This window comes from Moschus berezovskii, chromosome 14 (genome assembly GCF_049115385.1).
Source record: "Moschus berezovskii isolate FMDL1 chromosome 14, NW_MosBer_1.0, whole genome shotgun sequence".
Taxonomy (NCBI): domain Eukaryota; kingdom Metazoa; phylum Chordata; class Mammalia; order Artiodactyla; family Moschidae; genus Moschus; species Moschus berezovskii.
Window position 1 is genome coordinate 49,330,751 of NC_142473.1, and position 576,716 is coordinate 49,907,466.

General features: G+C 43.5%; 9 protein-coding genes, 2 non-coding genes and 1 pseudogene across 31 annotated transcripts in view; 3 read left to right on the forward strand and 9 right to left on the reverse strand.

Moving 5' to 3' along the window:
• Nucleotides 1-1,491: 1,491 nt before the first annotated feature.
• Nucleotides 1,492-2,454, reverse strand: LOC129553573 (olfactory receptor 5P76-like). Its single transcript, XM_055422389.2, has one exon. The coding sequence runs from the start codon at nucleotides 2,452-2,454 to the stop codon at nucleotides 1,492-1,494; it is 963 nt and encodes a 320-aa protein (XP_055278364.2).
• An 11,885-nt stretch (nucleotides 2,455-14,339) lies between these two features.
• On the reverse strand, nucleotides 14,340-15,789 carry LOC129553820 (splicing factor U2AF 65 kDa subunit pseudogene; annotated as a pseudogene).
• An 8,193-nt stretch (nucleotides 15,790-23,982) lies between these two features.
• LOC129553821 (olfactory receptor 5P76-like) lies at nucleotides 23,983-24,912 on the reverse strand. The gene has a single exon (XM_055422531.2). The coding sequence runs from the start codon at nucleotides 24,910-24,912 to the stop codon at nucleotides 23,983-23,985; it is 930 nt and encodes a 309-aa protein (XP_055278506.2).
• A 12,838-nt stretch (nucleotides 24,913-37,750) lies between these two features.
• Nucleotides 37,751-38,686, forward strand: LOC129554221 (olfactory receptor 10T2-like). Its single transcript, XM_055422825.2, has one exon. It carries the CDS (start codon nucleotides 37,751-37,753, stop codon nucleotides 38,684-38,686), a length of 936 nt encoding a protein of 311 aa, XP_055278800.2.
• A 12,268-nt stretch (nucleotides 38,687-50,954) lies between these two features.
• Nucleotides 50,955-51,899, reverse strand: LOC129553823 (olfactory receptor 5P4). Its single transcript, XM_055422532.1, has one exon. It carries the CDS (start codon nucleotides 51,891-51,893, stop codon nucleotides 50,955-50,957), a length of 939 nt encoding a protein of 312 aa, XP_055278507.1. The 5' UTR covers nucleotides 51,894-51,899.
• A 10,979-nt stretch (nucleotides 51,900-62,878) lies between these two features.
• LOC129553824 (olfactory receptor 5P4-like) lies at nucleotides 62,879-63,817 on the reverse strand. Its single transcript, XM_055422533.2, has one exon. The coding sequence runs from the start codon at nucleotides 63,815-63,817 to the stop codon at nucleotides 62,879-62,881; it is 939 nt and encodes a 312-aa protein (XP_055278508.2).
• A 32,612-nt stretch (nucleotides 63,818-96,429) lies between these two features.
• OVCH2 (ovochymase 2) lies at nucleotides 96,430-129,920 on the forward strand. The gene is made up of 17 exons (XM_088843378.1): nucleotides 96,430-96,517; nucleotides 99,943-100,052; nucleotides 101,685-101,776; nucleotides 103,597-103,769; nucleotides 104,124-104,219; nucleotides 104,458-104,609; nucleotides 105,694-105,883; nucleotides 107,007-107,030; nucleotides 108,681-108,771; nucleotides 109,409-109,533; nucleotides 110,300-110,440; nucleotides 110,815-110,945; nucleotides 116,583-116,676; nucleotides 117,376-117,507; nucleotides 122,441-122,521; nucleotides 129,390-129,442; nucleotides 129,894-129,920. Exons 1-17 carry the CDS (start codon nucleotides 96,430-96,432, stop codon nucleotides 129,918-129,920), a joined length of 1,800 nt encoding a protein of 599 aa, XP_088699504.1.
• On the reverse strand, nucleotides 129,249-129,355 carry LOC129554954 (U6 spliceosomal RNA). The gene has a single exon (XR_008685677.1). It is a non-coding gene; the product is annotated as a U6 spliceosomal RNA (small nuclear RNA).
• A 19,725-nt stretch (nucleotides 129,921-149,645) lies between the features above and the next one.
• On the reverse strand, nucleotides 149,646-317,309 carry PPFIBP2 (PPFIB scaffold protein 2). 19 transcript variants are annotated; one of them, XM_055423442.2, is made up of 29 exons: nucleotides 317,135-317,309; nucleotides 283,929-284,022; nucleotides 260,227-260,441; nucleotides 228,380-228,472; nucleotides 223,780-223,893; nucleotides 211,532-211,663; nucleotides 202,609-202,791; nucleotides 199,324-199,416; nucleotides 193,784-193,895; nucleotides 191,356-191,417; nucleotides 189,951-190,026; nucleotides 188,726-188,829; nucleotides 186,039-186,106; nucleotides 184,418-184,475; nucleotides 183,433-183,474; nucleotides 180,401-180,539; nucleotides 179,226-179,258; nucleotides 178,663-178,801; nucleotides 177,900-178,028; nucleotides 169,943-170,093; nucleotides 169,549-169,660; nucleotides 169,250-169,338; nucleotides 168,840-168,962; nucleotides 167,551-167,676; nucleotides 166,731-166,919; nucleotides 165,646-165,822; nucleotides 165,384-165,523; nucleotides 163,612-163,677; nucleotides 149,646-162,573 (listed from the first exon to the last, which is right to left on the reverse strand). In XM_055423442.2, the coding sequence occupies exons 2-28, from the start codon at nucleotides 283,990-283,992 to the stop codon at nucleotides 163,653-163,655; spliced, it is 2,988 nt and encodes a 995-aa protein (XP_055279417.1). In that variant the 5' UTR covers nucleotides 283,993-284,022; nucleotides 317,135-317,309; the 3' UTR covers nucleotides 149,646-162,573; nucleotides 163,612-163,652. The 19 variants fall into 19 exon arrangements, with proteins under 19 accessions (XP_055279417.1, XP_055279423.1, XP_055279422.1 ...); XM_055423448.2 differs by lacking the exons at nucleotides 260,227-260,441; nucleotides 283,929-284,022; nucleotides 317,135-317,309 and adding exons at nucleotides 229,996-230,257; nucleotides 246,466-246,598; XM_055423447.2 differs by lacking the exons at nucleotides 260,227-260,441; nucleotides 283,929-284,022; nucleotides 317,135-317,309 and adding exons at nucleotides 229,996-230,257; nucleotides 246,040-246,367.
• Nucleotides 317,310-319,513: 2,204 nt separating this feature from the next.
• OLFML1 (olfactomedin like 1) lies at nucleotides 319,514-348,590 on the reverse strand. The gene is made up of 3 exons (XM_055423453.2): nucleotides 348,065-348,590; nucleotides 345,033-345,321; nucleotides 319,514-322,675 (listed from the first exon to the last, which is right to left on the reverse strand). Exons 1-3 carry the CDS (start codon nucleotides 348,191-348,193, stop codon nucleotides 321,885-321,887), a joined length of 1,209 nt encoding a protein of 402 aa, XP_055279428.2. The 5' UTR covers nucleotides 348,194-348,590; the 3' UTR covers nucleotides 319,514-321,884.
• Nucleotides 348,591-371,089: 22,499 nt separating this feature from the next.
• SYT9 (synaptotagmin 9) overlaps nucleotides 371,090-576,716 on the reverse strand; it is a 235,239-nt gene continuing 29,612 nt past the window's right edge. The window contains exons 2-7 of one of the 3 annotated variants that reach the window (XM_055423454.2): nucleotides 530,313-530,664; nucleotides 518,906-519,452; nucleotides 441,293-441,413; nucleotides 439,542-439,713; nucleotides 437,344-437,473; nucleotides 371,091-373,862 (exon numbers count right to left, since the gene is read on the reverse strand). In XM_055423454.2, coding sequence (XP_055279429.1) covers nucleotides 373,854-373,862; nucleotides 437,344-437,473; nucleotides 439,542-439,713; nucleotides 441,293-441,413; nucleotides 518,906-519,452; nucleotides 530,313-530,664 — 1,331 coding nt within the window. In that variant the 3' untranslated portion in view covers nucleotides 371,091-373,853. Of the gene's footprint in view, nucleotides 373,863-437,343; nucleotides 437,474-439,541; nucleotides 439,714-441,292; nucleotides 441,414-518,905; nucleotides 519,453-530,312; nucleotides 530,665-576,716 lie in introns of all 3 variants that reach the window. The other 2 variants (XR_008685614.2, XM_055423455.2) reach the window with 2 other exon arrangements.
• Nucleotides 467,827-467,898, forward strand: TRNAY-AUA (transfer RNA tyrosine (anticodon AUA)). The gene has a single exon. It is a non-coding gene; the product is annotated as a tRNA-Tyr (tRNA).

Sequence of the window (576,716 nt, forward strand, 5' to 3'; positions counted from 1 at the left end):
CTGTTCAGTTCAGTTGCTCAGTCGTGTCTGACTCTTTGTGACCCCATGGAACGCAGCATACCAGGCTTCCCTGTCCATCACCAACTCCTAGAGCTTGCTCAAACTCATGACCATTGGTCAGTGATGCCATCCAACTATCTCATCCTCTGTCATCCCCTTCTCCTCCTGCCTTCAATCTTTCCTATCATCAGGGTCTTTTCAAATGAGTCAATTCTTTGCATCAGGTGGCCACAGTATTGGAGTTTCAGCATGAGTCATTTCAATAAATATTCAGGACTGATTTCCTTTAGGATTGACTAGTTTGACCTCCTTGCAGTCCAAGGGACTATCAAGTCTTCTCCAACACCACAATTCAAAAGCATCAGTTCTTTGGTGCTCAGCTTTCTTTAGGTCCAACTCTCACATCCATACATGACTACTGGAAAAACCATAGCTTTGACTAGGAACAAACAAACAAACAAACCTAGCTTTGTCAGTAATGTCTCTGCTTTTTAATAACCTGTCTAGATTTGTCATAGCTTTTCTTCCAAGGAGCAAGTGTCTTTTAATGTCGTGGTGCAGTCACCATCTGCAGTGATTTTGGAGCCCAACAAAATAAAGTCTTTCACTGTTTGCATTGTTTCCTCATCTATTTGCCATGAAGTGATGGGACCAGATGCCATGATCTTAGTTTTTTGAATGCTGAGTTTTAAGCCAACTTTTTCACTCTCTTTCACTTTCATCAAGAGGCTCTTTCGAGAGCACATGGAGGTCAATTAAACCTCTCCAAGGGACAGTTAAAAAATCAGGGGGGAGACAATCTAGTTCCTTCCCACTTACTTAGTAGGATGTAAACCTAGCAATGGAAAAGTCACTCCAACAGTTTGTTCTACTCAGTCCTAGAAGAGTTTAGAGACCCTACTTATTCCCAGAGAAAAATCATCTTTGCACCTGACTGAATTCACAAATCAGTCAGGGACTTCTCATGTTCTTCCTTGGGGACCTTCTGTATGGTGACTGGAGCCAGAGACTAGGAACATAGGCCAGAATTTATGGATCCATAAAGTCCATCCTTATCATATAAGCTTCCCACAAGAACATCTCCAAAAGCTTTCTGACTCTGCTTTGTCATTTCCTCTCAGAATGTACACAGGCAAAAGTATAATGATCTCACTCATTACACAATTAACTGCAGTTGAAAATGGACATAGGCTTAAAGGTTTGGAGGTACAATTTTGGAAAAATTATATGAATAATATTTTAAAGCTATTTTCAGAAGATGAAGTACTTTTTCATGTGACTGATGTGTTTTTTGTAATTAAAATTTGATTTTATTTCACTGAAGGTAACTCACTATAATTCTCTGACTTAAAATTAGATATCTGAAAATTTATTCCCTACCTTTACTAAAAAAGCTACTTCCTGGCTAATGACATGGAATGGATATATTTAAACCACAGACACTCAATTTCCTCTTCTTATTATCTTCATGGCATATTATCATATCAAATCTTATGAAATAACAGGCTTCACTACAAAAGTATTTTTCTGCCAAGCTCTCTTCAGAGCCCCCTTAATCTCATTGTTTCTGAGGCTATAGATGAGGGGGTTCAGCATGGGGATCACCACTATGTAGAACACAGACACCACCTTGTTCTGGTCAGTTGAGTAGCTGGACTTGGGCATCACGTAAATGAATGTGATGGTCCCATAGAACAGAGTGACTGCTGTGAGGTGGGATGTGCAGGTGGAGAAGGCTTTGTGGCGCCCCTCGGTGGAGGGCATCCTGAGGATGGTGATGAGGATATAGACGTAGGATACAGCTATGACAGTCACTGTGACCACAATGATGGAGCCAGCCGTAAATGAGGGGACAACTGCAGGGATACTGATGTCAGAACAGGAGAGTTCAAGCAAAGGGGCAAAATCACAGAAAAAATGATTGATTCGATTTGGTCCACAGAACTGTAAAGAATAGAAGCAAACAGTAAAAGAGCAAGCATTGAGAAAACCACCAGTGTAAGACATTATGAGTAACTGAATACAGACTTGTGTGGACATTTTGGTGGAATAAAGCAGTGGGCTGCAGATTGCTATGAAGCGATCATATGCCATGGCAGCCAGAAGGAAACACTCAGTTGACCCGAAGAAAACAGCTGAACCGAGCTGGATGGCACATTCAGGATAGGAGATGGTATTTCTTTCCACTAGGAAGTTTGCAAGCATATTGGGTGTAACAGAAGATGAATAGCCCATGTCAACAATGGCTAAGTGGCTCAGGAAAAAATACATAGGATGATGGAGCTGAGATGAGATTCTGATAAGAAGATTTGTGCCGAGATTCCCACATATGGTCATCAGGTAGATAAAGAGGATGATCATGAAGAGGATGATTCGAAGGACTGGATCATTTGTTAAACCCAATAAAATGAACTCTGTCTCTGCAGTGTGGTTCCCATGCATCAGGGAGTACATCAGGTAATGTAGCTGCTACCAAAATGAACCTGTGATGGAATAATACATTAAAGAAGCTATAAATTTGATTATTTCATTTTCTATTAATATAATACACATATGGAAATTGATTATAGATAAAGATATTCAAGAATCAAAGCATATTTACATGAAATCATGAGCCTACTTTATTTTTAAAATTGTTTTCAAGAGAAGTTCCCAAAAACTCCTTGAAATAATGGCTTTTACCTTTTGTATTATATTTTTTCCAAAATGTGCTTAAAGTAAATTTTGAGTCAAAGAACAAATAATATATGATAGATGAAAATACCAAAAAAGATTGATGAGTATCACATAAAATAGGAAAAAAAATGTGTAGGGTTTTATAATAAAGATGAATAATTTAATTGCTAACAGTTATTACATTCTTACTAAAGTATAAGATAGGGTTAAATTTTTTATATTTATATGTTTATCATTTATCATATATAGCCTATGCTTATATTTTAGTCTATATTTATAGTGTAATTAGTGTATATACATATTTAGTGTGTGATATAGTCTGTTATTGTTTGTTGCTTAGTCACTTCATAGGTGGTTCGACTCTTTGAGGCCCCATGGACCATAGCTTGCCAGGCTCCTCTGCCCATGGGATTTCCAGGGCAAGAATACTGGAGCGTGTAGCCATTTCTTTCTCCAGAAGATCTTCCCGACCTAGGGATCGAACTCGTGTCTCTTATGTCTCCTGCAGATGGATTCTGAGCCACCTGGGAAGCCCAAAATACAGTCTATTCTTTCACAAAATATTATTAATGACTTTCATTATTTTATGAGTAAATTGAGTCTGAGAAGGCTCTGTAAGTTGCACTATGTTGTTTAAGAGGTAAAGTCAGAATATGAAGCCCAGGAGTATGCCTGACTACCCATTCCTTTCGTTGTTGCTTAGTCACTAAGTCATGTCCAACTCTTTGTGACCCCATGGATTGCAGCATGCCAGGCTTCCCTGTCCTTCACTATCTCCTGGAGTTTGCTCAACTTCTGTTCAATGAGTCGGTAATGCTATCTAACCATCTCATCCTCTGTTGCCCCCATCTCCTCCTGCCCTCAATCTTTCCCAGCATCAGGAACCTTTCCAGTGAGTCAGCTCTTCACATCAGGTGGCCAAGATACTGGAGTTTCAGCTTCAGCATCAGTTCTTCTAATGAATATTCAGAGTTGATTTCTTTTAGGATTGACTGGTTTGATCTCCTTGCTGTCCGAGGGACCCTCAAGAGTCTTCTCCAGCACCACAATTCAAATATATTACTTTTTTGGCACTCAGTCTTCTTTATGGTCCAGCTCTCACATCTGTACATGAATATTGGAAAAACCATACCTCTGACTATACAGACCTTTGTTGGTAAAGTGATGTCTTTGCTTTTTGATGTGCTGTCTAGTTTTGTCATAGCTTTTCTTTCAAGGAACAAGAGTCTTTTAATTTCCTGGCTGCAGTCACCATCTGCAGTGATTCATTTAGTAACTATGCAGTAAGTAATTACTGATCATGAAGTCCAATACACCTGACAATGAGTGGACAACAGATTATCCTTTAAGCCTTCTGGCAGTTATTTGTAAAAGAGATACCTAGTTAGTTATATATTTCATGATATCTATCACTTAAAATTTTTTGAAAAGAGAAATAGAAGTGTTCTTGACACTGTAACAGAAACAAATTTCAAATTTGAATAAAATTACTACTGTAAATTTGTTGGGTATTTTTAAACTGAAAATAATGTTTTAACAACTAGCTTGAAATATCAATATAATCACTATGCAAAAATCATGATTGATATTTAGCACATAATTTATTCAGATATATTTATTCAAACAGATCAAATCACTTCCTACTATAACAGTATGTGGACTTTTGTAGAATGAAATATTATTTTCAACATAATATGAAGATAAATAGTGTTCGAAAACTTGAGAATTATCACCCAGATAATGATCCTCATGTCCAAATTTTCTGACTTGAATGAAAGTTCCTTCATCTTACCCACGATGTGATAATCTTGAGGCTAAAGCATCAGAGATATTCACAATATCTTTCCAAATTTAAATATTAAATTTAAGTCTTTAAACATCAATAAATGCTCAAGCATCTCTGGTAATAAATATATTAGCATTATGTTGGAGTGCTGAATTTGGTGAATGTTGAAAGACCATATCACTTTCCATCTTATGGACTGATAAACAACGGATCCTTGTCGTCGACTATGTCTGTTAATTCATATAAAATTGATGGTGGAAACAGCAATTCAGCCAAAGTTGCTTGCTATTAATAATTGCTTGATTATATCTGCCCTGTTCCCCAACCAAACTTGTGATTACATTAATATTGATAACCAAGGAGTAAAATATTCTCACGGAGAAGAAAATGGCAACCCACTGTAGTATTTTTGTCTGGAGAATCCCATGGACACAGAAGCCTGGTCAGCTACAGTCCACAGGGTCGCAAAAGTCAGACATGACTATAGTAACTTAGCACGCAAGCAGAATGTCCTCAAATGATAAATGAAAATAAATATATCAGATTCATTAACAAAAGCCAAAATCTTACCTGTTAGAATAAGAGCTCATTCATTTATAACAAATCATAGTTGTGGTTATAAAGCTGTCTCTAATTTTTGCTTGCCTTTGGGGATAAATCTCTGGAGATTCTAGAGATTCAAATGAGAATTTAAAAGCATGTGGAACATCATTATGTTCTATAGCGGATATTGAACATTTCAATTCACAAACAAAGACAACTAATCTTTTAAGTGTTGTCAATTCTCAAGTGGTTAATTTATTCTTTTGCTTCTATTTAGGTAATTATACACTTTTCTATAGCCTTCTATCAGAAAGTATAACAACTTTTCCTAGAGATAATATTGGTTTCAAGTTTTCTTTGACATTTCTGATTAAAAAATACTTGATACTAAATTTGAGGTTTAAAAAAAACTTAGATTTATCCATTCAGTATGTGCTTTTTCCCAAAAAATTTTTATTTATTTATTGGCTGTGCTGGGTCTCATCAGAGGGACTGATGCTGAGCCTAAAGCTCTGGCCACCTGATGTGAAGAACTGACCCAATGGAAAAGACCCTGATGCTGGGAAAGATAGAAGGCAAGAGTAGAAGGGGATGACAGAGGATGAGATGGTTGGATGGCATCGCTGACTCAATGGACATGAGTGTGATCAAGCTCTGGGAGATGGTGAAGGACAGGGAAGCCTGGCATGCTGTGGTCCATGGGGTTGCAAAGAGTCAGACACGACTGAGTGACGGAACAACAACAATCATATGAAGACTAAGAAAGTAAAAGCCTTGAAAATCATGTAGAGAACTACAAAGTGAAAATGGATAAATTTCAGATAAGCACCTATGTGCACCTTGTCTTTGACAAACGAGGCAAGAATATACAATGGAAAAAAGATAGTTTCTTCAATAAGTGGTGCTGGGAAACCTGGACAGATACGTATGAATGAAATTAGAATTCTTCCTAACAACATATACAAAGATAAACTCAAAATGGGCTAGAGACCTAAATCTAAGACCAGAAACTGGAAAACTCTTAGAGAAAAACATAGCAAAACTCGATATGACATAAATCACAGCAAGATCCTCTATGACCCACCTCCTAGAATAATGGAGAGAAAAAAGAAAAATAAACAGGTGGAACCTAATTACTCTTAAAAGCTTTTGCACAACAAAGGAGACTATAAACAAGGTGAAATGCAGCCCTCAGAATGAGAGAAAATAATCGCAAATGAAACAACTGACAAAGGATTAATTTCCAAAATAAACAAGCAGTTCATGCAACTCAATACCAGGAAAACACACAACATAATCAAAAAGTGGGCAGAAGACCTAAACAGACATTTCTCCAAAGAAGACATACAGATGGCTAATAAACACATGAAAAGAAGCTCAACATCACTCATTATTAGAGAAATGAAAATAAAAACTACAATGAAATGTCATCTCACACCAGTAAGAGTGGCCATCATCAAGAAATCTACAAACAGTAAATGCTGCAGAGGGTGTGGAGAAAAGGGAACCCTGTTGCACTGTTGGTGAATTGATACAGCCACTATAGAAGACTGTATGGAGATTCCTGGAAAAACTAGGAATAAAACTACCATATAACCCAACAATCCCACTACTGGGCATATACTCTGAGGAAACCGCAATGGAAAAAGACACATGTACCTCAGTGTTCATTGCAGCACTATTTCCAATAGCCAAGACATGGAAGCAACCTAGATGTCCATCGACAGACAAATAGATAAATAAGTAATGGAATATTACTCAGTCTAAAAAACCAAATTTGAGTCCTGGTGAGGTGGAAGAACTGAGAGTGAAGTCAGGAAGAGAACAACAAATATTGTATATTAATACATATATATGGAATCTAGAAAAATGGTACCTATTTGCAAGGCAGAAGTAGAGACACAGACATAGAGAATAGACTCGTGGACGCGGCAGGGGAAGAAGAGGGCAGGATGAATTGACAGAGTAGCGTGGAAACCTATACAACCATACGTAAAAATAGAGAGCCAGTGGGAACTTACTATGTGACACAGGGAGCTCAAATCCAGTGTTCTGTGACAACATAGAGGGTTGGGATATGGTGGGAGGTGGGAAGGAGGTTCAAGAAGGAGGGAACATATGTATAACTATGGCTGGTTTATGTTGATGTAAACCAATACAAACTTTTATAGCAATTATCCTCCAATTAAAAGTAAATAAATGTTAAAAAGCTGATTAACAGTTACCTGGAACCAGGGGCAAAAGAAAGCAAGGACTTCACACAGACATAAGAAATCTTTAGAAGGTCATTAAAGTGTTCTAGCTTTCAAAACTAGTTATTGAAATGAATAGCATAGAATATTACTATCAGATAATTTTTTTCTATTCCAGGACAATTTCATGATCCATATAGAATAGTTCTGCATCCAAGAATATAGGTTTTATGGCCAATGAAGTAATTCTCATTCTGACCATATTTGCTTATGCTAGATCTCTGCTTTTTCTTTCTACATGTTCACTATTGATCTGTCTCTCTCTGTTCCTTTCTAGAAGCTAGTATCAGTTCAGTTCAGTCACTCAGTCGTGTCCGACTCTTTGCGACCCCATGAATCACAGCACGCCAGGCCTCCCTATCCATCACCAACTCCCGGAGTTCACTCAAACTCATGTCCATTGAGTCGGTGATGCCATCCAGCCATCTCATCCTCTGTCCCCTTCTCCTCCTGCCCACAATCCCTCCCAGCATCAGAGTCTTTTCCAGTGAGTCAACTTGTCTCATCACATGACGAGGTTAGTATAGGATGCTTAAATGATTTGAAGTTAATTGGTGCCTACTCTGCTTGAAAGGGTTATAGAATTATTCTTTCCTATCTTAATTTTTTGGCATATTTGCTTACTGCTAGGCCATAGTTTTTTCTCTTTCTGCCTTGGAGATGAAGGACAATAAATTCCATGAGGGCAGACATCTTTGATTGTTTGTTACTTGTATTTCCTTTAGGACAATGCCTGAAATATGAGGCAGTCGATATAAATTTTGAATAAAAGAATGAATGAAACAATTAATGCTCTATATTAGTATCCCCAGAAAGATCGTTAATAGTATTATAAAGAAATGTAACATGCAAATGCTTTTTCAAATTTGAGGAGTAGGGGGTGGTGGTGGTATCTGTAACTTCCTTTTCAAGCAGGAAATGACACTGTGATTCCTATTACCATTTCTGTAGCTGACTTATATTACATTTGAAAGTATAGTAGATGAGATAATAGAGATAGACTGATGATTCAGGGTCGAGAGACGCAGAGCAGCAGCATCATGCAGTCTCATCTGTCTTTGGCAGATTGTATTGCAGGCATCCATAGAAAATCAATAGTATGAACTTAGAATTCACTAATGGTCCTCTGAATAGATGCATAAGAAAAAAAAATCAGTCTCTAGTAATCAGAGCTATTTAGGGGGAAGCAGAAGCCAGAGATCAAATTGCCAACATCCGCTGGATCATGGAGAAAGCAAGAGAGTTCCAGAAGAGCATCTATTTCTGCTTCATTGACTATGCCAAAGCCTTTGACTGTGTGGATCACAGTAAACTGTGGAGAATTCTGAAAGAGATGGGAATACCAGACCACCTGACCTGCCTCTTGAGAAACCTGTATGCAGGTCAGGAAGCAACAGTCAGAACTGTACATGGAACAACAGACTGCTTCCAAATAGGAAAAGGAGTGCGTCAAGGCTGTATATTGTCACCTTGCTTATTTAACTTATATGCAGAGTACATCATGAGGAACGCTGGGCTGGAAGAAGCACAAGCTGGAATCAAGATTGCCGGGAGAAATATCAATAATCTCAGATATGCAGATGACACTACCCTTATGGCAGAAAGTGAAGAGGAACTCAAAAGCCTCTTGATGAAAGTGAAAGAGGAGAGTGAAAAGGTTGGCTTGAAGCTCAACATTCAGAAAACAAAGATCATGGCATCTGGTCCCATCACTTCATGGGAAATAGATGGAAAAACAGTGGAAACAGTGTCAGACTTTATTTTTTTTTGGCTCCAAAATCACTGCAGATGCTGATTGCAGCCATGAAATTAAAAGACGCTTGCTCCGTGGAAGGAAAGTTATGACCAACCTTGATAGTATATTAAAAAGTAGAGACATATCCAAAAGTCTACATGCAATAAATGCTGGAGAGGATGTGGAGAGAAAGGAAGCCTCTTACACTGTTGGTGGGAATGCAAACTGGTACAGCCACTATGGAGAACAGTATGGAGATTCCTCAAAAAATTGGAAATAGAACTGCCATATGATCCAGCAATCGCACTCCTGGGCATACACACCGAGGAAACCAGAATTGAAAGAGACATGTGTACTCCAATGTTCATTGCAGGACTGTTTATAATAGCCAGGACATGGAAGCAACCTAGATGTCCATCTGCAGACGAATGGATAAGAAAGCTTTGGTACATATACACAATGGAGTATTATTCAGCCATTAAAAAGAATACATTTGAATCAGTTCTAATGAGGTGGATGAAACTGGAGCCTATTATACAGAGTGAAGTAAGCCAGAAAGGAAAACACCAATACCGTATACTAACACATATATATGGAATTTAGAAAGATGCAAATGATAACCCTGTATACGAGACAGCAAAAGAGACACAGATGTATAGAACAGTCTTTGGGACTCTATGGGAGAGGGTGAGGGTGGGATGATTTGGGAGAATGGCATTGAAACACGTATGTTGTCATATTTGAAACGAATCACTAGTTCAGGGTCAATGCATGTTATAGGATGCTCGGGGCTGGCATGCGGGGATGACCCAGAGGGAGGATAAAGGGAGGAGGGAGGTGGGAGGGGGGTTCAGGAGGGGGAACTTATGTAAACCCGGGGCAAATTCATATCAATGTATGGCAAAACCAACCAATATAATATTGTAAAATGATTTGCCTCCAATAAAAAATAAATTAATTACCTAAAAAAAAAAATAAAAAGTAGAGACATTACTTTGCCAACCAAGGTCCGTCTAGTCAAGGCTATGGTTTTCCCGTGGTCATGTATGGATGTGAGAGTTGGACTGTGAAGAAAGCTGATTGCCAAAGAATTAATGCTTTTGAACTGTGGTGCTGGAGAAGAGTCTTGAGAGTTCCTTGTACTGCAAGGAGATCCAACCAGTCCATTCTAAGGGAGATCAATCCTGGGTGTTCATTGGAAGGACTGATGCTAAAGCTGAGACTGCAATATTTTGGCCACTTCATGCGACGAGTTGACTCACTGGAAAAGACTCTGATGCTGGGAAGGGTTGGGGGCGGGAGGAGCAGGGGACGACCGAGGATGAGATGGCTGGATGGCATCACCGACTCTGTGGACTTGAGTCTGAGTGAGCTCCGGGAGTTGGTGATGGACAGGGAGACCTGGGGTGCTGTGATTCATGGGGTCGCGGAGAGTCGGACACAACTGAGCGACTGAACTGAACTGAACTGAGAAGCCCCAGCACTAGAAGGTGCAAGTGCAATAAGATCTAGAGACAGAAATTCAGTCTGCATGACTGGATGACTGTCAGTGATGTCGAAGGGTTGTAACTACAATAGTTCCTCAGCGAGGAGGACCCTGAGTCAACAATCAGAAACTGGTGTTGCTACCTATAGTTTTTTTGTAATTTCAAGTGTGCTTATTTAAGTATACATAGTCCTCATTCACTTTCACACATTGGAGAAGGAAATGGTGGCCCACTCTGGTGTTCTTGCCTGGAGAATCCCAGGGAAGGGGGAGCCTGGTGGGCTTCCGTCTATGGGGTCACACAGAGTCGGACATGACTGAAGTGACTTAGCAGTAGCAGCAGCAGCAGTCCTCATTCCTGTGTATGCTTTGAGACTTGTCTTATCACAAATTCCCCAAGAGCAGGACCTTGAACTGCAATTCGTATGTGAGTGATTTGGTGAGGAGTGATCTCAGGGGAAAGCGGTAAGGAGAGAGAGAGAAGCAGGACAACCGTGAGAAGCCACGTAAACGTGGGCTCTCCTGAAGTGGAGCTTTAGTCTGAGACCACAGGGAGAAGTGGAGCGTGAATGCCATTGCAGGGTTCTCCTACTATGGGACAATAGGGTGTTTTTGTCCATTATTTTTTAATACTATATCATTAAGTTGTTGGCTATGGGATGCCTGGGAATATATACTCCCAGACATTTGCAGTCAGTTACATTCCTTTTATCAAAGAGTGGTTCTTGAAAGAATACATTAGCAGTTGGGTCTCAAGTTGATGAAATGTTCACTGGTCTGATAAGGGAGACCGAGGAAAGGCACAAATTATCTACCGAGGAAACCCCATTTATTTTCTATACAATTACCTAAACTGATACACCACATCTGCTAGCCTTGAGATTCTATGTCCATATGCATTATTTAAGTAAGGACTTCTTGGATGAGAGGATTTATGCTGAACACTTAAAAAATGGGGAAGAGTTTGGATGAGTAAAGTCAGGAGAAGGGATTTTCAGACAGATAGAATAATGTGTAGAATGAAGAAGGTGCAGATATTAATCAGAAGGTAGTGTTTTGACTGGTTTACATCAAGTGTTGAGGTTCTGAAAGCAGATGTTAGAGAAAAGACATGGTAGCATGTTAGGCAGAAGGTAGTACAGGTGGTGGATGACTCTGAAAGCCATACATTTTCATATCTTCACAGTAGCACAAAACTCAGTCGCAAGATTAATTTTAATTAATTGTTTCCCATTACTTCAGTTGTTATTCAGAATTATAAGTACTAACATCACCGAAACTTTCCTACGGTAGGTCAGGATTTAAAACCATTTTTGAGAACATTGCACTGGGTGTTAGATTCACAGAAAGACTCCTGGTATCTAAAGCAGTAGTCTCAAGACAATGGTCTCCGGTGGCCTGGGGACTCTCATTAAAATCTTTATGGTACTGAGCTCCATCCTTAAGGAATGGGGAAGAGACAACCTTTTATGTTAAGGAGACTAATGTTAGAGGGACTCATCATAGGCATTCAAACGAAAAAATTGCTTTAAAATTTATTCCTAAATTATGAGATATATGAAATCACAGGAAGTAGTGCAGAAAGCCACACCTGAGTTGTAAGACTCTAATACAGACTGTTCTTCCTCCAGCTTAACACCTCATGAATTTAAGAGACTAGTAAAATGTTATTGTAGTTGATTTTCAATATTGTGTTAATTTCTGTTATACAGCAAAATGATTCAGTTCTACATATACATACTCTTTTCCATTATGGTTTATCATAGGATATTGGATATAATTCCCTGTGCTGTACAGTAGGACCTTGTTGTTTACCTATTCTGTATATACTAGTTTGCATCTGCTAATCTGAAACCACCAATTCGTCCCTCCTCCAGATCCTTCCCCCTTGACAACTACAAGTTTGTTCTCTATATCTGTGAATGTTTCTGTTCCATAGATATATTTATTTGCATCATATTTTAGATTCCACAAGTAAGTGATATCATACTGTGTTTGTCTCTCTCTCTGACTTACTTTGCTTAGTGTGATAATCTCTAGGTTCATCCATATTGCTGCAAATGGCATTATTTCATTCTTTTTAATGGCTCAGTTATATTTCATTGTGTGTGTGTGTGTGTGTGTATATATATATATATATCTTCTTTATCCAGTCATCTGTTAGTGGACATTTAGGTTGTTTCCATGTTTTGGCTATTGTAAATAGTTCTACTATGAATATAAGAGTGCAAGTATCTTTTTATATTATAGTTTTGTCAGGGTATATGCCCAGGAGTGGGACTGGTGGATCACATGACAACTCTATTTTTAGTTTTTGAGGAACCTCCATAATATTTTCCATAGTAGCTGCACCAATTTACATCCCCACCAACACTGAAGAAAGGTTCCCTTTTCTCCACACCCTCTCTAGAATTTGTTATTTGTAGACTTTTTAATGATAGCCTTTCTGACTGGTGTGAGGTGGTACCTCATTATAGTCTTGATTTTCATTTCTTTAGTAATTAGTAATAGTGAGCATATTTTCATGTATCTATTGGTCATCTGTATTTCTTCTTTGGAGAAATGTCTATTTAGGTCTTCTACCCATTTTTAATTAGGTTTTTATTTTTTGTTATTGAAATGTATTAGCTATTTGTATATTTTGGAAATTAAGCCCTTGTTGATTTCATCATTTGCAAATATTTTCTCCCATTCCAGGGGTTGTCTTTTCATTTTGCTTATGATTCTCTTTGCTGTGCAAAAGTTTTTGAATTTAACTAGGTCCCATTTGTTTATTTTTGCTTTTATAGCTATTGTGTTGGGAGACTGACCTAAGAAAACATTGGTATGACTTATGAGACTAAAAATTGATTTTCCTTCTGTAGAATGTGGGAATTTTAGTTTTATTCCTCTATACAAAGTAATATTCTGTCTTTTAATGATCACATACCTGTAGATGTAAATAACATTTTGGGAAATATTAAAATACAAACACAGATAATCTAGGAATTAAAAATTTCCTATTCCTGGTAGAGCTGGAACCCAGAAAACAGTATTGGGGAAGCTTTGAGAACTTCAAATAGAGACTAGGATGGCAAACTCAGGGCAGAAGCCATCACAGTAAAGAGAGTAATGCTTGCAAAAAACAAAGGGCTGAAACGATGGCATAGGTATCTTGTCTCCAGTGCCTGCAAGGGTGATCAAGAAGAATTCAGAAAATGTCACCTTGACATCATCTTCCGTCGTTACTGTACTACTAGAATAGTATTTTTTTATTTTTATTTTTTTTAAAGTAAAACACAACAAAATGTTTAATGAGCAAATTCGTCTTAGCAAATATGAAACTGCCACAGAGAGGAGGAGAGGGACAGGGGCCACGGGCTGGGGGCAGGGCCAGGAGACTAGAGAGAATCAACTACTAAGAAACCAGGACACCAGGGCAAGGGCCAGAGGCCAGGAGGACGGGAGCTGCAGTCCTGAAAGGGAAGTGGCAGGATACCAGGCCGGACAACAAAATTCAAGAGTTTGGCCATAAAATATAAACACGCTATGTTTCTACAGTGGGGAAGGGTAAGAGAAAGGGGGTATCCGGAAGAAGACTGCTTCAGGGAGGGGTTGTGGGGGGTCTGCCCCGCCCTACTGTCAGCCCCTCCCCGCCCTTCCCTCTGTGTCTGTGGGGGCGTGTGTCTATGTGCGCATTTCCCCGGCCCCCGCCCCGCCCCGCCCCAAACCCTGCCCACCCCCACCCTTAATTGCTGCCATTACAGTTGCTGCCGGCTGTCATTCGGCTGTCACTCCTCTGCCCATCGTCTTCAGAGGGGGAAAACGCGAGGAGCAGGAGGGGGAGAAGCCCCCAGCCAGCTCCGCCCCTGCCCTCCCCACGGCCTCTACCAGAAGTCCCGGCGGTGGTAAGAGTCGGGGTCACAGTATTTTGTGACGACCACTCTGTTGGCGAACTTGCGACCCGTCAGGCCCTGCATGGCTTTCTGGCAGTCAAACACAGAGGTGAACTCCACGAAGATCTTCCCGCAGCCGGGCACCTTCACGCCGTCCACGGGCCGTGGGATCTCGATAGACTTGACGAGCCCGTACTTGCCGCACTCATCGCGCACGTCCTCCACGATCTCCTCGTACTCCGCGTTGTCCAGCAGCTCCTCGGGCAGCACCATGTTCATCAGGCACAGCACCTCCGTCGGGTGCCCGCCCATCTGCATGTGCGAGCTCATCAGGCCCGGCACTTGCAAGGTCACGGGGGTCTGGTTGATGGTGCTCAGGGGGCTCACCAGCGTGGCATTCTTGGCGCCCACACTTGCCCTCTGGACCAGCAGCTTCTTATCTCCCAGCTGCATCCCGCTCAGCCCCGCGATGGCCTGGTCCATGACGCTGATGTCCACGTACTCACAGAAGGCGTAGCCCTTGGAGAGCCCAGTGGCGCTGTCCTTGACCAGGTTGAAGGCCTTGAGCGGCCCAAACGATGTCACCAGCTCTTTTACCTGGTCGTCGTTCAGGTAGTTTGGTAAGCCCCCAATGAACAGCTTGTGCGCAGAGTCCGGGACCACGGTGGACACAACTCCAGGCACGTAGACAGAGGGGTTCTCTGACATGCCCGGCAGGGGCTGGTAGTCGTGAGGCCTGCGGATCTTCAGCGACTGGCCCTGGAAGACGATGCCGTCAAAGGCCATGGCCTGGGTGGTCTCGTCCACTGAGCGGAACTCTAAGAAGGCAAAGTTCTTGTCCTGGTTAATCTGCACGGCCAAGACGGGGTTGCCGGGGGCCTGCGTCAGCACCCCGAGGCGCATCTGAGCGTTGAAGAAATCCATCATGGCCTCCTCAGTGATGCCGAAAGGGATGTTGCCCACGTAGAGGCGCCTGGCCTGTCTGGTCATCTGTCTCCCAACCAGAGACACCGGCGTCGGGGTCACAGCCAGACCGTCAGGGGTCATGGTGGGGAGGAGGGCGGTGGCTGGAATCTGACCCGCAGCTTGCATGGCCTTGTACTGCATGGGGGTGATGTGCTCGAAGCCCGGCGGCGGCACGTCCCAGTATTTGCGGAACTTCTTCTTCTTCTCTTGGCGGGGGGAGCAAATCAATCCACCGCGCTCCTCTTTAGCGCCTCTGGTCAAAGGTTTGCTGAGGCGCCGCCTGTCCCGGGAGGCGCTGCGCTGGTCCCGGTTGCAGTGGTGGCGGCTCCGGCTGCGGCGCTTGCGGTCCCGGCTCCGGGAGCAGCTGTGGCTGCGCTTGCGGTGCCGGTTCTCCTTGTCGCGCTCTTGCTTATTCTCATTGAGCTGCCGCTCGAACTCGTCGAAGTCCGACATGCTGAGGCAGCCTCGTAAGACGCTCCGCAGCCTTCGCTTTGCCTTGCAGTGCGCCAGCTCTGGCCACTTCGGCTACTTCCGCCGCTAGCTTCGACTACTTCCGGCCGCCCAGAATAGTATTTTTTTAAAGATCAGACATAAGTTTGAGCAAGCTCTGGGAGTTGCTGATGGACATGGAAGCCTGGAGTGCTGCAGTCCATGGGGTCGCAAAGAGTCTGACATGACTGAGCCACTGAACTGAGACCCCACAGAACTTGACTCCACCATAGGAGCCAGTGAAAAGGAGGGACATGATCAGATAATTGTTTTTAAAAATGATCATCCAATAGCTGATGATCAAAGTAAATGGGAGGAAGGTAGAGAGATCAGATGAGAGAAGACCATGGTCTGGATTGTGTGGTGGCTGTGAAGAGGGAGAGAAGAGGATGAATTCCACTTACAGTGGAGAGAGAAGTACAGAACTTGTTGACTGATTGGCCCTATCTAAAATAGTACAGATGACACCACCAGTTAATAGCTCTCCTCTTACCCTGGTTTTATTCTTATGACTTGTCACCTGATATGTATTTATTTTCTTATAGTCTGCTAAATAATTTTCAAAAGGTTAAAAACATAACTTATAAAAATATAAAATGAACACATGGCAAAGATTTTATTCATCATCATAAACTGCTTAACCATTATCCTAAATAATGAGGGAACCAGTGAGATGGTAAGACTTGTTCAAATGAGAATTTGGGTTTCAGAGATTTGGATTATCAGCCAGAGGAATACTGAAATGAATTTGATAATAGTTGCAGAAACACTAATATCCTATTAAGCAATAAACTGTAATGTTAGAGATTATCTCTTTTACCAGAGAGAATTAAATTCCATCTCTATTGGACAAAAATTCATTTGCGTTTCTATTCATTGGAATTATTTGCATTGCTTGCAGACAAGATTTGTATTGCCGTCAGTTTTTTACAAGTTAACCTCTTGGTACAAAGTTGTAAAATTACCTAGTAATGTGAAGTCAATCAAAGGTATGCATGCATGCTAAATTGCTTCAGTCGTGTCCAGCTCCCTGCAACCCTATGGACCTGTAGCCTGCCAGGTTCCTCTGTCCGTGGGATTCTCCAGGCAAGAATATTGGAGTGGTTTGCCATGCCCTTCTCCAGGAGATCTCAAGCCACGGACTGTACCCACATCTCTTATGTCTCCTGCATTGGCAGGTGGGTTCTTTTCCACTAGCGCCACCTGGAAAGTCCCTTAATCAAAGGTATACCCCAGCACTACAATAAAATATCACCCAGTAATCTTCTTCTGGGATTTACAAGCCCATTTACAAGCTCTGGACAATTTTTCTGGATGTCTCCCATCGTTAGGATGTATATTTTTAAAAGCAAAGATTTTGTTTAGTTCATTGTTGAATTATCAGCCCCTAGTACTGTATACATGGCAAGCCACTCCAGTACTCTTGCCTGGAAAATCCCATGGATGGAGGAGCCTGGTAGGCTGCAGTCCATGGGGTCGCTAGGGGTCGGACATGACTGAGCAACTTTACTTTCACTTTTCCCTTTCACACATTGGAGAAGGAAATGGCAACCCACTCCAGTGTTCTTGCCTGGAGAATCCCAGGGACAGGGGAGCCTGGTGGGCTTCCGTCTATGGGGTCACACAGAGTCGGACACGACTGAAGTGACTCAGCAGCAGCAAAGATCAGAACTTCACATCAAAATGCATGAAAATTATCATACAAGTCAAAAGTTCTCAACCAAAATTAATGAGAAAAACTATGCAGAGTACGTGTACCCTCATATGCTGGAGATTTCCCTTTTTGGAGAGATCTGCCAAGAACTTAGAGATGTACTGTGTTTTGACACAGCTCCCCTAGAGAGTCTAATATGCCTCTTAATAGGTGATCACTGTTGTAGTTCAAGTGTGATTTGATTCTACAGTAAATTGTCTAACATGAGAATATGCTAGTCTCATCCTCTTAGACTCTATCTGCTGCCATTTTCAGATATTGGATTTTTCACCATCCTTATTTCAATTACGTAAAAAAATTTCATACAGCATTCACATTGCTAGGTGACAGGATTCTTAAAACCTATTTAGAGAGCAGCCAATTACTTTAGTATAAATACAATAAATTTTAAATAAACCAAAAATAAATTATAGAGGAATTAGTAAATGCCCTCAAATAATAACCATGAGAGGCTTTCTGGTGAAGAAGGAATTCCATTTTTTCCAACAGTGACTGAAATAACCTTACTCAAAAGCCTACATTCACTAAACTTAGGCTGCATAATGGTGGATGCAAAATTTTGAAACTGGTCTCCACCTGTCTAGTATATGAGTTAAACTTTAAAAAAGGAATCAGAAGGAGGAGCAGAAGGAGAAGAAGAAAGGTAGGAGAACTTTGTCTCAATAAAATGGAATGTGACTTTGGGAGAAATCACTAACCAAGCTAGGGAATTTAGGTAGACTTCTGTGGGAAGCATTCCAAAGTTTTTCCTTTTTTGGGTGAGGAGGGGTTAGGGTTAGTAGGAAAGTGACATTTAATGATTCATTAGAAATGGTAGACTTCTAGCTGACAAAAAAGGAAGGGCATTGCAGATGAGAGAAAATAATTTGTGGAAAGTAGAAACTAAGAAGGATGTATGATGTTTGGGAAATGGGGGAATGTTCCCAGTATATGAGAGATTGGTGTTACTGAACCAAACTTGGGTCTCCTAGTCTGCCAGCAGTAAAGCCAACCTACTGACACCAGGTGAAGAAAAGTATGGTGTTGATTGCAAAGTGCCCAACGTGGGGTCAAGCAATAAGAATGAGCAGCTCATGCTCAAAAGATCTGAACTCTCTGATAGTTTTCCAGGAAGGCTCTTTAAAGACAAGGCAAGGGAGAGGATCACAGAGTTGTGATCAGCTTGTGTACAGCCTTCTGATTGGAGGTGGTGAAGTAATAAGGTGATGTTTCATCAGCCTTCTGATTCCAACCCATCTGTTTCTATGTGTTACTTCTTAGTATGCAGTTAACTTCTTCCTTCCGGTGGGAGCTTTAGTATTTGCAAAACAACTCAATGGTGAAGCTCAGAATAATATCTGTAGCTCCTGAGGAGGAACTAAAAGTCCTTGACTTGGTCTTATGGCTAAACTGTTATTTTGTCTTGCTTGACTCTTTTGTTTCTGCATTTTCTTACTTGTCTGATTAAATTTGCTCTTTGAAACTCAAGGAAGGCCTAGGAGCCTAAAGTTTTTCTACAAACAAGAGACAAGTGGAGGAAAAGGTGGGGGTCTGTCCCTGGGGAAAACCTGCAGGGTCTGCTCAGTTTCAGTGGCAGGAAATGAGGCTACAGGCAAGACCTTGAATGCTGTTTAGGGCACTTGCAGTGAAGCAGGCCTTAGTATCAATTAGCCACGCGAATGGGTCTCCAGACACTCTCCAGACTCGGTTGTGTCTGTGTTATACACGCACACTTACTGGCTGTATCACCTTGGTAAAGCAACTCTCTAGGCCATACTTTCTTCACTACAAATATGGTCCTAATAATAGCACTTATCTCTTAGGATAACCATGAGGGTATATGAGATGGTATAAGTGAAGCATGCAATGAGGTTTAGAAGCTGTTAGAATTATCTGGTGTATAAGCAAAGGCTAGCTAAAGCATGTTGAAAATGAAAAGATGTAACTTGATTGTAAATTTGATATAGAAAAAGTGATAGGATGTGAAGGACAGGTCTGGAAGAGACAGTGGCAAAAATCCAAATACATGACAGAGGAGCATGCAGGAGACATAGTTTAGTTAGAATTCTGGAATCTAGAAAATGTGGGTGACAGGAGAGGATGAGGAATCAAGTCATTCAAGCTAGGGCTTGAAAACAGAGTAAAAGTCTAAGGGAGTAAGAGGAGAGGCTACGGAGGAGACGGGAAACACCACTTGCAAAGGCACAGCCGCATGAAGGATCACTGTGTGTTTGGAGAAAGAGAGGGCTATTGTCTGGTGTGGGTGTAGGGGGCATAAAAGCATGTGGTGGAAACAGAGCCAGGAGCAATGTCAAGGGATCTGTTTGTGATGAGCATCAAATATCCTGTTGGGGTGCTTGAATTTCCTCCCACAAGTAGTATGTAGCTATTCACTGTTTTTGACATAATCAGTGACTTAATACATCCTGTATTCAGAAATCCCACATCTGGTATAACAGTGATTTTTTATTGTATCATAAACATTTAGGATATTGTATTATGAGATTCTGGATCATATTCAGTCTTTTTTAGGAGGAAGTCCCCCTATGGAGGCGTCACTGCAACTACTAGGGGTGTGTGTGTGTGTGTGTGTGTGTTCAGCTTCCTGCTGAGCACTACTGACACAGCTCTGGCCAAAATGGAGTGCTGGCTTCCCCGGCCTCCTTGCATATGAGTAAGGTGAAGGCTCAGCTCCTGCCACTGCCCTGCTGTCTTTTCCCCAGTAGTGATCTGATGCTGACTATCCAAGTAAGGCCAGCACCTTGTTGAGCCCTGTTGTCCCTAGAGAAGTGGAGAGCTGGTTCACACTGCTTTGTAGTTGCAGCGGGGTAGAAGCTCATCTCCTCACTGGGCTCCACTTACAAGTAGGATTGGATATAGGTGAGCAGAGGACCATTAGCCCCACCTCACACTCCCTCCCTATGTATCATGCTGCCAAATGACAGGGGAGGCTCATTTCTCCCCTGTGGCCCACTGACCATGCCCTGGCAAGGGAATCAGACAGTGGTAGGATGAAGGTCAGTTCCCTTCTTGGCCCCACCGACACTGAGGGTAGGGAGGCAGGTATGATTTTTCCATCAGTGTTTATCTAGAGTGGGGCATGTATTACCAGAAGGTTTTCTGTTCTCTTAAGGCCACTCTTCTCCTTGTTCTCTGACTAAAAGGAATAGGATTTTCTTGGAGTTTTTTTCATCTGTGTCTCTTGGCAGTCTGGGGAGGCAGCACCCTCTCCAGGGTATACAGAAGCAATACAGAAACACGGGAACTCAAACTGTGTTGTTCCTCAAGTCTCAAGGTCCTAGAGTCTTCCTTCTTCTTTGTCCTTTTTAGAGTCTCCCTGTGCTTGTTTGTTGGGTTGCATCCAGAATTATTTTTAGCAATAAGAGGGATTATTTTTAGCAATAATATTTTTAGCTTCATTTTCAAGGGAACCAGAAGTCTATGCCTTCAAACATTTATCAATATTTATCCACCTTCTGGGACTTTCCTAGAAGTCCAGTGGTTAAGACTCCATGCTTCCAATGCAGGGAGCATGTGTTCAATTCCTGGGCGGGGGACTAAGGTCCCACATGCTGCATGGTGCAGCCATTTATACCTTTTTATTTTGTGCCAGAAATTTGGTCTAATACAAGTTAGCTTGACATATCCAGCTACAGAAGTTTGCACACTTACTTTGAACAGAGAGTTGGCTAGAATGAAATGTGTCGTCAAATGAGAGTCCTCTAGTGGTGAAATATTCTCAAAGAGCCCCTCATTCTGCCCCTCCAGAGAGAGTATGTGCTTTAAGAGAAATCAGATTAATAAGAGGATATTCATGACCTTGAGCTTTTGCTTAATCTTTATATGCATCAGTAACATCCTCTGTAAAATACACATTGGGGAAAAAAAGTTTGTTATTCTGAGGATTAATTGGGTTAATGCTTGTAAACCACTGGAAACAGTAACTGGAAGGTAGTAAATAGTCTCATACTGTTAGTTCCTTTGCTAATACTCTTGCCACTGCTACTATTACTAATATTTGACTTCTACATTTTCTAACTGTCCTACCATGAGGATACATAAGGGAGACATTAGTCAGCTACTATTACTAATATTTGACTTCTACATTTTCTAACTGTTCTACCATGAGGATACATAAGGGAGACATTAGTCAGCAGAGGTTGGCTACAAAAATTTCACTAAACTAGCCTGGAATTCTAGTTGCCAAAATGAGTTAAACAATTGTCAAGGCAGTGATATGATTGTGGTGAGCAAGGGGTTGTGTAAAAACCTGTCAGAGTTTTAACAGGATCAGACACAAACATTCAATCACTTGAATCAGGTTGACATTCAACAGATTAAAAGGCAACATAGTTAGTGGTTCATGCTAGAGCAAAAGCTTTATTCAACCATCTGTTCATTTTTATTTTTTCATTTGGAATGTGCATTTATGCTTGTTATGTTCCAAGAATTGTGTGGAAATTAGATGCACGGGGAAAGGAGAAAGACATTGGAATGTCTATATACAACTTCCAATATTTTGGAGAAAACATATACTTAATCTGTAGCTACAAGTGCACTGAGCTTTCTGAAGAAAATATGCAGGTTTCCATGGGGAGATAAAAGGTGTTCTTATTTGGTCTGAAGTCTCAAGAAGATTTCCAAAAAGGATGAGAAAAACACTTAGGTTGGTACCTATGGTTTAAGTGGGTGTTACCCTGATGAGGGGAAAAAATGAATTCAGGTAGAGTTACTGCATGTGAGAGGGTGGGAACTGTCAATTTCAAAATCAACAGGCAGTCCAACAGAAATTCTGGTAAGAGTTGAAGGCATAGTCTTGAAGCCAAAGGCAGACTGAAAACAGAGTCCCTCTTTTCCAAGAGAGGTCAGTTTTTCCCTCTTAAGGCTTTCAACTGATTAAACAAAGGACATCCACATAATGGAGGATAATCTACTTTACTCAAGTCTACTGATATAAATATTAACTATATGTAAAAATACCTTCATGGCAACATCCAGACTGGTGTTTGACCAGACAACTGGTCACTCAACACATAAAATTAGCTATCTCAGGAGTATTATTGTAAAATGTATAAATTGATTGCTGGAAATAGAGCTGCTGACAGTGAAAGTAAAGAGAAATAGAAAAATCTAGGACTCAGAAAATAAAGACGTGGTAGTTGAATGTAGGTGTTTGAAGGTGAAAAAAAGAAATCAATTCAGGCTCCTGAATCAATCAATATGTTGATTGAATGATGGTCCTCCTTATTGAGGTATGGGACATTGGAGGGGAGCAAGTTGGAGGTATAAGGATATAATTAGTTTAGTTTCAGATAATTTGTGCTTGAAAGTCAACAAACAAAAATATTTCTATCTGAAGATTAAACAGAAGACAGGGAAAGAGAAATAAATATAATAGTTGTCAGTATATACAGATAAATTTCACAGGTGAAACATAGTCTAGTTGACTCAAGCTTTCTTAGTAGGATGTGCATCTGACTATGAACACTCCCTAGGAATTAAAGAGTTTGCCTACTTACTCCCTAGGAATTCAGAAATCCTGCTTATCTTATACAGAGAAGTCACCTGTTTTGATCTGAAAGAAGAATTCACAGTTGGTTTGGACAGGGGCATCTCATCCTATTCTTTAATAGGTCCTCTATGAGGACCAGAGATCAAGAACAAAGGCCAGCACCAGAGATCAAGAACAAAGACCAGAATTTATGGGTCCAAAAATCCCACTGCTAGCAGATAAACTTCCTGCAAGAAGAAAAGTCTCCAGCAGTTTTACTATCTGGTTCTACTTGGTCATCTCCCCCACAGAATGTATTTAGTCATAACTATGATTATCATCGGAGAAGGCAATGGCAAGCCACTCCAGTACTCTTGCCTAGAAAATCCCATGGATGGAGGAGCCTGGTAGGCTGCAGTCCATGGGGTCGCTAAGGGTCGGACACGACTGAGCGACTTCACTTTCACTTTTCACTTTCACACATTGGAGAAGGAAATGGCAACCCACTCCAGTGTTCTTGCCTGGAGAATCCTGGGGACGGGGGAGCCTGGTGGGCTTCTGTCTATGGGGTCACACAGAGTCGGACACGACTGAAGTGATGCAGCAGCAGCATGATTATCATGCTTATTTCAGGGTAAGCTGCTGTTGAAGGTGGACACAGTCTGAAAGATTTGAAAGTACAAAACCCCCAACTTACAGCAGTCTTTTGAAAAGGTGTGAATACAATTTTGAAAGAATTTTTAGCATATCAAGTGTTTTTTACACAGATACAAATATGTTTATGATAACTTCAATTTGGTTTTATTAAAGATAACATACTATTAGCCTCTGATTAATAATTTGGTTTCAGAAAATCCACCTTCACCAAGAAGCTCCACATTGGCTAATTACATGTGGATCATTATATTTAGAGCACAGCTACTCAATTTCTTTTTATTATTATATTTATGGTATTTTATTATATCAATTCCTACAAAACAACAGACTTCACTAAGAAAATATTTTTCTGGCAAGCTCTCTCTTCAGAGCCCCCTTAATCTCATTATTCCTGAGGCTGTAGATGAGGGGGTTCAGCATGGGGATCACCACCATGTAGAACACAGACACCACCTTGTTCTGGTCAGTTGAGTAGCTGGACTTGGGCAACACGTAAATGAATGTGATGGTCTCATAGAACAGAGTGACTGCTGTGAGGTGGGACGTGCAGGTGGAGAAGGCTTTGTGGCGCCCCTCGGTGGAGGGCATCCTGAGGATGGTGATAAGGATGTAGATGTAGGATACAGTTATAACAACTGCTGTGACCACAATGATGGAGCCAGCTGTAAATGAGGTGACAACTGCAGGGATACTGATGTCAGAACAGGAGAGTTCAAGCAAAGGAGCAAAATCACAGAAAAAATGATTGACTTGATTTGGTCCACAGAAAAGTAAAAAATAGAAGGAAATAGTAAAGGAGGAAGCATCGAAAAAACCACCTATGTAAGCCACTAGGAGTAACTGGACACAGACTGGTGTGGACATTTTGGTAGAATAAAGCAGTGGGCTGCAGATTGCTATGAAGCGATCATATGCCATGGCAGCCAGAAGAATGCATTCAGTTGACCCAAAGAAAACAGCTGAACCAAGCTGGATGGCACAGCCAGGGTAGGAGATGGTATTTTTCTCCACCAGGAAGTTTGCAAGCATATTGGGTGTAACAGAAGATGAATAGCCCACGTCAGCAACGGCCAAGTGGCTCAAGAAAAAATACATAGGATGATGGAGCTGAGAAGAGATTCTGATAAGAATGATTGTGCTGAGATTCCCACATATGGTCACCAGGTAGATACAGAGGATGATTCGAAGGACTGGATCATTTGTTAAGCCCAGTAAAATGAACCCTGTCATTGCAGTGTGGTTCCCATGCCCCAGGGAATCCATGAGAAAAGTAGCTGCTACCAAAATGAACCTATGATGAAACACTGCATGAAAGAAATTGTAAATTCAGTGGTTCCATTTTCATGAATACATATAGAAGTTAATATAAGAAAATAAATTATTCAGGCTAAGCTTTGATTTTTTAACTTTAGATTCTACATTTTATACATGTGTGTGTTCTATATTTAAAAAATTGTTTTTGGCAAAAATACTAAAAAAAAAAAAACCTGCTTCAAATAATGTAAATTCTTTCCCTCTATATCATATATTGATGAAATGTACTTAAAGAGACTTTAAAGCTAAAGATTTAAAAAATTAAGACTTATGAGAAGAGCAAAAAGGAATGATCAGTATAACAAAGATTAAAATGTATAAATACATATAGGATTATGTTAAGGAGACTCAATAGTTAATATTTGCTGCTGCTGCTAAGTCATTTCAGTCGTGTCCGACTCTGTGTGACCCCATAGACAGAAACCCACCAGGCTCCCCCGTCCCTGGGATTCTCCAGGCAAGAACACCGGAGCGGGTTGCCATTTCTTCTCCAGTGTGTGAAAGTGAAAGTTAAGTCTCTCAGTCGTGTCTAACCCTTAGCGACGCCACAGACTGCAGCCTACCAGGCTGCTCCATCCATGGGATTTTCTAGGCAAGAGTACTAGAGTGGCTTGCCATTGCCTTCTCAGCTAATATTTATGAAATGCTTAATAAATGGCGGTCACAATATTAAGGGTTTTATTTATTAAAGTTCTATTTTTAGTTTCCATGAAATAATATTAAGTATTTTTATTTTTAGAAGAAGAAACTGACTTTGATAATGTTAAGAAACTTACCTAAGTTTATACAGCAAGTGGTAGAATCAAGATATGGATCTCAGGTGGTTTGAAACCGGTACATTCCTTTAGAAACTACACTCTAAATGAAATTAAACAATACTTAAGATGAAGTCATATCTCTTGGATAAGGAGGGATAACAAATTACCTTTCCACTTTCTGACAGCTAATATATAAACAAGATGCCTAATTAGTCACAACATTTACATTTTCTATCAATAAAACAAGACCTTGATTTTGAAGGGAGAAATACAATAGAAGAAATAGAGATAAATTTCAAATTAAAGTTATGGATGGAGTCTGTGTTGTGCTCAGTCACTCAGTCACGTCCAACTCTTTGCAGCCCCGTGAACTGTAGCCCACCAGGCTCCTTTGCCCGTTGAGTACTGTGAAACAAAATAATGTTAGTTTCAACATGATATACAGCTGAATACAATTACAGCCTGAAAAGAAGTTTACCCAGCTTCATTCAATGCGTGGCCAGGTTGAAAATCATCTCCAGATTTTCTGGATTCATTTTGTTGACTTTGTCCAAAGTCTCTGGTTGCCTGTCAGTTAAAGTCTACAGAGCAATAAACAAAGGAAATCTTTCCACAAGATATTTACAAACAGTAAGTCTGCAAACCATCTAAAAGATAGTGAATCTATTAGTTTAATGACCGAGTGCCAAGTGTAGATAGTGTCGAAAGACCATGTGAGCTTCTGATCTTATGGGTGGAAAATGATGAATCCTAGTACCTTGAATTATGCCTGTTTATACGCACTATATAGACTGTAGAAACTTTGGTTAATTCAGCTAATGTTACTAGCTAGCTGACTGCTGGATTACCTCTGCCCAAGCTTGTGAGTACAGATGCAACTTTAGGGTAAAATATTCGCAAACGGTAAATGAAACTCAGTACAACAGATTAACTCACAAAACAGTCTTACCTCTTGAAATAAGAATTTGTTCATTTACAGCAATAAATTCAGAGTCATTGTTATATAGCAGCCATCCTATCTTTTATTACTGCTTGTCTTTAGGGAGAAGTCTCTGAAGGTTTTAGAGATTCAAATGTGAATTCAAAAGCACCAGAGGTCATTATTACATTCTCAAGTGAGTATGAAATCATTTACTTCAAATAAAAACAAGTAATCTTTAAGGTTTCTGTCAATTCTGAACTAATCATTTCTTTTTATCAGATTTTTGTGCACTTTCAACTGGTAGTTATTGAAAGTACAAATAATTATCTTAAAGCTAAATATTGATTACAAGTTTACTTTGTTATTTAAGGTCAAGTAATACTAAACATCAAATATTAAGTAGTAACCTTAGCCTGGGGCAAGTACACAGGAAGGTCAGTCTTATGAGTAGGGTGTAGGTGAGGCAGACATTGATCCAACAGAGGATGTACAGAGAACAAGAGAACAGCTATCTTGAATGCCCTGACCATACAAGGAGTGAGGTGGTATCTCATTATGGTTTTACTTTGCACTTTCCTGATGATTAATTATATTAAGCACCTTTTCATAATGCTGTTGGCTATTTGTATATCTTCTGTGGAGAAATGCCTATTCATTCCTTTAATGACGTTCTAATCAAGTTATTTAATTTTCTTTCTCTACTGCTTTACACACACAGTCATGTCTGACTTTTTGTGACCCCATGGACTATAGCCTGCCAGGTTCCTCTATCCATAGGGATTCTCCAGGCAAGGCATGGGTTGCCATGCCCTTCTCCAGTGATTCTTCCCAATCCAGGAATCGAACCCAGGTCTCCCACATTACAGGTAGATTCCTTACCAACTGAGCCACCAGGGAAGTCCACTGATTTATGATTTCCTTATATATTTGGTACATTATCAGATATATGGTTAGCAAGTATTTCTCCCACTCCATAGGTTGCCTTTTCATTTTATTGATTGATAATGTGATATACTACATTAATAGAATGCAGGATAAAAATCATATCATCTCAATAGATGCAGAAAAAGCATTCAACGAAATTCAACATCCTTTCATGACCTAAAACTCTCAACAAATTATGTATGGAGGCAGTGTACCTCAACATAATGAAAGGTTACATATGACAAGCTCACAGCTGAAATCATACTCACCAGTGAAAAACTGAAAGTTTTTCCTCTAATATCAGGAAAAAGTCAAGGATGCCTATTCATACCAATCACATTCAATTTATAATCCTTTAAATTCTATCTGGAGAAATTAGACAAAATTTAAAACATTAATTTTAAAAGGCATCCAAATTGAAAAGGAAAATGTAAAATTCTCTCTATTTTCAGGTGGCATGACCTTATATGTGGAAAATACTAGAGACTCCACAAAAAATTTGTTAGAATTAATAAGTTAATTTAGTAAAGTTTCAGGATATAAAATCAACATACAAAAATCAGATGCCTTCCATGCCTCATGGACACTAGTGGTCTTGTCTTGTCTTGTCCTTCCTTCCATGTGAAAGTGGTCCTTCCCTTTTGCCACCAGCTGTCGAGTACTAATTAGTTACACAGAGATGTCAGGTGAGCTTGGCTGAGCTCGGTGGCTGGTTTCTGATGACTATGTGACGCCTTTGTCAAGTTTATTGTTCCATTTTGGAGAGAGAACCAATAAATACCACCAAATATGAAAAAATATATAATATGAAAAAAATAAACCTGTGAAACCTTACAAAACAACAGGGCATACTGTAAGATTCCATTTGTATGAAATTCTAGAACCTCCAAAACTAAGCCTGAGTGAAAAAAAAAATCATCAGAATAATGAATATGGGGGATCTATATGGGGGATCTCTGACTAACTGGAGAAGGGTATGGGGAAATTTCCTAGGTTAATGTAGTGTTCTATATGATGTGAGCTGTTTGAGTTACACAGCTTAATGTATTCACCAATATATATTGATTATACACTTAAGATTAACGTATTTCACTTTATGTAATTCTTTAAAATTGCATAAAACATAACTTGTAAAAAGTAATAAACTCTAGTTATTGATATGAATACAAAAGTACTTATGAGGCAGTGTATTGATACCTGTAATTTCCTTTGACATGTACCATAAAATCAGATTAACTAATAGATGGATAAAGTACAAGAAGATAAGACAAACCAAAGATAATAAAATATTAATGGATGGCATAAAGTGTTTTCCAAAATGATAGCAATAATTCCAGTTCCAGATGCTCTTCCAGAACTTTGTCACTGTCCCATCAAGAGTTGGAATCTATATGTCCTAAAACTAGATAGTACTTCAAAGTTGTCTGAATGAAAAGAATGCAATAGAGAATAAAAGGTGGTATGGTGTCCACTTGGCTGTCATGAAATGCTCACCTACAGAATCCATCACCATGCACATGCAGAAAGGCTGAATCCCCATTTAAGATCTTGGACAACACCCAGCATAAGCAACCAGATCTGATAATGAACAAGACAGCCAATGTTTCTATTATCCCTGTTGAACCATGTCTATATGAATTTAGTTAAGTCCACTAAGTTTTGTGGTATGTTTATTACCGAGTTCAAGCTTGCTATGCTCACTGCATGACAAGCCAATAAATCTGTATGACATGTCAATAAAGAGACAAGGTGTTGAGGCAAGGAATATGACTTTATTTGGAAAGCTGACTGACCAAGAAGATGGTAGACTGATGTCTCAAAATAACCATCTTGTTGGGGGGTGGTCCAGATGCCAGACTGTTCTCAAAATAACCATCTTGTAGGGGGAAGAGCCTGGTAGACTGCAGTCCATGTGGTCGCTAGGAGTCAGACATGACCGAGTGACTTCACTTTCACTTTTCACTTTTACACATTGGAGAAGGAAATGGCAACCCACTCCAGTGTTCTTGCCTGGAGAATCCCAGGGATGGGGCAGCCTGGTGGGCTTCCGTCTATGGGGTCACACAGAGTCGGACACAACTGAAGTGACTTAGCAGCAGCAGCAGCAGCAGCAGCAGCAGCAGCAGCAGGGGGTCTAGATGCCAGAAAGAGTAGGAAGAGTCAAGAAAGTAAAGTAAAAAGGCCATTATCTTGCAAATATCTCCTGGAATGTCCAATCTTGGGGGGAATATATTAATCTCTTTATTCTCATAATCTAATCAAAGCTATGATTTTCCAGGAGTCATGTATAGATGTGAGAGTTGGACTATAAAGAAAACTAAGTGCTGAAGAACTGATGCTTTTGAACTGTGGTGCTGGAGAAGACTCTTGAGAGTCCCTAAAGGAAATCAGTCCTGAATATTCATTGGAAGGACTGATGCTGAAGCTGAAACTCCAATACTTTGGCCACGTGATGCAAAGAACTGACTCATTTGAAAAGACCCTGATGCTAGGAAAGATTGAGGAGGAGAAGGGGACGACAGAAGATGAGATGGTTGGATGGCATCACCAATTCAATGGGCATGAGTTTGAGCAAACTCCAGGAGTTGGTGATGGACAGGGAGGCCTGGTGTGCTGCAGTTCATGGGGTCACAAAGAGTTGGACATGACTAAGCAACTGAACTGAACTGATTCTTATAGCCATTCATAGGTGGGCAGGGTCAGATTATCTCCCTGTGAGCCAAACAAAGGCACTTTTAGTTTAACAAGCATGCAAAAAGAATCTTGCTGTGATTTATGTCAAAGAGTGTACTGCCTATGTTTTTCTCTAATGCTCAGCCATTAGAAAAAAAAAAAAAAGAACAAATTTGAGTCAGTTCTAGTGAGGTGGATGAACCTCGAACCTGTTTTACAGAGTGAAGTAAGTCAGAAAGAGAAAAACAAATATTCCATATTAATACATGTTTATGGAATCTAGAAAAATAGAACTAATAAGCTTATTTGCTGGGAAGGAATGAAGAGGCAACTATAACAGTCTTATGGACCCAGTGGGGGAAAGAGAGAGTGGAATGAATGGAGAAAGTAGCATAAACATATATATAATACATGTGTAAAATAGATAACTGGTGATATGTTACTGTATAACACAGGGAGTCCAGCCTGGCGCTGTCTGATCACTTAGAGGAGTAGAGTGGGAGGAGGGGAAAGAGGCTCAAGAGGGAGATAATTATGGCTGATTTGCACTGTTGTATGGCAGAAACCATCACAGCATTTTAAAGCTATTTTCCTCCAATTAAAATTTTTTTAAATTATAACTAAAAAACCAATCAGGTGGAAGAGCAGGGTTCAAAATGTCATGAAGTACTGGAAAAAATTTTGAATGGCACTGTAGTAAATGGAGATTTCAATTGCAATGGATTTTCCCCTTCAGCAAGGCCTTCTATTGAAGATTTACTTCATGAGAATGCTGTCATCAGAATCATTCTATGTGTTCTTTTTCTTTTCCATCTTTCTTCTGACTGATTCCCTAGGCAATACCCTATATAATTGGCCTCTCCCTAGCCTTGTATATAGGACAGAATACCTGTGGGACTTGGTATTAAGTAGGACTTTCTTAAACAATATGATTTAATCATCCACATTCCAAAATATATTTGAAGAAGTTGAATTTCAGTTGCTTGATTTTTTTTTCAAACAAGAACAAACTTTATTTAATAATCAAGATGCTACCTTAGAATAAAAGCAATGTTTTGCGAATGTCACAGTGAGTTATGGGTCCACAGAGAAAAATTTTCCTGGTATTTAATGGAAAGGAGGAAACTCCCAAGTAGTGTCAAGGGGCAATGGTCTCAGGTGACCATAAAATTCTTATTAGAATGTGCATGAAAACTAGCTCCAGCCATGAGGAATAGAGAAGATTCCACAGTATTATTATAAGACACTTTGTAATTTCAGGTATAGAGTTAATGCATCATAGACATTCAAAGGGCAAAGTGGCCTAAAAATTTACCCCTAAATGATGTTAGAAAAAAAACTAGACAGATGTGAGTGAGCCGTGACTTCCTCATTCAACTTAATGTTTTCTTCTTTTTAAAAGATTGGCAGTGATTCCTCTTTGGCATTAAGGTAGGATTTTATTTTATATTTTTATTTTCCATAAACATTGTGCTCTATCCACTAATAATAAACAAGTAAATGTATGTGTTAATAGAAGATACTGAAAATACTAAGAGTTAAATTGGACTGGATTTAAATACTGTTGTTTTGCTATTCCACATGGACAACAGCAATGAGAGAAGGTTCCGTTCCGTTTCGTTCCATCGCTCAGTCGTGTCCGACTTTTTGCGACCCCGTGGACTGTAGCCTACCAGGCTTCTCCATCCATGGGATTCTCCAGGCAAGAATACTGGAGTGGGTTACCGTTTCCTTCTCCAGGGGATCTTCCCGACCCAGGGATCAAACCCGGGTCTCCCGCATTGGAGGCAGATGCTTTAACCTCTGAGCTTAGAAAGCTGCAAACTGAGAACAGTTTGCAAACTTCAGACCAAAGTGAAGTGTGCAGAGAAAGACTGACTTCACACAGCTAACTCACCAGAAGAGTAGGTACCACATTACAAGGCCACGTGTGAACAGGTCAGTATTGCTGAGCACCTGCATGTGATGTTTTAGTACATGAACTAGCAGGAACTGGGTACTTATCATCTGAAAGGTCTAGATGCACAACATTGTCACTGTGCAAGGAGGTATATTTAAGGCCATTTACAGAGGAGAGAAGTGTTCATTAGGGATTTTGAACTATATACTTTTGTAAGTAATAGAAGCAGAGTTTGGATTTGATCACAGCCCTTTCTAACTCTCCTCTATCAACTATCCCTTTACAAAAATACACTCCTGTATAATTCTAGATCTAATCTCAAGGCTAATTAAGTGATTTCATTCTATCAATACAGTTAAACAGGAAAGAGTAAAGAAAAACATGTATAAAATCTCTATGCCATTTCCATTATTTAATTGTAAATTTTACTGTAAACCACTTGCAATTGAATTTTTTTGTGTTTTCCTCCCCCATCTCCATTTTTCCTTTGGCTACTCAGTGTGGCCATTTGGTTTCATAATTACGTAGTTGTGATTTATGTAACACAAGCATTCCTTTGATGGGTCTATGTAGGCTCATTGAAAGAAGTAAGTAAATAAATTTTCATCTATCTACAGAAGTCATTTATAACTAGAAAAAGCATAAGCATCATGAAACTTGAATTGTGTAAATTTTGTTAAATTTTATTTCAAAATTTATATCTATTACTCAATAAAGCATACTCCTTGGTCTTCTCATTTAAAATATTGTTACCTTTCCTGAAAATTATAAAAAAACTGACTCAAAGATGATTCATTTTAGTTGGGTTGGAAGAAAGTTAAAAGCATTTTTCTAAAGACTTGGTGGTAAATATTTGCTGTTTCTCCAGCTTTAAACACTACCCCATGAACAGAAATTAAGTGGAACTGCCAGAAAATTCCTCTAGTTCAGCCCGGAAGGGAATGATGAGTGACATAGTGGTTCCAGTAGCCCCCAGGCTGGTCATGGTTTTGATGTACCTCTTGGGTATATTGGTTTACAGGGTCAATTGTCCAGGATTTTGATATGGTGATGAAACAAGAAAATCTGAAAGGTGACTGAAGAAAGAACCTTAAAATTTCTGCAAGTCTCACTGTCATCTCAAAGAAATTAGACTTACTAAATCCACTAGATCTCTCTGCAAGGATGGTAATGGACAAACTGGGAAATTGGTTTTTCAGGTAAATAAATCTATTTTGTCCCTTTTAGTCTATAGGAGTGGTCTAGCCCAAGGAGGATGAATTTGTCACAAAATGCTGGGCCGGAAAAGAACTCCCTCAAATTCTGTTCCTTGGAGAGTGACCAGAAGTAATGGGAATATTGTCATATTGACATGTTTTCAATCACTAGCTCCCTTGAGTGTTATGAGAAAAGTGGGTTTAATGAGTATAAATGGGAAATGGAAGTAACAGAGTCACAGTGGGAATTTATGAAACCCTAGACATGCCAATTTTTTTCTAGTTTTTTTTTTTTCTCTCTTCTTGGAAAAACCTAACAGAAACTTGGGATGGATATGAGTGAGGTCATATAACTTTCAAGAAAGGTCCCTTGGTGATTCTGATATGCACCCTACTATAGGAGCATATGTGTGTGTGTGCTAAGTTGCTTCAGTTGTGTCAGACTCTTTGTGACCCCATGGACTGTAGCCCACCAGGCTCCTCTGTCCATGGGATTCTCCAGGCAAGAAAACTGGAGTGGGTTGCCGTACCCTCCTCCAGGGGATCTTTCCGACCTAGGACTCAAACCTGCTACTCTATGTCTCCTGCACTGGCAGGTGGGTTCTTTACTGCTAATGCCACCAGGAGCAGTTATGGCAACTGTATCTTATTTGATGCCACAGAAAGTGAAGTATATTGTCCAGGTCAGAAAGCAATAATCCTTTTTGCTTTGTTCCAAGCAAACCATTCTTAGAATTTAGAGGGATTTGGGGGGATGGGGCCAGGGTAGAATATGAAATATAATTTATTCATTTAACAGGCATGTATTAAATAGTTTTGTATGTAATTTTTTCTTCGCTGAGTCTTGCATTTATTTCTTTTAACTAATTTCATTTCTAGTTCCCTATTATTTTGATTGTCTTTTTAAAAATTAAACTATAGTTTATTTACAATATTGAGTGTACAGCTTCAGATTCTTTCCCATTGTGGGTTACTGCAACATATTGAATATAATTCTCTGTGCTATATAGTAGGTCTTTGTGTTTTTCTATTTTTATATATAATAGTGTGTATCTGTTAATCCCAAACTCCTAATTTATTCCTCCATTTTTGGTTAACATATGTTTGTTTTCTGTGCCTATATCTGTGAGTCTATTTCTTTTTTGTAAATAGTTCGTTTGTATCTTTTAAAAAAATTCTACCTGTAAGTGATATCGTATGATATTTGACTCTTTTTTTGGACATGCTGTATTTATTTATTTATGGATGCACTGGGTCTTTTATGCTGTACACAGGATTTCTCTAGTTGTGGAGAGTGGAGCTACTCTCTAGTTGCAGTTTCTCAGTGCAGTGGCTTCTCTTGTAGAGCACAGGGCTCAGTGGTTGTGACTTGCTGGCTCCAGGGTGCATGGGCTTCAGGAGCTGTGGCACAGGGGCTCATTAGTTGTGGTTCACAGGCCCTGGAGTATGCAGGCTTAAGTAGTTGTGGTACGTGGGCTCAGTAGTTGCAGTGCGCAGGCTCTAGAGCACCGGCTCAGTAGTTGTGGCACATGGGCTTAGTTGCTCTGAGGCACGTGGAATCTTCCCTGACCAGGGATCAAACCCGTGCTTCCTGTATTGGCAGGCAGTTCTTATTCATTGCATCATCAAGTAAGTCCTTTGTCTTTCTCTTTCTGACTTACTTCACTTAGCACATGCTGTGAATGACATTATTTCATTCTTTTTTTTTGACTGAATAGTATTCCAGTGTGTGTGTGTGTGTGTGTGTGTGTGTGTGTGTGTATACACATACCATATCTTCTTTACCCATTCATCTGTTGATGGACGTTTAGTTTGCTTCCATATCTTGGCTATTGTAAATGGCGCTGCTATGAACACTGGGGTGCATATGTCTTTTCAAATTAGTATTATTGTTTTTTTGGAGTATATACCTAGGAGTGGAGTTGTTGGGTCATATGGCAGTTCTATTTTTAGTTTTTTGGAAATTTCTATACTGTTTTCCACATGGGTGCACCAATTTACATTTAGGGAGGTGACATTTAAACTGGGTTTGGAACAAAGACTGTGGTTTAAGAAGAGCAGAGGGAGAACGTTGCAATTAGAGAAACAGTGTGTATATGTGTATACAGTAGGAGAGCCACCAAGGGGCACTCCATGCTTGGGGGACAGTGGTATGCTTTTCACATAGAGGAATTTAGTGGCAGAAGATGAGATGGATGGATAAACCTTGAATGCCATGCTAGGGCACTGGCACTTGCAAGGAATACTTTTTAACCCACTAGTTAAGAAGATCTACACCTGAATAACTCTGTCTGGGTATAAATGTCAGCTCCTCCTTTAGCAAACTTTATCACCTTCACAATTAAGTAACTCTCTAGACTATAGTTTCCTTATCTCAAACATGGACACAATACTACTATTTATCCTGTAAGGTATTTAAGAAGCTGTGTGAGAGCGGTGTTCTAGGTACATTAGAAAGTGTTAGTCACTCAATCACACCTGACTCTTTGTGGCCCCATGGACTGTAGCCTGCCTGGAATTCTCCAGGCATACTGGGGTGGGTGTGTGTGTGTTACTCACTCAGTAACTCTTTGCAACCCCATGGACTATAGCCCACCAGTCTCCTCTGTTCATGGAATTCTCCAGCAGGAATGCTGGAGTGGGTTGCCATTCCCTTCTCCAGGGGATCTTCCAGACCTAGGGACTGAACCCAGGTTTCCTGCATTGCAGGCAGATTCTTGAGCATCTGAGCCACCAGAGAAGCCCCTCTGGATACACTGGATATCTAGATATTTTTTAAGCATGTCAAGGTCGTTCTCACAATGGGATCCTTGCAGTAGTTGTTTCCTGCATGTATCATGTTTTACTCCTAGATCTTATAGGGGGCATGCTTACCACATTCTAATCGCAAAATGTCAGTTCCACGGAAAGGGCTTTCCTGACTCTATAGTCCAATGTAGCCACCCAGTCCCTAACTTCCATATCACTTTCCTTTAATTCTCTTCATGGCATTTTTCTCTATCTGAGATAGGAAAGGTCATATGTGTCTTATCCTATATTATATTACTCATATAAAGAATTGACTAATACATTGTATACAGCAACTAAATATTTTTGGAATCAATGTATTGACTTTAGATAGTCAATTAAGCAACCCATACCTTGGTTTCAATTTTTGTAACATCAGGATTTAACTACTCCCACACATAATTGTTGGGAGAAATCTAGTGAGAAAAGCACACAGAATTTTTTCCAGCGTATTTGAAATTATGAGTAAATACTGGTTACTTACATCACTGCCTTGTATATTTTTTGCCCAGTAATTCAGTACTTAAACAACACATCAACTTTGCAGATAATGGTATATTTTCTCTTTTCTTCAAGCTGTGTGGATCCTGCAAAAATACTTTCCAGTGTGTTTCTACCAGTCTGTCTCCAATCTACAACTCCACACCAATGTCTTCTCACTGGTTTTCTTTCATTCCCAAACAACAGTGCCTAAAACCAAGCTCCATATTATTTGGAACATCTGTATGTTACTTTCATGCTGTCATCTCAAACACAGAGTAGATATTTTAACAACTGATGAAGACAACCTGAGATAGTTGAGCTCTTATAAGAGATATGCTCCAAAGAAGCCCTGTCCACTGGTATATTAGCTTTATCCTGGAAGTTTTCCTGAAAGCTCAAGAATTGATCAGAACGTCATGAGCCAGATGAGCCATCCAGGATTAGAATAGTCTCCGTAACCATTTTGCTTCCATGATCTGCCTGAATGACAGACATTTATTGAGCAACCCTGCTTCAGCTCATAGTTATGTACAGAAAATTAGCATACATTTCAGACTGACATAAGTTTGAAAGTTCACTCATTCTTAAGTCCATTCACTGACATAATTGTCAGCCAATCAGCCACTGCCTCCTGCAGAGCACCTCTAAGGATAGAATTATTTTCCAAGAATGTTTGGAAGCTATTCAAAAGTTTTTCCTTACTGCTCTTTAATATTGATTCAGTCAACATTGTTAAGTACTTCTCTATGCCAAGTTATGATTAGACCACACATAAAACATTTTATATCCTTTACTCCTCATACTCTTGTGAGAAAATAAATGCTTTCTGTATTTCATTTGTGAAGTTTCTCATTATAGAAGCTGGAAAGGGGTAATATATTAGGGAGCTCCTAGAATATATATTTGGGCCTACTCTATGGAATTTATATATACTCTCCTATGAGAATCTTTTCCTTCATCACTCTGAGTCCTGAAGTAGAATTAAGCCAAGTACATTTAACTTCCATTTCTCAGGCTTTTTTGTTAAGAATTGTCTTGTCGGTATCTATAATTAAAGGCATCAGTACTTTCAGCAGTCTTATCAGAGTCCTAACCCCAAGAACCTCTGTTCATTTGGGGGAGAGTTGCTACATACACCCGGAGAATGGGCAATCATACCACAGTGAGCACATTCCTTCTGTGGGGATTTTCCAGTTTCCCGGACCTGCAGGATCTCCTTTTTGTGATGATTTTCTTCTCCCATGTGACCATCCTAACTGCAAACACATCCGTAATGTTGGCCGTCAAGCTCAATCACAACCTTCACACTCCCATGTACTTTTTCCTCTGTGGCCTCTCCTTTTCAGAAACCTGTACCACTGTGGTGGTCATCCCTCGCATGTTGGTGGACTTGCTGTCAGACAGTAAGTCCATTTCTCTTCCTGAGTGTGCCGCACAGATGTTTTTCTTCTTTGGCTTAGGAACCAACAACTGCTTCATCTTGGCCGCCATGTCCTATGACCGTTACACTGCTATTCACAACCCACTGCACTACCCCATCCTCATGACCCCTAAGATCTGCTTTCAGCTGATGATGGCTGCTTGCATTACTGGGGTTGTGGTGTCACTGTGCATTGTCCTCATAGTATTCAACTTGTCTTTCTGTGACTCCAGCATCATCCAGCATTTTTTTTGTGACATTGCACCTGTAGTCTCCCTTGCCTGTGATTACACCATTTTTCAGAAAATGGTTATCCTTGCCTTCACTGCCTTTGTGTTGGCGGGCAGCTTTATCTTAATTATGATTTCCTATGTCTTCATTGGGTCCATAGTTATGAAGATTCCTTCTGCCAAGGGGAGGTATAAGGCCTTCTCAACTTGCTCCTCCCACCTCACTGTGGTGTGCATACACTATGGATTTGCTGGCTTTGTCTATTTGAGGCCCAAGAACAGTGACTCATTCCGTGAAGATATGCTGATGGCTGTGACATATACAGTGCTGACCCCTCTGCTTAATCCCATTGTTTACAGTCTAAGAAACAAAGAAATGCAAACAGCCCTAAAGAAAGTACTAGGCAATATATGTAGAACTTCCCCTTAGATAGTAAATAAAAGAGCCCTGAACACTTCTAAAATTTTTATTGTGCAAGCATTGATAAATAAATGTAGAGAAAGTGAAGTTATTTTTGTTCAGTCAATAAGTTGTGTCTAATTCCTTGTGACTCCATGGACTGTGGCACACTAGGCTCCTCTGTCCTCACTGTCTCCCAGAGTTGGTTCAAATTCATGTCTATTGAGTCGGTGATGCTATCTAACCATCTCATCCTCTTCCACCCTCTTCTTTTGACTTCAGTTGGAATACTTCCAATACAAATCATCACTTTGTGATACAAAGCAATTAAAATGTGTTGTAATGACTAATATGCTCTGGTCTTACTCCTTTTCTGCCATAAAATCTAGATGTAGTTTTAAAATATTTTTAAACAAAATATTTAAAAATTTTATTACATACGTATGTATACATACATATACAGACATATATATGTATGTGTGTGTGTGTGTGTGTGCTTAGTCGCTCAGTTGGTCTGACTCTTTACAACACCATGGACTGTAGCCCACCAGGCTCCTTTGTCCATGGGATTCTCCAGGCAAGAATAATGGAGTGGGTAGTCATTCCATTCTCCAAGGGATCTTCCGGGCCCAGGGGTCAAACCCAGATCTTCTGCAATGCAGGTGGAGTCTTTATCATCTGAGCCATCACAGAAGCCTAAATATTTGCATACACACAAGCATATATGTACGTAGTAAATGTATCAAAATGTTTTAGAATATTGTATTTTCTTTTTTTATTCAGGTATACATGATTTGGGAATACTATATTTTCATAATTTTGGTTTCCTTTGGAGAAGGAAGAAAATTATATTAAAAAGGATGAGAGAATGAAAGAGAGAGAGAGCGAGCAAGAGAGGAAAGAGAGGAAAGAGAAAGATCAGTAACTTATATAATCAAAAAGGAGAAAGCACAAACACACAAATTTAATGTTGAAATGAGTGAAAGGCCACAATGGGAGAGAAATTTCAAAACATTTTAATACCCCAAAAGGGAGAGGATGTATGTATATGTAGGCTAATTCATTACCTGTACAGTCGAAACCAACACAGCCTGTAAATCAGCTATGGTGAAGTGAAGTCTCTCAGTCATGTCCGACTCCCTGCGACCCCATGGACTGTAGCCCACCAGGCTCTGCCATCCATGGGATTTTCCAGGCAAGAATACTGGATTGGGTTGCCATTTCCTTCTCCAGGAGATCTTCCCTGACCCAGGTCTCCCACATTGCAGGCAAACGCTTTATCATCTGAGCCACCAGGGAAGTCTTTAAACATAATAATAAAAAATAAATAATAAAAATAAACATAATAAAAATAAAAAAATCGGAGTACAGTTGCTTCACAAGGTTGTGTTAGTTTCTACTGTTCAGCAGAGTAAACAACTATTCATACACAAATATCTCCCTTTCTTTTGGATTTCTTTCCCATCTAGGTCACCACAGAGCACTGAGTCGAGTAGGTTCTCATCAGTTACCTATTTTCTATGTACCAGTAGTATATACATGTCAGTCCCAATCTCCCAAGTCACCCCATCACCTTTTCCCCCTTGGTATCCATACATTTGTTCTCTCTGTCTGTCTATTTCTGTATTGTAGATAAGATTGTCTATACTAATTTTTTTTTCAGATTCTACATATATGTGTTCATGTACGATATTTGGTTTTCTTTTTCTGACTTACTTCAACTCTGTATAACAGTCTCTAGGTCTATCCATGTCCTTACCAATGACCCAATTTTGTTCTTTTTATAACTAATATTCTATTGTGTATGTATACCACATCTTTATTTATTCCTCTGTTGTTGGATATTCAGATTGCTTCCATGTCCTGGCTACTGTAAATCGTGCTGTAATGAACACTGGGGTGCATGTATCCTTTTGAATTATGGTTTTCTCTGGGTATATGCCCAGAGAAACTTAATTTTAAAAAGCTAAAAAATAAAAGGAAAGAAAGAAAGAAAATATTTGTTTAGCTCTATTCAAAGAAATAAGGAAACTAGGTGGGAATGGATGAATTTCTGAAAAAGTGATGAAATTTACTTCAAAACTAATATGCACTTTTAGCATGTCAAATTCCAGGAATAATATAGACACCTGTCAAAGAGCTATTCTTTTCAACCCCAAGGAAGGAGTATGCTGGATGATTTCATAATGGACTTCCACAAGTCCTCAAAAAGCAAATAATTGAAATGCTGAGTTGGAGCATAAACAAATAGCTTTGAATTTATGCAAACCACAGAGGTGGAAGTTGCTGTAAATAACTGAATCTGAGGCCACTTGTAATAAGGGAGAGGCTGTAGGGAGGGCTGGGCATCTGAGGCCACATTGTCTAATAGCACATCCATATGGTGAGTGACATTCCCAATGTGGTGAGTAACATTCCCAATGTTGTAGCTGGACTCAGGGACTGAGATGGGAGAAAGAATCAAGGGGCTGGTGGCAAAGTCCTTAATAAATAAGAAGAAACTGGGTGGTTAGTAAAGGACTCTAAGGAAAAAATGGTATATTGTTTCATTGCTGGATAGTATTGGTGTCAATAAGTGAAACATTGTGTCATGAAGATTGCTGGTAAATGATTCAGCTATTTGATGAGGGGCTAGGAGAATGTCATCATTGTGTGCAGGTGTCTATAGAATTGGGAAGTGAGCAACTTGTCTTCAGTAGAGCTGAGAAGGCCCCTCCTTAGATAGCTAGGTTTGGTTTAGATGGAGAGGTGGATCATGTAGATTTGTGAGAAGTTGATAGGTGAAACAGAAAGATTTCAGACTCAAAGTTAAACTTATAGGAGAAAGCTTAGCACGGAAAGAGAATTTTGAAGAGACAAAGCAGGGAGTTGTGTATGAGTGAGTACTGGTGAAAAGAGCGCCCAAATGGCTTGCAATTGGGATTCACATCACAGTTTAATTGATTGTAGGTAGTGTCAGAGACTATTGGGTCTGTGGTTCTCATTCTTTGCTCAGCATTGAATTAAAGTGGCTAAAGGTTCTCTGACCAGCCATTTCACAAACTTTATCATTCCATTTTCACACTCCTGCTAGTGTGAAAAATCCTTAACTCCTCATATAATTATCTAAACTTTTTATTTCATTAATTATTTTAAGTCCCTAAGGTTTGACCAAATTGACTTTATCTCTGGGGTGCCAGTTGGGTTTAACATATGAAAAATCAATGTAATATATCACAGAAACAGAATGAAAGCTAAAACCCCAGATCAGGTCAATAGATATGGCATGTACACACAATGAAATGTTATTCAGTCATTAAAAAAATAAGGAAATGTTGCCATTTGTGACAACATGGATGTATCTAGAGACAAAGGAAGTTGAATTCATAGTAGTAGAGAATAGAACGGTAGTTCCCAGGGTGGGGAGATAGGGGGAATGGGAAGATGTTGGTCAAAGGGTACAAAGTTACAGTCATGTAGGATGAATAAATTCTAGAGATTGAATGTACAGTATTATAACTATAGTTCATAACACTGTATTTTATACTAGAAATTTTCTAAGAGTCAATTTAAGTTACTTTTATCACACCTATAAAAGATGAGGAGATGTGAGATGAATATGTTCAGTTCAGTTCAGTCGCTCACAGCATGGATCACAGCATGCTAGGCCTCCCTGTCTATCACCAGTTCCCAGAGCTTACTCAAACTCATGTACATCGAGTCGTTAGCTTGGTTGTATTTATCAATTCACTATGTATATGTATGTCAAAACATCAGGCTGAACACTTTAAACACATACAATTTTTATTTTAAGAGTCTTAGAATTGTTTTAGAGGTTAAAAAGAACATGGCAACTAGCAGTTTATATCATACCATTTGAATGGAAACCATTGTGTTTTTAAGAAACATTTCTTTGATTGTTGTGAAAAATGCATAACATACTCAACTTTTGTTTCCTCATTTCATAAGCTAGTGCTGGGAATAAAGGAGACACTAAATAAATAATTCATTGACTAGAATTAATGTTTAACCAACAGATACTTGTCGAATGCTTGCTCTGTACCAAACACTGTACTTTGAGTTAAGGATAATTAGTTCAACCTCCCACATTACTACTTTTACCCACCCACCAAAGTTTCTGCAACTGCATTTCCAACTTTCAATGACCAGTTAACTCCTTTTTTCCTTCATGTCTCAGTTTAAATATCATTTCCCCAGTAAAGCTTTTCTTGAGCCTCACAAATAAATGCATTTGCCAAATGATATTATGTGAAGTAGAGACAGAGAAAAAAGATACAACCTGGGGCTTTTGGTAGTGAGGTAGGGTATACATAGAACTTTGAGGTCAAAGATGCCTAAGACTTGTGAGGCCAAGATACTGGAGAGGGAAAACAAAAACAAAACCTATAGGGCAGTGAGCCTGAAATTCTATGTATAATTTCTCATTATGGAATTTGACTACTTCCAAGTTGCAAATGGGTTGGTGAGATATCAAACACCAAGTGGAAATCAGCTTATGAGAGCTTGAAGATCTTAGCAGAGATTTGGGCATTTTGCAGCATTGGTTTGACAGAGTTTGGTAGATAGGCTGTTTAAGGAAGAGGAGACCCATAGCACCGTATACATTTGGGAGTCCTGAAATACTGCACCTTAGGAGTAATGGCTACATCCTAGGAACAAGGTCAAACCAGAAATAGATCATCCCCAGCAAAGCACAACACCAACCTACACTGGAAACACCACCACTTTCTATTAGGAATTGTACTGTACATGGAGACATCAGTCCTTTTTTTATTTGAATGACCCCTTTGGGCATTATATTTTCATTTCCTCAAAGGGATCAAGCTAGTGTTTTATTTTCCTGCCAGAATAAAATTGAATACATTATGGAAGAAGATTAGCTCATCTAGAACCTCTAAAATGTTTTTTTCTTTTAAAACAATGATGTATTTTTAATTGAAGGATAATTGTTTTACAATATTGTGTTGGTTTCTGCAAAACATCAGCATGAACCAGCCATAGGTATACCTATGTTCTCTCCCTTTTGAACCTACCCCCCATCTCCCTCCCCATCCTAACCCTTGAGGTTGTTGCAGAGCCCCAGTTTGAGTTCTCTGAGACATACAGCAAATTCCCATTGGCTATCTATTTTTACATATGGCTATGTATACGTTTACATATTACTCTCACCATACATCCCACACTCTCCTTCCTTCCTCCTCCACCATGTCCATAAAGGTCCGTCTAGTCAAGGCTATGGTTTTTCCAGTGGTCATGTATGGATGTGAGAGCTGGACTGTAAAGAAAGCTGATTGCTGAAGAATTGATGCTTTTGAACTGTGGTACTGGAGAAGACTCTTGAGAGTCCCTTGGGCTGCAAGGAGATCCAACCAGTTAATTCTAAAGGAGATCAATCCTGGGTGTTCATTGGAAGGACTGATGCTAAAGCTGAAACTCCAATACTTTGGCCACCTCATGCGAAGAGTTGACTCACTGGAAAAGACTCTGATGCTGGGAGGGATTGGGGGCGGGAGGAGAAGGGGACGACAGAGAAGGAGATGGCTGAATGGCATCACCGACTTGATGGACATGAGTTTGAGTGAACTCCGGGAGTTGGTGGTGGACAGGGAGGCCTGGCGTGCTGTGATTCATGGGGTTGCAAAGAGTCGGACACGACTGAGCGACTGAACTGAACGGATGTCTATGTGTCCATTGTTGCCCCTCAAGTAGGTTCATCAGTACCATCTTTCTAGACAAGTCATAGAGGATCTTGCTGTGATTTATGTCATAGAGTGTTCTGCCTATGTTTTCCTCTAAGAGTTTTATAATTTCTGGTCTTAAATTTAGACCTTTAATCCATTTAGAGTTTATCTTTGTATATGGTGTTAAGAAGAAATGGAGTTCTTCTTAGAAGAACTGTAGTTTCTTAGAAGAAATGGAGTAGCTATTAGCTATCATAGCCAACAAAAGAGTCTGAAATGCAGTACTTGGATGCAATCTCAAAAATGACAGAATGATCTCTGTTCCTTCCCAAGGCAAACAATTCGTCATTATGGTAATCCAAGCCTATGCCCCAACCAGTAACGCTGAAGAAGCTGAAGTTGAATGGTTCTATGAAGACCTACAAGATCTTTTAGAACTAATACTCAAAAAAGATGTTCTTTTCATAATAAGGGACTGGAATACAAAAGTAGGAAGTCAAGAAACACCTGGAGTAACAGGCAAATTTGGCCATGGAGTACAGAATGAAGCAGGGCAAAGGCTAATAGAATTTTGCCAAGAGAATGCACTGGTCATAGCAAAACACTCTTCCAGCAACACAAGAGAAGACTCTACACAGGGACATCACCAGATGGTCAACAATGAAATCAGATGATTATATTCTTTGCAGCCAGATGGAGAAGCTCCATACAGTTAGCAAAAACAAGACCAGGAACTGACTGTGGCTCAGATCATGAATTCCTTATTGCCAAATTCAGACTCAAATTGAAGAAAGTGGGGAAAACCACTAGACCATTCAGGTATGACCTAAATCAAATCCCTTATGATTATATAGAGGAAGTGAGAAATAGATTTAAGGGACTAGATCTGATAGAGTGCCTGAAAAACTATGGATGGAGGTTTGTGACATTGTACAGGAGACAGGGATCAAGACCATCCCTAAGAGAAAGAAATGCAAAATAGCAAAATGGCTGTCTGGGGAGGCCTTACAAATAGCTGTGAAAAGAAGAGAAGTGAAAAGCAAAGGAGAAAAGGAAAGATATAAGCATAGGAATGCAGAGTTCCAAAGAATAGCAAGGAGAGATGAGAAAGCCTTCCTCAATGATCAGTGCAAAGATAGAGGAAAACAATAGAGTGGGAAAGACTAGAGACTCATCAAGAAAATTAGAGATACCAAGGGAACATTTCATGCAAAGATGGGCACAATAAAGGATAGAAATGGTATGGACCTAACAGAAGCAGAACATATTAAGAAAAGGTGGCAAGAATACACAGAAGAACTATACAAAAAAGATCTTCATGACTCAGATAATCACAATGGTGTGATTACTCACCTAGAGCCAGACATCCTGGAATATGAAGTCAAGTGGGCCTAACGAAGCATCATTACAAAGCTAGTGGAGGTGATGGAATTCCAGTTGAGCTATTTCAAATCCTAAAAGATGCTGCTCTGAAAGTACTGCACTGAATATGCTAGCAAATTTGGAAAACTCAGCAGTGGCCACAAGGACTGGAAAAAGTCGGTTTTCATTCCAATCCCAAAGAAAGGCAATGCCAAAGAATGTTCAAACTACCGCACAATTGTACTCATCTCACATGTTGGTAAGGTAGTGCTCAAAATTCTCCAAGCCAGGCTTCAACAGTAAGTTAACTGTGAACTTCCAGATGTTAAAGCTGGATTTAGAAAAGACAGAGGAACCAGAGATCAAATTGCCAACAACCGCTGGATCATCAAAAAAGAAAGAGTTCCAGAAAAACGTCTATTTTTGCTTTATTGACTATGCCAAAGCCTTTGATTGTGTGGATCACAACAAACTTTGGAAAATTCTTCGAGGTGGGAATACCAGACCACCTGACCTGCTCTTGAGAAATCTGTGTGCAGGTCAGGAAGCAACAGTTAGAACTGGACATGGACCAATGGACTGGTTCCAAATCGGGAAAGGAGTTTGTCAAGGCTGTATATTGTCACCTTCCTTGTTTAACTTATATAAAGAGTACATCATGAGAAACACTGGGCTGGATGAAGCACAAGCTGGAATCAAGATTGCTGGAAGAAATGATACCAGCCTTATGGCAGAAAGTGAAGAATTAAAGAGCATCTTGATGAAAGTGAAAGAGCAGAGTGAAAAAGTTGGCTTAAAACTCAACATTCAGAAAACAAAGATCATGGCATCTGGTCCTATCACTTCATGGCAAACAGATGGGGAAACAGTGAGAGATTTTATTATTTGGGGCTCCAAAATCACTGCAGATGGTGACTGCAGCCATGAAATTGAAAGACACTTGCTCCTTGGAAGAAAAGTTATGACCAACCTAGATAGCATATTAAAAAGCAGAGACATTACTTTGCTAACAAAGGTCCGTCTAGTCAAGGCTATGGTTTTTCCAGTACTCATGTATGGATGTGAGAGTTGGACTCTAAAGAAAGCTGTGCACTGAAGAATTGATGCTTTTGAACTGTGGTGTTTGAGAAGACTCTCGAGAGTCCCTTGGACTGCAAGGAGATCCAACCAGTCCATCCTAAAGGAGATCAATCCTGGGTGTTCATTGGAAGGACTGATGCTGAAGCTGAAACTCCAATACTTTCGCTACCTGATGCAAAGAAGTGACTCATTGGAAAAGAGCCTGATGCTGGGAAAGATTGAAGGCAGGAGGAGAAGGGGACAACAGATGATGAGATGGTTGGATGGCATCACCAACTCAATGGACATGAGTTTGAGTAAACTCTGGGAGTTGGTGATAGACAGGGAAGCATGGCCTGCTGCAGTCCATGGGATCACAAAGAGTCAGACACAACTGAGTGACTGGACTGAACTGAACTGACCTAGAATTTTACCTAAAATAGAAATCTCTCTCAAAAATGAGTGTTCAAGAAAGATTATTTTATGATTAAAAATCTATTAAAATTCATCACGAGCAATCTTACCTTAAAAGAGAAAATAATGGTTGATTCATGGGGTCGCGGAGAGTCGGACACGACTGAGCGAGTGAACTGAACTGAAAAGCAGTAGTAAAACTAATGTAAGCTTTAAAGAAATGAGTGAAGGACACCAAAAAGAACAAATATGTAGGAACCTAGAGGAGATACCCTAGGTGAGGGAATAGCTTTGAGAAATAATTAAGAAACTCAGTTGACCTACATACATGGGTAGGTAGATGATAATACTGTCTTACCACTTCTATGGCCTCAGATTAAAACATAAAAAAAGAAAGAATACCCTCTTGTAGAACCTAAAATAGCAACTTTATTGAAGTATAATTTACATATGCACAATTTAGGTATACAGGCTGATGACTTTTGGCAAATGTATACACTTTTGAAACCACCAACCCAGTCACAATATACAATGATTTCCTCACCCCTAAGGAATTATCTCTTGCCCCTTTGCTTCCAGTCTTCTCCAACACTCAACTACAGATAAGTGTTTTATGGAATCTGGGAAATGTCATTAATTTCATAAGTTCTAATACACTTCCATCCTAAAGGAGATCAGTCCTGGGTGTTCATTGGAAGGACTGATGTTGAAGCTGAAACTCCAATACTTTGGCCACCTGATGTGAAGAGCTAACTCACTGGGAAAGACCCTGATTCTGGGAAAGATTGAGGGCAGGAGGAGAAGGGGACGACAGAGGATGAGATGGTTGGATGACATCACAATCTCAATGGACATGGGTTTGGGTGGACTCCGGGAGTTGGTGATGGACAGAGAGGCCTGGCATGCTGCGGTTCATAGGGTCGCAAAGAGTCAGACACGACTGAGCAACTGGACTGAACTGAATTGAATCCACTTCAGATGAACATCTTCCTGAAATTTATATAGACTGTCTTTAAATATCAGAACAATTCAGGATCTTTTACAGTTCCCCCAAGTTCAAATCCTGTCTTTTATTAATATGTGACAAACTACAACCCATAGTAAGTAGGAAACTTCCCCAAAAAATCATGGAAAACAATTTTTTATTGTTCCCGCAGGGGTGTCCTTGATCCTTAGTTTTGGGCACACTCTTTAGGGAAGACACTTTTTACCATTCCTAATATACTTTCCCCCACTTTTGGAGAGGCATCACTAGCATAACACTCCTGATATCTAAGCCTTTGCTGCTTCTTCCTCTAGGAATAAATTAGCTGATGGTAAGTTTTGAAGAGAAAACTAGATATGCAATTGTATTCATTTGTGAGGGTGGTGATACCAAAATACCATAAATGAGCTATCTTAAGCAACGGAATTAAGACTCATTGGAAAAGACCAGGATGCTGGGAAAGATTGAAGGCAGGAGAAGGGGACACAGAGGATGAGATGGTTGGATGGCATCACCAACTCGATGGACATGAATTTGAGCAAGCTCTGGGAGTTGGTGATGGACAGGGAGACCTGGCGTTGCAGTCCATGGGGTCACAAAGAGTCGGACACGACTGAGTGATTGAACTGACTAAACAACAGAAACATATTGTCTTACAATTCTGGAAGCTAGAAGTCCAAGATGACTGTGTCAGTAGAGTTGGTTTCTTCCAAGCGCTGAGGGATCTGCTCTATGCATCATGCTTAGCTTCTGGTGGTTTGCTAGCAATCTCTGAAGTTTCTTATGTAGAAGCATACCCATATTTCTGCCTTTATCTCCACATGATGTTCTTTATCTGTCTGTTATCTGTGTCCAAATTGTTCTTTTTAAAAGAAGGATACCAATCATATTGGTTTAGAAGCCCAGCCTGCTCCAATATGACTTCATCTTAATTACATCTGAAAGAACCCTGTTCCCAGTCAAGGTGATATTCTGAGGTACAGGTGGCTAGAATTCAACATATGAATTTTGGAGGGACACAGTTCAACCCATAACCGTCTCAGCCCCCTCCTTCTTCACCCTTTCTCTTGCGACTGAGCCTGGCTTCAGTGTTCTTGGCTGCTCTTGGTCATGCTATAAGCTGATGGGTTAAAGGCCTAAACTCATTGGGGAGATCTGTTTCCATTACTGCAAGTGACAGAGAAAGAAAGAGTCAAATTCTGGGATTCAGGACAGAAAAATATATGTGTACCCCTTTCTCTAATATATGTACCCCATTCTCTAATATAACTCTGATTCATACAGGTAATATTTTGTTCTCCCATACATCTTCTCTTTTTGTCATTTCTTTAGCTGATTTAGAATTTAGAAGGAGAAGATGAGTATCAGTGTATATCCTCTCCCAAAGACTGTAACAGTGCCACACCTCATTCCCTACATTTGGGTGACTGCAGTGCTTGAATTCCCTTAGAATAGAAAAATGAAGGAAGTGATTTCTGCATGGATTTATCATAATCTATCAGGGAGTGTTTAAGGGTCTACCCAAAGAGACTTAGATAGGAAGAGGTCAATATGTGATTCATAGAAGGAAAGGGATGGAGGGGGAGCTGACCATTTTGATGGGTGTGCAGTGAGGATTTTAGTACTCCAAATTTGTTGGAGTACTAAACTTCAGAAATATTTGTCTTTTATTGAGGAAGGAACAGAGGAGAAGAACCAGTTTTGCAAAGAAGTCAGTGAGGGAACACTGAGTTTAAGAGTCTTGGAGAATAGGCCAGTGAAGAAGTTCATTGATCCTCCAAGGAAGGTTGTATTTGGAGATAGGGATACTGTCACACAGAATTTGTCTGACATTATTAATATGCTATAAATAAAATATATTAGCTAAAATATTAATCATAAGTCATCGTGAAAGGAGTATAGGAGGAAGGGAATTGGTTCAGAGGCAGCTGCCATAACCAAACTAGATCCTTTTGAAAAGGACAATGAAAGTAGTGACAGTGGACAACTCCTTAAGTAATGGTACAAAATAGGTGGCAGATATTCTTTGCCTAAACCATGATTTCATATCTCTTATCAACTGTTGTTAAAAGAAAGTCCCAACAACCCAGTCTCCCAATCCAAAGAAATGTCAGTGTCCAAAATCTTACTCTAGTAGCCATCTGCTAAGACGGGATGTTAGAGGAGTCAGCTGAAATTTATACAGAGTTTCTTCTGTGCTATCTGGGTTGGATTTCTTAATTGCCAAACAGAGGATTCATGATCTTTGCTCTGGCTCAAGTAAAGTAAAAATAGACAAAAGCTTTTCTGAGACATTAACATCAATGTTTCCAAAAGTTGAATTATTCCTTTACCAAGGCAGGGCAGTACTTTTAAGGGTGTTCCCTGAACTTCTGACTTGTCAATATTTGTCTGTTACATGCTGTTGATGAGAAGTTTCTTTCCCAAATGTTATTTTACAAGATGGTATACAATTAAATTTGATCTTTGAGGCCTCTCTCCATTTAAATAGGATTCTATAATTGGCAAGGGGGATTTTAAATAGAAATTATTTTCAAAGGTGTTCTCAACTTGAAGAATTCATATTTAGTTTTAACCAAGCAAACACCTATTTTAGTGATACACTTAACTTTATACGTGGAAACATTGGTCTTTTATATTTACAGAAGCTTCTCACTATAAAAGCAATAAAGTAAGTGATGTATGTGTGTGTATGTACGTTAGTCACTCAGTCGTGATAAATATCAATAAAAATATCCAGCAAAAATACCCCCCCAAATGAATAGTTTGTTGTCTATAGATTTATATCTGATTTAATTCAGAAAAACCAGTGTATTTTGGCCACTAGTTTTCTCATAGCCTCTTTCACTTCCTTGTTCCTCAGACTGTAGATGAGTGGGTTCAACATGGGGACCACCACGGTGTAGATAACAGATGCCACTTTGACCTGATCAGCTGAATAGCTCGATTTGGGCATCACATAAACAAATAAAACTGTCCCATAAAACAAAGTGACTGCAGTGAGGTGGGAGGTGCAGGTCGAGAAGGCCTTCTTCCTCCCCTCGGTGGAGCGCATCTTCAGGATTGAGTGGAGGATGTAGCTATAGGACACGATTATGGTAAACAGTGTGCTTATGAGGACCGATGCTGAGGAGATGGCGGGAGATATCTCAGCAATATAAACATGGCCACAAGAAAGCTTCAGGAGTGGGAAGAGGTCACAGAAAAAATGATTGATTTTATTTGGTCCACAGAAGGAGAGATTCATCAAACAGCCGGTAAATGATGAAGCATTCATGCAACCACCCATGTAGGAGGCCCCCAACAGGAGAAAGCAGACCACCGGGGACATCTGGGTGGAGTAGAGCAGGGGAGAACAAATGGCCACATAGCGATCATAGGCCATGGTGGCCAGCAGGAAGCACTCTGTAGTCCCAAAGGCAACATCAGAGGCAAGCTGGACTATACAACCAGTGATTGGGATGGCGGTTCTCTCTCTCAAGAAACTCATCAGCATGATTGGTGTAACTGATGTGGAATACCCAATGTCCACAAAGGCCAAATGGCTAAGAAAAAGGTACATAGGTGTGTGAAGCTGTGGACTACTTCGGATTAAGATGATTATGCTGATGTTTCCCACTATGGTAACTACGTAAACTCCTAGAAAAATCACAAAGAAGATGGCACATAGTGTCACATTATCCGTTAATCCCAAAATAATGAACTCTGTCACCGTTGTATGGTTTGCAGCCTCCATCTATTCATTTAACAGTGCCTATTGAAATCAGAACCAGAGGAGATTAAATTGACTGGAATGACCCTACATTTTATATGCATACCTAAGCATAACCTAAATATAACCTTATACATATTTCAAATGGTAAATTTGCCTTATTTATGGAATACTTTGTGCACATACGCTTTCTTTTCAGTTTCCATGAAAATATTAAAATTGAAGCCTCAGTTACCTTAGGAGTCAGTTATTTTAATCCTATGTGTGTACCATGGAATAAGTCTTATCTGTGTGCAAGGGAGAGATGCAAAAGAATGTTCATAGCAATATTGATTGCAATAAAATGAACTGTAAGTAACGTGAATGTTCATAGAAAGAGCAGCTCTTGATATTCCAGCCCCATCCCAAATATGACTCTAGTCATTAATCTGTCTTAGTAAATGCTGTCTCCATTTATCCAACTGATCAGGCCAAAAAATATGATGTCAACTTTGACATCTCTTTCTTCCTTGATCTTTTTCCTGGAATAAAAAAAAATATTTGATAGCAAGGGCTAAAAGGTGTCCATGTTCAAGATGAAAAAGGGAAGTAGAACTTTTACTGTTGTGAGCAAAACCTTCTGGATGTTTTGCAAAATCTTCCAGGACTTAACTTCTATACCATACCTTTTTATACTTATGGGATTGTATGAAGCAATACGAAGAGTCTAGATATTTTTATGGGCAAGGATTAAATGCAAGAAAACTGAAAGATTTGGGAACTTGGGTTAGTTATGTTTTGGTTTCGTCAGTTCTGTTAGCAACTACAGAGAAATAATAAACAGGGGCATATGATGAGGATGAGAGGAAGGGGTAGTTAGGGAGTTAGAGACACAGTGAAGAAAGCTAGGAAACTGCACTGAAAGATTAGCACTTCAGAATATTGCTCCCTTACTTCAAAATAGATCACACAGATCAAGGGCAGGTGAGAATGTATTAATTACCTTCAGTCATTTCCATGACTTCTATAATCTAATGATCAACATATTCTTATTAATAATTTGTTTTTTAAAGAACCTCTATCTTAAGGATTAAGAAAACATATAAGCTGTGATAAACCTAGACAGTGTATTAGAAAGCAGAGACATAAACTTGCTGACAAAGGTCCACAGAAGTCAAAGCTATGGTTTTTCCAGTAGTCATCTATGGATGTGAGAGTTGGACCATAAATATGCTGAAAGCTAAAGAACTGATGCTTTCGAACTGTGGTGCTGGGGAGAGTCCCTTGGACTGAAAGGAGATGAAACCAGTCAATCTTAAAGGAAATCAACCCTGAATATTCATTGCAAGGACTAATGCTGAAGCTCCAGCTTCAATATTTTGCCCACCTGATGTAAAGAGCTGACTCATTGGAAAAGACCATGATGCTGGGAAAGATTGAAGGAAGGAGGAGAAGGGGGTGACAGAGGATTAGATGGTTGGATGTTATCAAGAACTTAATGGACATGAGTTTGAGCAAATTCTGGGAAATAGTGAAGGACAGAGAAACCTGGCGTGCTGTGGTCCATAGGGTCTCAAAAAGTCAGACGGCTTAACAACTGAAAGAAAACAAGAAAATGTATATACATATGATCAGCAACCACACACATTTTACTCAGTGTTACATGTGAATCATGAAAATGCATGCTATAGTATGAGTAGTAAGTACCAAGATTATGTACAAGTGAAGAACTGAACTGAACTGAAGTGTTGATTGCTCAGTTGCATCTGACTCTTTGCAACTCCATTAACTGTAGCCCACCAGGCTCCTCTGTCCATGGAATTCTCTAGACAAGAATACTGGAGTGGGTAGCCATTCCCTTCTCCAGGGGATCTTCCTAATCCAGGAGTCAAATCTGGGTCTCCCACATTGCAGGCAGATTCTTGACTGTCTGAACCACCAGGGAAGGATGTAAATGAATGATCAAATTCTGGCCATTTAACTAGACGAAGACCCAAACCTGAAATGAATTGTATATGTTTAAAAAAATAGATACATGAAAGACACAAAAGTTTTGAAAGTTAGATATGAGTGCCAGTGTGGAAGGCAAAGTGACATGCAGAATACCATGGACTTTGGAGCCATGCAGAACTAGGATTAGTCTCTAGCTCTTTCTCTATCTGTTAAATCATAGGCAAGTTATAAGAAATGTTTGCTCTTCTGTTTCCTTGCCTGTGAAAATGAGAAAATAATACATACCTCATGAGATTCTTGGGTTAAACCACATGATATTGGTGATTACTCCTAGCACTGCTTATACAACAAATAAATGCTCAATTGCTAATAATTGACCTGAAATAAATAACTTGAAATTTCTGATACATAGAAGAGAATCAAATGTTTCTGTGTTCTTAGAACAAGTATGCACTAGTGATATATCCACTGCAACACTAGCGATAGTCTTCAAAGATTTGTTGCTGTGCAGCAAGGAATATTTAAGTGAGGTTGGTGTCATTTGGGATAAGGATCAAATCACCTATGTCACCTGTAATTACTAATTAATTACTTCACTTGCTTTAGAAATCTACTTCAAGAATCCATTGGGATAGAGAAATTATAGGTATACATCTACTGGGACAGAGAAATAATGTGTAAACATAATTATATAAAAATATAGGAATAAAATATTTTCTCAGTACCTTCAGGTTCTATTTATTTTTTGGTTAAATGGGAAAAAATGAAAATTTTTATTTCTTTAAATTGAAAAACATGGCATTTTACTATCCTTGAAGTTGATTATTAAATCAACATGACTAATACAGTTGTGACAATTTGTGGTTCTGAAATACGGCTATATTCAGTGGTCCAGATTTTCATATCACCTGTATTTAGAGATAATTTGATTTTGTTAGTACAATTTAGTTTGCAAACATCTAATGGAATTGGAGTATTGTTATCAACATAAAAAGTGATACACATTTTTAAAAATTATATGAGTTTTCCATATGTATTATAGGCTTATACTAGGGCACTTGAGATACACACCAGGCTTGTTGGCAGTAGACATTGCTGCTGCTGCTGCTGCTAAGTCACTTCAGTTGTGTCTGGAGTGGGTTGCCATTTCCTTCTCCTGGCAGTAGAGATTGCTCACATGCAAAGTCTTCTCTCCCCATTGACCTACTAATACGTGTGCTTTCTAATAGAACAGTGAAGTTCGACTAACATTTTTCTTATCACTCTGCCACATTTTCTTATCACAGCTGCCACATTGACTACCAGGTTGTCTGGGATACATGGCCACAGTTGATTCTGGCTGTGTTCTTAGATCATGGCCATATAGCTGAACATTCTCTAGCTTAAAGATCGGGTTCCTTTGACTTTGGACTTGAAGGAACCTATAGATCAATAACCTTCAGAACAAAGATAAGCCTGATAATCCACATAAGGAAGCTCTAACAGTTCAAACACCTCTACTCCAACAAGTTAGGAAATGGACATGCTGCAAGGTTCCATCTGTCCTAGAAAGACATACCTCCATTAGGCATTAAGAAAGCCCAATTGTGGCTGATAAGAGATACAAAAACCTTCCGGATGACATCTGGAAGAATTAAATTCCCTTCACCCCTGCCCTCCTCCTAATACTTTGTTCACATCACTTGATTAATATCCATTATAGTTGAAGACCTTCAGTTCAGTTCAGTTCAGTCGCTCAGTCGTGTCCGACTCTCCGCGACCCGATGAATCACAGCACGCCAGGCCTCCCTGTCCATCACCAACTCCCGGAGTACACTCAAACTCATGTCCACAGAGTCGGTGATGCCATCCAGCCATCTCATTCTCCGTCGTCCCCTTCTCCTCCCGCCCCCAACCTTTCCCAGCATCAGAGTCTTTTCCAGTGAGTCAACTCGTCTCATGAGGTGGCCAAAGTATTGGAGTTTCAGCTTTAGCATCAGTCCCTCCAATGAACATCCAGGATTGATCTCCTTTAGAATGGACTGGTTGGATCTCCTTGCAGTATAAGGGACTCTCAAGAGTCTTCTCCAACACCACAGTTCAAAAGCATCGATTCTTCGGCGATCAGCCTTCTTCACAGTCCAACTCTCACATCCATACATGACCACGGGAAAAACCATTGCCTTGACTAGACGGACCTTGGTCGGCAAAGTAATGTCTCTGCTTTTTAATATACTATCAAGGTTGGTCAAAACTTTCCTGCCAAGGAGCAAGCGTCTTTTAATTTCATGGCTGCAATCAGCATCTGCAGTGATTTTGGAGCCCAAAAAAACAAAGTCTGACACTGTTTCCATTGTTTTTCCATCTATTTCCCATGAAGTGATGGGACCAGATGCCATGATCTTTGTTTTCTGAATGTTGAGCTTCAAGCCAACCTTTTCACTCTCCTCTTTCACTTTCATCAAGAGGCTTTTGAGTTCCTCTTCACTTTCTGCCATAAGGGTAGTGTCATCTGCATATCTGAGGTTATTGATATTTCTCCCAGCAATCTTGATTCCAGCTTGTGCTTCTTCCAGCCCAGCGTTCCTCATGATGTACTCTGCATATAAGTTAAATAAGCAAGGTGACAATATACAACCTTGACGTACACCTTTTCCTATTTGGAACCAGTCTGTTGTTCCATGACCGGTTCTAACTGTTGCTTCCTGACCTGCATACAGGTTTCTCAAGAGGCAGGTCAGGTGGTCTGGGATTCCCATCTCTTTCAGAATGTTCCACAGTTTATTGTGATCCACACAGTCAAAGGCTTTGGCATAGTCAATGAAGCAGAAATAGATGTTTTTCTGGAACTCTCTTGCTTTCTCCATGATCCAGCGGATGTTGGCAATTTGATCTCTGGTGCCTCTGCCTTTTCTAAAACCTGCTTGAACATCTGGGAGTTCACGGTTTACATACTGCTGAAGCCTGGCTTGGAGAATTTTGAGCATGACTTTACTAGCAAAGTGACAATGCAATGTCTATGGCTAATTATTTTTGTATCCCTCTTTAATGATGCAGTGTTGGGAATATTGTTGTTCTTGTTCAATCACTCAGTCGTGTCCTACTCTTCACAACCCCATGGACTGCAGCATACCAGGCTTCCATTTTCTTCACCATCTCCTGGAGTTTGCTCAAACTCATGTCCATTGAGTTGGTGATACTATCCAACCATCTCATCCTCTGTCATCCCCTTCTTCTACTGCCTTCAATCTTTCCCAGCATCAGAGTGTTTTCCAGTGAGTCAGCTGTTCACATGAGGTGGCCAAAGTATTGGAGCTTCAGCTTCAGCATAAGCCCGTTCAATGAATATTCAGGGTTGATTCGCTTTAAGATTGACTGCTTTGATCTCCTTGCTATCCAACTGAATCTCAAGAGTCTTCTCCAGCACCAGAGTTCAAAGGCACCAATTCCTTGGCATTCAGCCTTTTTTATTGTCTAGCTCTCACATCTGTATATGACTACTGGAAAAACCGTATCTTTGATGATTTGGACCTTTGTTGGCAAAGTAATGTCTCTTTTATTTTTAATGCTGTCTAGGTTTAATGGCAACCCACACCAGTGTTCTTGCCTGGAGAATCCCAGGGACAGGGGAGCCTGGTGGTCTTCCATCTGTGGGGTCGCACAGAGTCAGACACGACTGAAGTGACTTAGCAGCAGCAGCAACAGGTTGGTCATAACTTTTCTTGCAAGGAGCATCTTTTAATTTCATGGCTGCAGTCATCATCTGCAGTGATTCTGAAACCCAAGAAAATAAAGTCTGTCACTGTTTCCATTGTTTCGCCATCTGCTTGCCATGAAGTGATGGAACTGGATGTGACAATCTTAGTTTTTTGAATGTTGAGTTTTAAGCCAGTTTTTTCACTCTCCTCTTTCACCCTCATCAAGAGGCTCTTTAGTTCCTCTTTGCTTTCTGCCATAAGGGTGGTGTCATCTGCATACCTGAGGTTATTGATATTTCTCCTGGCAATCTTGAATCCAGCTAGTGATTCATCCAGCATGGTATTTTGCATGATGTACTCTGCATATAAGTTAAATAAGCAGGGTTGCAGCTTCTCCTGTGAACTTGACTCTTTTAGATACCTTGTAAATTAGAATCATGCAATACTGTGCTATGACTGGCCTATTTCACTTAGCATAATGTTCTCCAGGTTCATCTATGTTATTCCATACTACAGAATGTCTTTCTTTTAAAGACAATAATATTCCCTTATTATTCCATGTATATAATTATTCCATGTCTACCAAAATTTCTTTATCTATTTCTCTGTTAATGGATATTTACATTGCTTCCATATTTTTGGCTACTGTTAATAGCGCCACAGTGAACATGAGAGTGCTAATATCTCTTTGAGATACTGATTTCAGTTTTGTTTTAGGTAAATATCTAGAGGTGGGGTTAGTAGATTATATGGTAGTTCTATGTTTAATTATTTGAGGGAACTTCCCACTGTTTACTATACCAACTGCATCATTTTTCATTTCCCACAAAATTGTACAAGTCTCCTCCTTCTCCATATCCTTGCCAATACATGTTGTCTTGTTTTTTTTTACTTTGTAACAGCTATCCTGATACTTGTGAGGTGATATCTCATTCTGGTTTTGATTTGTATTTACTTGATGCTTAGTGACATTGAATACCTTTTCATACTACCTGTATGTATCCTTTGGAGAAGTCTGTTCGAGTCTTTAGCCCATTTTTAAATTGAGTTATTAGTTTTTATGCTGTCAAGTTGTGTTAATTCCTTACATATTTTGGAAATCCGCTGCTTATCAGATGTATAGTTTGCAAATATTTTCTCCTATTCTATAGCTGCCTTTTTACTCTGTTATTTCCATGCCGTGCAGAAGCTTTTTAGTTTTGATGCCGTCTCATGTGTCCATTTTTATTTTTATTGTCTGTGCTTTCTGTTTGGTATTAAAGAAAACACTGCCAAAGCCAATGACATGAATCTTTTTTCCCCTATGTTTTCTTCTAGGTGGTTTATTCTTACAGTTTTAGGTCTTACATTTAAGCCTTTAATCCATTTTGAGTTGATTCTTTTGTATAGACCAATACAATTGTCTTATACTCTGTGTGTGTGTATATATATACACAAACAAGCACTGTAGTACATTTATTACATTTTCTTTATCCATTTATATATTGATAGACACTTAGGTTATTTCTATGTCTTGGATGTGGTGAATAATGCTGCAGTAAACATGGGAACACATGTATGTCCTTTGAGATAATGTTTTCATTTCCTTCAGATATATATCCAGAAGTGATATTGTTGAATCATATGATAGTTCTAACCTTCTGTTTATTCTTGATTCAGTCTTAATAGTTGTTTGCTTCTAGGATTTATGCATGTTTCTAGGTTATCCAATTTGTTCACACACATTTATGTTAATCCCTTAGGATACTTTTTTATTTTTGAGGCATCCATTTAATGTTTCTTCTTTCACTCATGATTTTATTTATTGAGCCCTCTCTTTTCCTTAGTCTAGCTACAGATTGTCTATTTGGTTTATTATTTTTAATTCAGTTCTTAACTTTACAGATTTTTAGAATTATTTTTCCATTCTGTATTTGATTTGTATCTGCTGTGATCTTTACTATTTCCTTCCTTCTGCTAAGCTGGGTTTTTTCTTCTTTTTCTAGTCCCTTGAGATATAAAGTTCAGTTCTTTATTTTAAATTTTCTTCCTTTTAAATGTAGACATTTATCACTATGAACTTCCCTTTTTGTACTACATTAGCTGCACATCATAAGTTTTGTTAGTTGCATTTCCCTTTTCATTTATCTCAAGATATTTGTATATTTTCTTTTGATATTCTCTGACTCAGTGCTTGTTCAAGAGTGTGTTATTTAGCGTCCATGTATTTGTGAGTTTTTTCCTTTTCTTGATGTCATTGATGTCAAATTTCATTCAATTGTGGTTGGAAAAGATACTTATATATAACTAGTATAATTTCAATTTTCTTAATTTTGTTAAGAACTATTTCATGATCTCATATGTGGTCAGTCCTGAAGTGTGTGCTTGAGAAGAATGTGTTTCCTTCTGCTGTTGGGTGAAAAGTCCTGTGTATGTCTGTTAGACTCATTTGGTCTGTTTGGTTGGTTGGTTTAGTTGCTAAGTCATGTCTGACTCTTTGGACCCCATGGACTGTAGCCCACCAGGCTCCTCTGTCCATGGGATTTCCCAGGCAAGAATACTGGAGTGGGTTGTCATTTCCTTCTCCAGGGGATCTTCCTGACCCAGGGATGAACCCGGGTCTCCTGCATTGCAAGAGGTCTCCTGAATTGTAGGTGGATTCTTTGCCAACTGAGCCACCAAGGAAGCTGCTCTTTGGTCTATAATGTTGTTCAAATCTTTTATTTCTTTACTGATTTTCTGTCCAGGTGTTCTATCCATTATTGAAACTGGAGTATTTAAAAATACTACGATTGTATTGTCAATTTATCCTTTCAGGTTTATCAATATTTGTTTCAGTTAGGTGTTTTGATTTGAGTGAATAAAAAGCAAAAGAGTTAGTTGCTTAGTTATGTCCAGCTCTTTGTGACTCCATGGACTATAGCCTGCCAGGCTCCTCTGTCCGTGGAATTCTCCAGGCAAGAATACTGCAGTGGCTAGCCATTCCTTTCTCCAGGGGATCTTCCCGACCCAGGGATCAAAACTGGGTCTCTCGCATTGCAGGCAGACTCTTTTACCACCTGAGCCACCAGGGAAGCCCCTGTTGAGTACAAATATATTTACAATTGTTATATTTTCCTGTTGAATTGATCTCTTTATCACTGTGTAATGATCGTCTTTGTTTCTAGAGACGAAAGTCTTTCTGACTTAAAGTCTTCTTTGATGTTAGCAGAGCCACTAAAGTGAGTTTCTTGATATTTTACATGGTATATTGCAAAAAAGATGGAAAACTATTATCAAAGTGTCTTTCTCAAAGCTTCTCAAGAATTTAAATAAAAAACTTTAAATTATACAAACCCAAAGAAATAAAGAAGAAAATAGTAAAAGTTGAAGATAAATTATGAAATAGAAAATTAATGTACAGTGCAAAAAAGCACAAATCAAAATCTTATCCTTTGAAAATACTGATAAAATTGATAAAATACTAGCAAGATTTATTAATAATATATATAGAAAATGCAATTTTGAAATGAAAATAGAATATTACATATCTTATGGAAAATAAAAATAAAATTTTGAAATATAAAGAAATTGGAAAACTATTTTGAAGAATATGTTATCAAAAGTGACAAAGAAATAAATTGAGGGACTAGATATTTCTTTATTTGTTAATGAAAATGAGTCTTATAGTAAAAAAGTTTTCTATAAAAATGGAAAACCCAAATGGCTTCACCATTGAAGTCTTACAAATATTATGGGTATAAATATCACTGATCCTATAAAAAGTTATTCTGAGAAAAGACAACAAAGAAACCCTTTCCAAATCATTTTTAATTTTGATATCCCCACTTTTAAATTTCAAGAATGGAAAATGATATGTCAGTTTCTCTCATGAACAGAGATGCAAACATCCTAAACCAAATATTAGGAAATCAAATCCAATGATAATAAGATGATTAAAAATTCAACCAAAATTGGGTTTATTTCAGCAATTCTAGATTGCTTTAATATTCATAAGTCAAAGTGGTACTTTCGTATCTGAATTAGGATGTACAAGTATATGAAAAACATTTGATCATATGGTAACAAGAAAAACCTGAAAGAAATGAAGATCATATTTGTGTATTTGATGAACTAGGAGCAAGGGATTCAAGAAAGCCTTGATGAAATGACATCCATATAGATGAGTAGATTGCACACCTAAGGACAGGTGCATAGTCTTGTCTGCCTTATGGAGACACTTTGAAGGGAAGAGAAGGCATTAGCTAATCCTTGATGACAGTATAAATTATCTGGACAAATAGAAATTTAGAAGAAACCCAAATGTAAAAATGGTAACAGAAGTAGTGGCAATAAACACCTTCTTGAGACATTACAAAGAAGGATGGCAAGTATATTCTATGTCTGCATCAGTCGAGGGTCTTAATCTATAATTTTTTGCTCTGAAAATGCCAACTAGCTTGCTAAAAGAAAGCTCCACTATGCCTTAACCCCTGCTCCTGCCCACTACTCACCAGTAGTTTTTCCTGCTACTCAAAGGCTTGTCTGCAAAGGTTCAAGCCGAACTTTGCAAAACAAGCTTTGCAAACCAACCTTTGAGAAGTAGGAAAAACTTAAGGGAACTTTCAAAGGCTAAGCCTTCAGGATTTCTTCTTTATTATCTGAATTGAGTCTCCTAGTGGCAAAAGTGTAGAACAAATTCTTTTGATCTGGCTTAGATTAGATGGGAACGAAGCTTTTCTAGACTTCAGCATCACTATTCCCAAAGAAAATGATAAACCCGTATAAGAGAAACCATGTCTTCCATAGAAAGTAACCTGCACTGTCAACACCACCATCAATTGCATGTCTAGTTGAGTACATGATGCCTTTTGAGATGTTAATTTATAAGATGATTTTTTTAACTGTATAATTTAACAGAATAAAAAGAAACATCCTCTAATCAGACTCTCTAAATAATGAACAGAGGAGAGAAGAAGTAAAAATATATTCTCTAGATATCCGCATCCTGAAATATACACATTTCATTTGAACCTAGCAGATTTTCATGAAAATGCTGTACTCTGTGACCTTAGAAAATTGTAAGTTGGCATTAATCAATGTTTGGGCATTTTATGTTTAAGATAGGTCTTCACATAAAATGATAAGATTAATGGACAACATAAACACTCATCATGTATGTTTTTTAATATTTATTTTTATTTATTTATTTGGCTGGGTCTTAATTGCAGCACGCAGGATCTTTATTGATCCTCATTGCAGCATGCAGTATCATTAGTTGCAGCGTGCAGGATCTTTGGTTGCAGCATGTGGGATCATTTCCTAACCAGGTCCTCCTGCATTGGGAGTGTGGAGTCTTAGCCACTGGACCACCATGGAAGTCCCCATCAAAAGTTCTTGAAATTATTTTTTTGCCATTTCTGGATTCACAATGCATTTGTTTCAAAATGACTGATGTATTCTAGTCATCAGTTTTCTCATGGCCTCTTTCACCTCTTTGTTCCTCAGACTGTAGATCAGAGGGTTCAACATGGGGATCACCACTGTGTAGAAGACAGATACCACTTTAATATGGTCAGGTGAGTAGCTTGACTTCGGTATGACATAAACAAATGTGACTGTCCCGTAAAACAAAGTGACTGCAGTGAGGTGGGAAGTGCAAGTAGAGAAGGCCTTGGACCTTCCCTCTGTAGAGCGCATCTTCAGGATTGACTGGAGGATGTATAAATAGGAAACAATTATGGTAAACAGTGTGATTACAATGATTGACCCAGCTGAGATGGCAGGAGATATTTCGGCAACATAAACATGGGTACAAGAGAGCTTCACTAGTGGCGGCAGGTCACAAAAGAAATGGTTGATTTTATTTGGTCCACAGAAAGTCAGGCTCAGTAAACATCCGATAAATGATGAAGCATTCACACATCCTCCCAGGTAGGAAGCAATCAGTAAGATGACGCAGACCCTGGGAGACATGTGTATAGAGTACAGAAGTGGGGAACAGATGGCTACATAGCGATCATAGGCCATGGCAGCCAACAGGAAGCACTCTGCTGTTCCAAAGATAACATCAGAGCCAAGCTGAGCTATACAGCCAGCAATAGGGATGGTAGTTCTTTCTTCTAGGAAGCTCACAATCATAATAGGTGTGACTGATGAGGAGTAACCAATGTCCACAAAGGCCAGATGGCTGAGGAATAGATACATCGGGGTGTGAAGCTGAGGGCTTCTGTGAATTAATGTGATGATGCTGATATTGCCCAATATGGTAGCAACATAGATTCCTAGAAAAACCACAAAGAAGATGGAGCAAAGTGTAGGATGCTCTGTTAACCCCAAAATAACGAATTCTGTCACCATTGTGTGGTTTCCTATCTCCATCTTACTTGGAATGATGCCTTTTGAAATGAAAACCAGTGGATATTAAATTAAATGGAATGATCTCATAATTTATATAATTACTTTGCCAGTCAACCTATCAAAAAAATCAGAACATTGATCTCAATTTAGTCTAATGCTTATACTTTACAAAATGTTCCCAAATATATTTACATTATGCATGATTTGAGAATATTAATGTACATTATCTTAAGTACAAAGATACTCACAAAAGACCAACGGCTCAGATCAGAACACAGTGAGCATTCACATTTGTATCATTTGATCAAAGCAGTGATGTTTGGAAATTTGATGAAAACCAGAGGTGAAACGCAATCACTTTGCTAGTATTTTAAAAATCCATATTTTTATTACAATTATATTATAGTATAATTAATATAATGTAATATTGTTAAAACAATATCTGTTTCTTGGTCACATTGGTCACTCTCCAGCCCCAACATAGGTGAGACTGTGAACAGTACATGCCAATGCATGATGGAAGGAAATGCCCTGTTTCTCTTCTGAATCAAATTAAATTACCAGTGGATCAGTCTCTCTTTCTCTTCCATTAGGAGATGTATTAAGTGATGTATTAGCATAATACATTTTGAAGGAGGTCACCATTAACTTCATTACCTCCACCATGGTTTGGTCTCAGGTCAAATAACAGGGAGGGAACACAGCCCTGCCCATCAACAGAAAATTGGATTATAGATTTATTGAGCATGGCCCTGCCCATCAGAACAAGAACCATTCTCCCCCACAGTCAGTCTCTCCCATCAGGAAGCTTCAATAAACCTCCTATCCTCATCCCTCAGAAGGCAGACAGAATGAAAACCACAATCACATAAAACTAATCAAACTGATTACCTGGACCACAGCCTTGTCTAACCCAATGAAACGATGAGCCACCGAAGATGTGTAGAGCCACCCAAGATGGAGGGGTCATGGTGGAGAGTTATGACAAAATGTGGTCCACTGGAGATGGGAATAGCAAACCACTTCAGTTTTCCTGCCTTGAGAACCCCATGAACAGCATGAAAAGGCAAAAAGATAGGACACTGAAAGATGAATTCCCCAGGTTAGTAGGTGTCAAATATGCTACTGGAGATTGGTGGAGGAATAACTCCAGAAAGAATGAAGAGACAGAGCCAAAGCAAAAATAGCTCCCAGTTGTGGATGTGACTGGTGATGAAAGTAAAGTCCAATGCTGTGAAGAAAAATATTACATAGGAACATGGAATGTTAGGTCCATGAATCAAGGCAAATTAGAAGTGGTCAAACAGGAGATGGCAAGAGTGAACACCGACATTTTAACAATCAGTAAATAAAATGGTCTGGAATGGGTTAATTTAATTCAGCTGACAATCATATCTACTACTGTGGTAAAGAATCCCTTCGAAGAAATGGAGAAGGCTTCATAGTTAACAAAAGAGTCTGAAATGCAGTACTTGGGGACAATCTCAAAAACGACGGAATGATCGTCATTTGTTTCCAAGGCAAACCATTCAATATCACAGTAATCCAAGTCTATGGCCCAGTCACAAATGCTGAAGAAGCTGAAGTTGAGCCATTCTATGAAGGCCTACAAGACCTTCTAGACTAACACCCAAAAAAAGATATCCTTTTCATTATAGCGGACTGGAATGCAAAAGTAGGAAGTCAAGAGATACCTGGAGTAACAGACAAGTTTGGCCTTGGAGTAAAAAACGAAGCAGGAAAAAACCTAGCAGAGTTTGCCAAGAGAATGCACTAGTCATAGCAAACACACTCCTCCAAAAACACAAGAGATGACTCTATGCATGAACATCACCAGATGGTCAATACCAAAATCAGACTGATTATATTCTTTGCAGCCAAAGATGGAGAAACTCTATACAGTCAGCAAAACAAGACCAGGAACTGACTGTGGCTCAGATCATGAATTCCTTATTGCCAAATTCAGACTTATATTGAAGAAAGTAGGGTAATCCACTGGACCATTTAGGTATGATCTAAATCAAATCCCTTATGATTATATAGAGGAAATGAGCAATAGATTAAAGGCATTAGATCTGATAGAGTGCCTGAACTATGGATGGAAGTATGTGACATGATACAGGAGGCAGGGATCAAGACCATCCCCAAGAAAAAGAAATGCAAAATAGCAAAATGGCTGTCTGGGGAGGCCTTACAAATAGCTGTGAAAAAAAGAGAAGCTAAAGGCAAAGGAGAAAAGGAAAGATATACCCATCTGAATGCAGAGTTCCAAAGAATAGCAAGGAGAGATAAGAAAGCCTTCCTCAGTGATCAATGCAAAGAAATAGAGGAAAACAAAAGAATGGGAAAGACTAGAAATCTCTCCAAAAAAACTAGAGATACCAAGGGAACATTTCATGCAAAGATGGGCTCGATAAAGGACAGAAATGGTATGGATCTAACAGAAGCAGAACATATTAAGAAGAGTTGGCAAGAATACACAGAAGAACTGTACAAAAAAGATCTTCACGACCCAGATAACCATGATGGTGTGATCACTCACCTAGAGCCAGACATCCTGGAATGCAAAGTGAAGTGGGCCTTAGGAAGCATCACTATGAACGACGCTAGTGGAGGTAATGGAATTCCAGTTGAGTTATTTCAAATCCTAAAAGATGATGCTGTGAAAGTGCTATAATCAATATGCAAGCAAATTCAGAAAACGAAAATCATGGCATCTGGTCCCATCACTTCATGGGAAATAGATGGGGAAACAGTGGAAACAGTGTCAGACTTTATTTTTTGGGGCTCCAAAATCACTGCAGATGCTGATTGCAACCATGAAATTAAAAGACGCTTGCTCCTTGGAAGGAAAGTTATGACCAACCTAGATAATATATTAAAAAGCAGAGAAATCACTTTGCCAACCAAGGTCAGTCTAGTCAAGGCTATGGTTTTTCCCATGGTCATGTATGGATGTGAGAGTTGGACTGTGAAGAAAGCTGATCACTAAAGAATTGATGCTTTTGAACTGTGGTGCTGGAGAAGACTCTTGAGAGTCCCTTGGACTGCAAGGAGGTCCAACCAGTCCATTCTGAAGGAGATGAATCCTGGGTGTACATTGGAAGGACTGATGCTGAAGCTGAAACTGCAATACTTTGGCCACCTCATGCGACGAGTTGACTCACTGGAAAAGACTCTGATGCTGGGGGGATTGGGGGCGGGAGGAGACAGGGACGACAGAGAATGAGATGGCTGGATGGCATCACCGACTCGATGGACATGAGTTTGAGTGAATTCCGGGAGTTGGTGATGGACAGGGAGGCCTGTCGTGCTATGATTCATGGGGTCGCAAAGAGTCGGACACGACTGAGCGACTGAACTGAACTGAACTGAAGCAAATTGGGAAAACTCAACAGTGGCCACAAGGACTGGAAAAGATCGGTTTTCATTCCAATCCCAAAGAAAGGCAATGCCAAAGAATGTTCAAACTACCGCACAGTTGCACTCATCTCACATGTTGGTAAGGTAATGCTCAAAATTCTCCAAGCCAGGCTTCAACACTACATAAACCGTGAACTTCCAGATGTTCAAACTGGGTTTAGAAAAGGCAGAGGAACCAGAGATCAAATTGCCAACATCCGCTGGATCATCACAAAAGCAGGAGAGTTCCAGAAAAACATCTACTGCTGCTTTATTGATTTTGCCAAATCCTTTGTCTGTGTATATCACAACAAACTGTGGAAAATTCTTAAAGAGATGGGACTATCAAACCACCTTACCTGCATCCTGTGAAATCTGTATGCAGGTCAAGAAGCAGCAATTAGAACTGGACATGAAAAAACAGACTGGTTCCAAATTGGGAAAGAAGTATGTCAAGGCTGTATATTGTCACCCTGCTTATTTAACTTATATGCAAAGTTCAGTTCAGTTCAGTCGCTAAGTCGTGTAAAGTACATCATGTGAAATGTCAGGCTGGATGAAGCAGAAGCTAGAATCAAGATTGCCGGGAGAAATGTCAATAACCTCAGATATGCAGATGACACCACCTTTATGGCAGAAAGTGAAGAAGAACTAAAGAGCCTCTTGGTGAAAGTGAAAGAGGAGAGTGAAAAGTTTGGCTTAAAGCTCAACATTCAGAAAACTAAGGTCATGGCATCCGGTCCCATCGCTTCATGGCAAATAGATGGGGAAACAGTGGAAACAGTGGCAGACTTTATTTTTGGGGGCTCCAAAATCACTGCAGATGGTAACTGCAGCCATGAAATTAACAGATGCTTGCTCCTTGGAAGAAAAGCTCTGACCATCCCAGATAGCATATTTAAAAGCAGAGACATTACTTTGCTGACAAAGGTCCATCTACTCAAGGCTATGGTTTTTCCAGTAGTCATGTATGGATGTGAGAGTTGGACTATAAGGAAAACTGAGTACTGAAGAATTGATACTTTTGGACTGTGGTGTTGGAGAAGACTCTTGAGAGTCCCTTGGACTGCAAGGAGATCCTGCCAGTCAATCTCAAGGAAATCGGTCCTAAATATACATTGGAAGGACTGATGCTGAAGCTGAAGCTCCAATACTTTGGCCACCTGATGCAAAGAACTGACTTACTGGAAAAGACTCTGATACTGGGAAAGATTGGAGGTGGGAGGAGAAGGGGATGACAGAGGATAAGATGGTTGGATGGCATCACCGACTGGATGGACATGAGTTTGAACAAGCTCCTGGAATTGGTGAGGAACAGGGAAGCCTGGCATGCTGCAGTCCATGAGGTCTCAAAGAGTAGGACACAACTGAGCGACTGAACTGATTAAGTATAATACAGTTATAAGATAGTGGTGTCTCCCTTTAGCCTGCATTTTGAGGGAATGTGGAAAAGAGAGAATATACCAGAAATATACTGGAAATGAGAGATACATCTGTGTTGTCTTCAGCCACACTGAGTTTCCAGGGTTAATTTGTTAGAAGAGCATAACATCACCTAATCTGATTAATATATTAACAATTGCATATTGGCAGGAAATGAAACTGTGTGTAGAGTTTAATCCTGAGAGCAACATGAGAAATAAATCCACTTTGTAGTGTTAATTGTATTTTAAACAGATTACTGTAATTCATTAAAGATGTGATATATCTGCCATAGATTAAAGATGAATGCAAATATTGTGCTTCTCCCATTGAATAGGGAGTCAAATTCCCTACCACTCAGTTTAATCAGGACTTAGCAACTTGTTTGACAAGCTGAAGTGATATTCTGGGAGCTCTGAAGCTGGGGCCTCTTGAAGATCTTTTTTAGGATTCTTGGAATATTCATCTTCATCCCTCTAGGAACCTCTCACAACTGTCATGTTGTGAGAAGCCTAAGCACCCACCTGGAGTGACAATGTATAGTTAGTTGCTCCAGTTGATAGCTACAGCTGCACTCTCAGCAGTTAGCTAACATTAACAACTAGAAAAAACAAGGGAATTCCAGAAGAACATCTATTTCTGCTTGGCTATGTAAAACCTTTTGATTCTGTGATTCACAGCAAACTGTGGAAAATGCTTTAATAGATGGGAATACTGGACCACCATACCTGCTTTCTGAGAAACCTGTATGTAGGTCAAGAAGCAATAGTTAGAACAAGACATGGAACAACAGACTGGTTCAAAATTGGGAAGGGAATATGTAAAGGCTGGATATTGTCACCCTGCTTATTTAACTTATATGCAGAGTACATCAAGTGAAATGCTGGGTTGGATGAAGCACAAGCTAGAATCAAAATTGCCAGGAGAAATATCAACAACCTCAGATATGTAGATGATAACCTCTCTAATGGCAGAAATCAAAGAGGAACTAAAGAGCCTTTTGATGAGGGTGAAAGAAGAAAGTGAAAAACCTGGCTTAAACTTCAACATTCAAAAAACTAAGATCATGGTATCCAGTCCCATCACTTCATGGCAAATAGATGGGGGGAAAGTGGAAAAAGTAATAGATTTTATTTTCTTGGGCTCCAAAATCATTGTGGATGGTGACTACAGCCACAAAATTAAGAGATTCTTGCTTCTAGGAAGGAAAATTCTGACAAACCTAGACAGCATATTAAAAAGCAGAGACACCACTTTGCTGACATAGGTCTGTCTAGTCAAAAACATGGTTTTTTCAGTAGTCATGTATGGATGTTAGAGTTGGACCATAAAGAAGGCTGAGCGCCAAAAAACTTATGCTTTTGAACTGTGGTGTTGGAGAAGACTCTTGAGAGTCCCTTGGACTGCAAGGAGACCAAACCAATCAATCCTAAAGAAAATCAACCCTGAATATTCATTGGAAAGACTGATACTGAAGCTGAAACTCCAATACTTTGGCCACCTGATGCAAAGAGCTGACTCATTGGGAAAGATCCTGATGCTGGGAAAGATTGAGGGCAGAGAAGAAGGGGCAACAGTGGATAAGATGGTTGGATGACATCACTGACTCAATAGACATGAAGTCGAGCAAACTCTGGGGGATAGTGAAGGACAGGGAAGCCTGCAGTTCTGCAGTCCGTGGTGTCACAAAACATCAGACACAACTTAATGACTGAACAACAACTCTCCAGTCCAGATTAACTCTTCATCAGGAATGTTGTGTAAATATATTGACAAATATTTGAATAACTATAAACAAACACTGAGTTAATAAAGCAATGAATATGCTTAATTTGGAGATAAAAATAATAGTAAAGCTAGATTTCTGGATTGTAGAACAGCATATGGGAGTTTAGAAATCATCTTTCCTTCTTAACAACAATATAAAGCTGAATAAACTGACAAACTAACGACTTTTCTTAGTCCATAAGAGAAGTGACATTACAGGGCAACCCACTGCCCCCTAAACTGGAGAGACAGACAGGCAGCTACAGAGGATCACACCTTAGTGGAACAGAAATTCATGAGTAGAAATCTCCTAAGGAATCACTACTGGGTTCAGTTCAGTTCAGTTCAGTCGCTCAATTGTGTCCGACTCTCTGCGACCCCATGAATCACAGCACACCAGGCCTCCCTGTCCATCACCAACTCCCGGAGTTCACTCAAACTCATGTCCGCAGAGTCGGTGATGCCATCCAGCCATCTCATTCTCTGTCGTCCCCTTCTCCTCCAGCCTCCAACCTTTCCCAGCATCAGAGTCTTTTCCAGTGAGAAACCCTTAAATATAACTGATGGATTTCTGGAGGCTCAGTGTGGACAAATTTAAGAAATAAAAACTCTAAAGGGGCTCAGTCATGTGGGGTACCTCACTTAAGAGTTTTACCTCCAGAAGCTCTTACCACATCCTCAGAGCAAGCATCACAGAAAAATCCCCTCAGACTTCCAACAGGGGAAGGAAAGAAAGGAAGCATTCTGAAATATGCCAGTGAATTCTGTCCTTCTTTATAGGGTCTATCCTCAGGAGAAACTATTCAACTAGAGCCTAAGCTACTTGTGATAAGGAAAATACACAACTCCAGCCCTCTCTAGTCATTCTGTCACATCTGAGGAGAAAAAAACTGAGAAGTATTGGTGAAATTCACAGTCCAGGGCTTAGACTCAACAAAAACTGAAACCACTTATAGGACTGTAGAACACTTCTTCATCCCCCACACCTTACCATGACATTACTAAAGTCCTGTTAACTGAAGTTTCCTTTACCAAGTATATCATGTTTGCCATTAAAAAAATTGTTTTCAAAGCATGCTGAAAGGCAAAAAATACAATTTGGAGAGACAAGTCATCAGGTCCAGAGTCAGATATGGCAGGAATGTTGGCATTAGCGGACTAGAAATGTAATTATCAGACCAGAGATGTCCCTACAGATCCCATAGATATCAAAATAGTAATTAAGAAACACCACCTCATGCGTTGAGTTGACTCACTGGAAAAGAGTCTGATGCTGGGAAGGATTGGGGGTGGGAGGAGACGGGGACGACAGAGAATGAGATGGCTGGATGGCATGACCGACTCGATGGACATGAGTTTGAGTGAACTCTGGGAGTTGGTGATGGACAGGGAGGCCTGGCGTGCTGTGATTCATGGGGTCACAAAGAGTCGGACACGACTGAGTGACTGAACTGAACTGAACTGAACTGATCGATGATTTTATGCCTGTAAATTTGATAACCCAGATGAAATTAACAAATCCCTTCAGTACACAATCTACTAAAACTCACATACGAAGAAATAGATGATCTAAATAGGCTTATATCTATTGAAGATATGGAATTAAAATTAATAATCTTCCAAAACAGAAGACACCATGTCCAGATTGGCTCACTGATGAGTTCTATCAAGCACTTAAGGAAGAAATTATACCATTTATTTACAATCTCTTCCAGAAGATGAAATCAGATGGAATACTTCCTAATTCATTTATGAGGACAGCATTATCCTAATATAAAAACTAGACAAACACAAGTAAAAAAATTATAGAATAATATTTCTCAAGCATAGAGATGCAAAAATACTCAACAAAGCATTAGTAAATTGAATCCCACAAAATATAAGACACAGACTTACATATTCTAGAAATGGTTGAACAAACATGACCTGGGGGACAAAAACAAAACTCTCAAAATACATAGGTGATATCATAGTCTGATATATAAGAAAATTCAAAAGAGTATATACATTAATTACTGTGTTTAAAGAGCCTGGCAATGTATTGAGATACAAGATCAAAATTCAAAAATAAATGACAAAATTCCACTTCCAGAAGGATGGAGGAGAAGTACATTTCCCTGTCCTGATTATCAGTTCAGTTCAGTTGCTCAGTCCTGTCCGACTCTGCGACGCCATGAATCACAGCACGCCAGGCCTCCCTGTCCATCACCAACTCCCGGAGTTCACTCAAAATCATGTCCATTGAGTTGGTGATGCCATCCAGCCATCTCATTCTCTGTTGTCCCCTTCTCCTCCTGCCCCCAACCTTTCCCAGCATCAGAGTCTTTTCCAGTGAGTCAACTCATTGCATGAGGTGGCCAAAGTATTGCAGTTTCAGTTTTAGCATCAGTCCTTCCAATGAACACCCAGGATCGATCTCCTTTAGAATGGACTGGTTGGATCTCCTTGCAGTCCAAGGGACTCTCAAGAGTCTTCTCCAACACCACAGTTCAAAAGCATCAATTCTTCGGCGATCAGCTTTCTTCACAGTCCAACTCTCACATCCATACATGACCACGGGAAAAACCATTGCCTTGACTAGACGGACCTTGGTTGGCAAAGTAATGTCTCTGCTTTCTAATATACTATCTAGGTTGGTCATAACTTTCCTTCTAAAAAGTAAGCATCTTTTAATTTCATGGCTGCAATCAGCATCCGAAGTGATTTTGGAGCCCAAAAAAATAAAGTCTGACACTGTTTCCACTGTTTTTCCATCTATTTCCCATGAAGTGATGGGACCAGATGCCATGATCTTTGTTTTCTGAATGTTGAGCTTCAAGCCAACCTTTTCACTCTCCTCTTTGACTTTCATCAAGAGGCTTTTGAGTTCCTCTTCACTTTCTGCCATAAGGGTGGTGTCATCTGCATATCTGAGGTTATTGATATTTCTCCCGGCAATCTTGATTCCAGCTTGTGCTTCTTCCAGCCCAGCATTCCTCATGATGTACTCTGCAGATAAGTTAAATAAGCAAGGTGACAATATACAACCTTGACGTACTCCTTTTCCTATTTGGAACCAGTCTGTTGTTCCATGTCCAGTTCTGACTGTTGCTTCCTGACCTGCATACAGGTTTCTCAAGAGGCAGGTCAGGTGGTCTGGGATTCCCATCTCTTTCAGAATGTTCCACAGTTTATTGTGATCCACACAGTCAAAGGCTTTGGCATAGTCAATGAAGCAGAAATAGATGTTTTTCTGGAACTCTCTTGCTTTCTCCATGATCCAGCGGATGTTGGCAATTTGATCTCTGGTGCCTCTGCCTTTTCTAAAACCTGCTTGAACATCTGGGAGTTTACGGTTCACATATTGCTGAAGCTTGGCTTGGAGAATTTTGAGCATGACTTTACTAGCGTGTGAGATGAGTGCAATTGTGCGATAGTTTGAGCATTCTTTGGCATTGCCTTTCTTTGGGATTGGAATGAAGACTGACCTTTTCCAGTCCTGTGGCCACTGCTGAGTTTTCCAAATTTTCTAACATATTGAGTGCAGCACTTTCACAGCATCATCTTTCAAGATTTGAAATAGCTCAACTGGGATTCCATCACCTCCACTAGCTTTGTTAGTAGTGATGCTTTCTAAGGCCCACTTGACTTCACATTCCAAGATGTCTGGCTCTAGGTCAGTGATCACGTTATTGTGACTATCTTGGTCGTGAAGATCTTTTTTGTACAGTTCTTCTGTGTATTCTTGCCACCTCTTCTTAATATCTTCTGCTTTTGTTAGGTCCATACCATTTCTGTCCTTTATCGAGCCCATCTTTGCATGAAATGTTCCCTTGGAATCTCTACTTTTCTTGAAGAGATCTCTTGTTTTTCCTATTCTGTTGTTTTCCTCTATTTCTTTGCATTGATCACTGAGGAAGGCTTTCTTATCTCTCCTTGCTATCTTTGGAACTCTGCATTCAGATGCTTATATCTTTCCTTTTCTCCTTTGCTTTTCGCTTCTTTTCTTTTCCCAGCTATTTGGAAGGCCTCCTCAGACAGCCATTTTGCTTTTTTGCATTTCTTTTCCATGGGGATGGTCTTGGTCCCTGTCTCCTGTACAATGTCAGGAACCTCTGTCCAGAGTTCATCAGGCACTCTATCAGATCTAGTCCCTTAAATCTATTTCTCACTTCCACTGTATAATCATAAGGGATTTGATTTGGGTCATATCTGAATGGTCTAGTGGTTTTCCCTACTTTCTTCAATTTCAGTCTGAATTTGGCAATAAGGAGTTCATGATCTGAGCCACAGTCAGCTCCTGGTCTTGTTTTTGCTAACTGTATACAGCTTCTCCATCTTTGGCTGCAAAGAATATAATCAATCTGATTTCAGTGTTGACCATCTGGTGATGTCCACATGTAGAGTCTTCTCTTGTGTTGTTTGGAAGAGGGTGTTTGCTCTGACCAGTGCGTTCTCTTGGCAAAACTCTATTAGCCTTTGCCCTGCTTCATTGCGTGCTCCAAGGCCAAATTTGCCTGTTACTCCGGGTGTTTCTTGACTTCCTACTTTTGCATTCCAGTCCCCTATAATGAAAAGGACATCTTTTTGGGGTGTTAGTTCTAAAAGGTCTTGTAGGTCTTCATAGAACTGTTCAACTTCGGCTTCTTCAGCATTACTGGTTGGGGCATAGACTTGAATTACTGTAATATTGAATGGTTTGCCTTGGAAATGAACAGAAATCATTCTGTCCTTTTTAAGATTGCATCCAAGTACTGCATTTCGGACTCTTGTTGACCATGATGGCTACTCCATTTCTTCTAAGGGATTACTGCCCACAGTAGTAAATATAATGGTCATCTGAGTTAAATTCATGCCGGCGGCCGGCGCAGACGCAAGAGACGCCGGCCAGGCACAACCGACCACACAAATAGGCAAGGCGGAGAGGATCTACCCCACGCCTGAGGCCAGGGCCGGCGGCCGAGAGGAGCTACCCACGTCCGATAGGTGGTGGCTGCACGGGTGCAGGAGGGCCGAGAGGAGCTACTCTACGTTCAAGGTCAGGAGGGGCAGCCTTGAGGAGATACCCCTAGTCCAAGGTAAGGTGCAGCGGCTGTGCTTTCTTGGAGCAGCTGTGAAGAGATATCCCACGCCCAAGGTAAGAGAAACCCAAATAAGACGGTAGGTATTGCGAGGGGGCATCAGAGGGCAGACACACTGAAATCATAATCACAGGAAACTAGTTGATCTGATCACATGGACCACCGCCGAATGTGGTCCACTGGAGAAGGGAATGGCAAACCACTTCAGTATACTTGCCTTGAGAACCCCATGAACAATATCAAAGGGCAAAATGATAGGATACTGAATGAGGAATTCCCCAGGTCGGTAGGTGCCCAGTATGCTACTGGAGATCAGTATAGAAATACTCTAGAAGGAATAAAGGGATGGAGCAAAAGCAAAACCAATACCCAGTTGTGGATGTGACTGGTGATAGAAGCAAGGTCCAGTGCTGAACCGAGCAATATTGCATAGGAACCTGGAATGTTAGGTCCATGAATCAAGGCAAATTGGAAGTGGTCAAACAGGAGATGGCAAGAGTGAACATAGACATTCTAGGAATCGGTGAACTAAAATGGACTGGAATGGGTGAATTCTGATTATTAAGCATAATTTAAAACTCTGGATATCATATATGAAACAAGCATAAAGAGACTCTGAAAGTGGAGAATGAAATACAAACTTTTAGAAACCTTAAGATCAAAAGAATGACATGGAAGTGAGTTCCCAGGGTTTTCTTTTTGTCTCTTTTATCCCAGACTCGGGGCTGGCAAAGCCAACAACTTAGAAACACCAACAGGTGAAGACCAAAAAATAGCCCCAAAAAAGTTTAGTTCTTTCTAACCAAAGGACTGGGGTAGGGGAAACCTAGCAAGACTGAAAACTATTGGACTGTAACCGTTCTACTCCAGCGTAACATCACACACACACACACATTCCTACCAGAAAAGGATAACTGTTCTATTCCAGCTAAATATCACACACATACAACTGAGTTCCATTCCCACAAGAAAAGGATGAGTGAGGTGCCTAGACATTCATGTTCACCAGGATATAATGAGGTATCTCAACCCTCTACTAAGATTGTGTCAGAAAAGTCTGAGTAGGAAACTGAAACTTTCATCTCTGCCAGTCCCCCTAAGGCCACTCTGTCAGTATCAATCGCCATCTGACAATAATAAGGTAGCACCCTCACAATTCTCCTTTACCCAACAGAGCAGTTTTGGAGAAAGCCAGCTACACAGAAGATTTAAGGAAGATATAGAGTCTCATAAGGGAATACCCCAAAGTCAAGGATTCTGTTAAAAAATCACTCATCATAATAAGAACCAGAAAAATATCAACTTGAGAAAAAACAATTAATAGTCACTAATACCAAAATGACTTTGGCCATCTCATGCGACGAGTTGACTCACTGGAAAAGACTCTGATGCTGGGAAGGATTGGGGGCGGGAGGAGAAGGGGATGACAGGCAATGAGATGGCTGGATGGCATCACCGACTCGATGGACATGAGTTTGAGTGAACTCCGGGAGTTGGTGACAGACAGGGAGGCCTGGCGTGCTGTGATTCATGGGATCACAAAGAGTTGGTCACGACTGAGCGACTGAACTGAACTGAACTGAATGCCAAAATGACAGAGATGTTGGAAGATTGGAATTATCTGACAAGGATTTTAAAGTAATCACCATAAAAATGCTTCAACAAGCAATCATAAATGTAGTTGAAATTTTTTTTTAAATAGAGAGTCTCAGCAAAGAAATAGACGATATAAGGAAGAAACAAATGGAAATCTTGAACTGAAAAATACACCCCAAATAAACTCAATAAATAAGGTCAACAGTAGAATGGAGGGGATATGTGAAGAATCATTACAAGTGTGGCTAAAACAAAAGAAAAAACATTCTAACAGTGAGAGAGAATGGACTAAAAAAAAATGAACAGAGACTCAGGAGCTATGTAACTGTAACAAAAGAACTAACATTTGTATCGTCAGAGTCTTAGAAGTAAAGGAGAAAAAAGGTGGTATTGAAAAAATATTTGAAGGAATACTGACTTAAACTTTTTCAAATTTAGCAAGAGACTCAAAACTATACATTCCAGAAGTGTTTGAGAAAACAACAAAGAGGATAGTCCCAAAGACATCTGCACCAATGTATATAATAATCAAATTTCTGAAAACTAAGAACAAAGAAAAAATTTTGAAAGTAGTGAAAGAGTAGTGGCACCTTACCTATAGCAGAAAACCAATTTAAATGATAGCCAATTTGTTATCATAAACTATAGAGGATAGAAAGAAAAAAATTAAGTGCTAGTAAAAGAAACTGTCAACCATGAATTCTATATCCAGCAAAAGTATTTTTCAAGAGTGAAAAGAAAATTGAGACATATTCAGATGAAAGGAAACTAAGAGAACTGATTACCAACAGACATACCCTAAATGAACGGCTAGAGGAAATTTCTTAAACATAAAATAACTAATGAAAGAATATTGAAACATCAAAAAGCAAGAAAATAAAACAAGATAAGTAAAAAATATTGATAGACAGAATACATGTTTCTTCTCCTAGGTTTTATAAACCATGATGATCATAGCAAAACTTATAAGGTTATCTGAATGGTTCTTAAAATATGTAGAAGAAATACTTAAAATAATTGTATTATTAACAGGGAGAGTAAAGAGACGTAAAGGGAAAAAGACTTCTACTCTTCATAGCAATTCGTATGATTATGCCATAGATTTCGTCATTACCAATAATTTTATCAATTCCATGATAGTAATTTCAAACATCCCATTCTTTCAGTATCAACTCTAGGTCCATTATGCAAAATTTTTTTATTCCACTGAAAGCACAATCACTGATACAACATTTTCCAAGTCCAGACTCTGCCCTCTGTTCTGTTTCTACATCCCTTCTGACCTAATTAGATTTCACATATTATCATTATAAGCATTCCTATGGTTGCATCTCAATTTCCTTGCTGCCCTTCTCTTTATTCTCATCTAACAAAAGTAACTTGTTGTTGAAAGCACTTTTCAGCTTATGTATACCTATACTCTAATATCAAACTGTGTCTTGAGAAAAACCAAGTATGTTGACTAGTATCACTTTAGATTATGACAGCAGTCTTCAAGTTTGCCTACATAGGTGCCCAGATATACTATGTTTTCCTAGTAAATTCATTTTTTAAACCTTCCATTCCATCCTTATGTCTCATAAAGAGTGAGTAAACTGTGGTCTATAGAGATTAGAAAAATTTACATTCTCATATATATTATTGTTAACTAAGTTCAAAACTAGAACCTATGTTCCATTCCCTAGTTGATGACTATGAACTGAAAGCACATAGTTCCCATGCAATTGTCCAAACAAGAAAATCAAATATCATAATGCATACTGTATTTATTATATCTGGGAAAATATCTAAAAGGGCACAAATTATTTTTTCATTTAAAAATATTTATCGAGTGCTTTCTATTTATCAAACAATCATCTAGGTATTTGTGAGCTTCTTGAGCTTCACTAAAAGAAATAAGAACACTGCCCTCTTACATTGTACATCCTATTGTGGAGGGCAAACAATTTGAAAAGAGGAAAAAATAAGAGTAAGCAAGCAAGAAATTTTAGACAATGCTAAGTGCTATGCAGAGAATTAAAATATGGTGATTTGATAATGAATGTGTGGCTGATTTTAAATTGGTCAAGGGACTTCCCAGGTGGTCCAGTGGTTGAGAATCCACCTTCCAATTCAGGGGACTCTAGCTCCATCTCTGGTTGGGGAACTAAGATCCTACATGTTGCAGGGCAACCAAGCCCAAACCCCGAAACTACTGAGCCCACACACCTCAACTAAAGAGCCCCATGCCACAGCAAAGAGCCCACACACTGCAACAAAAGATCCACACACTACAACTAAGACCTGATGTGGTCAAAAGTAAATAAATAATAAAAACAAAATAAATTGATCAGGAGAAACCTCTGTGTAGAGGGAACATTTAAAGTAAAGCATAAGTGACACAAGTGAAGATGAAGTTTGAACATCCTAAGTGCAATGGGAACAATAACAAGTTTTAAACAGAAAGCCGTATTCTAATTTACTTAATAATAAGATAATTCCAGCAAATCTAGGGGGACTAAACTGTAGAGGAGTAAGAGAATTAGCATAAAACCTTGCTAGAATGTTTTATCAATAGTAGCCCAGGTGCAGTATGATGCTGGCCTGGGCGGCAGTAATAAGGAATGAGAACAGTGGGCAGATTAGGGAAATATTTGATGTGTTAAAGAGTAATTTGTTGTTGGGTCAAGAGAAATGTGAAGACAATGCCAAAATAAGATTTTTTTAAAAAGATAAGAAGCTCAACTTAACTGCAGCTACCTATAGGTTTGAGGTTGTTCCAGCATCCCAATAAGAAACAAGCCAGACCATTGAAAAAGCAAATACAAAGCAATGAAAAAAATGAGCAAGTACTACTAAATATCAAACAGTACTTCAGAAGCACTGCTATCAAATATCAAAACCCGCTACTTGAGGGACGAGAAATGTCATCAGTTTTGAAAGGAACAGAGTTGACCATGTATAGACTCCTTAATTGCCAATTGGAACATTTGCTACTTTAAAAAAAAACCCTCAACATTGAAATCTTTCACTAAATACAGATAAATAATGATCAGTACCTTATTTTAACCCGATTCTTAGTCAGCTATTAAAACTTCATACTCTATGAAGCAAAGATTAAAATCAACACATTTAATCAAATATTTATATAAATTAACTTCATAATAATAATGTAAGAATGCTATATCTCTGGGCTTCTCTTATGGCTCAATGGGTGACGAATCCACCTGTAATGCAGGAGACATAGGAGACTCAGGTTTGATCTCTGAGTCTGGAAGATCCCCTAGAGTGGGAAAGGGCAACCCACGCCAGTATTATTGCCTGGACAGAGGAGCCTGGCAGCCTACAGTCTGATAGGCCACAAAGAGTGGGACATGACTGAGTGACTAAGGACATGAGCTAAACTTCTGGTTTCATTAATTAGTCTCAGGATTGTGTAAGAGGCTCAAAAAACACAAATCTAGAATAAATCTTATATTTGTGTAAGAAAATACATATATGAAAGACGCAGATGAATTCAAAATATGATGTGAATGCTGGTATGATATAGAAAGCATGACATACAGAGCTGCAATGAAAGAGAAGATCTCAGAGCCAAAAGATCTAGGGATAAAATCCAGGTCTGCCACTTGCTAATTAGGCGATCTTGTAAAAGTTACAAAATCTTTCTAAGATGCAATTTCCTTATTTTAAAAATGGAGATAATACTTACTTCACATGGTCACTGTGTTAAATGGTATAGGTTAACACACCTAGCAATGGATGACAGTGAATGAATAATCCATAAATGAGAATCATGTCAAGTGAGCAAATAAGTAAGCTTCCACTACCAGTGCAAAAGGACACTTATAAATCAACAACAATGGATGAATGTTACCTGCTTGTCTAGCACTATGATGGAGACAGACTCCAGGGATCACTTGTGTATAGCAGTGCTTATTTTTGCAGGATTTAGGACCATTAGAGTACAAGAAAGACCATAAATGCCTCAGCATCAGACATACACAGGTTTGTTAACATCCTATTGAAAATCCAATGGGAGAAAATCTAATGAGATTGAGAAACTTAGATGTGTTTTCATGTTCCTATGTGATTATGCTTGCTAAGATATTTATTAAGGTCTCAAGGGCTTCATTTAGTCTCTTCATTATTTACATACATATTATAACTACAAAGATCTAATTAGGTTTGAAACTTGATTTGGACCAATATAATTAACATAGGCTATGCTGTGATCATCTGTGACATTTCTGAGAAGCAATCATGACAAGATAGCTAGAACTATTTTCTTGAGCTCTGTCCTGTGGTTCCTGTTTAGGTACACCTGGGAAACTGCAGGAAGAGTCAGATGCTTTTCTCTGTGTCAAAATGACCCACAATTTAATTCAGACTTGGCATTTCCCACTTATCATAGTGTTTCCTCAAATCCCGAATTCTTGAGATAGATGTCGAATTATCAAAGATACTTATTCCCCATAATAAAAAGGAAGCAGACTCATAAAGAACAAACTATTAATTACCAGTGGAGAGAGGGAAGCAGAGAGTGGGCAATATAAGGGTAGAGGAGTAAAGGTGAAAAAGTATTAGGTATAAAATAAGCTTCAAGGATATATTGTGCAACACAGGGAACACAGCCAATATTTTATAATAACTGTAAATGGAATATAACCTTTAAAAGTGTGAATTACTGTACTATACACTTGTATATGATTGTACAGAAACTATACTTCAATTAAAAAAAAAAATCTTTCTTTCTTTCCCTGCCCATATTTATGTCCATCCCAATCTTCCTTTTCTAGATAAGCCAAGAATCTCTTCCTTGTTTCTGACTTCCATGTGGCCTATTGTGGGTTATTTGTACTGCTTTGAAATTAATTTTCTTTACTAAAAAAAATTTATACAATTCCATGTGAGTGTGTATCAATTGCCTTCATTCTTTGTAATGATTCACAATATTCCAGCGTATCTAATGAGTATTTTTTTTAACAATGCACCCATTAGTGCTTCGCTGAAAATGAAAGTGAAAAACTTAGTTGCTCAGTCGTGTCTGACCCTGTGGACTATGGCCCGTCAGGCTCCTCTGTCCATGGGACTCTCTAGGCAAGAGTAATGAAGTGGGTTGCCATTCCTTCTCCAGGGCATCTTCCCGACCCAAGGATTGAAACCAAGACTCCAACACTGCAGGCAGATTCTTTACCATCTGAGCCACCAGTACTGGTAGTTCTCTTGGATGTACTCAGTTCAGCTCAGTTCAGTCGCATCAGACTTTTTGCGATCCCATGGACTGCAGCACGCCAGGTTTCCCTGTCTATCAGAAACTCCTGGAGCTTACTCAAATTCATGTCCATTGAGTCGGTGATGCCATCCAACCATCTCATCCTCTGTTATCCCCTTTTCCCACCTTCAGTCTTTCCCAGCATCAGGGTCTTTTCCATTGAGTCAGTTCTTTGCATCAGGTGGCCAAAGTATTGGAGTTTCAGCTTCAACATCAGTCCTTCCAATGAATATTCAGGACTGATTTCCTTTAGGATGGACTGGTTGGATCTCCTTGAAGTCCAAGGGACTGTCAGTTCAAACCACAGTTTGAACACCAACACCACAGATCAAAAGCATCAATTCTTTGGTGCTGAGCTTTTTTTATAGTCCAACTCTTACATCCATACATGACTACTGGAAAAAACGTAGCTTTGACCAGACGGACCTTTGTTGGCAAAGTAATATCTCTGCTTTTTAATATGCTGTCTATGTTGGTCATAGCTTTTCTTCCAAGGTACAAGTGTCTTTTAATTTCATGGCTGCGGTCACCACCTGCAGTGATTTTGGAGCCTCCCCCCAAAAATAAAATCTCTCACTGTTTGCATTGTTTCCTCATCTATTTTCCATGAAGTGATGGGACCAGACGCCATGATCTTAGTTTTCTGAATGTTGAGTTTTAAGCCAACTTTTTCACGCTCCTCTTTCACTTTCATCAAGAGGCGCTTTAGTTATTCTTTGCTTTCTGTCAACTGCATATCTGAGGTTATTGATATTTCTTCTGGCAATCTTGATTCCAGCTTGTGCTTCATCCAGCCCAGCATTTCTTATGATGTACTCTGCATATAAGTTAAATAAACAGGTGATAATATACAGCCTTGACATATTCCTTTCCCAATTTGGAGCCAGTCCATTGTTCCATGCCCAGTTCTAACTGTTGCTTCTTGACCTGCATACAGATTTTTCAGGATGCAGGTCAGGTGGTCTGGCATTCCCATCTGTTTAAGAATTTTCCACAGTTTGTTGTGATCTACACAAAGACTTTGATGTAATCAATAAAGCAGAAGTAGATTTTTTCTGGAACTCTCTTGCTTTTTTGATGATCCAATGGATGTTGGCAATTTGATCTTTCATTCCTCTGCCTTTTCTAAAACCAGCTTGAACATCTGGAAGTTCACAGTTCACATACTGTTGAAGCCTGGCTTGGAGAATTTTGAGCATTACTTTGCTAGTGTGTGAGATGAGTGCAATTATGTGGTAGTTTGAACATTCTTTGGCATTGCCTTTCTTTGGGATTGGAATGAAAACTGACCTTTTCCAGTCCTGTGGCCACTGCTGAGTTTTCCAAATTTTCTGGCATATTGAGTGTAGCACTTTCATAGCATCATCTTTTAGATTCGAAATAGCTCAACTGGGATTCCATCACCTCCACTAGCTTTGTTTGTAGTGATGCTTCCTAAGGCCCACTTGACTTCAAATTCCAGGATGTCTGGCTCTAGGTGAGTGATCACACCATTGTGATTATCTTGGTCGTGAAGATCTTTTTGGTACAGTTTTTCTGTTTATTCTTGCCACCTGTTCTTAATATCTTCTGCTTCAGTTAGGTCCGTACTATTTCTGTCCTTTGTTGTGCCCTTCTTTGCATGAAATGTTCCCTTGGTAGCTCTAATTTTCTTGAAGAGATCTCTAGTCTTTCCCATTCTGTTGTTTTCCTCTATTTCTTTGCATTGATCACTGAGGAAGGCTTTCTTATCTCTCCTTGCTGTCTGAAACTCTGCATTCAGATGGGTATATCTTTCCTTTTCTCCTTTGCCTTTCACTTCTCTTCTTTTCATACCTATTTGTAAGGCCTCCTCAGACAATAATTTTCCCTTTTTGCATTTCTTTTTCTTGGGTATGGTCTCGATCCCTGTCTCCTGTACAGTGTCACACACTTCCATCTATAGTTCTTCAGGCACTCTATCAGATCTAATCCCTTGAATATATTTCTCACTTCCACTGTATAATCATAAGGGATTTGATTTAAGCCGTACCTGAATGGTCCAGTGGATTTGCCTACTTTCTTCAATTTAAGTCTAAATTTGGCAGTAAGGAGTTCATGATCTGAGCCACAGTCAGCTCCTGGTCTTGTTTTTGCTGACTGTATAGAGCTTCTGCATCTTTGGCTGCAAAGATAATCAATCTGATTTCGGTATTGATCATCTGGTGATGTCCATGGGTAGTCTTCTCTTGTGCCAGAGGCACCTGGACACTCACAGGCAAGTCTGGATCAGTCTCTTGTGGGGTCACTGCTCCCTTCTCCTGGGTCCTAGTGTGCACAAGCTTTTATTTGTGCCCTCTAAGAGTCTGTTTCCTCAGTCCTGTGTAAGTTCTGACGGCTCTTTGGAGGGGTTAATGTCAACCTCCTCCAAGAGGGCTTATGCCATACCCAGGTCTACTGCACCCAGAACCCCTGCCCCTGCAGCAGCCCACTGCTGACCTGGACCTCCACAGGAGACACTCAAACACAGTTCTGGCTCAGTCTCTGTGGGGTCTATGGGTCCTGGTATGTACAAGGTTTGTTTGAGCCCTCTGAGTGTCTCAGGCAGGTATGGGGTTTGTTTCTAAACACAATTTCCCCCCTCCTACCTGGATGTACTCTAAGACGTAGAATTATGGGTCAAAGGTTTATACAGTTTAAATTCCAATAGATACTTCCAAATTAAACTTTTTAAAAATGGTATTTGGAAAACTCAGCAGTGGCCATAGGACTGGAAGAGGTCAGTCTTCATTCCAATCCCAAAGAAAGGCAATGCCAAAGAATGCTCAAACTACCGCACAATTGCACTCATCTCACACGCTAGCAAAGTCATGCTCAAAATTCTTCAAGCCAGGCTTCAGCAGTATGTAAACCATGAACTCCCAGATGTTCAAGCAGGTTTTAGAAAAGGCAGAGGCACCAGAGATCAAATTGCCAACATCCACTGGATCATGGAGAAAGCAAGAGAGTTTCAGAAAAACATCTATTTCTGCTTCATTGACTATGCCAAAGCCTTTGACTGTGTGGATCCCAATAAACTGTGGAACATTCTGAAAGAGATGGGAATCCCAGACCACCTGACCTGCCTCTTGAGAAACCTGTATGCAGGTCAGGAAGCAACAGTTAGAACTGGACATGGAACAATGGATTGGTTCCAAATAGGAAAAGGTGTACGTCAAGGTTGTATATTGTCACCTTGCTTATTTAACTTATCTGCAGAGTACATCATGAGGAACGCTGGGCTGGAAGAAGCACAATCTGGAATCAAGATTGCTGGGAGAAATATCAATAACCTCAGATATGCAGATGACACCACCCTTATGGCAGAAAGTGAAGAGGAACTCAAAAGCCTCTTGATGAAAGTGAAAGAGGAGAGTGAAAAGGTTGGCTTGAAGCTCAACATTCAGAAAACAAAGATCATGGCATCTGGTCCCATCACTTCATGGGAAATAGATGGAAAAACAGTGGAAACAGTGTCAGACTTTATTTTTTTGGGCTCCAAAATCACTGCAGATGCTGATTGCAGCCATGAAATTAAAAGATGCTTGCTCCTTGGAAGGAAAGTTATGACCAACCTTGATAGTATTTTAAAAAGCAGAGACATTACTTTGCCAACCAAGGTCCGTCTAGTCAAGGCAACGGTTTTTCCCGTGGTCATGTATGGATGTGAGAGTTGGACTGTGAAGAAAGCTGATCGCCGAAGAATTGATGCTTTTGAACTGTGGTGTTGGAGAAGACTCTTGAGAGTCCCTTATACTGCAAGGAGATCCAACAGTCCATTCTAAAGGAGATCAATCCTGGGTGTTCATTGGAAGGACTGATGCTAAAGCTGAAACTGCAATACTTTGGCCACCTCATGCGACGAGTTGACTCACTGGAAAAGACTCTGATGCTGGGAAAGGTTGGGGGCGGGAGGAGAAGGGGACGACAGAGAATGAGATGGCTGGATGGCATCACCGACTCTGTGGACGTGAGTTTGAGTGTAGTCCGGGAGTTGGTGATGGACAGGGAGGCCTGGCGTGCTGTGATTCATGGGGTCGCGGAGAGTCTGACACGACTGAGCGACTGAACTGAACTGAACTGAAAAATGGTATCATTTTAAAATAATGTTTTATATATTTATAATAGATTAAACTTTTTAGTTGTTTATTTGATCTTCTAAGTTCTAAAAGTCTTGTGTTATCATTCTAGATTTTTCAGTGTTTCATATTCCTATCAGATTTTGCTTTAAATATTTAGACACTGTATTATCAGGTGAATAAATGTTTAACACTACTCTAACTTCCATGCAAATTACACCTTTTGGTTTTATAAGCCCTTTGAAAATATCTGTGTTGATTTGTTTTTCATCTGCAGTATCTGAGCATATACATTCCCTCACTCCTTAATTAACCATTGGTACTATCAAACTTGTCCATGATACAGAATTTATGCATCCTATTTCCGTTCTTTCACATCTCAAATTTTAACGCTTTGTTTACGTTATCTACCAATGTCTGGAATTAGTTTGTTTCTACAATTTTGTTTGCTCATTCCATCTTCTTGTGTTTCCTTAGTTTCTCTCTCTCTCTCTTCATCCAGAAAAACATGGCTTGTGAGAAATAAAAATGCTGGTGTGTTTCCATGATATGAAAATGTCTCGTTTCCCTCTTGCTTGAATCATATAGTTTTAAAATATAGAATTCTGTGTAGATAAGAATTTCCCACCTCACAACTTAGAGTTGCTTCCTATCTTCTTGCCTTCTACATTGCTGATGAAAGTCTGATATCAATATTTTTTCCTTCTGGAGACAGACATTGCTACTTATAGAAACTTTCAGGGTGTTTTCTATGTTTAATCACACAATTTTGAAGATAGCACTTTTGTGTCACTCTCATACTTGGTACTGAAGGAGATCCTTCTCACTGCAGACTCCTGTCTGGTCAGCACTAAAATGTTTTCTTTAATTATGTCATTAGGCATTACTTCTCATCTCTCACTTCTCCATTTTCACTGTCTTCTGTGACTCCCACTAGATAAATGTTGAGGCTTCTTGATCTGTCTTCCACAGCTTTTACCTTTTCTTTTATTCTTCACCTCTTTGACCTTTTGTACTACATCTTGGGCATAGTCTTCAGTTTGGTTTTTCATCTCACTAATAAGAGTCCTCCCTCCCTATGTCCATTTTGATGTTTAACTCATCTGTTGAGGGTTTGTTTTTTTTTTTTTCCAACAATAAACTTCTCCAACATCTCAAGTTGATTTTTATGCATGTAATATATTCTTAGTTTCCTCTTAGTATATTAATTATACTTATTCTGAAGTCTTCATTCTAGTTACTTTATTAACTCCTTCCCTTAGGCATTAGATCTTCTGATGATTACATTTGTTTTCCTTCATAGCATTGGGTTTTGTTTTATTTTTTTCTTGATGATTAACTCTCTTGTTATTTGGTCAACTTTATGTTTTCAATTATCTATTAGCCTTTATGTGGATGCCTTAAACATTTACCAAAGCTCCCTCAGTGCCTCTGAAACAAGATGTACTGTCAGATAGGAAGTCCAAGGAGCTGGGCTTCTGTATTTTTTCATATTCTTATTCTCTCTGGATGCTGCCAGCTGCTTGGAATGCTACCTTTGCTACTTGGACCCAAATAATCCTTTGTATCTCCCTCCCAGGGAAAAAGACTGGAACAGATTCCTGTTTGAAGTAAGTTAGAATGGAGCAGATTAAACTGCCTAATTTTTCTATTGGAATATCTCAGAAAATGACCCTATTTATTGTCCAGCAGATTCCTCCTTCTCACCTTTGCTACTGCTTCCAAAGCTCTATCACTCTAGAACTTTTTCAACAGTTTTCTCCTTTAACTTTGCTTCAATTCAGTTTCATCTGCTTTTTATCTTTCTAGGAATACTAGTAATTTGTACCCATTAAATATCCTTTTCTGGTTTTCTAGAATTGCTATTAGTTCACTTATTTCATATACATTTCTTATCATGAAATTCAATCAGGAACAAGAAGTTACAGTATGTTCTCATGTTGTCACTTTAAGCCAATCTCCAGGTGGGAGTCAAGGACTCTGTCTTTATAGATGTCTTGTTTAATCCCTGTTGGACAGGAGAAAGCACACTTGACCCTAAAGGCAAGTGAAAAAGGGAGATAGTGAGACAAATTGTAAAATAATTAAGAGCAAGCAGAGAATACAATGAGAGCAATAAAAAATGATCAGGCTATTATTTCAAAACATCCAATCTAAAAAGGAAGAGATGATTTGGAAATAAGAGGTGTTAATGGAGAGAAACTGTAAAAAGGAAGACATGCTTCCCTCTCTTCACACTGTGAGTTTTAAAATACAAATAAGAGGATTCCAGGGATGAAAGAGGTTTAATTATATCCAGGAATGTCAGGAATAGTGGGGAAAGGAAGAGTGGGAAGGGTGTTCCCAGAAATAGTAGACATAAGGGATATATAGCAGAGAAACAAACTTGGGCAAAAGTGAGGAAGTCAGAAGTATGAGAATAAAAGGGGAAATAGCATATGGATTCGGAGAAGGCAATGGCAAGCCACTCCAGTACTCTTGCCTAGAAAATCCCATGGATGGAGGAGCCTGGTAGGCTGCAGTTCGTGGGGTCGCTAAGGGTCGGACACGACTGAGCAACTTCACTTTCACTTTTCACTTTCACACATTGGAGAAGGAAATGGCAACCCACTCCAGTGTTCTTGCCTGGAGAATCCCAGGGACGGGGGAGCCTGGTGGGCTTCCATCTATGGGGTCACACAGAGTCGGACACGACTGAAGTGACTTAGCAGCAGCAGCAGCAGCAGCATATGGATTTTCCCAAGGCAAGGTTGCAAAGCAAAATTTCACACACTGGAAAGAAGGTAGAGGAAAGGAAGTTGGACAGAGATTGTGTTTGCAAGTAAAAGAGACATAACTAGCTCCAAAATTCAAGATGAAAACTTTATGTGTTATGCTTCTAACTCAGAAAGCTTTTCTCCTACAATCTAGTGTTTATGAACACCAAACTTTGGTGGTGCAATAGAGGAAGAGGATCAAGGAATATGGAGGTTAGTGAGAAAGCTAGAGAAAGAGTAGTTTAGAACAATAAAAAAAGAAAAATTCTCACAAGCATAAAATGAGAAAAGTTGTATTCTTTTTCCATAGAAATCTGGTTAAAGAGAGAAATTATGCAAATGCATCTTTATTTTGTGCAAATTTGGAGACAAGTGATTAATGAAAGCCAAAAAAGAAAGAAAGAGGAAGAAAGAAAGAAAAGGGAGGGAGGGAGGGAGGAAGGAAAATAGAAAGGAGATTGAATCCTCCTGGTCTGCCAGAGAAAAACAGAAAAGGTACATAAGGAAACTTTCAAGAACTTAGTTGACATAATAATATGATCACAGTATGAGGACCAAGAATCAAAAGACATGAATTGATATCAACACTCCATCATTTACTAATTGTCTAACCTTGGGAAAGTCTATGAAAGTCTGTTTGAATCTTATATTCCATATTTGTAAAATATAGATAAAACCAGATTGGGATTTTCTTGAATATCCAGTGGGATAATATGCTACAAGGATTATTTAGATTGTGCTATGTTACATTACTTCACAATAATACTAGAAATATTAGTTGACCATCTTTAGAGGATGCCAGAAAATGACTCATTATTCTTCAAAATGACTGATAAAGAAAAAGAAACAAGTATTTGTCTTAACTTTCCTATATCAAATATACTGTGAGGTACTTAGATAGTTGATGAAAGAAAAATCTTTATAAAATAGTTCTAGTTGATAAACACAGAAGAAATAATAAAATTAGAGCATCATCATTTTATAACCATTAATTAAACAGTGGAACTAGGCAATCATTATCAAGGACTATTTAAAATCATTAAGTGAAAAAATATGAGGAACTTTATACTGAATGAGTCTGAACCCACTTACTAATTTTAAAGTCATAGAAAGGACAACCAGATATTATGTGCCTCATGATATGATGCAATAGGAAGTATACAACCTTACTATAAAATTTCTTGCCAAAAAATCTAACCTCAATCTGATTAAGACTCTATCTGGATGTGCCTATCAGTTCACAGGTCACGCAGAGGTCATAGGAACACATTAGAGGAAATAGTTATGTAATCAGTGAAACACATAATGTAGAAAATTCTAGAGGACTAAATAGCCAATTTCTTCAACAAAAATAATTGTATGGATAAGAGAAAAGGAAGTTATAGCTTTAAAAGACATGATATACAATAACTAAATGAAATGAGTAGAGCTTTTTTAGATTTTAATAACAATTATAAAAAAATTGTAAGACAATTGGGGAAATTCAAACACCAAAATTTAAGAAAACATTTACTTATTTATTTATGGCTGCACTGGGCCTTCATTGCTGTGCACAGGCTTTCTCTAGTTGCAGCAAGAGGGGACTATATTGTGGTGCCTGGTCTTCTCATTGTATTGGCTTCTCTTCTTTAGGAGCACAGGCTCTAGACTGTGTGCTCAGCAGTTGTTGCACACAGGCTAAGTTGCTCCACAACATGTGGGATCTTCCCAGACCAGGGATTAAACCCATGTCCCCTGCATTGACAGTGGATTCTTAACCACTGGACCACAGGGAAGTCCATCAAACAACAGATATTTGATATCAAAGAATTATCAGCTTGGGGGTTATTAATGATATTGGTTTCCCAGGGTCTCAGTGGTAAAGAATCTGCTCACCAATGCAGGAGACGCAGGTTTGATCCCTGGGTTGGAAAGATCTCCTGGAGGAGGAAATGGCAACTCACTCCAGTATTCTTGCCTGGAAAATTCCATGGGCAGAGGAGCCTGGCGGACTACAATGCATGATGTCACAAAGAGTTGAACACAACTGAACAACGAAAACACCACTGCCAATGCTATTGTGGTCATGTTTTTATGAGTCCTTATAAGGTATATACTGAATTTTTGTAGATGAAATAAAATAATTCCTGGGATTTGTTTCAAATTAAGATTGTAGATAGAAAATGCTTAAGACACACCAAAATGCTACTAGCACTCATCAGTGAATTTGGTAAAGTTGCACAATACAAAATTAATATACAGAAATCTGTTGCAGTTCTATATGATAACTATGAACTATTAGAGAAATTAAGAAAATAATCCCATTGACCATTGCAGCAAAAAGAATAAAATAACTTGGAATAAATCTCTGTGGAGTTTAAAGACGTTTACTCTGAAAATGCACTAACAAAAAAAGCTGAAGACAGTACAGACGTATGGAAGATATACCTTGTTCGTGTGTTAGAAGAATTAATATTTTAAAATTATAATACTACCCAAAGCAATATATAGATTGAATTTAATCCCTATAGAAATGTCAGTGGCATTTGAAAAGACCCTGATGCGTTCTCAGAGGATGAGATGGTTGGATGGCATCACCGACTCAATGGACATGAGTTTGAGTAAACTCTGGGAATTGGTGATAGACGGGGAGGCCTGGCGTGCTGCAGTCCATGGGTTGCAAAGAGTCAGACATGACTGAGCAACTGAACTGAACTGAACTGAGAACAAATAATTCTAAAATTTGTATGAAAACAAAAAGACCCCAAGCAAAGAAAACAATCTTGAGAAAGAAAAACAGAGGTGGAGATACAAATGCTCCTTGATTTCAAACTGTACCACAAGTCTACAGTCATTAAAACAGTATGATATTGGCACAAAAACAGACACATAGATTGACAGAACAGTATAAATAGTTCAGAAACAAATCCTCTCACTTATGGTCATTTAATATACAACAAAGGAGGCAAGACAATACAATGAAGAAGAGATAGTCTTTTCAATAAATGATGCTGGAAAAACTGGACAGCTGCATACGAGAGAATTAAAACATTCTCTCACACTATATACAAAAATTAACTCAGATGGACTAAAGAACTAAATGAAGACTGAAAACCATAAAGTTAATAGAAGAAAACATAGGCAGAACACCCTTTGATATAAATTATAGCATTATTTTTTTGGCTCTGTCTCCTAAGGCAAAGGAAACAAAAGCAAAATTAAACAAAGGGGACCTAAGTAAACTGAAAAGCTTTTGCACAGCAAAGGAAACCATCAACAGATTAAAAGACAGCCTACTGAATGGTAGAAAATATATGACTGATAGGGGTTAATATCCAAAATATGTAAGCAGCTGAACATCAAAAAAAAAAAAACTAAAAAATGAGCAGAAGACCTGGATAAACATTTTTCCAAATGTATATGGATTGCCTACAGGCACGTGAAAAGATGTTTAACTTTGCTACTCATCAGATAAATGCAAATCAAGACCTCACATCTGTCAGAATCGATATAGTCAAAAAGACCAGACTTAACAAATTGTGGCAAGGATGTGGAGAAAGGAAGCCTTTGTACACTGTTGGGAGGGAATGTAAATTGGTGCAGCCAATTTACAGTGGAAACAGTTTGGAGGTTTCTTTAAAAACTAAAAATAGAACTACTCTATGATCCAGCAATTACATTCCTGGGTATATATCCAAAGAAAATGAAAATACTAACTCACAAAGGTACATGAATCCCAGTGTTCACAGAAGCAGTATTTACAACAGCCAAGATATGGAAGCAATCTAAGTGTCCATCAATTGATGAATGGATGAAGAAGAAGTGGTGTGTATATATACCATGAAATATTACTCAGCCATAAAAAAGTAAATTTTGCCATTTGCAACAATATGAATGGACTTAGAAGATATTATGCTTAGTGAAATAAGCCAGACAGAGAAAGACAAATACTGTGTGTTATCACTTATATGTGGACTAAACAATAAATAAATATAACAAAACAGAAACAGACTCACAGATATGAGGAATAAACTAGTGGTTACTGGTGGGGAAAGGGAAAATAGAAGGGGCATGATAGGGAATTTAGGGGTACAGCTACTATGTATAAAATAAACTAGAAGGATATATTGTGCAGCACAATATATCCCATATTTTATAGTAACTTCAAATGGAGTATAATCTATAAAAATTTTGTTTTTTTTTTGTTTTTTTTTTCTATTTTATTTATTTATTTTTTTTTATTTTTAAAAAGAATTTTATTAAAAAAGCACAAATGCAAAGAAATGAACAGAGGAAAATTTATGCGTCGAACCTGGACTGGTCACTTATGATAATATACATGCTACAATTCCATTCTCTCCAATCATTCCACCTTCACCCTCTCCCATAGAGTCCCAAAGACTGTTCTAAATGCCTATGTCTCTTTTGCAGTCTCTTATACAGGGTTCAGGTTACCATTTTTCTAAATTCCATATATATGCGTTAATATATGGTATTGATGTTCTTCTTTCTGGCTTACTTCACTCTGTATAATTGGCTCCAATTTCATCCACCTCATTAAAACTGATTCAAATGCATTCTTTTTGATGGCTGAGAAATACTCCATTGTGTATATGTACCAAAGCTTTCTTATCCATTCATCTGCAGATGGACATCTAGGTTGCTTCCATGTCCTGGCTATTATAAACAGTGCTGCAATGAACATTGGAGTACATGTGTCTCTTTCAATTCTGGTTTCCTCGGTGTGTATGCCCAGGAGTGCGATCGCTGGATCATATGGCAGTTCTATTTCCAGTTTTCTGAGGAATCTCCACACTGTTCTCCATAGTGGCTGTACTAGTTTGCATTCCCACCAACAGTGTAAGAGGGTTCCCTTCTCTCCACACCCTCTCCAGCACTTATTGCATGTAGACTTTTGGATAGCAGCCATTCTGACTGGTGTGAAATGGTATCTCATTGTGGTTTTGACTTGCATTTCTCTGATGATGAGGGATGTTGAGCATTTTTTCATGTGTTTATTAGCCATCTTTATGTCTTCTTTGGAGAAATGTCTGTTTAGTTCTTTGGCCCATTTTTTGATTGGGTCACTTAGTTTTCTGGAATTAAGCTGCAGGAGCTGCTTGTATAATTTGGAGATTAATCCTTTATCCGTTGCTTCATTTGCTATTATTGTCTCCCATTCTGAAGGTTGTCTTCTCACCTTGCTTAGAGTTTCCTTTGCTGTGCAGAAGCTTTTGATTTTAATTTTGAATCACTGTATTGTACATCTGAAACTAATATAGTGAGTCAACTATACTTCAAAAATATATACAAGATTATAGAGTTGTAGGAGATATAATAAAATGGGCCAAAAATAAGTTATTGTTGAAGAAGAGTGATAGGTACATGGAGGTTTATTACCCTATTCTTTCTTCTTTTAAAGAGATTTTAAATTTACCACCATAAAACGTTGAAAGGATAAACAACCAAGTAGAAATATGAGCAAGGGATTCAAAACTACAATAATTGGAAAAATAAATACTAATTACCACTAAATACATCTGAAATATTTGATGTCACCAAAAATTAGGCAAACTAAAAATGAACAGTGGTGACTTATGGTACAGGTTATATCTTGGCACATAATGAGAAAGTTGATACATCAGCTCTACAGTTGTGTTAGGTACCTAGACTTCTATCTTTCCACTCGGTGATCCTTACCTTGCTTTGGGGCCACAGAATGATTGCTCCAGTTTTGACCATTTTGTTCATTTTTCAGGAAGGAGGAAGGGGAAAAGTCCAGAACCAAAAGATTTATGTCAGCTGAGTCCATCTAAAGTTTTTTAGAGTATCCCTTAAACCCTAAATCAACAAAAAGAACTCAGTAACAAGGCCTGTTCATATACAGACGAAGCTGGAAAATGTCATTTGTTTTGTGTTTAAATTAGGCACTTTGAAGAACCCAACAAAATCAAGGTTCTGTTACCAAGAAAAAAGGGGTGAATATACATTGGATATACAACCAAAAAACTTCACCCTATAATTTCAGATTAGTCATTACTATTGTTACTTTATGCTTGGTTATATTTATATATATTTTATCACTTTTTTTTTTCTTTATTCATCATGGCCTCTTACATCCCTCTGCTTCCTTCTGGACTTAGTCTCTTCTGATGTACTTTCTTCATTTATTGGCTCTCTTATCAATGATTGCCAATATTAAATCCTCTTAAGTGTTTTTTTCCCCCCGAAAATATTTTTATTTTACTCTTATTCTTAAAGAATCACTTAGTTGGGCATAAAACTCTAGGTTAATAGTCATTTTCCTCAGCTCTTTGAAAATATTATTTTCTTATTGTTTGTGGATAAAGCCTCAAATGATGTTCGAGTGTCCTTCTTTTCATAAGGAAGTCTTGACTCTTCCCTAAATTTGCAGTTCTCACAAATTTTAGGTTTTAAAACGTCTTTGTTTGCATGTGTATTAGTTGTCTGTGTTATGTTTTTATAGACTTATTTTGTAGATGGGTATAAGTTGCCACATGAAAGAGACTTCTAGGTTGACATTGCTGTTTTGAGCAGGTAATTTGTAAGAGTTGATAAAAAAATGTTTACATTGCTATGTCGTCATATAGGGCATTGGCCAATCCACAGGTGTCTCTTACACAGTGACTGCATCCCAAAAAGTTAGCCAAGGAAAAGGAAGACAGATACTATCAGAGCTGTCTCCCTGTGCCACATCAGCTATCAGGTGTAGAAACCAAGGTAATTTAATTTTGCCTTCCACAAATACAAAAAATGGTGAAAGAATGCAGTTCACAAATACCTCAATGAATAGTATCCTAGATTGATTTCTTGAGTGTGCTACCAAATTATCTTTCCTCTAACACATGAGACAGATGTTTCAGGCCATTCTGTTAGGTTATTTGCAAGCATGTAGGAGAGTCTATCATTGCAAATGAGGACAACTTTGATATTTAATCCTCTTGTAGAACATGGTAACCTGTCCCAAGAAGCAAGTACTGTTTGCAAATGGAAGCCTTAAGTCACCAACCTCTTGGCTTGCCAGATAAACTCTGGGGGAGGCAATGACTTGATGTGGGTGTAAAGGGACATGTACTATTGCTTGATCAAAACTATGCTTCTGTGGTTGATTCCCCACATCTTTCAAAGATCTTTGCAAGAAACCACATTCAGAAACATCATTTGGACATGGTTGAATGCCTCATGTCTTGGTTAATGAGTAACCTTCTTTTAAGCTGGTATATTTCTGCTCTCACAAGGCTTTCTATTTTGGTTCTCTTCAGTCTCTCTCAAATTTCAGGGAAAAATTCTGAGTTTCAAAATGCATATAAGCAAGAAGAAGCTCATTTTACTATTTGGAATAATCTTTTTGGAACAGAGTAAATCTGCAACTCTCTCTCTCCCCAAAGGTAAGTTCTAGGAAGTCTGTCACTATCTTTTAAGAAATAACCTTTTTGGCAGTAGGTTTCACAGCTTCTGGAGAAGGCAGTGGCACCCCACTCCAGTACTCTTGCCTGGAAAATCCCATGGACGGAGGAGCCTGGTGGGCTGCTGTCTTTGGGGTCACACAGAGTTGGACATGACTGAAGCGACTTAGCAGCAGGATCACAGTTTCACTCCATATTCCTTTGGGAGAACAGGAGAAGCAAATATATTCTGGAGATCTAATTAGATTTCATGTAATTAATTTGGACTTCTCTTCTGCAATCATATTAAACCGAATAGAAAATTTATGGAATACAACTTGGATAAGTTGCACTGATCTGGAAAAAACTGGAATTATTCATTTATTTGAACACATTCCACAATCCCATCTCCTTTAATGGAACAAATTCGAGAAATCAGCATAAATTTGGAAGTATTTGTAATCTTTTAAAAAATTATATTGCTTTTTACTGTAGTTTGGTCTTCCCTGGTGGCTCAGTTGGTACAGAATCCACCTTCAGTGCAGGAGACCTGGGTTCAATCCCTGGGTTGGGAAGATCCCTTGGAGAAGGGAAAAACTACCCACTCCAGTATTCTGGCCTGGAGAATTCCACAGAGTGGAATCGGACACGACTAAAGCAACTTTCACTTACTGTAGTTTACTGTATACAGTATACTGCTAGAAATAGTAGATGTGAAGCCTGCTTACTGAGGTATATTTTGTATATAAATGATGGTTTTTTCTTCAAGTAACATAAGCTGAGAACAGTTATATTAACAGTTAACAGTTATGTTAACAGTTATATTAACAGTTCTTGGCAATATTCTTCATAGTCAGATTTGTACATCAAGAATCATCTATTTTCTATCTTTCCTTCAGTGAGTTCAGGAAATACTAAATTTTGTGTATACAAAGGTATTTATGATTCAGTTAACTGAAACAGCTAGAAAACAAGCTCTGGATTCAGAATCAAAAGACAGTGTTACATCTGTGCTTTGTCATTAATTAACTGTGCATCTCTTTGATTCTTCATTTTCCCATCTGTAATGTGGGGTAATAGTGCTTGATTTATAGGCAGAGAATGGAAATTAAATGAGAAGCTATTTGAAAAAGTTTTGTATATTTTAACATATTGATCTAAATAGCTATGCTTTCATGGATATTTTCTCAAGAAAAGTCATTTGTCCATCCTTCCAGCTTCTTTCAGCTTTTCTTTTTTTTTTTTGGTAATTAATTTATTTTTTATTGGAGGCAAATTATTTTACAATATTATATTGGTTGGTTTTGCCATACATTGACATGAATTCACCCCGGGTTTACATAAGTTCCCCCTCCTGAACCCCCCTCCCACCTCCCTCCTCCCTTTATCCTCCCTCTGGGTCATCCCCGCATGCCAGCCCCGAGCATCCTTCCAGCTTTTCTAAGTGTCTACTGTATGCTGCTGCTTCTGCTGCTAAGTCGCTTCAGTTGTGTCCGACTCTGTGAGACCCTTTAGACGGCAGCCCACCAGGCTCCGCCGTCCCTGGGATTCTCCAGACAAGAACACTGGAGTGGGTTGCCATTGCCTTCTCCACTACTGTATGAAAATGAAAAAAATCTGTTTTATTCATCGCTGTATTTCCAAGATTTAAGCACATTCCTACTGTATGCTAGGAATGTGCTTAAATCTTGGAAATACAGCGATGAATAAAACAGATTTTTTTCATTTTCATTGTAAATGAGGGATACAGGCAAAGGATTTTCTATCCCACGATTTCATGGTGAAAACTTTAGAAAGGGAGAGGAAAGGGTTTTACACAGGAGAGACACTTAACACAGTTTGAGGAAATCAAGGAAGACGTCTCAATTGAAGTGATCTCCAAGCTGAAGAATAGGGATTAGAGGATTCAACAAGGTAAAGAAGGGGGCAATTATGAGGCAGGGCATTCTAGGCCTTCCTAGGGAACTTGTAGAAAAGAATGACCTGCAGTAGGAACAGAAGATGGATCTTCCCTGATTACCAAGCAGAATGATAAGTACATGGAGGTTCATTTATACTGTTCTCTCTACTTTGGGAGAGATTTTTTAAGTTTTTCATCACAAAAAGGTAAAAGCATAAACAACCAAGTAGAAATATGAGCAAAGGATGCAAAACTTCAATACATGGAAAAATAAACACTTGTTACAAGTAAATAAATTTGAAAATTTTGATGTCACCGATAACTGGACAAACTAAAAATTTAACAATGCATTTTAAGCATCTTAATCTAGCCCATCTCTTAGCTGAGGAGTCCAAAATAAAGTAAAAAAAAAAAAAAAGCAGAACAAACACTGAGAGTAACTAAGTAAATGCAGCTTTTTCAAGGATAAAGTATTTTTCCATAAAAAGGAAAGGGTTCTTTTTCCCATTACCTAGCAACCCTTCTACCCTAACACCATTCTGGTATGTGAATTAGGATAGTGTCTCCTTTCTAGTCCACTATCATTAAACAATCTGTACTTTCCACTCTTAGAATTCAATCTAATATTTGACTGTGCCAGGCACTACTGACCATGACCAGAGACTTCATCTCCTGGGTCAAGCAGAGGAAAAGATGCTAACGCAAGTACAATCAAAGGCAGGCTACAGGGGCTTCTCTGGTGGCTCAGTGGTAAAGAATCTGCCTGCCAATACAGGAGACATGGATTTGATCCCTGATCCAGGAAGACCCCTCATGCCACGGAGCAACTAAGCCCATGCTCCACAACTACTGAGCTTCTGCTCTAGAGTCTGGAAGACACAACTACTAAGCCCATGTGCCCCAACTACTGAAGCCTGCATGCCTAGAGCCCGTGCTTCACAACAAGAGAAGCAATGAGAAGTCTGTGCTCTGCATCCAGAGATACAGTGCCCCGGCTTGTTGCAACTAGAGAAAGCCCACAGAGCAACAAAGACCCAGCACAGCCAAAGAAATACATAAATAAATAAAATTACTTTTTTTAAAAGTTTAAGGCAAATTATAGTATCACCCATTCAACCAATTAATTGAGCAATGTCTGGGCATCAGTCTAGTGGGTTTGAAAGAATAACCACAATGGAATATAATAAATGACACGGAAGCACAGAGCGCTCTGAGGAGCCTCTAAGGGGCCAGACGGCTTAGAATCAAAAGGGGACTGTATTCGTGCTAACCCAGTGGAGATCTACCTCTGAGGCCCTAAATCTTCATATCAGAAAAGTAGATCTTCACGATATGCAGGTTCTATGTAAAAAAGCTGAACAATTGCTTATACCGCAAATCACAGTAAATCCCACAATTAATTTAAAGCCACTTTGTACTATTTCTACATGCTCTATGTCTTACAGTATTTCTTGCTCAGAAGAGTTTCCTGTATACCTCAGAACTCCGAACTATCTAATCTCTAAATTTTTGTTTTTTCCCTCCCCAGTTCCTACTTGTGGGCAGAGTCCAGTGAAGTCACAGCCTTTGAATTATCTGAACATTTTCAGTCGCATCGTTGGGGGAAGGCAAGTGGCAAAAGGTTCCTACCCTTGGCAGGTGAGTCTCAGGAAACCTTCTCTGGTGGGATTATGAGCTGCCTCAAGATTGGATCTCTCAGAATCCCATGCTACTCATCAGTATGCTCCATTTTGCTTAGTTCATCACCAGAGATCTCATGAGTGTGTACAAGGATCCAGGAGCCTCCTGATGTTTATTAGTTGACTTCTAGAAAAGATGTGTTCAGAATAGTTACAAGCACTATTGGCTCACTCCAAAATTTAGAAATGTCATCCCAAACTTTCAGTCCCTAAGACAAAAATCTCACTTCAAATTTATAATTTAAAAAATAACTTTCTGATTCAACAAATATATTTAAAATATACCTATCTTGTTATAGTTAAAGGTGATGAGGGAAGTCAAAGGTGTCATATCCATGGGCCTACTTTATGTTTGGGATGTAAGGTTCATATCTATACCATAGGGCCCTTCAGGGAACAGTCAAGAGTTTACAGTATATAGTTAGTCTCCTTAGTATACAGTTAGTGTTCTAAGAATTCTGTGTCAATGTGATTTCCTGGTCCTTCTGTGCCTATAGAAATGAGTTTGTGCTTCTGCCCCTAGACTATGGTTTTCTCATTTATCGTCTTTGAAAGTCTCCCAGTTTTATTTAACCTGGGACCCATCTTGTCTCTTCATTTTGTAAGTAGAGGGATAGTTTTTCATTTTCACTTCTCTTGGGTCAGTCATATTAACTTTTAGATCAGTGGATATTTAGCAACGATTGGTTGGTTGAATTTTTGTTCAGTGGGTTGATGGAATGGCTGAATCATTGTTATTTGATTAACTGATGAATTAATTATTTGATTGAAGAGTTGGTTTATCAGTTTCTTACTTGGTCAATTAGTTGGCCAGTCAATTCAGAAGTTCACATTTAAGTCAGAGTCAGGGATGATTCACTGACTGGTTTACTTGTGCTTTTTTCTATTCTTAGCTTTTCTCTGTATTATTTTTTTAATTGCTCATAGAAAAATTTTTGATCAAAAAGGAGACAATTCTAAAAAATTGCTTTTTTCTAATTCTAACAATGGAAGTAAAAGTATTTATTGTACCCTCTAAGTCATGTTGGAGTCAAGCCAAGTATCATGAGCAGGATAAGACATGATAGAAAATATATGTAGAGATAGATTTAAAAATAAGATTGAAGAAGTTGTAAAGGTTAAATACTTAAAGACTGTTAAGAAAGCAGTAAATCTAAACTATTTCTCTAGGATGCCTAGAAGAATTGGAACAGACTTTGGAAGACTCCCTTAGCCCTCACCTTGTCTTTATCTCAAACTTTTTCATCTGGTCTGTGCTGTATCTAATGTTTCTTTTATCTCTCTCTCTCTTCATTCACAGATATCATTCATATTGTTAGAGTAACAGACTGGCTGAGCATTATCATATAAATAAATACCCACAATTTTTGCTACCAACTTGTTAAAGCCTCAAGTTAACTACCTCTCTTGTGGACCAGGGGTGGGAATATTCTGAGCCCAGCTTTGCTCTTCTTTCTGAACTATAGTGTGATTGGTCTACCACTTCACAGTTCATGATTCAAGATATCTCTTTTTCAAAATATGCTCAGTCTCCAGGTTTGGGGGATCCCAGGGCATTAACTTGCTCCCATTTAAGGTCTTTGCAACTCAGGTGTCTCTGAAACGAAGGCAGAAGCATGTCTGTGGTGGGACCATCATCTCCCCACAGTGGGTGATCACGGCTGCTCACTGTGTTGCAAACAGGTAAGGAAAGGCCAGCCAACTGATAAAGGTCAGATTACCTTTGTTCTTCCTGGGAATCAGCAGCAATAACTCTATTAAAATATGGGATGGTGCAATGTATGCTTTAGGGGAAGACATGCTGGTTGCAGGGCTCAAAGACATTGTCAAGGGCGCTAAACTTGATAGAAAACATGCATTCCTTATAGGAGTGAATACTTTGATATTTAAATGATTGGATTAAGAAAGAATAATATACAAGTGAGAAAAAAAAAGCATCACAATGATAGATTTGTGAAAGTTCTCCCCTAGTTTTCTTAAATTCCGATGAAAAAACCATCCAGCTCATTATGCATTGTAATAAATGAATAAAAGGAAACAAAAGAAGGCCAATAAAACATGAAGAAGGCTTCTGTGTCTTCCTTCCTATAGATCCTGGCTCTCTGAACTTTAACAATTTCCATCTTTTACCCATTTTCTTGTGGACTCCAAATGTTCTGTTGTTGCCAGTGTTCTTGATACACGTAAAGCAGCAGTCAAGATCATGTCCCCCTATTTTGCCTCTTTCATTTCATGTCTGCAAACATCTCCTGGATATTTCCTTAAGGCTGTACACTAATAGCTACCAAAGATACAAAGATGACTCAGACGTGAATCCTGCCCTCCGAGAGTTGAGTTTAAAGAAGAGTCAACTGATCATTTCACTGCAGTGTGGCATGTGGTTAGGCTAGAGAGATGCTTTGCATTGGGTTTGGTAGCTAATATAGCCAAGAGCCAGGGAAGTATACCAAGAGAAAATGATGCCTTTTCCAATGTTGTATTAAATCATCTCTTCTGGATCCCCAGAGATCCCCTTCTAGATCCCTAAGGTCTTAATCCACCTCAATGCATGCTATCAAGTTCCTTTCAGATAACTTTGCAGCAGATAGAAGTAATATAGGTCTTCAGTCTTTCCCATGTCATGTTAGATCTCTAAAACACAAACAAGAAGGAAGTAGGGGAAGATCCCCTCTTCCCATTACTGTAATCAGTCCCAAAGCTCTGAGTGTGCATACTGTCTGTGGTATCAGAGTTATGATGCTATTATGTCTTTCATGGTATGCATTATGTATTAGATCTCTGACATTAAAGCAGCCTACTTGATGAGAATCACCAAATACTCCCAAAGGATATCAGTGACACTCTGTATGTGAGACAGCAAAAGAGACACAGATGTATAGAACAGTCTTTTGGACTCTGTGGGAGAGGGCAAGAGGGGGACGATTTGGGAGAATGGCACTGAAACATGTATATTATCATATGTGAAATGGATTGCCAGTCCAGGTTTGATGCATGATACAGGATGCTCGGGGCTGGTGTACTGGGATGACCCAGAGGGATGGAATGGGGAGGGAGGTGGGAGGATGGTTCAAGATGGGAACACATGTACACCTGGGGCAGATTCATGTCAATGTATGGCAAAACCAATACAATATTGTAAAGCAATTAGCCTCCAATTAAAATAAATAAATTTATATTTAAAAAAAGAGAAAGAGACCAAATCAACCATCTGGGGTAGCTTTAGATCTCTGAATTACAGTGTATACACAAACACTTGGACACTTAACAAATAACATTGCAAAGTATTCAGTTTATCTTATTATTAGCTCCACATGAGGCCACTTTCACTAGTCCCCCACTCACACTGGGAGCCTCTACATTTGGAATCATTCTTACTTTTTCTGTTCAGTAGCTGCACATGTGCATTCTCCATCCATCTCATTTTGAAGAGGTCAGTTTGTCAACCTTTACAACTGTACTCAGCTTCAATGAAATCCATCCCTTTTACTCTTTCCTCCTCATAGAAATACTATATCAACTTTCAACGTTACTGCTGGTGAATATGACTTGAGATATGTGGAGCCAGGAGAGCAAACCCTCACCATTGAAACCATCATCATACACCCACAGTTCTCTGCCAAGAAACCAATGGATTATGATATCGCTCTTTTGAAGATGGCTGGAGCTTTCCATTTTGGTAAATACTGGAAGTTTGCTCTGCATTGTCCATCCCATGTTCTCCAGAACTTCTGCTCCATAGCACAGCTCCTAAAGTATAAACTATGTAGCATGTGCCCAAGATTTCTGGATCATGGACTTTGAGACAGAAAATTGAGGTGGGGTTCCCCTACCTGAAACTCATTTTGCTTGTGACTTTAGAGATACTTAAGTGGAGTCAGGAAAGGGTCTTTCTTTGCTTGACAAGAGATCCCTGGAGGTGCCAGAGACATCACAAGGTCTTTGGGGATCCACCTAGATGCCCGTTGGTGAGTGGCTTGTGGTGTCTCTCCTCCATGAATGAAACGAGCCCTGCCTTGCTCTTTTTCTTCAGATCAGTTTGTGGGGCCCATGTGTCTTCCAGAGCCAGGGGAACAATTTGAGCCTGGATTTATTTGTACAACTGCAGGCTGGGGCCGCTTGAATGAAAGTAAGAACTTCCATGCTCTACTCTTAATCTGATATCAGAACTTGCTGGTAGATAATCAGAAAATAGAATTTTTAACCTATTTGTAAAAGACCATGTGTAAACATTTTTAAAAATAGAGAATGCCACATTGTACTTAAAAATTCAAATCTTTCCAAAAGACACAAGCCTGAATAGGGCATCTTCAATGCAGGGAGGTGAAAGAACACCTTGCTGGGGTTCTCATGTCTGTGTTTTCTAGATGGCATTGCTCCGCAAGTCTTGCAGGAAGTGAACCTGCCCATTTTGACCCAGGATGAGTGTATTACAGCTCTGTTGACCCTAGAGAAACCCATCAGTGGGCGGACCTTTCTCTGCACAGGCTTTCCAGATGGAGGAAGAGATGCATGTCAGGTAGGTGGGAGTGGTCAGGCTGACAGGTCCCAGACAGAGCTTCCCTCAGCTTTGTCATCAGATGAGAGGCTGAAATAAGAAGACTATAGGAAAGATTAGACTCTGAAAAGAAGGATCAGGAGTGAGAAGGGAGGTCAAATCAAAATAAAGGGAGAGTTTCCTTCACTGTTCACCTGAAATTATCACAGCATGTTTAATCAGCGACCGGGGTTTGATCCCTGGGTTGGGAAGATTCCCTGGAGAAGGGAAAGACTACCCACTGCAGTACTCTGGCCTGGAGAATTCCATGGACTGTATAGTTCATGGGGTCCAAAGAGTCGGACACGACTGACTTTTACTTTCATACCTCAATCCAAGATAAAAAGTTCAAAAAAAAAAAGAAAAAACCTCAGGTTCCAGAAAGATTATAAATCTGTTTAAACTATCAAAATTATTCATAATTATTAGTGACATCATAACGATATTTCCAGTGTGTATTATCAAATACCTAGTTTCTAAACTTTTTGATGACTGTCAGTGGTATCTCTTGGTTATTTATTACCAATAAATAACTGATTTGAAAAGACAAAAAAAATTAAAGGGACAGTTTAAACAACCTGTTTTTAGCAAGGACTGTGATTTCAGAGGAGGTCTTGTGCTCTTTCCAAAAGACCAAACATTGAAGATGATGCTGACAATGAACTCAGAGTTCTCCAGCCTGAAGGACAGGTGGCTCCTTCCTACTTAGAGATTTCCGGTTTGTGTATAATGGGAGCTTTTCTTTCTCTCTGTCCCTCCTGCTGACCAAGAACTAAGGTCAATATGACTACTGGACAAAACTTCTCTGAGTCTGTAGGATGAGACAGGAGAAGGAAACAGTCTGATGTCTGATGAAAGCCCCAGATGGGGAAGAAGGAGGTGGATTTGGTGGACTCCAGTGGTATTTCAGGAGCAAATGTAAATTGTACTTGCCTGTTCTCTCAGGTCCTTGAGTCCAAAGTATTAGAAGCGAAGAAATTCATTGATCGATTCATTGATCCTTGTCTAGCATCTTTGTGGGGCACAGACATGGACAACGATGGTAACAGATCTTTTCTCCCTACAGGGAGACTCAGGAGGTTCCCTCATGTGCCGGAATAAGAAAGGGACTTGGACTATGGCTGGTGTGACTTCCTGGGGTTTGGGCTGTGGTCGAGGCTGGAAAAACAATCTGCAGAAAGATGATCAAGGATCCCCTGGGATCTTCACAGATCTTACTAAAGTGCTTTCTTGGATCCACAAACACATCCAAATTGGTAATCAAGCCAAAACATAAGGTCAAGAAGCTAGGGAGAAAGAGGACATCAGCAGAGTCTAGGCAAGTCAAGACCATTGAGCAGAGAGACTCTGCTTTCATTCTTAGTGTCTCACATAAGGATTGGGGTATTTACTGGGTCTAAAAGAAGGACAGACTATGATTTGTACAGCATACAACTATTCAGTGAAACATGAACACATCCATCCTAGACTTTGTCAAATTTGCATTTACTTGAAACTGTCAGCTGGTGATGTTTCCACCACTTACCTCTCACTCACTGTGCTAGCGAGATTCAGCAAACCATAGCATGGGTCAGTGGTTATCAACCAGGGGGAATTTTGCCCCTTCAGGTGACAGTGACTGGAGACTTTTTCAGTTGTCACACAGGAGAGAGAGGAACCACTGGCATCTGGGCTGGGTAGGGGGCCATGGATGCTGCTAAGCATCCTACAATGCACAGGACAGCACCCCCACTCCCACCCAGCAAAGAAGGATTCAGCCCCAAATGTTAGTAATGCTGTGGTTGAGAAGGCCTGACAGAGAGCCAGGTATTGTAAATCTGAAAAGGCCAAGGTCTATATACAGCCTTCTACTAGACTGACCAATGAGTTAATTGAAACTTCATTTTGTTGCCTCCAAATCCAACTAAACTGGTGGCTTCCAACCTCAATAGGACTTCTATTTCTTCCCAAAGGGGTTAATTCAAACTAGTTCAGGAAAAACTTGTGATTGTGTTCAAGTATATGGAACACTAGCAGGTATTTGAGTCCTCAGTTCAAGTTGTAGCTATCTCAGCAACTCTTTTGTGGTTATGGGTACATTATTTCCATCTCCAGCCTCTTTTCATGAAAAATTAGAAGGGTAGCCCAGATGACCTCTTCTTGCTTTGTGTAATCCCCAAGCCAATGAACCCACTTAATAAAGAGAGTGAATCATTTTCTTAAAACACAAAGGCCCCTCTGCTGCTTTGTCAATTTATCCCTTCTGTTCTTTCCACAGATTTTATTTTCATTAGTTGCAAACTGACTTAAAAACCTCTACACTTTTGGGAGTGCTAACTTCTTGAAATATTGTTCAAGATACCACAAACCTTGAATCTCATCTTTCTTTTTCTTTCCCAGGGAAGCAGAGAAAGAGCTCCAGAGGTGGGTATTTTTCATCGCCTGCTCTTCTGGGAGCATGAATTAATCTCTACTATTTCTGAATATCGGTTCCCTTTACAATCAAAAGTCTTCCTCTGCAGGAGTTCTCCATACTCACTATATATAGAAACATCGCTTGGAGTACTTGGTCATTCATCCCCAGCCAGTGAGGGCACACCCTCACCAGCAGGAGCCCCACATTCCCTCCCAGTTCACTTCTTGGCAATCCAGAGCTCCAACTCAATTCAACAAACAGTTGTCAGATTCTCAATTTGGATCTCAGACGTGAGGGAGGAGGTGAAGTGGATAGTGGTCAGGTTTCTGAGCTCAGCTTGTTTAAAAAGCACAGGGAACCCACCCCAGGGTTACATTGCAAGTCTTCAGTGAATTCACTTTGTGATTTTGGGCAAGCTCCTTTCTACCTCTGAACCTGAGTCTCCTTATCCAAAAAGGAAGCAGTTTGGACCAGATGGTCTCAAAGGCATCTTTAGCTCAGCAGTTCTGTGAGTCTGTGGAACTAACTCCAAAGAGCAAAGTGGGAACCCTGAGAGCTCACTGGAGAGAACGGCTGCTTCTAGCTGGAAAAAAAAAAGACAAGGGAGGCTTTGGAGCACAGACATCTTTTAACCTGAACCTTAGAGAAGAAAGGATGAATAGAATTTTGTCAGGTGGGGATGGGATACAGGTAAAGAATATTCCAGCTCATTCTTATCAGAAGATGGATACTAAAAGATGAAGATAGGAAAAATTAGGGTATAGTAGAGACCCAGTAAGTCAAAGCAGCTGAAGTGTAGGCTATGTGAGAAAGAAGATTAATCATATAACTTGAGACCAAATCATGGAAACTTTGAATGCCAGTCAAAAAAAATTTAGCCTTTACTGAGTAATAGGAGTTGACTGACTAGATAGATAGTATAGATTAGCGCTATACTGAAGTGCTATAAGAACTATACATAGAGAATAAACTGGAGAAATAATGCATAGTGGAATTATGAAATTATGCATTAGTTCAAGAGATAAGAAAATAAGGCTTGATTTAGGGCAATGGCCATAGAATGAAAAGGAGGGCGTAGAAATAGGATGAACTAGGACTGGACAGTCACTAAAGTTAAGGGTGGTGAGAAAAAAGTGGAGGATGACATCAAATCTCTGAGCATGAAAAGCTAAGAAAAGAACACAAAAAGTATTCAAATCAGAAGTGGAAGCAGTTTTGCAGACCCGAAGGAATTCCATTTATAGCATGTTAAGTTTAAGGGAAATAGACCTAGGATATGGTTGAAAAATCAGAAGTTTAGGTAGAGATAATAATTAAAACAGAGTATGCATGAAATAGGTCAGAAGGCTCATGTAGAGAGAAATGCAAACTAAGAACAGAACCTAGGAAATACTTGCATCTGTAGAGTGGATTTATGGGGTCAGAGAAAGAAGAGTAAAGGAGAAGAAATCATAGAATCTCAAAGTTAAGCAAGATCTACAAGGAATAAAAAAGAATAAAGCATCATAGAAGCCAAGACAGGAAAAGATTTCATGGAGAAAAGAAGGGTGCATGAAGAAGAGTCAAGAGGTCCCAGTGTCTGGATGTATTCTGGAGGGAAAGGGCTGCTGTGGCTAGCCATCACTGTTAGTCCTAATTCTCATGGCTTTTCCTCCCAGCCACGTGCAGTGAGCAGGATCGCGTGGTCAGAGCATCGGAAGGGGAGCTGCACTTCCCAGAAAGCCCCTTCCTATATTATGAGAGCAAGCAGTGAGTAGCTCCCGCTTCCACCCCTGCCCCAAATCCTACCTCCAGTTTTTTTTTGTAACTTGTATAGCCGATTACTAATGTTGTGATCATTTCAGGTGGACAGCAAAGGGACTCAGCCATATGTATACATGTATCCATTCTTCCCCAAACTCCCTTCTCATCTAGGCTGCCACATAACATTGAACAGAGTTCTCTGTGCTTATACAGTAAGACCTTGTTGGTTATTCATTTTAAACATAGCAGTGTGTACATGTCCATCCCAAACTCCCTAACTATCCCTCTCCTCCATTCTCCCCCCACCACCCAGCAACCATAAGTTTGTTCTCTAAGTCTGTGAATCTGCTTTGTAAATAAGTTCATTTGTATCACTTCTTTTTAGATTCCACCAGGGATGTCATACAACATTCTTCTTCTCTGACTTCACTCAGTATGACAGTCTCTGGGTCCATCCATGTGGCTGCAAATGGCATTATTTCATTCTTTTCAATGGCTGAGTAATATTCCATCATAAATATGCACCGTATCTTCTTTATCCATTCCTTTGTCCCACCTCCAGTTTGACTCTGCCCCACTCATTGGACTGTGACAACCACTTTCTATCTGAAAATAACACCCTCTCAAATGTGTCTACCTGCAGACAGTGTGCATGGACCCTGTTGGTACCAGAGGGAATGCACGTGCTCCTCAGTTTTTCCCACTTTGATGCAGAGTCTTGTGACCATAATTACCTGTCGATATATTCTTCAGAAGACACACTTATTGGTGAGTGGATTTTCACATTGTCAAATGGACACAAGTGCTAGGAAGACTTAACGGGGCCTAGTTATAATATGTCTAGCCCCAAGGCATTTATAAACAGCACACTTCCTGTCTCCACTGTTGAGACTTAGAAATGATGGTGGAAAGGAACGAAATCTGAGCCTGTGTGAGGACTGGAAGGCCACAGTGCATTTCACTTACAGCCTTTGCTTCCCATGGAACCAGGCTTCCTAGACTCATTTGCCAGACCTAGAGCCTGTCGGGAGTAAAATGCAGAGCTACAGCTGTGCCTCTCAGGGCCTCTCGGGCAGAATGCTGCTCTCTTGAGCATGAAAATAACCTTTACCTGCCTCATCCAGCTCAGAAGGAAGATAGCAACAGATAACCACAAGTAGGAGACAAAAGTTACTTATGTAAGAAACAGAAATGGAGGCGCATTCCTGTGGTTCTAAACTGGAGATGATAATGGCCTGTCCCCACTTTTCCCCAGGAGACCTTTAACAATGTCTCAGGAGCAGTTTTTGGCTATCACAACCAGAGGGAATGTTGCAAAACAATTTTGCAGCCAGGGATACTGCAAAATATCCTACAATGTGCAGAACAGCCTGAACACACCGAACATTCCAGTTCAGAACATCAGTAGTGCCAAGGTTGAGAAGCTCTGGTTCAGACAATCCTGCACTATCATGAATGTTCAGGTCCCTATAAGTCTTTTAATGGGTGCTGTTTTCTAGGCTCTGAGCAAAGACTCTTCTTTCTTATGTTGCAGCGAAATTCTGTGGAGAGAGACTGGCTTCATCAGTTCTTGTTGGCTCCAGTGCTATAAGGCTGAGCTTCATCTCTGATAACACAGATTATGCCGTTGGGTTCAATCTCACCTATAAAGCTCTTAAACCAAACTTTCTTCCTGGTAAAACCGTTTACTCTTATCATACACTATGCTGACCTTTTGCAGAATTTGAGGCCACATAGGAATTAGATGATGGGAAGGGAGACCACCCAAGGCCCACTGAACTCCATAGCAAAGAAGAGCCCAAGGTCAGTGAGACACGGGGTACAGAGGCTCCTCATGCAGTCTTGCTAATGCATGCTTGGTGCCCACCCACATGAGCCAAGAGAGCTTGATGACTTCTCCAGAACCAGTGCATAGGCCTCCCCCTTCTTGATGACTCTGCCTGAAGAGTCAGTTCAGGTATCTCTCGTGGGGGACACAAGGGTGAGAACAAAGAGGTCCCCTCTGTCCATGGTGATGCCACTGATTGGACTGTCTCCTTTGTATTGCAGATTCTGGCTGCGACTCCTTAACAATCCTGTTTGAAGAAGGCCTCATACAGAGTCTTCACTATCCTGAAGACTACAGCGACATGGCCAGCTGCAATTGGGTCTTTCAAGCCCCCAAACATTACCTAGTTAAGGTACCCTTACTTGGCTGTGGATCTCCACAGAATCACTCACATGGACACCATGAGGGCGGAGGTTTTTATCTGATGCATTTGCTGCTGTATCCCTTGTACCTAGCACCTAGCACCTGGCACACAAATCTCTTGATAAATACCTTGATATCAGACCGGCATATTCTATCCTGCAGCTAGCCTCATTTGCCACTAGATGGCAACTGTGCGCTTTCACTTCAGTTCAGTTGCTCAGGCGTGTCCGACTCCCACCGCATAAACTGCAGCACAGCTGCTTCCTTGTCCATCACCAAATCTCAGAATTTACTCAATTCGTGTCCATCCATTCGGTGATGCCATCCAAACATCTAGTCCTCTGTCGTCCCCTTCTCCTCTTGCCTTCAATCTTTCCCAGCATCAGGGTCTTTCCAAATGAGTCAGTTCTTCACATCAGGTGGCCAAAGTATTGGAGTTTCAGCTTCAACAGCAGTCCTTCCAATGAATATTCGGGACTGATTTCTGTTAGGGTTAACTGGTTGGAACTCTTTGCAGTCCAAGGGACTCTCAAGGGTCTTCTCCAACACCAAATTGCAAAAAAATTCTTCAGCGCTCAACTTTCTTTATAGTTCAACTCTCACATCCATACCTTACTACCAGAAAAATCATAGCTTTGACTAGACAAATCTTTGTTTGCAAAGTAATGTCTCCCCTTTTAAATATGCTATCTAGTTTGGTCATAGCTTTTCTTCCAAGGAGCAAGCGTCTTTCAATTTCATGGCTGCAGTCACCATCTGCAGTGATTTTGGAGCCCCCAAAAATAGTTTGTCACTGTTTCCATTGTTTCCCCATCTATTTACCATGAAGTGATGGGACCAGGACGACAGAGAATGATATGGCTGGATGGCATCAGCGACTCTGTGGACATGAGTTTGAGTGAACTCCGGGAGTTGGTGATGGACAGGGAGGCCTGGCGTGCTGTGATTCATGGGGTCACAAAGAGTCGCAAAGAGTCAGACACAACTGAGCGACTGAACTGAACTGAACTGAACTGATGGGACCAGATGCCATGATCTTAGTTTTCTGAATGTTGAGCTTTAAGCCAACTTTTTCACTCTCCTCTTTCACTTTCATCAAGAGGCTCTTTAGTTCTTTACTTTCTGCCATAAGTGTGGTATCACCTGCATATCTGAGGTTACTGATATTTCTTGTGGCAATCTTGATTCCGGCTTGTGCTTCATCCAGTTCAGCATTTTTCCCATGATGTGTTTTGCAAAAAAGTTAAATAAGCAGGGTGACAATATATAGCCTTGATGTACTCCTTTCCCAATTTGGAAACAGTCTGTTGTTCCATGTCCAGTTCTAACTATTGCTTCTTGACCTGCATACAGATTTCTCAGGAGGCAGGTCAAGTGGTCTAGTATTGCCATCTCTTCAAGAAATTTCCAGTTTGTTGTGATCCACACAGTCAAAGACTTTGGCATAGTCAATAAAGCAGAAATAGATGTTTTTCTGGAACTTTCTTGCTTTTTCAATGAGCCAACAGATGTTGGCAATTTGATCTCTGGTTCCTCTGCCTTTTCTAAATCCAACTTGAACACCTGGAAGTTCATGGTTCAGGTACTGTTGAAGCCTGGCTTGGAGAATTTTGAGCATTACTTTGCAAGCATATGAGATGAGTGCAATTGTGTGGTAGTTTGAACATTCTTTGGCATTGCCTTTCTTTGGGATTGGAATGAAAACTGACCTTTTCCAGTCCTGTGGCAACTGCTGAGTTTTCCAAATTTGCTGGCATATTGAGTGCAGCACTTTCACAGCATCATCTTTTAGGATTTGAATTAGCTCACCTGGAATTCCATCATCTCCACTAGCTTTATTCAGAGTGATGCTTCCTAAGGCCCAGCTGACTTCACATTCCAGGATGTCTGGCTCTAGGTGAGTGATCATATCATCATGATTATCTGGGTCATAAGGATCTTTTTTGTATAGTTCTTCTGTGCATTCTTGCCACCTTTTCTTAATATCTTTTGCTTCTGTTAGGTCCATACCATTTCTGTTCTTTATTGTGCCATCTTTGCATGAAATGTTCCCTTGGTATCTCTAATTTTCTTGAAGAAATGTCTAGTCTTTCCCATTCTATTGTTTTCCTCGATTTCTTTGCATTGATCACTGAGAAAGGCTTTCTTATCTCTCCTTGCTATTCTTTGAAACTCTGCATTCAAATGGGTATATCTTTCCTTTTCTCCTTTGCCTTTCTCTTCTCTTCTTTTCACAGCTATTTATAAGGCCTCCTCAGACAACAATTTTGCCTTTTTTCCTTTTCTTTTTTTGGGGATGGTTTTGATCCCTGTCTACTGTACAATGTCACAAACCTCCATCCATAGTTCTTCAGGCACTCTATCAGATCTAATCCCTTGAATCTATTTGTCACTTCCACTGTATAATCATAAGGGATTTGATTTAGGTCATACCTGAATAGTCTAGTGGTTTTCCCCACTATCTTCAATTTAAGTCTGAATTTTGCAATAAGGAATTCATGATCTGAGCCACAGTCAGCTCCTGGTCTTGTTTTTGCTGACTGTCTAGAGCTTCTCCATCTTTGGCTGCAAAGAATATAATCAATCTGATTTTGGTATTGACCATCTGGTGATGTCCCTGGGTTGAGTCTTCTCTTGCATTTTTGGAAGAGGGTGTTTGCTATGATCAGTGTGTTCTCTTGGCAAAACACTGTTAGCCTTTGCCCTGCTTCATTTTGTACTCCAAGGCCAAATTTGCCTGTTATTCCAGGTGTTTCTTGACTTCCTACTTTTGCATTCCAGCCCCCTATAATTAGAAGGACATCTTTTTTGGGTGTTAGTTCTAGAAGGTCTTGTAGACCTTCATAGAACCATTCAACTTCAGCTTCTTCAGCATTACTGGTTGGGGCATAGGCTTGGATTACTGTGATATTGAATGGTTTGCCTTGGAAACAAACAGAGATCATTCTTTCATTTTTTGAGATCAGAGGCAACTGTGTTCTTTACTTTTTGCCATTTTGTCCATCTGTGCACTTGACTTTTTGTTGAAAAGCTGCCTTTACCTTTGTACCAGGTTAACTTGTTCTGTCAATGTCTAGTCCTTTCAAGAAATAAGCATTTCTTCCTTATTAATTAAACTCTTACCGAAACACGTCGTGGGACGTAGATAACAGAAGTGTGGTGCAGAACAGGCTCAGGGACTAGCACAGTGTGTAGCAGGAGGGGTGATAGAAGGCAAGGCTGAGACCAAAGTAAGGAGGGCCTTAAAGGTCGGGATACAGAACATATTCAGCCTTAGACTGCGGCGTTTCGGCCATCTGCATGCTTGTTCACTCAGCACTAGGGCGCTGTCTGCAGACATGCCTTCGGGGGGATGGTACTGCAGTCAGGGTAAGGTTGGAATGAAGCATTTACTTAGAACATTTTCTCTTTAATTATTGAAAGCAAGAAAGTATATGAAGGAGACAAAGTAGATTATAAAACAATGGGGAAGGAGCAAGGGTGAACAAGACCTCAAAGTTCTCATATATTTGAGGCCAAAAAAAAGATCTGACCTAGGAGAAGAACCAAACTGGTGCAGTGTCATGACAGTCCAGAGAAGAGATCTTTTAAAACAAAACCCAAAACAAACAAAAAGATATGGCCGATAGCTTGAATTTCCCTCACAAAGTTAGAATTTGAAGAGGACGCCTCCCTTCTTTGGCTTGCCTTCCTCTCCCTCCCTCCACAACCTCTTCTCTTGATAGATCTTGATCGCCTTCCCTCTTTTCTCTCTTCCTTCCACAGAGAAACCATTGTACAGCTCTGAAACCTTTTGTTCTTTTCAAACGTGCTTTCAAATGTTAACAAAGTAAAGAGAACTTTTTTAAAACATAAGGAGGACTGAGCACCTGTTATCCAGTGCCCACCTCAACCCCTCATAAAGAAGGTAGAATAATTGAGATGGATGATTGAAAGGAGGTGGAGGTGGTGGCATCTGAAAGGTCAAGTGAGGTCAGGTGTCAGGAGTAGATCGAGATCACACAGGTTTCAAATGTGAGAAGACACAGCAGAAGTAAGGCAAATGTAGCTGTGGTCTTCCTAAAAGTTCCTGAAACCCGAGCAGAGTCAGGCAGGCAGTTCAGGAAGAAGTGGGATTAAAGGAAGCTACGTAGTGACAGGGCTTCCCTCGTAGCTCAGTTGGTAAAGAATCTGCCTGCAATGCAGGAGACCCAGGTTTCATCCCTGGGTTGGAAAGATCCCCTGGAGGAGGGCATGGCAACCCAGTTCAGTATTCTTGCCTGGAGAATCCCCACGGACAGAGGAGCTTGGCAGGCTAGAGTCAGTGGGGTCACAAGAGTCAGACAGGACAGTGTCTAAACCACCACCACCACACAGTGACAGAGGACAAAAGATTAAGTATGAGTGTATTTCCCAAAAGAGGAGGAGACAAAATTTGGTTGAAAGTCTAAACATACAAGAGCTAGAAGTGACTCAAAAATGCCTGGGCAACCAAGGACGCTGAGTGCTGTGCATCAGTGAAAAGATGCACTCACACCCGGCCAGCGGCAGCATCCCCCTGCAGGACCCACTGGAGACAGTCGTCTGTAAGTTGGTGTGACAGGTCATGACTATGTGCAGACCATTTGACGCAAAGAGAAAAGAGTCTATTTTTATTATTCATCATAAGTTTTATTGCTCTGCATGTTCTGTTCACCAGCTTTGAACATTTTAAATTCTAAATTTTAAATATTATTGATATTAAACAAAATAGGTTTGTTGTTCTTGTTCAGTGGCTAAGTCATGTCCAACATTTTGCAGCCCCATGGACTGCAGCACAGCAGTCTTCCCTGTCCTTCACTGTCTCCCGGAGTTTGCTCAGGCTCATGTTCACTGAGTCAGTGATGCTATCTAACCATCTCAGCCTCTGCAACCCCCTCACTTTTAGAAATATTTTGGACTTTCTTTAAATTATTTATTATAGGGATTATAGATCCCCTGTGTGGGAAATTTCTGGTTTAAAAAAGATTTATGTAATTTTCCTTCTTTTTTAAAACTTCTTTCCATAAGACAGAATGGTCAGAGTAACTGAAAGTATCTGTTTCCAGAAAGAATTCCAGGAAGGATTTAAGAAATGTTTGAATGAATCCTATTTCTGACATTTCTTCTTGATCCCATGTCTTGTTGCCATGACTTATCATTTGGCTCCAGTTTTGTCCCAGACATACAGGCCTCTGTGTCTTTTGTTGAGTGTTTAGGATCCATTGAATCCCCATCACATGCATGTATAAAATCTAGACTGCTACCTCATCATTTCTATCTCCCACTGCTCCTCTCTTTAAACTCAATTGGTTAGGGATATCAGATTGCTTGAACATTGTTCTTTGAAGTTTCTTTGCTCCTCTAAGGAGGCAGCTCGGGAGCTCAAATATTTGCACATTTTCCCACCCTTATATTTGGCCCATAATCGGGTGCTTACATGTTTCGAGAGGTTTGGGAGCCTGTGGTTTAGCATCTTTTCCTAAGTAATATAACTCATTCACGAATGCCCCATTACCTCTCCCATCTTGCTCCAGAGCAAGCTGAACAACTGAAATTCTTCTGCTTGATCAAAATCAGTTAATGTATTCATATTGTTAATTCTGAATGTAATGTGGAGCTTTCTCAGCTTTCATTTCAGGACCTAAAAATAGAAGAAAATGGAGACTGCACTTCCGACTACGTGAGCGTGCACAGAGATGTCGAAAGGAAGAAAGAAATAGGTTTGTGCAGGGGCTCTGTATCCACCCAGAGGGAGGGAGATGGGAGGGAGGCTCAAAAGGGAGGGGTACATGCATACCTGCGGCTGACTCATGTTGAGGTTCGACACAAAACAACAAAATTCTATAAAACAATTATCCTTCAATTAAAAAATAAATGAATTTTAAAAAACAAAGAAATAGGTTTGTGTTCCCTGGGAGCCTTGGCTTCCCTAGTTTGCATCTGGATCTGGTCCTTCTTGGGAATCCTTTTAGGGAATCCCTGCATCACCTCCATCCTTCCCTGGCTCTCATCACCTCTCCTCCTTCTCCCCAGTTGTGGGGGGAGGCAGGGAGCGAGGGTGGGGAGAGATTCCGGGAAAATCAAAGAACCGTTTGATTAGAAAAGGTGGAAGACCCACATAGCCTAGGGGTCGGAGGGGAAAGTGCCGTTGAAATAAGCCTGAGGCTGGAATCAGTTCTCTTAGTGGCATTCCCAGTGGGAGTATTTGGGAGATAAACAGAATTGAAATGTTAGCAGGGTTACATATGTAGTACAAAGAAGCAGTCTGCCTTTTCCATTTTTGAAAATGAATTGTGACATCCACCAGAAAAGTTTATTTCTTAACAGCTACCTGAAGGACAATCTTTTTTCTTCTGTCCACTGCCATGGCTATTTGCTGGGCCCTTGATCCTGTCGTGCCTGGGCTGGGCTTGAACCAGCTCGGCTGTGTGGCTTTGTTGTCCCCACCCCTGTGGTGAGCATCACCAGGATAATGTCCATCAGCTTCCAGTCCAATGAGAACGCGACCTTCAGAGGCTTCCAGGCTACAGTTTCCTTCATTCATGAAACAGGTAAGAGGACTGAGGTACCAACTCCGAGTCTCATCCTCCTGATGTGGTAAATAGAGCAATCTTTAGAGCTCAGCGTGGGTACAGTCAACTCTTTATTCACTGAATCTGTGAACCCTGAACCACTGCTCCTGGGGTAACGCGGAGGAGCTAGGTTCCTATCAGCCTCTGGTTTTATTTGTATTTCTGTTTCATGTCACCTTATTTAATATACATTGTTGATTCATTAACACTGAACTCACTCACAGCCAATACCGCTGTAACTTGTGCCTGAACAAAGTTTATCCATCACATGTATTTTCTCTGTAAGGCACAACCCAGCCTTTTTGCACTTAGGAACACTAGATGGCACTGGAGCACTATGTTTAGGGCCATTTCAACCACCAAAAAAAGCACAAAAATGCAGAGACGTGTACCAGTGAGTATCACAGAGTGAAGTAAGTCAAAAAGAGAAAAACCAATATCATACATTAATGCATATAAGTGGGGTCTAGAGAATGGTACAGGTGATCTTATTTGCAAAGCAGAAACAGCGACATAGATGGAAAAAACAAACGTAAGAACACCAAGAGGGGAAGGGGGATGGGGTGGGGTGAATTGGGAGACGGGGATTGACATATACACACTATTAATACTGTGTATAAACTAGATAACTAATTGAGAACCTACTGTATAGCACAGGGAACTCTACTCAGTGCTCTGTGATGACATAAACGGAAAGGAAATCCAAAAAAGAAATAAATATGTGTCCAGTTCAGATCAGTCGATCAGTCGTGTCCGACTCTTTGTGACCCCATGAACCACAACACCAGGCCTCCCTGTCCATCACCAACTCCCGGAGTTCACTCAAACTCATGTCCATTGAATCTGTGATGCCATCCAACCATCTCATCCTCTGTCGTCCACTTCCTCTCCCGCCTTCAATCTTTCCCAACATCAGGGTCTTTTCCAGTGAGTCAGCTCTTCAAATCAGGTGGCCAAAGTATTGGAGTTTCAACTTCAACATCAGTCCTTCCAAAGAATATTCAGGACTGATTTCCTTTAAGATAGACTGGTTGGTACTGGCATAAAGACAGAAATATAGATCAATGGAACAAAATAGAAAGCCCAGAGATAAACCCACGCTCCTATGGACACCTTATCTTCGACAAAGGAGGCAAGAATATAAAATGGAGAAAAGACAGTCTCTTTAACAAGTGGTGCTGGGAAAACTGGTCAGCCACTTGTAAAAGAATGAAACTAGAACACTTCCTTACACCATACACCAAAATAAACTCAAAATGGATTAAAGATCTAAATGTAAGACCAGAAACTATAAAACTCCTAGAGGAGAACGTAGGCAAAACACTCTCCGACATAAATCACAGCAGGATCCTCCAAGACCCACCTCCCAGAATATTGGAAATAAAAGCAAAAATAAACAAATGGGACCTAATTAAAATCAAAAGCTTCTGCACAGCAAAGGAAACTCTAAGCAAGGTGAAAAGACAACCTTCAGAATGGGAGACAATAATAGCAAATGAAGCAACGGATAAAGGATTAATCTCCAAATTATACAAGCAGCTCCTGCAGCTTAATTCCAGAAAACTAAGTGACCCAATCAAAAAATGGGCCAAAGAACTAAACAGACATTTCTCCAAAGAAGACATAAAGATGGCTAATAAACACATGAAAAAATGCTCAACATCCCTCATCATCAGAGAAATGCAAATCAAAACCACAATGAGATACCATTTCACACCAGTCAGAATGGCTGCTATCCAAAAGTCTACATGCAATAAGTGCTGGAGAGGGTGTGGAGAGAAGGGAACCCTCTTACACTGTTGGTGGGAATGCAAACTAGTACAGCCACTATGGAGAACAGTGTGGAGATTCCTCAGAAAACTGGAAATAGAACTGCCATATGATCCAGCGATCGCACTCCTGGGCATACACACCGAGGAAACCAGAATTGAAAGAGACACATGTACTCCAACGTTCATTGCAGCACTGTTTATAATAGCCAGGACATGGAAGCAACCTAGATGTCCATCTGCAGATGAATGGATAAGAAAGCTTTGGTACATATACACAATGGAGTATTTCTCAGCCATCAAAAAGAATGCATTTGAATCAGTTTTAATGAGGTAGATGAAATTGGAGCCAATTATACAGAGTGAAGTAAGCCAGAAAGAAGAACATCAATACCGTATATTAACGCATATATATGGAATTTAGAAAAATGGTAACCTGAACCCTGTATAAGAGACTGCAAAAGAGACATAGGCATTTAGAACAGTCTTTGGGACTCTGTGGGAGAGGGTGAAGGTGGAATGATTGGAGAGAATGGAATTGTAGCATGTATATTATCATAAGTGACCAGTCCAGGTTCAACGCATAAATTTTCCTCTGTTCATTTCTTTGCATTTGTGCTTTTTTAATAAAATTCTTTTTTAGAAATAAAAAATAAATAAATAAATAAAAATAAATAAATAAAATGAAGATAATACTAATAAAAAAAAAAAAAGATAGACTGGTTGGATCTCCTTGCAGTCCAAGGGACTCTCAAGAGTCTTCTCCAACACCACAGTTGAAAAGCATCAATTCTTCGGCAATCAGCTTTCTTTATAGTCCAACTCTCACATGTATGTGTGTGTCTATATATTATAGATAGATATAGATAGCTGATTCATTTTGCTGTACAGCAGAAACTAGTACAACATTGTAAAGCAACTATAATGCAATAAAAATTCATTTAAAAATAAGGAAAACATTTTTAAAAAGTAAAGAATTAAGGTGATAAAAACAGCAGCATGCCGGAAAAGGAAAAAATAAAAGTACAAAAAGCAAGACAAAACAGAAAGTGGTGCTAGCAGACCAATGAAAGGACACTTGTTTGCAGTGTGAGAGCTGAAAGAAGACAACAGAGTGTGGCCGAGACCTCAGCCAGGACACATGCTTCCAGTAACTCAAATTCTTCATGCTCTGCACATGTCCATGAATGACTGTGAAAGTGCCAGGAGGACTGGCTTTGAATTAACAAATAAATGTTAGCAAGTAGGTGGATTTGAAAATTCAGAAGCCACAGAGAATGAAGATCAACTGTATGTCTGAATGTTGGCCTTTCCTTACCAGATGTGTGATCTAAGTGTCCGCTAAGATTCATCCTCCTCAGTCTTATTATGGGCGGGTAATAAACACATGGTAAGATAATGAGGAAATCCTTTTGTAATCTCTCCAGCAAGGATTTTTTATTCATGCATGTATAAATACCTTTACAAAGGAACGGTAGAATCTCATTATCTAATCTGTAATAGTGTGAGATAGTATAGCACAGTAATTAGGAACTATTAAGACCATGAGCTCTGGATTTAGACTGGCTGGGTTCAAATCTTGGCTCAGCCATTTAGTAGCTGAATGACTTTGGAAAACTTTCTTAATCTTTCCGTGCCTCAGTTTTTTCATTTGTAAATTAGTGGTAATTGTTTTTCATAAGATTATTGTAAGGCTTAATTGAAATTATTACACATGCAAAGTATTTAGCACTTTGCCTGGTACATAGCAATCTTTATTTATTAAGACTCAGATTTAAAGGACAGGAGTGCTTCTTTTCCCACCGAAATAACAGGTTCTTATTACTTTGAGCTATACATGTATATGTGTGTACATATATATCTATTCAAGTGCTATAATCTTGACTTAAGAATGTTCTTGCTTTTGGTATAGGTGTCAAGTTCATCACTAAGCTAGGTGGAACTAAACTGAAGCCAGCCACACATCTTGCTAACAGTGGGTACCATTGGTATCTAAGTAGAATATAATTAGAGATAAGGCAAAAGGGAGGGAAAAAAACAAGACAGTAAATAGGCAGGTAGGTAACCAAGGAAGGCAGTGCCTTCATGAGTTGCATAATCATCAGGCCAAGGCAGCTATATTGGGGTTGCTCCTCTTGGTCTCTATAACTGGTGTTCCTTATCTTTTCAAGTATGAGTACATGGTGATTTCCTGAAACAACTCTGAGGCTCTTCACGGTGCTTGGCCCCCAGGTTCAGATTCATTAGTCTATACTTGGTAACTGTTTGACATTTGTTCTCAAGTTTCAGCTTAAGGAGAGTAAGTTTAGGCCTATGGAGATCAATGCAACTACAACTTATTTACAGAAGAAATGCTAAGTTGTAGGCTGGAACTTAAACTTGAGACATAAAAATAACCACAAGTAGAATAGTCAAAAAATAAATTAAGCTTTAAGAGTAGTTAGTAGAGGATAGTCGGAGAAGGCAATGGCAAGCCACTCCAGTACTCTTGCCTGGAGAATCCCATGGATGGAGGAGCCTGGTGGGCTGCAGTCCTTGGGGTCGCTAGGGGTCGGACACGACTGAGCGACTTCACTTTCACTTTTCACTTTCCACTTTCACACATTGGAGAAGGAAATGGCAACCCACTCCAGTGTTCTTGCCTGGAAAATCCCAGGGACGGGGGAGCCTGGTGGGCTTCTGTCTATGGGGTCACACAGAGTCGGACACGACTGAAGTGACTTAGCAGCAGCAGTAGCAGCAAGAATGTAGTAAGGATTAAATCAGACAAGATATAGTTGGTCAGGAGCCAGGGTATGTGACACATGAGGGAGGCTCGGAGACATGAAGTATTGTCATCAACCCCTGGACCCTAGACACCGGAAGATTCAGCTTCCTTCCAAGCTCTCTCACCCACGAGCACTCTGTCCAAATCCTAGAAAGCTAGTTATTGGCTTCTCAAGTTGTTCATTCTTTTTAAGCAAAAAATACCTGCTTATAGCAAACCCAGGTTATAGTTAAAACACTCCACTTTCCAGTTCAAACACCCATAGAATCCAACTGATGAGATGCCCCAGAATTCTAACAATAATAATTTTCTGATAAATCCTAAACACTGACCTTGTTTGCATGACCTGAGCAATTGTATTATGCTTTATACCCAGATTTTAACATCTCTGGATTAGAGAATGAATCCGTGTTTCTGGAGACATGGAATGTACCACCTGAAGAATCCAATGATTCTGGTAAGCTGTTTTGAAGAAAATGACCATGAGAAGCACGTGCAGTTTATTAGTCCAGGGTTCAACCAAGAACCCCAAAAGATAATATTGGAATTCTAATGTCCAGTATCTAAGGACACGTTTTGTGACCTAATTTGGAGACAGTGTGTTTACAGAGGCAATCAAGTTAAAATGATATCATTAATGTGGGCCCTAATCCATATGACCGATGTCCTTATAAAAGGGGAAATTTGGAGAGAGAGAGATGAGTATATGGAGAACGCCACGTGGACCTGAAGGCAGAGACTGGAGTGATGCATCTTTTACGAACCAAAGGATGCTGAAGATGGCCAGCAAAACACTAGAAGCTAGAGGAGAGGCCTGGAGCAGGGTGTCCATCATTATCGTCTTCATCCTCAGAAGGACTCAACCTTCCCACACCTTCATCTCAGACCTCTAGGCTTCAGAACTGTGATGCAATAAATTTTTGTCTAAGTCACCCTGTCTGTGATATTTTATTACGGTAGATCTAGCAAGCTAATTCGCCAGGAACTGGCTTACAGGATTTGGGGGCTGACTAAGCAAGTTTATCTATAAGGCAGGCAGTCAGAAAAGGAAGATCACAGGACACTGGAATTTCACAGATACGGCCTGAGAACATTCTCTACAAGCTGAGTTTCTTCTCTCTTCTGGGAAGGTTTCTGTGTTAAGGCCTTTCCAACTAATGATGTCAGGTCCACTCAGACAATCCAAGACAGTCTTCCTTACCTAAAGTCAACTGATTAGGGACTTTAATTACATCTGCAAAATCCTTTCATAGCAACATCTAGACTAATGTTTTATTGAATAACTGGAGGCTGTAGCCTGGCCAAGTTGCCACATCAAAAAAGCCATCATATAGAACTGGATGGGATGTAGCCACTGTCCCTTTGCTCAAAGCAGCACTGAAATACTTTCAGTCACAGAATCAAACTCCAATTCAAGTGATTCATTCAGTAGGGTTGGGTAAATAGTTTGCCAGATCTGATCTGACTTACAAGATCCATCTGCTGGAAACAAAGTGAGTGAACAGCTATGTCTGTATGCAGGTAAGCATTGAGAAGCTGGGCTTTCTCTTTTGTTTGTTTCCTCTGTAACATCACTGTCATCCACGTGTGACATCCAGGTCCCTGTGGGAAACGTGGTTAGGGGGCAGTAGAGGCTGAGGGTAAGGGAACTTTCAGATTGCCATTTTGATACTTTGTCAAAAGAAATGGCACCTTATTTTTAACTAAAATTTTTTAAATTTTATATATTATCTGACACATGGATCACAGAAAAACAGAGTGTGGTGGGTGGGTATTCCTTTTAATGAGGAGGGATAGAAGCAGTTTGAATTTTCTGGGGTTGTTTGTTTTTGTTTTTGTTTTTTTTTGGTGTTGTTGTTTTTGGCTTCTTGGATGGCATGAGTCATAGAAACCTCGGGTGGAACCTTTTTGTGGTGTGTCCGCAGTGGTTCCTGCTCTTGGCCACCAGGGGGAGATATATTCAACAAAGTCTTCTCTCAGCCTGAACTACACAGGGTATCTGCCAAGGAGTCTCATTACTACTCTCGACTAGATTTTATTCATCATTTTATCCCCAGCACCTATCAAATAAATAAATATTTGATGAATAAAAGTAAATAATCCACAAATAGATCCTTCTTTAAAAGCCCACTAAGAGAGACTTTCCTGGTTCCCTCTCACTGAACTCCCACCTACTTTTGGGGGTTTCTTCCCTTATACAAATACACAAAAGCTTACAAAGGATAAGATAAAGAGTTTACATGTGTCCTGTTTTAAATAGCACACCTAAACTGGATTGCATAAGTCATCCAATAAGCTATTTTGTCTTTCACTTTTATTTTGAAAATTTTCAAATCTACAGAACAGATGGAAGAATAATACAATGAACTCCTATATATATTCCTCAACTGTTGACATTCTGTCACGTTGTCTTGATACGGTGTCCTGATTTGGTGTCCTCTTTGGATAAATCTCTGTACCAGAGCCCAGGGCGTGGCAGAGATGGGTACAGAGAACTAAATAGGTACTAACCTAGATATCTTAAAGGGATTAATATCCTAATAATGAAAGTTACATGTACAGAGAGAGAGTACGTGTGCGCTCATTCATATCCAACTCTTTGCAACCCCATGAACTGTAGTCCACCAGGCTCCTCTGTCCATGGAATTTTCCAGCAAGCACACTGGAGTGGGTTGCAATTTCCTACACCAGGGAATACAGTAGACTTATGTAAGACTAAAAGCATTCAAAACTAACAGATGGTGATAGATGTCAGGATAGCAGTTATGCTTTGGAGGCATAGTGAATGGGCTGGACTCCTGAAATGTCTTTAGAGATTCTAATGGTCTAAATCTTGATCTGGGTTCCAGCTGTACTTCTTAGGAATTCATTTAAAGTGTTTTATTACTTGAGTATTTTTCTGTGAGGATGTTACTTTAATAAAGTTGACAAAGTGAAAGAAAGTGAAGTCGCACAGTCGTGTCCAACTCTTTGCGACCCCATGGTCCTACCAGGCTCCTCCGTCTATGGGATTTTTCCAGGCAAGAGTACTAGAGTGAGTTGCCATAAAGTTGACAACAAATGGGGAAATGTGCACCAAAAACCACAATACAAGAAAAGCCTGAATACCAGAAAATACAAGAAATAACTTCTGAGATGATTAGGACACTGCTATTTGACTGGGGCTGTTTGACAAAGGAAAATAGAATGTCAACTTTATTCCATATACTGTGGGGAACACTTGGATGGTTGTAATCAGGGGAGTGATGCAATCAAAACAAGCACTCTTCAATGGTTAATTTGGGAGTGAGAGGACAGGGAAAGATTAACCCCAGGGAGAGTAGTCCAGGTGAGCAATGTTGAAGATCCAAGCCCAAAGACAAAATATGGATTCAAGATATATTGTGAATATAGGATCTAAAGTGTTTGGAGACTTGATAAGTGGTACCAAAAAAAAGGTCAAGAGTGAGCTTGATATTTTACTCTTGGGTAAAACACCGTTTCTAGTTATATATAAATTACATATATATGTGTTTTTGTGTGTATGTGTGTGTTTGTATATATATATATAATTTCTAGAATTCAATAAGCATTTTTCCAGGTATTCATTATTCATTATTTCCAGGTATCATTAGAGTTCCCAGTCCAAAGGAGATGCTCAGACCTGGATTTGATGGTGAGGAGGTTTCATGGGTAGCTGTGTCTCGTTGGCCCCCTTCCAGATGGGCTTTGCAGAGCCACTGTCTCTCCCCCTTTCCAGGTCCCTTCCCAGCCAGATTGTGGGAGGCAGGAGGCCATGGTCAGTTCTTGGCAGTCGAAGGTCAGTGTGCAGATTGCCACCAAGCATTGCTGGGAAGACCAGGAAGTCACCCTTGCTCATTGCTTCACCAATACATAAGTACACCTGGGGAATGGAGCATAAGGGAAGCTCATGGTTTAACTTGATTGATCGTTAATTTTTCAGCTACTATCTCTGACCTCCACTAGGGTCTGCTGCTGCTTCCCCATTCACCACCATCACAGGCAATCTGCTTCCCCAGCAGAACTTGAGTTCCCAAGTGCTTGGGAAATTTCTGCCCCTTCACACTATTTCACACTAAAATATGCTTCTAGTATATTTTAACTAAACCGGAGGCTGGTTGTTGGAGATATATTTTATTATATCTCTCTTCCTAAGATCTTTAAATCAGAAATGAATATTGAATTTTGTGAAATATTTTTAGCATCTATTGTAATGACTAAGTGATCCTCTCCTTTGACTTATTTGTATATTAAATCTATGTTAATAGATTTCCTAAGGGCTTCCCTGGTGGCTCAGATGGTAAGGAGCTGGCCTGCAAAGCAGGAAACTTGGGTTTGATCCCTGGATCGGGAAGTTCTCCTGGAGAAGGAAATGGCAACCCACTCCAGTATTCTTGCCTAGAGAATCCCATGGATGGAGGATCCTGGCAGACTTAACATTCCTACAGTTTTGAATCCCACTTGGACGTGACACATTGATCTTTCAATGTACTGTTGGGCTCTGTTACTAATGTTTCATTCAGATTTTTGCATCAACATTCATAATAGAAATTGACTTACAGTGGAGGTTCTCAAAATATGGTCTGGAGACTGATGGGGATATCCAAGATCCTTTTAGGGGGTCTACAAGGTCAAAATGCTTTTCACAGTAATTGCTGTTCAGTTACTAAGTTGTGTTCAACTCTTTACCACTCTATGAACTGCAGCATGCCAGGCTTCCCTGTAATTCACTGTCTCCTGGAGTTTGCTCAAACTTATTACTCCACTGCGTCAGTAATGCCATCCAACCATCTCAGCCTCTGTCACCCTCTTCTCCTCATGCCCTCAATCTTCCCCAGCATTCCCTGGTGGCTCAGATGGTAAATAATCCGCCTGCAATGCAGGAGATCCGTGTTCAGTCCCTGGGTTGGGAAGATCCCCTGGAGAAGGAAATGGCTATCCACTTCAGTATTTTGCCTGGAGAATTCCATGGACAGAGGAGCCTGGCAGGCTACAGTCCATGGCCTTACAAAGAGTCAGACATGACCGAGGACCTAATACTTTCATAGTAATGTTTAAACATATTATCCTCTTTCACTCCCATTCTCTCAGGAGTATGTCATAGAGTTTTCTAGAGACTACATAATGTGTGATATCTCAACAGACTGCATGTAAAAAGCAGATAGGAAATTCCATCTGTCTTCTGTTTAGCAAGACATTAAACAGTTTTGAAGAAATGGGAAACAATGCCAGTTTAATGTAAAATCTTTTTGTTTTGGAAGATTTGGTTATATGAATACATGTTATTTACATTAATACTGAATAGTTCTATTGTGGTTACCTTAAAAAAGGCATAATCTAAACAATTTCTGCTTTAATTTCTAGCATGTTAATTATTGATAAATATTACTTTCATAAACAAAAGCTCTTTAGGATTTTCAGTGATATTTTTCAAAGTGTAAAGGTGACCTGAGACTAAAAAGTTTGAGAACCACTGGCTATAGTTTTCTATCATCTGCCTTTGTCAGACTTTGGTGTCACCATTCTTCGTGAAAAGAACTGGAGAACACTCCTTTATTTTAACTGAGGTATAATCGACATGTAACATATTAGTTTCAGGTGTGCAATATAATGGTTTGATATTTGTATTTTTGCAAAATGGTCTCTGCAGTAAGTGTAGTCAATTTCCACCACCCCACATAGTTAACAATTGTTTTTCCTTGTGATGAAAACTTTAAAGATCTACTCTTTTAGCAACTTTCTCTTAGAGTGTTCCTTCTTGCTCTATGCTTTGCATAAACTTACAACTGGAGAATAATAAATAATGATGTCATATGATTAAGTATACTAGCCTTCTACTCCTTGAAGATGTTAACAGTAACTTTCTCAATTTCTTTCCTGGTTACTAGCTTTTAGGTTTAAAATTTTCACCTTCACTCAATTTTGATCATTTATCATCTCCTAGTAACAGCTATCGGAGAAGGCAATGGCAAGCCACTCCAGTACTATTGCCTAGAAAATCCCATGGATGGAGGAGCCTGGTAGGCTGCAGTCCATGGGGTCGCTAAGGGTCGGACACGACTGAGCGACTTCACTTTCACTTTTCACTTTCACACATTGGAGAAGGAAATGGCAACCCACTCCAGTGTTCTTGCCTGGAGAATCCCAGGGACGGGGGAGCCTGGTGGGCTTCCGTCTATGGGGTCACACAGAGTCGGACACGACTGAAGTGACTTAGCAGCAGCAGTAACAGCTGTAATACTCAGATTTTCCTACTAATTGCTTTGTGTTATACAAAATATTTCCCCATAACACCTTGTGATATTTTCTACTTTCCCAATTTTGGATATTTTCAAAATCTTTTTAAAAAAATTAGACTAGTATCTTGTCATTTTATAGAAATTTTATTTTTATTTCAGAAAACTGTTAGTTTGGTAATGAACCTATTTCCTCTGGCTGCATCCTCTTGAGTCTCTTCAGCTGACCCAGACAGGCAGGCTAACCGGGGCCTTGAGACTGTGACTCGGAGTTATTTCCTGCAGATGGTGGACATGCATAGCTATAACCCATTAGAATGAAGCTGCACGTCTTGATTATGTTCCTGTTAGAGCTCTTAACTCATCAAGTGATGTCAAACAGACTGCTTCATGTGCCTGGGCCCTAGGATCATCTATATACATAGAAAAGAGAGCAATCTCTGTTGCCTTTATTGCAGTGGTCAAGATGGTGGCCTTGCTTTCCCTCTGATTCTAGGGCTCCTTGGAGAGCCAACTCCTAACCCCAGATTTTTTTAATATGTATGTATTTATTTCATTGTCTTGGGCCTTAGTTGTGGCACGTGAACTCAGTTGTGGCATGTGAGATCTAGTTCCTTGACCAGGGAGTAAACTCAGGCCCCTTGAATTGGAAGCATGGTTTCTGAGCCATTGAACCACCAGGGAAGTCCCCATAATCCCATATTTTCTTAGTAAGGCCATATCTGTGATTCTTTTATTATTATTTTAATTGGAGGATAATTGCTTTACAATATTGTGATGGTTTTTGCCACACATCAACGTGAGTCAGCCACGGGTATACTTGTGTCCCCCCATTCTGAACCCCCTTCCCACCTCCCTCTCCACCTTATCCCTCTGGGTTGTCCCAGAGCATTGGCTTTGGGTTCCCTGCTTCATGTATCGAACTTGCACTGGTCATCTATTTTACATGAAAATATGGAATGCTTCGCAAACTTGTGTGTCAGCCTTGCACAGAAGCCATGCTAATCTTCTCTGTTTCATTCCAGCTTTAGTATATGTGCTGCTGAAGCAAGCACCATATCTGTGATTTCTTTTCTTCTCACTTTCTAGTTACCTGGGTGGTGAAAGCAAGCATCCAAGATTTGGCCAATGGCTCCCCTCAGGTAAGAGACCTTGGAGCCTCCCTTCTCTCCAGCCTGCCTGGCCACCAGCATCACTGTGACTGCCGCAGCCCCACAGATCATGGGCCTCCCACAGCATTGACCAGAGGTTGGTCATTCATAGATGTTTCTGGCACAGAGTACAGGATTTGGGCTGAGTCTTCCTTCTCTTTATAAAGAGAGAAACAGGATTTAAGAGCCAATTCCAAGTTTGTCCATTGTGTCTAGCTTCACAGTCGAGGCCCTCTTCCTCTCCTGGGAACCCTCTACTGCCCACAGGCCAGCTTTCGTTTGTTTCCTGCCCAGCAAGACTGTAGAACAAGCTATAGTCATTTAGGAATCCCTCCCTGACGCCCTTGTCTGCCTGGAGCCATGCGGGCACTTACAAGGGGCAGTCTGACACCATCCCACATGGTGACCAGGTCCCCTCACTTCACGCTGTTTCCTCTTCAAGGGGAATTCAAGCACTCAAGCTCCATGAGCCTCCCTTCTCCCATGGGTTTATTTAACACTCCTTTTGTCTTATTAGAAAAGGTCTGTCACATAACTCACAAGCTACTCTGCCTCCTGCAGCACTCCTATGGACTACAACTTGGCACCACCGCAGCTGGTAGACTTGCTTCACTTGAATCACCACCTTCTTCCAGCCTGAGTGCCTGTGAGAGGCAATGGGCAGCTGCTTCCAGGGTGGGGGCACAGCCACAGGATGGGGGCCCCCATCCAGGTCTGCAATCGGCCTCATACGAGTGTCCCAGGAAACTTCCATCCCCACATCCCTTTACAGACTCCTGACTTGCACACCTGCTCTCAGCATTTCTCACACTGCCCCTGATATGTTAACAGGTGAGAACCCTTACCCTGTGTTCACGAAAAGAAACTGAGGCTTATAAAGTTGAAGTGACAGAGTCAGACAACTGCAGAGACAGAGCCTGCACTAGACTCAGCTCAAGCCCAGTCATCCTTGCACAGCCCGGCTTTGGGACTAATTCCACACTGCTCTGGTGCTATGCCACCCTTTCTACCCCACAATTGATCCCTTGTTCATTCATTATTTGCCATGGTCACGTGCGAGTCTTCATTGAGTGCCATCTTTTTGCCAGACTCTCAGGCTCTGGGGATGCAAAAGCAAATAACCTGTGATTTCTAGCATAGGGTTCACAAAGGGTGTGCAACTGTCCTCAGTTCAAGGTGACAAACACTGTGACATATGTGAGAACTGTGTTCAGAGGGAACAAAGAGAAGGGAGTGACTTCCTAGAACTATCAGGGAAGGTTTAACTAAGGATTAGACACTTATGCTGGGTCTTAAAAGAATCAGAAGATATTTAGGGAAACACAAGGGAAGGCTTTCCATTCAGAGGGACTGGCATGAACAAGGGATCAGAAAGGTTGTGCAGAGGGAGTCAGGGCAAAGGGGGCAGTCCTATGAATCTGGTGCTTTGACAGGGGGAATTGAGTGGAGATTACCTTAAATTGTGGTGTTGGAGAAGACTCTTGAGAGTCCCTTATACTGCAAGGAGATCCAACCAGTCCATTCTAAAGGAGATCAATCCTAGATGTTCATTGGAGGGACTGATGCTAAAGCTGAAACTGCAATACTTTGGCCTCCTCATGCGACGAGTTGACTCACTGGAAAAGACTCTGATGCTGGGAAATGTTGGGGGTGGGAGGAGAAGGGGACGACCGAGAATGAGATGGCTGGATGGCATCACCGACTCTGTGGACATGAGTTTGAGTGAACTCCGGGAGTTGGTGATGGACAGGGAGGCCTGGTGTGCTGTGATTCATGGGGTCGCGGAGAGTCGGACACGCCTGAGCGACTGAACTGAACTGAACTACCTTAAATTACAGCCTGAGTTCCGGTTGTAAAGGGTCTTACGTTGGTGCTAAAACTGTTAGACTCTTATCTTGTAGTGAAGAGATGGGAACTATTGCCCTTCTAGCATGGGGGGTGGAGGGGTGGAGGGGGAAGACCTGTACTAAAGAAAAACTACTCTGACAGTAGAGAAGATGCATAGATGTAAGAGCCCAAATAAAATATGCTGAGGACTACAGGGTGACAAAAAGGAAAAAGTAGTTTCGAAAACCATCGTGTCCACAGATTTAATAAGATTTGATGACCAATAATGCTTAAAATGGAGGAAAGAAAAAGTCACACACATACTCAAATAACTTCCAGGAACCTGACTCAAGTGACTGTGTAGATAAAAGCTAACCATAATAGTTTTTACCACTATGCCACCCAGGAAGCTCAAACCACAATAATAGTTGGCATTTATTCCTTACTCTGGGCCAAACCCTTTATGTGCATATAATCCTCTCAGTAAACCTGAGAAATTGGTGCTCTTCTTAACCCTAATTTTACAGATGAAGAGACCGGAGCTCAGTGATCAATTTCTTTGCTCCCTATTAGGGATTCCAAGCCAGGACTGTCTGAAATCAGAACTTGGTGCTCCTAACCACTATATTATACTGCCTCTGCATGTACTCTTGGCCCAAAAAAGAAATATCATAGCAGAAGCAGATGTGGGGAGGGTGTGAGGGGTACAGATGAATTAAGTTTGTATCAGGTAACTTTAGAGATACTTGCAGGATGTCCAGCTACAGATGTCTAGGGATTCGGAAAACAGCCAGGGGTGATGTGATTTGAGAGGTAGCAGATATGGGTGAGGGTGAGGGTTGCAGTCTTGGAACAGGCTATTTTCAGAGGAAAAGGAGCAAAGGGAGAGAGGAGAAGCTGAGGAAAGGCTGAAGGAGTGAGCAGAAGGGGAGGGGGAGAAGCAGGACAGAGCATGGAAGCTGGGGAGACAGCTTAGGTTTCAAGAAGAAGGATGGTCAGTAACGTAAAATGCTGGACAAAACCTAGTCCTGTAAGAATGGGGAAAGAGGTCTTTTGATTTGGCCATTGGCAGCTTGTGGGTAATCTCAGTAAGTTAAGATTCCATCGTCTGATGGCTCAAGAAGGAGAATAAACAGGAGCTGACAAAGAAGCCACAAGAGAGATAGACTTCCCTTTCTGAAGAATGGTCTCCAAGTACAGTGGCTAGTCTCTGGGCTGCTGATGCTCCTGGCTTCAGGATTCATGGATATAGACTAATACACTAGCATGATCCTAATAGCCACTTATTTCTCAGCCTCAGTCTTTGAAGGGACTGTATTAAAATCATGTAGTAGGCCCTCTTTCTTATTCTCACAGCCATCACTTCTTATCAATGTTTCGGGTAATATAATTTTCTTTGACAGCTTGCCAAGAAACATCACACATCTTTTAATTCACACAGTAGAATTCTCTTTCCCTTTGTCTTTACAAATAAAATGCCCAAATATCCCCTAAAAATATATTCTGCCATTTTTTTCTAGACATTAATTGACCTTAACAAAGAGAATTCTTGCCTTCAAGGTGGAGAGAAGTCCAGCAAGGTACTGCAGCTTAGCATTGTCATCCTTGCCTCTGAAGCCTGCCAGGTGTCTGTGCGTCCGTCTGTCTATGGATGTGGTGAAGGGCGCTATGGCTGGCTTCCCTTCTCGGGAGGCAAGGATCCCTGCTGGTACGCTCTCCACCCACCATCTCTCTCCTCTCTCACAATGCTCATGGGGGACTGGGGAGTTGGCAGCCTGTGGGAAAGATTCTAGTTGTCACCTGATGGCTTGGTAAGGGAGCCCCTAGTGGAGCTGCTGGAACAATGGGAGGTTAGGATCTTCAGGATGCTCAGGGACCCTCTGTAGACAGTTTTAAGAACCTTCTTTTGAGAATGGAATAGTCCTTTATAAAAGCACTTATTTTGGATTTTCAGAAGCATCCCACTCCAGATAGGAAATAAAGAAAAGGATCTTCCTTTTATATTTTCAGGTTTTCAGTTTCCTTTCTCCTTGCTTCCAGAATCAGATCACTACTGATTACAGCATAGAATAGGGCAGGCAACTCTATGGCTTCAAAAGATCTGTTTTATCCTATTTGGAGAGGTAGACAAGAGTCAATAAATCATGCATTCATTATTCCTCCTCAATTCTCACCAGACTTATTATTAACATATGTAAAATTTGTATGTTAATAATTGAGGTTTCCCAGGTGGCGCAGTGGTAAAAGAATCCACCTTCCAATACAGGAGATGCAAGAGGTGCAGGTTCTATCCCTGGGTCAGCTTACTGGAGCTGGGAGCAGGGAGGGAGGGGAGTTATTGTTTAAAAATTATATAGTTTCAGTTTTGCAAGATGAAAAAAAGTTATGGAGAAGGATAGTGATATTGGTTGCACAATAATAATGTATTTAATACCACTGAACTATACACTTGAAATGGTTAGGATAGTAAGTTTTATGTTATGTGTATTTTACTACATTTTTTAAATTGGAAAAAAAGAATGGAAGATACCATGATGTTCTCAGAATTAACCCCTTAAAATGATTACGTTTTTGTCATTTCCTCAGACGTTTTATACCTGGATCATTCTCCCTCAATATAAATTCTTTCTCAGGAATCTCTTCAGCCCTAAGCAAATAGACGTCTGCTAATTCTATCCTGTCCCTGTTCAGACATCCCTAGAAGAGTCTGAAACCACTTGGCCTCAAGCTGAAACCCATTCCTCCATAAGAAAATTAACTATGTCCTATAGATACTCTGTACACCATAATTATTGCGGTTAATTTCTGTTTTACACATAAGATTCTGGGCACAAGATCAAAAAGTAAGAAGAAAGAAAAAAGCTCTTAATGCCTGTTGAAGCTTGATTTAAGAGCCAATGAAAGAAATGTTTCTGTTTCAGGGAGTGTGTCTGGCTCCTCAAATGAAGTCCTGGAGGTGCCTAATGAGTCCAGGCCCTCAGCCCTGTCAGACCAGAAACTCAACTGTGTCAAGATTTTCTCAGTGAGCAGGCTCCTGGAAACGAGTCCCAGGATCAACAGAAGGATATATAAACACAAAGGCGGGTGTTTTAATGCAGGGCTGGGGCAGTTCACCTCTAGTGAATGGAATATGTGAAATGGGATAGTACATCCACTCTTCCCAACTTCTGCTGCCAAACTTTTTGAAGGACAACAGGGACCAGGCAGCGCCCTCAGGGGCAGCCCCGTCACTCTTCCAGTAAGCAGAACGCCCTGATGCCACTCTTCCAGTAAGCACAACGCCCTGATGCCAAGCAGGGTAGCACACATCAGAGCTGAGTCCTGCTCTCTGACTTCCCTTCTCTCAGGCTGCATGAATACCCGTCTCGTGTCAACAGTCTGTCTTCAGGATAGACTGTAATACAATGACTCAGAGCATAGATTTCTTAACCACGGACACACAGTGGTGCTACGCACAACATACTGCACCCTAAACAGTGTGATCAGATTCGGGTATTCCCTAATATCCACAATCATCTATTTATAAACAATGTCCTGGGCTGTAATGAGACTAGCCCAGTGCCTGCATATAGTAGACCTTCCGTGATGGTTAATGAAGTGCCACCTGTTACAGAAAGCTAGTCTTGCTCATTACGCGTGATTTCAGGTCATCCTTGGGAGTTCTAGGGACACATGAGTTTGCCCCTGTAGACAATCAATACACATAGTAGGCAATCCAGTTTTCTTAGAATAATATTTGCTTTGAACAATATACATTAACAAAAGTGGAATAGGGGAGATTTGAACTGCTGTTACACGACGGTATTGTCCTCAGGTGTTTGCATATGGAAAACCCATTCCAACAAGACTGTGGTACCAAATTGTTTTGAATGAAATCAAATTGACTTGAAACAAGATTATGAACATGACAATGTAGTTGAAATAATGTTTTCTCAAAAATAAGCATTTTGAACCACTGCTGTTTATCAATAATTTTAACACACTCTGGAGTATTTTATATATCTTTTCACATCTTGAAAAAGTTTTGGTCTTTTTTTCCTAACTTAAGGGGTGGGGGAGGCTGACTTGCTTTTATGCCACTAATTCCTGCCCAGCTCACAATATAAATATCCGGAATAAGAACTCTAAAATGATGTATTGCAAGGGGCTAGTAGGGATTTTCTTTTTGATGGGATATGGGTGCTCTTTGGACTCTTCTTAGATTTCTCTCCTTATTTAATCAACAAACATTTGTAACTGGCTCTATCTGCATCAGGTATCTAGTCACAAGGGATACTTCAGTGAGCAAAATGGACACAAATCTAGTGGAGATGGGGAGGCAGATAATAAAGAAGTAAAGAGAATATAGCAGTTGGTAATAAATGATAGAGTGAAATAAATCAGGGTGAGCAATAGTGAATGCCAAATAGAAGGATGTTTGCAATTTTAAAAAATCTATGGTCCATGGAGAAGGAAATGGCAACCCACTCCAGTGTTCTTGCCTGGAGAGTCCCAGGGACGGGGGAGCCTGGTGGGCTGCTGTCTATGGGGTCGCACAGAGTCAGACATGACTGAAGCGACTTAGCAGCAGCAGCAGCAAAGAAGAGCATCAGTGGATGAGAAGGAAATGCCCTCACACCCAGTTGCGAGGATTAAGTCTGCTTCATTAGAAGAGGTGATATTTGAGGCCACACTGCACCAGAAGTGCACAGCTGACCTCAGTGTTCAGTGATCCCATCTCTCTTCCTGAAATTTGGAATGTGGACACCAAAGCAGAATCAGTTAATCAGAGGAACCGAGCTTCACAGGAATACGTAGGTCACTTATCAATTATTGAGTTTTGAGAAGACTCATCTACAATATATTCATCTACAATATATTCATCTGAAAGCTCATAACCTGACCAATTTTGCCATCATTAACAGAGTCTAAGAGTGCTCTTTGCATTTATCTTCTGATTCATCTAATAACTTTGAAACATCTTCCTCTATCAATTTCCTTTTATTTGCCACTATGAATGGAAAATGAAAAATTCTGAATTCTAAACTTCTATGAAATCTTGAAGCAAATAATAAAGATAGTCCCTCCAAAAAAAAAAAAAAATCTATGGTCCAGGGAAAACTGATAAGGAGACATCTGAGAAAAGATCTGAAGATGGTGAGGGTGAAGCCTAGGCAGATATCTGGAGACTAAAGCATTCTAGCCACAGAGAATGGCAAGTGCTAAAGACATACCGAAACCCACCAGAAGGTCGGTATGCCAGGAGAGGCATGAACACTGGGAGATCAGAGAAGTTGCGGGGGAAGGCAGCTTGTGTGGGACCTTATGGGCTAGTGTAAAGACCCTGGGTTTTACTCCAAGTGAAAAGACATCAGGTGGAGAAACAGGGCCTCGATGCATTTAAACAAGTTCACTCTTGCTCCTATGTTGAAACTAGACTGCTGGAAGAAGGCATGGGACAAGCAAGGAGATCAGTTGGGAGACTATTGCAATAACCACGGTAAAAAACTGACATCTGAGTGGAAGCAGTGGACATGGTGAGAAGTAGGTAGACATTGAACTGAGAGCCAACACGACTTCCAGAGAGACTGAATTAAGGTTTGAAAGGAGAAGTAAAAAATGACCCCAGTGGTTTTGGCCTGGGTAACTGGAAGTACAATGCTGCCATTTCCTGAAATGAGATGTTTTGAACAATGTACACTAACCAACATGGCAAAGAAAGGATCGAACTATTTACACATGACTGTATTGATCTCGGGTATTCTCCTCCTGAGATGACTTCCTTAGATGGCTGTAAGGCAGGATTCTGGGGGAGAATGGTGACTTTGTATCTGATCATGTTAAGTCTGAATTGCCTATTGCCACTCAAGAGGAAATATCAAGTGGACAGTTGAATATATGAATAGGGAGTTCAGGAGAAAAGATCCAGCCTGCATATGTAGAATAAGCATATTGTTGATATTTAAACTGTCATAGGACAAGATCGCCAAGGAAGCTGAGATTTGAGTTCTGGAGCATATTGATGTTTACAGGAGGTAGAAATGAGAAGGAATTGATAGAGAACTGATCATTAGGTTTTGCACCATTGGCATATTGAAATCTGAACAATGGTGGCGAGAGTGAAAGCTTTTTGGAGTAGACTCAAGAGAGAATTTGATAGACAGATTTGAAGATGATGTGTACAGGTAACTCCTTCAAGAAACTTTATTGTAACTGGAAACTCAGAAATGGAATAGCATCTCAATATAGGTATGGAAGTCAAGAGAAGGTTTTATGACTTTTTAAAAAATTGATTTATTTACTTTTGGTTATGTTGGGTCTTCATTGATGCCTATGGGTTTTCTCTAGTTTCAGAGAGTGGGAGCTACTCTTTGTTGGGTTGCACAGGGTTCTCGTTGCATGGCTTCTCTTGTTGCTGAGCATGGGCTCTAGGCACGGGCTTCAGCAGTTCCAGCACGCGAACACAGTATTTGTAGCTTGAGGGCTCTAGAGGTGTGTCCCTTGCATTGGCAGGTGGATTCTCAACCACTGGACCACCAATTTTTTTAACATGAGAAAAATTGCAGAACAAATGTACTCTGCCAGGAATTGTCAAGCAGATAGAAGGAACTGATATTGAAAGGAAAGGATGGAAGAATTGCTGGGGCAATGTTCCTTAGCAGATCAGAGGGGAAGAGAACTTAGATGGGAACATGGCAGGTGATACACAGGAACAGGAGGGAAGGCCGAGAAAAAAGATGCCTTTCTACGTTTCTATACCATCTGAGTTCTCTTCCACAATGGGAGAGACTTACACCTGCTCGTAATCAAACTGCAGACTCTGAAAGACTGAAATCTCAGTACTAAAGACCCAATTACAGTCCTTTCTCCAAAAGCATCATTTGACATTCCTGGGCTTCAGTTTGGCAGCTGAAAAATGGAAGGTTTCTTTAAATTTGAAGTCAGGAATTGAATTTAAGTTTGTATGGCTCACGAACAAAATGCTTTTTATACATTGACTGTATAATAGGTTGCTGTGATATAGGGGAAAGACCTACATTCAGGAACATGGCCTTGTGTCTTAGCTTTGTGACCTTGCACAAGTCATGGAATCTCTTGGAGGTTCTTTCTTCCAAACTAGAGTGGTTGTAAAAGGATCACAATAATTTCAGAAGGATATCTTCCACTCTGGGAAATGCTTTGTAAACCCTACAGTTCCATGAGAAAGAATGTTTTATCATGATTCTCAGAATGGAAGCTTTACCCTGGTCTGTTCCATCTTCACTTGTTATTGCTTTCAAAAAAAGAAAAAAACAGAAATTGCTGATTGTATTCAACCAGTAGACAGGAATGCCTTCTTCCATGTCTTTCTTTGGGACATTTTCCCCTTCTCCTTTGCTGGAGACCAGCCTTTCTCCTAATATAGGTCTGAGGCTCCCAGTCCAGGCAGGCAGTCACACCTGTCTGTGTAGGTGGAACTGCACCCCTGGAAGCTTCATTTGCTGTCCCAGTTACTCCCTATTGTCTGTACAGCCCAAACTGTGAACTCACAATTACACACTACCTTCTGGAGGCTCTACCCCAGCCCCGCCACAACAGATGCTGTTTGGGAGGAGTTGAAGCAACTGCTATAAACATTGGGGGGAACTCGACTAGCATCATTGGTGAAGCTCTGTCCACAAAGCTGCTCAGGGAGGATTCTTCTGGGTGTGGGAGGGACAACGGGGACAGGACTCCTCTAGTCTTTTTTGAAATGTTTTTATTTTCTCTATATATATATATATTTTAACTGAAGTATATGGTTGATATACAATATTGTGCTAATCTCTTCTATACAGCAAAGTGATGCAGTTTTACATATATGCATACATTCTTTTTTATATTCTTTTCCTTTATGGTTTATCATAGGATATTGAATATAGTTTTCTGTGCTGTATAGTAAGACTTTGTTGTTTATCCATTTTATGTATAAAAGCTTACATCTGCTAACCCCAGCCTCTCACTCCCTGCTACCCCCCACCCCCTCCCGCTTGGCAACCACATGTCTGTTCTCTATGTTCATGACTATTTCTATTTCGTGACACTGTCTCAAGCTCTTCTTTTGATTCCTCCCAAAGATATTGTTTTTGGCAAATTCTGGTCTCTCCCAGGGTCTCAAGCCTTTTGTCTTTATAAAGTCTTATCCCATCAGGCCTGTGTCAGCCCCAAATTGCCAGAAGCGTGCCAAGTTTTTCATGTCACATTTCTGTTCTACAAGTCCAGGTTGAAACATTCCAGAAAGCAAAGCATTACCATTGCTTTATGTCCATTTGCAGTGCTCAGTGTTGAATTCTGATCAGGTAGAATAAATATTTTTGCTGTTTGGTTGTTCAGTCATGTCCAACTCTTTGGTGACTCCATGGACTATAGCCCATCAGACTCCTCTGTCCGTGGGATTTCCCAGGCAAGAATACGGGAGTGGGTTGCCATTTCCTTTGCCAGGCAATCTTCCCCACCCAGCGATCGAACCCGGACCTCCTGCTTGGCAGGTGGAATCTTTACCACAGCTCCACCGGGGAAGCCCAGCATCAATATACTTTAGTTTAAAATCCTTGAAGAGGAAAACCAAGGAAACTCCAATTCAAGTAATATTCTGCGTAGATCATGGTTGATTGCTTGAGTTCTCCATCTGTGTTCACTTATAAAGTTCACCCTAGTCAACTAAATTTGCCTGCCAGCTCCTTTGTTTAGGATGACACTTTTGGACAATGCACAGAGGACAGGAGAGAGCCAGGGTGCAGAGGAAGTGGTGGACTGGGTGAGCTGCTCATGTGGCCTGGCAGAGACAACAAGCTGAAGTTGTGACCAGGCAGCAGGAGGTGCTAAGATTAAAAAAAGACACCCATAATTAGAGCAAGGAGAACATCAAGATCAGAGGGGAGTGCCACCTCCTGCCTTCTCTTATCCAAATTACAGGAAATATGTTTTTAAGTAAATCTAAGTACAAATGAACAAGTCCTAAGAGACTTGTTGACAAAAGTCCGTATAGTCAAGGCTATGGTCTTTCCGGTACTCATGTACAAATATGAGAGCTGCACAATAAAGAAGGCAGAGTGCTGAAGAATTGATGCTTTTAAACTGTGGTGCTGGAGAAGACTCTTCAGCGTGCTTGGAAAGCAAGGAGATCAAACCAGTTAATCTTAAAAGAAATCAACCCTGAATACTCTTTGGAAGGACTGAAGCTGAAGCTCCAATACTTTGGCCAGTTGACTCATTGGAAAAGACCCCAATGCTAGGAAAGATTAAAGACAGAAGGAGAAGAGGGGGACAGAGGATGAGACGGTTGGATGGCATCACTGATTCAATGGACATGAACTTGGGCAAACTCTGGGAGATGGTGAGTGACAGGGAAGCCTGGCACGCTGCAGTACGTGAAGTCACAAAGAGTCGAACACAACTTGGCAACCGAATAACAAGAGACAAAACCAATAGTTCATGCAGTGTATTAGTTTCCCATTGCTGCTGTAACAAATTACCACAAATCCACTGGCTTTAAGCAGCACAAGTTTATCCTCCTACAGTTCTTTTTTTTTGAATATTCATTTGGCTGCACTGGGTCTTAGCTGCAGCACACAGGACCTTCATTGAAGCCTGTGGGCTCAGTAGATGCAAGTGTGGGCTCAATCATTGTGGCATGTGGGCTCTTGAGCACATAACCTCTCTAGCTGCAGTGCTCAGGTTTAGTTGCCCCATGGCATGTGGGATCGTAACAGTGTCCCCTGTGTTGAAAAGCAGATTCTTAACCACTCTGCCACCAGGGAAGTCCCTTGCTTACAGTTCTAGAAGCCAGAGTTATAAAATCAGTTTCACTGGGCTAAAGTCAAGATACCAGTAGAGATACTTCCTTCAAATGGCTCAAGGGGAAAATCCTTTCCCTTTCCCTTTTCATCTTCTAGTGGTGCTGTGTTCTTTCGTTTCTGGCCCATTCTTCCATCTTCAAAATATGGCACTCCAATTGCTGCTTCTGGCATCACATCACCTTCTTATCTGTCCCTTCCTGTGTCCTTCTATTTGAAAAAAAAAAATATATATATATATATATATTTGGCTGCATTGGGTCTCAGTTGTGGCATATGAGATCTTTCAGTTGTGACATGCAGGACCCTGGTTGCAGGATGTGGGATCTAATTCCCTGACCAGGGATCAAACCCAGACCTGCATTGGAAGCATGGAGTCTTAGCCACTGAACCACCAGGGAATTCCCTCCTGTGTCCTTCTTATAAACACCATCATGATTGTGTGGGCCCATGAGACAGTCCAGGGTAGTCTTAACCCCAAATCTTTAACTTCACTGCAGCTATAAGGCAGCGTTAGGCAGGATTGGGGTGGGGTACATTTGGGTGACTCTTACTGAGCCTACCACAATTTAAGCTTGAAATGGCCAGAGTTGCTCATTTGTTCAAAGGATAAAATAGAAATAAATCATTTTCAAAGTTAAATGCTAATGAAAAGCCCACAACAAGCTGGTGATTTAAGAAGCACATACTCCAAACATCAACTTAGTTAGAGCACTGGTTTACCCCAGGGAATTCTCAGCAATGAGAGAGACTCGGTAGTGTTATATAGGCTCAAATAGTGACAACAGATGTTCATTCTTTCTTTTTTTTTCAGCAAACACTTGCTGAGGGGCTTCTTTTTGCTGGGCTCTCTTACCAAGTTGGGGATGTGGGGAGTGAGACATGTGTCTACCTCAGGAAATGAGTAGAAGATGAACCAAAATCTGGACGCACACGAGCATCTGAGGGACTTATTATGTGTGTAGAAGAGCTGAGGAGATAGGGGAATCATTACCCTCTTGAAATTACTGGGAGCCCAGATAAATGCCTGCCTTTGTGGCTCAGACAGTAAAGAATTTGCCTGCAGTGCAGGAGACCCAGGTTCAATCCCTGGGTCTGGAAGATCCCCATGAGAAGGGAATAGCTACCAACTCGAGTATTCTTGCCTGGAAGGGAGCTTGGCAGGCTATAGTCCATAGGGTTGCAAAGAGTCAGACACCACTGAGTGACTAACACTTTCACTTTCATCCTGCCCCAAGATTCAGGAAAGCCAGATGTGCCATCTGCCCCTCGAGTCACACAGAGGGACCATGCTATGCAGGGAACATGAGAAGAGAGACTAGAGGGTAAAGGCAAAATACTAAGAAAGCCATAGAACAAAGTGAGGCATCTTTAGATTCCAAAGTCAATACAGACTTTTAATTGAATCAAAGGGAAAAAATGAAGTTCATTCATGTAATAAATCCTAGGCACTGTTCTAGGCCTAGGAGTTAGGGCATACAAAGTAAATCCTGTCCTCATGGAGCTTATATCCTGGCAGGAAGAGAAAGACAGTAGGCTAGTAGGTAAGATACGTAGTTTATCATCTGGTGATACATCTTACAGAGACAAATTAAGCAAGCAAGGCATACAGAGTACTTTCGGAAAGGATTGGTTCTTTCTTCAGTATTTCTGGCGCATCTACCATGCCTTGTATTTATAAGTATCTAAAGAGATGGGAATACCAGACCACCTGACCTGCCTCTTGAGAAACCTGTATGCAGGTCAGGAAGCAACAGTTAGAACTGGACATGGAACAACAGACTGGTTCCAAATAGGAAAAGAGTACGTCAAGGTTGTATATTGTCACCCTGCTTATTTAACTTATCTGCAGAGTACATCATGAGGAACGCTGGGCTGGAAGAAGCACAAGCTGGAATCACGATTTCTGGGAGGAATATCAATAACCTCAGATGTGCAGATGACACCACCCTTATGGCAGAAAGTGAAGAGGAACTCAAAAGCCTCTTGATGAAAGTGAAAGAGGAGAGTGAAAAGGTTGGCTTGAAGCCCAACATTCAGAAAACAAAGATCATGGCATCTGGTCCCATCACTTCATGGGAAATAGATGGAAAAACAGTGGAAACAGTGTCAGACTTTATTTTTTTGGGCTCCAGAATCACTGTGGATGCTGATTGCAGCCATGAAATTAAAAGATGCTTACTCCTTGGAAGGAAAGTTATGACCAATGTAGATAGCATATTAAAAAGCAGAGACATTACTTTGCCAACCAAGGTCCGTCTAGTCAAGGCTATGGTTTTTCCCGTGGTCATGTATGGATGTGAGAGTTGGACTGTGAAGAAAGCTGATCACCAAAGAATCGATGCTTTTGAACTGTGGTGCTGGAGAAGACTCTTGAGAGTCCCTTGTACTGCAAGGCGATCCAACCAGTCCATTCTAAAGAAGATCAGTCCTGGGTGTTCATTGGAAGGACTGATGCTAAAGCTGAAACTGCAATACTTTGGCCACCTCATGCATCAAGTTGACTCACTGGAAAAGAGTCTGATGCTAGGAAGAATTGGGGGTGGGAGGAGACGGGGACAACAGAGAATGAGATGGCTGGATGGCATCACCAACTCTATGGACATGAATTTGAGTGAACTCCGGGAGTTGGTGATGGACAGGGAGGCCTGGCGTGCTGTGATTCATGGGGTCGCGGAGAGTCGGACACGACTGAGCGACTGAACTGAACTGACTCTGTGTCAGGCAGTGTGCTAAATGCTACGGGGCAGAGATAAATGCATTCACTCCTTTGTTAAATATTTATTAAATGTTATCTATGTGACAGTCACTGTGCTAAGCCCTGGGGACACAAAACCTCTGCCATAGTGGGATTTCCAGACTAATGTGAATCGGACATTTAACAATGAAGTACTCAGAAATAGCAGCTACAAACCAAAGTAACAGCTATGAATAGAATGTAGTATGTACATCTCCTTAAATTGGGGCATTGGAACAGGCATCTCTAAGGAAGTAATATTTGAACTGAGACCCAAATAAGAGTAAAAGAGTTGTTATAAACTACTGAAATTAGAGAACTATGGCATTGTCACAGGAGATGGGCAACTAGATCAATGTAAGAGAACAGGGAGGCCAGAACTGGACTCATAAATATGTAACAACTGATATATGACAGCGGTGGCATTGCAGGTTAGTGATCAGGTGTGAGCAATACAATAAATGTTACCAAGACAATGCATAATCCGCATAGAAAAAATTAAACTGGATCCCTACTTCACATAGTACACAGAAATCAATTCTGGCTGATTGAAAAAGTTAATAGGAAAAAACTTTAAGTCTTGCCAGAGAAAATATACAATATCTTGACCTTGGGTAGGAATAGATAAGTCACAAAAAAGCACTAACAATAAAGGGAAAAAGATTGAAAATTGATACATTTGACCACGTTACGATTACAAACTTCTATCCAAAGATGGAGGGAGAAAGAAAAAACACTATGGAAGAAAAGAAGGAAGAGTAGTTGCCGACCAGGAGGAAACATTTGTAACTGATATAATTGGCAAAGAAGCAATCTATAAAATATCAGTTCAGTTCAATTCAGTTCAGTTGCTCAGTCGTGTCCGACTCTCCGCGACCCCATGAATCACAGCACGCCAGGCCTCCCTGTCCATCACCAACTCCCAGAGTTCACTCAAACTCATGTCCACAGAGTCGGTGATGCCATCCAGCCATCTCATTCTCTGTCGTCCCCTTCTCCTCCCGCCCCCAACCTTTCCCAACATCAGAGTCTTTTCCAGTGAGTCAACTCGTCGCATGAGGTGGCCAAAGTACCTAAAATATATATGACTCCTAAAAATCAGTGAGAAAAAGACAACTCAATACAAAGATGGGCAAAAGTCATAAGCAGGCTTTTTTTTTTTAATCAAAGAAAGAAACTCCTTGAGAAAAAAAAAAGATGTTCAACCTCCATAGTAATTAGGTAATGAAATTAGTTCACAAGCCATCATTTTACAATTAATAGATTGCCAAAAATTAAAGTGTCTGACAATGGTATGCTGGCACCTGCAGGTGTTGTGGTGGGCGCTTCCATTATTTATGTGCCTGTGGTGGTTTGTGGGGCTGGGAGTGGAGTCCATTTCTTGGCTTCTCTGTCTTACTCAGGCCCTGGGGATTTACCCTTGCCACTGGCGATGGGAGAATTGCTGGCGGAGGGGATCACCAAAGTTCTGAAATTTGCTGTGAAGTCCCCCCAAAGCTATCTATGCCTGCCATTCTGCACCCTCTTTGGGATTGTGTTGGGTACCTATCATCTCTCCCAACACAGAATGAATGAATGCTTTGTCCTCTTTAACTCAATCACCGCCCACCCCCTCCAAACACCTGGTCAAGGACTAGGCTCAGAGTAGGGGCTCATTATGGATGTCTGCTGTGTATATTTCTGTGCTTTCTGAATTGGCGTGGATTCCCATTTCTTTGACCAGCAGGGACTTCCTCTAGCCTCGCCACAGGTGTAAACAAGCAAGGGGAGGACGTTCTCCACCAGAGCTGCTCAGAGTGTGGGGCGAGAGGACCAGGAAGCAGAGGCAGCCACGTAATAAACGAGGGATGCGAAACAAGGAGCAAGGCAGCCCCAGCTCCCAGCGGGGCCTCAGCTCCGCCCTGGAAGCCCCGGGACTGGGGTCCTGGGGACAGGGCTGGCGCAGAGCCGGAACCCCGCGAGAAAGAAGCTTCGGAACCTCGGCCCTCGGGGTGGGGGCGACGGAGGGGCCCAGCGCCCGTCCCGGGTGCCCGTTTCCAGGCCCAGCTCCTGCCCCGGAGTCCTCCCGCCTCCCAGACCGCGCCCCTTCGACGTGTTCAGCGGCTGGCTCCGGGTGGGTTCCCAGCAGCGGGGGCCTGGCGGGAAGCGGCCAGGGAAGCCAGGCCGGGAGCCAGGCAGAGTCCGCCCGCCGGCCCCGCAGGCCTTGACGGGCCCGGAGACCGTGTCGTCCCGCCGGCCTGGGAGGGAGCGGCACCGGGCGGGGCGGAGCCTGAGAAGGCCCAGCGTGGCGCGGGCATCTCCCAGCCTGAGGGGAGGGCTGGATCCACCCGGCCGGCGGGCGGCTCGCAGGAGGGGTGGCGGGGTGGGGGGCGGATGCGGGAGCCCCGCGGAGTCCCTGGCAGGCGAGTGCCAAGGCCTCACTGGCCTGCCTCGAAGGGTGTGGGTGTATCCTGGGTGCTAAGGCAGTGGAGTGTCCCAAATCAGCTGTTACCGAATTCAGTTGGGGCCCTCGCTTGGTGGCAGGGAGAGTGCCTTTTCCACTCGGGTTTGAGTAGGTGATTCAGTGGCCAAAGAATGGAGAAGAGGGAACTAAGTTCACAGATCAACTCCTTGCCCACCTGGCAGCATGTAGTTAAAGAGTAACAACGCCAAAATGCATTAGTCTATGGGGAAGGGACAGGGCTTTTTATGAGGGAGTGGGGTGCTACCCTCTTATCCATTTTTGGTCCTTAATGTCTGGTCCTGGCTACCAATGCTGTGCTGTGCTTAGTCGCTCAGTCATGTCCTACTCTTTGCGACCCCATGGACTAATATAGTCCACTAGGCTCCTCTGTCCATGGGGATTCTCCAGGCAAGAATACTGGAGTGGGCTGCCATGCCCTCCTCCAGGGGAGCTTCCCAACCCAGGGATCAAACCCAGTCTCCCGCATTGCAGGCAGATTCTTTACTCTCTGAGCCACCAGGGAAGCCCATGAATACTGGAGTGGGTAGCCTATCCCTTCTCCAGGGATCTTCCTGACCCAGGAATCAGTGGTCTCCAGCATTGCAGGTGGATTCTTTACCAGCTGAGCTACCAGGGAAGCCCAGCTACTAATAGGTGTGTCGTTTAATAGGCTCATATAGTAAAATGAGGACTCAGGGCCTGTTGGAGGTCAGATTCATTGCCATTGTGGTCTCAACTGGTTCCATCTGTTTTTTTTTCTTTTTTCCTTTTGTGTGTGCATATAACTTCCTTTATCTCTGAACTTAGATTTATGTCCACTCCTGCTAAGGGTGGGTGGAGTGGGAGTTGGCAGGTTGTGAATAAGGATACTCTTACTAAAGGTGGGAGTTGGTGGATTCTGAGCAAAGACCTGGAGCAGCTCTGGCACTGGGGGTACCACCCCTACCTCTGCCTTAGGCGGACCTGGAAAGAGGGAGTAGGGAGGGGAGCCCTATACCTCTTAGATGTCGACAGCTAATCCCCCCTCTTTAGCTCTGTCCCTGAGAATTGAGGCCTTCATTCCAAATTGTGTATTAGAAGCACCCCCTCCACCTCAAGGGAGAGACTTCCAGGGCTTGCACCCTTGACTGTAGCCAAAATAGAGACAGATGGGCCTGAAAAGTCTGGTGACATTAGCATTCCTGGGCCATCTGGCTGGGAGTTTAAAACCTCCCAGGTAGTCTGATCTGCAGCTGGCCCCTCCCCACACTCCAGATCCGCCAGAGGCTCAGCCTGCCTTCCATTCTGGTACCTTTTCTTCTGCCTAATTTCTTTCAGGCACAGTCCAGCTTCACATATGTCTTTGGTGTGGAGAGGGTTCCACTGTGCCTGAGGACTGTCCTGCCCAGGGCAGGCAGGACCTGAGGGGCCTGCTCACATTGTGTCTGGTAGGACCCAGCCCTGCTCTTTGTGTCACTGTTATTGGGATCACTGTGCTCCTCTTTGCCCTGAAGAGCAAGAATGTGATGAAGAGTCGTCATATCACCTTACAGAACGCTGATACCAAGTACCCTCTGCCTTTGATTGAGAAAGTGATGGGCCAGCCCTCCCCCTCTGCTGTCAGGGGTGGGGTGATGTGAGAGGAAGACAAGGTGGTGGGGCACGTGGTGGCTGGGGAGGCCGGGCAGTGGGGTGGGCATTCGTGGCCTCTGGTTTGCTCCCCAGAGCATACACATGTCTGTGTATGTGTGTGGAGAGCTCCTTTCCCAGGCATCTGAGCTGCCCAGCAAGACTTCCAGAAAGCTGACAGAGCCTATCTCTGCTTTATCAGCAAATCAGCCACAACACTCGGAGGTTTCGCTTTGGACTGCCCTCCCTGGACCATGCCTTAGGGCTTCCTGTAGGTGAGTGGGGTTTGTCACCACCGGGACCTGGGTGGTGCAGGCACTCTGCTCCTATCAGAAACTCGGCTGAGGTTCAGGGGTTACCTGCACATAAGCTCAGAGAGGTAGGGAGATGGGCTTGGGGACAGCCCATTCCCTTTCTCATTGTTCCATTTGGGCTGACACAAAACTGCTACTGTAATGAGCATTGAAAAGAAGTGACTCTAGAGTCAGAATGTCTAAGATCCCATTGTCAGCTCCTTGCTGGGCAACTGTAGGCAAGTCCCTCACCTCCCTGAGCCTCTGTCTATAAAATGGGGTTTCCCAGGCCTGTCTGCTACTGGTGGTATTGTGAGAAGTGACGGATGGATGTGAAATCCAAACTGTAAAGTGCTCTGCACTTGGGAGGGATGGGAGGAATTGATGTTCCCCTACTGTAGGGAGAAAGGCCCTGAATGTTTGGAGAGGCAGGAGGAAATTGGTGTCCCCCCCTACCCCACTACATGGATTCTCAGCGGGGGCTTCAGACCCATGCACACAAAGAGGTGTACCCATTGTGGGTAGGAGCCTGAACAGTCCTAGAGTTCCGAGTTAACACCGTTTCTAATCCGTACCACCAGGCTTCCCAGGTGGCACAGGGGAAAAGAAGCCACCCTCCAATGCAGGAGATGCAGGTTTGATCCCTGGGTCAGGAAGATCCCTTGGAGTAGGAAATGGCAACCCACTCCAGTATTCTTGCCTGGGAAATTCCATGGACAGAGGAGCTTGGTGGGCTACAGTCCATAGGGTCACACAGAATCGGACATGCCTGAGCAACCAAGCACAGCAACACCAATCTGTTCCACCGCCAGACAGCTGAGTCAGTCTTAGTGTCTGCTAGGCCCAGAGCCTGAAACTTTGTACGAACTGCGAGTGGTTTGCCTTCCTGGTGGAGATCCTCATCCATAGCTTGCTTGTCCTGTGTGCAGGGGACAGAACCTTGACGTCACCTCTTCAAGTGAGGAAATGACCCACCAGCCAGCCAGCCTGGGCCCTGAGCCTCCTTGCTGCTTCCTCTCTTCTTCTTCAGCCCTAAGAGCTGAGTGTCAGCTTGCTTTCCAGCCCTCTGCCTGGCCTCTGAGGCCAGTCCTATTGGCAAGAAAACTAAAGAATGAAAACCTTTGAGAAGTAGAATTTCTTAGAAACTGTCGTGACCCACTCTCCTCAGTCTGGTGTGGGTAGTGCAGAGTTAGTGGAGAAAGTAGTTTAGAGGCTTCTAGGAGAGTCGGCTGTGAAGACTCAGGGAGTGCTCATGCTTCCCAGCTCTGCCGGAATGAAGCTGGTTAGAGATGGGGTCTCTAGAAATGGGACCAGTTGTGCGGACCCATTTTCTCTGAGGTTGCTGCCACGCCAGGCCCAGGTTGTCTGCATCTGAAAGAGCCTTGCTGAGGTTTCCAGCATCAGATGAGTCCTCAGGAGGAAGCTGCTGCAGGTGTTTATTCCTGGGTATCCCTGGTGTCCAACCAGGGTGTAGCCAGAGACATTGAGCCTGTCCTTTTTAAAGTTTTATTGAAGTAAAGTTGAGTTACAATGTCTGTTAATTTCAAAGTGACACAGTTTTATATATAGGTATAGATCTTCTTCTTCTTCAAATTCTTTCCCATGATGGTTTATCACAGGATATTAAGTATAGTTTGCTGTGCTATACAGTAAGACCTTGTTGTTTATCCATCCTGAGCCTGTTCTTTCTTAACCCATAGTCAGGCTTCAGGGCCCCTCAAAGATGTTGGCTTATGCCCCCTCCATCCGTTTCCTCCTTCCCATCTCCTCCTTCTCCCTGGGTCTCTGCTTCTGTCTGCATATGCTCCCCGTCTGTCCTGTGCACACACAGCTTCTCCTCCCTCAGATACTCTGGCACAGAACTTCCTCTTGCCTTTGCCTCTTGCCATCTCTTGATTGCAGCTTTTGTCCTCACCACTAATTGCCTTAGTCACTTAAGTCTCCCAGGTTGGATCCAACAGAAACCTGAGTGGTCCAGCTCATCATGTGATGCTGGATTCATAGGACCCTGGCCACCGTGGACCGCTCATGTCTACCCTGGAGAGGCAGAATTACATAGTTCAAAACTTCACTCTGCCCTTCAGCCAGGGCCAGGGAGATGCAGTGCTTCCGCTGGAACTCATGGTCTGCTGCTGCTGCTGCTAAGTCACTTCAGTCGTGTCTGACTCTGTGCGACCCCATAGATGGCAGCCTACCAGGCTCCCCTGTCCCTGGGATTCTCCAGGCAAGAACACTGGAGTGGGTTGCCATTTCCTTCTCCAATGCATGAAAGTGAAAAGTGAAAGTGAAGTCACTCAGTCGTATCCGACTCTTAGCGACCCCATGGATTGCAGCCTACCAGGCTCCTCCATCCACGGGATTTTCCAGGCAAGAGTACTGGAGTGGGGTGCCACTGCCTTCTCCGGAACTCATGGTCTATGGATATCTAAATCCTGAGGCTTCACATACCTGTGAGCCCAGGCCTGCTCCATGCCAGGCAGCAGGATACAGATGAGGGGGCTGTGATTCATTCATAGACCCTAGTGATACATCCAGTTTAGGAAGAAATGACTTTATGAAGGCAGCATGTTTTGCTTTAAAAACGAAACACTTTTCCATAATTTTTAATACTCAGCCTCCAACCTTAGTTAGCTCTTCCTGCTCCACAGAGTACTTGGACGCAGTAAGCACACAACGGTAGGTTTCTGGTAAGTGAAACTCATTACACTATGGCGGAGTCAGGGCAGGTGTATGGGGTGAAGTGACTTGTTCAGGGGTGCACGTGTGGTGATAAGGGCAGGCCTAGGATCCAGGCATCCTAGACTTGGACTCCCTCCCTTCTTGGTCCTCCTCCGTGCACCATGCCACACTAAGCACCCCCTCACCCCTCAAAGCTCAGTCCTTTAGAGCAGGAGTCCCCAGCCATGATCAGGTACTGGTCCGTGGCCTGTTAGGACCCGGGCTGCACAGCAGGAGGTGAGTGGTAGGCCGGTGAGTGGAGTTTTGTCATTTACAGCTGCTCCCCATCGCTCACATTATTGCCTGAGCTCCGCCTCCTGTCAGATCAGCAGCAGCATTAGATTGCCACAGGAGCCCAAATCCTAACCCTAAAGTCACGGTGGAATATCCCGAGATTGCCACAAAATAGAAATAAAGTGCACAGTAAATGTAACGTGCCTGAATCATCCCCAAACCACACTCCTGCCCTGGTCTGCGGAAAACTTGTCTTCCACAAAACCGGGCCCTGGTGCCAAAAAGGTTGGGGACCGCTGCTTTAGAGAAACCCTTGGTCCTGTTAAGGCTGGCCCTGCTCAGTCCTAACATTTGGTGTCTTTTCTGTAGGTAACTATGTTCATCTCTTGGCTAAAATTGACGGTGTTCTGGTGGTCAGGGCTTACACGCCTGTGTCCAGTGATGATGACCTAGGCTTTGTGGACTTAATCATCAAGGTAAAGGATGCCTGCCACGTCCAGCTGCCTCACTGTCACAAGCCTGTTCAGGGTATTGGGTGGAGAAGGGGAGCATGCCCTGGACAGGGCTTCCTGGCAGTGTCATTTAACAGTGAAGCTGTTGTGCTAGTGAAGTCTTACAGGGCTTGCTGAGAGCAACCATGAGCCCAGTGGATTTGCTCCTCACAGTTTCTGGTAGCAAATATATTCCTGAGTTGTATGTGGCTGCAGTCTCGGGTCTAAAGGTATGAAAACTGTGCTTTATTTTTCAGATCTACTTCAAAAATGTACATCCTAATCACCCAGAACGGGGGAAGATGACTCAGTACTTGGAGAACATGAAAGTTGGGGACACCATCCTTTATCAAGGGCCATCTGGGCGCCTGTTCTATCATGAGTCAGGTACTGGGAGCTTCACACTAGGCCTCCAGCTGGGAGGAATATCCCCACTCTCGTTGCATCATTCTAGAAAACTCCTGAGATTTGAGTCACATGGACTTGTCCTTGAAGTCTTCAAACATTCATTCACATACCCACCTTATGAGACTATGAGGTTCATGAAGGTAGGGGGGTGGTTTGGTATTTCCTCATCACTGTATCTCCAGCACAATGCCTGAGACACAAAAGGTGCTGGCTATTGCTGAAAAATGGATGAAGGGTTGATGGATGGAAGGAATGCACACTCAGCCATTTACTCACTCACTAGTATGTGAGAGTGCTCTGTGAGGCTCCATGTTAACTTCAGTGTGCCCGCCTCCTTCCTCAGGAGAAAAGATACAGTTATTCCCCAAGAATGCCCCAGCTCTGTTCCCGCTTTGGGCCCTGGTGGACCAGGGCTGGCTGAGGAGACCCAAGATGATGTTTGTGCAAGTCAAGAGCTGTAGACATCAAAGTACCCTCTTGTGATTTCAGGGAAGTTTGTATTCAAACCATACAAAACGAGTGAGCCTGAAACTAAACTGGTGCATCACCTGGGAATGATTGCTGGGGGCACAGGTAAGAGGCTACTGGGGGCTTCATCCACAGGGTGAACCCTGAGACCTTTCTCACTTTGGAGTCATGGTCCTGGAAGAGGTGATATAAGAGATTCTTTCCCTGGCTGCTTGAAATGGGGATGCAAAGTCAATGACAGTTCTTGACTCTGGCCCTGGATGCCCTGCTCCCCTTAACCAACATGGGGGCTACACCAGGAGCTCCTGGAGCTTCTAAAGTGAGTTTGGGGGGCCGGCTGGGCCAGCCCACACATGGGCTCCCAAGGATTCCTGGATCCTATTCAAGCCTGATGCTCCCTGTCCCTTGAAAATGAATGCCTGAAAGATGAGAACAATCATGTAATGTGAACTACTATGTGCCAGGCACCATAATGGGCATTTAGGAAAAAAACTATCACATTTACTTGTCATTGGTTCTGTTTTACAAACAAGGACACTAAAAAGCTAAGACAGTGAGGGAGCTGGATGTAAAATGCAGTCCAGTTTCAAAGCCGATGCTACCATGTGAAAATGAGAAGGGCTTTTGACGGACTATTGCGTTAGAAGAGAAAGATGAAGGGTAGTTCTGCACTTTGAATTCTGGGCACAGAAGTGAGAAAAGTAATCGAGATCAAGGAAACCTGCGAAGCTGCTGCAGAGCAGGGACTGTGGGCATCAGAGGGGAAGGGGAAGCCAGCCTGCCTGCTGACTGTGTTCCAGGGATCACGCCCATGCTGCAGCTCATCCGCTGCATCACCAGGAAGCCCAGTGACAAGACCATGATGTCCCTCATCTTCGCCAACCAGGTCAGTTCTGCTGAGTCAGCCCTGAACAGGGAAATAATGTTCCACTGTTTGCAGCCCCTCCCTGCTCACCCAGCTCTTGCTACTCTGTGCCTGCGGCTGTGGAAGGGCTTACTGGGCTCAAGCAGGGCCGCTGGCAGCCAGAGAAACTGAGTCCAGGCCTGTTTTTCCATTTTTTTTTGTTTGTTTTTTTAACTCTGTCTCCCCAACCAACCATAAGCACTAAGCTTTCCTTCTTCAATACATAGTTCTGTGCTTTTCCCCAATATAAAATCAGAGATGCCTTCAGTGGAAATTTGAGGAAATACAGAAGCATATGAACAATTTACTTCATTTTTTGTCTTTGTCCATTACGTGCTGTATAGTCACAATTATAGTTTTTCATTTTTTTCCACTCAACATTACCTCACAGGCGTTTTCTTCTCATTATTACTCTTTGTAAATATTTTTATCAGTCTATATCAAGTTGTACCATCATTTACTAAATCTCCTTTTCCAGGCTATTCTCAGTTTTCATGGTTATAAATGATACAGTGATGAATAACTGTGCCTAGGCTTGATCACAGATTATTTTCTTAAACAAAATCCTAGACGTGAAATTGTTAGGACAAGGATTGTGACTAGTTTTAAGGTCCAGGACTCATGTGCAGCAAATCTCTGAGCCTGCAACAGATCTTTTAGCTTTGCTCACTTTCCCTAGTGGAGGCTACAGCCTCTGTCTTCCTCTGCCGTGGATTACATGTAGTGTCATATATCACTGCCTTAGCCCCTCGCATTCCCTGCAGGAAATCCTGGGTCATTCGAGTTTGCCTTGCCTGGCACTCAGGGTGGATGCAGGAGCTGGGCCAGGGTGCCCAGTGCTCAGACACAGCCTTCCAGGTGGAGGGCAGTCACCCACCGCTTCCCTTTGTTTGTTGTGCCGGAGCCTCAGCAGAACTTGTTGCCCCAGAGTCTGCAGTTAGCGCTCAAGCTAGAACTGGATGACTGGCACAGGCATGTGCGGACCCACGTGCTTAGTGTGGGAAACAAGTAGGATGCCCTGGAGGAGCATGGCTCATGCTGCTTCCCCCCCGCACCCCAGACAGAGGAGGATATCTTGATGAGAAACGAGCTTGAAGAAGTTGCCAGAACTCATCCAACGCAGTTCAACCTGTGGTACACACTGGACAGGCCTCCTGTTGGTATGGTCCCCTTTTGTCCCCACCATGGATCAGCTCCAAACTTGGACCCAGCCAGGAACCAGTCCCTGGGTTGGTTGATTGGTTGTGAGCTTGGTGGCTGAGGCCTTGGGCTGTGTCCCTACTGGGAAATGCAGGAATTTGAGGGAGAGACGATTTGGGCTGACTTGTTTGTAAGGGCAGGAGAGGGTAGGTGTCCAACATCTCAGCGGCACTCCACACACTGCCCTGTGACATCAGAGGGATCCCTGGGTCACGCTGAACACCCACTCCACACAGCATCCCACAGAGTCATCACTCACTGCATCCAGTATGTCCACTTACCGCTTCACCTGGCACTGTTCACCTCACCTAGGACAGCAGTCCTCACAAATTGCACCGCAGACAGCGGCTGCAGCCCCAGCCAGCACCCAGCCACCTCAGTGCACACCGCACCCCACAGAGCCCTCACACTGCTGGCAGGCTGCCTCTCCCACACAGCAGTTATGCCTGCCTTGTCGAGGAGCTCTCCGGCCAGCAGAGGGCGCCACCCAACCGAGCCAGCCCCCAAACACCACAGCGCCCTCTGCCGGGCACAGTTCCCGCTCTCCACCTGGATTCACACTACACGTGGTGCATCTGTCTCACTGCGCTGTTCACCCTCATCAGTGCTTACAGCCGGCAGACACCAGCCAGGGACTCAGAATCCCAGCGGTGAGCCTGGGATCTGGGGTAAATACTTAAGAGGGCTTCCTGGACCCACCCACATCCTCTACTGTCAGATTTCTGCAGAAAACAGTAGCACAGATGTCTAAGCTTTGGCCAACAAAGCTCCCAGGCTTAAGGGCAGGAGGGCAGGAGGCCTGGGGGTCAAGGATGCAAACTGGCTCCTCCAACAGCTTTTTTATGCTTAACCTCAGACTGGAAGTACAGCACAGGCTTCATTACCAAGGACATGATCAAGGAGCACCTCCCTCCCCCTGGGAAGTCCATGCTCATCCTGGTGTGTGGCCCACCACCCCTGATCCAGACAGCTGCGCACCCTAACCTGAAGAAACTGGGTTATACCGAGGACATGATTTTCACCTACTAAAGCCTCTCTTGCTCTTTCCAAATTTGCCTGGTCCTGTTCGTGGTTCACAGTGAGCTCAGCTTCACCACGTTAAACTGGGAAGTATCCAAAGACCCTTGTCATGTACCCTTGGGTGTGCTGGCACTCCTCTCTTTTGGTGTGGGCCTAAGAAAAAGGTTCTAGAGCCAGGAGATAATGGGGCTTCTGGGGCCTCCTTGCCTGGTGAGGTTTGAAGGAACTCCTTTCAGTATCTTTTCCCATAGTTTAGTGAGATAAAATTCAATGCAAGGAAGATAACCCATGAGTGTGGGTCTGAGGGTGACCCGCTAGACAGGTAGAAGGCCTTGGCTTGCTCCACATGTGAACTGGCATCTCGTGTCCTTGGGAGGTCAGAACTGTCAAAAATGCTGGGGCAGAACTCCAGGAGAATCCAAGTGGGGTCACATCAACTTCTGATAATTTCTCTTGACCCCCTTCTTTCCGGAGTGCGGTTTTTAAGGTCAGATCTATTAGAGTGCTCAGGCACCCTCCAGATGCATTCTTCCTTCTCTTGTAGGAGACCCTTAAAATGCGAAGGGTGTTAAAAATACACATCAGGGCAGTAGTCAAGGTGGGCCCCAGGAATCCTAGACTCCTTGTACTTGGCACAACAAATGGAGGTAAGAGATGAGTCTTTGTTGGCATCCTCTTAATGCCACGTCCTGCTTTGGAGCGGCGGCTGGCTTAGGGGTGGTTATTACAAATACCTGTGTATTACCTTTGTATCCTGAGAGTTTACTGAATTCATTGATGGCCTCCAGTAACTTCCTGGTCCTGCCTTTAGTACTTTCTAGATACAGTCATCTTCTACAGTGACAGTTTTACTTCTTTTTCAATTTGGATTCATTTCCTTTTTCTTTGATTGCTGCAGCTGGGACTTCCAAAACAGTTGGATAAAAGAAGTGAGAATGGATATCTGTTTTGTTCCTGATCTTAGAGGGAATGCTGCCAGCTTTTCACTGTTGAGTATGATGTGAGCTATACCTAGCCATGAAAAGCTATGAATAGCCTTTATTATATTGATGTATATTCCTTCTGTGCCCACTTTCTGGAGAATTTTTATCAAATGGATGTTCAATTTTATCAAAAGCTTTTTGTGCATCTATTGAGATGATCCTGTGGTTTTCATTCTTCGGTTTGTGAATGTGGCGCATCACACTGATTTGTAGATATTAAAAAAAAATCTCTGCAGCCCTTGGATATTTCCCCCTTCATCATGGTGTACAATCCTTTTAATGTATTGGAGTAGGTTTGCTAGTATTTTGCTGAGGACTTTTGCATCTATGCTCATCAGTGATAATTGTTTTTAATTTTCTTTTTTGTGATAATTTTGTCTGATTTTCATTATCAGGATAACAGTTGCCTCATAGAATGAGTTCAGATGTGTTCCTTTCTCTCAAATTTTTTGGAATAGTTTCAGAAGGGTAAGTGTTATCTCTTCTCTAATGTTTGATAGAATTCATGTGTGACTTTTGTTTGTTGGGGGAGATTTAAAGTTATTGATTCAAATTTCAGTACTGATAATTGTTCTGTTCATATTTTCTTTCTTCCTCGTTCAGTCTTGAGAGATCATACCTTTCTAACTTTGTTCATTTCTTCTAGATTGTCCATTTTGTTAGTGCATAGTTGCTTGAAGTAGCCTCTTGTAATCCTTCGCATTTCTGATTTTACTGATTTAGGCCTCTCCCTTTTTTTTTTTCCCTTGATGAATCTTGGTAAAGGTTTAGGAATTTGTGTGTATCTTTTCAGAGAACCAGCTTTTAGTTTCATTGACATTTTCTACTTTTTTGAAGTCTCTATTTCATTTATTTCTACTCTGATCTTTATGATTTCTTTCCTTCTGCTAACTTTGTGTTTTGTTCATTCTTCTTTCTTTAGTTGCTTTAGGTGTAAGCTTAGGTTATTTGAGAACTTGTTTCCTGAGGCTTGTATCACTATAAACTATCCTCTTAAAACTGCTTTTGCTGCATCTCAGGGTTTTGGAACATTGTGTTTTCATATTTGTCTCTAGGTATTTATTTCCTCTTTGATTTCTTCAGCGATCCATTGGTTGGTTGTCTCTTTAAGTCTATTTCGTCTCTAAGTATTGCTGCTCCAGCTTTCTTCTGATTTCCATTTGCATGGTATGTCTTTTCTTCTCCCCTCGCTTTCAGTCTGTAAGTGTCCGTACATTTGAAATGGGCCTCTTGGAGGCAGCAAATACATGGATCATCTTTTTGTGTCCATTCAGCCAGTCTCTTTTCTTTAGACCATTTACACTGAAAGTAATTATCAGTATATATTTTCTTACTGCCATCGTGTTGTGTTGGATTTGTTTTTGAAGGTCTTTTCCCCCCCTTCTTTTGTTCTCTTGTGACTTCCGTTCCGTCGCTCAGTCGTGTCCGACTCTTTGCGACCCCGTGGACTGTAGCCTACCAGGCTTCTCCGTCCATGGGATTCTCCAGGCAAGAATACTGGAGTGGGTTACCGTTTCTGTCTCCAGGGGATCTTCCCGACCCAGGGATCGAACCCGGGTCTCCCGCATTGGAGGCAGACGCTTTAACCTCTGAGCCACCACATTTGGAGTCCTTTGTGTGTATTTATATTATAGAGTTTTGGTTTGCAGTTACCTTGAGGTTTTTGTACAGCAGTCTGTATGTATATATGATTAAGTTGCTGATGTCTTTCAACTGCATTTTAAATACCCTGCATTTGTGCTTTCCCCACCCTTACAATTACTCTCCTTGATATTTTACATCTAGTTGTTTGGTATATCCCTTAATTGCTTATTGTGGACAGAGAGGACTTTACTATTTTTGCTTTTTATCAAACCTACTAGCTTTGCGGGAGGCTGATTTCATACCTTTACTGTATGTTTGCCTGTACTGGTGAGTTTTTCATTCCATAATTTTCTTATTTACACTGGCAGCCTTTTCTTTTTCCACTAGAGACATTGCTTTAACATTTGTTGTAAAGCTAGTTTGGTGATGAATTCTTTTAGCTTTTGCTTGACTTTAAAGATTTTGACTTCTCCTTCAAATCTTAATGGCAGCCTTGGTGGGTAGAGTATACTTGGTTGTGTTTTCCCTCTCACACTTTAAATAGATTGTGCTACTCCCTTCTGACCTGCAGAGTTTCTGCTGAAAAATTAGCTAATAGTTTTATGGGAGTTCCCTTTAATGTTATTTGCTGCTTTTAATATTCTCTCTTTAGCTTTAATTTTTGTCATTTTGATTACAATGTGTCTTGCTATGTTTCTCTTTGGGGCTCTCTGCATTTCCTGGACTTGGGTGACTCTTTCCCCAGGTTAGGGAGGTTTTCAGCTATTATCTCTTCAAATATTTTCTCGAGCCCTTTCTCGCTTCTCTTTTTGGGACCCCAGTAATGCAAATACTAGTGTGCTTGATGCTGTCCCAGAGTTCTCGTAAACTCACCTCATTTCATTCTTGTCCCTTTTTTTCTTTTCAGCAGCGGTGGTTTCCTCTGCCACCTCATTCTGTCTGAATTACTATTTGTATGTAAGCGGCAGGTTAGTTACATTTCTTGGCCTTGTGCAGGAAGCATCCTAGCAGTGTATTCCTCTCCTTACCCAAGCTATATGTTCTAGGGTTCCCCCTAAGAGGGCAGCATGGGTGTTTATGTTGTAGTCCATTGGACTTGGATGGCCCCCTGGTCTGGTTGGGTGTGGTAACCCAAGGAGGCCCCAGGGCTGGTGCTGGCTCACTGGCGGGCAGAATCAGGGTCACAAAGACCCTGGGGCCGTTGCCCACCTGCTGACAGATGAAACCAGTTCTTGGGCTTAGGGCCAGACAACTGGCAGGCAGAGCTAGTTCCTGAAGTCTGATTGTAGGTCCAAGGACCCTAGAGCTTGAGATCGTCGGTTCCTAACACAGTTGGGCGTGGGACCTGGGTGTCCTGAAAGGTTGTGTTGGCCTGTTAGTGTTCAGGGCCCACCTGCTCCCAGGGTACAGTCTGGCCTGCGTTGGGGAATTGCAGTTTTCTTGCTTTACGAGCCAGGTCTTAGCCCTCTGGTTAGTTGGCTATGTTGAGGGGGGACCCCAGAGGCAGTTGTGGGCTCTTTAGTCTTTAGGTAGCCTGTCTGCTGATGGGTGAGGCTGTGTCCCCACCCAGTTCTTTGGCCTGAGGTGGCCCAGTACTGTTGCCTGTAGGCCACTGGGCAGGGTGTGGTCCTTGAGCTACTAAGCCAAGCTGTCAGCTGCCACCTCAACCATGTTCTAGCTCCTGAATGCTCCAGGGTATGGCTGCCACTCGTGTCTCTGTCCCCAGGGTAAGCCACACCCGCTCCCTTCCTCTCCAGGAGACTCTCCAAGACCAGCAGGTAGGTCTGGCCCAGGCTCTTAACAAATTACTTCTTTTGCCCTGTGTCCTGGTGTACATGGAGTTTTGTATGTGCCTTTAAGAATGGAGTCTCTATTTGCCCCCCTCTGCTGAGCCAGAAATCCCGTGCGGATTTTGTTCTCCAAGTTACAGATGTGGAAACTTAGACATGAAGCTGTTGTCCCTAGGTCATTCAGCCAGTAGGGGGCAAAGCTGGGCTTCAAACTTGAGTTTAACTCCAGGTTGTTTGCTTTTTGCAAAAACGGGCACAGAAGCAGCATCGTTTGAACTTGATGTCACTGGACTTCTCACGCATGTGTACATGTGGGTAGCGGGGCAGAGTGAAAGGAGACAGAGAGGAAGACAGTTCGAGAGAATTCTCTGAAGTACAGTGGTGCAGTCCCCACAGGTGGCCTAACACAGGTCTGTCTCTCAGAGGGCCAGTGGGGGCTGGGGGAGATGGCGGCAGCTTAGCCTTCATCCGTCCACCTGTTGAGCTCATCCTCAGTGAGGTCCCTACTCAGAGAAAGACAGTGCTGGGCACTGCACGATGAGTAAGGTAGGTCCTCCCTTCAGGTGTTTCTTTTAAACACAAATCATACCTTGCCCGTCCACTGCTTTAAACCTCTCATTGCTTTCAGGAGTCCCTCCCTGGACACCATGTATCTCCAAGGTGAATTGCAGGAGGCTGGCTTACCAAGCCTTTCTTGATCTAGGTTCCAGCTGACCTCACCAGATCCTTCCTCCCTTGGGCCTCCTTCTCTGACCCAATTCTCTGGCCCAGTGGTCCTCAGCTAGAGGGGCACTATTGGCATCTAGAGGGAGACCAGGATGCTGCTGAACATCCTAGAGCACACGGGATGGCCCCAGCACAGTGACTTACCAGCCCCGAATGACGGCAATGCAGGGGGCAAGGAGCTCTGCTCTTGTCATACCAACGTCAGTACTTCCTTGGGCGTGCTGGGATGGTTCAAGTCCATCCACCTGGAGTGCCTTTCCCCTCTGGCATACTTGGCCCTGACTCATCTTTCAAAATTCAAGTATCACTTCTTCCTTGGAGCTTTTTCAGTCCCCCTCCCCAACCCTCCGTTAAAAATGACAATGTGCTTTTTGGGGCTGTAGACACTTCTATTGGAGCATCTGTAATGTTCAGCACACACTCTTGTCTGAAACAGACCTGTACGCCCACACTGGGCCATCCACACCCTCAGGCAAAGACCTTGCCATTCATCCCTGTTATCCCCGGCACTCCTTGGCGCAGAATGGAAGGTATTTAACCTGCACGTATGAGGGACTGAGAAGATGGGGAAGGGTCTCACTCGTGTCTGCACAGGAGCCTGTCCGTAGCAAGTGCTTAGTGGGTTTGTGTTGAGCATGGGCGTAGAAGGGCAGAAATGTGCCACTCTACTTCAAGGAGAGCCAGGAAGTGCTCAGGTCAGCACCATGGTATGGAGAGCGCCAACCCTCGGGGAAGGCTTCCTGAAAGAGGCTGGGGCTGATCTGAAGCTCAGCAGACAGGATTCAGCCTCGTGACACGGAGGAGGAGAAAAATACATTCCAGCGAGGGAAAGGTAGGAGCAAAGGCTAGCGCATGGGTTCATGAATGCTGAAGATTCAGAGGGGTCTTAGGTGATAAGGCTTTTGAATATATTCCGTGGTGGTTGTGGAACTGAGTTCTTAGCAGGACGAAAACAGTGCTTTGGGAAGGTACCTCCAGGGATGGTGCAGAGAACACCCGGAGGGGACCAAGTGGGAGACGCCCCCACACCAGGAAGTTAGAGAGATGAGGCCAGAGGGAGGAGTTAGGGCCATTGCTCAGGGGGAAGGCTGGTTGGGAGGGTGACCGTGTGGCCGCTGAGCAGGCGCCTCTCCTTGAGGTAGGACATACCTGAGATGTCTTGCAGTGGAAAGGGCCTTCCACTCGAGGGAGCTGTTTGATCAAATAAGTTGCCTGAGGCTGACGAGGGAAAGGCCGCAGAGACCTCTGCTCAGATGCTGGGAGGCCCCGCAGGCCTGAGAATCTGAGACAGCACTGCAGCAAAGTGCAGCCTTGTCGGGGGAGTCCATTACTCCTGCCCTGCGGCCACCCAGCTAGATTCCTGGGGACGGAAATGCACTACAAGCTTCCATGCGGAAGCAGCCCGGGAGGGGACTTCCTACCACTTCAGTCAGCTCAGAACATTCAGAATTTTTTTTTTTTCCCCAGCAAAGCTTTTGTGACTCACAGCCCTTTCCCCTTTGGTGTAAGAGTCCCTGGCTGTCGCTAGGGATGGCATGAATCATTGAGTGTGTGTGGGCATCTCACTGCCCTCCCTGCAAAAGCGCTCTACAGTCCACTTATAAAAGTACAAAAGCTGTGGTGGACAGCACGGCACAGTTGAAAACCTGTGGGCCATCTCGCAGACATCTGTTCCACAGCCTTGCACTGTCCTGTCAGCACCCACGTCGGAGATGCCCTGAGGCCCAATCTGGGCTCTGTGGGTGGCCGTGGGTCAGCTTCCCTTCAAAGCGGACTCGGGACCCACACACGTGCCTCTCTGGGCTGCCAGCCATGAAGACAGTCATCTCCAGTCCTCAGATCTGGGAGTGGCCAGGCGGGAGTCGGTCAGCAGCTGGTCCTGGCTCAGCATCGTCTGAAAGAACACAGCCGAAGGCCCCGCTCAACAGTGTTCAACAGGTCAAGGCTGCCCTGCGGCTGCTCCATGGGGAGCAGCACGGTCCTGGGTTGGCCCTGGCACCAGCGCCCTGTAAGTTCATGGTGTCCCAAGGATGCCAACACTATCAACAGTAGATTGCTTCTACCTTTAAAGGTGCCAGTTCATGGCCACCAAAGGTCTGTCAGAAGTGAGAAGGGAAAGGCTGGGTGGATTCATTTCAATGTGCAAGCCAAGAAAAAACAAATTGTTTGGATTCAGGGAGAGTCCCCCCGACCCCCAGTCTTGTCTTGCCTTGGGTTCAGCCTTTATAATCTGCTCAGTAAACCAGCAAAGGCCTCAGCAAGGTGGAAGCTGTGGCCAGTAGGCTCATGCTGGGGCAGTCCAGAACTGACAGGCCCTGGGAGGCACCGGGCCTCACCAATGTGATTCTGTTCTCTGACTGGCCTTTTTCTGCCAGCTCTGGTCTGCCTGCCGGTCTGGCAAGGAAGATGTTACCATCCCTGCTTGACAGTGACTTGCCCAAGATCGCAGACAGGGGCAGTCAGTCTCCCTCCAGAGTGGCTCCTCTCCCCTGGGTCTGAGCTGCTTCACATGGTACAGTTTGTCCCAACTGGACGTGCCAGGATGGACTCGTGCCTGTGATGTCCGTAAAGTCAGAGGCGTGATAGGAAATGTGCGTCTCATGGGCGGAGAGGGCAGAGCCCCGTCCACCAGGCCAGGGGTGAGGCCTGGGCTTTGGGCTGACGAGGCAGGTGACCCAGAACTGCTGAGTATCTTGGTCTCCTCACCAGCCCCAGGCCTGGGCAGAGGGCCTGAGACCTAGGACACTTTAGCTGGTTTCGGCTGTAGACTGGCAGCAGGCCCGTGGAGAAGGCCTCAGGGCTGGCTCACCTCCCGCACCAGCCCCCAGTCCCGACTGCTCTTGCCCAGCAGCGGGGCTAAGCCAGCCCCACACCAAACTCCCGGGGCCTCCCCAGCACGGGTCCTACTATAGAGAGAGGGTCAGAGTCCTACCGTGAGGCGGTGAATGTCTTGGGAGAGGAGCCCTATCTGCGTCACGGTGCCTTCTGAAGGTGCCATCTGTAAAACGGGCAGTGGCCTGGTCAGCGCTCGTGGACTGAGCTCGGGATTCACAGAGGTGGCTTGCAGGGCCTATCCTGCCTGGGCCTGCTCCCTGGGAGAGTGGGCAAGGAGTGGGCCAGGCTCTCGGGAGCGACACATGGCTGAAGCGAGCACTGCCCGTCCCCGGGGAAAGGCAGAGCTTCCACTGTCCCACACACTCCCGCGCTCCCACTTCAGTGCCAGCTCTGAGGGGACCCAGGAGCAGGGAGAGTGGGACGAAGGCCTTTCTGATGCTGAACACACTGACAGTTTCTGGCACCAGCCGGACCTTAGGCACTGATGCCCCAGTGGAGGCTCAGCCAGGAACCTCCCTCCCCGCCTGCTCAGGCATGCTGGTCCGCTCCTCCTCCCCTCAGCCTTTGTGGATTTTGTCGATTTGCCCTTTGAGGGCACTGCATCATTTTACAGGTGGGAAAACTGGGCCCCACCAAGAGATACAGGACTTGCTTGAGGCCGCACAGAGAGTTAGTGACATCACAGTCCCATGCAGGGTTTGAAAGCAGGCACATGCGGAGAGTCTCCCACCAGGACATGATAAGAAAGGAACAATGGGTAAAGCCCGCCCTGACTACAGCTCTAAACCGCTGTGCCCAGCTATCAGCCCTGGGGAGCACCTCTCGTCACTGGTCCCGGCCCTGGGACCAAATGGCAGCCGTGCTAATAACTTGCAAGCCTGTGCCCACATTCCTTGCTAACTGGACTTCAAAGGAGGCTGGGAGGCCATGGCCTGAGGCTGCTGGTACTTTGCATCGCCTCCATCTGGGACAACCGGAGTATTCAGACTGGGCTCGTGAGGCCCTGCTGCGGCCACCAGTTATGAGGTGGCTGTTGGGATTCTGCAGACAAGGCCCAGGGGACCCAGTGGAGCCAAAAGCTGCACTGGGCCCAACTGGGATTTCATGAGCAGGAGCCCAGACTGGCAGGTGTGTCCTTCCCCTGTCCTTGGCCAGACCAGGCCCAGCTGGAAGACCCACTTTCAGTCAGTCAGCCTCTAAATCAGGAGGACAGGTCTGTTCCAGCTCTGCCCAGACAGAGCAACCCCTACACAGGCCAAGGGAGGGCAGTCACAGTGAAGCCCACACAACACACGCAAGAACAGAGGCCTGCCAACAAGGCAGGCTGGTTTCCCCTTGCCAGAATGGAAACCAGCTTTAGGGTCTGCATGACAGCAGAATGTGAGATGCAAAATGCCTTTGGGCTGCCCACTGGGCGGTGCACCCTGAAGTGAGGCCACAGGCTCCTCCAAAGGCTGAGGGGGGGTGTCTCCTTGCCCCATCCCCCTCTCTCAGGACACCAGCAAATCACAGCCCAGCTCAGCAGTGTGGGCATTCGAGCAGCACTCCAGCTGTCAATGTGCCCACCTCATTCCCCTGGACATGCTTAGAGATAGGCTGTGCTGCTCGCTTTCTACATAAATACGGGTTTTATTACTGAAAGAAGAGACCACCTCTGAATGAAGTCACGACAGGTCCATTGTCCCCGCAGCAGAAGGCCCTGCTCTGTCCCTGCAGCCAAAACTCTGGCCAAGGCACTTGGGACTGCCCTCCACGGGGGAGCAGCTGAGGGGCCTGAGAGCTGAGCCCCTCGGGGTTGTCTGCGGTCTCGGGACCTGTATCCAAGCTCAGGCGTGGCCACCAGTGCTATAGCTGGACATTCAGACTTACCGAAAATGTACAAGCATCCTAAAGTGTCCTTCCTCCTGAGTCCCCAAGTCTGGCCTCTTAGCAAGGATGCAGCGCCATACCTGGCCACCCGCAGGGTTCGGAGAAAGACGCCCAGGGGTGCGTAGTGGCTGGAATGCTCTCTGCGGGTCATGCGCATACGCGGGGGTGAGGTGAGTTACATGGTGAGACACACGGAGTTACTGTGAGCTCTCAGGACGCACAGACAGCACAGGTGACAAAGGCATCAGCTGATCGGTCCCACCTGGTCCAACCCGTCCAGTTCAGGGGCGTCAAGCGTGCTGAGGCCCCGGGCGCCACTGCAGGCGCTGTGACCATCACCGACACCGTTGCTGGGCTCCATTGGGCAAATGTAGTCCGTCGATTCGTCAAACTTCTTTTTTCTTATGTTTCCAAAATGTGAAAATCCCAGCTTCCGTGGCTAAAATACAGCAGATGCAATATGATGAGAAAGAGGTGACTGAGCTGGTATGCAGCTACCCTGACAATACATTTTAGAGCAGGCCTGTGAGGGAAGGAATAAGGCAAACTGCTTCTAGAAAAACTCTTTTCACAAAATAGCACTCCTGGAAGCAACTGGTCTGCTGGGGAGAGGCCAACAGATCAATCGTCTGGAGCAAGCAGAGCTGCTCCTCCAAGGCTCCGTGCCCAAAACTCTTGCCCTGTGATGGTGACATTCCCTGGGAGGACTTGGGACTCCCTGAAGATGCTGCAGTCTGTACAGAGGCCAAGCTCACAGGACTTGGCACTGCACGGGGAGCACTCTCCACCTTCTCACAGCACCCAGGGCAGCCACACAGACAGCCCTTCCTGCCTGCTCCAGCACCGGAGCTGTGCTGAGTTGGCAGGACAGCTCAGGCAGGGGGGATGTGTGAGATTCAGAGCCCCACTGAGTGCTGCTGGTGCTCAGATGACCTCGGGACCTCTTCCAGTTATGTGCTGGCCACCTCCAGGGCGGGCTGCCCACAGGGCCACTCACTGAGTTAGTTAAGACAGCTCTAACTGGCACAGGGAACCCACACTCAGTAACTTCTCTGCCTTGCAAAACGAGTCAAGGTAGCATCAGGAGAGGACTGGATGCTGCCTGCACATAATTTCTGTGTAAAGAAACTTGCACACCCTTGGACTCAAGAGTGGCTGGGAACTGGCCTAACAAAGAGTAACATAAAATCAAACCAAAGGTAGAAGCCAAAGCAGAATTCACGAGAGCCTCCCCTCATCCAGGTAGCCCACTTGGGTTTGGCACCAGGTCCTGGCTTATCCGCTGCCCAAGTTAGGTGCCAGAAGGCAGGTCCCTGTGGCCACCCCAGAAAGGGCCTGGCAACTCACCCGGACTTTGGCTGTGGTGGTCAGTGGTGTGTAAGCAGGTGAGGTCATTTTCTCTCGCTTCTCCTGCTCAGCCTCAGGGCCAATCAAGGCGTTGAATTTGGTGGTCAGGTGACGTCTGAGGAGCGTCTTTTGTGGTGGGATGTTAAGAAGCATGGCCAGGGTGTCCCCTGTGAAGCGTGGCTCTAGGATCTAAGAGGAAACCAGACCAGTCAGCCAGCGATGACCACCAGTGGTTCCAGGTGATGACACTGAGTCACAGGAACCATCGACCCGGATGCCTCCAGGGCACTTGCCCTGTGTCCCCACCCTGCTTGCTTCCTGGCACGGGGCCTGACTCTGACTGACCAGTGGAGAGCTGTGCCCTCTTAGTCAAGGCTGTCTCCCTTCTCATCCCTTGTGTCCAAGCCACCCCTTCCTCATTTCTCTGCTAGCTCTGCCTCTTGGTAGCTCTGAGTGCTGAGACGGATCGTCCCATGACAAGCAGGAGGTGACATCTAGGTGCTCTCTCCCTCTCCAGCCCTGTGTTACTCTAGCAGCAGGTGGAGCTGCCTGGTTAACGGGCAGTTTTCATGCAGACCCCTTGTCCTGGACTCCTCTGGGCCTGCAGCTGGGAAAGTCTTTCCAGAGGCAACCTTACTTCCATGAAGCCTGTTAAGTCTCAGCCACAAGGGATCAAATTCTACTTTGAGATTTCAATTTATGCAAGGAGTTCAGATGAAGTATCACTTTCTTACTGGGATGCGTGTCTAGCCCTTAGCCGTCAGCTCCTGAATACCCCAGGAGCACTGAGGCAACTGGATCAGCTCAACGAGCCACTTACAATAAGTCCTCCGTGGACGCCGCTCCCACGAAGGTTGGGCGCGTATTCCGCCAGGTCCACGGACCGCAGCCACTCCATCACCCTGTGGTTGGACCACTGCACAACTTCTGAAGGAGAGAGGTTACTCTGTGAGAGGGAGAAGGAGAGTGAAGAAGTTAGGCCTACAGGTCCTACCAGGCTCCTCTGTGGAGCCAGCCCCTGTGAGTTAGTCAGCCCTAGATGTCACCCAGGCCTCCATGCCAGCTGCCTGAGAGCCTGCCTAGTTTCCAAGAAATTAAGCTCTCTCTCAACCTGCAGGATCTTCTTACTCTGAGATAGCTAATTTCAGAATCCCGTTACTCCCTGACTCTCTGATTACTCCAAGACTAACACATGAAGGCATGGAGTTATTCATCCAGTGATTCAGGAGCGCTTTAAAAGAGGACTGCCCATCGTGAGCTGAGTGTTTTACAGAATAAAGATCTCACTGGCGTGGCCAGATGTTTTAGGAGAATACACATTAAGATACTTATACCTCGGTGCCCTCAAGTGGCATCTAGGTCTTCAAAATGCCCGGCACTGTGCCTGACATATAGAAGGCAACAAAACGTGCTTTGTTGAACAGGGAGAAAAGGGGATGGAGAGAGTACGGCTAGGAGTTTTCAGTCCTCTGGGAAGCTGAGTAGTACTCTTAAACCAGGGTTAGACTTAGTTCCCAGAACACAGGAGGCAGGGTATTACCGACAATCTTGTAGAAGAACTCTGAGGTTCATGGAAGATTATCAGGGATTCCCCAGGCTGCGGGTTGCTATGTTTGCCTCTACTATTTATTCTCTAGCAAAACCTGCTCATGGATTCCCTGTGAATCTGGAGCTGAAGGTCAGTTAATGTTCTACCTACCCAGAGACTGAAATACCTGGTTTCCTCATAGGCACTTTTCCACTCCTCTGTGTACTTTGACACCATCTTTCCATTTTGTCTCACCCCTCTCCCCTCTCTCCCCTTTGCTCCATTTTCTTGTCTCCTTTAATTGTTACAATGTCTTTAAAAGACTTGCTGCCACTGCCCTCCGGCCCATAGCATGCATCTCCCCCAGGGAGATGGACGTTGGAGGTACAGTGGCTGCGATGGGACAGAGTTCAGGCCACAGGCATGTTGGGGCACCACGAAGCCCTAGCAAAGGGAAGAATCCACAGCACCGTGGTCCCAAACGCAGCCACCTAGTGACGATAATGTCCTGGGTTTCCAACGCCCTAGCTTACAGGTGTCTGGGCTCAGGGCGAGCCGGACAGGTAGCGCCCTGCCCTTACCTCATCAGCCGGCCGCCGGTGCAGGCAGTGAGGGTTGAACTTGTTGACATGCAGCACGTGAATGGCACATTTGATGCTGAGATGATGTAGCTGGCTGGTGACTTTTAGGAAGAGGAGATCATTCTGGAAGAACAAAGTTTTGGTGCATGAACCAGAGCTTCTGAAGTGACAAACACCCCATGAGGATCCATTCCAGACCATACAATACAACATGGACATGGCAACAGTTCTCCTTGGCACGACAGTTCATACTTTGCTACTTGGGGCGTCTTATGTGACAAATGACACTGCTTTAAGACCTTAAGGATATGCTAGAGGTGGTGGAATCGGGTGTAAAATAACTTCCATGGGGATGCCTGCGTCGAGCTGGGTGCTCACAGGGACTGAGACATGGGAGGAAGGGTCCTCACCACCGTCAGGTACTGCAGCATTCTCCCGTCAACTCTGGATTCATGAAACTGGTCTTTGTACTGGGGTAACCCAATATCATCAAGCCAACCTACAGAAATGGGGAAGTGAGACTTGTGAAAACCGGAGACTGTGGATGCAAAAAAACAAAAAGAAAGCAGCAGCAAGTTATCATTCAAGTTCCAGCTGTGTTTCCCCTAAAGTTTAGCAATCTGTCTGCCTATCCCAAGGAGACAGCTGCCTTTGAGGCACACATTCCCAGGGAGCTGCCAGAAACATACACACATCTGCCTGTCCTTACGTGTTACCCAAATGTGGTCCAGCAGTGCAGACTTCTCCTCCTGCTTGGTGTTGATGGCTTTCACTGCTAAAACCAGCTTTTTCCTGTGAAGAGGGTGCTTAATTCCCAGCTCCTGAAAGTGAAAGATGGAGACAGATGTGAAATCTCGGCAGGCAGCCCAGCTCTCAGAGGCTCCTGTGTCTGGGTGGAGATTCTCCACTGGGTGGCGCATAACAGCGGACCTCTGCCCACCGCCCTGGGATCAACCTGCAGCAACCTTGGCCTCCTTTGCCCATCTTCCTACGTGTGGGCATGTTGTTGGGGTGGTGGGTGGGAAGGAATGGGGGGAGTTCATCTTCCCATGCACTGGTTTGGGGAGAAGTAGGAGCCTCCTCACTCAGGGCTCAGCCCGTACCTTTTCCATGTCCTGAGGGGTAGCTGTCAGTAAAGTGTGGCCAGAAGTCACCCACTGCCTCGCAAAGATGACATACTGAGCCAGGCCGAAGTCCTCCAGCCACGCGCACACACGCTCTGTGCTCCACTGGGCAAAGGGGGCGTTGGCGTCACTGCAAGCAGGAAATGACCCTGTTAGCACGAGGGCCTGGGCTCCATCTGAACATAATAGTGCCTCACAAAAAGGGACGAGGTTGAAACAAACAACCCCCATAATAGGATCCAGTTGAACCACAACATACTCATTCAAGATAGACTCTTGAGTTTTCTGGGATAACACCTGGTGGGAATCTCAGATCTGCAGCTGCTGAGAGCCTGGGGCAGTTACACACGCCTCAGGAAGCTGTGCTCAAGAGTTTCACTGATGGCGCAGTGGTAAAGAATCTGCCTGCCAATGCAGGGGACACAGGAGATATGGGTTTGATGTTGGGATGATCCCACGGAATAGGAAAGGACAACCCATTCCAGTATTCTTACCTGGAAAATCCCATGGACAGAGGAGCCTGGAGGGCTCCAGTCCATGGTGTCACAAACAGTTGGTCATGACTGAGGACTTAACACACACATACACAGGAAGCTGTGCTCACACGAATAAGCAGTCCACATACATACACGGTTGAACCAAAGCCAAGAGTCACAGCCCCAGTGGCCGAAATAGCTCATTTGGGAGAGCGTTAGACTGAAGAGTCACAGCCCCATTAGGATTTAGATCCACACCTAAATCATGTTTTACACAGTGTTTAATATCATTTTTATGAAAAAGGTTAGAAAGCTAGAGAAAGAGTATCAGTATTCAAACATTAAAAAAAAACCCTCCAATTATCAGTAGTTAAAATCTTATTTACTAATGAAATACTAGGAGCATTCACATCAAAGTCAATAAAAAGACTTTTTTATCACACTAGTAACACTGGTCAGAGTTGCAGTGAGTATAGAAGAGATAAAAGAAAAAGCAAAAATATAGCTATTAGAAAGTTAGAAATAAAGCCACTCTTTTCAGAATGACATGATTGTCTACCTAGAAAACCTGAGAGAACTCAGGAAGGTGGCTAGTTATAAAATACACATACTCCTAATATTTACATGACATATACGATTTTCTATATACCAATGCACAGACATTAATATTTTTGTTAAAATAATTTTAAATCCCACTGATAGCAACCAAAATTATAAAAATGTCTAAGCACTGCCTTTATGAGAACTGAGTGGGTCCTTGTGTGTGGGGATGGGGGAGCTGGTAACTATGACACTCAACTGAGCAGCATGAAAAGGATATGAATAAATGAAAAGCTAGATCATGTTCCTAGACAGGAAGCCTGGGTTTTACAAAGCCATCAATTCTTAAAGACATCAATTTTTCATTTAAAGTCTGAATATAATGGCACACTCAAACCCCAGTTGAGGTGTGGGGGGTGGCGGGAAGGTTGACAAAGCACCTTTGTATCCATTTTATTAAAATAAAGGAGGATTCACGGAATATAGAAGACTGGCTACTCCAAAAGACTACTCTAAGGAAGTGCTTCTAAAATGCTGGTTTAAAAAAATTAATGCCTGAATGAGGCATTAAAAAATTCCTTGAAAGTGAGAGAATTTCTTAAAGTCAGGATGACCAGGAAGCACCATTTTAGAACTAGGGCAGGAGATGGTGTGTGCCTTAGAGCAGGTGCTGGCCACAGCCTGGAGCCTAGGTTTTTAATGAATCGTAAGTGCATATCTAGGTTTTTTGAGACCTGGAACTTACAAAATTTGGGGCGGGGAACCTCTTCAAGAATTGAATGCAGATGGAATATGTGAATACACAATTTGAATACAAAATTAGGGACAAAATGTGTATTTAGAATAAAAGAAAATCACAAAATTTACAAATCTAAAACAGAAAAATATCATGGAATCCAGAAAAATCATGTTTTTATTAATTCCAAATACACTTCTATGGCGCTTTACCTTCATATCTGGTATTCTCTGCTTGCTTCATATGTCAGCAACTCAGTAACATATCTGTCCCTCTGTATCTGCTAGGGGATTGGTTCCCAGACCCCACAGACACCAAAATCCAGGGATGCTCAAGCTCTTCAGATAAAATGGCATAGTTCACTCAGCCCTCTGTATTTGTGAGTTCTGCATCCATGGATTCAACCAGTAGAAATCTGCTGCTGCTAAGTCACTTCAGTTGTGTCCGACTCTGTGTGACCCCATAGACGTAAGCCCACCAGGCTCCCCCATCCCTGGGATTCTCCGGGCAAGAACACTGGAGTGGGTTGCCATTTCCTATGTGGTTATTTGAATCTGTGGGTGGGGCAGGGCTGTATTTTCTGTGAGAAGTTTAATTCCACTTTCCTTCTAGCACAGTGGACTCATATTTGTTATTTTGATAGTTTTTTAAAAAAACCTTTCAGCTTCACAATTTAAAAATGGTATTGTTAAATACAATTTTAGAATCATTAAATTTAGGAAAACTATCAAGTGTCCTTTAGATACGAGCTGTAAAATTCCACAGCATTCAAGCTTTCTGGTGTTTCTTAAATATTTTTTGCATTGACATTTATTTAATGTCCCTGTGGCTGTTGCATATTAGGCAACATCATCTTGGTCAAAGTTAGTATATCATGTAAAATCATCAAGAAATTTTCATCTTTTGCCAATGTGTTCATATGATTCACTTTATTGAATAACAATCAAGGAAGCTATTCACTGTTCTGAGTACATCATGCAAAATGTGGGGCTGGATGAAGCACAAACTGGAATCAAGATTGTGGGAGAAATATCAACAACTTCAGACAGGCAGGTGATACCACACTAATGGCAGAAAGTGAGGAGGAGCTAAAGAGCTTCTTGATGAAAGTGAAAGAGGAAAGTGAAAAAGCTGGCTTCAAACTCAACACCAAAAACCTCAAATCATGGCATCTGGTCCCATCACTTCATGGCAAACAGATGGAGAAACAGTGGAAACAGCAGCAGACTTAATTATTTTGGTCTCCAAAATCACTGCCGACAATGACTGCAGCCATGAAATTAAAAGACACTTGATCCTTGGAAGAAAAGCTGACAAACCCAGACAGCATATTAGAAAGCAGAGACATCACTTTGCCGACAAAGGTCCGTCTAGTCAAAGCTATGGTTTTTCCAGTAGTCGTGTACGGATGTGAGAGTTAGACCATAAAGAAGGCTGAGCACCAAAGAATTGATTCTTTCAAACTGTGGCGCTGGAGAAGACACTTGAGAGTTCCTTAGACAGCAGGGAGATCAAAGCAGTCAATCCTAAAGGAAATCAACCCTGAATATTCATTGGAAGGACTTATACTGATGCTGAAGCTCCAATACTTGGGCCACCTGAGGCAAAGAGCTGACTCACTGGAAATGACCCTGATGCTGAGAAAGATTGAAGGCAAGAGAAGGGGTGACAGAGGATGAAATGGTTGGATGGCATCACTGACTCAATGGACATGAGTTTGAGCAAACTCAGGGAGACAGTGAAGAACAGGGAAGCCTGGCGTACTGCAGTTCATGGGGTTGCAGAGAGTCAGACATGACTCAGCAACTGAACAACAACAACAAAATTAACTATTTTTGTTTGGAATTTATCTGTTGCTCTTGGTGAATTTTTGCGTTTGGTTTGATCTGGGATTTTTGGTGTATATATTTTTCTTAAAATCAGAATAGTTTCTTTTAATTTCAGTGCTCGCTTTATCACTTTTATTTCACATTCTATTAGCTTTTAATTTTAGTTTCTAAGTTTCTGGGAATTGGGAAGAAACAAATGTTCTACATATCAGAGAGACATTTTAGTTATGAGGTGAAATAAGTGTTTTTGAGACTGTAATTTGAATGTCTCTGTCCTGTAGACCTTTCCAAAACATCCTAGAGCTCTGACATGCTCCTCTACCCTTAATCATCTTCCCATTTCTTGCTGTGTGAATGGTCTCTGCTCTCCCAAGCCAGTGGTATTCCCACAGTAGCACACTCAACCTTCCTACCTCCTGGAGTTCTGTTAGTGCCAGGATCTCCCATACTCTTGTCCGGGGCTGAACATGGTGTTAGGTGATTTAGAGATGACAGAGAAAGTACCTTTCATATACAGCCAACCACTTGTTTTACTGACATGTTCCAAAACATGTTTCCAAATCGCAGTTCAAATAATGTAAGTGCGATTTATCAAACAGGCCGTTCCCATGGTAGACGGAGAACACAGGGTGCCCTTATCATTGCGTGTATTTCATTAGTCCTTTTCTGAAAAGAGAGGGCTTCTATTTTGAATAAGCACCAAGAGAACCAAACCCCCTGTTTAGGATTTTGCAAATCTGATGACTGGAAAGGCTTTCCACAGACTAGCTTCTGGTTTTGTGTATTTCAAATGTTCTTTCTTTTCCCACTACCCCATACTTCTGAAACCAAATGCCAGAAGACAAGTTCGTTTTGGAACAAGATCTCTGACTTTGAGTCTCTGTGTCAGAGTGCTGGGCACACTGGCACGCTGGAAGCCATTTTTATAGTAGGACAGCTAATTAATGAAACCTTAGTAAACTAAACATGAAGTGACTGCAAACCACATAAACATAATCCCACCAAACCCAGACTAAATGGATTCCCAACTCAACTTCCCCTAAGTCAGATCCCAAGAATGCCCATTGCTATTCCAGTGTCATCTGATATTAATCTAAGCATAGACCAAGGGAAAGTTGGAGTAAAGAGTCAGCAGTCTCGAAACTGTTTGTGTTTGAAATGTCTTACTTACGAAAAAATTTCAAAACACAGGGTCAGTACATTGGGTCAGTACATTTTGTTAGTACATTGGGTGGACCCTCTCTGGACTGTGGAAGGGGCCCAGACAAGTAAATGACCTTGGGACAAAGGCAGTGAAATGGGGTCTGAGGCAGGGAAGCACTCTGATCAGAGACTCCTCATAAGCTAGAGTCACTAAGGCAATACACTCTGTAGATGAACTCAGAAAACCCCTCCAGAGATGGGGGCCAGACATGTGGCTTTAAAGTCTGGCTGACTTAAACATTTACACTCTACTTTTTCTTGGGGAGAAAAAACTCTGTCACTTCACACCAAAATAAATTTCTAAACAGATGGCTTTTGAAGTTTTTTAAAATTACTTTTAAAAAATTAATTGTTTAAAACCAGTTTTAAAAAAATCATTGAAAATTTTTAAAATAATGAAAGATATCACAAAGGAAAAGTTGGTAACTTATTGTATACAAACCTAAAAGTTTCATATATCAAAGTCTGCAACAAACCTGAAAAATGATCTATCACAACTTTTTTTTTAATTTTTATTTAATAAATGGTACAAAGCACAATGCCAAAAACATTAACAGTTAAAATTTCACCACATGAAAAAAAACTAGAGAATACACAGTATATTAAGATATGTTTATAACATATCACAACTTTCAGATGTGGCGTAATATCTTAATATACTGTATAGAGAACAAATAGAAATTAAATAACTAATTAAAAAATATTCATAACTAAATAAAAATGGGCCAAAATGCTCACAATTCACAAAAGAAATAAACATGTAAACAAAATTAACAATAAGAATGAAATTTGGGGAGGCCTATAAAACTAGAAGTTTAAACAAAGAAAAGCTGCAAACGGTTAATGCTGAGAAGGCTGTAGGTGCATCAAGCACTCGCTGTACAGCAGTGGTGTGTGCGTGTGCGTGCACTCACTGTACAGCAGTGGTGTGTGCGTGTGTGTGTCACTCAAGCACGTCTGACTCTGCGATCCCATGGACGGCAGCCAGTCAGGCTCCTCTGTCCATTGGAATGTAAATCAGCAAAACAGGAAAACTTTTAAACGTGGATTCTTCTATAACCTGAGAGTTCCTATGAAATGTCATTATCAAATATTATATTAGCAAACAACTTTTCCACTGGGAAAAAAAAGAAAGGATTAGGGCTGGAGACTTTCAGTAACAATGAACTTTTCCTATAGGAATATTGGTGACAATATTTTTTAAAGGCTACACCTAAATATCTATAAACTATAAACAGCAGAGAGTATTAGCATATAATTATAGCACATTTCTGTTAAAGAGTAATAAAGGCCTTTCTTTCCCACCAGCAAGCTCATTTTTGTTACCACAAGCACAGCTGTGATGAACACACAGTCTTATCAGGCCTTCATCCCCATTCTCCTCGTCATACATTGTTACTGTTAACAAAGCACAAAGACATCCAAACAAAGCAACTGTGTGGTTGGAACTGCAGTTCTGCCTTTGGCAGAGAAAGTTCCCCACACTGGCCGCCCCACACCAAAGTGACTTGGCAGAGGGTGAATGGGCCCCTTAACCACGCAGTCCTGCTCTAAGGAAAAACGCCTCAGGGTCTTAGAGAAGTTCTTACACCCAACCAATGATCCCCTCTTCAAGAATAAATCCAAAGGAAAGCCAGAAGTGGAACAAAATTTCATCATTCAAGCTTATGGTGGCTTTATTTTTTCACCCCAGAACCATTAATGTCTAAGGTCAGAAGGCCGCCAAGTAGATTGCCGTACCAGGGAAACACCACTCTCCCTCAGGAAGGTCTGGACTGCTGGAACTAGGATTAGTGTGCAGGTTTGCACATCTTAGTCATTACACGCACCTGGCACTGGCGTCTGGCGATCTCAGGGGGATGAAAATTAAGAGGGTTAAACCTTACATTTTTGAATTCCCTGATGGTACAGAGGATGAGACTCCACCTGCCGATGCCGGGAACACAGGTTTGATCCCTAGTCTGGGAAGATCCCACAGGCCGTGGGGCAACTGTGCTCACGCGCCACAACGAGTGGAGCCTGTGGACCCTAGAGCCCACACGCCGCAACGACCGAGTCCACGAGCCGCAACTGCTGACGCCGTGTACCGAGAGCCTGTGCTCAGCAAACAAGAGAAGCCAGCACGAGAAGCCTGCGCACTGCAGTGAAGAGCAGTCCCTCACTCACCGCAACTGGAGAAAGCCCATGCACAGCAATGAAGACCCAGCGCAGCCAGAAACAGAAAAGATCCTTATTTTTTACTGTTTGGCTACATTTAAAATGTCACAGTACAATCCTGAGAAAGGCCCCCCGGGGCCTGTTCATGACTGAGAAACTCAGACTTTAGTAGGAGATATTCCCACTGGAGATGATATATTGCAGGGATCATCTGATGGGAGCAGAGGTTATGGAAAAGGGTTTCCCTAAGACACAGGACAAAAGGTTCACCTGGGCAGGTCGGAAGGGACAGGCTCTTCTCCTAGTAGGGAGATTTGGGGCAAGTGAGGGATAAAGCTGGTGGCGAGAGGGTGTCCACCAGGGCGATCTCTGGAAAAGTTTCTTTTTTTTTAATGCTTTTTTCATTAGTGTGTGAGGGGAACAGTCATATAAAAACCTCCCATCCTGTTCCCTTTATAAGCCCTTCCAAGCTGCCCCTGCAGGAGGGTTCGGTACCGGGTGCCATGAGGGATCAGGGCAGATCTGCCTGCTGCCCCTGCACCCTTTTGCAAGTCTGTGTGAAAGGAGGGGCTGCGCCAGGAGCAGGCTGTGCTCTCTCCACCAGCCTCCCGGGGGAAGGAGACCCCTGAATGTGGCCAGCTGACGCCAGGGTTAAATGTGTAGGAGCTCACGTGAGCCTCATAAGAACTTTCACAAGCACTTGTTTTTGACCCCACACTTCATAGATGAGGAGACTGAGGTTTACTCGTGGGGCTGGAGCACTGCCTCCCACCCCACACACACCCTAGCTGTAGGCAGCCCTGCCTTTGCCTCAGTGCACCTAGAAATAAGCATCAGCAATGTCCACACGTGTCAAAGGGACAGGCCGAGAAGCTCTGGGCTAGGGGCTCCTGCCTTCCATCTCTGGAGGCTCTGGGGCATCCGGCCCCCATCCCCACTCCATCCTGGGCAGGATTTTACATGGTTCTTTTCAGATGGACTGGAGGGAGCCTTACCTTTTCTGAGCCTTGGGGTCTCTGGTCCTGGACAGTCTTGGCCCTGCGGTTGCCCGGAGCCCACCTCGTCGAAACTCGGCCACCCCTGGGGCATCGGTGTTGAAGTTTCCTGACTGAGTCCTTCGGATCCTGTGGGGACAGGAATCCATGGAGACCATCAGAGGGCAGGCTAGAAGCCCAAGGTCAGTGCACTCCCCCTACATAGGGCCTCACAAGCCACACCCAGGGCTCTGGATGGCCCTGCTTCCCAGTGCCTCCCTTGAGCGCCAGCATCAAGACCCAGCCTCAACTGGGATGGGGCCCCTCTCCCTGGGGGGGTCAAAGTGCAGGTTGCTGCCTGGAAGCAGGCCCCAGTTTCTGCCTTATTTTGCAGACTGGGTCAGCAAGACCAACAAAACTCAGCGCTCTATCTTCAAAGATCGCTTCAGACACAGACTGAGCCCTGAGGAGGAAGAAATTGGTCTCACCCATGCGTCTCTCCAAAGCACGTGAGGCACAAGCTGCAGAGGATGTTCTCAGATCTGTGGGATGGACTGATGCCTAAAATGAATGACATCGAAGGCAACTGGCTATACTTAAGGGGTGCCTTTCATAGTTCTTCTCTGGGCCTTAAAAAATAAATCAAAGGCTTCTCTACATGTAACTACTCTGTGCTTACTGCTGTTCCAACATCTAATTAAAGAGGGGGTTTATGGAGACATTTTGCTCAGCCAAGAATATTAATTCTAAACAATGGAATTAATGATCATCACCACCAACTTACTTTCCCCAGAACTTCTTGATGCCTTTGGGGCTCCGTTTACCATCTGGTGTCAGGGGAGACTGGGGGCTGGACTCGGTGCCCGATGACATAGATGAGTCATTGGCCACGGCAGTGTCGTCCCAGCCACTTTCTGTGTCTCCTGAGATTGAAAGAATGAAATGACATGTGAATGACAAGAAGGAACCTGACCTCTGCAAACCTTCTCCCCAAGCCTGGGCCATTCCCTCAGTGGGAGTCGGGAATAGTCTGCCCAGCCCTGCTTTCAGGGCAGAACTTTACAGCAAGATCTCGGAGACCAGTAGGGGCTCAGGCACACTCCAGGTTTTCTCTCTGGGGAGTTAGTGAGCTTAAGGCTTCAAATCTGGGTGAGCAAATGTCTTCAACCGGGGGCCCAGTACTTACAGGATAACTCCAGCACGGAGCTTCCTCTCTCTCCCCCACCCAAGGGAGACATGGGAGTGCAGGCAGCAGGGGGACCTGGCTGAATGTTTGGAAAAGGGAGGGTGTCCCGAGAGGCAAGCAAGGACGTCTCACTCTCCACCTCACCTGGAAGGGTACAGTACCTAATACGGGGGCACTGACACTCCGGCCACGGTCTCCAGCCAACCAAGAAGCAGAGAAGCCACATGAAGAAGCAAGAGAGGCCAAAGTCCAGCCCAACAGAGTTATAAGGAAGCAAAGAAATAAACAAGAGTCATCGAGCAAGAGGGAAAAACTCAAACAGAAAGAAAAATAATCCCACAAGGAAGGGTGGGGGTGAAGGGTGACTGAGCCTGACCTACAGGGTCACTGCAGTGAGAGGGGACCAAATGCTGCTGGTGCCACTTCCTGGCAGGTAAAGCATCCAAACACATGGAGGGAGAGGGGCAGCTGTGGGGGCTGAATATGCCAGGCTGCCCACTGCTCTTGTGCACATGCCAGAGCTCACTCAGATCAGACTACAATGATCCGAAGCTGCAGGAGAGTCCACAGTCTGAGTGTCGCTAGGACACATTCATTCAAGGGCTTATCTGGAGTTTCTGCCACCAAAAATTGGCCAAGGGCAGAAGCCTGTACATTGGCTGGCTCGGAAACAGCTAGAGATGAGGAGTCAGGGGTGGGGAAAGCTCTGTCAGGACCAGAATGCTCCCTTTTATACACCACCCCCCCAATTCCTGATCTGCCGCTGCTATTGGAGAAATACAGCCTATTGTGCAAAGACTTCCATCAGATCCTAAGCACCAAAAGGCTACTGGTGGACTGGCATCCTCTAAGGAAATGCTCTTCCTTGGAAGAGCACATAACATCACCCTACTGGTAAGAGGGAGGCTGCAGAGAGGAAGGCAGAGACAGGAAAGAGATCAGGAGGCAGAGGAGGAACGGGGAGGGCCAGGGAGGGTGGGGTGTGCTATCTAGCAGGGAGGGAAAGAGGAAAAATAGGAAGGTCAGGAAGGAGTCGAGAGAGGAGGAACAGACGAGAAGAGAAAATGGGGGTAGAATAATCACAGGTGGAAAGAAGGTGGGCACACACCCTGATTCTCTGGGCTCTGGGGTGTTTATGGAAGGGAACAGTGAGCCCAGAAAGACAGCCATAGTCTCTGGACATGGGACCACCCTGAGGTACGACTTGCCTCAGCCGCCCACCCCCACTGCTCTCCAGTTGTGGGCTGTGGTGGGGAGGGTGCAGGGACCTCATGCAACAATGGAAGTGCCAAGGCTGAGGCGCCAGAAGCCGCCAGCCTGGGGTCTGGACACTCACTCAGCCTCAGCGGGCTGCTCCCTGCGGGGTGCAGTGGGGAGGTGGCGGGTGGAGACTTGGCAGCCTCTCCATTGGGCGTGGCTCCTGGAAGCTTCCCAGGTAACGTGGGGTACTTGTGCTCCGCCGGGAAAGGGCCATCCTGAGGGAAGGAGAGGAAGGAGATGTTGGATTACTGTCGCTCTCCACCTCAAACCCAGTTAGGAAATCTCTGGATGCAGGGACAACTCCCTGTTCTCCAAGTTTGTAAACTGAGGCCAACTTGAAGACCCCTCGAAGGTCATTTAAACTAGGCCAGGCAATAGGACCAGAGCTCCAAGAAAGAAACGTGCCCAAAGCCACATAGTGAGATGGGGACAGAATCAAGCTCAAATCGAGGGCTGACAGAAGCCATGTCTTAACAGGAGGTGAAACCTTTGCTGTCTGGCCTTGTGCTCAGAGGTTAAGGAATCAACAGCCGAGGATTACCTTTCAAGCTCTCTGAGCATACAAACCAGAATTCCAACAAATGTTATACCTATTGCTTTACCTTAGTAGATAATATTACCTATTGATCGTATTTATATATTACAATAATAGTTATCTTGAAAGACAGCAGGTTAAGGTGAAGTGAAAAGGTAAGAACACAGTCAGGGGAGGTGTCAACAGAAAGCAGGTCCGAGGGCCACCTGCCAGCACGAAGCTCCCTGGGAACTTGGGATCACAGTCTGCATGAGGTTCAGCCCAGGGCAGTGGGCCCTGTGCTCAGACTCTGGCCACGTAAAGAGTTCCAAAAGGAAAAGTTGATTTCGAGATGAAGAATTGTACTTAAAAAAAAAAAAAGAAAAGAACTGCCCTTATTTGGTCAAGAAGGATTTAACGGGCCCTAAACCCACAAACCTGAGGGAAACACAGTACTAAATTCATTTGAGTGAAAAGAAAAGAGAAATTAAAGCAATGTTACCAAGGGAATCGACTGTGGATCACTTGATCAGATGCAGAAGTAGAAAAGAAGAAGGATGAAACCAATTTCAAAACGAACAAGTCAGAAGAGTAGTGGGAGACTTCAGTGACTGCGATATCTTTAATTTAGTTAAAAGCCAAGTGCCCAGTAAACTTCTGAATTCAGTTTCCTTATAAAGGCATGCCTTAGAAATTGTTTGAAATTCAATTTAGTCATTAAAAACTGAATACTAATCCTATATAAATCAGCTCATAAAGGAGAGAGATGAGAATAGTGGGCTAATTTTCAAGGGATTCTGAAGGAACTGGCTGGTAAAGGAGAAATAACTGGAACTTGAAGAGATGGACACCACACAGTTTTTAAGTTCATGATGACCCATGAGGGACAGATTGGACCTGTTAAGACTTATGGTCAACAGCAACAGTTTCCAAATACCAGCCCCGACACGGGCTGGTTCATATCACCTGGGACACTTGTGAATATAAAAACCCAGGTCCCACTGCACCCATGAATCAGCCCCTCTGGGAGTGCACCCTGGGAGTCTGTGTTTTTAACAAGCATCTCAGATTACTCTGACATACAGTCAGACCCAGGAACCACTGACTGTGGGGAAGGCGGCATTCACAAAGTTTTGAGAACTGAAGGGCATGACTCCAAGTGCCATTTTATACAGGAAATATGGGAGTGGGAAAGGGTTCAGAAACAGACATCCGGTCATATCATCATACACACTCCTCTAAAGACAGGGCAGAGACAGCCAAGGCTACACCCATGTGGGCTGCCCTAGGAGCTCGCCGAAGAGCTGAGACTTACAGAGGGCAGAATCTTGTGGAAGATGGCTTCAAAGGCAGCTCAGGCACATGAAAAAGACAGTAAAAGAACCCAGGGCACTGGAAAGGGCTCTCAGCTCTGCTCAGCCAAGAAGAGAGGCCGGGAAGGAAGGACTCGTTGCTGGAGAAGGCGATGCAACATCAGGACACAATACAGGGGAAACAGAAATGCCTGAAGCCAGTCCCGCATTGCAGTCTCTGAGAAGAATGACCCTGGTTAGGGGCATGGAAATTCCCGGCAAGGAGCAGCAGATGCTGAAGGCTGTGTGCCCTGAAAGAGCCCAGAGGCAGCGCACCTGAGCAGGAGAGCCTAGGCTGGGAGTCAGACCAACTTGGGCCAAGTTCTTTCTCTTTAGCCCCTCAGAACCTCAATTTTATTGTTTCTAAACAGAGAATAACAATTTCTGCCCCTGGCCTAGCACAGGAGGACACAGAGGCACAGAGAATATCACACCCGAGGTCTATAGTGAAGCAGTTAACGACAAGATCAGTCCCCGGAGCGAGGAAGGCAGGGGCAGACCCCATCTACATCAGGCTCAAGTGTGGTCCCGGCACAACATGGAGGACTCATGCTCGCTCCACGGATATGGAATAGGACCTTGAAGGCTCTGTGACCTGTGCTCAGGAGATGATAACTGAGAGCGGGCCCGAGGGACTCCAATTCCAGAGCTGTCGGGAGCAGGGGAGACTGACTTATTGCATGGACTCCACAGGGAGAGCCCATCAGTGGAGGCACATTCTAGGGAAGTCCAGACATGCATCTAACAGGGCTGGAGAAGAATACGGAGGGTGTCTTACAATGTCTTGAGTTCTTAGTAATGCAAAGCAAAGGCCAGACATCCATGTGTGGGGACAACGTAGAAGGATCCATGCCCCCGCGCTGAGTGTGCCCCTGGGTGTGTTAACCATGACTTATCACTACAGAAAGGACAAGAACTGTCTCACGCCTCTGCTTGGGTGCTGAGATCATAGCATCTCCCTCCCCCGAGATCAGAACAACTCTGCCTTAAAACTGGATTTCTCAGAGCCTATACGATAAGGGAGATAAGAAGAAGTCCTATTGCACAGATAAGGGAGATGAAAGCACAGGATCCAGCTGAGGGCACGGAAGAAGAAAGCAGGAGAGGAAGTTTCATCTTTCCTTTCACCCCTTACAGGTAACATATTTTAAGGTTACTAAAGCTATAACTTGCTAAATGAAAAGACTAGCAAACAGCGCAGCCTCATACAGACAACAGGGACATGCGGTTAATGTATAATACCTTGGGTTCTACCACTGGGGAGGGCTGGTTCCCACCGACACACTATGGGATGGCAAGGAGGGTTTCAGTTATGTGGAGAGAAAGAGACCTGGTTAGTCATGGCAGTAACTCAGGGCCACCTGCCGGCCTGAATCTGCAAGGTTCACCCCTCCCTCCCGCCCCATCTCTATGTCAGATCAACACAATCTGTGGCGGGAAAACAGGTCACTGTCCAACCGCATGGACAGACATCCCAGGCAGCTGCTGCAGTCTGACCAGAGGGAGCCGGAGGCACGTGATGGGAACAAAGCCACTGAGGGCTCCTGCCTTCCTGGTTTTCCACTGTATCACCAGAGAGCCTGGTCCACTGCTGGACCCCAAGGGATCTATGCAGTAAGACCACTGGGGTGCTCTATAGGGCAGTACCCCTGTGTGTCCAACGACCTCGCTGCCCAAGAATCTGCGACCCTGCTCTCCAGCACAGGGGCCCCCACGTGGTCAAGGGCTAGCCCCATGTAAGGAGCCACAAAGCCCTCCTCATGTCTTTTTAGACTCTTTAAGAAGCTTCCTGTCCAATCTTCTACTTTATTCCATAACCCACTCCCAGGGTCATCTTTATCCAGATTATATCCTCATTCAAAACCTCTGCAACATTCCAAGTGCCCTGGGGAAATAGGGCCGGGATTTAAGAACTCTGGCTCCATTTGACTCCTGCCTCTGATCTCACTTCCTCCTGCTCCCCAAACCATTTCCCCAAACCTGCCCATGCCCACCTCAACATCTTTTCTCATCAACTCCAGGCAGCGTGTTCTGACTCACCTTGCCTCTAGGATGCCTTGGGCCATAGCTGACCAGTTTTCTCAAAATGTTCATATAATTCCTGCCTCCCCAGCAACTTGATAAAAGCCTCCAGGAGGTAGGGACAGCACCTGGCCTGTGTGTCCCAGCACTGTGCTGACCTCAAAGAAATAACTCAGTCATCTTTATGGACAGACTGATGACTGACCTTGTCCACAGATTCACTTCTCAAGTCTTCGAGACTACAGGAGAGTTTTTTCTGAGCCCTGGAAAAACACAAAAGAAAATAAAAAAGGAAACAGTTACTGGAGAAGGAGGAACATTCGTGCAGAGGACATTTCAACCTTTAACTGGTATTCTATCTTGGGCTCAGAGTCAAGGTCAGGAAAAAACTCAAGACCCTCTCATCATAACCGTTACATGTAAGATGAGTCTGGCCCACTCTGGGGATGGCCTCGTCTGACCACGTGTTGGTAATGTATGAGAGTATCACTGAAATCCAAATCAAAAGTCCTTGACAGTCCTCAACACAAAAGAATACACAATTCAGTGGCATCAGTGGACGCTGGCTGTTGTGTGGTCATAAGAGAAAGCCAATGTCTGTGGAGTCAAAGAGAGGAAAAGGGGCCAGTACTGCCTGGTCTGTGAGTGAGAGAGTAATCCAGGGAGGGAGGCAGTGCCACCCGAGAGTGGAGAAGAACACGTCGGCCACAGCTCCAAAGCATCACCCGCTGGGATCCTCTGTCCCTCTGCTCCAAGTCTGTGAGCCCTGAGCAGTCTGCTCAGAGGAATCAGCTTTCTCGGGCACTATTTTGCAGAAAAGGGAACCAACTGGATGGAGGAGCGGCAACCCATGGTCACAAGGGTTACCTGCGACAAGTCTCCTTGGCAGTGATATTTCTCAGTTCATGAGAATAAACCAGCATCTGTTGCTACGTTAGTCTCTTATGAGTCTAGTTAGTGTGAGTCACTCAATGTTGACTTCATTCTGAGTGAACTCATCAGCCAAATTTCTTATTCTGCAAAACTAAGAATGGGCCAGTCGCCATCCCTGGCATGACTGCTTTCCTCTGAGGCTAAAAGCTCAGTAACAATGGCTTTATGGAAAATGGGGGGTTCTGAGTGCCTAGGCTCTGGAGACTCAGCGCCCTTCTGGGGAAACTCCCATCACTTGGCTGAAAGACAGCCTTGGCAGTGGAGGTCCAGATCCCAGTTCCTTGGAAACGTGTTCTAAAGAGCTGACATCGGTAACTAGAAATAGGTTCATTTTCAAGGTATCAGTTAGGAGGCTGTTGGTGACCACAGAGGCCAGCCCACAATAAGCTCATTGCTATGTGAAGCTTCATCAAAGCAACTGGACCAAGCTCCCTGTGAGGAGAAAAGGCCCTCCCTGGAGAGAGAGTGGAGTATTGTCACAGGGCTGGACTCCCTCTCAGAGTGGGAAGGACATTCCAGAGGGGCTGGCGGGAATGATAGGCCCATGGCATGGGGTGCTCTCTGCTCTGAGGAGCCCCTGGAGGGCACAGAAAAGGTGCATTCCCCACCTCCCTGAGGCCCCAGGCCCTGGCCAGATCTCCTCTCAGTGACAAGAACCCGGACTCTCAGCCTGTGGGGAGGGAAGCCCTTCTGCAGCCAGGGGAGGTGAACATGGTTCATGCCTGCACCACCATTTTCGCCCTGTTGTGGCCACTGCTGGGGCCTGGAGTGCTGCCCTGACTATGGGAGGGCAGGTGGGCCCAGGACATGGTGGCTGTGATCACTGCCTCATCTGGAGCCCTGAGAGGGGCCTGAGAGCACAGCAGCTCCACGGAAACGCTTGGGCCTCCTACCTGGTTTCCAGTGATTTCTGCGGTAGTGGGGGTGGCCCCGCCGTGGGAGAGCTGCCTCTTGGAGACACCTGCATGGGAACCAGAAGAGTCACTGGAAAGAACAGTTACTGCCTGGAGACCGGCCACCATCCTTTCCTCTTGTTTGGGCAATTCCTCCTGGGGAGGTACATCTCCCGCCCTGGGTACAGCCACAGGGGCTACAACAACACTGGTGCCTTGCATTTTTAAGATGCCAACAAGCAAGATATATTGAAAGCCATGGCCAACTTGCCTCTCCTTCTAGGGCCCAAGCTCACATCCTTGCAGTAGAGTCCTGACAAGTTAGTCCTGACACCCGAATCCCTGCACCCTGCCCTTTCTGAGCTTGGTTCTGAGCTTTTTCTTTCATTTAGTGAGCCACTGTGCACCCTTTCAAAAGCATTCCTCGGTGTAACTTAGCCAGAGTGGATTTCTGCTTGTAATGAGCAACACTGTAATTCATATAGTCAATCAACAAACAGGAGCAGCATCTACTGCCTGACAGGCCATCAGGGAGGTGGGTAAGTTAATTAGGATGAAGGATCAGTGCAACACATCCTACAATGTATTAATAGTACGGGAACGGAAGGGACCCTTCTCATTGGTGGGAAGGTCAGGGAGGCTTCAGAGGGGAGAAACTTAAGCTGAATCTTGAGAGATGAGAATGGGCTTAGCAAGGTCAGAAAAGCAAGGGCCTCACAGGTGGAATGAACGCAAGCTAATGGTGGTAGAGAAGGACGCAATTTAATGTCTTCACTGACTCTAAGGGCTGTCTTTGTTTACAGCCCGGTATCTTCTTGGTCTACTTAGAAAGAACCCATTACTCATTACCTGTACGCATTATAGTACGTAGTGCTGTTAAAAGCCTGGGCTTTTGGGTTCAAGTCCAAGTTCTGCTGCCTACTTGCTGCGTGACCTAGTGACCTAGAGCAGATTACTTACCCTCTCTGAGCCTCAGCTGCAGCACAATAAAAGAAGAACCCCCAGTGGGGTGTCATGAGGCATAAACGTGGTGAGTCATGTACAAGGCTAATCACACGGGTACTGGATATCAGTTACTGCTGCTGTTGCCAGCAACCTGGGGTGCTTGCTCTGACTACCTAACTGGGCCACCAAGTGACACATTTGCCCCTCCGTTAATTAAAAGGGTTTAGCTGGACTAAGACCCTCCTCAGTGTGACTGTTCTGGAGTTTTAAGAACCTTTTAAATTCTGGGCTGAAGTCCCTCCTCCATCTGAGATCTGTAACTACAAGTTTATTTGCCCAGTATATTTAGACTAAGTCCAGAGACAGCCATAGAGCTGGATCAAATTTTAAGCAAGAGAAAAGGAAATGTGTATGCTGTCTACAGGGAAGAGAGGTTGTCTGTGAAATAGGAATGTATCACTTCAAAAGTTCATTATCCCTCCAAATGTGCAAGATGCATTCATTCATTAAACAAATATTCATTGAATCCAACTGGGTATCAGGCATCACTGCAGACCGAGAGACAGTGGTAAATAAAAATACCCCTTTGGTCTATGCTCATATTCCAGAGAGTAAAGGCAAAAATAAACAAGGAAACCAATTGAAAAAGAAAAGTTGGGGCTTCCCTGGTGGCTCAGTGGTAAAGAATCCGCCTGCCAATGCAGGAGACATGGGTTCTGTCCCTGGTCTGGGAACACTGCACATGCTATGGAGCAACCAAGCCTCTGCACCGCAACTACCGAGCCTGTGCTCCAGAGCCCGGGAACCGCAACTACCGAGCCTGTGCTCCAGAGCCCGGGAACCGCAGCTACCGAGCCTGTGCTCCAGAGCCCGGGAACCGCAGCTACCGAGCCTGTGCTCCAGAGCCCGGGAACCGCAGCTACCGAGCCTGTGCTCCAGAGCCCGGGAACCGCAGCTACCGAGCCTGTGCTCTGCAGCCCGGGAACCGCAGCTACCGAGCCTGTGCTCTGCAGCCCGGGAACCGCAGCTACCGAGCCTGTGCTCTGCAGCCCGGGAACCGCAGCTACCGAGCCTGTGCTCCAGAGCCCGGGAACCGCAGCTACCGAAGCTGTGCTCCAGAGCCGAGCCCGGGAACCGCAGCTACCGAGGCTGCGCTCTAGAGCCCGGGAACCGCAGCTACCGAGCCTGCGCTCTAGAGCCCGGGAACCGCAGCTACCGAGCCTGCGCTCTAGAGCCCGGGAACCGCAGCTACCGAGCCTGTGCTCTACAGCCCGGGAACCGCAACTACTGAGCCTGTACTCTAGAGCCTGGCGACCGCAACTACTGAGCCCACACGCCGCAACTGCTGAAGGCCATGCCTCTAGAGCCTGTGCTCCGCAACAAGAGAAGCCCACACACCATAACTAGAGGGCAGCCCACACTGGCTACAACTAGAGAAGAGCCCTCACAGCCATGAAGACCAGCATGGCCGAAAACAAAAGTTTAGAAAAGAGAAAAGAAAACTCCTATCCTCAGAAGTCTAGTATCCACTATGCTGTTCTCCCCAGCAGGAACACAGGCCTGTGCCCTGGCTCCTCCCACCCTCAGCATCTCCCCAAAGCCTCTGGGGTGACTCCACTGATTTAATTTTTTCACCTGTCAAGATTTATACCTGGCAGGTTCCCGATTAGATCCTCCCCCAGGTTTAGGGCAAGCTCCTGGGGCCTGCCGAAACCCCTACATCATTCATGGAAACACAATACCTCTGATTTAAATAGGTCTTCGGGCCCTTTATTTGCAGTGTTCCAGTTCCTGAAACCTTCCTCCAGTTCTTGTTCATTGATTGAGAGAGTTCTTTCTGAAGGCCCTGGAAGCATTAATGCAGATCATTACCACCACATGGCTTGTTTAGAAACCTATAATTGTACCACAAAATTCTAACACCGTCTCTCCTTCATTAAGAGGGACAAAGAAGAACATTAAGGGACATGAAAAGTGTGATTCAGAATATTCATTGAAGCATCTGAGCAAGGCCTTCCAGGAGGCCATTTCAAGGTCAAAGCTCATGCTGGGGGACCAGGAGAAGTCCCCACTCCCCAATTATTCCTCTCCAATCTTCTCATTCCTCGGCCACAGGCACTCAGGCTCTGACCTGACCCAAGATCCAAAAGGATTAGAGGAAATTAGCCTGTGACATGTATGCAGGGCTGGCAGTGGCCCTGGGTGACAACCGGTCAGCCACAACCCAAACTAGGGGTTGGCTTTTCCCCAAGAGGCAGCAGCAGCTCAGCCTGGATGAAAGGTTCCTGAGCACCCTCATAGCAGCCTTCTCCTGTGAAACAGCTGCTCCCTCGGGATCTGTAATGGAAGCCTGGGTCAACAGCATGACCAACAAAGCAGGAATTGAGCATATGCCCCAGGGTGCCCACACAACACGGCTGCTGCCTGAGTGCTGCATTCAGTCTGGACAGCAAGTATGAAACACAAACAGCTCTCCCTGCCCTGTGACTTCCTATGGGAACCCAAGCACCCAGAAACTCAAAGAAGGCTCCCCAAGGGTCCTGGCAACTGCTAGGGATGCTTTTAGAGTCTCCAGGAGGTGGATAGGCTCTAAATCCTAGTGAGGGTACTAAATTGCCTTCAGATCCAGGTTTGACTGCACTCACTGCCTCTAAGAAGTATGCCAGGGAGATGCATAGATCTCCTGAGGGTGGGGATTCCCAATGGTTCAAGTTGAAGGCTTTCTTTTCTTGATGATCTAGATAGTTTAGTCCCTGGGAGTACTGAACTGTCTGCCATTTGACAAAATTTCTGGAAATCAAGAGCTGCCAGTTTCCCACCATCCAGGGCAGTCTAACCAGCTCCATCTTCCCTCAAAACATTTTTCCAAATGAAAATGAAGACTCTTCTGGCAGAACTGCCCAATATTTAACACAGTAGAGATGGAATATCTTGGGGAGAAGATGGTAAGCTCCCCGCTGCTCTTACCTTGGGTTGCCATCACGATCTCACTCACCCTTCGGTACTGGTTTAACAGCCCAGTAAGCTCCTCTATCCGACGGTCCTGTCACAGGGCAAGACAGATTTCCATGTAGACAACAACACTGGCACCTGAGGTGATTTCATTTGGGGCCCAGGCTGTGTTCTGGGCACACAGAAAGGAAAAGCTATGTGGAACCTCTGGAACACTTCAAACGGAGACAGAGGGTCCAGGCCCTGGGTTCCTAGTGGTCGGCCTCCTCGGCCACTGTAAGCACTTCTGCTCTCCCTGAAGGCTATGAGTCCAATCTCTACTTATAAAACAATCCCTGTTTGACACAGCCTTTGAACGGCTCAAACATTTCCCGAAGCAGGAAACTGTCTCATAGCCTCCTGACAAAGCCACTGAAATCTGCCTCCTGGTCCAAGTACTGTCCTCTAGTTGTTGCTGTTTGGTTCCTCGGTCATGTCTGACTCTTTGCAACCCAATGGACTGTAGCCCTGCCAGGCTCCTCTGTCCATGGAATTTCCCAGGCAAGAATACTGGAGCTGGTTGCCATTTTCTTCTCCAGCATATCTTTCCAACTCAGGGACTGAACCCGTGTCTCCTGCTTGGCAGGTGGATTCTTTATCACTGAGCCACATGGAAAGCCCATTGTCTTCTGAAGCTACATGCCAAAAAGAAGACTAAAGCTGTTGTATTTATCTCAATACCTTAGGAGTCTGAGATTTCTTGCATAACAGAAGAAGTTCCCAGAGGGGATCAATTCTTCCCCAGCAAAGGCTGGGGACCTGGGATGACACACAAATTTCGGAGTTAGATAAACTTGGGTATGACCTTGGCTCTGCTATCTGTAGTTACCTGACCTTGGGCAACACTACTCAAGCAGTCTCGGTTTCCTGGTCTGTAAAATGCAGGGCTGTGATCCTTAGAGCTGACCTTTGTGCCAGATAGGTACTCTGTAGTATGCAGGTGGCTATGTTAGGATTGTGCAGGGATTCAACGTGAAAAACAAAGAGGGCTGATGGGTCTGTTGCCAGTTTTATGAAGGGTCTATCACCAGATCTTGAACATGGGGGATTGGTGGATGGCTCTCAAGTTTTGTTAGGAATCTGAGCAACAGCTATGACATCGGCAGTAACCTCAGTGTATTTTTTCCCCTAAACCAGCCTGAACAGACATGGCTTTATTCTACCTTTGAGAGATTCCATTTAGGCAAAACTCCCAGGCATCAAAGTCAAAAGCAGGTAACCGAGCCGAGTCTCCAGGAGGCAGAGGCAGATCTCCTGACACTTCCCTGAGTCAGTGTCCTGATGGGCACAGCTCTGCCCAAAGTATCAGAGACCAGAAGGGACCAAAGAGAACCAGGAAAGTCAGCAGAGAAAGGACACGGCCGCTCAATGGCCATCTTACCTTATCTTCATTGGCAACAAGCAAAGTTTCCATCCCCATTTTCAGACGTTGAATTTCTTGGTCTAAAAGAATTTAAGTGTAGGAAGAATTATTTATATAAAATGCAGACAACTAGTTCTCCCTGCTAAGATGATACAACTTTACATGTGAATAAATTACATATCACTCCTTACTTCTTCAAAGAGCCCGTGATGGTGTATGGCACACAGTCAGTCTCATTAAATATTTGTTGGATAATTGAACAAATTAACTTGGTATTTTGTCTTCTCTTTATAGACATTTTTTTGGGGGGAAACAAAATGTCATTTACTCAAGGGTGTCGTAGAAAAATCCCCAAACTTTTTACAACTGATATCCTAGAAGAAAATTGACATTTATCCTTTATAACTTGAGTAGGTATGCACTTGGGCTGATAACTAGTTTCAGACAGAATCAAGAATCACACAGTCCCAGGATTATACCAGAGAAGAATTTAAAATGGGAAGAAAAAGTCTCTCCAGCCAAATGGAGACAGGGAAAGAATGATTATGTAAAAAGAGCCAACTACTTGGCTCAATTAGGAAAGACATAGTCAGAATTGACTAACAATGTTTAACTGGATCTATAAATACATTGAAACAAACTCTACAATCACGGAAAACAATCTTAGTTCATCGTAAACCTACAGAATTTCCCTATGGGCCCAGGGGTCTTTGTCAGTCTGTGGTAGATGACAGTTGGCCTTCTCCCACTATGGACCCAACACAGCCTCACGAATTCCTCACAAACTAGTCTGGAGAGCCAGGTCTAAGGACAAAGCCTAAATGGCCTGGGAGTCATTCCGCCAAATACATGGAGGTCTAAGAATTAGCACACAGTTTTTCCAAAACAAAGCCCCATACCCATCCCAAACTGGATCCTACAGAGAACAGGTATGTCTACGTAAGGAAAGTTCAGGAGACAAGGGGACAAAAATACGAATGGGCACCCCATCTCCCTGGATGCTTGCTGTAGCCAACAAGAGCAGGAAGACTGGATTGACGGACTTTGTGTAAACAGACATAGGGATTCAGACGAAGCTACAGAGTGCTGCTTGGTGTCTTAGGCTCTTGGTGGTTTGTGGAGGGGCGGGTGGTAAGCTCCAGATGAAGACTGCTAATCTGGATGCTTTGGGCAGGGCCTAACCAGAACAAGGCCCTAAAGATCAGCTCCGGGAGGTACCCAAGGCAGGGCCTGGAAAGTGTGGTCTGTGGGGAGGCATAGGGTGCAGAGGGAAGCCTGCCTGACCTGAAATCAGGGCCTGGGGAGCTCTCTATCCAAGTTTAGCATCATAGACAGTCTAGAGTATCTTAGTGATCTGCCCCCTCCACATGAGACCACGGGAGAGAGACGACACGCTGAATGGCTGCTGAAGACACTGAGAAAGGCTGGTGGAGGGATGAGCATATGTGTCACTATTTCCTTCTCCAGCCTAAGCCGCTGTTTCAGGGCTGCATGGCTCCCCACCCCAGCCAGGGATCCAAGCGAAGCGGTACTGAGGCCCAGAGGAGACTTGGTCGAGGAGCCAGTTCACTGGGCCACATGACCTCCTCCAGCAACACTCTGCAGCCTGAGGGCAAGAGGAGAAGCTGGAAGGTGCATGATCATTTTGTGTGCAAGGCAAATAGCTGCAAATATTAAATACACATTAATAAGAATATTTGCGGATTTAGCCTCTATTTTTAATCAGCAAGACTTGAACTCCTTAGGGACCATTCACTATCCTTTCATTTATTCAAAAAAACGTTCCTTGGCAGCTATGGACTGAATGCTGTGTGAGGCTCTGTGGCTATGCTCTCAGGTAAGACAGTCACAGTCCCTGCCACCAAGGAAGGATGACGGTCTATTCAAAGGGACTTTAGAAAACACAGCACTGGTTATAATAAAGGCTATGAAAGAAACAACAGGAATACTGAGTCTGAGAAAAATACGGGCACCTAGTTGAGGTAGGATGGCCAGGTTAGGTCTTTCCAAGAAGTAACACTTAAGTTGAGATCCAAAGGATGAGACATGATGGATTTGTTTCATCACTCAGGCCCTTGAGTGTGTATCTGACAGGGATCCATCCCATGACCAAATGAATTGCTAAAGTCTCTTCTGTGGTGAGGACACAAAGACAAGTCCTTTCACTGACGGGGAAGAGTGAAGGCTCCAGAGAGCTCCAGTGGTGACAGAGCGTCTGAGGAAAGCCTCCAGAGGTGAGGCCTCGAACAGGGAAGAGTTCATGGCCATGGCTCAACAAGAGAGCTGGGCTTTACAGACCTGAGTGTGCGTTCATGCAGACACATGGACGTGCACACCGCGTGCCTCCTCACACAGCTGTTCACGTACCCAGAGACTCACAAGCCCACTTATAAGAGAGAACCCAGGCCGAGGGGCGACTGCACTCTGTCACAGCCGAGCCAGTTACCTTTTTCTGCGTGGTCACTGTGCAGAGCTGCGGACCTGGAGAGCTGGCTGTGCAGACGCTCAATTTCAGCATCTTTCAGGGCCACCTGCTCTTGCAGCTGGGCTACCTCAGCCTGGAAGAGAAAAAGGCATCAGACCAGCTCAGAGGGGCCACCAGACCATAACAAAGCACTAGGGCCCACGGGTCATAGGACCCGTTAGGAAGTTAACAGGTCAGAGCCAAGTGGGAGGCGAGGAGTAAGAGGTGTTTACCGCCCTCCCCACAAGGTGGCGCTCTGGGGAATGAACGTGCTCTTCCGGGCCATTCTGGACACTGGCCGTCCGCTCACCTCCCCACCCTGCTCTGACCATCCTAGCTGCTCTTTCTCCTGCTTCCTCCTCCCTGACTGGACTGGACTCTTTCCCTCCCCCGCCTCCTGTAGTCCACACACCACTGAGGGCTGAGGAGGTGCGAGCATGTGTAATCGGAGGGCTGCCCTTGGTCCAAAGATGAATACTCTTTCTGGACATGGTCCTCTTCCTCCCAAGATACTCCTGCGACAGCACGCATGCGCACCACTGTAACAAGGACGTGCATCTTTCATTCTTCCACCCCGTACAGGAAACAGAGTGGAAAGCAAGTCACCACGAGTAGACAGTGAGTGAGCCGAGAGCTCCCGCCCTCAAGCGCTTCCAACCTGAATGCACAGCCACTGCCTCCCCAACCTCAGGCCCCGACGCTCCTTTCCTCAAATGTAGTTACATACAAGCACTCGGGTATGCTGAGTGGACATACTTGTGTAAATCAAGCATGTGAGTACAACACAGGTGCGCGCACACTTTCATACAGGCAGCTGCACCGGGTATACCCAAATGTCTACCGAGTACAGCAGATTAAATTTCACACACAATAGGAGATGAGGTTGTTCCTGGGGCTTCCCAGGTGGCTCAGTGGGTAAAGAATCCGCCTGCAACGCAGGAGACGCAGGCAGACACGGGTTCAGTCCCCAGGTCAAGGAGATCCCCTGGAGGAGGCCATGGCAACCCACTCCAATAATCTTGCCTGGAGAATCCCATGGACAGAGGAGCCTAGCAGTCTGCAGTCCATGGGGTCACAAAGAGTCGAATACAACTGAGCATGCAGGCAACGTGAGGTTGTCCCTGCCTTTCATACTCATGAGAAGATCAGAACTGGGTGGGTCCCATCCTAAGAGATACACTGGCTTTGGAGTTAAACAAACTTGGATTCTCTCATTTCCTAGCTGGGTAAGTGGCTTAGCTTTTCTGAGTCTTAGCTCATCTACAAAGCCAGGAGAATAGCATTTAGCTCATGAGCTGTCGGAGAAGGCAATGGCACCCTACTCCAGTACTCTTGCCTGGAAAATCCCATGGATGGAGGAGCCAGGTAGGCTGCAGTCCGTGGGGTCGCTAAGAGTCGGACACGACTGAGCGACTTCCCTTTCACTTTTCACTTTCATGCATTGGAGAGGGAAATGGCAACCCACTCCAGTGTTCTTGCCTGGAGAATCCCAGGGACGGGGGAGCCTGGTGGGCTGCCGTCTATGGGGTTGCACAGAGTCGGACACGACTGAAGCGACTTAGCAGCAGCAGCAGCAGCACCATGAGCTGTAGTGAGGAGTTAATATGACAATGGTTACAAACAACTCAGCCTCATGCTCGGTAGACAGTTAAGTCCTCAGTCAGTGCTACTTCTACTGCTGTTCTCATCCTATTCCTTCCCTTATGGATAGCTAGTTAGTTCGCTGGGCATCAAGCCAGACTAAGAAAGGGGGTGAGAACTGACTCCCAGCCAGACAACCGCACACACAGCAACAGCTTCTGCTCGGAGCATCCCTCCCCCACGGTAGCCCAATGGTGTCCCACCTTAATTCTGCAAGGGTATGGTATGGACTCGTCCTTTCATGAGGTCATCTTTGAACAACTCAAGAAACCAAATGAGCACTGGCCTGTTGGTGGCTCTTCCACCAAACATTCCTGTGTTCAGTTTCAGGACACATGGACGGACTGTCCACTTTCCACTGACCCCATGCTCATTGCATTCTTACATTAACCGTCACTCAATCCTCACAGGAAACTAAGGGATGAAGAACTATTCCTGTACATCACTGGGGAGAAAGCAGGAGCAGTGAAGGATTCGACTGAGGACAGGCAGATGAGGGCTGCCTTATGGGGCTAGGGCACCCAGAGCCTACCTCCAAGGGTCCGGACAAACCTTCCTTAATGTCCCCTAATTGGGACCGTGTAAAAACAAGGAGGTGGCAAGGAGTAGGTTTCCTTACCTGAAGTCCCTACAGAGCACTGTCCCTCTGCTTGGCTTCCACTCACAGAGTACGGAGAGCCAAGGCCAGATGTGCCAAATGGTTTGTGGAGACTTGCAGTCAGGCAGCAGCTTCTCAGAGCTAACTCAGGGCCTTGGAGCCCGTGGGCTTATAATTAACGGTGACAGTGGCTTCAGAAAACATTAGTGTTGTGTGCTAAGTCTCTCCACTAGTGTCCGACTCTGTGCGACCCTATGGATTGCAGTCCGCTAGGCCCCTCTGTCCATGGGATTCTCCAGGCAAGAATACTGAAGTGGGTTGCCATAGCCTCCTTCAGGGGATCTTCCTGACCCAGGGATTGAACCTGCATCTCTTACATCTCTCTGCATTGGCAGATGCGTTCTTTATCACAAGCATCACCTGGGAAACCCCTTAGCCCTGGGACTTGATCCAAATGCCTCTCATTTCTATAGCGAAAAATGAAAGTATTAGCTCAGTCGTGTCCAACTCTTTATGACCCCATGGACTGTAGTCTGCCAGGTTCCTCTGTCCATGGAGTTCTCCAGGAAGAATACTGAGTGAGTAGCCATTCTCTCCCTTCTCCAGGGGATCTTCCTGAACCAGGGATTGAACCTGGGGTCTCCTGCACTGCAGACAGATTCTTTACTGTCTCATTTCTATAAGGGCCAGGCTAATCTTGGAAGATAGTCTCTTAACTTCTCTTGCACCTTCTACACCCATTTCTCCCCTTCTTTGCAGACAGGGTGAAATCTAGTTTCTGCTAGGAATCCCCATGCCTGATTCTTGTCTGCAGGCCCCACAGTGGACACCAGTGATGTCCAGGGGCCTATCTATCAAGGCAGAGCCCAGGCTCTTCTCTCTGAGGCCTGTGTCTGGGTGAAGTCATTTGTTTACAACTCTACAGACCAACTGGCTGGGTGCCCCTTCCTGTATGCCAATTTTCACAGAATAGGCCAGAAATGACAGGTGCTCTCTTAAGCTTAGAGAGGTATCTGTTCCAAAGCTGGAAAGTCTACAACAGCGCAGAGGCCCTGCATCTGATCATCAGAAAAAGTATGGTACTTCCATGGCCACTGAGGTTTGGCAAGAGGTTTGGGACAAAGTCATGCAGACCGGCGCCAAGCAGAGGCAGCGTGCTCCATCTCCCTTAGTTAAACCCAGGGACCAGGCCCTATAGCCACTGCACTGCTACATTTACGGACCGAGAAGCTTTGCACAGAAAACTAAAGAACGTTATAAAACAAGACAGGGTTCAACTGCAGGAAATTAGGATGACAGAATGACACAGACCCAGATCAAAACCTCACCTTGGCCATTCTGAGCCTGTTTCCTCAGCAGAAACATGAAGATGATAAATCAACAGACCTCACTGGGTTACTTTATGGCCCAAATGAGAAAACGTGTGCAAAGGGTTTGACACATCCTGGCACAAAGAGGGGTTCCAGACCTGGTGGTTATTAAATAACCGATAGTATCGCAAAGGTCTTCTAGGTGCCAAGGCAGAGTGCTTTGGTGATTTAAGAGCTACTTGGTTTTATAATAGAAGGCAGTGTGTGTAACTTCAAAGGTTTCACCAAGACAGGACTTGCTGACGGAAGGTTCTGAGATGTTAGAGAAACAGTGCTCCTAGAACTGGGGACCAGGACGCATAGAGCATACAAGGGACACTTAGATAAAGACAGAGCAGGAAGTGAACAAGCAGATCGTCCAGCGCTGCTGCTGAATAGCGATAAGATCTGGGAGAAGTTACCTAACTACTCTGTGCCTCAGTTTCCTCATCAATAGAGTAGTTAAGAAAATTATTTACACTTATATATACATCAACATCACATTCAGAGTTTTTTTCCCACAATATTGTATAAAATTGTGAATAAATTATCAACACCAAAAATTAACAGAGAGACCCCCCTCCTCCAAAAAAAGAGAAATGCCTGGAAGGAAATATTAATAGTGGTTAACTCCTGGGTGGTATATGAGTGATTTTTACTCCTTTAAATTTTTGTGATTTAAAACTTATTTCTAATGGTTATTATTGTTTTTATAATCATTTAAAGTTATAGAAAAATAAAACAAAGTATAAACTAGATGTTTATACAATTCTAAGATGAAAATGGGCTTCCCTGATAGCTCAGTTGGTAAAGAATCCTCCTGCAATGCAGGAGACCCCAGTTCGATCCCTGGGTTGAGAAGATCTGCTGGAGAAGGGATAGGCTACCCACTCTAGTCTAGTATTCTTGGACTTCCCTTGTGGTTCAGCTGGTAAAGAATCCTCCTGCAGTGCAGGAGACCTGGGTTCGATCCCTGAGTTGGGAAGATCCCCTGGAGAAGGGAAAGGCTACCCACTCCAGTATTCTGGCCTGGAGAATTCCATGGACTGTATAGGCCATGGGGTCTCAGAGACATGACTGAGTGACTTTCACTTAGCAATAAGATGAAAATGCCTATGGGACTACCTGGTGACACCTGTGGGTGGCGCTGCAGAGCTCTTGGTGGAAAGGCAGGCGTGTGTGCACCCTAGGTAGCCCAGGCCAGTTCCTCAGGCAGGAAAGTTGCTTCAGGGTTTTAAGGTTTCCTTCCTTTAACCCCAGATCGTCCTTCCTCTGCCCCCAAGGAAGTCTAACCCTGTATTTTAATGTGAAATTTCCTATTGCTTAAGTGCAAGTCAATTCAAAGTTTTAAAATACAGTGTTCTGGCCAAGACAATAAATGTGTGGGTTGAATCCATTTCAACTAGTGGAGAAAATAGAAGAAGAAACAAAAGAGGGAAGGATAACACTTATTTTGAAAAATAATGTATCACTGGTATCTTTAAACAGCAAGCTCCTCAGTTCAATAGAAATATGGTTTGGTTAAAAAAAAAAAAAAGACAAGTACATATTTTTAGGAATTGCTAAAAATAAAGCATGCCTCTTTTTAGAAACTGATTACTAGAGGGACTGCTAAATTTAAAATAATGCAGCCAAGATAATGTTGGCATTCATCTGCCCTAAAACTCATTACTCATAGCACCTCAGCCTGGGGGTTGCTGTGGGACACAGAGACTTTGTGGCTTCGGCAACTCATAATCTCGGGGGCTTTCTCCAGGGGAAGAGCCCTCCTGGATTAGATCCATCTGCTTACTCGATCTGCACACTGTTGCCTGTGCATACAATGGGGTCAATTCACATTTCTCAAGCTAAGGCTACTGCACACTCCAGGCTCGGACACAGACCCTCCCCACTGGGCTCAGAGCCTCTCCATAAACAGGAGGACTGCCCCTTACCTTGGTGGCCTTCAGTTTCCATTCATACTGATTCCGTTCGTTTTCCAACTCTTCCACCTTGATTTTGAGGTGCCGGAGCTCCTGCAGTAACTCCTAGACGAGTAGGAAGACAGAGTTCTGATGGTTAAAGAGCAGGGTGTTGCCAGGATCTACAACCCTGCATAGGCACAGGCACAGAGGATGACGCCAAGGCAGGAGCCACCACATCAGGCTCCGCACTATGGCTGGCTCCGATCTTTAAAGATGGCCGGTCCTTGTTTCAGGAAGAGCTGTGCGCCCGTTACAGAACAAAGGCCTGGAGCCTCAGACATAAGGAAGAGAAAATGTTTTCTTTTAGAACCTGTTCCCCTCCACCTTTCTAGCATCTGCATTCCCTGTAGGGGGTACCCAAACCATGCACACACGTGTAAAGGACCAGAGAGGCAGGGTTTGGGAGCAAGAGAAACAGAGATGCAAAAAACAAACGAAAACAAGGCAGCTTCTTACAGACAAAGGGACAGGAAATCTGCTAAGTGGGAGCATCTCTGCCTGGGGAGTCGAGGAACCTAAAGGGAGGGTCAGGGAGGAAGTGACAAGCCAGGAGGATAGGAATCAAACACTGCAAGGACAAATGCTCAAGTGTGAAATGTAAAGGCTGGCCTGGGAGTTCCAGTTCAGAGGAGGGAGTTGGCTTGAAGAAAGGAGGAAGAGGGGAGGCGTGTAGCGAGCGGGCAGACAGGAAGCATGAAGGCAGACAACCTGTTGGGCTAGAGCAGAGGATGGGCAGCTTTCAGTGTGAAATGAGGCCAGGAGATAAGGTAGGGCCTTACTGTAAAGGCTGTTGGATGAGAATATAAAGAATTCTGAAGCCATTCTTTAGATCGTATTATAGGAAGCCACTGAAGGTTGCTGAGTGGGAAGGTGACATTTAAACAACTTGCTGACGGTGGAGCTGGAAATCAGGCCTGTTATCTTCTGACCCCAGGGCCCCTGCTTTCTACAGTACCCCTTCAGTAAAGACACCACTGAGCGCCCTTGTCCCAAACCTAGGGTCTTTTAACAGACAAATGGTCCTGCTGACTGGTTTCATTCAGAAAAATTAGCATAAAAGTGATTACTCCCAAAGACTTTCTGAACTCCAGACTCATGTAACTTTCCACTTAACATCTCCACATGGATGGCATCTGTGCCTCTTCCAACTGTCATGGCCTAAGTGGGACTCTCAGTTCCCCTTTTAAATATCCCTGTCTCACTAAATGGCATCTCCATCTTGTGTCAGAAACCCAGGATCCCTCCTTGGCATCTCTTTGGTCTTTCCCCCACATACATAATCTACAGAGCCTTGTAAATTCTACCTTCAAGGAAATTGCCTGAGTCTCTTGTTTATCTCCAATTCTACCATGTCTACTCTGATCCAGCAGTCAGTGCTGACAGCCTGGACAGTCTCTCTGCTGGCTGGTCCTCTGTCGTCTTGACCTTTTTCAATCCACTGGCCCCATGGCATCCCGGGGAACAATACGATTGAAGCACAGATCTGATCCTGGCCTTCCCTGCTCTTCAAAGGTCATGAAATTTAACCCGTGACCAACACAGCCTGGCCTGACCCTGCACCCTGCCTGCCTCTTGTATTACTATCTCTCCCCAGTTCTACTCCAGCCACACCTGTACTTTTTAGTTCCATCTGACTTGGGCCCTTGCACCTGCAGCTCCCTCAGTCGGGAGCCATCTGCCAGGTTAATCCCTGCCCATCCTTCAGGCTGCCCTAAGCAAAGCTATCCCAACCTCCACACTTCCTCAGATCTCCCTTCTATACTCTTGTGGTATCTGTATCATCTTTCACGTCATCTGCAATTAAACATTTACCGGTGTGACTGCTAATGGCTAGTTCTCCTCCTATATTGTGAACTCCATGAGCTTCGCTAACCTCTGGCACATAGTCAAGTATGCATTATTTCTTGATGAATGAACACATGCAACTCAAGCCATCTTTTAACTGGCCTGGAGCTCTTTGCATTCTGAGACAATCCACCGGAAAGTGACATCGCTTCTACTTGAACTTTGTAGAGACATTTACTAAGATTTTTTTTTATAACTGAGGTGAACATTTGTTGCTGCCCTTAAAAAAAAAAAAATGTCTTCCAAGCTAAAACTATTGCCTCTTTGATCTGCAACATTAGACTTTAAGGCCTGTTGTGACTTATAGCAGATCCAAGATCATTTTCTGAGTCTAGCTGTGCTTGAGGGGGATGCTGATGGCAGAACCCAAAGTGTGCAGGTTACTGCAGAGCAGTGGCCATTATGGGGACACCGAGCAGGACCATCTCCAGGCTTGGTGACCTCTTGGGCCCAGCCTCTTCCTTCTCAGCTATTTGTTGCCCATAATGAGCTATTAACACTGGTGGCCACTCTCATTTCTCTTACAAGTCTTTCTGGGGTGACCCACTCTCCATGGGGCCAACACCTTGTCAGAGCTCCCCTTTCCAAATCTGCACCTCATCTTGACTCTCATTTTGTTCCCCACTGAGCCCTGCCCCCTCACGCCCAAGTCAGAGTAGAGATTTTCAACACGTCCCATAGTTGAATATAACATCACGGCAACTTCCTACAGACGTGGCTATTGTGACCTTGACCTTCCCGGTTCTCTTCAGTAGAGGGCCTTGGAGGCACAGGATCATGGCTGTGCAGCTGCCATCACAAAACACTGGTGATACCAGTATGAGGGGTCAAGTCCAGAATCCCAGTCAGATACACTCCACAGGCCCAGAGGCGGTGAGATCCCTCAAATGTGATCATGTGGAGAATTTCCCCCAGAAACTGAGATGATGACAGTTGTCAAATATATGGAAACTTCTGTTCTATTGTCTCACTGGGGATAAATCCCTTTAAATATAAACTTGAAAGGATTCTTTCAGGATGCTATTTTCACATGAGACTAAACTTCATTTACTCTCCCAGTCCAGAAGGAAGAGCTGGTGTTTGAGTCAGACCTGGGAAGGGAACTCTTGAAGCTTCCTTTTATACCAATGCCCCATCATTTGGGGCACCTGACACACCTCACTCCCGGCCCTGAGGGAGATAAGTGCAGTCACCCGTCAGAGGGCTGGCCTCTCCTGCTCAGATCCTGCTGGGGGAGTGTCACAGAGCTCAGCTCACGTCCCCCAAGGGGAAGTCCCAAGCTCTGCCCAGAGGTGACTGCAGATCCATGTTAAGCTAGCACACACGGTTCTGGTTAGGAGATGCCCCGGTCCCTCCGCCATGAGACGCCCCACACACACATGCTCCCATATACTTAAGTGTGGTGCCTACAGGTGACCCCTCCCTGTGGGCACAGTCCTGGCCGCAGGGCTGGGGCCGGGCTGCACTGTCGCTGGCCGCCACCTCCTCAGGGTGGTCCCTACTGAGAGAGAGGCGCTCTTGCATCTGCCTGTGGATGTCCAGCTGCAGCCTACACATCTGCTCCTGCAGCTCACTGATCACATTCAGAACCGACTGTAGGAAGGAAGAGAGAGGAGAAAAAAGCACTCAGGGTCAGTCTGCACTCACACACGGAACTCCCTGGGAAAGCAGAACAGAAGGACGGAAGTGTGCAGTGGGGCACCCAGGGGTCACTGTCCACGACCACCTGCTCTCTTCACAGGAACCAAAAGATGTGGTGTTTTCCCTCACCTGCCCCATCCGCAGGCCTGTCTTGCAATTTGAACAAGCCCCCAGCAATGCCTTCATGCCATACTGGGGGCCGTCATTACATGCCCATGTCCGAAATGCAGAGTCCAGCGACAGCAGAGATGGGCATACATGTGGACACACCCCTTCTGCACACACCAACTCCCCTCCCCAAACATACCAACACCTGAGTACCAGGGACACACAGCACATTCACAGGTCCCCAACACTAAGCACTCCCTCACACCCAACACCACACCTGACTCCTCTGAAGCCTCAAGAACATTTTGGCCTTCTATGTCAACTTCAGAAAAACACTGCAACTTTTAGAATTCATACCTACTTAGTTCGGAATCTCTTGGGCTAGCAGCTCCACTGGGCTTTCCTTTATCTACTCCACAGACATTTAGTGGCATTCTTCAGGGACCCAAGGCCATAGAAAGCAGTGGCACTCATGGGTGAGTGAGGAGAAACACACAAATAAAAATCACAAATGGTTGTAAGTGCTATGCCAGGAAGACAGCAGGGCTTTCAGAGAGTGGTGAGGGACTAATTCTGCCTGGGTCAGGTCAGAGATGGGAAGAGTCTCAGTGATGTCAAGTAGGCACATTCTAAACCCCTCACCTGGGTGGGGGTAAAGGAGTCAGGGACTGGGTGATATGGTAGATGATGGTATTGCTCACATCAACAAGATACCCAAGAGGCTGGGGAAGACTGTTTGGCCCCTCTCTGCCCACCTTTACTGACGTTCTAAGCACTGTGCTGAGGGGTCTGACCCTGGGACCTGCCCAGGCACGCAAGGTTTTCCATCCCCAATAGAAACTGTGATTTCTTTAAAAAGAAATGCTCCTCCCCCGTAAAGTTGTTGGGTCCAGGTGGCAGCTTGGGGCTGAGAGTACACTGGGCTTGGGCCCTACCCCAGCCGCTCCACTTGAACTTGGGGAGTTGCACTGTAGGCATGGTTGTTGTAAGTGGGCCCCTGGCCTCCCAGCCACTCTGCCCTGGAGTTAGCTCACCTAAATCAGCCTGGAGATGGCCCCACACTGTCTTCACCCATAATCAGCATCAGAAGGTGGGCCGCCCTTGGCTTAGCTGACTTTGGTAAACATCTTGCATGGTGCCTGGCACACAGTGGCCTTCGATAAATGGGAGTTCACTTTCCCCCAATGCTTCTCCTTTTGCCACCAAGTACTTGACCCATAAGGAATGAAGAAGAGAAACTGGGAGAGCAATCAAAAACATCTCAAGGTCACGGGACATAGTGAAGGCCCAAGTGATATTGATTGCTGACAACAAAAGCCCAGGCATGCTCCCCATACTGGCTACTCTTCCAGAACCTTTAGTCTCTCCTAATTGCTGGCCCCGCCTGTCTTTGGATCTGTTCTTCTCTCTCTTATGTAAGTTTCAAGAACTTTGCTGCCCTCACTCTTCTCTTGTTCCCTTCATTTGCATCTCTCTCAAGTAAGGGGTCTAGACTCACTGACCCTGATTTTCATCACCTCATCCCCACCTCCAGCCTCTAGGCAAATGAGCTGGAGCTCTGTCTCCACCACACAAGGGGTCATTGCCCACCTCCTGGTCAGATCCACACATGTGTTCTCTGTCTTCAAGGTGCATGGCTCCCTCTTTTTACTCCTTACTTTCCGCAACTCTGAACTACTCAGGTTCTTCTGGCCTCTCTTTTACTCTTTTTCTGCCAACTTATCCATCACTCCAGCCTGTGGGTCTTCATGAATCCCAATATCAACTGACTCGTTTAGTTTTTCTTTGGCTTCCTGTCATCACAACTTCAAGGCCTTCTATTTCAGCATCCAAATTATGGACTAAAAATGCTCACCAGGCAGGAGGACTAAGGGCAGATGACATGACCCTCTACAAAAATATATTTCTAGCAGGAATCTTAAGGCACTATTCATTATCATTTGGGTACCAATAAGATGCTTGCTCCTTGGAAGAAAAGTTATGACCAAGCTAGACAGCATATTAAAAAGCAGAGACATTACTTTGTCAACAAAGGTCCATCTAGTCAAGGCTATGTTTTTCCAGTGGTCATGTATGGATGTGAGAGTTGGACTATAAAGAAAGTTGAGCACCGAAGAATTGATGCTTTTGAACTGTGGTGTTGGAGAAGACTCTTGAGAGTCCCTTGGACAGCAAGGAGATCCAACCAGTCCATCCTAAAGGAAATAAGTACTGAATATTCATTGGAAAGACTGACGCTGAAGCTGAAGCTCCAATATTTTGGCCACCTGATGTGAAGAACTGACTCATTTGAAAAGACCCCGATGCTGGGAAAGATTGAAAGTGGGAGAAGGGGACAACAGAGAAATGAGATGGTTGGATGGCATCACCAACTCAACGGACACGAGTTTGAGTAAACTCCGGGAGTTGGTGATGGACAGGGAGGCCTGGCGTGCTGCAGTCCATGGGGTCACAAAGAGTCAGACACGATTGAGCAACTGAACTGAACTGATGCCTATTTTGGCATTCATCCTAAATGTCTATATCTTATCCACAAGACTATCCCAAGCAGTGTTTCCACATGTGATGCCCTAAAGTGGGGATTTTCCAGGCCTAATGCTGCAAGATGTACTCCTGGCCAAACCAGTGAGGCCCAACAGACATGACTCACTCTTAACAGACACAGACCCCTACTTTGTCTTCTAGCTTCTCACAAACCATCACAGGGTTGACTTCAAACTCAACAGACTGAATTTTGTAGAACCCTTCTTTCTTTGCCATTTTGAAAAAAACAGAAGGAGGAGAAAATGGTGACTTCCAGTTTTTCAACAACGCACTGATTCCTCAGATTCCTTAAAATTCACTCACAGCAAGCACCTGTGACCTGTGAGAAGCATCAGCGGAACCAAGCCCATTCTTTCTCTGACCTCCTCACTGAGCGTGTAACTTTAAAGGGAAATCTTCCTATTGCCCTCGGCACTGTCCCTTTGAGTGGGGTTTGCCCTTCCTGATAACTGTTCATACAGGTGCACTTTTATTTGTCCTTTCGACCTTTTGTATAAGCCCCTTTGAAAACTAGTTTCTCTCGAGGTAGCTCTAAGCTTCTCCTTTATATTGGTATTATTTGTGAGGTTACACAGTCAGAAATAATTATATTTCTAAGTAATTCAATATTTTTGAGTCATCTCTTCTTTGTCTGAACTTTCAAAGGTAAGCTTTACCAAAGTCTACAGTGCATGGCAGCCTATGGTGAGTTTCCCCTCCTCCACTGTCATGAATTCTCAAAATAACAATGGCCACTCGCTCCCAAGATACTCTTCACTTCTACTTCATAAACTAGTTTCTAGCTGTGCTTTAGCATTAGAGCCAGAGTGGGAGTTTTCCTGGTTTACCTACATTCAGGGCAGAAACTAAAAACAAGAGGGGTAGGGAAGAATCAAAAACAAAAAGCAGCTTCTCAATACTTAGGTGTTTAGCTGGAGGAATCTTTTGAAAGTAAAAGTGTGAGTCGCTCAGTCGCGTCCGACTCTTTGAAACCCTGTGGACTGTAGCCCGCCAGGCTCCTCTGTTCAAGAGATTTCCCAAGCAAGAATGCTGGAGTGCATTGCCATTCCTTTCTCCAGGGAATCTTCCCAGCCTAGAGACTGAATGTGGTTGTCCTGCATTGCAGGCAGATTCTTTACTGTCTGAGCCACTAGGGAGGCCTGGAGGAGTCTTTTTAGGAACTCTCCAAATTGCCGCTCCCTCCCGTTCCTGCCCCTTGTCTGCCTCCATCAGTCTGGGGATCTGTATTAGGACTGCACCTATTTTCCTTCTCTGCTTCCTGCAACCACGTGGTGCACCCCAGCCATTCTGGAACGCTCTCTTCTAAACCTGCTGCCCATGTGGCAGTGCTGTTCTCCAGTGTGCCCGCCCTCAGGCCTCCACTTCAACGTGCTTTAACCTCCTTTATTCTCGGAGCGGGCCCACTTCCTCTCCCAACAGGTCTGTCTCTCCCATTCGCTGGAGCCTTCTGTAGCAAGTTTCCATTCTTAGGCTGCATGTCATGAAGTCCAGGTGACACTTATGAGGTTCTAATCACTACTCTGTAAGCTCAGCTCATTTTATTTATTGCTCCTGCTTTGCTAACCATCAAATTTCTTTTTTTTAATGGTACTTTTCTGTGTGAAACTACTGGGCAGTTCCCATAATCAGTCTTTCCTATCCTATCCTACCTGTTAAACTGGTTCACAGTTTGACTTAGTTGTTTTTCTCCTTCTTACTTCATGCTCAGTTTAGTGCCATCCTGGCACTCTGACACATCAGGGTGGGAATACCACCTGCACACCTGTCAAAAGGTCAAATGCATGTACCCTTTGACCCTTCAGTTTTACTTCAATATCTTCACACATTTACAAATTTATTCACAACAGCATTACTTATAAGAGCAAACACTTGGAAACAAATCTCCATCCAAAAAGAGAGAAATAGCTAAATAAATGAGGGGAGAGAGAGAAATAATATATAAACACAAATATAAATGAGGAAAAAATTTTTTAATGTGCTTGATATGAAACAAACTCTGACTGCTCATTAAAAAAGAGAAAGATCTAAAGTAATGTGTATCTGTGCAAAAATGAGGAAAATAGTTTATCCACCTAAATTTGCTTATCCATATATAGGATAACTCTGAAGGATACAAAACAAACTGACAACACTGGTGCCTGACTGCTGGCTGGGGAACAGCCATGGAAGAAGAGATTTTGCTGCGTATACCTTTCTGAACTCCTAATTTATGAGTTGTTGGAATATATTTCCTATACAAATAAAAATGAGTAAATAAAATAAAGTACATAAAATTAAAACAAGAATAGTAAAACTCTCCTAAGTCAGGCTAGCACCTCTTGGAGCAAATACAAGCATTCCAGCCTTTGCTCTGTACTCCAAGTCCATCATTCTGATTGCCCCAGTTCAGAAATCAGAATCCTTTCTTTCCAAGGTCCCACCCATAGGAAGAAAGTAAGCATGACAACAGCATCTGTGCTATAAGACATTCCATTTTCTGCCAGGAAATCCTAGAGACTGTTTCTGGTTCTCTTTGTGATATTCCTGATCCATTGGGCTGACTCCATTTCCCAGCACATGCCAGGTCCCTGGTCCCCTTTTGGAAGGCTGCTCTGGTACTACATGCAGAAGGGGATGCAGCTGCAGGCCTCCCTGCATACCCAGTGCTGGAAGCCAGATGCCCTTCTCCAAGGAAGATCTCTCCAAGGGCCATGACTTCGACAGGTGTGCCACCCAGACGTTTTCCTTTGTCCCTGGATTGCTTTCTTTCATGTCCCATCCTCCCAATTGTGGTATTACTTTTCGCATTGGTCACTTTTCCTATCATCCTACTTTTCAGGCATAAACCTAACAGGCCCAAACATGGGTCCCCTGAAATGACCGAGAACCACTGCAAAAGGCTCGGAAGAAGAGGTACAGGAAACAGGAAACCCAGTATTCACCCACGTCTCATAAGGTAACCAGTGACTCCTGAGTAAGCTGGCTGTCAGGATTGTATTCGTTTAACAGGAAACCTACACCTCAAAGTCCTCAGGTTTATATATGAATAGTTGTAATCACTTCCATACTGACTATAGGGCAGCAGAATACTGGCTTAGGATAAATCCTGAGCCTCATAGAGAAAGTTTGTTCAGATCTGGCTACCTCAAAAGAAAAAAAAAAAGTCTTGCCTCTTTCAAACTATAAGCCTTAGGCTAAGTACATTCACTAGAAAAACAGCAGCAGCATAGGATGAGAAGCAACATTCCCTTTAATCATGGTACTACACCCTCAGTACCTGAGCTGGCCAAACATCTCACACAAAATAAACACCTTCACGCACAGGACAATAGTGCAGCTTAAGCAGCCCTCTGCATGACTCTGAGCCTCAGACACTCCAGATCGTTACAGACAGTAGTGTTGGGTCTGAACATACCAGCAAAGATCCTGTTCAATTACAAGAATGAGAAAGTTGTTTCAGGTCAGGGGGCTGTTCACTGAATATCACAAGTTTCAACAGCCTGAAAAATTCCTCCACATGGAAGGAAACCTAATGCTTGTGCTAGCGGCTGGGAAGGGCTATTATGTGGTAGAACTGAGGCCAGGGGCTTAGGGCTTATGGTGCCCCATACATGAACAGCCTAATGGAAAACAAAAACAAAAACTCAGACTGAAAAATAATCCTTCAGAAAAGAAAAAATAAAGCAAACAGTAAAATGACTGCATTAGTGCTACTCAGCCCAGAAGTGGGGGCTCCCCTTCCTTCTCCAGAAAGGAGCTGAACTGATCCAGCTCAGTGCTAACCCAGCACTCTGCTGCCATGAACTGACTCTAAGGCTCAGGCACACACACCCATACATGGGCCCACACTCACTACAGTGACTGGTTCAGAACAAAGCACTTGAGCCAAACTAGCCCAGTGAGATGCAATCCTGGGGAATCTTTGAAAGCGAAATCCTGGGGAATCTTTGAGAGACAGAATCTCTCTCTGCAGAGGACGCTAGGCTAGTCGGATCTAAGGTGACCTTTGGCCACCTTCGTCACACATGGGAGAGCCTCCCTGAGAATAAGGCTGGTGCATGCATGCTCATTCGTGTCCGACTCTTTGCAACACCATGGACTGTAGCCTGCCAGGGTCCTCCGTCCACAGAATTTTCCAGGCAAGAATACTGGAGCAGGTTGCCATTTCCTTTTCTAGGGGATCTTCCTAACCCAGGGATCTAAGTGGCATCTTCTATGCCTCATGCATTGGCAGGTGGATTCTTTACCACTGAGCCATCTGGGAAGCCAAGAACAAGGGTGAAACAGAACCAAATGAGACATTAAACAGGATTTCTAATGACATGGTGAAGCCAACTGGATCTACTGTGATCAGCTTTTAAAACCCTAGACTGTTCCAGCTGTGTGACCTAATAGTCCTTCCTCTCTTTCTTTTCCTTCCTTCTTTCCGTGGTTTTGAGAAAATCTTCTATGATTTTAAGTCTTCCGCACCCAAGTCTGAATGTATATCCACACGTGATCACATGTCTTGAAATGTTGGTAAAAGAACTCTAAATCTGGAGAAAATCCAGTTGCTTCTCTCTGAACATTTAAGAAGTATAGTCTATTCAACTGACACTTCACACAGATAAGCTTTCAGTCTGTGTGAACTTTGCAGTAGGTCAATAATGTAGCTAGGTCTACATTTCCATTTCTAGCATGCTCAACAACATAATCAATAGTAAGTAATAAAAGCTTGCTATCCAGCTATAGGACACATGATGTCCTTCCTTCCTCAGAACAACTGAGCAAATAGTTAAGTATTACTAATCTCCACTTTACAGAAGAAGAAACAGAGGTTTTGGGGGGGTTCAATTACTTTTCTAAGATCACAGAGCTACTGAGTAGCTGAGCTTGGATTACAGCCAAGAGATCTGATTCAAGAGCATGCACTCTTAATCACCGGAAGACAGTGTCCTCAGCTTAATGAAGATAAATTTTCTTTTGGCAACTATACTTCTTACTAATGAGCATGTTCTCAAAAGCAACACAAGGAATATGCCCCACAAATTAGCAGTGTCTCCATCACCAGTGATTACCCAGTAAATACAAATGTGCCAGGTTTCAGGGGACAATGATGTTGGTGCTTAATTGAGAGGAACAATATCCATCTTTAGATTTTAGATATGCCTGAATGGAAGCAAGGATGTCAGATCATATGATAGAGACTTAACTTTTGTGTTTTTTTTTTCCTGACTTCATAACACAATTACCCATTTTACAGATAAAGAAATGGACGTTCAGAGAGATTAAGTAGTTAACTTGCTGAAATTCAGAGAGGTATTAATCAGTTAGGTCAGTTAATTGAGCCAAGGCATTTCTAAACCTAAAGGCTACTCTTCGTGCCACATCTTAGAATGCACAGGATACAAATAAAGAGGCTTGTGGGTAGACACACACAGAATATGGTTATATTAAGTTAAAGCAGACTGTTCTGAGCTCTGAACCTAAACTTTATTCAAAACATTTATAAAAAAAAAAAAAAAGTATCTGGCATGCTCCAGTCAATGGCTTATGAAGCCTGAGAAAACAAAACCAAAACAAGTCGCAGGAAAACATTCTCTAAGAGAAAGCCTGTTTACAGGCTCACCCATAGGAGCCATCAGGAGAAAAAGAAACACAAAATCTAGGGGTTGCAACTGGGTCGCTGAAATGCATATTAAAGAATGTCTCCAGACTCCATGAACAATGATAGTGGCCATCCCAGCACATGGTCATCTCACAGAAGACCTCTTATGTCCCTGAGTCTTGCCTGCTCCTTTCCATCCTTGCCAGCAGCCTGAGGGAGGATACAGCCTAGAGCCAAAACGGGGTGGTTTGGGCACTGCTGAAATCTGCAGCCACAGCAAAACCCGATAACTTGGTATTAACAGATCACTGAGTCTCTGATGCATAGATGTTTCTGGAACTCAGTGGCTATCAGGCTTGGGGTTGACCAGATGGCCTGAGGCCACATTAGGATCAGGCCACATTAGGATAGCTTCCCCTGATCTGAGCTTAGGACAGTATGGGTCCTCCTCAGAATGTGGTTTATTGCACTCACCTCTGCTTTTTTCTGCTTCTCCTCCTGCTCTTTCTGTTCCTTCTCCATGCCCACCAGCTTGAGCTTCAGCTCAGACACTTCGGTCATCAGATTGAGCTTCTGGGTTTCAAGAGATGTACGACTTAGTAGCTCCTGCAGGCAAAAACAGATCTCAAAATCATAAACCTCCATGGCAATAGAACAACCGTAACTCCATTCAAAGCACATAAGGCAGTCTCTACATTGTACATTGAAACCATTACATGTGAGTCACACTTCTATCTGGGACAGGTCTGGGTTGATGGTGGGTCACTCAGGGATTGCACAGTCCCTGATGCTATCCTCTGTGCTCTGAGAGTCAATGTGAGCTACGTTTCTCAAGAAAACACATTTGTCCATAGAAACCATTATTCATTATTTCCAGGTTAGAGAAAAATAAATGGGTTGGCTCAGAGAACAAAATTTCTCCATGTCCATTTTTAAAGCAAAGGCAGCAGATTCTCTGCACCAAAATAAACAAACAAAAAACAAGCTAATGTTAATAACATATGTTTCAAAGCCAAAGTCTCCATATCATCTCCTGGGCTTAGTCAATATTCAGCCCTGTCTTCCACACATTTCACTGTAAGACCTCATTGTAATGAACCTAGAAGGGAGCTAGGACATAAAGCAGATATTCGGTGATTATTTACTGAATGGTTATAGTATAATCTTCTGAGACATGTATCTTTCCTAGTAGTCCTGCCAAGCCTAAAATAGCAGCAGACAACAACCTGACATTAATGCATGTACTTAATAAGCATAAATAAGACGAAAAACAAAGGTGATAGGCGAAACACCTGCTCAGCACTACTAGGAATTATGAAGGATCTCAAAAGCCGGGCGGACTTCCTATAGTCCAGGGGTAACATTTCTCCATGGGCAAAAAGGCAGTGTTCCACGAGTCTGTCCTGCCACCGAACAGACACTGGACACACAAGTCCTGGCAAGGAGATTATGACATGGCCCTCAGAGGCCCTAGGAAGGTAACCACTGATGTGAGCAGATGGAAAGGACATCCTGCAATGGTCTGAACTTTCTGTGTCATCTTAAGCAACCCAACCCTAGTACAAGAATGGTGATATCAACAATTTGACCCTACAGTCACAATTTTATGTGTTCTGAACTGTCTTCAACTCATAAAACCAAACCACACAAGACACAGATTTTAACTTGGACAAGATATTTTCCTAGGCCAAAGGCCATCAGTATTGCTGAAAGCCAGGCTACAAACCGTCCATTTGCTAATCTGAGGGAGTAAGTATCTAGAACCCAAAGAATTCAGCAAAATGAGCTTTGCACTGGGCTGAGGAGGCCAGCTCTTCCTGAGCCAGCCAGATGTGAAGCTGGCTTACAGGGCAAAGGTGGGGCCACTTGGTCATGAGGAGTTAGACAGATAAGGGAGCTCAGTGTTGACAGCAGGGGTGGGTGGACACAGATTCACCGAGTAACTCCTCTGTGCTCAACACTGCCGGGTGCTTTACATACACTGTCTCAATAAACCCCTACCCAGGGACTAGGCAGTCAACATTATCATCCCTATTTCAAGATGAAGAAACAGGCCAGAGATTTATTGGTCCTTTGCATCTACTTGAGGCAGTTTGCAAATAGACAATTCAAGTTAAAAAATAAATTGTAAAAATTAAAGCAGGTAAGGAAAGAAGATGAAGCCAGAGTGATTTTTGGCATAAAACTCAGACCCTCTACTCTTTATCTACTCTTTATCTATATTGATGCTTTTGAACTGTGGTGTTGGAGAAGACTCTTGAGAGTCCCTTGGGCTTCAAGGAGATCCAACCAGTCCATCCTAAAGGAAATCAGTCCTGAATATTCATTGGAAGGACTGATGCTGAAGCTGAAACTCCAATATTTTGTCCACCTGATGCAAAGAGCTGACTCATTGGAAAAGACCCTGATGATGGGAAAGATTGAAGGCAGGACGAGAAGGGAACGACAGAGGATGAGATGGTTGGATGGCATTACTGACTTGATGGACATGAGTTTGAGTAAACTCCGGGAGTTAGTGATCGACAGGGATGCCTGGTGTGCTGCAGTCCACAGGGTCGCAAAGAGTCGGACATGACTGAGCGACTGAACTTAAAGTTCTACTCACAGTTAGAGATTGAGTACAATGTGTGCAAATTTCCCAGCCAGGAGTGCAAAAGGAAAAAGGGATGATTCTAGAACTCCAGGTCCATAGGATAATAACAATTGCTTTGGAGTACTGAGAACTGAGAAAATTTTCTTCCATGAGACTTCAATCATTTGTTTAACTATCAGATGCCAAGGCCTAGGGACAGGAGAGTTAAAAACACAGCTCCTGTGGAGTGCTTGAGTCTTTTAAGATGGCATTTATGCAGTCGTCTATTGACTAGTAGTCAAGATATAAGACAATATTTTGACTTAGATATTGACCCAATATACAATATCTTGACCCACTCCTACCAAGACAGGTGGGATTCAAAAAAGCCTCAGAAGGCATCTCTCTTGAAGATAAGAATCTACTCTGCTTCCTTTATTGCCAGAATCCCTCTGGCTGTTTTAACTGCCAGGTTGTAACTGGTCATACCAATGTTAAAGTTGACAAAGATAATGTTCAAATTGGTGGCATTAAAGTTCCAATAGCATTCCAATTGATAATGCCAGGGTTCTGATTGGTCATACTAACCTTCCAAGTGGACATTTCAATTCCGTTCCGTTCCATTGCTCAGTCGTGTCCGACTCTTTGCGACCCCGTGGACTGTAGCCTACCAGGCTTCTCCGTCCATGGGATTCTCCAGGCAAGAATACTGGAGTGGGTTACCATTTCCTTCTCCAGGGGATCTTCCCGACCCAGGGATCGAACCCGGGTCTCCTGCATTGGAGGCAGACGCTTTAACCTCTGAGCCACCAGGGAAGCGCAATTAGACACACCAAAGTCTTAATTAGAAACCTGGGGTTGCTTAATTTCACATAGTCTACTCTTAGTAAAACTTCTACCTCCTATCTCCTAGCTTGCATCTATTAGCATGTGCTTCCCCCTTTCATTATCATCACCCCAGTCTTTGTCATTAATATTGAGAAGTACCATCCTAGTCCCTGAACTCAAAATCGGTCTTCGCCAGTCTTATCCAGCCCAGCTCAACCACCTCATCTCCAGGCCCAGCACGGTCGCCAGCCATTGACGTGTACTACAACCTCTATCCGAGTCATCGCGCGCATGCTTAGTCATTCAGTCATGTCCGACTCTTTGCAACCTCATGGACTGTAGCCCGCCAGGCTCCTCTGTCCATGGGATTCTCCAGGCAAGAATACTGGAGTGGGTATCCATTCCTTTGTCCCGGGGATCTTCCCAACCCAGGGACGGAACCTGGGTCTCCTGTATTGCAGGCAGATTCTTTACCATCTAAGCTACTACCTGACCCTCAATCTTGATCCAGAACGTATGTGTTTTGCTTCTAAAATCTTCAACTCTGAAATTCTCTCCTCTAGCCACAATCCTCTGACCTTTCAACTAGCGCTTTTACTTACTCAAAACATCTTTAATTTCGACTTCCGTGGCTACTAGTTACTTAATAACTCCCTATTTTCCTAGTTTATCAACTTCCTTTATGCAATTTTGCCTCCATAGCCACCTTAAGGCTTATCATTTCCATTGTACCAATTCTGCACCAGAAAATTCTCCCTCCAACTCATTCTTCTTGCCTTTAGGTCTGAAGTGTGTTTGCTTCACCAGTGCCCAGTCCGTGCCAAACCTCAAAGACTTTTGCGTATGTTTCCACTCCCCACGACCTGAAAACTGCTGGTAAAAGTCACTTAATGATGCCAATTTGTTTCCACACAAATTTACTCTATCTAATTACAACTGATCTTCCAACACTGCCTGGCAAAACTTGTATTCAGCTCTGGCTGGTTTCTTTCAGAGATTGTTCCAAATCTTTTCCATTCTCTTTGAGCTCTAAACCCCACCTTATTCCCCTCTTCTCCTCAAATAACCTCTCCTCATATTTACTGAAAAGATTTTTAAAGATCATCTGATCAGTCATTGAACTTACATCCTTCTGCTTCAAAGTTTCCTGGAATCATCCCTCATTTCTCTCTCTTGAATCATGTCCCAGAGAAAGCAAGCCCACACCTCTTTTCCGAGGCTAGCCTGACATGATTGAACGCAACCGTCAGAACCTCTGTGAGGTTCTATCATCTTAAGAACTGTTCCTGAGTTTGACAGAAAACAACAAAATTCTGTAAAGCAATTATCTTTCAATTAAAAAATAAATAAAAAAAAAGAACTGCTCCCGAGCCCAGTAAGTTTCGAGGTTGCACATTAAAAGCATATGTTAAAAGATAGATTGCAGAGTTTTCTTCTGAACTGCCCCACCTGACCCACCTTCCTGTGGCTGAACAGTCCTCCACGCCATCCTCACTCAGCTTGAACGAAGACTCAGGTTGCTCCCTGGCTAATCAGGGGCGTTGGGCTTTGTTCTGAGTCCTAGTCCTGTTTCTCCCTCTGGCTGGGAGAGCAGAGTGAAGCCTGCTCACAGGGACCTGGGCCCTCCCTCACCTCTGTACTGCCTTAGAGGAAGTTCCCACCAAGTCTGGGCTACTCTAGGGTAGGGCCATTAATCATCCGATCTGACAGGCATTTAATCTCTCCCTCACCATCAGCTTCCACTCCTCAGGCTATAAACATGATCAAATTTCTGACATTTGAAAGAACCTTCCCTCTTGACCTGCTTCCCCTCCAGCGACCACCATCAGCTCCCTAGTGCTCGGCCTGGGCAGGCACACTCTGTGTGGTGTGAGTGCGAACACTGGCTCTCTTTCTCTCTCCACTCCCTTCTTCCCCTCAGAGCCAAGTCCCAAACAGAATAATCTACTCTTGCTGCCTCTTCCTCATCTTCCTGTTACTGCTCAAGAAAACGTCTGCACGCCTGCAACTCGGCTTCTGCCTTCAGCAGGCAGAATATAGAAACCGTCCTGGCGCCGGGGACCAATGCCCACACTTTGACTTCTCAGGTCTCAACTCACTGAATCAACCCGAATCCTCTCATCAGTGTAACCCCACCCTCCCTTTCCATTTCCCTGACCTTTCTTTTTTTCTTTTTCCTGTCATTTGCTAGCTTCTTTTATCCTGGTTACCCTTTAAGAATAACATTCTTGGATCCTGAGTGCCCATCCCCAAGACTGGAGTGATTTCTGGATCCAGCCTATTTGTCTAGAAGGTTTGGCACCTACTCAGACCCACAGGGTGGGATCCTGCTGGGATCTATCCCAATCACACAGCTACTATAATGGGGGGGGTGCAGTATGAACAGGCAGGGGGCTGGAGATGAGAGGCAACGGTTTCATAACGTCTGCTCTCCTGATTGTTTCAAGGCTGCCTGTATAAATGAGAGAAGGCAGGAGATAAACAGAGGGTGGTATGAGACGAGGGTGGTTTGTGTTTCTTACTATGAAGGGCCATGAAACTGGATAATGAAACTTTAGAAAGAAAACCAATGAATAAAATTATCACCCACCCCCCTCACTTCACCACGACCAGTAATCTCTTCCAGAAGGGCAAATACATCTCTTTTCTTGGAGATGAAAAAAAAAAAGCTTCCCTCTCAGAGCAAACCATCATTTCCTTTTTCCAAAGCTCAGAGTCTGAGTGGGGCTGATAAAAAGAGCTTGCCTTTCAACTAGGCTCTCCTTAAAGGGCCACATCTTGAAGCAATTACTTCCATCTTTAAGTGTGGAACCTGACCCAAGGAGTTACTGGCCAATGATGGAGGGCTGTAGCCAGACTGGCAACCTGAAACCAGAACGAGAATATATGCCATGGAAAGACTTGAAAGGAAAAATGTGTCCCTTTGCCCTTTGAGGTAAGAGGCCAAGGCCTTGCCGGGAAGTCTCTTTCAGGGAGAGGGGCTCGTACTCAAGCTGGATTTGACTCAGTCCCCACTAACTAAATCATCTCTATGAACCTCAGTCCCTTTATCTATAAAAAGGGGTAAAGCACCTACTTCATGTTGCGGTCTGGAGATTCAACAGCAAATGGGATAAACCTGAGGAAAGCAGTTATCTGCCTCATGAATCTCCCACGGGGAGTTTTGGGGAATAACTGGCAAATCCCTGTTTTCTTCACTCATGACTCAAGTGCCCTATCTCCCTGGAGAGATTTGTGTTCCCACAGGAGCATGTGCACAGCTCTGTTTAATGTCCTTTCTGAGGCAGAAAGACTTTCCTCAAGGTGCTCTTTAGGAATTCATGAACCGGGTGCTGACGACACTTTGCTGTGTTCACACATCTGGGCACACTGGTCCCTCACTCGACTCAGGGGCTGGAGCTGAGCCTGGGTCCTGCACTCTCCCGGCCATTATGCAATGGTCCAGTTTTTACAAAACTGGAAGAACTGTACTACAGCTCTAAGAGGTGGGCAGAGCAGAATCCACACTGTCATCCTCATTCTCTATAAATAAGAACATAGGTTCACTGACTTATCCAGATCAACCTCAAATGTTAAATCTGCAGACTCCAAATCCCCTCCATTTGTCATTCTCCACCCCTCACCTTCCCTGGTGGCTCAGAGGGTAGAGAATCTGCCTGCAATGCAGGAAACCTGGGTTTGATCCCTGGGTTAAATTTCATTTAAATTAGTTGCATGGCAAGCCACTCCAGTATTCTTGCCCTCTGGAGAATCCTCATGGACATGGGAGCCTGGCAGGCTACAGTCTGTGGGGCCGCAAAGAGCTGGACGTGACTGAGTGACTAAGCAGAGCACACAACTCACCTAAAAGGCAGCCAACATCAATGAGGTTACCTGATGCCTGGAGCGCCAGGTCAGGTAGGAAGACTGAAATAGAGCCAGGAGTCCTTCCCAGTTTCCCCAAAGCTGGACTGTGTCTTCCAAGGAGCTCTGCAGCCTTTCCTCCTCCCACCTCGGATTCCTTATCCTTTCTTCTTTTTGGCACTAAACATGGCTTCTGTTCTCGACACTGATTACATCTGCTGACGGCCAGTCTCTGGAAAGCACTCCCTTTGACTGCCAGCTCTGTATGAAAGCTCTTCTCCACTGAATGCACTGGCTTCTTCCCTGAAATCATCACCCTCTGGAGAAGGGTCAGCAATCGGAGGCAGAGGAACCTCCCAGAGAACCCATGGAGGCCGCTCTAGAAAAAGCCACCAGGGACTTCATGACCTGCTTAAGGAACCAAGGGGCAAATCTCAGCCCTGTGGGCTCCATACTCAGACCAGTGAAAATAGACTCAGGCTGTGGCCCTTCGAAGACCCACTTGTACATTTCCTGGGAAATGTCTCTTCCTAAAGGGGAAGGTTCCCTGGGGAATTTAGACATGCTCAGTGAGTCAGAGACCATACCAGAGTAGGTGTTATCACAGGAAGTCCCAAGGGGTACTTATGGATGCTCTGTTCCCACCCTATGTTCTGAAACAGACAAGAAGTATTTTGCCCTCAAACGTATCCATAATCTATGTGTATCTCACGTGGCCCTGCCTCTGTGCTGATTCTGTTTGGTCCTGGTTCACTTGTCTATCCCCATAGGTCTTCATGCTCTCCCTTTCTGGAGACCAGATGGGTAAGCGTGTAGAAGAAAACAGATGAGAGCTAAGAGATCAGTAGTCATGCACAGATGTGAGAGCTGGACCATAAAGGAGGCTGAGCACTGAAAAATTGATACTTTCAATTTGTGGTGCTGGAGAGAGTTCCTGGACAGCAAGGAGATCAAACTAGTCAATCTTAAAGGAAATCAACCCTAAATATTCACTGGAAGGACTGATGCTGAAGCTGAAGCTCCAGTACTTTGGCCACCTGATGGGAAGAGCCAACTCACTGGAAAAGACCCTGATGCTAGGAAAGACTGAGGGCAGGAGAAGAAGGGGATAACAGAGGATGAGATGGTTGAATGGCATCAGTGACTCAATGGACATGAGTTTGAGCAAACTCTGGGAGATAATGAAGTACAGCGAAGACTGGCATGCTGCAGTTCATGGGGTCATAAGGAACTGGACACAACTTAGTGACTAAACAACGACAACAAAGAGGTCAGCACTTAGGAGAGGGGGCAGGCCAGCCAGGCTGAGGGGTCCTTGGCTCACAAGTTGGGTGTGAAACTAACTTCCTCCCTCTTGGGCTCCTGGAGGGAGGTTGACATTGGTCAGGAGAACAGTTGTGGGGAGAGACAGCACAGTGGGGTTTGGAGCCCATGGACGCACAGGGTTTGGGTTACGTGGTTGAGCATGGGTTTCCTTAAGCCTACCCTGCCTCAACAGTGGTCTTCTAGCTGGCCCAAGGGGTCAAGTCTGGAATCAAGATCAGAGGTCAATGGGCCAGGTTTAGCCTGATGGTAAATATTGTGTGGTTCAAACTTTTCTTTTCCCATTGGTTGCCATTAAATTGGTTGCCAATTTTTTTTTTTTTTAACACATTATTGGGGATTTTTACAGACACTAATACCTGTTGCAGCTGATTTGTTATGTTAGCGAATATTGAAACACTCCAGTCAATAACATTCAGGTAACAAAAGACATATTAATATGTCTCTGGTTGGTAAGATGTTAAAATAGAAAGACCAATCTTTAAATCCTTATATGTGAATTCCCAGCTTCTTGTGAAAACTGGAATATCTAGCAACACTGGGCATACACAGGCAGTCAGGTGCCACTTCAGACAGGATGTGTTCAAAGGGCAGGGCTGCTAGGAATGCATTCCCAAGAGAAGCAGTGTCCATGTGCAGTCAGCCGGCCCCATGCTCCTTCGGAGTTCCTGGGCCTTTAACAGCAGGCGAGGTTGGCTCAGGCAAGAATGGTCTCGAGGGCTAGCAGAAAGAGGCAATTGTTTGTGTCCATTTTCTGCCTCAAGGACATGAGTCATGCCTGCTTCTACCATGAGCATGGGGCCCAGGATATCACAGTCAGATCAGGCAAGTCTCTGCCTGTCCCCAATTAAGAGGACACTTATGTACACACTCCAACCTATAGATGGCATTACATCAGCACTGTGGTGTAAGAATTAAGCATCCTTTCAAACAGTATCAAGCAGATTTCAGAGAAGCATTAGCACGTGTAGAACATTCAACGTGGGACTTAGAGCTGGCAACCTAACCATCTCCAGTTCAGGCACCACCAAACCCAGCAAACACATGAGTGGGAGCGATGCCTCAGAGGCCCCATAAGAACTGAACTCAGAATCCTGCAGGAGAGAAGTGCAATAGCACACTGCTTTCATTTCACCCTTGAAGGGCTGAGAGAACATGGTCAAAGTTATGGATGTAAAAATAACTTGGCTAAGTTCAGGAAGAGCTTTCAACCTCAGAGGGAGCAAAGAAGAGTTGCTGCTGCTGCTAAGTCACTTCAGTCGTGTCCGAGTCTGTGTGACCCCACTGATGGCAGCCCACCAGGCTCCCCCGTCCCTGGGATTCTCCAGGCAAGAACACTGGAGTGGGTTGCCATTTCCTTCTCCAATGTGTGAAAGTGAAGTCGCTCAGTCGTATCCGACCCTTAGCGACCCCACGGACTGCAGCCTACCAGGCTCCTCCATCCATGGGATTTTCTAGGCAAGAGTACTGGAGTGGCTTGCCATTGCCTTCTCCAGCTTTTTAGTACTGCTGCTGCTGCTGCTGCTGCTAAGTCACTTCAGTCGTGTCCGACTCTGTGTGACCCCATAGACGGAAGCCCACCAGGCTCCCCCATCCCTAGGATTCTCCAGGCAAGAACACTGGAGTGGGTTGCCATGTCCTTCTCCACAAATAAGAGTTACTACCCGCTAAAATCTAAAAAGCCAAGACATCTACCTATGGTACATCCAAACCACATGACTGCTACCTCACCTACAGCACCCAAGAAAGAACACTTAGAATACAAACACGATGAAAGGGGTAGTCGAGCTTATGACTTTTTTAAAAACTCTAAAATCCGAACTTCTCTGGTGGTCCAGTGGATAAATCTGCCTGCTAATGCAGGGGACAAGGGTTTGATCCCTGGTCTGGGAAGATGCCACATGCCACAGGGCAACTAAGCCCGTGCGCCACAACTACTGAATCTAAGAGCTGAAACTACCGAGTCTGCACCCGAGAGCCTGCGCTGTGCAATGAGAGAAGCCACCACAACGAGAAGCCTGAGCAGCACAGCTAGCGAGCAGCCTCTGTTCGCTGCAACCAGAGAAAGCCCTTGGGCACCAGTGAAGACCCAGCACAGTCAAAAATAAAGCAATGTTTTTTTTTTTTAAGTCTAAAATCCAGTCTATGGGATAATGCTTAGGACAAGGCAACCTCCCCGAGGTGGGGCTGGGAACCAACATCGAACTCCTTGGTACAAAGACTCAACAAGGAAGCAGAAACGTTGTCATGAGAGGGGCGTAGGGGGGCCCTGGAAGAGCAGAAGGGCGGTGGTCAGAGAGCTCAGGTACCACCATGGACCATTTTCGGACCTCTGATTACGTGGTTGGTTACTCACCAGGCACGACTTTCCTGAAACGTTAACCTTCCGCCATTTTTCTGACATGGTCCCTTCCACATGCAAGTTTTTGTGGTCTACGTCTGTCTAGGTTTCTAGGTTCTTTTTTTTTTTTTAACAGCATTCTGTCATCTTCCTCCCTGGTGCCCGTCCCAGAACTGCATCTTCTGCCTTCTTGAAAAATCTAGCGGGTTGTCCTATGCACTTCTGTGAAAATGCTTTTCTGCTATTTAAGATTTTTCCACCAGGCTATTTTTTTTTCTTGAGTCTTCAAAAGGAAGATTCAACTTTTAAAAATAAAAAGAACTCCTATTGTCATTCAGATTTCCAGGGAATATGATGAGCAAGAGAAATGGCACACAACTTAAACAGAAAATCAAATGAAGCCAGGAACATGGTAACTTATTAATCAGCAGTGGAAGGATAAACTAAAAACAGTTCCAGAGCTGTTGGAACTAGTTTCTACAAAGATATTTGCATAAAAATACTGATTTTTTTTTTTTTTTAAAGTTCCTCAAATGCACTCAAAGCTAAGAAATACCTGGGAAGTAAGACACTTATCCTGAGACCAGAGGTTATATTCAAAGCCTGTGTTCATTACTATTCTGTAGAGAAATAATTTGAATTTTATCCTGACCAGTTTAAAAAAAAAAAAAAGGTTAGAACTTGGGGAAAAGGATTATAAGCAGTCTTCTAATTGAACCTACTCATTTTAAAAGAAGGACTTTCATTCTTTAAATAAGTAGTGAGCACATTTTATGTGCCAGGTACTATACCAAGAGCTACAAAGTATACACACGTAAACTTCAATAATGGTTTATTTTTCAAAATAACTGAAATGCAAAAATAACGCAAGTTAAGGAAACCTATTAACTAGATATATCACATAGTTCATAAAATACAATTTCTAATTAGCATCTCAACAGATTCTGAAAATACTTGACAAAAATTTAACACCTCTTCCTAAAAATTGCTGCTCATTATTTACAAAGGGGTCAGATTGTTCAAGAAGTCAATTAACTATAATATTTTTACAAAAAAAAAATCTTTAAGTGATAGTAAAGACAACAACAGCAACATTTAAAAATGGAAAAAAAAAAACACTTCCTCTGTGATGTTAAGCATAGAAAATCTGAGGACTAAATCATATCTCTGGTACAAATATGTTTTGTATATCATATGTACACATAGCAAAAAAGACCAACAAGAAACAAGAAGACATTTAAGAGATGTTTTTGAATGGTAAAAGAGTAGCTAATTTTTTTTTCATTTTGATACATATTAAACTATATTAAAATATTATTTATGTAATAATGTGATCAATTTTATCAAAGAAAGGCACACAGAGCAAGTAGGGGAAGAGTGAGGATGGGAAAGAGGCACAAAATAAGCTAACTGACTTTCGAAAACCCCAGATGCCACTTATAGGACAAAGGCGGTAGCAGAGCCATGCCAGAACCGTGGGCTACTTGGTCATGAGGAGTTAGCCAACGTGTGTCCCATGTGGCTGGCGTGATGAGGGGGAATTGCCAGCCTAGAGCTCCTCACTAAACCAGGGCTGGAGAAAGTACCTTGGGAATCTGTGGAACCAGCCCGACAGGTTATTCCTCTCAGGCCTGCCCTTCTCCGCCCTCCCCCTCTGGTTTCACCTGCTGTGTAAACACCGCAAGCTGGGCGTCCAACCGTCCCTACAGGCAGGACTGGAAAGAAAGCAGGGAGCTCTTTAACCTGGACCCAGAAAGGGGCTTACCCACATGAGCAGCTGCAGGACCCAAGGCCCTGGGCCTCACCCGCCCCTACCTGTTGAAGCATCTCTTCGGCAGCATTGAGTTTCACCTGGTGCCCTTCCAGACACACTTCCAGGTCCCGAATCTTCTCTCCCTGGGCTTCCACTTGGTCTGTGAGGACACTCACCTGTCCCAAGAAATAAAGCACAGGTTTAGGATCAGGACTGGCTCCCCACACACCAATGACTCTGGATGCGAGAAGAATGACCATTCTTTTTGGCAGGTGGCAGGTGGTGGAAATGTCCTAGATGAAGAAAACCCAGGTTATTTTCTTACCTGGCTAGGAAGTCTCAGCCACCACCCTGACAAGGTTGGTCACATTTCCGGCTCTTGACAGACTCAGCGGGGAAAACACCCAGCAGCCACAAGAGTGGCCTCCAGGCTAGACTCTGGCTCCCTATGCCTCCACAGGGCTCCCTCGGCTGGCTTGCCAGGGCTTCTGCCACTTCACGTGGAAGCACAATCCAAACTTCTGTGCAGACGAGCCAATGACCTTCCCTCTCTCATCAGAGTGTGAGGACAGCTCACCTATCAGGCAAGGGTTCTGAAGCAATTAAGGAATGTGGGACGTAAAGGGCATGTATTAGCACTGGCAACACTTGGCTGCAGAGAGGCTTTTGTGCCTCACAGGCCAAAACATGACTCTAAGTCATAAATGTGTACAAGCCACGCTGCTTAGACAGTGGCAGGAAAACAACGTCTTTCTGAAGAACAGTGAGACTGTCTATTAGAATTGTTAGTTCATAAAAATCTATTTACAATAAGTCATTTAAACTGCACCCGAAATACAGACTGAGGATTTTCATAGCCTTCTCTATCAGCAAACAGCCTCAGGACCCTTTTCCTTGTTTGTTATTAAAAGGTGACTCAGAGCAGAAAGAGGAAGAAAGCGCATGAGAAACCTCTGCCAAAATAAAGAAATCAAGTACTGGTAAACTGAAATCCTCTACAGCCTTCTTGTTTTTAACCAATGGTTGACTCATCGCTATTTACATATACATGGTGGTAAATTATTTCTCAGTCTGTAAAGGAAAGATAGCTGGAGCATAAGCCTTAGTGTGAATTCCTTTATGAGTGTTTAGACAAACTTTATGAATTATAAGGCTCCCTTTTACAGAGGAACTAATTTTAATGAATATGGCTGCTTTAAGCCTTTCATTTTTATGTTCCTAAGTGATTAATGAATCATTGAAACATATTCCTGGAGCTGATGTATGGTGTGCTAACATTTCGATATAATCCCAAAATGGGCATCTTATCCTTGCTGCCTAACACGATCAGCAGTTTGGGCCTTTCCAACTACTTACTCTACTTTCAAAACAGTAGCATTCCAGGGGTGGCCTTTGCTCCTTGGGTCCCAGAGTTTCTGTTTGGGAAGGATATGCTGTGATTAATCTTACTGTGAAGACTGATACCTAAAGAGTCTGTACCCAACTGTGGGGTCATGCACTGGGGTACCCAGAAGAATAATGCATGGTCTCTGGCCTACTATAGCTTATAGCCCAGCTACTCATACAACTCAAGATACACAGGGCTACGAATACTCTGAACATGAATATTCAGTCTAAGTTATGAACAGAGAGGTGTAGAAAATTGGGACGAAATATGTAAAGATTCTAAATGTGACCTTTATTCAAGAAAAAAAAATTTTGAGCCCCTACTACATGCTAGAAATAATTTTAGAAACTGAGGGGATATAAAAGTAGAAGAAGGAAAAAAAAAGATGACAATCCTTGCATTCAGAAGTTACAGTCTAATGAAGATATATTAATAAAAGACTTTGGTTTTATTTGCTTTTAATTCTGGAAGCAACAAATTTTGTCCTGTCTGATTCCCCTTGTTCTTCTGCAGGTAAACCCAGAACGTCTTGGACCAAGGGCTCCAATGAGTTGGGTCTGGCTGAACTGCCTTGTGAATTAAGCCAGGCTCTCCCATGCTGGGGCTCATGTCTATTCCATGGAGCCTCTAGAGACAGTGGTGAGCATGTCAGAGCAACTCTGATAGCCTGTCCATAAGCTCCTGGAGGAATAGAAAACACTACAATGGCCAGAAGGAACCTGACGCCCTACAGTCCATGGGGTCACAAAGAGCTGGACACGACTTAGGGACTGAACAACATCAACAATCCACTTCTGACTTTTCTTGTGAGCAGCTTCCTGACTATGCTAGAATTATTTGAATAAGGATTATTCAAGAATTCGGGATTTTAAAACTATCAAAGAGAGTTAGTTCAGTTCAGTTCACTCGCTCAGTCGTGTCCGACTCTTTGCAACCCCATGAATCACAGCAGGCCAGGCCTCCCTGTCCATCACCAACTCCCGGAGTTCACTCAAACTCATGCCCATCGAGTCAGTGATGCCATCCAGCCATCTCATTCTCTGTCATCCCCTTCTCCTCCTGCCCCCAATCCCTCCCAGCATCAGAGCCTTTTCCAGTGAGTCAACTCATCGCATGAGGTGGCCAAAGTATTGGAGTTTCAGCTTTAGCATCAGTCTTTCCAATGAACACCCAGGACTGATCTCCTTTAGAATGGACCGGTTGGATCTCCTTGCAGTCCAAGGGACTCTTCAAGAGTCTTCTCCAGCACCACAGTTCAAAAGCATCAATTCTTCAGTGATCAGCCTTTACTTCTGTGTTAAACTATAGTCCTCTAAATTGTTGTGGTTGTTTAGTTGCTAAGTCATATCTGACTCTTTTGTAACCCTATCAACTGTAGCCCGCCAGGCTCCTTCTGGCCATGGGATTTCCCAGGCAAGAATACTGAATTGGACTACCATTTCCTTCTCCAGGTCCTCTAAATAGGAATGCCTTATTTCAGCCATGAAGGTTCCTGGTTCAATAGCTTGCAATTTCATGCTGTTTGTAGCAAATTTTTTTTTTTTTTGGACACTTTCATTAGTCATGTCATTGGGATGGAGGTTAAAACTACACACCCCTCAAAACATCTGCACTCTACTGCTCTATATAATCGGACCTCTGCTGCCTCTCTGAAGGCAGTTCCCAGGCTTCTTCATGGTCACCAGCTCCAGCCACACAGGCCCTTCCTGTTCTTCCCACACACCAAGATCACTCCCACCTCGGGGTGTGACTGGATGGACCACCTCCTCTGCCTGGAATGTGCTTCTCCCAGTCTCCACGGGGCTCCCTCCCCAGTTCCTTAGGTCTCCTGCTATCAGGGAGGTCTTCCCTGACTACACAGTCCTTATCCTGCTTTATTTTCTTCTATAGTACTTATCATCACTGGAAACATTTTGTGAATTAGTTTATTGTACACACACACACATGCATGGAAGCTTGAGAACAAGGACTTTGTCTATATTCTTCACAGCTACCTCCCCGGCACCTAAAACCAGTGTCTACTGAGTTGTGGGCATGCAAATATTTTTTAATAAACAAATCAATGAAGTGAAGGAAAAAAAAAATCCTAGGATGCAAAATTATGTAGTTGTATATTTGGCCTGAGCTTAATTTTTTAAAATAGGGGCAGGACAGGAGAAATAAAAAGACTGGAAGAAAAGGCCAACGTGTTAAATTCTTTTTGACGTCCCAAAGTTTCTAAAATAATCATATATTCTACCAATACTCCCATTCATAAAATAAAGAAATAAGGTAAAATAGAAGGGAAGTAGTCAAACATACTGTAGCCTCTAAACATGAGTACTAACTCTAGTGCTCTAAGCTAAGGCCCACAGTCTAGGGAAGGGCCCAGAATCCTATACCTGCCTCCTCCCTTCTGTTTCACTATCAGTCTTAACCACCACTCTCCAAGTTTTTTGGGAACTGGGATTAGGATATTAGTCTTATTATTCTCCAAATCATCAGTCACAATGTCTGATGCGTGAACAGCACTCAGCTTTTCAGAATGCGTAAAAAAAGTTTTCAGAGTCGAAACTATCTTTGACTCTTTGTTTCTGAAAAGTTTTGGAGTTCCTTTCTTCAAAGTAAAGAATCCACCTGCAATGCGGGAGACCTGGATTCTATCCCTGGGTTGGGAAGATCCCCTGGAAAGGGGAAAGGCTACCCACTCCAGTATCTTGGCCTGGAGAATTCCATGGACTATAGTCCATAGGGTCGCAAAGAGTTGGGCATGACTGAGCAACTTTCACTTTCTTCAAAGTAAGAGAGTCACCAAAGGCTTATTAACCCATGTTAACAGCTCCAGGGGGGTTGGGCTCAAAGTGATCAGTTTGGATCCAACTTCAGATGAATTAAGACTGATCCTGTGAGCATCCATCCTGGGGCTTTTAAAGGGGCTTAGTTTTACTAGTGCCATGGGGACACATCTTATCTCCTTTGCAAGACTCCTGGAGGACAGGGCCCCATTTAATCAGCCTGGTCATAGACCTTCCAGTATATAGAGGCAAGTACTCTCATAGTCTGTGATAAATAAATGAATCCATTCACAGCCTCCCAAAGACAAGGTCAGAGTTAAACTGTGTCCCCAGTTACTTTCTGCTTTGTTTCAGTAGAAGTCTTTCGAGAAACATACACTCTGGGAACAGGAGATACCCCACAGAGAAAACCCTAAGTACTTCCCTCCCACTTAAAGCAGCTACTGCAATGCGGGAGTTGGAGGTAACACAACAAAGTGATTCCTATCAGAAAGGGCTCACCTGTAATATGAGGGACTCCTTGTCTCCTTCTAGGCGTGCTAAGCGTTCCTGGTACGTTTCATTACCGGCAGCACTGTGGTGATTTACCTGGGACTAAAGGGAAAAGGAAAAAAACACACACTTAAAAGGCTGGCAAAACATCTTACCAACTTCCAAACGAAGTATGCAACTGGTGAGGACAGTTTCACTGATTATCTACACAAAACAACCCACCTCAACAGGAAACCACAAGATGTCGAAACCACTTCAACGAGGACCAGACCAGATGCCAGCGATAGGTGTGCCATCAAAGTTGGCGAAACCACCCCCTGGATGACCTCACCTTTGGCTAGAGAGGCTTTCATGGAACTCCAGACCCGGCGGTGCTTGACATGACTGGGCATGTTGGGTCTGGTTTGGTTGGAGGCACAGCCTGCCAGCTGCACCAGCAGCAATAAGGGTCCACCTCTTTGAGGAGACCAGGGAGCTGATATCATTCACCAAGGAGCCATATGGGAACAACTCCAGAACAGATCCTCGTCTCCTGACTATCCTGCCAGGGTTCTCCAAAGCCGAGTCACACCTTACAGCGTGGAGACCCATCCTGAACATTGCAGAGAGCATGAAGGGTGAGGGATGTCAGCTGCAAGGCTCTTCATCTCCTCATATGCTCCCTTCCGGGAATGGACAATCCCGCCCCTCAGTAAGGGCTGTGACAGCCAGGGTGGCACATGGAGTCGCTGCAGTGCTAGAGCTGAGAAGAGTAAGCCAAGAAGAAACAGCTTGAGAAGAACCCAAATGACAGCCAGAGGGATCTCCAGGGCCAAGCAGAAGGAAAACACAGGAAATACAAAGAAGCTAGAAACCATGGAAATCAGAGGTGAGGGAAGTTTGATACAGCAGAGGGTGTGTCTGCCCTGGTTGTAGGCAGGGAGGAGGGAGGTAGCTGCTAATGGAACTGAACTGGACCAGCATCTCCCACACACCCTTTCTCCACAATGAATTTAAGGCCCAATCAGACACCCTTTCTCCACAATGAATTTAAGGCCCCATCAGAACCACATTTTTCAACCTTCAGTATGCACTTTCCAATCCTCTTTCTTTAAGAAAACACATCACATTCCTTCCCTTGTCCTGCCACTTCCCCAGTGCACTGCCTAGGTGAGGGCAGGTGGCGGAGCCAGGCCTGGCTCTAAAAAAGAAGCAGGGACCAAGAATTCTTTATTCAAGCCTTGGAGTGTCACTTGTGAGAGAAGCACCAGCTGTTTGTTGAAGGTGCAGTGGGAGGGTGAGCCCAGGGGCCATTTCCCAGGGCAACTGTGCCAGACACAGGCCAGACAGACAGGGCACCCCTGCCATTCCACTGCCTCTTCCTCCAGGCCCTCTCCAGTCTGCATTTTGTTCATTGTTATGGATGCTCTTTCATAATATAAACAAAGGGCCTTGACGATCACCAAAGGCTTCTCTGTGTTGACAGCAGTTTATTATTATTCCATGAATCAATATTCCAGTCATCACATGGTCAAACACTGACTAGTATCCAAAGATATAATTATAACCAACATTTTCTCAGAACGTAACGAGAGAGGAAAATAGTTCTTAACAGCAGTCAATAGCTTCTATGTCCAAGAACTCACATGATGGTGATTTTCAGAGGAGAGAGAAACTGGAAAGGACTCAGGCATCCAAGTGAAGCTGTGCATGTCCAAACCCAGTGCCAAAGTCAGCACGTGCACAGGGCCACCCAGCACTGGCAGCTGCCACTTGTCCCGCAGCAGGTGAAGGGAAGGCTCCTTCCACAAGACTCCAGTAAACTACCTCACCACCCGGGCCTCTGTCAGATGGAGTGGTGTGTTCATGCAGTAGAAGATCTACCCACACACTCACCCAGAGAAGCAGCTAGTTGACAAAAAAAATAAAGTCAGGAAGTTGACATCGTAAGTTCAGTTAATGTACAAACTGCATGCCACAGAGTCATAGAAGTAGATTTAAAAAAAAAAATCTGAATCCACTCTAGCAGCCAATGGGAAAAGGGAAGCACAACTGAGTTAAAAGATACACAGATTAGTATGAAAAATTCCAGGTGACTCTAGGAGAAGCACAACTCTTCCTAAGAAAGGGAGAAAAGTCCCTTCTTTTCACAGAGAGACTCTGTGCAGTGGGATAAACAATATTCATGGTGATAGCCTCACAGTAAACAGAGCCAAGCAGAACTCATTGCTCTCCTACGATGCTCTCCAATAGGTCAAAGGTTAGTCAATTCAAGGGCCAGAGATCGAAGCAATTCCATGGAAACTAATACAATGTGGTCCAAGCACTGTGCTCCAGACACAAAGCAGGCTACAGTAAGGCAGAGATCACCACGTGCCAGGCACTGTTGAGACCACTTTACTTATACCAATTCATTTAATCCTTCCCACAACTCTGCTAAAAGGGTGCTATTTATATTCTAATTTTACACTGAAAGAAACTGCGGGCAAAGTGTATGGACAAGGCACAAATGGATTATTTGTCTAAGTTACTACATATTAAATTAGTAAGCTCTCTGTTATAGCTTAATTGAGGAACAGATCAGTATAAATTTTGTTTCATACATTGGGATTGTATGAAAGTTCACTTAAAGTATAATATTTAAAAATGCTCTTTGAACCTAAATATTAATAGAGAAGTGGATTAAAAAAAAACAACTATGGTTCACCCATATTATGTACAACTTGTCGCATCTTAACATATACAAATACAAATAAAAGACATACTGGAGAGTGAAAGTAGCAAGATTCAAAGAATCATACAGTATGATACTAGAAAAAACACTATCCAGGGACTTCCCTGGTGGTCCAATGGCTGAAACTCTACGCTGCCAGTGCAGGGGGCCCGGGTTCCACCTCTGGGGAGGGAATTAGATCCCACATGCTGCAACTAAGACCAGGTGCGGCCAAATAAAATAAATATTAAAAAAAATACTATCCAGTTCCATAAGTATTGATATATGCATGAAAATAAATCAAGTGTCTGGAAGGTTACAGAACAACCCTTAACAGTGCTCTCTTCTAGGGAAATTTCTGGGTTATGAATAGCTGAGACTGGGAGATTTGGTCAAGATTGGTTTTTATTTAACCACAATATTTGAGCTTTCTACAAAACTATATTTACTCAAGGAATTAAAATACATTTCAAAAGCTGGAAGCACTATTTGAGAAACTAGAAGAGTAGTTCTAGGAGCATTTTTCCTCCCCTAGCAGACTTGAGTGGCTTCCCAGGTGACGTAGTGGTAAAGAACCTACCTGCCAATGCAGGAGAACCACCGGTTCAATCCCTGGGTCAGGGAGATCTGAAGGAGGAAATGGCAACCCACTCCACTGTTCTTGCATGGAGAATCCCATGGACAGAGGAACCTGGCGGGCTATAGCCCATAGGGTCTCAGAGTTGGACTCGACTGAAGTGACTGAGCACACACGCACAGCAGACTTGAGAGGCATGTCCTCTGCTGGCAGTCTGCCCATGTAACTGCCGCTCGTGGCAGAAAGGTCCCTCCCTCAACCCAAGTCACCATTCTAGAGGAACAGGGCACCTTCCTCTCATTCAGTGTGCAAAAGTCACTGTTCTTCTCCAGCAAGTTTTTAAAAGGTATTAAACAGCAGTGAGACAATGTCCCAGACAGAAGTCTGCTGTATTATCATCCTTTGCTTTTGGTGAAGTTCAGAGTCCTGTGTTTTCTCTTCCACATAAGGTCAACAGCTCTCAGAAAAACTGCACACAAGCCTTAATTATACAGTGGCATTGCGGTAGGAGGTTTGGATCAATACTGAGATCATCAACTGGATCCCTGAGTGATTCCAAGATTTGGGAGTCTCTGAAAAGTCTGGTCCATATTCTCTATTAGGTAAATCGGTGGTGGAGTGGTTGCCCAGCTCTCCATGCATGAAGTCAGAGAGAGAGAACCATATCAACATTCCACTGAGGAGAAAGTCACACTGAATTCTGAAGGAGTCTAATAGAAAATGCTAAGTTTCTATTCCTCCCTACCTGGGACAGCAAATGATCCAAAGAGAGTTCTGCCCTATTAAGGATGCTCATCCCATTGATGAATATAATTTTTTTTAAAAAAAGAGGTCATTTTTCAACTCATTGTTAGCCCCTAGGCAGGATCTATACAATGAAATTCTGATGTACTAAGGTGTAATACACATATATTTGATCAAATTTTCTCCTCTTCTATTCTGATGGTTATTTCTACAAATGTGACAGAGGGGAAAACTGAATCTTCGTATCCAAACTTTCCATGATCAGAGCTATTCTTATAACTACAATTCATGTTAGTTACCTGATATAATATTTTGTGGGACCAAGAGATATCGTGAAAGCAAGGGATCTGTGTATACTATGGAAGTGGCAACTACAGATTGCTGCTGCCATGTCCTCTTGCATCTCTTACTGAAGGATGCCACAGTGAAGTATATACCCTCTCATATCACAGAAATGAATCAGCACGGGGTGTTCTTATGTGTATATTGTCAATAATACAGAAACATTTGCCGAGACTTCAATAGTGGTGCCAAGCCACCTTTGCTTCTATCAAAGCTTTGCTATCAAGAAGCTGGGCAAAGTCTTGGATAAAGGAATCCATCCTGTAAAACCCAGACCTCTTCAAGGGAAATATAAAACACAATTCAGAAATACCACATCAAGATCTTAACAGAGAAATGCAAATCAAAATTACAGTAAGGACTTCCCTAGTGGTTCAGTGGTTAAGAATCTTCCTGCCAATGCAGGGGACATGGATTCGATTCCTGATCTGGGAAGATCCCACATACCACAGGGCAACTAAGCTCGTGTGCCACAACTACTGAGTCCCCATGCCCTCCACAAGTGAAGCTGCTGCAATGAGAAGTCCATACACTGCAACGAGAGAAAACCTGGGCACAGCAACAAAGACCCAGCATAGACTTAAATAAATAAATAAAATTTAAAAAGAAAAAAACAATGAGGTACCACCTTACATTGGTCAGAATGACCATCACCAAAAAGTCTACAAATAATAAATGCTGGAGAGGGTGTGGAGAAAAAGAAATCTGCCTACATTGCAGATAGGAATGTAAATTGCTGCAGCCACTATGAAAAACAGTATGGAGGTTCCTTAAAATATTAAAAATGGAGTTATCGCATGATCCAGAAATCCCACTCTTGGGCATTTATCTGGAGAAAACTTTAATTCAAAAAGATATATGTACACCTAGCCAAGGCATAGAAATAACCTAAATGTCCATCAGTCCTTCCAATGAACACCAGGACTGATCTCCTTTAGAATGGACTGGTTGGATGTCCTTGCAGTCCAAGGGATTCTCAAGAGTCTTCTCCAACACCACAATTCAAAAGCATCAATTCTTCGGCGATCCGGCCACCTCATGTGACAAGTTGACTCACTGGAAAAGAGTCTGATGCTGGGAGGGATTGGGGGCAGGAGGAGAAGGGGACGACAGAGAATGAGATGGCTGGATGGCATCACCGACTCAATGGACATGAGTTTGAGTGAACTCCGGGAGTTGGTGATGGACAGGGAGGCCTGGCGTGCTGTGATTCATGGCGTCACAAAGAGTCGGACACGACTGAGCAACTGAACTGAACTTAAATGTCCATCAGCAGATGAACAGATAAGAAGATGTGACATATTCTTATAATGGGGTCTTACTCAGCCATAAAAAGATCAAAATAATGCCACTTGAAGCAGCATGGATGGACGTAGAGATTATCACGTTAAGTTAGCAAGTCAAAGACAAATATCATATAAGATCACTTACTTATGGATCTAAAATATACAAATGAGCTTATTTATAAAACATAAACAGACTCACTTTGGCCACCTGATGTGAAAAGCTGACTCACTGGAAAATACCCTGATGCTGGGAAAGATTGAGGGCAGGAGAAGAAGGGGGCGACAGAGGATGAGATGGTTGGATGGCATCACCGACTCAATGAACATGAGTTTGAGCAAGCTCTGGGAGACGGTGAAGGACAGGGAAGCCTGGCATGGCTGCAGTTCATGGGGTTGAAAAGAGTTGGACATGACTGAGCAACTGAATAACAACAGACTCACAGACATAGAAACAAGCTTATGGTTACCAAAGGGGGAGGGGGGGAGGGAAGGGGTAAATTAGGAACTGGAGATTAACATACATACGCTAGTGTACACAAAACCAATAAACAGCAAGATCCTACTGTATAGCACAGGGGACTACGTTCAAAATCTTGTAATAACTATAAAAGAATGTGAAAAAGAATATCTGTATCTATATAGCTGAATCACTTCACTGTATAACAGAAACTAACATATTATAAAATCAACTACACTTCAATTAGAAAAAAAAAAGCATTTCCCAGGCCTTGAGAGTGATATTGATGAGTCCTCAGGAACAGAGACAATACAGCATCTTGACTCCTACAGGCTGTGGCTCTCTTTCTAGAAGACCCAACATGCTGTTGATGCTGGGACTAGGCAGGCCTAATGTACAGCTCCAGCAGTCAGCAGCCTATAGTGGGGTTATGTTCTAAGCCATCTCCAAATGGGAGAGAGAAGCTTCACGATGATGGAGCAGGCATGCAGGCTGATCTATGGTTGGGGGTCATGGAGTTGAACATGCTAGCTAATCGGCCTCAGTCATTAGGAGAGAAGTGGGAGGGTGGAGAGAGGACTGTATGGGCCCAGGAAGTATAGGACTGACCACCAAGATTCCAGCACGAACAGAGTCTCTATAGAAAAGGCATTTGGGGCTACACAAAGCTTAATCTGAGTCCTGCCCCCTACCTCTTCCATGGGTCAGTGAATAAGGGGTTTACCCTTGGTTAAGTCCTTCATGCACCAAGAGCTGGATGTTAGCAGACTTGAGAAATAACATAGGTTTTCCATATCTTGGGGTATTGCATTTTTATTAGGGATGAGTTATCACAGGATATTTAAGATGCCCCCCAAACCCTCATCATTAGTTGTACAAAACAAAAACAAAACCCTCAGTTTTCCTCTTGCTTTCTTGCTGAGAAAAAGCAACAGGCTGGGATCACTACCTTCGCTGTAACTATTTGGCACAAGTGAGGGCTGCCATCTTCGTGGAGATTTTCTCACCCTTCCCAGTCTCTGATGCGAAGCTTGGATGGTTGAATCCTTCCTCTGAATTTTTAAACTGAGGAACTGAAAATGGTAGCAGTTGTGCTAGAAGGTTCTGAGGTTGTCAGTGGCCATGTCTTCCACATGGAGGAAACTGGTTTGTGATAGGAGTCAGCTATGAAGCCAGCATTCACGGAAACACAAATGAAAGCCAAGAAAGAGATTGGTGGCATTCTCACCCTGGTTCTTGCTGTCCAAAGACAATGATATAACCCTGCCCTTCCTGTTGGTCCCCTGTTGGCCTGTAGTGGCTCAAACCAAGTTTCAGTTACATGCAACCAAAATCCTGGCTAAAGCATTTGTCTCAAATGGTGATCAGTCCAGTAAGTGAAATTTACTCCTGTGGAAACACACTTACTAGAAAGCATTCCTGCTACTTGGATATAGTACTGAATTACAAAGGGATTCTGCCTACTGTTTCCTGAATTGCTTGAACTGGCAATTGTTAAGAAAGAATTGTCAGTTGAGAGCCAACTATAGTTAAAACCAGGATTATCATCAAAGGCTAACAGGGATCTGCTTTGTGGCACTGGGTGTGTCTGAGTGGGATGCATGGGGATGAAAGAGGCACCCATTCTCCTTCATGTGTGAAACAGGTGACTTTACGTCCACTACCTGTTTGCCTCCATTCTTACTTCTCCAGTAGAGCAAGAAGGTTAAGAAGGGAATAATACAAGATGCATTAGGCCCATGGGCATCAACTAGATGTGTGTGGAGGAGAGATGAAATAAAGAAAAATAGGTTAAAACACAACAAAAATGAACAGGAATCTAAAGTAGGGCTAAAAGACATAGGGTGGATGGGAAATGAATACATGAAGGGCAATAAGACTACACAAACTTTCTTGGTGGTCCAGTGGTTAAGAATCAGCCTTCCAATGCGGGACATGGATTCGATCCCTGGTTGGGAAACTAAGATCCCACATGCTGTGGAGCAACTATTAAGCCTGAACACTGCAGAAGCCATGTACTGCAACTAGAAAAGCCCACGCACCACCACAAAGACCCAGCACAGCCAAAAAAAAAAAAAGAAGAACATAAAATACCTAACAACATATTTAAGAAGTTATGTTGAAAGAATAACATGCCCTATATAGCTGTACAAATGCCAGGTCTGAAAGTTGCAGCTTCCCTGCTCCCACCCTTTGCTCATCTGGACTTCAAGGCAGGGGGGTCCCTGGGGAGATTGTTGGGAGGGGATTTCCATATTCATGGACAGAATTCCTACAGTCTCCTCCTCCAAAAGGTAGGACCTCCTGTGCAGAATGACAGCTGGGAATAATCAGGAGGCGGGGCTGCACTAACCATGCACAAGCTCAGGTAGGTCACCTCATCTCAAGCTTAAATAGAGGAAGTCATACATCACAGAGGGACACAGAGGGTCAATTAGGTCATTAAACACAAAGACACGTGGGAATAAATGTGCACAGTGCTGTTTGGAGCAAGATGCTCTAATGCTTCCTCTGTGTAATATAAACAGTTTTTGAATGATCGTGGAAACATGGAACTCATTTAAATGGCTTTGTTTAAGCTAAAAGACCAAAACCTAGTTAGACACAGCTCATCCCTTGCACTGTCGGCTTTAATTAACTCATTCTTTTTGCGCAAGAGAACAAAAAAAAAAAGGCAACGTTTCCCATAGACACCTATGAAGTATCTAAAGATCTGAACAAACAACCCAAGGGAACAATAACCCAAATGCTTTGGGGCTGGAAACAAAGTGCCTAAGGAACAACATAGAACCCACTGTTAGCTAAGAGCTCTGGAATCATGCCTGCGGTGCCAGCAGCTGAGAACCTGTGCCAACAGCTGAGAACCTGTTCTTTCCATTGTCCCTGAAAACGTCCCCATGTTCAGAGTCATATCTACATGGCCACAGTCTTTCTTTTCTATGAGCATCCTGCTACCGTACTAAAAGTCCTCGGTGCTACATACATGCTTATGATCTCCACAAAGAGAATTTCAATAGCTAATAATGACCGATCATAAATACTTAAATTTTTTTCTGTTCCAATCTGAAACTCAGGTCAATTAGTTAAACATGAGTTTTCCAGCTGAACCCCCACCCAAGCCCCTGACAGCCTCCTCAGAGTCATCACCCTCTGACTCTAGTGGCCGGTCAGATTCCCCAATGCTTGCTCACTCTTGGCCTGGTCCCTCCATTGTACTGAGTAGCTTGGCCAAGGATGGCCATATTAGGTCTCTGCAGAGTTCTGGAGGGGGTGAGTGCCACAGATGTAGGCCATGAGGAATCCCCAGGAGTCTGACTCTTTCACAGGATGGCTGGCCTCTGCTGGAAGGGTGTGCCTCTCTCCTGTGCCTGGCACATCCTCAGGGGTGTTCAGTGAGGGCAGTTCTGCAGCATTCCTTTGGGGGCATGTCCTAGGGGGCCTCCTGTCAGCATGGCACCTCACTGAATAGGAGGAAAGAGTTTGTTCCAGAACACAGAACAGTCAAGTGGGGTGGAGGAGAGGTCGCGTGGGGGTGCCATTTGGTATGCAGGCACGGACTGTGGGAAAAGACTAAAGCAGTCAGCTCCCCAGTGAGACAGCTCCAGTCATGTTTCCAGGCTGCCTAGTCAAGGGGATCATATCAAATCCAGAAAACCCATCTCAAGGGAGCCATGGCTGCCAGGCCCAGGGATAAGTCAAAGTCACCAAGGCTATACTTCAAGCTTAGGACCACCAATCACATATCAAGGTTTTTAGAAACTTGGAAAATGTAGACCTTAAAAAATAAGCGTGAGGGGGCTTCCCTTGTCCAGTGGATAATAATCTGCCTTGCAACGCATGGGACATTGGTTCAATCCTTGGTCTGGGAAGATCCCACATGCCACGGGGCAACTAAGCCCATGTGCCACAACTACTGAACCTGTGCTCTGGAGCCTGGGAGCTGCAACTACAGAGCCCACGTGCCACAACTACTGAAGCCTGGGCACCCTAGAGCCTGTGCTCTGCAACGAGAGAAGCCACCGCAATGAGAAGCCCACACACACAACTGGAGAGTAGCCCTCACTCACCTCAACTAGAGAAAGCCCATGCATGCAGCAGCGAAGACGCAGTGCAGCCAAAAATAAATAAATTAAAAAGTAATAAAATTACACATTAAAAAGGGGGAAACCAAAAAATTAAAAATATAAACTAGATCATAAAAGCTACAACTCCTATTACATGGTTCAGGTGTAACAAGCAAGGAAGCCAAATGGAATGAGTGCAGGCAGGGTGCTTGTAAAAAGGAAAGCCTCTCCTCAATATTTTGGTTAAGGAGTTTAAGGGCCTTCTAGCAGTTATGATAAAGCCACTTTTTCTAGATAAGGAATAGCTAAGCCAGTCCACTATCTTTGGCACAGAGCTTCTTTGAAATGCAGTGTGAACAGAGCACAATCAAATCCTTAGCTACCAGGAGTCCAACAAGAGAGATCTTATCCTGACTTTGACCTCCTTATGCCCTTGACTGCAATTTTCTAAGAGGAGACTGAGGGTTGCTGGTGGGGTCGTCACTATCAAATATTCCGCCATAAGGGAAGAGCAAAGCAAAGTTCACAAATAGCAAATTAAATATGGGGTCAACCAATGTTTATGCAATCATGTTTCATTCATTTATCTATTCAGTACTCAAATATTCCTGAACACCTATGAGGTGCCATGCTCTGTGCTAGGCAGTCCCTGCCTTGAAAAACCTCTGTAGTTGTACAGTTAGATGTGATAAGCCAGCAGCAGTGGCACAGGGGATGGATGAATCGATAATACCTTCAAGTGAGTGGAGAGGCTTTATAGTGGAGTCCTCACTGGAAAGATTGTCTTGAAAACAATGAAGGAATTCCCTCAGGAGAATAGAGGACAGCACCTTTGAAGACAGTCTTCCTGAAACAGCTAGCTGTCTGTGAAGCCATGACAAGCGCCACCCTTCAGCTACTCTGGTCTCCCAGAACTAACACAAAACAAAGGATGTCCTGAAGACTATCTGAAGCTTTCCAACGAAGGAGCTGGTGTGATGTACATGACGGCTTGCAACTGATCATCCTGGAAAGTAGGATGAGAAGAGAGAGGAATGCATGTGATTAACCAAGATCTTGTTCCAAAATAATAGCCTTGCATGAGCTTAGTCTCTGCTCAGTTCTCTTGATTACATGGCTGGATGCATAAAGAACCTACAACACTTGACTGTAGAAGTGGTATTTATAAGTGTGTTGGTATCTTGCAAAGTGATTGTATGAAAGCCAGGAGCAGAGTAAAAACAGGAGCCTCGTTGAGCAGTGCTCTTTCGTCATCTTGCCAACTCCAAACCTAATTCATGATTATTAAAAACACCGTCAGAGACGGGCAGCATCAGGTGTCAGGGCTGGGGATAGCAGGGGCACTGTGACTGTTTCAATGATTCACTTGGAATCATTAGAAGCAAACTTCCTGATGCTTCTTGGCTCTTCAGATAGAAAGTTCAGACAATCCAAGAATCAAACAGGCATGAAAGATCCATAGGTGGAAAATATGGGAGTAGGTAAAGGCCAAAGTAAGGAGCTGGTCCTTTGGTCACAAGAATTTTATTAGCCCTACAAGATGCCCAAATGGGAACGAATTCTGGGGGAAATGAATGAGAAATGTTGCTTGGGAACTAGAGGTGATAAGAATATTACAGAAGAACTTTGAAAGCTTTCTTAGGGACAAAGCCAGTGTGAAGTGGGTTTGGGGGTAAGTAACCAGGAAGGCGGAGAAGGCAATGGCAAGCCACTCCAGTACTATTGCCTAGAAAATCCCATGGATGGAGGAGCCTGGTAGGCTGCAGTCCGTGGGGTCGCTAAGGGTTGGACACAACTGAGCGACTTCACTTTCACTTTTCACTTTCACACATTGGAGAAGGAAATGGCAACCCACTCCAGTGTTCTTGCCTGGAGAATCCCAGGGATGGGGGAGCCTGGTGGACTTCCGTCTATGGGGTCACACAGAGTCGGACACGACTGAAGTGACTTAGCAGTAGCAGCAACCAGGAAGGAGTGCAGATGGTGAGTTTTTAGCCTGCTTTTGATTTCAAGATTCCCGATGGTGAAAGGAACGTTAAGTTCTATAAGGCAGCATAGAGAGAGAACATAGTCAGAAAGAGTTTTGTTTTTCTCTAAGAATTACAGAGGCATTTTCTGCCAAGGACAAGGGACAAGTAGGCAGGGCCAAGTAAATAAATACAAGAAACAATCAGAGAACAAGAGGATGTGGAACGGCTTTGGGTCAGGAGGACAGGATCCTGGGATAGCCTTGGCAGAGGGAAGGGACTCTTCACCTATGAAATCAAAGGAAGCTAAAAAATAATGGCTGTGAACACTGTTACATTTTGTGGTGAAGGGGAGGGAAGATGAGACACTCATCTGTATGTGGCAAATTTCTTAGTAGGTGGTGACATCAAGTGAGAAGGGGTCAAGGTTGGAGACCAATGGAAAAGCACGAAAGAGCTGATACAGGGATGAGGTGGACGGAGAATGCAGGGAGGAGTCAAGTGATCATCACCCCCACCCCCCTGCCCACCCACCCACCACCACCCCAAGTGCTGTTGCCAGCTCACAGAACTACCAGTAGCTGCACTGCTCTGGAGAACCTGCAAGCTGCTCAGCAAATGACTCTGCCACTTTGTTAAACCCTGCTGGGAAAGAGGCATGAGGCCCTCTTCAAACAGCTGGTACACAGGAGTCACAGGTGCTGGTGGTCAGAGAGGGCAGAATTTGAGCTCCTAAATTATATTGGGGAATATGATGGGTGGGTACACTGGGTGCATTGGCTAAAAATGGGATGTACCCTTGGGAAACTGGGGACAGCTAGAACAGGGGACATTCCTTTCCCTGGAGGAAGGCATGGCAACCCACTCCAGTAGTCTTGCCTGGAGAACCCCATGGACAGAGGAATCTGGAGGGCTATAGTCCATGGGGTCACAAAGAGTTGGACACGACTGAGGGACTAAGCACAGCACAGAACCACCTTTGGGTAGCCATACCCACTGTCACCCTCCTTCTGGTCTGAAAATACCTCTGTCCAGAATCAAGGCTGGGCACATGACTCTGGAATAACCAGAGGCTGTCAGTTGTGGCCAAGGTGATCATCATCGTACCACCTATGAAAAATTTTCTAAGCGCTTTACAGACACTGAATTACTTATCCATATTTTACAAACAAGAGAGCTGAATATCAGGGAAATTAATCAATTGTCCAAGGTCACACAGAGCTGAGATATGAACCCAAGGAGTTGGACGCAGGGATCTGTGCTCTTCGCCAGTAGGAGCAGCTGTCACAGAAGCCGTTGCCTACTTCAACTTCACTGCAGTCTGACTTGAGAGCAAGACAAGTCAATGTCTGGGGCCAGGATGTCTTCCTAGCTCTTCTGGCCCAAGTGGCCAGGCTACTGGATCAACTATTTGAGCACCAGATGACACAGAATAAAGTCTTACATTAACAGTTTGACCCCATTCCACATTCTACTACAGAACCCAAGCCAATTGCATGGAGGAATCATGGTGATTCTACTTTTGACTTTTCTTTTGAGGGGGAGGGGTGGTGGACAGGGTTGTGACCTTAGTTTGGAATTCAGTTTCAACAGAGTTCTAGAAGCCAGCAGCAGTATGAAGATGCTGACAAGTGCTGGGGTTTCTGTTCCTCGGAAAAAGTTCCTGCTCAGGGGGTGGTGGGTGAACCCCACAGACCCTGCTTCTAGATATTTTAAGAGGCTCTTTCAGAACTATGTGGGTTAGAGCCACTTGGATCTCAAAGCAGGGCAGGTGTGAACTGTTTGTGAATCAGTTGGGAACCAGACAGCTGAACAGCGGAGGCCCTCTAGATGCTCATGGCAGATTACCTTATCCCAGGGCTCTGCCTGTTGGGGAAGGAGCTGGAGGACCAGCCCTGGTCAGCATTCTCTCAGTAGCCATAGCCAAGCTGGCCAGAGCACTAGCCACTGGGGCCTCTCCAGGTCCCAGCTGTGTCACACAGGGCTTTGGTTTGAGACTTTTACCTAAAATGTGGAAAGGGGCCCTAAGTGGAAGGAATGATGGCCTAAGATGCACTCCAAGGAGAGAAGCGAACATCCCATCTGCTCAGGATCTCCCTTCCTGGTTATGGCCAGTAGCAGTTAACTTTTATTGAATGTTCCCTCATGCATGGTACTCTGCTAAGGATCTGCCATGCATTATCTCACTTGATCCTCATAAAACCTGTATGTGGCAGGCACTTTTATCTTCCTTATTTTATAGATGGAGAAATCCAAGATTTGAGGTAATCTGCCTAAAATCACACAGCAAAGCCAAGAGCCCAACCTAGGCTTTACTTCAAACTGCATGTTCTTAACTAAAACAATATGTAGTATCTCATCCCCTAAAGGCCACAAGACAATGTCTCTTTTCTCACAAATGCTTTCCTCTATCTCAGTGCATTCTTGGTCATAAACATCTCCCTTACAGCTTCCAAATTCAAAGACTGTCTTGCTCCAAGGCATTACCCTCTTGGACTGGTGCAAGAGCAAGTGTTCCTACGCTCCTACCAGGTCACACCTCATCCAGGTACCTATTCTGCTGCAACCAGCCCCTGTGCATGGGAACATGAAAGAGCGTGTTTCCACCTTCAAAAACCTGGGCTAAGGACTTCCCTGATGGCGCAGTGAATAGGAATCCACCGGCCAATGCAGGGGATACAGGTTCAATCCCTGGTCTGGGAAGATTCCACGTGCCACAAAGCAACTAAGCTGCGTGCCACAACTACTGATGCTTGCACGCCTAGAGCCTGTGCTCCACGAGAGAAGCCACCACAATGAGAGGCCGAGAACCACAAGAGGAGTAGCCCCTACTCACTGCAACTAGAGAAAGCCCTCGCAACAACAACAAAGCAATGAAGACCCAGCTCAGCCAAACAGGAAAAAAAAAAAAAAAACCTGGGCTAAGAGAAACCTGCTCTCTAAGCCACTGGGGCTTAAGAAAGCACAAGAGAAGCGGCGGCTGAGCCAGGCAGATGGAAAGTACTAGAGACTCGGGCTGGAGTCCAGTAGGTGCAGTACAGGGATGAGGTCAGCAGGGAGTATACCTGGAGCTCATGAGAGTAGATATAAAAGGTGAAACTGAGAGGTAAGTTGAGGCCAGGTTAAAAAAGTGTCTCCAAGCCCACCGGTCTGAGCTTTCTCATTCAGACTAAGGGCAAGACCTGGGCTTATGATCAGGGTCACAGGATGAAAGAGAATTTGGTTTTTGTTGGTTTTTTTTAAGGGGATTTTAAAAAGAAGAATCTGACAGTAGTTTCAGGTAGAAAATAGGAAAGATACCAATTATACTGCCTATGACATATCTAATACTTTGTGTTTTTTTCTTTTTTTAAAGCTCCTTAAAACTAGAAGAAAAATATGTTTTGCTATGAGTCACCTACGGAGGGGTCTGAGGTCTCCTCACCGAGCGCTTCCCTTCCTCCACGGGAGCCAGAGCTGCCAACCTGGGCCTCGGGGCAGAAAGGGCCTTCTTCCATTGCCTCACATGCAGGATTCATTTCTCTGCAGCCAGAGCTTCTGCACAAGGTACAGCATCTGTCCCAGCAGCTGGGACACGGCGTGAACCCAAGCACATCACAGCTCCTGGTCCCAACATCTCCTGGCTAAAGAACTGCAGCTGGACACAGGACAATAAAGATGAAGTGATGGGAAGGGCACCTCTTATCTCCCCCAAATCCTCTTCAGTGAGGTTTTTCCAATTCTTAAGGCAACGATGTGAATCTCTGCCAAAATGTCTGGTTACCTCAGCACACTCTTTGGTGGCTGCAATGACCCCATTCCAAAGCTGGACACAGGGGCTGAGCACAAACAGGATTCCTGCTGGGTTCTAAACCCATAATTTTCTACATACTTGGTCAAAGAAATGAGGGCAGAGAACTGGACTGGGAGACAGAGAACAGGGTTGAAGATCAGGCTGCACCACTAATAGCCATGAGGTTCTTAGCCTCTTGGGCTTTTTTAAATGAGGGGTTTGGACTAGTTGATCCCAACAAAACCTTGAGCTAATTTGGTTCATTTGCCTCGCTTTTTGCAGCACAGCTTACCATACACCACATCATAGCTAGAGGAATTTTCTTAAAATACAAATTAGATCCCTCAACGTATCTCATGCCACTTCCAAGCAGCAAGTCTCCCATTATACAAACTATGTCCCCCACAACCCTGCCGCCGTCCTCCCTGTCCTGTGTGCTCCAGGACCTGCCCACGTCTCCCCTCCATCACTGAGTTCAGATGTATTCTTTACCCTAGTTTCCTCCGGACTCACTCCTACTTCTCCTTCACTTTTCAATGAAGCGTTACTTCCACAAAGAGGGTCCTGATCACCCCCTCTCAATCAGTAACAGTCCTTTGGGATGGCCACTTAACAGTTCCTCCTCTTGGCTGTATCTATCAACTTGTAAATTTCAGGCTTATTTCCTGGGGACTGTTTAACTGCCATCTCCCAAGCACTGTATGGAAGATCCACAAGAGCAGAGACTGGCTCTACTTTTTTGCTCACGATTGGACACCCAGTACCCAGAACTGGGTAAGTATTTGGTCAGTGAGAGGTGCAGAGGATGCCCACAGAAGCCAGCAGGCCTAGTGTTGGGGTGAGGGGGTCGGGCACCTTCCAAACCGGGCACTTCGAGTCCCTCCTGTTCTTCTAAAATGTCAGATCTCTTATCTGTCAGCTGCTTTTGCCCTTCCTGCTTCTGGAAACATCCTGCCTCCAGGTGAAAATTCATGGACACCCATCTTTGCCAGTTCACTTGTTGTTTAGTCGCTAAGCTGTGCCTGACACTTTCGCGGCCCTATGGACTGTAGCCCACATCAGGCTCCTCTGTCCATGTGGTCTCCAGGCAAGGACACTGGAGTGGGCTGCCATTGCCAGTTCAGAGATGGTGACAAAAAAAAGCAAGAGCACGGTGTCTGTGAACGTGGATGCGACTCCGGTCCCCAACATTCGCCCACTGTCGCTCACCCCACACACTCATGCTCACCCCCTAAAGAGTCGACAGGAGCAACTTGAAACCCAAACCCTTGGCCTCTGGAAAACATGCAGAACTCCCGAGGGCCTCCCCCGGAAACGCGGCAGCTCTTTCGGCTGACAGCTGACTAATCTCCATGCCGGATAACTTCCGAGCAGGGGAGAAGCCCAATAACTTGTGAACCCTGTGCGGTTGAAAGGCAGCGGCTTCCTCTCCGAGTCCTCACACCAAAAAGAGGTGGATGCCTTTTTCTGGTCACGGTGTTTGGACCCTCCAACTGTTCAAGTGCCAGAGTCAAAAATAAGGAACTTTCCTCACTTCATTGTTGCCTTTCTGCACAGAGGCTCATTCACTAGAATGTCAGGGGAGAGACAAAGACAGCTGACTGTTTTCTCCCCTAGTGTCTATAATTAGATTCTCATGGAGAACTTGGCGGCAACAGGGCTTTGCTGGACAAACACCTCCCCCCTCAATACACACACACACACACACACACAGTCTCTCTCCTCACTCATCTCGACGGAGACCCACACAAAGCAGTCAGTCACTTACCCGCTTCAGCCACGCGAAATGCTTGTAAACATCAATGTCCCCATCCATGCTGGGCACCCATGTCAGCAGTTAGATTCCTTGGTTGAAAAAAGCCCTCTTTCTGGCCAGATACCAAATTCTCTCCTCTTTCTTGCCTCTGCCCCCTCCCCCTCAGGAACGTCAAGCCGTGTTCAGATTTCCCCACGTCCCTGGCCTGCGTCCTTCAGCCTTGCCCTGAGAGGTTTCAGAGACACAGCAGCTCAGACCAGACCGTGCTGCTCCCGTATCCGCCCCCACAGACGCACACAGGCACCAGCTCTGGGACGCAGAGCCTGCAGAGCGAGGGAACCTAGCAAAAGGTGGGGGAGAAAGACAAACTTGGACAAGAGTTGTAAACACACACATACACACACACACACAGGGGAACATTCTTTTTGGTGATAATACCAGAGGCTGCCAGAGGGAAACAGTCCTGAAGAAAATTCCTCGTCTGGCTTCCCCCTTCTGGAGTGGCTGGAACTCATTAGGGAGAGACCCCGGTTTCCTGTCTCTGCTCCATTCTGCATTTACCCACAGGCTCCCAGCTGCTCTTGGTTTATCTGGGACTGGGGAGAGGACTAAAAATAAGTGCAGCTCTTGGAGCACTGCTGGTTCCCACACACAGCCTGACCCCCACCCAGCAGCCCACGCCTACCCCTTCTCTTCCAGGCCGGCATCGGGCTGTGCCCTGAGGGAAGCTGATCGTTTCCAAAAAAGAACAGATTCAGAACCAGCTCCAGTTCGGTTTCTTGGCCCGGCTAGGGGTTTGCCATCCTGGGCTCTGGCGGCACCATTCAGTGTTGCCGCCTTGGAGAGCTCTGCTGCCAACCGTCGCTCCGGGGCTCCCTGAGGCCGCATTCTGCACGGGGACAGGTGGGAAAGAGCGAGTCCCAGGCCTGCCTCGCGGGTGGTCCCCATCCCAGACGTGTGTCCGTGAGGTCTAGGGAGCGCTCCGGGTAGGAGCCCTGGGAAGGCAGTAGCCTAAAGAAATGGGGAGCTGGGCCTGCCTTCCTACTGGCAGGTCCCATGCTGGCTTTCCAGGGTGGTCTCCCCAGCACTCCCCACATGCTGCCCCCCTCCTCTTCACATTCCCACCTCCTTTGAGAGCTCTCTTAAAAACAGCTTTTCTTCCTTGCCCAGCCTGCAACGTGTGGCCGTTGGCTCTGACTGGTTATGAAAGCGGTCTTTGATGTGGGTGCAAGGGGAACTGTGGTTACATGCAAGGGCTCTGAGCTCTGCTGCCATAAATGACTTGCAGACACACATCTTGTGACTGCGTGGGCCTTCCCGGCACACCTTGGGGGTCAGCAGGGAGTTTCCTGGAGCTCCCAGCCTGAAGAGAAGGCGTGCCGCTTATCATGGCATCTTCGCTGTCCACAGCCCAGAAGCAGGGCCTGAGGACAAAGCAGAAAACATGCACAGTCCCCTGCAGGCTGGCCCCGTCCACAGAGAACACAGAGGCGGCAGGAGGAGGGCTCTGGCCTGCAGCTGGCATGAGGGGGAGGAGTAGATTCCTGGAGACACACCCAGATCAGAGGCCAGAAAGAAAAAGCAGGCTCAGCTGCCCATGCCCTGAGCTCTCGAGCCTTCTTCTGGCCTCTGGCCCAGTTCCAGAGTGCAGTGCAGGCCCTACTTGCCGAGGTCCTCTGACCTGGACTAGGGCAGGATGTGCTAGTCAAGATCCCTAAGGTTGCAGGGGTAGCTAGACCTTTTTATTTATTTTTTCAAAGAACCTGGAAAAGTCTTCATTTTGGTCAATACACATTTGTCCAGCATCCAAAGCAACTGAAACCAACTTCCTGCTCTGGGCAAATGAATAATTTCCACATGGCACGTAATAAAGGTATTTCTGGGGCGCTGGGGAGAAAGAAGCAAAGTCAATTTGAGGATCTGTACAGGGAAAGGCCTGTACACCCTTGGAGAAAGACTGGTATCCTTTGGAAGGTTACAGTGTGAAATGAGAAAAGAGGGGACTGGGCAGCAGCATAGCTGCCTCCCACTGCACATGGGGGACTGGCTCCCTGGCACCCACTCCCCTCCCCACAGCACTGCCTGCCCTGTGGCCCTCAACCACACCTGTTCCCACTGCAGACAGGAGGACATGTGTCTGAGCTCTGATTCACAGCTCTAGTTGCAGCACAATTCTTAGCACACAGTAACAACTTCAATGATCTTTGAATGAAAGAATGAGGCTCAAATGGTGAAACTGGCAAGATAAGCCTGAAACTACTTGGAGGGAATGAGTTTCCCAGAGGCAAAGATGCTTGACTCAGAGAGGAGAGATAGGGTCAGCTTCATCTATTAGCTCAACTCATGTGTGATGAATTGAGGTTGGGGGGCAGGAAAGGGGGAGAAAGGGGAAAGAGAAAAGGAAGGGAGGAGGAAGGAGGGGAAGAGAGGAATGGGAGGGGACAGGGAGGAGGGGAGGGGAGGAGGGAACAGGAGGGGAGGAGACAGACAGGAGGCAGGAGGGGAAGAGAGAAGCAAGGAGGGCGGAAATCCAGACAAATTGCAGCTAAATTCTTGACATATTTTTCTGGTACCCTCAAGTAGCAATTCTTACCTCAGTTCTTTTTTTTTCTTCCTTTGAAACCCTAAATTTTATATTGTAATCAACTCAACCCACAAATAGCCCTCTAAAAGCCTAGGATCAAACCCATAACTGCACCCCCTCGCTCAGAAGGCCACCCAGCCAGGGGCTCCTCACAGTGAGTCACAGAGGGGCTTTGAGGGGTCAGACAGGCTCTTGACTACATCCATAAAATGTATACAAAGCGCTATGAGTATGTATAAATCACTGTTTCTCTGAAATAGTTTTCATTAGATCATCAAAATGATCCATGACTCCCAAAAGATTGAAAGCCTGGGTTTTATCCCATCTAAGTAGTTACTTGGAAAGGATTAGGCTGCCCTTATTAAGCAGGGCGGAGATGGTCCCACTTCTACTGTACTGCCCTGTGAGGCAGAGCCTCAGGGACTCCCTGGATCCATCACTAAAGAGAGAAGTCTTCAGGAGCCACACAGGATAAGATTCATTACAGTGACCCTATAGCCCTCAGAGCCTTCTCAAAGGCAACTCAAGGTCAGTGAGACTCAACTCATTACTGTCTGGAACATGAGGCAGCCAGCTGAGGGCAAAGAGCAGGCACCTGATCATTTGCGGGAGTGAAAACACACCTACGAGGCCAGAGCTGGCAGTGAACTCATCCCAGGGCCAGTGGGGAGACCTCAGGAGGGCTGCTTATCTGGCTGGAATCCCATGTATACGGGAATGACTGTGGATGGAGTTCTGAGATTTGCTCCTGCTGGTGGCCAGGAATCAGGCACAACTATGGACCGAGAAAGCTCACGAGCTAGTCAGCTGACCTCTCGCCTGCATCCTGAGCTCCAGCTCAGGGCTGAGCCTTGGCCTCTGGGCCATGATGATAGGTGCCTGGACACCCTGATACATCAGATACAGGCTTCTGTCCTTCAACAGGCACGCTGCACCGTGAGCCTACCTCTGGGGAGAGGAAGGGATGTCCTGAGGACACCGGTCCTTTGGGCTGCAAGGTCCTGCTTGTGCGACAGCATCCTGGCCCCACAGTCCAGGTGCCCACAGTGTCCAGGCATGAAGACCCGTCTCCAAAATGGGTAACAGAAGGGGTGGCACACTCTGCCTGTAGAGGGCCAGATGGCAAACGTTTCGGGCTTTGCAGGCCATATGGTTTGTTACAGTCGACTCTCATTTACAGCACAAAAGCAGCCACAGCTAACATGGAAGCCAGTGAGGGTGGCTGTGTTCCATTGACATTTTTTTTGTGTGTGTGAACAGTAAGATTTAAATTTTACATCATTTTCACATCACAAATTAGTCTTCTTGTGATTTCTCATCAATCACTGGAAATCACAAAAAATCATGCCTGGCTTTCAGGGAATAACAGATAGGCAGCAGGCCAAATAGAGACCCTAGATTGCTGACCCCCGGGTGAGGATGATGTCTCTCTCTATATATGAATCTCCAGGGACAGAGGGCACTCTTGTAAAAATGTAGATTCAGGCCCAGCAATCGGGCCCGAGACTGGCCTTGGCTAACAGTCTCCCCCCAGTGATGCTCACCCTGCCAGTCTTAATGACCATATTTGAGGAGTAAAAGGAAACTATTTTCAGAAGTTCCTTGGAGCACAGGCTACTGAGCAGTTTGCCTGAAGTATGACTCCTCCTGAGCCTTCCTACCTGCCTGAAAGGGCAGGACGCCCAGTGCTGTGACTCGGGCATGCCCTCTTTGCAGGCAGAGGGTGGGCGGGTGTCTACATGCTCAGACCTCAGGTCACGCTAACCCAGCAACATCGCACACCATGTCCCCTGGGCCCGGAGCAGGAAATTGAGTGGGGAAGGATTTATTTGCTCTTCCACCAGTGTTTGCACATTCTTGCTCATTTATAAACATTGGTTCTTAGGGACTGAACTAGTCTCAAGTCAGGTATGAAAGAATCCAGATCTCCAGAATTTTAGTAAGGTACAATTACTTGGAAGAGGGAAAAAAAAAAAAATCCCCAAATTCAGGAAAATTAAAACTGCTAAGTCTGCAATGGCTAAAGGCCCTCAGTCTGGGGTGTTATGCCAGGAAAAAAAAAAAACTTTCAAAATCCCCAAAGTACAGGAAACCTCTCTAGGACAGGGTCTGAAAAACACAGGTCAGGAGATGGGAAATGGAGAGCCATCGTAAGTAATAGTGTGCCAGTAAAAGGCACTGGGATTAAAGGTGTCTGGAGAGAGCTTCTTAGCTTTGATAATGGAAGGTCAGGTCTGTGCTCCCAGGACCAGCAGTCATCCCTCTAGACTCCTCCCCCAAGGAGAAGGGGGGAGCACAAGCAGTGGAGGCAACCCAGGCCTACCCTTTGTCCACTGGCTTCCAAGGAAAATAATTTTTTTTGCCAGCTGACTCAGGTACACTGTCCAGCAACCTCATTAATGAGAGGAGCTTATGTCCTCTTTCAACGTGGCTGGCGGGGGATGAGGGGAAGCAGGCAGCTATTTTCGCACATAAAGCGGGTTCCTTGAGCTTTAGACTTTCCAGCATTTGTCCCTGACTCCCACCTAGTGGCTTTTTCCAGTACTGCACAGAGACAAAGGCCCTCCTCCAACCAGCACAGCAGCCCAGCGTGAGTCCACTGCAGGAGAGAAGCATAGGAGAGACAGTACCTACAAGTCTGAGCTCTCAAGTTCACACTTAGAGGGACACACACTGGAAACTGACTCACAAAGCCTTCATTTTTTTTTAAATGAAAAATAATCACCAAATTTCCCCTTTTCTAATGTCCAGAAAGCCAACATTTTCCTATATAACTCGTCCCATGTAACTTTTCAAAATGAACGTGTTTGCCACACAGATACCCCATCCATCTCTTACTCCAGGCCCTCGATGGAGGACAGAGATACAGAGAATTGCAGGGCAAGCTGACGGCTTATAATTCATAAAACAGCTTCTCTCCACCTTTTTTTTTCCCCTAAACTCTGGCTTTTCAATATGGTGAACAGATTTGCTCCTCTGGCCAGAATGAAAGACTGCAGGCTGACTGGCAGGAACGCAGGGGCTTTGTTTGAGGAGCCGCCATCTGTGACAAGGTGGCTGAGCGGATGGGGGGCGGGGGGTGACCGTGTGCCCTCCTGGGCCTGGTCTATTTACTTGTTTCTGGAGAGACTGCTTAAGAAGGTAACTGAGGGCACATGAATATCTGATATATAGACTGACAGAGGTGAGACCCAAGATGGGGTTCACTTCCCTGGACCAGCCGGGCAGGCTCAGAGGAGGCTCTCCGGTCAGGGCATCCCATTTCACCGCTCCAGAGATGACAGCCTCGGCTGAGCCCTGACACGGAGCAGCTATACTGAGAGGTTTCCTAACCCATCTCTACTTTGCAAACTTAAAGGTCCAGACTGAGGGCCTTCTCTGGTGGTCCAGGGGCTAAGACTCCACACTCCCAAAGCAGGGGGCCCAGGGTTCAATCCCTGGTCAGGGAACTAGATCCTGCATGCTGAAACTAAGACCCAGCACAGCTAAATAAATAAATATATTTTTAACAAAAGTCCAGACTGAGGAAGGCAGGGACTGATGGCTACCAGGGGGCTGCTTTAAAGCCCTTAAACTGCAGGACTGGAATGCATGGCCAGATCCTACAGAGGGATTGTCAAACCAGGATTATCATTTCCAGTAGGGAAACTGAGTCCCAGAGGAGGGAAACGAGGCTCACCCACGTCCACACATGGGTGGCACAGAGTTGGCCTTTTTGTCTCATCCCTCCCTCCCACACTGCCTCACCTGGTCCATTCCCTTCCACCTGCCTGAACACACCAAGCAGGAGACCTGCAGCCTGGCCAAGGAGAGCCTGGGTTTCCCTGGGAGGCCAGGCCTGCTCTGTGAACCCTGCTTCCAGAAAGTAGCACAGAATACAGTCCTGCTGGAGGGTCTCTGCCAAGCTCTCCCCTTACCCACCCTCCCCTCTGCTGCTTCTGGGTTTACTTGTCTTTCCTCAGACTTTAGCCCCTGAAACCTCAGGTCTTCACCGAAAATCCGGTGGACCCACACCTGAAGTGATTAAACAGTGGGACAGTCTGGTGCCTTGTGGATGAAGAATGTGTGTACCCGGCTATTAGAGCAGCCCCCAGAGATGCTCCATCTGGAGACTCTGTGGGCCCTGGTATCGCTTGGGCATCTCCCAGGAACCAGGCTCACTGGGTCTAATCACCCCTCCCTTTCTCACTCAGTTCGGTTCAGTCGCTCAGTCATGTCTGACTCTTTGCAACCCCATGGACTGCAGCACACAGGCTTCCCTGTCCATCACCAACTTACAGAGTTTGCTCAAACTCATAGATGGTGATGCCATCCAACCATTTCATCCTCTGTCACCCCCGTCTCCTCCTGCCTTCAATCTTTCATAGCATCAGGGTCTTACTGGTTGGCTTCTCACTAGTTGGCTGTTTCCAGCCCCTTCCGGGCTCCACTCTCCGAGGTCACCACAAGCTTACCTGCAGGGAGGGGAAAGAGGCAGCCCCTTTCTGGAACTTGGCTCCATTCCCATCACAGCAGAGATGCTGCAGCCTTCTGGCATGGGCCTCAGCTTCATCTCCTGAAAGTCCTGACCCTGAGCTTGGCCTGGTCTGCCAGCCATGAGGGGCTCAATCTTATACTGTCAAAGAGTGGCCTCATTGATGCTACTCTGCAGGTCAGGCTCCATGAAGCCTGCTTGCCTTGGACTTCAGGAACTTTTCCTGTACAAAAGCCCCATCCAAAGCTCCCTGATGTGCCACCAACTTCGAGGATAAGCCCAGAGTTCAGACAGAGATACTGTAATTGTGCCCCACAGAGTTTACAGAAGCTAATAATAGAAATTCTTGAATTTGTCTTATAGAACAACAGAGAAGGAAACAACTTGTTAAAACTCTTTTGCTTATAAACTGCCCTCATTGATTAAGCTCACTTGGTTTCTTTCTTTCCTTCCGTTTTCCTCCCTTTAATAGCATATCTTTCCAGCTTCACACAGCCCAGCTGTTTTCCAATTACTTGGAATCATTACCTGACCAGCATGAGCTGGGCAGGGGCTGGTTGGCACCACCCTAAAGCTGAGTCTGTGCAGATGTCTGAATGAATGGCCTTTTGACGTCAGAGGATTGGAAAACTCCACCCTCCAATGATGCTAAGGGTCTCCATCTCCAATATGCGGAAACATGAACCCAGACGCACCTCATAGAACATGGATTTCCTCACAGTCACCTCTCCCCTAAGACCACCCTGCTGATCCCATAAATACTCCACCTCCCTCACCTTCAGTGAGGTATATCTGAGACACAGTCTCCTGTCTCCTCACTTGGCTACCTTGAGAATAAACTTTCTTGGCTGTAAACTATGGTACCTCAGTGTTTGACTTGCTGTGTGTCAGACAAACAGATCTGGTTGGGTGACAGTACTGTTCCTTTCCCAGGTGGCTCAGTGGTCAAGAATCCAAACCTGCCAATGCAAGAGATGCAAGAGACACAAGTTCAATCCCTGTGTCAGCAAGATCCTCTGGAGGAGGAAATGGCAACCCATTCCAGTTTTCTTGCCTGGAGAATTCCATGGACAGAGGAATCCATGTGGTCGCAAAAAGTCAGACACGACTGAGCACACACTACTCCTGGAACAAGGGAATCCAGGCCCTTTGTTCCTTTTATCACTGAAGCCCCAGAAGGTGTCTCCAGCATAGAGAGCTCCCACACACACCCTTCCAGACCTAAAGCCTACTCTTCCTCATTCTATTGGCTGCCCAGAAAGGGAGGATCCTATTTTAGGCCCCAAAGCTCTGGAAATATGCTCACAATCCAGTACCCCTGAATCCTGGGCAGTTCTGTTCCACTTGTATCTTTACCACAAGTCTGGCCTATTTATAACTATTTCCAGGCTAAGGATCCTTGTTTCTGATGGCCACTCTGTGCCCACCCCTGCCAGCACCCAGCAGAGGAGGAACCAGCCCCACTGTAAAGAAACACAGCTGCCCACACAGTCTTTCTGACCACAGTGCACAGGACCAGAGCTCCCTCACCACTTAAGATGTAAGGGCAGGGGCCCAGGACCAGTCTGCTGTTTGCTGTAACCACCAACCACTCCCCTACACTCACCACGGCCCCTTCAGCAGCCCGTTTCTGTGCCCTGCAGTCGCCATCATCTGAGCCTGAAGATCCCCGTCACAGCTACTGATGAACAGAAGACTGCGATTCCTACCACATGATCCTCTCCCCCTCTCACCACAGACACCTGACCCAAAGGCAGCTAGTCCATAGCTGAGTATAAGTGACAATGTCTTTAATTTCTATTTCTTTTGCATTTAACATTTCTTCATATACTTGGAGGACTTAGTCCAAAAATTCTGAATTAGGTCAATGAGATTCTCTCCTTCAGGGGTTAACACACATACACAGAAAACATGATCTTATCAGTCAACAAGAAGACTAACATCAAACCTAAAGGATGTGTGGCAGTCACCGTGAGCTCCCTTCCTATGGGCCATTTGTTTCCCCCACTTCTTGGCTCCTCCCTGACAGAGGTTCCCCTCCGCTGTGATGAGAGTGCCAGCCTCCCTTGCAGCTAGGGTATGCACATGAGAACAAATCCTGACCACTGGGACCATATGGGAAGCTGCTGGGAGGTTTCAGAAAGAGGTTTTCCTCCCCAGTTTATAAGAAGAGGCCATGTTCTACCTCCAAACACAACTGTCTGTGTGAAGGGAGGCTGCCCAGAACTGCAAGTGGCCTTCTTTCTTAGGGCAGCAGTACCCCAACCTTTTTAGCACCAGGGACCAATTTCATGGAAGACAATTTTTCCATGGGTGGGGGTGGGGTGAATGGTTTCAGAATGAGTCAAGCTCATTACCTTTATGCGCCCTTTATTTCTAACCTAATGCCACTGCTGATCTGACAGGAAGTACTGGTCTGCAGCCTAGAGGTTGGGGACCCCTGTGTTAGGGGACATGCCTGAGGAAAAACCAACCCCTGAGGATGGGGAGGGAGAAAGATAAGAAAAGTCAGTGTCTTCAAGGTCATCCCAGAGCCACTGATTTAACCCTGGGACCACCCATCCCCTGGACATATATTAGTTACATATAACTAATACATGTATTATTAGTTATATATATGTTAGTAACATAACATAGGGCTTCCCTGGTGGCTCAGAGGTTAAAGCTTCTGCCTCCAATGCGGGAGACCTGGGTTCGATCCCTGGGTCGGGAAGATCCCCTGGAGAAGGAAACGGTAACCCACTCCAGTATTCTTGCCTGGAGAATCCCATGGACGGAGAAGCCTGGTAGGCTACAGTCCACGGGGTCGCATAGAGTCGGACACGACTGAGCGACGGAACGGAATGGACGGAACATAACATATAATGTTAGTGACATATAAACCTCCTTACTGTTTGTATTTTATTGAGAAAGAATCCCCACTGACAGATGTCATGAGGCAGGGCTGGGTCATGCTAGGCCAGATTATGACAACTGAGGTTTATGACGAAGGAAAACTGTGCAAACATCCAAGGGATGCACAGATACCATGAATGAGAAATGAGAAGGCACAAGCCTGGCTTCAAGCTATCTTATTAGTTCCAATTCTGAGTCACATGTGTTTCGTGTGGTTTTTTTTGGGGGGGGCGGGTAAAAATTCGCGCCAGTCTCTGTGGTTTACGTCAGTGCTTTACAAACTTTAAAGTGAATATGAATCACCCCGGAAATGGTTCAGTGGATTGGGGAGGGGAGAGGCAAAGTCTAACTTTTTTTTTCTTTAAGACAAGCTATCAGGGGATGCCAAAGCTGCTGGTCCATAAACTACAATTTGAACAGCAATACCTTCTAATTAAAACTACCAATCTAGACTTCCCTGGTGGTCCAGTGGTTAAGAATCTGCCCACCAATGCAGGCGACAAGGGTTTGATCCCTGGTCTGGGAAGATTCCATATGCCACGGGGCAACTAAGCCCGTGCACCGCAACTACTGAGCCCAGGCTCCACAAAAAGAGAAGCCTCTGCAATGAGAAGCCCACGCATGGCAACTAGAGAGCAGCCCCCCTCACCACAAATAGAAAAAGCCTACATACAGCAACAAAGGCCCAGAGCAGCCAAAAATAAATAAAGTACCAACCTAAGGCAACCTAAAATTAATCAAAGAGGAGCTGTGGGTTTATTCACTGCCTTGAATTCTATTTCCATACACATAAGACCTGCTATGGACTGTGTGTGCACCAGATTGTAAAATGACTTTAAATCTGGGAAAACGAAAATACACACAGGTGGTCTCTGTCCAGAACCAAAACCTTAACAACCAGCCCTGGTATCTTGGAATGTTTACATGAACTTTTGACCCCGCCCCTCTCAAAGTACACCACTCATAGGTTGCTGATGGCCATAATTACTCCAAAAGATTTATGAACGCAACAACTTTTAGAAACATCCATCCCAAGGCAAGCATTTCCCCAACTGTTGTAAACAGCCATCAAAACAGATCTGCAAATCTGAACGCAAGCTGTTTTCTGGGATGGATCTTGCAAAACCAACCACCACCATGACTGCTTTTAGATCCAAAATAGTTTTTAAGAATTTCTTTTGGTAAATTATAAAAGTTAGATCCTTATTTCATACCACGCACTAAAAGACTGCAGATGAATACAAATCAAACTATAAACCTATTGGAGTATACAGGTGAATATTATTTGATCTGAGGTCAGGTAGGGCCTTTCTAGAAAGAAAAGAAGCTCAAACAGGAAAGACAGATAAAATTACAATTAAAAAAAAAAAAACCCACCAAAAACAACATTTAAAAACAAAAGTGAGGAAAAGGAATACCACAAAGCAAAGAGCTAGTAAAAAGTCATTAAATATAAGAAAAGCACTAAAACCCAAATAGGGTCTGGGAGGCAAGAATACAGATGCTAACAGATCAGACTACAGCAGGCACAGCCAAGAGACTCAAAATAATCGCTGGGTTGTGTATGTGAAGAAAATATTAAAACTATTTTCTTAACTGGCCTTTTAAAAAGGATCTTCTATCTGGGACTATGTTTTATAACTTACATATATTAGAACAATTCTCCATGTATGAATATGTATATTTGGAGAATGAATTTTTTTTTCCATATTGGGGTATGAGATCAAAAGTTTGGAAACCATACAGAAGAATAAATATTAATAAGCTTATTTAAAAATTCAGCCTTTCTACCAAACAAAAAAATGGAAAGATAAAATGAAACTCTTTTTCCATGAAATTAGCTGTTTTTTCAATCTGAGTGCTTGCTGTTGATCAGGATGTCCCTCAAGCCCTGCCAAAGAAAATATAAATGGGCAAAATCTTTCTGAAAAGCGGTTTGGAAAAAATGTGTCACAAGGCTTAAAGATATTAATACCTTTGATCGGAGTTTGCCAGACTTAGCAAACTGCATGAAACACACTTATTAAAAAATATTGTTTATCTAAAATTCCAACAGAACATTCTGCATTTTATCTGTTAAGCCTACTTTAACTATTATTCTACTTTCATGAGTCCATCTGAAGAAAATATTTAGAGATAAATATTTCTAGACAAAGTCTCTACAGTAATGCCACGTTATCAGTGAAAGATTAAAAAATATCTCAATTCAATAGTAGAGGAATGGCTACATAAATTCAGGCACATCTGTGCAAGGTAAATATACATAGTCACTGCAAATCATGTATTGATGCTGCTGCTACTGCTGCTAAGTCGCTTCAGTCGTGTCCGACTGTGCAACCCCATAGACGGCAGCCGACCAGGCTCCGCCATCCCTGGGATTCTCCAGGCAAGAACACTGGAGTGGGTTGCCATTTCCTTCTCCAATAAGTGAAAAGTGAAAGTGAAGTTGCTTAGTCATGTCCGACTAGTAGCAACCCCATGGACTGCAGCCCACCAGGCTCCTCTGTCCATGCGATTTTCTAGGCAAGAGTACTGGAGTGGCTTGCCATTGCCTTCTCCGCATGTATTGATAGTCTGTCTTTATCCTGCTTCATGCATATATTCACAAGTTTTGCTGAAAAAATGTTCAGTGTTTCCTGCCCTGCACTGGCTAGAAATGGTATATATTATACATGTGCACCATCTCACCTTTCTAAAGTTTAATAAGCTCTGAGTTCTAAAATGCATCTAGACCCAAGGATTTCAGGCTGATGAATTATGAACCTATATCATTTTCTTGAGGCTTCATAAAATTTTCTGTAAACACTGCAGCCTGAGTCAGTACTAGCAGGACTGCAAGGAGGGATAGATTGCCCATGCCAGGAGTGAAGTGAGCTAGAGAGTCGCAGTCGCACAAAGAGGTGAGCAGCAGATGGTCAGCCATGACAGGGCAGAAGCCAGGATCAGCATCATAAAGCAAACACAGTAACAGCCAGAGCGTGCCTCTCTAGGGAGGCAAAGGGGATCCTCTGCTGGGGAAAAAGAGGACTAACCTACCTAAGCCATTCCCTGGCAATTTCCAACCTAGTTAAAAGAGCATGTGGAGGGCTTCCCCAGTAGTCCGGTGCACGGGTTTGATCCCTGGTCTGGCAAGATCCTACGTGCTGCAGGGCAACTAAGCCTGTGAGCCACAACTACTGAGCCCTCACTCTGGAACCTTCAAGATGAAACTATTGATCCCACATGCTCTGGAGCCTGTGCTCCACAAGAGAAGCCACTGCAATGAGAAACCCCCACACACAACTAGAGAGTAGCCCTAGCCACACCCCACCCCGCCACAACTAGAGAAAGCCCACATGCACCAACACAGCCAAAAATAAAGAAGCAAATAAATAAAAAGAGCCCGTGGAGAAGCAGGTGGGGGCTTCTATCAGTCTGAGAGGACCACCAAGAACCATCTTCATGCAGGGGAGGCATAAGAAGCTTGTCTGCAAACCAGAACTGTAACAGGCCCACCCAAGACCCACCCAGGAGCCTTCACCTTCTTCTGTGGGCAATCTCGGTTACTGCTGTAACAAACTCAGTGACTTGCAATGACACAAATTCATTATCTTACATTTCTGGAGGTCAGAAGTCTGAAATGGTTCTTACTGGGCTAAAGTCAAGCTGTGGGTAAGACTGCTTTCCTTTCTGGAGGAGAGGCCAGTTTTCCAGCTCCTGGTGGCTGCCTGTGTTCCCTGGTTCTTGGCCCTTCCACCTTCAAAGCCAGCAGTGTTCGGGGGGTGGGGGCGTGAGTCCTTTGCCCATCGCATCACTCCAACACTGACTCTTCTGCCTCCCCTTCCTCTTACAAGGACACCAGTGATTACACTGGGCCAGCCTGGATAACTCAGGCCACTCTTCCCACTTTAAATTCAGCTGATTAGCAACCTTAATTCCACCTGATTCCTTCCCTTCCACCATGTATGGAAACTTATTCACAGGTTCTGGCAATCAGGATGTAAGCATCCTCAGAAGATCGTTATTCTCCCTACCACACTGGCATGGGCATGTTACAGAACCCTAGGTTGACAGCCTACGTAATGAAAATATTGAACAACACATATCACGAACATGATAAAGAATTCATCAGTGTTCAGAGGAAGGCATGCAGATGTGACTATCGACAGACTCCTGAAGAGGAGGAGCTGGACACCTCGGATAAACCTGATGGCATTCCACGGGCTCCATGACTGTGCTCCCCCACCCAGGCCATGGGCCTACTCACCGAGCTCTCTTTGAACCACTCCTTTATGTAGGCAGCTGTGGGGCCCGGGATCTGGCTCAGAAGGGCTGCCCTCTCCTGAGGATGCTCCAGCATCTCCAAGGCCAGCCTCAAGTCCTCGACGAGATGGAGCACTGGGAAGGGGTTCATGTAGGAGGCTGGGGAGGCCGGTCTGGGCTCACAGGTACCATCGCTAATATCTGCCCCTGTTTTAGTTCCTGGAACGAGAGAGAGGTGGGAACCTGGGTGAGAATGGTGGATGCCATGGGCAAGGAACTGGTAAAGAGCAAAGTTAGTGGAAGGGAAGAGGAGAGGGGCGGATCGGAAGACTAGATGACCACTTCTGTCTTGCAGAATCACTTACAAAGTGAATTTTGCAAAAATCATCTTTCATCCTGGGTTGTGCATGAGAGAGGAGATGACTGGCTGGGGGAAGTTCACATGCTCGGACAGGTGGGAGGGCACAGCTAGACCTTACCTGCAACCAAGTACTTGTGTGCCGAAACAGTGAGATGCCAGTCCCCAGCTGTGAGATGAATAAATGTGTCTTCTTTGAACTTAAAGTGGTAAACTGTATGCACAGAGAGCTGTACATCCTTGTGTGTGCATCCCACCCCCATCACCCCAAGGTGGATCCTCACTCTGGGCTGGTCTAGTGACTTTCTCTGATCAATAGGATGCAGAGGAAGTGATGCTGTGTGGGATCTGGTGAGGAGGAGTGAACCAAAATCTTTCTAGATCTTCCCAGTTGGGCGATTCTATATCCTCTGATACACTCACACCTTTGACTTGTATTTAACACTTGTGTATCCATATTTCATCTCCTTCATAGACTGTGAAGTCTCTGAAGGCAGAGCCCCTATCATCATTGGCTGACACAGTTATCATGCCCCTGCCCAATAGACTGTGAGGGGGAACTGGCTGAATGTGTACATATGCTTGGATGAATCGCTAAGAGGAAGAATGCCTGGATTTCCACAGAGATATGGGATACTGGGTCAGCTTTTTCTAAATTGGTATGTCCCAAATAGGACTGTGCTTGCCTTTCTAAACCCCACCATTAAAAAAGAAGAAGAAAAAAAGTCTTCTTTGCATAGATGGTGATATATTTTCTAAACCAAAACTGGGGCAACAGAGTCTAACAAAGGATTTCTGTGCTTCTTTCAATCAGTTAAGAAATATTTTAGAAAATATGGTTCGTGGTGGAATTTCCAGGGCATTTGAACTGTTTATAAAGCCAACAGAATAAAATATTTGAAATCAGGACTCTTGCTGGAAAATGTGGGCTGTAGGGCCACCACATCCACGGTTACACTGCAGGCCTGTCGTCTAATTCCAGGTTCCTCTACTCTTTTCAAAGCCAACTTCCTACTTGCCATGGCAGTCTTTGGAATGAGAAATCCACACAGAAGGAAACAATTACTTTTAGATTGCTGGTTTGCTTTCTGAAAGTGCAGGTTAGAGGGAATTGTGGATCACAATCCACAAACAAGTCCATGGCTCTGGGGAGCTAGGAGACGGCCCCGTTACCCCCACTCTGATGTGTGCTCAGCACTTTCTGGCTTCTACAAATCCAATTAAGAGTTGCCTAGGAAAGGTCACAGTCAAAAACTTCAAGAAAGAAAATGGACAGAAGTAGAGCAAGACATCAATCTCTAAATATATGCTAAGTCATGCCTCTCCATCCTGAACACACTCCAACACATACACACACACACACACTTACAAATGTAGGATAAGTCAGGCCAGAAGTATGTGGGAAGACTGAGATTTTCACTCACTTTCTATCAGGGAGGCCTTGGACAAGTCCCTTCCGTTCTGTGGGTCACTCCCTGCCCCCCACCCAAAGCCTTGGGATTTTTTCTTACTATTCAAATACTGTATGTGTGTGTAAAGGTGTACGAGTGCAGGTGTATCTGTGTCCATTTTTGCATGTAATGTGTACATACATGCTGCTAAGTCACTTCAGTCGTGTCCGACTCTGTGTGACCCCATAGACGGCAGCCCACCAGGCTCCCCCGTCCCTGGGATTCTCCAGGCAAGAACACTGGAGTGGGTTGCCATTTCCTTCTCCAATGTGTGAAAATGAAAAGTGAAAGTGAAGTCGCTCAGTCATGTCTGACTCGTAGCGACCCCATGGACTGCAGCCAACCAGGCTCCTCCATCCATGGGATTTTCTAGGCAAGAGAACTGGAGTGGCTTGCCATTGCCTTCTCCAGTGTACATACATAAAAGACTTTAATTTCTATTTCTTTACAATTTATATCAATACATAGGCTCAGAAAATGGTGCAAAATGATGAAACTCCTTAGGCCTAGCACTAGCAAAGGTAACAATTACCCAGAAGACTCAATTCCACATGCCACACAGATTCTCTACAGCCAACTGACTGCTACGGAAAAACTGCAATCACAGAGGGAAACACACAAAAACAGGACTATCAGATGCAACGAATAAGAAAATGCATACCCTCATACCTGGGTTTAAGAAAACAATACAGAAGTGACAATAACAGAAGGCAAGATGATGACCCCTAAAACGCCTCTCAGAAAACAGCAGCTCACCTCCTGTTCAAGCCCTAACAGAGTTTCTCTTTGGGGGCAACTCTCAATTACTTTATCTTGAACAAGAAAGCATTCTTTGGAGAAGACAGGTTAACACAAAGGGGCTTCAGTTTTATATACATACTGAAATCCTCTACAGATGCCAGAGTCCCGCCTCCAGGGTTCCAGTTTGATTGGTTTAAGGCTGATCTGGGATAACAGAAAGCTCCCCAGGTGATTCCAGTGTGCAGTTTAAGTGGAAACCATTGACTAGCAAATCAAATTAATCAATGCCAAGTTTTGATGTTTAGAGAGGACACTCCTGAGAATTTTTATCTGAAGCACATTAAAACCAAAATTTAATACAGATTCAGTAATTGTTAGGGGGAGATGAAACAACCTAAAATGCAATTTTATCGAAAGCCTTTCAATGGTCATGTTCAAAAGCAACTAAGTATGTGTAGCAGTTATTAGGATTATTCAGAAATTTTTTGGATCTCCTCCACTTAAGCTCATACTGGGACAACACTTTTGCCCCTTGAAGCTACTCACAGCCACATGACTTCCTCTGACCGATAAATATGAAAAGTGACATTGTCACTTCTAGAAGAAGGTCTTTAGGAACAGGAACACAATTCCTTTTATCTCTTTCACTTGCTCCGGCCTCGGCAATGGTGGGAACTGAGTCTACTCATGTTGCAAAGAGGTGATGACATAAACCACAGCTCTAAGCAGACCCGAGGCAGTGGGGGAGCCTGTGGAATAAGCTCTTTCAAGGCAACTGACACTGTGGGACTGTTTGTCACTGCAGCATGATGACTTACCCTGTCTTCATTTACATGGTATATGTCACAGAATTCAGAAATACATACATACAAACAAGGTAAGCTTTTTACAAATGATCTTTATCATACAAATGGGGTTCTTCGACACGAGATGAAATAATTGATGAGAGCCTTGTATGTGAATTTTCAAAGTGCTACAACTTAAAGGTAAAAATATGGACTCGAAAACTCTGCACATCAAAAGCGTGCTGCATGTTGGTAGCTCCAGCACTTCCTGGGAGTGTGGTGCAAACGCAGACTCTCAGGCCCCACCTCTGCATTTTATCGACATCCCCAAATGCTCTTCAACTGCTCTGGGATGCTACATTTTTATTCAGAAACTAGCTCTTATAATGACAGAAATAGTATGTTCGGATAAAGGTAACATGCTTGAATTAAAGTATTATTTAAAATGTGCTGGCGAGACAAAAAAAATTCGTAATTTTTTACAAATCAGTGCCTGTAAATACACATGTGACTAAATCAATATTATGAGTACTTGTCTATTTGGGAATATATTTGGACATATGTTTTACCTAAAGGAAAGTAAAAAAGGAAGATGTAGAAACTTTAATGAAAGGACAAGAAAGCATGAGAAAAGAACAGGAATATTTGAAAAAGAACCAACTGGAAACCCAAACACAAAGAATACAGTTACTCAGGTTAGAAAATTAAGTGCATAGGTTAAACAACAGATAAAAGAATTACTAGAATGGAAGGAGGAAGAAGCTATTGAAGCAGAGGCAACAGTGAAAGAGAAAATGGTTATGGGATTATCACCAATAAAATCTTCATTCGGGCTTCCCTGGTGGCTCGGTGGTAGTGAATGTGCCTGCGAAAGCAGGAGACCCAGGTTCCATCCCTGATCCAAGAAGACCCCACATGCTGCAGAGCAACTAAGCCACAAAAATTGAGCCTGTGCTCTAGAGTCTGGGAGCCACAACTACTGAGCACGCATGCTGCAATTATTGAAGCGCCCTAGAGCCTGTGGTCTGCAACAAGAGAAGCCACTACAATGGGAAGCCCATGTAACATTACTAGAGAAAAGCCTTCGCAGCAAGAAAGACCCAGAACAGCCAAAAATAAATAAATAACATTTAAAGAAAAAAATCTTCAGTCTTCTCAGTTTAAAGACACACACCGAGTCCCCAAAGGGATACATTAAAACAAATCCTAGCAACAACACAGTGAAACTGAAGAACAAAGATAAAAGAAATTTAAAAGCAACCAGAGATAAAAGATATTCTACCATCAGACTGTCGAAGACTTCTCATCAGCAATAAGTCCTGATGACCACAAAATATCCTCAGGTAGCTACCAACCTATAATCTGTACAAGATAAACTACCACTCAAGATTTAAGAATAAAATAAGGACATTTCTCACATAAATGACACATGCAATTTATTACTGGTAGAGTATTTCTGAAGGGAGTTTAAAAGATCTACTTCATGAAGCAGGAAAAATTGCACCAACTAAAAAGGAGGGGGATAAAAGAATCAACTCTGTCAGAGAAGTTGTTTAAATTGTTCATTAAACAAAATAAATACTGTCAGTTTAAAAAACACACATAGCAGGGGAGAGGGGCAGCTCCGAAGAGTGGCTGAACCCAGGGCCTGTTTCCCCAGGGCCAGCTGCAGCCGCCCCCTGTCTCTCTTCCAAGGCGAGCAGAGGAAAGACCGTGTGAGAACACAGTTAGAAGAAAACAGTCCAAAAGCAGTTAGGGAGGTCTTACCAGAAATCAATCCTGTTGGCACCCTGATCTCAGATTTTTCGGCCTCCGGAACTATTTTCCATTTCTTCTTGATGCTCTTCAGCGGTATACAGTATGACAAAATGCATATGGCAGGAGTATTTATAGAGAGCTGTTACTCAGGCGGAGCCTTTGAAATAGAGGGGAGCTGCAGCTTCACCCTCAAGACACAGATCTGCAGCCCCTTGGGCACCATCAGACACCTCTACTGAAGACCCAGAATGGAGACCACTGGACCACATGTCCTGTACATTCTCTAACAACTACTTAGACCTAAGGCCTTTATTCTTTGAGAGCTAAGACTAGTTTATGAAATATGGGATGATGAAAAAAACTTGGATTTTGAGATCCAGTGGACCTAGTATTTTTTCCTAATTGTGCTTTCCAGTTAATCTTTCTATGCCTCAATTTTCTGTCTGTAAAGAAGGGATAGCAACACTGTGTATCTTTCACAAATTTCATAAAGACTAGGTCAAATAATGCACTATGATATCTGATAAAAAATAAATGTTCAGTGACTAGTAATAAATAGCACAATACTCGGGGGACTATAAATAAAGATGATACCAGAAGACAAAACTATGGAAGACGGGGCACTGATGGGAATTAAAGCATTCTAAGACTCACGTACTACTGAAGAGAAAGACAGAATTATTATTCTATAAAGATATTTGTATTTCACCTTTGTGGTAAGGAAAATGCTAAAAATGTAAGGATGAGCATTAAAAATACAGAAATAGATGTCTGACTTCCTAACAGAGATATAAAAACAACTTGATCAGTACAACAGAGGACAGCAAGGCAAAACCAAAAACAAGTTAAAAAAAAAAAAAGAAATAAAAACATAACATAGAGAAATAAGCACATACCTATCTATATACTCCCCTTCAAGGATCACAGTCTTGTCACGGCAAAGGGGCTTGGGTAACTGAATGACCCTATGAGCATGCTTGCAGCCACCCAAGACAGATGGGTCATAGTGAAGAGTTCTGACAAAACACGGTTCACTGGAGGAAGGAACGCAACCCATCCCAGTGTTCTTGCCTAAAGAATCCCATGGACAGTATGAAAAGGCAAAAAGATATGACACCAGGAGATGAATCCCCTAGATTGGGAGGTTCCAGGATATTCCCTGGTGGCTCAGATGGTAAAGAATCCACCTGCAGTGCAGGAGACCCAGGTTCGATACTTGAGTCAGGAAGATTGCCTGGAGAAGGGAATGGCTACCGACTCCAGTATTCTTGCCTGGAGAATTCCATGGACAGAGGAGCCTGGTGAGCTATAGAGTCCATGGGGTTGCAAAGAGTTAACACTGGGGAAGACTGGAGGGCAATTACTAATAGCTCCAGAAAGAATGAAACCACTGGGCCAAAGTGGAAACGATGCTCAGCTGTGGATATGTCTAGAGTACAGTGTTGAAAGTAATGTTGTAAAGGACAATGTTGCATAGGAAGATGCTCAGCTGTGGATATGTCTAGAGTACAGTGTTGAAAGTAATGTTGTAAAGGACAATATTGCATAGGAACCTGAAAAGTCAGGTCCATGAATCAAGGTAAATTGGATGTAGTCAAGCAGGAGATGGCAAGATTGAACATCAACATCTTAGGAGTCAGTGAATTAGGAATGGATGAATTTAATTGAGATGACCATTATATCTACTACTGTGGAGAAGAATCCCTTAGAAGAAATGGAATAGCCCTCATAGTCAACAAGAGAGTCTGAAATTCAGTACTTGGATCCAACCTCAAAAACGACAGGATGATCTTGGTTCGTTTTCAAGGCTCACCATCTAACATCACAGTAATCCAAGTCTATGCCCCAACCAATGATCCCCAAGAAGCTGAAACTGACTGGTTCTATGAAGACTCACAAGACCTTCTAGAAGTAATATCAAAAAAAAAAAAAAGATGACCATTTCATCATAGGGGATTGGAATGCAAAAGTAGGAAGTCAAAAATACCTGGAATAACAGACAAGTTTGGCCTTGAAGTACAAAATAAAGCAGGGCAAAAGCTAACAGAGTTTGTCAATAGAATACACTGGTCAGAGCAAACACCCTCTTCTAACAACACAAGAGATGACTCTACAGGTGGATATCATCAAATCAGTTCAATTCAGTTCAGTCGCTCAGTCATGTCCAACTCTTTGTGACCACCTAGACTGCAGCAAGCCAGGCTTCCCGGTCTATCACCAGCTTGTGGAGCTTGCTCAAACTCATGTCCATCTAGTCGGTGATGCCATCCAATCATCTCATCCTCTGTCATTCCCTTCTTCTCCTGCCTTCAAGTCTTTCCCAGCATTAGGGTCTTTTCCAATGAGTCAGTTCTTCACATCAGGTGGCCAAAGTATTGGAGCTTCAGATTAAGCATCAGTCCTCCCATTGAGTATTCAGGACTGATATCCTGTAGGACTTACTGATTGGATCTCCTTGCAGTCCAAGGGATTCTCAAGAGTCTTCGCCAGCACCATCAGTTCTTTAGCACTCAGCTTTCTTTATGGTCCAAACCTCACATCCATACAGGACTACTGGAAAAACCATAGCTTTGACTAGATGAACCTTTGTTGGCAAATTAATGTATCTGCTTTTTCATATGCTGTCTAGGTGAGTCATAGCTTTTCTTCCAAGGAGCAAGTGTCTTTTAATTTCACGGCTGCAGTCACCATCTGCAGTGATTTTGGAGCCCAAGAAAATAACGTATGTCGCTGTTTCCATTGTTTCCCCATCTATTTGCCATGAAGTGATGAGACCGATACCATGATCATATCACCAAATGGTCAATACCAAAATTAGATGGATTATATTATTTGCAACCAAAGATGGAGAAGCTCATCTTTTGCTGATATAGTCAGCAAAAACAAGACTTGGAACTGACTGGCTCAGACCATGAGCTCCTTGTAGAAAAATTCAGGTTTAAATTGAACAAAATAGGGAAATCCACTAGGCCATTCAGGTATGGCCTAAATCAAATTCATTATCATTATATAGTTGAAGTAAGAAATAGATTCAAGGGGTTAGATCTGGTAGACAGAGTGCCTGAAGAAATGTGGATGGAGGTTTATAACACTGTACAGGAGGCAGTAACCAAAACCAGCCCAAAGAAAAAGAAATTCAAGATGGCAAAGTGGTTGTCTGAGAAGGCTTTAGAAACACCTGAAGAAAGAAGATAAGGGAAAGAAAAAGGGTCTTAGTGACCCTGATTACCATAATGGTATGGTCACGCACCTAGAGCTGGACATCCTGAAGTGTAAAGTGGGCCTTCAGTTCAGTTCAGTCACTCAGTCGTGTCCAACTCTTTGTGATCCCATGAATCACAGCACGCCAGGCCTCCCTGTCCAACACCAACTCCCGGAGTTCACTCAAACTCATGTCCATCGAGTTGGTGATGACATCCAGCCATCTCATCCTCTGTCGTCCCCGTCTCCTCCCGCCCCCAATCCCTCCCAGCATCACAGTCTTTTGGAAATATTAATAAGAACAAAGCTAGTGAAGGTGACAGAATTCCAGCTCAAATATTTAAAATTCTAAAAGATGATGCTGTGAAAGTGCTGTACTCAATATGCCAGCAAATCTGGAAAACTCAGCAGAGGCCACAGGACTGGAAAAGGTCAGTTTTCATTCCAATCCCAAAGAAAGGCAATGCCAAAGAATGCTCAAACTGCCGCACAACTGCACTCATCTCACACGCTAGTAAAGTTATGCTCAAAATTCTCCAAGCCAGCCTTCAACAGTACATGAACCATGAATTCCATATGTTCAAGTTGGATTTAGAAAAGGCAGAGAAACAAGAGATCAAATTGCCAACATCCGCTTGATTATCAAAAAATCAAGAGAGCTCCAAAAAAACATCTACTTTTGCTTTATTGACTACACCAAGGCCTTTGACTGTGTGGATCACAACAAACTGTGGAAAATTCTTCAAGAGATGGGAATACCAGACCACCTGACCTGCCTCCTGAGAAATCTATATGCAGGTCAAGAAGCAACACTTAGAACTGGACATGGAACAATAGACTGGTTCCAAATTGGGAAAGGAGTACGTCAAGGCTGTATATTGCCACTCTGCTTATTTAACTTCTATGCTGAGTACATCACGCAAAATGCCGGGCTGGATGAAGCACAAGCTAGAATCAAGACTGATGGGAGAAATGTCAATAACCTCAGATATGCAGATGACACCACCATTATGGCAGAAAGCGAAGAAGCCCTAAGGGGCCTCTTCATGAAAGTGTAAGAGGACAATGAAAAAGTTGGCTTAAAACTCAACATTCTGAAAACTAGGATCATGGCATCTAGTCCCATCACTTCATGGTAAATAAGTGACAAACAAATGCAATGAAATGACATGCATGACATGACGATGCAAACAGTGACAGACTTTATTTTGGGGGGCTCCAAAATCATTGCAGATGGTGACTGCAGCCATGAAATTAAAAGACACTTGCTTCTTGGAAGAAAAGCTATGACTCACCTAGACAGCATATTAAAAACCAGAAACGTTACTTTGCCAACAAAGGTCCATGTAGTCAAAGCTATGGCTTTTCCAGTAGTCATGTATGGATGTGAGAGTTGGACTATAAATAAGGCTGAGTGCCAAATAATTGATGCTTTTGAACTTGGTGTTGGAGAAGACTCTTGAGAGTCCTTTGGACAGCAAGGAGATCCAACTAGTCAATCCTAAAGGAAATCAGTCCTGAATACTCATTGGAAGGACTGATGCTGAAGCTGAAGCTCCAATACTTTGGCCACTTGATGCGAAGAACTGACTCATTGGAAAAGACTCTGATGCTGGGAAAGATTGAAGGCGGGAGGAGAAGTGGACAGCAGAGGATGAGATGGTTGGATGGCATCACCAATGCGATGGACATAAGTTTGAGTAGGCTCCAGGAGTTGGTGATGGACAGGACAGCCTGGCATGCTGCAGTCCATGGGGTTGCAAAGAGTTGTACACAACTGAGCGACTGAGCTGAACTGCCTTAAGAATATTATGATGGTTTTTGTCATACCATCACATTCATGTCATTTGTTTCATCAACATGAATTGGCCATAGGTATACATATATCCCCTTTCTCTCGAACCTACTTCCCACCTCCCTCTCCATCCTACCCCTCTGCTGCTACTGCTGCTAAGTCACTTCAGTTGTGTCCATCTGTGTGTGACCCCAGAGACAGAAGCCCACCAGGCTCCCCCTTCCCTGGGATTCTCCAGGCAAGAACACTGGAGTGGGTTGCCATTTCCTCCTCCAATGTGTGCAAGTGAAAAGTGAAAGTGAAGTTGCTCAGTCGTGTCCGACCCTTAGCGACCCCACGGACTGCAGCCTACCAGGCTCCTCCATCCATGGGATTTTCTAGGCAATAGTACTGGAGTGGCTTGCCATTGCCTTCTCCGCCTACCCCTCTAGGTTATCACAAAGCACCAGGTTTGGGTTCCCTGCATCTTACAATAAACTCCCACTGGCTATCTGTTTTACATATGGTAATGTATATGTTTCAATGCTATTCTCTCAAATCATGAAAATTCTTAAAGAGATGGGAGTACCAGACCACCGTCATGTCTCCTGAGAAACCTGTATGTGAGTCAAGAAACAACTGTTAGAACTGGATATGGAACAACAGACTGGTTCAAAATTGGGAAAGAGTATGATAAGGCTTTATATTGTTACCCTGCTTATTTAATTGATATGCAGAGCACATCATGTGAAATGCTGGGCTGGATAAATCAACAGCTGGAATCAAGACTGCCAGGAAAAATATCAACAACCTCGAATACGCAGATGATAAAACTCTAATGACAGAAAATGAAGAGGAACTGAAGAACCTAACCTCTTGATGAAGGTGAAAGAGGAGAGTGAGAAAGCTGGCTTGAAACTCAACATTAAAAAAAAAACAAACTAAAATCATGCATCTAGTCCCATCACTTCATGGCAAATAGAAGAGGAAAAAGTGGAAGCAGTGATAGACTTTATTTTCTTGGGCTCCAAAATCACTGCAGACAGTGATTGCAGTGATGCAATTAAAAGATGCTTGCTCCTTGGAAGGAAAACTATGACAAACCTAGACAGTGTATTCAGAAGCAGAGACATCACTTTGCCGATAAAGGTCCGTCTAGTCAAAGCTATGTTTTTTTCAGTAGCCACATACAGATGTGAGATTTGGTCCATAAAGAAGACTTAGTGCAGAAGAATTGATGCTTTTGAATTGTGGTGTTGGAGAAGACTCTTTAGAGTCCCATGGACAGCAAGGACATAGAATCAGTCAATCCCAAAGGAAATCAACCCTAAATATTCACTGGAAGGACTGGTGCTAAAGCTGAAGCTCCAATACTTGGCCACCTGATGCAAAAGTTGACTCACTAGAAAAGACTTGGATGCTAGGAAAGATTGAAGGCAAAAGGAGAATGGAGCGGCAGAGGATGAGACGGTTAGATAGCATCACCAACTTAATGGACATGAATTTGAGCAAACTCCAGGAGACAGTGGAGGACAGAGGAGCCAGGTATGCTGCAGTCCCTGAAGTCCCAAAGAGTCAGACATAACTTAAGACTGAACAACGACAAACCTATATACTAGTAACTATTATAATTATCAATGCACTAAACTAACCTATTTAAATGCAAAAATAGAAAAAGGAATTCAGTTGATATTAAGAAAGACATACAAAAATTACGACACTGAATGAGTGAAATTCGAAGTATTCAAAAGATAAAACTAAGGACTTCATGCATTGATGTAGGTACTTTTGATCAAAAAAAATTAAGACTAATCACACATGCACACAATCACTGGATAAAATGATTAAAAAACCATTTGAACAAACCTCTAAAAAGTTGAACCATAATTTGATATTTTTCCACAGTGAAAATACCAGGCCACATACTTTTACAAGTTAGCTCTAGCCAATGTTCATGAAGTGAATGATTCTCATCTAACTCTTGTGTTCAGTATAGAAAAAGAGGGACTGTTCCAAACTGCTTCAATAAGGATAACTGCCAGTACAACTTACAGACCAGACTGAATGGTGACCCCTGTAACTGAACAGTTTAGCAGTTCTGAGTATTACAAAGGCAAATTACAAGCCTTCTCAGGAATCAACTTACATATCAAATCCTAAACACAAATTTATACATTAAATCTCACGGTGTATAAAAACAACCCTCTCCCTTGGATCTTCCATATTGCAGGCAGATTTTTTACTGTCTGAGCCACGAGGGAAGCCCTACATATCAAATCCTAAATACAAATTTACAAACCAAATCCCAAAGTGTATAAAAAAGACCCTCTCCCTTGGGAAATGACAGATCAAGCAGACCCCAAAATAAAAACTTTAGTGGTGATACAGCAAAAGGCATCTAAAGAACTATGCGCTAAACATTAGAGATGGTACATTGTGTTCAAGCACATATAAAGCCTTTTTCCAAAAATGACCATAGACGAGGCCATACAGAAAGTCTCAACAAAAATCAAGAATCGCTATTATGGGTACTATTCCAGTCTCCATATTTCTGTGGGAGGAGAGAATGTTTTCCACCTATCTCCCCTCACTCAGTTTTTCCTCAACAGAGGAATACACCTTCTGATAACAGAACTGAAAGATGGAATTCTCCCTAGAGATGCCTGTCCCCATATGCAGGCATTATCTTCCAAGGAAGCTTTCTGAGACCAGCTCCAACCCCAGCAAGATAGAAGTCTATAAGTTCGGGATTACGTTCAATTCAAGGAAGTGTGTAGGATGAGTGGATTCAAGATCCTGACTGTGGCTTCATGTCAAGTTAAGGTTCCTAGTCAGTTAAATTAATGATAAAGCTGATATTTTGATCTCTTCCTATCTGACTCCTTTGTCTGTTCCTTCAGTTCAGTTCAGTCGCTCAGTCGTATCCGACTCTTTGCGATCCCATGAATCGCAGCACACCAGGCCTCCCTGTCCATCACCAACTCGTGGAGTTCACTCAAACTCATGTCCTTAAGCGGAACCAAATAAGCAGGGGAATAAATGGATGCCATTCTTTTTAAATTTTTTATTTAAGTATAGTTGATTTTCAACATTATAAGGGATGTCAGTTATTACCTTTGTGGTAGAATAATGACCCTCCCAAAGATGTCCACATCCAACCCCCTGGAAACTATGGGTGTATTTGCTACCTAATATAGCAGAAGGGACTCTACAGACATGATTAAGAATCATGAGATGGAGATATTATCCTGGATTTTTAATCACATGAGCTCTTAAATCAGAAAAGGGAGGCAGAAGAATGGGTCAGAGAGATGTGACATGAGGATGCGCCCTGCCACTGCTGGCTTTGAAGATGGAGGAAGGGGGTGTGAACCAAGGAAGGTGACGGTATTACAGCTGCAATAGGGCAGGTCATGACAGACTAGATGTACTCAGAAACATCCCAAAGGACACCCTAAAATTAAAAAACCCAAATACATATACTTTTTAAAGCAACTGAACTGAAGGAAATTTTCAGAGCTCAGTAGCTCAGGAGAAAAAGAGCATTTGAGCTGACGTTGCTGTAGGTCAATTCCCTGGCACACCAGGGTTTGAATGGGTCACTTGAGGACAGGAGACAAACTTTAGGGCCAGAGCAAAGGGAGAGATCAAACAGGAGACCTTTGCATAAGGCCAGAAAGTAAAGGGCAATACCTTCAGCCTATCACTAGAAAAAATCACCCACTGAACGTGGCCTTGATGCTGGAATATGAACACACATAAACAATTCCATGTTTTCAAACATTAAAAGAAGGGTAGAAGTGAAGAAAGAGAAGTGCAGAAATCAAAAAATTAAGAAGTTGATGAATGAGACCTAGTCAACATAAACTTTCACACAGCAGAGGAAACCATCAACAAAAAGACAACCTGAGGAACAGGAGACTATATTTGCAAATGACACTGCTGAAACAGATTAATTTCCAAAATATACAAACAGCTTATACAACTCAACAACAAAAAAGCAATAACCCATTCCAAAAAGAGCAAAAGACCTAGCCTTTTATTCATAAGACATACAGAGGGCCAACAGGCACATGACAAGATGCTCAATATCACCACTAATTATCAGAGAAATGCAAATCAAAACTACTTGAGATATCATCATCCCACAACTGTCAGAATGGCCATCATCCAAAAGTCAACAAATATAAATTCTGGAGAGGGTGTGGAGAAAAAAGAATTCTGCTATGCTGTTAGTAGGAATGTAAATTGGTGGGGCCCTTATGGAGAACAGACTGGAGAAACTAGAGTTACCACATGATCCAGCAATCCCACTACTGGGCATATATCTGGAAAGGATGAAAACTGTAACTTGAAAAGATACAGGCACCCCAATGTTCATAGCAGCACTATCTGCAATAGCTAAGACATGGAAGCAACCGAAGTGTCCATCAACAGATGAAAGAATGGATAAACAAGATTTTCTACACACACACACACACACACACACACTGGAATATCACTCAGCCATAGAAAAGAATGAAATAATGCCATTTACAGCAACATGGATGGACTTAGAGATTATCATACTAAGCGAAGTAAGTCAGAAGGAGAAAGACAACCATATGATATCACTTAAATGTGGAATCTAAAATAATGATATAAATAAACTTATTTACGAAACAGAAACATACAATGTTCTAGTCAAAGTGACAAAGCAAGAATCAACAAATTCCCAAAAGGATCAGAAACCGCTTTAACCACTACAATTAAGTTAGCAGTCAATTTTAAATATATAATATTATATATTATTGATTTGTTAAGTTGAATAGAGATTCAAGTAAGTAGAACAGAATATATATTCAAATAAGGTAAATATGTACATATATAAAGCATAAATACATAACATCTCAGTTCAGTTCAGTTGCTCAGTCGTGTCCGACTCTCCGCGACCCCATGAATCACAGCACACCAGGCCTCCCTGTCCATCACCAACTCCCGGAGTTCACTCAAACTCATATCCACAGAGTCGGTGATGCCATCCAGCCATCTCATTCTCTGTCGTCCCCTTCTCTTCCCGCCCCCAACCTTTCCCAGCATCCGAGTCTTTTCCAGTGAGTCAACTCGTCGCATGAGGTGGCCAAAGTATTGCAGTTTCAGCTTTAGCATCAGTCCTTCCAATGAACACCCAGGATTGATCTCCTTTAGAATGGACTGGTTGGATCTCCTTGCAGTCCAAGGGACTCTCAAGAGTCTTCTCCAACACCACAGTTCAAAAGCATCAATTCTTCGGCGATCAGCTTTCTTCACAGTCCAACTCTCACATCCATACACGACCACTGGAAAAACCATAGCCTTGACTAGACGGACCTTTGTTGGCAAACTAATGTCTCTGCTTTTTAATATACTATCAAGTGTAGCAGACCTTAAAAAGATAAAACACAATAAGCAACCATATGCTAACAGAATGGAAAATACTGGTAAAATACACAAATATCTAGAAAAATACAGCATGCCAGAAGAACTCAATAGAGAAAAAATTAAAACCTGACTCTCCCTAACCATTAAGAAAAGACATGAGGAAATACAAGGTCCAGGTGGTTTTACAGGTCAGTTCCTACAATTTAAACTATAAGCAAATATTTAATGAACAAATGATAATTCCAAATTTACTCACACACTTTCAGAGAATAGAAAATGAGGCTGGAGATACGGGCTCTCCCAGCAAGAGTGAAAAACAGAATGTAGCTGTTCAACAGGGCTCCCAGCCCCACCGTGGGCCATCTCAACCTCTTTACCCAAAGGGCAGCCTTTAACATCTCAGTCCACTAGACACCTCCAAAATTCCACTGACTCTCCTTGGGTCAGTGTCAAAGTAGAGGACTCTCAACCTGAGTCCTGACTGGGAAACAGGTGGCTTTGTTACTGATGACCACTCCACACTGATTGGCCTTAGAGAGGATGGAGATAAGGCCAACTAACTGTTCAGAGTATGGATGCATCATCAGCCTTGAATGCCACAGCTAAAATCATTCATGGGCCAACATGAGTAATTCCAGTCTTGATCAGAACTTTCTCTGCCCTCACACAATCTTGAAAACAAACAAACAAAAAAAAACAAAAAATGGACACTAATCAGAGTTGGCAGAGGGTTTTCGTTGGTCCAGTGGTTAAGACTTCTTCCACTGCAAGGGGTACAGTTTCCAGTCCTGCTTGGGGAGCTGAGACCTCACATGCCTTGAGGCCAAAAACCCAAAATGAAAAACAGAAGCAATATTGTTACAAATTCAATAATACTTAAAAAAAAGAAAAAGGTCCACATCAAAAAAAAAATCTTTAAAAAAGAAAAAAAGAGTTGGAAGAAAGGCTCAGACAGAGCAACCTCTTTGTTTAACTGTCATTAAACAGATTCCTTTTAACTGTTCTCCATCAATGGGTATAGCGTATAGATAACCCCATGAGTAACCTCCCACACAGTGAAGAGAAATAAGTGGCCCTCTGTGTCCTGACCAGGGTTTCTCTGGTCATACACACACACACACACACACACATCCCTTGGAGCAGCCGCTGACCCCATTAGCCCACAGATGAAGCCTTACACAAAATTTGTGTATGTGGTTGTTGCTCAGGGTCATCCACAGGGATGCAATTAAGCAGCATAGTGTTCAATTTCAATCATCAACAGTGTAATTCAATTATGGTGTTATTTGTAGGCTGAATCACAGGGACTAATCAAGAAGAAGACCAGATCAAAGGTTAACATCTTACTGGAACTTTTAATACTGGTCTTTTGTATTAGAAACAACTCATTTGAACAAAGGTTCTGGGTTTTCTAAGTCACCTTGTCCTAAATCACACTCGGGATACACCCATTGAGATTTTAAGAATTCAGCTTTACAAGGAGTTTCACTTCATGTTTCTGCTTCATTTCCTACTTCTGCTTAGAAGGGATTTTTTTGTCTCATGTCTCTAGAGCAGATGAATGCCTGCCAATGATGAGGGTCACCATGCTTGCCTCTGAAGGGGCGTATTTGGCACTTGTGTATCAGGATGTCCTCAGAGTTTTCCTGGCCTGGTTGCTTCTGCGAGTGATCATCTCTTGCACCATCTGTACTGCTTACATTGATCAGAAGAAGAGGGCACTTTTTTTTTTTGCATTAAAGGCTTAATTATATACACATTGATATCACATGCCCTCAGTATACTCTTCTGGAAACTCTTTTGGAAAGAGTTTTGGAAAGTGAAGAGTAGCCTGTCATACTATAGAGTAATTAATGAGGGAAAGTTCTGGTTATACAGTGTTATAATCATTAATAATCATTACTGAAGGAAACTGTGTCCATTTGAGTAGGAATCCATTTGTTTCTACATAAATGCTTGCTATTTAGGGCACGCAGGAAGCCCATAAAAACTTCTTCACTAAGATAAGCATAACTGTGTTTCCATAAAGTGACAGGATGCGGTGGTTTGAGTCCTTTACCAGCTGGAAGTAGTACTTGACACCCTTCAACTTTAAATTAGCGAGAGAATAAAGAAAGAACAATATAAATGTTCACACAAAGACATAACCTCTACAGAATCTGATTCATGATGTTGGTGCCATAGTCAATATACGCAAATCAATCAACGTAATACACCACATTAACAAACTGAAAAATAAAAATCATATGATTATCTCAATAGATGCAGAGAAAGCCTTCGACAAAATTCAACATCCATTTTTGATAAAAACTCTCCAGAAAGTGGGAATTGAAGGGACATACCTCAACATAATAAAAGCTATATATGACAAACCCACAGCAAACATTATCCTCAATGGTGAAAAACTGAAAGCATTTCCCCTAAAGTCAGGAACAAGACAAGGGTGCCCACTCTCACCACTACTATTCAACATAGTTCTGGAAGCTTTGGCCACAGCAATCAGAGCAGAAAAAGACATAAAAGGAATACAAATTGGAAAAGAAGAAGTAAAGCTTTCACTGTTCGCTGATGACATGATCCTCTACACAGAAAACCCTAAAGACTCTACCAGAAAACTATTAGAGCTAATCAATGATTACAGCAAAGTTGCAGGATATAAAATCAACACACAGAAATCCCTTGCATTCCTATACACTAATAATGAGAAAATAGAAAGAGAAATTAAGGAAACTATTCCATTCACTGTTGCAATGAAAACAATTAAATACTTAGGAATATATCTACCTAAGGAAACAAAAGACTTGTACATAGAAAACTATAAAACACTAGTGAAAGTAATCAAAGAGGACACGAATAGATGGAGAAATATACCGTGTTCGTGGATTGGAAGAATAAATATTGTAAAAATGAGTATACTACCCAAAGTAATTTATACATTCAATGCAATCCCTATCAAGCTACCAACAATATTTTTCACAGAACTAGAACAAATAATCTCACAATTTGTATGGAAATACAAAAAACCTCGAATAGCCAAAGCAATCTTGAGGAAGAAGAATGGAACTGGGGGAATTAACCTGCCGGACTTCAGGCTCTATTACAAAGCCACAGTCATCAAGACAGTATGGTACTGGCATAAAGACAGAAATATAGATCAATGGAACAAAATAGAAAGCCCAGAGATAAACCCACGCTCCTATGGACACCTTATCTTCGACAAAGGAAGCAAGAATATAAAATGGAGAAAAGACAGTCTCTTTAACAAGTGGTGCTGGGAAAACTGGTCAGCCACTTGTAAAAGAATGAAACTAGAACACTTCCTAACACCATACACAAAAATAAACTCAAAATGGATTAAAGATCTAAATGTAAGACCAGAAACTATAAAACTCCTAGAGGAGAACGTAGGCAAAACACTCTCCGACATAAATCACAGCAGGATCCTCCAAGACCCACCTCCCAGAATATTGGAAATAAAAGCAAAAATAAACAAATGGGACCTAATTAAAATCAAAAGCTTCTGCACAGCAAAGGAAACTCTAAGCAAGGTGAGAAGACAGCCTTCAGAATGGGAGAAAATAATAGCAAATGAAGCAACTGATAAAGGATTAATCTCCAAATTATACAAGCAGCTCCTGCAGCTTAATTCCAGAAAACTAAGTGACCCAATAAAAAAATGGGCCAAAGAACTAAACAGACATTTCTCCAAAGAAGACATAAAGATGGCTAATAAACACATGAAAAAATGCTCAACATCCCTCATCATCAGAGAAATGCAAATCAAAACCACAATGAGATACCATTTTACACCAGTCAGAATGGCTGCTATCCAAAAGTCTACATGCAATAAGTGCTGGAGAGGGTGTGGAGAGAAGGGAACCCTCTTACACTGTTGGTGGGAATGCAAACTAGTACAGCCACTATGGAGAACAGTGTGGAGATTCCTCAGAAAACTGGAAATAGAACTGCCATATGATCCAGCGATCGCACTCCTGGGCATACACACCGAGGAAACCAGAATTGAAAGAGACACATGTACTCCAATGTTCATTGCAGCACTGTTTATAATAGCCAGGACATGGAAGCAACCTAGATGTCCATCTGCAGATGAATGGATAAGAAAGCTTTGGTACATATACACAATGGAGTATTTCTCAGCCATCAAAAAGAATGCATTTGAATCAGTTTTAATGAGGTGGATGAAATTGGAGCCAATTATACAGAGTGAAGTAAGCCAGAAAGAAGAACATCAATACCGTATATTAACGCATATATATGGAATTTAGAAAAATGGTAATCTGAACCCTGTATAAGAGACTGCAAAAGAGACATAGGCATTTAGAACAGTCTTTGGGACTCTGTGGGAGAGGGTGAAGGTGGAATGATTGGAGAGAATGGAATTGTAGCATGTATATTATCATAAGTGACCAGTCCAGGTTCGACGCATAAATTTTCCTCTGTTCATTTCTTTGCATTTGTGCTTTTTTAATAAAATTCTTTTTTAGAAATAAAAAAATAAATAAATAAATAAAACAACAAAAAAAATAAAAAAAAAAAAAAAAAAAAAAAAAAAAAAAAAAAATAAATTAGCGAGAGAATAAAGAAAGAACAATATAAATGTTCACACAAAGACATAACCTCTACAGAATCTGATTCATGATGTTGGTGCCATAGTCTTTAACTTCCTTCTAGCTGCTCTATGCTCAAGCAAACGAGTTCTTACTTGGAAGCTGAATGTACAAGGGAAGAGAGCAAAGCCACTGTGACCAACGGACTGGGGACAAGGACAGGACTGGACCCTCCTCCCAGTAACTCCCTAGACAGCCCTGCAGAACCCCAGGGGCTCTGCTGCACATCACCGTGAGATCAACCCAGGAGTGAAACGAGCCAGGAAGACATTTGGATCTCAGGTAGCCTGGACTCAAATCTTAGTTCTGTCATTTACCAGCACTATAGCTCGGGTGGCAAAAATAATGTCAATAGTAATATCAACAGAACCAAGGTAATTTAGACCCAGTGAGCGCTTACCAGGTAATAGGCGCTATTCTCAGTGCCTTCTTTACCTTAATTTAATCCTCCCAATAACATGAGATGGCACTATTACTACCACTTTCTATACACTATGAGGAAACTGAGGCTCAAGGGGATCAAGCAATTTGCCCAAAGACTCCACAGCCAGTAATAAGTGGCTGAGCTGGGATTCTAACTCGAATAGTCTAACTGCAGTTTACATTAATAACCACAAAAATCCCTAAGCTCTTTGGCCCAGTCAACTTGAAATGAGGGTGGCTTTAATAATCTTGAGGAAAAGTATCCCACACAAAAGCATTCAATAATTATTATTCTTTTCATCGCAAATGGCATAGAACATATGCCCTCCAGACACTCGCTAATAACCTCAGTGTTGAATTATCTGCCAAATAGCTCCTGTCAAATGTCTGGGTGAGCCAATTACTGCTTAAGAGATGGCTCACAGGACATGCTAACCATGGAGTCTTAAAAAAAAAAAAAAATTTAGTGATTTATTATCCCACAAGAATGAGCCAAAGACACAAGAGAGAGAGAAAATAATCAATGAAGTTCAGCATGCAGACAGACAGGGGATAGGTACAGAAACCAGTAAATGCCGCCTAATAAATGAAAAGGGGAGCTTATTCACAAAAGTAAATCAAATTCACATGGGACCCAAACATCTACTAAACATGTATTCTGTGTTGCACTGGAGATGCAGCAGCAAAGCCTCTGCCGTCACAGAGCTTACATTCTGGTGCAGGAGGCAGGTAATAAACAGATGAATATGAATCTAATGGGTCAGATGGTAGTAAGTGCTATAAAGAAATAAAAACAGGATGCACGACTGGGGGGAGGGGATGCAGGGATGCTACATGAGAGAGGGCCAGGGAAGGCCTCTGCATGGTGACGTTTCAGCAGAGATCTGACCTCAGTGTACTTGGAGTACATTCCAGCAGAGGGACAGCAAGCACATAGACCCTGAGACAGCCTATGCTAAAGCAAGACAAGCCAGATGGAAGGTGTAGGAGGTGCAGCCACACAGGCAGCCAAAGGTCAAATCACACACAGCATTGCTGCTTATAATGGGGACTTTAGATGTTTATCCTGAAATGCGAAGCCATTGAAGCGTTGGGGGGAGAGTGGTGTGATCCGATTCCTCCGCTGCTCTGTGGAAGTCTACAAGGGGGCAAGAGCAGAGCAGAGCCCACTCAGAGACTCTGCATTAATCTTGTAGACCCCAGGCGAGCCTAAGAGGCATGCACAAGCCTTAGCTAGCCAATGAAAGCCATAGCACACAAATGAAATAAGGACCTGAATAAACAAGAACTCAATTTATCAAGAGCTGACGTTTTATAGTGCTTACTATATGGCAGGCTCTGCATTACGCCCTTACACGTATAAGCACAGCAACCTTCTTCGGTTCAGTTCAGTTCAGTTCAGTCGCTCAGTCGTGTCCGACTCTCCGCGACCCCATGAATCACAGCGGGTTCTATTATTATACCCATTTTAAATATGAGGAAGCTGAAGCCGATATCATGCAGGTAACTTGATGCAGAGCTAGGATTTGAAACAAGCAGTCTGGCTACAGGTATTCCTCCAACCAAAGAACTCCTTGGAATGTTTTAGACCACCTCTCAGCAAAACTCTTGTATCTGTTCCAGAGACACCCAGGGAGCCCTTCCGGAAGGAGTCTGCCAGGCCTAAGGAAACAGGAGAGGAGGGGAGCACGCAGTGCTGGAAGGGAACAGGATGGGAGTCCCTGGTTCTGCTCCAGGAACCACACCCACTGCAGGTCCCCAACCAAGCCAAGGCCCCAGTATTCAGACCCATAGTCCTCACTCCCAGACAGAGGGGACTGCACCAGACGCTTTGTCATTTCAGGGGTGTCTGCATGGGGAACTTCAGAGGCAGGAGGAGGAAGTGACCCCACACAGGCTGCCTCCTTTAGGAGGGGTCCCACTCACCTGTCCCAGCTGTCTAAGCGCTCTCACAGTCTCCTTCCTGCCCCTGGGCTGGGGGCTCAGCAGTGCTGACCACCTAAGCGAGTCTGAGAGCCTGACTCTGTGCCTCCAGTCTCGACGCACAGGAGGCCCTGGAAACTTTCGGGGGAGACTCTCTGAAAAGACTGCCAGGAAACCCACACTGTTGATCATCTCCTCTCAACAGGGCTTCCGGGACACTAACCTGGAGCAAGACATCCCAATCTCTGGAGTTTCTGACAACCCGGATGTTGGTCGGCCTCCTGAGGACCCTTTCTGTTCACTGAGGAATTAAGAGCCTGACAGGTGACAGCTGGAACGTGACAGTGCACCACAAACGCAGAAGTTTCAAGACACGGAACACCTACCTCCTCTGCCCCAGGTGCCAACACCCCGAACCCTCAGTGCCTCGGGTGCCTCTCTGCAGGATGGAAGGGCCGACACCGGGCAATGTCAGGCACCCTGCGCACGCCCTGGGTTCTAGCCACACTCAGCCTAAACATGCCTCCGGCAGCCACAGCTCCACACAACGAGGAGCAAAGTCCCAGAGAAATGCCCAGTTGGCAAATAAGGTCACTGACTTGTATCAGCTAAGGACAGAAAGAAGCCCTGCGGCCTGCAGAGAAAAATTTCCAATGACAGGCTTGTTCCAATCAATACAGGCTTCAGTTGTCCCCTATCAAGGAGTTAATCAGCCCAAAGAGCCCACGGCAGTCCTTCCCAATTAAACAGCTTTGCTGGATCTTTTCAAGAGAATGTTCCTAACTGGTTCATACAAACATGAAGCCAAACAGTTGCAATAATACGGCATAAAGGACATTCTTCAGGTGATTAAGTGAATCAATACAAAACCACTTCCTGACAGACATACTGGAGACCAGCCAGGGAAGGGAAATGACACCGGTGTTGGAGGGCAAAGTCTGCAATACTGCAAGTTTCAGCCTGACTGAAGCCATGCTGTACTCTGCCAACTTCACGATAAAATCAGTGTCACTGCACCTGTTGCAGCCAGGATCCAAAGTGGGACAGTTATTCACGTGCTAATATGTGGCGCAGCCGCAGTCTCAGCAGAGACCTAGACCCTTACCAGCTATCAAACAGTCTGAGTTTGCACCGTTGAAAACAAGCGCACACACAGTAAAATAAAAGAAATCCAACAGGGGCCTTGTCTCTGCACCCAAAAGAGAAGGCCAATGAGAGGAAAATGGTTTCTCAGTGCGGAGGTCGCCAGGACCCCTGAGCGTACCTGCTATGATTCCATCCATCTGCTCCAGGGCAGCTTCTAGCACGTGACTGGCGTCAGAAGCCATGAGTCCTTTTCTCTCCTTCGTCTCCTCGTACTGAAGATTCAAACACAGCACAAAGGAAAAATTAGAGTATTTCATGTTACATACCCAAGACCACTGAGCCCTCTCATTCTACCATGGTAACTGCACTCTCACAGGAATCTTAGTAGCCCACAGTGGGTTTCTGCCACCTCCCAGCACGGGTACTCCATGAATCTTTAGCAGGTGATCCCACTTGTTTCTGTCATGAAAAGCCACTGGGGCTCTCCAGGGTCACATGCGGCAGGCAGCAAGGAGGCGATAGCCACTGCCACCATCATCACAGTCCCCGCTCCAGAAGCTGCAGCCACCCTGGGGAAGGCGCGAGGCTCCCCTAGGGCTGCAGAAGGCACACAGCTAGCGAGGACTCCAGCGGGACATGCCCTGCAGCCCTGGGTCACAGCAAGCATTTGCGGTCTTATACGTGCATCTGTCCCACTCCTGCGGTGCTCTCCCAGGGCAGGTACGATCCAGGCTGAGAGGCCTCAGCTGCCACTTTCACTTCTCATGTGGGCCAGTGGGCCCTGTCTAGGAAGGTTTCAGGCACACTGTTGTGGGGAGAGCACAGTCTCTTACCATTTTAGTCCTTCCTGCTCCACCCAGGACCATTCAAGGCACAGAATCCCATCTTCTCAGCGCGGAAGAATTTCTCCAAAAATACACTGTCTAGCCACTTCTCTGATGCTGAGCCTCCCTTCTAATGAGAGAGGTGGCAATTGGTTCCATCTCCAGACAACTCTGCCTCTCAGCAAGGTCTTTAAGCTAAACTGTCTTCCAGCAGCCTCGTCTCATTTTTCTCACTTCCCACCCCCTCCCTGGGTGTCAGGCAGAGACTTACAAGAGCAGTTGTAATCCTGAGACTTAACTCGCATCTGTAAACTGGAGGCAGGTGCTATTGTTTGTCTGCTCATTCAGCAGAGCCCACACGTGTGCCCAATGGGCCTAAGTGCTGCGGAGAAGAGAGGCAGGGCTCCTAGATCCAAGGATGCATAGAGCAGGTCAGGCAACAGGAGATCTGTTGCTCCTTTCCCCCCCGAGAGAGGAATGTGAGCAACCACAGGAAAGTTGTTTGGAGGAGGTGTGGATAAGGGTGTCAAGACCACAAAGAACCACGCTGGATGGCACCAGGCAGGAACACTTCAATACCCTGGGTTCAACGCTGGCTCTGCCATTTCCTGTGTCATCTCTGAACCTCAGTATCCTCTTCTGTAAAGTGGGGAGGATGACAGCACCAAACTCACAGGGTCGATGTCACAGTTAAATGAGTAAATAACATTTCATTAAAAATGCAGGCCTTGCATATAGTAAGGGCTCAATAAACATTGAGACGCCAGGGAAGCTCCAATAAACATTAGCCATTTTTAAATGACGTATTTGTGCCAGGATAGTTCACAGGATGAGGGACTTTAAAGTGGGTCAGGTTTAGGGAGGGGGAACCTAGGTATGTCCAAGAGGCTGGCCCTGTGGGGGAGGTAGGCACAGCAAAGCAAGGTAACCAAGTTGGGGAGGGCTCTGAGTCACAGGGGCAAAGGCCAAGAAAGGGTCAGAAATGCAAGAACCAGGGTGCAGTCAGCTCAGGGGAGTGAGAACGGCGGCTCGTGGAGCGGGTGGGAGCCTCCCTGGCACCTCGGGGCCGTGGCAGGAGCCAGGCAGGCCGCAGCAAGGAGCAGCCAGGTGGCTCAGAGCACACACGGGTGTAGGTCTCAGGGTCTGAGTGGAAGGCTGGGGGGTGGGGGTTGGAGAAGAGGCAGCAGAAAAGGGGACAAGAGAGGAGGGCCGGTTTCAGCACCTTCACCTGCTTAGACACACAGACAGTACAAGTGTGAAATCCACCCTACCCTCCAAGGCCTCCCCAACTGCTCCCAGGAAGAAATCCAAAGTCCATACCGTGACCTGCAGAAGCAGCTCGGCAGGATCTGGCTGGGACAACCCCACAAGGCCCGCCCCCTTGACCTTCCTGCTTTGGCAGCCTCAGGCCCTGTCCACCCCCCAGCACCTGTCCAAGCCCCTCTGCCTCCCCTGAAACTGTGCACCTGCCATTCCTCTGCCCTGAGATCACCTTCCCGGGACTCTGAACGGCTGTTCCAGCCTCATCCTTCAGGCCTCAGCTCTGAAGTCTCTTCTCAGAGATGCCTTCTTTGCACACCTGCATCTAAAGCAGCCCCTTGGCAGCACAGAGGTTCCAAAGTATCTCGTCCATCTATATTTCCTCGCTGACTGGCCTTGCAAACCCTCTTCCTGGAAGCTGGCGACCTTGTCTGCCTTGCTCACCCCTGTGTGCCCAGCAGAGTGACTGGCCCAAGGAAACTTAAGAGTAAATAGCTGTGAATAAATGACAGATCCGTATGGCCAACACTGCCTAAACCCTGCTGTGCTGGGACTGGGGGCGGAGGGGACATTGATGAATCAGACCTCAACCGTATTCCCTCAGACCATGCAGTGTAGTGGAGAAGACAGAATTAGGAATAATTAGCATATCTCACGCAATGTGAGATACGCTAATAGAGGCTGGTATGCAGTTTCCCTGGGCCATAAGGGCTGAGGAACTTTCTCAGCAGATAAGGGTGATTCCAGGCAGAGGGGGGCAGTGTGGGAAAGGGAAGGACACGTGTAAAGACAAGATGTAGGTGGGAAACGTCAAAACGGTTGGCAAGATTATACAGGAGCACCCAACTGCTCACTATGAGTCAAAGCCCTGCACGGGATTTACGTAAGCGTGACTAGGGCAATTCAACAAGGAGCTTGGGAATCACACCCACAGCATCAGGGATCTGGATGCACGCTCAACAGCTCAAGTGACCTCAGATGTAAACTTGACAGAGAGATTTTTTAAGAGAAGGACCTTGTATTTCAGCAGACTGGCTCCACTGGGGGTCTTAGTCCCAGGGTGCAAGGTGAGAGGTCAGTTAGAAAGTGCCAAGCCCAGAGGGCCCGGTTAGGACACCTGCAACAGAAGGGCCATAAAAACGACCCACGGGCCCTCTGCCCCAGGATGAGTTTGTACTTGGCAGATGGCAAGTTGGGTGGACCCGTGGGAGCTGGCAAGAAGTGAGACATGAGTCAAAGGTGTATCATCTTTACGGTCCAGAACCTGGGCCAGTAAGACTGGGAGCGCTCAGGAGCCGGAACCTGCTTTGGGTGACTGATGAGCTCAGTCCTGGGTCTGAGGTGATGGCAGGATGCAGGGGGACCAGGCTCTGCCAGCCCCTGTGAGGAGTCAGTGGTGTGGGGTACTGGGAGAACCACTGAAGGGCCAAACACACCACAGGAGTGATGCCTCCAGGCCCATCTGAGAACACGGACACTCTGATTGAACAGGGAAGCCAGGATTCCATTGGCCAACCATTCCCATTCTGGCAGCCTCAGCCATTTTCTCCCCTCACCAGTTTGGAGCTCCCCATCAGTAACCGACTCTGGGACCGTCCCAGAGTTGGGGGTCTCAGAAGCAAACGTGTCATCCAGCTGAACTCAGTGTGTCTGTTCATCCCCACAGTGACACGGCACCTCCCCAGGAACCTGGGTTCGTCGGGGATGTGGGGTTAAGTGCACAGGGCACCAGCCGCTGCCTGCGAGGAGGACTCTGCAGAGAAGCAAGGTGAAGAGGGCGCTCCGGGGAGAGGCAGCAGCCCCGGGGCCGGGAAAGAGAGCAGGATCCAGGGCAACACCAACGGCGCAGGTAACGCAGGACAGCCCCCAAGCAGGCGGCGGGGAGGGCAAGTGAAATCGTGTTCTCCGCGCGTGAGAGCGGGCTGCGGGCTGGACGGCAGGGGAACTGACGGCGTGCCCTGAGGACCCGAAGGCACCCCCATAAGCCCAAGAAAGAGAGGTGCAGGCAGCGGAGGACACGGTGCTCTTAACACCGTCTGCTGTCTAGTGACAGGAGTTAAATCAGCCAAAAGCCATTTTCTTTCTCTGTGGACACTTGGACTATTAACAGAGCCCTGCGTTTGACCCTGACGAGCAGGCAGTCTTCTCACACCAAGAAATTGGCTCCCATCGCACTACAGAGATAAGGTAAGGAATGTGGTTTAGGGAAAGGTGTGGTCCATTGCTCATGCATCCTTCTCTTCCCCCACAGGCCTCTCTAGATGCTGTCATCCTCTTACCTGTCAAGGTGCCCGATGCTGGGCTCCCCTCAACAGACCCTCCTCTCTGCTACCAGCCAGGGAGGAAACAACCCTGCAGCTGCGAGTCCAGCTGTGACAGGTGTCAGAGTCAAGTGATCTGCACCACACAAAGGCCTTGGCACTTTGAACTTGAATAAGGGGCAGGGTTAGGTGACGTTTAGAAAATGATCCACAATTAGCCACCCAACACCAGGTGGCCTCTAAGGCAGTTACTTAGATACGGTATTAACTACCTTTGTGTTCCGCAAAGGTGGATCAGAAGTAGGCAGGAACAGCTGACTAAGGTAAGGCTTGAGCAAGTAAATCTTAACTTGTCTCCATCCAGGCTGAAATGCAAGCTGCCATTCCATTTAGTAAACCACTTTTCTCTCAGTAAAGGTGTGTTCTGGGCAGGCTCAGAGTGTCCCGGATGGGGGAGTCAGGAATAGGTCTGCAGTCCTGGTCCCTCCAGGGTCCGCTGACTCCTCACAGCAGCCGCCAGACCAGCTCCAGCATCCCTGTACAAAGCAAGACCTGGGGAGGAACCCTCAGCCAAGAAGCCACCACTACTGAACTCAGATTCATCTCAGACCTCTCCGGCCCTCAGTGGCCAACAGGTGGTAAAGAAGTATCACCACATACTTTGTGGTTTATCGCCATAAACCGGAGACTTTCCCCACAATTTACTGATCATCCATAAACCACAGCGGCTGGCTCTTCAAATGGTCATTTAAAGGAATACCTGTTTTTATTCCTAAGCTAAAGAGATGGCTTCTTAAAAGTATATGGGAAACTTCTATCTTTGGGATAATAGTGCAAGAAGCTGTTTCTAGCATTAAAAAATAACAGTAACAATAAAGATGGAGGATGATATACAAAGACAGTTGATGGCAGTGCCTACATTCTCTATCACATCCCACATCCACCAAGATTAATGTTCTTTTTAAAGGACAAATAAGAAAGAACGTAGGGTTTATAGCCTGACAGTCTCGAGTTAAAACCTGGGCTCTGCTGCATGATGACTGTGGGCCTTTAGGCAGATTACTTAACCTCTCTGAGCCTCAACTGTCTCATCTATAAAATCAATATAAAACCGACACCATTGTTATGGGCGAAAGTAAACAAGAGACAGAGCTCAGGAAAATACAGGAGATTGAAGTCAAGCATCTAATTTAGCTACCCACTGAAACAATAGTAGAGGAATTTATTTTGAAAGACATAAACCCACAAGGACATGGAGAATGTGATAAGGGACACAAGGGAGATGCTGGGGCAATAGCTATGCAGCAAGCAGGAAAGGGCAGTTGGTCCATGTGGGAGGGCTTCCAAAAGCTCTGAAAGATTTCTTCAGTGATATGAAATTAATGCAATATCTAATGCATCTAAACAGCTTAAGAAATTTGTCAAGTTGAAGAATTTAATTCCATGATAAGAAAACGCGAACCAAGCAATGACAAAAGAATTCCGAGAAAACCAAAAAGTAAAAATAATCTTAGTCCTTGCAACAAAACACCGCATACATGCAGATTTAACAGAAATGGCACTGACAGGATGTGGGGATGGAAAAGTGCTTGTGAGTGATGGGAACAAGATTGGAGAGGCAGCTGATTCATCTTCCAGGGTGGGAATTCAGAAGTCACTAGATAATGACAACTGAAAAAAGAATAAATTAGCAGAACAAGCATTTTTTCTACTAACATGGATAAAAATACTAAGAGTTTGAAGTGGCTCCATCTGAGGAAGAGCAATAGGGTGTGTAGATGGGGAGATGGCCACTTTGACAAATCGTATGAGATTATTTGAGCCTTCACATTGTGCATATATGCATATATATAGTAGTGATTAAAAAAAAACAATCAGAAGGATTAAAAGAGATAATGTGTGTGGTGTGCCTGGCACAGAGTCGAGATTTGACTACTGGGTACTCATTTCTGTAGCCACTGTATATCAGGCAAGTGTCTGTAGCTGCCTGTTAAGAGTTTATCCAACATTCTCTCACTTAATCCCCATGTGCCACTTAGGAATTATTCTCCCCCTTTACAGACAGATAAAGCAAAGTGCCTGAGGATTTGCCCTGTTATTCCTCCCTTCCTTCCACTTTTCCTTTGAGGCAGGAACCCACATAGTAGAGGGCTTTGAGCACAGGAGGGTTTAACTTACCTTTTAAAAGGATTATTTTGGCTGCTGCTCGAACTGGGGGTGGGGTGGGGGCGTGCAGCAGTGAACACAAGAAAACCAGACAAGAGATAAAGGTAGCTTGGACCAGAATGCTTGTGGTAGATGTTCTGATCCTTAATATATGTTGAAGGCGAAGCTTGTAAGTTCTACTGATAAGTTGGGTGTGGGCGGGAGAAAGTGAAACCCCAGGCTTTTGCCCTGAGCTTCTGGGAGAGTGGGGAGAACTGCAGGAGCAACAGTGCTGGAGTGGGTGGGGTGGGAAGGGTGTGAAATTAGGAGGCTGGTTTTGGAAATATTCAGTTTAAGATGCCCAGGAACACCTAGAGAGAGATGCTAAGTATAGTAGCCATTTGGAAATTAAAGATATTTGGAGAAATCTGGACTGGCGATATTCTGGGAACCGTTTGCATAAAGGCAGTATTTAAACAACTGCAGGAAGTAACTTAAAAAGTAGTGTAAGACCAAAAAAAAAAAAAAGAGGCTCCAGGACTCTGAAACACTCCAAATGTGCAGCCAGGGAGGAGAACCAATGAAAGGGACGGGGGAGGAACCGCCGGGAGAACTGAGATGGGGTGCACTACACACCATGTGAAAGCTCGCGGCGGAGCACAGAGCCGGGGAGCTGCTGAGTCAGCCCAGAGGCCATCTCCTCTCCAGAGACTCGCTGGGGGTGACCTCACCTGCCCTGGCATTACCTCACCCTGGACGGCAAGAATCTGACTGACTGCCCTGCCTCCAGACAGCCTCTCCACTCGCTCTGCACTGAAGGCTCACTGACTCAACGCTCCTCAAACCTTGGAGTTTGTTAGAAGCACCTGGAGAGTTAATGGCGCAAGAGGCTCAGGCTCGTGTAAGGAGAAGAGGGCCAGGTGATCTTGAAACTGACCAAAGTTGATGGAATGCAAACACAGCTCCCAACCCGGCACTCAACTGCTTGTGGAGAGTTTCAGGGGCCCACCACCAGCCAGGGTAGAATTATGCTTCTTACCAAGTTGATTCAACCTACTCAGCTGCAACTCTGCGTGTCCATCATACACCATGGCAAACCTCAGTCCCATCCCAACCAACGTCTCACCATCAACAGGCAGACTCTAAGCATTAACAGTCTGAATCCAGGAGCTTTCAGCTTTTATGCCCATGCCGGCTAACTTTCCATCTTCTCTTTGAGCCAACTCTTCCAGAAAACCCTGTGTACAGTCAAGTCACTTGAGATGGCTGTTCTCTTGCTCACTGTACATCCTCTGCCCAACCAGTGCCTGCTTCTCCCTTATCTTAAGTACATGACTGACCTTCCTACGTACTTGCCCCAGGCCCCAGGTAATGATAGCTTATCAAAGGGATGGTGAGGGGCATGTCCCTCTAGTGGTTTCCCAGTAACTAATAAGCCCACCTGACATCAATTCCCCCTATAATTAGTAATCTCTCTCTCTCCCAGGAGCAAAGACTGCCACCATGTCCTGCCTGCTGTCTGCTGTACAGGGTAGGAAGTCGCTCCAGGACCTTGCTTCAGACATGTAAGCTACTCCATTAAACTACTCATGTTTGTATCTCTATTGTTGACTCTGGGCTCTTTCTTTGGTCTTGAAGCTGGGCAAGCACAGGCCTTACAGGCTTACAAAATGCTTAACCTGCTCACCTAAATGTGATCACCCCATCTTTGATCTTGCAGGAAAAGGCTGAGAGCAGCTGTGCACAGCCATCTCCCCACAAGCCTTCCATGTTACTGGGCCCCTGACAGCATCCCCCGTCCTGGCCTGGGAAATCCCATGGACAGCTGAGCCTGGCGGACTATAGTCCATGGAGATGAAAAGAGTCGGTCATGACTTAGCAACTGAACAACAAATATAAAACAGCAGGAAATTAAAGCCTGGGAGGTTGTGGGGGCTTGGAGGAAGAGTGGCAGCAGGTGGCCCATCCCTTTCCGCACACCTGACACCCACCTCCCCCCGTCTAAGCCTCACACTCAGTGGGCCCCAATACATAGGGTCTTCCCCAAACTGCCTCAGTGATGCCACCACAACCTCCAAGCCAGAAACCCAGGGGTCATCCCTAGCCTTCCTGCCCCTCACCCACATCCAGTTGGTCACCATGTCCAGTAAAGTCTCCTTCCTCACCCACTCTCTGATCTGTCCTCCCATCCTCACCTGTCCGGCTTCAGGCCACATCATCTCCCATCAGAATGGCTGCAATGGCTTCCTGGCTGGTTTTCCTGCCTGCAGCCATACCCCCATGCCCCGCTCATCCTCCACATTGGGTCTCCCACAAATCTAACTATAGTACCTCAGCTCTTGTACAATAATTCACCTGCTTCCTGTCACCCAGGAAACCACCCAGAGAGGAAGTTAAGGACTCAGGAGATAGTCAAGAGTGTGTGCTCTGTAGCTAGGCTTCCGTTTGAACCCACTTTTTTCCCCTCACGGGCCAGACCTTGGACAAGTTCCTAACATGCTGAGCTTATTTCCCTATTATAAAATGTAGGTGGAAACTTACATGTAGTAGGATTGTGGACATTCCATGAGACAATGCATGTGGAAGCCCTTTGCCTGTAACTGGGTGAGAGTTTACAACCACAGCAGTTAAAATTCCTTAGATACAACAGCCAAACTAGTTTTACCCCCACTGTTTTTACTCTAAGGATTGCTCAAGATGCAATGTTTTTGGCCAAGACCCCCTTCCCACCTGCTCCATTCCCTCTCCTCTTTAAAGGCCCAATTCCAGTATCATTGATTCCAGAATCCTCTTCTTCCCCCAGATAGAAGTGACTGCCAAGGCTCGGTCCCCCTCTCCATGCTCATGCCAGACTCCCTCATAGAACTCTCTAGAGCACTAGCCATGTGGGGTCGTTTTTCTGAGCAGTAGCTCCTAGTGGGCAAAGCTGTGTCTCTGAGCCCAGAGTGGGGCCCAGCACCTGGCCCATAGCAGCCAGTCAGCTACACCTGTTGGATGGATGAAGAGAATCACACATCTGTCTGAAGAAGACAGCTGGAGGCTGACCAGGAGCAAAATTCCTTTCTGTCTGTGTATCAGTGAAACAAGTTGTCTCCTTCCAAAATACAGCTGGAAAGGGACAGGATAGACATTCCCATTCCAGAAGGGAAAAAATTGAAGAAATAAAGGTCACTAGTCTTGACTGGAAGCTGAGAGGCTCCAGGGATGGCAGGCAAGTCTGCACACTGGACCCTGAGGCTGGCTGAGGTCCTGTCCAGCCTTGAGGTCTTTGTCCCCAGGGGGGCGGGCCTGATGGTGCAGAAAAGCATCACACCTGGCCGCAGGGCCATGGCAGGGCCCACAGACAGCTATGCAGTATGAGGACCCAAGGACAAGGCCATGGCCATTATTTTTCCACCAGGACAGAGGAGCCAGACATAGGGAGACATCCTGTCAGGACACTCCAGGGGAGTTAGAGCAGGGCAGAGGGACCAGGATACTGAGAAAGCTACCATCAGAACTGGTGACTGCCTTTCTGAGTCAAATAAAAGCGAAGAGGTGGAGCCTTGATTTCTTTTGTCAGTGAACAGAAGCTTAAACAGCCTAAGAAAAACTGCACAGGAGAAAATAAAAGAGTGCCACTTAAGGTGAACAAGCACGTTTAACTTGTCCCCGTCTAATCATGGTATCAGTCACTCTAATAACAAGCATTTGTTTAAAGCTTTTGGCTTCAGAAACATTTTTCACACACAAGGTTTCTTATTCCCACCTAAACATCCCAGATCAGACTTTTTGGATTAGTGAGACACTTAAAGTGAGCCCAGTGGATGCCAAGATCCAACAGACTCACCGAAGGGTCCTAAACCTAGGTACAGGCTGGTGGTGCCAGCTGGCAACAATGGACAGATGCAATATTTCTTGCCTAGTGTCTTTTTCCCGCTGTACCAGGTTAGTGAGTTATGTGCACTGGGCATTCCCAGCCACTCCCTGTTGGGTGAGTTCCAAAAGATGTCTAAGGATATCTGCACTGGAGCCTGGCTCTGCTGAACCCACAGGAAGGAGTCCTTTTGCTTTCTGGCCCTTTCATTTAAAGCCCTGCCCAGCTCCTGTCACACGTCACTGCTCCTCCAGCAGCCTCCTTTGGCACGTCTGAACCCAGATGCTTCCACTTAGCATTTACCCAAAAAGCACTCACCCTTCTCACCAAACCACAGCCCTTTAAATAGGGCTGCATGATCCCAAACAGCTCCTCCACCAATGTGTCATAGGGACTCAGTCCCAAAGCTGAACATTATTCTCTGAAGAAAGCAATGAACAGCACCGGGTACTGAACCTCACCTCCAGACACCAGAGTCTCCCCTCGGCTTAGCTGTTCCCCAGACGCAGGACTGGCATGCTTCTCTTCCTTGGAATGGCAGGCTTCTTCAGAGAAACACCACCCCAAAGACAGGAGCATGAGACACCACGAGCCCCGCCCACAAGGAGGAGCAAGGGGCCTGGTTGGGAAATGGGTGTGAGACGGTGCGAGGTTGTCAGGCTCACACCCAGACAGCACAGCAGACCGTCCAGGCTAAGGGACCAGGAGAGCCGACAGTGAGTTTCCTTCAGTGCTTCTGCTTTACCTGCCTGACTGTTCTCACTTCCCATTTTCTGCTCTTGACATTCGGCCCCCAAGCTGGTCTTCATCCCCGATTCAAGGATTCATTATTGTGGTAAAGAGGCCACAACAATCTCAGGGATCAAGGCCATGGGCCTTAAAGTGGGCCTGCCAATGAATGGCTTGGGCAGATCTCAAAGGACAAAGGATACAGGTGCTCCATCAAGGAGAGGGATTGGGAGAACAGGTGACGAGGCCAGAATCTGAGCTTTTGGGAGGAGTGGGATGGGGAGCTGGACAGTGTCCAGAGGGCAGAGCATCACCAAGCCCCCCATCAGTTTGCTCCTCAACACTGTGCTTAAGGCAAGTACGTCTGTATCCTCACTACAGCCACCCAGAGAAGTCGGGATGGGAGGTTCTTCTCCTTCCTGCCGAGAGTCTCTGTCTGAGGGTGTCCCCTTCAAGGCTGGGATGTGAAGGACCATCCCAGATAACAAACATCTCCCCCACTGGAAGATGTAACTGAGACTGTGGTGAGGCCCACGGCTGGCCAGCCACCGTCCATCAAATGATGGCAGTTCCCACCACGCTCGTGCAGTCTCCATCTAGCTATAAAAGCCACCTGTCTGGAAGTTCACAGAGGGTTTCCTTCCTCCCTCTTACAGAGGCAACAGCCCCTGTAAATAGACTTTGTCATCATATGTCATTTAATCTCCTTGGTAATATAGAATCCTGTGAGGGATGTAGTGCAGTTATCAGCCCCACAAACAAAAGAGGCACCTGAGATACAAAGATATTAAAACAGTGCCAAGGTCACACGGCTGAAGTTTACCTGCAAGGTCCTGTTTTGCACCTAAGTCCGTACCTGCTCTCCCAGCCACACTGCCCTATCCTGCTGATTTGCTCAATGCAGTAAAGAGCTGGAAGATGGCAAAGTTGGTTTCCATGCCCAAACCAAAAGAGCTCAAACCACCTACAAACCTGAGACTAATCACTGCTCTGTGATTCTTCATGGGGACTCTGCCCATTGCCCCCCTCCAACTCTGTTACAAGACAGTATCTTATCGGAGCAAAGATACACAGAAAACAGTTCTCATAAAAATGTATGACCCCCCCCAAAAAATCAATAAATTATTTCTTTTGGATTGTCTATTGAACATATACTATTTTCCCCCCTTTCATCAGTGAAACACTGTGGTAGATGCTATGAGAGGGGAAAAAAAGTGAATTTAAGACTATGTGATTTATCTCCCCCAGACCACGAATCTTTCATCTCTCATCCATGTCAATTAGACTATGAAGGCTTCGTGTAGAATTTGGCCTCTATCTGGGATCTGTGAGCCAAAGCTAACAAATTTTGTCTTTTGCCGACTTAGACTTCATAAATTCATAAATTAATGGTCTAATTTTAAAGCAGCCATGGTATGCTTTTGTGAGAAGAAAAACATCATTTCCCTGAAATTCCCATCCTCCCTAAAATTAAGTTCAGATGGCAATTAACTGTGAAATGTCGATTCTCCAATGTCACTAGCTCAACAAGCAAGTTTGTATTAGTTTCAGACACAAGTGGAATTGCAAAAATCAGCCATTTCCTGAGCATCTTACGGACAATGAGGTTCACCTTGTCATCCATTCATTCAAGCTGATCAACATCCAAGGTGAAGCTCCTGCATGCCTGGCACCATGGAGACCCTGGGGATTTCCAGGGAGAAAGACAGACAGACAGACACACACAAAGCAACAACACAGCAGGAGGCGTGCTCCTGGGAGAGGGAAGTTCAGCAGGCTCAGAGCAGGGCAGCATCACAAGGAAGGAAGGACCAGTGCAGTGTGGGAAATCCTAGAAGGCTTCATGGAGGAAGTGAGATTTCTGCAGGTGGACTGCAGGCACTGGTGCAAAGATGTTGCAAGACTAAAGAGCATACCCTCAAGGTATGGGGAGGGGTGGGTATACATAGAACTCCATGTGGCCAGACAGCAACTGGGAAAGAGTGGCAGCAAATGAGCCCAGGACTAGCCTGTGAAGGGCCTCTCACAGGATCTCACCCTTAGAACTTGGCCTTTATCCATCAGACATAGGGAACCACTGACAGGAGCTATCTAGAAGCTGCCTGTTCTTCTCCAGCAATAATGCAGAAGCAAGCAAGGAAAGGAGTATACCAAGACTGTATATTGTAATCCTGCTTATTTAACTCATATGCAGAGTACATCACGCAAAATGCCAGGCTGGATGAAGCACAAGCTGGAATCAAGAATGCTGGGAGAAATATCAATAACCTCAGATATGCAGATGACACCACCCTAAATGGCAGAAAGCGAAGAGGAACTAAAGAGCCTCTTGATGAAAGTGAAAGAGGAGTGTGAAAAAGCTGGCTTAAAACTCAACATCAAAAAAACAAAGATCATGGCATATGGTCCCATCACTTCATGGCAAATAGACGGGGAAACAATGGAAACAGTGACAGACTTTATTTTCTTGGGCTCCAAAATCACTGCAGATGGTAACTGCAGTCGTGAAATTGAAAGATACTTGCTCCTTGGGAGAAAAGCTATGACAAACCTAGAGAGTATATTAAAAAGCAGAGACATCACTTTGCTGACAAAGGTGTGTATAGTCAAAGCTATGGTTTTTCCAGTAGTCATGTACAGCTGTAAGAGTTGGACCATAAAGAAGACTTCGCACCGAAGAATTGATGCTTTCAAATTATGGTGCTAGAAAAGACTTGAAAGTCCCTTGGACAGCAAGGAGATCATCAAAGCAGTCAATCCTAAAGGAAATCAACCCTGAATATTCACCGGAAGGGCTGATGCTAAAGCTGAAACTCCAATACTTTGGCCACCTGATGCAAAGGGCCAACTCATTGGAAAAGACCCTGATGCTGGGAAAGATTGAAGGCAGGAGAAGTGGATGACAGAGGATGAGGTGGTTGGATGGCATCACCGACTTAATGGGTATGAACTTGAGCAAGCCCCGGGAGATAGAGAAGGACAGGGAAGCCTGGCGTGCTGCAGTCCATGGGGTCACAAAGAGTCGGACACGACTAAGTGACTGAACAACAACATCAAAAGCAAGGACCTGGGGGAAGGATTCTTCTCAGAGAAGGTCTCAGGGCTCAATGGAGGCCTCCTCCCAGGGTAAACCAGGCTATGGCAGCCTGTTCCCTCCCCTTTCCCACCTCAGGAATCCTCCAACACTCTCCCAACTTCTCTGACTCACCTTCGCCTTTCACCACACCCTCATTCTGGACAGTGAGGATGGAGGCCTCTTACTCTGGGCCGTTTGCAGTCAGCATACAGGACCATCCCCTAAATCTCTGCCTACCTCTCTCCTCCCACACCCCTAGCTGCACCAAACCTGCTCCCCGGTTCACTCTGCCTCCCAGACGTGGGGCAGGCAGCGGGGGCGGGGGGGTCAGGACAAATCGTGGTCAGAAAGGCAGAGTGAGCTGGAGACCAGGTGTCTCCCCTTCCTCCTGCTCACGGACATGAAACCACGCATAAAGCTCCATCAGGCACTCTTGCACCCAATCTTTAACCTCGAACTTCTTCCTCTCAGACTCCTCTTGAGCAAATGCCCATGCATCTTTAGAAACGGGATCCCTCAATTCCCTTTCCACCTCAAACCTCCCCTGCGCCCCCTCTGACCCCCTAATCTGTCACCCCTGAGGCCCAACCTCTAAATTATTCCCTCTCTGGGTTGAATCCTCATCTCTACCCCGCTCCTGCTCTTTCCTCCTAAACCGTATAGACATCAAAGCCTCTGCCACCCTAAAACACTTCCTCGGGCCCCACATCCCACAGCTACCAATTCATGCTCCTTCTCTGCCTCTGTGCCACAGAGCTCACCTCCCACTCCCTCCTTGATGAGATTTCCACTTTCGCGCCTGAGGGGCTCTCTCATCAGAGCTTTTTCGATCTGATCCCCTGAGGGGCAGCACATGCAGGGTGAGGTTAAAGCTCAAGCTGGAGAACCAGACTGCCTGGGTCAGAGTACCCGCTCCCCACCCTCACTGGCTATGCACAAGTCCTAGCTAGGGTAGGACGCCTGCTCTCTGGGCCTCCACTTCCTCATATAGAGGATGAAGTGAAGTCGCTCAGTCGTGTCCGACTCTTTGTGACCCTGTGGACTGTAGCCCACCAGGCTCCTCTATCCATGGGATTCTCCAGGCAAGAATACTGGAGTGGGTTGCCATTTTCTTCTCCAGGGGATCTTCCCGACCCAGGGATCGAACCCGGGTCTCCCATATTGCAGGCAGATGCTTTAACCTCTGAGCCATCACGGAAGCCCTAAAGATGAGAATAATAAAAGTACTTCCTCAAAGGTGGTTGTGAAGGTTAAATGAGACCAGTGATCAGTAAGCATCAGCTGGGATCGCCTTCCTTGGCAAACCCCAGGGACTCTCCTCCTCTGGCATTTGGGAACAAGTGTTCTCTGGGTCCTTCCTTCACTGAATGCCCTGCACTTCAGTTACTCTCACTGCCCGGGTGGGGGTGCTGATTCTTGTTTCCTTCTATGGTTTCCCCCTGGATAGACCATATTCCATCTCCATGGTTATAACTCATATAACACTAGAATGTTCCTATAAGCTCCAGACCCAAATACCCAAAGACTCACCAGCTTTCTGGCTACATCTTAGCAGCCCCTGAGATTCACTGTGATCGGAAATGCTCAGCATGGTCCTGCCCCCACTTGAGAGCTCGGAGCCTCCTGGAACTGCATACCCTGAACCTGGGGTTCTCCCCTCCGCCTCCTGCGCCTTCAAACAGAAGCCACGTCCCTGGGCCTCGCTCTCTGAAGGGTGTGCTTCTCCGTCTCAACCTTTCCACTCCAGCTGGCCTAGCTGCAGTTCAGGTATCCAGAACTAGACACTAAAGGGCCTCCTCCCACCTGAGCAGTACCTGGCCTCTCCCATAGCAGTCCAAGCTCAGAAGTCTGGCATCCAAGCCTGATCTTAAATTATCCTAGACATAGGACAGTAATAATAATGGCTGCCATTTGTTGGGCACTCACCCTGCTTCGAGTTAAGCAAGTATATGTTATTTCCTAGCTCAATAGTCAGAATTGTTCCTACCCAAATTTTATAGACAAGGAAACTGAAGCTTGGAGACACTAACCGCCATGGTAGAATCACCAACCAGGGAGTAGGTGAGATGGGATGTGAACCCAGGCAGTCTGATCCCAAGGTCATTTTCTTTTTTTTTGGCCATGGCATGTGGCATGCAGGATCTTAGTTCCCTAACCAGGGATCAAACCCGTACCCCCTGCAGTGGAAGCACAGAGTCCTAGCCACTGGCCTGCCAGAGAGTTCCCTCGAAGGTCATGTTCTTAATCATTCTGCAGCACTTCCTCTCCAAACCTGGTCACTTCCAACTACATCTTTCTGAATCCCTGATACTCCAGCCACAGCAGAGTACTCTCACCTTGCCATGCCCTTTCATGTTGTCCCCTCCAGCTAAAGGTCCTTTCTGCACTCTGTCCAACAGAACTAATTTTTTAGGGTCCAGATGATCCTCCTTCCTCTAAGATAGCATTCCCACCACTACCTCGGCAAGAGAACTTCTGCTGAGAGCCAGAGCTCATGCTCACACCTTCATTCAGTTTCCATTTCGTGTTGCCATGGGGACAGCCAGTGGGAGGACCGTGCCAGTCTATCTTTCCTGATCATTTTCACTGAGGGCAACTGAGTATCTGGTTGGTGGAAATGCGAGAGGGAACTGAGCCGTGCAGCCCAGGCTTATCCTTCCCCCTCTGTTTCCAGGGCCGCCTTGCAGAGGGAAGTGGTCCAGGAAGATCCCACATGCTGCGAGCAACTAAGCCCGTGTGCCACAACTATTGAAACCCATCTGCCCTAGAGCCTGCACTTCGCAATGAAGAGTAGCTCCCACACACGCCACCACACAGCAACAAAGACCCAGCACAGCCAAAAATCAACAAATAAATAAACTTACATTAAAAAAAAAAGGATACACTGAGAGTGCTATTAGCCACATTCTCTAAACATCTTTATTAGCCCTGGAACTGATATCTTGGTCTCCACTTGTCTGACTCTTGGTCTTATTTTTCAATTAATGCCAAACTCAGAGGGCATTTAAGTGGTACACGTAGCACACACACCTCTACTCTGACAACCAGGGTCACTTTCAGTGAAGGATGAAGCAACAGTGCCCATAGAAGAACTGGTCAGGGCTGGTCTGTGGCACAGATACACCATCTCTGGGGGTATGAGCAGTGATCACTACAAGGCAGCCCCATGGCAGCCTGGGGTGACATGCCACCATCCACAGGGTGCCTTCTCTCTGGGAGCCTGGCTCCCCAGCCACCTGCAGATGACCTTGTAATTCACTTTCCCAACTGTGGTCATGCCAGGAAGGCAGTCTTGGAAAATAGGCATTCATAGTAGCCACTGGATGACATCGGCCAAAGCAAATAAGTCTGTTAGTGTCTGGTTTATAGCCCAGCCCTGTCAGTCTGGTCAGCATGAATCAGACCCCAGGCCACAAGTAACCTGCGATGAAGTGGAAGATGAGGGTGTCTGACCCGGCACACCCACCTCCACACCATCCTTACCTCTGTCCTCTCCCCGGCCCACACCCACCTGTCCCCATGGCAGACAGAGCGCTATCTCACTGACAGAAGCCTCTGGCAGGGGCGGGGGTGGGGGTGGTTTTCTCAGCCCCAGCAAACACCGTTCAAGGACAGCTACCCTCTCGGGTCCTCTCATGGCAGAGAAAATGGACACACACACACACACACGTGTACACAAATTATTTAGGCCCCGGGAATAACAAATGGACATCAAGTCATTTCACCACTTGGACCTGATGGTAGACAGATTCAGAGACATGCTGCAATGCAGCCTCAGCTTGAATACTTTCAAAAGCTTTACCTCAAAGAACACCCCATAAAAAAACAGAACCAGTGAGAAGTTAGTGTTGAAGCTGGGTTTTGGGTAAGCAGATTCATTAATCTATTCCTTCCACTTGTATGTTTGAGGCTTTTTAAAAAATAACACAAGTTTGCTTATTTCTTTAATCCACCACTTAGGGATCTAGACTTTTCCAGAGAGTGACACCAGATTCTACCTTCCCTTGCTGGGGACCAACAGAACTGAGATATGAACCTAAGTTCCTGGCAATGTAGATGGTGCTCCTTCTGCAGGGCCGTTCAGCCTTCCTGAAAGTCCTCACATCTGAGCAAACTCTCACCCACCACCGTCCAGACCCTCACTGTCTCTTGTCTGGATTTCCAAAGCTGCTTTCCCTCAACTTCCTGCTTCTAGTTCACCCTTCTTCAACCCATCTTTCCCAGAGAAGGTAGGGTAAGTTTCCTGAAGCTCCTGACGTTCCTCCTCTGCTCTCAGACCCTCATGGCTCTCCACTGTTTCAGAACAAAGCTGCATGCTGTAGCTCTGCCATCAAAGTTCTCGGAAAAGACCCACCTCCCCAGCTGCACTTCTCACCATGCTCTCCATCACCTGCTGTTGTTTAGTCACTCAATCATGTCCGACACTTTTGTGACCCCACGGACTGTGGTCCATCCAACCAGCTCCTCTGTCCATGGGATTTTCCTGGCAAGAATACTGGAGTGGATTGCCATTTCCTTCTTGAGGGGATCTTCCCAGACCCAGGGATCAAACCTGCATCTCCTGCATTGGCAGGAGGATTCTTTACCACTGAGCCACCTCTCAGTCACTTCGTACTTCCCTCAATACAGAAAGGTTTTCCTGTTTCTCTATTTCCTCTGTTTGGGACGCTTTTCTCCATCTGTACTTTCAAAACTCACCCATTCTAAATCTTTATACAAATGCACCAACCTGAAGAAGCCTTTCCTGACACCCCTCAACCGGGACCCCAAGGTGCTAACTGCCTCCACTCTGCTCCTGACACACTTGCATTCCCCTTTATCATCCCCCTTCCAGCTCTATTTATATGATTTCTCAATATATCTGGCTCCCCTTCCAAATTAAGATGCTTGTGAGCAAGGAGGATGTGCATTTCACTTGTCTCCTTTCAGAGAACCACAACCAGCGTCCACTTCCTTACTTTCACCACACCTGAAGCCCCTCTCTAACGCCTGATACTCAGAGGCGAAAGCAGCTCTGCCATAAGAGGAACCTGGCCGCGGCTGGTGTTGGCGTGAGCTAACTGATGAATGCAATTACAGACACAAAGCACCAATGGGAGAAGATGTAACTTCCCTTAATGGATGATAAAACCAGGCATTTCTCTTGATTCTATTATTTGAGAGTGCTAAGCAACAAGGAAATAAACAGATCTGAATTGGCAAGTTTTCTCTATCATCTAGAGTTTCGGGGCCTCATGCATAACTTTCGCCTTCAGCCAGCTACCTCCTACGAGTCTCCCAAGCTGCCTGGGGAGGAGCACAGGCCCCAGAATTTTGGCAGGCTCCTGGTAAATACTAATTGAATTAATCAACATTTATTCTGTATTTTGAACCTTCATTTCAACATGTGTTAAAGAGTTTAGTTTTGAAACAATGCAACAGCTTTCCTTTTGTATATAAAAAAGTTTAAACCAGTAGGAGACAACCAAAGATTTCCTTAAAGACAGAACGTGTGCACCAGCAACAGCCTGGCTCCTGCCTAGGTCAGTGGAGAAGGGGGCTCTCTCTGTAGGCCCAGCTAGAGAGTGTCAGTGGAGGATTAGCAATTCTGTCTTCCCTGGAGGTCTGAGGGGACATGGAAATTGGGTGAAGACACCATGCAGAACCCACTGCCGCCAGAGAGAATATAGGGAATAGTTTGGCCTGGACTGTTCTGGGCTGACCTTTGGATGAAGCCAATCACGCTTCCTCCACTGGCTGGGACGAGTCTACCTGCCTCTTCTGGTCCCTTGGCAGGACTGGCAGTGATGCCTCTCCAACCCTCATCATGACGCCTGGCCTTGTTCACTGAGAATCTGGGAAACACCCTGTTATTGGGGACACCCTGGATTGTGTCCCCCTCTCCCAAACTCAGAAGGTCAAGTCTTAACCCCTAGGATCTCAGAATGTGACGATTTAGAAATAAGATCTCTAAAGGGGTAATTAAGTTAAAATGACATGATCAGGGCGAGCCCTAATCCAATACGACTGGTGTCCTTCTAAGGACACACATGGGTAAGGAGGGAAGACCTCAGGAAGACACACAGAGGAGATGACCATTCAAGGCCAAAAAGTGGGGCCTCGGAAGAGACCAATCTTGCCGACTCCTTGATCTCGGACTCCTAGCTTCCAGAATCATGAGAAGAAAAAGTTCTCCTGCTTAACCCACCTAGTCTGTGGTTATTTTGTTAAGGCAGCCCTAACAAACTGACACACACCCCCATCTGATCTGGGAAGCATGCTGGGCAAACCTATGGAAAGAAGACAGTCTCCTCTCCAGAGACATGGGTTTCTGTTCTCATCCACTGGTTTTCTCTTCCCTTTCAGTCTAAGAGAGATGACTTTGCATCTCCAGACCATAAACAACATCCAGGTAAGGACAGTTTCTAGCGGTCCTTTCTCTCTTTTCTTTGTAAGTCAGCTGTGAGTTAAGTCATACCTGTGGACGAAGACCATTCAGTGAGACCACTGGTATGTTGTAGGTAGGAAACCCAAAGACCTCACAGCTTGACCAGCTGTCAAGTTGCATTCAAGAAGCCAGGAGCCCTGGGCCCAGCCCTCTTCTCTTCAAGGCAAGTCAACAATCCAGTGTTTGATGCATGAGGGGAGGGGCTAAGCCAGTCCCCTTAACCTCAGCTCACCAGTCACAAGACACTTGCCACTCAGATCATTTCCCTCCCTTAAGGGCACTCAGGCCGGAGTGGCTCAGGGACTTTCCTAAGAAAAGTGATCCAGGAATCCCCCATTTGTATACACACTCACAGGCCTGCCGGCTGGGGACTGCCCTGCACGAGGTGTCGCCTCCCTGGGTATCCTTGAGGTCTGGCTCCTGGAAGTCTGTCAGTCTGATGGCAGGGGAGTGGGAGCACCTATAAGAGCTCCGGGGGGCCTCTCTTCCATCTTTCTCAACGTTCTTTTCCATCAAGCAGGGCCACTACTTCCCCATGGGAGACACCCAAAAAGTTCCTCAGTCTCAAAGTGGAAGGTGTGGAAGCCTGTGTGTTGTAAATGGCCACAGAAGGGGAAGGTGGTCCTGACACCAGAGGCCCAGCACTCAGCCCGATACGGGCTCCAGGTGTTTGTGGCTCCTTCCTCCTTCACCTGAAGGAGCACAGCACAACGCAAGAGTCCAGGCTTTGGAGTCAGGCCGACCTGGGTTTAAATCCTGGCTCTACGACTTAGGGCTGGGCTAGTTTCTGACCTTGGGTAACACAGATTAACCTCCAGGTTACCGTGTACTGGAGGTATTACCATCTGTCTCACACAGGGCTGGTCAGAGGGTGAGGAGGGGGCGCAGAGTCAACCACCTGACTCAGAGCCTGGCCCCTCTTGGAGACCATGTCCCCACTGCACTGTTCCAGTGAGCCAAGGCTCCTTAGCAGGGCGTAAATGTTGGGATCAGGAAAAAATATATATGCAACATTGACTCCCTTTAAGAAACTGCCAAATCTCCTAAGGCCCGCCTGCAATTAATTAGGGGGTCCCTGGGGTACAACACAGTGCGCATGCTCTGGGCTTTCTAGGTCTCTCTAGCAAGGCCTTCAGAAAGTACGGTTCCTATTGATGACAGGCTCACTCTTACGGCACCTCAGCGCCTTCCTCAGCCATTCTGCCAGTCTCACCCAGCACTCAGCTTAGGCAGGGGGAGAGGCAGAGTTTACGATGCTCAAGGGCCATCTGGAGGCAGGCACCTGTCAGAGAAGTCACAGCGGGGGAGATGGACTTGGGGATCCCAAACATGGAGGCTGAATTCCAGGGGTTGAGAAGAGGAAAGACCAAATCCCAACCATACCCATGGAGCTGGAGGACCCCAGCCCCAGGCACTGATGTCGGGGTAGCCTTAATAACTCAGAGATGGCCTTGCAAGGAGACAGCTAACTTGTATTGGTGTCCCAGAGAGGCCCACAATTGCTCCCAGTGGACATCGCACTCTCACGGACACCTAGAGTCAAACAGGTAACATTCCCAAGTCACTAAAGAACAGTTTCCATACACGTGTGTAACAGGGATGCAATGAGACACGTGCTTCATGTGGCCTGTAGAATCCTCTTGGGAATGCCATTCCTCGCTTGACTGTAACCAGGCTTATTTAAAATTCTCTTTCAAGAGTTCCCTGGTGGCCTAGTGGTTAGGATTCCAGGCTTTCACTGCCGCGACCCAGGTTCAATCCCTGGTCTGAGAACCAAGACCCTGCAAAGTGCACGGTATGGCCAAAAAAATTAAAAGTAAACTTTTCTTTGAAATGTAAGTAATCATGACATGTGAGGCCTGGATTTGTGACCCTGGAGCAGCCCCTAACAGTTTCCCAAGTGCTAAGGATGAGCAGACAGGATACGAAAGTAGAGCGCTGTCCCCCCTTTAGTGCCCTGTTAACTCGCGATCCCAAGACACTGCAGCCCACATTACACCCTCCTTAGCACATCGACCTTCTTAGGCAGTCTTCTCTGGCTTCCTCCCCGGGCTGAGGGAAACCTTCTGATTGGAAGCCTGAAGGACCCCAGGACTGCCCTCAGGACAAAAGCTGGGTGTGGCTGCCAGGGCTGGGTTTGGGGTCTCAGCTCCAGGAGGGAGGCCGAACTGGACAGGAGCGGCCCTGTGTAAGCCTGATTGATCAGCAGTGAGGACGGCAGACTCCACAGGACACAGGATAAGAAAGAACTCCCAACCTCAGCAGGCAGCCACCAGCAGCACCCACCTGCTCAGACCCTCAACATGACACTATGGGAACAATGCCAACAACGCTCTCCTTTCACGCAGGTATCCCAGGGCCCACTCCACACCCCTGCAGAGGCAGGCTCCCAGCAAACGCTTCCAGAACATTCGGCCTCTCCTCTCCACCTCCACACCTCCACCTAGGCTACCACCGAGGTTTCTCTCTCACCCTCACCCCACTTTTCCAACCCACCATCTTGCTTAGCATCCCTTGACAGCCAACACCATAGGGGTCCCAACAGGTGGGGTATAAGGAACTTGTTACTAATGATAAGGCAGCTAAAGTCAAGAATCTTTTTGTATAAATTAGAAAAGATTCTGGCTTATCTTGGATTATATTTTGAGTGGGAGAGAAAATAGAGGAATTCAGCCAGGAAGTCAGCAAGTGCCAATAGTGCTCAGGAAACATCAGTTTCTGTGACACCATGTACAACTGTGCAACCTCCTGTTATTTAAGAGATTTAATTTATAAATGTGTGTGCGCATGCAAGCGTGTGCATATATGATGTTGGGGCCAGGATACATCACGGCAACCTGGCCCTGTCCGCCAAGTGCTTCTAACAGGCTAATGCCGTCTGACCACCTTCCTGCCTCAACATGAAGAGCTGATCTTCCTGATAAACTTAAGACTCTGAATAATCTGAACTCTCAATGCGGTGGCACAATATAGTGGAAAGATCACAGGTTTGAGGATCAGGTAGATTGGGCATCAGTCTTAATTCAGTCACTCGTCAGCCAGGGAACCGTGGGAAAGTCACTTATCCTGAGTCGGTGTCCTCCTCAGTTAGAGCCCTGACAGGCTCCTGTGAGACTAAGTGAGCACACCTGATGCACGCCGCACGCTTAGTAACTGAGTCTCCAGTCCCCGGGTCCCTCACTCCTCCAGCTCTAGCCAAACCAAACCACTGGCTGTTTTCCACACATGCCCCTTAACTCATCATCCATGCCTTTCTTTGTACATCACCTGTCCCTCGGCTAGAAATGCCCTCCTTTACCTCCATAGAAAGGGGTGTCTCTGTTCAACCTTCCTTCAAGACACACCTCAAATGCCCTCTCCTTGGCAAGCCAGGTGCCCCAACCTCTCTTTTCTCTTAAGCATCCACTGTGCTTTCTCTGCGGTTATTACTGTCTACTTGGAGTGGGGGGTACATTCCTTAAATTCCATCCAGGCAGGGGACATGTTCTTACTCATCTTGTGTTCCCACCATAACAGTTCTCCACATGTAAGATGATTAAAAAAAAAATCATAAAAATGACTGAAATAATAAATGCGGTCACAAGTCTATTGACTCTAGGATACTTAGGAATTATGTTCCATCTCTGCAGCTAGGAGAGTCTTCCTACATCCAGTGGGACAATGCTCATTTGGGGGCTTCCTTGGCCTCCTACTAGCCTTACCAGGCTCCCCTCCCTGCCACCCTGGCAGGGACTGTGTGCCATCAGTCATCCACGTTGCTTAACCACAGCACTCTCTAACGTCCCACCGCATGTCCCACCCAAAACCTCAGCCTACTTGAAGAAAGCCCTGCTGCCCACAGCCCTTCCCTGCCTCCTCTTGGGGCTGGGAGCTGGCTCTGTGGCCCAGGCTGCAGACAGTAGGTCAGAATTCCCGGTGTTGTGCCCACCCCCTCCTGGACCTTTCCCTTCTACACCCGCCATTCCCTCAAGGATGCTATGAGCTCAGTGTCTCAGACCATGTGGCCCTGGTCCTCCAGGTACCAGGACTCTGTGTTCTCAAAACCTTCAAGGAAGGGCCCATGAGTCTGTAAGAACCTTTGTGCCCCAGTCAGGTCAGGCCAAGGCATCAGCAGGGAATACACGCAGTGCAATCACATTGTGATCATAGCCTTGAAAGTTCAGCCCACAAAGGCACATCCTCAGAGCCTTTCCAGTCTCCCAACTCCTGCACTGGGTGGGACTTCAGTCTATGACCTTCAGCCTATGGAGAAGCTGCTTCACAGCCACCCTTCCCCAGCCTTCCACCCTGGTTCCCCACCACCTACACTGGCTGCAGGTCACTGCTTCTCTGCTCAGAAGACACCATTCATCCCTCCAGACCGTTCAGCACTTTTAGTAAGACCTCCAACCTTTACAGCAAAGTCTGCCTCCTCTGTTATTTTACGAATTCCTCCCTAGTCAGTGCTGGCTGGACAATACCCTCTACAGGTAGATTCTAATACATGATCTAAAACAGTTACCTGGCCCTAGAGAGAAGCTTGAGTTATTTGGAATTTCTTACAACATGTCAAACTGAAACTTGCCTCTTCTGTAACCCTCTCTACCATCACCATGACTCCTCAGTCCTGCCCTCTGAGCAACGCAGAACATGGCAGCTGAAATTCACAGTCACAACCCTTGTATTGCCTGTCTGTCCCAGGACCTTACAGGGCTTACAAGACAGGGATTCCAGCTTTGATGCAGTAAGGGGCTCTCTTCTACCTGCTCCCAAAGTGTGGTGCCCAGGGTACCACCTCCAGATGTGGGCTGCCTTGGCCACTTCAGGGAAAAATAGGATGACCCCCTCCCCAGCAAGGTCTAAAGCCAGGACTTCTATTAATGCAGCCAAGCTAAGCCAAGTTCTGTGAGCTTTTCCACGAGGCTGGGTAGAAAATGCACAAATTGATTTTGGGAGCCTAAGGGCAGGACTTTGCCTTTACCCCGCCACGTCCTATGGAGTTGGTTTGAGCTCTGAGCTCTGTTTGTTGTCCTTGTCCAGCACGTTGGTGACTGGCCATCAGCAATCAGCCTGTCCCCTCACTCTGCCATGGACTTTTGCCTCCTGGACCTCCTGCTCACCTCCACTGGAGGGGTTACACCTGGAGGCCCAGACGATACTACTTGCCCACTGAAATTTCATTATAAACCCTCTGGGTGATGGAACCCACTCCTCTTGACAAAGTCTATTTGCCAGGCTTCCTGAGCCAAGGAGACTAATAATGCCATTTAGTACTTTGATGAGCCAAACGCTGTAGTCAACATCTAATACGTGTCATCATCTCACAACATCCAAATGAAATCGACCTGTTATTGTTCCCATATGACAGGTGGGGAATTTCAAGCTCAGAGAGGGAGAGACTGGCTCCAAGGAAAAACAGCAGGTCTGAGAAGAGCCAGGATTTAAATGAAGGACTGTCTGAGCTGGCAGAGCCCTCAGAGACAAGGAAAGCCAAGTCCCCAGGGTGGCGGACACCCGCCGCCCGCCATACCCTTGTCTCGGGGGTGGGTGAGGAGTCAGTTTCCTCATCTCCAGCAGCAGGGCAACCCTCTGTCAGAGGCTTTGTGCAGCTCCAGTGAGCCACATAGTGAAAACCTAGCCGGCCGGGCAGGGCAGTGGTACCTGCTGTTACCAGGATAGCAGCATTGCATCGAAGAACCAGATGTCTTAGCTGGTTGCAGGAAGAGCTTATGTAATAAACTTTTCTCATGACAAGGAGCCGAGGTCAGGTGTCAGAGCCAAGAACTACTCCTTTGCTTTGGTAAAATGTTGAATTAAAAGAATTATCCTTTCTCATCCGAATTTGAGTTCTAACTTCTCCCTGCCCCCGCCCTACACTAACCCTCGCCCCCTGTCCCCTCTCTCAGTTATTTACTGAATTTGGAGTCTGATGCCACACATCCCCAGGATGCCTGAGACAGTCTGGTCATCCCAGGATCCCATCCAGCTCAGCATCTGCCTCCTCCTTTCGCTCTCAGAAATGTCCCAGTTTGGACAATAAATTAAATTGAATATTCTGGAAACTTACACACACACACACACACACGCTTTCCTTCCCTGGCACCTGTTCCCCTTGCATAAATGGAAATAACACAGCCCACCTCAGGAGACTGCTGCTGCTACTGCTAAGTCATTTCAGTCGTGTCCGACTCTGTGTGACCCCATAGACGGAAGCCCACCAGGCTCCCCCGTCCCTGGGATTCTCCAGGCAAGAACACTGGAGTGGGTTGCCATTTTCTTCTCCAATGTGTGAAAGTGAAAAGTGAAAGTGAAGTTGCTCAGTCGTGTCCGACCCTTAGCGACCCCACGGACTGCAGCCTACCAGGCTCCTCCATCCATGGGACTTTCCAGGCAAGAGCATTGGAGTGGCTTGCCATTGCCCTCTCCGCCTCAGGAGACTAGCCCTTTGTAAAACCCACCAAAGCCAGAAGTTCCTCTCTGCCTTCCCTCTGGAGGCAGCTTTCTGAGGCCAGTCTACATACAGCTCTGTTTCATCCAGGAATCAGTTCAGTGTCAAGCTAGCTATTCATGCAGAAACCTCTGATTTGGGGAAACACAGCCTGTTGTGGGAAGGAAACAGTTGCCCTGAAGACAGGAGTTGTCACGTGTGCATGCAAGGAACAAAAGTAACCTGTTGTGGTCTTCCAAACCTGAACTGTGGCTCTGCCCTTCTCTGCTCCCTTAGTCCCTACAGCAGATCCCCTGGCTCCTACACAACTCTGTCTCTCTCTCACACATACACACACATACTCTCAACCCAAGGAGTTCCTTCTGGTGGGCTCTCTGGACCTTTCCATCAGGAGCAGGTTGGAGACATTTGCTCAGAAGACCTCTCAGGACACCCCAGTGCAATCATAGGAATAGTCCTCCTGGTCAGAGTGCTCCCTGCCCAGCCACAACTGAGTGGGCCATTCCAACCATGCTCACAAGGCACTGTGGATTTATGTCTTTAGCTGGGGGTCTGGGCGGGGGTTCTGACTATGCCCACCAAAAATGCCCGGTGACCAGCAGGCACTGGTGTCCCTGAGCCAGCAGAGCAATCCTGGGATTTCGGTCACTTCCTTGCCTACACCTGTCCTCATCCTGGGAGGAAACACAGGTGCTCAAAAGCACAGCCCTGAGAGGTGAGGGAGTGGCTGTGACAGGATCAGTTCCCCATAGCCTCACCTGGGTTGACAATCTCTTCCTGGAGGTTTGTTAGTAGGCCTGGCACCCACTTGACTCTGAATAAGCTGTTTCAGAGACAGGGACAACTCAAATATCCAGTCTGCAATCTAGGGCTGTCACTGACACTTTAGCATGGGTGAGCAGGCTCATGCACACACTTTGGTCTCAGTAAAATACAAACACACTCAAAACAAGATGAAATAGAAACTTGTCAGACCCAGAGACATAACTCAAAAGAACCAAGAGGCTTGCAAGTTTGACTCAAAGTTGAATCCCAGCATTTCTTGTGTCTTTGTTTTTATTGGGCAATTATCACATGCCAGGCAATCATCTAAAGGCTTCACAAGTGTTAATCCAGCTCTGCCTTAGCAAAACCGAGGTAACCACCGTGTCACGGCAAAGGTAGGACTCATCCTGAAAGGCTGAGAAGTCTGGCCAGGTAGAGAGGTGTGGAAGGGAAAGGTAAGGAGGGGAGGAAACCCAACCTCAGGGCCACTGAGAATCTTGGCAGCAGTGCAGATTCTAGACAAGCCCTTCCCTCCTTATGGGACAGCTCTGTCCCTCACTCAACCATCTAAATCCCTGACACTGGCCCTACACACAGGTCTTTGCCTAGAAAAGGTTTTCAAGGTTGACTGCCTTCCCCAGATAGGCGTCCCCACCACTCTCTCTCCAATACTACACAGGCAACTTCTCATAACTGTTTGGATGTGTCCCTAAAACTTGCTGGCGATAAGGAGGGGGCAGGTTGGGGGATATTTGGGTCCTTGGAATACATCTTTCCATGGAAATGAAGGATTGAAGCTTACATTCCCAGAAAACCATTGAACACCCATGTACTTGCACTAAGCACTAACAAGTATAACAATGCTGATACCATAAAGCACTCCCTACTACTTATCACCACAAAACAGAAAGATCTCATGAGTCTTCACACCCCCAGTGGCTTTGGCTGCTACAGACAATTCCCTCTGAGTCTTTGACCTTTAAGTCTCCAGCCTTAGCTGTTCTTCAGGCTGAATTTGCCCTAAACCTGGTCTCTTTCTCATTTTTCATTGCCTAATGGAATCTCCATCTGGACTTTCCGATAACGCTCATCTGTTCAAACCCACTGAGCTACATAGGACAGAACCCAGGGCCAGAAGGCCTAGTTTCTGCCACCAGCAGCTGGGTGACCCTGGGTAGGTGTCTTTGGATGTCATTATCCTCATGGTAAAAAAAAATATAGGGAACATTCAAGAAACTACCCAAGGCTCCCTCCTGACTCCAAAGGGAGTCAACCACCCTCATCTCCCTTCCCCCTTCCAAGGAGCTCCTCCATGCTCTCATGCTGCTAACAATTGCTTCATTCTTCTCCCAGCGAACTAGCACAAAATGTCAGTGTCCAGTTTGACTCTTTTCTCTCTCCCTCAAATCCAATCAGTCACCAAATCCTGCAGGATTTCTTGGCAAGCTCATTCACCTCTGTTCCCTCCTCTCCACCCAATGACTTGATTTAGGTCCTAATCTACTGCAATGGATTCTACTGTTATTCCAACAGCTCATTCTCATAAACCCCTGCCTGTCTCTCCAAACTGCCCTTCTTAGCCTGGAACCCTCCTGAAAGCACAGCCTTTACCTAGTCTCAAGGTCATCGACATTACATTTAAATTCTTTAACTTCGGCTTTCAAGACCTTCCAGGATCTCTCCCCAGCCTGAGACTCCAGCCTCACCTCTCCCAGAGCTCCCTCCCCATCCCACCCTATGACTCCAGCTCTGCAGGCCACTCATCAGGCTTGTCCTTGTCTTTCAGGTTCTGCTCTTGTTCCTTGCCTTATCTCCAGCACAAAACAGTCTGCCTTTTCCCCCTTTCACTGAAGTCAACACTGCAACACCAGCCAGCTCAAGGCCCCTGTCTGCCACAAACTCTTCCTCAACACCTGCAGAGTGCTGGGTGGAACATAAGGGCTGAAGCAGCCCCGGGAGCTCAGAGTTTGGAAAGGGTGTGGACAGAGACATGCAAATGATGTGCATTAAGTACCATAGCAGAGATCTGTACCGGATGCTAAAGCAAAAATGACTTCAGGGTTGGGGAGGGAGAGGTGTTTCAAGACTTTGATCTGCCTCCTGAAGGATTAGCAAGAGTTCATGCATCTTGCAGAGCATAGACAAAATGACTTCCCAGGAAGAGAAAATAGTGTATGTAAAGGCAGAGAGGCACAAAATGTAGAAACTGTTAAGCTACTCAGTTTGGGGAACAGTGGAGATGCAGCTGGTGAGTCAAATTATTGCCAGCCTCTGTGGAACTCTGAAAGCCAAACAAGGATGGTATACTTTATCCTTTTCAGAGGCAAGCCTATCCCTTCTTGTCTATACCTTCCATCTACAAATGTGTTACAGAAGCCAAGATTACTACACAACATGGAACATGATGACTAAAAGCACTGTGCACAGGGAAAGCTGGGTTCTCAAGTGCATAAATGTGTTTGTGACTGAGAGAGGAAATCAAAGTAAGAATTGCAAGGAAGCACCATAGTAAGGATTACCTAGGAGCACGAAATAGAAATCATGTTTCCTGAAGATAAAGCTGAGAGTGAGCAGCACCCTGGAACTCTCAAAGCCTTGAGGAGATCTAAGTCTAAAGGTAAACAGACGCTCTAAGAGGGCATCTCCTAGCAGAGTATTCACTGTGTGAGAGATAAGAATGGCCCTCATGAAGATCTGCAAGACCTGGCTTTCAGAGTCTATAAAGGATACAGCCCACCCTTCTGGGACCAGCAGTGGATTCTGCAAAAACTGAGACACATAGGTGTCATTAAGTGTTGAAACCAAAGAATGATGCTTGGAAAACAAGTGGAACTGCTCTGAGGAAGGAGGAAGCAGGAAAAATAGTGACTCAGGAAAACACAAAGCTGCCAAGAGTTTCAGCCTAGTTGTGCCCACACCAAGTGATGACAGTGTGACATCTTTTTTTTCCCTGAGTGATACTTCTTGAATGAGGGGGCTCAGTCTGGGAACTTCACAAACCTTTATTGCCTCAACATTTAAATGCCTCAACGGTGCTGTTCATATTAGCTATTCCTTCCCATGTTTTGCAAAAGGGGATCCACCAGAAGATTTCAAGCAGAAATGTCATAAACAAATCTATGTATCAGGAAGGAAATGTTTTTGATAGCCAAGTGAAAAACAGCTTCCAAATATTACCACAAATGTGACAGCCTAAAGGCTATGCCATTCCTTGTCCAAAGCGCAATTCTTTCAGGTCTGTTCCTCCCTCCTCACTTCTCCATCTGGCCCCATAGCCCATAGATTCTGTCTCTCTAGTCTCTCCTGCCTGTATCCTCTCTGGGATCCAGCACAGGCCCTAGTCACTTCTATCTTAATTGATCTTCCACTGGGCTTCTCCAATCCCAGCAGTTTCCACTCGGCCTTCATCAGAATCACAGAGGAATTTGGTAAAAACATGCCAGACCTACTTAATCTGAGTAATTTAAAAGCTCCCTAGGCAATTCTGGAAAATCCCATGGACAGAGGAGCCTGGTGGGCTGCAGTCCACGGAGTCACGAAGAGTCGGACACGACTGAGCGACTTCACTTTCACTTTTCACTTTCATGCATTGGAGAAGGAAACGGCAACCCACTCCTGAGTTCTTGCCTGGAGAATCCCAGGGATGGGGGAGCCTGGTGGGCTGCCGTCTATGGGGTCGCACAGAGTCAGACACGACTGAAGCGACTTAGCAGCAGCAGCAGGCAATTCTGAGGCTCAGCCAGGTTTGCAAACTGTTTTTTTTTTTTTTAATCCTTCCTATAGATAAGTGAAAGGGCTGCACTGCTGAGAACTTCCCAGAAATGCAGAATGTCAGGTTCCACCCAGACCTAGGAATCAGAATTTGCATTTGAACAAGACCCCCAGGTGACTCTTAAGCTTGTTAGAAGTTGAAAAACACTGCTACCAAGTGTTGCCAGATCATTCATTCCACAAATATTTACTGGATTTTCTCCACAGGGCTAGAGGTTTGGGAGGCTGAAAGGGTCAAGGGCCAAGGTCCCAGACTTCAAATTCAGAGAACCATCAATCAATCTCCTGCTTTAAAGCCATTATTGAGGCTCGTGATTTCAAAGCCCAGACTTCTCCACCTGGCCTTCATGGTCCGCTGGGAACAGGTTTCTTCCTCAGCAACAGCTTTATTGTCTCTCACTTGCCACTGGAGTCAAGTTGGGCCACTTGCTACTTCTCAGGCTATGAAGTGCTTGCCTGCCTACACAGTTCTCACAGGGCAGGTCACTCTCTACCTACCTCTGCCTGGAGAAATCCTTCGAGGTCCACCATGCACGTGTCACCCCCTTCCTGAAATTATCCCAGGTTTTACGCAGTCAGAGGAAAGATAAATTCCCACAATGCTTTGCTCTTACCTTCTTCATAGCATTTATTTCATTCTACTTCTCAGGCACCTGTAGCACACAGCTGACCCAGTAAAGAGACCATGATGCTGTTTATCTCTGTAGTAGCAATACGCTAATAACTAGCACATCACTGAATCTCAAGTAATACTAACAATAATGTATTATTAAGTAAAAGTTATGAGTAAGTGTAGTAAAAGTTCACCAGTCCCCCTCATCTCCCACTTCAAAGTCATCTAAATATGAATTTAAGCAGATTACATACAGACTACCTAAGCCTCAAGAAAAAAGAAATAACCCCTAAATCAAGTATTTTTTCATGTAGTACAAATAACAATCAAAGACTGAACACCCATAAGGTGAATTTTGTGTACAGCCAACTGCCTTTGTTGGGCATTAAACTTCATAGAATGCAACATAAAATTTGGTAACATTGCAGATTTGTAGCATAATTGATTAAGGAGCTGGGAGAAAGAGATATGAGACAGGAAGTGGACGAAAATATACAAAGGGAGACAAACAAACATCCAGTTGCTCTAAAAGTAAAAATACTCTGGATTTGTTTTTTAAGAGGACTAAATGCTGGCTAGAGAGCCTGTTTTGATCTTATGCACACTTTGGAAGCCCTGGTCTTTAAATATATAATCTAATTTTCATCTGAGGAACAAGTGAAGGTCTGGAGTCAGGATGTCATGAAGGAGAGGAACCCTCTTTCAAACAGAACCATCCCCCTCTTGCCATCTATTGGGACGCAGTGGCTTGAGGTTTGGAAAAGCGTGTTGCATTTTTCCAATTACAGTACAGAGTTGATTTCAGCTAAGGCGTTGTAGCTGGACGCACGCTCTGTGGAACACCGATTTGCTTGGGCAAAACGGACCGTAAGCTTCCCGACCACCTTGGGCTATCTCTCTAGACTACGCCGCTGCTCCAACCGACTGAGCAGAGTTCTGACACACTACACACAACTGGGATGACCGGCCACCCTGCGCATCTCCAGGGCCATCCCGGCACCTGTAGGGGCGCGGACGGTCCGTAGACTCCGGACAGGACTGGGAGGAGACGCGAAGCAAATCCCCAGGAGTTATATTCTCCTCCCAATCTGGCAAGAGAAGGGGAGGAGGGTCCCCGGCCTCGCGTCTGGGACACACTCGGGGATCTCGGTTCCTAAGGCAATTCCCCTGCGGGGGCTCCCAGTTCAGCCTGCGCAGTGGGCCCGGGGGGCGTGGGGAGAACCCACTGACCTGAGTGCGGGGCTCCTCTCCGGACAGCTCAGGTGTGCGGGCCTTTCACTTGTCCCCCCCACCTCCGTACACGAGAGCCGAGAAACAAGCAGCAGGCTACTGACCCACCGACCAACTAACCGACCAACCAGCGGACCGACCGGCAGCGGCCGCGTCCGGAGCCCACGTGACGGGGGCGGAGACCCACGGGAGACTCGGGAGGCAGGTCCCGGAGCGCCCGCGCCCAGACCGCCCCACCTTCCCCCGGGACCGCCCCTCTGCCACGCCCCTTCCCTCTAGTCTCTGTGGCAGCCCGCAGGGGACCAACCGCCCAGAGTTCTAGTTCCCTAGCGACCTGCCTCATCAACCCCGCCCCTTCGGACCTGCTTAGCCCCCGCCGGCCCAGCCCAGCTCCGGCACCGCCTCCTAAGCCAACTTTACCATCCCCTAAGCCCCGCCTCTCCCTGGCGGCCACACCCCTCAGGGCCCCGCCCCTGCTCTTGTCACCTCCCTCTCCAGCACCCTTGCGGCCCCGGGTGACGCCTGGCGGTCCTCGGCTCCCCGTTCCCTGGGCTTCTCCAGCCTTTGAGCACCGTTCCTTGGCCATAGGAAATAAAAGCGAAAAGCAGAAAGGGAACTTGTGTCGAGAATTGCAAAAAGAGATGTCATAGAAAGAATGTTTTAGAGGCAGTCCCAGGGCAGCAACCGTTGGGTGTGCGGACTTCTGGGCACAGGCGATCTGGTTCAAATTGAAGTTGGCCTGAAGGCAATCTCATTTTTTGTCTCTGACGCCCCCAGTTCGGAAGACTGAGCCACCCTAGGATCTGGCCGCTCTCGAACCCCGCGACTTGGAGTGGAGGTCCCTCTAGCGGTCAGCGCCAAACAAAGGCGCCAGCACCCGTTCTTGTGAACAGCTAGGGACAAGCAGTCCTGTCCTGTGCCCAGCATTTAGGCGGGGGTTCCACAGGCACAACAAAAGCTTTGCTGAGCACAGGAAGTAGGATCTGGGCAGGACTGGGCCTTTGGGGACCTAGTCCAAGGCCTTCCCCTGGTGTAGGGCGTGAATCCCCTTTGGTGGTACTGCTAGATTGTTGCCCTGTCTGGGCCCAGAAGACTTGGTTGCTCAGTTCAGCGGATTAAAATCCCTGTAGGCCTCAGATGGCATCGAAACCAAGGACTCTGGCATAGTCCCCAGTTCTGGCAGGAGTCACTACCTCCCTAACCTCAGTTTTTATCTACATTTCTACAGGCTGGATTGTTGATCAACTCCACAGGACACATCTTTTTTTATATTATCCTGATGGTCTGAAATTACCAGTGTGCCCAGAAGACTTGTACATGTGAACAAAACTTAAGCCACCCTGGCAAACATGAGACTCTGGTCACTGCAGGAACCTGGCCAGAGGCAGGCCAAGGGCAAAGCCAGCAGAAGAAGGCTGGGGCCCACAAGAATTGTGTTACAACAGGACACTCATCAGTTCTCTTTCACTTCCTTAAAATAGCAGCTCAGAGGCTTTTATAGAGGAGGCTGCCATGGTTCACACGAGTTCATGGGTGTTTCCAAATCCCACATGTTATTGCCCTAGTGGACCCACAGTCCTCAGAAAATGCTAGTCTGTTCTTTAGAACTATACAATTACTTTTTAAAAATCATCTTCAAAAATGGTGTAAGTCACAGACATTGAAAATAAATTCTGGTTACTGAAAGGGAAAGGGGGGTGATGAATAAATTAGGAGTTTGGGATTAGCAGATACACACTAATATATATATATATATATATATATATATATATATAAGATAAACAAGGATTTACTGTATAGCACAGGGGACTATATTCAATATTTTGTAATAACCTATAATAAAAAGGATGTGAAAAAGAATATACTGCATCACTTTGCTGTACACCTGAAACTAACACACCATTGTATATGAACTATACTTCAAAATTTTTAAAATGGTGTAAATCACTGACTTTCCAGCTTATTCTCACTTTGGAACCATTTTAGGGGAAGGGACTTAAAAATTACAGCACTGTCTGGTCCCCCCTCCAGAGGCTCTGATTGAATGGTCTGGGGGTATGTCTTGGCATCAGGATTTTTAAAAGCTCCTCAGGTGATTCTTAGGTGCAGTCAAGTTTAAGAACCACTGGTCTAGATCTTAGGAGCTTCAATCCTCAGTAAAATCCAACAAGAGAACAGAACTGAAAAGTTCATCTGAAAGAAGCCCAAGAAGTGTCCACAGACCTACATGTTTACCCCTGGCTCCCAGGAAACAAAGCGCCCCATTAACGGGGGCTTCCGGGAGAAAATGTCTTAACCTAAAATGGTGATTCTAGATGCAGAAATTGAAGGCATGAGAGTAGGTTGTTAGTGGCAGGTGTGCCCTGCATGACTGTCAAAGCAAAGCATATCACAGATGATGGTAGACAGCACATCACAGGCAGCCTCTCTGCGCCTCCAAAGGAACCATGTATGCAGGATTTATGTGTAATCCCACTCTGATTAATCCCCTGCTACCCTCGTCTGTGAGGCACATTCCTTTTCCCTGTGAAACAGGTAATGTTATTTTACCCATGGGGCAGCAAATGTCCTCCAATCCATGGAATGGGTAATATCACCACGTTTATTTATTCACACCTGCCTCATTCCACAATGGATTTGAGCTCTCTGTATCCCTCTGTTAGAACTGTGGGTAACTGTGCTACGTCCATGGGATTAGCAATTCCATTCTGCCAAACAGCTACTCAAATGCTATGGAAAAGAAAAAGGAAAAAACTACCACCCCTCTCTTCACTGCGTATGGTCCCAGCCTGGGCTTGGCAGAGTTGGAAAACAGCTGCAAACACACAGAGCAAACCCTCTCATGTGACCAACCTGGGAAGACAGAGGCCCCGGCACATGACACAGACGGGCACCACAGCCTGCACTTGTGACCCGAACCAGCCTGCAGTGAACAAATGTGTGGGAAAGAGTGAAGAAGCCCCTCCAGACAGGCCCAGGTGGCCTCTATCCCCTGGGCCACGTGGCACGCCTGCTGTGGCAGGGAGTCCCTTGCCGGCTATCTGGCATCCATCCAGATTCCAGAATACTTACTGAAGGCCTCAGTGAGTTGGGGATTGGTCACAGTAAATCCAGGCACAGGCAGCACTCCCTGAAACTTTTATGCTGAGGGCATGTAGGCAAATAGAACGTGATGAGGTTTATTTGCTTGGTGTCACTTTTATTGTGTTTCAGGCAAGAAGAAAGCAGCAGGGGAAGGTAAGGCAAGATGAGTCTACAGAAGGGTCCTCACCCTTAGGCTGGTTTTCTGGAGGAAGTAGCTTTTCAAAGGCCTATAGGAGGGTCTTGTACAAGCATGAAACTAGCTAAAGGGGCAGGCCATTATTTTTAGGCTGAAATGATTAACAAATTGCTGAGAAAAGGTTGGGTGAATAAACATATATTTGATGCTTCCTTGGACAATGACAAGATTATGGGCTTTGCGGTATTTTCTAGCTCTTTCCTTTTGTAGCTTCAGTACTTTAAATGGCTCACCGAAACCCTCTGTCTATAAAGGCTTGTCCCATCTATCTCATAAGGGTGAGAGGAGTTCTAACACAGGTGCAGACACTTATAACTGGAAAGTGGTATTCAAATGGTAATATTTTCACTTTCTTATTACGACCGCCTTGCTTGGTATAGAGACAGTACCAGGGGAAATCAAAATTAAACATCAACAAGAAATGTTACTTTACACTATTGATACTATGTATAGAATAGATAACTAATGAGGACATACTGTATAGCACAGGGAATTCTACTTAATGCACTGTGGTGACCTGAATGGGAAGGAAGTCCAAAAGGGAGGAGACACATGTGTATGTAGGGCTGATTCATTTTGCTGTGCAGTAGAAACTAACACAACATTGAAAGCAACTATACTCCAATAAAAATTAATCCAAAAAAGAGTACTTTAGTTGGGCAGTGAATAATAGAAGAATACCAATTCTGTTCTGTTCTGTTCAGTCGCTCAGTCATGTCTGACTCTTTGCGACCCCGTGGACTGTAGCCTACCAGGCTTCTCCATCCATGGGATTCTCCAGGCAAGAATACTGGAGTGGGTTACCATTTCCTTCTCCAGGGGATCTTCCCGACCCAGGGATCGAACCCGGGTCTCCCACATTGGAGGCAGACGCGTTAACCTCTGAGCCACCAGGGAAGCCCAAGAATATCAATGCTAAGTCTAAGTCGCTTCAGTCGTGTCCGACTCTGTGGGACCCCATAGACGGCAGCCGACCAGGCTCCGCTGTCCCTGGGATTCTCCAGGCAAGAATATCAATAGGCAACTGTAAAAGAGGAAAGAGCTTGGGCAAAGGCCAGAGGGGAGAAAAGCCAGGAGTATGAGGGTGTGGCCTACATTTCTAATGGCTGAGATGGTGAGAGTGGGGAAAGTTATTAAAGTCCATGCTAAAATGCTTTACTAAAAAGAAAAGGTTGGAAGTAAGCTGGATCAGGATGTGGAAGGCCTTGAGCACCAGGGCGTTGGGATGGGTAATGGAAGATCCTGAAAATTCCTGAATGACAGACTGTCATCTAAGCTCTTAGAAGATACCAAAGGCAGTACCACCTAGAAAAGGATATGTGTGCATCCCCACTTGTAGCCCCTCATCTCCCTGTGTGCCATTAGTGGGATGCTATTAATATATTAATACTACAGTGTATTTCAGAGGGGCCCTGGCCCCCCATCCTGGAGCGCAGCATCCCTGGCCATCTCCCGCCCCACTGCAATGCGTCACTGGAGAGGCTGCTTTCTCCTGGTCTGGAGTTTGTAAATGATCTGGTTTCCATCATTCCAGGCATAGAGCTGCTTATCCCTGGGGTTGTAATGGATCATGGAATGGCTTCTCGGCCGCCTGGGAAAGAACAAGTTGGGTAGATTCTCTTCCATGATGGTGCCAAGAGGATCATAGACACAGGTGACACGATGCGGGCCATGGCCTCCAGAACTGTAGACCACATAGAGGACCCCACACAAGAGGAACGAGGCTTCAGCATCTTGGCTTCTGCACGGCGTGTCCCATGAGTGTTCTACTCCCAGCGTGTCAGGCTCAATTTTCGTAAGAACCAAATGGCTGTGGATGCCTGGCCCGGAGTGGATGGCCCAGAGCCCGTGCTCATCCACAGCCAGGTCAATGTATGTCGAAGGGGAGTGCTGGTAGGCCAGGGCTCTGCCTGCTCCTCCAAAGAGACGCATCCGGTCTTCTACAATCCTCTTCTGCAGATTATATTTGATGATCTCATTGGGAGTCCCTTGGCTGTGAAAAAATAGGAAGCCTTTGTAGATCACTTGGCCTGTTCCCTGCCAGGAATGTGTTAGAATCAGCTTCCGGGGGCCTGGCTTGGTGCTATCTTCCATGAAGGCCCGTATATTGGCAAATTCCCAGACAGTGTTGTTTCTGGACCCAATGAAGACATAAACCTTTGGAGAGTCACTGACAGCATCTTTCATCCAAGAGCCATCTGTGTCCATCGTCTTCTTCACTATTTTCAGAGACTTTACGCCCATCAGCATGTTGTCACAGCCTGGCCACAAAAGAGGAAAAGGAGAGGTTATTTTATGAACATATGAGATGTCTGCTTTTCTCACAGATTGCTTTTTTTTTCCCCTCAGTGTCTAATATTAAATTATCACACAAAGATCAGTCAGCGATTGTAGGATTCAATGAATCAAAGATTTTAAAGAATAACTGAGTCTGTGAAGGGAGTTGCTGTCCGGTTATAAGAGCATTCATTAGTCAAGTTATCAAATCAAGATATAAACAACTATTTGCTGTGTCCTAGACCCTGTTCCGGAGAAGGCAATGGCAAGCCACTCCAGTACTATTGCCTAGAAAATCCCATGGATGGAGGAGCCTGGTTGGCTGTAGTCCGTGGGGTCGCTAAGGGTCGGACACAACTGAGAGACTTCACTTTCACTTTTCACTTTCACACACTGGAGAAGAAAATGGCAACCCACTCCAGTGTTCTTGCCTGGAGAATCCCAGGGATGGGGGAGCCTGGTGGGCTTCCGTCTATGGAGTCGCACAGAGTCGGACACAACTGAAGTGACTTAGCAGCAGCAGCAGACCCTGTTCATTCTCCAGAGCAATTCGAGGTAACACACTGAGTATGGAACCACCTAATTCAATTGTGTTTGCCAAGATTTTACTAGGTTTCTGCTGTATACTTGGCTTACAGTACTGTCTTAGAACAGTGCTAAGTACTAAGGATAACAATTATAATATCAACCTACAACTTGAGAAGATGAACTTCCAGGAAGGATTCCGGTTCTTAACCCTACTAGAACGCTGTTGTTGTTCAGTTGCTCAGTCGTGACCCCATGGACTGCAGCGTGCCAGGCTTCCCTGTCCTCCACTATCTCACTAAATTTGAGTTTGCTCAAATTCATGTCCATTGACTGAACACTCATTTACTCATGAATGCATGCGTGCCTTTAGTCAGCAGACTTTGGATACCAACAAAAAGCAAGATACTAAGCTAGGTGTTATGAGCTGGGGGTACAACGGACTGGGGTACAATGATAAATTAGGCACGGTTCTTGCTTAATAGGTGCATGACTCTAGATATAAAGCTTAAAGTGAATTTTTTTTTTCAAAAAAGAGGATAGAGAAGAGACATATCATTTGATACAGAGGAGAACCTGCCTTTGAGTTAGCCCTTGAAGGACATTCTGACAGGGGTGGGAGAAGCTTTCCCAATAGTTAACAAAACTGCATTTGGGAAAGTCCTTCAAACTCAGTGAAGTAGTAGAGTTTCATCTAGTATAAGCTAAATCCTTTGTGTATAAAACTAGATGCATAAAACAAACTAGTTGAAATCAGCTCTGTGCCTGGAACCTTGAGGGTGGAGCTAAGGAATATGGATTTAATTCTCCAGGAAGGTAGGGGGCTACTTAAGCTTTTGAATAAGAATGAAACATGGCCAAACTGTTCTACAAGACTAATTAAGCTGGTAGTCATGTGTACAATAGATATATGGGAAAGAGACTAAAATCAGGGAAACCAAGCAGAAGGTATTTCTGTAATCCAAACAGGATGAAAGGATCTAAACTAGGTGGAGGAAGATGAAGGAAAAAGAAGGGGCCGACATTTCTCTAGCTCCTCACTGCCACTCAGACTATTACTCTCTCAAAAAATCCTTCCTTCTTTGATCCTAGATCAATTCAAAGATCTGCCTCTGCCCTTGAGAGCTGTGTGTTGGTGGAGAAAATCTCACATTGGTGCCTACTGGTGTCATTACACTAAGGGGTCTCCAACGTCAACTGAGCCCTAAATACTATCCTGCTCTCCATGCTCAGCCCATCTTCCACATGGCAGCTATCTTCAAGCCCTCCCTTTGCCCCACAACTAGCCTATCAATCCTTCATAATAACACCTTTGCAAACATAAATACTATTAGACATGAACTTCCTTGACTTCCTGCTCCTCACTTATAGACTTTTCTTCAACGCCTAACCTTGCCACCCTCCCACATATCTTAGAAGCGGCCATGTCATTCCTCCTGTGAAGACTAATTAGTTCACCTGCACTCCTGTCTCATCCTTTCCTGCCTTCTAGATTTCCTCCATGAATGATTCCCCTTTCTATCTCAGATTTCTCCTTCACTACTAGTTCTTTAGCTTGTGAATATCAGTTCTCTCACAATTAGACACCTTTTCCAACTAACTTCACTCTACCATTTTATAGAACTAGATTCTCCTATAGTTTGTCCTCTCTGCAACCATTTCTTCACCTCCCATTCTTTCACTTCACCATAACTTCACAAAAATGACCCTTTATAACATGACCAGGGACTTCCTAACTGAAAACTTAAACCTTTTATGTCCGTATCTTAGCTGACCTTTCTGTAGAATAGCAATATTGATTAGTTCCTCCTTCTTGAAGATTTTTTTCTCCCTAGATCTTTTAAATATATATATTATTTCTATTATATTTTTTGGCTGTGCTGGATCTTTGTTGCTGTGCGGGCTTTTCTCTAGAGGCAGCAAGTCGAGGTTACTCTCTAGTTGCAGTGCGTGAGCTCTAGGGCACACAGGCTTCAGTAGTTGCGGCGCATTAGCTCAGCAGTTGTGGCTCCTGGGCTCTAGAGCACAGACTCAACAGCTGTGGTGAACAAACCTAGTTGCTTCCCGGAATGTGGGATCTTCCTGGATCAGGGAACGAACCCCTGTTTCCTGCACGGCAGGCAGATTTTTTACCACCAGAGAAGCCCTCCCTTGATCTCTGTGTCGCCACAGAGACAAATGTCTGTGTTCATCAAGTGCCATTTCATTTTCCTCTTCTCCAGTCACACATTCGCAGCCGTCTTTGTACATAAGCTGCACCCATTGATCTATGTCCTGTCCGATGGGATGTGGACGGAAGTGGTGTATGCCCTTTCCACCTGGCCCTTACATATGCTATGTTCGAGAAGACCTCAGGGTCTTGGGATTCTCATGGTGAACAAGTTAGAGAGAGATATAGGTCAAGATTAGATGAATGCCGCTCGTCATTTTAGGAAAAGTGGGTCATCAGTTCCAGTCATGAGCTTGCTGCTGGGACTGCCCTGTTTAGACAGTCTGTTGAGAGGTGAGAAGTGTCACAGAGGCAGGGTGTGGTAGCCCGACTAAGCACGAGAAATCCTGTATGTCTCCCTCAAATCCTGCCGAGGTCTATATCATAGGTAGGAAAGGACAGTCTTAAAAGCTCAGCAAGTCTCTGGGTCTCTCTCACTGACTGCTGCAGGGCGAGGTGGTGGCGTGACAGTCGAATGTATAACAGTCTCTTGAGGAGAACTGAACATTCCAAGGGCCTCTGCAAATCTTTCCAAAAGCTTCAATATAAGAAGCTGGATGTGCCAATGGGTCGTCATTTTGTTCTTAATAAATACAAAGAATAAACTCCAACTGGAGGCCAAATGGAGTCAGAGGAAAAGATATATGGTGAAAGGAGAGACAGTGGACACAAAGAGGAAAAATGTATGGCCAGAGAAGTCCCAGAGCTGGAGGTGAGTAAGCATTTAGCAAACTGCGTGTACTGCCAGCTATTTGGGAACCAGTCATGAATGCCAAGGGAAAAAAAAAATCCAGAAAGATAGGAGGACAAAGAAAGCAGAGGTGTTCTACAATCAAGAGAAGAAAGAGTTTCAGGGAGTAGTAGCAATCAAGAAATCAAAGTTTACTGAGAAGTTGATTAGGACGAAGACTGAGAATTGGCTCTTAGATTTTGCAACATGGAGGTTGTTGGTGACCTTGAGAAAAGCTGATCCAGTGGAGCAGGCAGGGGAATTTAGACCTGTGGAGACCTGGAGCTGGTCTGAGTAGCTTAGGGCATAATTGGAGGTGAGGAACCCTACCACAGTTCTTTAATCAGATCATCGCCCACAATGACCGTACCTTCTTCTTTCCTCAAGCCTCCATCATAGCCTCCTCACTCTCCTAGGAAGATCTCACCTCTGATCTCACGAAGAAGACAGATGCAGTCAGAGAACAATATCGTCTCTGGTGTGGATTACTGCAACAGCCTCCTACCTGGTGGCCACACTTCCATCCTTGGCCTCAGAGGCCATTCCCCACAGTTGCTGAAGGTATCTTTGAAAAATGTAAGTCAGATCATGTCCCCTGTCTGCTTAAAACTCACCAGTGACTTCCCATCTGACTCAGAATTAAGCTCAGGTCTACCTTCCAGGCCATCTGGGGCTGTTTGCCCACTGCCTCCCCGCCTTGTTTTCTGCAAACTCCCCTACTTTGAGCATTTTGTTCAGCTATTCTGGCCTCGCTGCTGTGCCTCAGACTGTGCCAAGCACACTCCTGCCTCAGGAAATTGGCACATTTTGTTCCCTCTGATTGGAACCCTCTTCCTGAAGATAACTACATGCCTTCCTCCCTCGCTCCATTTAGGTCTGCTCATAAATGTTCCCTCATCATCAAGGTGGTCTCTGATCACCCTATTAAAAATGGCAGCCCCCTTCTCCAGCTCTGCGTAACCCCCTTACCCTAGCTCATTGTTCTCCATAGTGCTTGTCATCTTCTATCTGATATATTATAAATTCATCTGTTAACATATTTATTGTTCAGCTCCCTTCAATAGAGTATAAACTTGTTGAGGGCATGAGCATTGTCTTATCTGTTTCATTCACTGCTGTGAATCTTGCCCCTGGGATAGCAACTGGCACATAGGAAGCCAGTGTTTGCTGAATGAATGAGTTTTCCAGCTAACCAATCTATTAATCAACTGCACACGAACCCATACTATTTGCCTTCCCTCCTGCTCTCTTTACTTTTGCAGAGAATCTTGTTCCTCTCATCAACACGGGACTTAGCACCTGAAATTACCTCCGTCCTCCTGCCCAACAGTCTCTTCCTCCCCCTCTGTAAACAACCAGGCTATCAGATCATCCTAGAAGCTTTCTAGTGTGACCCCATTTCTCTGCTCCACTTCATAATAAAATTCCTTAAAAGAGGAGGTTCCTCACCTCCAATTATGCCCTAAGCTACTCAGATGAGTTCCAGGTCTCCACAGGTCTAAATTCCCCCGCCTGCTTCACTGGATCAGCTTTTCTCAAGGTCATCAACAACCTCCATGTTGCAAAACCTAAGGGTCAATTCTCAGTCTTCATCCTAATCAACTTCTCAGTAAACTTTGATTACCTGATTGCTACTTCTCCCTGAAACTCTTTCTTTTCTTAATTATAGAACACCTTTGCTTTTCTTTGTCCTCCCATCTTTCTGGATTTTTTTTCTGTTGGCATTCATGACTGGTCCCTTATCATCCACCTTTAAGTGTTGTGCCCTCAGACCTTTTCTTTTCTCTGTTTACGATAACTTTTCAAGTAACTTCATTCTTTCCCATGGCTCTGAATAGCACTGTAAATTCTGAATAATGAATAAATCAAAATTTCTGTCTGGAATGACATCTTATCTAGATGTCTATTTAGCCCCAAACTTTTTCATCCAATTGCCTACTCCATGTTCCTACTTGGCTACCTTCAAACTTCCTCTGTACAAAGCAGAACTCTTGCTTTTATTCCCCAAACTCTCTTCCTCTCCCCATTTCAAGCAAAAATCATCAATCAAATTACCTGTCCAAAAGTCATCTTTGATTCCTTTCTCTCCGTCTCTCCACACTGGCAAGTGCTGGTAGTAAACCTATCTTTAAATTATGATGTTATACTTAAAATTCTCGCTATATTTCCATAGCTCCTCTTTCCACGCCCTCCTTTCCCCCTGCACTCTGTGAATCCTCACCTTTTGCCTGGACCACTACCTAATTTGTCTCTCTGAGTTTACTTTTGCTTATCTACAGAATGTTCTCCACAAAGCAGTAGGAGTGGTCTGTATAAAAACATGAATTATGTGACTGACTTGCTAAACGCTTTTCCCTGCCACTGTTGGAATAAAATCCTAACTTGGCCTAAAACATCTATCTGATTTGGCTTCTCCCTGCCTCTGGGACTTGATCCTCCACTCCCTCCCTCCACTCCCACCTTGCCTGCTGTACCTTGCCTCATGCTGTGGAGATTACCTTGGCTTTCCTACTATTCTGGGAGCTGTCAAGTTTGTTTCTGCCTCAGGGCTCTTGCACTTGAAATTCTTTCTGCTGGGAGTGTTCTTTACTCTGATCCTCCATAGTCTGCTCCTACTCATCCTTCAAATCTCAGTTTCAATTTCATCTCCTAAAGAGGCTTCCTGTGACTACTGTATCTAAATTTAAAATGATCTACTGTAGCATCTCTCTTATTTCCTTGAGTTTTTCTACTCTCTTATTTACTGAGTTTTGTAATTATGTTATCTGTTTTATTTACTAGTGCACTGTCCTTTTCCTCCACTAGACTATAAGATCCACAAAAGCAAGGCTTCTGTGTTCATGTTTACTATTGTACTCTACTGCCTGAGAGCTCTGTGGGTTCAATAAACATCTATTGAATTAGTAAGGAAGGTAGGTTCATTCAAGCAGATGTTTTTCTAGGGTTTAAATAGTGCTGCACACCCAGAGTTCTGACTGCAGATCTGTCTTAAGTAATAATAATTTGTAAAGCACTTTAGGGTTTTTATAATACTTTCAAATGCATTATTTTATTTAAAAATGTGACACAATATTGTCACCAAGACAGTATATGGCAGGGGTGTGGCTGGGGAGAGCCAAGTCCTAGAGAGTCAATCCTTCCAACAGTCATGCCATCTGTGGCTGCTCCCAGAGGACTTGCATGGCTCACACCATAGCCAGGACCAAACTTTGGGGCAAGCTATTGAAACTGAATAGAACCCTGTGGAGCTCCTGGGCTCAGAGGACTTTCTGTGTCCCCTCTTTCTAGGGAAGAGACTCCAGCCTCCATGACCTTCCCTGAATTCCAAAGGGCAAAGAAAACAGTTGCTAAACAGGGAAGAGGGAGCAAAGTCAAGAAACAATAGTGCAGCCTTGGGGCTGGGTCTTGGTTGACTTCAAGAGATACATATAATAGTATCTTTGCGCTCTCCTGCAGAACTAAAATCCCCAACAAATGGAAGATGCTCAGTTCAATTCATTTCAGTCACTCAGTCGTGTCCAACTCTTTGCGACCCCATGGTCTGCTGCACACCAGGCCTCCCTGTCCATCACCAACTCCCGGATTTTACTCGAAACTCATGTCCATTGAGTCGGTGATGCCATCCAACTACCTCATCCTCTGTCGTCCCCTTCTCCTCCCGCCTTCAATCTTTCCCAGCATCAGGGTATTTTCAAATGAGTCAGCTCTTTGCATCAGGTGGCCAAAGTATTGGCGTTTCAGCTTCAACATGAGTCTTTCCAATGAACATTCAGGACTGATTTCCTTTAGGACTGACTGGTTGGATCTCCTTGCAGTCCAAGGGACTCTCAAGAGTCTTCTCCAACACCACAGTTCAAAAGCATCAATTCTTTGGTGCTCAGCTTTCTTTATAGTCCAACTCTCACATCCATACATGAGTACTGGAAAAACCATAGCTTTGCCTAGACAGACTTTTGTTGGCAAAGTAATGTCTCTGCTTTTTAACCTCCTGTCTAGGTTGATCAGATTGGAAGATGTTAGCATTCTTCATTCAATAGAAGGTCACAGTTTGATAACCTTGAGAAGCTCATCAAGAGACCACCTGAGGCTGTATTAAAGGAGGGCAGGCCCTGCACACACCTTGATTCTTAACAGCCAAATAAATAAATATTTTTAATAATATAATACAGCAGTAATTAATACAAACATTCTTCTTCCTCCTTCTACTCTTTTCTAATATAGAATCCTTGAAGAAATAGCAAAACAAGAGAGTGCTAGGTGGTTTTGAGCAGAAACACAGTTCTGGGAAAGAAAGCACAGAATTTTCCTCTGTGTGCTCCCTTCAGCTTTCTCCTGTCCCTTGTAGCTGGAACTTGGGACTGGGAGTCAGAGATCTCAGTGGTCTGAACTCCATTTGGTTCTCTTTGTGACTTTCTAAAAGTCCCTTGGTCAATCTAGCCTTAGCTTTTCCACCTGTAAAATGAGAGGTTTAGCCTGGCTGTTGTACAGTTTATTCAGGTGAATAGTCTATAATTTTTTCATAAATTCCTCTACTTTTGGAATTTGGGGGGAATATACTTCCAATGTTTGAGTAACAGGGAAAGTTAAAAGTCCCTGCTGTGCCTCTCTTAGAAGAGATAATTAGCGGGAGTAAAAGGTTGAGGAAGGATATGAAATAAATTGAAAACCTTTGAGTCCAGCCAAGATGCAAATTATTTAACAGAGACACTGACATTTTGCAAACCAGAGAAGCAAAATCTGTGGTTTACCCCTCAGGCAGAATTGTAGACAAGCAATTAGGGTAGAATTTGGCCCAAGGCCTCAGAGTGAATTCATTTATAAATATCACTTATTTGAAAGTTCTTAATATTTTCCCCCTTATTTAATAGTAACACTCTCCAGACTTGGTGAGACGTTTCCCTCCATAAGGAGTGACTCAATCAGAGTTATTATAAAAGAGTGATGTGGGAGTTTCTGGTGGTCCAGTAGCTAAGGCTTGGTGCTCCTAATGCAGGGGGCTGGGGTTTGATCCCTGGTCAGGGAACTAGATCCCACATGCCACAACAAAGACCTGGCATAACCAAATAAAGATTAAAAAAAAAGAAAACTGTGCTGGTTATTAGTAGAGAATTAACTGGGGGTAGAGGTGGAGGAGAGGGGATACAGGGAGACAGGTAGAGAGTCTGTAAGTATAATCCAGATGAGAAAAATCTAAATAGTGATGGGAGTGAAAAAATGGGCACAGATTCAAGAAACAGAAAAAGAGAGGTCAGGTAACGGATTAGCTTGTGGGAACTGAGTGATAAGACAGACTCAAGCCTGTGAGACAGAAGGGAAGGGGACAGAGCACAACCTTTAAAAGAATGACATTGAGGATATGACAAAAACTGATTAGAAATGACCAGGCCCAAGATGGCATAAGATCTGATTTCCACTAGGCCTTGACCTTCATTATATACTCATTGTAATGCAAGCTAAATGGCACACCCACCTGTGCCAGGACAGTGCTGAGGTTAACCAATAGGAGGTAACATTTTGACTTCTTGGGACTTCCCTGGTGGTCCAGGGGTTAAGAATTTGCCCGCCAATGCAGGCGACAAGGGTTCGGTCCCTAGTCTGGGAAGATCCCACATACTGCAGAGCCTGCTCTCTAAAGCCCACGAATCACAACCACTGAGCCCATGTGTTGCAACTACTGAAGCCCATGTGCTTAGAGCCTGAGGTTTGCAACAAGAGAAACCACTGCAAAGAGAAACCCGTGATCCACAACAAAGAGAGGCCCCCGCTCACCACAACCAGCGAAAGCCCTCACGTGGCAAGGAAGACCTAGTGCAACCAAGAGTAAATAAATCTGGACTCCTTCAACCACCTGAACTGTATTCACGCTAATAAACATTGGTCAGTACCTACCAAGTGACAGTTACGTGGGGATGTCAAAAATGACAGCTCTCAGATGAGTAGTCAATTATAAAACTTCAAGCTATTTGGTATGTCCTGGAAATTAGTGGCAGTTAAGCTTTTTAAAAATAAACTTTTAATTTTTATTTTATATTGGGGTATAGCTGATTAACAATGTTCAGTTCAGTCCAGTTCAGTCGCTCAGTCGTGTCCGACTCTCCGCGACCCCATGAATCACAGCATGCCAGGCCCCCCTATCCATCACCAACTCCTGGAGTTCACTCAAACCCATGTCCACAGAGTCGGTGATGCCATCCAACCATCTCATTCTGACACTGAGGAACAGTTTATTGGAAAGTGGAAGCAACTATCCCCTTCTCCTCCAGCCCCCAACCTTTCCCAGCATCAGAGTCTTTTCCAGTGAGTCAATGCTGTGATAATTTCAGGTAAACAGTGAAGGGACTCACCCATACATATACATTTATTCATCCCCTTTGAAATTCTGCTACCATCTAGGCAGTCACATAACACTAAGTAGAGTTCCCTGTGCTATAGAGTAGGTCCTTGTTGGTTATCCAGTTTAAATATAGCAGTGTGTACATGTTCATCATCCCTAACTATGCCTTCCCCACATCCATTCCCCCAGAAACCATAAGTTCATTCTCTGTGAGTCTGTTTCCCACAGAATACATTTCTGATATGTCAGCATAGTACCCAGGGTCCTTCCTCTGACCTCTTTTGTCACTTCCCCACCGCACTGGACTAATTAGTAATCACCAAGCTTGCCATGGCCTCTCACAAGTTTGAGACTTTGCCTCTACTTTTTCTTAGCTCATCTTCGCTAACATGGGATACATCTTCTTGTCCTTTAAAACAAAATCTCTAACTCTTGCAGAGTAGCTACTTGCTGTTTCTTGTGTGTCCAAAGCATTCTGTGCAGTCCTCTTCCAGGGCAACTCTTGGGCTGAACTGGAAATGCCTACTCACTGTTTCCTTGCAAGCATTTTACACAGAAGCTATGCTTTGTTTGTTTTTTTTTTTTCATCCACAGGGCCTGGGACATGGTACATATCTCACTCACTATTGAAATTCTTATTGCTTACTGTCCAAACTCAGGAACCAGTTAGATTCAGATAATGTAGTATTAGTCAGTTGCTACCCCAATGCATGCTAGGCCAACTTAGAAATCAAGTAGATTCAGATAACAAGAGGTACATGTGGACAATAGCAAGCGCTATTTCACTGTCTAGAAAGCCTGATTAGATGGAAGGCAGGAGGGCAGGAGGACCAGCTTATATGGAATGGTACTCAGTGAGCCATGGGAAGATCTGGCTCTGCAGAAGGGCTGTGAATCCAGGGTGAGTGCTTAAACAGAGCCTGGCGTACAATATGTGCTCTATGTATTTTGATGAGTTTCACAGAACTCTTTAGCAAAACCACATGCTAAGTCCCTTCAGTCATGTCTTACTGTTTGCGACCCTGTGGACTGTAGCCCACTGGTCTCCTCTGTCCATGGCATTTTTCAGGCAAGAATACTGGAGTGGGTTGCCATTTCTTTGTCTAGGGAATCTTCCTGTCCCAAGGATTGAACCTGTCTGTGTCTTATATCTCCTGCATTGGCAGGCAGATTCTTTACCTCTAGCGCCACTTGGGAAGCCCAGCAAAACCACATCAAAGGTTTATCTAGGTTCCTAACTCTAACAGTATTTCATGGCACCCAGTACAGAGCCCTGCCAGCTTCCCTTTATTGGTGATTAGCCATCGAGTCTGAGAAAGAAAACAGAGGATGCATGGCTGTTGGTTTGTATGGCTATGTGCTGCTCAACAGCACGGATGTGAAGAATCTGGGAAGACCTGTGAGTAGCAGTTCACAGCTTCCACTGTGAGTCTCTATAGCTGGAGTTCAACACAGCCAACCTCCTTCACATGTGTGCTTTCAGAAGAGGCCAGCTTTCCATAACCCCCTTACCTTAGCTGGTTTTCTTCTGTAGTTTTTAACTTCTGACATATTGTAAATTTTCATGCTAACATATTTATTGTTTGACCCCCCTCATAGAATATTAGCTCTATGAGGTCAGGGCTTTTTGCCTAATGTGCTATGTTCACTGCTAGATATCCTGTCCTAAATTAGCATATGGCACATACTACAATTTCTCTATTTTAATTGTGAATATGTTAAATATCAAGAGATGTTAACATACATCAGCAAAAACTCTCTAGGGTCCTGAATAATTTTTTTTTTAATGTAATGAGTTTCTGAGATAAAAGTTTGAGAACTGTTGTCCTAGAGGATCCAGGCTGGTCAACACTCATGCACAAGTGAAGCACGGAACTGGGCAGTCCTCCAAGGAATTCTGAATCAAACAGCCTCTGTTATGCATTAGTTATCTAACTGTTGCAACATCTTAAGCATTTCAAGTTTATAATTATGAACTTTTTGCTTTTATTTTTTATTTAAAGACTAAGCTGAGTTTTGGTTTCTGCACAGTGGGTTATTTTTTTTCCCTTTAATATTCTTACTTAAACTGAAAAGGATGGAAATGTTCTCAATGTCAAGGTGTGATACTGCCATGTTCCCATTCATCTAGCTAGGAAGCAGAATCATTTTGCCGTTTGCCATGAATGCTTCCTATGTCATCAGTCATACTGATGCTGTTCTATCCTTTCTCAACGTGTGCTGGTGCAGCACTTGCTTGCCTCATCCTAAACTTTGCAGCAGCCCTCTGACAGGTTCTTTAGTCTCCCCTCGGGCATGCTAATGCTCCATCCATTGCCTTCACATAGATATTTGCAAACTTAAAAACTCATCTTGATGAATGCCTCTTTCCAAAAGCAGCAAGTCCCATACGGATGTTATTAGAGGTTCTATTGGAAGGATGGGCTCCAGAGTCAGACTTGAACTTGCTTTGCAAAAAAAACTTGGTGAAAGCAACCAGATCTTGGTACGCTTGTGCCCTCTCCTTCAGACATCTTCCTCAACCATGAGAACAAGCCCAGGTTCGCCTCCAAAAGATCAGATGCCACATGGAGAAGAACCAAGCCATTGCAGCTAAGGCCGTCCTTAGCTGGTCATCCCCTGGGGAACATGCCACTAACTGTGGTTGCACCAGGGAGTCTGCTGAGAACAGCTAAGACTGGCCCAGGCTGACAGAACTGCCCAGCTGCCCTGTGGACTCCTGGGAAATAATCAATGATTGTTTTAATCCACTAAATTTCAAAGTGGTTTGTCATATAGCACTGTTTGTGGCAGATACCTGGTGCGGGGTCAGGGTAAGGGAACTGTGAGCAGATAGGGAAACTGAGATGAATCTAGGGGGTGGTGCTTAGTCTTCAACATAGCAGGAACTCTTGAGTCACAGTTTCATCTTTTGAATAGAAGTCAGAATAGTGTCTACCTAGCTGAGTTGTCATGGGTATTGGACAACATACCAGACAAAAGAGGCTTAATGGAATCCCTGGTAAATAGTTGCTTCCACTTTCCAATAAACTGTTCCTCAGTGTCAGAAAATACTGAACCCTACTCTGTGCCAGGTACTGTGTTAGACTTGGGGAAAGAGCATGAACAGTGTAGAGATGCATGGAGTATACTTTAGTATACTATATGAAAGTAAGCTTTCAGAATAGCAGGTTCAACATAGCACAGAGAATCAGGTAGATGGGGATAGACAGTACTGGGACAAGACTAAGCTGAAAATGTTCAAAGCTGCTGTGTTCAAAACTTATGGTTACCAAAGGGGGAAGGGAGGGAGAGACAAATTAGGAATTTGAGATTTATAGACATGACAGTAATCTATGCATTAAATAAAAAGCAAGGACTTACTCTATAGCACAGGGAACTATATTCTATATCTTGTAATAACCTATAATGAAAAAGAATCTGAGAAAGAATATATACATATAACCAAATTTTTATATGTATAAAACTGAATCAATTTGCTGTACACCTGAAACACTGTGAATCACTTATACATCAATAAAAAAATAATTTTTTAAACAACTAAAAAAAAGGTGCTGTGTTCAATTGTTGGCTTGTTATCTACTTTTATAAAACAGTAAATACAATAAATACAGTATATACTATGTCCGTAGTTTTTATGTAATCAGCAGCTATTACTTTCAGAGAGAATAACAAAACAAATTATTTAAAGAAAGTTAGATTGGGGTCAGTTGTAAAGGACTTAATGTTATTTTATGGGGTTTGCTTTACCCTGCTGGTTGTAGTTGCCTTGAAAGATGATAAAGCAATGATAACACTGGTAGTGATACAAGATGAAATCCTGGAACAGGAAGATCAGTTAGGAGTCTTGTACAATAATCAGGACTAGAGATGATGAGAGAGTGGGGTTCAGTTCAGTTCAGTTCAGTTGCTCAGTTGTGTCCGACTCTTTGCAACCCCATGAATCACAGCACGCCAGGCCTCCCTGTCCATCACCAACTCCCGGAGTTCACTCAAACTCATGGCCATCGAGTCGGTGATGCCATCCAGCCATCTCATTCTGTCATCCCCTTCTCCTCCTGCCTCCAATCCCTCCCAGCATCAGTCTTTTCCAGTGAGTCAACTCATCGCATGAGGGGTAGAGGTAAAGAATAAAGTTGAGGGATATTCAGAAGAAAGAATCTATTACAGGATATGGTGACTTATCAGATGAGACCCAAAGGAACGCACCTGAGATTTCCACCACAGGATTATGTGGTGGGGCTCTTCTGTTAACTGAGCAAACAGTGGGGAAAGCAAAGGAATTTCATTGTCTAAAAATAAGTGAAAAAAAGGCAGGGAATTAAAAACCAAGCGTTAGAGGGAGAGGGGAATTAACCCTTCTTGGCCAGGATTTGAAAGAATGATTTAAAGCAATTTGTTTATGAGTCTGAATCATCAAATAATGACCAAGAGGTGTGACATGGTGTTCATGCACGTCCCACAATAATAAGGCCCCTGGGTGCAGGCATTTAGTCTCAGAGCAGAGGGCTTCTACCTGAGGACCTCTGTGACAGCCCTGGAGATGGCCTGCCTTGCTCCAGCCTCTTCCTCTTAAGAGCACCCAAACTCCCCTACTGTCAGTCCATTCTGAACACTGGGGCCAGAATGATCTTCCGAAAACACCTACCTGAGCCAGGACACTCCCATGCTTACATAGGAGTAAGCAAAACAGCACGGTGGGGACGGTTACAGCCTGTCTTTGTTTGAAGCCTCCTCTGGGATTAGCTCCTCACAGTTCACATGATTTATTCACGCAGTGCCCTGATTTCTGTATCTATAAAATGGGGACTAATTCTAATACTTACCACATAGGTTTGCTGTGAGAGTTACCTGTTGTAATCCAATAAGACTCTTTTAAATATTTAAAGATTACAAGGTACATCATGAGCACTCAATAACTATTAACAACTATTATTCATTGTATTTTCATCCTCCACAGCTAGAAGGTGAAGAGGCTCAGAACAAAGGAGTTTAACTTTTGTCTGTTTCTTTCATCTCCTCTCTACCACTTCCGCCAACACCAGACGTCTGCAGAACATTAAGCCTGATTAGGCCTATGTACCTCCCTACACTGGTCATTTGCTTGAAGTGCCCTCTACTCTCTTCTCCATTTAATTAGTTCTTTTCCAACATTAAAACTCAGCTTGAGACTTCTCTGGTGATCCAGTGGTTAAGAGTCTGCCTTGCAATGCAGGGGATGCAAGTTCAACCCCTGGTCAAGGAATTAAGAGCCCACATGCCACAGAGCAACTAAGCCCTTGCCCTGCGACTGCTGTGTCCACACACTAATGCCTGCCCCTGTGCTTCTGTGACACCCTCCATCAGAGCAGCCATCGCCCCATCTGTTATTCTGGGGTTTGTTTAGATGGTTTCCCTACTTGGCTGCAAGCCTCTTGAGGACAAGAATGTTATCCTAGTCAAAGTTCCATCTCAAATGCCTGGCATAATGCCAACATATCTCTGGGATTCAGTTAGACTTCTGTTGAGTGAATGAACATATGAATGAGCCAGACAGAGAATGAATGGGGAGGTTCACTCCACCTGGAGCCAACAGCCATCAGCTAAAACAACTTAAGGGGGGATTCCCTGGTGCTCTAGTGGCTAAGGCTCTACGCTTCCAACGTGAGATCAGACCCAGGTTCGATCCCTAGTCAGGGAACTAAGATCCCATGTGCTGCAAGTAAGAGTTTGCATGCCGACACTAAGAAACCTGCATGTCCCAACGAAGCCTGAAGATGCCATGTGCTGCAACTAAGACCTGGTGCAGCCAAATAAACAATAAATAAAGATTAAAAAACAAACAATTTTGGGACCTTCTTTTAATACCTGTGTGATGGTCCTAGAGGTGTCCTCATAGATCACAGGCCTTCCAGTTGGGTACACAAGAATTACACTGGCCTTTTTGAATGCAGCACAGTGACCTATGGGGCTCTCCAGTAGGCGGCACAGAATAAGCTGGACACACACTTTTGGTATTGCTGCCCTGTGAATGCAGCTTCTGTGTGTGTGTATGTGTGTGCACATACACACACACACAAACACAAGTACTCTCATACTCTCTTGCGCTAACACCTGTGTATACACCTTTGTGGGAGATATTCTTCTCTGTTACAATTGAAGAGCTATACATCTCTTAATGTTTTGTTCCATTCATCACAAACTAATCGACCTTGGGGGTTGGCTCACAAATACGTTTTATTTGGCGTCCAGTGGGATTTTTGTTTGTTTTGTTTGCTTTTACAGTTTTGAATGTGAGGCACTCAAATTCATACCACCTGAGTGGATCCCAGAGGCATGTGAATTTGCACCAATACACTTTCTTCTCTGAAACATGATCTAACAAAAGACATGAGTTATTTACTTCAATAGAGAGGGTTGCTGGAGGTTATTTGCAAGCACCCTTGCAAATAAAGGAGCTGGACTAAAACAGGAAATAAAATAATGCTATAATGACTTGTTTTGACTGCCTTGAGAATTTTTCTTTACAAGCTGTTTACAAGTTAAAAAGAGGTTAATACTATTCTGATTCACACAAGAATGCAGCCTGTGGAATCTGCCAAAGACTGTTAGTTAGATAAATTCTTAGTCTGGGCATCTCAGCCAGTGGTGCTTTGCCATAAGTTGCCAAGTGCAATGCAAAATTTCTTTTTTTACTTATAGCAATTATAGTACCAAAGACTTGGAGTGACTTTAAACTATAAGTTAAATTGTATTCAAGTAACTTTCACTCACTGCATTCTCAATTATGTGTTAGACAGAAAAAGAGAGAGAAAGAAAAAAAAAAGAAGAAAGAAAAACAGGAGAGTCTATGTGGGTTAGAGTTAAGATTCTAAGAATTTTACCTTACTCCTCAACATCCCTGGAATTGTGGGCCTCACATGAACATCAGTTGAGGATTACTTCTAAATAAAGGCTAAAGACTGGAGGACACCTCTAAAAAAAAAAAATGGCTTAATTACAGAGCAACTCCACCTTATTTATTATCCCTAGCATCCGATTTAGACTCATGGTTGAAATTTCTTAGGAAATCTCCTAAGACACAACATTGAACTTTCCAACATTTCCAAAGTTATGATATCCTATCTTTCTAAGTTTTTCAAAGACACTCTCTGAGATGGCGCGTATGTATGAATGAAACTCTTACTGTGACCTTTAGTGACCCTCCCTAGACCATAATCCCGTATTTGGCTACACAAAGGTTCTGACTTGAGTCTTAAGAATTCCCGTGGAAGTTCCAGAGTTGGCACAGTTCCCATGGCCAAAGTTAGAAGACAGGAAGATGGGAGCCTTGTGGGAAGAAGGTGGGTAGAGGAAACAGAACCAGCTGGGATGCACAGAATTCTAAGATTCCCACCGCCACGGTCATGCCCTACAAACTTCCTCCCCTTGAGTGAGGCCAGCCCCTGTGAATATGATGGTTCTGCTTGACTAGGTTACATGACAAGACAAAACTAAGGAAATTCTGTTGCTGTAATTAAGGTCCCAGGGACTTCCCTGGTGGTGCTGTGGTTAAGAATCTGCCTTTCATTGCAGGGGATGTGGATTTGATTCCTAGTCAGAGAACTAAAATCCCACATGTCTCAGGGCAGCCATGCCTGCACGCTGCAACTAGAGAACCAGTGTGCCACAAACTGCAGAGCTCAGGCACTGCAACTCCTGAGCCCACATGCTCTAGAGCCCATGTTCCACATCAGAAGCCTATGCGCTGCAACTGGAGAAAAAGCCCAGGTGCCACAATGAAGACTCAGAGCAGCCAAAAAATATTAAAGGTTCTAAATCAGTTGACTTTGAGTTAATCAAAAGGAAGATGATTATAGGTGGGCTTGACCTAAATCAGATGAAAAACAGGGACTGAACACTTCCCAAAGAGAAGCACTCTCCTCCCGGCCTTGAAGAAGCAACCACCACATTGTGGGCTGCCTGTGGAGAGGCGTGGCTTATCGAAGCTGAGGGCCTTCATTCTACAACCACAGGAAGGTAAATTCTGTCAACATCAATGAGCTTGGAAGAGGGACCCGAGCTCAAGGTGAGGATGTAGCCCAGGTAACACCTTGACTGTACCCTCGAGAGACTGTTGAACGAAATGTCCAGATAAGCTGTACATGGACTCCTGAATCCACAGAAACTCTAAGATAGTAAACGTATACTATTTTAAACTGCTAAAGTTGTGGTAATTTGTTACACAGTATTAGCATAAAATAACTAACATAGGCAAAACTAATAAGAGAAATGGCCCAAGCAACAGGGGAGGGGACAATATATAGAACACAAACAGTGCATGGAAGGGGAATACAGTGGCACCCCAAAGTCCATCCCTGGGCACAGAACCTCTGCAAACAACAGGTCAGAGCACTAACCACACAGTTGTGATTGTTTACATCTTTCCCTAAACCAAGCTCTGAGGGGAGTCGCTATCAGCATCTCTTCTATAGACAGTTTTTTACAGACTTCCCCTCAGCAGGTCCTGACCCTGGATCTGTGAGTACAGGAATGAAGACGTTAGGTATGTTCACAGTCTGGTGAGGTGTCAAATACACACAGACGTGTGTAGCTGAGTGTTAGCTGCCTCAGAAGACTGAATGAGGTGCTCTGGGAGCACTAGGGGCCAACCCGTCTGCTGGGGGCCCCAGAAATGTTCATGGAGAATCCACAGCAATTTTGAGTCATAAAGGGTGGGCAGAAAAATTATATATATTATGTATATAATTATTATATATGTTAGGGTGGCTTCCCCACCAGGGCTTCCCTGGGGGCTCAGACAGTAAAGGATCTGCCAGCACTGCAGGAAACTCAGGTACGATCCCTGGGTCGAGGAGACACCCTGGAGAAGGGAATGGCCACCCTATATATATATGTACAAAAATTGCTACTGCATGTGGGTGAGTTATGGGGGAAGAAGGGGGACATCAGCTCGGGCCACTTTGTGATGGGCTTTCCCCATCTCAAATGCTAAAATTTGAGTGGATTTTTTTGTTGCCGTTGATAATTGATGACAGACAACAAAAACAGTCTATGCTGAGGAGTGAGAGCATCTGTGTGTGCTGTGGGAAGATGTACGTAACAGCAGACGGCAGCAGGAGGTAAGACCAGAGGCAAGAGAAGTGGTAAGAAAGCCAGCGCAGGATGCAGGTGTGTTCCCACTTGCTCCTTTGTCCCTGCTATGAGCACAGGGCCCACCCAAGGGTAGGGGGCCAAAAGTACTTATTGAATCATAAACCAACAGATCATCAAAAGAGGGCTCCCAAGGCAACGGGCATGGAAGTAGCAATCCCTAAAAAGTTGAAAGAGTTTTCACTCACCATGGAGCTGGGAGAGGGAATATTTTAGGCATCCAGGGTGTGAGGGATGAGGCAGAGGACGAGGGTTGTAAAAACAGAAAGACCAGACTCAAGACCTCTGTTGAGCTCCAGCTGGAGTAGAAAGGGGCCACCTCAAGGCCTGAGGGGTTTAGGTGTCTCAGGGATACAATCCAGCACCAAGGTTCAGGCTTGGGGACCTCCCTGACCCTCAGCATGAAAGTTTAGGCACATTCTATCTCAGGCTACATTAACAGCAAATCTTCCCTCTTGGTTAGCTTTTTAGGGAGATGTTCATTTTCCACTGGCTCATCCTTATCCTTTTGCCTAAGAGCGAGGTGATATACACACACACACACATACACACATATGTATATATACACATACATATAGGACACAAATGGTAAGGACCTAACAGAAGCAGAAGATATTCAGAAGAGGTGGCAAGAATACACAGAAGAACTATACAAAAAAGGTCTTTATGACCCAGATATAATCATGATGGTGTGATCACTCACCTAGAGCCAGACACCCTGGAATGTGAAGTCAAGTGGGCCTTAGGATGCATCACTACGAACAAAGCTAATGGAGGTGATGGAATTCCAGTTGAGCTATTTCAAATCCTACAAGATGATGCTGTGAAAGTGCTGCACTCAATATGCCAGCAAGTTTGTAAAACTCAGCAGTGGCCACAGGATTGGAAAAGGTCAGTTTTCATTTGAATCCCAAAGAAAGGCAATGCCAAAGAATGCCCAAACTACCACACAATTGCATTCATCTCACATGCTAGTAAAATAATGCTCAAAATTCTCCAAGCCAGGCTTCAACAGTACGTGAACCGTGAACTTCCTGATATTCAAGCTGGTTTTAGAAAAGGCAGAGGAACAAGAGATCAAATTGCCAACATCCACTGGATGATCAAAAAAGCAAGAGAGTTCCAGAAAAACATCTACTTCTGCTTTACTGACTATGCCAAAGCCTTTGACTGTGTGGATCACAATAAACTGTGGAAAATTTTGAAAGAGATGGAAATACCAGACCACCTGACCTGCTTCTTGAGAAATCTGTATGCAGATCAGGAGTCAACAGTTAGAATTGGTTGGTTCTAACCAACCAGTACAACAGACTGGTTCCAAATCAGGAAAGGAGTACGTCAAGGCTGTATATTGTGACCATGCTTATTTAACTTATATGCAGAGTACATCATGAGAAACACTAAGCTGGATGATGCACAAGCTGAAATCAAGATTGCTGAAAGATATCAATAACCTCAGATATGCAGATGACACCCTCCTTATGGCAGAAATCGAAGAACTAAAGAGCCTCTTGATCAAAGTGAAAGAGGACAGTGAAAAAGTTGCTTAAAGCTCAACATTCAGAAAACTAAGATCATGGAATCTGGTCCCATCACTTCATGGCAAATAGATGGGGAAACAGTGGAAACAGTGACAGACTTTGTTTTGGGGGGGCTCCAAAAATCACTGTAGATGGTGACTGCAGCCATGAAATTAAAAGACACTTACTCCTTGGAAGGAAAGTTATGACCAACCTAGACAGCATATTAAAAAGCAGAGACATTACTTTGCCAACAAAGGTCCATCTAGTCAAGGCTATGGTTTTTCCAGTAGTCATGTATGGATGTGAGAGTTGGACTAAAGAAAGCTGTGTGCTGAAGAATTGATGCTTTTAAACTATGGTGTTGGAGAAGACTCTTGAGAGTCCCTTGGACTGTAAGGAGATCCACTCGGTCCATCCTAAAGGAAATCAGTCCTGAATATTCATTGGAAGGACTGATGCTGAATCTGAAACTCCAATACTTTGGTTTGACCACCTGATGCAAAGAGAAGACCCTGATGCTGGGATAGATTGAAGGTGGGAGAAGGGGACGACAGAGGATGAGATGGCTGGATGGCATCACTGAATTGATGGACATGAGTTTGAGTAAACTCCGGGAGTTGGTGATGGACAGGGAGGCCTGGCGTGCTGCAGTCCAAGGGGTCACAAAGAGTTAGACATGACTGAGCGACTGAACTGAACTGAACATACAGCTGATTCTCTCATGTACAGTAGAAACTAAGGCAACATTGTAAAGCAATTGTCTGCCAATAATAAAATTAAAAAAAAAAAAGATCTTAAACACCCCTCAAAAATCGTTCAGTGGTTCTCAATAGTTTCTTTAGTCAAGTTCAACCCTCTGAACTTAGCAAGCAAAGTCTTTCACTATCTGGGTGCTACTGGACCCTTCAGCCTTGCTCCCTGCACCTTCTTGCCCCACACAGCTTCCACTCGGCCATCACTGCAGATCTACGTGTGGAAGTGCTACTTGCTTTTGATCTGTCGCCACCCTCACTTGATGTGGCCTCTGCTCATCCTTCTTGAACTACTATGTTCAAAACTCAGATCAGAAGTCACCTCATTTTGGAAGACCTTTCTTATAAATGACCGATGGAGCTTTTACAAGGATTACATGGAAAAGATACATGAAACCCTTGGCCTAAAGATGGCATTCAGCTGCTTATATCTTGTTTACCTGATGGAATTTTCTCATATTTGGGGCAGGAATAATTGGCACATAAAGTTTTCCTATTTTCAATGAAACCATCTCAGAATACAGCCTCTGAGGCAGGGACTTGACTCCCTCATTGTTTTTAATGAGATGGACTCGCACAGGAAATTTTCCTTCTCATTTATGTTTTTGTTGCCTGATACTTGTTGTTATCATTTGAGCTCCTAATCCTTATTCTTAATGGCCTCGAAGTGATTCTGATGGATCCTAAGATTGGAGACAAATATCTTGAATATATCACCATCCCAAGAGCACAAACAATAACAATTCACAGTAGTCCTTGACCCTGAGGATTGGCTGTTGCCATTTCCAATTTTATATTGTTTCTTGGCACACTCCTACTCCCAGGGCACTGAAAGAATCCTGCCACTCTCCATGGAGGGATGGGACCACACACCTCTACCAAATCAAGCCCTTCCTGGGTTGACTTCTGACACCATCACCCTGATCTTCTATGGGGGTTTCAGGAACTCTCTGGAAAAGGGATAGCCGCTTTCTGAGAATACATTTTCCTTTGGATACCTGTTCTTTGATAAGATTTCTCTCCCAGCACATGCCCACAGGAGCACACATCCAGTTCCTACTTGGTCAGTCTCCCTGCCTGTGTGAGGTCTGTGTTCTGAAGTCCCCAGAGGGGTGGTAACGATGCAGTTCTCTTACTTGCGTTTAGCAGCGTCCGGATCCTCTCCTCTTCCTCAGCTTCTTGGACTAGCTTTTCCGCCAGCGTCTTGTCCTCTGACTCTACACACATGTCAGCTTCCCGCAGGTACTCCAGGTAGTCGATCTCCCGCTGGGCGCGCTCCACTCTCAGCGCCAGGTTGTGGACCGCACTCTTGTACTCACTCGTGTAGGTCTGACATCGTCCCAGCATAACGGATATGTTTTTCGAGAACTCTTGGAAATCTTGAATGTATGCTCTTGTTGCTTGGGTACATTTCTGCAGTCCTTGCTTCAGCCAGAAAATAAATTCTCAAATTATTTCCAGTTATTTAAATTGCCCAAGTAATGTCAATAGCTCTCATTCATAGAAATAGACTTTTAAAATACAAACAGCTAAAAGGGGGTGAAATTTTAAAAAAATCACCCATAATTCCTTAACTCAAAGAACTATTGACACTTTAGTGTACAAATCTTTAGGTTTTCCTATGCATTTAGTCATACACATATAAACATATATTAACATGATTTTGCTACATGTGTGTTTTATAACATTTTTAATTTGCTGATATATTGTGAACATATTTCAAAACCAATTAATATATATTTATACCATAATTTTAACAACACAATTCCATTGAATTGATATCCCATTATCTATTCCATTCTAATGAATATTTGGGCTCCCCGCTGGCTCAGACGGTAAAGAATCTGCCTGCAATGTGGGAGACCCGGGTTTGATCCCTGGGATGGGAAGATACCCTAGGGAAGGAAATGGCAACCCACTCTAGTATTCTTGCCTGGAGGATCCCATGGACAGAGGAGCCCGGTGAGCTATGGTCCATGGGGTTGCAAAGAGTCAGACATGACTGGGCGACTGACATATACAGAAACATAATGGACATTTACATAGTTTTCAATGATCCACTACTCAAACAATGGTGAAGAAAATCTTTGTCTTTACATTATTTATACTTCTCTGATTATTTTCTGAGGATACATTTCCAGATGTAAGCTCCACCCCCAGCACCTGCTCAGCACCTGGCACATAGTCACACTTAATATGAACTTACTGAATAAAAGAATAGGTTAAAGGGTCTTCCCTGGTGGCCCAGTGGTTAGGAGTCTGCCTGCCATTGCAGGGACACAGGTTCAATCCTTGGTCTAGGAAGATTCCACATGCAATGGAGCAACTACGCCCGTATGCCACAACTACTGAGCCTGTGCGCTAGAGCCCTGGAGCCGCAACTACTGAGCCCACATGCTGCAAGTACTGAGGTTTGCTCACCGTGAGTCTGTGCTCTACAAGAGAAGCCACCACAATGAGAAGCCTGAGCATGGCAATGAAGAGTAATCCCCGCTAGCTCCAACTAGAGAAAAGCTGTGCAAAGCAACAAAGATCCAGAACAGCCAAAAATAAATAATTTTTTAAAAATATTTTTTAAAAAGGAATAAATGAATGAAGGATGGAAATGGGATGGGTTTCTGGGTCAGGATGTATACTTAAAGACCATCTGGTGGTTTACCAAAATGCTCTCCACAAAAGCTGTAAAAATATATACTTCGAACAGCAGGATGTAAGACTATTCAAGAAGAATGAAAGAGATTAAGAGACAGGTGTGGGGAGAGACGGTGTGTGAGGGGGAGGGAGAGAGACAGAGAGGATGAGAGGGAGAGAGAGGAGGGAGAAGCTGTCTAAACCCATCCGCTCTTATTCTTACCCCACTCCCACCCCACACAAACCCCTGGAGGTGGGGTCGCACCACTTTGCACGTGTTTGCCTTGGCCAACAGTGGAGCCACCTGGGACTTGGCTTCCTACAAAGGTCACCACAGTCAGGGTGGGAAGACCTACATAAATCATACCCTCTTCTCTTCAGTCCACCTTCATAGCTATGAAAGTATCCATCTGTACTCAATACCCTTGTCTGCAGGCAGACTCAAATCTTGTGGAAAGCTTGCAGGGATGAGACTGGCACTGAACCCCAAGGCAGGTCTGTGGTAAATGAAGAGGGACCACCATTGAGCATAATTCTAACACACGTAAGAAAGCGAGACTGGGAAGGTCTCTGAGGAGAGAACCAGTGAGGCAGCAGCAAGAGGCCATTGGCCTGGGAACACTCCATCTGTGGCTCCCAGGCCTCAGGTCACCGAGCCTCAGAAACCCAGTGCAGCCTGCTCTGAGGAAGTGTTCTACCCTGACTGTAACCAAATAGTTTGGACTTAAAGAGTCTTCAGGAAAATATAGAAAATAAATATCAGAGATAAGTGTGTCTTTCCGAGAAGGGAAATAATTTATCAAAATTTAACTTGTACAAAAGCAAGGCGGGACATATGAAATAGCTGATGTCAATGCCAGGCTGTGTCAAAGGTTAGGACACAGGATTACATTTGCCCCAGAGAGTCTGTCCCTGCTGCAAAAATGTTGGGTTTTGCAAATTTTAATGAAGTGGCAGCTACAACGCTTGGGAAAAAGACCCCAAAACTTCCTCTCTGTTTAACACTGCTGAAACCTGCTCATTTCTAAAACCAAATCCAGTTCAGCAAAAGAAGCATGAGCTTCTCAGTAAGCCAATATCATGACTATTTACAGCGACCTAAAGTCTCACCATTAAAAGACACAAAGAAAACTAAAATGTGCTATCCTCCTGATATAGTAAAACATGAAGAAAACATGACCACAATGTTTAAATTTCCTATTTTAAAAACTGAGCAACTGAATAATATTTTAGACATTTACCACCATGCCAGGCAATGTTCTAAGTAGGTATTAATTTATTAAATCTTCTGAATATTAGTAAGAGGTAAATTCTATTAATGGCCCCATTTTACAGATGAGAAAAACTGCCAGATCAGACAACAGAGGAAAGCCCTGCTCAAGAAACCACTAGACAATGAAAAATATTCAGTGTACCCTTAGCAATCTTATCATTCACTATCTGGAAAAACACATCCCAGTAGGTAGGGAAGTGTGGGTAAGATAAAGTGGCTTCTGGGAGGCAGGTTCCCTGGGTCAGGGGCATGGATGCCACCTACCTCCAAGACTTGAAAGCGCTGATAGATATAGTGCACCATGGCCGGGTCCTGGGCGTGTTGCGGTGGGGGCAGGAAGGCCATGAAGACCAGAGCCCTGAAAATACAAGCTCTCCTAAGAGCCAGCATCATCCTGCAAACCACCCAGGACGGGAATCTCTTCTGCTGCTGCTTCTCAAAGAAGACTCAAGGGTCCGGGTGGTGGTCTCCTGCTTTCTAGCCGCTGCTGAGAAAATCCTCCAAAAACAGCCGGACAGCAAAGTCTGCTAGCTACTCCCTCTGATGCGTGATCTCACTTTGCAAACTGGTGATCAAGTCCAGCTGTTGGCAAGTCCGTCCCCGGAGGCCTTGCAGGCCAACTTGGGGTAGAGAGTTCCCTGGGTCCAGCATCTGCTGCCAACACCTTTGACACTTGGGGACCCTCTGCAGATAGTGGCTGCCCCCTCTTCAGGCATGGGGGAGTGTGCATGAGGTGGGGAGTGGGGCTGGGAGGATTTCTCCCCTCGCCCCTGCTCTTTCCTTTTTACTTTTGCTTTCCTCCTCCCTAGAGAACTCTGCAGTCCAATCACAGCCCTGACCCCATACACACCACCCCCAGCTTGTCAGAGCTGGACTCTCCTTGTACTTTCTGGCCAAAATTCCCGAGATCCTTTTCCCAGAAATCCTGTTGGGAGACCCCACCCCGCCTCCAGACTCTTTTTGCATTCCTGCAGCTCTTAAAGGCACAGCAAGGGGAAAAAATGAAAGCTCTCTCACACTTCTGTCTTCGAGCAGGCAGGGCACAGGCCCCATTGCCCCTTGGGGAAGACAGCTACAATGGGCCACAGGCCTAGCCACCCAGGGAGATAGCTGAGGAATCTGAAATTCAAGCTCAGAAAAGTTTCATTAAGAAGCAAATAATTACTGATACAGGGGCAGTTTCAGAGCCAAACCATCAGGAATGGAACTCCTTAGTGAGGAGGTCCTTGAGTTTTTTCACTCTCCAGTAGCAGAATTCCCTTCACTGGAAGAAACAGGGCAGTCATACAAAGGACTCAACTCATATCCTTAGTGCAAAGTGGTAAGATCTTCCGAATTTTTTGCCTTTTCTGTCCAGGCCTACTTATTTTAACCTCTCCTCTGTGGTTGGGTCCAGGATACTCATGGTTCTTTCTCAATCACCAACCAAAGAGGAGAAGGTTGGGGCATCTATGAGAAGTGAAAAGAACTCTGACCAGGAGACAGAAGACCTGGGTTTGTACTTGATCCCTGCAAGAGTGGCCCCTGCATGTCCTTGTTCCCATGAGTTGTTCCTCTACCTCTCTTTCAAGAGACTTTAGCCCCTAACTGTCCCTCCTCACCCTCTTGGTATCATCACAGACAATGGTTCCTCATCCTTAAGGACACCCCTATTTCTAAGAACTATCTTTGACAGCATTCAGGCCCCTATATCTACGGATGTAAGTGTACTGTCACGTCATATAAGGGATGTGAGTACTGTGGGATTTTGGTTTCTTTGGGATGCAGGGAGAGGAATGGGCTGGTCCTAGAACAAATTCTCTGTGAACATCAAGAGGCAAAGAAATTCTCTGACATAGGTGAAATTCTGCTGACCCTTCCTCTTAAATTCTCACTAAAAATACTGCCCTGCTCAGCCTCTTTCTCCAAGAAGGCTCTTTCGGAAACCTCTCATGCCTGTCTTTTTAAAATAAAGTCTTAGGCCAACAGTGCTCTGGTTGATTTTCTTGATGAATGCCTCAACTCCTAACTGTGAGATAGTGAACTAAGATAGATAAGATCCAGTGGAAGTGAAACACAATTTTTAGGAGGCGGCATTTTCTTGGGGTACACTTTTTCTTGGTTTTCTATAGGGTGCTTACATTAGTTTTACAATGAAATATGCATTCACTACTAGGGGCTTTCCAGATGGCACAGTGGTAAAGGATCTGCCTGCCAATGCAGGAAATGAAAGAGATGCGGGTTCGATCCCTGGTTGGGAGGATCTCCTGGAGTAGGAAACGGCAGCTCACTCCAGTAATTTTGCCTGGGAAATTCTATGGATGGAGGAGCCTGATGGGCTACAGTCCATGGGGCCATAAAGAGTTAGACAAGACCGAGCAAGGATGCACACACACATTCAATACTAATGGCATGTAGAGGATTACTGGAGGCTCGTGAGAACCAAGCAAGAGGCCTTATTGGACTGTGTGTCCTTGGGCTGCTTCCAGGGCTGCCCTTGTCCACATGCCGCTGAAAGGGGCTCCAAAGAGCTTGGCCTCAGAGGCCCTCAGTTCAGTCCGGCAGACCCGCCCTCTCTGTCCCACATGCTCTCCCCTCATTCACCTGCTTCACAGAGACATGCCTGGCCTCTGACCTCTAACTGCCCACACCAGGTCTTGCTTGGTGAGCTTTATTCTTGTGATTCCCAAGGCAGTAAAGTCCGCAGCTGGAACCCCTAAACCATTAGGATTGACGAGCCATGAGGCAGAACCAGAGTGCAAACCCTCATGTTCTTATGATCAGAAATCTCACAAAGGAAAATTAAACTTACTTTGGAGATAGTCACAGCTTTGACTGATATACAATTCTTATTCAAAGTGGACCTTAATTCAATGGAAAGAAAAGATGGCCTGGTGCCCTCAGCCTGCTGTTGGGATAAAATCATTCGCTTGGCTCTTCTGCCTCCCTTCCATTTAATCTCTGGCCTTGACCACTGCTCTAAGCTCCTTAGGGAGGACAGTGACCAAGCACAGTGACTCCCTTTTCTCCTCTGCAACTGAAGATCCCCTGGAGAAGGAAATGGCAATCCACTCCAGCATCCTTGCCTGGAAAATCCCATGGACAGAGGAGCCGGGTGGGTTGCAGTCCATGGGGTCGCAAAGAGTCGGGCAGGACTGAGCAACTAACGCTTGTGTGTGTGACACTTGTGATCCTTCTGCTCTCCTGCCCTGGTATCCTGAGAGAGGAAACTTAAGCCCTTGACAACTATGACCATGTCCCCAGTGTGCCTGGATCTGAGTCACTAGTCCTTGATCTGTAAGCCCAGCCCTGAGTTGCTATTTTCCTTAAGTGTCAAGTCAGAACTGGACACATCAATGCCCAGCCTAACCAGCCCACTGAGGCTGATCTCGGTCAGTTTCCCAGTCCTCTTGGAATTCTTTGCCATCTTCATCGCTGGTGGGCCTTTTGCTTGGTGCCTCCGTATTAACTGACCCTACTGATTTCTAGAAACTTCTCTACTCCCTGCACCCTCCACCTTACTGAGAGGTGCTGGCTGGCTGACTCTGGAAAAGTCTGTATGGAGGAGACATTGTATTCTTGAGGAGGCAGAGGCCAACTCAACAGAACCCCATCATCATTTGGTTTTGAACAGGAAGTCTCTCTTTTTTCCCCTGGTTTTCCCCTTTATCTTTTATTTACCACTCCTGTTCCCCCACCCCCAATACTCTTTGCCTTAAAATCATCCCCCAACCTTCCAACCTTTTACAACTAACTGCATTGTTTCCTGCTAGAGTGAGTGGTGATATAAGTGGAGTGGTCTCTAATTACCTATGTCTCTTTAGATAAAATATTGGCTGCTTTTATGCCAAAAGGAAAGTGCTTGAAAATGTGACCTCAGCCAACCCCTTGTGGGGAGGAAGAAAATTTTCTCTATCCTTCTAGGTTCTTCTGGCTGGTTCTAAGAATTAAATTGACATGAGACAGATTAACAGGAGAAAATCAAACAAAAAATTTAAAAATATATGTACATATGTGTTTATGGGAGAAAAACCCAGGAAAACAGTAACTCACCAAAATGACTGAAGTTCTTAACTTAAATACCATCCTCAGCTAAAGACAAAAGTGGTTGTGTAGTGATTTAGGACTTCAAAAGGGAAGAAGGCAATTTTCATAGAGATGAACAAGCAAGTGTTTGGTAAACAAATGTTTGCTGGGCTTTGTAGAGACACTGGGCCACATAGAGGGATTTTAACAAATTTTCCTAGATTGCATTCTATCTACACACCTAGTTCATACTTCCTTATCTATGGCCATAGCACTCTTCCTGGAAGAGGTCCTCTATCTACATGCTTTTAGGCAATTAGGTAGGGCAAGTCAAATGATCTTTCAATATCACAGTAATCCAAGTCTATGTCTTGATCAGTAATGTGAAGAAGCTGAAGTTGAATGGTTCTATGAAGACCTACAAGACCTTCTAGAACTAACACCCAAAAAAGATGTCCTTTTCATTATAGGGGACTGGAATGCAAAAGTAGGAAGTCAAGAAACACCTGGAGTAATAGGCAAATTTGGCCTTGGAGTACAGAATGAAGCAGGGCAAAGGCTAATAGTTTTGCCAAGAGAATGAACTGGTCATATAGTAAACACCTTCTTCCAGCAACACAAGAGAAGACACTACACATGGACATCACCAGATGGTCAATACCAAAATCAGATTAATTATATCTTTGCAGTCAAAGATGGAGAAGCTCTATACAGTCAGCAAAAACAAGATTGGGAGCAGACTGTGGATCATGAACTTCTTACTGCAAAATTCAGACTTAAATGGAAGAAAGTAGGAAAAACCACTAGACCATTCAGGTATGTGAGTGAGTGAAGTCACTCAGTCGTGTTCGACTCTTTGTGACCCCATGGACCGTAGCCCACCAGGCTCCTCCATCCATGGAATTTTCTAGACAAGAGTGCTGGAGTGGGTTGCCATTTCCTTTTCCAGGGGATCTTTCTGACCAAGGGCTCAAACCTGGGTCTCTCACATCGCAGGCAGATGTTTTACTGTCTGAGCCACCAGGGAATCCCTCAAATCCCTCATGATTATACAGTGGAAGTGACAAATAGATGCAAGGGATTAGATCTGATAGAGTGCCTGAAGAACTATGGATGGAGGTTCGTGACACTGTACAGGAGGTAGGGATCAAGACCATCCCCAAGAAAATGAAATGCAAAAAGGCAAAATGGTTGTCTGAGGAGGCCTTACAAATAGTTGTGAAAAGAAGAGAAGGGAAAGGCAAAGGAGAAAAGGAAAGATATACCCATTTGAATGCAGAGTTCCAAAGAATAACAAGGAGAGGTAAGAAAGCCTTCCACAGGGATCAATGCAAAGAAATAGAGGAAAACAATAGAATGGGAAAGACTAGAGATCTCTTCAAGAAAATTAGAGATACCAAGCGAACATTTCATGCAAAGATGGACACAATAAGGACATAAATTGTATGGACCTAACAGAAGCAGAAGATATTAAGAAGAGGTGGCAAGAATACACAGAAGAACTATACAGAAAAGATCTTCATGACCCAGATAATCATGATGGTGTGATCCCTCATCTAGGGCCAGACATCCTGAAATGTGAAGACAAGTGGGCGTTAGGAAGCATCACACAAACAAAGCTAGTGGAGGTGATGGAATTCCAGTTGAGCTATTTCAAACCCTGAAAGATGATGCTGTGAAAGTGCTGCACTCAATATGCCAGCAAATTTGGAAAACTCAGCAGTGGCCACAGGATTGGAAAAGGTCAGTTTTCATTCCAATCACAAAGAAAGAGAATGCCAAAGAATGCTCAAACTACTGCACAATTGCACTCATCTCACACGCTAGTAAAGTCATGCTCAAAATTCTCCAAGCCAGGATTCAACAGTACATGAACCGTGAACTTCCAGATGTTCAAGCTGGTTTTAGAAAAGGCAGAGGCACCAGAGGTCAAATTGCCAACATCCTCTTGAGAAACCTGTATGCAGGTCAGGAAGCAACAGATAGAACTGGACGTGAAACAACAGACTGGTTCCAAATAGGAGAAGGAGTACGTCAAGGTTGTATATTGTCATCCTGATTATTTAACTTATATGCAGAGTACATCATGAGGAACCCTGGACTGGAAGAAGCACAAGCTGGAATCAAGATTGCCGGGAGAAATATCAGTATCCTCAGATATGCAGATGACACCATCCTTATGGCAGAAAGTGAAGAGGAACTAAGGAGCCCCTTGATGAAAGTGAAAGGAGAGTGAGAAAGTTGTCTTAAAACTCAACATTCAGAAAACTAAGATCATGGCATCCAGTCCCATCACTTCATGGGAAATAGATGGGGAAACAGTGGAAACAGTGTCAGACTTTATTTGGGGGGGGGATCCAAAATCACTGTAGATGGTGACTGCAGCCATGAAATTAAGAGACGTTTGCTCCTTGGAAGAAAAGTTATGAGCAGCCTAGACGGTGTATTAAAAAGCAGAGATATTACTTTTTATTTTTGCCAGTAAACAACTTAGTCTCTTATTTGCCCAAGATCAGCTGTTGTAGGCACTGAGGCCCCAAGACTTCCAGAAGGGATGAGGGTTGGGGGGGGCCATCCTGCCTTCCAGGTGCTGCCTGCCCTATCCTGTTTCCTGCAGGAGATGGGAGAGTAGATAAAGTGTACCCTTGTGCCATCAAGTATCTCCTCAATTTTGTGTGTCAGTCGTTCAGTCGTGTCCGACTCTGAGACCCCATGGACTATAGCCCACCAGGCTCCTCTGTCCAAGGGATTCTCCAGGCAAGAGTACTGGAGTGGGTTGCCATTTCTTTCTCCATAAAAAAGCAGAGATATTACTTTACCAGAAAAGGTCCGTTTAGTCAAAGCTATGGTTTTTCCAGTAGTCATGTATGGATGTGAGAGCTGTACTACAAAGAAAGCTAAGTGCCGAAGAATTGATGCTTTTGAACTGTGGTGTTGGAGAAGACTCTTGAGAGTCCCTTGGACTGCGAGGAGATCCAACCAGTCCTTCCTGAAGGAAATCAGTCCCGAATAGTCATTGGAAGGACTGATGCTGAAGCTGAAACTCCAATAATTTGGCCATCTGATGCGAAGAACTGAGTCACTGGAAAAGACCCTGATGTTGGGAAAAGTTGAAGGTGGGAGGAGAAGGGGACAACAGAGGATGAGATGGTTGGATGGCATCACCAACTCAATGGACGTGAGTTTGAGTAAACTCCGGGAGTTGGTGATGAACAGGGAAGCCTGGCGTGCTGCAGTCCATGGGGTCACAAAGAGTTGGACATGACTGAGTGACTGAACTGAGGCTGAAACGTTCTTTCTGAGTCTTTTGGGACCTTAAAAACAATCAGCTTAAGTGGAACTTCACTGGTGGTTCAGTGGTCAATACTCTATGCTTCCACTGCCAGGGGCATGGGTTCCAGCCCTAGTCAAGGAACTAAGTTTGGGCAGTGCCGCCTGAAAATAAAAACAATCATTCTAAATTAATCCTCTTGCCAAAGAGTCACAATTTGGGGCAGCAAATCCTGCTCCTCTATACCCTCTTACTTTGGCTCTTATCATCCCCCGCATTAATCCTCTACAAGAGCCACATCTAATTTCCCCCACATTCTCTGTGGAATTTAAGACTTTACTTTTTCCTACCACCTCCTCACCTCCACCCCAGGCAGAATAACCTCCTCATTTATCTGTCTCCAGGGGCATGTTGAAGTCTGAATCTCGGCACTTTGAGAGGAAGGTTCATTTGGTCATGGGTTCCCTGATGGGGAGATGTGGGCTGGCTGCCCCTGGGGTGGCAGGAAGGAAGGAGGAAGAGAAGAAACATAGGCATGTCATGGGGTGAACTGTGTCCCCCTGTGACATTCAGATGTTAAAGTCCTAGCTGATTAGTGCCTGAGAATGGGACTGCACTTGGAGACAGAGCCTCTAAAAGGGTAATGAGGTTGAACCGAGGTCACTTGGGTAGACCCTGATCTAATCTCAGTGTCCTAATAAAAAGAGGAAATTTGAACCTAAAAAGAGACACCAAGGGAAACACCCTGTGAAGACACAGTAAGAAGGAGGCCACCAGCAAGCCAAGGAGAGACTCCTTGGAGGAGAGCAAACCTCTTGAGGCTTTGAACTTGAACTTCTGGTCCTGGAACTGTGAGAAGTAATCTCCTGTTTTTTAAGCTCCCCAGTTTGTGGTACTTTGTTGCGGCAGCCCCAGCAAATTAATGAGCATGCACTGAGTTGCAGAGGAAGCCATATGAGGACAGAATGGAGAGATTGCAGAGCGGGTCTGCAGGACGCTCTCAATAAGTAAATGGATAGGGGAAGAGGTCCTCTATACACATCCTTTGAGGTAGTTAGGGGCAAGGTCAAAGGTTCTTCTTGAGCCTTGGGCCTTGATTGCTTTTAACTTGAAGTAACCCAAATGCCAAAGAGCTTTTAGGGTGGCAAGTTTTGCTCCCCTACAAATGCAAGACATTTCTGGGGCTGTATTCTCCAGAACAATACCTGTGGGAGGATGAATGGAGCATGAGTGGGCCAAGAGAGAAATTAAATTGCAATGCAGTTGCAACACAGGCCCCAACTGGAGTTCTGGCCCTAGACGGATCCTTCAGAGGTATCCTGAATGGGGGCTAGGGGTCAATGCCTTGGCAGCGCCACACCGAGCACTCAGTGGTGAGGGCTGTTCTGGGCAGGGAGCATATACAGCCTCAAGTGCAGCAGCTTCCTCTGGCTGAGGACAAGGCCTGGAGAAGGACTCAGCTGTGAGCTGTGAGTGTCCTTATCCTGAAGGGTAGGTTTGGGCAACATGCCATAGCAACCACTGCAGTAGGATAAGCAGAGGCCAGACTTTGCCACATTTGTAAGACATACACACCAGATATTTTGGATACTATGGGAAGACTGAGAGAACAATTAGAGTTTCAAGGAAGTGGGTCACACAAATAGATCTGTATTTCAGAGAGACCTCTCTGGAGGCTAGGTGAAAGCAACAAGCCTGAATTCAAGGTGGGAGATGAGGAGGCCGTTGTGGCTCGTGGAGAGATCATGAGGGCCAGAATGAAAGTAGTGTCAGCGGAGTGAGAGACAAATGGATGTTGTGGTATTGTGATTGATGATAAGAAATACATATATTCAGTCTTCCATCACTGTTCCTGGTTCAGAGATCCTAAAATCCTTGGAGGATTTTTTTTTTCCTTTGATGAGAGCCATGAAAGTGTCTTTTGTTATGTATGAGGTGGCTTTGGAAATCACCTAAGGATGGGGGCTGGTTGTTGGTGAAGCCAATCTTGTGATTAAACTGTTGAAATTTTCACTTCCGTCCCCTTATCTGGGAGAGGGAAGAGGGGCTGGAAGGTGACGTCAGTCACCAATGGCACCACAGCTCAGGGGACCTAAGTCCAAGCAAGCTCTGGGAGACGGTGAAGGACAGGGAAGCCGGGGCTGCTGCAGTCCACGGGGTCGCGAAGAGTCACACACCCTGAGCCACTGAAAAACCACCAGCAGTGGTCATGTATGGATGTGAGAACTGGACTGTGAAGAAAGCTGAGCGCCGAAGAATTGATGCTTCTGAACTGTGGTGCTGGAGAAGACTCTTGAGAGTCCCTTGGACTGCAAGGAGGTCCAACCAATTCATTCTAAAGGAGATGAATCCTGGCTGTTCATTGCAAGGACTGATGCTAAAGCTGAAACTCCAATACTTTGGCCACCTCATGCGACGAGCTGACTCACTGGAAAAGACTCTGATGCTGGGAAGGATTGGGGGCAGGAGGAGAAGGGGACAACAGAGAATGAGATGGCTGGATGGCATCACCGACTTGATGGACATGAGTTTGAGTGAACTCTGGGAGTTGGTGATGGACAGGGAGGCCTGGCATGCTGTGATTCATGGGGACGCAAAGAGTCGGACACGACTGAGCGACTGAACTGAACTGAACTGAAGGGCCAATGATTTAATCAGCTATGTCTCTGTAATGAGGCCTCCGGGAAATCCTAAAAGGAGAGAGAGTTCAGAGAGCTTCCCTGTTGGTGAACATGTGGAGGTTCAGGAGAGGCCGACCCCAGAGGGCACGGAAGGGCCATGTCCTTTCCCCGCTCCTTGCACTCGGCATCACTTCCATCTGACTGCTCCTGAGTCACATCCTTTCATAAAATACACGCAGTCTAGTACAATGTTTCTCTGAGTTCTGTCTGAGAGCTGCTCCCGAAAATTAAGCAAACTCAAGAAGGTGATTGTGGGAACCACTGATTGACAGCCATATGCTCAGAAACACAGGTGACGTGACAACCTGGACTTGTGACTGGCATCTGAAGTGGGGACAGTCCTGAGGGACTGAGGCCTGAACCTGTGGGACTTGACCCTACCTCCAGGTAGATGGCATCAGAATTGAACTGTAGGATACCCGGCTGATACTGGAGAATTGGTGGTATGGGAGAGATAACATACATTGTAAAGAACACCAAAGAACTGCAGAAGTCTTTGAGAAATATTTAGAATATAGAATCAACAGAACTTGGTTCCTGACCAAATGAGGGGTAAGGAGAGGGAGGAGTCAGGCTGATGGCCAGACTCTGCCTTGTTTTCAACAGCCTCCGTTCAGACCCCTCTAGTCTAACAATCAGGCAGCAGACAGGGTGATGGAGACAGTCTGCAAACCTCATTAAGTAATTCTGCTGTTTTGAAGCCCTGGCTGGCTGCCTATTTCTCCCTAATAAATTCCTCAGGCCCAGGGAAGGCTTTGCAAGTAAGTTACCCCTGAATGAAGATCTATAGCATAAAGTCGGACACTACTGAAGCGACTTAGCAGCAGCAGCAGCTGAAGTAGAAAGTAGGCCAAGGAGTGGGGGTGAGTGAGGTACCCTTCTGGTGAAGAGGTAGTGCAGATAGCCCTTTAAGAGTAGCTCTGGCTAGCAAGACACCTCTCAGGCTTGAGCATGCCTCTTTGGGATCTGATTTCTGCTACTCTGCTTATGTTTGCCATACGTCTCCCCCTCAGCCCTTAGAACCTTGTGCAGACATACAACCCTGCTTAGACTAACTCCTGAAAGAAAGAAAGGCACCTTTCCTCTTGAGCTGGGCTCATAACTGCCTCCAGAACTGGTCCCTTATCTAAACCATGCTCACTCCCATCTGGCAGCCAGGACATACCACCTAGCCGGCTGTCTGCAAGACACTTGGAAATTCACACGGATGATGTACAAACGTCAGTTCCATTACAGACACCCACACCCACTTCATGGATTTTAGCACTGACTTAAAATCTTATTTTGAAGGGCTCAGGGCCTTCCAGCCCCCCAGAAAGTTGGACAGATGTGAGCCCATTTCACTGTGGTTCAATACAGCCTACAAGCCTATGAAGACTGAGTCCTAGGATGTGCCAGTTTAACAAGCCATGCATTGCCAAGGACACAAAGCCTCCTTTCTCTCCTTGCTGGGGAATGAGATATTCCTCATAAACCAATTTTTAGAAAGCACAGATTTTCTCTTTCCTTGGAAAATGTAAAATAATTTAGAACCTTAAATTTTTCATGGAAATCTTCCCAACTATCTTTCAAATATTTACAGTCATTCGTTATTTTCTTTAAAAGAAAATTTTCTTTAAAATAATAAAAAATTATTATTTTCTTAATGACATAAGACAATATGAAGATTAGCTATCATACTGTGTACAGGGATCTCTCAGAGATTAAGGTATGTTGAAGCATTTGCTTTGGTACTTACTGGGTAAGGACAACTGGGATTTTTAGTTCTAGGATCTGCTTTTTATATTTTCTCTGACTTTTTCCTTTTCCTTTTCTGACTCACCCAATCCTTTTAGGAAAAAACTGGCTCATTATCACACTGGTACCCTCAAACACTTTGGCCATCTGATGTAAAGAGCCAGTTCATTGGAAAAGATTCTGATGCTGGGAAAGATTGAAGGCAAAAGGAGAAGAGGATGGCAGAGGATAAGATGGTTAGACAGCATCACCAACTCAATGAACATGAATTTGAGCAAACTCCCGGAAACAGTGGAGGACAGAGGAGCCTGGCAGTCCATGGGGTCTCAAAGAGTCCAACACAATTTAGCGACTGAACACAACCTTCAAGGCATGTGAAATAGTCTGGGATTATTTAAACTCAGGCTTCAGAAAATATGTGAGGCTACTTCCTAATTATACTATACTACTCAGCTGCTCATCTCCCCGTCTCCTGGGCTCATGATCTGTTTCAGGAACTCCTTCTGACTCTGCCTTGTAATACAATCTAGAACTGGATTGAGGCTCATTATTCTGATTTCAATCTTAGCACCTTTCTAGACCTTGGTGTCTAGTATCTTTATTCCAGGTTCATGCCTTAGTAGTGGGTAAGGGGGACCCCACTCAGTGACCCCAGTAGAGTCCTTTGGGACCTGCTCAGATAGACTAACTTCGGAATCCCACTCTGTTCTCTCTAGTGAGAGAGAACAAGTGCTGCGCCAATACCATCTGCATTGCTCACTGATCTCTGCCACAAGTTGCCCTAAGGAAACTGTGCCAGTTTTGACAGGTAGAGAAGGCCAGGAAGGACTTTTCAGGGTCTGAAGTTTGTTTTGTTTCCTGTTAGGCTAAATGGCAACCCATTCCAGTATTCTAGCCTGGAAAATTCCATGGACAGAGGAGCCTGGCAGGCTATAGTCCATGGGGTCGCAAAGAGTTGGACATGATTGAGTGACTATCACTCACTCACTGGGCTGTAAAGGATTCCCTGAATAGGGAGCATAAAACTCCAGAGGGTCTTCTATATTTCAAGAAGGAAACCACCTTCCTATCTCTGCTCCACCCTCAGAGAGACAGCAAAAGATAAATCTGAATCCTCCAGCCTCCATGATTGGAGGACTGTGGTCAAACCTTGAAAACGCAGACCACTTGGGATGGAGGAGTGGGACTGAACGAAGAGGGGGACTGAAATATCATATTGTCAAAAAATATCAGGGTTAGTACCTTTCAGTATGTGAGAAAACCAGAGCTAGAATCCATAAGAGGCTGGTTTCAGTGCCAGAAAAGAACGGTGCACGCGTGTGTGGGTGCTCAGTCGTGTCCTACTCTTTGTGACTCTGTGGACTGCAGCCCGCCAGACTCCTCTGTCCATGGAATTTTCCAGGCAAGAATACTGGAGTGGGTTGCCACTTCCTCCTCCAGGAAAAAGAATGTTAAACATAGTTTATAATAAGCATGCCAAGGGATGGCTGCATGAAGCCAATCCCTTTTATTGAAGCCAATGTGCTATGAAAATAAGAGGACATGACCCTGCCCTCAAGGAGCTTATAATTTACTAGCACTCACACATACTCACACCCTCTAACCCACCCACCCACTTAGCAATATAAAAGAATCCAGTGGTGAAGACGGGGGTTGGTGGCTCAGTCGCTCAGTCGTGTCTGACTCTTTGTGGCCCCACAGACGTCATAGCCTGCTAGGCTCCTCTGCCCATGGAATTTTCCAAGCAAGAATACTGGAGGGGGTTGCCATTTCCTACTCCAGGGGAACTTCCTGACCCAGGGATCAAACCCACATCTCCTGTGACTCCTGCATTGCAGGCAGATTCTTTACCACTGGGCCACCAGGGAAGCCTGATGATGTGGTTTCAGTTCAGTCACTCAGTTGTGTTAGACTCTTTGCGACCCCATGGACTGCAGCACGCCAGGCTTCCCTGTCCATCACCAGCTCCCAGAGTTTACTCAAACTCAGGTCCATTGAGTCGGTGATGCCATCCAACCATATCATCCTCTGTCATCCCCTTCTCCTCCCACCTTCAATCTTTCCCAGCATCAGGGTCAATGAGTCAGTTTTTCACATCAGGTGGCCAAAGTATTGGAGTTTCAGCTTTAGCATCAGTCCTTCCAGTGAATATTCAGGACTGATTTCCTTTAGGATGGACTGGTAGGATCTCCTTGCAGTCCAAGGGACTCTTAAGAGTCTTCTCCTTGTATGTAAATATGATGCGTTTGGGTGACCTGAAACAGCCTCTTCCTTTCTTAAGTTCTGTGATTTCCTCTCCATGTATTAATTTTCATGTTAATTTGCTTTTCTCATCTTTTCAAATCTTTGGATTATGTGAAAAGGAAGGAGGTGGAAATGAAGCCATGGGAAGTGGCCACAGAAACTAACTGCCATTTCAAGATGTAATAAAAAGGAACAGACAAATTGCAGAAGGGACTTAAATTAGGCATTAAGAAGAGTGTTCTGAGAATTTGGGGTAAGAGATTATTGGAGCAGGTTGGTATTTTTCTAGTGGATAATGAGATATTCGGGGGATCATTTCAAACTCTTTAGAGATTTGTGTGAAGAAATGGGAAGTTGGGGAAGAATCCCCAAGAAGGTAACAAACAAGACAGTCATATGTAAATGCTTGCTGCTGCTGCTTAAGCTATGTCTAAACACCCATGGTACCCTGTCGCCCACACACCCTCTGCTGTGTCACCAACCTCTTCGTTTATCACTAACTTCACAGTCTGACAGGAGTGAGAAGCTCCCAAGATGCTCCCTTGACCTATTCACCTCTTCCTACCCTCCCCCGTCCTCACTTCTGGCCTGAGTCCACTCAGAGCACGGACTTCTCAGTTCTGGGCTCTTCTCCCATCTCCCATGCTTTACTAGCAACGTCTTCTGGCAGTGCTGCTGTTCTCTGCCTGTCGCCGGAGCTGGCCCTGTCTCCCTGCAGGCCCCAGGGTGGACACAGTCAGCCCGGCGTCACTTGGTAGACAGTCACAGCCTCACTCTGCTCTTTGAAATAAATACCACATGCACCAGAGTCCCTGGAACTCTCAAAACCTCTCACAGTGATCACTCTGGTTTGGCTCTGGAAACCCACCTGGCAGTTTCCTATGAACTGAGTCTCCCCGGAAGACAGAGTCGGGTCCCAATTGGCACCAGTCAAATACTGTACGAAGCAGGTGTGGCTGGTCAGGCTCAGGTGGCCTATTTGGAGCCTCTGTTCCTACAGCGCCTGGTAACTTCATTTCAGCCAAAAGCTTCTGAAGTCTTGCTGATGTCTGCTTAGCTTGGTGATGTTTGGGAATGGAGGGTGGAGAGCCGAGGGGAGGGAACTAATTAATGGGCTCCAGGATGGAATGAAATGAGTGATTTCAGGTGGTGTGAGAGAAGTGGCTGCAGCTGGAGAAGACATGCTGGCTGGGAGATGATGTCACCAGCTCAGGGGTTGTCAGCATATGGGGTGGGGGTGAGGGAATCTGAGTCTCATCCAGGCTCCGGGTCTCCCCCAGAATGGGACCTACTTTTGGTCTCTCCCTCTCTGCTGAGCAGGTTCCCAAGTAAGTGAGGCCTCTGGGGCCCTGTGAACACTTAACGCCCTGAGAACAGAGCCCCAGGAACTAAAGCCTAGGGTTCGCCTGATGTCCCCAGAGAGAACCAACTTGGATGATACCAGTTCAGGGTTCCCAGCCCAAACACTGAATGAAATATCCAACACAAGTATTTGTTTGAGCCTTTCTCCACTAGAGGGCAGAGGTTTTTCTGACTATGGCTAGGGTCCTAGTCCTTTTTCTATTTAGATTTCAATGGGAATTTACAAAAAAAAAAAAAAAAAAGAGTGGGCATCTACAAAAAGTGACCACAAACCCTCTCACTTTTCTCTCTCCTTCCCCCCAAAATTGATATTCTCAACCAGACTGACTAAACAGAATGTTTTCAAAATCGTTCCCACAGTCTGCAGAGCATTAGGCCCTAGAAATTCAGTGCTCTTGTGGCCCTGGTGGACAGGCAGTGCTGGCTTGTGTGAGCTACGCAGTTTGGAGAAGGAAGGCACGTGCCCCAGACACCTCTGACTTGATGTTATCAGGAGCACAGGGCTGAGCTGCGCGGGGAGATATGAACAAATCCACAGAGCTTCCTGGGATCAAGATTGCTACTACAGCCAGAGGCGAGGAATTACAGGCTGTTGCTGAAGATGAAAGTCCAGGCAGGAGCCTCAGCATCTTCCCTCTTTCCGGCCCTGACTCTGAACCAAATGCAGACTATCTTTCCCCTTTCTTCATCTCAGACGACTATATCTAGAAGCCATTCTTGCAGGGAGCTGTCTTTGCAGCTGCCCTCTTCCCTCCTTCCAGCTAAGAAGTAGAACAAGGATGAACTCTTGGGGGTGGATTGAGAGAATCTGTACTGGTACTTAATTCAGAATGGATTTTCCTCTGCTTTAAGGGTTTCAGTTCTGGTTTTATTTCACTGGTCATTAAAAGATTCTTCAAGAAATTCTCAAAATCAAATTCCTTTCATTTGTTAAAAATACAAACCCACAGAAAAAGGAGCTCAAATAATGAAAGAGGTGGACAAAGAGCTGATGTTCTCTGAGAATCAGAAAACCGTCCTCCAGAGGGTATGCACTTGGGTGTCTGGGCAATAGGAATCTCAGACTGCTTGGGCCCCACCCCGGCCACACGGGTTTCCCAGTGACAGGCACAGCAGTTCCTCAGATTCAGGGACACACTGACCCAAGAGATTGAAGGAACACAGAACAAACAGGCCAGCCTTCATGTGAGAAGCAGCTGGGAGCAACTGGCGTAGCCCCAGCTTCAGAAACAGAAGCAGAGTCCTAATGCCAACGCAGCTTGCGGCCCTCTCTGCTGTGTCCTGCTACACCTTATCTTTGTTCAGCCTTCCTCAGGCTAGCAATCCAGTTAAAAACCCTGCATGTGAGTGGCAGCCGTTCATCAGAAATGGCAGCCCCGACAAACCCTCCACCTGATGCTGTAGTTTTCCACTCGATCCTTTCTTGAACCTATACACCATGGCCCTGGAGAGGCGGGGTCACCCCTAGTGACTTATTTCCTGGCTACAGGCCAGGTTATGGATGTAGAACCTTGTATAAAATGAGAGCAGAGAACTGAATGACTGAGGGTCATAGGAAGAACCAGAGGGCTCCTTGCTACCAAGAGATGCACGAGCTTTGGTCTCTTGGTTCTGCATGGGGACCTGCTCTTCTAAGTCATTCCCGCCAGCCTAGGAGAGACACGAAGCCCGGTACCAGCCTATTCTGAGCTGCACCTGTGCAATGATTGCATTTCTGTGTCTGTGTACAATAGCCTGGGGATACCAAGCACCATGAGGTAAAGATGAGTGAGGGGCTGGGGCAGGGGAGGAAGTTCAAGGCAGAGGTTTCCCATGGCCCTATTTCTGTTGTGAGCCTGAGTCCTCTGGGGACTGCCTCTTCCAGGAAGACCTCTGAGGCCCAGAAAAGTGGGTGCCAAGCACAGTCACAGGTGCACTGCTGTTCTCCCTCGGCTGTGTCTGTGGTCTGCTTGCGCCAGAACCTGCAAGGGTCCAGGCAGGGCCACCTGAAGGCTGGGAGAGCAGCTGGAAGATGAGGACTGACAGAGCTGGTCAGTGGCAGAGCAGATGCTCAGCTCCACCGTGGGCAGCACTGTGTCTAATCAGCACTCTACTGACCTGAGTTCCTTCTGCATCTTCTAGGACCAGCTGGTCTCTGCCAGCTTGTCTACCAGAATGAAGCACATGTTTTATGATTAGGACCCAAAGCAGTGAGATCATGCACTAGAATAGCTTCAAGTGGTGGGTAAAAGTTTAATCTTCCTTCCCAGTCCTTAACTCCTGCATAATTACAGCTTCAAACCTGAAATCTGCCTTCCCCAAACTAGTGATTTTACCTTGTTCCCTGGAATCAGAAAAGGTCAGAAGTTCTCCCCTCATTTACATAAATGCCTTTCCCCACAAGGACTTGCCCTCTGCATTTGGAAGCATGAGAAGACTTGAAGACAGCACTGGGGTCTCCTGAGTCTGTTCTCCTCTCCCAAGCCAGAAAGGGTCCCCCTGAGGCTTTATGCATAGAACAGTCCTTTAAGAAGGTGCCTGCCAACAACTTTTAACCTGGACTGGGAACAGTGACGTAAGGAAGCCATTCAACCAAATGTCAGTATTTGGTCTACCAGACAGAATAAGTGTTTGAATAATTTACCAAACTTTTCTGGTTTTATGGGACTCTCTCAAGTCACAGATATAGTCCCCTTGGGTTTCCTTTGAGTCCACTGCTTATGTTCTTTGAAATTCCATCTTTATGTCCCCTAAAAATTCAAGATCAATAAACTTAAAACATACAAAAAAAAAAAAAAGAATATGGCATTTGGGCTGGCTCTAGAGTTTCCCCCCAATCCCCTGCACGCACACACAGTGGTTGTCCGTGTTCTTATTCTGTTTGGGGACAAGGGTTTTGCTTTGAATTGTTGGGGGAAAAAGAATCACCTTTTGGAGTGGGGAGAATCACAACCAAGTGGTAGTTGCCGCTAGAATGGCATTATCTTGACCTATAAGCCCCTGGGTTTGTGGAAGCTGCTAAGTGGACTGCTGCTGGAGTGGAGTGGGGGGTCATCCGGCTGGGGAGTTGTCACTGTGAAAGCACCAGCAGGTGTTAACAGCACTGGTTAGGGCCAGGATCAAGCAGGCTGCTTCCTGGGGATTTCAAGTGTGGAAAACACCCGAAGGCAAAGTTTAAATGTCCTCTTGTTAAAGTGACTCAAACAAATGCAATTATTTAAAAAACTATTAGTGCTGCTCAAGATAGTGTGACACGTCATTTTGCAGAGAACAAAATAAAATCAATATATATTTTTGAAAAATATTTACTTTGGTTGAAACACTTTCAACCCCAGGAGATCTAATTTGGAAAATAGCATTTTCATTTTGCACAGTAGCTGAGACACCTTCTTTTCTCCAGAGGGCTTACTTAGCCCAGGACCGCCTGGGTCTTATTCTCAATGAAACATTTCTGTATTCACTCTTTCTATGCAGAAAACAAAATTTTAAAATACTGACCATAATGTTGGGACATAATGTGGCTTGTCTAAGAAAGTTTGTGAGTCTTTTTGGATCCAAGAAGCCGAATAAGCCCTCTGCAGAGTTTCCATCTGAGTTTGTAGACACACAGGCAGAAAGAGCACATTTGTTTGCCTCTAACAGACTGGTTCCAAATAGGAAAAGGAGTACGTCAAGGCTGTATACTGTTACCCTGCTTATTTAACTTATATGCAGAGTACATCATGAGGAACGCTGGGCTGGAAGAAGCACAAGCTGGAATCAAGATTGCTGGGAGAAATATCAATAACCTCAGATATGCAGATGACACTACCCTTATGGTAGAAAGTGAAGAGGAACTCAAAAGCCTCTTGATGAAAGTGAAAGAAAGTGAAAAGGTTGGCTTGAAGCTCAACATTCAGAAAACAAAGATCATGGCATCTGGTCCCATCACTTCATGGGAAATAGATGGGGAAACAGTGGAAACTGTCAGACTTTATTTTTTGGGCTCCAAAATCACTTCGGATGCTGATTGCAGCCATGAAATTAAAAGACGCTTACTCCTTGGAAGGAAAGTTATGACCAATCTAGATAGTATATTAAAAAGCAGAGACATTACTTTGCCAACCAAGGTCCATCTAGTCAAGGCTATGGTTTTTTCAGTGGTCATGTATGGATGTGAGAGTTGGACTGTGAAGAAGGCTGATCGCCGAAGAATTGATGCTTTTGAACTGTGGTGCTGGAGAAGACTCTTGAGAGTCCCTTGGACTGCAAGGAGATCCAACCAAGTCCATTCTAAAGGAGATCAATCCTGGGTGTGCATTGGAAGGACTGATGCTAAAGCTGAAACTCCAATACTTTGGCCACCTCATGCGACGAGTTGACTCACTGGAAAAGACTCTGATGCTGGGAAGGATTGGGTGTAGGAGGAGAAGGGGACGGCAGAGAATGAGATGGCTGGATGGCATCACCGACTCGATGGACATGAGTTTGAGTGAACTCCGGGAGTTGGTGATGGCCAGGGAGGCCTGGCGTGCTGTGATTCATGGTGTCGCGGGGAGTCGGACACGACTGAGCGACTGAACTGAACTGAAGAAACGGATGGTTTATGGCAATGTTTTTCTTTATTTCTGACCTTGCTTGTAGTTACTAGCGCACTTTGAAGGTAAAGATCACTTGAAAACTCTATTTTAGACTTAATATTTAATTGGTTCTGAAATTTCGTGAGGAAAACTTTGTATTTAAAAAATCATTACTTGTTTGAGATGAAGGTAAAACTTGTTTCTGGAAGATTTATTCACCAGTTTATATAGTCCATATGTTCATCTCTGAGGCCCTGAATACAAGTATATTCAGGTATTTGAAGAAATGATTTTATTATTATCTGAAAGCTTTGAGTTTACTGAAATAGAAAATTGTCTTTATTTGAAAATTCAAATCTAGATACTGTTGACATGCAAAAAGAATTCTATCTAAACTGTGAAAAAGTAGATGTCTTGGAGATGATGTTTTCTTGATAGGAAAACCCATCAATATTACTATGTCAAATGCCGGTTTGGAAATAGCTTTAATGCAATGGATAACTGTTGAAATAACTACAATAAATTTAGCATCGAGCCAAGATGATGTGTGTGTGTGTGTGTGTACTACTTTTACCATTTGGAATCAAAATTTGAATTTTCAAAAATATTTTAGAAATGGATAAAAAATGATACCGTGCATTATAAACTATAAGATGTGGTATTATCATAAATAATCTTCATATTGATAAATATACTTTTAAAAAATTGTCTGGCAACGTTTATCTATTTCACAGAGAAGTCTATCTTGTGATGGAGTTAGTTAAGGCAACAGTTAGTTAAGGTGACAGCCTCTGTGGCCCAGGTCCCTCTGGCCTCTTATCTACCAGGAAGAACATGATAATTCATCAGCTGGCCTGTGGATGAGATGGGGGACCCTGATGCCATTGAGACTTAGCCAAAGTATGGGACTTCAGTGCTGGCTCTTGATCCTCTGAGGCATACTTCAATCTTGATCGTTATTCCTTCCCATGCCCAGAGCTCCTGGACACAGCAAGAAGACATTAGGGAGTGAGGGGACAGAAGTGATCATCCTGCTGGTTTAATTTTGCAGCCTATAAGTCCAGGGAACCTAAGCAGCAGGTGACAAGTCAGCCTCTTGAGTGGAAAAAGTGGGCTCTGCCATTGTCCCTGGAGAGCATCGATATGTTCTACAGGAGACTTTGTACCTGACATCATCAACAGTGGAGGTAGGTGCAAGGCACTGATAGAGCTTCCTTTGTCTCACATCTGGGCTTATCGGAGAGGACCAGGGCTCATCTTCCGCAGACCCCAGTGTAACAGCAACCCTCTTTTTTCCCCGTTTTCCTTGGAGTTCTTTACAGGTCTTCCCTGGTGTATTTCCTCAAATGCTGGGGCAATTTTTCTGATTACTATCTTCCCTGGGCTTTACTATTTCACTTTTTCCATGCAGGCCAGCCTATTTGGTATGTAGCTGAACAGAAGGTAGACTAGCTTGTGCTACAATGGAAGGGCTCCACTCTTCTGTGCCTCTTCTTTGGAAAGGGCATCAGAGACACTAGGATAACACGGCCCATGACTACTCTCTGGCCGAGAAGATAAGGTGCCAAGCAGTACCTCTGTGGTGGGCATCACTGGATCTGCGGTTAAGAAAGTGCCTAAGGTGGTTGTTAAAAGACAGTGAGGGGTTATGGCCTCTCTTGGGCCCTAAGAATTGAAGGGGGAAGAGAATCAGAAGCTCCTTTCAGTGAGAACACTCGAGCCTCAGAGAGGGCTCCCTGGGTATTCAGCCTCTCATTGTGCTCCGTGTCACCAAGCAGCTCAGGAATCTAGCATTTGAGAGAGTCTTCACAGGGATCTAGAACGGGACAGTAAAGCAAGTGTCCAACCTCTCTGGCTTGAGTGGGTGGCCATTCTAGGACTCTCCCAGGCTGGACACTCTCATAGCCCTCAGTGACCATCAGTGAAGTGGGTGGCCATGGGCAGCTAGATGGCCTGCAGAATTCTCAGGATCCACATATAAGTTGCAGACATTGTTTTTGGCCATACGCACATCCACAGTAACATCCTTTTCTCAGTTCATTAAACCACTTTCTATAACTTTGCAAGTTCTAGCAAGGTGAGGATCCCAGGGTGGAGGGAAGAGCAGTGGACTGACCCTGATTATTCCATACAGCAGGACTGCCGCAAGAGAGGGAGGGGCAGACAGGAGAAGGCACCACGGCAACAGTAGCCATGTGAGGACCTCATGCCAGGGGATAACTGGCAGAGCTATGCTTAGGCTAGAGTTGATAAATTCCCTCTTTCCTAACTTCAGTAATTCTTTCTGAAGTCTTAGGAGGCAAACAACCTCTGCTCATATACTTTGCATTTTCATTTCTAAGTATGCTCCCAAGCATGGGAATGTCTTGCTTGCACTTTTACTTTGGCAGTAAAGATGAGGGGGGTGGGGGGAAGCAATCCCCTCAAGCTCTTGAACAATCACTAGAATTACAATTTTTCTCCAGGCTTTCTTATGACATCATAAACTGTTTCAGTCACACCTATTCACTTTTCTTCAGCTTATGCTTTTTTGAAGTATTCATGGATAGCCCTTCTCCTTATCCTCTGCCCCTTATTACACCGCCTTCATGCATGTAAGTAATGCATGTGTTTTTAAAGTAACGGCAATCCAGGAATCCCTCCCCCTCCACTCCTATCCCCACTATCTCCAAAGTGGCCCTGATGAGCCACACTTTCTGGTATTTCCATTGAATCTAGGCTGGCCCTATGACTTGTTCTTGACCAATAATCTGTGGTGGGAATGATCCTGTGTTACATCTGAGGTTATTTAGAAGAGCCTTGCAGCATCTACTGGGATCTCTTGCCACATAGGCTCTTGGAGAAGGCAGCTGCTCTGTAATAAGTCTGATTGCCTCGAGACCTCCATGATGTGAGGAAGCACAAGCTAACCATGAGGAGAGACTATGTGCAGAGAGATGCCCAATCAGCCTTCAGCTGTTTTTGTCACCCCAATGGAGGAGCCGCACGTGGATGCAGAGTCCACTATGGATATCCTGCCCAGTCTGGCATTCAGACGATACCAGTCTCAGCTGCCATCTGATAGCAACCCCAAGACTCCAAGAGCGAGCAATCACCTAAGCTCTGCCAACCCACAGAATCATGAAAGATAACGACTTGCTATTCAAACCACTAAACTTTGAAGTGCTTTGCTATGCAGCAATAGATACTTGGAACACCCACCATCATAGGACAGGACGGCTAAGAAGGTAACAAGACACTTTTCATATCTATCTTTTGTCAGTCTCGTTGACCTAAGCATGAGAGTATGCCTTTCTTCTCTTCATACGAAGTGTAGTTCTACCGATGGCCATGAGGACTAAATCATCCCATTTAGAGTCATGACTGTTGGCGCATTTTGAAAATATCCATTCCTTCCCCTCCCCTCCATTATTTCTCCTCTCGTCATGCGCCAGTGTACGTCCTGGATGTCACACTGCCTGTGAAACGTGCCCTCCACTATTTCTCCTCTCGTCATGCGCCAGTGTGCGTCCTGGATGTCACACTGCCTGTGAAACGTGCCCTCCACTATTTCTCCTCTCGTCATGCGCCAGTGTGCGTCCTGGATGTCACACTGCCTGTGAAATGTGCCCTCCACTATTTCTCCTCTCGTCATGCGCCAGTGTGCGTCCTGGATGTCACACTGCCTGTGAAATGTGCCCAGTTCACTGGCTGTGACGATGTTTTTGCAGCAACAGGCACCTAAGGCAGGTCTCCTTGAAGACAAAGGCAGCAAAAGGAATCGGCTCAGAACCAGGGCCGCGTGGCAGAGGGAGACACTTGGTTTCTCCTCATCTCTTGGAACCAGCTTTTGTGAAGGTTTGTTCCAAAGATCTAACCAGGGTGTATCCCTTTCCACTGACATTACCATATTTTTTTTCCAAGATGATACTTTAATTTCCTTCTCTATCCTGGAAAAGACAATGGAGACTCCCCTTCCCCCCAAGTTCAATGAAACAAGGTTGGAATTTTTCAAAAGGAACATTTACTAGGAAACTAAAGGGAAACCAAACAGAATACAAGAGAACAGAGGCAGAGATGCAGATGGGCTCAGGGAGTTCAAATTTATAACCAGCCTCTGGCCACAGGTGGACTGCTAGGCAAAGCTTTCCAGACACAAGCCACTTGCCTGCTGGCCCCTATTAAAGTCACATTCTATTTCATACCAGCAAGCCAGTGGCATACTCCTAAGTACCACAGGGCTGCAAGTCCTTGAGGCCGGAAGGTCTTGAGAGCAGGGGAACAACAGGCTTAGCTACCCCAGGATCTCCTACCAAGGCTCCCCATTCCAAGGACAAGTCAAAGCTTATTGGGATGGCTGCCTGATATCTACTGGGGCCAGTCTGGTTTCTCTGGGACCACCTTTCTGGGCTCATCTGCCAGGATCTAGAGATAATATTTCTGCTGACTATCTTGCTGGCACTAGTCCTTCATGCTTTGGTTCTAAACACTGATATGATGGAAGATGTCTGAATGTGGAGGAATAGGCAGAGGGGAACCTTGGGCAAAGAAATTGAATTCTTCTCATGTCAACAGACATAGGCAGAACCCTGGGTTCCTTGTCGATCTTTGAGGTTGAAAGCCAGTCAGAGATGGAAATGGAATACATAGGCTGGGGAACATGTGAAGCTGGAACACAGTAACACTGCCTCATACAACCAAAGGTCTCCATCCTTTTAAGATTTGACATCAAGGTAGTTTCTTGTACCAGGCAGCCATGGCAACAAGAACTTTCTGAAGACCTGCCTAGTTCGTTCTTCTACCCAGTTAATCCTGTATGGAAATGTTAATTCAAATGAAGATAACGAGTTTCCCAGGAAGGTAAACTACAGTCCAACTATGGATTCTGCTGCAAAGAGATTGTATGAAAAGAAAATGCTTCTTGGAGAAATGGTGCAAATGTATGGGTGGGGTACCTTATACCCATGTTGGGGAAGAGAGGATCACTAGGTAAAACCCCCACCCCCAGGGCATGCTGAGACCTTTGGTTTCATTTGTATAGAAGCAGAAGCAAGGAGGATGTGGAACACAGCTGGCAGTGGGTTGGCTGATGTGGTCACAAAGGAAGCTGAGCAATGGATGTGATACCCGGGGAGAGCCCTTGACCTTCACTCTAGTAGGTACTTCCATTCCCCAAGTGCTGTGAATGTGATATATGCATCTGGTAATGAAAGGAAACCTGTCTGTGGTTGCCCAAGGCTATGCCTCTGGGCTGCTGCATATGGAAATACCCAGAAGGCACTCAGGCCAAGAAGGCCCCAAAAGCTGTGCCTTCAATCAGGGACCAGCTGTGTCATCTCTTCATGAATTCAGATCACTCAATGGTACATCCGTTTCTGAGGCTCTTCCCGCAGAAGACAAATGTACCTGGGAAAGGGTATTCCAGATGCCTGTGCCACTGAGACATATGCCTCTCTAACAGGGATGACAATGAACTTTCATTCTACTTGCCAATACCAGTTGAAAGGAAGTGGCTGCTGGCTATTCTGAAAACAGTGCTGGGGAGTCTGACTCTGGGTTTAGCAGAAGAGAGGGCCACAATCAACTGGTACTCACTGCCACAGACAAGGGAGTAGGCAGTGAATTTGCTGTGAACTAGACCGCTTTGCACTCGATTTTTTTCCAGGGTAATGGCCTGCTTATCCTATTACTCTCCTGGGGCTATTCCTTGCAAAGCTGGAGTACTTCTTGGGTGAAATTATTTTCTGGAGATAGTTATTAGCTCAGTAGTAGTCCAGTGTGAATTAGATCTGCTGCCTACTTAGCACCTGGATAGATTTTAAGATATTCTGTCGTTCCAGGGCCTTCAAGCAAAGAACAGCATGTCAGTGACACTGCCAGGGCAGCTGCTGTGAAGCCATCACCACGGGCCTTGTGTGAATCACAGAGTCCTGGCACTCTAGGTGCTCCGAGTACTCTTGCTGTGTCAGGTGGTCTCTTCCACAGTCCAGTCTTGATTCTTGGCCAGAAGAGATGTGCTTCCCCCACAGCACACCACCTTAGGCCACCTGCAGACGGCTGGACCGTTCACATTCAGCAAACCCAACCTGGAAAGAGGGCCAGTTACTGCTGTGTTTACAGCTGGGCATGTGGTCACTAGAGTCATCTGGATGCTGCTGGATGGGAAAGTTACTGAAGATCTCTGTAAGAAGCTTGTCCTATTGTGTTCTTGACATAAGTGGTCCTCTTACCCACAGTCATCGTTTCTGTAGGAAAAAGAAACAAAAAGAATGCTTTGGTTTTCATTCATATAAATATATTTTATTTCAGCTTTCTCTTTTTAATTGAAGTAGAGTTGATTTATAATGTTGTCTTCATTTTTGCTAAACAGCAAAGCCGTTCAGTTACACATTCTTTTTAAAGTATTCTTTTCCATTATGGTTTATCACAGGATACTGAATATAGTTTTCTGTGCTATACAGTAGGACTTTGTTGTTAATCCATCCTATATAGAAAAGTTTACATCTGCTAACCTCAACCTCCCACTCCACCCCTCTCCCAACCCCACCAACCTGTCCTCCATGTCCTGGCAACCATCAGTCTGTTCTCTGTCCATGATTCTGTTTCACAGATTGATTCATTTGTGTCATATTTTAGATTCCACATATAAGTGACATCATATGATATTTGTCTTTCTGACTTACTTTACTTAATATGATAACCTCTAGTCATTATCCATGTTGCTGCAAACGGCATTACTGCATTCTTTTTTAAAGCTGAGTACTATTCCATTGCATATATGTGCCATGTCTTCTTTTTTTACTTTATTATTTTTTTATTTTGTTTTTGGGTATAGCCAGTTAACAATGTTTTAAGTTTCAGGTGAATAGCAAAGGGACTTATCCATATGTATAAATGTATCCAACGCTTCCGCAAACTCTCCTCCCAGCCAGGCTACCACATAACACTGAGCAGGGCTCTATGTGCTGTACAGTAGTTCCTGGTTGGTTATCCATTTTACCCATCCCCAGTCCCCTAACTATCCGTCCCCTGCCCCCCAGCAACCATAGTTTGTTTTCTAAGTCTGTAAGTCTCTAATGTTTTGTAACCAAATTCATTTGTATCAATTCTTTTTTTTACCATACATAAGGTAAGTCATATGATATATGTCCATCTCTGACTTACTTCACTCAGTATGACAATCTCTAGGTCCAGAATTATTTTATTCTTTTTTATGGTCAAGTAATATTCCATTGTATATACATACCACATTTTCTTTACCCATTCATCTGTTGATGGACATTTAGGCTGTGTCCGTGTCTTGGCTATTGTGAATGGTGCCACTATGAACACAGGAGTGCATGTATCTATTTGAATTAGAGATTAGTCTGGATAAATGCCCAGGAGTGGGATTGCTGGATCATATGTTAGTTCTTTTTTTAGTTTTCTTGGGGAGACTCCATATGGTTTTCCACAATGGCTACATCAACTTACACTCCCACCAACAGTGTAGGAGGATTACTTTCTCTCCACATCCTCTCCAGAATCTGTTATTTGTGGACTTTTTAATGATGGCCCTTCTGACTGTTAGGAGGTGGTACCTCACTGTAATTTTGATTTGCATTTCTTAATAATTAGCAATGTTAAGCATCTTTTCATGTGCCTGTTGGCCATCTGTATGTATTCTTTGGAAAAATGTCTATTTAGTTCTTCTGTCCACTTTTCGATTGGGTTGTTTGTTTTTTTGTTGTTGAGTTGCGTAAGCTGTATATTTGGAAATTAAGCCTTTGTTGGTCACATTGTTTGTAGATATTTTCTCCCATTCTATACACTGTGTTTCCTTTTTTTTTTTCATCTGTGGTTTCCTTTGCTATGCAAAAGCTTGCAATTTTGATTAGGTCACATCTGTTTATTTTTGTTTTTATTTCTACAGCCTTGGGTGACTGACCTAAGAAAACTTTTGTACAATTTCTGTCAGAGAATGTTTTGCGTATGATCTTTTCTAAGCGTTTCACGGTGTCAGGTCTTATGTTTATGTCTTTAAGCCATTGTGAATTCAGACAATACTCCAAAGCCACAGTAATCAAAACAGCACAGTATTGGTACAAAAACAGACATATGGATAAATGGAACAGAATAGAGAGCCCAGAAATATTAATAAACCCACACACCTATGCTCAGTTAAACTTTGACAAAGGAGGCAAGAATATACAACGTGAAAAAAATACTTTTTAGCAAGTGATGTTTGGAAAGTTGAAAGCATGTAAACCAATGAAGTTAGAATATACCCTCTCAGTTCAGTTCAGTTCAGTTCAGTTGCTCAGTCGTGTCCGACTCTCCGCGACCCCATGAACCACAACACGCCAGGCCTCCCTGTCCATCACCAACTCCCGGAGTACACTCAAACTCATGTCCACAGAGTCGGCGATGCCATCCAGCCATCTCATTCTCAGTCGTCCCCTTCTCCTCCCGCCCCCAATCTTTCCCAGCATCAGAGTCTTTTCCAGTGAGTCAACTCGTCGCATGAGGTAGCCAAAGTATTGCAGCTTCAGCTTTAGCATCAGTCCCTCCAATGAACATCCAGGATTGATCTCCTTTAGAATGGACTGGTTGGATCTCCTTGCAGTATAAGGGACTCTCAAGAGTCTTCTCCAACACCACAGTTCAAAAGCATCGATTCTTTGGCAATCAGCCTTCTTCACAGTCCAACTCTCACATCCATACATGACCATGGGAAAAACCATTGCCTTGACTAGACGGACCTTGGTTGGCAAAGTAATGTCTCTGCTTTTTAATATACTATCAAGGTTCTCTCTCACCATACACAAAAATATTTCCTTTATTTTTTTTAAATTGAAGTATAGTTTATTTACAATGTTTCAAATATATAGGAAAATGATTCAGTTATGCGTAATTATATATGTTCTTTTTCAGATTTTTTTTCCATTACAGGTTATTATAGTTGAATATAGTTCCCTGTGCTAATAGTAGCACATAGTAGGTAATAGCAGTGTTTATATATGATAACGTGTATCTGTTAATTCCAAATTCCCAGTTTATCCCTATCCCCTTTCCCTTTGGTAACCATGTTTGTCTTCTATGTCTGTCATCCATGTATTTTTAATGTGTATCAGACAAGTGCCAGGCACTGTGACAGATTCTGGTGACAGAGATACCATGAGGAAGACACATATCCTGCTTTCAAAGAGATCACAGCGGGAGAGATTATTACAATATGAGAAGCTGAACAACATTTTACATATGTGTAAAATGTGTAGGAGCAAAGAGGAGAGAAGAGCTAACTTTGAGGGGACTGAGGTCTGTAGAGAGGCCCATAAAGATGTCTTGAGCTGGGCCATTTTGGCTGAAGGGGAGGCCATCAGGAGTGAAAGAGGAAAGGCCACTGTGGGCAGAGGAAAGAGCCTGTGCAGAGGCAGGAAATGGCATTGAAGCAACTATCAGAATGTGGTGTGAGGAGTGGAGCAGGAGAAATTAAGGAGACTGGGGAGGAGAGGGTCTGCACGGTGTGACATACCTTCCCTGTTCTCAAGCTGTGAGGATGGGCTCTTTCTGGAGTCTCAGACTTAAGAGTAGAAGGAACTCTTGTGAGTCACACTCAGCCCAGCATTCAACTTAAACTCAGGGCATCTTCGAATACAGACTAGGAGTACTAATGCTGCAGTCACAGAGAGAAAGAAAACTGCAGTGACTTCCACGGACACAGCAATAACAAAAATCAAACATGTAAACCGCAGGAGAGCTGCAAACGCTCTCAAACCGGAATGTCTGGGCTGCATTTCAAAGATCAAATGTTCACGTGTGAGGCTGTCAGAGAAGGTAATACAAGCCAGAGGGAACCCAGCAGAAGGAAAACAAGTCTGTCTGTGACCTTTGGCTCTGAAGTGTGTGCGTGGGTATGGGCATACCCATACCCGTGGGAAAGGATATTATTTTCTGGATAAGGAGGAAAATGTGAATGGATATTTCCCCTATATTGTGATTCAAATACAACAAAAGTTCCCAGATACTCTGAAGCACCCTCCAATTGGCTCTACTTCCCAACCCACCATCCACATTAGGTGCTGGTTCCCAAAACCCCTTTTGTCAGCTGTGAGACTCATACCTGCAGGCCAGCTTGCCAGTCCCTGAATCCTTTCTCATCAGGAAAGCAAGCTGTCAACAGGCTCAGCCCCACCAATGAATGCCATGTAGTCTGGAATTAAGTGTGCTGCTATTAGCCAGGGCGGCCACATGCCTTCAGTTTTTGATTAACTATAGTGATATGAACTTTACAAACCCTTAAAAGAACTGTCTGAAGCTCTTTATTGAAGGATACAGGGATGTAGAGAGATTAATTTGCCCAAAGTCATGTTATCAGAGCTGGAATTTGATCCCAATGCTTCTAACTACAGTTTAAGCTTCACAGAATTTACAATACCCAAGACATGGAAGGAACATAAATGTCCATCAACAGATGAATGGACAAAGAAGATGTGATACACACTCAGGAATAGAACTTTGACCACAAAAAGAATGAAATAATGCCATTTTCAGCAACATAGATGGACTCAGAGATTATCATACTAAGTGAATGTTCAGAAAGATAAATACCACAAGATATCACTTATATGTAGAATCTAAAATGTGACACAAATGAATTGATCTACTAAACAGAAACAGACTCAAAGACATAGAAACAAAGGAAAGGGGGTTGGGGAGGGATAAATTAGGAGTTTGGGATTAGCAGATACAAACTACTATACATAAAATAGACAAGAATAAGGTCCTACTATATAGCACAGAACTACATTCAATATCCAACAATAAACCATAAAGGAAAAGAATATGAAGAATATATGTGTGTGTGTATATATATATAACTGAATCACTTGATTGTACAGCAAAAAACTAACACAACATTGTAAATCAACTACACAAATTTAAATTTAATGAAATTAAATAAAAAGTGGAAACTTTAGCAATTATGTCATTTCTAAGTGCACAGTATAAGTTCAATCTGTATATCTGAGCTTCTGTCTTGGTTTTCTAGACACTCTAAATCTAGCCAGATGAGGTAACTTTAAGAAACCCTAGTCCAAGCTGGTAATGCGCAGCAGGTGCTGTATTCCACCTATAGCTTCCTACCTTCTTATTCCATTTCTCTGGATTCCCCTGGCCAGTGGCCTGCATATGTATCTCACTTGCCCTTCAGCTCTCTACCCCATCCTTCCCCATTATGACCTTAGTTTCAGAGTCCCTTCAGACTGCTTTGAGTAGAGCTCTTCCAAAACGTTCAGCCTGATGGACTACTTTGGCATCTGGTTTGTTACCTAAGGCCTGCATAGAGGGCTGGGCTATGACCTCCTCCCATTTTTTTTTTTTTTTTTACCAGTCCCCATACCTAGGAATACCACCAGCAGAAGCCATGCTGCCAATGGCCAAATCACAGAACAGCTCCAAACTGACCTCTATAGCTGGGCTTTGGTCACTTGGTCAATTTTGTTACATGAATCAAGTTCAGCGCTTGGGAATACTGTGAAGGGCCCTACTGGTCTACCCCTTCTTCAGCTGGGCGAGTTTTCTGGGTCCTGATCCTGCCTGATCTCAGCATCCTTGTTTTCCTACTCTGAACGGTGCCACTAAGTCCCCAGAGTGTTTTGGGTCTGCCAGCCCACAAGATGAAGGGATAAAGAAGTTTCAACACATTCGGTGGAGGGGTGTTGTCACTTCTACCAGGAATCTTAGCATTTTTTCCAAAAAGAGAACAAATGAAAAATAGACAAATATATGAAATAATCATTACAGTTGAATATTTTTAATACAATCTGCTCAGAAACTGACTGATTAAATATAAAAATTTGAGTATGCCATGGGTGGATTGTGCTGTGGCTCAGTCCCTTTGGTCTATCCTGTGGAAGACTTGAAAAACTCAACCAATGTCAAACAAAAAAAACCCAAAAAAGCAAATAATACTTTTCTAAACACTTTTAACCTAATAAGTGGTTACTTAGCCAAGATTTCTAATAAATGAGGTTTGAGGAAAGATTTTTCTACAGTTTAGAAGAGCACTGACCCAGCAGGGGTGGTGGTGGGAGGGGGTGGTGGAGACTGTGGCATCAAGACCAGAGACAGCAGTGGTGGTTCAAGCTCTGGTGGCCGTGAGGCTGTGTGGCTGGTTTCAGTGCTGGTGTCAGGACCAGGGGGCAGAAGAAAAGCAGCGTCCTTGTTATCAGGCAGTACCAGGGCTTTAGAAGGTATTAGGAACTTCACTAGCATCAACAGGAAGTGGTGGTTACAGTCTTATCTGAACAGAGGGGATTTTAAGCAAATTCAATTGTTCTGAGACATATGGATTTGATTTGAATGAAACTGAATTGAAACCAACGATGAGAACTGTCCCAATGAAAACTGTAATGTGAAGTGACATTTCGATCACAAAAATGACAGCTGATGTGAGTCAGGCCATTGAGACTGACCCCAAATTAAGAACATGAAAAGACTGAGTGGATCATTAGATAATATCTGCCTGTGAATTGGAAAATGGGTTTTGATTACAGGAAGTATCTAAGGGCTTTGAAATAGGAAGCCTGTCGAAAATTGAAGTGACTCATTACATGATTCAATCTTATTGTACTTAAAGCTGTTAAACTTGTATTTTAAAATTTTATTTAAAAAGCATAAAAATCTTGGGATTTCACTTACTATTTATTACTTAACACAGCTCTGCAAATATATGAAGAAACATCATCCCCTGCCCACTTAAAATCTGAGTCTTCCCTTCTCAATTTCCCCAAGGAAGGCTATCTTCACTTTCCTTTGCCTCTTAAAGAATCAGCATGTCAAAGAAAGTGTGAAGGTAACTGCATTTCCAGCCAGGTGTGTGTGTGTGTGTGTGTGTGTGTGTGTGTTAGTTGCTCAGTCACGTCCGACTCTTTGCAACTCCATGGACTGGAGCCTGCCAGGCTCCTGTCCATGGATTTCTCCAGGCAAGAATATTGGAGTGGGTTGCCGTTTCCTTCTCCAGGGGATCTTCCCAACCCAGGGATCAAACCCAGCCTGGCAACTGGGGCAAAAGACAGAAAACGGAAGTGTCCATTTGGGTAATGATTACTATTTATTGAGCACTCAAGTACCCTACTTTGCCCTAAGAGCTTTGCAAACCTTATCTCATTCAGTCCTTTCCTTGACCCTCTATGACAGATGTTAAATTGCTTTTTTTTTTTTTTTTCACAAAGGTAACTGAGTCTGAGAAAAGCCAAACAACAATGGTTGTAAATGGCAGAACCAGGATCTGCCATCATATGTGTATGGATCCAAATATGTGCTCTTAGGTATTCTGCCCGGGACAGCAAATTATGACACCTTGAATGCCAACTCCATTATGGTGCCTTTCTAAAAAGGAATCTCTGTTCATAAAGGAATTCTGAACAGTCCAAAGTTAGTACGAAAGTGTTACAATCCACCGTCAAGTCAGTCTTGAAGGGAAGGTGGTGAATGGTGAATGGTGACATGCAGGCTGTTACTAAGAGGGATTCATCAGAAACAGGAAGCAAGGGCTCTAAGTGTGGCGCTGTTCAAAAGATAGGAAGACCGTTGTCATGGCTTTTCAGATGAAGGGGCAAGTTAGGTAACTGCTGCAAGGAAAAACTTATTCCAGTTGATGAAGAGGACTTCTGGGGTTGGTTACTCCAAGTTTACATTCAGTACATTTGTTCTTAATTTGTCCCACAAGCATTTACTGAGCACCAGGCACTAGAAACACAAAGATGACCAAAACACACCCTTCTCTTGAAGAGCTCACAGTTGTCAGTAGATGACTCGAGAACCAAGGCCGATGGGAAAGCAAAGGGAAAGTAAATGAAGTCTCATCAGGAAGCTCATTTGTAACTGCTAAGTGGTACACGCCTGTGTGTGTGTGTGCATGTGTGTGCAGTCACGTTTAGCTCCATCTACTCAAATCAGGGAAAGAAGAAAAAAGTTGTGATAAAAAAATTGGGTGAGGGTTAAAGTTGAAAGGGTCTTAGGATATATGTGACACACTAGATTGAGCAATAAAATTCCACTTCAGAAGTCTGAGGATAAGGATTTCCCTGATGGTCCAGAGGTTAAGAATCCACCTTTCAACTCTGGCTTCCCTGTGGCTCAAACAGTAAAGAATCTGCCTGCAATGCCAGAGATCCAGGTTCGATTCCTGGGTTGGGAAGATCCCCTGGAGAAGGGAATGGAAACCCATTCTAGTATTCTTGCCTAGAGAATCCCATGAACATAGGTTCAATCCTTGGTTGGGGAACTAAGATCCCACATGCCTTGGGGCAACTAAGCCTGTGCACCATACCTACTGAGCCCATGTGTTGCAACTACTGCTGTAACTACTGAAGCCTGAGAGCATAGAGCCTGTGCTCTGTAACGAGAAGCCTGTGCATACTAACAAAGACCCAGCACAGCAATAAATAAATAAAGCCTAAGGAAGTCTCTTACTGACAATGCAGCTAGGAGAAACCAATCTTAAGAAGTACTGCCCTTGTTAATGAACAGCTGTGGTGAAACCTCCCTGGGAGGCAACTGTGCCCATCCCACGTCCTCCCACAGGTATTCTCTTTGTAATTTAGAAATCAGATCTCGGGTAATCTCATTCACTATAGAGGACTTGAGCATTCTTTGGCATTGCCTTTCTTTGGGATTGGAATGAAGACTGACCTTTTCCAGTCCTGTGGCCACTGCTGAGTTTTCCAAATTTGCTGGCATATTGAGTGCAGCACTTTCACAGCATCATCTTTCAGGATTTGAAATAGCTCAAATGGAATTCCATCACCTCCACTAGCTTTGTTCGTAGTGATGCTCTCTAATGCCCACTTGACTTCACATTCCAAGATGTCTGGCTCCAGGTCAGTGATCACATTATCGTGGCTATCCTGGTTGTGAAGATCTTTTTTGTACAGTTCTTCTGTGTATTCTTGCCACCTCTTCTTAATATCTTCTGCTTCTGTTAGGTCCATACCATTTCTGTCCTTTATCGAGCCCATCTTTGCATGAAATGTTCCCTTGGAATCTCTAATTTTCTTGAAAAGATCTCTTGTTTTTCCTATTCTGTTGTTTTCCTCTATTTCTTTGCATTGATCACTGAGGATGGCTTTCTTATCTCTCCTTGCTATTCTTTGGAACTCTGCATTCAGATGCTTATATCTTTCCTTTTCTCCTTTGCTTTTCGCTTCTCTTCTTTTCCCAGCTATTTGTAAGGCCTCCTCAGACAGCCATTTTGCTTTTTTGCATTTCTTTTCCATGGGGATGGTCTTGGTCCCTGTCTCCTGTACAATGTCACGAACCTCCGTCCAGAGTTCATCAGGCACTCTATCTATCAGATCTAGTCCCTTAAATCTATTTCTCACTTCCACTGTATAATTATAAGGGATTTGATTTAGGTCATATCTGAATGGTCTAGTGGTTTTCCCTACTTTCTTCAAGTCTGAATTTGGCAATAAGGAGTTCATGATCTGTCATCTCACACGCTAGTAAAGTCATGCTCAAAATTCTCCAAGCCAGGCTTCAGCAATATGTGAACCGTGAACTCCCAGATGTTCAAGCAGGTTTTAGAAAAGGCAGAGGCACCAGAGATCAAATTGCCAACATCCGCTGGGTCATGGAGAAAGCAAGAGAGTTCCAGAAAAACATCTATTTCTGCTTCATTGACTATGCCAAAGCTTTTGACTGTGTGGATCACAATAAACTGTGGAACATTCTGAAAGAGATGGGAATACCAGATCACCTGACCTGCCTCTTGAGAAACCGGTATTCAGGTCAGGAAGCAACACTCAGAACTGGACATGGAACAACAGACTGGTTCCAAATAGGAAAAGGAGTATGTCAAGGCTGTATATTGTCACCTTGCTTATTTAACTTATATGCAGAGTACATCATGAGGAATGCTGGGCTGGAAGAAGCACAAGCTGGAATCAAGATTGCTGGGAGAAATGTCAATAACCTCAGATATGCAGATGACACTACCCTTATGGCAGAAAGTGAAGAGGAACTCAAAAGCCTCTTGATGAAAGTGAAAGAGCAGAGTGAAAAAGTTGGCTTGAAGCCCAACATTCAGAAAACAAAGATCATGGCATCTGGTCCCATCACTTCATGGGAAACAGATGGAAAAACAGTGGAAACAGTGTCAGACTTTATTTTTTTGGGCTCCAAAATCACTGCGGATGCTGATTGCAGCCATGAAATTAAAAGACGCTTACTCCTTGGAAGGAAAGTTATGACCAACCTTGATAGTATATTAAAAAGCTGAGACATTACTTTGCCAACAAAGGTCTGTCTAGTCAAGGCTATGGTTTTTCCCGTGGTCATGTATGGATGTGAGAGTTGGACTGTGAAGAAAGCTGATTGCCGAAGAATTGATGCTTTTGAACTGTGGTGTTGGAGAAGACTCTTGAGAGTCCCTTGGACTGCAAGGAGATCCAACCAGTCCATTCTAGAGGAGATGAATCCTGGGTGTTCATTGGAAGGACTGATGCTAAAGCTGAAACTCCAATACTTTGGCCACCTCATGCAATGAGTTGACTCACTGGAAAAGACTCTGATGCTGGGAAGGATTGGGGGCAGGAGGAGAAGGGGACGACAGAGAATGAATGAGATGGCTGGATGGCATCACCGACTCTGCAGACATGAGTTTGGGTGAACTCCGGGAGTTGGTGATGGACAGGGAGGCCTGGCGTGCTGTGATTCATGGGGTCACGGAGAGTCGGACACGACTGAGCGACTGAACTGAACTGAACTGATAGAGGACTTGAAGAGATAATTCTATTTCTGTTATTTGGGAAAGTAACTTTGTAATGCCAGAAAGGTATAACAAACAAGAATTACAAATGATGAATCAATGATGCTTTTGTATAAGTTTATTTTAGTATAATAGCACAATTTTGCTTTGTTTATGCTTTTAAGGTCAATGGTTAATGAAATGGTATAGTAGAAATTTACCAGATTTATGATTTTAGTGCACATATTTAGGAGAACTTAACTTGCTAAATTTATAGTCAATAATATTCAAATGTTTAGGAAAATCCAACATACTAAATTTATGAATTTGATTTTTTAATGATTTTATTTATTTAATATTGACTTTGCTGCTTCTCTGTTGCTGCACAGGCTCTTCTCTAGTTGCCCCAAGAAGGAGCTCCTTTCTAGATGTGGTAGACTCAGTAGTTGCAGCTTCCAGGCTCTAGCGCAGTGGTTCAGTAGTTGTGGCGCATGGGCTTAGTTGCTCAACAACATTTGGGATCTTCCTGGACCAGGGACTGAACTCATATCTCCTGAATTAGCAGGTGGATGTTTTACCACAGAGCTGCCAGGGAAGTCCTGAGTTTGATTTTTAAGATGCCGAAATACTCAAAGTAATTTAAACTAAATGTATAAGATTTTATTTATTAGCATTATAAGAGTTAATATTCCTTGAGAACAATTTTGTTTAACAACTACTGTGTTAAATATTTGAAATGTTTGACATAATCAACTTGTGACCTTAGCTTGAAATGTTTAAGGGAAAATAGTCAATCATTGTTGAAACGGTACTTAAGTATTAGAAGAGTAGTTTCTTTTCTTGCTAGATTTATAAAGTTTTTTTCCTTTTAATTTGAAATATTTAAGAGAATTTGATTAAGTGTGAAATTGGCTTTAGAACTCTAGGGAAATTTAATCTGTCAAATTAATGAGTTAATTGAGAATTAAGCAAAGAACAAGTAAAACTGAGCATTTTAGTTTCATAACTAAATGATTAGATTTATAACCATTATAATAGTTAACACTATGCAGGATTTAGTATGTACTGTTCTAAGCATATTACATATATTAATCCATTTAACTCCTCACCAGTTCTCTGAGGTGGGTCCTATTATTATTCTCATTTTATAGATGAGGAAACTGAGGTACATAGATGTTGAATAAGTGCTTTACCAAGTGCTTCCAAATAAACTGTTTCAGTTCAGTTCAGTTGCTCAGTGTGTCCGACTCTTGCAACCCCGTGGACTGCAGCATGCCAGGCTTCCCTGTCATTCACCAACTCATGGAGCTTGCTCGAACTCATGTCCATGAGCCACAGATGTGATCAGAGCAGGTAATTAGGGTCTGATGAGGTCATGAGGGTGGGGCCCTCATGATGGGATTAGTGCCCTTATAAGATGAGTCACCAGAGAGCTCTCTCTCCTGCTCTCTCCCTGTTTCTGTCCACCCACCATGTGAGGACACAGTGAGAAGGCTGTCATCTGCAATCTATAAAAAGAGCTTCCACCAGAAAGCAGTCATGCTGATCTCTAACTTCTAGCCTCCAGATTTGTGAGAAAATAAGCTTCTGTTGTTTTAGCCTCCCAGTCTGTGGTATTTTGTTACCGTGGTCTGAGTTAAGACACCAACTATATTAGTTTCCTTGATTTCTCTTCTTTCCCCTACCTTTAAGTGTTGGAATGTCCCAATTTTTAGTCCTTGGGCTTCTTCTCTTTTCCATTTACATCTGGACCTACTTCTGGAATTTTAGATTTCTGTATCTAACTGCCACTTGATATCTCCCTATAGATGCATCCAGTTCTGTTTAGTTCAGTTCAGTCGCTCAGTCATGTCTGACTCTCCACGACCCCATGAATCACAGCACGCCAGGCCTCCCTGTCCATCTCCAACTCCCGGAGTTCACTCAAACTCATGTCCATCGAGTCGGTGATGCCATCCAGCCATCTCATTCTCTGTCGTCCCCTTCTCCTCCCACCCCCAACCTTTCCCAGCATCAGAGTCTTTTCCAGTGAGTCAACTCGTCGCATGAGGTGGCCAAAGTATTGCAGTTTCAGCTTTAGCATCAGTCCTTCCAATGAACACCCAGGATTGATCTCCTCTAGAATGGACTGGCTGGATCTCCTTGCAGTCCAAGGGACTCTCAAGAGTCTTCTCCAACACCACAGTTCAAAAGCATCAATTCTTCGGCGATCAGCTTTCTTCACAGTCCAACTCTCACATCCATTCATGACCACGGGAAAAACCATAGCATCCAGTAGATGCAGTTAAGTAGTTAAGTCCAACTTAAGTTGTAGTTAAGTCAAATGTCGTTAAGTCAAGTGTTGTTAAGTCCAACTCCCCAGTGCCCTACACAGGCGCTCCACCTGTGGCCTTCCTCAGCTCACGTGTGGCAACTCCACCCCTTCACTTCTGTCACACCCTACATCAGGAAACCCTATTAGGTCTCCTTCCAAAATCTATCCAGAATGTAACCATTTCTCATTGCTTCTACACTGGCCCAAGCCTCTACTGTTTCCATCTAGATCATAGTGGCAGACTCCTAAAGGCTCTCCCCACTTTCACTCTTGCCCCGATATAGTCTATTCCAAACACAGAACCAGAGGGAATGGTTGTAAGCCCAGATCACGTCACATCTCTCTTCAAAATGCTGTGATGGCTTTTCTGTTCACCTCAGAGTGGGAATCAAAGTTCTTATGAAGATCACTAGGTTCTGTGCAACTGGGCCCCACCCACCCTCTGCACTTTCTGATCTCATTTCTGTTACGCTCCCTCTCAGCCCCGTTACTCTCCCACACTGCTTACCTCACTCCCTGCACAGGCTTCCCAAAGGTCTCAGTGTTGGCTGTTCCTCAGCCCGTATTTCTACATGGCTTGCTCCCTAATCTCTTTCAAGTGTTTGCACAAATGTTTCAATGCTCCTCGAGGCCTACCATTCCCTATATTAAATCATCCTTCTTTTAAAAAACACAACCAACTAACCAACCAACAACAACAAAAAGTCACCACTGGGACTTTCCTGGTGATCCAGTGGTTAAGACTCTGAGCTCTCAATGCAGGGGCTCAGGTTCAATTCCTGGTCAGGGAACCAGATACTGTGTGCTGCAACTAAGACCCAGTGCAGCCAAATTAAAAAAAAAAAAAATGATAAAAAAATTTTTTAAACTTTTTAAAAATTAAAAAAGTTTTTAGTTAAAAAAAAAAACTAAAAAAAAAAAAGATTCTCCTTGCTTTCTTATATTTTTCACAGTGCTTATTACCTCCCATACAATATTCACTTACAATGTTTCTTTTTTGTTCCTCTTACTAAAATATAATCTTTACAAGGACAAGAGTTTTCGTCTATTTCTTTCTCACTGATGTATAGTCAGAGTAGTATGGCACTCAGTTAATATTCACTGATGAATAAGTAAATGACTGAGTCCCCCACTTCCCTCTCAAAGTGATTGTTTTAAAGGCAACTGGACTGATCATTACTTGGACAGAATGCCACAATATAACAAATGATGCAGGAATGCAAGGAGAATCTTGAAAGACGGTTGAGACAAGCAGCTAGCATGGTAAGTACAAGCGTGAAGGAATTCTGAGCTTCTTGGAGGAAACAGTCATGGATCTTCCATTGTGCTTTTAAACTAACGTGGTTCTTTTGCAGAGATCTTTATGAGAACTGTCTGTACTTTATTTTGCCACAAATATCACCTGAGACAAGGACTGAGAACTCGACTGCACTGAACAACTCTTATGGCTGCTGTCTTTCACTTGGACAACTGGGTGCTGGAAGGAACGTAGAGCTCATTTAGTCCTCAAAAAAAGGGAGCTTCTTCAGTTTTCAGAGCTAGCACTGGGTTACTTGTATACATTAATAGAACCATATGCCTGTATGTTTGAAAATATGACATCCAGAGTCTAACAAATCAGCAATCATTTTCCAAGTTGTAAGACAGAAGAAATTGGAATTCTATCCAACAAGAAATTATTCGACACTGACTTTGTGCCAGGCATTTTGCCAGGTACTGGTTTCATAATGATGAATAACAGTCTCCATCCTCAGGGAGCAACTGGATGTGCTGCAGGTGACTCGTACACAGATAACATCAAGTGTCATCAGATGCTAAGTAAGGGGTGAACACAGGGGATGAGAACTCAGGCCAGAGACATTTAACTCATAGTGGGAGGATCTTCAGAATGCTTCCTGCAGAAAATGACAAGTGGTAAGAAATAGATGGGGAAACAGTGGAAACAGTGTCAGACTTTATTTTTTTGGGCTCCAAAATCACTGCAGATGCTGTTGGAGCCATGAAATTAAAAGACGCTCACTCCTTGGAAGGAAAGTTATGACCAACCTAGACAGCATAGTAAAAAGCAGAGACCTTTGCCAACCAAGGTCCGTCTAGTCAAGGCTATGGTTTTTCCCGTGGTCATGTATGGATGTGAGACTTAGACTGTGAAGAAAGCTGATCGCCAAAGAATTGATGCTTTTGAACTGTGGTGCTGGAAAAGACTCTTGAGAGTCCCTTGGACTGCAAGGAGATCAAAGCAGTCAATCCTAAAGGAAATCAGTCCTGGGTGTTCATTGGAAGGACTGATGCTAAAGCTGAAACTCCAATACTTTGGCCACCTCATGCAATGAGTTGACTCACTGGAAAAGTCTGATGCTGGGAGGGATTGGGGGCGGGAGGAGACGGGGACGACAGAGAATGAGATGGCTGGATGGCATCACCGACTCGATGGGACATGAGTTTGAGTGAACTCCGGGAGTTGGTGATGGACAGGGAGGCCTGGCGTGCTGTGATTCATGGAGTCGCAAAGAGTCGGACATGACTGAGCGACTGAACTGAACTGAACTGAACTGAAGACGCTTAAAAGACAAGCTGGATCCAGCCAGGCACAAAGGGGAGGAAAGGACAGCACACACATAAAAAGAAGTGAAAGCAGGAGCAGGGGCCATGGAGTGAATAAAACAGCATGATGTGGACCACTGATAATTGGGCCCAGCCTCAACATAACAGAAGGAGGAGGTGGGGGAGGAGTCACAGAGGACCTTGAATGTCAAGATAAAGAACCTGATCTTGTTCAGGACAAAGCGGAGTAACTGACAGATTTTAAGTATGAGAGCAACATGTTAGATTTGTGTTTGAGGCTTTGTGTGAATTAAGACACAGGAATCCCTCCAGACATACCCACCACTTGTCAGTGGAGAGAGAGGTGACTTCACCTTCCTAGCTCTCCTCAGCCCAGCTCCCTGGTGAAGGTACCACCTACAGGGCAGTCTGCACAGCGCTGGGGAAGAAGCTCCTCTGGGGACTTAGTTATCAAAGGTAAGAGCCCAGATCCTATGTTAGCCTGAGAAGCTGGGGTCAGGAGAGGCAGTATTATTCTGCACAATGATGCAAAGTGTGCTCCTTCCACGCAACTTCCTTTTGGCAGGGACAGTATTAGGTGGATGTTTCTTTCTCAGGTTATAGAACTTTCAGTTTCCCAGGAGCTGTTTTGTCTCTGCAGTCACTCCCCAACACGTAGGAAAGCTTCATTCAACACTTTAGCCTGGCCCTAGCTGTGTTTTGGGAGAACTGAGGCGGCGCTATGTCCACACTTGGGGAAAGCCAGGGCAGAGAGAAGCTGGGGGCTGGAAGCAGCATTTCTAAGACCTCCAAAGACGGGCAGCAGAGAAACCCAGGCGCAGATGGGAGGAGAAAGGGTAAGCACAGTGAGATGCTTGAGGCACGCAGACAAGTATTGTTTAGGGGTTGGTTGAGCCAAGAGAGGACAGGAAGTCAACTTAGGGCAGGCAGAAAGGGCAGAGGCTCAGATCAGACGTAATCTGGGGACTCTGGTCTTTCGTCAAGGGGATGGAAACACAGTGATAAGGGAGAAAAGTGACCGAGTGCAGCAAGGCCAGGGAAACGGTGGCTGGTGCTGCATGAAGCAGGGATTGGTGTTACCTGTGGGGATGCTGCGCTCACCTGGCTTTGTTAGCAGCACCTGGCCTGTCAGACGAGGAGCAAGCAGAGGGGACCAGATGAGCTGAGCTCAGCTCCTCTCCCTGGGGCTCCTGATGAGGGTGGGACACCAGACTGCAGGGGCAGCCCTGACTCCCTGGGACTCTGCATCCCACCCCCAGCCGCCTCTTCTCCGCTCTTCCCAGGTCTTTGCTCTGCTGTCCACTTTTCATTCCGGGTCTCTGTTAAGTGTCATCTTCCCAACCTCCCAACATAAAGCCGGCTCCCACCCATTCCTATCACGTTTGTTGTGTTTCCATCCTCCAACTCATCGAGACTCATTTTCTGTTTATTTTTACAGAATCTGTCTCCTCCACCAGAACACAAGCTCCATGGTGCCAGGCATTTTGCCTGTTGCTTGAACACTGGTTCCCCGAGTGTGGAAGAGCAGGCGGCACGTGGTAGGTGCTCAGTGAACACGGACTGAATAAATGCTGAGCGCAGGCATCAGGACCGCTGAAGACTATGGTGGGGACTGACAGTAGATACACCAAGGCCAGCCCCCGGCAGTTAGAGGAACACAGCCTGGAGTGTCTTCCCAGGTCACCCGGCCACCACCCCCATCCCCTCCCCTTCAGCGCGCAGATGCTGAGAGTAAGAGAGCTCTCTCTTCAGCCCTTCCACCCAACCCCACTGTCAGCCATCTGGACCAACACTGGGCACCCAAGCCAAGACGGGCAGTGAGAGACCCTTCAACGGGAAAACGTAAAACAGTACAGAAAGGACAGAGGAACGTGAACGTGTGGGGCGGGAGGGGGAGAGACGAGTGTAGTAGATGATGAAAGGAGAGAACAGAGTCAAAGCAAAAATAAACAAACATCTGGTTTCCCTAAAGTTTCCAGTTTCGGCCCCAGTCCTTCCTGGAAGATAGATATATTCCCACCCTCGAATTCCAAGAAACTTCCCTCAACTCTTACAAAAAGTCCCCAGCTAGTTCCATTTGGTTTCTATTATCTAAATAGAGCTTCAACTAAAGGAGGATGTTCCAGGCATCCGTGTCCTGCCATACCCCCACGTGCCAGAAGCCCACGTGGCTCCCCACGGCCTGAGCCAGAACCTCCCATGGCGGGGGGTGAGACCATGCCCTGCTCGAGGTGGGGCTGAGAGTTACTCTTGCTGCAGCTGGGCAGTGCTGGGCACCTGCAGGTCCTAGTACCACCTGTGTCTAACTGTTCTCACTTCACGGTTCCAGTTCTGTGCTAGGACTTCTGCGTGCCTGACTCTGTGGAGGTCCCACCACCCTGCCTGGCCCTGCCAGCCTGGCAACCTGTCCCTGTCACACGTCCCGCGCCAGTGTCCTGTCAGCTGCCGGTCGTGCGCCGCTCTCTGAGCCTTTCTTCCCTGTCGCCCACTCTCACTTCTCTCCTCCCCTCCTCGTGCGGCTCAGGTCCCCTCGACCCCCCACTCCCAAGCTGGGAGTGTTGGGGGAGGAGATGCGAGGTCCTGTGAGCAGTGCTGCTCTCCTGCCTCTCAGTCTGTCTGCCAGCCTCTCCGTCCCTCCAGAGGTTCAGGCAGTGTCCTCAGGACTCACGAGCACTTTCCCCACCACTCAACTCTGCGTTCCTTTGACTGGCTCCGCTCTGGGCTAGGTTCAACTTCTGTGATGGCAAGACTGCCGCTGACCTCTCCACACTGGCAACCTCACAGCTGGGTCCAGTGGAAAGACGTGACTCCTCCTGACAGTTCCAGCCAAACCCCTGGCCCTTAACTGGGTCACGGGGCGGCCCTGAACCAGCTCCTGATTTGCAGGGTGGACACAGTCCAGGGACACATGGAGCATGGAGCAGATGGTGAGGCCAGGTCTACCCAAACCACATGGACACAGGGAAGTGGGTAGGTCCTCAAGAAAAATGGGGTTCTGCCAGAAGAAGCGAGAAGAAACACTGTGTATGAAAAACCCTAAGTTTTTACTGCAGAGCTTTTCCTACTAACATAAAATAGGGACGATCATGTTCCAATCTGAAGGAATTGAATCTTTGTAGCTACAAAGTTTAGCCTTATTAGAATATAACACTAAAAAACACATTTGTGGGAAAAACCCCACAGAATATAACGTGACTTCTAAAATGAAAAAGAGTGTTCTATTAGCTTTTGGGTTTTTTTTAAAGGGGGCTTTCAGTTAATTGGTTTTACTACATACTGTTCACTGCACATCAGACTGGTTTTGAAAATTATAGTAATACTGAAGCAGATGATTTAGGCAGGGGACAGGAGTGGGGATGGGTTCAATCCCTGGAGGACATGGTAACCCATTCCAGTATTCTTATCTGGAGAATCCCATGGACAGAGAAGCCTGGTGGGCTATAGTCCATGGGGTCACAAAGAGTCGGACACGACTGAGTGACTAAGCACAGCTCAGCAGAGGGGTGGAGAGAAACAGCAGAAGCAAAACAACTGAAAGTAAATTAGCAAAAAAACTTACGTGATAAATCATCTGGGAATGTGAGGTTAAGGAACAGTGAATTAGTGCCAGTGGGATGAAAACAAAAGAAATTTCTGGAGCGTTCTTAGGCATTGTTTTGTTTTTACCATCTTCACTGAGCTGAATAATAACTGCACAGAAAGGAAAAATCTTTTAGAACCAGCAGAGCTGACCAAGCATGTGAGAACTTGGCTGTATTGGACTGGTAGAGCTGTATCTTCTTCCAAGTTACAGATCTGCTGGGATATGAAGGTTTGTGCAAAAAAAAATTTTTATAGGAAGAGGGCAGGAGAATAAAAAGAAGAGAGCAACTGAAATGGCTATAGGTTACCCACTTCAACTTGATGCAAAGCGGTGAAGAGACAGCCTTCCCTAAGGGGTAGAGAGAGATCCCCCTCTGGATCCAGTCCAAATTGCCTTGGTTTCTACGCCCAAGAAGCACTGACATGGACGAATACTGTGGTTTTAAAAGCTCTGTATGGAATCAGCGGAGAAGGCAATGGCAAGCCACTCCAGTACTGTTGCCTAGAAATCCCATGGATGGAGGAGCCTGGTAGGCTGCAGTCCGTGGGGTCGCTAAGGGTCGGACACGACTGAGCGACTTCACTTTCACTTTTCACTTTCCACTTTCACACATTGGAGAAGGAAATGGCAACCCACTCCAGTGTTCTTGCCTGGAGAATCCCAGGGACGGGGGAGCCTGGTGGGCTTCCGTCTATGGGGTCACACAGAGTCGGACACGATTGAAGTGACTTAGCAGCAGCAGCAGCAGCAGTATGGAATCAGAAAGAGCTATTTAAATCTGTATGAGTCAACTTTTGCTGCAGTAACAAGCAACCCCCAAATCTAAGCTGCTTTCAACAGTAAGGTTGTGGGTTGGCCCCAGCTCTGCTGGGCTCAGGTGGACCTGGCTTCACACAGTTAGAGGTCTGTTTCTGGGTCTTATTGTTCTAGGACCCAGGGAATTCCCATGACGCAGGCCAAAAGCTCAAGGGGTCAAACACAAATACGTGATACTTCTTAAAGCCCTCACCTGGAACTGTCACCCCACCCATAGTCTACTGGACGATGAAGTCCCACGGCCAAGTCATTGGAATATAAGACCCTCGGGGAGTGTGGAGACGGCTAGACATGCCATCTATTTCAGTAGGTGTGCTCTGCCACTTATTTGCCTCTTGATGTTTGACAAGTTAGTTTGGTCTCAACTTTTTTCATCTGGGGAGACAATACCGTTTACCTCACAGGGCATGGGTTAAATCAGATGACTTAAGTACAGCACTTAACACAGAGCCCCGGATGGAGCAGATGTTCCACGTGGGACAGCTAATGTCGTCTTATTATTATTACTTTTTATATTTGTGTATTTATTTGACTGCACCAGGTCTTAGTTGTGGCATGTGGCATCTAGTTCCCCGACCAGGGATCAAACCTGGGCCCCCTGCATTGGAAGCACAGAGTCTCAGCCACCGGACCCCCAGGGAAGCCCCTCGTCTTATTATTAATCCGAGGTATCACATTATAAGCAAGGCATGCCCGCTTGTCAGGAGCCCAGTGATCAGCACTGGAGAGAAGGTAGGACACAGGACTGGCAGGTTACATGGGGACAGAGCAGGGCAGCAGAAGAGGAGGAGGTGGGCAGGCAGGTGCATAAGAGTTGAAGGTGGAGGTGGGGAGGCCAGGGGCATAGGAGACCCAAAGCGTGTGAACACAGGGTGATGCAGGTGAGAGACGGCTCAGACAGCCTCTCAACAGCTCTGGGAGAGCAGTGGCTGAGGGAGCGTGTGGTTTTACCTTCCCACCTCCAGGGCAGCCTGGTCACCCTACTTCCTGCAGAGGAGGCAGACTTTGCCCCTCAGACCAAACCTGCCAGGCCTCACTCCCTCGCCCTCCACCCTCGCTGTGCAGTAGCCTCTCCTCTCTCTGCTGCCCGCACATGCTGCCCCAAATGAACCCTACTCCCTTTGAACCATCTCTAACCCTCCTCTGGGGCTCCTATCTGCTGTCCTTTCCATCCTTGATCTTTATCAAAGCTTCAAGCCTGCTCTTCCCCCTAAGTTAATCTTTGTTTCTCCTGCCCTCTGCTTTGACCCCTCAAACTCCCCTTCATCTCCTTTGCTCCTTGATGCCTTTGCTCCTAACACCTTCTTGTACTACCGCTCATCTACCAGGGGCCTCTTCTCCTGCTCCCACCGGGAACACCCCTAGCCGCCCCCTTCATCTGCTCTGCTCCGGTTTGCCTTTCCACCCCTGTCCCACACTAGGAACCAGGCCAGGGAGCTGTCCCACCTGGGTGCCAACTCATCCCACTGTGACACCAGAGCTGGGCATATGGCAGTGGTGGGGGTGGGGAGAGTGACTCAGATCTCTGGAAAAGCTGTGGAGATGCAGCCTCTGACTCTGTGCCCACTGCAGAACTATCTAGGAGGTGAGCTATTTATATGAAAGGTGAGCTATTTTGAGAGAGTTCTTTGTGCTCTGCAGCGGAGGGGATTGTGCAACTTTATCAAATGATTTTAGTGAAGTCCAGAAAACAAAATCCATGTGCTGCACATCGTTGGAGACGGTGGGTACAGTTGGTATTTTCAGCATAGATTGAAGTGGGATAATCGCAGCATGAAACTGCAATAAATAAAGCACAGCAGTGTTGAGGAAGCTAGCACAAGCACATGAAGGGGATGTTTTCTTCCATGGAACAGGAGGTGTGTGCTGCTACCCTGGTCTCTGCCACGTGGCCAGTGTGGCTGGGACTAGAGCTCTGAGTGGAGACGCTAAGACTCCCCCGGTGCACGCAGAGGTGAACACACCGCTCCTTTCACAAGAAACTTCAAAGGCAATAATGCTTCCTCCAAGGATCGGGCTAGGTCCCCGCACCTGGGCACAGCCTCCTTGCATGGCAAATGCTGTTTGCAGGAGAGGCCTGAGACAGAAGGTGGCGGTTCTGAAGCCCTTCCAGAGGCCACCGCCTCCTCTGCCTCCCGTCCTCCCTCCCTGCTGCCTCTCCTTCTTGCACTTTCTCAGGTTGACAAGCAAAGTTACAAAACCATCTTTAAATGTAGAATCTCCCAGTTGGTGGGACCCTGAAAACCCAGCTGATTTTCCTTTTCTGAACTGCTCAGACTTTTCCTAGAAGCCTTTCCAGAGCAAGAGATCCCATGCTGTTGGTCAAAGCATCAGATGTTGTCAGTGAGGTTGTCCATCCACCTTTTCATCCAGTAGAAGTTAAAACATGAAAACTTCCAGAAGCATGCACTGAGTGTCAGTGAAGGACCCCCGCCTGGGAGTCAGGAAAGGGGCACCTGAGGCTGAGCACGTGGGAAACTGGGCCCCATCTCCCTGCCTCCTTTATTCTCTCCATCTCTCTTTCTCTCCTTCAGCCAATACTGAGCACCTCCTCAAGAGCTGGGGGTCTACACAAAGCTTGAGGGATTCAGAGACGCAGGAGATTCCATCTCTGCTCCCAGGGAAACTCATGTCTAATCAGGAAAACAAACAAAGACACAGTGCAGCCTTTGGGGAGCTATCATGTAGGTATTCACACAGAGAGGAGGATACGGACAATAACAACGTGGTGGTAAGTTGCTAAGTTGTGTCTGACTCTTACAAGCCCACGGACTGCAGCCTGCCAGGCTCCTCTGTCTGTGAGATTTCTCAGGCAAGAATACTGGAGTAGGTAGCCATTTCCTCCTCCAGGGGATTTTCCTGACCCAGGGATTGAATCCTAGTCTCCTGCGTTGCAGGCAGATACTCTGCCACTGAGCCACCAGGGAAGCCTGCAATAACCATAGCTATTAGGTTGGTGCAAAAGTAATTTCTGTTTTGCCTTGCTGACTTTGCTATTTGATACTGAAATGCATTTGTAAATAAAACTGATTATGTTATACATCATTTTAATATCATTTCTTGCTTTATATTGTTTGCTAATGAATTATTACTTGCTGTTTATATGTATTTTAGACTATGGAAATGTTAGACTGAAAGCAAATTTGAGTGATTTTCTTGAGTTCAAATGGGTCATAACGCAGCAGAAACAACCTGCCACATCAACAAGGCATTTGGCCCAGGAACTGCTAATGGGACGTGCAGCGCAGTGGCAGTTCAAGAAGTTCTGCAAAGGAGACTAGAGCCTTAGTGATGAGGAGTGCAGTGGCTGGTCATCCAAAGTTGATGACCTATTGAGAGGATCATCAAAGCTGATCATCTTACAACTACACAAGAAGTTGCCCAAGAACTCAACGTCCACCATTCTATGGTTGGTTGGCATTTGATACAAATTGGAAAGCTTAAAAAGGCTCGCTAAGTGGGTGCCTCAAGACCTGACCAAAAACAAACAAAATCATTGTTTTGAAGTGTCATCTTATCTTATTCTATGCAACAACAAAGCATTTCTTGGCTGGATTGTGATGTGCAATGAAAAGCAGATTTTATAAGCCAACTGGCGATAACCAGCTCACTGGCTGGACCAAGAAGCAGCTCCAAAGCACTCACCCAAACCAAACCTGCACCAGAAACAGGGTCACAGTCACTGTTTGTTGGTTGGCTGCTGCTCTGAAATCCACTAGTTTTCTGAATTCTGGCGAAACCATTACATCTGAGAAGTATGCTCAACAAATCGATGAGATGGACTGAGAACTGCCATGCTTGCAGCCAGTGTCGGTCAACAGAAAGGGCCCAACTCTTCTCCACGACAACACCCGACCACATGCCACACAACCAACACTTGAAACTCTGAACTGGAGCAAGGTGATGGCCTGCTGGGTAGGAGCAGCGTGACGAGATCAGGCAGCGGCAGCCTGGCCTGGTGAGGACGACCCGTGGGCCTCCGGGGGCCTGCCCTCCAGTGTCACCACTCCCGACACGGAACCCGTGGAGGTGCTGGACCTGAACCGACTGCCTAACGAGCTGCTCCAGGAGGTGCTGAGCTACCTGCCTCCCAGCACGCTGCTCGGGCAATGCCGCCCGCTGTGTCAGCGCTGGCGGGAACTGGTGGACGGCTGGGGCCTGTGGCGGAGCATCCTGCCCTAGAAACACCCCGACCTGTGGCCTGTCATCCGCACCTGCCTGCCCCCTGCTGACGACGCCGGGCCCTGCATCCTTGGCTGCTTCTGCGAGCGCAGATCCGTAAGATGCAACCTCCTCCAGAGCCCTCGTGGCCTAGGTGGGGAGCCCAGAAAAGGGGTCCTCGTGGGAGTGGGAGGGAGGGTGCAGTAGCCTTATATTTGGTGGCGGCGCGGCAGGGGACCATAGGGGAGACCCATGGGACTTCAACTGAGCTCACAGGTGGATGACGAACCTGGGCACAAGTGTTTTTTACTTAACATGTGGCTTCCAAAAACATAGCTTAGTGATGCACTGCATGATGGAGGGAACCTATAGAGGCATTCCTGAAGTCTTTTCTCCGTTCTGCCACAGTCCTGGTAACAAGTAAATGTCCCTCCCCATTCCCCAAGGACCAGGGTGGTGGTGAGAATTTCCCTCTTCTTGACTTTTCTCTTTCTTTCTTAGGCGGTTTCTAAAGAAGGAAGTATTGGACCTCGAGGAAGAGGGCCTGTGGCCAGAACTCCTGGATAGTGGAAAGAAAGATTTCTGTCTCTGCCCGGTGAGTGTGATTATAAAAACAGCCTTTAGCTAAGTGCTGACCTTGACATGGGTGATGTCATTTAGGCCTCCTAACAACCCCTTGGACTTCCCAGGTGGCTCAGTGGTAAAGAATCTGCCTGCAATGCAGGAGACCTGGGTTTGGTCCTTGAGTCAGGAAGATCCCCTGGAGAAGGAAAAGTAAAGTGTTAGTTGCTCAGTTGTGTCCGATGTGTGACACCACGGACTATAACCCACAAAGACTGTACCCTGTCCATGGAATTCTCCAGGCAAGAATACGGTAGTGGGTTCCTATGCCCTTCTCCAGGGGGTCTTCCTGCCCCAGGGATCAGACCTGGGTCTCTTGCATTGTTGTCAGATTCTTTACCATCTGAGCCACCTGGGAAGTCCATGTGGAGAAGGAAGTGACACCCCAATCTGTTATTTTTTCCTGGGAAATCCCATGGACAGAGGAGCCTTGTGGGCTACACTCCATGGGGTCACAAAAGAATCGGACACAACTTCAGTGACTAAACAACAATCTCTTAAGATGAAGGAATAGTAATGACTTTACCACTCTCATAGCCTTAGTACTTAGCAGAGCTCAGTCTCTGAACCCTCCCTTAACCCCCAAAGGAAACTGGATTGGAAAATGCCTGGTTGGATTCAACACAGATTCAACACATTCACTTAAGAACAGAATGTTAAAAAAAAAAAGAACAGCAAGTTGCCAGCAAATGCCACCCTCAGCACCCCTCATGCCCCATTCCCAACACTTCCAACCCAAAGGTAGCGCCATCCTGAATTCTGTTACCATCGATCAGTTTTACCCATTGTGATACTATATATACATATAAATACATTAATGTATTAAAAAAAAAAGAAAAGAAAAGCTGAACAACTGAGGTACAAAGTTTTGCCTCATCTGCCATATTCACCTGACCTCTCACCAAATCCCACTTCTTCAAGCATCATGATAACTTTCTGGAGAAGAAAATGCTTCCACAACCAGCAGGACACAGAAAATGCTTTCCAAGAATTCATCTCATCCTGAAGCATGGATGCTATGGGGATAAATAAACATTTCTCATTGGCAAAATGTGTTGATTGTAATGGTTCCTATTTTGGTTAATAAAGATGTGTTTGAGCCTAGCTGTAATGATTTAAAATTCAGGATCTGAAACCATAATTATTTTTGCACTAATCTAATGATATGTATTAAGTCTACACTAGGTACTAGGCTCTCATGTAAATGCTTTATATTTACTAACTTAATTCTTACAACTTTAGAAAGTAGTTGAAAATAAACTCTTTACAAGTTTTCCAACAATAACAATGAATCTGAAGATGGAACTTCTGGCTTTGTCACAGCACTGCTGGGAGCCTTACATTTCCTCTGCAGCCCTGGCTTGGGGCTGGGCATGGCTGTGAGATGAGATGGGTGCCCTCCAGGTCAGCCTGACACCTGGATGATGCTGTGCTGGGAGCTGGTTCCCAGCGTGGGGCTGCCACAGAGTTACTCCTCTTGCTGGGGCAAAAGCCAGCCCTGAGGCCAATTCCATAGCAGCCACAGAGTGGGGCTTTTTTGGTACCCTCAGGGGAAAGAGCCCATGGTATGAGCAGGAGGACAGGATGGGCGGAGTCTGACACTGGCCAGGGGGCTGCTGAAGCAGTCTGGAAGAGTTGGCCTCCAAAGAGGGGACCTGCCCAGTGCCCTAGAGTATAGCCAGTGCCTCTGGGATCCCAGCTTTAGGCACAGGTGTGAAGAGCTGGTATGGCCCAAGATCCCTGTCTATTAGAGAAGCTGTCTTTCAGGCATCAAGCGGCAGGGAAGCAATTTCAATCCTGTGGATCTTAGCCCTGCAAAGCTGCTCTGCGTGTCATGGAAGAACAGAAAGTAGCTTAAGACAGAAACTTGGGGCATAACTGTGTGCAACGGTGAGCCCACAAAAACATCCGAGAGTGACAGAAAAGGCCGTCAGAGGTTTGGGAGGGATGCAGGCTTACTCAGCGATCAGAAGAGCAGTGAGGGTCAGATTTCTGGAAAAGCACAGGGGCGGCAGCTGAGGGAACGCAGGATCAGAAAGGCCAGGGTCTGAGAGCAAGGGACTCCGGGGTGGGTCACCATGGAGGGAGGTCAGGATCGGAGAAGCAGCAGCTGTGAAGTCCAAAGCTGGAGCCACATGCTCTCAGAGGCCACTGGACCTCGCGGCAGCACATTTTTGGACATTCTGGTTCTCCCTATTCTTTTCTCCTTCCCCGGTACCCACTGTATCCTACGTAACCTAATGATTGCAATTTCCCTAGCACCCATCTGTGCGTTGAACATGTTACATTATTTTTTCTCATGTTTAAGTCTCTCAACCGCTCCACTAGGCAGGGCCCATTATTGTATCATCAAAAAGCTGAATACTCTGAGGCTTGGAGTGGTTCAAAGACTGGCTTAAAAACACACAGCTGGGAAGTGGAAGAGCAGAAACGTGAGCCCAGGGGTCCGACTCCAGAGCCCCCGCTTCTAAATATCACAAGCTTCTGGTTCCCACAGTGAAAAGACCTCGTCCCTGCCATTGAGCTAGGGGGTGGTGGCCCAGGGTCCTTGCAAAATCCCAGCAGGGGATCCTCCGGGAAGCCTCTTGGCAAATAAAACACCACGCCTTCTACCTCCAGGTTCCCCCAGGTCTCAGTGAAATCCCGCTCTGCACAATCACAGGGAGATGAAAGGCATGGCCCACAGCGCCTCCCGCCCTCCTGCGGCAGGACCTGGGGAGACAGGATAGCCTAAACGGAACTTCCCTGGGTTCTGCCTCCATGGGAAAGCACACACGTGGACCTCTGCTGGCTCTGGAAATGGGGCAATTTTTCACTTAAAACCATCTGAAAACAAACTTCAGAGCCTTCAAAATTATACATTCACAGATCATTTCTAGACTCTGGAATAGGATTAGATGGTAATGATTTAATTGATGGTTAAGTGCGTAGATAAAATGAATGTGCTGAATCCTTTCTGTAATTATCTCTCCAAGGAGCCCCAGCAGCTATAATTACTGTCTGAGGCCAAAATTACAAACCAGCTGTTGTTTTAAGCAAAACGTGCTGCAGTTCCTGCTGGAGCTTTGAGTAAAAGTTGGTCACTCCCAGCCCAGGGCCCACTAGGCCCGCTCACTGAAGTCCAGCCCTGGCAGAGGCTCCTCTCCCAAACCTCAGGAGCATGTCCTCACAGGGGCTGCTCTGCATCCCGGCCCTCACTGCACACTGCTCTCTCTTCTTTGCTGCTGGTGATTCTTCCTCCTGTGCCGGGAGCCAGCAAGGGAAATCCTACCCGTGGCAAAGGTCAACTGGGGAAGAGGCCTGACGGGCAAAGGCTAATCAGGACTCGAGGAGCCCCCTGGACTTACCTGAGCATCTACCCCAAAGAAAACTGGAATCTGACTGCTTTACTATCTTACGCCTCTTACCAAGTCCTCTAATACTTACAGGGGCTTCCCCCAACCACCTTTCTCTGAAAACATTAATTCAGAGCTGTAGTTTAAAAGTTCTCCTTGGCTTAATAGGAGTGTTCCAATCCAAGCCCCTCTGATAGCTTTCTAACTTGCATGACAAGTTTGTCCGGGCTCCTAAAATGCAGGAATCTGTTGAAGAAGTTAAAATCACTAGAATAGTACTAGAAAAGATTTCATTGTTGAATCAATGCTTGCTGCAGTTTCCTCTATTGTATCCTTGGAAATATATTAACCCTTTGATTTAACCACATCAGATCTTAAGTTAATAAATTCCTTTCTTGCAGCTCACTACACCGGTATGTAACTTTGTTATGTGTCTACCACCTAACTTTAGGAAAGTCACCTTAAAAGAAAAGTCTTTTACTTGCTAACTAACCTATTGTCAGGAGAGAGGGCCATAAAACTGTTAGCAGGCCCCCTGGCCAGAAGATGATGTAAATCACCTAAAACTTTTATCACACAAAAATAAGCCCTGATCCTGATAAGGGTCAAGACTGCTGACCCCACGTGATTTCGGTGTGAATCTATACCTTCCTTTCTCTGTTTCTTATGCGCATAACTTAGGGTATAAAAGCAGCACTGGAAAATAAAGTTTTGGGCCTTGCTCACTGAAGCTTGGTCTCCCCGTGTCGTTCTTTCTCTTTTTCCATCCTTTTCTCTATTCTCCGTTTTCTGGTTGAGATCCTTGGAGCGCTGGGCCCTCTGAGTTTACTTATCTGCCTGGGCTTCTAAGACCCACTCGAGGGGGTGCCCTGGTGGGGTGCCTCAAGTGATTTGAGAGGGCGCCTGCGGCCTACGTAAACAGAGCAAGCCCTGTGCTGGGGTTTTATTGGTCTCCAGCGTAAACCAAGGAATCATCAGCCCCTGTCTCTCTCTCTCTTTCTCTCTCTCTCTCTGACGCCGACGCCGTTCATCCCGAGGATACCCTGGGTCATATCGGGGCAGGACCCCGATAAGTGGCGCCCGAACCAGGCTTCCGAGGGTAAGTCTCCCCCATTGTCCAGTTTTCGGGACGGCTAAGGATCCCACTTAGGGTTTCCGGAACCCCCCTGCATAAGATAGGTAGGGTGAGTAAAAGTGGAAGGGTTTACACTTTCTTTAAGAGACTAAAACTTCAGACACGGGTAACAGTAAGTCAAAAGGATGACAACTCTTTATATGAGTCATTTTACAACTATTAAAGAAAAAAAGAATTAAAGTCAAAAAAGGTAAATTACTTTTGTTCAAGACCAGTGTCCTTGGTTTCTGGAAGAGGGCACTGTTAATTTAGATACCTGGGAAAAGGTGGGAAAACAGCTAAAAATTTACTATACTCAGCAGGGTCCAGAAAAAGTGCCCACCAATACCTTTTATTTATGGAATATAATCAGAGATGCTCTAGATCCTGCCCATGAATCTAAACGACCACCCATTAAAGAAAGTAGTGGAAATAAAGAGACTATACCTAGTTATCAAGACTTAAAGATTATGGTAGCCACCAAGAACACCAATAGTCATTCAGAAAGCGGGGATGAAAAAGAAGAACAAGTTTCACCCTCTGCTCCTCCTCAAGATGAGGAAGATTTAGATGAGATAATAGATCAATACCATTCTGATGAGGATGAATACCTTTTAGCTATTGATACTCCTAAAAGCTTGAAAAAAACATCCTCAAATAAACTGTCCTCAAAATCTAAACATCAGAAAGGCTCTCTAAAACTAGAGACCAAATATGTGGGACATTCTCGTCCCCCTTTGCCTCCCCCCCCTTATAGGGGCGAGAGACCACCGCTGGAAGTTCCCCAGAAAAGAGTTCTCTCTAGCCCTGGAGATGAGTTTGATCTGCACCTTGAGAGGCTTTTACAAGATCTTAGGGCTATTAATGCCACTATGGAGAACATGGGGGCCTTACAGCCGAGACTCCCCTCCCCAGTAGCTGTTCCAGAGGGATATAATACAATTGTAATTGATTTATAAGACTGCTTTTTCACTATTCCCTTAAACGCCATGGATAAAAAGCGATTTGCTTTTAGCCTGCCGTCAGAAAATTTTAAACAGCCCTATTTGAGGTTTCAATAAAAAGTGTTACCTCAGGAAATAAAAAAATATAGCCCCACCTTATGTCAAAAATTTGTTAATACCGCTATACAAGATATTAGGGCTAAATATGAGCAGGTATATATGATTCATTATATGGATGATATTTTAATAGCTCATCCAGATAGAGCTCACTTACAAACTGTCCTCCAAGAGTTAACTCAGGCGTTATCAGCTAGAGGCTTAAAAATTGCCCCGAAAAAAAAAATTCAAACCAGCCCACCCATAACTTATTTAGGAAGGATTATACATTCAGAAACAGTGACTCATGCCCCACTACAATTAAGAAAAGATCATCTTGTTACTCTTAATGACTTTCAAAGACTTTTAGGTGATATTAACTGGATTCGGCCTTACTTAAAATTAACCACTACTGAGCTAAAACCTCTCTTTAACATTTTGCGCAGGGATCCCGACCCAGCTTCAAAAAGGCAATTAACTACTGAGGCTCAAGAAGCCTTGCTTACAGTGAAAAACGCCCTATCTAATAGTTATGTAAAACAAATAGATTTAGCAGCCACTTGGCAATTCTTTTGCTTAGCTACCCCCATTGCACCTAGGGGAGTCTTATGGCAAAACGGCCCCTTACAATGGGTCCATCTTCCTGCTCAAGCAAAAAAGATAGTGGCTTCTAATCCGGGGCTGATAGCTACTTTGATATTAAAAGGAAGAAGGCGGAGCATTGAACTATTTGGTAAAGAGCCATCAGAGATTGCAATTCCATATAACAAAGAACAGCTTGATGCTCTTTTAATGTTTGATGAAGATTGGCAAATTGCTATAGGAAACTATTTTGGTCAAATTTTACATCATTTACCCTCACGTTTTGTTAAATTTTATATCTAGACACCCGGTTATCTTCCCTGTTAGGTGCAGACAACTCCCCATTCCAGGCGCTCAGCTAGCCTTTACTGACGGGTCAGCTAATGGCAGAGCCTCTATAGTTACAAAAAATCAACATAAGGTTCTGCAAACACAGGAGACTTCAGCTCAAAGAGCTGAACTCACAGCTGTTATAGAAGCCTTTGTCATGTTTGCAGAAGAAGATTTCAACCTTTTTTCTGACTCTCATTATGTAGTCAGATTATTCCCACATATTGAGACTGCAGTTCTGCCTGAAAATAAAACCACAATATTTCATTTACTAACTAAATTACAGCAACAAATTTGGAAGCGAAACCGACCATTTTTTATTGGCCACATTCGAGCTCATTCTGGGCTGCCTGGCCCTTTAAATGCTTTCAATGATTTGGCAGATGCATTGACCAAGATTACAGTGGCCTCTGCTTTTGAAGAGGCCCAAACTTCTCACTCACTGCACCATCAAAATGCTATGGCTTTAAGATATCAGTTTCAGATTCCTCGAGAATCTGCTTGGGAGATTGTTCGTTCTTGTTAACATTGTCCCACTACTACAAATAGTTTGCATATGAGAGTTAACCCTCGCGGTCTCAAACCTAATATACTTTGGCAGACATGGCCCAGAACATATTACTCAGGGAATGTTGGCAGGAATTGATGAATTTGGGGCCGATGAAGACCGAATGCAGTTAAAATTGGGTTTTTAAAAAAAGTACTCGAGGTACTCAGGGGCCAGCTTGCCTGCCAATGGACCAGACCCAGCGGCCGCAACTGGGACACTTTTGTCCCTGGTCTCCTCCTGATGCAGACAACTGGCCAGAGTGCCCCGACCTGTAAGGAACAAGAGACTTTAAAGTCTGTCTGTCTGGATTTATGTATGTCTCAGTGTGTGTCTTTTGTTTTTTGTTTCTTGTTTATTTTACAATATTGCTGAAGCTGTGAGCTCTAATTTAATTGGCCTAAAAAATAAATAAATAAGCGCTTACAAATCAGACAATTCTAAGTACAAAAAAAAATTAACCTGAGTTTCAGAGTCACGTGAACTGGTAAATATTAAATATTAAATATCTAGTATTAATGTTTGTTTGCTAATCCAATATAGACATGTCTAAGAGTCATTAACATTAAGCATTTTCATTGTACCTAGGTTTATTATAAGTTAAATATTGTTATATCTGTCATAAGTTTGTTGGCAAAAAAGGTACCTCTAAAAAAATAAATAAATAAAAAATAAAAAAGTAAATGAGATATGAGCTTTTAGATAAATTCTATTAAGATTAAAAATGTCTGTCTAAAACAGTTTCTCTAGATTTTGGTAACCTGAATTTCTAAGGTTGTGCTAAATTAAGTAACAAAAGTTTATTGACTAGCTAGGTCATTTCCAAATAAAATAAGATTCTGAAACATTCACTACTAAATACTAACTTACAAAAAAACTAAAGATTTTAGACTATTAATAAATAATGTTTGATGCCATCCTGAGATGTTCGCTAAAATTTTTTTAAGTTATCACTGATATTTATGTTCACCAATCTATAGAATGCTAATATAAAGGTCAATTCTTGGTTGCTTAAGGGAAGTAAGATGAGTGTGTTCAGTAAAGAAGGTATGAAGAATGAAGTTACATCTTATAAAGAAAAAAGGTAGTAGGTCTGACTTACAGTTGGCTGTTCCAGGATAGGAGAACAAGTGGGTACAGAAAGTGATGAAAAGGTTTTGTGGAAAGTGGACCCCAAAGAAAGAGTTTTGTGTATAAATAAACATTTTCTTGAGATTTTAAACTGCATTTGACAATAGATTTAAGTTTTATGGTCTGTTCCATATTTTCCTCTGAAATCCTATATTGTTACTATGGCTGAGTAAATATCTATTATTTCACAGTGACCTATAATCCCATCTGACTGAATGCTCTAAACCTTTCTGATATTTGTTGACAAAACTTTCTAAATCAATCTGATGAAGCACTTTTGGCTTCTAGCTAACTTTGGGATGCTTCAGAGGGCCCCTGAAACATCCCAAAGCGAGATATTAGAGTAATTGGGTTCAACTTCCATGATTAAATTACATAGAAAGTATTGTCAAGTAAATAATAAATCTCGGCTATATTGTATGGTAGATGTTACTAATACAGATATCCTAGAAACAATTTATACATAAATTCTGATATATTCAGGTAAAATATTGCCATAATTCTGATTACTATCTTAAAGTGTTATCACAGCACTAACCAAGTTTCTTGTAAAAATTCTTCCTCTTCCAAAAGATTTATGGAAAGGACTTTAGGATAAATATAAGTTTCTAAACTGGGTAAGAAATTAAAAGATTCTAGTGGGAAACCTAATGACTGTAAAAAGGTTAACAAAAGGACCACATGAACTGGCAAATATGCTTATAACTTTTATGGTTTCTGAAAAATTACTGGTTTAAATCTGTTTTTTCCCAGATCTTAGGAAACCTTCCCCTCAAACTAATTATGATTTAACAGTAATTTGGTAAAATGGTATTTATTAAACAAATTAAAGCATTTAACATTTTTTAGCATTTTTTATCTGACCCCTTCAGAGACTGGAAACTTAGGCTTCCAGTAACTTTATCAGATAAATTAGAAAGGTTATCTCACTAAAAAATAAAGGGAGGAATTCACTTAGATCTGTTAGGCGAAATCTGTGATAAGCCTTTGGGATGACTTTCCTAGCCCTGAAAGGTTTTATTTTAAAGTTAAGTTTGAGACTCCATAAAAGTTTCAGCAAAGCAAAAAAAAAAAAAAAAGTCTATGGTTATATAAATAATCAGGTCAAGTTTATTGAGAACAGATCTATTTTGTAAACAAGTCTTAATTTGGTTATATTTGATAAAAATGAGAGTAAAAAAAAAAAAAAAAGATGTTTCAATGAATGTTGAATTCAAGTTTGTTAATGGAAGTCTGTATCTACTAAGACTCATTTCCTGAATAGATCTTTGCTGTTATGTGATATTAATATAAAATTTAATTGAATTCTTAAAGAACACCCTAAGTTTGTTTCTGAAGCTTATCTCAGTAGATTACTTCATCTTTGGATGAAGATCAGATGCCTCATGACCTGCAACCAGGACAAAAAAAAAAAAGAGACATAATTTAAGGGACTGTCTCCAACCTGGATGGAAGGACTTTTTTCAGAAGAAACTACACTACACCAGGATGAGAAGATGATGACATCAGAGGTAGACACCTTGCCCAAGATGCTGGACCTGATTCGTATGATCATTTATAATGTTTTCCTGACTTCTTAGACCTCTAATATTAAGTTTTGTAAATTGATAAATTAAGTTTCTAGTTTTGTTAATTAAGGTCTAGTGTTTACTAAGACTCACTGCTGAGACAGTTCGATAAAGGTCAGATGCTCCATAATGTACAACCAGGAGATTAACACCAGGCTATAGTCATTTAACAAATGAAGTCAGGTGACTTGGGGTATACCAAGCTTTATCTAATAAAAGTTCTTGATTGATAATTCTTATTTTACTAATAACTGCTAGCTATGGCTATATTATTTTCTGTGTCACTGGTTTCACTGAGCCTATGATATAATGCTGATATGCAGTTCCATATGAGATCAATAATTGTAATAGTGTGACTGGATATGAGAAAAAGCAACAAGAGGGAATATTTTCCTGGATCAGGAGGCTAGTAAGACAGTGGTCCAGAGTATGAGTTCCAATTCTTGCATCTTCTCATACCTAAAAAAACACTGACATCATTAATGGTGACATCTGCTTTGGCTCTAAAAAAAAAAAAAAAAAAAAAAAAAAAAAAAAAAAAAAAAATTTTTTTACAATTAAAAGTCAAAATAAAGTAGCTATGTTTCAAACATCCTGGGAAATAACTATTTCCCAGATATCCTGAAAAATGATATTATGGGTGTGATTTCAGATTAGACGCTGTAACCTAATGAAGAACTTAATGCTCCTGTAATGCATTTTTGCTTCTGTACTTTGCTTGCTGCTACTGCCCCCATTACTCTAATTCGACCAAAGAATATTTTTGCTTACTGTCTCCCTATGTTTTTCTCTTTACTAATCACTCTGAGAGAATTAATATATGTATGAATTATTCAGGCGGACCTAATGTAGTGTCTTGTAAACAATGTATGCTGTCATCTTGTCTGACTCCCCAATACAATGTCTGCTCTTTTGTGATATTACAATGACCACCCTATCTAATGGTGCCTGTAACTTTAACTACTCATTGGTATGATAACTATGGTCTTGCTGTGCTACAACAACTACAAGATTTAATGTGACCGTGACGATTTGTGGGCTTGCTTATCCTAGGAATTTCAGCTTTAGTAGTAGCAATCACTTCTGTTACTGCAGCAGCAGTGTCATTGACTCAACAAGTACTTACTGCTCAATATGTTGACAATATGTCCAAAAATGTTTCTCTAATGCTAGCTACACAGGAAGTTATAGATAGGAAGCAAGAAATAAGGGTAAATGCCCTAGAAGAGGCGATGATGTATATTGGGACTGAATTACAGGCTTTAAAAGTAAAATTGGCATTGTCCTGTCATGCTGACTATCGGTGGATATGTGTTACACCCCTAAGAGTAAATGACACAGATTATGACTGGGAGAAAATTAAAAGCCACATTTTGGGGGTTTGGAACAGTTCCAGCATTAGTTTAGATTTAGGAAAACTTCATAATCAGATAAAGACCTTGGAACACTCCCGACTAGATTTTACTGCCGCAGGAGTAGCAAATGACTTTTTTCATACTTTCTCTAACTTCATTTCTGGAAAAAACATTCTATCTACTGTTTTCAGCTATATTGCTGTGGCTGCTGTAATTTTGCTTCTCATTATAATTCTTCCTTGTATTGTCAGAAGCTCGTAGCTAAACTACATCTGGCTATTTTAAGAAATAAAAAAGGGGGAGATGCCGGGAGCCAGCAAGGGAAATCCTACCCGTGGCAAAGGTCAACTGGGGAAGAGGCCTGACGGGCAAAGGCTAATCAGGACTCGAGGAGCCCCCTGGACTTACCTGAGCATCTACCCCAAAGAAAACTGGAATCTGACTGCTTTACTATCTTACGCCTCTTACCAAGTCCTCTAATACTTACAGGGGCTTCCCCCAACCACCTTTCTCTGAAAACATTAATTCAGAGCTGTAGTTTAAAAGTTCTCCTTGGCTTAATAGGAGTGTTCCAATCCAAGCCCCTCTGATAGCTTTCTAACTTGCATGACAAGTTTGTCCGGGCTCCTAAAATGCAGGAATCTGTTGAAGAAGTTAAAATCACTAGAATAGTACTAGAAAAGATTTCATTGTTGAATCAATGCTTGCTGCAGTTTCCTCTATTGTATCCTTGGAAATATATTAACCCTTTGATTTAACCACATCAGATCTTAAGTTAATAAATTCCTTTCTTGCAGCTCACTACACCGGTATGTAACTTTGTTATGTGTCTACCACCTAACTTTAGGAAAGTCACCTTAAAAGAAAAGTCTTTTACTTGCTAACTAACCTATTGTCAGGAGAGAGGGCCATAAAACTGTTAGCAGGCCCCCTGGCCAGAAGATGATGTAAATCACCTAAAACTTTTATCACACAAAAATAAGCCCTGATCCTGATAAGGGTCAAGACTGCTGACCCCACGTGATTTCGGTGTGAATCTATACCTTCCTTTCTCTGTTTCTTATGCGCATAACTTAGGGTATAAAAGCAGCACTGGAAAATAAAGTTTTGGGCCTTGCTCACTGAAGCTTGGTCTCCCCGTGTCGTTCTTTCTCTTTTTCCATCCTTTTCTCTATTCTCCGTTTTCTGGTTGAGATCCTTGGAGCGCTGGGCCCTCTGAGTTTACTTATCTGCCTGGGCTTCTAAGACCCACTCGAGGGGGTGCCCTGGTGGGGTGCCTCAAGTGATTTGAGAGGGCGCCTGCGGCCTACGTAAACAGAGCAAGCCCTGTGCTGGGGTTTTATTGGTCTCCAGCGTAAACCAAGGAATCATCAGCCCCTGTCTCTCTCTCTCTTTCTCTCTCTCTCTCTGACGCCGACGCCGTTCATCCCGAGGATACCCTGGGTCATATCGGGGCAGGACCCCGATACTCCTGCCCCTTCTTTACCAGGAAGATTCCTCAGATCAGCCAGCTCACACTGATCTACCCCTGAAAGCAGGCTGAACAATGGGAGCCCTTAAATCTCAGCTCAGGGAGGATGGCGGAGCTCTCCTTGTGCTGGAGGTTAACCCATGGGGTCACTACAACTCAGGTCTACACCCTGTTGGTGGCCATACACCAACTTAAGTTATAAATCCACTTCTGGCTACAGAGAACCAGGACAGCTGTCTCTATTGATAAAATGAGCCCAATCATTTCCTTGCAGAAATTTAAGCTCTTGTCTGGATAATTATGCAGAATTCATGTATTAATTCATGTATTAATTCAACAACCACCACAGAATTATTGAGTATATCCTGTATATGCTAGGTGCTGTGTGGAAGATGGGGATATCTTGGTGAACAGAGCAGACGTAGCCCCTGCAATACTGGTCTGTGGCTCTTGAATTGTTCTTGACTTGACCAGGAATCTGGTGAAGGTCCTGCCCTGCAGTTTCAAACATGTGGATCTGCATCTGGACAGGAAGTAGGTGGGCAGAAGAGGCTGTGTTGGGTGTGCTACAGGTGAGGGGTGGACACAGGAGCTGCTGATTTCAGCAGAGCTCACGGGAAACAGGGAGAAGGAAATGGCAACCCACTCCAGTGTTCTTGCCTGGAGAATCCCAGGGACAAGGGAGCCTGGCAGGCTGCCATCTAAGGGGTCACACAGAGTCGGACATGACTGAAGCATCTTAGCAGCAGCAGCAGCATGGGAAACAATGGGCTTGGGTCTCTGCAGCCACTTTCATCATTCAGCACTTCCTGAGATGCCTACTGTGTGCACGGGCAGTGCTCCTCTGCAGTTCATCTCTTCTACTCCATGGACTTCATGCCCTGTTCTTGTAGGGCTCTTATTAGATGTGAACAAGACAGAATATGGCACCAGGGAACACTGATCCAAGGCTTCTATCAATCTGTCTAATGATCTGCTTATGCAGACACCCTGAGCTGGGCTGCAAATCCCATGGGGGATGGGATCAGCATTGTCCCATTGTATCCTCAGTGACTGGCAGAATGTTCACCACCTGCTCAGAAATATTTGGTTTATGAATGAAAACAAACCATCAAATGCTAGGGAGAAAGAAGACGGATGGGACCAACACGTACCACTAGTTGGGGGGATGGTCAAAGGTCCCCAATTCCACTTCAAGGGGAAGGGCTTTGTCAGGTGAAAGTGCAAGGCAGAGGAGTCTGTGGAATGATAAGCAAATCCAGGCTTCATGGGGTACTCCAGAATTCATTCATTCCACTCCCATTCATGTATATTCGTTCATTCCCCTTCTCTCTGTTCACCTTCCCTCAGTAGACCATGTGCTTAAGCAAGGCAAGCTTCACCTACGTGTATCACCGAATCCTTTGTCTACACACTGCATTCTACAGAGGGGCCCTACATAAGTGTTTGTTACTGTTGTTTAGTCACTAAGTCGTGTCTGACTCTTCTGCAACCTCATGGACTACAGCCTGCCAGGCTCCTCTGTCCATGGGATTTCTCGGGTAAGAATACTAGAGTGCATTGCCATTTCCTTCTCCAGGGGATTGTCCTGACCCAGGGATCAAACCCCTGTCTCTTGCATTGGCAGGCAGATTCATTACCACCAAGCCACCTGGGAAGACCAAGTAAGTGTTTCAGTTCAGTTCAGTCACTCAGTTATGTCCCACTCTTCACGACCCCATGGACCACAGCACACCAGACCTCCCTCCCTGTCCATCACCAACTCCCAGAGTTTACTCAAACTCATCTCCATTGAGTTGGTGATGCCATCTAACCATTTTATCTTCTGTCGTCCCCTTTTCCTCCTGCCTTCAATCTTTCCTAGTATCAGGGTCTTTTCAAATGAGTCGGCTCTTAACATCAGGTGGCCAAAGTATTGGAGTTTTAGCTTCAACATCAGTTCTTCCAATGAACACTCAGAACTGATCTCCTTTAGGATGGACTGGTTGGATCTCCTTGCAGTCCAAGGGACTCTCAAGAGTCTTCTCCAACACCACAGTTCAAAAGCATCAATTCTTCGGTGCTCAGTAAGTGTTTAAAAATCAGCGGATCAATGAAGCTATTACAGCACTGAAGTCACCTGCAGTGACACTAATGGCCAGGGGAGGGCAGCAGAGGGTAGCAGAGCTGACGGTAGAGGCCCAAGGAAAGGGCTATCTTCTCTTGGATCACTAAGATCCTATTCAGTTCAGTTCAGTTGCTCAGTCGTGTCCAACTCTTTGCGACCCCACGGACTGCAGCACACCAGGCTTCTCTGTCCATCACCAACTCCTGAAGCTTGCTCAAACTCGTGTCCATCAAGTCAGTAATGCCATCCAACCATCTCATCCTCTGTCGTCCCCTTCTCCTGCCTTCAATCTTTCCCAGCATCAGGGTCTTTTCAAATCAGGTGGCCAAAGTATTGGAGTTTCAGCTTCAGCATCAGTCCTTCCAATGAATGTTCAGGACTGATTTCCTTTAAGATTGACTGGTTTGACCTACTTGCAGTCCAAGGGACTCTCAAGAGTCTTCTCCAACACCACAGTTCAAAAGCATCAATTCTTCAGCACTCAGACTTCTTTACAGTCCAACCCCAACATCCATGGGGACCTCCCTGGTGGCTCAGATGGTAAAGCATCTACCTACAGTGCAAGAGACCCAGGTTCGATCCCTGGGTCAGGAAGATCCTCTGGAGAAGGAAATGGCAACCCACTCCAGTACTCTTGCCTGGAAAATCCCATGGACGGAGAAGCCTGGTAGGCTACAGTCCCATGGAGTCCTAAAGAGTCAGACACAACTGAGCGACTTAACTTCACTCACATCCAAACATGACTACTGGAAAAAACTAGAGCTTTGACTAGATGGACCTTTGTCAGCAAAGTAATGTCTCTGCTTTTTAATATGCTGTCTAGGTTTGTCATAGCTTTTCTTCCAAAGAGCAAGCGCCTTTTAATTTCATGGCTGCAGTCACCCTCTGCAGTGATTTTGGGGCCCAAAAATTAAAACCTGTCACTGTTTACATCATTTCCCCTATTACCCATAAAGTCCTATTACTTTCTTATTACCCATAGGTTCTACTACCCATGTGAATATCAGGGGAGAGCATAACGACTGGAGAAAACTGCTGCCAGAGTCCAGTGAATCCCGGGACAGTACAGAGGGGTTCAGTCTGCGCAGGGAGCTACAGAGGTTGGTAGCCAGTGCCGGGGTTTGTGTGGCGATGTGCCGAGGCCAGCATCACAGGTGAAGTATGTGGTCTAGAGCCACAGTGCTGGCAGCACAAGCCCCATGCTGAGCGTCCCTGGGAGCCTCCAACTTACCCCCAGTGTTGACTCTCGTCCTCAAGGTGACAAATGTCCTGAAAGTTGGGTCTGATACCATCTTCTGTTCTAGTTTGGGCTTAAGAAGAGTGGGAAGGAGGGCTAAGACCAGCCCCAGCTGATTTTGTGAAGGATGCTCTCAAGGCTCCTCCCACCCCCAGGTGGGGGAACTGGCAGAGACCTGGGGCCTTGGAAGAAGAGCCCTCTCAGTGGATTTTCCCTGGAGCACAGAGTGCCAGGGCTGCTGGTCTTAGACCAGCTGGGGAGCTTTGGTCCAGACTTGATCTTCTGTCTTGCCTATGTTGGCTTCAGCCTTCTGGAACTGTCTAGAAAATCAGGAGGGCAGATGACGGAGCCCAGATTTGCAGACATTGGGGGAATGGTGAGGGTCACAGTTAGAAGACTAGATGGACATCGCTGAGGGACAAGGGGATGCTGTTTTTGTTGGTCTGAAGAATAGATTCTGACCAGGGTGAAAACAATGTTCTCGAAACCAGGCAAAGGTCTTTGGGGCTTGGTGGATGTGACATGGTCAGCGAACCCAGATGGTAGGGCACATGTCCCTGTGGGGTGCTCTGAGTAGCAGTGGTCTCGGGAGTCCTTAGCCTGGGAGGATATGAGACGACACATCCTGTTTGGTATTTAAACCAAAGAAATTTGCTGCATGAAGCTCAGTGTCCCAGCTATGAAAAACCTGTGGCCTTGTATCAAGTACCTGATTCTTTGAAGATGCTCAGCTTCCCAGCAGACGGAAGAACAGATTTCTAGGTTCAGCACTGGAGTGGATCCCTTTAGGGAAGTGGATAAATAGGCAAACTTCATAATTCTAGACAGTAGAAGTGCTGCAGAGGGGCAGAAGTGGTGCTGAGAGGGACCAGGTAGAAAGAAAAAGGCAAGAGTGCATTTTCCTCCCTGTCTCTTTTCATCTTTTGTACATATCCATGTAAAGTATCAGTAATTGAGTGTTTCTGTGAGTACCTCCCTTACTGTCATTTCTGATTGCACAGTCAGAATAGCATTCTAAAGAGCTTTTCAAATATTTCAATTCTCTCCGTCTAGGCTCCCAACAACAGAAGCCTTTACTTTTCTTCTGAAGTTTTGAAAATCTTTATTCTAAAGCTGATGGGAGAATCTGACCATATCCAAACACCCCTTCACTGCCTTGGTCTCGTCTCTCCGATGACAGAGCAGTTCTCCTAAGGTCTCATTACTTCTAATGAAATGAAGAGTTCTTGTTTTTCTACATATTTTCTTTCTCCTCCTTCATATTTTAATATGTACTTTTTCTTACTGTCTACATTTATCAGAAGATGCCTGGTGAAGTCACCGTTAATGACCCATCCAGCACCCATCCCCCCTAGTTCCTTCTTCCTAAGTGAACCCTGAATTTTTCAAGGTTGCTACCTCTCCCCACGAACCAAGGCATATCATGGAAAGGGGATCCACTCCAGGGCTGGGCATGTTTTGCCCATGTACTCCCATTCCTTTGGCCCGTGACTGATTCAAAACTTGGCATACTTTTGACCGTGACACATAAAGGGAAAGTCTGCTGGGGACTTGAGAAATTTATTCCTTGCTCCTTAGTTTCAGGAAGTGCATTTTCAACTGGTTGTTTTCACTCCTGGACACAATGCCTGGAAGTGCATCCACCTTTCTGCTAACCTGAAGACAGAAGCCTGGAAAGATCCCACGTTCTTGCCCCATCATTAGCTCCTGAATCTTCCAAGCCTGATCCCTACCCTACCTCTAACTCCTTAGCCAGGTGATACATCTTCTCATGGTTTAGTCCAATTTGTGTCAGGATTTCAGTTTTTTTTTTAATTGAGGGATAGCGGATTTACAATATGAGTTTCAGGTATACAGCAAATGCTTCAGCATTTTTACAGATTATATTCTATTAAAGCTTATTATAAGATAATGGCTCTCATTCCCTGTGCTATACAATATATCCTTGTTGCTTATCTATTTCATACACAGCAGTTTGTATCTCTGCATCCCATATCATTAATGTGCCCCCACTTTCCTCTGTTCTTACATCAAAGGTATTCTGATTTATCCTGCCAGAAAAGCAACTCAAGAACGTGTCAAATCTTACATTTTCAACCAATGAAGACTTCCAGGAAGACCTCCTCAGTGAGCTGCTCCCTCACAATGAGATTTTATCTTTGCACTCGTGCTTGGATTTGTTTCAGGAGAGCACCGCCTCCCTCTGTGATGTTCCCATAGCGCGGCCATTTCTGCTAAGCCCCATGCACTTGCTTCTCAATGAGTCTTCAGCCTTCCATGCATAGCTTTCCAGGTAGGCAAAGTCTGCCTGTTTCTAAACGGTCTGTTGACCTCCTCAGGTGTCTGCAGACAATGCTCTGGGTTAGGTCTGTTTGCTGTGAGGGGTGCGCTGGGATACCTAAGGCTACTTACAGCTGGGCTTCTGGCCCTCCCTCCAGGGCACTGCCTGTCCTGAAACTCGTTTTTCTACCTTCCACTTATTATCATTTGTAGCAACTGGTCTCATGGGTTATCTGGTTTGTTCTTTACCTTCTGGTATTCACTGTTAAATTGTCTTGATGAGAGTAACTCATCAATCACCAGTTCAGTCTTCGTAAGATTTGCACTCTTGGCTAAGAGTGATTTATTCTGGTACATTAAGTCAGGATTCTGAGCCTCAGCTACACATCAGCCTGCTCTTTCTGACAACTCTGATGGCCTCTGAGCTGTCCCTCAGTCTCCCAGAGCTCCTGAGGGCAGGAAAGCAGCGATGAAGGGCCCGTGCTCCCAAGTCCTTCATCTTCCACCTCCAAACCACTGTGTCTGAAGACACACCTGTGTCTGCTCCTAGGGGGCTGTCTCTAAGAGAAGCAATGAATCTGCCAGTTTCAGCTGACTCTCTGTTACACCTTAGTTGCCATCAGGAAGCCATCTTGCTATCAGAACTCTGGGTCCCATGCACAGTGCCTGTCAACAGAGTCACCAACCAGGGTCTTTTTAAGCTTCTCTCTAAGTAGCCTTCTTCACACCCACATTCTTAGGGCTGCTTCTTCATCTATGTTTCTCTTCCAGAAACTCTGGACTCCTCTCAATGGGGCAGAACTCACTTCTACTTGTGTTGTTCTGCTCATTCTAGCTTCTTTTTTTATTCAGAGACATTCTCACCATTTTGAGGTTTCATCTTAAGCACAGCTAAACTGCAGCAAGGAGATCCAACCAGTCCATTCTAAAGGAGATCAATCCTGGGTGTTCATTGGAAGGACTGATGCTAAAGCTGAAACTGCAATACTTTGGCCACCTCATGAGACGAGTTGACTCACTGGAAAAGGCTCTGATGCTAGGAAGGATTGGGGGCGGGAGGAGACAGGGACGACAGAGAATGAGATGGCTGGATGGCATCACTGACTCGATGGACAGGAATTTGAGTGAACTCCGGGAGTTGGTGATGGACAGGGAGGCTTGGCGCGCTGTGATTCATGGGGTCGCAAAGAGTCGGACACGACTGAACTGAACTGAAACTGCAGCAAACTCTGTGAGGACAAACAGAGTAACCCAAGTCCAACACCCGTCAAACGCACTCCTGGGCAGTCCACATATGTCCTGGTCAAGGAACAGACTCACTCAAGATCGCTCACTAAAAGGTTAGCTGGGTGGTGGTGATGATTTACTGTAAAAGCACTCACAGGCAACAATGGAAATGGATTCTCACAGAGGTTCCCGAGCAGGAACCGTGGAAGAGGGGCCCTGAGAAGAACCGGGCGGGAGGCCTGTTCTGGGCCCAAGGCAACCCCTGGAACATCAGCACCAGGCTTCTGGATCTTGGCTCTCGTCTATTTTTACCATTTTGTATTGGAGTGTAGTTGATTTACAACGTCGTCTTAGTTTCCGCTGTGCAGCAAAGTGAAGCGGTTACACATACACATGTGTCCACTCTTTTTGATTCTTTTAGCACATAGGCTATTACAGAGTACTGACAAGAGTTCTCTGTTTTATACAGTAGGTCCTTTCTGGTCTGATATTAATGAGACTTCTCTGCTGTCTCTTCACCATTGGCTTCTTAATCCTCTACTGAGCAAGTATTTCCACTCACTACACTTTCAGTGTACTTATAATGTGATTTTTTTTCATATCCTATCAAGACCTCTAAAGCCTCCCTTTATTTCACGGCTCTGCTGATGCCTCATCTTCTTGATACTTACCAAGTTCAGAAGTAGTATCTAACTGACCCAGCACGTATCTGGGGTCTCAGACTGTGTCATCTGTCACTGGGCAGCCCATAGATTGACTGCTGGGAGCATATGCCCCTAGGGATCCCATCAACTAAGGCCACAGTTACCCTGTACAAACCCCAGTGGTCGGGACCATCTCTTTGACAAATAGGGGAGTGGAGCTGCATGTGCGTGTGAGGGGGCTGATATGGGGCAGTGCTGTGAGTGGGGGTCTAACACGTCCACAGCAGCCTTGGCAGGTAGAACCCAGCACTCCCAAGGCTCCTCTTTCTATCCGCCCTCGGCTCCAACACAGACTCCCCTTCACCTCCTTTTCTCCTAGAACAGAGAAACCTCCTCACATGGTTTAGATTCATGTTCCAAGTGAAGGTCTCAAATGATCACGAACCACAGTTACAGAGTGACTTCTGTATTGTGTGCATGTCTAGTTTTCCACTGCCCTGTATTTCTTCCATTCTCCCCCAGACCTTTGTCCTCTCTATTAAACTGGTTTTTTTCAGCAGCTTCATCCTTCTGAATGTCTTGGGATTTGTTTGATGGACGGCACAAGGGCACAGCGAGTGTTTGCATTCTGAGTGGTGAGGGCTGGCCTCTTGCATCAACGCTGGGCCCTTTAGGATTTTACGATAAATGCTCAAAGACTGTCCACAGCTGGACTGGCTGGAAGTGAATGGAGGTGGGGACGGTGAATTAGAGAGGGGAGGAGAGGACTTAACAGAAAGCAGCCTTCACATCAAGGGCTGACGCTGAAATCAGAGGTGAGGTCGAAGCAGAGGTGTGGCACGCCCATTCAGGTGTCAGAGCTGAGACATGGGAGGCGGGCCAGGTGACAGGGAGTGGGTCTCTGATCTGAGGGGTGTGCTGGCAAACTGCAGAGCAGTAGGAGGAGGTGGGCTTGTTCCAGACAACCTGATCAAAGTTGGTAACAGAATAAGAGCAGCCTCTGCATGCTGCCAAAAGCCCAGCAGGGTCCGGGTGGAGAGAGAGGCCCTTTCAAGGTTGAGCTGGGTTGGAAAAGTGCTGAGCTGCTTCTAGGACACCAAAGTGTGTGGTCAGTACATGGAGGAAACCTGGGGACCTGGATACACAGGAAGAGGAGGCAGGAGGTCATCTGGGCCTCCATCTGGCGGCAGTGGGAAGGGGCACAGCATAGAAGCTGGGTCCCCGCCTCCTATCCAGAGCAGCCCCAGGCTACTCTTAACCCTGCCTGCAGAGTCAATCTGCTTCCTTAGACCACAGAGGTGAGAGAGAGCCACGCTGCGCCCAACACAGGGGAGGAACATCCTGGTGCTCAGTGAGAGGAGCTGGGCAGAGACCAGGGCCACGTGTTCCCCGGGTAAAGCCCGCATGTCAGTCATGCCCTCTCTCCTGTCTCTTCCATTTTCCCTTTCCTATTGGCCTCTACCTCAGCTTACAAAAATGCTCACATTTCTTGCTTCTGAGAAACAAAATCCTGCCCTCAAAATCCTTCCCCCTTTCCTAGCGACTGGCCTGACTTGCCTTCCCCTTTCAGCCAAGAAGCAGCAAAGAGCTGTCTGCATTCATTAATTCCTCCGGCTGTGTCTGTCTTCTGCCTGGACGCCCCCAGGCACCACGGCTCTGCTGATGCTGCCCTGCTCCAGGGATGGGAGACTGCCGACACATACCCTTGGGGGAGCCTGCCCAGCCCTCCTGGGCACAGCGGACCACCGGAATGTGCTCTCTTTCTCTGGACAGTTAAGGAATCTGAAGGGGAACAGAGTAATGGGGCACGGTGTTGAGGAATGGTTTCAAAACATCACAGAATTTAATTTGTAGTTGGCATGAACAGATTTTGTCCTGGCTGCTCCGTGACCTGATGTGGACTCTCTCGGTGGGACCCTGTCTCGTGTCTCTCTTCAGTCCTTGCTCCCCGACTCCTTATTCACAGGACATCCATCTGTCTGAGTGCCCTTCATGACTGCTGTTCTAGAATTTTCTTTTTTCAATCCTCACTCTTGGCCTCAGCAGGGAGAGGGCTGTTAATAGGAAGTGCCTGCTTATCAGAATCCAGGTCCCCTCTCCTTACAGAGGGGTCACAGCAGAGTCGGAGACAAGAGCTACGTGACAAATCTGCACCCTCCCTTAACTGAGGGAGAGCTTTGTTCTGAAAGCTCGGTGTTTTCTGACATGCTCTTCCCTGAGGGATGTGGGGCTTAAAATTGGGGCTAATTAACCTTTTGTCAGCGGATTATAGGCACTGGTGTTTTCATTTAAAGACTGGGTGAACCAGTCTGCCTACTTTGTGTGGCCGTGGCCCAGAACAGAATTGGACTGGCTGGCTGTCAGCTCAGAGAAGGGTAGGAGGTGGGTGCACACACACATGTCTGCGTGTATGCCTGGACGTGTGTGAGAGGTGGGTACTTAGAATTGCAATGTATCTTTTGGAAGAACATCTTGGAGGTAATAATTTGTCAAATTCTATTGCTCTTAACACATACTGAACCTCTTTAATCTCCCCTCTTTCCTATCAGCTCCCGCTCCCCTGATCCTTGCCCCAAACACCCTATCCTTTCTCTGCCCTTCTGCAGATCAGGGACACCAGTACCAACTGATCTGGCCAACAGAGAGGTCTGGTCATCGTCCTGAGCTCCTGCTTCTCCTGACCTCTCATAACCCTTCACAAAGGCACCCATTCCCACCCATCCCCTCTGCCTGTGCCCTCTTCAGGCCTGATACAACTCTTCTCGACCATTCCTGACCGTGCTTTTCCAGACAGGCAGTGTGATCCTTTTAAAACACACATTTGAGCATGCTCAGCTCTTCTTAAAATCACCCCAAAGCTCCTTTACTGCCTCAGTAGAAAGTTCAAATTCCTTATCACATCCTCCCCTTTCTGGCCTCATTTCTTTCCCTGTTTATCAGTCATCCTGAACTCCTTGGTGTCCCAGGCACCAGCCCTTCTCTTTCATATCTTCAGGACTTTGAATGTGCCTCCTACCTTTCTCCTTGAGACTCCTTTTCTTTTCCTCTTTGCTCAGCGGGAAGATTCCTACTTATCTTCTAGAGCCTGCCCTAGTGGGTCACCACATCGCTCTGGTCATGACCTTTCCCCAACAGGTGGCTGGGACCTCTCTTATCTGTGCTCCCATAAAAATTTTGACAACACTGATTACATAACTTGCTGTCAGACTCCATCAACTCCATGGAGGTGGGCCCTGTGTCCTCAGGACTTCTGACAGTACCTGGCATCCAGCAGGAGTGGGGGAGTCAACCTGGAGTTAGCTACCTCAGGGAACTCTCTCATAGCAAAGAACACACATGTCGAATAAGAGTCACCATTTTGTCCTTCTGTGGCTTTACCCAACCTTCTTCAATTATAAACACACAGTTGGGTGTCTCTGTGCTGTTTAATCATTATAGGGGAAGCACAGCTCAAAACCAGAAGGTTAAAATATTTGTGATAAAAATAATCTATTTGTGCACTTATGCAACTGTGGCAACACAAACTCAGGCGTGCAGCAACCTATACAGAGAAGCTCAAACCAAGGGACGGTGTTGTTTCCCGACAAAGAGATGTGATGAAAAGTCTAGCATTTCAATTGTTTGGAGAAAATGCACTCTGGATGGCCCTAAACATGCACGCAGCTGGGGTTATGATTCCTCACTTCCCTCTTAACACTCCCACATGGCATCAGAATTACACTGCCCTCTCTAAGAGTGTATAGCCTTTATTTCAGTTTTTCAGAGTGTAGATCATGACCCATCATTGGGTTTGTGAAATCAATTTAATGGTTGTGACCAGTATTTTATCTTAGTGAAATATTTTTTTCCCCAAATGCATCATATGCATATATACTATTTCATGAAACTTTTTTTTTTAAATCTGTGTGTTGTGATGCAAAATGTCCTTCTTACTGTAAATCATATCCAAAAGCACGAGGGGGCACACCGCTCTATTCCAAGGGAATCCTAGAGTCCCTTGGACTGCAAGGAGATCAAACCAGTCAATCCTGAAGGAAATCAATCCTGAAAATTCACTGGAAGGACTGATGCTGAAGCTGAAGCTCCATAATTTTGGCCACATGATGCGAAGAGCTGACTCACTAGAAAAGACCCTGATGCTGGGAAGGATTGAAGGCAGGAGGAGAAGGGGACGACAGAGGATGAGATGGTTGGATGGCATCACTGACTCACTGGACATGAGTTTGAGCAGGCTCTGGGAGATGGTGAAGGACAGGGAAGTCTGGCATGCTTGCTGTTCATGGGGTCTCAGAGTCAGGCACAACTAAGGCACTGACAAACAACAATAGCAGCTCTAAGAGCCAGAGTCAGATGTCAGTCCCCCTCGCTTTAGACACTAATGCAGCACAATTGGACTGGTCCACTGCTGCCGCTAAGTCACTTCAGTTGTGTCCGACTCTGTGTGACCCCATAGACGGAAGCCCACCAGGCTCCCCCGTCCCTGGGATTCTCCAGGCAAGAACACTGGAGTGGGTTGCCATTTCCTTCTCCAATGTGTGAAAGTGAAAAGTGAAAGTGAAGTCTCTCAGTCGTGTCCGACCCAGACTGGTCCACTAGGCCGTTTAATTGAGTCACATCTTCCTCTTTGATTAAATGAATCTGTGCGCCTCAATTTCTGTCTGCTTTGAACATAGTAGCTCTTGCATTTATCTGTTTTATATATTCAATTTCCAAATTAGATTTGATTTCAGGAAAGATTTCAGGGGAAAAACTGCCAAACTCCCAAAACTGCACAGCACTGTGTTGAGCAAGTAATTGAAACCTTTAGGCATATGCTTCAATTTGCTAAGAACTACCTTAAATTTATGTATCTATAGATGCATGTGAACAGCAGATTACAAATAATCTTGAACCCTCCCATGGACCCTCCAGTCTTCGAGTCAGATTCAGCAAGTTCTCGTATTACAATCCAAATGCAAATCCATTTCAATCCTATTGAAGATTCCCTGCAGCTGTGAAGGTGAACTTGTTTCCTGCCAGCAAAGCGGAGTCTAAATTTAAATGTCTTCTGTTTCCCTGCTGCCTTCCCTCCTCTTTTCCCCCAACACCCAACTCCTTCCCCTGTGGTTGGCTGCCCTCCACTACCTCTCCTTGCCCCAAATCTACTTTTCTTCAGCTTCTCCAACCACATGGAGGACCCCTTATAAAATCTCCCAACTCCACCCCACTCAGCAAGCACATCTCATTCAGCAAAACAGCCTTTTAGAAACACAGGCCACCTGGCGGTCTCTGAACACGGAGCAGTGGTGATGGTAGGAGGGCCCACGCTTAAATTTAAAGATCTTCTCTGGATGTGAACAGGCAAAACTCTGAGTCTGGTCCAGATCTGTTTTCCTTCTCTTATAGGCCTGGTTCCCCAACATTCCCTGACTCATGGAGTCCCCTTCTAGATTCAACAGCTGATCCACTAATCAAAGAGCTGCAGGAGTCTCTGTATGCAATTGCTCAAGGACCCTCCTAAAGTTCAGGGCCACCCACCTCAACGACAATGCAGAGTTCAGTAACACTGCTATTATTAATTCTGTCCCTAGTTCCTGCTAAGGAGGAAGTCCAAACCCAGCAGAGACGTCCTCTGGGCTCCAATGAACTCAAACACAACCTATAAAGACAGTGAAGGAAGCTACATCTGGGTTGGGGGGCTTCAGAAAATTTTTGGCTTGAAATGATAAGATACGTCTTCTGGGCTGAGTAGTCCTTGAAGACTCCCATGTGATTCAAAAGTCCTTTTCTTTCCTATTATTCCCTTTCTTGTTTTCAAGTATCTCCTCTGGCAGCAGCAGTAGCTGGAGCTAAGAGCTATTCCTCCTAACAAAGTGCAGATTTCTCAAGGCCTTTCTCTTATTAACTCTTTGGTGCCTGCTGATGTGTGAGAGAAGCAGGACGGGAGGTGGAGAGGACCGGTACGTGGTATGATGACCAGGCACATCAGTGTGGCTGAGGTGGTATCCCTGACTTCCCCTTACTATCCCGAGAGTGTAGAGTTCCCCTCTGAGTTACTAGTTCTTTCTCAGCAAGGACGCCTGCAACCTTACTTCTGATATAGGACTTAATTCCAGGTGAGCCCACGCTCACTTGGTACTCTGGTTCCATATTTGAAGAGCAATGGAAGGGTCAGATTATTTTTAAGCAGTAGAATAAAAGCCATTAGTGCGCACAGTGGGAATGGACATTTCACATCTTTAAGGAACATACACTTTTTAATGCAAGTGAGAGATCGGACTGTCTCACCCCAGCTACTCACCTATGAAGACAATGTTGACTCGACCCTGCAGGCTAGAGAGGCAAAACTGTGGGCTGCCCCGCTGGGCTTCAGGTCCTGTGATAACAATCTTCTCCTGCCAAGGAACTTGGGTTGTCAACTCATTCCTGGACTTTCTGTGCTGAAGTGAGTCCAACTCTCACACCCTCACTTTTACCACTAGGCTGAACTCCTGTTTGGATCTTACCCCAGTCCTGAAAGCTTGCCAGGAAGAGCCCTGCCATCACACTCTATAACTCAGAAGCCCACTTTGATCCCTGCTTAGCTCTTGGTTCTTTAGTCAGAGGCTGGATCTATGGCCACAGTCATTGCCACTGGGGGGCCTTGGATGGAAGCTTCCAGAAATAGGATGGGAGCACCAGACGCTCAGCCTCAATATCTTGATGATGGACTCTGTAGACCCCTCTGCAGTCGGGCCAATTCCTCCCTGCCCACTCCCCGCTCACGAGTAGGTGCTGCCTGTTCCAGTTCAGTGCTGCTCCCCAGACGGCCCCGACTCAGTCAGCAAGGAGGGAGATGCAGAGGAGCCCAACAAAAAGCATTCTGTTTAGATCCACACCTCTGGTCCCCTTCAGAGACTTCATTAAGCATTCTTCACAGGAAGGAAGATCTGGAATGTTTACATTGTTTAATTTTCATCAATCTTAGTCCCTTCGCATGGCATTTGCTGTCTTGACTGATTTTGTGACCTTTCTCTAGGAAACTTTTTCAACTTGGACACTTACTGTCAGTATGTACACTATTTAAGTAGCTCCGCTCAGATCCTCAGCTACATAGTGGGAAAAAAAAAATCACACCTTTGTTTTCCTGCTCCTCATTCATGGCTGCTTCTCTTTTTGAATGATTTGCAAAGTTCCCTTGCTTTTTCAAAGAAAATCCCCTTCCCTTATTTTTAAGCACATCAATGATCAATGGCATCACATTTCATTCTGATCTTTACTTAAAATGGGGGTAGGGGGAGATGTGAAGGAAATGGCAACCCACTCCAGTAATCCTGCCTGGGAAATCCTATGGACAGAGGAGTCTGGTGGGCTACAGTCAATAGGGTTGCAAAGAGCTGGACAGGATTCAGTGACAAAACTACCATGGATTATGAACTTTTACGCTTTAACTTGTAAATAAAAATAAACTAAATAAGCACAGAATTAAAGATAATGTTAGAGCTGCTAGAAAACTATCATTAAAAGACTGTAGATTTTCATTCTAAACAAATGAACTGCAGTACATGGTAGTGAGGCAGGAGATCTATGGGTCCTAGGCTGAGCGGCTGAAGCCTCTGTATCTAGGGACAGATACTCCAAGATAAAGAGGAGGAGCTGAGCCCTGCCCAGATAAGAGATCACACATTTCTCACTCTTGAGGTCAAGATCTTGCCGACTATACTTGAGCAGAGAGGCTCTTTGCAGGCCAAAAGGGAGTGATGTCAGCCTACCCATAGCCTCTTCACTAGAATCCATCTTGGCTAAGAAATGTACACGCACACTTGGGAGGACCCTGTGATAAACCAAACACAGACTCAGAACCAAGCAAAGCAAAATGACTGGCCAAAGGAAACCCAGAAAAAAATGCCCCGTATCAGTCATTTGAACTACCCTGAGGGCACGACTCCCTCTCTGAGCCTGCCTTTATGTCTATCCATAGGTACTCTTTTTCCTCCTAAGAAAGACTTTACTTGTTTCACTACTTTCAGTTTCTTTGTGGAAATTAATTTTCTACAAAGTTGTATGGGGCAGGGCCTTGTTGCTGATCACTGGTGAAGTGGCTGGGATTAGGTACTCTCACTGACACGGCCTGACTTCAACCTCTGACCAAGGAACCAAAACCCTGCTTCAAGTACTACATGCCAAGACCACCTGAAATCAGTAGGAGACAGTCATGTGACTGATCTTCAGTCCTGAGAACTGGGCTTTTTTCCACCCAAGGGAGACATCATGAGATGGAAAGCTGCCCATAGGTCCTTCAAATCCACCCACCATTTGATTTTCCCTTTGGAAAAATAAGACCTAAGTACAACAGGAAAGCAGCTTTCCCCCTCACCTCATACAGTATCTGTGTGTCATTAAGAGCAGAGAGTCTTTCTTTTGGCCACAACTGTTTCAACACATAACATCAATCAAACACTGACAATCTGTTTCATGAGGAAAACTCTGTTGAATGCCACTTATTCTGGTAGGCATTGGACATTTCACAGTGAGCAAGACGGATGAGCTGATACCATGACAGCTTTGGGAATAGTGCTCTTCACTGCAAGGGAATACCAGCTGGGCGGGTGTTCACTTGTGTCTCAGATGTTTTCCATTTCAAGTAAAAGAAATCCTATCTTGCAGTGCTTACAAAACAAAGGAAACTTACATGCATATATATTCAGAAAGGCCAGAGGTAGCATCATGTTCAGGAGAAACTTGATTCACCAACTCAACCATATGGGGTATGGGGTCTGGATTTTTTTTTTAATCTCTCTAGTCTGCCACCCATGGGTTGGCCCCACTCTAACCCTACCTCCTTTAAAGGTCCAAAAGGGCTACAGCTGCTCCTGAGTTTGCTTAGGAATTTTGCTCCAAAGTTCTGGAGCAAACTTCAAAACTAAATTTGCTCCAAAGTTTGCTTCTTTGTTTACATCCAACAAGAAAGACAGCATATCTTTGTTCAAACATTCACAACAAATGCTGTGTAATACTCACGGACTGAATAAGCTTATGGAGTGCCCATCCCCATGGTTGGTTTGGCTGGTTTAGCCTGGGACTAGGTCTTAGTTCCATTATTGGAGCCAAGGATGGAGTCAGGCTCCCTAGAATCCCCACGCAGAAATCAAGGCCATCAGAAAGACATTCTTCTGTCTGTGTGGGTACCTGCAGAACTAGGGAGGCTCCTCATCATCTCTTCTTCAGCTTTTTCTTCTTGGGATATGAGAACTAAAGCCATCTAGCCAACACAGCTAGCTGTCTATAGAATGCACTCCACATTAGCTTGACTTTACTAATTCTGCTGCTGCTGCTGCTAAGTCACTTCAGTCATGTCCGACTCTGTGTGACCCCATAGACGGAAGCCCACCAGGCTCCCCCGTCCCTGGGATTCTCCAGGCAAGAACACTGGAGTGGGTTGCCATTTCCTTCTCCAATGTGTGAAAGTGGAAAGTGAAAAGTGAAAGTGAAGTCGCTCAGTCGTGTCCGACCCTTAGCGACCCCACAGACTGCAGCCTACCAGGCTCCTCCATCCATGGGATTTTCTAGGCAATAGTACTGGAGTTACTAATTCTACTGACTTCATTAACACAATTTTACTATTCCAAGAGACTCTGGCCCAGAGAGATAAAAGTTGCACATAACATCATTGCTCATCAAAGGGACTTTACCCCCAAACCATCAACTCTACCTTAGAAAGCATCAACAGACAGTTTATACCCCCAAGCTTTTTGAATCCTGGCCTCAAAATCTTCACCTTGCTGTATTCACTATTATCACAATCTTGACCCAACTCTAACCAACCTTCTTCATCCTTTCAATTCCCTCCTCCCTTGCCACACTGAAAGACCCACCTTAAACTAAACTACAAAATAATCAATCAACTGATCCCTGCCCTTCCCCTTCCATTACCAGGTAAGCAATAAACTCAGCTCTGCCTTTCAAAAGTTTGTTCTGCTGATATTTGAACACAGCATTTAATTGGCGCGTCTCCTGAAAGACTCATTTCCAGGAACACTGGAATTTGAGACATTCTGACCTTTGCCATTATCGATGAAAAAAAATGTTGCCTGCCTTCAGTTCAGTTCAGTTGCTCAGTCATGTCCGACTCTTTGTGACCCCATGTATCACAGCACGCCAGGCCTCCCTGTCCATCACCAACTCCCGGAGTTCACTCAAACTCATATCCATGGAGTCGGTGATGCCATCCAGCCATCTCATTCTCTGTCATCCCCTTCTCCTCCTAACCCCAATCCTTCCCAGCATCAGAGTCCTTTCCAGTGAGTCAACTCTTCACATGAGGTGGCCAAAGTATTGGAGTTTCAGCTTCAGCATCAGACCTTCCAATGAACACCCAGGATTGATCTCCTTTAACAATAAACAAATAATATTATAGCCATCAAGCCATCACAGGACTTCACATCACAAGCCATCATAGCCTCCCCCACACAGGATGTCCACCATCAAACCATCAGACACTGAGGCCACCCTAATGATGCACCCAGAGGAGACTCAGGATGAGAAAGCAGAGGACACTGGCTCTAGATAGCTGAGGTACATACCAAAGGAATGACTTCAGTGAGCTCAGATGCTTAAACCTTCCAATATACAGAAAAGTGCTAAATTCCTTAACTTGAAATGTCTGGTTTTCTTTGATTCATAGTAATCTTTTGATGTTCTGACTACCTGGTCTTTGCTTACTCTTGTATATCCTGGATCCTCCCTTGACTCTTTAGAGCTGTTCCTTATGGCTATCAGAAAGGCTGCATCCTGGATATAAGTCCTCAGTTTTGTCTGCTGAGTACAACATAACTCACAACTTTTAAGTTGTTTTGTTTTGTTTTTTTTTCACTCAACAAAGGATGCCCCACCTTTGCCTTGGACCCAACCGAAGAAGTACTCTTCTCTTCACAGATAATCAATCATGAAGGCAGTGTGGTTCTTTCAGAGTCTGGCATAAATCATGCTGGTTCATTTCAACTATGGGGGAAGAACTGGCCATCAGCCCACAGTACTAGCAGTCACCTCTAAACGCCATTCCTGGAGCCGAGACTGCTGCAGGCCCAAGCCCATTGTTAACCACTCTCTTATTTAATTACTATTCAAGTGTGTTTCAGGAACACTCCAGGGCAGTGACTGCTGAGGCAAGGTCATTTCTAAGAGAGCAGAGTCAAGATGCAGTTGACTGTCTACTCAGGCAGCAATGGTATTTTCCAATGCAGTGTTACTATCTTTCATACCTCTGTTGCTGTTCAGTCGCTCAGTCATGTCCAACTCTCTGCAACCCAATGGAGTGCAGCATGCCAGGAGTCCCTGTCCTTCACCATCTCCTGGAGCTTACTCAAACTCACGTCCATCGAGTCGGTGATGCAATCCAACCATCTCATCCTCTTCTCCTGCCTTCAATCTTTCCCAGCATCAGGGTCTTTTCTAATGAGTTGGCTCTTTGCGTCAGGTGGCCAAAGTACTGAAGCTTCAGATTCAGCATCAGTCCTTCCAACGAATATTCAGGGTTGATTTCCTTTAGGATTGACTGGTTTGATATCCTTGATGTTCAAGGGACTCTCAAGAGTCTTCTCCAGCACAATTCAAAAGCATCAGTTCTTCACCACTCAACCTTCTTTATGGTCCAACTCTCACATCCATACATGACTACTGGAAAAACCATAGCTTTGTCTAGATGGATCTTTCATTATATCTCATTCACTCATTTTTTCATTCGTTCCTCAGATACGAATTCAATGCCTGTGTAACAAGGACAGTGTTTCCATCTGGTGATGTCCATGTGTAGTAGTCTCTTATGTTGTTGGAAGAGGGTGTTTGCATGGCAAAACTCTGTTAGCCTTTGCCCTGCTTCATTTTGTACTCCAAGGCCAGACTTGCCTGTTACTCTAGGTATCTCTTGACTTCCTACTTTTGCATTTGGTATTTCCCAAGGTGTACTGCAAGGAGATCCAACCAGTCCATTCTAAAGGAGATCAATCCTGGGTGTTCATTGGAAGGATTGATGCTGAAGCTGAAACTGTAATACTTTGGCCACCTCATGCGAGTTGACTCACTGGAAAAGACTCTGATGCTGGGAAAGGTTGGGGGCGGGAGGAGAAGGGGAAGACTGAGAATGAGATGGCTGGATGGCATCACCGACTCTGTGGACATGAGTTTGAGTGAACTCCAGGAGTTGGTGATGGACAGGGAGGTCTGGCGTGCTGTGATTTATGGGGTTGTGGAGAGTCGGACACGACTGAGCGACTGAACTGAACTGACATTCCTCTAGTTCTTACCTTAATCTTCCATGGTTTATATGATTCCTATCTCTACAGACCACTGGAAGAGTCACAGATTTTGTATACTAGTTAAAGATGAGAAAATGTTTAGCATCCATTTCTCCCCCCTAAATCAGATAATTCTACATTGGAAAGAGGACTTGCTCGGGAAACATTGAATGCTCTTGGCTTTGCTGACCATTCCCTCCACCAGCTGGAAACACAACGCCCCATTAACACCAACCATGCCTCCTGGTCCAAACTACATTCTGGCCACTTACATCAACTGGCACAGATTCTAACAAGTTTGTTACATGTTTTTTCAGATCCCAACATGAAGTACATTTCTATGTTCTGTGCAATCAGTGTTGCTTCAGGGGCTTTGCAGGTGTTTATGGATATTAGCATACTAAATCCCCCAATAAAAAATGTAGTTTTTGAAAAATAAAAACCCAATCATAAGGCCTTTCTTTTGTCCAAAAAATACCTTCCCACTACTTTCCTCTTTTTTTAAAATTTTCACAGGTAGGCTGAGCTAATCATTGCCTGATGTAAAATTGCTGCTAAAATGTTTCCCTGGTGAGAAAAGTCAACTTGCAGACTGATGTCCTTGTCACCCCTCCTGATCAATTCTCATCTGGGGTGCAGCACTCTGCCATTCACCACAGGGACGTCTGTGGTTTCTGCTCCTGTCTCTTATGAAATAAGATACAAAGTTCTTCAGAACCTGGCCACCCATATCAGCATGAGGGGGACCTTCATAATTTACTAAGGTGCCTAAATTATTGTTCTGAATATTTCCCAAATGCACTTGAAATACAGAGTCACTACCATCAGAGGGCAGTTCATGGGAACCAAGTCACAGGGTTAGGGGTGCGGAAATGACCTCTTCTCACATCCTTCTCCTAAATAAAGAAAAGGTAATCAGAGCTTGGAGCTTAATAAGGACCATCTCCATTTGAAGAGCTCACTGTAAATTCAGTCTTAATACCTTTTACATTTTGCTCTGAACTGACTTTTACTTTGGACTGAGAAACGGTTGAACTTTAGAACTAAAGGAACACAACTGATTTCATTATATATCATTCATTCAATCTTCAGATACTAATTCAATGCGTATGTAACAGGGACAGTGTTTCTATTCTCTGTAAACTGTGTTGTTACATTCAATGCTACATGTCCTGCAAACTGAGGACCAACAACATGAGGTCAATGATCTGACAATCCCTCCAGAAATGGAGTCTCTAAAGCTAGGCCTTGTCAAGAGAAAAGAGACACACTGAAATCCCAATGTTGAGAGGAAACCTTGGAGATCTGAACATAAGTTATGGGTTAAAGGAAATGATGCTCTGATATAAAGGAAGTTTCTACTAGTGAGAAAGAGGAAGCAGACAGCCTTTCTTAGGAGAGATGGAGGGTACTTGATGTGAGGTCCAGATTCACCCCTCAAGCTTGAAGCCTCAAGTTTCAGGTGGGTTGAGAAAGCTGAAGGCAGCTAGGGCCCCTGAGCCAACATGAAGCTAGAGGAACAAGGTAGAAATGGCCACATAACTCCTGAGTCTCCTGCAGTTCCTACATGTCCCTGAATGCTCCCAGGATGCGAAAAGGAGATGACAATATTGGCCAACAAGGTTTCTGTTGCGGGGAAGGCATCCAACAAGTGCAGAAAGTGACCCTGTCCCAGGGCTGCACAGAAGACCTCTTGAGCCTGGCATCAAATGAGGTGCTGCCAGGCCTCAGAGACCTCAGGGCAGTCAAGAGATGCAGTGGGGCCTGGTCAGCCTTGAGGGGGTTCCATCAGCACAGGCAGTGACAACAGCATCTGATGGCCAAAGACAAGCAGGACAACAAGCCCCGTCAGATGCAAGCACACCGCTCTCCCCCATCACCAGGGCCTTTGTGCTTTCCTCACCAGGCGCCAGCGTGGGGAGGAGGAAGGAGATAGAGCAGCAACTTTCCCTTGGGCCTTCCCATTCTGCGCCTAGCATCATGGGTTTTTTTTCCCCCCTCTGGTCCCCGTTTCCTCCTCTGCTGGTCTAATCCTTACCAGGACCCAGGCCCTACACACATTCAGACTCCGTGATGGAAACCTGATCTCCTGCTTGGTTTCTTTCAGTCAACCGCTCCTCTTTCTGGGGAATCGCTCCTCTTTCCTAAATCTATTATGAGTGACAGCTGGCCCAGAGTACTAAAGCCTCTGACTTCCTCACTTCAAAATCTTCTGGGAATCAGGTGAGGTCACTTGTGTCCAGTTCCCTGAGAAGGGGTGGACCTTTCCCAGGAAGTCTACTTTCAACACTCCGGCTGGAGTCGGACCAGGTCGCATTTCCATTACCTTAACCTCTAGCAAAGTGGACCAGGAGTGGACACTTAATCCAGCTTGGGCAATCTTGGGACTATGTGGCCCTCAAAGACGCTGGGTAGGCCTGCCGGGCACTTGATGGATAATATCTAGATTTGATTTAAAGGGCCTGCAACGGTAATTCCCAGTTGAGTCTGGGTGGTGACATTTGCTTTAGTCACACAGCTCGAAGTTTAAACCCTCAAGGGGGCAGCAGCTGGCTGATGAGGACTCTGCTCAACCCAGGGTGTACGGTGCCACACCCACCACTACTTATGCTAGGAACTGCACAACCTAGAGTTGCAGGTTTCCTTGACCTCTTGAGGTGGTCCTGCAGACTGTCAAGTCTAACCAGGTACACAGGGAAAAGACTGAGCTTGGAGAGAGGAAGACTTACTCACACTTGAGTACCCCCTGAGCAGGGCTTTGGGATTTAGAATCTTGCATCTCTGTCAATTAGGGGGAATATTGCTGACCTTCATTGTACATTCTGATTGGATTCTATCCCTTTGAGAAAAGTAAAAACTGCTTTAACCCAATGGTGTCTGTGGTCTGGTCTTTCCATCAGTGAAATTCACTACCTTTTAATCCAGAGGCCAAACAACATTTCACAAGGAAGCGATGGAAACCTGGAGCTATTTCTATCATTCTCCCCAGAGCGCATGGTGGGATCAGCTCCACGTGAAGGGGTGGGAAAGGTGCTCAGCACCATCTTCTCTTGGATATACAGAGGAGGGGACTGTGGGGGGAGCCCTGAGAGCTCTGTCATCTCCTGAGGGCCTGTAGAGGGGATGCTCCTGTCCCCAGGGCCCAGGCAGCTGCTAGCAGGGAACTGACACAGCTTTCTGAGCCACTGACATCATGGGGAGACAAGAGAGTGAAGCAGCACTGGCTGACCTTTGAGTGTGCAGTGAAGCCATCCAGAATTCCTGAGAGAGAAATGGATTTTTGAACTCACTGGCTTTGAAGACTCCATCTGCCACCTGCTCTGGCAAGGTCAGGGTGTGTTGGATGCAGCCCCAGGCAGGCTGCCAGATCTCTGCAGGTCCCAGGGTTCAGTCCTAACCTGGCCCCTCAGCCCCCAGCAGCAAAGAGCTTCTGCCAGGCCAGCCTCCCTTCATACTAAATCCTAACTACCCTGTATCTTCTCTTTTTTCTCTCTCTCTCATTCATTTTTACACTATGCTTCTGTACACACACAGAGAAGAGCAACTTAATTGCTATTTTTGTTTTAAAGTAGAAAATATAACAGTTCTTAGTGTAACAGTAATTTATCTTTAAGGCCAAGGAAGAAAGGAGAAAGAACAGAACTGAAATATCTGCACTTACATCCAGCCAAGTCACAAATGATCCCTTCCCCCAGTTTGAGGTGATCACTCAGCAGCATGTGGGGGGTGGGGGATGTCCAAACTTTTTCCCTCCGTGACAAACATTATGATGTTTCTTTGTGCGCCAGTCCCATGAGAACACAGAGCAATATGGACCTACGTAATAACGGTGGTAATTGGGAAGGTTACTGACATTTACTGGGTGCCAGCCACGGTGCTTCATATACATTAGATTGTTTAATCCCACAACCACCCTGTGGCACAGGCACTATTACGGCCACTGACAGAGGAGAAAATAGATTCAGCAAGGGACGGACACATGCAACTGAGTGGTAGCACAGGGATTTGAGTCTGGTCCATCCAAGCCCAAACTAAGCACTTCCAGCCGCTCTGCCCATAGCCTCCTCCATCCTGACAGCTGTCAGCAAAGCATGGTCACCCCTCTGACACTGCTTTTCACCTCATCCAGTTCCACTGCCGCAGTTCTGCTCATCACACATTCGTTCTAAAAAGAGAAACTATTGCTTCCCTGCTTAGGATGGATTCAAAGTCTCAGGCATGTACTTCAAAGACCCAGGAAGCAACAGGGCAGGGAAAGCCTCCCTCCATTTGCCTTTCATATAAGGGACATTTCATTTCCTTAGTTGTGCAGCAATGGTTGAGAAAAGCCCACTGTAATCGTTGAAGTAATTTTAGCTACTGTTAACAAACAGCTCCCAAGTTTCAGTGGTTTAACCCTAAAAACACTTATTTCTCACATAACTGTCAAACACAGATTTGCAATAAGCCAAGTGCCCAGGGTTTAAGGCATGTCTCCTAGGCGGCCAGTCACATAGCACTTTCTCCTGGGCAGTGAGCAGAGCCTCCCAGGCCCACTTTCTACATGTTCGTGTAAGGTGCACGCGCCATGTGTGGGGGCTCGTGTACAGTGTGCCACCCCCAGTCACTCCCTGGCAAGGCCACAGACAGGGGAGTGCTGTGCACAGAATCAGGCTCCTGTCTCAGCTCCACGCCACACCCTGACCCCTACTCCTTTCCCATTCCTTGTGTTCAGAAGCTCTGACACTTTAACACTCCAGATTACAAATAAGAATGAAAGTCGGCAGTGACTCTGTAAGGGTGCATAAAGTCTATTACAAATGCTCTGCTGCTGCTAGTGACAGGCTCTGGCAATTTAATAAGCCCACAGATGGACTCCTTCGAGAATTCCACCAGGACCTGAAGAAGTCAGGTGCGTCGTCGTCAGCACCAGTCCCCGAGCTACTTCTCAAGTGGTTCACAGTTTCGATGGTCTCCCGCAGGGATTAATTTTGAATCCAGCAAAGAGTCTTCGCTTCTGTGGCCCAAGGACAGAGGTGTCCTCAGGGACCTGAAAGCTAGGGGGCCCCCAGGCCCTCCTGGAGTATACCACCTAGAGGCCCTAAAGTTTAGAATCAGCCCTCGGACCATGTCCTGCTCTTCCCCTCTGGTACCATCTCCAACAAAGGCTGTCCCTTCATCCCCTGGGGCCTTCTGGCCTCTCCACAGAAGCCCTGCATGTTTCCTTAGGCTCTCCTGACTGTCCAGGGCAGTGAAACCCACACTGAGCAAGCAAGGCTCTGATCTCGGCCTCTCAAGATGGTTTTACAGCGAACAGAGCTGCCTGCCCTGGGAGAATAAGAGGGAGTTCTCTGCATGGAACCCACATTCCCTCATATTCTGTTCCCAGGGGCTCAGTTCACTTCCCAAGAGCAGGAGGGACTAAGACTTCGTGGACAAGCTCACCCAGGCATGACAAACACCTCCTTCCTTTGTGCCCCTTAGTACCTGATGGGGACGATAATGTTTACGATCGTGCACGTCAGTGGTTAGTTTACATGCCATCCTCTCTTAGAGTATAAGAGCTCTTCAAGGAAAGGAGAGGTTTCTTACATCTATATATTTTTTCTATCTGATACGGCCTTTGACCCACAGAAATGACACTCAGTGAATGCAATTTATTCTTGAGAGAACGAGTTAGTAAATAAAGAGGGTGTGTCACTGAGTTAAGGATGAAAGGGGGAAGAATGGGAAGGAAAGGACAGGGGAGTGAGTGAATGAATGAGTGTGGGAGGCAGAACCACGGTCCACCGTCTCCAAGTACCCACTCCTCTTCTACCTTGCAACTGGCATCTGAACCTGCTTTTTCAGTCGTACACACTGCCACCAACAAAAAGAATACACTTCCTACCCTCCACTGAAACCAGACATAACCTTATGGCCAAGTTCTGTGACTGAATTAAATAGAAGCAGCAGTGCCGCATAAGACATCAAGGAAAATCCTTTAAAAAGGAACGTATGTGCTTTTGGCTTGTGTCTTCATCTTTCTATGACCAGAAGACATGTGGTGGTTGGAGCTTAGCTGTCATGTTCAATGAGGTAACCTAAACAAAACCAAAAACCAAAACAAAACAAAAAAAAACCCCACATTGGGACAGGGAGGCAGAAAGAAGTCTTAATTTCTGTTAATCACAGGGCCACTATAACAGCCTAGACAGCCTTCCTCTGAACCTTTTTTATGTGAGAGAGAAATACATTTCCATTTCATTTGCTACTTTTGTGGTTTGTTAATTTGGTTGTTTTTTTTTTTTTCATCATATACAATTGATACTAACCCAGAATCACAGGTTTATGGTAGAGCTAGTCCTAAAATCCACGCTTCATCCCTCCCGGTCTCCAGTTCCTTCTGACGCCAGCTGTAAGTCACACTATGATGGCCTGACACTCCACACTCACCCAGATCTTGCAGATGCCCTCCAAATGTCAATCCAAAGCCATGACATAAAATAAGAGAATCTAGATCTTTTTTTGAAAATATTCAAAGTGAACGATGATCCCTGGTCTACGTTCAAAACCTAACAGACTGGCAGGGAGCAGACTGAATGCAATTCCCAAGGAACGGTCCCAGGAAGTACAACCAGGGAAACCCATCGATGACCACAGACCCTGGTACATGCACATTTTTGGTGGCTCCTGCATTTCAACTGTAAAGCATTTATCCTTCTGCAAAGGGGTGCACATGGAAGCAGGTTCTTACCTCCACCAGGGAATGCCAATGTGCGATGGGCTTGCGTGGATATGACAACATTTCACTCCAGTGGTCTCTGCCCAGCCTTTCAGCTCCGTTGCCTACTTGACACACGCCAATGATCTCATTGTGACCTACACTGTGAAATGGTCCACAATAGTTATTTTTTTCCTAACATTTTGGTATGGAAGAACAGCAACCACTCAATTAAACATAGAGGAATTAGGATAGGGTTGGTTCTTTTCACTCCTAGATGTAAAAGCACAGGTCAACCTTAACAGCCACTAGGACGTGGGGACCAATATGGCACTTGGGGGCACAGAGAAGAAGCCCAGAGTCTGGCCCTCACACACCAGGGCTGTCTTAACACTGGCAGAACTTAGCTTGTTCCCAAGAACCCTGAGTTGGAAAAACTCCCTGATGCACACAAAGGATGCCACCTCTGGCTCTGGAACAAGGCTGACTTCAGGCCTTCAGATCTACGTAAAGAAAAACGGGGCACTGAAAGGAGTTTCTTGCACTGATGCCTGTTTCATTTCCGCAAACGGGAATCAAGAATGGGTCATGGAAGAGCTCCGAGTCTGGCAGCTGTAGCCTTGAGCTGACAAGGGCAGAATGGAGGTGGCTCCTGCCTCTTGCAAGACCTCTCTTTAGAAAACATGTTGTCTTTTCATGCTCTTCCCTCCTTCCTTCCAAGCCCAGCTTTGCTTCTCTGATCCAACTTCAGTTCCCTACTGTAGAAAAACACTGAGATCCTTTAATACCTAGCTAGCATTTCTGAAACATCCTTGGATAGGTCTCTGCCTTGGATCATTTTTTTTTCTTTCCAGTTTTTGGTTATAAGTCCTTTGCATGCATCCAGAATTACATGGCTCATCCTTTAATTCTCTGGGATCCAAATTCACAGGTTCTTTCTTTTTCCTTCCTCCAAAGATGAGGGATTTTTCTCCTATGGACAGTGCAAGGGGGAGGCAAGGGGGGAGAAGTAGTGTGAAGGATATTGGATTCTATGCTCATTAAAATCAGTTGCATGCAGAAGCCCCATGAATTCTGCCATGGATTTTTCCAGACCAGATTCATGAGTTTATTGAGAATTAAATTGAAGCAGAGCTCACATAATCAGATTTGTCGATGTGGGAAACTTGGCAATAGCTTGAAAAATACTGACCCAGCCTTCCACGGCTGGTGGGCCATGTTCCCTCCTGTGGCCTGACACTACTAGTGTTGTGTGTCGTCCAGAGGGACAGGATGAGGTCTACAGCCCAGCATGTGCTGTCATACCCATGTGCAGCCGAGCCAACGGATGTGCTCCCTGGGTTGCAAGACGATTATGTTTCACCCAGAAATCTGCTGGAAAGAGTGTTCAGGGCACTGAGGCTGCTGGGCTGATATTTCAGGGTCTGTGGGAAAATTTTTAGCTGCAAATGATATTGTAAGACATTAGAAGTCAGAATAATATTTTTTTTTTTATAATTGTGCCCAGACCACGTGGGAGGTTTCCAATTAAAAAAAGACTTTGCATTTTTGTCTAATGACTGGTTTAACATGTATAATTCCCTGTTGGTACTTCCTTTGCATATTAAAATGACTGTTTTTCAAATCAGTCCTTTAAATACACAATTGGCTACAATGCAGGCTATAAATATCTCTTCTGTGCGGTATTAATTAGAAAGTCGAGCATCTTATACATTTTAATGTACCCCATCATCCATACTGATTTAGCAATTTCAAGAGAACATTTCTGTGTTTGCATTCAGACTTAAGTGGATAGAAATGATCTTTATTAAACATACTGGGAGAAGAGAAAGAAAAAAAAAAGAATGAAGCTGTGTATTTCAAAATGTTGATGGTCTGGCTCAAGTAATCATTCTGCTGTTTTGAGTGGAATCTTTCTGATAAAGGCCAGGTAGGTCTGCCTGAGGGAAGATTAAGATATGTGGGGCCCACAGTTCTCCAAGCTAAGATTCTAGGGGGTGTCCAGGGATGGAGAGGGGAAGCGAGGGAGAGACAGAAGGACGGAGGAGGGGAGAGAAATGAGAAACAGGAGAGCTTGGAGGCTTGTAAAATGGTGACTCCCTGTCCGTCAGCTCTCAATGTGCTGCTCAGTGGCTGCACTGGGACACCAGCTAAGAACCCACGGCGGCCGCCCCTTCCCCCAGCCCTGGGCACAGGGGGTCTGCAAGGAGAAACAGCTCCAGGCATCTCACCGGTCGTAGTCCATGACTGCTATGGACAGGTGGATTTGGTCAATGTTCTCGGGAGGGACGTCAAAGACTATGGCTTCATTGTAAACAGGATTCAGAGTGTTCCTCTTGGTGGATGTTTTCCGCTTTTTCAGTCGTCTGCCGTCACACATCAGTGAGACCTTCACATAGGGATCTGCGCAGACCATGAGAAGCAGGAGTACCGTGAGGAGACACGCAGAGTTAGGCCAGCGGTTTCATCATGGTGGCGTCTCAAGGACCACAGGGTGCAGAAGCCCTTTACCTGCCTGCGGACTGGAGTCTGAAGATTTTAATTTATACGATGTCTGGGCAACGACTGGAGTTGGGGTAATTAAGTCATTCATTCAGGAAAAAGCACAGGATACACTCTCCTTAAAATGTGTGGAATTTAAAAAATAGTGTAAAAACAACTGTTATCAAAGTAGAAATGTTCCAGCTAGGACCACGGACTTGCCAGGCTGCCACAGGAAGGGAAACGCAAGCCATTTTCAAGGCACAGAGGAAGAGGTGGCATGCTCTGACTCGGAGCCACCCCATGGAGTCTTTTCCTAAAACCCAGGCCTTTAGGAAAAGGAGAAGCTAAATACCTAGACATAGCAAGAAGCTGGGGTGTGGGTGGATGTCCTACAGTGCAGGGGCTTCAAGCTCTTGAGCTGCCTGCAAGTCAAGTTGTGAAGGGGGAAGCAATTCAGTAAGCTGGGGAGAGAAAGGATGCAGGCTTGCTTCTGGGGCCATGCTGCGATTGGGTGACCAGGGACAAGGCTGGTCTCTGTACCTGGTGAGACATCCCTGGTTTCACCTCACTATTTTCCTGCTCAGTGGGGAGTTCTCCTTGCTTCACCTGCATAACCATGGGTGGCCCTGACACTCATACACTGTCCAGGAGGACTCAGAGGGCCAGAAGGGGTCACATCTTTTTTTTTCCGGTTGAATAAAACACTGGTATCCAGGAGGCAATATACTCCATCTTTTGATCTCAGTGACCAAAAGCCAGTGGACTGGGCATTTTGTGACATTTTGGGAACCCCTGCAGAGGTGGCTTGTAAACTTATATAAAGGAACTCCATTTCAGCATACTTTCTGTTAGGATTTCATTTGTTTTTTTTATTTTTTGGCCATGCCAAGCAGTTCCTCCACCAGGAATCTAACTAATGTCCCCTGCATTGGAAGCGTGGAATCTTAACCACTGGACTGCCAGGGAAGTCCCTCTGTGGGGGTTTAAAATTTAAGGGTACATGCTTGATTCACTGGAAAAACCAAACTGCACAGTTCACTGATGGACCTTTCATAGAAGGATATAGGATATTAATCTTCTAAAAGCCTGAGGTGACAATTGCTTGTATCCGAGGAAAGGCCCAGTTAGATGTATCAGCATGTGCAAACTGTGTGTCCAGTCCACAGACACGTGGAGGAGACCTAAGAGGGAATACTGGCAGTAATAATGAGAGCCACACCGAGCAGCATTCAGTGTGTGCCAGGCACCATTCTTAGGCATCATAATCCCGTAACAACCCAAAGAGCCAGACACTATTATTATCCTCATTTTTACGGATGGGGAATCTAAAACCCAGAGAGACTGACTTGCCAGAGTCACACAGCTATTAGGTCTAGGACTAGGTTTAAACCTAGGCAGTTTGGTTCCAAAGTCCATGTACCTTTATTACTCTACTGGAAGCTTCATGAGGTGCTATATAAGAACTGTAGGAGGAAATGTGAATTTGAGATTGTCCTACCTGATGCTCCTGTTATGTCCATTGCCTTTAAATTCCTGGCTTTTATAATGGTAATGGTCAGCCTGCCAGCCGTGGGAAGATAGCAGAGGGAAAACATCAGTTCTCCAAGATCCACATTGTCCTGTTGAGAAAGCACAAAGTGAAGTGCTAGAAATATCTTCATTTGGCAGAAACCAACAAAATTCTGTAAAGCAATTATCTTTCAATTAAAAAATAAATAAATTTTAAACATAAAATAATAATCATAATAAAGAAAGTGTCTTTAGCCTGGTGCACACAGAAGAAGGGGCAGGGCAGCATTGCAAGGGGCTGCACTGGTCCTTCTGCTCATCTCTCAAATCCCTCATGTCTTTTCCCTTCACATCGTTAATCACAAGAAGAATCAATGTTCCTACTTCTGGAGCTCCCTCCCTAAGGAAACATACTCATCTTTAGATGGCAGAACTGCAGACCGTCTGGGTTCTGTCCCTTCTGTCTCATTACCTGCAGCCCTGCACAGAGAACAGAAGCCGCCACAGCCTTACTATCCCCTTGGAGACCCCATATGCGATTTCACTCATATCCCCATCATAGTCCACACAGCCCCCAGGACAAAGCTACACAGAGTACCCAGCAGTGCTGTCTGTCTCACAGGCAGCCCAGACAAGCTCTGCACACACCTCCCACAGCCTCGTGCACTCTCTCAAATGGGTCTCCATACAGCCCCTTGGAGACTCCTCATCCCTGGTTTGCCTGCAGTTTTTCCCACAAACCTCATACAGGCACACAAATAGTCACCATCCATATGCATCCCTCCCTGACAGTCCTCACTTTTCCCTACATGGCCCCCACCAAGTTTGCTGCAATACGTCCATACACTCCTGCAAATACTCTCCGTCCCAACACATGTGTGCACGCACATGCACACGTGCACACACACACACACACACACCCCCCTCTACCCACCAGAACCCTGCACACAACTTGGTCACACACAACCTGTGCAGACCGGGATGTGGTTTCACTGAGGCCTGCAAACACTAGTCCCTATAGTTCTCTAGACAAGGACCCTGCAGAGCAGCAGCCATGAGCCCACACATCCACAGCCCTGGACACCCTTGGACACCTGCCCAGCCCTATGCAATCTCCAGACAGGCAGACATAGGAGGGGATCCAGATCCCACAGCCCCTGATTGCTGACCGCTGGGCGTCCACTTTGCTTAAGCTTTTGCTTTCCCTTGGTGTGTCTATAAGAAAGCCCCACTTTCCTCTGCTGGGGAAAACATCTCCTCGGCCAGTGTGCAGCCAATCAAATAGGGCAGAAGACACCATTCTCATTCTCCTTTTTAGCCCGGGAAAATACAATCAGAAATGGGAAAAAAAGAAAAAAGCCAGTTCATTTAGTTTCAATTTCTGTGATACTTGAGGTTATCAAGCTGGGTGTCTGGGTCTAATTAATATAGCTTCATAATGATAATGCTCTGGGGTGTCCGGTTTTTGCCCTCAACATCCATAGCCTCTCCTCCCCTCCTTTATTCTCCAAGGATACTTTTATTTTTAGAAGCACAGATTCATCTCTGGAAGGTCACCTCGCCCAACCTCGTTCCTTGACCGCTTCTGCAGGAGGATGAGGTGAAGGGAGCCTGTCTGGTCACTAAGGCAGATGGATTGCTCTGTATCCCTGAGCTCTGCCTGTTTCATGTAAATAAATGACCTCCCCTCGAAAGCATGCCAGGCTCTTCTGGCTCCAAAGCCCTGATATCAAGAGACCTAGGTAGTTGGGCCTTTCTCTCTGGGATGGAGGTGAGGGGAGAGATGACAATTCTACAGGAGTGGGGTGTCACATGGGCTGGGGATAGACAGTTTTGTGTTGTTGGGGTTTCGACTGCAGGTGGAGGGTCTGCTGTCACTGAAGGATTTGATCCAGGTTCCAGCTAGTAGCAGAGGAAAAAGAGGAGCAACAGCTGTCCCCATGAATTATTTTTTTCTCTTCACACTCCCTGGCCTATTCCTTTGCCCTTGGACCTCTTCTGTCTGCCTTAAGCAGAAAGGCCCAGACATCTGTTCTTCTCAGAGGACTTTTTTCAGAGGGCTCAAGCCCCCTCTCCTCTCATCCTGCCCTAATAATCTTGGTCTGAACAAAGTAAAACAGAAGCAACCAAAGTCATGCGTATGAAGCTCTAACATCATATTTTTAAGCATACGATTTCTGAGGGCCCTCAATGCACAAGCTCTGTAGGGCTGGAGATGTGACGATACATCTACTCCAGTTCCCACCCTCAAGGCCAAGGCACACAACTAAATGTACTGTGTTAAGTTACTTTTGTGCTAAGTACATTTTTCTCCAACATAAACCTCTTTCATTCACAAATATTTACATTATACTGCTGTTTGCCGATGAGTTAAAGGAAAAAAAATATGCTTCAGATTTGGTTATATATTCAGAATGTGAACTAGGGCTAAAGTCCACTTTTGTACTTAAAAGAAAAACCTAGGCAAATTAAAGATTTATTAGGGAGAAAAGGCTTGGTTTGATTTCCAAGTACTTTAAAAATAAATCATTTAAAATTATCGAAACTATGAAAGTAAGAGTGATAAAATTCAAGTACAAACGTTTTTAAGTGTAATAGTAAAATATCTCCTTTTCTTACGTACATACCACTTAAGTCACTCCTTTCCCCAGAGTAACACTGAATAATCATGCACATTTTCCTTTTCGTCCTTCATCCATTCAACCATCCATCTGCTTATTCTCTTAACATCTGTTGTGGATGTTGAGCACTGCTCTCTTCCAGGTGCTGGAAGCTGTTTTTGCTGTGGTGACAACAGATGTGGTCCCTTGAGAAGTGACCAGTTTATGGGCTATGGAACAGGAGTTGATGGAACCTAATGCTAACTCTGCTTTCCCCCCATCAGCCCATACTGATTTGGGGTTAAGAATCTATGGCTTCTGATGTGTATAAACATTCCCTTTAAATCAGTGGTTCTCAACCAGAAGCAATTTTGCTCCCTCTGGGCACATTTGGTGTTATGTGGATACACTGGATAAACTGGATAAATTGTTACAACTGGGGAGGCAGGTGTTACTGACATCTAGTAGGTAGGGTCCAGGGATGCTGCTAAACATCCCACAATGCACAGGGGAGCCCCTCACTACAATGAATTATTTGGTCCAAAATGTCAGTAGTGCTAAGGTTGAGAAACACTGCCTTACACAGAAGTACTCATATTGTTCGTAAAAAGTTTTCCAGAATTCTGATAAAAGTCAGATATAAAAGAGTATGGAGTGTTTGGCTTCTTTACCAGCTTGACAGAAATCAGATATGCAGAGGTGTCACTGGTGGCTAAATGCCCTGGAGGGGTACAAGGGGAAGGAAAATGTCATACAAAGAAATGCTTCATTTGCTTCTGCTTTGTGTGGCCAAGGTCAGTACTGTTGGCAAGATATACAGGAAACTGATAGCAAATGTGTGTGAGTTCTATACCTGCGAACCTGTAAACTCTGTGATGTTTACCTATAGTGGTCTGTGATAGCTCTAATCTTTGTCTAGCTAGCACACTTTTGCATTCCTATACTTAGGTTCTTCTGGTGAAATCCTTCCCAATTCCATAAAGTTCTAGGAGGGCTGCTGCAGGAATTCAGACCAAAGTATTCATGCCCCTGACCACTGTCTTCTGTTCAGGGATGAGTATGTGACCCACACAGGGAGATTCAGAGTCTTCTCTGGGACTAAAAAAATTAATATTGAGAAAGAGAAATTTTAATTTTATTGAGGTTATTCACTGGAAAGATATGAAACTAACATTGCTGTAAGGTTCCTGAACTGAAGATAAGGAGTATAAAATCACTCTAAGTTAGGCTCTGTGTATTAAAAACATATACCACAAACCCCAAAGAAATGACTAAAATAACATAATTTATCAACTATAAATTAGTTAATAAGCCAACAAAAGGGATAAGATATATGCTTTAAAAATATTAAGTTAATCCAAAAGACAGCAGAAAAAAAGGAAAAGGGAATAAGACAGGAAGAGACATAAATGATAGAAATGGAAAACAAATAGTAAGATGGTAAATTTAAACAAAAATTTCAATAATCACATAAATGTAAAAGATCTAAGCATCCAAATAAAAGGCAAAGATTATCTAATTTAGTAAACAGCAAGACCCAATACTATGCTCTGTACAAGAAATTTAATTTAAATATACAGGTATACATACATTAAAAGTAAAAGAATAAAAAATGATATGCCACACTTAAACTAATAAAAAGAAATCTGGAGTGATTAAGCTAATATCAGACAAAGTATATGTAAAAGCAATGACTATTATCAGGAAAAAGAGGGTCATTTCATTATCTGAAGCAAAAACAAGGATAAACAAGTTGCAGTCAGAGATTTGAATACCTGAACAGCACTATCAACTAACTTGGCCTAATGAGTGGCATTAAAGAAACACCAAATAGCAACAGAATACACATCTTTTCCGGTGAACCCAGAACACTGAACAAGAAAGATCATATTATAGCCCATAAAACAAGTCTCAATTAAATTTGAGAAGATTCAAAGTATATTCTCTGGCTGCAATGGAAATGAATTAGAAATCAATAACAAAAAGATATCTGGGAAATCTCTAAATATTTGGAAACTAAATAACACACTTCTAAATGCTCAATTCAAAAAAAGGCACAGAAGAAACGAATGAAAGTACAGGTGGAACTAACAGAAAAGACAGATTTAAACACTACCATATTGATAATTACATTAAATGTATATACCTGATAACTTCAATTAATAGTATTTAAATTTTCTGATAGGACTGTAAAGCAAGACCCAACTATATACACTATCTACAGGAAACCCACTTAAATTATCAAGACAAAGATAGGTCTAAAGGATGAAAAAAATTAGGCTGTGCAAACAGTAATCTAAAGAAAGCTAGAGTGGTTATATTACTATCAAGATTCCAGCCCAAGGAATATTACCAGGGAGGAAGGTGATATTTCACTGACAAAGGCTAAAATCAGCAAGAAGACATATGCATAAGCAAGAAGCATAAATGCATATGCTTCTAATAACAGAACTTCAAAATATATTAAACAAATGAGATAGACTTAAGAGGAGAAATAGGCAAATACGTAAGTAGAGATTCCAACACTACTCTGTCAGTAATTCATTGAAAGCAAAAAAGAAGTTAAGGATATAAAAGACTTGAATAATATTATCGACCAATCTGATGTAATTGATACTTACTTTACCTATTAATACTCCATCAAATGATCAAAATGCCCATTCTTTTCAAATATAAACATTCAGCAAGATGAATCATATCTGGGTCATTAAAAAATTCTCATTAAATTAAAAACGAATGAAATCACACAAAGTATGTTCTTTAACAACAATATAATTAAAGTAGAATTCAACCCTAAATATCTAGAAAATCTCTAAATATTTGAAAATTAAACAATACTTTTCTAAATTATCTATAGGTCAAAGAAAAAAGTCATAAGAGATATTAAAAATTATTTTGAACTGAATGGTAGTGGTTATATGACTATATGTGACAAACTTGCACACTTAAAATTGATTAATTTTGCTGTACATAAATTAATGGAAATTTTAAAATTCTGAAGACAGATTTTACAGAGGACTATATTTTTGTCTTCTAGTTATATTGTCTTGAGTTCAGAGAATGCCTTGATGGTTTCAACCATTTAAAAATTATCCTATCTCATGCATTTGTGCTCAAATGTATCTAAAAATAATGCCTATCCTTTATTCACAAGGGACTTATTTCTATATTTTTATTAAGTCAGGCTTGTTAATTTTGTATATGAATCTTCTTCCCCTTGGAATTTATTATGACATTGTCTTTCAAAATATGGTTTATTCCCAATCCATTGTTTCAGAGTATTAGCAAACATCTAAACTATGGAGAAGGAAATGGCAACCCACTCCAGTGTTCTTGCCTGGAGAATCCCAGGGACAGGGGAGCCTGGGGGGTCACACAGAGTCGGACACGACTGAAGTGACTTAGCAGCAGCAGCAGCAAACTATGGTTAAAATATTTATTTCAATGCTCACTGCAGTTTCATCAAACCCATTATCATCTCCCATTTTAAGATACATTTTGCTTGTGTGTGTCCTTGAGTACTTTTTTTCCAGTGAGGGTTCACAGGTAGTTAAAGTAATCTTTATTGTGCTCTAATTCTTAAAAGAAAGCTGGGCACAGAATTTAGGTTAAAATTATTTTACCTTAGAATCTTATACTTTGTCACAATACCTTCTAGTACTTCATGTTCTAGCTAGGGTGTTTGATGCCATTCTTTTGCAGATTTTTTTTTCCCCCTCAAGGAGGTTTTGATTGTTTCTTTGTACTTTTACTTTGTACTTGTATCTTCTGTGATTTCCCCAAAAGGTAATTAGATATCTTGTTTTCACTGGTTTTGCTTGGTCCTCAGTGATTGGTGTTAATTGGAATTTTTTCTCTTGCTTTAATCTTTTTTTCTCCAATCATCAGTTGATCTGTTTGTTTACCTTGGACCTTCTCTTTCATGATGTTGGCCTTCCTCAGATTCTAGGACATCCTTAATTGTCTGTATTTATAACTGAAAGGTCAAAACAAAAAATCTTTAACTGCTTGTCATTTTGTGAAGATCCTCATGAAGAAGTGGGGGCAATCTCATATTTTCATCTGATACATATAACCAGATATTATGAATAATTATTCTTTAGTACTACTTGTATGATATTGCCAAAATTAATGAACTTTGGTTTTATAGTAGGTTATACAAGTTAGGCAGGGAATCATTATCAACAGAGTTTTGATATCCCAGTCTCAATAATTTTTAAGCACCACTGTACTGGGTTTCCCAGGTGGCACTAGTGGTAAAGAACCCACCTCATTCTTGCCTGGAGAATCCCTTAAACAGAGGAGACTGACAGGCTACAGTTCATGGGGTCACAAAGAGTCGGACATGACTGAAATGATTTAGCAAGCAAGCCAATGCAGGAGACATAAAAGACACAGGTTTTATCCCTAGGTCAGGAAGTTCCCCTCTGGAGGAGGGCATGGCAACCCATTCCAGTATTCCTAACTGGAGAATCCCACGGATAGAAGACCCTGGTGGGCTACAGTCCATAGGGTCACAAAGAGTTGGACACCACTGTAGTGACTCTGCACACACACACACGTGCTGGGGGTCTGCAAGATCACCCTCAGGTCTGATGATTCCTTAGAAAGACCCAGAAAGGCTGTTACACTCATGGTGGCGGTGGTAGTTTAGCTGCTAAGTCATGTTCATATGGTTTATTACAATAAAAGGACACAGATTTAAATCAGCAAATAAAAAAATATATTACATAGGGTGGAGTCCGAGAAAAATCAGGCATTGGTTTCCAGTTGCTCTTTTCCAATGGAGTCACACATACAGCACGTGGTGCTCCCCACAGTGATGTGTGACAAAACATACAAAGTATTACCAACGAGGAAAGCTCACCTAAACCTTGATGCCCAATGTTCTTACTGCGGGTGGTAAGGAGTACCCACATGACTAATCTTAGCTGGTCAGTCTTTACTCCCTTCATCAGAGGAGGATCAGTGTAGCCTAGAGCCCTTAAATGAACAAAAACAAGTAACCATCACAAATTATGGGCTTCCCTGGTGGCTCAGATGGTTAAAAAATCTGTCTGCAATGTAGGAGACCTGGGTTCAATCCCTGGGTTGGGAATCCCTGGAGGAGGGCATGGCAACCTACTCTTTCACTCAAGGTCTAGTCCCTTCTGTAGAATGTGCAGGATTTAGGTACCCCAAGCTTGTTGAGTCAATCCTTTACTATACACACATAGTGCCCTCCTTTCAACTCGCCTTTTCACACATATTTTCCTGTACTGAAAAGGGGAGAAGTGGTTGTGGTCCATCGCTTGTGTACCTAACCACCACACATTCTCACCCAGAGATCAACAGTTGATGACACAGAAGACATTCTGGAAGGAAGTTAGGTTAACAGCAGGGACTGGCAGAGATATTAGATAGGATAAAGGCTGATCATAATGGAATTAAGCTAGAACTCTATAATAAAAAGATAGAGTGTTTCTATATGTTTGCTGCTGCTGCTGCTGCTAAGTCACTTCAGTCGTGTCCGACTCTGTGTGACCCCATAGACGGAAGCCCACCAGGCTCCCCCATCCCTGGGATTCTCCAGGCAAGAACACTGGAGTGGGTTGCCATTTCCTTCTCCAAGAAATACACTTCCAAATAACCATGGTTCCAAGTAAAAACCGCAATGAAAATCAGAAATATATTGCATTACAGTCCTCATCCCTGCTCGTGACATAGGGTTCCTAAAACCCTTGTAAATCCCTAAGTGATAAGGGCACTAAGAGCACTAGCAGCATCTTCTGTTTGAGTGAGGCAACTGTGGGTAGGTTCCTTGATGGCTTCTGGATGGGAACTGATCACCAAAAAGACTAAGCCATGATTAGAAACTCAAAATTTTCAGTACCGTCCCCCAACCATTCTCCAGATATGGGAGAGGGCTGGAAATGAAGCTGATAATTGACCATGCCTACAATAGAAAGCCCCCATAAATTATTTAAAGTATTGGTTTCAAAGATCGTCCAGGTCGGTGAAGACATCCATATATCAGGAAGGTGACACATCCCCCAACTCCATGGAGTCAGAAACTGCTGAGCTCAGGACCTTCCCAGACCTCATCCAATGTATCTCTGTTCATCTGTATTCTTTATCACATCTTTCAATAGACTGGTAAAGCAAGTAAATGTTTCCCTGAGTTCTCTGAGCTGTTCTGGCAAATAATGGAATCCAAGGAGGAGGTCATGGGACCGTCTGACCTGTAGCCAAGTTGGATAGAAATTGTGGATAATCTGGGCACTTGCTACTTGTGACTGGCATTTGAAGCCAGGGAAGTCTCATGGGACTGAGTCCTTAATCAGGTAGACAGTGTCAAATTGAGTTAAACTGTAAGACACCCAGCTGGTCTCAGAATTGCCTGTGAAATACATAAGAAAAACCCCAACATGTTTGGTGTCAGAGGTGTGAGTGTGGTAGTCGTATGAGAGTAAAAGAAACACACAGGAAGAGAACTGTAGGATTTCCCCACACAAATGCTTAAGAATCAAATTAATGGAAAAATTTTAGCTTTAAAAACTGTAACGTGGAACAAAATAATCAAAGCATCTATCTAAAGAACTTGGAAAGAGAACAACAAATTAAACCCAAACTAAGTAGAAGGAAGGAAATAATAAATTTAAAAGCAGAAATTAATAAAAACAATATATTTAAAGAAAATCAACGGAGCCAAAAGTTAGCTTTGAAAGAGCTACACAAAAACTGCTAACCTTTGTTAAAATAGTTAAAAAAGAAGGGGTAGGGGAGAAAGTCAAAAATAATCATGTCATGGTTGAAATGCCAACACCACTATGGATCTTTACTGAAAACATTAAACAGATAATAAAAGTACTTTATAAACACCTTTACATCCACTTTACACTTTTACAGATGAGAAAAATTAGACATAATGTACAAATTTTTTGCAGTCAGATTTTTAAAAAATTAAACGAAATATGAGAAAACTGAATGAAGAAAAATATGAAAATGATAGCACATTACTTCCATGTGTTTTACCTCAAGTTTATAAGGTTAATTTACATATGACGTTTTAAAAATATAATTGTTCGTAGTAAAATAATAAAGAGGAAAATCATATAATTATCTAAGTAAATGTAGAAAAAATATGATAAAAATCAACATCTATTTATGGTAAAAGTTTTTAACAAAACAGATATAAAAGAGGAATTTATCTGATGGTGGGCCTCTAAAAACAAGGCTACAGCACTGACGTACTTACTGGTGAAATGTGAAAAGCTACCCAATTAACGTAAGAAATAAGACACTTTACTGCTTACATTCTATACTGTACTTCAGGCCTTAGCTAGGGAAATAAGGTATGGAAAAGAAATAAATGGTATAAAGTTCTGACATAAAGAATTCATTCTGTCATTTCTCCTGTATAAAGAAATAAATCCTGGGGAATTCCCTGGTGGTCCAGTGATAGGACTGTGCTTTTGCTGCCAAGGGCCTGGAATGATCCCTAGCCGAGGAACTAAGATCCCACAAGCCATGTGGCATGGCAAAAAAAAAAATTTAAAAAGCTGAACATAGATTATTACAATTAATAGGCATGCTTATTGATGACTGGTGGATTGATGGCTATAAGTAAATAAAAAAAGATTTAATTTTTATGTACCTGAAAGAAAGGTTAAAAAATAGAAAAGAAAAAAAACTTTACCTAAAACAGCATCAGAAAACATCAAAACCCTGGAATAAATTTACCTAAAACTATACACTATTTCTTTATAGAAAAAAGGTAAAGCATTATTGAGTAAAGTTAAGGAAGGTTTAAATAAATGAAGAGATATGCTATGTCCAGAGATTGGAAGAACTCAATATTACATAGATATTCTCCAAACTGATCTACAGGCTAAATGTAATTCCAATCAAATTACAATTTGACAGACTGATTCTAAATTTAACCTGGACAAGTAAAGTGATAAACAGTCAAGATTCTCTTGAAGAAGAACAAATTGGGAGATCTTAGTCTACCTGATAGGAAAACTTAACTAGAATGCTACTGGGCTAGTGGAGATTTGTGCAGGGCAAATAAACCCACGGAGTTCTATAGAGAGCTCAGAAACTGACTCATGCATGTATGGACATCTGTCTTATCTACCAGTTCTCTTCATTTGCCTCTCCACTTACTCCTTGCTCTATGCTCTCAAAGGCAGTCCTCCTCAGAAAGAAATAAAACTTAATGTACTTATTAAGAAACTTAAACACCTGAAAGAGTTTGGAACAAGTTAGTGATAGGCATGTGAACACACACAAATAAAATCAAGATCATTCGTTTGTTCTTCATTCAAAAAACATTTATGGGATACAATTATTTGTCAGTTACTCTTCAGGGTGGGCTTCTCTGATGGCTCAGTGGTAAAGAATTCACCTGCAATCCAGGAGATGTGGATTCAATTCCTGGGTTGGGAAGATCCCCTGGAGAAGGAAATAGCAACCCATTCCAGTATTCTTGCCTGGGAAAGCCCACGGACAGAGAAGCCTGGCAGGGCTACAGAGAGTCAGACACGACTGAGTGACTAAACCACCACCACCACTACTCTTCAGGCTACTAGGAATCCATCAGGGAACCAAATAGGCAAAAGCCATTTGCCATCATGAGTCTTATATTTCTTATGTGTAAAAGCTTGGCAATGAGCAAAACCAACTATATACAGACATATGCATACATGTATATATACACACACATATATAAATACACATATAATATACGCACGTATAATACAATGCAGAGAAGAAAAAAGTCTGGAAGAGGGATTAAATAGTATTGAAGAGAGTTAAATAAAATGTTAAGTAGGGAAGGCTTCACAATAGAGTTCCTTTTTGAGTGAAGACCTTTAGAAATGAGGTTAGGAAGCTGTAATGGGGGAAACTGCACACGGATCGAGGAGCAAGTACAGATGCCATGAGGTGGGAGTGCCGTGTCTGCAGAAGAGAAAGGAGATAGTAAGAAGAGAAGGGAGGAAAAAATGGTGAGGTCACAGAGGCTGTGAGGGACCGAATCATGCAGGTTATCATAAGAACTTTGCTCTAAGTGGGAATGGAAGTCATTAAAAGATTAAAGCCGAGAAACAGCACAATGTGATTTTATTTTAATGTGATCACTCAGGCTTCCGTGTTGAGATGAGTCTGAGGGGACAAAGGCAGCAGCAGGGCCAGTAGTTAGGAGATGACTATAATGAACCTGGTGAGAGGTGATGTGGATTGGTCCACAGAAAACTGTGGGGAGAGATCATCAAATTTTGAAGATGAAACAACAGAGTTTTCTAATAGAATAAATGATAGAAAGAGAGTAGTCAATGATGATTCCAGCACTTTTGGTCTGAGTTAATGAGAAGGTGGAACTGCCAATAACTTGCATTTCTAAATGAAGAGGGAGAAGGCACCGGGCTATGGGAGAGTGAAAGTGTCAGTCACTTAGTGGTGCCCGACTCTTTGTGACCCCATGGACTGTATCCCACCAGGCTCCTCTGTCCATGGAATTCTCCAGGCAAGAATACTGGAATGGATTGTCATTCCCTTCTCCAAGGGAACTTCCAGACTTAGAGATGGAACCCTGAGTTCCATCCTGGGTCTTCTGCATCGCAGGAAGATTCTTGACCCTCTGAACCACCAGGGAAGGCTATGGTAGAGACCAAGAACTCAGTTCTGTATGCATTAAATGTGCCATCCGAATGGGAAGGTCAGGGAGCCAATTAGATACAAGTATGGAGATCAAGGGTAAGAGCCAGGCTAGAAATACAAATGACCAACTCCTGGGTGGAACAAAGAAAGTAATCACACTATATGATTCAGCTATAAACTAAGTTTACATAATAATGATACAGTTAGGAATAACTATCTCAACAAATTTGTAATATTACTATTTTGAGAAGTTGGAGGAGCAAGAGTGTGTGTTTGTGTAGTGCACTTATGAGCTAAATCTTCAACTTTCATAACAAAATTTGACAGAAATCTAAAACTATAAAATAAAGCATTAAAAAATATGGAGGCATATTTTGAAACAAACAGTTGAAAGTGTTTGGTTTGAAGACTGAGAATTGAAGCTAGGGCTATAAACAGATAGAGGACTTGTTATTTAAAAGTCCTGAAGTCTGGACGTGTAGAACAACAGGGTGAAGTCTTAGTGATTGTTTATTATGCAACCTTAGATAAACTACATAATTTCTCAGTTTATCAGTTCTCTGCTCTTAGTTTCTTCATTTGGAAACTAGTGCTGTGCTTAGTTGCTCAGTCATGTCCGACTTTGTGATTCCATGGACTGTAGCTGCCCAGGCTTCTCTGTCCATGGGGATTCTCCAGGCAAAAATACTGGAGTGGGTTGCCATGCCCTTCTCCAGGCTATCTTCCCAACCCAGGGATTGAACCCAGGTCTCCCGCATTGCAGGCGGATTCTCTACCATCTAAGCCCTGGGTATGTGCTTAGTCGCTCAGTCATGTCCGACTCTTGTGACCCCATAGACTGTAACCTGCCAGGCTCCTCTAACTAGGGGATTTTCCAGGCAAGAATACTGGAGTGGGTTGCCATTTCCTTCTCCAATCTAAGGTCCAGTGTTGTTAAAAAGATTAAATGAGAAAATCTGCATCTGCAGGAAATAAGAGGTGGCTAATATTACTACATTTGATGTATGCTTCTCATTCTCACTGGTCTCTGTACTCTTCTAGAGGGAGTCTGACTTCTCCATCTTTCCTAGTGGCAGACACTTACAAGTAGCTTAGTATTTCTTGAACCGATGCACACATGAAGAGGTGCAAGAGTTCTTGGATATCTGCTGCAGCCCCCGTAGCCTAGCTTCCTTAAGACTTTGGGTCAAATTTCCAGGAAGCCACTAAGCTATGGTACATCTGGTCATCACCCACCCTGTATCCCCCAGCACTACTGACTCACTGAGAAATCCTGTTCTTACAGAGTCTCTCACAATAACAAAAACACTTGTGAGAGAAAGCAGGGTGAAATAATTATTTATCAGTTAGAGAGGAAATTCCAGTTGCAACATTTCTCTCAAGGGTGATTAACTTTCACTGTAACAATCACACTGATGGCCCAAACCTGGCCCACCTGTAAATGGAAGCTTGCAATGATTTGGTCATTCAGTTTTCTCAGAAACTCCCACTGTATTCCCGATACTTGCCCCAGACGTGACAAAATTGGCAAAAACATCCTTTTTCAGTGACAGATCCTACCAATAATTAGCATGCACTGTTAAAGTAACTGTTGATTGCACTTTATTTATAGATATTAACATGATTAATTGCACTGGAAGTGTTCCTGGAGGATGACACAGTCTGAGCTGGTGCTGGGGGACAAGAGAAGCCAACAGCCCTTACAGGGCCCTGGGAGAGGACTGCCATCAGCCCATTCCTTTTCCTTTCTTGAATCATTCCCTCAAACGATTCTAGATCTATTTCCACAGGACTGGCCCTACATTAGAAAGTATTACTCTGACTAATGATATGCTCAGTTAGGAATACATAGGATGATAACATCACATATATATTTAGATCACTTTACAAAAACATTGATATCACTATCTTTTCTGATTTTATCTGCTTCCCTGGTTTAAAATGCCACTTGTGTACATGGATGACTCCACCATTTATGTCTCCATCCCCACTTCTTCCTGCATTATAAACTCATACATCCAAGTGCCTTCTTTAGGTGTCTAGTTAATTGTCTAAGAGGCATCTCAATCGTGATATTTCAAAACTGGAACTGATTTCCCTCTCCTGCTCCCAGCCATCCTACCCATCTTTTTTATTTCAGTTTGGTAAACACATCCTCCGAGCAGCTCCCCAAATCTGGCAGTCATTAGATTTTGTATTCCTCCTCTCCTCTCACCCTCCCACATCTGCAAGTCATGTTATTTCTCCCTCCAAAAATATCTAGTCTGTCCAATTTTACCCTTCTCTATGTTGCTATCCTATTCCAAAATACCATCACCTTCTCATGTAACTCCCTTAGAATCACGAAGGCAAAAGGAGAAGTGAGTCCGGGAGTCAGGATGGCTGCTATGATATATTCATATCACATGATGCTATATGGCTCACAGTTGCTCAAGCTGGAAGGAAGCCTGCTTGTTTACATATCCTCATGCTTACCCTGCCACGTGACTGAGTCTGGGATTCCCAGTCTGGACTGGTTCACTGGTGAGGACTCAGAGGATTGGTTCCACTGGTATGGGGATGGTGTGGTTCCTGACCACCCCACATGACTGGGGCTTCCCCTTAGACCTTCTAAGAGTATAATCTAGGGGCTGGCTGACAAGTTCACATGTGTACATGCGTGCTGAGTTGCTTCAGTTGTGTCCGACTCTTTATGACCCTATGGACTGTAACTTGCCAGGCTTTTCTTCCATGGGACTCCCCAGGCAAGAATACTGGAGCGATTGCCATGCCCTCCTCCAGAGGATTTTCCCACCCAGGGATCGAACCCGCATCTGCTGTGTCTCCTGCATTGTCGGTGGATTCTTTACTGCTTGAGTCACCAGGGAAGTCCGGCACGTTCCCATCAAAGTGATTTAGTCACTAAGGCACGTCCAGCTCTTGCAACCCCAAGGACTGTAGCCCACCAAGTTTCTCTGTCCATAGGATTTTCCAGGCAAGAATACTGGAGTGGATTGCCCTACCCTCTTCCAGGGGATCTTCCCAACCCTGGGACTGAACCCACATCCCTTTAGTCTCCTGCACGGGCAGGAGGGTTCTTTACCACTAGCGCCACCTGGGAAGCCCAATTTTGCTTTAGGCTACATCAATAGAGGTACAGTCTAGGGAGGGAGGTTATACACCAGCCACAACACACCTGAAACCTGAATTCTGTTCTGGACACCTGCAGTTTAGAGATGTATGATCACCTCGAAGATGGTGAGAAGAGCAACTACCATGAGACAGACGGGATCAGTATTACATGCAGAACAATGAGGAGGTATTAAATTTTCAGGAACAGGTTCGAGAAAGACAAGATTCTTGTCAGCACAGATTTGAAGTGGAGTCATACAAAAGAGGGACTAAACTCACTCTTAACGGTTCCAAGGTTTAGAACCAGGGCCAACAAGGGGAAGACATAGGAAGATTTAGAATATTCTCCCCTATCACAATCCAAAATCATGGTCTGTTTGTCTCTGAAGGGGGAGAATTTACTATCTGTTCAGCAGATTTCTCTGCTTTAGAGAGGAAGGGAGTGGTTAACAATGTAAAGTCTTTCCCAGCCCTGATGTCCTGCAGTTCCCTGATCTCAGACATCACCTGGTAGGCAAAAGGAGACAATCAAGTTTTGGAACAAGGCAACTGTGTTATCAGAATTGTGATTAAGAAGAGAGGACTTGGTGGAGTGTGTGACTGTCTCTGAGGGCGAGATCTAGAGGAACTAGGAGGTCAGAAATGGTGAGGGCTCCTGACTAAAGCTGCCTAATTCAGCATCTTAGGAACACGCAAACTTTAAAAGGAGACATGGAAAAGAGGAGGTGAATTCCAATCTTGCTGCACCAAGCACAAGACTTTCGGGTACTGGAGTCTTGATGAGACTTCTCATTCTTTCTCAACTTGCTGCCCTAATAAATTCTTTAAGATTCACACATGAGCTTTTTTAATACTCCTATTTTCCCAGGGAGCATGTCTAGTCAAAGACTGTCCTCGGTGAACACAAAGAGAATTTCAAAAGTTAAAGCACTACAGAAAAGACTTTCGTATTTAAGTTGAAGGTAAAACAATCTATTCTGTTAAGACATTTTAGAGATCCATCAATTCTTAATAGAAAAAAAAGGAACAAGATGATGAAAATTTGCTCTTCTTTAAAGAAAAAATCTTACTTGGGAACAGGAGAGCATCTTTAGAAGCTTGGGCATTGTGTGATGACTCTGTTACAAGGTGTTTCACTGGCTTTTGAAGAAAAAAAAAAAACATTAAGATGCATTGGAAATAATTAAGAATTCACCCAGCACTGTAAGCATCTTTGTCATCCCAGACATTCCATCAAAACTAAGAATTCACATAGTTTGGGGGAGATGGGAGGATGAGATTCCCTAGTAAAGATGCCCTCTAAAGGGAAACATGACAGTTAGTGAATTAAACCAACATGCTCAGGGGAAGGAACAATCATAAAGAAAAAAACATTATTTTTACTCTACTCTGGATGGAGATCTGCCCCACAGATAATCCCAGGACACAGGGTGCTCTCAACCTTATCTGGAGATAAGCACTACGATCCTATCTATCTTCTGGCCCCACGAACTTTTGCTCCATCCTTACTGCCACTCTTAGAGCTTAGTACATAGGTCACCAAGCCACTTCATTTGTTCTCCAAAATGTGTCTTGATTACAACTTCCTATCTATTCCCTCTGCCTCAGTCTCTGCAAGATTACTTGGGGATAATTCTACCTTTTCCAATTCGTCCTTCACATAAACAGACTTGACCATTTTGCTTGCTTGCTTAAATCCTTGGACAGATCCCAGATGCTCTTAGGTTCAAATGTGAACCTCTTAGCATATCCTTCGAGATGACTCCAAGGATAACTCCTATTATTTCTCCTGCCACGAGAAATAGTATGTCCAGTCACGTCCAGTCCGTCTGAACTATTCTTACTCCCTACATAAACCTTACCCTTTCATTTCTGAACAACTCTACTTACTTCTCTGCTGGTAAAATGTTTTTTTCTGTGTGTGTGTTGAAGACTTGGCTTACAAGTTTCCCCTTCTGTGCAGGCATCCTGTCTCTCCAACCCTGTGCTCTGCTGTGGCAGCCCTCTGTCCACGTTTCTATTACCACATGAAATTAGAGATACTTGTTTCAGACTGTGAAAAGCTGAAGGCTGGAGCTATATTTTCTTTCTTTTGGTACTTTTATCTGGGGCCCTGGTCATTTTACAGAAGAGAAACTTGGGTTGGAGAAGTTACTCAATCTTTCCTAGGTCACACAGCTGGTTAGTGCTAGAGCCACACTCCAAGCAAGTAGCTTGACTGCAGAGCCTATGGCGCTCCTAAGTGGGGAGTCCTTGCAGAGTGCAAGAGAACTGGGGACTGGGGAAGGGGAAGGTGGCTAAATTCTCGTGGAGACTTGAGAAGCTTGGGGTTGCTGAGCTGGGAGCTACAAGCCTCCAGATCCTTCTCTTAGCCACAGGTCCACCCTCAGGGCTGACCTTCTCACACCTTTCATCAGCAGGAACTTGCTTTTGCCTTTGCAGCTAGAGAGGAAAAAAGAAAAAAAGAGAGAGAAAAGCTACCTTGACTGAATCCTATTTAAGAACTAGGGCAAATGGGGCTTTAGCAAAAGAGGATCTGCCTTTATTTCACACACAAGCATTAGACTGTTTCCCTCCATTTCCACTAAAATTTTCTAATACTCCTTAGGGAAATGAGAGATTTTGTTACAATATAGGGTACTGTAGGTGTAATTAGGGGGCATCTCAGATGTACTTCCAATAAAAAACAACAGTAATAGTCTCCTTCTCTAAAAAATAACAAACTAAAAATACATTTAAAGATAGAGAACAAACTTGTGGTTGCCAAAGTGTGGGGAGGGAGAGGGGTGGATTAGGAGTCTGGGGTTGGTAGATGCAAACTATTACATTCAGAATGGATAAACAACAAGATCTTGCTGTACAGCATAGAAAACTATATCCAATCTCCTGGTATAAACCATAATGGAAGAGAATATAAAAAAGAATGCACATGTATATATAACTAATTCAGTTTGCTGTACAGCAGAAATTAGTACAACATTATAAATCAACTATTTGATGTTCAGTGGCTAAGTCATGTCTGACTGTTTTGTGACCCCACGGACTGTAGCCCTTCAGGCTCCTCTGTCCATGGGATTTCCCAAACAAGAATACTGGAGTGTGCTGCCATTTCCATCTCCAGGGGATCTTTCCAACTCAGGGAATGCATCTGCATCTCCTGCACTGGCAGATGGATTCTTTACCACTGAGCATCCAGGGAAGCCCCAAATCAACTATACTTCAAAGAGTAAAGGTAAATAAAATACATGGAAAGTATTTAGCACAGTGTCTGAAATACATGTGTGAATTCATTATCTCTGTTGCTCCCATACTTTCTAGAGCAGTGCCTGGCACAGGGTAGGTCCATAAATATTAAATGCAATGCATCAGTGAATGAATAAGCAGTAGTTTCGACAGGAAAGGAGAGAGAGACTGATCAGGGAGAACATAGAGTAAAGACTCCTCTCTATCAGGGTGACCTACATTTGAGGACACTCTTGCATCCTGATGTACAAACTGCATGAATACCTGAGACACACAGATGCTACAGGAATGTCCTACATATATACAACGGAATATTCAGTTCAGTTCAGTCGCTCAGTTGTGTCCGACTCTCCGCAACCCCATGAATCACAGCACGCCAGGCCTCCCTGTCCATCACCAACTCCCGGAGTTCACTCAAACTCATGTCCACAGAGTCGGTGATGCCATCCAGCCATCTCATTCTCCGTCGTCCCCTTCTCCTCCCGCCCTCAACCTTTCCCAACATCAGAGTCTTCTCCAGTGAGTCAACTCGTCGCATGAGGTGGCCAAAGTATTGGAGTTTCAGCTTTAGCGTCAGTCCTTCCAATGAACATCCAGGATTGATCTCCTTTAGAATGGACTGGTTGGATCTCCTTGCAGTATAAGGGACTCTCAAGAGTCTTCTCCAACACCACAGTTCAAAAGCATCGATTCTTCGGCGATCAGCTTTCTTTACAGTCCAACTCTCACATCCATACATGACCACGGGATAAACCATAGCCTTGACTAGACAGACCTTGGTTGGCAAAGTAATGTCTCTGCTTTTTAATATACTATCAAGGTTGGTCATAACTTTCCTAAATAGGAAAAGGTGTACGTCAAGGTTGTATATTGTCACCTTGCTTATTTAACTTATATGCAGAGTACATCATAAGGAACGCTGGGCTGGAAGAAGCACAAGCTGGAATCAAGATTGCTGGGAGAAATATCAATAACCTCAGATATGCAGATGACACTACCCTTATGGCAGAAAGTGAGGAGGAACTCAAAAGCCTCTTGATGAAAGTGAAAGAGGAGAGTGAAAAGGTTGGCTTGAAGCTCAACATTCAGAAAACAAAGATCATGGCATCTGGTCCCATCACTTCAAGGGAAATAGATGGAAAAACAGTGGAAACAGTGTCAGACTTTATTTTTTGGGGCTCCAAAATCACTGCAGATACTGACTGCAGCCATGAAATTAAAAGACGCTTGCTCCTTGGAAGGAAAGTTATGACCAACGGAATATTACTCAGCCATAAAAGAAAGAAAGAATGCCATTTGCAGCAACATGGATGGACCTAGAGAGATTATCACACTAAGTGAAATAAGTCAGAGAGAAAGACAAATATCATATGCTATCACTTATATGTGGAACCTAAAATATGAACACAAATTAATATATCTATGAAACAGAAACAGACTCACAGACATAGAGAACAGACTCGTGGTTTCCAAGGGGGAAGGGGAGTGAGGGAGGGATAAATTAGGAGTTGGCGATTACAGATACATACTACTACATATAAAATAGATAAAAAACAAAGACCTACTGTATAGCACAGGAAGCTCTACTCAGTACACTGTAATAACCCATATGGAAAAGACTCTGAAAAAGAATGGATATATGTAAACGTATAACTGAATCACTTTGTTGTACACCTGAAACTAATACAATATTGTAAATCAACTATGGTCCAAGATAAAAAGTTAAATTCAATAAAAAGAATTTCCTAGGCTATGGAAAGAATTATACAGGAAATAAGGCAATAAGATAGTCTTTTGAAATGGTATGGCCCTCCTTGCTACAGGAGGTGATCAGATACCAGCAGAGAGGTTAAACAACTTGTCTGCAGTTACAAAGTTCACCAGTGTCAAGAATGGGTCATTCCACCTGTGTGCTTTCTCTGGCTCTAAGTCTTCATTCAAAGGTGATAGATTTTAGAATGTATCAGAAAGTCTCTCTTCTCTCAGAAGGCACAGTTCTCATTCACCTAGGATGAGAACATAGGCAGGGGAGAACCTGGGCATGTGGGAGGCAGGGGAGAACCTGGGCATATTTTTAAAAAGTCTCTTTAAATTTATTTATTAATCTATTCAATAAGTATTTGTTGAACACATGCCATGTAACAGGCACTATACTAGGTTCTGGGAATATAAAGGAGGAAAAAAGGATAAGCATCCTGGATGTAATGGAGTTGCCATTGTAGGTAACATTCTAGAACTTAGACAATAAACAAATTAAACAAATACGACATTGGATATTAAATGGTAAAAAAAAAAAATGCTGCCAAAAATTATAGGGAGATAGCAGGCTGTGAAAAGAAGTGCATTTTTAAATAGGATGGTCAGGGAAGACCTCAGAGATGAGGAGGTTAAAAAAAAAGACCTAACGGAGACTTCCCCAGCGGTCTGATGGTTAAGTCTCTGCACTTCCACTGCTTGGAGAATGGATTGGATCCCTGGTTGGGGAACTAAGATCTCACATGCTGCATGGTGCAGCCAAAAAAAAAAAGAAGACCTAAAGGAAGTGAGGAAGCAAGGCATACAGACAGCTAGGGGGAGTGATTCCAGCAGAGAAAACGGTGCTAAGGTGGAACTGTGTGTTTGAACATCAGAAAGGAGGCTCCGGTGCAGGTGGAGTGGGGAAAATGCTTGCTACAGTAGTGGGAAAGGAGGTTGGAGACAATGGGTGAAGGGGCCCAAATCCTGGAGGACTTTGGCGTCTATTGTGATGAAATAGGGAGTTATTAGAGGACTGCTGCTGAGTCACTTCAGTCGTGTCCGACTCTGTGTGACCCCATAGACGGAAGCCCACCAGGGTCCCCCGTCCCTGGGGTTCTCCAGGCAAGAACACTGGAGTGGGCTGCCATTTCCTTCTCCAATGTGTGAAAGTGAAAGTAAAGTCGCTCAGTCGTGTCCAACCCCTAGCGACCCCACGGACTGCAGCCCATCAGGCTCCTCCATCCATGGGATTTTCTAGGCAAGAGTACTGGAGTGGCTTGCCATTGCCTTCTCCGATTAGAGGACTAGGGGCAAGAATAATAAGAATCAGTCTAGAAGTCAAAGAGATCAGCCTAGTTTTTGTGTAGAGAAGTTAACTGAGGCAGTAGGCAAAGTAGGATCAGGATAATCAAGAAGGAAGCCATTGCAAAACGTGCAACCTATGCTGTTCAAGGTTCCATTGTTTTTAGTTAATTTCTTAAGACCGTCTTAGATTTTATAAGGTCTCCTTACTCATTAACAAGAATTTCAATTGCTTATGCATTAGCCATTGCTTCCAGTCAGATCCTTTAATGTGTGCCGGATGTTCCTTCTGTTTAGGAAGATTCATGACAGGGGTCTTACTAAATATTCTCCTGAGGGGCTCTGGGGGAATCAAAGCAAAAGCCTCTAAGACAATCTAGAAAAATCTAAATATAACATTAAAAATGTTCCTTAGGTGCTGTTCCCTAAGGCCAAGGGCCCTCATCACAACTGATGTAAGTATCTCCCTCCAGGGACTCCAAAAGACAAAAAGTGAAGGCTTCCCTAGCCTCCAGCTGCTTCCAGACATCTGAGAGAGGGTCCAGATATACGTTGAACTATGTGAGACTGCCTCTTTGGTTGGTCAAAAGAGGACGCCCAGTGATTTCACATAGTTTAATCTAGTTTATGGCCCAGCACGTGGGCTGGGATTGCTGCTTCCCAAGGTGCTATCATTAAATGCACTCCAATTTAGTACATGAGAACTCATTACAAAAGAAAATGCAAATCTCAAAACTCAAGGGAGCCGAAGATGTCTATATCTGCAGCAGAGAGACTGAGCACAGTTAAGCAGAGCGCTTAGGGTTCTCTGGGGCTCAGCGCTGGCCAGTAATAAGGGCAGGGGAGGAGTGAGACGAAGGAAGTCACTCGAGGGTAAAATGGATAGGTGGATGGGAATGGAAAGGTGTCATACATAATCGATTTATTTAAAAACATGTTCCAAATATTTAGTTTGCTACTACTAAGTCACTTCAGTCATGTCCGACTCTGTGTGACCCCATAGACGGAAGCCCACCAGGCTCCCCTGTCTCCAGGCAAGAACACTGGAGTGGGTTGCCATTTCCTTCTCCAATGTGTGAAAGTGAAAAGTCAAAGTGAAGTCATTCAGTCGTGTCCGACCCTTGGCGACCCCACGGACTGCAGCCTACCAGGCTCCTCCATCCATGGGGTTTTCTAGGCAAGAGTACTGGAGTGGCTTGCCATTGCCTTCTCAAACTACTAACCCTAAAAACAGTATCTGGCAAAGATGCACAGAAGTAAACACCTCCACCAAAACAACAACAATCCAGCAAAATTATAGGCCAATTCTTACAAGAATACATTTGAAAAATTCCTGTGTATCAACAAATAAAATCTATCAGCATTAATAATATGCTTTGGACCAAGATGGGTTTATTCTAAGATGCATGGATGTTTCAAAATTAATAAATCACATCAGTGGATTAAAGAAGAAAAATCATGCCAACATCTCAACAGAAAAGACATTAGATAAAATTCAACGTCCATTCCTAATAACAGAATAATATAACACTTTAAACGTTATCATTAAATTCAAGACCAGGACAAAAACTCCTGCTGTCACTCCTACTATCCAACGGTTTAGGAAGTTCTAGTCAATGCCATAAAATAAGGAAATACATAAAGGTCAAGTTATTACAAAAAGGGCAAAAATATGATTCTTCACAGAACATATAACTGCTTAGTTGGAAATCTAAGATAACAAAGTGAGTAACTATTAAAACTAATAAACTCCAATGTTCATCGCAGCACTGTTTGTAATGGCCAGGACATGGAAGCAACCTAGATGTCCATCTGCAGATGAGTATTTTTCAGCCATCAAAAAGAATGCATTTGAATCAGTTCTAATGAGGTGGATGAAACTGGAGCCTATTATACAGAGTGAAGTAAGCCAGAAAGAAAAACATCAATACAGTATACTAACGCATATATATGGAATTTAGAAAGATGGTAACCTTAACCCTGTAAACGAGACTGCAAAAGAGACACAGGCATATAGAACAGTCTTTGGGACTCTGTGGGAGAGGGTGAAGGTGGGATGATTTGGGAGAATGGCATTGTAGCATGTATATTATCATATGTGAAATGAATCACCAGTCCAGGTTGGACGCATGATACAGGATGCTTGGGGCTGGTGCACAGGGATGACCTGGAGGGAGGATAAGGGGAAGAGGGAGGTGGGAGGGGGGTTCAGGAAGGGGAACACATGTACACCCGGGGCGGATTCTTGTCAAAGTATGGCAAAACCAACCAATATATTAATGTAAGGTAATTTGCCTCCAATAAAAAAAAAAACACAACTAATGAAACAGGTATCTAATGAGAATTGACAAATAAACTCCTACAAATCACAAATCAGGAGATAACCCAACAAAAAATGGGCAAAAGGCTAAAACATAAATTTTATAGGAGAAGATAGATGAAAAGCAAGAAAAGATCCTTGGCATCATGAGTCAAAAAAGGAAAACTACAGTGAAATCCCATCCCTAGAGTAGCTAAAATTAAAAGATTACAAGACTAAACACTGGCAGGGATATAAAGCAACTGGAACTCGGAAATGCTAGTGAGAAGGTAAAATAATACAACTGATTTGAAAAATTATTTGCATTTCTCATGAACATATTCCTACCCTATGACCAAGAAATTTTACTCCTAGGTATTTACCCAAGAGAAATAAAAACATAAATCCACACATAGACTTGAATAAGAAGGTTCGTCACAGCTGTATTCATATTTGCCAAAACCAAAAGCAAATGTAGGACCTCGTGCCAAAAAAAAATTAGAAACAACCCAAATGTCCAAAAGCAGAAAAATAAATAAAATCTGGTATACTCATACAGTTTAATAATACTCATTAAAAAAAAAAAAAACACACACACACACAAAAAAAAAACCTACTGATACACTCTACAGCATCGTTAAATATTAAAAACATTATGCTGAGCAAAAGAATCTCCCCTCTCACACACAAAAGTATGAAGTAACCAGCAGGAACTCATGCTGACAGAAGTCAGAAACTGGCTGCTGATAGGAGAGTGGAGGGATTGACTGGAATAGGGCATGATGAAACCTTCTGGAGTGATGGAAATGTTCTATACCTTGTTTTGGGTGGTGATTACATGAGTGAACACAAATGTCAAAACTCATCAAAATGGAACACTTAAGATCGATGCTTTTTATCCAATGTAAATTATATCTCAATTTCAAAAGTCGCAGAGAGTCGGACACGACTGAGCGACTTTCACTTTCACTTTCTACATATACCAGTGAACTAAACAGATTTTAAAAATAAAGTCCCATTCTCAATGGCAGCCAAAATACAAAGCACACAGGAAAAAAACTTAAAAAGAAATACAGTGAATACAGATAAAGTAAATTTTACAAAATTTTATTAAATCACTCTTTTAAAAAAACTAAAACAAATGGAAATATTCTGTGTTTCCAGATGGGAATATTTAATATCATAAAGGTGTTTAGTCATACCAAAATTGTATATAAATACGAGTAAATCCTAGACCAGTATCACAATTCATTTTTAAACATTATTCCTAAGTGATATTAAGATTTGCTTGCAAGAGTAAATGGATGGGGAACTTCCTTGGTGGTCCAATGGTAAAGAATTTGCCTTCCAATACAGAGGATGCAGTTTGATCCCGGGTCTTCCCCAGGGCAATTAAGGCCACAAGCTGCAACTACTGAGCCCTCCTGCCACAACAAAGACCCAGCACAGCCCACCTCCCCAAAAAACTTTAAAGAAAAAATTAAATGGACAAAACTACAAATTTTTTTATCACTTATAAGAATGAGATGGGAGGTTTACCTTACTAGGTAGCAAAAATGTATTATTAAGAGGCTGTAATTATAATATCAGAATACTGCTACTAGAAAAGTGAAGAAGATGAATGAATGAAAAAAAAGCATAAAAATACATAGCTCCCAACTTTGGTACATAATTATCTCACAGAAATATACAGAATACAAACGCACAAAACTGAAAAACATACTTAGATATTATACAGGGTTTCTAATTTAGAAGAACTAAAAATTCTATAAAAACTCTAATCACACATTACTTTAGTAGCACAATTTTAAACAATATGTTCCCAACATTTTCTTTCATTCATGGTATCAACAGGCTAAGTTTAAGGGAGCATCTGTTTGAGAATAACAGTTAACTGCTTTCAAGTTCTAATTATTTCCATATTTATCTCAACTTTATTATATTTTTGAGGTTTATACTTTGATTAATATAAGCACTTTTGGATTTCCCATCATGCGTGTGTATGTGTGTGTGAGAATGAGTCCAGGGTACAGGTTTTTGCTTTTTTAAAAAATTGTTTAATTGAGATAAAATTCACATCCCATAAAATTCACCTGTTTTAACTGTAAAATTCAATGGATTTTAATACATTTGTAGGATTTTACAGGAGTCCCTGGTGGTGCCCGTGGTAAAGAACCTGCCTGCCAATGCAGGATCCACTAAGAGACACTCCATCCCTGGATTGGGAAGATACCCTGGAGGAAGGAATGGCAACCCACTCCAGTATTCCTGCCTAGAGAATCCCATGGACAGAGGAGCCTGACGGGCTACAAAGTCCATAGGGTTACAAAGAGTCAGACACGACAGAAGGGACTTAGCATGCACACAGGATTTTACCACCATCGGCCACAATTTAATTTAGCATTGCTATCACCCTAAAAAGATACCTCAAGACTTTTTACAATCACTGGCCATTGACACCTCCAGTCTTAAAGAAGCACTTGTCTACTTTGCCTTTTCTGGACATTCTGCATTTAAGAAATCATACAATATGTGCTTTATTGTGTCTGGCTTCAAAATAAGGGTGAGATGAAATGTCATTTTTGGACTTCCCTGGTGGCTCAGACGGTAAAGCGTCTGCCTATAGTGCAGGAGACCCAGGTTCAATCCCTGGGTCGGGAAGATCTCCCGGAGAAGGAAATGGCAACCCACTCCAGTATTCTTGCCTGGAAAACCCCATGGACGGAGGAACCTGGTAGGTCCATGAGGTCACAAACAGTCAGACACAACTGAGTGACTTCATGAAAATACTGCTGAAACTGAGTTGTTTCAGCAATGACACATAAAATAGTTTTCAAGGGCTTCATCAACTAATGCATCAAATGTCAAATCTGGGTTGTAAAAGCTCGTTTAATGATGTCAGTGTATAAGGTTCAAATGTGCAGACTGCACAAAAGTTAAAAATATGAGCATTTATTATATGATAATATTGGTAATTTAGGAAGTGCGGGTTTATTCAGATGGAGATGAGATAAGTGAGTATTTGGGAAAACTTAGTCCAGATCACTGTCATACATAAACACACCAATTCATTCCAAATGGATTCAAGTTTTAAAGTAGAGATTACAGTTTAGACTGTGGCCTCTAGGGTCAGATTATCTAGGTTGGATTCCAGTCTCTGCTACTCACCACGTGACTTTGATTGAGCAAGTCACTTCACTTACCGGAGTCTTCGATTCTTCACTTGTAAAATGAATTATAAGATCAAGTGCCTCACAGGGCTTCTGTGATGAATGAAAACAGAGCATACAAAGTTCTTGGAACAGGGTCTGGCAAATGGTTCAGTACCAGTAAATGTGAGTCCTTGAAGTTGCTATTGTTAATACAGGTGATTTTTGTAATCTCAGGAATGAGGGTAGAGGTGGGAGGGACTTTTCAAGCTAACTCCAAAGGCAGAACTTCTGATGGAAGAATGTTACATATGTGAAGACACAGACATTTAATGAATCAAAAAGCAAACAAAGGCTGACACCTTTAATCTCAAAGAGACCTTAAATATTACTAAGAAAAAACAAAAACTCCAATATAAAACTCAGTAAAAGAAAGAAACAGACAAATCACAAAAGAAGCAAAACAAATGGTAAATACATGTGCAAAAAGATGTTCATCTTCACTAGTAAAAGAAACGCAAATCGTGCCATACATTGCCTATTAGAGAAAGATAAAATCAAAATAACAGAAAACTGTGATAGCTACACTTACTAAAACAGTAACTACAACAACTAGAAAAAGCAAAAATTAAAACAGGTAAGAGGTTCCCTGACAATGTCAGTAAAGAGACAGCAATGAGAACCAGAAGGCAATGAATACTCGTGAGAAAACTCTGCAAGGCAAGCTTAATGAGCTCATTCATTCATTTTTTTAAAAAAGTTCTTACCCAGAAGACCGCAGGCATGGCACAACGTGCTAGAATTTGAGGGTAAGCAGAGGTGAGTGAGTGCCCCTGACTCTGTGGAGTTCCAGGCCACAGAAGTGCAAATAAAATACAACCTACAGTTAAACATCATGCAAACATTACCAGAACACAGCATACTAGAAAGTCTTAAACATATTTTTAGGCTTGCAAAGATAGAAAAAAGAGAAATGTAAAAAAAAAAACTTTTTTTTTCATTCTTGGCTGAGAAAAACATATGAAACGTGATTTTCTGAATAAATTGGGAGGAGAATGAAAGATGTACTCTTCAGGCTGGAGTGCCTATTTTCCTGACGAGTCGTCTGTTCTCATTCTCCCATCTCATCTTGAGGGTTTCTAATTTCTTTAGGTTTTTTTCCTCTTCACAATTATGAAGACAAAAACACTTACACTCCATTATCATAGCTTTCCATTTCCTTAGAAACTGGTTATTGGAGAGTAAGGGTGCAAGAGTGCTGGGAGGAGGAACTCTGGATACCTGAAAAGCATCACTCAGATACCCCAGGACACAAAACAAGACACGCCCAGCAATCCGGAAAACCTGCTCTGGGAGGGAAGTCTTCTCTGGACAGAAGGTTCAGTTTAGGACAGATTCTTTTTTCTTTCCTTTCTCCCTCTAGCACTTGCTCCCTCATCCATCTGTCACAGCAGCAGAGCTCCCCAGCCATGAAGGAATCTGACCCCAAATTCTATTTTTGTCTTGCTGATGCCTTATATTTAACATAAATAAATGTAAGCACTGAAGGCGACTCACTGCTCACGCAGGTTAGACTTTTCAAACTGGGTCACAAAGGATCTTAACTATCTGATGAGCTGTAGGAAAGCCAGTGAAAAATGGGAGGAGATAACTTTTGTCTGTGCCACAGGCTTCTACTGTTTCAAATTAAAGTGTCAGTTTAAACCCAAACATATCTGTTTGGGTTTCTACCTCAGTCCCAACTTGGCCATCCACTAGTTGGATAAGTTTGGGTAAATTCTTTAACATTTGTTTCTACTCTGTAGACTGAGGACAATAGGATTTACTAGGTTTTTGTGGTTATTAGAAATAATATATGTCCCTGACACTAGAAAGTCAACAAAACGTAGCTATTATACACCAACCACTCAGGCTTTCTAGTCTTTCCTCAAACCTCTGACCTTCATCTTCATCTCAATCAATATCAGCAAATATCTTTGCTTCATGGAGAAGATAAGAGCTCCCACAATGACAAGTTGGTCATCCGCACAAAGACGCCTGTATACCTGTCCTCCTCCCTGCACTGAAAGATGTGCTTCTCATCCTAGCAAGTGGCATGGACACCCCACCCCATTAGGGCCTCTCAGAAACTCAGGTTATCCTCTCCAATGGGTCCCACATATCACTCTTTAAATATTTTCTATTAATTTTTAAATAAACATCTCTCTTGTATACATGATCTTCTCCCAACGATACTTTGTTGTCTGGCCAAACTTCCCTGAAGGGTTGTTTAGGCAACATGGCTCCAATTCCTTATCTCCCTCTTCCTCTTCAACCTGCTTCTACCTGGCTTAAGCACCAGAGCTCCACCCAAACTGCTCTCAGGAGGTACCCTCCACGGAACTGAAGACAGTGGACATTTCTCCATCTTCATCTTGACCTCTCAGAGGTGTTTGTCATAAACGACCACTCCGTCCCTGTGAAATCACTCACTTCCCCTGGATTCCACAACGTTAGATTCTCTTGCTTTTCTTTTTGACTCTACCTTTTCAGCTTCCTTTCACTTTCTACTCCACTGGACCTTTACTAGGCATTGCTTCCTTTTCACTCTAGGTCATCTAGGGTGATCCTTTCCCATGCCTAAACATGCTCAGGCTAGCCCCACTGTTAAGTGTTTTTGTTTTTTTTAATCTCTAGAATTTCTTTTAGTTCTTTCTTAGGATTTCCATGTTTCTGCTTACACTGCCCATCTGTTGTTGCATACTATTTTATCCATTAGAGCCTTTAGCATATTAATCACAGTTGTTTTAAATTTCTAATCTGATAATTCCAATATCCCTGTCATATCTGGGTCTGATGCTTGCTGTGTATCCTCAAATTGTGCTTTTTTGCCTTTTGGTGTGCCTTTTTTCTTGATAGCTGGATATGAAAGTGAAAGTGTTAGTCAATCAGTCATGTCTGATTCTTTGTGATGCCATGCTCCTCTGTCCATGGGATTTTCCAGGCAAGGATACTGGAGCAGGTTGCCATTTCCTCCTCCAGGGGATCCTTCTGACCCAAGCATCAAACCCAGGCCTCCCACTTTGCAGACAGATTCTTTACTGTCTGAGCTGCCAGGGAAGCTGGACATGATGTACTTGGTAAAAAGAACTGCTGTGAACAGAATCTTTGGTAATGTGGTGCTGAGTTGTGTGGGAAGGGGAAGTGTACTAGAGTCCTTTGATTAGGTCTCATAGTCTTTTAGGGAGCCTGTGCCTCTGGACTGTGAACTTAACAAGTGTTTTAAAGTTTTCTTCCTCCCCTCTTTAGGTGGCAGAAGACAGCTAAAGCTAACTGAAATTGCTTCAGTTAAGCTCTGATACTGCTCCAGCAGGTTCAGTTCAGTTCAGTCGCTCAGTCGTGTCCGACTCTCCGCGATCCCATGAATCACAGCACGCCAGGCCTCCGTGTCCATCACTAACTCCCGGAGTTCACTCAAACTCATGTCCACAGAGTTGGGGATGCCATCCAGCCATCTCATTCTCTGTCGTCCCCTTCTCCTCCTGCCCCCAAACTTTCCTAGCATCAGAGTCTTTTCCAGTGAGTCAACTCGTCGCATGAGGTGGCCACAGTATTGCAGTTTCAGCTTTAGCATCAGTCCTTCCAATGAACACCCAGGATTGATCTCCTTTAGAATGGACTGGTTGGATCTCCTTGCAGTATAAGGGACTCTCAAGAGTCTTCTCCAACACCACAGTTCAAAAGCATCAATTCTTCGGCGATCAGCTTTCTTCACAGTCCAACTCTCACATCCATACATGACCACGGGAAAAACCATAGCCTTGACTAGACGGACCTTGGTTGGCAAAGTAATATCTCTGCTTTTTAATATACTATCAAGGTTGGTCATAACTTTCCTTCCAAGGAGTAAGCGTCTTTTAATTTCATGGCTTCCATCAGCATCCGCAGTGATTTTGGAGCCCCAAAAAATAAAGTCTGACACTGTTTCCACTGTTTTTCCATCTATTTCCCATGAAGTGATGGGACCAGATGCCATGACCTTTGTTTTCTGAATGTTGAGCTTCAAGCCAACCTTTTCACTCTCCTCTTTCACTTTCATCAAGAGGCTTTTTAGTTCCTCCTCACTTTCTGCCATAAGGGTAGTGTCATCTGCATATCTGAGGTTATTGATATTTCTCCCGGCAATCTTGATTCCAGCTTGTGCTTCTTCCAGCCCAGAGTTCCTCATGATGTACTCTGCATATAAGTTAAATAAGCAAGGTGACAATATACAGCCTTGACGTACTCCTTTTCCTATTTGGAACCAGTCTGTTGTTCCATGTACAGTTCTGACTGTTGCTTCCTGACCTGCAGACAGGTTTCTCAAGAGACAGGTCAGGTGGTCTGGTATTCCCATCTCTTTCAGAATGTTCCACAGTTTATTGTGATCCACACAGTCAAAGGCTTTGGCATAGTCAATGAAGCAGAAATAGATGTTTTTCTGGAACTCTCTTGCTTTCTCCATGACCCAGCGGATGTTGGCAATTTGATCTCTGGTGCCTCTGCCTTTTCTAAAACCAGCTTGAACATCTGGGAGTTCACAGTTCACATATTGCTGAAGCCTGGCTTGGAGAATTTTAAGCATGACCTTACTAGCGTGTGAGATGAGTGCAATTGTGAGGTAGTTTGAGCATTCTTTGGCATTGCCTTTCTTTAAGATTGGAATGAAGACTGACCTTTCCCAGTCCTGTGGCCACTGCTGAGTTTTCCAAATCTGCTGGCATACTGAGTGCAGCACTTTCACAGCATCATCTTTCAAGATTTGAAATAGCTCAACTGGAATTCCATCACCTCCACTAGCTTTGTTTGTAGTGATGCTTTCTAAGGCCCACTTGACTTCACATTCCAAGATGTCTGGCTCTTGGATCACGTTATCGTGACTATCTTGGTCTTGAGGATCTTTTTTGTACAGTTCTTCTGTGTATTCTTGCTACCTCTTCTTAATATCCTTCTGCTTCTGTTAGGTCCATACCATTTCTGCCCTTTATCAAGCCCCTCTTTGCATGAAATGTTCCCTTGGAATCTCTCATTTTCTTGAAGAGATCTCTTGTTTTTCCTTTTCTGTTGTTTTCCTCTATTTCTTTGCATTGATCACTGAGGAAGGCTTTCTTATCTCTCCTTGCTATTCTTCGGAACTCTGCATTCAGATGCTTATATCTTTCCTTTTCTCCTTTGCTTTTTGCTTCTCTTCTTTTCACAGCTATTTGTAAGGCCTCCTCAGACAGCCATTTCGCTTTTATGCATTTCTTTTCCATGGGGATAGTATTGATCCCTGTCTCCTGTACAATGTCACGAATCTCTGTCCAGAGTTCATCAGGCACTCTATCAGATCTAGTCCCTTAAATCTATTTCTCACTTCCACTGTATAATCATAAGGGATTTGATTTAGGTCATATCTGAATGGTCTAGTGGTTTTCCCTACTTTCTTCAATTTAAGTCTTATTTGGCAATAAGGAGTTCATGATCTGAGCCACAGTCAGCTCCTGGTCTTGTTTTTGCTAACTGTATACAGCTTCTCCATCTTTGGCTGCAAAGAATATAATCAATCTGATTTTGGTGTTGACCATCTGGTGATGTCCATGTGTAGAGTCTTCTCTTGTGTTGTTGGAAGAGGGTGTTTGCTATGACCAGTGCGTTCTCTTGGCAAAAGTCTATTAGCTTTTGCCCTGCTTCATTTCGTGCTCCAAGGCCAAATTTGCCTGTTACTCCAGGTGTTTCTTGACTTCCTACTTTTGCATTCCAGTCCCCTATAATGAAAAGGACAACTTTTTTGGGTGTTAGTTCTAAAACGTCTTGTAGGTCTTCATAGAACTGTTCAACTTCGGCTTCTTCAGTGTTACTGGTTGGGGCATAGGCCTGGATTACTGTAACACTGAATGGTTTGCCTTGGAAACGAACAGAAATCATTCTGTCATTTTTAAGATTGCATCCAAGTACTGCATTTCGGACTCTTTTGTTGACCATGATGGCTACTCCATTTCTTCTAAGGGATTCCTTCCCACAGTAGTAGATATAATGGTCATCTGAGTTAAATTCACCCATTCCAGTCCATTTTAGTTCACTGATTCCTAGAATGTCTATGTTCACTCTTGCCATCTCCTGTTTGACCACTTCCAATTTGCCTTGATTCATGGACCTAACATTCCAGGTTCCTATGCAATATTGCTCTTTACAGCACCGGACTTTGCTTCTATCACCGGTCACATCCACAACTGGGTATTGGTTTTGCTTTTGCTCCATCCCTTTATTCCTTCTACAGTTATTTGTCCACTGAGCTCCAGTAACATACTGGGCACCTACCGACCTGGGGAATTCCTCATTCAGTATCATATCATTTTGCCCTTTGATACTGTTCATGGGGTTCTCAAGGCAAGTATATGAAGTGGTTTGCCATTCCCTTCTCCAGTGGACCACATTTGGCTGTGGTCCATGTGATCAGATCGACTAGTTTCCTGTGATTATGATTTCAATGTGTCTGCCTTCTGATGCCCCCTCACAATACCTACCGTCTTAGTTGGGTTTCTCTTACCTTGGGCGTGGGATATCTCTTCACAGCTGCTCCAAAAACAGCAAGCGAAGAAGAACTAAAGAGCCTCTTGATGAAAGTGAAAGAGGACAGTAAAAAAGTTGGCTTAAAGCTCAACATTAAGAAAACTAAGATCATGGCATCTGGTCCCATCACTTCATAGACAGGCAAATAGATGGGAAACAATGGAAACAGTGAGAGACTTTATTTTGGGGGGCTCCAAAATCACTGCAGATGGTGACTGCAGCCATGAAATTAAAAGACACTTGCTCCTCAGAAGAAAAGAAACGACTAACCTAGACAGTGTATTAAAAAGCAGAGATGTTACTTTGCCAACAAAGGTCCATCTAGTCAAAGCCATGGCTTTTCCAGTAGTCATGTATGGATGTGAGAGTTGGACCATAAAGAAAGTTGAATGCCAAAGAACTGATGCTTTTGAACTGTGGTGTTGGAGAAAACTCTTGAGAGTCCCTTGGACTGCAAGGAGATCCAACCAGTCCATCCTAAAGATCAGTCCTGGGTGTTCACTGGAAGGACTGATCCTGAAGCTGAAACTCCAATACTTTGGCCACCTGATGTGAAGAACCGACTCACTGGAAAAGACCCTGATGCTGGGAAACATTGAAGGTGGGACAAGAAGGGGACGACAGAGGATGAGATGGTTGGATGGCATCACCGAGCAATGGACATGACTTTGAGTAGGCTCTGGGAATTGGTGATGGACAGGGAAGCCTGGAGTGCTGCAGTCTATGGGGTTGCAAAGAGTCGGACATGACTGAGAGACTGAACTGAACTGAAACAGCTCCTCCCACTGGCAGTCCTTGTTATGAAGAATGGAGTACTCTGGTGCATTTCAAAATGGATCTTTTTCTCCTCTGCCTGCCAAAAGGAGGAAAGGATTTCTGATATTTACTGTGGAAACCTGACTGAGCTCCTGAGGTAAACCTCACAAAATTTTGCGGCTCTTTTGGGTTTCCCTGAAGTTTTTAATTCTCAGAGTTGTCTACACTGAGCCTCCAGCAATTCATCAGGTTTTTCTATCCTGACACTGGTTCTAGGGATGGTTTCCACTTATGAGTCTCTACTCCAGGGAACACTTATTCTCTGTATTCACCTGTAGGTCTCTCCACTCTTGGTTTGCCCTGTGTCTTTCAGGCTGTCCTCACACGTCTTTCAGATTCTAAAACAGTTGCTGATTTTTCAGTCTGCTCAGCTTTTTACTTGTTGTTAGGATGGAGAGGCAAGCTCCAAGTTTCTCACATGAAGAACCAGAAATCAGAAGTTGAAAACATGTTCTTATTAAAGAACCATGCAACAGTTATAAAAGCTGGCCACATTTAAGGCTGCAAAGGAAGTCTCGGTAAATCCAAAACAATGATATTCTTCAGATCATGTTCTCTGAGCAAAACGCAATAAGATTATAAATCAATGATAAAAAGCCAAACAAGCTCATAAATTTGGAAATTAAAAAGCATACTTCTAAATAATTCACCAGCCAAAACAGGGATTATAATGGGGACTAGAAGCTACTTAGAGTTGAATGACTCACAGGATGCAACAAAAAAATCAAAAAGTTAGAAAAAGCATAACAGGCTAATCACACCAAAAATGAAATGCAAAACAAAACACAAAAAGAAAAAAATGGAAAGTATCAGCAATAAAGACAAAAGGATTAACAATACAAAAACTTATTCTTTGAATGATTCTGACAAATTAATTGACAAAGTTGATCAAGAAAAAGGAGGTAAAGAGCAAACAATGTCATCAATGACAAAGGAGCCACATAACTATGCCTGTATTAAAAACTTTCAGAAATGTTAGAGACTACCAATTACCAATACCAAGAAATTTAAAAACTTAGTAAAACAGAAAATTATCTAGGATAATAAAATTACCTATGTTCACATCAAGAATAGATAGCCATTAGGTCAATCAAATCAATTACTTAAAACCCACCACAAAAAGCCCCCTAAAACAGATAACCTGTTGGTTAAATTCTACCAAATCTTCAAAGAACTAATATTTTCTACTTTATACAAATTTTTTTAGAGAGTAGGTTGTTTTTAAAAGCAACTTTCTCCAATTTGTTTTATGAAGCCAGTATAACCTTGATATGATAACTAGACGTGGAGAGTTCAAGACAACAAAATTATAAGCCAACTGCTTTAGGAACACAGCTGCAAAAATGCTAAAGAAATTATAAGAAATCAAGATAAAGCAACATACAAAAAAAATACACCTTAACAAAGTAGGGATGATTATCATCAGCATTCAAGGATAACTTAATTTTAGACAATATAAATTGCAATCCACCACAAAGCATGGTGGAAATGGAAAATAATATCATCATAATAGACTCCAAAAGAAAAAAGTTACTAAAATTTAACACTCTTTCACAAAAATACATCTTGCTTAGCAAACTATGAGACTTTAATCTGATAAACAGGTGTCTCTAAACACTCACCGAAAATGTCACGCTTAACGGTAAAATGTTAGAAACCTTCCCTTTAAGAAGACAACCTCTCTGCTCTCATTGTTTCTATACAGCATTGTACTGGAATGGCCTGACAATGTTCTCATTAAGAAAAACAGTAACAGGTAGGAAGAATAAAAAGAATCAAAATTGTATACTGTTAAAAACAATTTTGAAGAGAATCTGCAAACCAATTTAACAATAAGCAAATACAAAAGTTGCTGCGTATAAGATCACGATTCAAAAATCAACAGCATTTTTATTTACCAGCCAAAAAATCTGTAATTTTAAAAGATGGCAACTTTTCAGAATGGTCTCAGAAACTATATTGTATTAACATAAATGTAAAAATTTTAAGGAGAACATTATTATTGCATGACAGAGAAAACAGCATCATTTATAAAACTCTAATGCTAACCTAGTTATCATTTTTTAACTCTTCGCACATCATCTTCTTTTACATAGTACTTCAGTTCAGTTCAGCCGCTCAGTCATGTCCGACTCTCTGCGACCCCATGAATCACAGCATGCCAGGCCTCCCTGTCCATCACCAACTCCTGCAGTTCACTCAAACTCATGTCCATCGAGTCGGTGATGCCATCCAGCCATCTCATTCTCTGTCGTCCCCGTCTCGTCCTGCCCCCAGTCCCTCCCAGCATCAGAGTCTTTTCCAGTGAGGCAACTCATCGCATGAGGTGCACAACACCTCAAGAGAAAACTCTACACATGGACATCACCAGATGGTCGACACCGAAATCAGATTGATTATATTCTTTGCAGCCAAAGATGGAGAAGCTCTATACAGTCAGCAAAAACAAGACCGGGAGCTGACTGTGGCTCAGATCATGAACTCCTTATGGCCAAATTCAGACTTAAATTGAAGAAAGTAGGGAAAACCACTAGACCATTCAGATAAGACCTAAATCAAATCCCTTATGATTATACAGTGGAAGTGAGAAATAGATTTAAGGGACTAGATCTGATAGATAAGAGTGCCTGATGAACTACATAGTACTTAGCACCTCCTGATATTTGCATTTTTTTATTGTCTGTTTTCAGACAATAAATATAGACCAGAATATAAAGCCCTCAAAGCTGTCACTTTTTCTGCTTTTATTCTCCACTGTATAACAGCTTCTAGAACAGTGCTAGGCACAGAATATGGCTCAATAATACTTTTTCAATGAATTAATAAACATCTAAATCAATGGAGAAATAAATGGTCTATGGTTAAAAAAGGATCAATATTATAAATATGTTAATTTTAGTCAAAGTAATATATAAATTCAAGGCAATTTAAATAAAAATGTCTATACATTGTTTTTCATGAAACTGGGTAAACTGGCCCTTAAATTCTTATGAAATAATGAAGGCCTAAAAGAGCCAATCCATGTAAGAAAGAGAAGAGGATAGTTGAGAACAGTGTTGAGTGGGAGGAGACTTTTACTGCTGGATTCAACAATTACTAAAATAACATAGAAAATGACAAAATATAAACGATGGAACAGAAGAGAGTATCAAGAGAAAAACCAAAGTATATATGAGAACTTGTCATGTCAAAGAAAGAACTGATTATTCATAAATGGTGCAGGGACAATTCTGGTAAATTGATTCCAAAAAACGGCTCCAATTCCCTACCCTTCTCCGTATATGCTCTCAGGTGGCTCAGTGGGTAAAGAATCTACCTGCAGTTGAGGAGACTCAGGAGATGCAGGTTCTACCCCTGGGTCGGGAAGATCCCCTAGAGGATGAAATGGCAACCTACTCCAATATTCTTGTTTGGAGAATCCCATAGAGAGAGGAGCCTGATAGGCTACAGTCCACAGGGTCGCAAAGAGTTTGGACATGACTGAATCCACTGAGCACGCACGCACATAAGGTTGTAACACCTTCCATAAAAAAGTGGTCTATTTCCCCATACCTTAAATCTGGGCACCTAGCAAATTGATTTGGCCAATAAAATGATGCTGAAGTTACTGTGTGTCAGTTCCAAATTCAGGCTTCAAAATGTCCCAGGTTTCCACTTTCTCTCCTACTCCTGAGCCTCTGCCACAAAAACAATGTGGAGAAGTGTGTGGAGTATGCCTAAGTACAGTTGTCTCAACAGAAGTTTGCTTTTATTCTCCGCTGTATGTGAAGTGCCTAGCCAAGATCAGCAGACAAGAGACCCATGAGTGAGGCCCATTAAGCCCAACTCAGATCAGCAGAACAGCTAAGCTTGTGTGCAAAATAAATATGTCACTGAGGTTTTGTGGTTATGCAACATTACTGTGGCAACAGATAATGGGTATAGGCATCCCTATGGAAAAAGGCAGACTTAGGTCTCTAACTCACACACTGCACACATAAAAACAAAATTTAGATAGAACAATTAATTGTAAAATGCAAGAAGTTTAGAAGATAATTTAGGATGCCCTTTTTATGATGATGGGGTAAGAAAAGACTTCTTAAAGCAGAGTCTAAAACTGTAGACCATAAGGAATGATGAGAAAAATTTGAATGTATTAAAATTAAAAGCTTCTGAATGACAAAAAATATAAGAAAGTTAAAATTTAAGTTTTATTTCGACAGAAGTAACCTGCATAATTGAAAAATGACTTATAATAGAAAGTAAAGAAATATCAACAATTAATGAACAAAAAAGTAACCCCAAGAGAAAAATGACCAAAGTATATGATCAGGAAAACCATAAGAAATCCTAATAGTATATATATAAATTAATAAGATACAATTTAGTACCAGTCGGATTGTCAAAATTAACCAATTAAGTTTAGGGAAACGGGTACAGACACTTAGGCCCATATATTTCTGGTGGGAGTATAAACTGGCATAAATACTTGCAATTTAAAAACACCTAATAAAATTGAATTATGTGTATACTCTAAGCCTGGGCAATTTTATTCCTACTAATGCCCTAAAGGGACATGCATATAAGATGCTCATCTCAGACTTTTTTTTTGTACTTTTTAGCATAAAGTACAAAACTATCCATCAGTCATAAGGAATGGTTAAGCAAGCTAATTTTTTCACAGAATGGAATCTAACAAATAAAATAAATGATCTATAGGTACAAGTATCAGTGTGGATAAACCTTGAGAAAATAATATTAAAAGAAAAAAAAGCAAGTTACAAAAGGACATTAAATTGTGATGCTACTTGTGAAAAATTCCAACACACATGAAGCAATATTACATTTTGTTTATGGATACAATCACATGTATGAAAATAAAAATTTTCATGGAAAGGAGACCAACCTCAGTGGTTATCTCAGGGGACTGGGAGGACTTTGACCATGTCTGTACTGTTTTATATCTATAAAAACATTTAGAATGAAATATGACAAAATGTTATATGAGCATCTGTTACATTTTCTGCATTTTTCTTTATGTTAAAATGTTGAGAATAAAAGATGGATAAAAACGAAAGTGGACAGAATTAATGGTCCTGGTCATCTATCTCGCCTTCCTCTTCTCAATATCCACTTCCAGGGTAGGATAGCTTTAATAAAATTATGCATTTTTTTCTTAGATGGATATGGCTGGTGCGAGATTAAACCATGGCTCCTCCTGGATTATGCCCAACTGGGTGAAGTTCCTACCAAAGTGGCTATTAGGAAAAGTAAGAAGAGTAGGTTTGGGGTCTCTGGTTATCCACTTATTTGAAAATTATTATATCAAGGGTTTACTTCTCAATTGCCTTGCTATCTCCAGGAGCCTATCAGAGAAGCTGGGGTCTAATTATGACTGCTTCACGTGCATTACCTTGTTTAGGGAGACAAAGTTTAGTAATGGCAATAATTTAAAACTTTTTAAAAAATTAAAGCATTTTTATTATCAAGTCTTGAAGACCAGTGTATACTTAGTGTTATTTTTGTCTTATGCTGTATTGTACCCTGTGTGCTTTATTTGTCTTATGTATCCTGTATTTCCAAACAGCCAGACATTGGCTCCCTTTTCCTAATCTCCAAATCTAAGACAATACCAATATAGTCCTTAACAATTTCCCCTAGACACCAGACAATCTCTTCCACATAACAGCCTGAGGGTTACTTTTAAAATAAAGATAGATTCATGTCACTCTCTTCCTAAGATTCCTTCAGTAGGTTTCCACTGTTGTTTAGGGAAGAAAATCCCAAATGCTTCACATGGCTTGTTTTCCCATAGTGAAGTACTCTCCCAGAACTTCTATTACCTTTTTGCCACACTTCAGCCTCAGCATAAACACTGCTTCTTTGGGGAAACTTTCCCTGACCCTTCAGACCAAGTTCTGCTCCACTGTTACAGGTTATTGGGGTACCTGGTATTTTTTCCTGTGCCAATTCTCACCATTTTAATTAAATAGTAATCGGTGTAATTATTTGTTGAATATGCACCTCCTTGCCTAGTTGAAATACCATGAAGGCAGAAACCCTAGGACATAGCAGCACAGGACCTGGCATGCAGTAATTACTCAACATGGACCAGTAGAATGCACAAATGTGCATGTTTTTAACATTAAAACTAGGGAAAAAGTGAAGTAAAAATAACTGTTTTCAAAGTAACAGAATCTGCATGTGGACTGTCAATTATTGGTGATCACAATTACTTTTTAATTTGATCTGCTGTTAAAGAGGTGACAATTGTCTGTAAAGGAGTCATTTTATAAGGCTCCAAAAGTGGTTTTTGTTGTTATCTCAAATGATCTCAAGACAGAGGTTCAAATGATTCAATCACAAGGGGAAAGGATCATTAGTGGAGTAAAGAGGGATAAAGAGCAACAGGGCAGCCTCTGCTACTTCATCCCTTCTTGGGGGCTGCATTCAGTTCAGTTCAGTTCAGTCGCTCAGTCGTGTCCGACTCTTTGTGACCCCATGAATTGCAGCACGCAAGGCCTCCCTGTCCATCACCAACTCCCGGAGTTCACTCAAACTCATGTGCATAGAGTCGGTGATGCCATCCAGCCATCTCATCCTCTGTTGTCCCCTTCTCCTCCCGCCCCCGATCCCTCCCAGCATCAGGGTCTTTTCCAGTGAGTCAACTCGTCACATGAGGTGGCCAAAGTATTGGAGTTTCAGCCTCAGTATCAGTCCTTCCAATGAACACCCAGGACTGGTCTCCTTTAGAATGGACTGGTTGGATTTCCTTGCAGTCCAAGGGACTCTCAAGAGTCTTCTCCAACACCACAGTTCAAAAGCATCAATTCTTCGGTGCTCAGCTTTCTTCACAGTCCAACTCTCACATCCATACATGACCACAGGAAAAACCATAGCCTTGACTAGACGGACCTTTGTTGGCAAAGTAATATCTCTGCTTTTTAATGTGCTATCTAGGTCGGTCATAACTTTCCTTCCAAGGAGTAAGCCTCTTTTAATTTCATGGCTTCAATCACCATCTGCAGTGATTCTTGGAGCCCCCCAAAATAAAGTCTGACACTGTTTCCACTGTTTCCCCATCTATTTGCCATAAAGTGATGGGACCAGATGCCATGATCTTAGTTTTCTGAATGTTGAGTTTTAAGCCAACTTTTTCAGTCTCACTTTCATCAAGAGGTTATTTAGTTCCTCTTCACTTTCTGCCATTACAAAGAGTCAAGTCAGGCTGGGGCTGAGAGAAAAGAGCGGAGAGGCGGAGCCCCCACAGCAGGCTCAGGTGTCATACAGCCTGGATGCTAACTGCTCAGATTTACAACACTGAAATAAAAAAGGAGCCATTTCTCCCAAGGGAAGATCTGGATACTGAGTGTCAGAATTTCAAAGAAAGCATTAAGATTAAATTTCAAGAACTGGAGAGATTCAGGTTTGAAGATGCAGATGGTAGACACATTAAACATTCAGTTTTTCTCTCTGTGCTAAAATTGCAAGTAGGACCCAGACAATTAGCCTCAGAATTGCTTCTTCCATCCATTGACGGGCTCATTACCATTTGTTGACTTGAAACTCAGTGACAAATCTCAGTTCCTAGACAGGCTCAAGCACGTCATCAGTTATCTCAGCCTAGACCTGAGACAGTTAATGCGCTTAAGAGAAACTATCAGCCATTGGAATGATTGAGGTTTGATCCCCAAATGAAATCCAAAGAAGAGGCTTGCTTATGAGCAAATAAATTCAAATAAGGACTGATTCACTGGCTCCTATTTGTACAGGGCCCTGGGCCAAGCTCACCAGGGCAATACAAGTCAATAAGGAAAGGAATGGCTTCCCAAGGAATCCTGAAATAACTGGTGAGAGAAAACACAGTATGAGAAACACAACTGTGGACTCATTGTGAGAATCTGGAACTCCAAGTGATATTGGATAAGTTCCACTTAGACTTGGTAGGGCCCCTCTCCTCTATGTATCATTTGACCTAATGATCTCTAAGGTAAATCCCACCAACTGGTTTCTCCCTGTTCTTTAACTCATAATGTAAGAGGTATCCCAAGCAGTGGCTGAATATCTGGTCAATTGTCTAATAGATGGATCAGAAAAAAACTGCACAAGTCTGTGGAAGAAACTGGGGTAATCTATGCTGACTGGATGTTTCTACTCCTGTGGCTAAGGGAAGGCAGGGGGAAACTGCAGGGAAAGGTGGGATCTGAGTTGAGGCCAGAAAGATTGACAGAAGGGATAGGAGAGGAAGCGTAAAAGGTAACGCTAACATGGCACTTCTCCAACATTTTATATCATGGCAAATGTACAAAGCCCTATCTGCAGTGCACACTGGGGTAAACCAGTTAGGTGAGGAGGTAAGACTGGAGGCCCCTAAGAGGGGCCCACCTGGCTTCCCAGAAAGCTGAGGGAAAAATTAGCACCCCTTAGATCAAAGGTATCTAAAGAGAGCTCCTGTATTCCAGAGATGTGCAATATGGTAACCTATCTTCAAGTAGTGTAAGGAAATGAAACAGCTGCTCTTTATTCATTATTTTAAAAAATAAAACCTGTTCATTCTTAATATAAAGATGGACACAGGTCACCTCACTCAGTCTTGATCAAAAATGTTTGAAATTTAGATATTTATTTACTATTATTAGTGATTAACCATACTTGGTCAAATATTGTTATTTGAACTATTTGCGAATGCAGTATAAAGCCATTATAACAAGACAGTTAAAATATTTCAGGGACTTTCCTAGCAGTCTATTGGTTAAGACTTTGCCTCTCAATGCAGGGGATGTGTGGGTTCGATCTCTCATCAGGGAGCTAACATCCTACATGCATCCTCTACACAGAAAACCCTAGAGACTCTACCAGAAAACTACTAGAGCTAATCAATGATTACAGTAACGTTGCAGGATATAAAATCAACACACAGAAATCCCTTGCATTCCTATACACTAATAATGAGAAAATAGAAAGAGAAATTAAGGAAACTATTCCATTCACTGTTGCAACAAAAAGAATTAAATACTTAGGAATATATCTACCTAAGGAAACAAAAGACTTGTACATAGAAAACTATAAAACACTACTGAAAGCAATCAAAGAGGACACTAATAGATGGAGAAATATACCATGCTCATGGATTGGAAGAATAAATATTGTAAAAATGAGTATACTACCCAAAGTAATTTATACATTCAATGCAATCCCTATCAAGCTACCAACGATCTTTTTCACAGAACTAGAACAAATAATCTCACAATTTGTATGGAAATACAAAAAACCTTGAATAGCCAAAGCAATCTTGAGGAAGAAAAACGGAACTGGGGGAATTAACCTGCCGGACTTCAGGCTCTACTACAAAGCCACAGTCATCAAGACAGTATGGTACTGGCATAAAGACAGAAATATAGATCAATGGAACAAAATAGAAAGCCCAGAGATAAATCCACGCACCTATGGACACCTCATCTTTGACAAAGGAGGCAAGAATATAAAATGGAGAAAAGACAGTCTCTTTAACAAGTGGTGCTGGGAAAACTGGTCAGCCACTTGTAAAAGAATGAAACTAGAACACTTCCTAACACCATACACAAAAATAAACTCAAAATGGATTAGAGAGCTAAATGTAAGACCAGAAACTATAAAACTCCTAGAGGAGAACGTAGGCAAAACACTCTCCGACATAAATCACAGCAGGATCCTCCATGACCCACCTCCCAGAATATTGGAAATAAAAGCAAAACTAAACAAATGGGACCTAATTAAAATCAAAAGCTTCTGCACAGCAAAGGAAACTATAAGCAAGGTGAAAAGACAGCCTTCAGAATGGGAGAAAATAATAGCAAATGAAGCAACTGATAAAGGATTAATCTCCAAAATATACAAGCAGCTCCTGCAGCTCAATTCCAGAAAAATAAATGACCCAATCAAAAAATGGGCCAAAGAACTAAACAGACATTTCTCCAAAGAAGACATACAGATGGCTAACAAACACATGAAAAAATGCTCAACATGCCTCATAATCAGAGAGATGCAAATCAAAACCACAATGAGATACCATTTCACACCAGTCAGAATGGCTGCTATCCAAAAGTCTACATGCAATAAATGCTGGAGAGGATGTGGAGAGAAAGGAACCCTCTTACACTGTTGGTGGGAATACAAACTAGTACAGCCACTATGGAGAACAGTATGGAGATTCCTCAAAAAACTGGAAATAGAACTGCCATATGATCCAGCAATCGCACTCCTGGGCATACACACCGAGGAAACCAGAATTGAAAGAGACACATGTACTCCAATGTTCATTGCAGCACTGTTTATAATAGCCAGGACATGGAAGCAACCTAGATGTCCATCTGCAGACGAATGGATAAGAAAGCTTTGGTACATATACACAATGGAGTATTATTCAGCCATTAAAAAGAATACATTTGAATCAGTTCTAACGAGGTGGATGAAACTGGAGCCTATTATACAGAGTGAAGTAAGCCAGAAAGAAAAACACCAATACAGCATACTAACGCATATATATGGAATTTAGAAAGATGCAAATGATAACCCTGTATACGAGACAGCAAAAGAGACACAGATGTATAGATCAGTCTTTGGGACTCTGTGGGAGAGGGTGAGGGTGGGATGATTTGGGAGAATGTCATTGAAACACATATGTTGTCATATGTGAAATGAATCACTAGTTCAGGGTCAATGCATGTTATAGGATGCTTGGGGCGGGCATGCGGGGATGACCCAGAGGGAGGATAAAGGGAGGAGGGAGGTGGGAGGGGGGTTCAGGAGGGGGAACTTATGTAAACCCGGGGCGAATTCATGTCAATATATGGCAAAACCAACCAATACAATATAGTAAAATAAAAAAATCAAAAAAAAAAAAAAAAAACAAACCCCAAAACAAAACAGAAGCAATATTGTAACAAATTCAATAAAGACTTAAAAAATGTTCCACATCATCAAATATATATAATGTTTCATCTTTGTCCAATTAAATTTTTCATGTATGCTTCAATATATTAAAATTTGTAAAACAGTACATAAATATACTTGCAAAATAATAAAATGTAAATATGCTGGCAATGCATACACAATTTTTTTCTTTTTACTAACAGAAGTACACTGTATCTGTTTGGGTCCAAACAAAAAATAGAAACCAGTAATTGAGAAGGGGCAAGTTTAATATGAAGAATCACTAACTGTAACAAAGGCTTGAGTAATGAGGTACTGGCTAGCAAGAAATGACCAGATATCTAAGGAACAGAGGAATAACAGAGAAAAAGAGCAACCATTTCCCCTTGGGCTGAGACAGAGCACCCAAGGACAGGATCCTCCCTGCTTCTGAGGCTAGGTCCCAGACCCTGTAGGAGAGGACACAGCTGTTACTCACTGAATGAGAGAAGTTGTCATGGCACTGCACTAGCAGAAATTACTGAAAATCCAACCTCTGGAGCTTGCCAGAAATCTGCCATCTAGATGCCAGAAAAAGCTCTTCAGGGGAAGGTGTCTCAGCAGAGGCACTCTGCTACAAAACCACCTGAGGGAAGCTGCTAGTGAGGGCTGCAGATTGCTGTGCACTGCAGAGGCCAAGTCCTGAAGAGGCCACCTGTGTTGTGGAGCAGCTGCCCCCACTGCAAGGGCAGGGCTCTAGGTAAGCTGCAGGTGTTGTAGTAACTGGGTTCTGGAGAAGCTGGTTCTCTGTAGGAGCTTGAGGACAGGATACCAGATATAAGAAGAAAAGGCTGTTCTTCCCCCATTGTCTCTCTAGCGCCCTCTACTGACAGCTTAACATGGTGCCACATGGAAAGGAAACCTATTTAAGAGGTCTCAATGGGGTCGCGAAGAGTCGGACACGACTAAGCGACTGAACTGAACTGAACTGAACTGAATGCTTATTTTCGGAGAAGGCAATGGCAACCCATTCGAGTACTCTTGCCTGGAAAATCCCATGGACGGAGGAGCCTGGTAGGCCGAAGTCCATAGGGTCACGAAGAGTCGGACACGACTGAGCAACTTCACTTTCACTTTTCACTTTCATGCATTGGAGAAGGAAATGGCAACCCACTCCAGTGTTCTTGCCTGGAGAATCCCAGGGACGGCGAAGCCTGGTGGGCTGCCGTCTATGGGGTCGCACACAGTCAGACATGACTGAAGCGACTTAGCAGCAGCAGTGCTTATTTTTCTAGAGCAGGTAATGAAGATGACATTTGGACCTCAGATGAAATAAATTTATAATTGGCACATTTGGTATAAAACAGGTTGGGGCATACAGCCCCAACATATATATATTTACTCACATAAAACTTACATACAATTAGGACATTCTAATTATATACAATAAACATAGGTCAAAAAAAGAGAATGACAGAGATGAGATAATATCAGAAGTTCTAATGTTTTATTCTTACACCTCAAAGTTTATTTCCTGGACAACACATTCACAAGCGAATCACCACCTGCTCACCCATCAGCAGGCTCTGACATAGGGTGGTTGGTCATTCTTTATTTGTTAATTCTTTTCTCCTCACTCTCAGGCCTGACAGTTACATTCCTGGTGATGTCTGTTTCACTGGCAGAATCTTCCCAGCCCTGAGTATTCAAATACCAGCATAGCTTTCAAGTAAGCCCGCTGTTTGTCTGAGGATACTTTGCTTAATAGAGCGGCCAAATGTTGACAAAACATAGCTTAGCCTCATCTCAAGTTTCTACTTCCATCTTTAGAATCGATGAGGATTCTGGAAAGTGCATCATTAATCCCATTACATCATCTTATTGAAGGCACTGGTGTGGTGTTTACGAAAGGAAATGCTTTCTTTCCCCATAAAATCAATGATGACAGGCTAAGACTCCAGGCAGGGAACAAGCAGTCTGGAGCTCCAGTCCACACGCAGCTCTCACATGGGGGGCCGACACCTCAGGAGCTGCTCCCAAAACTAGGCCAGCATCACTGCTACATTGTGCATTTGAGGACTGCCATCACCCAGCCTGCCCAAAGCCGCAGGGCCCTCTTGCAATGACTGCGGGATCTTGACCCGGGCTAGTCACATTGCTGGCCAATTAGCACAGATGGCAGACTTTAGAAAATGTAGCCAGTGCCCCAGATGACACATAGTTAATACCTCATTGGTACTGAAGATCTTAGGAACTACTAAGCTATTAGTTTGTTTCCCCATCAAAGCTCACCAGAGTCAACTGATAAGAAACAGGCAATATATATCATGTTGTTTCAAGGTGCAAAAAACATAATTCAAAATCATTTTTTAAATTGTAGCTCTATGGAAGCAGAACTTCTTTAAGGTGGCCCCTTTGATCTGGGTGTTTGTAAGACGGGAGCATAGTATCATAAACATTACTGCTTTTATTACCAAGTTGACGCTTACCCCATCCCTCTGACCCTACTCAATAGGTGACCGCCACTCACAAAGAGGATCAAGGTTAGCCATGGGGTCAGAGTCAGGAACCTGCTTAAAACAATTATTTTATACATTGTTTTAAAAAGTCTATTAAAGCTGGAGTTTGTCTGTCTGTTTTTGGGTTAGTGTCAAAATGCATGTAGCACTGCTTTTCTCCCTCTTGCTCCACCCTCTTATTTTCTGGAAAAATCATGCTCTTAGGTTGAAAGCTGGTAGTGGCAGCAACAGCAGAGCCAGTCATGAAAGGAGTGTTTGGGGAGTGGCCTTGAGAATAAGGAAGATGAAGGGGAGTCAGTTGGAGCCATGGGACTGCATCTGAGGGGGGGTGTGTCTATGAGGGAGATGAGGCCTGCAGGCCAGACCAATGCATGTCTGCAGCTTAGGCAGGAGTCAACGGTGGCTGTCCTTCAAACTTGTATTGCTTAAATACCTGCTCAGTGTTAACTGGAAGAGACGCTGACTGTTCTGATGGGGAGAGAAAGAAGGTTGTTAGAGGTAGTATGGGTCTTCCCTCCCGTCTATCACCTGAACAGTCAAGCCTGAAGTCTGCAGGTAACAGGACCAACATCTTCAGGAGACAGGTTAGGGAGCATTCCCTGCAACCTGAGTTATTTGGGAATGTCACTGCACTCCCTCAGGGACTTATTAAAGGATTATTTCCAACTATATGCAATATTCTCTTGGAGAGAAATACTGATTAATAGTTTCCTCCCACCTCAGTGTTTTGGCATCATTTATTGATTAGTTCTCTGGACAACTGTCTGGCCAGCCTGTTCCTTTTTCAGGCTGTGATGTATCAGTTAGTCATTAAAAATTACACTGAAGGGACAGAGCACGGTGGCTGGGTTCCAGAGGCATGAGACTCACGCGGAGGAGGGGATCTAAGATGAAAATACCAGAAATACTAGCGGCTCTCATTAAGTGTGCTGGACACATATCATGATACAAACAAATTTTTATTCTGGAGTTGATGAAGGCTCTGTTCAAAGCATATTTTTATACTAGGACAGATATTCTGAAGTGTGGTAAAATGAAATAAGCATAAGTTTCACAACAAGGGCTCTAAATAGGCTTACATACAAACCTTGTTCCACCTTTTATCACTTGTGTGACCTTAGGCAATTAATGAACCCCTCTATATTTCAGTTTCCTCTTCTGTAAAATGGGCATAATACCTATACCACTTTTGTGAAAATTAATTGGGAAACATATAAAAGCACTGAACCCAGGGTCTGACATCTAGGACGTGTGCATTACTCTTGAGTCCCTTCTTCCTCCCACGGAAACTTGCTGGGATGCCAGTCCTATGTGGGCACTCAGAGTCTAAAGGGTTCAACCACCCTGCAGCTATTCCTTGACTTCACTGATGATTTACAGAAAAGAATATTCTTTTTTAATTAAGATTCTTGTCTGGTTTTGTATTTCTAATGGATGTACTCAGTGTCCAGGAGAGAACCTTGCACAGAGATAGTGACGAAAGTGAGAAATAGGGGAAGAGAGTGACATAAAAGGGGTGAATTGTGTTAGTACAGGTCTTGGTGGGGTCTCCAGACCTCACTGCCTGGGCCTCCTCTGAAACAAAGAGGAGCTATTCTCCGAGATACTGTCCCTGTGCCCAGCAGGAGACAGCTCTGGGTGCTCAGGTCTGGGCTCTCCTCTGCTGCCTCCAAGTCTTTTACATATCCCAGCAGAGAGTTTTTATTTTCTGAATATTTTTCAAGTTGTGGTAAAATGTATGTTACATAAAAGTTGCTACTTTAACTATCTGTAAGTGGACAATTCAACAGCACTAAGTACATTCACAATGATGTGTGACCATCACCACTATGCATTCCCAGAACTTCTGCATTATCCTAGCCACTATCCATTTACCAATGATCCCCCATTTCCCCCTTTCCCAGCCCCTAGCAACCCTGAGAAGTTTTTAACCCCACTGTGAAGAGAGTAATTGGTGGTAACAGCAGGCAGGGGCCTACCTAAAATTTCCTATTCCAAATTCACTTCTGAATTTTGTGACTTGACACTTCTTCAAGGATGTGGGGAGCTCAAACCACATCAGGGTGTGTGGTCCCTTTGCCTGGCCATGGCCATGTCATCACCTCAGTCGGTGGAGTTCAGCTTCTTTTTCTCCAGGACCAGCCAAACTGACCTCTGCTACTTTTCTATAACTGCTACCATTGAGAAAGACACAGACTAGGGTCAGGACCAGACCTGATGCCCACACTTGGGTGTGAAATCTAAGAGACAGCAAAAGAAAAGGCCATTTTTCAAAAAAGACCAGCTCAATTCCTAAAAACCACCCATCCACAATCTGAAAATACAGAAGGATACTCTTCTGCACAAAAAAGGGAAAAAAAAGAAGAGCAGGTTTGATGGTTCTTCTATCTGGAAAGGATTAAATGCTAAAAATAGCTAAAGGTATTGAGAATGCTGAGGGAGTGTGCAGCTCATGAAGCAGAGGGCAGTAAAACCTGGTATTACATGCTAACAAGAGAGGAGTTCTTACAAGAGACTTGGATCTGTGAGTCACTGGACCCTCCCCCACTAAATGTAAAAGCAAGATTCTTTAATAACAGTTGGATTATGGACCTTATTGTCCAGCCCAGTGTGTTAAGAAAGTAATAAATGCCCATAAAGGGTCCAAAACTGACTTGAAATGGAGGAAATGAAGTATGGAGTAAATTCTCTAAAGCCTCCCTGTTTTGGGTGAAGCCATGCTGACGGCCAGGTAACATTTGCAGGGCCATCTGGTGACATTTCTTTTTGGGAACAGATTAATACGGACTGGGGAGGGTGATGAGGTTGATGAAGAGGCCAACACAAGACTCTCGGGTAGACTCCTGGAGCCCATGCCTGTCTCTGAAAGAGAAATTGCCTATTTTTTCTGTAAGAGTGTCTTAAAACTATAGTTATCATGCAGAGCATGACCTGATTGGGGGATTCCTTCTATGCTGAAAGTGTGCCTTTTCATTCTGAAAGAATCTAGAATACAAAACCCAGGTATTAAGGAAAGTCCCTTATCAGTGAATTTTCTCTCTTTCCTCGCACCTCACTCTTCCAGGGTGAGAAGGGAATAAACAGAGCTAGAGACGAGTTGCTTCTTCTTAGAACTGGCTTCCTACTCTGATGCCACAGACACAAGCCTCTGCCAGCTTGTGGTTTCTTCCTTCCATTCCTATGGGCATCCCAGCACCTAGCATTGAGTCTAACTTGCAATGTCTGTTGAAAGATCAGTACTTCACTGGGACTTGACTATCCCTGCATGCCCTCTTTCATTGAGTTGCTGATCTCTGTCTCAATATGGCAAAACTCCAACATTTCTTCTGTTTAGCTTCCCAGCCCCTCTACAAGCTGCTGTCCATATCCTGTTGTGAATAACTAGTGAGACACTTCCCTCCAGGCTTAAGTGGAGGCATCGCATATCTGCAAATGTCCTTATTCCTCAGAGCAGCAGCATCCTCTGCTGAAGAGACACTGGCCCTAAGATTCCTAAAGCTGCATATGAGACTCGCCCCAGCACTGGTCCTCCAAGTGTTACCCTGCTTTGAGCTGAATGTTTTCATAAGAATATCTCAAAATAGGATTGGCTAACTGATCAGTGCCAGCTTCTCCTTCAGATGCAATGACTGAGACCTCTCGGCCTCCAAAACAGAAGCAGCCAGACAAGCTTCCTCTGAAGGTTGCACATGGAATGAGTGTTTGCCCAGGGCTGCCTGGCTGCCAGAGAAACCCTGAGCAGCCATTGAGGGACAGGGGCCCCACTACCCGTAGGGAGGGTCCTCTGAGAGACACAGCTGTGCATTCTGCTTCTTCCCTTACACAAAGAAAAGCAAAGAAGTGGGCCAAATCAGGTCAGAAACATATAAAAGTTGCACAGAAGAGCCATGTCCAAACGTTTACAGTGCCTGTCTATGGGCAGAGGAATCACAAGTGACTTTGTACTCAGGATTATCCAACCTTCTGTTTTTACTCAAGTTTTCTTGAAAATAAAGGGAACAGTCAAATTATTTCTAAAAAGTAAAATACTTTTCTTAAAAAAAATACATTTTTTATTGATAAAATTATCAATAACCTCAGATATGCAGATGATACCACCCTTATGGCAGAAAGTGAAGAAGAACTAAAGAGCCTCTTGATGAAAGTGAAAGAGGACAGTGAAAAGGTTGGCTTGAAGCTCAGCATTCAGAAAACTAAGATCAGGGCATCCAGTCCCATCACTTCATGGCAAATAGATGGGGAAACAATGGAAACAGTGACAGACTTTATTTTCTTGGGCTCCAGAATCACTGCAGATGGTGACTGCAGCCATGAAATTAAAAGATACTTGCTCTTTGGAAGAAAAGCTATGATCAACCTAGACGCATATTAAAAAGCACAGACATTACTTTGCCAACAAAGGTCTGTCTAGTCAAGGCTATGGTTTTTCCCATGGTCATGTATGGATGTGAGAGTTGGACTGTGAAGAAAGCTGATCGCCGAAGAATTGATGCTTTTGAACTGTGGTGCTGGAGAAGACTCTTGAGAGTCCCTTGGACTTCAAGGAGAGCCAACCAGACCATCCTAAAGGAGATCAGTCCCGAATATTCATTAGAAGGACTGATGCTGAAGTTGAGACTCCAATACTTTGGCCACCTGATGCAAAGAACTGATTCATTTGAAAAGACCCTGACTCTGGGAAAGATTGAAGGCAGGAGAAGTGGATGACAGAGGATGAGATGGTTGGATGGCATCACCGACTCAAGGGACATGAGTTTGAGCAAGCTCTGGGAGTTAGTGACAGACAGGAAAGCCTGGTGTACTGCAGTCCACGGGGTCGCAGAGAGTCGAACACAACTGAGCGACTGAACTGAACTAAGGCTGAGTCAACAAGTTTATATTCTGTAGTTGCTGTAAAAGCAATCAGACCAGTACATCCCAAAGGATCACGTTTCCTAGAGGAAGGGGAAGCTTCCTTTCATACTCACACTTAGCACACAGTTCATGTCATGCTTCATGGAGAAGACGTGTCAGCAGATGGGGCTACATGAAGCTTCCTGCTTGTGTGGGGCCTCTCCTTCCCACTTGTGATGGGGGAGGAAGTGTCCTATTGGAAGCTGACCCACCAATTCTGTTCTGGATCGCTTTCATTCTTACCGGGGTGCCCTCTACTGCTCATGCTCTTTTTCCTGCATCTTTAAGTTCCCCTACTTGACTAGCTATTCAGTCTACTCCACTCTGGCTTCTGTCCTTGCTGCTGACTCCACTAAGTAGAGTCACCAAAGACTTTCATGTTGCACAATCCAATGGATTTGTTCAGGCCTTTGTTAATTGCCATCAGTGCAGCTGTTGACCCACCTGACCACTCACAGCCTTGAAACATGCTTGAAACATGCTTCCTTTTACCTCTTTGGCTGTCCCACTTCAAGTTACTTTAAGGTCGCAGGAACTTGTCCCAAGTTCTTTGCATTCTTCACTATAGATTCTCTATTAAGTAACTTCATCAACCTCTATGATTCAAATACCATAAACAATATATGTAGACAATTTATAAATTTGTATTTTCAACTCATACTCCACTTCTGAGCTCCAGCCTTGTATTTCTGCATATACAACTGCTTTTTAAATTTTTCTTCTTGAATATTTCACCAGAAGTGCAAACTCAGTATGTTAAAAATGGTCTTTTCAACATAAAAAAAAAAACCACACCTATTTTCCATTGCTTCCTATTTCAGTAAATAACAACACCTTCCTTGAGGTTGCTCATGCTGGGAACCAAAAAATCATCTTTGACTATTTCCATTTTTTAAGTCTATGACAAACTTGGTATGTTAAAAAGCAAAGATATCACTTTGCTGACAAAGGTCCTTATAGTCAGAGCTATGGTCTTTCCAGCAGTCATGTATGGATGTGAGAACTAAACAGTAAAAAAGGCAGAGTGCCAAAGAATTGATGCTTTCAAACTGTGGTGTTGGAGAAGATTCTTGAGGGTCCCTTGGACAGCAAGGAAATCAAATCAGTCAATCTTAAAGGAAATCAACCCTGAATACTCTTTGGAATGATGCTGAAGCTCCAATACTTTGGCCACCTGATTCAAACAGCTGACTCACTGGAAAAGACCCTCATGCTGGGAAAGACTGAAGTCATAAGGAGAAGAGGGCAACAAAGAAGAGATGGTTGGATGGCATCACTGATTCAATGGACATGAACTTGGGCAAACTCCAGGAGATGGTGAGGGACAGGGAAGCCTGGTGTGCTGCAGCCCATGGGGTCGTGAAGGGTGAGACATGACTTGGTGACTGAACAACATAATTTCTTTAAATCTCACAGAAAATTAATCACTTCTGAGAATGATGGGAAAACAGTAAATGAATTTACCCTCACATTCTAAACAAGTAAAAATCTGGACAAAGTACATGAAACAATGGGTTACAGGACACTGGACACCAGCCAATGAAGGTAAGTGATACTTAAAAAACAAGAAACAAACAAGGGGGTCTTATGATTGCCCCAGCTCACCCCCTGGAAAGATACAACACAGAGGTGAAAACCCAGGAAGAGCCCAGTGGGAGCTTGAGTTGAGAAAATGGACTTGAGGGTCGGGAAAGTTCACTGCAGCTACAGTTTATAGGGCACAGTACCAGGGAGGAGAAAGATGAACACTGAGAGAGCTGCAGATATCTGTACTACACAATGTTGCTGAAATAAATTTAAGAAGACATATTAAATGGAGAGATATATACTGTGACTGGGAAGACTCAATACATAATTTTAAGATTATTCTTTCCAGATCAATCTTGTGCAACCCTAATCAAGCTTCCAACAGTGTGCTGTGCCTATGTGTGCAAATAGATAAGCTGATCATAAATTCATATGGAAATCTGAAGGACCTAGAAAAACCAAAACCACTTTGAAAAAAGTAGGACAAAGTTGGAACACCCACATTACCTGATTTTAGGACTTAAAATAAATCTACAATAATCAAGACACTGTGGAATGGGAGTACAGATAGACAAACAGAGCACGGGAAAGAAGAGAGTCCAGAAACAGACCTGCATCTACGATCCATCGATTTTCTTCAAAAATGCAAAAGGCAGTTACGTAGAAAAAGTATAGTTTTTACAACAATGGTGCTGGATTAGTTGGATATTGTATGCAAAAAGTCTAACCCTCCAATCCATATCTCACACTACATATTAAAATAAATAAAAATGGTTCATAGTCCATAAGAGTTAAATATAAGAGTTAAAAGTATAAAACTTCTAAAAGAAAACCATATAAAATCATACTGTATGAATCTGAATGAGACAAAGATATCTTTGATATGTCACTAAATGCACACTCTGTAAAAGGTTAAAGTGACAAAATGAACTTGAGCAAAATTAAGAACTTCTTCCTTTCAAGAGACAATATTAAGAGAACAGAAATACAAATCACAGTTTGGGAGAAAATATTTGCAAATCATATATTAGGATAAATAATTGGCACCTGAAATATAGAAAGAACACTTACAACTCAATAAAAAGAAAGCAAACAACCAAGTATAAAATTTGACAAGAGATCTGAATAGACACTTCAACAAAGAACATAAACAGATGGTAGATAAGCACATGAAAAGATGCTCAGCATCATAAGTCGTCAGGGAAATGCAAATTAAACCACAATGAGATTCCATTTTATACTCCTTAGAGTGTCTAAAATTAAAGACTGACCTTGCCAAGTGTTGGTGAGAATGTAGGGCAACAAGAACTTTGATCATCATTGGTGTGGGTGTAAAATGGTATAACCAATTTGGTAAAATAAACAGTTTGGCAGTTTCTTTAAAAGGTAAAGATACACCTACCATAGGGCCCAGCCACTCTACTCCTAGAAAACAATGCAGGAAAAATGAAAGTATATGCCCATACAAAGCACATAAATGTTGATAGGAGGTTTATCCGTAATAGTCCCAAACTGAAAATAACCCAAATACTTCAATAATAATAATCCAAATGAGCAATGGATAAACAAATAGCGGTGTGTGTTATTACACACACACATGAACTGGACTAGTAATCTGCAACAAAGGACTGAACTATTAATACAATAACATGGATGAATTTCAAAGTCATTATTCTGATTGGAAAAAAAACCTAAACCAAACAAAGAACATATTGTATGGTTCTTATGTATACAAAATTCTAGAAAAATCCCAACTAATCTATACTGACAGAATCCAGATCAACAGTTCCCTGGGGACTGGAAAATGGATGGCGGGGAGGGGAGGCAAGGAGGAGATACAAAACAGCATGAGTTTTAGGGGTGATAAAAATATTCAATATTTTGATTATGGTGATGTTTTCATAAATGTAAATGTATGTGAATACATATGTCAAACTGTACAAACTGTATACCCTAAACATAAAATTTATTGTCTACCAATTATTCTTCAATAAAAAAAAATCTTGAATTTGCTACTTTTCTCTATTACCACCATCCTGGTGAGAAAAATCATCACTTCCTCTGGCTTTCTAAAATAGCCTGACCCTTTCCTCACTGTCCCCTCTTGTCCATTCTCTGCACTGCAGCCTGAGCGATCTTTTAAGATCATAAATATGTTATGTGTCATTGCTCAAAATCCTTCAAAAATTACTCAGAAAATCAGGACCCAAAGATTTATTTTGCCATAAGACTCTATTTAACCTTGTTCTTTTCTGAGTTCTGGCCCATTTTCCATGTTGTTTCCCCCTTTCAACCAGTCTGTGCTTTCTGCTCCTGGAACTTTCCAAAACTGTTTCTGTCTCAGGACCTCTACACATGCCAATTCCTTTTTTCTGGAACTCTGCCCTCCTCCAGGCCAACACCTAACTTTCCTTTGGCCTCAGTTTCAATACCGTCTCCTCTAAGCATCCTTCTTTGATGCACCAGGCTAGGTTAGGTCTTGAAAGCAGTACTCACCTATGTCTTCTTCACAGTACCAATCACACATGTAAATAATTCTCTGAAAATTTTTGTTTCCTATCTCTCCCCTTTTCCTACATTCATATCTCTCAGGACTTTAAGCTCTAAGAGAGCAGGGACCATATGTACTCAATGCCAAGCATGTTACCTGGCACACAGTAGGTATCCAAAAACACTTGTTGAATAAATGATAGAGAGAACTGGAACTCTTCTTAAGCAAACCCACTCCATAACTTCCAGATTAGATTTTTCCAAACTCACTCATGCAATATTCATCCTTTTTTTATCTTTGACAGTCAAGTAGCCTTTTCCTACAGCTACTTAGGTATTGAATTGGTAAGGATTGGGGGCAGGAGGAGAAGGGGATGACAGAGAATGAGATGGCTGGATGGCATCACCGACTCGATGGACGTGAGTTTGAGTGAACTCCAGGAGTTGGTGATGGACAAGGAGGCCTGGCATGCTGTGATTCATGGGGTCACAAAGAGTCGGTCACGACTGAGCAACTGAACAGAATTGAACTGAAGAAAGGTAATAGAAAAAAAGGACAAGAGAAAAAGAAAGAGAAAGGTAATAGAGTGGAACCTTAAAATCAAAGTATTAGATTTATAAAAGAATGGTTAGCAACGTTTAAGACAACTGACCTGATAGATCAATTGGGGTTTTAAAAAATCAGTCCTGATCACGTTGATGAAACAATTATCCTGAAAATTACACCTCAAGATAGTTAACATGACAGTTAAAAGCCAAAACCAGATGGAGATGAGGCTAGAGGGGCAGGACCTCAAAGGAAGTGAAGTCGGGGCTCCTTGGTGAAAGCTGACCTTTGATCCAGTGCTAACATGCTTTTAGCAGAGCAGTGGCCTAGATTCTCAGTGTAGCTGTGTGTGGGGGGCTGGGAGGATAAAGACTGCAAACATGGCCATTTTCCAAAACAGCTTCCTAAGAAACAGCCTACCTTACCCTCTCTTCCCCTCCCCACCATGTTTATAGACTCCCCTTAATTAGAGCATTTCAGCATGGAAGCATAATCCAATCTGAAAGAAAATTTCCCTTGAGAGCCATCTGTCAGAATTAGACTACACTTAGCTGCTGGACAGTAAGACTGTATTGTAAATACCACTGATGACTTCGATTCTCCAAAGGCTCAAAATTCATTTTCCAAGCAAGCAAATGCCAATCCATGGGACAAAGCTTTCTGTCAGGGAACTGGCTTGCTATTTCGGACAATAATGCTTCCTCAGGTAGAAGATCATTAACAGTGGTTCAGGGACATTCTACCTGACTGGTCTCACTTTTTTTCAAAAATGAAATTGCTGTCCTTGACAACTCTATTAAGTTCTCCTTCAGGTGTGCAGATCTTTTTCATTGAACTGTGTTGTCCCCATGTATTCAGTCAGGGAGATACCCGACTGTGTGAGGGGGACCAAGCGGAGCACACTCCAGCTCCCCACAAAGCCAGCCTCCCTCTCAGGAGCGTCCAGCCAGCTCTGCAGACACCTGCCTTTGGTACCCACACCGAGGCAGCAAGCAGAATCTTGGTTGCGAAAGGAGTACAGAGGGTAGGGGCAGTGAGGGAGGAAAGCATCCTTTCCCCCTGTCATCATGTCCTTCCACCTCAGAGGTCACGTGAGTCAATGTTTCTCCTGTGTCTCTGTAACCCCTTTTCCTATTATTCTATCACACTGCAGTAGACGCCACTGACCCTTGCCTAGATCCCCATTACCACGCCAGTGCACCTAATCCTTAGCTACTGGGAGTATTCGTTGTCCACAGCTCACAGCTGCATCCTTCTTAAAGGAATCCTCCTCAGCTGATGGCAGCCACACAAATGACTGGCAAGTTACTCTCTTGCCCTGCAGACAATGAGGCGGCTCCCTTGTCTCAGGGTGGGATACCTCTGTGGTGGTGCCTTTCATATTCCATAGCTCCCTGTGGGATCAAGCTTGGAACAGGCTTTAGTGGAACCCCTCTCTTTTCCTATTCTGTTCCCCTTACCTCCTTACAGACTAGCACTCCTTCAACAAATCACTGAACAAGAACCCTCTCAGCCTCTGTTTCCAGAGAATCACACTAAAGACACACACACTATATTGGAGCAATCTTCATTCATTCGTTCGTTCACTCAAAATGCACTTAACATCCAACTCTTAGGTTAAGTACTGAGGGTGTAGTCACAGCCTGGCCTGAAGAGTATTGTGTCTAGCGGAATGGCCAAAGATAAACAGACACTCACAATCAAATGTGATAAATGCCATGAATAGGAACAAAAGGGAAATTTTAAAAGCACATGAAGGATACCTAATCTGTTCTGGGCAGATATAAGGAGGGCTTGTTTAGTGAGGTGAGTAACTGAAGGAGAATTTCTCAAATGAATAAAACTTAGTTGAAAAGGGACACAAGGATTTTTCAATATCCACAAATCAAGCAGTGTGATACACCTCATTAACAAACTGAAGGATAAAAACCCTATGACCCATCTCAATAGATACAGAAAAGCCTTTTGACAAACTTTAACACCTGCTTATTTAACTTATATGCACAGTACACCATGAGAAATGCCGGGCTGGAGGAAGCACAAGCTGGAATCAAGATTGCTGGGAGAAATATCAATAACCTCAGCCATGTAGATGACACCACCCTCATGGCAGAAAGCAAAGAAGAACTAAAGAGCCTCCTGATGAAAGTGAAAGAAGACAGTGAAAAAGTTGGCTTAAAGCTCAACATTCAGCAAACTAAGATCACGGCATCCAGTCCCATCACTTCATGGGAAATAGATGGGGAAGAGTGGAAACAGTGGTTGATTTTATTTTTTTGGGCTCCAAAATCACTGCAGATGGTGACTGCAGCCATGAGATTAAAAGATGCTTACTCCTTGGAAGGAAAGTTATGACCAACCTTGACAGCATGTTAAAAAGCAGAGACATTACTTTGCCAAAAAAGGTCTGCCTAGTCAAAGCTATGGTTTTTCCAGTAGTCATGTATGGATGTGAGAGTTGGACCTTGGACCATAAAGAAAGCTGAGCACCAAAGAATTCATGCTTTTGAACTGTGGTGCTGGAAAAAGACTCTTGAGAATCCCTTGAACTGCGAGGAGATCCAACCAGTCCATCCTAAAGGAGATCAGTTCTGGGCATACATTGGAAGGACTGATGTTCAAGCTAGAAACTCCAATATATTGGCCACCTGATGCGAACAGCTGACTCATTTGAAAAGACCCTGATGCTGGGAAAGATTGAGGGCAGGAGGAGAAGGGGACGACAGAGGATGAGACGGTTGGATGGCATCGCCGACTCAATGACATGAGTTTGAGCAGGTTCTAGGAGTTGTTGATAGACAGGGAAGCCTGGAGTGCTGCAGTCCATAGGGTCACAAAGAGTCAGACACAACTGAGCGACTGAACTGAACAGATGAGGCAGAAAGTAAAATGATAAGATTATGAAGAATTTCAAGTCAATATACTTAAACCATAAATGAAATAAGCAATCTTCTAAAAATATCTATATCAGGAAAATCATTTCATAAATAAATAGAAAACTTGTACAGTATACAGCTATATCCATCAAAGGAATGGAATCATTGTACCCCAAAGTAAACACCTGACCAAGAAAGTTGTGTGCGTCAATTCTACTAAACATTGAAGGAAAAGATTATTTCAATTGTACACAAGATCTTTGAAAAACCAAAAAGAGAGAGAATGCTCCATCATTTATTTTGATGATGAAACCAGATAAAGAGAGAGCAATAAAACAAAATCAGAAGGCTGTCTTACTCATTAATTTAGTTGCAAAAATCTTTAACAAAATATTAATAAACTAAGCAGGTAAACACACACATTCACATATATCCATGTAGATGAAAAAAATACATCATGTACAAGCCCGATTTATCCCAGGAATACAAGTTCTCACCAAAATCAGAAAATAAAGCAATATAATTCATCACATTAAAAGATAAGAGAAGCAAAACATATGATTACCTCCACAAACTCAGAAAAATCATCTAATAAAATTCAGTATCCATTCGGGTGTTCAAAGTCTATAGCTAATGTCCTACTTAGCAGTGGAAATTCAGAGCATTCCTTCTGAGATTAGGAGCAAGCCAAGGATTATTAGACTGGCCTTTGTATTGGCAGTTCAGATAAACGCAATAAAACAAGTAAAAGGGGAGCTGTAGAGAAAAGTCAAAAGAACCAAAAAGGAAAGTAGCAAAAAGCACCTATTTATTCATGCGTGGTATAACTGTCAATGCACAAAACTCAAAAAACTCTGTGGTCACAGTCTTAAAGTGAAAGTCACTCAGTCGTGTCAGACTCTTTGCGACTCCATGGTCTATAGGGTCCATGGAATTCTCCAGGCCAGAATACTGGAGTGGGTAGCTGTTCCCTTCTATGGGGGATCTTCCCAACTCAGGGACTGAACCCAGGTCTCCCACATTGCAGGCAGATTCTTTAAGCCCAGACTTTTAAGTATGCAGCAATACCAAGTGGTGGAGAGAACACAGACTAAGATGGGCTTATGCACTGCTGCTGGGACATACTGCTCAACATGGCCAATGTTTCATAATAACTGCAAATGGAGTGTAATCTTTAAAAATTATATTAAGGAGAAAGAGGTAGTATTTTAATTCAGCGACACTATTCCTAGGTATACAATCTTCAGTTCAGTTCAGTTCAGTTCAGTCGCTCAGTCGTGTCCGACTCTCAGCGACCCCATGAATCACAGCACGCCAGGCCTCCCGGTCCATTACCAACTCCCGGAGTTCACTCAAACTCATGTCCACAGAGTCGGTGATGCCATCCAGCCATCTCATTCTCCGTCGTCCCCTTCTCCTCCTGCCCCCAACCTTTCCCAGCAACAGAGTCTTTTCCAGTGAGTCAACTCGTCGCATGAGGTGGCCAAAGTATTGGAGTTTCAGCTTTAGCATCAGTCCCTCCAATGAACATCCAGGATTGATCTCCTCTAGAATGGACTGGTTAGATCTCCTTGCAGTATAAGGGACTCTCAAGAGTCTTCTCCAACACCACAGTTCAAAAGCATCGATTCTTCGGCGATCAGCCTTCTTCACAGTCCAACTCTCACATCCATACATGACCACGGGAAAAACCATTGCCTTGACTAGACGGACCTTGGTTGGCAAAGTAATGTCTCTGCTTTTTAATATACTATCAAGGTTGGTCATAACTTTCCTTCCAAGGAGCAAGCGTCTTTTAATTTCATGGCTGCAATCAGCATCTGCAGTGATTTTGGAGCCCCAAAAAATAAAGTCTGACACTCTTTCCACTGTTTTTCCATCTATTTCCCATGAAGTGATGGGACCAGATGCCATGATCTTCGTTTTCTGAATGTTGAGCTTCAAGCCAACCTTTTCACTCTCCTCTTTCACTTTCATCAAGAGGCTTTTGAGTTCCTCTTCACTTTCTGCCATAAGGGTAGTGTCATCTGCATATCTGAGGTTATTGATATTTCTCCCAGCAATCTTGATTCCAGCTTGTGCTTCTTCCAGCCCAGCGTTCCTCATGATGTACTCTGCATATAAGTTAAATAAGCAAGGTGACAATATACAACCTTGACGTACTCCTTTTCCTATTTGGAACCAGTCTGTTGTTCCATGTCCAGTTCTAACAGTTGCTTCCTGACCTGCATACAGGTTTATCAAGAGGCAGGTCAGGTGGTCTGGGATTCCCATCTCTTTCAGAATGTTCCACAGTTTATTGTGATCCACACAGTCAAAGGCTTTGGCATAGTCAATGAAGCAGAAATAGATGTTTTTCTGAAACTCTCTTGCTTTCTCCATGATCCAGCGGATGTTGGCAATTTGATCTCTGGTGCCTCTGCCTTTTCTAAAACCTGCTTGAACATCTGGGAGTTCACGGTTTACATACTGCTGAAGCCTGGCTTGGAGAATTTTGAGCATGATTTTACTAGCGTGATACAATCTTAGATTCTTGCATATATTTACTAGGAGACATCTATAAAACATACACATATATTTTCTAAAATAGAAAAAAAAATCAATTCAGATAACCATTGACTAGAGACCAGATAAATAAAATATGGTGCATCACACAATGAAATGCTAAAACACCCTGCCAAAAAAAAAGAGCTGTTAGTCTGGCAGTGTGCAGGAGAATGTAAGAGACGCAATACACATAATACTGAATGGAACAGTTTGCAGAATAAAATATGATTTTTTCACATAAATTTCAAAACTAGGCAAAATAGAACAACCTATTCTTATGTGGTAAAATGATTTAAAAACAAGGGAATTACAGATATGAAATTCAATACGCTGATTACCCGGGAGGCAAAGCTTGGGGACAGAGGAGGAGCACACAGGGAGCTTCAAAGAGACTGATGATGTTCTCTTTCGTCAGCTAAACTCTAGACTGACAGATACGCATTTTAAAATTATTTTTAAATCATACATATGAAACCAAGCAGGACCCTGTGGGGTCTCCCCAGGGACAGATCCCTCCCTCACCCCAACGTCCTCCACTTCTTGTCTGTAGAAAAGCTTAGTCCTCCTGGCCTTTTCCCTGAGTTCCAAAGAGCAAATTTAATCAGAGAAGTGAAAAAAAAAATGCAGAAACAAAGGAAAACAGTCAAGTAAGTGAAAACAGTACTAGTTTAGCCATAAAACAAAGTCAAGGACCTTTTATTTCTTCTTTAAAGGTTTTAATACTATTTTGAGCCATATCCTTGAGTTGTTTTGCAGGCACTAAGACCCTCACCAGGAAGAAGTTATCTGCATGATGATCACAAGCTCAACAACTCCAGACAGTTTGGAACCAGAAGGTTGATGATGCTAACTTCCGAAATACCACCCTGTTACCTCACCACCAACCGATCAGAAGGATGTCCACAAGCTGATGAGGCACCCTGCAGGCCCCACTCCAATGTTTCTTTTATATGCACTTCCCTAAAAGCCATTGGGGAGTTCAGCATCAGCTGCCAGTTATTCCTGCTTGACCCTACACTGGGTGCCTTGCAATAAACGCTGTATTTTCCCTCACCACAAACCGGTGTCAGCAGACTGGCTTTACTGCACGTGGGGCAACTGGACCCAATCGGTTCAGTAACACATATACATTATACATACTACTGTATATGTCACATACTTCATTTAAAAAAGCAAATGCATTGTCCTGGCACTTAAACTATGATAAAAGCTATCAGTCAATTTGTCAGAGACCTATAGCTTTATTGATCCCTTCCTTCAGATGTTCTTTTCTGCAGTTCTGCCCCTTTTCATTGTCTCTGAATAATCTAAATATCCAGGGGATAGTATGTGTGAAGGATCATGAATGGGAAAAATGGTAGGGTGGACTTCAGAGGGCTCTTAGGAAGATATAGCTCATTAGACCCAGTGATGGTTGAAATCCACCCACATTCACATTACAGAAGGAATTTGGCTTCTCTGTTTCCAGCTGGAAACCAGGGTTTTCTGTGGAGCTTTTCACACAGTTGGTTTCTTAGAATCAGTTAGCCTTAGTGTTTTCAGCACTACATGCCATGGTACTGAACAGGCTTCTATCAGCTGGCACCAGCTTGCCAGAACCAATATGAGCATCTTCTGCCAACTCCCTCTTCAGTGATGTCACACTGGTAGCTTGAAATCAGCCCTTCTGCGAGAATTTACACCACGGAAATGAGCGAATGCTACAAATCAGGTCCCCTTCTAATCGCCCAACTCCAGCCAGTTGTTAACACATCTATGACACCACTGAATATGAAAAAGTTGTAGAATCATATGATAACAACTTCGGACTCACAGTATAATGGAATGAAACAGAATTAAATTAACAAACTTCTTCAGTCAGGAGATTGCCTGCTCCATATGCATTCAACTGTGAAAGCAAGCATCCTGGGCTTCCCTGATTACTTTCATCTTCCCTGAGTGGTTCCAAGTATCCACATTTATCAGGTATAGAAATGGCCCCAGGGCCCCTGGCAGATGGAATAGGGAGACTCCTAAATCAACTACTGCAAAATATTAGACTGCAACCACTCACAAATTCTAATTTTTGTGGTAATGCAAGGTTTTAAAATTTATAACATTAAAAGAAGGTCTGTATGCTCAGTCACTCAGTCATGTCTGACTCTTTGAGACCCCATGGTTTCAAAGCCTGCTGCCCGCCAGGCTTCTCTGTCCATGGGACTTTCCAGGCAAGAATACTGGAATGGGTTGCCATTTCCTCCTCCAGGGGATCTTCCTGATCCAGGGGTCAAACCCACTTCTCCTGTGTTACCTGCATTGCAGGCAGATTCTTTACCACTGAGCCACCAGGGAAGCCACCAAAAGAAGGTCTATGCTGCTGTAAAGTACACCCTATCCTCTTATTAACTGGAATCGATACCGGCAAAGAGGGAACATTGTGACTTCTATTGGTACCATGTGAGAGCTCTAGTACCTCCTCCAAATTAGAGCCTAGCTGAGATGACCATAGGTCCTAGGGACAGTCTCTGAACCAGTTTCTATGTGAGCCATGGAGAGAAATTCCTGAAGTGCTCACTGCCTATTTCCCAGGGAGCCAGTGATGAGTGGGGTGTACTAACACTGCAAATAGCATATAGACATAGCAGGCAGACTCACCGGACCACCAGACTCACGCCCGCACAACTCTGGCCTTCCCCAGACACTATATCCTCTTGCTGACTCATACACAGGCTACAAAACTGCATTATGTACTATTATTAATTGATCTAGTTTCAACAGCTGAGAAGTTTAATTAAACTACCATTTTTACACTCAATAATTGTCTTTTCTTCCTTCACAGGAAGGTGTGAGGATTAATTTTTATTTGACTGCTACCATTTATAAAACTCATAATCTCCTTAGAGAAATAAAGAATAAAATTTAAAAATTAGTTAATAGATTGAGCTTTGCATAACATTCCCCCAAACAAACCAGTCCCTAGAGCCTCAACAGATTAGCCCCTCATGAGAAACTTCATTTTAGTCAGTTAATGCTCATTAATTGTTATCATTTCCAGATATAACTCCAGAGGTTAAGCACAGAGTAGTGAACAAGTTGGTAAAGTCCTTGCACTTACAGGTCTAATAGAGAAGAAAGAAAATTGAACAAATACATAAAGTATAATGACATAAGAACAAAATCTGTAACTATGTATGGTGAGATGTTAACTAGACTTACTATGCTTATCATTTTGCAATATATAAAACACAAATGACTATGTTGTACAGCTGAAACTAATGCTAGTTTTTATACCTCAATTAAATCTTTTAATAAAACATATACATTATTTACATAACAACAACAATAAGAGTAAATAAATATGCATTTTAAAGTCTTATATATATGGAAAAAAAGATATGATGATATAATAATAGAAATAAAGAATATCATGGGAGCATTCACCAGAAAAACCTATCCAAGTCCAGGGCTCATATAAGAGTTATTCAAGGAAGTGGCATTTAAGTTGGAATCTAAAAGCTTAGTATGAAATTAATCAGGAAAAGAGGGGAAAGAAAAGTAAAACAGCATATATGGTAATTTTGAGACACCGTTTCTTGAACAGACTAAAATGGCTATTGAAAAGCAATCTGAAGCCCTATTTGGCCATGATTCAGCTATGTGACCCTGGCTGACTCAATGGCCCTCCATTTCAGTTTAATGTGTTAAATGAAGATCTTGGATTACAGGATCTCTTAAGGCTCTTTCTGCATTGGACTGTGAGACACTTAACTGTGAGGCAGTTATGTTAATAAATAATAGATACACATATACATAGATTATTATTTAGTTAGTACAAGTAAAAACTGCTCTTTTGAACAGGGCTTGAACAACCGAAATCAAATTGATTACATTCTTTGCAGCCAAAGATGGAGAAGCTCTATTCAGTCAGCAAAAACAGGAACGGGAGCTGACTGTGGCTCAGATCATGAACTCCTTATTGCCAAATTCAGACTTAAATTGAAGAAAGTAGGGAAAACCACTAGACCATTCAGATATGACCTAAATCAAATCCCTTACGATTTTACAGTGGAAGTGAGAAATAGATTTAAGGGACTAGATCTGATAGAGTGCCTGATGAACTATGGACGGAGGTTCGTGACACTGTACAGGAGACAGGGCTCAAGACCATCTCCATGGAAAAAAATGCAGAAAAGCAAAATGGCTGTCTGGGGAGGCCTTACAAATAGCTGTGAAAAGAAGAGAAGCAAAAAGCAAGGGAGAAGAGGAAAGATGTAAGTATTTGAATGCAGAGTTCCAAAGAACAGCAAGGAGAGATAAGAAAGCCTTCCTCAGTGATCAATGCAAAGAAATAGAGGAAAACAACAGAATAGGAAAGACTAGAGGTCTCTTCAATAAAATTAGAGATACCAATGGAACATTTCATGCAAAGATGGGCTCGATAAAGGAGAGAAATGGTATGGACTTAACAGAAGCAGAAGATATTAAGAAGAGGTGGCAAAAATACACAGAAGAACTGTACAAAAAATATCTTCATGACCAAGATAATCACGATGGTGTGATCACTGACCTAGAGCCAGACATCCTGGAATGTGAAGCCAAGTGGGCCTTAGAAAGCATCACTACGAACAAAGCTAGTGGAAGTGATGGAATTCCAGTTGAGCTATTTCAAATCCTGAAAGATGATGCTGTGAAAGTGCTGCACTCAATATGCCAGCAAATTTGGAAAGTTCAGCAGTGGCCACAGGACTGGAAAAGGTCAGTCTTCATTCCAATCCCAAAGAAAGGCAATGTCAAAGAATGCTCAAACTATCACACAATTGCACTCATCTCACATGCTGGTAAAGTCATGCTCAAAATTCTCCAAGCCAGGCTTCAGCAATACGTGAACCATGAACTTCCAGATATTCAAACTGGTTTTAGAAAAGGCAGAGGAACCAGAGATCAAATTGCCAACATCCGCTGGATCATGGAAAAAGCAAGAGAGTTTCAGAAAAACATCTATTTCTGCTTCATTGACTATGCCAAAGCCTTTGACTGTGTGGATCACAATAAACTGTGGAAAATTCTGAAAGAGATGGGAATACCAGATCACCTGACCTGCCTCTTGAGAAACCTGTATGCAGGTCAGGAAGCAACAGTTAGAACTGGACATGGACAACAGACTGGTTCCAAATAGGAAAAGGAGTACGTCAAGGCTGTATATTGTCAAACTGCTTATTTAACTTATATGCAGAGTACATCATGAGGAACGCTGGGCTGGAAGAAGCACAAGCTAGAATCAAGATTGCCAGGAGAAATATCAATAACCTCAGATACGAAGATGACACCAACCTTATGGCAGAAACAGAAGAGGAACTAAAGAGTCTCTTGATGAAAGAGAAAGAGGAGAGTGAAAAAGTTGGCTTGAAGCTCAACATTCAGAAAGCTAAGATCGTGGCATCTGGTCCCACCACTTCATGGGAAATAGATGGGGAAACAGTGGAAAGTGGCAGACTTTATTTTTTTGGGCTCCAAAATCACTGCGGATGCTGATTGCAGCCATGAAATTAAAAGAGGCTTACTCCTTGGAAGGAAAGTTATGACCAACTTAGCATATTAAAAAGCAGAGACATTACTTTGCCAACCAAGGTCCATCTAGTCAAAGCTATGGTTTTTCCAGTAGCCGTGTATGGATGTGAGAGTTGGACTATAAAGAAAGCTGAGCACCGAAGAATTGATGCTTTTGAACTGTGGTCTTGGAGAAGACTCTTGAGAGTCCCTTGAACTGCAGGGAGATCCAACCAGTCCATCCTAAAGGAAATCAGTCCTGAATACTTAGTGGAAGGGCTGAGGCTGAAGTTGAAACTCCAATACTTTGGCCACCTGATGCGAAGAACTGACTCATTGGAAAAGACCCTGATGTTGGGCAAGATTGAGGGCAGGAGAAGAAGGGGATAACAGAGGATGAGATGTTTGGATGGCATCACCGACTCAAAGGACATGAGTTTGAATAAGCTCTGGGAGTTGGTAATGGACAGGGAAGCCTGGCATGCTGCAGTGCATGGGGTTGCAAAGAGTCAGACATGACTGAGCGACTGAATTGAACTGAAGCAAAAAAAAAAAACAAACTTTCAGTTTCTAACTATTAATACAAGCCTGTACTTATACTGTTGGAGTCTATATCCAGCCTACCTTGTTGTAAAAAAAAAAAAAAAACCTAAGCTCAATAATTTAAAATTATTCCATGTTGGCAGTTCTCCTAGGCACTTGGTAAAAGCAATCACAAATAATATCTTAAGGAATGAACTTTATATTAAAAGCTTGAATGTATCTACTGATAAAGTTCTAAGCTAGATGAGCTCACAATCACAAATAACTAAATCCAAGAGTCAACAAGGCATGATGAGTAAGAGCTGATGGAAATGCCAAACAAAAGAAGCAGAGCAGCTATTGGAATTATGAGCAGGAGAGTATAAAATACTTACATATGAAATTATAAAAAAAAATTGAAAGTATGTTCAGAAAAGAAAGAGGCTCTCAAATGCGTATTAGGCAAATGTAAAAATGCAGCAAATAATACTTCTACAAATGGAAAAAAGTAAATGGTCAAGACTTTTCCAGACCTGGTAATAGGAAACAATCTCAGATTCAGGAAACCCAGAAAATCCCAATCAGGATAAATAAAATAAAGGTCCACTTAGCAGTGTTACAGTTAAACTACAGAACACTAAACAAGAAAGCAAGATCTTGAAACCAGTAAGAAAGAAAAGAAAAATTACATACGAAGGAATAAATCTTAGACTAAATGTTGACTTCTCTGAAGGAACTGATGGTTGGAAAACGATGGAATGATAGCTATACAATGCCAAAATCAGAGTACATTGAGACTTTTATTCCCCCACCCCCAATTTTTACATCCAGAAAAATGATCTAGGAATGACAGCAAAATAAAGACATATTCAGGATATTCAGGACTATGGCTTTCAGTTTAAGGTTACTGCCAGCCTATGGATACTTCAAGGAAGGCATCCAGGGGAATAAAAATATCCTGAACTCACTCTCCTCCCTTCCTTATTTTCTAAACTTAACGGGGTCACAAAGAGTCAGACATGACTTAGCTACTGAACAACAACAAATCAGAAGCCAGAGACTAAGGGAGCCTTTTCAGTTTTTAGAAAAATAAACAAAATTCCCAAAGTGTTTAGGGTCACTGAATAGGAACAAATGGGAGACATCCAAAATCATTCTCTCAGATAGATCTGGCCAAGCTGCACAGCATGTAGGATCTTAGTTCCCCCACTAGGGGCTGAACCCTTGCACCCTATAGTGGAAGTGCAGAGTACTAATCACTGGACAGCCAGATAAGTCCCCAAAATAGTTTTATAAATCAAGAATTACCTTGCTTCCAAGACATTCAAAAAAGTAAATTACACATATTGCTCATGAGCACAGATGCAAAAAATGCTAAACAAAATAGCAAACTGAACTCAGCAATGTGTAAAACATAATATATCAAGGCAAGTCTGGATCATATTAAGAATACAAGATTGACTTAAAATTAGAAAATGATCAATGTAACTGACCAAAATAGTAGATTAGAATGAAATAAAAGAAACCCATAAGATCATAGCATTTGATAAAATGAATGTTTGTGATAAAAAGGCTTAGGTAAAGGGAACCCTTGTACACTAGTGGTGGGAATGTAAACTGGTGCTGCCACTACAGAAAACAGTATGAAGGTTCCTTAAAAAACTAAAAATAGAGCTACTATATGATCCAGCAATCCCACTCCTGGACATATATCCAGAAAAAATTAAAACCTTAATTAGAAAAGATACACTTGCCACAATGTTTACCACAGCACTATTTACAATACCCAAGAGATGGAAACAATACAAGTGCTCATCAACAAACAACTAGATTAAGTTGTGCTATATATCCAATGGAATATTCAGTTCAGTTCAGTTCAGTTGCTCAGTCGTGTCCGACTCTTTGTGACCCCATGAATCACAGCACGCCAGGCCTCCCTGTCCATCACCAACTCCCGGAGTTCACTCAAACTCATGTCCATCGAGTCGGTAATGCCATCCAGCCATCTCACTCTCTGTCGTCCCCTTCTCCTCCTGCCCCCAATCTTTCCCAGCATCAAAGTCTCTTCCAGTGAGTCAACTCTTCGCATGAGGTGGCCAAAGTATTGGAGTTTCAGCTTTAGCATCAGTCCCTCCAATGAACACCCAGGATCAGTTCAGTTCAGTTCAGTTCAGTCGCTCAGTCGTGTCCGACTCTCCACTCAGCCATAAAAATAACAAAATATTGCCATTTGAAGTAACATAGATGAACCTAGGAAAATTATACTTAGTGAAGTCATACAGAGAAAGACAAACAGTATAATGGTATCACTTTCATATGTAATCTAAAAAATAATACAAATGAATCTATATACAAAATAGAAGCAGACTCACAGGCAAGAGAAAACAAACTTATGGTTACCAAAGGAGGGAGGGGAAATTAGGAAGTAACAAACACAAATACTATACATAAAAAAGTAATAAGGATTTACTGAATAGCAAAGGGAATTATATTCAATCTCTTACAATAACCTATAATGGAATATAATCATAACTGAATCACTATGCTGTAAACCTGAAACCAACACAATATTTTTAATCAACTATACTTCAATTTAATTAGAGGTTCAGTCAACTAGGAAGAGAGACAAACATTTTTTTAAAAAATACTTATTTATTTAGCTGTGCCACGTCTTAACTGTGGTACATGGGACCTTTGATCTTCATTGTGGAGCGTGGGATCTTTAGTTGTGGCATGCAAACTCTTCACTGCAGCATGTGGGTTCTTGTTTGCTGACTAGTAATTGAAACCTGGTCCCCTGCATTGGGAGACCAAAGTCTTAGCCACTGGACCACCAGGAAGTCCTTGAGGAATACATTCTTAACACGACAGACATCCATGATGTAGATGATATAGATATGATACATCTATATCAAAACCACACTCATGGGAATGTTAAAGACATTCCATTTAAAATAAGGAACAAGTCAAGAATGACTAGTAGCACAATTATTATTTAGCATTGTACAGGAAATTCCAGTCTGTGCACTAGATTAGAAAAAAAAAATTATCATAATTCACATGATTGATTATCTACAAAGAAAACTCAGAAGAGTCTATAAATTCTAAGAGTAAGAAGAGCTTTACAAAATGGCTAAATAGAAAATAAACATACAAAATTTAAACTGCATTACTATACAGAAACAAGAGTTAGAAAATGCAATTTTAGAACAGATACTAATTAAAACAACAAAAAGTAAGATACCTGGTAATCAAACTAACAAAATATTCAATATATGAAAGACATCATCATGTAGAAAAGTACAAGCTTTGAATGAAAGACTTCAAAGGAGAACTAAATAAATGGAGAGATGTACCATGATCATGAATAGGAAGACTCAGTATCACAAAAGATGTAAAAATTCCATGAATTTACGTATAGACATTCAAACACACACAAGAAAGAAATTTTAATTTGACAATATGATTCTAACATTTATGAGAAAAGCCAAGTGTCAGCCAAGATTGAACTGAAGAAAAAGTAGGTTGGATGATTTTCTCTTCTAGACATTAAAGCTTATCATAGAATGGTAGTAATTTATAAACAGCGCTATTGGTAGAAACACTCAAACAGAAAAACAGATAAAAGAGAGAATTCAGAAATAGACTCTTCATATATAGAAATGGTCAGGATAGAGCTTATACTGCAGATTACTGGGAAAATATGCCAGAAAATTGCTTATTCATATAGAAAAAGAAGTATGGATGTCTTATGGACTGAATGTTTGTGTCTCCCAAATTTATATACTGAAGTCCTAACCCCCAGTGACTGCAGCCATGAAATTAAAAGACCCTTGCTCCTTGGAAGAAAAGCTATGACCAACCTAGAAAGCAGAGACATTACTTTGCCAACAAAGGTCAGTCTAGTCAAAGCTATGGCTTTTCCAGTAGTCATGTATGGATGTGAAAGCTGGACCATAAAGAAAGCTGAGTGCCGAAGAATTGATGCTTTTGAATTGTGGTGTTGGAGAAGACTCTTGAGAGTCCCTTGGATTACAAGGAGATCCAACCAGTCCATCCTAAAAGAAATCAACCCTCAGTATTCATTGGCAGGACTGATGCTGAAGCTGAAACTCCAATACTTTGGCCACATGATGCGAAGAACTGACTTATTGGAAAAGTCCCTGATGCTGGGAAAGATTGAGGGTGGGAGGAGAAGGGTACGACAGAGGATGAGACGGTTGGATGGCATCACCGACTCAATGGAAATGAGTTTGAGCAAGCTCTGGGAGTTGGTGATGGACAGGGAAGCCTGGCGTGCTGCAGTCCATAGGGTCGCAGAGTCAGACACGGAGAGACTGAACTGAACTGACTGAACCCCCAATATGGTGATATTTGAGTTCTCTGGGAGGTTATTATGTTTAAATGACATCAGGAAGGTGAGGCCCTCATGGTGAGATTATTGTCCTTCTAAGAAGAGGAGAGGTGGACTAAAATCATAATTAAGAAAGGCGAAAAGTTAAAATTTCTAACGAAAACATCGGAAAAATATCTTTATGTATAGGGTAAGAGGATTTCTTAAATAGGACAGAAAAGTGCTAACTTACAGTGGAGAATATTGATATATTTTACTGCATTAAATTTAAGAACATCTATTGATCAAAATACACCATCAAGTGAGTATAAAGGCAGCCATAAATGGAGAGATGATGCTTGTAATACAGACAACCAACAAAGGATTGCATCGATATATATATAGAAAAAAAAACAATAAAAAGTGCTGAACAAACATTTAGCAAGGAAGGAAATGTGAATGACCAATGAACATATCAAAGGACGGTTAACCTTGGCAACCAAGAATGTACAAATCATATTTACATGCATGTTTACATATTAACCAGTGAGACAATTCCAAGAGTCAGTGAGAATGTGGAGCATTAGGCACTGGCATACCTCAGTGGGAGGATCAACTTGTACAGCCATGATGGAAAAACGAACTTGGCACTGCCTAGAAAACTTGGACACGTGTGTACATTTCCTCTATCAGGGCTACTTCCTAGAGAAATTAATGCACCTGTGAACCAGGAAACATGCACAAAACATGTTCTCTGCAGTATTATTCAGAACCATAAAAAAACTAATCACAACCCAAATATCATCAATACAAGAGAGCTAATTACTGTATATACCACAATGAAAATTTACAAAGTAATGAAAATAAATGAACCACGGCTCCATTCATCTCTATTGCTAAATGTCACGATCAATGTGGACTGAAAAAAAAGGGCAAAGAAGAGCTATGAAAAGCAGAAAGAGACAAAACTGAAGACTATATCTTACAAATAAAATTCAGGATAGTGGCTTCCTCTTGGCAGGAATGGGCTAACAGAGTGTGATGGGGGAGGACAACCCAGGGGTCACCATCAATACTTGGTGGCAGTCTGCTCTTCAGCTGAGGGGTGGGTGCTGCCTGTTGTTCTCGTTATTCCCTCATTAGTCTGTACATGTGTAGTGTGTATACTGTGTGGTATACATGTGTATTATAAAAATGAAACCTTGGTATATCTCAGACTTTCCTTTTCAGTCTTTGTACAAAGTCACATTTAAAGAGCACAGGTAAAACAGCCCCAAATTGCAATTTTTCAAACAAAAATTTTTTAAATGGTAGATTATGAAACAACCTGTAATTCCTTTCTTAGGACATCCTCTCTCCTGCTGGCCGCCCAAACACCATCAACGCTCAGAATATTTATTGTTGGCCTGAGGAAACAACTGAGAGTTTCAAGACCTTTAGCCTTAATGGTTTGCCTCCTTGATAAATAATTTCACATTCTCCTCAACTCTATGGAAGCCCAGGATTCTCCATCAGTGGAGTCTCCCACCACGGTCAGGGCAAAGTGTGACAATGGCAGTGATCTCAGGGCCCAAAGGCCTCTGCAGGCCTCCATTCTACATTTTCACCCCATGGGAAACTGCTTGAGGAGTCCTGCCCACCAGGGATCAGTTTATGCAGATTTTTATCAGCCGCTGTACACTCAGTGTTACTCTCCCCACAAAATCTCTAGAAGGCAACTCACAGCAAGATCCCTGATGAGATTTCTAATAACCACTCCAGTTATTTTATGGAATCCTAGAATCCATTAGTCAAACAATAAAAAAAAGATGTCACACTAGATGACGTGACCAACGTCTTTGTACCAAGGTTCATCATTGTTGGCCAGAAGTGTCTTAGCTTACATACAAGGTGATTTGATAAGAATTCCAGTGAGACAGTTCATTCTTGAGCCATTCGTTGCTCAGTATCAGTAGCCTGCCCCCACCGCCCTCTTTTTTTTTTTTTTGAGTTTCTAGCACTGCCTTCTGATTTTGCCAACTGGGATTTAGGATACAACCCTTGCCGCCTATAGCAACCATTTTTGGGTTTACAAATATCACAACCTTTCAAGTTTTAAGAGGAATGTTCCTTCCCCAATCTCCCTAGTCACCTTAATTTCATCATCTGATGTTCTCTGCTCCTTCTCCAGTTCCTTCTTTTCTTTCCTCATCATTATAATAAAGGCCAGCAAAACTCCATGCTTCACTTTGCTTACTTGAGTAGCAGGACAAAGTTGGCTTGCTATCACACAGCACGTGAAGAGAAGGTGTCCCTTGGAACATGAGTCCCCAGTTGACAAAAGTGGCTGAGATGACAGAGTGTCAGTGTGGGTATTGGGTTACTGGGCAGAGATTTTGTTTGTTCTCTTCTTGAGTGGAGTGAGAGCCTTTCACTAAACGGGCTCCAAACTCTAGCTAAATCATTATCCAAGCAGCATAAGGATTATGGTGCTTGGTGTCTTGGATGCCAAGGCAGAGAAAGAGAATGATATTCCCTTCAGAAGATGAGCTAACAAAGTTACCTGAGCGAATTTGCACAGGGAATGGACATGAGTGGTCTTAAAATATCAGAGTCCCCTAAGATAGCACAATTTTCCTTTCTATTTCAGGAGTGTCAGTACCCCTCTGCAGGATAGTGAAACAGATGCAAATGGAGTGAAAATGCCACCATTGTGATCTCATGTCTAAATGTAAACAAGGATATAAGGCAACAATACACAGTACTTCTGCCCTCTCTCCTGGGCGCTAAAAAGGATTCGACCTTGCATAGATTAGTTTTGCCAATATCTGTAGATCTTTTCAGACAGACCTCCTTGCAACTTTGGTTCTGTATTTTAAAATGTGGTGCCAACTCTTCTCACTTCTGGGATTAAAGCTGAAGATGTGATGATCATGAGAAATGCTCCTGAGCTGACCTGAGAACATGGCAAGGGCTGAATGCTCTCAGAGAGTCAGGCAACGTGCCCTCAGCTACAAATAGCAGCTAATAGGATGCCAGGATCCATTTAACACAAACCAGCCTAAGAAAGTTCCAAAGAAAATGAGGTAAGGAAGGCAGAGAATATCTAATGTCTATTAGGGAATTGCTTAGAACTAGGAAGTAGAAAAGAGAGAATGTTACTTCTCAATATTGCTTTCATGAGTAATTCTTAGAAACCACAAAATGAGTATTGTGAAAGGCTTGTTTCTGGAAAGGTACAAGGAGGTTTCCAGAAAAACATCTAATTCTGCTTCATTGACTAGGCTAAAACCTTGGACTGTGTGGATCACAACAAACTGTGGAAAATTCTTAAAGAGAAGGGAATACCAGACCACCTTACCTGTCTCCTGAGAAACCTGCATGCAGGTCAGGAAGCAACAGTTAGAACTAGACATGAACAATGGACTGGTTCAAAATTGGGAAAGGAGTATGTCAAGGCTGTGTATTGTCACCCTGCTTATTTAACTTATATGCAGAGGACATCATGAGAAATGCTGGGCTGGATAAAGCACAAGCTAGAATCAAGACTGCTGGGAGAAAAATCAATAACCTCAGATATGCAAATGACACCACCCTTATGGCAGAAAGCAAAGAAGAACTAAAGAGCCTCTTGATGAAAGTGAAAGAGGAGAGTGAAAAAGTTGGCTTAAAACTCAATATTCAAAAACCTAAGATCATGGCATCTGGTCCCATCCCTTCATGGCAAATAGGTGGGGAAACAATTGAAAGAGTGACAGACTTTATTTTCTTGGGCTCCAAAATCACTGCAGATGGTGACTGCAGGTGTGAAATTAAAAGATGTTCCTTGGAAGAAAAGTTATGACCGACCTAGACAGCATATTAAAAAGTAGAGACATTACTTTGCCAAGAAAGGTCCATGTAGTCAAAGCTATGGTTTTTCCATAGTTGTGTATGGATGTAAGAGTTGGACCATAAAGAAAGCTGAGCACAAAAGAATTGATGCTTTTGAACTGTAGTATTAGAGAAGACTCTTGAGAGTCCCTTGGACTGCAACGAGATCAATCCAGTCAATCATAAAAGAAATCAGTCCTGAATACTCATCAGAAGGACTGATGCTGAAGCTGAAACTCTAATACTTTGGCCACCTGATGAGAACTGACTCATTAGAAAAGGCCCTGATGCTGGGAAAGATTGAAGGCAGGAGGAAGAAGGGGACAACAGAGGATGGGATGGTTGGATGGCATCACTGACTCAATGGACATGATTTTGAGCAAACTCCAGGAGCTGGTGAAGGACAGGGAAGTCTGGCACGCTGCAGTCAATGGGGTCGCAAAGAATTGGACACGACTGAGCAACTTGACTTAACTGAAGAAGGAGATTTGAAGCAATAGCTTTAAGTACATTGAGATAAATTTTGTACTCTACCCTTCAAATAAAATAAGGCATAAGTAATCTGTTTGCATGCTGACCAAGAAGCTCCCCCTTCCCCACCCTCAACCAATATGAAGAAATGTTAGACTCACGTTGGTGACATATTCGATATCCTTCCACAGAATGCACTCCCTGGGAAAATCAGCCAAGTCTAAGAAGTGATCCACCACCACTTGGCCAATTAAGTCATGGCGAGAGAACCTGTCAAAGTCATAGACAGAGAAGTGAAGCTTCCTGGCTGCAAGGTCATTGTAGGGAACTGGAAATAAAAACACTTCATCAAACACTGGGTTCAGGGTCTTTCTGTGAACTTTAGTCTGGTGTTTTGTCTTCCGATCGGGAAGCAAATAGATCTTGACGTAAGGATCTGAAGTCCCAGAAAAGTCCTTGGCGGGCAAGTTGACAGCTTTGTGGATCTTCACTATGAGCTGCTCTAAGTCACAGTCATATTTTAAAATGAAGTTCAGTTTCCCACAGGATTTACTGTTACTCCTTCTCCCGTCATCGTTATCCAATGACCTCTGCTTATATAACTCCGGTTTAATTCGACCAATGCCAGTCAACTGTTCCTGTTTTTGAAGTTGTTGTATATTGAAGTCTGGGTTTGACAGGTTGAGTTGTCTTCGGATTGAATTGTGCCTTGAATGAAGAGCAAGAGAGAACAAAGTTATAACCTCATTAGCTCTGGGTCTTTCACAAACTTGTGCCTGCGATGTAGGTAGACTGCTACATACTATTAAAAGTTTAGATCTGTAGGCTTTTTTTAAAAAAATCTAAATTCAAAATGCCTATCAATGTGAGTAAGCTGTTCCTCAAGGCTTGAAGCTCAAAACTGAGGCCTGGGCATCTGGAAGTGATCTTACTAACATGTGACTTTGGAGCTTGGAGGGTTTAATGCACTTTCTAAACTGTCTAATCTGACATTAGAGAAGCGTATTCAGCTGGGGGGAGGTAAAGTTTCGTACAAACTGGTTTAGAAAATAAAATTATTCTCCTTAATATATAGTACAGTCCTGAAATTGAAATAGTTAGCTATGTGGTATCTTAAAAAGAATGGATATCTTTCTAAATTATATAGAATTTCCTGGCACTGGTTTTTAGCCTACTAAGGATTCACATTCTCACGGGATAAATCAAATCATTTCATCACAAGAACATAGTCTTTGCTCTTCTGGAAATGTCTGTGACAGGATGCATCTGTCTGTAGGGATTCTGTTGACTCTGAAAGATACAAGTGCCAGCTCCATGACTATACTTCCATTGTACCATGTGGGTGATAAGTGATGAGGAGAGAAGGTTTTATTTCTAAAATAAACACTGAGACATAAAAATTAAAGGTAAGCTATTATAAATCTATATATGGATTCAGTTACAGAAGGTTGGACACTGGTATTACTAATTAAATATTTGCTATCAGAATCTACATTTCACCCTATAAGCTTGCTAGTTTGGGTTAAAAGTTTTCTTGAAAATCTCTTTGCCATATGCATGGGTCCTCACAAACTGAGAGAAGTAGTCATTACATAGAAAGTTGTCTTTAAGCTTAGTTTTGTTCATTTTAGTTCATAGCTATTATATTGTATTTTGTCTCTCAATTACTTTAATTAAAGGTAATTTCACCAGAAGGTGAAAGGGAACAGTCAAACTGTCTCTGAGGGGTTAGCAAATAGTTGAAGAGACAGAGTAAACATTGGAGTTTGCCTTCTTTTCCTTTCTTAAGACTACTTAATGAAATGAAGGTGTAAATATGGGATAAATAGGCCCTGAAACATATTTGAAATTATTCTCCCTTGTCATACAGATGCTATGATGCTAAACATTTCTCTTCATCCTAAAATACCCTCCTGAATACTAATCACTCACACGGGACAACAAAAGCACAATCACGGAGCTCTCACTTGCACCTGTCACAGCCAACACAGTCTACACTCAGCCATACACATTCCCACATGTGCAAAAACCTGTGTGGCCTGAATGTTTCTCTTGTGGAATTTTAATTTCTTATAAAGAAATCCACTCACCACCTTAAGTTTTCTCTGTATCTTTTGATTCTTTGAGGAAGGAAGGGGAGAGTCGGGGGGACAGTGATAAAGCTCTCTGTGCTAGCAACCAGGTCAGTCCCTGTCTAGATGCTGAACCTTTGCAGCGCTAGACTGCAGAGTTTTCATCCTGCTCTACTGGGACTTCTGGGCAGAAAGGCCCCCAGGGAGCAGCAAGCCTCAATCTCCATGCAGGGGTCATAAGTGGCTGGAACCAGCTTTGGTTTCCTCTGCTGGTGATTTTTATCTCCAAGCTGGATTCAAACAAGGGCTCTGCTTGAGTCTGGAGTCAGTTCCTGCCTACGATGGGTAATCCTGGGTGCTATCTAGTCAGTCAGTGATGCAGTTTAAATACTAAAGATGCATCTTCAAGACCTACTAGCTGTGCCATCTTGGCACCAATGTCTATGATGGAACACGGGTCCTGTGTCTACACCAGCGCAACCCCTGCCACTCTGCTGCCACTTTTCTCCTGAGGTGGTTGCCTGAGCAGACTCTCTGTGCCTAACTGAGAGGTTTTTGAGTCATGGCTTTGGACCCCTCACAGCAGCATTTTGTCTTATCTCTCATCTGCAAGACTAAACCTGCCGTGTACATTTTAATTTAAAATATATGAACTTGGCTGCTTGGCAATGGAACATATTCTGTTTTACTCTCACATTTTCTTAGACATGAAATCTGGAAAGAAATAAATCCTACGTGTTCTGCTCTTCTAACCAGAATGGATTGCCAGCGGGTGGAGGGGATGGGCTAGGGAGGGCATTATGCAGAGATTTGTACTTCAAAGACCAAAGTAAGAGCCCATTACCTCAGAATCCAACTGCACAGGAGGACTCCATTCCAAATTCCAAGAGAGCTGAAGATTCTTTTTAAAAATCAAGCACAGGTACTAATACTGCTGCTGCTGCTAAGTCGCTTCAGTCGTGTTCGACTCTGTGCGACCCGATAGACGGCAGCCCACCAGGCTCCCCCATCCCTGGGATTCTCCAGGCAAGAACACTGGAGTGGGTTGCCATTTCCTTCTCCAATGCATGAAAGTGAAAAGTGAAAGTGAAGTCGCTCAGTCCTGTCCGACTCGTAGTGACCCCATGGACTGCAGCCTACCAGGCTCACGCAAATGTTTGATGCAACTAGTTTCAATCTCAACCTTTTTCCTCCTATTCAGGATCACACATACTATTGGGAAACCAGTTGAATCCAACTGTAAGGAAGTGATTTAAAGCAGATGGCAAAGACTGTAACAGGCCATGACAGTGCTCACTCCCTGGGGCTTTCTTTTGGTTGCTTCCAATTTCCCTCAAAAAAGAGTGAGTGGTGACACTGGAGTTGGGGGCATGAACCAGCAAAGTTCAAAGCAGCCAGAGAACCAGGGTAACCCATCACCCTGCTGCCTAAAGTCAGCAGCTAGAAAGGAGAGCAGGGAGGCTTCCCCCAGGGACACAAAGGAGAAGATGAGGTGGAGGAACTGGAAAATCAATATGCCACAGTTTCCATGGGCTACTTAAACAGAGGCAGGAGGAAAGAGCAAATCAAAAGCAGCAAAGAGGAAAGATAAAGAGCAGAATGTCATGACCTGAGCGCCCCTCGAAATGAAGGGTCTGAAACAGTCAGTGGAGGTGGGCCTCCAGTGCTGTAAAGCGGAGCCCCCTCCCCAGGGTAAGGATCTGGAATTCCGCCTAGGGACGTAAAATGAGTGGAGCAAGGAGGGATGTGTGCCTGAAGCGGACAGTCCTCTGAGTAGGTCTGGGGAGTCCTATATTGTGATGTTTTCAGCACTTAATATGCACAATGAATGGAAGGAAAGGTGGGCCCCAATGAGGGTGGCCAAGAAGGAAAGCTGAGAAATGGTGTCCTCGGTAATGCTTTTGAACTGTGGTGTTGGAGAAGACTCTTGACTTCCTTGGACTGCAAGGAGATCCAACCAGTCCATTCTAAAGGAGATCAATCCTGGGTGTTCATTGGAAGGACTGATGCTAAAGCTGAAACTGCAATACTTTGGCCACCTCATGCGACGAGTTGACTCACTGGAAAAGACTCTGATGCTGGGAGGGATTGGGGGTGGGAGGAGAAGGGGACGACAGAGAATGAGATGGCTGGATGGCATCACCAACTCTGTGGACATGAGTTTGAGTGAACTCCGGGAGTTGGTGATGGACAGGGAGGCCTGGCGTGCTGTGATTCATGGGGTCGCGGAGAGTCGGACACGACTGAGCAACTGAACTAAACTGAACTGAACTGAATGCTGACTGAGAGGAGCTGGCCCTAGGGCTGGAGCTTTCAGCATCTCCACCTCTTGCCCCACTCAAGGTGGGCAGAAGCCATTTTCCTGTCATGAAATAGGCAAGGAAGAGGACATCACCATCGGACTTGGCTGTCCCAGACCTGAGCCAGAAGACCGGTGGCTGAGCCTGGAGAATGCCCAATTTCCAAGATGACCAACCAAATCTGCAAAGCTGATTTCCCACAACAAGCTCAAAAACACACTTTCAGGTCTGAAGGAATGTGAGCCTGTGCCGAGTTGAGCCAAGGGTAAGGAGAGGTAGGTAGGTGCCTACATACAAAAGGATCCCCCCTCTCCTTCCATCAAATTTGAATTAACCAGTTCCAGCATCCCACTCTGAGTCTCCAAAGAAAGTCTCAGTCACCCAAAAAGCCAGCCACGTCCACTGGATCTTAAGAAAGAGGACATTACTACAATTCAACAAATTTGAATGTGCGAAGTAAGAGGTCAGGTAGGGAGGAAGGGAGAGAAAGGCAAAGCCTTGTTACTGCTTTTCAGGAAATGCCTGACCAGGGGTAAAGAGAGTTATACACTAACATAAGTCAGGGCAGAGGGGATAAGAACTGACTGGATGTTAGGGAGAGGGATAAAGAAAGGCTTCTGACTTGGGAAACTGTCATGGTACTTGGAGACCGTACTTGAGCTGAGCCTGCCTACTTGACCTGGCCTCCCACTTCTCAGCCTCCCAGCTGATGCTTTAGACCTCAAAGGGGAAATTAAGTTTTCCTCTTGGGGCCCAGCTCTTCTGCCCCAGCAGCTTTCACCTCACACATGCCCACATCTTCCATTCCAGGTTCTGTGTTAAGAACCAGAGTTCAGAATTTCCCTCCCATCGCTGGGTTTCCCATGCAAACACAGACAAGAGTATACTCTTTCATCCTCCCTTATCTCAGGGACCACATCTGAGACAGGAAACTTGGCTTATCCTTTCACTGGTTTGGGACACTAGTGTTTTAAGGCTTTGAGGTCCAAAGACAGGAAAGAAAGAAGCAAATAGTGGCTTCAGAACCATCATGGATTTCTTTACAAAGTTCAAATCAGGACAATTTGGAAACAGGAAACTGGCCTTCCTGGAATCTTCCCTTGTGAAGGAGAGGAGAGGGTTGGGTTGTTCTGAATCACAAATGAACACAGAAGAAGGGGTAGTAGTGGACAAACAGACATGGTTAACTGACTACAACAGCAGGAGGAAATGGGATTCAGAGGCTTATAGAGTGAGTGAGATAATGGAGATGCAGGTATCGGGCCTTGGTGGGTGGAGGTGTGGGCTCAAATGCTGCTGCATACATGAAGCCTGTCTTGCTCCCCCCACCCTCAGCCAAGTTAAAGAGGCATGAAACCTTGGTGTCACCTTCAAATATTTTATTCTGATACTAAAATGAGCCTATGTCCACCAACACTTTCTCTAAAGTGTTCATGTGTCTAGAGTAAATATATAAATGCCATGGACATAATAGTTCCTGATAATTATCCCAGGAGAGAAAACACACATTTATATCTCGTTTCAGGGTCTCATGGAAGTTGAGATAGGTCTAGGCGACTTTTATTTTTGAAGATGTCAGTTTATTAAAATCTGAAGGCATAACTAAAAGACTAATTCAAAACATTGTGTTTTAAATGTTTACATCTAATCAATGTTCTCAACATGCAAAAAAATATATATAGCTTAATAAACCTGTGCTACTCCTGGAGTAATTACAACATTTAATTCTAACGTACTGCTTACTGAAGTTGTGGCCAGTAATGACATTTAGAGGACTCAAATTGTCGTCTTCTTTCAATTCTGCCAGAGTATTTCTGTGACTCTACAGATTACTCAGTTCAGAGACAAGTTCAAAAGTCTCTGAACTTACTTTTTGACAAATTCAAAAGTAAGGCTCTGAATGAATGTGAGACCTGGGACAAGTCACCTTCCATTGGTTTCCTATCATTACAGGCTTCACTCAGTTTACACTTTTAGTGCTTCGTCATCAGAACACAAGAAAAAGGGCCTGATATTGATGAATGCACCTTGTCAGTCATGTGTGAGAGGCTGTACTAGGTGTTAGATACATCAGTTCAGTCCCTCAGTCATGTCCGACTCTGTGACATGGACTACAGCATGCCAGGCCTCCCTGTCCATCACCAAGTCCCCGAGTTTACTCAAACTCATGTCCATTGAGTCGGTGATGCCATCCAACCAACAATCTCATCCTCTGCTGTCCCCTTCTCCTCCCGACTTCAATCTTTCCCAGCATCAGGGTCTTTTCAAATGAGTTGGTTCTTTGCATCAGGTGGCCAAAGTATTGGAGTTTCAGCTTCAGCATCAGTCCTTCCAACGAACATTTAAGACTGATTTCCTTTAGGATGGACTGGTTGGATCTCCTTGCTGTCCAAAGGACTCTCAAGAGTCTTCTCCAACACCACAGTTCAAAAGCATCAACTCTTCGGTGCTCAGCCTTCTTTATCTGGAGAAGGAAATGGCAACCCACTCCAGTACTCTTGCCTGGAAAATCCCATGGACAGAGGAGCCTGGTAGGCTACAGTCCATGGGGTCACAAAGAGTTGGACAAGACTGAGCGACTTCACTTCTTCTTCTTCTTCAGCCTTCTTGATAGTCCAACTCACATCCATATGTGACTACTGGAAAAACCACAGCTTTGACTAGATGGACTGTAGTTGACAAAGTAATGTCTCTGCTTTTTAATATGCTGTCAATGTTGGTCATAACTTTTCTTTCAAGGAGCAAGCGTCTTTTAATTTCATGGCTGCAGTCAACATCTACAGTGATTTTGGAGCCCCCCAAAATGAAATCTGTTATTGTTTCCATTGTTTCACATCTACTTGCCATGAAGTGATGGGACCAGATGCCATGATCTTAGTTTTCTGAATGTTGAGTTTTAAACCAACTTTTTCACTCTCCTCTTTCACTTTCATGAAGAGGCTCTTTAGTTCTTCATTTTCTGCCATAAGGATGGTATCATATGCATATCCAAGGTTATTGCTATTTCTCCTGGCAATCTTGATTCCAGCTTGTGCTTCATCCAGCCCAATGTTACTCATGACGTACTCTGCATATAAGTTAAATAAGCAGGGTGACAATGTGCAGCCTTGATGTACTCCTTTCCTGATTTGGAACCAGTCTGTTTTTCCATATACAGTTCTAATTGTTGCTTCCTGACCTACATGCTGCTGCTGCTAAGTCACTTCAGTCGTGTCCGACTCTATGCGACCCCATAGACGGCAGCCCACCAGGCTCTGCCATCCCTGGGATTCTCCAGGCAAGAACACTGGAGTGGGTTACCATTTCCTTCTCCAATGTGTGAAAGTGAAAAGTGAAAGTGAAGTCGCTCAGTGGTGTCTGACTCTTAGCAACCCCATGGACTGCAGCCCACCAGGCTCCTCCATCCATGGGATTCTCCAGGCAAGAGTACTGGAGTGGGGTGTCATTGCCTTCTCTGCCTGACCTACATAGGGAGACGCAATGCAGATCTGGTCTTTGAACTCACAGAATTCATAGCCTAAGGTGGGAAATAGATAATAAAGGAACAATTGCACAGTTAGAAATAGATTTTAATCCTGTGAGGAAGTGAAAGTAAGGCAACTTGTAGGAGAATAAAGAATGGGAAGGAGTGGAGGAAAGAATACGTACTTCAGACAGGTGTTCAGGGAACTCCCTGTAGCTCAGATGGTAAAGAATCTGCCTGCAATGCAGAAGACCTGGGTTTGATCCCTGCGTCAGGAAGATCCCCTGGAGAGCGGAATGACAACCCACTCAAGTATTTTTGCCTGGAGAATTTCATGGACAGACCATGGAGTTGCAAAGAGTCGGACATGACTGAGCAACTTTCATTCATTCAGGGAAACTTTTCTGAGGAGGTGATATCTAAGGTGGAACATTAAGGCTGCAAAGGAGCCTGGCATGGTAAAGAAAATGGAGAAGCATTCCAGGCTGATGGAACAGCATTTATGAAGGTCCCAGGGCAGGAAATGGCAGGTACACTGAAAAAAGCAAGAGAGAAGCTAGTGTAGATGGAGATGGAATGTGATGAGCTTTTTCAGGTAGAGTCTCTTAACTGAGTCCAGGCTAGTGGTGTCCTCTGGGGTTGTGCCACATGGTGGCCCTGGCTGGAGGTGAGGCCTATAGTTGGTAGCAGGAGACTGTGGCAGTACAACACAGGGCCTTAACAGACCTGATAAGAAGTTTGTGGTGTGGAAATTGAAATTTTTATAAAACCAAAGTGTTATAAAAGAAATTTGAGAAGACTTAAAACAGATTGGACTTTCAGCTTGGGTCATGAATCAGGAAATGGGTTAGATGGTTTTTCAAGGATCCTTCTATTTTGAGGACTCAGGGATTTTCATATATTTGGAATAGAGACCTTTAAAATGTTCTGGTACTGAAAAGTTCTAAAAAAAAAAAAAAAAATCCACATTCCCAGGATATTAGGTCATTATACAAAAGGGATTTCATCCAAATTGAAAGGAATTAGCAGGAATTTTGGAGGGTCTAACAGTAACTGAGCTAACCAGAAACAGAAGGCAAACATGCCTGATCTTGGAAGAACAACAGAAAGTCACCCTGACCAGAAATATTCTTAGAAGATGCAGCAAAACTCATCGTTAGGATGTACCCAAAGGCAGTGGTGGGAGCCATACATATCGAAGCTGAAGGGGCCAGGTGACAGTAGGATTTCCAAAGCAAATGCCATGGCAGAAGCTATGTCAGTTTCTGTGACAAGCAGGGAGGCCTTAACTGGGAGTCCAAGCGTTGCATGTTCCGGGCTGAGCATGTGCCCAGGGAACTTTGAGACAAATGGTAACAGCTGCAGGAGGGAAGCAGTAAGGAAGAGAGAATAGTGAGAAAGTAAAGACTATAATGAGAAAGAAGGGAGTAGAAATAATAACTAGCAACGCAGACTGTTTACAGCTCTCAGCAAGAGTAACCTCCCCACCTGCCGCAAATACGGAATGAAAAATGATACTTAAAAAAGGATGTTAAAAATGTTCTGGAGTATCAGGGAAACTTCATTCATTTTCCCCACTTTGTCAGTAAAAAGGCTTTGTGTGTGTGTGTGTGTGTTTATAGCACAACTCTAAAGAATTATAAGACCACATCCTTCTCATTATGGTAAGACCATGAGTCAAAGATATGTATTTCCAGACATAACCCATAGAATCAGGTCAGCAGTAATTTAGATAAGAATGTTTGAAATGCAAAATGATGCAAATTATCAGTATTAGGTCAGATGCAGCTGGAAAGAGTTTAGTTGTCATATGGGACTCAAATATTACTAAACAACTTTAGATATCAGAAGAGAGAATTTAATTGCATGACTTCAAAACTAAAATATATCAAAATGTAAATGCATAGATAATTCCTTCCCTTTCTCTTTATTTTTGTTTTCCTTCTACCCAGTTTCTATAGGTCAGTGGTAAAGATATCTACAGTTTTCAGTTTTAAATGAAATCTATTTTTTGATATGCAGGTTACGTACATATTTTCTAGAGTAAACACTAATAATTATAGTGATATGATTGCTATCAATTCTCTAGAATTATAGCAGAGCCCTCAGACCTTTCATCTAATAAAAACACAGTACTGTTACACCATATGGATGGAACCCAGATCAGAAAAATTAACATGCAGAGTAAAACCAAACAGAAGACAATTTCAGTGGAGACTCCATCTGAAGGCCCTACTTACTGAAGCACTGAGAGGATTTTATTATGAGTCTGCACCAGTGCACAAACTCCACGGCAGCATCAGACAGAGCTCTAGTTATATTTAAGTCTTAAATCTGAAGAGAAGCCCTAATGATAAAATCTGAAGATTTCTTCTAAACCAAATGGCAAACAACCATCCATTTCCTTACAGAGGAATATTTTAGACAAAGTTCTTTGATTCAGAATTGGAAATGATGCTAAAATAGGTTTTGAAAAAAATTAAATTACAAACTGTCATATTCCATCCCACTTAATGTGAATGAGCAGAGCCTCTAGGATAAACTTGATTAACATAAAAAGGGTAAAATCTTATTTCTGCTTCTAGAGGACAAATAAAAAAGATTTTTTAAAAAATAACTGCAAACTGTGCTTGTACTTTTCAAATAACAGCACATGCTATTCCTCCAGCTATCACTCAAGCAAATATTTTCATTTTAATGAACATTGCTTTCTTAGTCTCTTTTCCTGAAGCCTTACTGAGAGTGAATTTTTATATACAGTGATTCAGAATTGGCTGCTTAGCCTCAAAGCTATCTTTATGCATCAGAGTCCTGGTAGAGGCAGGTCTCAGTGATGATGATGATAATGACAGCATCACCAAAAACAAAACAGCGGCTCACGGTGTGAAGCAGCCACTAGGTGCAGGCCTGTGCAAGGCATGTGATGTGCATGTCATCATCTCATTCTCAAAACCACCTATCACTGTTCCTCTTACACAAGAGGAAACAGAAACAGATGAAGGTTAAATAATCTGTCCAATATCACACCTGCAGGTAAAGCTAGTTCATTGGACTGAAGAGCCCTTGCTTTTTATCACTGCACTGTACTATTTCTCTACAGTGCAAAAGCACAAAGATCCAGCCCATGGAAAGACAGTGACACTAGGCCTAGGTACTCTGTAGTCCTTGAAAAGCCTGGAGATGGACAAAGACTTCCAGCCACCGTGTGGACTCTATGGAGACCCTGTGTGTGACAGCTGGGCTAGGCCAGAGGCACAGGGAATCAATTTCACAGCACTGCAAGAGTAGCATGGAAGAGAGGGTGAAAACTTGGGCTCTGGTGGTGTTTGAACAAGGGTTCAAACCCTGACCTGGGTGCTTACCAATGTATAACTTTGTTTCTTAATTTCCTTAAGTTTCTTCTTCTGCAATATGAAAAGGATAATAGGATCTGTTTCACACAAAGTTGTGAGCAATGATAAAATAATATACATAAAGTTCTTGGACAGTCTTTGATATGGAAAGTCTTAGCAATGTTAACTACTGTTATTATGAACTAAGGAGAGATTAAGCAGTGCTCAGGAACCTGACTAGAGTATAGGAAGCATCAAGTTTTCCCACATTCATGTCTCTGATACCAAAGGGACATGTGAAAGGTTATAGGCTCCTTGGCTAAATCAATGCCATTGCTGCCAAGAGAGGGAAGCAGGGCAGCATTTGCCTTGCATCCAGAAAGGAAGGGGGCAGTACTGACCGAGCTGATGAGGTTGGCTCTGTGACTTGGCGTTGCACACGGAGGCCATGGGCACAGTTGTCCTGGTCCCCCGTCTGGGTTGAGAGGGGAATGTCGGGGGAGGTGTGACTGATCTTCATGGAGGAGTCTGGACAAGGAGTGGGAGGGTCTAGGAAGCCCTCACTGTTCTCCTGCTCATTGGTCTCTGTGTCCGTGTAGTTAAGAGGCTCCTGGTTGTTGTCTTTGCTACTAGAGAACAGGCCTCGTTCTCGCCACGGAACCCAGCAGAGTTTCCAAGACACGAAGAGAGACACACCAAAGAGAGCGAGGCCACAGGCAGTGACTACAAGGGTCAGCAGGCTCACTGAGATATCTGCAAAGAAGCAAAGATCAAAGGTCAGTGGGATTGCTCCTCCCGTGCCCACCTACCGCACAGTGTGGGCAGAATGACCCTCTCATTCACGCATCCCTCAGGAGTGACGGCGGAAGGCCAGGCCTGGGATGCTGCTGAATCACCGGACTCTGAGGCAGGGACAATGAGGACTCAGACACAAGCATAGAGGATGTAACATGTTTAGAAACCCACAGCCTGCGATAGCAAGAGACAGGGTGTATTCAGGGGACCAGGAATGCCCTGCAAGGCAACTGAGACCCTGTCCCCTCAGCAACAAAAATCATTGATATTCTGGGAGTAGAGTGGTTTCAACTATCATTAAAAATCCCTCTGTCATCTCAGAGAGCAGTATAATTTGGGAGTCGTTTAAGTAACATCTTTTTTAAATTAGAGTGCTTTTCCCTCTCTTTCTGATATGAGCTTTTAAGAGTCTAAGCAGTTTGCAGCTCAAGTCCTCTCAAGCCTCAAGAATACCCACCACCTCGTGATCAGATGCCCAGGACTGGGGGACAATAGTCATAGTTTCGGTTTCCCCAGTAGCAGACCTGAGACAAGTAGTCAAGGGCAAGAGGTTTATTTAGAAGCTGAAGAAAACAGGTAGGGGAACAGGGAAGTGACCCAGTTAGAAGAGGGAAGCAATTCAGGGGGGTAAGAAAGTAGCCAGTCGGGGGGCGGGCGGCTTTGTCAAGCCAGCTACCACAGTGGAGGAACAGAGATTAAACTGCTGCAGAGGGTCCACCCCCCAGGGGCCTGGGTTGTTTAATAACATCAACCCCCTTCAGTTATTGATTTGAGGGCAGCTCTCAAGGGGCATCTGCTATGTGGGTGGCAAAGTAAGTTTCTGTGGCCAGAAAATGTCCACATTTCCAATAATGCAGGGCTGGTCTAGGAGGTCAGTAGGCAGATGCTCAAGTGCCAAGGGAGAGGGGTTGTGTGGGGTAACAACAACATCTGCTACATGGAGCACGGCCCCATGGCCTCAGCCAGGGCCCACGGCAGTGCAGCGTCCAGCGGGTGTACACCCAGCTCTCGAAACAAAGGCCATCCCTCTCCAGGCTTCCACCTCACCCTACAGCAGAGCCAGGGAGAGGCTGAGGCATCAGCCCAAACTCATTCCTGGCACCGTGGTGCTATAAACTCCTTCCTCAAAGGACACCCCTACCTGCCCTTACTGGGCTCCGTTACAGCCTGAGGCCCCAAGGATTCTCCTCCAGGTTCTGCCTTTACTGTCCATCATTAATATTTGCATTGCTTCAGCCAAAGCTTTCTGGATGTCCATTAACGCCAGGGACTGTGCCAGGCTTTGGAGACACAATGGAGAACAAGATAGACACACTCTTACCTTCATAGACTTCTATTCTAGTGACCAGGAAAATTAGGAATCAGTTACCTAACAGTCACAATGTCAATGATCCACAGCACGCCAACAATCCATGACATGAGACAGATGAGGTGTGCATGTGAACCCATCCTGCAAGTCACTTTCCTAAGGAATCAAGCTGACCACCTACTGTCTGTGTGCTTTTCAACATAATTCTTAAGGTACTTGATCATTCTTATGAAATGATAAGACAATTTCTTCATGAAAAATTGCCCTTGACAGAAAGTCAGCTGCCAGGGCTGGTGATGGATCTGATGTATCTCCTCTATGCCTCCCAATCAATCTTTGCCCTTGTGGCAAAACAACATCATATCTCTGTTTGGAAACACAAGGGTTCCAGTTTCAACTTTGGTAGTTGAGCTCAAAATCTTTGCTTATCCCATTTCTCTTCAAATATCACTGAAACAGGATAAGCAAACTATGTAACTATGGAAAATAAGGACAGGTACTTTCTATCAGTGAACCTGTAACATTGAGGAATTTCTGGGATTGTTTTAAACGAAAAACCAATCAGGACTGAACACTTAACACAGGCCAGTGAAGGACAGGGAAGCCTGGCATGCTGCAGTACACAGGGTTGCAAAAAGTCAGACAGGACTGAGCAACTGAACAACAACAAAACAACAGTGAAGAAATGCTGAGGGAAAAATAAGAATTAAAAATCTCAGGTGCAGAGCAAAAAAGGCAGGGCTGGGGGACAGGGAAGAGAATCGAGGGGGGCAAAGTAAAGAGCACCAGAAATCATACATCATGGTGCCCCAACATGAGGAGGAAGAGAACGTGGTGTGGCCACAGGCTCTGCCTGGTTCTGACAGCTCACGCAGCAGGATGGAAAACTGGCTGGTGAAAACTTCTATGAGGTGGTAGCACTGGGGGTGCCGGGAAGGAGGAAACCCCTCCCAGTGAATCAGGCTGCCACAGCAAAGATCAACCTCTACCCTCTCCAACGAAATCTGAAAGTAAAACAATCTTTAAAACATAGTGAAACCCCTTAACACATTCTGTAATCCAAACAGAGGCAAAACTCCTTCTCTGCATCGTGTTAATCACTTCAGCACCAATCTGACACACACACCACTAGGAGGATGGCAGAGGCTGGATACACCAGAAGGCAGTAAGGTTAGAAACGTGATATGATAATTATATATTATTATTTACCAAATATTCATTCTTCCACACCATAGTGCCCCCTCCAATGATGAAGCATAAATCTCAAATCCTTGACGTTGGTCTTGGCCACATGACTTATTCTGGTCAATAACGTATATGTAGATATGGCCCATGCCACCTTGGAGCAGAGGACTCTTGGGCTCCCACCTTCTGCCATGAGAAGAAGGCGGCTGATATTTCAGCCTGGGTGCCACAATGGAAGACTTGTGGTGCAGGCCCAGAGTCCAGAATGAAGAGCAAACTTAAACCGGATGCACAGACTGGGGCAGGGCAGCGAAACGATCCATAGATCCATAGCAAAACTTAAACAGTTGATGTTTTATTTAAGTCACCAAGATTTTGAATGTGTTTGTCCATACAGCAAAAAGTTGACTAATAAACGTTATCATATAATTTACTGTCCAAGACTAAGATATTTTTAAGAGGGAAAAGAGGTGAAATCAATAGTCACATTGACAAGACACTTTACCCAGGACTATCTAGGCCTATGGCCACCCTGCATTCAGAATTTCATTTGAGCTCTGAACTCAACCGCTTGGTACAATATGGCCTTTCAGGGTTTACTTGGCATTGACAACATGCTAAACAGAGTAATCCGAAATCTATTTCTGCTAGTCACCATAAGGCCTGACCCAGCTCAAGAACTGTTCCAGCTTGTTAGCTGACTCTCAGCTCATGTACCCCAAAACCACCTTTCTCCCGAGTCCAGTAATGGGAGATCCATGAAAGCAGGGATTTTGTCTGCCTCTCTCAGGGCTGAATCCCAAGCATTTAAAAGGGCCCCTGAAACAGCACACATTCACTGTATGTTTGATGCAGCCCACCAGAGAGCCTTGTGGTCACCTCCAGGTCTATTGTGAATTAAGGCTGTGTGGCCCATAAGCTCCAGGAGCCACTAGTCACATTCATAGTTGCTGAGAGATGTCTGTGCATTCCAGGTACTACAGAAAATAACTGGCAAACAGCAAGAGGGGCTTTTCCTCATTTGCACAAAGGTGCCCTACAGGTAAGCAAGGGGCCAGAGAGCACCAGGAGAAACCGACAGTGACTCACACAGCCACACCAACCACCAAGTGCAGTCATCAGGACTTCTTGACAGCAAACAGCTCAGGGTACTCTTTGCACACTCTATCTGTAGTTTTCTCTCTTTTTTCAGAAAGAAGTACTAGAAAGCTGCTTCAGCCTCACTAAGTCGCACATACTATCCACCTCTGACCCACAGCCTCAGGAAAGAAAGAGAGAGATACATTTAGAACCACAAAATAGCTTTTTCAGAAAAGGAGTTATTGCTTAAGTAAGGTGGTAGGTACATGGCCATTTGTTTTATTATTGATTTTTAAATTACATGTATTAGACACACATACACACACATATATATTCTTTGGCACTGACATATATTTTGTAATAAAAATTGAAGAAAGTAAATAGTACCATCAAAAAGTTACTACTCCAAAGATAATCTTTCTGAAAAACAGAAAAGTGTCATTGGTCCTTCTGTCCAAGAGTCAAGAGAATAACCAGCTGGTGATCCAGGATGAAATGAGGCACATGGTAGGTAATGCAGCTGTGATCCAGATCCTCAGAGGTGCTGCTGGATGGGGTGACTGTGCATCAGTTTGTACCCAGAGCTGCTGAAGAACACCCCTTCAGGGAAGAGGCAGAGCGGTGTGTCCTGCCACCAGGCCTGACCATCAGAACCCTCTTCTGCAGGCCACTAGCCCTCGCCATAGGACATGAAGTACTGCAGCAACAACCCTGGACCCTGGACACAAGGCACCAGGACACCCCCAGACCCAGTAGGCATCCCAGCTGGACACCCAGGATTCCAAGGGATCCTTGCAAGCCTGAAGACTTGTTCTAGAGTGACAAATATTACTGCCCAATGAACACATGGATTGAGCACCTACACATCATATGGAAGGGAACGGTAGTTGCCCTACTGAACTGGGAAAGGATGGGAAGAACGCGTAAACTGATGACAACAACAGAATCATAGGACAAAACCAGCAACTTGAAAGAGGCTAACCCAGCTGAGCCACCAGAATAAATGACACCTGACATAAAACAAATCAGTGAGAGACAGATCAACTCATATATTCAGTGAGATGTTTAAAATTGTGGCCAAGAGAGATAAGTATGGCTGCAGCAGTAACCAGAATCAAACACCCCTGAGATCTCACCTGGTGTAACTATGAGGAGATTGTAGCCCTAGAACTCCATAGCCAGCCACGTTATCACAAGAGGAAAGGCATTTTCAGCCATAAGTGACTCAGAAAATACGTGATTCATATGCCCCTTCCTGCATAAAATCTATGGAATTCTCCAAACAAACAAAATTTTATGTTAGAAAAGAGAACCCAAGAAGGGAAAAGCTTTCTAGATAAGACATATACTTAGATACTAGATATCACAAGAATTAGTGATAATCAAAGAAAACAGTAAAAACTGCTGGTTTTGAGGTTATAAAGTTGAACAGAGCTGTAAAGGAAAAAAATCCACTTAAAAGAGCAAAGGAATGGTAACTACATTCACTTAAAATTCCAACAATTTCAACAAAGTGGGAAAAGGAAGAAGGAAGGAAAAACAAATTAAATGGCCTATGCTGTTAGCAGGGAGAGATGACAGCTGACAGATAACTTCAACTTGATGTTGATAAGGAAATTAGGTATAAATATGTACATAAAATATTAAAGGGAGATAGTGACTCATAATGGTGCATATGCATACATATTTATGCATATATATCCTCTCCTTCCTGAGACACCCCACCCCCATTAAATAATATGAAACAAAAAGCATAAACTCACAAACACAAAGAAAACAGCATGGGATGATTAGCAGTTTGTTGTGCTGTGCTTAGTCACTCAGTTGTGTTTGACTCTTTGCAACCCCATGGACTGCAGCCCACCAGACTCCTCTGTCCATGGGGATTCTCCAGGCAAGAATAGAGTGGGTTGTCATGCCCTTCTCTAGGGGCTCTTCCCAACCCAGGGATCCACCCAGGTCTCCCACATTGCAGGTGGATTCTTTACTGCCTGAGCCACCAGGGAAGTCCTCATATAGGCTCAGGATACAGACATTTCCAATACGGCAGTAGCTAAGACTAAGACGTTGAGCTGAAAACAACAGCAGTGACTGAAAAATCTTCCCCAAATACTGTCCAGTATGTCTAGGGAGAAACAAAAGTGACTAGTGCAAGAACTGGTGCCCAAGAACAGAATTCTCCATATTCTTACAAAAAATGGAACCCCATGAAAACCCCTTTAAGTAAATCATGACTGTTAAAGTCTCACAGATGCACAGCCTTGCACCCAGCTCTTCTACTGCCTCACTCTTAAATATGACTATGTTCCTTGGAAGAATAGCTATGACAAATCTAGACAGTGTATTAAAAAGCAGAGATGTCACTTTGCCGACAAAGACCCGTATGACTTGTTTCTAGTAGTAGTCATGTATGGATGTGAAAGTTGGACCATAAAGAAGATGGAGTGCTAAATAATTGATGCTTTCGAACTGTGGTGCTGGAGAAGACTCTTGAGAGTCCTGTGGACAGCAAGGAGATCAAACCAATCAATCCTAAAGGAAATCAACCTTGAATATTCATTGGAAAGACTGGTGCTGAAGCTGAAGCTCCAATACTTTGACTACCTGATGCAAAGAGCTCACTCATTGGAAAAGACTCTGATGCTGGGAAAGATTGAGGGCAAGAGGAGAAGGAGGTGACAGAGGATGAGATGGCTGGATGACATCACTGACTCAGTGGACATGAGTTTGAGCAAACTCAGAGAGATAGTGAAGGACATGGAAGCTTGGCATGCTGCAGTTCATGGGGTTGCAGAGTCAGGATTGAACAACAGCAGCAGCAACAAAGCTTCAAAGAATCGCCAGCCATATAGAGAAATCTTACAACAACATCAACATATAGAAGAAAAAAAGAAAAAGATGTTCCCAGAGAAAACAGAGATTAGGAAGGAAACAGGAACTTTTAAAACATTTCAATCACAGGAAATTTCCAAGATGTATTTCCTCTATAAAACAAGGGTAGACTACTAGAATGAAATGGAGAAGAAAATAAGACAATCTTTTTAGGAAAAAAAAAAAAACACGATTGCTAAAACAAATAAAAAATTCAAAAGAGGGTAACCAAAGGTTCAGAAAACTTAGGTAAAATTATGCTAAAATTATTTTTACATTAAAAACCACATGGAGATAGAGCAAACCATTTCTGTTGGGATGAAATTAGAGGAGACTTTCACTTCCATGTTAACTTTTTATAAAGAGTAAATATTACTGAGAAAAAAATGAAAAACAGTTTTTAAGCTGTTGTAGTACATGAAGTACATGTGGCAGCACATTCAGGTGAAGTTGGGTTTGTAATCTCCAAACATTTCTGAAAAACAGTCCTTATTTAACCCTGCTCTTTGGTTTATGAAGAACAAAGCAATGAATATCATGAAAATCATTACAAAAATTATCATCTCAGTTCCCCAGCACAGTTTTCCCTTTTTTTAAACAATGTTTTAAAAGTTCCTGTTTCCTTCCTAATCTCTGTTTTCTCTGGGAACATCTTTTTCTTTTTTTCTTCTATATGTTGAACCCAAGTCAAACCCACAAAAGCCATTTTACCCTTGTCTGCTCATCTTTGTTCAGGCTTTTAGATTCATGAACAAAATATCAGGAGACTGACACAGGCCATCAACTTTTTATCTTGCTAATACCTATTTTAAACTTACAACTCTATTTTCATGCTCATTTCATACAAGAAGGGATGTTTTAATACCAGAAACAAATGACATTCCCTTAAAATACTATATTGAGCTTTATAATAAAATTATTACACTGTCCTTATTTTGTTAATTGCTTCAGAGTTGTGAGAACTTTGAACTTTTTATTTTGTATTGGGGTATAGCTGATTAACAATGTTGTAATAGTTTCAGTTAAACAGCATAGGGACTCAGCCATAGGTATACATACATCCATTCTCCCTCAAACTCCCCTCCCATCCAGGCTGCTACATAACATTGAGCAGAATTCTATATGCTATACAGTAGGTCCTTGCTGGTTTCCATTTTAAACAAAGCAGTGTGTACAAGTCCATACCAAACTCTAGAACTATCCCTTCCCTTCATCCAGCCCTCTGGCAACCAAAAGTTCTTTCTCTAAGTTGCAGAGTCTCTGTTCATTTTCTAAGTACATTCATTTATATAATTTTAGATTACACATATAAGGGATGTCATACAGTATTTCTCCTTCTCTGACTTACTTTACTCAGTATGATAATCTCTAGGTCCACCCATGTTGCTGCAAATGGCATTATTTCATACTTTTTAATGACTGAGTAATATTCCATTGTATATATGTACTACATCTTCTTTATCCACTCCTCTGTCAACAGACATTTAGGGTGCTTCCATGAATTGGCTATTGTAAATAGGGCTGCAATGAGCACTGGGGTGCATGTATTCTTTCAGATCATGTTTTTCTCTGGATATATGCCCAGGAGTGGGATTGCAGGGTCATATGGTAGCTCTATTTTTAGTCTTTTAAGGAACCTCCCCGGAGAAGGCAATGGCAAGCCACTCCAGTACTCTTGCCTAGAAAATCCCATGGATGGAGGAGCCTGGCAGGCTGTAGTCTGTGGGGTCGCTAAGGGTTGGACACGACTGAGCGACTTCACTTTCACTTTTCACTTTCACACATTGGAGAAGGAAATGGCAACCCACTCCAGTGTTCTTGCCTGGAGAATCCCAGGGACGGGGGAGCCTGGTGGGCTTCCGTCTATGGGGTCACACAGAGTCGGACACGACTGAAGTGACTTGGCAGCAGCAGCAGCAAGGAACCTCCCTACTGTTCTCCATAGCAGTGGTACCAATTTACATCCCACCAACAGTGTAGGGGCAGGGTTCCCTTCTCTCCATATCCTCTCCAGCATTTGTTGTTTGTAGATTTTTTGATGATAGCTATTCTTGCTGATGTGAGGTGATAGGTCGTTGTAGTTTTATTTGCAAATATCTTCTCATGTGTCCCTTGGCCATCTATGTCTTCTTTGGGAAAATGTCTATTTAGGTCTTCTGCCTGTTTGTTGATTGGGTTGTTTGTTTTGATGTTTGCATCATGAGCTGCTTATAAATTCTCGAAACTAATCAATCCCTTGTTGGTCACATTATTTGCAAATATTTTCTCCCAATCTGTAGGTAGTCTTTATGTTGTATTTATTATTTCCTTTGCTGTACAAAAAGATTTTGAGTTTAAGTAGGTCCCATTTGTTTACTTTTTAAATTTCCATTATTCTGGAAGACAGACCAAAAAAGATATTCAGTTCAGTTCAGTTCAGTCGCTCAGTCGTGTCCGACTCTCCGCGACCCCATGAATCACAGCACGCCAGGCCTCCCTGTCCATCACCAACTCCCGGAGTACACCCAAACTCATGTCCACAGAGTTGGTGATGCCATCCAGCCATCTCATTCTCCGCCGTCCCCTTCTCCTCCCGCCCCCAACCTTTCCCAGCATCAGAGTCTTTTCCAGTGAGTCAACTCGTCTCATGAGGTGGCCAAAGTATTGGAGTTTCAGCTTCAGCATCAGTCCCTCCAATGAACATCCAGGATTGATCTCCTTTAGAATGGACTGGTTGGATCTCCTTGCAGTATAAGGGACTCTCAAGAGTCTTCTCCAACACCACAGTTCAAAAGCATCGATTCTTCGGCGATCAGCTTTCTTCACAGTCCAACTCTCACATCCATACATGACCACGGGAAAAACCATTGCCTTGACTAGACGGACCTTGGTCGGCAAAGTAATGTCTCTGCTTTTTAATATACTATCAAGGTTGGTCATAACTTTCCTTCCAAGGAGCAAGCGTCTTTTAATTTCATGGCTGCAATCAGCATCTGCAGTGATTTTGGAGCCCAAAAAAACAAAGTCTGACACTGTTTCCACTGTTTTTCCATCTATTTCCCATGAAGTGATGGGACCAGATGCCATGATCTTTGTTTTCTGAATGTTGAGTTTCAAGCCAACCTTTTCACTCTCCTCTTTCACTTTCATCAAGAGGCTTTTGAGTTCCTCTTCACTTTCTGCCATAAGGGTAGTGTCATCTGCATATCTGAGGTTATTGATATTTCTCCCAGCAATCTTGATTCCAGCTTGTGCTTCTTCCAGCCCAGCGTTCCTCATGATGTACTCTGCATATAAGTTAAATAAGCAAGGTGACAATATACAACCTTGACGTACACCTTTTCCTATTTGGAACCAGTCTGTTGTTCCATGTCCAGTTCTAACTGTTGCTTCCTGACCTGCATACAGGTTTCTCAAGAGGCAGGTCAGGTGGTCTGGGATTCCCATCTCTTTCAGAATGTTCCACAGTTTATTGTGATCCACACAGTCAAAGGCTTTGGCATAGTCAATGAAGCAGAAATAGATGTTTTTCTGAAACTCTCTTGCTTTCTCCATGATCCAGCGGATGTTGGCAATTTGATCTCTGGTGCCTCTGCCTTTTCTAAAACCTGCTTGAACATCTGGGAGTTCACGGTTTACATACTGCTGAAGCCTGGCTTGGAGAATTTTGAGCATGACTTTACTAGCGTGTGAGATGAGTGCAATGTCATTTATGTCAGAGGGTGTTCTGTTTTTCCCTGAGTTTATAGTGTCTGGTCCCACATTTAGGTCTTTAATCCTTTTTGAGCTTATTTTTGTGTATGATGCTAAAGAATGATCTAGTTTCTTTTTTTTATATGTAGCCATCCAGCTGTCCCAGCATCATTTGTTGAAGAGACTGTCTAACACTGTGTAGTTTTGCCTCCTTTGTTATAGATTAATTGACCGTAAGTGCATGAGCTTATTTCTGGGCTTTCTATCCTGTTCCATTGATCTATATTTCTATTTTTGTACCAGTAGCATACCGTTTTGATGTCTGTAGTTTTGTAGTATAATTCAGTCAGGGAGCCTGATTCCTCCAGCTCCATTTTTCAATCTCAAGATTCCTTTGGCTATTCAGAGTCTTTTGTGTCTCCATACAAATTCTAAGATCTTTTTGTTCTAATTCTGTGAAAAATGCCATTGGTAACTTGATAAGGATTGCAATGAATTTGTAGATTGCCTTGGGTAGTATCGTTATTTTGACAATATTGACTCTTCCGATTCACAAACATGGTATACTGTTCCATCTGTTTGTGTCTTCTCAGAGCTGTGAGAACTATGTCCTGCATAAATAAGGCACTGGAGACTGGGAACTACTGCCATAGTCCCTTGAATGTCAGTCCTGTCCCATCTCTACTACTTATGACAACAGTGTAGCTCAGGGCAAAACAGGATAATAGATGGCATTTTTGATACCCAATCTTCTTGTCCTGAGCTCCCCACTTTAACTGCTCTCTCAACCTTGTGTTGTCCCAGAAGACTGGAATTTTCAAAGGGATTACATTGGAAACTAAAGACTTGATGTCTATGTCTAGGCCTCTCACTGACATAGAGACTTAGGGTGACAGCACAGAAGAGTCAGTGAAGATGCTCAGAATGAGTCAAGGTGTTTCCAGGGCAGGCAGAGGAAACCTAGAATCACAATTGAGGAGGGAAACAAAAAAGATCAGAGCTGGAAAAAAGGGTGCTGAGCACTGAGACTGAGGTGGATGGGACATAAAAAGGGAAAGGAAACTCATGGCCAGAACCTGGGATGACAGGAACTGGTTTAAAAGAATGGTGCAAAATGAAGTAAAGCAGGTAGCTCAAGATCACTGATACATTCACTAACATATGATTTAGCTTTCTGCAAAAGGATTTGAGACAGCTTAAAAAACATAACGCAGCACAGTAGGAGAAACTTTCCAAGGAAATCAGGGCCCACGAAAAATAAAAGTAAAATGAAGATGAAGTCAGGGGGAAGTAAATTAGCCAAAATGCATACATGAGGCTTTGTAAAGTTGCCAGAGGTGGCTACAGAATTGGCTCCCAACATCCCATGTATCACAGAAAAGAAGAAATATAACCAATGATATGATCCAGCATCTAGAAAACTATACAATTAAGAAATACTGAGACAATGAAAGTCTGCACTAGAAATTTAATGATATTAGAGGTTATTATTAATTACTTTTAGATGATAATTGTATTGTGGTTATGTTGTATAGGCAGATATGTAAACATTCAAATGATATCATGTCTGGAATTTACTTCAAATTACAGATAAATCAAGATTGGCCACAGGTTATTAATTCTTGAAACTGAGTAATGAGTACATGTGGCTTATTATTCTCTCAACTTTTGAATATGTTTAACAAATTCCTAACACAAAACGAAAAACATGTTTTGGTTGGAGAAAATGTTTATTTCTGACTTCAGCCTTAGACATTCTTATTTAACAGGTCTTGGGTGAGATTCCTTTAATCTCCATTTTTAACAAGCATCTCAAATCTCAGATTAACCTGATGCCAACGGCCTCTAGATAACACTGAGTAAACAAGACCAAGTGAACACTGTATATCTGGTTCAGAACACAGACGCTCGCCTAAAACAGCTGTGTCTTGGGGGCCTAATAAAGACAAAACTGGGAAATTCAGACAATCTGGCCATGGAGAACTTGAAGATATCACATGGTAGCTTGTAGGGAAAGTGATAACGTAATTAGATGGAGGAAACAGCCAAGACTAGACAGCTCTGATGATGAGATGCTAGGTGTTTCAGGGAACCAAATCAATGTGGAAACACTGTACTAGAATAAACCTTAGAAGTCATCCAGAACAGTATCAGGATTCCCTCATCAACAATCCCTTCCATGTGACCATAAGGACTTTATTTGAATACATTATTTTCTGTATTTTTTTAAACTTAATGCAATGAGCATGTATTATTGTGCAATTTTAAAGGCAATAATAATAACAATAATAAAATTATTACATTCAAAAATCACAGAAGTCTGGAGTTACTCAGTGAAGGGGAACTTAGTCCCCCCAATACCTCAATAGCCCAAGAGGGTTCTGAGTGGTGACCTTTATGTTGGATAAAAAGTACATAATAGATGTTAGTGAAGTGAAAGTGAAAGTGAAGTCGCTCATTCATGTCCGACTCTTAGTGACCCCATGGATTGCAGCCTACCAGGCTCCTCCATCCGTGGGATTCTCCAGGCAAGAGTACTGGAGTGGGGTGCCATTGCCTTCTCCAAATAGATGTTAGGTTACAATTAAATGCTTTAGTGTTTAAATACTTGAACCTAAGTTGTCTGGGAAATATGATCTTGTAGAAACCTTGCTCTTTAATACACTGTGAGGCACCAAAGCACACTAGGAGAAACACAAGTTCTAGAAACACACAGCCAAGGTCTGCAGCCCAACATCAGCTGTGCAACATAAATCTCTTGGTATTCTGTTTTCTCACAGCAGCGTTAGGATAATAATACTATTTATCCCTTAGAGTTGTTGAGAAAGGTACTGGCAGTCAATAAATGTAAGTTACTGTTTTTTTCATGAGGTGTCTCAGGATTCACCCACTCCATATCTAGACTTATTCTTACTGCCAAGAAGTGGTCACCATGGTTAATGAATAGCAAGGCTTCCCACATCTTTATGAAATGGGCCAGCAATAAGCCAATATTAAGCCCCAAAGGGTGCTTACTGAGCTGAATTATGGAGAACAAGAGAAAGAACTTCTATTGAGCACCTGATATTTGCTAAGGACCATACCATGGACACAAAGTAAATAAGACTAGACCCTGCCTTCAAGGAATCACTAGTCCTTTCAGTAATGCTATTTACAACTCAGAGTGCTACTGAAAACCAGAAGTGAGGGATATATAACCCAATCTGGAGTTCAGAGAAGGCTTCCCATAAAACAGAAGTGACCCAAGTCCTACTTATAACCTCTTCTCTTACACAAAGGCAAAACCCAGGTCACTTGGGCATGCGGTCAAAAGACTTCACCAGGAGGAAGGGAAAGCCAGGGCTTCTGAATATGGCCTCCAAGCTGCATAGGGCATAACTTACCCAATTGTATTTGGAGGGCCTGGGAAAGACCTGGCATATTCCAAGTCCTCTCAGGCCAGCTTTGCCACCATTTTGTGACCCTGGGTAAGTCATTACTCCTGTATGGTCTTCCTCATCTGTCATAAAGGGTCTGGGCAAGGTTCTGATATTCTGTGGTTCTTGTGGACTTGCCAAATGATCTTGAGTTCACAGCAATGTTTCTCTAGGGCTAACGCCATTGTAATAATTCCTATTAGTGACCAGAAGTCAATCGGTGCTCTCCACCTGGAGGCTATGTTTTAGGGCCATTCCTGGTTTTCAGTCTTGCAGCTGACATGAGGTTGTCTTAGCTCATGGAAAAACATCGCTTCCTAATGTAAACTGCCCTGGGTTGGGAATATCCCCAGGAGTAGGGCACGGCAACTCACTCTAGTACTCTTGCCAGGAGAATCCCATGGACACAGGAACCTGGCAGGCTACAGTCCATAGAGTCACAAAAAGTCAGACACAACTGAAGTGACTTATCATGTATTCAGCGCAAACTGCAAGGATTATTAAGGGGTATTAACTTGGGCCTGCAGGGGCCATACCATCATTAAGGTACTGAGCCAGGTAAACAGATCACTCCAAGGCCTTAACTCTAAGAAGTCCATGAACTGGTCAAATGAATTAGGGCATTGGCAAGTGGCATAACTGGATTCTATTGTAATTGACATAAAGAGATGAGCGTATTTAAAAGGGACGGGTCTCTAGCCCTGTCGGGCTGCACCCCACAGGCCTACAAGGCCTTCACCCTGCAGGTCTAAAAGGCCTCTCTACCCAATAGGCCTACAAGACCATTACTTGCCCAGCTTCAGGACCGAAGGAAAAATCTAAAGTCAGCAACAGAAACATTGATGGTTTAACAGGTAGGGAGAGTTTACATGTCTGAAGCAAGGTCCTGGAGCCATTCATTACCATGTGCAGCAGACATAGCAGGACACGGTGGCAGACTTCGCACTGGGGACTAGGTTACCAGTTACAGGAGGAAATGACTTCAGGTCAGCTTATCAGTTACCGGGGAAACCAGCAGAGGGGCACACCCCTTAACACCCCTTTGATTAGCCATTGGAACAGTCATCAGCTGGAACTGGGGCAAGTATGTAGGAAGGTCAGTTCTGTGACTAGGGTGCAGATGAAGCTGGCACTAGCCCAGCAGGTAACATATGAGAGGACAGTTACCTAGAGTGGTCTGAACATACAAACCCTCGACCCTTTCCTCAGAAGGCTGTCCAGGTGATTCTGCCAGTGTTACGAAAGCAGTCAGCCTAAAATTAGCATTAAGAGAACACTTCTGTTGCACCTTCTATTTACAAAGTGCAGCCTCATCAGTGTGACCGGCACCTCCTCACACTGCCATCACCCCTCTGCCTTGGCCAGATGGGGCAGAGGCTGCTCAGGCTACATGGTGATTGGAGCTGCAAACACTAAGAGCTGTATTTTGGCTCTTGTGTCCAAAATCCCTGAGCTCCCACCACTGTTGCACCTGGGCTTCTGTTGTCTGCATAACAGGAAGGCTCGGGAACTATCCTCAGGTTTGCTGCTGGGTTTCCATTCTCTCTTCATTTTCTACAGATATTATTTAATTGGAAAAAAAAGTCCATGTAAGAAAATATTTTACCACCCACTGTAGATTCATTAGAAGTGCTTCCAAAATCTACAGTTTTCTGTATCATGGGATTCTGATCTGTGCAGAGTAAATGAAAACAATCAGATGTGCTAAGATTCTGAAGAAATAACAGAAAATCTGATGTGTAGGGTTTTATATAATGGGGACGTTTTGCCTGAAAAGAACACCACAAAACAAATCTTAAGAACATGTGGAGACCAAGTAGAGGCCCTAAAGGTTAGTAACCTTCCCCAGTGTGCTGGCGGGAAACTAGAGTCTAGGTCCAGTTAGCACTGGATAGGATGACAGTGGGCACCTCAGAGGTCTGGTGTCTAGCTCTGAAACTTTCTATGAGACTCTGGGCTGCCTGCAACTTCTCTTTAGAAGCCATATCTCACTTCTAAAATGGGGGTGGGGGTGGGGTGGAAATTCCTTCCTGCCTGGCTCTTTTGAAAATTAGGTACATGCACTTCTGTATGTATTAAGAGCTTGTCACAGTGCTTTCAAGTAGGGTTACTGAAAATTCTTTTCTAGCCTAGCACTGCTGCACTGGCCTAAGAATTCACACCTCCCACAGGACCTCTTTCCAAACTCTGTTATTCAGAGTCATTTCCCAAGCTAGATCTGGTCTTGCTTTGATCCAATTAGTCTTTAAATCTACTGTCTACCCTATGGAGCAAGATCAAAAGGTTGCTGACAACCACCTTTGTGAACCAGCATTTTTAGAAAAAAATCTCATAAAGCAACATGTGGGTGGGAATGCTTCTTCCCATTCTTGGCTCCCCTGAGGAGTGACTTTTCCCCAAATGTTCCTGGTCACTTCTCCCACCTCTTCCTGCTCCATTCAGAGGGGAAGTGGGTTACTCAACTAGATGAGGCAGCCCTACCTCTCCCTTCTATGTGGTACCTGTCTGCCTGCACAGGGCATGGTGCATTTACAGTACCTTTACTGGGAAGTCTGTTACTGCGGCTGGATCCCAGAATAAGACAGACTCTCTCTCCTGGTTCTTCCTCAAGCTCAGCTAGACACCTGTGGGATAGGGCCTTGATCTTTACACATATGTCCTGGCTGACAGCAGCCCCGGGCACATGCTCTCTGTGTCTACACAGGTAAGGAAACAGAACTGCCAGGCTTCCATTAGCATGAAGGGAGTTACACGGGTGTTATTTTTTTCACAGCACAATAGTTCAGCCAGAGACAGGATATATGAGGAAATCACCTGGAGTGTAGACTTGTTTTAAACACATGTGAGACATTCCCCAAGAGTCTCCCAATAATCCCTAGAAGAAGGACAAGAGGTCCCAGTGAATCCTGGTGAACTGTTAGAGGAAACGCGTCAATGCATTTTCTGTATCTTTAGGCAGTTGAGTTCTAGGCATTTCAGTTATTAGAATTCTATGACTCTAAAACAATCTTTTCCCTTTCAAATGAAAAAATTTTAAAATCCTATATTTAAAAAATGTACTGCTTATATGTGATGACCTTTAAAAGAGAGTCAAAGACTTTTTTCCAATGTCTAATTAACTTATGTCCTAACATTTGGACACCTGACACATACTATCTTCTAACAGGAACTCTATGTTGTGCATCTTCCATTCACCACTCCAAACCCACTCTCCCCTTTCCACCCTGCTCTGGGCCATGGAGGCTGACCTATAAGGAATTCGTCAACGGGGTCTGCTGAATTCAGCCAACAGGAGGCCCCAGTGGGAAATTAGAGAGTGGAGGGAGAGTAGTCACAGTATTTCCACCCCCAGCTTTCTTCCTGCTGGGTCACCATGTTGCATGTGTCCCTCTACTGAAATCCACAGCGCCTTTTCTGGGTTCTCTGAGGCCGATGGGTAGCAATGGCTCCCTACTATTATCAGCCCTGAAGGACTGTACTATCCCTCACTGTTTCCCTGTATCCTGACTACACCTCTGTAAAAAGTCCCTGTATTAAGTTTTTCTCAAATTTCTTAATTTGACCATGCTGCATGTTTCCACTGAGACTCAGACTGATTCTCTGTATTAACGACTTGTTTTCTATTCCAAGTGCTATCTCTTGTCTTAACCTGTGTAGTGTCCCTGCATAATCTCTGGGAACCTGACCTTGTATCTGGGCCTAAGTTTCCTAATACATAAAATGAGAGGTGATGAGATGGAAAGACTCTTCCAGACCTCATATCCTTGAAGTTATTAGAGAGCTTTTATATCCAAAGTATCTTCTACAACCTAGCATGATATCTAACATACAGAAGGCATTCAGTGTTTGATAAAATTCTAAGCTATGTATCACTTCCCTTTTTATATCCACTAAAAATGTGCTTCAGGAAAAGAAAATGCCAAAGAAACCATGTGTTTAAGTATACAGAATGAGCATTAAGATTTCCTTTTCATCATGACTGATAATAATATATTTTATGCTTCTCTGAACATTTAAGACTCCACAGAGGTAGTGCTGTGTAGTTGGAGGAGCATGGGCTCTGGAGACAGCCATCATTTATTAAGTTAACTTTACAACACATAATATTGAGCTGCCTTTATGAAGATTTTATGTAATTGGGAGTAGAGTGATCTATTCAGAGTGTGCCAAAGAAACTAAATTTTCAGGAGACTCTTACAGCCAGATGATGTCTCCAAATAGTCTTGTTTTTTTATGGCCAACACTAACCCTAGAAATATCTCTCCTGAGAAACAGTTATAAATCACATGGCTACTTGAAGTCAGAGTAGAAAGTGGATTCCTGGAGCACACTGTTCCCTATTTTTATTTTTTTTCTCTTCTGTCTGGCTTGAACCTTGGTCCGTGGCTAAAGACAGAGACTCTTTTCCAACATATTACCTCTGACTAGCTTGGACTTTTATACTCAAAATCCTAATGTACCCCCATGGTCATGGATCTGCCTGTGCTAAAAGCATGATCAAGGTTAGACTATTGGCAATTGATAAAAAGCCTGAGCTCTTGTGTCTCTGTATTTAACTGTCAATTTTCTAAAAATTATGTTTTTAAGTCAATTTCCTTTTAGCGAATATTTCATGTGGCTGAAATGAAGATGGTTTATTTTAAATCACTTATTTTCATCAGTAGTCATGCATAGAAACCACCATTTATTCATCATCAGAATGATGAATAATACTGGCATATGACCAAGAAATGTAGTAATTGTTCTAAAGAGTATTGACAAATAAAGAAAGAACCCTTAGACTTCAATACAAATTATTCTTAACTCTAACAGGAAGATACAAGGAATACCAATTCTTCTCAGAAGCATTCTCTTTATGACGGCCCTCTCTATGACTCACAGAAATTCTGCCTAGTGGCCATGAACAGAGACACAGCTATAAGCAGACACTGATGGTTTTTCCCATTTCTGCAATCCTCACTTCTCTAGAAGCCAGGTAGGATTATTTTTTCACTTTTTTTTTATTGTGGTAAAATCTACATAATATTGATCATTTCTACCTTTTTTTCAAATGTATATATCCTCTATTTATTTTTTAAATTTATTTTTTATGAAGGATAATTGCTTTACAGAATTTTGCTGTTTTCTGTCAAACCTCAACATGAATCAGCCATAGGATTACATATATCCCCTCCCTTTTGAACCTCCCTCCCATCTCCCTCCCCATCCCAACCCTTTAGGTTGATACAGAGCCCCTGTTTGAGTTCCCTGAGCCATACAGCAAAACCCCATTGGCTGTCTATTTTGCATACAGTGATGTAAGTTTCCCTGTTACTCTCTCCATACATCCCACCCTCTGCTGCCCTCTCCCTGTGTCCACAAGTCTATTCCCTATGTCTGTTTCTCCACTGTTGCCCTGCAAATAAATTCTTCAGTACCATTTCTTCTAGATTCTCTATACATTTTCACCATTTTTATGTGTGCAGTTCAATGCCAAAAGTACCATCACATTGTTATGCAGTCATCTAAAGAACTCTGTCATCATCCCATACTGAAGTTCTACACCTATTAAACCAAAACCTACCATTCCTTTCTTTCTCCACCCCCAGCTTCTGGTAACCAGTCATCTGCTTTCTCTCTCCATAACAGACCAAGCAGTTTGCCTTGTCTTAATGAAAGTTGGGTCACAAGACAGACGCTTCACCTCCCAAGAGTACACAGAGAACAGGAGATGATCACAACCAGATAGCACAGGCAGGCTCCTACATGAACGCAGAAAAGAGGAGAGTCTGGGACACACCCCACATGATGCTTTGGAGCCTGAAGCAGAGAAGGGGGCTACAAACAGATGTTCCACTAACAACCCCTCAGTCCTCTGATCTTGGATGAAAATGCACTCTCCTGAGGATGCATGGAACTATTCCCACTTTTTGGGGGACTCATAAGCATATTGTGGCTCAGCTGGTAAAGAATCTGTCTGCAATGCGGGAGACCTGGGTTCAATCCCTGGGTTGGGAAGATCCCCTGGAGAAGGGAAAGGCTACCCACTCCAGTATTCTGGCCTGGAGAATTCCATAGAATGTATAGTCCATGGGGTCACCAAGAGTCGGACACGACTGAGTGGCTTTCATTTCATAAGCATAGCTTTACCACCAAGGGTCCAAGCAGCACTGCCATGAGACACTCTCTACACAAGCTGGGCTGAAGAGAGGAAAAGTGTTTCCCTGAAGACCAAAAATGTGAGCACTGGATTCAGGAGTAAAGAAGACTCCAAACAGCAGAGGTAGAGAGGGCAAGGTTCTCACACTTAAAGGGGCAGAAGAAATTGAGGGTGAGTCACTACTGGTAGATCAGACAGGAGCCTACAGAGATTAGGCTCTACAGAGCACAGATTAGCAGGAAGCCGAGGCCAGGGGAACAGGGACTGTGCTGGAGGAGAGAAAAGGCAAGAACAGCAAGTATGGCTAAGAAGGATGACAAAAGCAGGAGGCACCGCTGAAAGACAGCAGAACCAAAGGAGGAGGCTCATTTTATGTGGGATATTACTCTCCTCCACATCCTCCATGGGAGACCCACAGGGAAACACAAGACGTAAAATGACAGGGACCTTCCTACCGCTTGACAGTTAAAGGCTGCTGATACAGCAAGCTTACATTTAAAAATGCTAAAGTAGATCCATCCAGGTCGACGCAGGAGTTGGTGGTATTCAGGGAGATATTTGGGTTAATAATAAACGAAACAGAAGTAAGTTTTGAAAATATCAGAGACATTATTATCATAAAAAATACAAGAGAATTACTAAGCCAGGATAAGACTGACAAAGAGTTAGATTTTTAACAAATGCATATAACTCTGTAACTTCACTAAACATCAAAACTAGGCAGGGTACATGGTCCCTCTCAACCCAAGTACTTCTGCCAAGTAATTCAAATGGAGTACCACCCCCACAGGGCCTGAGGCTCCTCCCAAGGTTTCTCAAGGCCCTAAGAGTCACATCCTGATTCCCTCGGCTGTGACTCCGGGAGTCTGTGTCAAAAGACGCTTGGACAACCCTGCAGAATTAAGTCTAGTCATGCTATCTATCATGATGCTTCCTTCTGCTGTAAACATAGGGACTGTTATATGTCACCAGGAAGGCATGGTACATCAGAGCTTAAACAATCTGACTTCCATAAACAACTTTTTAAAAAAGTGCAAGGAAATGGGGTGAAGGCGTAAGGTGTCTGTTTGTCTTTATAACTTGCATACCACCTTAGGAATTTCTGATAATTTGTTAGAAACTAGAAGAGAGCCCCTTTCTCATTGCCCCAAAATGAGAAAGAAAAAGTTACAACTAGATGTCATCACTATTAAGCAAGTTAGGTATAAAATCAGGGTATAGATTATCTCAAGGTGAAAAAAGTTATGAGTGATGAGTCTGACACTATTCTAAAACAGGGAGTCACTCAATTTCTTCTCAGATCTTTGAACAGTTAAGGACTGAGACCACAACTTCCGTGAACTGAGAAGTCGATGTGGATAATTACATCCAAGTATTACTTGGTGTTATCTTGAGAAGTAAGTGGACACCTGCTGAAACCTCTTCTGACCAGTGTTGGTCACAGAGTTCTGAAGCTTCCACTTATGAATTTATAATAAGAAACATTAAATTAATATGTTGAAAGAGAAACCCACCTGATCTTTTGCCTCAAAATTCCCCTCAAATAGGGTCCAAGGATAGCTGGTGCTATAGACTGAATGTTTGTGTCCCCACCAAAATTCATAGGTTAAATCCTAACACCACCCAATGTGATGGTATTAGGAGGTGAAGCCCTAATGAAAGGGATTAGTTCCCTTATCAGAGACCCAGGAGAGTTCCCTCCTCCCTTCACTCACACAGAACACAGAGAGAAGGCACATTCTATGAGGAAGTGGGCCACGCCTACACACTGAATCTGCCTGCTCCTGGATTTTGAACTCCAAGTCTCTAGAACCGTGAGAAATAAATCTCTGTTGTTTGCAAGCTACCCAGTCTATGATAAGTGGTTTACAGCAGCCCGGTTGGACTAAGACGACTAGGTCCCCTGAAGAAGGAGTAACAAAATGGTCTGAGTAGCTGCCCTGGGTAGAATCATACTGTGTCGTCTTCTTGTTGCTTAAGGTTCAAACACCATGGTGACATGAGGGGGAGGGTGTGGAAAATGATGGTAAAGAGGAAAAAGCATGAGAAATGGGAAGAGGGAACAAAAGATTCATCCATACTGCAATGTTCCGTGGTAAACATCTCGCTTCTAAGACAAAACGTTGTAGAGGAGAGACAAAAAATGGTAGAGAAGCTAGGAAAAACAGAGGATTAATCTAGAAGTTTCCCCCAAAATATAAAACGGAGGAAACAGAGGGGAGGAAATCCTCATAAAGATAAAATAACATTTCCCAGAGTAAAATGACATAAGGTTTTTGATTAAATATCTCAGGAAATGCTGGGCATGATGAATGAAAAAGGGCATATACCCAGGCACATTGCTGTGAAATTTCAAAATCTGAAGGCTAGAGAGAACACCAAATAGAGACCTAGATGCAGGCTGCCTACGGACTCCTTTTAAGCAATTCTATGATGCAAAACCATGAAACAGTACCTTTAAAATTCCAACAGAAAATGATTTTCATTACAGAATGTATGCTCAGCCAAATCATCCATAAAAATGAGGGCAAAATAAAAGCACTTTTAGCAATGCAAGGACTGGTTATTTATATCCTATGTCCATCTTCTGAAAAGTTTACTTGACTATGTACTCTGGCTAAATGAAAAAAAAAAAAAAGGAATCAAAGAAAAGAGAAACTAGGGAAACGAATGAAAGTGTACCCATACTTTCAGTGCCAGTAATATGGAGTCTCAGGATATCAGCTCTGTGTAGCTTAGAGAATATTTCTAGAAGGAAGCAAAATTCCTAGGAAGAATACCAACAAGAAGAAAGTAGGTTCCCAATATCAAATGTATGATTGAGAGACTGGGTATATTCAATAATATAGAAATATATATTCTTGCCTGGGAAACCCCATGGACAGAGGAGCCTGGTGGGCTACAGTCCATGGGGTCAGAAAAAGTCAGACACGACTTACTGACCAAACAACAACAACAAATGCTGCTCTTTGTTTACAAAATATGCCAAGTAATTTTACGACAGAAAATATTAGAGTCTAAGAAAAACAAAATGCCATTAAAGGAAGTTAACAGTCAAATATCAAACCAATTAAAATGTAATCAGATTTTGAATAATTGATGGCATACAACTGAAGATTATGGATACAGGAACTGAATACTCCAAGTGGCAAAAGATTAACAATATAAAACTGTGCTTCCTTTCCTGAGGGTCCAATCACACTTCATGGCTCAGCTGTTACTAATTTTAACAAAATTACAATACTGTAATAGCAATAACAATAGCTTCACCTTTAAGTGTCTAGCAAGTGCCAATGCTGTGATAAGCATCACTTATGTGCTAATTCATAAAACCCTATAATTATCACAATTAAACAGATGAGGAAACCTAGGTACAGAAAGGTAAAGCAAGTTGTTAAAGGTTACTTTTAATCACCACACTCTAAGAGTAGAAGCTAATAACACTCTTAGCTAATGTGGTTGGCACCAGTTAATTGAAAGTCACTGAAAAGAAAAAAACCACCCCCTTATACCTTAAATATCTTATTTTAACATAAACATTTTATCTTAACCTAAAATATTAATTTATCAATCCTTTGGTACAGGGCAAAATTATTTTCTTTGAATATGAGTCCTTTGATCATAGTTTTGTATTTTCTTTTTTACATTGAAAACACTCATAATGCAGTTTGCATTCAACTCGAGTCTGTTTAAAGTAGAATAAAAAGTTAAACATATTTGGAAAGCAATCTGAGAGAATTGCTTTTTTAGATTTTTATCACTGTTTTCACTCTTCCACAAATGCTCCTCCACTCCTAATTCAGCACCATTTAAAAAAATAAGTTGCCTTCACTGAGTCTTTGAAGCATTCAATTCCGTTTTCAAAGAAACAAGTTTCTCTTAGTATTCATATTTCATCAGCATGTTGCTGCTGTTTAGTCACTAAGTTGTGTCTGACTCTTTTGAGACTCCCACCAGTCTCCTCTGTTCATGGGATTTCACAGCAAAGAATACTGGAGTAGGTTGCCATTTTCTTCTCCTGGGTATCTTCCTGAGACAGGGACTGAATCTGTGTCTCCTGCTTGGCAAGCAGTTTCTTTACCAATGAACACCAGGAAAGTCCATAATATTTAATTAAATCACATAATCTCAATAGTAAGTAAAACCAGAATAAACAAGTTTTGGGACAAAAATAACCACTTCTTAGTCAACACTCAGCTTAATTTATGGGAGTAAGGATAAACAGGAATAGAAGTGAACAGCCCACTATCCATTAGCATTTGGCATTTATTGGCATGTTTTCTAGAAGAAACTGAAAGTTCTGATAATTATGGCCAGTTAGGTAACTGGAAATTGGCTAAGAAAGCTTCAACTGTACCATAAAACAGTTTGTTGATATGTATTGTTCAGAATTAACATATAGGCAAAACAAGAATGATTTATAGTATATAAAAATTTTACCATCAGTGTAATAAAACCTTAAGAGGTAACGAATATCCTTATTTTATAAAGTAGAAGATCCAGAGATAATGTCTAATGTTGATACAATAGGAAATGGATATTTAAAAACTATTTTTAGAGTATAAAATGTAACCAGTAAAAGAACTCAAAATACCATAATGCACAGATTGGAGATAGGAAAATTCCTCATCTCACTTACAAATATTCTGAAGTTGGCAAATAAAAAAACCCCTAAAGTACAAGTGTATTACAGTATGAAGTAATTATCTACCTTCAGAAACCTAAAAATAAAAAAGATTAAATATAAATAGTTGCCTCTGAGAGTGGATCCACAAGTAAGCAAACTTTTCTTTCTTTTCTTCAACGCTCACTTTTTTAAACACTGTGTGTGTATATTACTTGGATAATTATAATTATAAATAAAATGTGGATGAATGAAATATAAAGAAAATATACTTTAAATTAGCAAGCTGAAACATCCCCAACTCTGACTAAAAAATTAAGGGCCGAAGGGGCTCTGTCTTAACTGAAATAGATGCCAAAAAACACCAAAAGTACTGGGAGGGTTTCTGTTTCCCACAATGTTGCCCAGGAGCTACCCCAGGGTGGAGGACCCAGATGGCAGCATGAGTGCCTGAGTCTGCGCCTGTGCACAGTACTCTGGGAGGTGCGCCCTGGAGCAAGTGTAATTAGGCATTGCCTGCCATCGGCACGTGAAGCCCAGGGTGCCTAGCCTGCCATCTGCCTATCTGCTTCCCTCTGTGAACTCACACTCTAATACCTATCTGGCCAAAGGGTATTTTATAGAAGAACCTCCATCATGGTTTTTCCATTCTTTGTCCTTAACCTGAACTACAGAATTAGATGCACATACACTAAGAGAGCTTCCATACACATAGACTCATCTTGAAAGAAAACTAGAGAGATGGCATCAGTACTGTGAAATGGGTATAGGTTCTGCCTGCAAGCCAAGAGATTGTTTGGTTTCACTTTACTCTTTTTATATTATGCAAAAAGTTGCTTTTTCATTTTATAAATGTATAGGTTTATTACAGTACTAGGAAGGAAGCGTTCTTATTCCAATTAAGAGTCAATGGGCACCATAAAAATTTTAACTTGAGGAAATATTTGAGAGCCTGTAGAAGATCTCTGATGGCTGAAATAACAATTGAGTTGTGAGATTACATAACCAATATCCACAGCAGGAAAGAACAATCAGCAACTTAAAGTAATCTTGCTTTTATATTCATTAGGTAAGCAAAGTTCTGTTTAAGTAGGTCCCCGTGCCATAATTACAAGGGTCAGTACAGAAAATATTGATAGAGCCCAGGTCCCTACAGTGGGAAATTCAAACACACCTCAGGAAATGCTCTTGGAGCACATAATGAAATACACAATTTGCTTGTAAGCATAACAGCAAGAAAACAGGAAGAAAGAATATGATTGTGCATTAAAGGCATATTATTTACAGCCTGACAATCCAAAAATTTTGTCAAAAATACAACGCTCCACAGCACGGTTGGCTTTAACAAGAATTTACAGAAAAGTGTGACTCAAATCCTACTATATTCAAACGTGGCAAATAGCCTCAAACTTCCAACTCCAAGAACTTACAAACTGCAAATAAATTCTGTACCTGGCTTTGAGCAAATGAATTAAAAAAAAAAACAACACTATTCTAGTGGCCACAGCCAGGCTACTATCCGATTTTAATTACAAGCTGATGTAGACAAAAAGGAGAAAGTAAGAAATAATAGCATAATTGTATTTGAAAGGGTTTCTGGAATGGAGAGTGTCAAAGTAACAAAAAACAGTTTTGCTGAAATCAGTAGGATGCAACACAAGAGAGGTACCTTTACATGTCAGAATGTCTACTGATGCAAATCACGGAGCTGGCAAGAACATGAGTCATAAATAGTTTCCCAGATATGCCAGGGGAAACCTCTTCTATTGGATCTCACTGCATCTGCTTAGGAATTTGCTCTTCACTATTATGCCCAGGAGTGGGACACGTTTGTCAGGCATGTTTCTGCTATGCTCTAATTTAGAAGAGCTGCATTTTATGCAAATATGAAAATGTGTCTGAATATTCTGTGTTCCCATGTAAAAGCAGGGATGCATCCAATCACATCTGCGGGCTCAGAAAACACGCCGCCATTCAGTAGAGGGCGAGAGCCAGCTCACAGCAGCTTGAAAGAGCCAATTGTTAAATAGTCAGAAATTTTTATCCTTGGTATTATGAGACCTAGGTATTAAACACAGCCATTACTTAAAAATTAAATTATATAAATTTATAATTATATAAATTATATTGAAGACAAAGGTAACAAACACTCAAAAGCCACCATTTCCTACGCATTTGACTACATTTTACAATTATCTGTGCTCTCAGTGTGAATGTACCTCACATCTGTATTGTGGAAATAACTATTTCCAGATGTGGTTCTACATGTCTCTTCCCAACTCTGCATTCAGTGATGCCATCTTGCTACACCACAGATATTTCAACACCACAAATCAGGGCTTGATTATTTCGTTGAATTCATTTTAAGAAAGTGATGGGGAAATTGTCAATAACACAGATTAAAAGTGTGTCATGTCTGCAGCCATTATATTGTGAATAACAAAAGACTGAAGATTAATTCTTCTAGTATTCTAAAAGCTATTATCTAACTCAACAAGGAAGCTGCTCACATTACTGACGAATGGGTAAAGTTATGACATGTGCCACGGTTGCTTCACTTTTGTCTTACTTGCTCACATAAATGAAACTATCAACCACCATGCATATTGCACGTATGTTCATTTGTCAACTGCAACCAAAGTTTGATAGATACAGAAATTTGACAAAGATCAAGACAAACACTTTATAAGAATCAATTGTAATATTAATATAATCAATAAGCTGTAGTATATATTTTGTTATGAATTATATGGTACACATCCTTTGTAACAGTAAAATTTATAATAAGCTTGTGCATTTATATTTATTCATACATTTTCAACTCTGGAGAACTGTTATCACACAGGTAGCAGTAAGCTGCTGTCTTCAATCCAGGCAGCATGGAGACTAACTTTCTTAAGAAACTGTACAGAATTAAGCTTCCTGCAATATGCCTCACTGTTCTTTACATAAGATAGTGATCTGATGCAAAATTATCATTTTATGCTCAAAAGATCTGCCATTAAGTCCCGCTTTTATAGCATAAGTGGCTGTCACCAGATGGCAACAGAGTTGGGCTTGACCCTGGGCAGATACAGGAAAATAAGAAATTTCTGGGCCACAATCATATAAAAAAACATTAAACTGTTTATAAAACTAAAGAATTTCTATACTTCTCTAACTGGGTAACACTCTCTACAGCAGATAATCTTATCTTTAAAGCAACAGTTCTGAAATATACATGTGCTACTAATTGCTAGGGAAGTTTGTTAAAAGTATAGATTTCTAGGGTGCCTCCAGAGATACTGATTCTCGGTGGGGCTCAGGTATCTCACAAATGAAATGAATGAAAGTCACTCAGTAATGTCCAACTCTTTGGGACCCCATGGACTAAACAGTCCATGGAATTCTCCAGGCCAAAATACTGGAGTGGGTAGTACTACTTTCCCTTCTCCAGGGGATCTTCCCAACCCAGGGATCAAACCCAGGTCTCCTGCATTGCAGGCGGATTCTTTACCAGCTGAGCCACAAGGGATGCCCAAGAATACTGGAGTTGATAGCCTATTCCTTGTCCAGCGGATCTTCCCAACCCAGGAATCCAACCTCGGCCTCCTGTATTGCAGGCGGATTCTTTACCAACTGAGGTATCAGGGAAGCCCTGAGAGTTAGCCCTGATATATAGGAACACCGACAAGTTAGCAACTAAATAACAACAACACCAACAAACAACAAAGTACCTCTAAAGGCAAACTGATCATGGTTTAGTTTGAAAAATGCAGTATTACCAGATGCTTCAAAAGTGAACATCTAAGCTCCCCACTCCTTTCTTTTAAGCTGACTAACCCACTCCATCAAGCTTGGAGGTATCTTCCTGCCTCCTTGACTTCTCCCTTCAGTTGACATGAACCTCACCCCACTGACCCTTTCACCAACTGGATTTCTTTGTTTCCAGTGCAAAAAAAAAAACAGGACTTTGCTGGTAATCATAAGCAATCTCATGAAAAATCTTGCTATATCAAGAGAGAGCCTACCAATAATAGAAGCACAGGAAGTTTACCATGACTTGGTTTCAATAAGCCAATTATGGGGCACCTTTTCTAGGTGCTCACAAACCACCTGCTAAATTAGCTTAGGACTTCACCAGGAATGGACACCAAAATAAAAAGCCTTGAATTTCTAGATTCCACATATCCTAAACTGTGAGGACTGGGCTACCTGCCCAACTCTATCTGCTGGCATAGCTCCTGCCTCTATTGGATGTCTCCTGGCATCTGTTATCACTCCCTCTCCCCAGGCAGGGAGAGGTCTTCCTTCTTGGTTTGAACATAGATTAAAGTAATACATTTCTGATCGATCGTTCTTTGGATGTTTCCAAAAAACTAATTTTTGCCATCAGCATTCCTGAAAATATTTTCATTGCATATGCCCCATGGAAGTTCCCAGATGTGTATCTGCCTGGCCCACTCATGTGTGTGCCCGTAACCCTTTAAATTTGTGCTCATTAGCACTAGTTTCTAAGATGATGGTGGGGGTGGGGGTGTCTTCCTTCTCTTTTCCACTTTTAAGAGTCTGAATGTGAGAATCTTAAAAGATGCATTATGTTTTTCATTCCTCTTGAGCTATCTGGAATCAGACTGCATGAAATTATATTTAAAATTTTCCCTGTATTATAGGATACAAGTCCAGCCACAGTCAGCCAATTCAAGTCAAATACAATATCAAGTACAATCATATGATAAAGAACCACCCTCTATAAACCAGACACCAGTGTTGTTGCTCCGGTTCCACTGTGAGTAAGGTGCAGATTGTTTCAACCCCTAGGTCTGTGTGTAGCCAGGAAGATGCAGTCTCAGAACTCAGCAAAATAGGGTTAAACCATTGTGCAGATGCAAGAACTTACTTCCGTTTGGGATTGGTTTTTCTCAGCCATTTAATTAATGTGCAGCATTACTAGCTTTTAACAAGTTTACAGCATCACTGGCACAGTGTCTGTCCTAGAGAATATTTATATGTTACTGAGTCAGAACTGTTCAACTCAAAATATTCTGGGCATGAATTCCAACAAGTTGATAATAATGTTCTATGACAGAAATATTTGTTTTCACATTGAAAACCCAAATCTAGCATGTATTGAGGGAAGGAGTTATAACTTTCAACTAAGCATACTCTAAATCCTTCAGAAATCACCTGCTAAACCATACTGTCCATGTGACTGTCAAAACACATGTTATAATAACTATACAATTACTTTACTATTGCAAAAAATGTCCCTCCATTCTTCATCAAGAAAACCTTTCAGATTCTTAAGACCCAGAAACAAATGGATGTACCTCTTCCAATGGTCATTTTTTATTTTCTTCTTTCTTTTCAGTTATTATTCAGTTGATTTTCGGTTTTAAAAGGACAAGAGAGGAGACTAGACAGGGCCACTCTGACAAATGTAAGAAGGATGTTCTGTAGCACAGAGAACACAAGGAACTCAAATCTTGCAGATTACACTAATATCTCTAGGTTTTGGAAATGCAATTCTGTGCTGTAACTTGATGACAATGACCAGAAATCAGCCAGAAACATCCATCTAGACAGTTATTCAATCATTCTTCCCCCTACTCAAACATTTATCAAATGCTTTTTGTGCTTCAGTCACTGGTTAGAAGAGGGAAATAGAAGGGTGGATAAAACACAGCCCTTCCAGCAGAGCTTTCACCACCAAAAGAAGAAGGCAGAGGCAGGGACAGGTAACATTTTAATTATAGGGACAGTGATAGAAGAGTACAGAGAATCCAGGTAAAAGAGACCCCAAGACAAGTATTAAAAGAATGATAAGCTAAATCCACTGGAAGAGAGGGGTCAGGAGAAGAGTCATGCTAGGCTGGAGGACAGTTTAAGTTGGAGGGATGTTGTAGGAGTGATGTGGACTTTCTTGAGTTTTACACATTCATAAGTGAATGGTCTGTATCTCGTGCCTTTGTTGGTTTTCTGTGAGCTGTAGTTTCTGGGAAGTGAGCAGCTCTCATATCTGTAACTCTTGTAACCCAGTCATTCGTGTGCCTCCTTTATGAGGATTCAGTGCGGCTGTGGTGCTGTTATCCCTCTGATAGCAACTCTAACTCAGTGTAAAGCCCCAAAGTTCTGTTACTTATTTTTATTTTATATTGTACTATATTTATAGTGTTGTGTTTGTTTCAGGTGTATAGCAAAGTGATACAGTCATATATATATATATATATGAATTAACAAAAGCAGTTCCCGTCTTTTGATGGGGAGTTCGTGGTTTATAATATACATGGCATTATTTTGAGAGAGGGATAACTTAGGTAAGGCATTGTTTTTTTTTTTCCTTTTTGCAGCTTGAGGCAGTTGTAAAATAACTTAATGTAGCTTTTTGCAACTGTGTATTCTATAGTATTTTTTTCATTTGGTGATATTTTAACTGTTAATGTTTATGGCATTGTGATTTGTACCATTTATTAAATTTTATAAATAAAAAAAAAAGAATCCACCTGCAAAAAAAAAAAGAATGATAAGCTAAATCCCCTGGAAGAGACGGGTCAGGAGAAGAGTCATGCTAGGCTGGAGGACAGTTTACGTTGCAGGCAAGCAACTGTACGGCACACCAACTGTGAGTGTAAAGCAAGGGATGGCACACCGTGTTACTGCATTCATCTCTCGTCGGTCACTAAGGAGCTTGGATAGGATCCTTTGGCTGCTTGGGATGCTAAGAGCTTTACAAAGGAAAGCAGCAGGGTCAAATCTGCTTTCTAGATTTGAAAGACCACTAGAAAGACCACTTTGGCTTCTGTGGAGACTCAGTTTGGGTGGTTAAGAACAAAGGCAGGAAGCACATTAGAAGCTCGAATAATACCAGAAAGAGGGTTTTTTAAATTCAAATATAGTTAATATACAATATTATATTAGCTTCAGATATACAATATAATGATTCTACATTTTTACAGATTATACGCCATTTAAAGTTATTACAAATATTACAAAATATGGCTATAATTTCTGGTGCTATGCTTTGTATCTTTGTTGCTTCTCTATTTTATACATAGTAGTCTGAACCTCTTAACTCTTGATCACCTACCTCTGTTTTCCCTCTCCCCCTCCATTGATAACCACTAACTAGTTCTCTGTATCTGTGAGTCTGCTTCTGTTTTGCTACATACATTCACTTGTTTGAGGTTTTTTTTAGTATATGTGCTGCCAAAGCGAGCATATTTGTTTGCTTTTTAGATTTCACTTATAAGTGATAACATAGAGCATTTGTCTGTATCTGTCTGACTCATTTCACTAACCATAATACCTTCTAGGTCCATCCATTTTGCTGCAAATGGCAAAATTTCATTCTTTTATATGGCTGAGTAGTATTCCATTGTACACTCCTATCTTCTTTATCCATTCATCTGTTAAGAGTTGGGTTGCTTCCATATCTTGGCTTTTGTAAATAATGCTTCTATGAATATAGCGGTGCATGTCTCTTTTTGAATTAGTGTTTTTCTTTTCTTCAGATATATGCCCAGTAGTGGAACAGCTGAATCATATGGTAATTCTACTTTTAGTTTTTTGAGGAGGCAGGTTTGAGGGCCTGAAACAAAGTGGTAATCACAGAAATGGAGTTGGGAGGCAGATATGAGAGACAGTTATGAGGAAAAACTGGCTGGAATCGGTGACTGCTGGACAAAGGGAAGCAGAGATGTGGTGATAGTGACAGATGTTTCTGGAATTACACCCAAGTTTCTGAGGTAAGTGACTGAGGATGGGGGTGGTGTCACCCATAAAGAGAAAATGTATAGAAATCAGTCTGGGGTTGAAGGAAGATTTATTCATTCACTCAATATATGGGCACTTACTATGTTCCAGAAATGATCCAGGTACTATAAACATAATAGAGAACTAGACAGATAAATAGAGCTTACATTCTAATGGAGGAAGGTGAACACTAATCTATCATATAAATTCAGATATATTCCTTCAAGGAAAAATAAAAGTGAAAGTCAAAATGTCAGTTGCTCAGTCATGCCTGACTCTTTGCAACCCTGTGAACTGTAGCCCATCAGGCTCCTCTGTCCATGGAATTCTCCAGGCAAGATACTGGAGTGGGTTGCCATTTCCTTCTCCAAGGAATCATCCCAACTCAGGGATCGAACCCATGTCTCTTATGTCTCCTGCACTGACAGGCGGATTCTACACCACTAGCAGCACCTGGGAAGTCCCCAAAGAAAAATAAAGCCAGCGAAAATTGGTACATCTGGGGACTTCCTGAGAAAATGTTGTTTGAGTAGAGAAACTCATTGATGAAGAGATAGTGAGCCTTGTGAGACACTGGACAGAATATTTCAGGCAAATGAACATCAAGAGTAAAGGCCAGAGGAATGACTCCAGTTTTAGACATGTTGAATGTGAAGTGACTTTTGTCTATTCAGATGGAGATATTCAGGGGGTAGTTAAATATGCAGATCTGAAGCTCAGCAGAATCTGGGCTGGAATGTAGGTCTGGAACCATCAGCATATTGGAGGCTGGTGAATCTTGAGAGTAGAGAGAGTAACGGGAGAAGGGCAAAAAGTAAGAAAAGCTGCGGTCAAGCAAGTTAAGACACATCAACATTTAAGGGGCAAGTAGAAAAGAGCCAACTCACTGGAAAAGACCCTGATGCTGGAAAAGATTGAATGCAGGAGGAGAAGGGGGCGACAGAGGATGAGATGGCTGGATGGCATCACCGACTTAATGGACATGAGTTTGAGCACTCCAGGAGATAGTGAAGGACAGGGAGGCCTGGCGTGCTGCAGTCCATGGGGTCGCAAAGAGTTGGCCCTGAAGTAGTAACTGAACAAGAATAGAAACCTATGAAGAAGAAAAAGAACAATGAGATTCAATGTTGCAAAACTCAAGAGAGGAGAAAGCAATGATCACCATTTCAAAAGCAGCAGCATTCCAATAGCTGAAATGTGGCCCTCTGGGATGAGCAATTAGCAGGTCATTGATGACCGTAGTTAAAGCAACCTCAGAGGAGTGGCAGGTGTGGGAATTAGGTAACAGTGGTTTGAAGACAGGGAGGAAACCCAGCAAGGATAAGACTTCTTGTAAGAAGTGTGGCTGTGAAGACAGAAAGATTGTTAGGCGAGGTGATGGGCAGCAGAGAGAATATCTACACCAGAAAAGTCCAGAGCCCAGCAAGTCAGGAGAAGTCAGCAGGAGCAGAGCTGGCCAGGCAAGCGATGTGCCCTGAACTAGAGCGTAGGCCTAGCACCTCTGCCAAATGACTTTGTGAGGCCCTGCCTGGAACTAATTCCAGCCTGTGACCTGGACTTCACAGGGCCAAGATGGAGCTGTTAGATCACCCAGCATTCCTCACTCCAATGGACTGCAAGAACCTATAGAAGTTCTCTCAGATCTTTATGAAGGACCAAGTGTAACAGGAGACAAGTGATAAGCAAACAAATGATGTGTGTCAGTTGAGGGGGCTGGCCATGAAGAAGGGCCACATAAGGTGGCTTTATGTGTGACTACTTCTGTGGCCTGATGTGTGGCTGCTGCACCAAGGGAAAACTCCCCATTCTCTCATTTGTATCATAGAACGTCAGCCCCAGAAATTCAAAGTCAGGTCCAGTTCTGTGTATCAGGGGAGATGTAAGAGGTAAAGAAAGTGAAAATCAAAGTAAGTGATGAAGACAAGAGCCCAGCTCTATAGGGAGAAACCAACCAAACAAAAGAATCATGAAAATATAAAGTTAAGAGAGATATGGTAAAAAATTATACAATCATGACAGGCATAAACTACAGAAACACAGACTTGGTCAACAAATCCTGCCATATCAGAATGAGACGGCGCCGCTGGAAACAAAAGAGAAGTCAGGCTTTGCTAATCCAATGCAGCTCTACACAGACCAGCAGGTACTAAACTTCTCACAGAACTTTATTTCAGAGGACATACAAGTCAGAAATAAAAACAGACTCCAAACATTTTTAGATAAATTTGGAAATAACAAACCCACAACTGCCTCTTAAATGAAAATAGCAGATTTAGAGACATCTCTCATCTTGGAGACTGAGTTTAAGCAGGATAAGATTTTATTTATCATTCACTCCCAAACCCTCCATACACTTCCCTTGGGACCACCATCAATCAGCACAGGTTTTTGGCCATGGGACTCTCTTCAGAATGGCACTTCTGCTTCTTGGAAATCAGCCAACTTCCAAGTTCCTGTAAACAATTTCTATGATACTAGAGACTGAATACTCTCTGTTTGATTCTAATTGCCTTCACAGGAAATGCATACTGGGTTCTCTCATCTACCTCAACTATGTTCTTCTTACACTTTGATCCTTCTTAGATACATGTAACTGAGTCATAATTACCCAACAATATGCACCAAAATGTAAGGACAGGCAGAAGGACCAGAATCATGCCAAAAAACACAAGAAAAACAGTTGGGAGTAACAAAGGCAATCCATTACAATTTCAAAATAAGATCTGCAATTGCTTTTTCATTTCAGACCCATATTTACAACTACTACATATCACAGACCTGCATCTCTAAAACCCAACTCATTCTCATTCCTTCAACCTGCTCCTTCTGCATTCTGTATGACCTAGCTGCCTAAATCAGAAGCCTCAGACTTCCTTTATACCTCTCTCATGTTGCAATCCACATCCTATGGATTCTATCATAAAATAGATGACTATTACCAGTAGAATAAAAGTCAAATTCAAATAAGACCCCTATTTACCTTTCTGATTTTATCTCTCATCATATAAACATCCCTCAATCTAATTCTCAAATTTAACTCCACCAACCCCGAACCCATTTAGGCTCCCTAAGGTCACATACCTCTTCAAGTATTTGAGTCTTTGCATATGCTTCCTCTGTTAAAAACTCCTCCTCTGAATGTTTTGTTTAAACTCTCACTTCCATAACGTGTCAGAAATTGTTTATTTTTTCTCCAGGGAAGCTGTTTTTGACACCATTCCTACCAAGTTTGAGTTAGGTGTCCCTCCTATGTGCTTCCATAATCCACCACAACTTCCCTGAATTGTAATTCCCTGTTTACAGTAGTCCCTGGGTATCCATAAGGGATTGGCTCTCTATGACCATCTACGAAGATCAAAATCCATGGATGCCCAAGTCCATTATATAAAATGATGCAGTATTTGCATTTAACCTCTGCACATTCTCCCATATACTTTAAATCACCTCTAGTTTATTTGTAATATCTAACACAATGCAAATGTTATGTAAATAGTTACTGGCGCATAACAAATTCAAGCTTTGCTTTTTGGAAAGTTCTGGAATTTTTTAAAAAACATTTTCCATCCTCAGTTGGTTGAATCTGCAGATGCAGAACCCAAAGACAGCAAGGGCCCACTGTCTACATCTGCCACTAGAAGGTAATCTCCTTGGTTACAAGGACCATATCCTCCTTAAGTATAACTTCAGCACCAAACATAGCATTTGGTACATTACTGTTTCACAACATAACAGCTAGATTACATTACATTCTCACTATAAGCAGCAGCAAAGAGCCAATAACAAGTTTGGAGGATAAAATGAATCAAGAGGATGAAGAGAGAGGACAGAAAAGAATAATGAAGTAGGGTGCCAGAAGACGGGTGGAATACAAGAAGAGAGATTAATGGAAGAAGTAAAAGTAAGCAAAAATAAAGGATGAGCAGGTTTTTTGTGAAACTCAGTAAAGTCTCTTCCGAGAGGAGTAATGAGGGAACCAGCACTGACTGAGCTTCAAGTGCCAGGCCCTATCCCAAATCCATGATCTCATATGTACCATAAAGTTTCCCTATACACATCATTACCTCATTTTGCAAATAAGGAAACTGAGACACCAAGAAGTTATATGTCTATTCCTACACGATACAGCTAGTATGTGGTGAAGCAGTCTTTGAACTCAGCTTACATGGACTGCCCAGAGTCCATGTTTTTTCCTGGAAACATTCATTTAGGAGCCACTTAACTGTAGAACAGCTAGATTTGATGATTTTAAAAAGGCTCTAAGCACCTAATCATATAAATGAAGCTATGATTTACCTTGTTATAGCTCAACTTCTGCTTTTTTTCCTTTAAATTTCTATCTTATAGCTCCTCTGAGAGCAAGAAAATACACGAAGTCAGTAGCAGACAAAATCCTAGGAACTGAAATCAGGACTCTCCAGTACCCTGGGCAAAAGCACAGCCTGCAGGGAGTCAGGATATATTCTGCACAATGGTCTGGCCCACCCTTTACTACAGGCTACAAATGGGGGATAGAAATGCTATCATTCCACCAAGCAGCAGTGCCGGCCCATGTTACACAGTTCAGCACTGGCTTTTCCATCTTTGTCAGTCAGTCAGTTCAGTTGCTCAGTCGTGTCCGAGTCTCCGCGACCCCATGAATCACAGCACACCAGGCCTCCCTGTCCATCACCAACTCCCAGAGTTCACTCAAACCCATGTCCACAGAGTCGGTGATGCCATCCAGCCATCTAATTCTCGGTCGTCCCCTTCTCCTCCCGCCCCCAACCCTTCCCAGCATCAGAGTCTTTTCCAGTGAGTCAACTCGTCGCATGAGGTGGCCAAAGTATTGCAGTTTCAGCTTTTGTAACACCCCTAAAATGTTAACATTAGGAAACGAGAGGTTTGTAGCAGTTACAAGCCTCAGTTGAAGGTGCCTATCATGACCAAAGGGAGATGTTTCCTAAACTGACACCAGAAATAGGCTTGGAGCTAAAATATGTATTGTTAGTTTATATTAGGGAAAAAAAGTGTTTTCTACCTTTTCCCAAACTTCTATAACAATAAAATAGCATTGTCATGACAGCATTCCCAAATGGAAGGGAAAGAAGGCTATTAATAATAGCTCTACTGAACAAAAGCTCACACAATGGCTATTTTGCCTCAGGTTCCTTCATTTATGGAAGTATTCCCTCTCCAGGTAGAAGCAGAGTTCTTAAAGGCAGAGTCCTGGCAGCCTTCCCTTATCTTCCCCACCTTTTGAGTTTACTAGGCTTTGTAGATTTTTATCTACAAAAATTCTCCATATCTGATGACACTATTATAAATATATATCTTGTGCATCTAAATATCAAGTCAATACTTTCTCATGAAAGCAGATTTTTACAAGAAATTAATTTTAACTCATTCATCATCTAATGGTAGTTACCAAGGATACCAAAGAGCCAAATCACTTGGCTCCAACTTGCTTGTTAATCAAGAGATATTAACAGAAAGCTGTGAAGAATTATGGTTGCCTAAGTAATCTGGCCAGAAACAACGTCCCCTCCCAATGTTCCCAAGTCCTGAACTCAGTTAAAAACATTCCAGTCTATAATAACCACTAAAAACATACAAAGCTTTCCCCAGAATCTGAAATTCTGTGATTAGTATTTTTAAAAATGACCGCTAATGATTTCACTTTAATTCACTTTCTGATGAAGCACTGAACTGAGAATGGCTACTGATTTTATCTTCTTATCAATCTGAAAGCCGATGATTTTCACCAAGGCAGTTAATTGAGCATTCAGGTGATCTAGCTGAATCTGTCCTAAATCAAGTATCCCATCACTGTACATGTGTTAATGCAGGGCAGCATCTAACAAATGAGCCGAGAATGTGCCTTTAAGGAGCAAAGAATTAAAATGAAGACATACAAAACAGAAAATACTCCCTCTTGCTAAAAGGTCAATGTGGATTTTTTAATTTCTAAATATACATAAGATGATACACAGGGCTTCCCGGGTGGCTCACCGGTGAAGAATCTGCCTGCCAATGCAGGAGACACAGGAGACTTGGGTTCCAGAATCTCCTGGAGGAGGAAACGGCAACCCTCTCCACTATTCTTGCCTGGAAAATCCCATGGCCAGAGAAGCCTGGTGGGCTACAGTCCATAAGGTTGCAAAGAGTCGGACACGACTTAAGAGACTGAGCACGCATGCAAGAGTAAACACTGTCTATAATGGATATGAGTTTGAGCAAGCTCTGGGAGATGGTGAAGGACAGGGAAGCCTGACATGCTGCAGTCCATGGCGTCACAAAGAACTGAACACGACTGAGTGACTGAGCAACAATATAATGCATTACTGTACATTTAAAAAAGAATCAAAGAATTATTTTCTCTCAAAAAGGCACAATCAAGTTTCTTACCAATAGTGTATTTGTTTACACAGTAAGAATATTAATTATATGTCATTTATTGCAATTATTTTGTCCTACTTTGTAGTTTGTTTTCATTTTGTTAATAACACCTTTTGCACAAGGGGAAAAAACAACAGCTGCTGTTGTGTTTGTCAAAATCCATCGACCTTGTCTTTTTACAGTTGTTGACCTTAGGGTCATGCTACCTAAAATATGACAAAAACTGGTAGCTGCCATCCAATATCAATTTTTTTCCTTTTTTTAAAAAAAACAAAAACAGAACTTCAATTGTATTGAAATTCAGTTCAGTTCAGTTGCTCAGTGGTGTCCAACTCTCCGCGACCCCATGAATCACAGCACGCCAGGCCTCCCTGTCCATCACCAACTCCCGGAGTTCACTCAAACTCATGTCCACAGAGTCAGTGATGCCATCCAGCCATCTCATTCTCTGTCGTCCCCTTCTCCTCCCACCCCCAACCTTTCCCAGCATCAGAGTCTTTTCCAGTGAGTCAACTCGTCACATGAGGTGGCCAAAGTATTGCAGTTACGATATATCAAGTCAAAGACTACATTTCTCAACGTTCCTTGTATCTTGGTCATGTTGAATAAATTATGATCAATGAGAGCACAAGTGTTGAGTGGCATTTCCAAAAAGATTACTTAAAAAAGAGCAGACTCAGGTGGGAGGTAAGGTCTTTTGTCATTCCCAAGAACTCAAATGTGACTGCTTGAATTTCAGTAGCCATCAGAAGTGACTTTTGAGTTAGAAGCCAAACACTAAAGAAGGTAAAATAGAAAGACAGAAAGAACCTTATGACTACTTGGAGTCGCCCAGACCTGTGTGGCCTGTCTACAAATCTCCTGCCCAAAGAGAATCTACCATCCATATTTAAGCCACTGTTATCGCTTTTCTGTCGTACATAGAATATCCTGTTAAAAGCTTATCACAAAATTTCCTCTAGAATTTTAATGGTTTTATTTTTTGTAAAAATTAAACCATAGGAAAAAGTCTGGAAGTGGAATAAGAATATAGTGTTTTTCCCTAAGAATTAACCAATTATTCCAACACCATTTACTGAATAATCCATTTTCTCCTCTACTGATGTGAAATGCCACCTAGATATTTTGGGCCTCCCTGGTGCTGGAGAAGACTCTTGAGAGTCCGTTGGACTGCAAGGAGATCCAACCAGTCCATTCTAAAGGAGATCAGTCCTGGGTGTTCATTGGAAGGACTGATGCTAAAGCTGAAACTCCAATACTTTGGCCACCTCATGCGTTGAGTTGACTCACTGGAAAAGAGTCTGATGCTAGGAAGGATTGGGGGTAGGAGGAGACGGGGACGACAGAGAATGAGATGGCTGGATGGCATCACCGACTCGATGGACATGAGTTTGAGTGAACTCCAGGAATTGGTGATGGACAGGGAGGCCTGGCGTGCTGTGATTCATGGGGTCACAAAGAGTCGGACACGACTGAGCGACTGAACTGAACTGAACTGAGTGGCATCTGGTCCCATCACTTCATGGCAAATAGATGGGGAAACAGTGGAAACAGTGAGAGACTTTATTTTGGGGAGCTCCAAAATCACTGCAGATGGTGACTGCAGCCATGAAATTAAAAGACACTTGCTCCTTGGAAGTAAAGGAGCATATTAAAAACTCAGACAGCATATTAAAAAGCAGAGACATTACTTTGCCAACAAAGGTCCGTCTAGGCAAAGTTTTGGTTTTTCCAGTATTCATGTATGGATGTGAAAGTTGGACTATAAAGAAAGCTGAGTGCTGAAGAATTGATGCTTTTGAACTGTGGTGCTGGAAAAGACTCTTGAGAGTCTCTTGGACTGCAAGAACATCCAACCAGTTCATCCTAGAGGAAATCAGTCCTGAATATGCATTGGAAGGAATGATGCTGAAGCTGAAACTCCAATACTTTGGCCACCTGATGCAAAGCACTGACTCATTTCTTGAAGACCCTGATGCTGGGAATGACTGAAGGCTGGAGAAGAAGGGGACGACAGAGGATGAGCTGGTTAGATGGCATCATTGACTCAATGGACATGAGCTTGAGTAAGCGCCGGGAGATGGTGATGGACAGGGAAGCCTGGCATGCTGCAGTCCATGGGTCACAAAGAGTCAGACACAACTGAGCAACTGAACTGAACTGAGTGGCTCAGACAGTAAAGAATCTTCCTACAATGCAGGAGACCTGGGTTCCATTCCTGGGTTGGGAAGATCTCCTGAAGAAGGGAATGGCAACCCACTCTAGTATTTTTGCTTGGAAAATTCCATGGACAGAGGAACATAAGGGGTTACAGTCCATGGGATCACAAAGAGCCAGACACGACTGAGCAAATAACACACACTAGATACTACAGTTTCTGTTTAATTTTTTTTTTTTTTTTGTATAGTCTATTTCCTCTGAGAAGTGAGAAGGATAGTTTTCTGGAGAAAGCTGGTGTAGAAATAGAGCTTTAGATGAATGGGAGAAGGACAAGGAAGAGGTCAAATGCCAGAGAAAAACCATCAAGGAGCAATGAGGGCCCAGCTGATAAAACTCTCCAGACGACAGCATAAGGATTAACAGTGTGGAACCCTGAAACCAGAATGCCTGATTCAAATTCCAGCACCTTGACTTACTAGATGTGTGGAGTCATTCAGTCACTTCATCTGTCTGCTTTGGATTCCTCCTCTATAAAATGGAGATAATATTAGAACCTACCTTAAGGGTGCTGTGTTAAAGTGAGTTATTGAGTTATAAAATGATTAGAACAGCATCTCACATTAAGTTCTATTATGTTTTATCATTATTATTTATTAATAATAACACTAATTGTAATGTAACTTTCTATCATTGTCATCATCATCATTCCTTAACATATGAAGATAGCGGCTTTTTTGGTTTCCTAAGGTATTATCAAGAATCAGATGCTTTTTTGGCATTACTTGAGGTGGCGATTTGTTTCTCCAAAACATATTGTGAACAAGACACAATTTCACATACACTAGAAAGACTGTAATAAAAGGACAGATAATGACAAATGTTGGTGAGCATGTAGGGAATCTTCATACACTACTGGTGGGAATGTAAAATAGTGCAGCCATGTTGGAAAACAGTTTGGCAGTTTTTCAAAATGTTCAGCATAGAGTTACAATATGATCTAGTAATTCCACTTGTAGGTATAAAGTGAAAGTGAAAGTCGCTTTGTTGTGTCCAACTCTTTGCAACCCCGTGGACTATACAGTCCATGGAATTCTCCAGGCCAGAATACTGGAGTGGGTAGCCTTTCCCTTCTCCAGGGGATCTTCTCAACCCAGGGATGGAACCCATGTCTCCCGCATTGCAGGCAGATTCTTTACCAGCTGAGCCACCAGAGAAGCCCAAGAATACTAGAGTGGGTAGCCTATCCCTTCTCCAGCAGATCTTTCCAACCCAGGAATCGAACCTGGGTCTCCTGCATTACAGGAGGATTCTATACCAACTGAGCTATTAGGGTAGATATAAAGAGAAATGAAAACATGTATTATGCAAAAACTTGCACCCAAATGTTCTTAAAAACATTATTCATAATAACCCCAAATTTAAAACAATTTGGCTGGATTGCAAAAACAGTATGCTAAGTGAAAGGATCCAGTTACAAAGGAGATTGCATATTATATGATTCCATTTATATGAAATGTCCAGGAAAGGCAAATCTACAGAGACAGAAAGTAGATTAGTGGCCTCTTGGAACTGGGGTTAACAGTGAATAGCCATGAGGGATCTCACTGGGGTGATGGGATTGCTCTTAAACTGATTTATAGTGATGATTACATAGTTTCAAAGATTTACTAAATAACAACCACTTAAAGTGGGTGAACTATAGGGTATTTAAAATATACCTCAATAATTTTTTTTAAATAAGAGGATTATTGGAGACAAATTGAAAAGTTAAGAAGCTTTCAGTTCAGTTCAGTCGCTCAGTCGTGTCCGACTCTTTGCGGCCCCATGAATCACAGCACGCCAGGCCTCCCTGTCCATCACCAACTCCCGGCGTTCACTCAAACTCATGTAGATTGAGTCGGTGATGCCATTTTGTGTAAACATGGTCAAAAACTTTTAAAAAATTACAAAAAACAAGAAAAAACAAATCTGCTAGTGCAATAATAGTTTTACTACTTAACATTTAATTTGTGCCTTTATGTGCTTAAATGAGACTGGTATGAAAAGTTTTTTTCTATTGTCTTTGCCAGATTTTATAACAGTATGATACTAACTTCACAAAGAGAACTGGAATGCTTTCTATACTTTTCTCTGGTACAGAATAGTTTTTTAAGTATATGAACTGTTAAAACCTCTCCAGAGGACAATTTGATGATTTTGTCGGAAAATATTCAATGTGCCAAGGCTGAATCAAGCAATTCTACTTCTATCAAAGAAAAAGAAAAAACAGTAACAGTGATTATTTCCAGGTAGCATAAGTATTGGTGACCTTTACTGAATTCTTGTGCTCATTAAAAAAAAAAAATTTACAATGAGAATTTGAAACAAATTTGCAATGAATATTACAGTTCCAACAAATGAGAGGATGATGCATTATTAGATATTTTGACTCTTGCCTAGAAAATCCCATGAATGGAGAAGCCTGGTAGGCTGCAGTCCCTGGGGGTCGCTAAGAGTCGGACACGACTGAGCGACTTCACTTTCACTTTTCACTTTCACACATTGGAGAAGGAAATGGCAACCCACTCCAGTGTTCTTGCCTGGAGAATCCCAGGGACGGGGGAGCCTGGTGGGCTTCTGTCTATGGGGTCACACAGAGTCGGACACGACTGAAGTGACTTAGCAGCAGCAGCAACACATGCAAATATCTGGGCCTAAAACATTTTGTGTGGAATAGTTCTTGGATTACCTTTCAGTTTCTTCTATATATTTTTATACCTGCTCTGAGATGTTTATACCTTCCACTCAATCTCTATTTCTACATCATCGGCATAAGAAAAACATTTTCTTATGTTTTTTAATCCCTTCTATATCTGTTATTAAATCCCCCTACTCATTCCTCTTGCTTTATAGTCACATTTTCTCATAATTTTTTCCTGATCAAAACAGCAAAGTATTTACTTATTTATAATTCAAAGAAATTTATCTTAATTTTATTTACTAATACCATTTTCTTTGTTTTTTAAATTGAAGTGTAATTGTGATACAATATTAGATAAATTGGGTTTGTTTTTATTTTTCACTTTCTAAGCATTAATCTTTTTCTTTTGATTTTACCAATGCTTTGCTCCTACATTTTTTGGTATGCTTCATTTTCCAACTTCTAGGTTTTAAATATAATCCTAGTTTATTTTCTATCACTCTATATACTATGACAAGTTATGAATTTTCATCTAAATACAGCTTTGGCTGGACTCTGCAGGGTTTTTTTCTTTTTTTAGACTCTACAGTTCTTATATACATGCTTTCATTTCCATTGCCTCCTTGTGTCTATAACTTCCGTTTCCATTTCTGATTTTTTTTAATTCAAGAGACTTCTGAAAGAGTTCAGTTTTCAGGTATTTGAGGTTTTGGAGTAATTGCTGCTACCTGTTACTCATTCTCAGATGGTTTTACTGCATTATGGTCAGTAAATGTGGCCCATAATATTCTGATCTTTTGAAATTAATGCTGCTTTTGTACAGTCTGATCATATATTGATGAATTTTTTGAAATGGTCCATGAACATTACTTTTCTCTTGGTGAGTAGAAAATTCCATAAGTATTTCATATAGGTCAAACCTTTAACTACATTACTTCTATCCTCTATTTTTTGTCTATTTGATGTGTCATATTATTAGTGAAGTATGATGGTCTCCCACTATAATTCTGATTTTTCTAACCTCTGAAGTTTTAACAAACTTGTTTCTATATATTTAAATTCTTCTTCATTCATTAAAAGTTTATGCCTGCTAAGCCATTATTGTTTATTGTACTATTTATTAGCCTAAAATAAGTCACATTTAATGACTTCTACGTCACTTCCAGTACATTTATTGTAGGAATGCTAGTTTAATTAGCATAAGGCCTTGGAAAAAGAGGAGACAAAGCCAATATAAAACCCACAGATACTTTGCACTTGCTATTTTAATATATTAAATGAAAAAATTTCTCCAACATTTAATAGTGAAGCTAAAACACTCCCTCACACCATACACAAAAGTAAACTCAAAATGACTTAAAGACTTATAATGCATGATACCATAAAATTCTTAGACGAGAATATAGGCAAAACATTCTCTGACATTAATTGTAGCAATGTTTTCTTAGGTCAGTCTCCCAAGACAATAAAAATAAAAAGCAAAAATAAACAAATAGGATCTAATCAAATTTACAAGTTTTCACACAGCAAAGGAAACCATCAACAAAACAAGGACAACCTATGAACTGGGAGAAAATATTTGTAAATGATGTAATCAACAAGGACTTAATTCCCAAAATATACTAAGAGTTCATACAACTCAGTAACAAAAACACAAAGAACATGAATCGAAAAACAGACAGAAAACCTAAACAGACATTTTTCCAAAGAAGACATGCAGATCACCAATAGGCACTTGAAAACATGCTCAAAATCGCTGCTGCTGCTGAGTCACTTCAGTCGTGTCCGACTCTGTGCGACCCCATAGATGGCAGCCCACCAGGCTCCCTGTCCCTGGGATTCTCCAGGCAAGAACACTGGAGTGGGGTGCCATTTCCTTCTCCAATGCATGAAAGTGAAAAGTGAAAGTGAAGTCACTCAGTTGTGTCCGACTCTTCATGACCCCATGGACTGCAGCCCACCAGGCTCCTCCGTCCATGAGATTCTCTAGGCAAGAGTACTGGAGTGGGGTGCCATTGCCTTCTCCCAAAATCGCTGTTAGAGAAATGCAAATCAGAACTATGATGAGGCACTACTTCACACCGGTCAGAACAATTATCATTAAAAAGTTTACAAATAATAAATACTGGAGAGGGTGTGGAAAAAAGAGAACCCTCCCACAGTGCTGGTGAGAATGTAAGTTAGTATAGTCACTTTGGAAAACAGTATGGAGGCTCCTCAAAAAACTAAAAATAGAGTTACCACATGATCCAGCAATCCCATTCCTGGGCATATATCCGTTCCATTCCGTCCCGTCGCTCAGTCGTGTCCGACTCTTTGCGACCCCGTGGACTGTAGCCTAACCAGGCTTCTCCGTCCATAGGATTCTCGAGGCAAGAATATTGGAGTGGGTTACCGTTTCCGTCTCCAGGGGATCTTCCAGACCCAGGGATCGAACCCGGGTCTCCCGCATGGGAGGCAGACGCATTAACCTCTGAGCCACCAGGGAAGCCCTGGGCATATATCCAGAGAAAACTAATTCAAAACGATACATGCACCCCAATGTTCATAGCAGCACTATTTACAATAGTCAAGACATGGAAGCAGCCTAAATGCCTGTCAACAGATGAATGGATAAAGAAGATGTGTTACATATGTACAATGGAATACTAGGGACTCAGCCATAGAAAAAGAAACAGTATCATTTGCAGCAACATAGACGGACCTAGAAATTAGCACTCTAAGTCAGTCAGAAAGTGAAAGTCGCTCAGTCGTATCCAACTCTTATA

Excerpts from the sequence above, each read along its gene's own strand:
- LOC129553573 (XM_055422389.2), bottom strand. The coding sequence starts at position 2,454 with ATGTACTCCCTGATGCATGGGAACCACACTGCAGAGACAGAGTTCATT.
- LOC129553821 (XM_055422531.2), bottom strand. The coding sequence starts at position 24,912 with ATGGATTCCCTGGGGCATGGGAACCACACTGCAATGACAGGGTTCATT.
- LOC129554221 (XM_055422825.2), top strand. The coding sequence starts at position 37,751 with ATGGGCAATCATACCACAGTGAGCACATTCCTTCTGTGGGGATTTTCC.
- LOC129553823 (XM_055422532.1), bottom strand. The coding sequence starts at position 51,893 with ATGGAGGCTGCAAACCATACAACGGTGACAGAGTTCATTATTTTGGGA.
- LOC129553824 (XM_055422533.2), bottom strand. The coding sequence starts at position 63,817 with ATGGAGATAGGAAACCACACAATGGTGACAGAATTCGTTATTTTGGGG.
- OVCH2 (XM_088843378.1), top strand. The coding sequence starts at position 96,430 with ATGCATATAAGCAAGAAGAAGCTCATTTTACTATTTGGAATAATCTTT. Across the intron at positions 107,031-108,680 it reads GCAGAGAAAGAGCTCCAGAG|CCACGTGCAGTGAGCAGGAT; the intron begins GTGGGTATTTTT and ends TTTTCCTCCCAG. Across the intron at positions 116,677-117,375 it reads CGAAAGGAAGAAAGAAATAG|CTCGGCTGTGTGGCTTTGTT; the intron begins GTTTGTGCAGGG and ends GGCTTGAACCAG.
- PPFIBP2 (XM_055423442.2), bottom strand. The coding sequence starts at position 283,992 with ATGGCTTCTGACGCCAGTCACGTGCTAGAAGCTGCCCTGGAGCAGATG. Across the intron at positions 170,094-177,899 it reads GACCCCAAGGCTCAGAAAAG|TGACGCCAACGCCCCCTTTG; the intron begins GTAAGGCTCCCT and ends TCCTGCTTGCAG. Across the intron at positions 165,524-165,645 it reads AACTGGACGGGTTGGACCAG|AGAGCATTCCAGCCACTACG; the intron begins GTGGGACCGATC and ends CATGACCCGCAG.
- OLFML1 (XM_055423453.2), bottom strand. The coding sequence starts at position 348,193 with ATGATGCTGGCTCTTAGGAGAGCTTGTATTTTCAGGGCTCTGGTCTTC. Across the intron at positions 345,322-348,064 it reads AGCGCTTTCAAGTCTTGGAG|CAAGGACTGCAGAAATGTAC; the intron begins GTAGGTGGCATC and ends TTCTGGCTGAAG. Across the intron at positions 322,676-345,032 it reads CCGGACGCTGCTAAACGCAA|GCTGTGACAACATGCTGATG; the intron begins GTAAGAGAACTG and ends TTTTGTGGCCAG.